Source organism: Haliotis cracherodii, unplaced genomic scaffold (genome assembly GCF_022045235.1).
Source record: "Haliotis cracherodii isolate W230 unplaced genomic scaffold, xgHalCrac1.p SCAF_48, whole genome shotgun sequence".
NCBI classification, from domain to species: domain Eukaryota; kingdom Metazoa; phylum Mollusca; class Gastropoda; order Lepetellida; family Haliotidae; genus Haliotis; species Haliotis cracherodii.
In genome coordinates this window covers 1-466,782 of record NW_027266306.1, presented here as the reverse complement: position 1 = coordinate 466,782, position 466,782 = coordinate 1, and the positions used below count along the sequence as shown (strand labels likewise).

The following is a 466,782-nucleotide window of genomic DNA, read 5'->3' as shown; positions in this document are numbered from 1 at the left end:
CGAGGCGACCAGTCTACGTTTTATCCCCTTAACACCGAGTGGTAGGGTGTCTACAGGTACAAATAATGGTTTGTTGGTTTAACGTAGTAATGTGAATGTTGCCTGTAAATATTCGATTATGGGTTAGACAAACCAGTCAGGCATGACAGTGATCATTTAATCACACGATCCAATAATAGGTTACTCAAGGCGCTCTAACCTGCAAGCCCGGCGGTTATAACAAAATCAAAAGGACCATTAATTTTAGTTCGTAATAACCGTAGTTCGTTATAAGCGTATATACAGAATATATACAACAGCCGGGACTAAACAACAAGTTCGTTATATCAGTCAGTTTGTTATGAGAGTGCTCCTTATAAACGTAGTTAACTGTAGTTTAATTTATCTCATTTAGGTATCACGAGACGTACATGTAGTTGTATTACAGTGTATTGTTAAGAGAAATATATGAGACGGTCATAAATGACTATGACATGCAATAGAAATCTGTAACAAATAAAACGTGACTCTTTAACTATGGTGGATAAATGAAGCGAGTGAAGCGAAGTGCACCGTGGGAGACGAAATACAAACCACACCGAACAATTGCAGGTGAACATAACTGCAGAGGGGACTGTATCACTTGATAGCAAGCTGTCATTCGAGTATGGTCCTCAGTTTGAAGTATAAGCACCCCCATCCCCACGCCCATTAGTATTAGCCCATTTATATTAGTACTGTAATGTTATTGTTATACTGTTACTGCTTACACTTTAGACACAGACGTGCACTGATGCACGTGCAATTTAGTACAAAGCTCAACAGATACTTCAAGTTTCTTCATGAATGTTACACCTGTAGTGTTTCAAACCTAAGTGAACATTGAAAAAACGTAATCGTTTTAATGAAAGAAGTCACCAGCGAGATCCAAGCTAATCAACAAACTACAAGCGAACAGTACAGAAGCCACCAATCAAACTCTTAAACTATCTCCAATAGCAAACATGCAATATATCCATCTATGCCTATTTCTGAGGGAACTAGTACTGGGTGACACATGCACTACAGATATACGAGGTGGGAACTAGTACTAGGTGACACATGCACTACAGATATACGAGGTGGGAACTAGTACTGGGTGACACATGCACTACAGATATACGAGGTGGGAACTAGTACTAGGTGACACATGCACTACAGATATACGAGGTGGGAACTAGTACTAGGTGACACATGCACTACAGATATACGAGGTGGGAACTAGTACTGGGTGACACATGCACTACAGATATACGAGGTGGGAACTAGTACTAGGTGACACAAGCACTACAGATATACGAGGTGGGAACTAGTACTGGGTGACACATGCACTACAGATATACGAGGTGGGAAGTAGTACTTGGTGACACATGCACTACAGATATACGAGGTGGGAACAAGTACTGGGTGACACATGCACTACAGATATACGAGGTGGGAACAAGTACTGGGTGACACATGCACTACAGATATACGAGGTGGGAACAAGTACTGGGTGACACGTGTACTACATATATACGAGGTGGGAAATAGTACTGGGTGACACATGCACTACAGATATACGTGGTGGGAACTAGTACTGGGTGACACATGCACTACAGATATACGTGGTGGGAACTAGTACTGGGTGGCACGTGTACTACATATATACGAGGGACAGGGGAGCGACTCATCTCCAACCCTCAATAGAATCCCCACTGTGACATAAACACTTCGAAACCTAAAACCATAAACCCGATCCAACACAACTCTCAGCCGACACCCATGCCATAAAATTTCAATTTGATACCACTAAACATAAAACATTCCCTAAAAATAAACATGTCCAGTGTGTCACCAGAAGGGTAACATTGTCAGATGCTCTCTTTGTATGTATTGTAATCGATCTAGGCCAGGGTGGCGATCGCAAAACGTGATTGAATATGAAAGCCTTTTCTCATACACAGCGGTTGTTACTCACCATTCACACTATCGGCATTGAAGCGTACAAGCATACAAAGATGTGTCTAACTGAAGAAAGTTTGTTAACAGATAGCAAGGCTAAACGCTGGTTGAATGTTCAAATGCCTTTGGACGATCTAACATGGCATACGATTTTGTGAAAATGAAGGTTCTCATTCTGCTCACCTTAAGCCAGTTTGGATTGTGCCAAGACAGTGAGTACAAACATATCTCATGAAAAATGTCGTTTACGTTAGGCAATAACATTGTAACTTGTGTGTGCCAATATATGTCCATATTGTCTTCGCATTTTTTCAGCTTGCTGGTTTGTACGGAAGGATTTACCTATATATTTAGATATATTCGTTGTGGATTTTGTACATTTGATGGTAGAATTAAACATCAAGATATTTTCCATAATTCATAACAAGTCTAGGCTTAAAAGAAGAGCCTATTGTACGAGTCTGACTATAGCATAAACATGTGTATATCAATTAATATAAATAGTGATGACACACGTTGTTTGCGAATCCTACCGGTGAAACCCGTCACTGGTAAGGTATCTCAGACAAGGTCAGATATGTTGGCTTTATCTGGTCCATTTATTAGGTCAATGGTTTAGTGAGGTGTGTCGTGTGCGTAGACCCGTGACGATCCAGGTTGAGAATACTTCTTCAGCAACCCGTAATGGGCGACTATGCTTGTCGTAAGAGGCGACTAACGGGATCAGGTGGTCAGGCTCATGATGTCAATCACAGGATGGCTGGTCCAGACTCGATTATTTACAGACCGCCGTTATATTACTGGAATATTCCTTGTACGGGGTAAACAACAGTTAACCTAACGTGTGTGCACGTACTAGTCCGGTTTTATAGTGCTACGCCACGGAGATACCATGTACACTTTATAATATAAATCCCTTCTTCGGACACAGTATACTGACTCCGAGCCAATCTGTTGCATCCCCTTAATGACGAGCGCCAGGCAGTGTAACAACAAGTTCCTTTTTAACGTCTATTGGTATGATGCGGCCGTGGATCGAACCACCGTCCTCCCGCTCTCCGGGCAGACGCTCTATCAACTACACAATGAAGGCGGTCCTCGAGCGTCGACGCCGAGTCATGGCTTACGTTAAGCGTGTTTCTCTTAATGAATCCTGACAACTTTTGAACACCAACTTGGAACCATTTGAACTTGTTACACGAACGACCTTCGGTCTCCCGTGTCAGATATTGAAATCGTACGTTATTCATCATTCACACCGAGGAATGACAAGAAGCAGTTATGTTCCATACATTTATGACAAAAAATGTTTGGCAACAGTGTCTATGAATATGTTAATTTTATGGTGTAAATTTGGATTATTAATGATAACATTTAAAGCTTATCTTGTTAAAAAATTGTATCTATATCAATCGTGCTCTTATATCACATTTCGACCATTTACCAAACTCGAACTGTCTGTGTAAAATTATGTTTGAGAATATACCCTTTGTTAAAATGAAATATTTGACACTAAACGTATGAATAAATGATGTTAATCTCAAGCCTTTGTTGAGGGACTCATAGCATTCATTCACAAGGAATAAGCAATCCGTAATTTCGAGGTTATTCTATTATATTACTCACTGACATTTTAAGAGACAAAATGAAGAAAAAGCGTATGAAGTCAACCCTACAGAGAAACCCTTCACTGAAGGCAGCCTATTGTTCAGATGACGTAATGTAATTAATGTGTGACGTCATGAACAATGGATGACGTCTTGTGGTATCTTTCTCAACAACAAAACACTGTGACGTCATATGGCTTCAATTGACCCGTCAACATTTAGAATCGCTAGAATGCACATAATCAAAATGTAGAAAGTTATTGTTACGACGTTACTACATTGTATTATGAGCTCATACACATGATTGTTCTACTCTTAAGGGGGGGGGGTGGGGGGGGGGGGGGTCGGGTAGCCTAGTGGTTAAAGCGTTCGCTCGTCACGCCGAAGACCCGGGTTCGATTCCCGACATGGGTACAATATGTGAAGCCCAATTCTGGTGCCTCCCGCCGTGATGTTGCTGGAATATTGCTAAAAGCGGCGTAAAACCATACTCACTCACTCACTCACTACTCTTAAGGGCAATATAAGGTATTCTTCTCTTCTAGGTATAGGCGCTTCCGTAGATTTAATAAAACCACATACAGGGTTGAGAGACTGTACTCTCCCCAGGGAGTTCACAGTGAGTGTAAGGACACACAATGACTCCGTCACTCTTCAGTTGGAGACTAGCAGGTCGGTGAAGAAAACAACCCCTGTATATGTATCTAGACAGGATGAGAAGGGGAACCCAATCATCGTCAGAGATACAGTGTTGGAGCTGGAGGTAATAATGCTGTCACAACTCAGTATTTGTTGTACAATGAACGTGTACTTATCAATACTAGGTAAACTGTAGATTCGATACATGTGAACGTTTGTGTTCTTTTACTTCTTCATGGTATATTTTTCTACAGGGATATTTTACGTTGATGAACAAACATGTACGGGTGTAGAATTTACAAGAAATAAACCCAGTACTGTTTGGGATACTGTTAACAAAGCAATTAATGTTCCTATCATTTAACCAGGTCAGAAAATATTTTAGATAATGCAAAGTGTGTGCGTGCTCACTCATTGTCAAAATATCAATTGAATTTCATTCAAAATTGGTAAAATTATTTTTCACTCTTATACATTATGAAGTTAGTTACTTTATGCTCTCTGAAACCCCATAATTGAAAAACCCGTCTTGAGCAATAAAAACGTAATTGGGAGTATGAAAGGCATTGAAGCGAGAATTGCTGAGGAATAAGTTTGATTTTACGCCGCTTTTAGCAGTATTCCAGGAATATCAGGGCGCGGGACCCGAGAAATGGGCTCCACACATTGTACCCCATCGCCCCTTTATATGAACAAAGAAGAGGACGGGTACGCTGATAATATTGTGGCAAGGGAGGGTATCTAATAGGCGAGAGACCCTCAATACTTCTATTATGTACACAAACACATACATTTTCATTTATGTCTTGTGCGGGAGTGCACAGGAAGTTGTGATCTTTCATGAAACATGTACAGTTTTTCCATGAGACATAACTGCACATCAAGTGTTATGCTTGTCTGCAAATACCACACTCGCTAACTTTGGACAATATATGACATAAAACTCTTGCAGCTTTATTAACGTGGATAAGGGTTAGATAGACGTTAACCCAATTGAAAGCTGACATTCACCCATTCATAAAGAATATCATTTCTTGTTGTAATACCTTTTAATTTTCTTTCAGGGAACCGCAGAGTACCAGGATGTGACTCACGTGGCTAACATCGAGGTGTCCTGCGTTATCAAAGAGGAAAACCAACCGTATTATATATTTGTATGGGTTACTGCTTTTCACGATAAAATGTAAATGTTGAATGTCAAGTGATCATGTCTGCATAAGGCGCCCCATTTAATATACCAAAGCAAACGCCTGTGTCGATTTTTCAGTTCTCTACATGAGGTTCATGCTAGAGGGAAAGATTGAATGGCATTTGTTCAGGGCCTCAGCAAAGATTTCAATAAGTCATATGGTCACATTGTTCATGATTCATAAAACTTGCTCATGATATAGTCGGAACTGTGCATTCGACTCGAATGGGTTTTGTCGCTTTTATTAATGTATGTAGATGGCTTTCCAATTTCGCTATCAGTTAAACGCACACCTATGAAATAGAACAAATTTGTATTTCGATGAACCAGATGCCTCATATCAAATGCATTTCGTTAAACAACCGCCAGTCTTTACATGTGCTGACACCTCGTACACCATTGTGGTTGATATGTCCAGTGCAGGGTGAGAATTATTGCAAGACAAAGATAAGTCAGTCAAATGTTTCGTCCTTTAAAAAGCTCACCTGAATGTCAGAAATTTATCCTTAACAATTATATTATTGGTCTATGAAATGTATTGTAATATCAATTTTATGATATTACAATACATTTCATAGACCAATAATATAATTGTTAAGGATAAATTTCTCAACAAAATATATTATGAGTGCATGAAATTTACCGTAAGTGCATATTACGATTGTTGTTTATTTACCAGGAAGGCCTTCTCTTGCTCTCTGGACCACGTATGTATGAGTTGAAGCCGACAGGAACAGAATCAGCTGCCAGTGATATCAGATACACCCTTACTTCTTCACCAGTTCTCATTTCACCAATAGATAATGATGGTAAGGTGTTCGTAGGTTTAACGGAAAAGAAACTTGTCCTTCGCTTTAACAGAATCAAATATACATTTGCTGGATAAAAATTAAAAATAATTTGTTCAGCTCCTCCTTTCAGAATATTGTTTATTTCGAAACTCTGACTGCAAGGTATTGTCATACAAAATTCCAGCTTCTCCCAGTTACTAAATGGTCTTTCCCTTATGAGGGGACACGGGCGGCCCAGTCGTCTAAGGCGCCGCGATTCGCTGTGCAGAGTTGCGTCCCTTGGACACGCCAGAAACCTATGATTGTGGGTTCGAATCCCGGTTCGCCCCGATTATGTTTCTAGGTTTGTCAGCACCATACCCGTGCTCGTGGGTTTCACCGAAGTGGTAAACGTCTAAGACCTGCATCACTTGGGGCTTTCCTCCCACATTAAACTGACACGCTGTGATGTAACTGGAATACTGTTAAAAGCGGCGTTAAATCCAACTCATTCACTCACTTTCCCTTATGATGGTAAATTCATTGGACATCATCACTTGGTAGTGTAGTACTTGTGACATCACCAAGAAAAGAGAATGAAAAACAAGCGTTTTTTCAAGAGTATATCTACAGAAATTGTGAATGTTTCACCTTATGTTTGTCCCGTCTTTATCTGCATCAAAAAAAATCTGCTGCGGTCAGTGGCTTAATAATCCTAGGGAAGCTCTCCCTGAAAACCTAAAAAATGTTGTGATACGTTTTAACACCTTTAAATGTTGTTTTCTTATAATATAAATCCGTCTTATTCTCATTCACACGAACCGATCTGAAAATAGTCATAACAATTTATAAAGGTTTTACTAATTTCTAAATTTTGCACATTAAAAGTGGATTCAATTTGTAAAGTATATTTTTTGATGCACAATATACCTGCACACCGTGCATGTTTCTAATCAAATCAGAATGCAGAAATATCGCTAAAATTATATTCCTTTTTCTTGAACAATTTTTGTCGAAAGTAAAAGAAGTGTTTAATCATGATAGAATCGATACAATCATTGACGGAAATATGCATAGACTGTTCGTTTTTTCTTCTATTGTCAATAACAATTTTGAACAAATATGTAACCCAAGATGCGTAAATGATGTATTCTCATCCATTGAAATGAGTTTGCTGGAAAAAAAACGAGTTTGGGCATTTTGTGACAAAATAAGACTTTGATTACAATGAATTTCAAAGTGTATAACCACATGTAGTATAACAAATTCAAGATTGGATCGTAACAATCTCAGAATCGTTTGGTATGATAACAAATGATAACAAGCTGTTTTATAAAGAAACAGAAAAGAAGCCTGAGAAATGGTTAACGTACAGGTTAACATGAAGGTTAACACCAATCACAAACGACATGAGTAAATATCACAATTAAAAGTCCCGTTGTGTATTGAGATGTTGTGTATTCAGATGGTCGCGAGAAGGGTCAGTCAGGGAGAGATGGTTGGATGATGGCATCAGAATCCTTGAGGAAGAAGCGCGAGATTCAGGAGCCAATCTACGTGGACGTCATTACAGTGATAGCGTTCTCTGTTTATGAAAGGTACTTGCCTTCAGCCTTAATAACGAGTACAATTTGTACAATTTAAAAAGTGGGCCAGATAATATTGGGTTGTGCAATACATTTACCTCCACACCAATTAACCCAGTCAATAATGCCTCAGTGTGTTTCTTTGAGTAGTTATCTGGCATTACAGCTAAAATGGATAGACTTATCATTAAACCGCCCGCATGTTATCAAAAATGAGCGGGCCACTGTTAACTTGATAATGCCCTCATATTTCTTGACGACGGGCCATTGTTAGGTGACGTCATAGGATATGGATATGTGACGCCACGTTCAATAGTGTCGTCATCTGGTTTGTTCAATGATGTTTCCATATTTGTAGGTGGGTTAGTGACATTCGTGTTGATTGCATTAAATGTTTGAAAACCGATATTGTTGTTTCTTTTTATTTGATAACAAATTCCATCCATTTAAGCTATAATAACGGTAACGCTATTTTTCAGGGCATTATCATTTGCAGAAGCTCTCGGTCTTTTCAACTGCCCTCCTTCATTTGGCCGTTAATGGAAGACCTCGGGCTTCTGAAAATGATAATGCCCTGAAAAATAGCGTTACCCTTATAAAAGTAAACCAAGGTTTGGGGATGTACGTATTTGTATCTTCGTGACAAGAAATACAATTTTATGAAGGTAAAACCATTGTAACATGCCCCATGGGAGTTTTATGTCGTCAAAGCATTTCCTGGTAATTGCTTCCCTTGTCGACCCGTGAAGATTCCGGGGTAGAATAGGTCTTCAGCAACCCATGCTTGCCTTCAAAGGTGACTATGCTTGTCGTAAAAGGCGACTAACGGGATCGGGTGGTCAGGCTCACTGACTTGGTTGATGCATGTCATCGGTCCCAATTGCGTGGATCGATGCTCATGATATTAATCACTGGATTGTCTGGTCCAGACTCGATTATTTACAGACCGCCGTCATAAAGCTGGAATATTGCTGATTGCAACAAAACAAAACAAACCAAAAGTTTCCCTTGTCCTTCACAGATGGTTTTCCAGAGCAACCCAGCAGTCTGAAGCCTTAAAGCATCAGGAGACAAAACAAGGCCTCAAGAGATACTTTGCACATCTTATGAACGGGGTGAGGTTTCTTACAGTATTCCACTTGGATATTCCTAGGGAAGTATGCTGAACGTCAGAGGTGACCAAATGGATTGGGTGGTCAGACTCGGTGACTTGTTTGATTGCGTGACATATAGCTGGAATAGTACTTAGTGCGACGTTAAAACAACAAACAAAACAAACCATACATGTTCGATAGGGTTAAAACCGGAATTAAAAGTAGGCCAAGGCATTGTCGTTTACGCACATCTTATGAACGGGTTAAGGTTTCTTACAGTATTCCCCGAGGGTAAATTGGGTTTAGTTTGTTGTTTAACGCCGCACTCCAACAATATTCCAGCTGTATGACGTCCATTGCGGGTTAGAATAAGTAAGTAACGACCAAATGGTCAGGCTAGTTTGATTGTGTTTCATATAGCTGGAACAGTGTGCGGAGTGCAGTGTTAAACAATATATTTATAGCATTTCATTCAGTGTTGATTATAGAGGTTGGCATGGATCAGTAAGGTGATAACAGGTGACCCTGTTTCCTAGTTTGGATACACAGTGATGAGTTTAGTTGATCTCATTATCTTCTTATAATCATTTGGTAACCCAAATTTGCTAATTCTCTTTCAATAACAGGTCGATCTCCGTTATAAGAAGGCGTCTCCTCTGTACAACATAAACCTGATAGGATATATCATTGAGGTAAGAAGTTTGTCTTCTGTTGTTGGTATGTTGGTAAGCAAACTACATTGCCTTCCATACATGGCGTATCAAATGTAACAACTTAATGTTACACTGTATTGTGATGGCACGCCGAAGACCCGGATTCGAATCTCGAATTACTGGTGTCCCCCGCCGTGATATTGCTGGAATATTGCTAAAAGCGGCGTAAAAACTATACTCACTCACTCACTGTATTGATGGTGATGTCATTACTGAGCAGGTGACATTAAAAGTACGTTGTGTGATGGTATAATGGTGATATAACATACACATTGACTCCAGCCATGATGTTAAAGTTTACACAGCTGGATGAACCATTTTCAATAGGCTAATAGGAGCCGTCTAGCGGGATCGGGTGGTCAGGCTCGCTGACTTGGTTGCTGCATCTCATCATATCCCAATTGTGTGGATCGATGCTCATGATGTCAGTCACTGGACTGTCTGGTCCAGACTCTATTATTTACAGACCGCCGTTATAAGTCTGGACTATTGCTGAGTGTGGCATTAAACAACAAACAAACAATAGGCCAATAACGACAAGGACAGGATTACTATATTTCCTGAATACATTATAATCAGAAGACACTATTGATATTAACGTTAATAATTAAACATTCTGATTCAGATATTGTATGTATCATGGTTCTCCGTGATATCATTTTAGGATAAGCAGTCAGAACAACCGTTCCAAAGTGCTGCAGTTGATGAAACGAAGATAGATGGTGATAAACTTCTCGAGGGCACAAGCCGATGGAAGACTGACACACCAGGATTCCCTGAAAATGACCACGTTGTTTTGTTCACGGCGTGAGTTGTCACAATCAGCCAAGTGTATAGATAATTCACACATGTCCCCGACCACCTTATTACCTGTTGTGTTATCTGTGTGTTAAGTACGCCCTGCGGTTCTAATGCTGTTTTCAATTCATAAGTGGCGGGACGGGTGGCCCAGTCGTCCAAGGCGCCGCGATTCGCTGTGCAGAGTTGCGTCCATTGGGCACGCCAGAAACCTATGATAGTGGGTTCGAATCCCGGTTCACCCCGATTATGTTTCTAGATTTGTCAGCACCATACCCGTGCTCGTGGGTTTCACCGAAGTGGTAAACGTCTAAGACCTGCATCACTTGGGGCTTTCCTCCCACATTAAGCTGACAGGTCGCGATATAACTGGAATACTGTTAAAAGCGGCGTTAAACCCAACTCACTCACTCACTCACTTTCAATAATTCCGAACTTGGATTATCTCCCCTGAACGTTAAGTAAAGATACTTGATTTGATACGGGATGTGTGGATCATTGACAAAAATAACATGGATTTCTTTTGAAAACATAAAATATATAAAATCCTAAGAACATATCATATTTTGATATTCTTATTTATAATAGGTAAAATTAGATGATAAAATTAGCACCATACCCGTGCTCGTGGGTTTCACCGAAGTGGTGCAGTGAAGTGGTTTATCAAACGTCTGAGACCTGCATCACTTCGGGCTTTCCTCCCACATTAAGCTGACACGCCGCGATATAACTGGAATACTGTTAAAAGCGGCGTTAAACTCAACTCACAGTCATTCATTAGTTCTCCATGCTTTATAGGTTGTCCAAAACGTTGCAATAAGATGTGCAGATGTGCGCCATTTAGGCCTGCCTTAAACCTAATGTCGTGGGTTTGACTCCCAGATTCGCCGAGGCGATGTTCTAGGTTTGTGGTTATGTGTTCACGCCTGAAACCATCACATCAGGCTGTCCCCCAACATCAGCCTAACAGCCCCTGATATAATTGAATTGCTGTTCAAAGCGACGTTAATTAACTCTCCCACTTAATCAACATCTTCCCAATAATGACCCCATGAAAATGAACATCTTTGCCTCTGCCCAAATTTCGTGTTATGTGTTAGCTTAGCCCTGTTACATCAGAATAGCTGACATGTTACCAACTCGTTCTAGGAAGGACCTAATCAATGTAGAGGAAAATGGAGACACCGCAGACCTGCTTGGTGAGTCGCAGTATACTTTCTAAGGCATTCAGTCATTTTGGAATAATTTTGGAATTTGAAGTTTACACGATATGTCTTTTCCATTGGACGAGAGGTGGGTCACATGACCTAGAAATTGACGTATCATAAGTGTATGAACGACACAATTTGACGTTTATACGTTTTCCACGAGACCGTGTTCTTGATAAGACGTGAACACTGACGGACTACTTCCACATTACTAGGGGACCCACGGGAGTTCCCAAGCACGAATACATACGGAAGTGTTGTTTCTCATCAGTCAGGGAGTTTGATTGCTTGTCTGTTCAAGGATATCCTCTCTACAACCCATCCTAGAGAACAGAGGAAGAAAAGCAGATCCAAACTGCCGTAGTATCGACTCGATCCGTCTCTAGACTAATGTGACAGTCTTCAGCAATAAATTAATGTATCTTACAGTTTCTATTTGCCACAACTTTACAATCATCTTTAAGGGATCGACCAAATGATCAGTGATGTCTAACACTAGTCACAGGTTCATCAAAAATTCGGAAACCACTCCCGTCACGTTTATTTTGTAGTCTTGTATTTGATGTAAATGTATTAGGACGCGCTGTCATTGTGACTGACTTACTGAGGTAGTTCTTAAAAGACCTTTGACATCTGACGAGTATATTATTTGAGTACATTTATTGTACAAAAACTACACAAGTTGATCTTGTTGAGCACATTGAGCATGTTTGGCATACATAAGCTCATGTCACCACTCGTTTTGAGGAACTATTTCATTCCGCGATACAGCTGGTTGTTGTATGGCTGTCATTGAAAACATGAAGTCACACGTACTTAATATAATTGTGTAAAGATCAAGGTCTACGATCTGTTAGGTAAAAATAGTGAAACGAAAATTACAAGAATTGTATTTCTCTTTGTGTGAGTTCATTGGAGTATGAAACTTCATAGAGTGAGGGCCAAACATTGTATGAACGTCGTCCTAAGCGACGGCGTTCATACCATCAATTCCGTCGAGTTTGGAATCGCCTCTGTTTTTGTTTTTTTGTAGAATACTGAAGTTCTATTGAATTGAGATATAAAATTGCTATTAGTTTTCAAATTGAAATAACAAATTTCACCATTAGAATTTTGCCTTGTGATGTTCACCCAAGTTATGGTAAAACGGTATTGTTATTTTCATGTTCATCATTTCTACAAGGAACAGTCAGTACAACGGCATTCTGTATCTAACTGTTATGTCAGGTGCTTCATATATACAGCTAGAGGGAATCAATCTAGAAAAATTTAAATGGCATTTGGTAACACCAGGTTCTTACTGTAAGGGGGCACGGGTGGCCCAGTCGTCTAAGGCGCCGCGATTTGCTGTGCAGAGTTGCGTCCATTGGGCACGCCAGAAACCTTTGATGGTGGGCTCGAATCCCGGTTCACCCCGATTATGTTTCTAGGTTTGTCAGCACCATACCCGTGCTCGTTGGTTTCACCAAGTGGTAAACGTCTGAGACCTGCATCACTTCAGGCTTTCCTCCCACATTAAGCTGACACGCCGTGATATAACTGGAATACTGTTAAAGGCGGCGTTAAACTCACTCTTACTTTAACATGGGTCAAAGGGGTAACCTGGTGGGTACAGAATCGCTGGTCACGGAAGGCCGGGTTTGAAGCCGAGTTCTAATATACCTGTCGTGATATTGCTGGAATACTTGTGAAGGCGGCTTGAAACCATCGCGATCACTCCTGTAATATGTTGATGTGTTTCATGATCAGTTTCCATCCTCGTGTTACCACAGGGTATGCAGGTATAGGAACGATATGTGATACGCCATATGACAGTGTGTCAGCTGTGGAATATTCAGACAACCTGGTTGACGACATGCTGGTCACAACACACGAAGTCGGACATGCGTAAGTGTTTTTAATGTACAGTTTACCATGACATTTTTGTTAGTTCATCTCTATTGGCCCGCCAATGATTTCGAATCTACGCCAGGTTATGTTGGGTGGAACGCTAAATTATCGCTGTAGTTAATTTATAATTAGATCGTAATGGCGCACGCTTACAGACCTATTAAATATGTCATACGCAACATGTTTCTTGTTCTTTGTTACAGGGGGCACGGGTGGCCCAGTCGTCTAAGGCGCTGCGAGTTGCGTCCATTGGGCACGCCAAAAGCCTATGATTGTGGGCTCGAATCCCGGTTCACCCCGATTATGTTTCTAGATTTGTCAGCACCATACCCGTGCTCGTGGGTTTCACCGAAGTGGTAAACGTCTGAGACCTGCATCACTTCGGTCTTTCCTCCCACATTAAGCTGACACGTATAACTGGAATACTGTTACAAGCTGCGTTAAACCCAACTCGCTCACATTTGTTACATTTTTATGACACATTATGGGCGGGCTACTCTATATCATCACGGTATGGCTGTTTTGTTGCGTGATACGTGTGGGTTATGTTGTTAATATCACTTTCTATTTTGTATAACGCATCAACAGTATGCATACGACCTATACCAGGTTGGGTCAAGGGACTTTGTCTTAATAAATTAATCTTTTGTAATCAATTTCGAATGGAGGTGGGGAAATCCCACCTCAAAAACATTCCAGAAACTGTCATAAAACAATTAACGTGTATACTTACGAGAAGCTGTGATATACCGTAACGAGTCCTGTATTCGATCAAGCGCTGAAATGTTGTGCTTAGATTTGCGAAAGTAAACATTCAACAGGGGGTGTGGATTACGAGATTTACCGATACTGCTATAAACAAAGAGTCATACTATACATCGGACGAGACATGCACTACCCAGAAAAGACACATATACACATCTCTGAGCATGTATTGCTATTTTTGCTATACTAATTTCAAGTACAGCGACGCTTAAATGTGTGATTAAAGTGATTGCTCCTCATGTAGAAGTCATTGTTTCGACATTTATAATAGGTACAGTGTGCGAAACCAATTCTTACAGTTCCGGGAGGTAATATTGCTAGAATATTGATAAAAATTGGGTGATGCACAGAATGATTTAGATCTCATAAGTAATTGAGTGAGTTGGGTTTAACGCCGCTTTTAACATTATTCCAGTTATATCACGGCGTGTCAGCTTAATGTGGGAGGAAAGCCTGAAGTGATGCAGGTCTCAGACGTTTGATAAACCACTTCACTGCACCACTTCGGTGAAACCCACGAGCACGGGTATGGTGCTGACAAACGTAGAAACATAATCGAGGCGAACCGGGATTCGAACCCACAATCATAGGTTTCTGGCGTGTCCAAGGGACGCAACTCTGCACAGCGAATCGCGGCGCCTTAGACGACTAGAACACCCGTGCCCCTATAGATCTCATAAAATTGACCTGGTATTTTGCAGGCTGAGCGCCCTGCATGACGGGCAGGAGAACACGTGTAACTCTACATACCAGTATGTTATGTCCGGCGATTCCCACACCACGACCCAAGTTCTTGACCACAACAACTACTACGTCTTTTCCACGTGTTCGTTACGATACTTCCAAACCTTCATCCAAGGCATCCTAACAGACGGGTTGGTATGATTTGTTTGTTGTTCAACGCCGCACTCAGTAATATTCCAACATATGACGGCGGTCTGTAAATAATCGAGCCTGGACCAGACAATCCTGTAATTGGCATCATGAGCATCGATTCAAAAAATGGGATACGATGACATGCATCAACCAAGTCAGCGAGCCTGACAACCCGATCCCGTTAGTCGCCTCTTACGACAAGCATAGTCGCCATTTATGGCAAGCATGAGTTGTTGAAGACACGGGTCGGATGGTTTGAAAGATGAAACAGGGACAACTTTAATAAATGGAATAGAAATGGGATCGACCATGGTCTAGTGGTAGAGCGTCTGCCCGGAGAGCAGAAGGTACGGGGTTCGATCCCCGGTCGCGTCATACCAAAGCACGTTAAAAGATGGTACTTGTTACGCTGTCTGGCGCTGGGCATAAAGGGGCTAAAACAAGTGAGTGAGTGAGTGAGTGAGTGAGTTTGGTTTTACGCCGCTTTTAGCAATATTCCAGCAATATCACGGCGGGGGACACCAGAAATGGGCTTCACACATTGTACCCATGTTGGGAATCGAACCCGGGCCTTCGGCGTGACGAGCGAACGCTTTAACCACTAGGCTACCCGACTGCCCCGGCTAAAACAAGGACTGGTCGGCTTGGAGTCAGTATACTGTGTCTGAGTGGGCTATTCATGTTAAACTGGTATCTTAGTGGGCTAGCACTATCAAACCAGCATCAGTCCGGACTAGTACAAGCAGCCACACACACACACACGTACCTGCACGTCGGTATATAAGTGCAATGATCTTGGACGCGACGTTTAACCCAATTTCACCTCATCTCACCTCACCTCACCTCACTTTAGAAGCAATCTATGTGTTTTCCTTGCCATTTGTGTGCTACTGACATATATAGTCTCGCCATTATTATTGAAAATATAACCAGTACAAAATGCAAGAAAATAACCAGTCTAGATTATCCTTTGTAACACATTCCATTTGGCGTATGGAGCACAATAGCTTTTAAAACTTATATGAATGGACAACTGAAAATCAGCGATCATACCAGGTGTTCGCGAAAAGCGTAAGCATATCCTGCCTTACCGGTAGCACCCGCCATTCACACAATTTGCATCTGAAAGTAAGTATTTATTGGCTGAAGCAGCACAGCAGTACTGTTGCCATGAGACGGCGGACGCAACTTATGTTATTGGATCCTTTGAATCTTGACCACAATACTAACTTCCCTGATCACTCGTGATGCCATCCATCAAATGTTTTGTTCGATGGGAACTTCGTGTTAACAAGGTTTTACTGCAAACTGTTAACAATTGTGTTCTAATGTAGCCAAGTCAGATTTTGGATCAGGATTGAAAAGTGGGATGTAGTTTCTTTATTCATCAATGGAATTTGACTTGTAAAGAACATTTTGTGTTGAATTTGAATTTGGCATACATTTATTTACTGCTGTGATAATAACACTTTACCCTAAATGTGAAATGAACACTTTATTACTGAAGATCTGGATTAATCCGGCTCTGTTCCGTTCCATTTTCCGTCTTTCCCTTGTGCCAAACTTTTGCTAACCATAGTTTTTCACGTGATTCCATTCAGACTGTTGGATTTTTTTAAGTGTATCTGAGAATTGTTTCATTACTATTGTCCAGGGCTTTTCTTTCGTGACAATGAATACATCACTCTTTCCTTTCATTTAGCCCAAATCAACGTGTTAGTTTCAAAGGGTTATTTACAATAAATGCTCCATTTCAGTTTGTTTTCCATTAGCATTGCGGAAATAACTTTTGCAAACCAATTGATTTTAACTGGGATAGATGGGAGGTGAGTGGTAAAGGTGACACACTATTAGACGTGAATATGTGTGTTAATGTGTTCACCCGTATCCATGGCCGTCGGGTGCTGGTATAACTAAGACAAATATCTCGTACCGAATTGTAGCGCCTCGTCATTATTGTATATGAGGTTCCCTCCCATAACGTAGACCTCCAAAATGCAGACCTCCCAAAAAGCAGTTAAAATTAGCTCACTAATTAATTGGGCCATGCTGGTCACACCTAATTAATGCACGGACTGGTCCACTCCCTTGCTATGAGGGATTATCAATATGTTCAGACAATGAGCAGTAGTGGACAACAACAACATTGTCTTAAAAAACTCCTCCTTTCTTTAATCTGCTCCCGGTACATCACAAATCTTACTCAAACATTACCTTTAAACAAGTTGTGGGATTTGTGTAAGAATATACCAAATGTTCCCAATCACTAATATAACATATAAATATATTTGAACATGAGCTTCAATCTCGTCCAATTAAGCTATGGCCGGACTTACGAAAGTTGAGAATGTCTTGTCCCAGAAAGGTGCCCCACAAGTTCTCCTAGACGGCTACATGTACGCTAAGAACAGGACGGAGAATGAAAATGTGTACTGTGTACTTGTCCGACTCAAGGAACAGCTTCATCGCCGTGAAAAGACACCCCTTCAGTACCTGTATGCAGTTGGTCCACTGATGATAAACAAGTGAAAATGACTGATAATCATAAATGACAAATGAAATAACATTTGAATAAAAAATTGTGAAATCTACCCAGCTTTCTTTCTTGTTACATGAGTGATACCATTTTACTTAATCAAAGGTACAGGGGACTAATAATGATGCAACCAGCCATAACGAGTGTTGTTTTAACGGGTCTGCGTTTTGGCAGGTCTACGTTTTGGGAAGATACCGTATATGGCGATATTTTGTGCTAGTGCCCATGCCCATGAGTAACTCACTATAACGTGATATTTCTGATACATCTCCTATTCAATATCTGTCTCCGTATATGTTTTAGAAGATGACGACATTTTACAATATGTGCTGGTGTCTTTGCGCATGAGTATATCCATATAACCTAATATATCCGTCATATTTCCTATTCAATATCGTTCTCCGTACATTTTTACAGTACAGATGCCCAAAGGCAATGCCTACAGACGAGTCTCGAACCGGCGTCTGTGACAAACATCACGGGGACGATGCCGGGGCAGCTCTACGACGTTCACACGCAGTGTCAAATGATGTTTGGACCTGGCTTCGTCTTGCGATCAGTGAGAAATAATACATTTCACATCATTAGAAAAAATCCTGCTTGGAACATCATATACTATACAAGTGTAAAAATTGCCTAACTGGTATATTTTCATTATAGATAGACATTTTACTCACTATTGAACATGACGTTTACAGGATATCGACATAGGTAATTCAGAAAACATATGCAAGAGAATGATCTGTGGCAGGGACGAGCTTGAGTCGCCCCGCAGTGCTGCAGAAGGAACGCCATGTGGCAATAAAAAGGTACACCATCTGAACGTGCATATGTGTCTGTACTTAACCCATGTTAACATGTGCATGCACTTCCCGGGGAATTGAAAGTAAACATCATAATGAAATTGAATTTTGTCTGTTGAGCAGCATAATAATTAATATATTTGTTTCATAAAGTGCTGTTATTATTATTATTATTATTATTATTATTATTATTATCAGTCAGTGGTAGTAGTAGTAGTAGTAGTGAGTGAGTGAGTTAGGTTTAACGCCGCTTTTAACAGTATTCCAGTTATATCGCGGCGTGTCAGATTAATGTGGAAGGAAAGCCCGAAGTGATGCAGGTCTCAGACGTTTACCACTTCGGTGAAACCCACGAGCACGGGTATGATGCTGACAAACCTAGAAACATAATTGGGGCGAACCGGGATTCGAACCCACAATCATGGGTTTCTGGCGTGCCGTGCACAGCGAATCGCAGCGCCTTAGACGACTGGGCCACCTGTGCCCCCTAGTAGTAGTAGCAGCAGCAGCAGCAGCAGCAGCAGCAGCAGTAGCAGTAGTAGTAGTAGTAGTATACATGTAAATTTGTATGTGTTACACGTGTGATTTCAGTGGTGTGTTGCTGGGCAGTGCGTGTTTTCCATTGATGCACCAGAACAGAAGAATAGTAAGTTGTTGAAGCTTCTCTTCTACACATAAGTCCATCCGTTAGCATGGATATGATACTGACAAACCACGGATCGTAACAGGGGTGAATATTTGGATTCAAATCCACTACCAGCGGATCCTGGAAGCACTAAGGGATGCAACTTTGCCAAATGTGTCGTAGCACATCAGACCACCAACTCACCAGTGACCTTGACATTGATCAGCGTTAGAAACTAGTCCTATTGTCCTTGCCAAACTTCCCAATGGTAAAGGTATCCTAAGGACAAGTAGAAATATACCTTTTTTAAGGGTTTTGCTATATAATAGCATTATAAGGGCTTGTTGACTAAACCTGTTAGTTTCTACCGCTGTTGATCCTATTGTAATAATATTCTAAGATACAATCGATCAGTGAAATTTAGCAAAGGGTCATTCTATGCTCTTCCAGACTGACAAACAAATAAACATAATATTAAAAAAACAAAGGAGCATTTGAAAGGGTAATCGAATAGATCTTTTCCATGGAACAGTCACAGAACAAGCTACTGATCATGAATAATCGATTTTCTGTATTTCTATTTGGGTATGTCACGCTGTGAGCGAAACCAAATGTGTGTCGTCAGAACATTAATACAGGATACAATTATATAAAATAGTAAGTGGTGCATGACTTTTTCTGGGTGTTTTATATACTCTTTAGAGGGCACCATAATATCCATGCTTCCATGATTTCATTTAATGCACTGATCACTTTCGGAAACATGTCGGGGGCACGAGTGGCCCAGTCATCTAAGGCGCCGCGATTCGCTGTGCAGAGTTGCGTCCCTTGGGCACGCCAGAAACCTATGATTGTGGGTTCGAATCCCGGTTAGCCCCGATTATGTTTCTAGGTTTGTCAGCACCATACCCGTGCTCGTGGGTTTCACCGAAGTGGTAAACGTCTGAGACCTGCATCACTTGGGGCTTTCCTCCCACATAAGCTGACACGCCATGATATAACTGGAATACTGTTAAAAGCGGCGTTAAACCCAACTCACTCACTCACTCACTCACTCACTCACTCGGACACATGTCAACAATTTCAGCGGATTGTCTCTTCGGAAACCAGCCAATCGTGTACCCGGAAAATGAAACATGTGCTGAGTTCATAAGGGCGTCACCACATCTGTGCTACGATCTTGATTATTTGGGGACCTGCTGCGAGACGTGTCCCCTCTACAAGAGCAATGACGGTACTCCTTTCTTAATGATAGTAATCTCTCGTTGACACATAGAAACCATGTTGTCTTTCATTTTAAATAGTAATATTTCCAGATTGAAGTCAAATATGCTTCACATCTACATGCTCTATGTACAGTAAACTACGTTTATAACGAACACGCTTATAACGAACTAACCGATATAACGAACTTTTTTTTAGTCCCGACCAGTTGTTGTATAAATGCTGTACATATGCTTATAACGAACTACGATTATTACGAACTATAATTAGTAGTTCCTCCGAGTTCGTTATAACCGTAGTTTACTGTATTCGATATTTGCATTGAATATACAGTAAACTATGGTTATAACGAACTCAAAGGGACCACTAAATTTAGTTCGTTGTAGCCGTGGCTCGTTATATGCATATATAAAGCATAACTACAGCAAATTGTCGTGACAAAAACGTAAGTTCGTTATATCCGTCAGTTCGTTATAAACATGTTCGTTATAACCGTAGCTTACTGTATTGCAATGGGGATTATTTTGCAATGGTGGTGTCTATAAAATCCTAAGAACAAATCATATTTTGATATTCTTATTTATAAAAGGTAAAATTAGATGATATATTTATTTGCCAGGAATTTATCATTTGCCCAAGACAGAATTACTTTGTGGTAAATACGTTTTGATAGTCTAGCTTCAGTCACTCTTGGGAAGTGTCAAATAAGTATATTGTAATTGTAAATTGTCTCCATCAAATTGCACATATGGCGATCACAATTCTTACAGTACAGTTGTGACCAATAAAAAAAAGTTTATCTTACGATGAAAACACAAACTTCGGAACTTCTTCAGCTTTCTCGTCGGGAGTTCGAAAGTACAGCTATCGCTGTTTGGGATTTAAACTCCATCGTAACTAAACTTCGTCATTTTGATGTTATGGTTCTGTGATGTATTTAACAAATTGTGTTTAGTATCGTGTTTAAAATCTTTGTTTAAAGATAACACTTGAACGGACTCGTTGGGAGTTCGTAAGTACAGATATCGCGGTTGGGGGATTAAACTCCATCACAATTATACTTCGTCGTTTTGATCTTAAGATTACGTAATATAGTTTAGATATTGTGTTTTGTGTCGTGTATAATCTATGTCTAAATATGACACGGATCATATGAGGATGCAGTACACTTTTTTAGACTGTTTCACGTCAGTCCTTTCATCTCTTGCTTCAACTCTATACCCTGAAAATATGTCAATTCCTCTTTTGTACTGAATTCCAAAGATCCATAAGGATTGTTGTCCGTCCGTCCGTCATCCAAATGTCTAGTATCTATAACGTATGTGATTTCATCATGTGCTGAGGAATGGTCATATAATGAAATATGTCTTATAGTTGACAGAGACCGCCTCCGTGGTCTAGTGGTAGAGCGTCTGCCCGGAGAGCGAAAGGTACGGGGTTCGATGCCCGACCGTGTCATACCAAAAGACGTTAAAATATGGTACTTGTTATTACCCTGTCTGACGCTCGGCATTGAGGGGCTAAAACAAGGACTGGTCGGCTCGGAGTCAGTATACTGTGTCTGAGTGGGGTATTCATGTTAAACTGCGGCATGGTATCTCAGTGAGCTGGCACTATAAATCGACATCGGTCGGGACTAGTACAAGCAGCCACACAAACACACACACGTACATGCACGTCACTATATAAGTGCAATAATCTTGGACGCAACGTTAAACCCCATTTCACCTCACATATAGTTGACAGTATGAGTTATGCAGAGTTGCATCAATTGACTGTGAATCGATTCGCTCATCGAGTCCAAGATTCGCTTGACTGAGATCCATTGCCTACCAATGATCATTTGTTTCACTTAAAGAGTAAATGTCTTTGGGGTTTGCTTCCGTATTAACCATGGTCCAGTGAAAGGTTACACGGTGCTTCAGAGGAGATTAGGGGCGGTCGGGTAGCCTAGTGGTTAAAGCGTTCCCTCTTCACACTGACGACCGAGGTTCGATTCCCCACATGTTTTAAGCCCATTTCTAGTGTCCCACGACCTGATATTTTTGGAATATTGCTAAAAGTGGCCTAAAACAATACTTACTCACTCACTAAGAGGAGAACAGACGGGGTTCTGGTAATGATAATCAGAAGACGAAAATGCTCGACACAATTATCATCAGTCAGTAATTACCAGATAATTGAAGGTTTAATCACAGCTTGTTTCTGTTGCAGACTGTCCTTATGGCGACAATATACATACTGACCCTTGCGAATATAGCAACTGCATCACTTCCGGTTCCGACTACATAAAAAGATGTTGTGCCACTTGTCGCAGTTTTACGTCAACCACAACTACAACAACTACCACAACTATATCAACGACCACAACTACAACAACTTCTACCACAACTACGCCAACAACTACCACTACACCAACAACTACACTGACAGCTACCACAACTACACCAACAATCACCACTACATCAACAACTACCACCACAACACCAACAACTACCACATCTACACCAACAACTACGACTACACAAGCAATTACTACACAGACACCCACAATGGTAACTGAAATAACTACATCAACTACCACAACTACACAAACTTCTACCACAACTACGCCAACAACTACCACTACACTAACAACTACACTGACAGCTACCACAACTACACCAACAACTACACCAACAACCACCTCTACATCAACAACTACCACCACTGCACCAACAACTACAACATCTACACCAACAACTACTACTACACCAGCAATTACTACACAGACACCCACAATGGTAACTGAACCAACTACATCAACAATTCCCACAACAGCTTCTACAGAACAAAATCCATCTGCTTCTTCACCAAAACCAACCTCCAGTGTAGTAACAGTGACTAGCAGAGCTACAACCATATTAGCACCTACACCCTGTTATGTGGCAGCAGGGATTGTTGTAAATATATTTGTGGCGATTGTCGGCGACAGAAAATGATTGAAGCACTAGTAAAATGCCGAGGGGGCGGGGGTCAGCAAGTAAATGGAATTTAGAGTTACCGCCCCTGGCTGTTTACAAGAATGACAGATTTGATCCTACGAGAAGTTTCGTGATGGGACACGTTCAAGGAGGCTTACAAGACCAACAAGAGGGCGCTTGGAGTCTTGACGATGTGCCTTATCTATTTGCCACATGCAAATTGAATACAAAGCTGCAAACACTGGATTCCTGCAGGCATCCAATACTATTCTGATTCAAGAACAGTTCGATCATGATTCAAGGCATTATTCTGAACTTTTGTGTATGCACAAATATTATATTGTAATAAATGTATCTACCATATTATGTATTTCATCGTTCGTGTGTGGAAATAATCCTAGAACAAAGTTTCTAGCTGAAACAAAACTCTCATCCCAACACATCCCACTCATCAACAAGGTAACCACTGCAATTCCGTGCTACCTGACCCCGGGCGATCTGTTCACCTGAAAATACCGGCACTTTCGTTCTCTTTCTGATTAATCAGGTGCTTGGAGGGTTCTATCAGTGGATGGTTCTCAGGTATGGATTTTCTGTGGCCCCATGGTTAGTCATCATTTTCGAGACCTACATAGACGATTGCATCCAGTTACTATTGGCACTCAAACAACCGTCACTTCTTCGCCAGTGGCAGAAACTCCTCAGCTTTCTAACGTCAATTCAAGCACTCGCTCAGTGAGGTCAAATACATCTCCGAGCGATCCAGTGCTTCCTCCAGCCCTTACTTCAGGAGGACAATTTGGTGCGACCAATTATTTTTAGGGTTGTCCAAGTCCTCTACCTGCTCACCTCTGCCTCTGTGTGCGTGATGTCTCAGTAGATGGTGAAAAACCTGTTGGGGTTTGTTTGTTGTTTGTTTGTTTGTTTGTTTGTTTGTTGTTTAACGCCGCACTCAGCAATATTCCACTAAAATGACGGCGGTCTGTGAATAATCGAGTCTGGACCAGACAATCCAGTGATTGACAACATGATAATCGATCCATGCAATTGGGATACGATGACATGCATCAACCAAGTCAGCGAGCCTGACCACCCGATCCCGTTAGTTGCCTCTTAGGACAAGCATAGTCGCTTTTTACGGCAAGCGTGGGTTGCTGACGACATATTTTACCCCGGATCTTCACTGGTCTCGATATTATGAGCAACAATCTATGCCATTGGGATACGATGACATGCATCAACCAAGTCAGCGAGCCTGGCTACCCGATCCCGTTAGTTACCTCTTACGACAAGCATAGCCGCCTTTTACGGCAAGCATGGGTTGCTGAAGACCTATTCTACCCCGGATGTTCACGGGTCCATGAGCTACATTAGAATGCGGTATGTTCATGTAGTAGTGAATAATAAGGAAGTCAATGTTTACTATAAAAAAAGTGAGTGAGTGAGTGAGTTGGGTTTAACGCCGCTTTTAACAGTATTCCAGTTATATCACTGCGTGTCAGCTTAATGTGGGAGGAAAGCCCCAAGTGATGCAGGTCTCAGACGTTTACCACTTCGGTGAAACCCACGAGCACGGGTATGGTGCTGACAAACCTAGAAACATAATCGGAGTGAACCGGGATTCGAACCCACAATCATAGGTTTCTGGCGTGCCCAAGGGACGCAACTCTGTACAGCGAATCGCGGCGCCTTAGACGACTGGGCCACCCGTGCCCCCACTATAAAAAAAGAGTCCTATGAAGCCTAAAGAAGAGAAAGGCACTAGGATTGCTTTACGTCATACGAAAATCTGACTAAATGTGAAATTAATATACACAGAAGGGGATAACATAATTTATGGCGCCAATTCAGTCTTGATAAGTATTTCTTAGACAAGCATGCATAAGTTCATCTAACTTCATTAGTTTCAGAGAAAGCTTGTCCCCCATTGCAGGCACTACGCCATAAGTAAAACAAGGAAATACACACACACAAATTCCCAAACATCAAAACTTCACAAGGCACCAGTTCAGCATGTGTTTGATACATATGCAAATTTCATGATAAAATATTAAGATGTTTCCCAGTTATGTTCCGGAATTGAAACGTTGCGGACGGCCGGACGGACAGCACCTATTTCTATATCCCCTCCCACTTCGTGGAGGGATAATAGATTACTCGCTGCACGTGCTGGACAGACTAAAAAGTGTGATGTCAAAAAAGGGTTTTGTTACTATTATACAAAATAATACTTGACGCATGTGTGATAAAATCTTATATTCACAATATAAGAAAATTGATGCATAGAGTCATGGATGCACGTGCAAGTCAGTATTAAGCTCAACAGATACTTCAAGTACACCTGTACTGTTTTGAACGCATTCAATAAAGATTGAAAAACGTAATCGTTTTGATGTAGGTAGTCACCATTGAGATCCAACCTGATCAAGGAACTACAAGCGAGTGAGTGAGTATGACTTTACGCCGCGTTTAGCAATATTCAAGAATATCACGGAGGGGAACACCAGAAATGGGCTTCACACATTGTACCCATGTCGGGAATCGAACCCGGGTATTCGGTTTTACGAGCGAACGCCCCAAACTACAAGCGAAAAGCACACTGAACCACCAATCAAAACGTTAAACTATCTTCAACAGCATGCAATATATCCAGCTATGCCTAACTCTGTGGGAACTAGAACTAGGCGCCACATGCACTACATCCATACGAGGGACAGGTTTTGAAGGGGGACTCACTCCCAGCCCTGTCTGAGAATCCCCACTATGACATAAACACGTTGCACCCATAACTTGAAATCCGATCAAACACACATTAACCATCAACCTAAACCCCACCCCACCCCACCCCACCCCACCCCACCCCACCCCACCGACACCCCCCACCACCACCACCTCCACCTCCACCTCCCCCCGCCAATCCAACCACACACACTCTCACCCACCACAAATCTACCACTAACTTCAGTGCTCACACACCTCAGTGCTATTTTCATTGTAACGCCACCAAACATAAACAATTTTTTTCCCACAAGATATAAATTTCCAGTGTGTCACAAGAAGAGTAACATTGACAGATACTCTCTTTGTGTGTATGTCAGTTGCAATTTGAAATCGATCTAGGCCAGGGTGTAGATCTCAAATCGTGATTAAATATGAAAGGTAGTTGAGCGTTTCCCATACACAGCCAGTATTACACAATATGCAGACCATTGAAACTATCGGTATTGACGCGAACATGCATACAAAGCTGTGTCTCACTAAAGAATGTTAGCTTACGGATATAAATACTGCACCCTGGTCGAATATTAAAGTGCAGTTGGGTGATCAAACCTGAAATACGATTTTGTGAAAATGAAACTTCTAATTCTACTCACTATAATCAAGTTTGGATTGTGCCAAGACAGTGAGTACAGACTAATGAATCATGGCGTTCATGTTAAGTAATTACAGTTTAACTTATACACATGTGTGGATATAGTTTTCGCATTTCAGCTTGATAATATGTAAAGAAGGATTTACTGGTGACTTATCAGATATGTTCGTTGTGAATTTTCTTCATGGTGTTAAATAAATGCTACAATGCCCTGCTATAAATCGTAAGAAAAAGCAGAGTCCATTTAACGATTCCGTCCATATCATGAACATGTGTTTATGAATCTCTATAAATAGTGATGATACCTGGTGTTCGCGAAGAGTTAGGTGTCCTGCCCCCCACCCCACCCCCACACCCACCAAATTGCTGAGTGCGACGTAAACAACAAATAAAGTTTTCTTCTTTTTTTTTCTTTTCTTTTACAACAAAATAAACTAACCATGTCAGATATGGAAATCGAAAGTTATTTCTTCTTACTGAGGGATGAAAAGAGGCAATAAAGGGCCATGGGATATTAGACATGAGATGATCTACTTTCATCACATGTCGTTATGAGATCTATTTGAATGTCTTGAATACTATTTGGTTTACATTTATACCAGAGATACCTTTTGAAACAGTGTACATAAATATGTTACTTTTACGGTATTAATATAGGATAATTAATTATAATATTTAAAGTTTCTTTCGTTGTATTGTTGTGATAGCATTTACCTCTACTTCAAACCTTATCTTGTATCTCATTCCGATCATTTACCAACTGGAATTGTCTGTGTAAAATTGTATTTGAGTAAATAGCCTTTGTTTGAAATTAAACATTATACACTAACAGAATCGCCAATGAGTGAACGATTGGTGTTAATCTCAAGCCTTTGTTGAGGAACTCACAGCATTCATTCACAAGGGGCAGGCAATCCGTAATTTCGAGTTTCGAGTAGGTTATTCTATATATTACTCACTGACATTTTAAGAGACAAAATGAAGGAAAAAACGTATTAAAAGTCCACCCTTCGAGAAACTTCACTGAAGGCAGCCAATTGTTCAGATGACAAGATGTCTCTCTCTGACGCTCTATACATCCACTAGACCACGGACGTGTGACGTCAGGAACAACGGATGATGTCATGTGGTATTTTACTCAACAATGAAACACTGCTGTGACGTCATATGACTTCAATTGACATTTAGAATCGCTAAAATGCACATATACAAATATCGTAAAGTTATTACACATGATCATTCTACCCTTATGGGTAATATATAGAAGATATAATACGAGTGTTCTTGTCATACTATGTTTACGACACGAGTGTTTAATTTCCGGTATTTCACGACCGAGAGCGAGGGAGATACTGTTGGCACGATTGTCGTAAACATAATATGACATGAACACGAATATAATGTTCTTTTTATTACCGAAGAAGATATTTACAGAGACGAATTTTAGTGTTAACTTATAATACCCACATTCCACTAAGCTGCGCTCTGTGACGCTCTTACAAATCGCCATAGATCGCCAAGATCTCCAAAAGCGTTAATGGATCGCGAGCTGATCTCTAATGGATCTCCATGATCGTCAACGTCGCCACCTGTCGACTTCCCTGGTGAGATCCGTTGCGCTCCGCCCGGAATGCCGTCAGATCGCTTACTTGATCGCCGAGATCGCCATCGTAGTGCTACTTTATCGCCAAGGTCGTAATCAGAGCGCTATTGTATCACCTCAGAGCGCCGCCGATCGCCACGAAAGACCTACCCCTCTGCTACCAAGCGTAGAACTGATGAGCACCTCAGGACGCTACGAGTTTTGATAGGATCAGACCCAAAATTCGCAATAGGATGCCATAGAGCACATATTAAGTCCTAATGGACCTCCATAGGTCGCCTAGATCGCATAAAATCGCAATGCTCGCAAAAGGAACGGGAACTGATCGTGCAAGATCGCCACATTTTGGGTCTTCAAGACGCTATTGGATCGCAGAGATCGCTATTGGATCGCAACAGGAGCACTATCTGATCGTAATCAAATCGTAAGTGCCCCGAGATAGGCGAAAAATGAAGAGACCTATGGCGCTCCCTCAGAGTGCGCAGAACGCAGTAGGGCGTCGACTAGTGGAATGGGGGTATAAGAACAGCAGCGGAACCACAATTTGTCGAATGACGTCAACAATTTTCAACTATGACGTCGTTTCTACTGTGACGTCATTCCCACCTAAAGTCACGATCAGATTAGAATGACGTCAACAACGCGTCCGGATGACGGAAACAATACACTGTTGTCTCGTGACGTGATATGACCCAAGGGCACATATGATATTTATGATCCCCAACGTGTTTGCCCTCGTAGGTAATAAATGATATTCTTCCCTTCTAGGCACGGAAGCTTCCGTTGACATAGTAAAACCAAAGCCAGGGTTGAGAGACTGTACTCTCCCCAGGGAGTTCACAGTGCGTGTAAGGACACACAATGACTCCGTCACTCTTCAGTTGGAGACCAGCACGTCGGTGAAGAAAACAACCCCTGTATATGTATCTAGACAGGATGAGAAGGGGAACCCAATCATCGTCAGAGATACAGTGTTGGAGCTGGAGGTGAGACTGCTGTCATAATTCATTAGGGCGGTCGGGTAGCCTGGTGGTTAAAGCGTTCGCTCGTCACGCCGAAGACCCGGGTTCGAATCCCGACATGGGTACAATGTGTGAAGCCCATTTCTTGTGTCCCCCAGCCGTGATATTGCTGGAATATTGCTAAAAGCGGCGTAAAACCATACTCACTCAGTCATAATTCATTCTATGTTGTACAAAGAACTCTTAAAACTTAACACTAGGTAACTGTAGATTCGATAAATGTGAACGTATGGGTTCTTTTACATCTTCATGATCTCAATGTCTACAGGGATGAAGAAACAAAGGCATATACGGATCCAAATCCAAGAAACTAACCCAGTACTGTAGGGATACTGTTATCAAAGCAATTTCCGTTCATGTCATTTAACCAGTGAGTGAGTGAGTGAGTGCATATTGTTTTACGCCGCTTTAGCAATATTCCAGCAACATCACGGCGGGGGACACCAAAAATGGGCTTCACACATTGTACCCATGTCGGGAATCGAACCCGGGTCTTCGGCGTGACGAGCGAACGTGTCATTTAACCAAGTCAGAACCATTATTTCAATAATGTATAGGGTGGGATGCTAACTTATTGTCAAAATATCACTGGCATATTTCAATCAAAATTGGTAAAATTATTTTGCACTTTAATATTTTTTATGTGGTTAGGTATTTATGCATCTTAAAAGCATTCATCGCAGAAAACGTCAGGAAGAATCTGTAAAAAATTATTTTAATTTTGTTTGGTATTTTTTTTTGGGGTGGTGGTGGGGGGGGTTATGATAAGCATTGAAGCGGGAATATGAACAAAGCAAGCAAGGAGTGAGTGAGGGAGTGAGTATGATTTTACGCCGTTCTTAGCAGTGTTCCAACAATATCACGGCGGGCGACCCGAGAAATGGGTTTCACATATTGTACCCATGTTGCGAATCGAACCCGGGTGTTCGGCGTGACGAGCGAACGCTTTAACCACAAGGCTACCCCATCGCCCCCTCATATGAACAAAGAAGAGGATGGGTACGCTGATTGTGGCAAGGGGAGGGTATCTAATAGGACAGAGACTCTCATTACTTCTACCATGTAAACAAATGCATACATTTTCATTTCTATTGTATGCGGGAGTGCACAAGAACCTAGGATCGTTCATGAAACACTTTTGTCATGAGACATAACTGCCAGCAAGTGTTACGCCTATAACTGCAAATAACTCACTCGCTGACAATATATGACATAAGACTCTTGCACCTTTATTAACTTGCTATGGATAAGAGTTAGATAGACGTTTACCCAATTGAAAGCTGACATTCACTTATTCATAAAGCATATCATTTCATTGTGTAATACTTTTTAAGTTTCTTTCAGGGAACAGCCGTTTACCAGGATGTGACTCACGTTGCTAACATTGAGGTGTCCTGTGTTATTAAAGAGGAAAACCAACCGTATTATCTGTTTGTAAGTGTCGCCGCTTTACAAGCTGAAATAAAAATGTTGACTAGCAATTGATAATGTCTGTATAGGGCCTCCATAATCATTTCAAATTCAAAAGCAAAACGACTGTAATGAAGTTCGTGTTAAAAGGAAAAATTAAATGACATTTATTCAAGGCCTCAGTAAAGCTTTCAAGGAGCTTTAAGGTAGCCATGTGAAGGGCATTTCTATACCTGGTGAACAATTGATTTGCCTTTGCATGTGTTTGTGATGGGTGCCACCGTTTGGGCAGGATATGCTCACCTATACGCGAACACCTGGTATCTTCACTATTTGATAGTGATTCACAAACATGTTCATGAGAAAGTTAGAATCGACTCTACGTTTAGCAGAGATTTATTGTGAATATGGAAACGGATTGGTCGCTTTAATTAATGTCTGTGCGGCGTCAGGCAATAAATACTTTCTGTGCAAATTGTGTGAATTGCAGGTGCTACCGTTAGGGCAAGTCATGCGTACCCTTTTCGCGAACACCTGGTGTCTTCGCTGACTTTCAGTGGACCTTTCTTATCATTTGCTGCAAACTCGTACACCATCTCAATGCAAATATTAGAATTATTGCGGGATCAAAAACGATAAGTCAGTCGATTGGTGTGTCTTTTGAAAGTTCACCTGAAAAGCTGTTTTGTAGTGTCATGCAAATAGTCTCAACACATGTATTATGAGTCTTTGAAATGTACATCGACATCAAGATGCATATTGCAATTGTTGTTTACTTACCAGGAAGGCCTTCTCTTGCTCTCTGGACCACGTATGTATAAGTTGAAGCCGACAGGAACAGAATCAGCTTCCAGTGATATCAGATACACGCTTACATATTCACCAGTACACATTGCGCGGATAGACAATGATGGTAAGGTGTCACGCTTGTACTAGACAAAACTTGTCCTATGGTTAAACAGAAACAAATAAATCATTTGCTGGATGTTCTGAAAATTTATTTTTCACCCCTTCTTTCAGAATATTATGTTTTGATGCCCTGACTAAAAATATTCTGTCACGCAAAATACCCTGCGCTCTCAAATATTACATGTTCTGTCCCTTATGACAGTCACATTACTGGACGCTGATACCAACACTTCAGAGTGACGTACTTAGGGCATGACCAGTTAAGAGAATGAAAGAGGGACGGGTTTCCGAGAGTGTATCTTTGATTGTGAATGCTTCCTCATAAGTTTGTACTGTCTTGCCCTTCATCTCCTAAGACAATCAACTGGAGTCAATGACTTTAAATATTGGAGAATCCTTCCTGAAATCATCCAAAATATTGTGATACGTTATAAACAGTGAGTGAGTGAGTTGGGTTTAACGCAGCTTTTAACTGTATTCCAGTTATATCACGGCGTCTCAGCTTAATGTGGGAGGAAAGCCCCAAGTGATGCAGGTCTCTGACGTTTACCTCTTCGGTGAAACCCACGAGCACGGGTATGGTGCGGACGAACCTAGAAACATAATCGGGGCGAACGGGGATTCAAACCGACAATCATAGGTTTCTGGCGTGCCCAAGGGACGCAACTCTGCAAAGCGAATCGCGGCGCCTTAGACGACTGGGCCACCCGTGCCCCCTATAAGCATACAAGATACAAGAAACTTGACATTTGACGTCAGAGGCAGCAGTAGAACATAAGGTCTTCAGAGCTGTCCGACCGAAAGGTAAAAGAGATAGAATATATAACAACTGAAATGTACATGGCAAACTAAAACATAATTCCAGTTACACTTTACAGTAACATAGTTAAAATTACAATAAAAAGGAAATCACAGCGGAGAATCATATATACATATAGAGCATTTGAATATGGGGCCTGACAAGATGTTGAAACCTGCAGAAATCTCTATAATATTCCGCCTAGTTCTCTTTCACACGAACTGATCTAAAAATATACATGACAATTTAAACACAATTTGCTAATTTATTGAATTATGCATATCGAATGGACCAAAAAAGCCCTTCGTCCTACAATCACAGCTTTGTATGAAATAACATGTCAAACACGGGTTCAATTTGTAAAGTTTGTTTTTGTCGGTGCACAATGTATCTGCAATATCTTGCTTAGTTTTACTTCAGTCAGAATGCTAAAATATTTCCGGAATATGTTCTTTTTATATTGAATTTTTTTTTCATCGAAATATTTAAACATTATGGGATCGATCCATTTATTGAAAGAAATACGTATGAACTTTTAATTCTTATTATTTCATTGTTAATTACTACTTTGAACTTAAATAGCTGGATCTGAATAAATGTGAATCAAAATGCTTAACGCAGTTTATATAACGATGCTAATAAAATTAAATATGTGTGCTGGAAGAAACAATCATTTTGCCAATATTTGACCAAATAGGTTCTTTAATTAAAATGAATTTCATCAACATGAACTTTGTTGTCCATGTAGTATAGCAAATGAAATATGGATCGTAACAATATAAGAATATTTTGTCATGATAACAGATGGTAAGTGTATTTTTTTATCAAGAAACAGACATGAGACATGAGAAATGGTCAAAACAGAGGTTAACATACATGTTAACACCTATCACCAATGACATGAATAAATGTCACGCAGTTCCTTCGTGTATAATGAAGTTGTGTTTAGATGAGAACTTTGGAAAGGTGTAAGTACTTAAGCATAGTAAATTGATTGGATCTAAACAATCAATAATATTTTGGCCTGATAACCGATGGTAAGTTGTTTTGCACATTATCAAGAAACAGAAATGAGAAATGGTTAACGTAGAGGTTACAAATAACATGAGTAAATGTCACATGGACATTTGTGTATTTTATTCAGATGATGGCGAGAAGGGTCAGTCAGGAAGTGACAGTGAGATGATGGCATCAGAATCCTTGAGGAAGAAGCGCCAGATTCAGGAGCCAATCTACGTGGACGTCATTACAGTAATAGGGTTCTCTGTTTATGAAAGGTGCATATTTTCAACCTTATCAATGCGTACAATTTCAAAAGTGTCTGTAACCTTGTCTGTAACCTAAACTCACAACAAAGACTGAATCAATGTTGTCATATCTCAGTGTTATCTAGCAATAGTAAATGATGATATTGGAGTTGTCCATATTTATATCTCTTTCACAACAAATAACATTTTAAGGAACTACTGCAGTTAAATATTTGCATGATGAACCATAGGAGTTTTTATCTTGCCAAAGCATTTTCACGACCGCCTCCGTGGTCTTGTGGTAGAGCGTCTGCCCGGAGAGCCGAAGGTCCGGGGCTCGATCCCCGGCCGCGTCATACCAAAAGACGTTAAAATGTTACTTGTTGTTACCCTGTCTGGTGCTCGACATTAAGGGGCTAAAACAAGGACTGGTCGACTAGTAAAATGTGTCTGAGTGGGGTATTCATGTTAAACTGCGGCATGGTATCTCAGTGTGCTAGCACTATAAATCGTGCATGCACGTCGCTATTCATGTATAAGTGCAATAATCTTGGACGCGACGTTAAACTCCATTTCACCTCACCTCACCTTGTGTATCACAGATGGTATTCCAGAGCAACCCAGCTGTCCGAAGCCTTAAAACACCAGGAGACAAAACAAGGCCTCAAAAGACACTTTGCACATCTTGTAAACGGGGTGAGTTTCTTATAGTATTCAACATGCGTATTCCTGGTTACAGTAGGTCCTTGGGAAGTATGCTGAACGTAAGAGGTGACCAAATGGATTGGGTGGTCAGGCTCGGTGACTTGTTTGATTGCGTGACATATAGCTGGAATAGTACTTAGTGCGACGTTAAAACAACAAACAAAGCAAACCATACATGTTCGATAGGGTTAAAACCGGAATAAAAGTAAGCCAAGGCATGTACGTATGGTACATTCTTTTCATTGTAATAGTTCAAAAGGTGTTCATCAAACAGGTTCACATAGATCAGTAAGGTGATAACAGGTGACCCTGTTTCTCAGTTTGGATACAAATTGATGAGTTTAGTGGTTATCATTTTCTTATTATATTTTTTTCCTTAGAGTTAAGTAACCTAAATTTACTATTTCTTTTTCCATAACAGGTAGATCTTCGTTATAAGACTGCGTCCCCTCTGTACAACATAAACCTGGTTGGATATATCATTCAGGTAAGATGTTTGCCTCCAATTGGTGTTATCTTTTACAAACATAAAATACCTTTGATAACCACACTGGTGTATCATAAGTGTCATATGTAATGACTTATGTTGACGCTGTTACGTTTAATGTGATATTGTCAAATTGTGTGAACTTGTGATGGTGACATCAGATAGCATCACTGTACACATGCCAACTCGACATGTGAAGATCCGGGGTAGAATAGGCCTCCAGAAACCCACGCTTGCCGTAAAAGGCGACTATGCTTGTCGTAAGAGGCGACTAACGGGATCGGGTGGTCAGGCTCGCCGACTTGGTTTATGCATGTCATCGTATCCCAATTGCGTGGATCGATGCCCATGATGTCAATCACTGGATTGTCTGGTCCAGACTCGATTATTTACAGACCGCCGTCATAACAACAAATAAACAAAACATGGCCACTTGGCATTAATAGAGCGTAGTCATGATAATAACATTTACCCCAAACAAGGCAGCAAGATAATCTATTTTCAATAAACCAATAACGACAAATACGGTACACTAAAGACATGATAATCATGAGACAATATTGATATTATCATTAATTATTAAACATTCTGATTCACTCAAATCTGTTAGCAGAGGAATTTCGTTATCGATAGAATGTTTCTTCAATCACTCCTTCAAGACATACAACTTTCTCCTATGTATCATTATTATGTATGTATCATGGTGCTCCGTGTATCATTATTATGTATGTATCATGGTACTCTGTGTATCATTATTATGTATGTATCATGGTGCTCTGTGTATCATTATTATGTATGTATCATGGTGCTCTGTGTATCATTATTATGTATGTATCATGGTACTCCATGTATCATTATTATGTATGTATCATGGTTCTCCATGTATCATTAGTATGTATGTATCATGGTACTCCATGTATCATTATTATGTGTGTATCATGGTACTCCATGTATCATTATTATGTATGTATCATGGTACTCCATGTATCATTATTATGTATGTATCGTAGTACTTCGTGTATCATTATTTTGTATGTATCATGGTACTCTGTGTATCATTATTTTGTATGTATCATGGTACTCCATGTATCATTATTTTGTATGTATCATGGTTCTCCGTGTATCATTATTTTGTATGTATCATGGTTCTCCATGTATCATTATTATGTATGTATCATGGTACTTCATGTATCATTATTTTGTATGTATCATGGTTCTCCATGTATCATTAGTATGTATGTATCATGGTACTCCATGTATCATTATTATGTGTGTATCATGGTACTCCATGTATCATTATTATGTATGTATCATGGTACTCCATGTATCATTATTATGTATGTATCATGGTTCTCCATGTATCATTATGTATGTATCATGGTACTCCATGTGTCATAAAACATATTTATATCATGGTACTGAATGTATCTTTATACTGTATGTCGCATGATACTCCATGTATCATTATTATGTATGTATCATGGTTCTCCGTGATATCATTTTAGGATAAGCAGTCAGAACAACCGTTCCAAAGTGCTGTAGTTAATGAAACGAAGATAGATGGTGATAAACTTCTCAGTGGCACAAGGCAATGGAAGGCTGACACACCAGGATTCCCTGACAATGACCATATTATTGTGTTCACAGCGTGAGTTGTCACAATCAGCTTAAAGTATATTTAAAGTATATTAAATTCACACATTTCCCTGACCATTTTCTTCCCTGTTGTGTTATCCATGTAATAAGTGCCAATGCAATTCTTGATTTCTTCAGTTCTTGTTTTATGGACCGCCTCCGTGGTCTAGTGGTAGAGCGTCCGCCCGGAGAGCGGAAGGTCCGGGGTTCGATCCCCGGCCGCGTCATACCAAAAGACGTTAAAAGATGGTACTTGTTGTTATCCAGTCTGGCGCTCGACATTAAGGGGCTAAAACAAGGACTGGTCGGCTCGGAGTCAGTAAACTGTGTCTGAGTGGGGTATTCATGTTAAACCGCGGCATGGTATCTCAGTGAGCTAGTACTATAAATCGGCATCAGTCCGGTCACGCAGCCACACGCACACACGTGCATGCACGTCGCTATATAAGTGCAATAATCTTGGACGCGACGTTAAACCTAATTTCACATCACCTCACCAATTAGCTCTGCAGAGGGGCGCCCTGTAGGCCTACCTTAAACTTAATATCGTGGGTTCGACTCCCAGATTCGCCCTGATTATGTTCTAGGGTTGTGGAAATGTGGTCACGTCTGAGACCATCATATTAGGCTTTCCTCCAACATCAATCCAACAGGCCCTGATATAAAAATGAAATGCTGTTCAGAGCGGCGATAATTAACTCTCCAACTTAATTAACACCTTCCCAATAATGAACCTATGCCTGTCTCTGTGATAATAGTGAGTGAGTGAGTGAGTATGGTTTTACACCGCTTTTAGCAATATTCCAGCAATATCACGGCGGGGGACACCAGAAATTGGCTTCACACATTGTACCCATGTCAGGAATCGAACCCGGGTCTTCGGCGTGTCGAGCGAACGCTTTAACCACTAGGCTACCCGACCGCCCCTCTGTGATAATACTGTATTAAGGAAATTCTTCACCTTGTTGAAAGTTAATGTCATGTGTTAGAATAGTTCTTGTTACATCAGATTAGCTGCCTTGTTACCAATTCGTTTCAGGTACGACTTATTCCGTGAAGAGGAAAACAGGAACACTACAGACCTGCTTGGTGAGTCGCCGTATATATTCTGAGACATTCATTGAGTTTGGATTGATTCTAACTGTTTTAAACAATTGATACATAGCTTTGACAACACCTGCTGGGGGATGTTTTGATGTGTACTCAAAAGGAAAACGTGGTCATATCATACTACCCGTAGAATCGCCTCTGGGTCTTTTTAGAACACTTATGTACTTCTGTTAAATTAAGATATAAAATGGCAAAGGATTTTTCAAATTGAAATCACAAAAGAATTTCATAATTAGAACTTGGCCTCGAAATAGGTATTGATATTTTCATGTTGATCTGTTCTGCCCGGAACGTTCATAAAACGTCATCATAACACTTGAACTTTTGAACTTTTGAACTTTTGAATTTTTAACAGTGACTTTTATCCACAATGTACCCGTGTTTAAGTTATTGTATAACTAACTGAATAAATAAAATGAAATATTTTTTTATGGGAGGAAATTGTCCTTGGTGGCAATCGTATACAGCTAGAAGACTATCAAGCTGGAAATATTTCGTATCTTCATGAATGTATGTAATGACAATAACTTTTGCTACTGAGTACTTTCATGAGATAAGCAATGTAAATGGCATTTGGTAACGCCAGGTCCTCATTGTAACATGGGGCGGTGGGGTAACCTGCTGGTTAAAGAATGGCTCATCACACTGAGGCCTGGTTTGAAGCTCATTTCAAGTATCCCCGCTGTGATATTGCAGGAATATTAATAAAGGCGGCTTGAAACCATACTCACTCACTCTTGATATTACTTGATGTGGTTCATCCTCGTTGTCACAGGATATGCATATGTAGGAACAATATGTAAAACACCATACAACAGTGTGTCAGCTGTGGAATATACAGACAACCTGGTTGACGACATGCTCGTCACAACACACGAAGTCGGACATGCGTAAGTAGCTTACCATGACATTTGAATTACCGTATTCGACCTAATAAGCACCCAGGGCGCTCTCAAAATTAGAAATAGGGGGCTCTTATTAGAATATTATTTTGTCAAAAAAAAACAGTTGAAAGATAAATGTCGTGGTTTATTTTCAGCCTGAAATGTTCATATAGGAGAGATATATTTTTCCAAAATTTAATTGCCCATACTTAAGGGTGCAATTAACACACGAGTGCGTATTATAAGCGAATAAATAAGTATTGTGTACATTGATCAATCGGAAAGGGTGCTAATTGGGATTGTTCACGAGTCAATATATAAGCAAATATCGCCATGGCCGCTCATTAGAGCGGGGCGCTTATTACGTCGAATACGGTATTGCATTCTTATTGTTCCGCAAGTGGCTTGAACATTCGCCAGATTATATACATCAAACTTGAGATGCGCAACTATGGCAAGCCGTTTTCACATTTATTACGGAATTACAGATATCTTGAATTGTTTTAAAAATATCTTAAATTGAATTGAAGATATCTTGTATTGAATTGAAGATATCTTAAATGCAGATAATTGTGGATATCTGCAATAAAATTTAAGATATCACGAAATGAATTAAGGATATGGTGAAACGTATTACTGATATCTTGAAATGAATTGCTATCTTAAATTTAATTATTGATATCAAAATATGATTTAAAGATATCAAAATATCATGTTTTGTTATGATGTCAATAATTTAATTCCTGATATCTTGAAACTTAATACACTTATCAATAATTATTTTTTGATATCTTCAATTGTTGCCATTATATAAGATGTTACATTAATAATGTTACTTAAATTAGATAACTGATATCAATAATTGATATAATTAATGATATCTTTAATTGGATTTTTGATATCAGTAACGGTCAGAATTAATGATATCTTGAATTGAATTAAAGATATCTCTAATTGAATTAAAGACATCTGTAATTCATTTGTGGATATGTATTACTTATTTCAAGATATCTTGAACTGAATTTAAGATATCTTGAATTTATTTCTAATATATTTATGTACTGTAGGATGGTAATTGTTTAATGATATCTTAACTACATTTAGATATATCACAAACTAATTTGTTGATATCACCGTAACATTTTAAGATATCAGTAATTGTATTATGGATATCAGAAATGAATTTAAGATATCTTTAATTATTTTTTGATATCTCAAAAACATTATTGATATCTTTAAATAAAATACCGATATCTTTAAAACAATCGAAGATATCTGTAATTCCGTACTAAATGTGAAAACGGCTTGCCATACGCCACCCGGAAAATACGTATATCTAAGCATGTGGTGCTAATTGTGCTGTCTTAATCTCAAGTAGGACGGTTGGGTAAGCGTGTATTAAAGCAGTTTCTCGGCATGAAAAGTCCTTAGTTCCAATCCGCACACCGGTACAGAGTACATTATCCATACTAAGAGTTCCAGATATTACTAGAATAATGCTAAAAATAGGGTCATATATTTAAATCTAGTAAAAATTAACCTGGATTTTGCAGGCTCAGCGCCAGGCATGACGGCGAATACAACAACAAGTGTAACTCTACATACAAGTACATCATGACCGGCAGCGGGTACAGCAGGACCCACGTCCTTGACCACAACAACTACTACGTCTTTTCGACGTGTTCGTTACACTACTTCCAAACCTTCATCCAAGGCATCCTAACAAATGGGTTGGTATGAGAGACGGAACAAGGAAATTTAAATACAAAATGTCAACGCCAGAGAATAACGAGTCTCCGTAACAGATTACACTGGGCGTGAATGGCAAAGTAACGATGAAACATATATGAATGGATCACTAAAAATCGGTGGTGACACCGGGGGGTTGAGAAAAGGGTAGAAAGAAAGGGTAGAATAGAAACCTGGCACACATCGACAAACGAAACGGGAGTATCATACACGCATTTCCAAAGAGGAACATACATATATAGCCTTACCTTGATTACTTGTTTGGTCTAGTTAATAGAGCGTCTGCCTGAAGAGCGGAAGGTTCGATCCCCGGTCTTGTCATACCAACAGACGTTAAAATATGGTACTTGTTGTTACCCTGCCTGACGCTCGGCATTGAGGGGGTAAAACAAGGACTGGTCGGCTCGGAGTTAGTATACTGTGTCTGAGTGGGACATCCATGTTAAACTGAGGCATTGTATATCAGTGGGTAAGCACTATAAAACCGGCATTAGTCCGGACAAGTACAAGCACACGCACGCGCGTATACCGCACAAATCATGTCCAGCACAATGGCCTTATTACGATTTTGGAATACTAAATTCTTCAGGAAAAACAAAGGATTGCATCAAGTGAATTGAAAATCCATGGTCAGTAATTGTATGTTCAACGGCCATCAGACAGTCAAGGATATAAAAGAGGTTGAGAATTTTTGTGACGATAGCGAGTCCTATTAACACCTGTCTGACAGACCCGTGAAGATTCCGGGGTAGAATAGGCCGTAAAAGGTGACTCTGCTTGTCGTAAAAGGCGACCAACGGGATCGGATGGTCAGGCTCACTGACTTGGTTGATGCATGTCATCGATCCCAATTGCGTGGATCGATGCTCATGTTATTAATCACTGGATTGTCTGGTCCAGACTCGATTATTTACAGACCGCCGTCATATATCAGGAATATTGCTGAGTGCGGCGTTAAACAACAAAGCAACCAACCAACCTGTCTGACATCGTCAGGGAATGCAAGGGATGAGGATCCTGACCCCTGTTTTAATGCAGGCAAGCTAGAGTTTGGACCACTATTCAAAAGCGTGATGAACATTTTGCGTGAGCATCAAAAACTATGTATGGCGTGTGCACTTGACATGTGTAGTGCTGTGATAACAACAATCTAAGCGCTTCAACAATAATGTGAAATGGACACTTTATTATTGAAGATGTGGAATAATTGCGGTGGACAAATGTTTTGAGGCCATAGCTTTTCACATAATACCATTTACGCGGTGTATGGCAAAGTGTTTTTTATAAATGGCGACGATTAAAGAGGTGGGGTGAAATGGGGTTTAACGTCGCGTTGAAGATTATTTCACTTATATAGCGATGTGCATGCACGTGTGTGTCTGTGTGTGTGTGTGTGTGTGTGTGTGTGTGTGTGTGTGGCTGCTTGTACTAGTCCGGACTGATGCCGATTTAGAGTGCTAGCCCACTGAGATACCATGCTGCAGTTTAACATGAATACCTCACTCAGACACTGTATACTGACTCCGAGCCGACCAGTCCTTGTTTTAACCCCTTAATGCCGAGCGCCAGACACGGTAACATATTTTAACGTCTTTTGGTATGACGCGGCCGGGGATCGAACCCTGAACCTTCCGCTCTCCGAGCAGACGCTGACGATTAAAGAGAGTTGTATTTACGACTATGTTTTTTCACATTATCAATACCGAAATGATTTTTTATGTGTATGTAAGAATTATTTCATTACCTTTGTCCATGTCTTTTCTTCCCTGACTTTGAAAACATTACTTTTTTCTTTGATTGATCCTGCACAACGTGTCATTTATCAAGCATAATTTTACTTACTTACTTACACACTTACTTTTTATGAAAATTGTGCAAGTGGCAGGTGCTACCGGTAGGACAGGACAAGCTAACCCTATCCGCGAACACGAGGTGTCATCACTGATTTCCAGTTACCCTTTCCGCGAACACGAGGTGTCATCACTGATTTTCAGTTACCCTTTCCGCGAACACGAGGTGTCATCACTGATTTCCAGTTACCCTTTCCGCGAACACGGGGTGTCATCACTGATTTCCAGTTACCCTTTCCGCGAACACGGGGTGTCATCACTGATTTCCAGTTACCCTTTCCGAGAACACCAGGTGCCATCACTGATTTCCAGTTACCCTTTCTGCGAACACGGGGTGTCATCACTGATTTCCAGTTACCCTTTCCGCGAACACGAGGTGCCATAACTGATGTTTAGTTGCCCTTTCCGCGAACACGAGGTGCCATAACTGATGTTTAGTTACCCTTTCCGCGAACACGAGGTGCCATCACTGATTTCCAGTTACCCTTTCCGCGAACACGAGGTGCCATCACTGATTTCCAGTTACCCTTTCCGCGAACACGAGGTGCCATCACTGATTTCCAGTTACCCTTTCCGCGAACACGGGGTGCCATCACTGATTTCCAGTTACCCTTTCCGCGAACACGGGGTGTCATCACTGATTTCCAGTTACCCTTTCCGCGAACACGGGGTGTCATCACTGATTTTCAGTTACCCTTTCCGCGAACACGAGGTGTCATCACTGATTTCCAGTTACCCTTTCCGCGAACACGGGGAGTCATCACTGATTTCCAGTTACCCTTTCTGCGAACACGAGGTGTCATCACTGATTTTCAGTTACCCTTTTCGCGAACACGAGGTGCCATCACTGATTTTCAGTTACCCTTTCCGCGAACACGAGGTGCCATCACTGATTTTCCGTGATACATTCATATGATTGCCACCGATATTTTGCCTTTTACGCCTATGAAATCTGTTTCGGATGATAATGGAGACTGATTGTTCCCTGTTGTTAGCGTTTAATATTTACAATAAATGACGCGTGTCAGTTTGTTTGCTATTAGCTCTGCACAAATAGATTTTCGAAAGGACTTCAACTGGATTAATTTTGGAGGTAACATGGTCAGGGCAGCGTGCACACTATTTAGAGTGAATAATGTGAATGAGAAAGTTGGTGTTTTCAGTGGGGTCATCGGATCCTGGCACGACAACGGTAGCTGACTCTGCCTACTGTATTGTGGCACCGTTTCCCCTAGACCGCGTCATTATGGTATTATGACGACATTATACAATATGGGTTTGTACCTAAGGCCATGACTATCTCACTATAACGTAATGTCGTGACATCTCCTATTCGATATTTGTCTCTGTATATTTTTCAGTACAAATACCCAAAAGCAATGCCTACAGACAAGTCTCGAGCCGGCGTCTGTGACAAACATCACGGGGACGATGCCGGGACAACTCTATGACGTTCATGCACAGTGTCAGATGATGTTTGGACCTGGCTTCGTCTTGCGATTAGTAAGAACAAAATATATTTATCAGCATTAGCAGAATATCTGCCTTGGGCGCATCATGAACTATACAGGTGCAAAAACTACCTAACTGGTTGATTTTGACGCTATACTTTCTTACAAGTGAGTGAGTGAGGTTTTACGCCGCTTTTAGCAATATCCCGGCGGGGGACACCAGAAATGGGCTTCACACATTGTCGGGAATCGAACCCGGGTCTTCGGCGTGACGAGCTAACGCTTTAACCACTAGGCTACCCGACCGCCCCCTTTCTTACAATGTCACCCATTATTGATCATGACGTTTACAGGGTGTCGACATTGGTGGTTCTGAGAACATCTGCAAGAGAATGGTCTGTGGCAAGGAACAGCTTCAGTCGTCTCGAAACGCTGCAGAAGGAACGCCATGTGGTCATAAAAAGGTAAGCCATCTGAACGTCATATGTGTCTGTGCTTAACCCATGTTAATGTCTGTACCTACAGTGAATTCTGAATGGAAATTGAATGTACCTTTATCTGTTGACAGGCGTTATTATTATAAATATTACAAGTACTGTTATTAGTATCACTACTACTACTACTAACACTGATAGTTATATATACTACTCAAGAGAAGTTAAGGATCACCCGATTCTTTCATATTGGTAATGTTTATCTGTCATGGCATGAGAGATTAACTATTGTAATATGAAAGAATCAGGTGATTCTTAACTTCTTTTGAGTAGTATATGTTAATCAATACCACCATGTATAACAGGGAACACAATGACAATACACCTCACACTTTCCCGGTCATGTACCCGTATTCTGGACGCCATAAACATCCGGGGTAGAATAGGTCTTCAGCAACCCTTGCTTACCGTAAAAGGCGACTGTGATTGTCGTAAGAGGCGACTAACATGATCGGGTGGTCAGGCTTGCTGATTTGGTTGATGCATGTCATCGTATCCCAATTACGTAGATCGATGTTCATTACCGTATTCGACGTAATAAACGCCCAGGGCGCTCTCAAAATTAGAAATAGGGGGCTCTTATTAGAATACTATATTGATGGAAAAAAACAGAGTTGAAAGATAAATTTCGTGGCCTGGAATGTTTATGTACGACAGATATATTTTTCCAAAATTAAATGCCCATAAGTGCGTATTATACGCCAATAAATAAGTCTTGTGTACATTGATCAATCGGAAGGGGTGCTAATTGGGATTGTTCACTAGCCAATATATTAGCAAATGTCGCCGTGGGCGCTTAATAGAGTGGGGCGCTTATTACGTCGAATACGGTATGTCAATCACTGGATTGCCTGGTCCAGACTTGATACTTTACAGCCCACCGCCATCCTGGAATATTGCTGAGTGCGGCGTTAAACAACAAACAACAACCCTGTATTCTGATGTCAATTTGAAGCTTATTTGTCACAAAAATAGCAACTGTATGTGTAACACGTGTGATTTCAGTGGTGTGTAGCTGGGCAGTGTGTTTTCTCCATTGATGCGCCAGAACAAAACAACAGTAAGTGTAGATTGATATTTTTATTTATACAGTTTGACGCCATTTGGAATAGCATATCAGATATATATGACGGCGTAACGCGTATCAGAGGAACCGTAGATGAGGCAGATTGTAGGCCCTGACAATTTAAGTGCCTCCCAGGAGCACGGGTATGATGCTGACAAACCATGGATCATTACAAGATTAATCTTTTGATTGGAATCAGTACTAGCGGATCCAGCCAGCAATAAGGGGTGCAATTTTGCCGATGTGTCACAGCGCATTAGACCAGCAGGTCACCTCGATGACGTTATAGACGTCCACTTAGACACATGCACAACATATGTGCTCGATTATCGACAGTCGTGATATATCTGCGCTGGTAAGACTTGATTTCGATCCTCCTTGAGTCAGGAGTAGCTAGATGGATAAAGGCCACGAATGTTCCTCCACATTGTTCTCATTTTATTAGACCCGTGAAGATTCCGGGGTAGAATAGGTCTTCAGAAACCCATGCTTGCCATAAAAGGTGACTATGCTTGTCGTAAAAGGCGACTGACGGGATCGGGTGGTCAGGCTCGCTGACTTGGTTGATGCATGTCATCGATCCAAAATGCGTGGATCGATGCTCATGATATTAATCACTGGATTGTCTGGTCCAGACTCGATTATTTACAGACCGCCGTCATATAGCTGGAATATTGCTAAGTGCGGCGTTAAACAACAAACCAACCAACCAACTTTCATTTTATTAAATGGGCAGGATACCAACGATAGCTGATACAAAATTGGTAAGAGAACACTATGGTCATCTAGATGAACACCAGTAACCGGTTACATTATATTATTTAAAGAAGAGGGGAAAACAAATGAAAGCGTACTCTATGCACTATTGCCATGGAACGGTTACAAAACATATTATTGGATAATCGATTTTCAGAATGTCAGTATGAGAATGTCTCATTGTGAAAAAAAACTGCAAATGTGTTTTGTCAGAATATTAATACAGGAAACGATTTTAAAAAAATATTAATTTAAAAAGTAAAAAATTCAATTTGAAAACTTGAGGAAATATAGTACCCGGTGCTTGACATGATGCCAAGTATATGTGTATATAAGTACCGCTAGGGAGCACCATTCCGTTGATTGTGATGATCAATCAATTTCGGGAATTTGTCTACATTTTCAGCTGACTGTCTCTTTGGGAGCCAGCCAATCGTGTACCCGCAAAATAAAACATGTGCTGAGCTGATAAGTGCGACACCGCGACTGTGCTACAGGTCTTATTATTTGACGGTCTGCTGCGAGACGTGCCCTGTCTACAAGAGAAGTGACGGTACTCCATTTTTCCATCTCTCTCTCGTAACGTCATTGCAAGCATGTTTTACAGAATGTGTACGCCTGTCTTTTAGTTCAATTAGCACGACTTCCATGATAGAATCTGATATTCTTTACATCTACACGTTCGATATGCAGTAAACTACGTTTATAACGAACACGCTTATACCGAACTGACAGATATCACGAACTTATTTTTTGGTCCCGGCCCCTTGTTGTATATGTGCTGTATATATGCATATAACGAACTGCGGTTATAACGAACTAAAATTAGGGGTCCCTTTGAGTTCGTTATAACCGTAGTTTACTGTATTTGATGGGTCTTTTTTTTGTAATGGTGCTTTCTAACGGACCGAACATTTGATATTTTTCGAGAGAGAGGTTTGGGCTAGGTTTTATTTGTGAAAAAATATAGTTTGTTCCAGTAAAAATGAAAATGAAATTGCCTTCGAAAATTTAGAAACGATCATTATTGCGTGTTTAGAAGCAGTGACAAAAATCACACTTAAAGCAGTATGAACGTGATTATGCAAACAATCAGTGTGGTTCAAGTGACTTTGTTCGAAATGTGCCTCTATTCAACCAGCAGTGAATGGGTACCCGGTAGGATGAGATGACAATGTAGCTTGGGTTGTATTCTCCCTAGGGAGCTGAGAATGATTGTTGAGTGCACAATGATCCAGTGACCGGGGTAATAATAGCGCTTTGAGCATGCCCAGTTTGGTGTGGAAATATGCGCAAAATAAATGGCCTATTATCATCATCATCATCATCATCATTATTGTTATCATCATCATCATCACCACCACCATCATCATTATCATGATTCACTTCTCTGTGGTATTCAGTACGTGGTATTTACCTCACCTTCGGTTTGGCTCATTTGGAATGCTGCCATCAATGTCTGGTGAACATGGACACGAATTGTTTGATAGGCATTACTTAGAAGTTGAGGGATGACAAAGTAGACACAATTTATCGATAACAACTTGTTGTTATCCATAGAATGTGTCTACTTTGGAATACGGACACTTTGAATGTTTTGTTTACCAAGGGGTTTGAAAATTTTACGTTTGTACAAATATGCCTCGTGAATATTACTAATGTGTTCTTGAATATGTGATTTACTCTAGAAAACTGCCCATATGGAGATCGATTTATTAACTGTGCCACTGCAATAACAAGGGACACGAAACGCTTGTGTTACGGTGAAGCAAATGCCAATGGTTGTTGTGGAACATGTTCAGCTTTTAAGTCGTCAGTGGGTAAGTTTGTTTGTTTGTTTGTTGTTTAACGCCGCACTCAGCAATATTCCAGCTATATGACGGCGGTCTGTAAATAATCGAGTCTGGACCAGACAATCCAGTGATTTACATCATGAGCATCGATCCACGCAATTGGGATCGATGACATGCATCAACCAAGTCAGCAAGCCTGACCACCCGATCCCGTTAGTCGCCTTTTACGACAAGCCTGTAGTGGGTAAGTAATGAGACAGACCTTTAGAGGGTTTGTGTTAAGGAGGATATTATAAATACGGCCATCCGTTCGTCGTCAGAGTAGATAATGAAATGTCATGTTGAAATTATATAAGTGTTCATCCTGTTAACGTTGAGGGTGGTGGAGCGCACGTCCTCCTGATGATTAAAACAATTTTACAATGAGGAAATGTCTTTCAATATTTCCAAACTTAAATTATCTTCTCTTAACTTTACATCACGATACTTAATTTGAGACCGTACCTGTTGACCATCGACATGAATAACATGGTATATATGTTTTGACAAAACAACATATAATCCAACGATAAATGTTTTCTTTTGATATTCGTATTTGGTAAGAAGTATATTTAGATCTTATATTTATCTGAATGAAAGTGACAATTTACCCAAGACTCGTACCTGTAGTATATATACATCTTGAAAGTCTAGCTTAACTAACTCTCGGTTGTAATTTAATTGTATTTTGTCCCCAGTAAATTGCACATATGGTGATCACTATTCTGACTGCACCGCTGTGACCAAGGAAAAGAAAAATCTTTGTTACGATGAAAACAATGCATACGGATGTTGTGAAACGTGCTCGGCTTACTCGTCGGGAGGTGGTAAGTACAGATATGACTGTTTGTGATTAATGGTCTATTAATACGTCACGTCGTTGGTTTAAATGTTACATATATCCAATTAAATTAACAAAAATGGAATGATGGTATTGGTGCGGTTTGAGGAATGAACTACGTCATTTATATGTGACCGTAAGTAATACGTGAGTACAGGTAGAGAGTTGAATAAGTTTTACGCCGTTTTGAACCTTATTTCTGCTATCTCACGGCTTTTTGTTTGAGTATTTACCTAACATTTAGTTACAGAGTAGAGAACGATTGTCATGTAACTTGACCTGTGTTATATTTGGGATAACACTTTCTTAGTAAAGTACAGATTCTAGTACTTTGTGTGCTGGCTCACCTCAACCCCAAAAAGTATTAGAATCTGTACTTTACTAAGAAAGTGTTATCCCAAATATAACACTAGTTACATTTGACCACTTTCTAAATGGCATTGTGTATTCATAACGATTGTCATGACTACTGTGGTGCTGATAGACCAAGGTTTAGTTTGGTTTGGTTTGTTGTTTATCGCCGCACTCAGCAATATTCCAGCTATATGACGGCGGTCTGTAAATAATCGAGTCTGGACCAGACAATCCAGTGATTGACATCATGAGCATCGATCCACGCAATTGGGATCGATGACATGCATCAACCAAGTCAGCGAGCTTGACCACCCGATCGCCTTTTCCGACAAGCATAGTCAAATTTTACGGCAAGCATGGGTTTCTGAAGACCTATTCTACCCCGGAATCTTCACGGGACGATAGACCAAGGATCATAATTAGGGTTAAGCTGGCATCATGGATCACCGGGTCCTGGCACGACCAACGGATTGTATATCAGTGCACTAAGGAGCATTTCGCTGTGCAAAGTTGCGTACCTTAGACGGGCCACGATCCACTCCTGGCTTTTGTGGGTTCGAACACTGTTCTTAACAACTCAGTCATTAGCTCCATGTTAAAAATCTATAGCCTTTACTATAGGCCTAAGTTGTAAATGTCTATTATTGTTTGTTTGTTTGCTGTTTTACGCCGCACTCAGCAATATTCAAGCTATATGACAGCGGTCTGTAAATAATCGAGTGTGGACCAGACAATCCAGGGATTGATATCATGAGCATCGATCCACGCAATTGGGATTCGATGACATACATCAACCCAGTCAAAGAGCCTGACCACCCAATCCCGTTAGTCGCCTTTTACGACAAACATGGTCGACTTTTATGGCAAACATGAAATGCCTATTAATCATGATGATGTTGGTTCAAAGTGAGTTGATAAGTGAATAAGTAGCCGTGTGTTTAAAGCGTCCGCTCGTCACGCGGAAGCCCATTTCCAGTGTCCCCCGCCGTGATATTGCTAGAATATAATTGCTAAAGCAGCGTAAATCAAGACTCACTCACTCACTCACTCACTCTGTATTCTGGTGTACGAGCCCATGTAGATCGTAAGAATTTCTACACTCCTCTAGTTACACGGGTAACTCATAGTGATTGAAGTCTAGGGCAACGATACCCCGGACATGTTTTGAACATTTATTCCTTACTCATTTCATTATTATGTATATACCAGTAAATTGCACATATGGCGATCGCTATTCTGACTGCACTGCTGTCACCAAGGACAAGAGAAACCTGTGCTACAATGAAAGGAATGCCAACGGCTGTTGTGAAACTTGTTCAGCGTACTCGTCGCCTGTTGGTAAGTACAGATACAATCTCCTTAAAATCAGACCTCAGTTCTCGCTACCGCTAAACAAAGATCTGAGGACATCCCATTACGGGTCACGTCAGAACGACCTTTCATCCGACCAATCAGAGCATCGCTTACCAGATTATGAAAGTGACAGTCGGAATGGGATTTCTAATCATGCAGCCTCGAAAACTTTAACTCCGAACGATAGTTATGGGGTTAACGACTGTATCCATACAATCTAGACCATCTATTAGCTATTCCAGAATGTTCTTTTGTTCAGGTTTCAAATTTGTAATCGAGAATTTGTCAAAATATGTTTCGAAGCGTAGTCGCCAATTTGAAATTAGTGCCGTAAAGTACCAGAAAGCTGCCTTCTGATTGGTCATTCCATTGGTCGGTCAAAGTTCGCGCAAGGTCGGTCTGACGTGACCCGTAATGGGATGTCCTCAGATCTTTGTTTAGCGGTAGCGAGAACTAAGATCTGATTTTAATGAGATTGGGACAGATATGACTGTTGGTGATTGGTCAGTCTATTAATACCTCACGTCGTTGTTATAAATTTTGCATATATCCAATTAATTTGACAAAACGTTTATTGAAAGGTGGTTTGGGTTTTGATTTGGATTTCAGGGGGGAGTGTGGCACCTTCAGTGGAAGCTGTGGATGTCGGGGGGACCTGGGTTATACTATTCGTTTACTCTCAGCCAATAACTCTTCCTTATCAAACCCTTATCTACGTACTATAGGGTGGGTCGGGTAGCCTCGTGGTTAAAGCGTTTGCTCGTCACGCCAAAGACCCGGGTTCGATTCCTGACATGGGTATAATGTGTGAAGCCCATTTCTGGTGTTGCCCGACGTGATATTGCTGGAATATTGCTAAAGGCGGCGTAAAACCATATTCACCCACTCACTGTTTATACTTGTTATATGGAGCTATATGTTATTATGATAGATACATTTCGCAGCTTAAAACATGATAGGTATTATTAAATACTGTGAACCACTGTCCATAATATCCTATATTATCATTTTAGTCGCTACTTTATGTTCTCGAGAAACTTAAATCATATCACACTTAAACTGCTTTATGTTATGAACTATTCAGAATGGATAAGCTATCATTATAATACAACTGATTTATTAACAGTTTTACTTTTTATAAATGGTTATGGCAGCCATATTCGATTCAGTTGGTGGCTCTACATTTGATGGTAAATCAATTAACATATTCGACCTACATATTTTATTTGCGATGTTTCATTCCTTTAACACAAAGTTTGTATTTATTCCCTATTTTGATTATTGCGTTATCTTTTTTCCAGAAAACTGCACATATGGTGATCGTTATTCTAACTGTCGGGCTGTAACTTCGGCAACGAAATACCAATGTTACAATGAAGACATTGCCCATGGCTGTTGTGAGACTTGCCTATCCTATTCGTCAAGGGGAGGTAAGTACAGATTATGGGGATTGTCTGGTTTGGGTTTCAAATGAGTTAGTCAATCATTCAAGTTGTCAATTCAATTCAAGTAACGTTTTAAACACTAAATCGAAGTTTTAAGTCTGAAGTATGTGATATGATATATATTATGTTAGATTATCATTTCTACGATTCCTTAGGCAGGAATGATAGTGGTCCTACGACCAACATAAATATATCTATTATTAATGAACATAATTGTAATAATTACAGTAAAAGTATGCTATATTCATCTGATGATACTTACATTTCTTCTTAACCAGATATAGGTTTGTCAGCACCATACCCGTGCTCGTGGGTTTCACCGAAGTAGTAAACGTCTGAGACCTGCATCACTTCGGGCTTGCCTCCCACATTAAGCTGACACGCCGTGATATAACTGTTATAATGTTAAAAGTGGCGTTAAACCCAACTCACTCACTCACTCACTCACTCACTCTTGACCAGATTGTAGGTTACGAAAGCTGCATCTATATTACCAATTGAATTTGTTAAAAAATAATAATGATAATAAGTCCACCTTAATGCGACAACGTAAATTTACCAAGAGAATGGTCAGGGTGCTACATAGTATTATTACCCCTGTCTTAGAATCAGCATGCACTCACACTCCATTCTCAGATTTCTGAGGAGTATACAATAAAAGCTGCCGTATGAGGCGCCAGAACGCTTAAAGCCAATTTACCATTTCGTCCTACCGGGTACCGGGAACCCATTCACTTTACCTACAAAACATCTGACACTTACAAGACGCCCCTACAAAAAACGATACCAAATTTCCATGTTTTGAGTCAGGAATCTGGTAAAAATACCTTCAAATAATGAACTAGTACACTATTTGATGGTAGGCGATTGAGGCAAATATGGATTAAGCTTGCTCCTTGATCAACATGTGTCATTATTTCAATCAGTCCTGTATTTATATTAGACTGTATCGCATCACCTTTTGGCTTGAGTCTAAAACCTGAAGACATGTCCGTTACCGTATTCGTATATAAAAATATACCCAAGACACAGTTAAATGTGTTCAATCATACTTTATAATTTCGCACGTCCCGATGTGCTTTAAATTGCATCTGAAATATATATAATATATGGGGAAATATATATGTGAACCATTACGCAACGAATTGCCAATTGTTTTAGGTATGCCCGTTTGCGCTAAGACGGAACCCGGCCGCAAAAATGGCCATGAGAGGGACACGAGTCGCTGTTCGGCTTGTCCCGGAATAACACGAGTTGGTCCCGAATGTTACAGACTGCTGTCATATAGCTGGAATATTGCATTGCCTTCCACATGAACCGTGGTAGAAAGGAATAAGCATGGCCAGCATTCAAAGTACCCTAGCACTTAACTGTTTAAACAACGTTGTTTTGATAACCGTATTTTAAAAGAACTCTTTGGTTCACTGTGAGAGCACATATGTGACCAACTCGTGTTATTCCGGAACAAGCCGAATAGCGGGGTTACGGAAAGGCGCGAGTGGTGACGAATGTGTGAGAGCACTGCGAGTCGGCCCTGCGTGGTGCACGTGAATGTGCTCCCTGAGCCGATGGAATGCATGTCCAAGGGCACGTATACAATTCATATAGGATCAACTTGAGCACACTTAATTATCAATCACCTAACCATGACTTGCCCATGTTGAAGGGCCTAGTGTAAGCAACATGGCCCTGATCCCGATAAGAGTAATTTTTTTTCTATCTGTTCGTTTCTTCGAACGAAATGCTACCTACCACTTACAATGCATAGAATGAATAAAACACATATTTCGCTGTGCAAAAACTGTTAAACTATAAACTACATTAGTCGTTAATTTCATAAAGTGTCTTCCATTTTACTTTCGTAAGCCTTCGGTGCAAATATCGCGGGTTCGAATCCCGCTGGGGAAACAAGCTTTTTTCATGAAATTTTCATCAAGGGATTAGTAGGGAAAAAGAGAAGTTCCGTCATTGCCTTGTGGTTTTAACTGAATTCAATCTCATAAAAATCAGATATTAGTTCTCTCTACCGCTAAACAAAGATCTGAGGACATCCCATTAGGGGTCCTGTCAGAACGACCTTTCATCCGACCAAGCAGAGCGTCGCTTACCAGATCATGAATGTGATTTCTAATTATGCAGCCTCGAAAACTTTTAAACGGGGTATTCCGAACGATAGTTACTGGCGTAACGACTGAATCTATACAATCTAGACCATACATGAGCCATTCGAGAATTTTCTTTTGTTCAGGTTTCAAATTTTTAATTGTCATAATATGTTACGAAGCGTAGTCGCCAATTTGAAATTAGTGCCGTAAAGCACGAGAAACCTACCTCCTGATTGGCTAATGTCGACTTCTTGTCAGTAATTTCATTGGTCGGTCAGAGTTCGCGAAAGGTCGGTCTGACGTGACCCGTAATGGGATGTCCTCAGATCTTTGTTTAGCGGCAGCGAGAACTAAGATCTGATTTCAATGAGATTGAACTGAATTCAGTTAAATAATGCCCGGTCAAAGACAAGGAAGAACAAAGTGGTGTCTTCCGGTAATGTTAATCAGAAGACGTACATGCTCGAGACTATGATCATCAATATAACTACATATTGGAAGGTTTCAATGCTGCTTGATTATGTTGCAGACTGTCCCTATGGTGACAACACGTTGACTGACCCATGCACTGAAAGCAACTGCATCACTTCCGGTTCCGACTACATTGGAAGGTGTTGTGACACTTGTCGCAATTTTGTGTCACAATCTACCACAACTACGACAGTAACAACAACGACTACACCACCAACTACCACGGCTACAACTACAACACCCACTACTACACCAACTACTAACACAACAACCACGGCTACACCACCAACTACCACTACACCATCAACCACGACTACACCAACAACTACCACTACTACAACTACTACTACTACACCGACAACTACAACACCCACTACTACACCAACTACTACCACAACAACCACGACTCTCCCACCAACTACCACAACACCATCAACCACAACTACAACACCCACTACTACACAAACTACTACCACAACTACAACCACGACTACACCAACTACTATCACAACTACAACTACACCAACAACTACCACAACTACAACAACTACGACTACACCAACAACGACTACCGCACCAACTACAACATCTGCAACAACTACTAATACACCAACTACCACTACTACAACAATCACGAATGCACCAACTACTACAACCACTACTACACCGACAACCACTACTACATCAACAACTACCACTACTACACCAACTACTACAACGCCAACTGCAACAACGGCTTCACAGACGTCATTGACAACCAGTACAAGAATAGTGTCAAGTACAGCTACAACCCAATCCGCACCTACACCCACAACAGTCAATCCCATCAGCGGTAAGTTGGTTGGTTGGTTGGTTTCTTGTTTAACGCCGCACTCAGCAATATTACAGCTATATGACGGCGGTCTGTAAATAATCGAGTCTGGACCAGACAACCCAGTGACTGACATCATAAGCATCGATCCACGCAATTGGGATCGATGACATGCATCAACCAAGTCAGCGAGTCTGACCACCCGATCCAGCGGTAAGTAAAGCAGACACCCAGATTTATTATTGGTCCCCAGGAACAACTGCTTGTCGTAAAATGTGACTAGTGAGTGAGTATGGTTTTACGCCGCTTTTAGCAATATTCCAGCAATATCACGGCGGGGGACAACACAAATGGGCTTCACACATTGTACCCATGTCGGGAATCGAACCCGGGTCTTCGGCGTGACGAGCGAACGCTTTAACCACTAGGCTACCCGACCGCCCCTAAAATGTGACTAAATTGGATCGGGTGGTCGTGTTCGGTGGTTTGCTTGATTGCATATCATCGTACCCCGAAAGTTTGGATCGTTGTCATACCATTAACCACCGATTCGTCTGGCACAGACTCGATTAGTTGGAATAGTGAGATGATATAGTTGGAATATTGCTGACGACGGCTTAAAACAACAAACGAATACACGTCAATGAGTGATTTGGTTGGTTGGTTGGTTGGTTGGTTGTTTTTCGCCGCACTCAGCAATATTCCAGCTATATGACGGCGGTGTGTAAATAATCGAGTCTGTACCAGACAATCCAGTGATTAATATCACGAGCATCGATCCACGCAATTGAGATACGATGACATGCATCAACCAAGTCAGCGAGCCTGACCACCCGATCCCGTTAGTCGCCTTTTACGACAAGCATAGTCGCCTTTTACGGCAAGCATGGGTTGCTGAAGACCTATTCTACCCCGGAGCTTCACGGGTCTGTTAATGAGTGAAGAATGTAGAGATAGAAAATCCCGGGAGACTGCAATCTCCTGCCACCAATTTTTCCTTTGTCAATTATTTCCTTTAAGAAATAATTTGTTCATGTTGAAACATGGGTATTAACAATAAATGAAATTAATTAGTCAGGTAATTAATTACGTAAAATACTCGTTTGTTTCCAGATATCTTAACAGAACCACAAAAAATAATCATAGCGGCGAGCTTCGCTGTAGGTCTTGGGATACTCATCATCATTGCTGTCATCGTCTGTGTCAAAATCAAAAAGTGCGTACAGCTATCTTCTTTAGATTAAGTGACCAACCATTGGGGGTGGGGGGTGGGGGCGGGGTTGGGGGGTAGGGTGTGTGGGATGGGGGGGTGGGGGGGGCGGGGCGTCAGATGGGGGTGGCGTCAGACTGTTGAAAACTGAAAGATCGCCTGTCATAAAAATTATATTGTTGCAAGGTTTTATTTTCTTTTAAAAAAGCAGGCTCATAGTCTTAAATTAAATAATATAATCTTATCTACACGCACGCACGCACGCACACACACGAACAAACAAAATGAAAAAATAACGATTGATGCACTTCGCGGGGTAGGAACCGCTTTATTACAATATAGATCTTGATTATCGATCAGATCGTCTTGACTGGCATTTTGTTTGAAGTAAATGCAAGCAATATGAGAGATGGAATCTGATTGGCCAATATGAGGAACATAGAAGGGGCATAACTCGTAATATTGACTGGGGGTGTTTCGATCGATCCTGGAAATTTCCAGCCCAGTTCGGCAAGGGTGGAAACTGGACTTTTATAGTCAGTCTGCGCCCTTGCCTCGGGAAGATGAGCGCAAAATAGTTATCCACTATACAAACAGAACATGCAATGAAAGCAAATCTCAACAGCAAACACATTGTTGAAGTAAAATAATACTGTACAGTTGATATTTGGCCACTGGTCATCAGTTCATTATTGTTACGAGGTGCTTTTCAAATTGAAACGCAAAGGTCAGTGCAGAAATCATTACCTACAGAACTAAATTACAAAATCAATAACTGACCACTCAAGATCAATGAATAAACATTAAATTGTAGGGGAACACACAGTTGTCGTTATTACAATCAATTGGCCAAATAGGTGGCAACAGCCCTGTACTTAATGTGGGCACTTGCGAATGTTCAGAATTGTGTGACTGTCAAAAGTCTTGAAACAGTCCGTTCTTAGCTGATCTTGAATCCGGAATAGGGGCGGTCGGGTAGCCTAGCGGTTGAAGCGTTCGCTTGTCACGCCGAAGACATCATTTGCAAATACACTCACAAAAATCTCTAATGATTATGGGATTTGTATTCAGTGGATTTAGACATGTGTAGTGATTTGCTACATTTTCCTTGAGTATTCTGACTATATTCTTCAACGTTTCACATTGTGCAGTTTGCTCTTTGTTGAGTTACGGGAGTTATAAGGGTTATTTTTGCGATGGACTAATGCCCTGGGTGCCGTTGTACAAAGCGATCTTTGCGCTAAGGTGATCTTAACTCCCATAAGAGTACACAATTAGGTGATACTTTGTCATTTTGATAAATATATTGTGTCCACTTTTTCAGAGGCGTTTTCAGAATATTGCCAAAAGCAAAACCTTCATGGACACGAGCTGGAGACTTGGATTACACTTCTCCTCCTCTGGGGGCGTCTTCACGGGGGTTCTCCTCATACCCATCAAGTTTTTAATGTTAGCCGATTGAGTTAGACATTGATACCCAGTACAGGTTCACCCAAATGATGCACAATCGTGGTCTTAAACAGCAACCGCGTGTGCGTGTGGGCTTGTGTGCGTGCGTGTGCGTGTTGGCTTGAGTGTGAGCGTGCGTGCGTGCGTGCGTACGTGCGTGCGTGCCAGAGCGGGAGAGTGGCTTACGGAAAGTTTATTTTTTTATTCCACCGAATGGCTTCGTGTTCATCACAGAAATGTGCATACAAAAGGTTCAACTTCGACTACAAGATGCTAAATATTAAGACATTTAGTTACTTTTACCCTTTTTCCACCTATGGCTAGAATTGTCAAATGAAAATCTGTACACCAAGAAATTAAAGTATTCGGGTATTATTGGTTCGCATGATTCCAAGACATGAGGGGCGATATTACCATATTTGTTTCCTCTATTCCTGCAATATCAAGCAGTCACAGGGGGTTGATCTGATTAGGCGTTGGTTTACTTATTTAAGTAAATGCCATTAAGTCAATTACCTTTCAGTTTCTGGTGTCATCGCTTTTTTTCGGTGATCCATTCATGTAATTTTCACCACTTGTTTGCCTTTTACGCCTATTGGAATCTGTTTCAGCAGCTAATCAGGGCTGATTATTCTTTGGCATTTCTAGATTTACAATCTTTAATCAGGTTTATTTTACGTCCATATCTTCACTTTTTCTATTGCACAGTTCACAAATAGATTTTGGTAACTATATTGCATAGCAAGAAAAACGTTTCACCAATAAATAAATGGCACCGAGCCATTCGAACAAAAGTGTCTACTAAATTCAAGTGTGTCCTCGTATCTGTATGTGTAATTTAACTAGTGTGAAACACATTTTTAAGTTTCTAATAGTTTCACAATATACGTCTTCATTTTTTATTTTTTTTATGACTCTCCACTTGATTGGTGATTGTATACCTCTTTTGTATGTTTCATGTTTGTGGGTTTTTTTTCATTTTCGTTTTTAATAAAGAAAGTCTGTTTGACATGTTCCTTGTCCTTTAATAATATTTTCAAAAAATTCAAATATTGTTCACATTAATTCAGTCACAATAAGGGCAACGTTTGTCATGTTTAAGTTCAAAATACTGGCTGTCTAAATTGGCACCAAGCACGTGGGTATAACATTTTGGGCTTTCCTCCCACATTAAGCTGACTCGCCGTCGACGTAATAAGAGTTGAAATGCTTTTCAAAGCAGCTATAAACTCACTCAATCACTTCGAGTACAATTAAGGCTCCATGAGAAAAAAGCCCGAGAAACTATGCAATCAAATTTGGTTGGTTGGTTGGTTGGTTTGTTGTTTAACGCCGCACTCAGCAATATTCCAGCTAAACTAGTGTACAAAAGAAACGATACCAACTTATCTTCAAAATTGTTTTTTACTAAGTGAATTGTCTAGTATGACAACATGCCAATTTGTATTGCACATCCCAAACACAGCATAGTCGATAAAAAATACCGGGAACACGTGATCACTTCCGGGAAAAAACGTAAATTTCGTGAAAGTGACATTTCCCTCTCTAGCATGTTCTGCACGTGCATAAAAACTGTATAAAACGGCTGATCAGACACGTTGATATCACAGCAACAAAAAGAACACAAGATATGCCACGTTTGACAGCCATCGAGAAAGAGAGAGCCGTTGGAATGGTCCAACACGTCGACGTCGCCAGAAGGTTGGGCTGCGCACGCATCACTATCACCAGGTTGATGCAACGGTTACGTCAGACAGGCCAGACGTCAGACAGGCCCAGGGTACCGTTTCACATAGCAGTCGTAAGTCTTACGTGCGTGTAAAACTGGCGTAACTCGGAAATACTGAACTAGGGGCGTTTCACAAAGCTAGTGTAATATTACGTCCGTGTAAAATTGGCGTAAACTCTACGTGTGGTCTTGGGGTGGTGTAAATATTTACGCAAGCGATAAAGATGGCGATCAATCCAACCACAGTCGAGATTGCCAAAAAAGTATGTAAGCGAGAACGTGTTTTCCGCGACAGGTCGAACCCCCTCGACGATTTGGATGATCATGACATCATCGAGAGGTACCGCCTATCACGACACATGATATTTTCTATCATTGGTAAAGTGATTGACAGACTTGAACATCAAACTCAGCGTTCCCATGCAATACCACCTTACCTTAATGTTTTAATTGCTCTGAGATACTTCTCCAAGGGTGGGTTTTACAGTGAGATTGCCGATATCCACGGTGTGAGTAAATCCTCCGTCTGCAGAGCAATCCACGCAACAACAGACGCATTATGTGCAACCATGGGTGATTTTGTATTTCCCACGATGCCTTCCACTCAGAAGAGTACCAAAGAATCATTCTCCGACATAGCTGGATTCCCTAAAGTACTCGGTGCAATTGATTGCACACTCGTACCCATAATGGCGCCGAAACGTGACAAAGTAGCCTACGTTTGTTGGAAGGGTTACCATGCACTGAACATACAGGCAGTATGTGATGCCAACATGAGGTGAGATACATACACACATGGTAGATATGTCTTTTAGCATGAAGCAATTATTCCTATTCCTCTTGAACAAGGCACGACACAATGTAAACATTACAACATGAAATAGATGTCCTTGAAATTGACGCATGCTGCGCCCCCTAGGTAACGTTTTGGGCGAGATAAGTCATGATGCATACCAGTAAAAATGAATCCATTGTGATAATGTTTTCAAATTTCCATTGTTTCCATGTAGAATAACTGTTCCATAATTGAAATGTGAATTAATAGTGTTTATTTGTAGGCAGATGTAGATCTCTAAATGAGCTTTATAAAGTTATGCATGTGCATTTTAAATACTGGAGTTTCTGTTATTTCTGGATTTATATGGATATAAATTGTTATATTTTTCTGTGTGTTCAAGTGGCCTGGCTCTCTCCATGACAGTTACGTATGGAATAACTCTGCCCTTGGTCAGTACTTTGAAAAGAAAAATATTGATGGATGGCTACTTGGAGACTCTGGGTAAATATAACTACAACATATATACCTTACAATGTGTGATAAACAAATCTGACAAAACTGCACTTAGTAAAATATTGATGATATTTTGATGACCTGGCTGGATATAGTGTTATCCTTATTACTTATGTTACAGATACACCTGCAGACCATGGCTGCTGACCCCTGTGCTCAATCCCAGCTCGGAAGGACAGGAGAAATACAGTAGATGTCATATCAAGACACGGAACACAATAGAGTGAGCATTTGGCTTGTGCAAGTACGGTTTTAAGTGGCAACAGTAAGTTGGTAATGTAACCAAGAAATTATTGTAAGTGAAATAATTAAATATTGAAGGTACAGTTATGTAGTCGGTATAATGCTCCCCAGCCCAAGGAGGTGTCATGCTTACCCAACGTTTTTTTCTGAAGCCAAGTAAAGACAATATTAGTGGAGATGTAAAACAGTTAATGTTTTCAACAGAATGGGGTAAAATCATCTGCTCATGCATCAAGCGCACATGGCAACATTTCTTACACACCTGTACAGTGAAATAACATTGCTTTCATATACAATCTGTAATCATAAATCTTATACATACATGATACATGAAACTTGGAATAAAACTTGGAATACTTCTTATATCTTCAATCTTACATCTTGACTTAAGGGTATCTTTAACATTGCATTCTTAGTACTTAAGCATTATCTCCCTTGGATTACTAAATAATTGACATGAAAATGTTTAGATAAACAATTCTTAAAAAACTCCTGATGAAATATAAATAAAGATATTTATGAATTATTGATGAAAAACAAAGTTCCAAAATATTTAGAATATTGATAATATTTTGGTTAAAATATATATATATATATGATGATGATAATGAAAAGAATTTAATTTATACATTTGGAAAAAGGATGATGAAACACTTACAATGAATTTTAATCAAAATGAGACAAACAAGCCTTTAATAAAAACAAAACTTATTTCAAAGAAACTATCACAGCAAACCTTGAAATATCTACGCATACTTCTGATTAAACTGATAACTAATTGACAAACCTATCTACATGATCTAGTAATACTTTGACAACATACCCAAGGAAATCAACCTTTCAATACATCATACGTCATAACCACTTCTGAGTCCTGACACTATTGAACGATAACTTCAGAGTGACACAATTCAATAACAATATTTATCTTGAGAGACAATCACAAATCATAAGGATATAATGGAAACTTACTCTATTTTGCAAACACATGACTTGCTAAACACTGTACTTGTCTCAAGATACAACAAACTTTGAACGAAAACATTTTCACGCTACAGATTTGTTTACTTCCGCTCATCAGCAAAGGGAAATAACTCTCTCACACATACAGGCAATACTGCTAAGAAATTTGACTTGACGAAATGACATAAATTCTCATCAAATTAAACTTATTCCTATCAAAACATATCTGAACTACAGAAATATTCATTTCCATACATTTGTACCATAAGCTAATAGACAACTTCAATATATCTATGCTATTTATGCAATAACAACTTTTCTGACCATGCCGTTCGAGCAGACGAAAAACTTCTATGCATTGGGCCAACAATAATCATGAAATACAAACTATTTAATAGTGTTAATTAACATGATATTGCTAACAATTAAATGTTTATATGCTTATGAGATGGAAGGTGTGTATTTTGTGCATTGACAATTCACCTGAAGCCAAATAAAGACAATAATAGTGGAGATGTAAAACATTTAATGTTTTTAACAGAATGGAGTAACATCAACTGCGCATGCGTGAAGCGCACATGGCACCGAAGATGCTATTTACGTCCAAACCACTAATATATATGAATTTGAAATGGACTTCTGGTGAATTACAATATTGATAAAATATGTGACAATTGTACTTCTTTACAGTTACAAGAGGAAAACATGTAATAGTATCTATTCATGGTATCATTGTTGAAAACTTGAAAAAAATGGAGTTACTTCTTATCTCAAATTTAGCTTTTTTTTAAGTTGTTGTAGTATTCCGAGAGAATTGTTAGAAAACATTATCAACTTAATTTTGAACAAACTGATAGCCTGTCTAACAGGGGTCTGTGAAGAAGTTGGGAAAATAACTTATAATACAAAAAATGTGTTCTATCACATTTCCAGATGCCTTCACAAGACAACTGGTGTCTTACAATTCACCCCAGAAAGGAGTTTGTGTGTTGTCCGGCTTGCTTCTTGTTGCATAACATGTGCATCAATGAAAGAATACCACTTCCCCGGGGCATTGAGCTACTCAGAGGAGAGGGAACTGCCACAGAGTTGCCATGTGCAGCTGACTTCCCAACAACAAGCTCTGGTTGTGATGGACTGTCAGCAAGACATCAATTAATTGTGCATAAGTTCACTAAAATTACAGCCTTATGCTATTGTTTTCATCATTTATAATAAGCACAAGAATATAAATCATGACATGTAAGTGACTTTCTACTCTGTATTACTAGACAGTCATAACTTAAGTTAAAACAAAGTTACGTGAACTTTAATGACAGTTGGATAGGCGCGATCATTTTGCTAACACTCCAATAGTATGAGTATGGATACTAAACCGTCCCATAGTTTTCCTTGAAAGGTTTCCCTCCCATAGTTTAACAAGAACCGTCACCCTCCCATAGTATAGCATAGTATAGTGAACATCACTTGAAGATTAGTTTGAGGCATTAACTTGATCGAACTTTGTTTTAAGTAGGAGAAAGTCCGAAATCTCGCGATTATTTTCGCACATGAAACTTGTTCTCGGCCTAACGGCTTCGAACAAGCTTCACGTGCGAAAATAATCGCGAGATTTCGGACATTCTCCTATACATAATTTCATATTATACAAAAATATAAAATACACAGCTTTTGTCATGATCAAAAGAATTTTATTATTGGGGAAACATTTTGGCCATTAAGTAGAAAAATATGTACAAATTCCCTGAGAAGCTTTAGCTTCTCCTCCTCAATCTCTACTCTTCTGTTCTCAGCCAAGAGAATCTGGCTCTGTACAGCTATTAATTGCTGTATTGCGTCAGCAACTGGATCTGGTCCTGTAATAAAACATTGTCTAAATCAATATTGCAGTCTGGTGTATTTTAGGGGTTTATGTAAAACTCATCACAGCTTGATATTCAGCCACAATTATGCAGGAAATGTAAAATTTGATTATTTTATTTAAAAAAAACAAATCCTCCATGCATGTTAACAAACTCATAACTTGACTTAACCCTGAAAACAAGACCAATGAAGAGGAAGATATTTTAACGTCTGTTTTTACATTAATATTGCATTCAATTTGACTGCCAAGGGCACTTAATTTGGAATCCTGGATAAATTCCTACATTCATTATAAAGAAAATTATTAATCAATTTCAATGTGACTAACAGTGCCAAGTGCCAAACACCTTTGAATCTACAAGCCCAAACTTGACCCAGAGCATCATTATCAGAAATGTATTGTGTTATATGGATAAGTATTACCTGATCTTTCTATACTAAACACAATGTTACCAGATTCGAGCTTCTGACATGTTGCAGAAGTCGCTGATTGCACTTATAATTTAATAAGTGGTAATTTTAACTTTGTTCTGTTCACATATTGATAACTGATAAAAATGTGTGACTTAATGTTGCATAAATCTTTACCTTGTTCACCTTGTGCCTTTCTAGCTGTGATGTCTGAAAATAAAATATTTGAGCACATTTATAATATATTTTGTACAGTACATTGTTCAAAACTGACAAATGTCTCTGATATTGGAATACAATGACTGTGTTGATGCCAAGTTATTAATAATAGTCAGTTGGCCAGGGATGAAAAACAAGATTTTCCTTCCCACATTTTCCTGTATACCTTAAACCTTTTCTATTGCATAAAGGAGGTATCTGTACACAATTTCCATTGGGTAGTAAGCTTGCAAGTGTGTGCAGGAACTGCATAAATTGAAGGAAAAATGCATAATTTGACAAAATTGGCTGTAACATTTTTATTAAGTCATTAAACTATCCAAATTATGTGTTCGGTTATCTGAATTTGGCAAACATTTTGTTTCATTTAACTGTTATTCTAAATCTCAGTGGAAACATTGTTTAAAAATCATGTTTTTTTACTTCATTTTCAAATCTTGTGAGTAGGTGAAACACTAATTCCATTAGATTGTGACAATAAAACCACTATAACTGGGTATTAAAATCTGCCTTAACCATTGTACTATCCTATACCAAAAAAAAATGAAAATATATTACATAGGGGTTGAGATATTGTATACAATGTTACCCCACCCCCCAAAGACCCCCCCAAAGAAAATTGCTTGAGATATGGTGGTAGATGATGTTGCTGTAGTGGATGAGTGGGATAATTTCAACAATGCTTAAAAACACCAAAATAGTAAACTCATTAAGAAAAATGATGTTTCAAGTTTTTCTGTGAGCATTTATGGTGGCCATCTTGAATTTCAAGATGGCCGCCATTTTGACCTGTTTTCAAAATCAAGATCTTATATAGTTCTTCAACATGGTCATGTAATATATCATATGAAAGCTTTTCACATAGTTTTTTCAATGATGTACATTATTCACTGACTCCTGTGGTAAATTGATCCCCAACAATGAAAAAAGGAAATATTGAAAGCTAATTTCTCTCGAGAATTAAAATGGATATATAACTAAATGGTATCAGTATTTTGCATAAATATTTCCCATATGCCAGTAGAAATAAAGTCAATTTAAGCTTTTTATAAGTCTGTTATATCATTATATATAACACAAATAACTAAGAGAGGTAACATTTGTTTGTCTAGGTATCATATCACAATTTCTGGCCCAATCCATATGTTCAAGCATATTCCATATGTCATGCATTTTAGTCTGGTCATTTTGGTCGAAATAAATGGCCAACCTCAAGAAAATTGCAACAGAATTAATTCATACTTTATGTTATTTGGTAGCATATCAGCTTTCAGGAAAAAAAAGTCTACCAAAATCAACTCATGGGAATGACCTCTCTCAAGGTCACAAGATATAGGCCTATATAATTCGTATTTTCGTATTCTTGGATATTTGTAGGAAGGAAGAGATTCAAATTTATTATAGTTTTCTTTCTAATATAACTAAATTAAAGAACTATCTGGGTATACAACTTTTATTTACTTCATAAAAAATATCACAGGGATAATTTAATTCATTATAATAATTCAAGGTCAAATAGAGGACATATATGAAGAGTGGCCGAGAAGTTAAATGTTGCCATAGATTTTCAAATATTGGAATGAAATCATACATATTATATTCAAATATAAGATAATCACAGTTCATATATCATTTTAAGAACTTAATGTACTAACAAATCACCTAATTGTGTGTGTGTGTGGGGGGGGGGGGGGGGGGGGGGGGGTGCAGTCATACATAGCCATTAATGATTGTAGCCAGTGGCAGTCTGAGGTAACAATGAGCAAGCCTCCAAGCCTCCGACTGAAATATTTGCTATTTTATGTTATTTGGATGCAAATTTTGACGTTTATATAATTCAAAGACAATGGATGATTTTGATAAGTCAAGTGTCGTTCAGTGCAAGTTTTACAATTTCGTACTAGTAATACTGTTTTGTCCGTAGAAACGGGTCGTGGCAGAATGTTCCTTTGATTGAGACTCTGCCCGAATTGTGACTCGCGAACAAGGGGAAATGAATATCATATGTTCCAGTATACTTGTTTTAGATTTGAAAGAACATTATTACCAAACTATTGTCGCATAAATCCCAACTTTTATAAACTCCGATGCTTATTCACAACTACTGATAGTTGAACACTCATTCGTTTAAGTAAGTATATTGGTTGCATATTTCAGAAGTTAAATTTGTTGTTGTTGTATAATGCCGCACTCAGCAATATTCCAGCTATATGACGGCGGCCAGTAATTAATCGAGTCTGGACCAGACAATCCAGTGATTGACATCATGAGCAGCGATCCACGCAATTGGGATCGATGACATGCATCAACCAAGTCAGCGAGTCTGACCACCTGATCCCGTTAGTTGTCGCCTTTAACGACAAGCACAGTCGCCTTTTACGGCAAGTATATATGATACTGTGATGTTGTTGTGCTAGATGTAAATAATATAACGTAGCTGTAGTTTCGAAAGATAATCCAGTAATAAAACACTTACAGAATAATGATTATCTTTAATGTCAATTATATCATGTATGCTATTTCTCATATCACTTTAATACATTGTAATTTGTATGTGTATCATGTTTGGGAGAGGCATTCAGATGAGCAAAATTTGGTTGTTTGCCAATCCCTCAACTTTATGGAAATAAATATGTTAATGTCATAAAGAACTGGAACTTGGTAACGCATGGCCTGGGTAGTTGGCCGACTATAGTCTATTCTGGTGAAAGGGGCCCCGGCGAGACTCATGTCACCCGGTTATCTATAATCCTGTCGCTGATATGCTGAGTGAACACAGGCTATACTGACTATAGATTCATTTATTTTAGTGAGCAAATCTATTCAATTTGAGTATAAGTACAAGATAATCATAGACTATTGCATAGCATAGCAATATGGCAAACGCTCAAGTGACACCTGAGTGAGTGAGTTGGGTTTGACGCCGCTTTTGACATTATTCCAGTTATATCACGATGTGTCAGCTTAATGTGGGAGAAAAACCGAAATGATGCAGGTCACAGACGTTTACCACTTCGGTGAAACCCACGAGCACGGGTATGGTGCTGACAAACCTAGAAACATAATTGGGGCGAACCGGGATTCGAACCCACAATCATAGGATTCTTGGGTGCCCAAGGGACGCAACTCTGCACAGCGAATCGCGGCGCCTTAGACGATTGGGCAACCTGTGCCCCCGAGAGCAATCTCATTAAAATCAGATCTTAGTTCTCACTAGCGAGTGCAAAGATTTGATTTTAATGAGATTGCCCCGAGGGACACCAAAATGGGCTTCACGCATTGCACCCATGTGGGAAATCGAACCCGGGCCTTCGGCGAATAAACACACAAGTGCCTCGCTGTATTCCAAACAATCTTTGGGGACAGTATTTGGTCTACTCCTGCTACAAATTTAGTTTCAAGTCAAGAAACGGAGACAGAATCCACTGGCGCTGTTGTCTGAGATCATGCCGTTCCAGAATGGTAGCCGTAATTCTGAAAGATGAAAAATGTCTTACAGCATCGTGCCAAAAGAGAGTAAAGTTGTTTAAATTCCCATATATTTCAAGTAATTACATCTGCATTTGCTGAATTGTCCTGGTTCCTTTTTTCACCAATTTCCCAGACAAAAAAAAGTTACAAGCCGGTTAAAAGAGTTAATTTTGTGACTTTAAACAGTAAAACAAATGCACTCAAGACGAGAAATGTCAATATCGGGTGTTTTAGAAAAAGGTAACTTGTTCCGATATCAATATTGTCAAGATTGGTTGTAAAACGTAATGAATTTAATGAATTGCAAATTACGTACGCATTACGCAAATGATAATACATCATGTCACTCATGGGCTTCCATACATTTTTATTTCATCAAGGAGGGTCCACTTTTCGATATAATTTTTCACATAATTATGTTTCTAATAATTGTAACAATGTTGGATGAATTGAAATTGTAATTGTCAACTTACCAAGAAATAATACGGCTCCGTTATCGTTGTTCTTTTTCTGAATATTTTCCAAGGCAGTAGCAGGATCACTACGAAATATCTCTCTTTGCGAGCTCTTCTTGATGTACGGCGGCCCGTAGATGCCATATTCTCCACGTTGGTTTTAACTTTTTTGATGCGGGAATTAACCATTTTCCCGAAGGTTGATTTTGGTAGACTTTTTAATACAAACTCAAATACATTCAATTAAAAGGAAACAGTCGTAAAATATTCTGTTGCAATTTTCTTGAGGTTAACTTACAGAATGACCAGACTATTTGGGCAATTAGACTATTACATATGATCTGACATATTCTTCCTGTTGTGTTTCATACCTTCTGTTCAACAGTAGTGACTTGTGTAGGAGGGCCACCTCCACCAGTTCTCACACTCTCCTTCCTCCTTGTCACCTCCTTCTTCTTGGCTGCAGCCCTGAGGTCCTGCCATTTCTTTTTCAGCTGAGGCACAGTCCTTACCTCCGTGTTATTGGTGTTGATCCTGTAAACAAAAATTATTTCAAAATTATATAATATGTTTTTCTCGATGTCACCCATGATTGACAATTGCCTTGGCGTTTTTTATTCCTAATCACTGAGCCGGACATTTAGGAAATTTACGTTTAGTCTATATACAATTTGTTTTATAATGTGAAAATAGTGATACTTCCGCGACCTCTTATATGTGTGCATACATGTATATGCACTTATGCACAATATTTCAGATATGTATCCCTAGCAATAACAATAATTCCCACCTTTTCAAATTTTGCACTAACAAATAAAGATAGGCCTCTTGCAAGTTCAAGTAGATCTACAGTCACCTTTTATCGCTATGTGTTTCCTTCCGCATAACAACAAGCCCGATAACTCTAAATGGCATAGGTCTATCACTTCCAAATAAAACACATCCTTCATATGACAGATGTGGGTTCAATGCCGTGAAATGCACTCACTTTGTCAGAATATCCTCCCATATCTTCTTTTTCCGATTTTTTGTGAAAAAGAAGAAAACGATGAAAACAACACATCTGAATTGCTGCCAACTTCTTCTGTAAGAATTTCGAGTTCTGTGGCCGAAAAGTTTCTCTTCCTCGATTTCTTGTCGCAAATGTCCTCCATTTTACTGCGCTTCGTCGTCTGCTCAGAGCACCTGCCACGGTATACAACTTTAGTGCGGATTTTCCTACCTCACAAAGTGAAAGAGCTCCAATCGTATTTTTTACGTGCGTGTAAGTTGGCCGAGGTAACGCTAGTTTTAGTGTAGTTTTGTGAAACAGTCTTAGACTATGGCGTAAACATTGCGCAAATATGGCGTAAAATCTACGAGCGTGTAAATTTACGACTGCTTTGTGAAACGGTACCCTGGTATCTATAATTTATGTGATGACTTAACATGTGAGAACTGGTCTCAGTGATGAAATATGTCTTATTGTTGACAAGAATAGTTATGCAGAGTTGCATAAATTTACTGTGAATCTTTCCACGAATGGAATCTATGCCTCTTACCACCATGTGCTACCATTGATCATCGGATTCACCAAAGGGTTAAACATGTTCCATCTGTATTGCCTTGGGATTTACTTCCACATTAACCATGGTCTAGTGAAAGGTTTACACGATGGTTATGATAATCGAAAGACGAACTTGCTCGACAATATTGTCATCAATATAGCAATTAGCAAATATCTGAACGTTTAAACGCTGCTTGATTATGTTGCAGACTGTCCCTATGGCGACAACACGTCGACTGGCCCATGTGCCTATAGCAACTGTATCACTTCCGGTCCCGACTACATTGGAAGGTGTTGTGACACTTGTCGCAATTTTACGTCACAATCTACCACAACTACAACAACTACTACTGTACCAACAACTACCACAACTACTACAACTACTACTGCACCAACAACTACCACAAATACATCAACAACTACTACAACGACTGCCACAGCTACACCAACAACTGTCACAACCACTACTGTACCAACAACTACAATAACTTCACTAACATCTACCATAACTGCACCAATAACTACAAATTTACCAACTACCACAATTACATCAACAACTAGCACAACTACACAAACAACTACCACTTTACCAACTACCTCTACTACCCCAATAACTACCACAATTACACCAACAACTACCACAACTGCAACAACTACACCAACAACTACCACTACTCCCCCACCAACTACCACAACTCTCCCAACAACTACCACAACTACACAAACAACTACCACATCTACACCAACAACTATCACAACTACACAAACAACTACCACTTTACCAACTACCACTACTACCCAAATAACTACCACAATTACACCAACAACTACCACAACTTTAACAACAACTACCACTACTCCCCCAACAACTACCACATCTACACAAACAACTACCACACCTACAAAAACAACTACCACAACTGCATCAAAAACCACCACAATTACACCAACAACTACCACAACTGAACCAACAACTACCACTACTACCCCAATAACTACCACTACTAAACAAACAACTACCACATCTACACCAACAACTATCACAACTACACTAACATCTACCACAACTGCACTCAAAACTACCACAATTACACCAACAACTGCCACAACTGTAACAACAACTACACCAACAACTACCACTACTACCCCAATAACTACCACAATTACACCAACAAATACCACAACTGCAACAACAACTACACCAACAACTACCACTACTCCCCCAACAACTACCACTACTCCCCCAACAACTACCACAACTACACAAACAACTACCACATCTACACCAACAACTACCACAACTACACAAACAACTACCACATCTACACAAACAACTACCACAGCTACACCAACAACTATCACAACTACACTAACATCTACCACACCTACACAAACAACTACCACAGCTACACCATCAACTACCACAACTACACCAACAACTGTCACAACCACTACTCCCCCAACAACTACCACACCTACAAAAACAACTACCACAGCTACACCAACAACTGTCACAACCACTACTGTACCAACAACTACAATAACTTCACTAACATCTACCACAACTGCACCAATAACTACAACTTTACCAACTACCAGAATTATATCAACAACTAGCACAACTACACAAACAACTACCACTGTACCAACAACTACCACAACTACTACAACTACTACTGCACCAAAAACTACCACAAATACATCAACAACTACTACAACGACTGCCACAGCTACACCAACAACTGTCACAACCACTACTGTACCAACAACTACAATAACTTCACTAACATCTACCATAACTGCACCAATAACTACAAATTTACCAACTACCACAATTACATCAACAACTAGCACAACTACACAAACAACTACCACTCTACCAACTACCTCTACTACCCCAATAACTACCACAATTACACCAACAACTACCACAACTGCAACAACTACACCAACAACTACCACTACTCCCCCACCAACTACCACAACTCTCCCAACAACTACCACAACTACACAAACAACTACCACATCTACACCAACAACTATCACAACTACACAAACAACTACCACTTTACCAACTACCACTACTACCCAAATAACTACCACAATTACACCAACAAATACCACAACTTTAACAACAACTACCACTACTCCCCCAACAACTACCACATCTACACAAACAACTACCACACCTACAAAAACAACTACCACAACTGCATCAAAAACCACCACAATTACACCAACAACTACCACAACTGAAACAACAACTACCACTACTACCCCAATAACTACCACTACTAAACAAACAACTACCACATCTACACCAACAACTATCAAAACTACACTAACATCTACCACAACTGCACTCAAAACTACCACAATTACACCAACAACTGCCACAACTGTAACAACAACTACACCAACAACTACCACTACTACCCCAATAACTACCACAATTACACCAACAAATACCACAACTGCAACAACAACTACACCAACAACTACCACTACTCCCCCAACAACTACCACTACTCCCCCAACAACTACCACAACTACACAAACAACTACCACATCTACACCAACAACTACCACAACTACACAAACAACTACCACATCTACACAAACAACTACCACAGCTACACCAACAACTATCACAACTACACTAACATCTACCACACCTACACAAACAACTACCACAGTTACACCATCAACTACCACAACTACACCAACAACTGTCTCAACCACTACTCCCCCAACAACTACCACACCTACAAAAACAACTACCACAGCTACACCAACAACTGTCACAACCACTACTGTACCAACAACTACAATAACTTCACTAACATCTACCACAACTGCACCAATAACTACAACTTTACCAACTACCAGAATTATATCAACAACTAGCACAACTACACAAACAACTACCACTTTACCAACTACCACTACTACCTCAATACCTACCACAATTACACCAACAACTACCACAACTGCAACAACAACTACCACTACTCCCCCAACAACTACTACAGCTGCAACAACAACTACCACTACTCCCCCAACAACTACCACACCTACACAAACAACTACCACAACTACAGCAAAAACTACCACAATAACACCAACAACTACCACAACTGCAACAACAACTACCACTACTACACCAATAACTACCACTACTAGACAAACAACTACCACATCTACACCAACAACTATCACAACTACACTAACATCTACCACAACTGCACCAAAAACTACCACAATTACACCAACAACTACCACACCTACAAAAACAACTACCACAGCTACACCAACAACTGTCACAACCACTACTGTACCAACAACTACAAAAACTTCACTAACATCTACCATAACTGCACCAATAACTACAACTTTACCAACTACCACAATTACATCAACAACTAGCACAACTACACAAACAACTACCACTTTACCAACTACCTCTACTACCCCAATAACTACCACAATTACACCAACAACTACCACAACTGCAACAACTACACCAACAACTACCACTACTCCCCCAACAACTACCACAACTCCCCCAACAACTACCACAACTACACAAACAACTACCACATCTACACCAACAACTATCACAACTACACAAACAACTACCACTTTACCAACTACCTCTAATACCCCAATAACTACCACAATTACACCAACAACTACCACAACTTCAACAACAACTACCACTACTCCCCCACCAACTACCACAACTCTCCCAACAACTACCACAACTACACAAACAACTACCACATCTACACCAACAACTATCACAACTACACAAACAACTACCACTTTACCAACTACCACTACTACCCAAATAACTACCACAATTACACCAACAACTACCACAACTTCAACAACAACTACCACTACTCCCCCAACAACTACCACATCTACACAAACAACTACCACACCTACACAAACAACTACCACAACTGCATCAAAAACCACCACAATTACACCAACAACTACCACAACTGAAACAACAACTACCACTACTACCCCAATAACTACCACTACTAAACAAACAACTACCACATCTACACCAACAACTATCACAACTACACTAACATCTACCACAACGTCACCCAAAACTACCACAATTATACCAACAACTGCCACAACTGCAACAACTACACCAACAACTACCACTACTCCCCCAACAACTACCACTACTCCCCCAACAACTACCACAACTACACAAACAACTACCACATCTACACCAACAACTACCACAACTACACAAACAAATACCACATCTACACAAACAACTACCACAGCTATACCAACAACTATCACAACTACACTAACATCTACCACACCTACACAAACAACTACCACAGCTACACCATCAACTACCACAACTACACCAACAACTGTCACAACCACTACTCCCCCAACAACTACCACAGCTACACCAACAACTGTCACAACCACTACTGTACCAACAACTACAATAACTTCACTAACATCTACCCCAACTGCACCAATAACTACAACTTTACCAACTACCAGAATTACATCAACAACTAGCACAACTACACAAACAACTACCACTTTACCAACTACCACTACTACCTCAATACCTACCACAATTACACCAACAACTACCACAACTGCAACAACAACTACCACTACTCCCCCAACGACTACCACAGCTGCAACAACAACTACAACTACTACACCAATAACTACCACTACTAGACAAACAACTACCACATCTACACCAACAACTATCACAACTACACTAACATCTACCACAACTGCATCAAAAACTACCACAATTACACCAACAACTACCACAACTGCAACAACAACTACCACTACTACACCAATAACTACCACTACTAGACAAACAACTACCACATCTACACCAACAACTATCACAACTACACTAACATCTACCACAACTGCACCAAAAACTACCACAATTACACCAACAACTACCACAACTGCAACAACAACTACACAAACAACTACCATTACTTCCCCAACAACTACCACAGTTACACCAACAACTACTACAACTGCACCAACAACTTCACCATCAACTACAACTACTCACCCAGCAACCTCAACTACTACACCAACAACTATAACAACTATACCAGCTTCCACTACAACTTCACCAACTACCAGAACTACACCAACTACTATCACAACAACTTCCACTAGTTCACCAACAACTACAACTAAACCAACGACTTCTCCTACTACGCAATTAACTACAACTACGCCAACTACAACGCCAACTACCACAACTACATCAACAATTCCTACAACAGCCAGCTCAACACAAAGTTCTTCACCTCCATCAAAACAAGCTACCAGGACAAGAATAGTGTCCAGCACAGCTACAGTCATGGCAGCACCTACATCCACAACTTTAGGCTCATCTCCTCCTACCATGACAGTCAATGCTCTCAGTGGTGAGTACACAAATTACAAAGAGTTACAAATTACCCCTACAAACCATGCTTGTCATTAACGTGACACAATTGGATCGGGTGGTCGATGACTTGTTTGATTGTATGTTAAAGTACCCTTAAGGTATGGACCGTTGTTCATCCCATCAATTGCCGATCTGTCTGCCCTGGAGTCGATTAATCACAGTGACAGTTTTAAATATTGCTGACTTCATCATAAAACGGAAACAAACACATGTTAAGAATAAAGAATATGGAGACAGAAAAGTCTTGGAAACAGTGATTACCGCTGTCTTTCTGACTTTCACAGAAACTTGTACTACTTCCTTCAAGGAAATCATTCATTTTTGCATTTACATTAATTAAAAATAAAAATAATCAGTATTATCAGGTAGTGAATTGTATGAAATATTCGTTTGTTTCCAGATGAAATAATCATCATAGGGGCGAGCTCCGCTTTCGGTCTCGGGATAATTGTCATCCTCATTGCGCTCATCGTCTTTGTCAAAAGGTGCGTACAGTTATTTTACTTCAAGAGTTAATCTACATAAATGTGTTGGAAATGTGCTTCTTCGTGCTTGTGTTGGCATATGCCGTAGTTCCTGTAGATGTCGGGGACAGGGTGTGCTTGCACAGAACTAGGAACCACTTGCACAAATCGATGTCAGGCTTCGACTATCAAATTTATAAGAGAAGTCATCTTAATATTTAATCCTGCTAGTTTAACCACTCGTTGTGCTAAAAATGTAACTCTTTGTACTGGGCGTTGTCCACAAACACGAATAGACAGACGGTAGTTGACTGCGATCGGATGGCACTACACATGGCACTGTGTGAAGTTTGTTTGTGAAGCATTATTGCTTTCAACAAAATTAACATAAACAGAAGTGTTTATTACCTTTTTATTTCTCAAAACAAACTTTGGAAGTACATGTCTCCATGACCTACTCCGCTTGCTGTCAAAAAGCAATTGAACCAGTTTAGTAAGCCTTAGACGTCAGAGGCACTTGTGAATACTCCACAAACAAAACTACAGCCAAATAGTTCATTCCAACAATTAATATTGTTCTGGTGTGATTTCCAAACTGATTAATATCATAATCGGTATCGGAGCTGAATTGTGCAATCAGTAAATAATCACTTAAGATCAATGAATAATCAATAACTTATACTGAAGCACAAGGCAAAACGATGGGTTACATACGTGGGAGCGGCCCTTTAATGAATGTGTGTGCTCACACGAATGTTCAGGATCTTGTCACTGTCGATGGTCATGAAACAGTCCAGTGTTCAGATAGGTATACAATTCCCACTTGACAAGAAGATTAAAATTCGTTAAAGATCTCGAACAGTCCTCTGTCGCTTGTAACAGATAGCCTTCTAGAAACTGTAATAATGTCAAAGAGTACACAATCAGACAAATTTCCGCTATCTTAAGTCTGTGATAATTTGGATTAATGTGTGTGTCCCTTATTTCAGAGGCATTTGCAGAATGGGGACAGAACGAAAACCTCCGCCAACACGAACCGGAGACTTGGATTACATGGCTCCGCCTCTAGGAGTGTCTTCAAGGGGGTTCTCCTCATACTCAACACGTTTTAATGCTGGTCGATTAACCTAGGCAATAATACCCAGTACAGTTCATCCCACTCATACCCAATCATAGTTTTAAGCAACGACATTGACTTGACTTTTGAAACTGGTCTACAGACTTACCCACCTTCAAATATTGAAATAAAAAGTAGTCGGGTCCTATTTGTTCGCCTGACATTTATTGTCAATTTCTGGAAATGATGTGCGATATTACCAATCATATGTATTTTTCACCACTGTTCCTCCCATATCAATTAGTCTGTTGATCTGATTAGATGTTGGTTTATTTATTTAAAAGTGTATGTTATTCAGTCAAAATGACATGAAATATTTGACCATTTTCATTCATAATCGTTACAGCTCACTTATTACCACAGGCCAATCAGCGTGTCATACTTACATATACCTTTTTACATTCCTGGTATCATCATTGATTTTCAGAGATCCATTCATAGACTTATTATTCTCTTGCGTTGACGTTCTATATTGACAATATGTGGTCAGATATATTTCTCGTTGACCTCTTTACTGTTCATATCGCACAGTTCACAAACCGATTTACTACAACATATAAACGAAACCAGTTTCTATGAGTCAGAGTGTTAGGTGTATATCGCTTTTGTAACGTTCTTGATGTACTTTCTTCATGACTTACAAAATTTGAGAACTTTATGGCATGTACTCAATCATGAAGGGAGGTTTGCAAGTGTAAATAAACATATGTATATTTTATTTACCTTTCCATTAATTTTTTGTACTATTGTGTAAATAAACTTAAAATGCGGCTGAAAATCGTTATATGTTATCTAATACATGTATATTCATTGTCTTTTACTTGTTTTTTGCAAATTGTAAAAGAGTAGTTCTGTGAAAGATGGGCCGTAATCTCTACCAACTTATTAGTAAACTACTTATCCACATAGGCAACTTACTAACCAATTTGCAAATATTTACGAACTGTTAGTGTCTCTGTGGACAGTGAAATTCGCTAAGTTTAAAAAAATCAAATATTGTTCACATTAATTTAATCACAAGGGTAATGTTTATTATGTTTGTGTTCAAAATACTGGAGGTGAGGTGAGGTGAATTTGGGTTTAATAAGATTATTGCACTTATATAGCGACGCGCGCGCGCGCGCGTGTGTATGTGTGTGTGTGTGTGTGTGTGTGTGTGTGTGTGTGTGTGTGTGTGTGTGTGTGTGTGTGTGTGTGTGTGTGTGTGTGTCTGCATGTACTAGTCCGGACTGATGCTGATTTATAGTGCTAGCTCACTGAGATACCATGCCGCAGTTTTAACATGACTACCCCACTCAGTATACTGACTCCGTATACTGACTCCGAGCCGACCAGTCCTTGTTTTAATCCCTTAATGCCGAGCGCCAGACAGGGTAACAACAAGTACCATCTTTTAACGTCTTTTGGTATGACGCGGCCGGGGATCGAATCCCGGACCTTCCGCTCTCCGGGCGGACACTCTACCACTAGACCACGGAGGCGGTAATACTATAGGCCTAAATTGGCACATGCACCTGGGTTATATACTTTGGGGTTTTCTCAACGTCTCTGTAATGAAACTGAAATGATGTTCAAAGCAGCGAAAAACTTGCTCACTCAGTCACTTCAAGTGCAGAGCGGACATGGAGGGAAAAAGATTAAGTAATTGTATGCAATAAGATTTGGCTTGACAATGAGTAAATATGTAATCAACGGCTACCGAATGTGGAAAGAGAAGTGCAATATGGCGGTTCTTAAACAAAAGTGACAAAACCCTTTCGATATTCAAGAAATCGCTGCAAAAAAACATAGTCCTTTGCTTGATTTCGAATATATCATGAACATGTGTTTACAATGTGTGAAGCGGCGATAAACCAAGCTGGCTCGCATAAGGAGAATCTGCTCTTCAGCAATATCCTGTCTAGCTCAGAGTACAGTGGCGGATCCTGGAGTTGAAACAAGGAGGTTTGCAGCAGGAACCGACAACATTCATTATCAGCTCCTGAAACACTTGCCCGATTCAAATTTTGAAACACTACTTAACATATTTGATGAAATATGGACAACTGGAAATTTTCCGCCTTTGTGGCATAATGCCATTATCATTCCAATACCCAAGCATACCTGGGATCACACTGATCCACCCAATTACCGTTACATATTATTAACTAGCAGTGATTGTAAAACCATGGAGCACATGGTCAACAATCGATTAGTCTGGTAGTTGGAGACCAATAATCTCCTGAGTAACATCCAGTGTGGGTTAAAAAAACAGAAGTACCATTTATTATTTGGTGCGTTTAGAATCATTTATAAAAAAAACATTATCAACAAACAAAATGCTGTATCCATCTTTTTCGACCCAGAGACCATTTCAGATACGAGTGGGCTCTGCCCTGTGTGATTATTTCGATCAAGATGAGTGCGTCGCTCAAGGCAGCATCCGATCTGTCAAACTTTTTAGCATCAAACTTCATAGTCTCACTAAAGTATTAAACGCTTGTGTTATGGGACACCTTTTGTGGATGATTTCAGCATTTCATGCCGTGGTAAGGATATGCAGAGAAAGACAACTACAACTATGTGTTTGCAAATTTCAAAAATGGGCCAACGAAGCCCGTGATTTCAACAGTTGTACATACTATTGGTATGCCAAAATAAGTTTTTCAAATTTGCTTTTAAATATAACTTTATATTCATGACTCACCTGTTTAAATCAACGTGTTCCCGTCGTCATATGGCTGAAAGTCACCCGACAGTCACGATCTGCTTCCCATCAAACGTCTCCAAATATGGAAGATTTACGGTAGTCATTTTTGTAAATGATACCTAGTGCGACTGATTAATGTCTACAGCGTCCGAGTGGGATGAGTAGGAGTAGCATATGGCATTCATGGTCAGTAACTGGAATGGTATCAAAAAGTAAAGCAGTGCCGATGGCACATACATATTGCAGGATAAAGAAACCGATTGGCTTGAAATACAGAATGCATTGCAAAGTATATCCGTAGTTAACTTGGATGTAGCATGTTTGGACTAAATACACAAAATATTAACAAATCTAAGAACTTCATCTAATGCATGGTCAATTTATACGCCCACTATAAGAGTGGGTGACCGAGTGGCCGCTTTTAGCAATATTCCAGTAATATTACGGAGGGGGACACCAGAAATGGGCATCACACATTGTACCCATGTCAGGAATCTAACCCGGGTCTTCGGTGTGACGAGCGAACGCTTTAACCACTAGGCTACCCGACCGCCCTTCACATGTTACATGGCCTTAAAAATGAAAAAAATGGGTTTTGTCGCTTCTATTTACACAATCACACCAGGAGACATCCTTGAAAAGTCTCATTATATTACTAAATAGAAGCATGGATGAGCTAGCTTCGTTACGAGTTACAGGATGACGGTTACCTTTTGTGTGACCTACATGCACCACCGCCCAGCCAAAAAGGAGAATGCGTTTCCTGAGAGAGTGAGACCTTTTCCTTATGCAGAAAAGAGGAAGTGTTTTCTGAGTGAGTTCAGTGAGGAAAGTAACAAGTGAGCGGTTCGTAAAGAATAAACCACGTGATCAGTTGTACACGTTGTGCATGGCATATACACTAGAGATGTCATTACTGTCCTTGCCGCGGGATTTCCGATACGTACGAGACGGTAAAAGTCTTACGATCCCAATCCTCTATTGGTCAAGATCATTATTTGACGTGTCATGAACTTATCGTTACTGTCATTAACCAGGGTTTATACTCTGTGAGTTTTTGAATGACTCGTACGAGATGCATGAGACGTTCATTATAAATGGCAAACAAATAGTTGATAATATAATTTCATACCTAATGAAATATTCACTTTGCCAACTTAAAACTTTAAAACAATAGCCAACAGCAAACATGCAAATGTATCCTTCTATGCATATCACTGTGGGGTCCAGTTTTGGGTGACACAAGAATTTTACACATATTTTCATTGTGACGCTACCAAACAATCATTAAGTACAATACTCCATAGTCGCAATGGCAATGTTAACAAATGCTCTCTTTGTATTCATTTCAATCTAAACCAGGATATAAATTTTACATCCGTGTCCCTTCTGTGCACATCACTTTAGGAGCCAGTATTGGATGACACAAGCACGTGACATATTCATATTGTGACGCTATCAAACAAACATAGTCGCAAGGGCAATATCAAAGACACTCCTTTTGTATACATTTCAATCTCAGCAAGGATATAAATTTCAAGTCATGACTGATCATGAGAAGAGTACAAAGTAAACACTACGCTGTCGCTCAGTGGAGGAAATTTGCTAACCGATTTCAAGAATACATCCTGGTTGAATGTTGAAATGCAGTCTGACCCGAAAAAGGATTTTGAGAAAATGAAGATTCTTATTCTGCTAACGTTAAGCAAGTTTGCATTGTGCCAAGACAGTGAGTACAAACATATATTATGAAACATGTCGTTTACGTTTAGTAACCTATGGCATGCCAATATATTGGGATATAGTTTTTGCGTTTAAGCTAATGTGTAAAGAAGGGTTTACTGATGCCCATTAAGATATACTTTTTGTGAATTATCTCAATTTGATGGCAAATAAACGCCGCACAAAACGTTCCATAAAACATAAGAAATTTCAACGGAAGGCAAATTGCATTGTACGATATCAGACTTTATCAGAAACATGTGTTTAAAGTCAGCGTATCCTGTCCCACTTGTGGCACCCGTCACTCGTAAGTTACTCGTCACCCAGATGTCATTTATATGGTCTTTCACTGTCAGATATGTCCATTGCATCCATTTGGTATTTCGCGGTTTCAATACACACCCCAAATATCATTCATACAATCTCTCATGGTCAGTAAGTAAGGATAAGATATATGGATGAACGACTTCTTTAATACAATTAGGAGCGACGTTTTGGTGTAGGTTCTAACAAGGTTATCAAGCATTTAGTCAGATGAAACACTTGCTTGATAACAAGCTCTCATAGAATCTCACGGTCAGGTATTTTGGTTTTATCTGATTTATTTATTATGTCAGTGTTTCAGTGATATGAGGTAGAATGGGTTTAACGTCGAGTTCAAGATTATTACACTCAGAGTGTATAGCAACGCACATGCACGCGTGTGCATGTGGTGGTTTGTTCCAGTGCTAGCCTACGGAAATACCATGCCACAGTTTAACATGGATAACTCACTCAAACTCCGAGCCAACCAGTCCATGTTTTATCCCCTTAATGCCTAGTGCCAGCCAGGGTGTCAACAAGTATAGATATGGATTTGTTAACACCACAGATGGCAAAATGACAGTTGCCTGTAATCGAGGCTGGATTAGACAAAACCAGTGTGATAAGGTGTGTTTTGCCTTGAACTGATATTACGTCAAAGAACTCGTACGTAAGCTTCTACGTACTTTAACTTTTAAATATGAGGGCAAAACTATACCTCATTACACTTCACATGGGGTTTGAGCAAACTTTAATTTTTAATCATATTTGTATGTACGTGCATGAAATTGACATATTAGCTTCTACATACCAGCAGACATCATGGTTATCAGCTACCTACACTTTGTCCTTGTTGAATACAATGTCATGATGAAGTGTCTCGTTTGTTTACAGGCCACCGTCGCATGGTTGGTTAGTTTGTTGTTTAATGCCGCACTCAGCAATATTCCAGCTGTATGATGGCGGTCTGTAAATAATCGAGTCTGGACCAGACAATCCAGTGATTAATAGCATGGACATCGATCCACGTAAATGGGATCGATGACATGCATCAACCAAGTCAGCGGGCCTGACCACCCGATCCCATTAGTTGCCTCTTATGACAAGCAAAGTCGCTTTTTACAACAAGCATGGGTTGCTGAGGACCTATTCTACCCCGGATCTTCATAGGTAGCCGTCGCATGGCAAGAGAACTGTTTTTCGGCGTCAGGCAATAAATACTTACTATTTTTATGAAAATTGTGTGAATGACAGGTGCTCCCGATCGAGCAGGTCATGCTCACCCCTTTCGCGAATTCCAGGGATCATCACTTATTTCTAGTGGTCCATTATTATAATTTTGTATATTGTCCTTTACGCCCAATGGATTCTTCTTCGGCGGATAATCAACATTTACATTTTATAAGTTACAGAATGTACATGTTATTTCATGACTTCATTGTATTACATTTCACATAAGTGTTCCTGTTGATGTGAATGTTTTATCAACAGCAAACTGCGTTTATTATATGTTGGATTTTGCAAAGTGTGATTAATATTCGCATCGGTTGACTACATTTAATATTATCAGTAGACTGACTCCACGATTATACATCAGGGCAAAAGTAAAGTACTCCTCATACCTCTCAACTTCAGATGTCATTCAGCGTTAAGTACATGTGACGTATTTACAAAGAACATAACTTCATCTATTGTAAATATTGTTAATGTCCATATGTGATGGGCGTAAAGTAAAGTTAATGTTTCTGTGAATCATTTTACATTTGCCAAATATTCATGACATACAGCCACGCGCTTTTAGTCTTGTGACTTCACATATGGTCAGATTATACATTTTCTCGACGCGAATAGATGAAAGATTGCTGATGTGGCGTTACTCTTGTGGCCTGGAACTTGCACCAGGTTGATTCTGTATGGTCCAAGAACATGCCCGGGTCACTGTGTATAGTTATTGATAAATCTACTCCAGTTCGTTTTAAAAATACTTTTAGATTTTCGCCTGAGCCTACATGTAGATATTGTCGTAAGTCAGGGTATATTAATTCCGAAGGTAAAAAGCTGGCTTCTTCCCGTAATGCTTTTGTAAATAACAGATCACAGCCTTGCGAGGTTCGGATAAAGAGGAGTTAGCTTTTTGTAGACCAGTAGTGAGATGAGTAGTTACCTTTTGTTGGTAATTGGTTTGTGTCAGCTAGCTATCATTCAAAAAATGAGTTTTGATGAGGAAATGAAATCCGCCAGATGTTCCGGCTAATAATAAATGGAAACCTTTTCCTCAAATTGTTCATCCAAATTCATATAAAAAACCATGTTTTGTGTTAGACACATGAAACTCGTTTGACAGGTCATTGGGATGTGAACAAAATTTTATCCCATTTGTTTTGACCTAATTTGCAGCATGATGTGGTTGAACATGCCATTTATGTAAAAAAGTTGGCAAACCTAATCCGAAAATCCCAAACGCACCTTTGAAACTCATACCGGCCTTTGAAGAACGTTTCAGAATTGTCATTATTGATTGTGTTGGTTCGTTGCCTAAACCTAGGTCAGAGGAGAATAATTACATGCTTACTATCATGTGTGCTTCCACAAGGTTTCCAGAGGCTATTCCTTTACGGAGAATTATGGCTTAGGTTATTGTTCAAGGCTTTGGTAAAGGTCTTCACTGAGGTTTGTTTGTCCAGGATTATTCAGTCAAATCATGGCTTTAATTTCATGTCATGTATTTTCCAGCAGCAGTAAGCCAAATTCAGGTTAAGTCTAGATCATATAATACTGAATTTCACAAAGCTTCTGAGAGACTCTTAAGAATATAACAAGGACTTACTGTCTTGAAACTCAGAAGGATTTTGAAAAAGATTTCAGTCTGACAGTAAGTCGCCTGATGCACTGGAGCGTGTCTTTGCAGGGTCTTCATTAGACATTAAGGATTTTAAATGCAAAGACAACATTATTGCTGGTGCAGTTGGCAGAATGTGATCAGTTTTGACTGCAAACATGTCCAATGTTTTTGCACTTTATTTAGCAAAGAAAGTTATCGCTATGTTCAAACCTTCTTTCCCTGAAAGGGGAGAGTGTTATGGGGCAGTGTCATTAAGTGTTGAATCTGTTGTAATTGTATTTCATTGTTTCTGTGGAGATTCAGTGGAAGTTGATAGCATAGTGTTTTGACAACAAGTAGTTGTTAGGAATGCAGTACTTTCTAGCGATATCAGTGGTGTGGAAGTTACTCTATTTGGATGTCCTTTGGAGTCAAGTGTAATATAGAATCTTCTGGAACAGCTAGACTAGTCCAGCACTGTATAGAACCTTCTAGAACATATTTAGACTACATACAAAGCGGCAAGCCGATGCCTCACGCATTTCACATTACATCACGACCAGCGGCTGTGTAACGATGACGTTTTGACCCTGGACATAGAGCCTAGGCCTCATTGACCATTGTTATTGCTTGACCATTGTTATTGCTAGGTGAATATTATTGTCACTATTATGTGTCATGCTTCCATTGTAATTGAACTGCCATTGAATGTTGTACTGCCACTATATTGTAAAGTGCCATTGCAATACTTTGCAATAATTTCCATTGATTAGACACCTAGTTAATTTATAACATTTCTTGGTTTCACACTGAATTCTTTTACGATTAGATTTCAGGGTTATTATGCTAACTATCAGAAAGTAAAACAAAAACAACAGTTTGGTGGGAATAAATGGGCGCAGTATATTTCAAATTGGACAGTAGCTGGGAGCCTAGGAACCTAAAACCTATAGTGGGTGCCTACCCGAAGGTACCTGGGCAGCCCAAGCAAAGCACAGGAAGCACACACCTAAGAGGATATCAACATTCACATCGATAGCGCCTCCTTAAGCACTGCAGCAAAAACCTATTACACAAGCAGTGTACGAACATACAAATCAAAGCATTACCAGGTGGAGTGTCACACTGACTGGTGATACCGAGAGTAGTTAACAGGTAGGGTATCACATAGCCTGCTATTAGCGAAGGGAAGCATACTCAATGCAATAACAACAAGCTAAAAGCATTTTGCCCCCAGATTCCCCTCCACCACTTCTTGTCTATGCAAGAATGTCCCACCAAATGTACCATTGCCAGCAAGCCACCAGATTTTGGGGATTAATAAGCTAGAGAGCCAACATATTAAAGGTATTCAAAGCATTTTCAATGCTGTCTTGCAAAATTGTTAAATAAATGTCATTACCCAAATCAGAGAGGTGGATCCTATCATACACCGGGTCACGGTACATGCCAGATATTTGACCTGTTATGTCATGTTTAACCATAATACCCGCTCTGCTACAAACAGCCACAGCGGCAAACCAATTGACCCTTTTGCTCTTATGCTCAATAGCAGCATTATTCTTTGCCCCACGCCAGTGTAGTCTAGGAAGCATCTCTGACCACATTAACTTGGTTTGGGGCATAAGTTTAGTGATAGCTTGAATATTCACCTCTATAACAGAGCATAACTGTTTACCACTTCTATCGACAAGGTCATTGGACCCCAACTGTATAACAAGTATTTTGGGGGGTGGCAACCTCTGGATCTTTCGTCTGAGATATGGGATTAGTTGTTGCCACTTCATCCCCCTTTACCCAAGCCAAGTTATCCCTTCGCCAGGTTTTTCCAAAGACAGATGTAAACCTATTGGTCGTCCAACTGCCCTTCTGTGAGCCCAGTACACAATCGATGAGCCGACTATCCAAATTTCTGTAAACATATAAAGAATTTGATGACGAAGATACTGAATTAAGCCAAGTTAATTCTAATATATGATTTAAAGGCATTTGACTTCCACCGGCCCCACTCCAGGATTGTTTGCTCTGGGATGCCTTGAATGGCAGCAGTTGTGGCTGCACCAATGCGAAATGACTGTGATTTGTATTATGATGTACAGCAGCCAATAAATCTAAGAGCCTTAGCGTGTACAGCCCTGAATTGAAACTGAGTCACTGGACTAGTGCTGTAGTGAAGAAACAGTTGAGGAGGTGATGGCTTCGGTTGAGTTGACAAGTATGACCTCAAATTGTAAACACCACACGACGGAGTGCTATGTTTGGCTATTTGCAGAGTTGGGCCATGACCAGTCTGATCAGTTTAAGAAAATCGTATTTTTAGAGTAATATCGTCATCTAGGACTGTCACATCACCAAACAGTTATCTGCTCTCATGTTTTGATCCAGATGGTGTGACCTCACCTACCCAGAGAAATCCATAAAATGTAAGCGAGAACATGGCCTTGAACAAGCATGCTTCATAGCGTGATGAGCAGACATGCTGCAAACCGTGCATAAGTTTCTCAAGCAAACAAAGGGAAATTGGGGCCCTGCTATCATCCATGGAAGACATGATCCTCATACCTTTCAGCATTTTTCTCATTTTCTCTTTTTCATCAGTTGGGTCAGGAAAGCCAAGTAATTAATGTTGTCTGCCCAATCCTGACAAATGTTTTGCAGCTGTAGCTGGCGATGCCTGTTTTAGTGACAAGTAACCTGAATATCTTACTAAATGCTGTAAGGGGGCTGGCCATGTGACTGGAATACCTACTTGTGATCTGAAAATCTCAAATTGATTTACTGCAGATTTAAATGCTTTCCTAGTATTCTCTGCGATCGAATGGTCTAGTAGCCTTTCAGCTTCAGTATAAGATTCCAAATTGAAGTTGGTATCTGTGTTGAGTCTGAGTCCGCACCTGGTGCCAATTGACGAAACCTCTGAAATTCAGATGGAGACAACGCGTCTGCTATTGTGTTGAGCTTACCTGGGATGTATTTGCCTCTTACCATAAGATTAACTTCCAAACAGCTGAGAACTAATTTCTTACGAGTACCATAACCCGCGATGACTTTGCAGATAATTTGTTCAAAATGGTCACAACAGCTTGATTGTCAGTGTTGAAAACAACCTTCTTGTGTTGGAGGTGATGACCTTGCAGGTTTACTGCAATGATTATTGGAAATAGTTCTAAAAATGTGATGTCAGAAAGGAAACCAGCTTCAATCCATTCCTTTGGCCACTTTTCTGAAACCCATCTTCCGTTGAAATATATCCCAAATACCATGTCTTCTGCACCTGCACTATCGGTGCATCTGATCATTATCCATCCATAACCTATTATGAAATACAGATATGCCTTTGTTGTTTCTGAAGAAGAAGAACCATGTTGATAAATCCAGTTGGATCTCCTTAGTAATGCGAATCCTGGCATGTGGTTTGTGAACATACTTCGTGGAGTCAATCATTCTCCTAGAGAAAGGACATCCTATAGGGATAGCTCTGCATAGACAATTTAAGGTTCCAATGAGAGACTGCATCCTTTCCAAAGTGATTTTGCGTTTTCCCATTAATTACGAGAGTAGATCCAGACACTTGGCAATTTTATCTGGAGGAATCCTGACCAACATCTCCTCTAAGTCAATTTCTAGGCCCAAAAAGGTGATCTTTGTACAAGGTTGTACTGTTTTTTCATGTGCTACAGGGACCCCCAAGTCTTCACAAAGATTCATAAAAGTATCTAGTGCTATGCTGCATTCATTTGTATTCATCTCACCTCCAAACAGAAAGTCATCCAGGTAATGTAAAACATCACCAGCTTGAATTGATTGTTGGACAGCCCATTGAAGAAAAGATGCAAACTTTTCAAAGAGAGCACAACTTACCTTGCATCCCATGGGTAGGCACATATACACATAATACTGTTGCTTGAATTTTATTCCTAAGTCTGAATGATTAATAGGACAAAGTCTAAAAGCGCTCTTTATGACTTTGCTAACTGGCAGCTTTTACCTAAAGTTTGAACTATTTCAACTGCACTGTCAAAACTAGTATATTTTACTCATGCTGACTTCTCCTCAATGTGATCATTAACTGATGAGCCTATCTGACAGGATAAATGGTGTATTATTCGAAACTGACCTGGTTCTTTTTTAGGTACAATACCTATCGGTGATATCCTGAGATTACGAGTAGGTATTGGTCGATACTGGAACGGACCTAACATTCTCCCTGCTTTTATTTCTTTATTAAGTTTATCATGAGTGACCGCAGTGTTTCCTTCTGCAGATTTTAGGTAAGGAGATCCTGTTTCCTTACGAGGACCACTATAGTTCAAAACAAAACCCTGTGTAGAACCTTCTATTAATTCTGCTGCCGCTGCCTGATCCTGATCCGGATACCTTTCGAGCAAAATTCTCAATACACTAGTCTTAATGGAAAGCTGAAACTTTTGGCTTATTTTGGTTTGTTCGAAATCTGCAGAATTTCATGGGATGAAGTTTGGTACACTGAATACAAGAATGGGAATACTTGCAATTTTGTCTGCTACAGCTCCGGTAGTTGTAATCAAAACATGGCCATGGGCGACGGCCCTGCATGTTGGACTGTAGTGATCTAGTCCGCATACTCTGTTTGGAGTGGGTGTTCTTGAACATCAGCCAATAATCTGGATAAATTCTTGCCCATGAATTGCTGGGATCGCGTGCCTGTCTAATTCTAAAATGTTGATCATATGATCTCCAACCTATACCACCATATTTTTGTCCTGCCTACCTGGTATGAATATACTTAATCTACTGTTGGTGCTTTTCTGGGAATCTTTTTCGGGAAACGATCATTTAAATAAGGAAGCATGTAGACAATGCTGGCTGAAGATTTTTTCATAACCTCAATACCACCCCTACTATTCATTGTTACCATCAGATCCGGGATAGAATAGGTCTTCAGTAACCCATGCTTGCCGTAAAAGGCGACTATGTTTGTCGTAAGAGGCGACTAACGGGATCGGGTGGTCAGGCTCGCTGACTTGGTTGATGCATGTCATCGATCCCAATTGCATGGATGGATGCTCATGATATTAATTACTGGATTGTCTGGTCCAGACTCGATTATTAACAGACCGCCGTCATATAGCTGGAATATTGCTGAGTGCCGCGTTAAACAACAAAAGAACCAACCAATGTTACCATCCCAATATGCTGTGATTCAACAAATCCTGATTGGGTTGTCTTCAGAATAATAATGATAATTCCAGATTTTTTCTTTCAGTGATTGTGGCAATGGGTCGCTTATCTTGTCTTCAACACACCAAATAATGGGGGTATCGTTCATATCTTCAGCAATTTCTGAACTAGTTAGGCCACTCGACTGACCACCCTGTTCATGGTTTAAGTTGATTGATGGAAAAGTTGAAACAGAAACCGCGTCACCTGATTTTGGCTCCTTTTTGGTCTTGTCAAACGCCATTTTCAATCTCTTGTAGCCACCTGTGGTCCCTGTCCCGTCAGTGTTCTGCGTCATCCGTGTTGCGTCGTCTGTCCCCTCTGTCTCATCTCATTGACGCTTTCGGCCGTCTTCCTTCGCCTTTCTTTTCTGTAGCTTCTTGCCTCGTGGCATACTGTTGATTGGCGAGACGTTGGTTAAATTTAACTGCACTTAGTGTTGTGACAACATCGGCAAGAAGAGACAAAAACGCGACTTGATTCTGTATATATAGTCAACGTTACCAAAGGGAGGTAACCCATCAATATTTCATGCCGCTAATAAATGAATTTATCCTGGTATTATATCTTGTACTTAGCGGATAAACTTAATTAACTTGTTGTTTTAGCTTGGAAGATGACAGGTAACATGCATTAAATATAACTTTTGAAATGGTATACATGAATATGTTTATTTTACTGCGTTAATTTTGGATTATTATTGATAGTATTTAACACTTCAGTGGTTGCATTGTTGTGATAGCATTTTTTTCTATTTCCAAACTGCTCTTATACCACATACTTCATTAGACCACTTACCAAGCTGGAATTATCTGTGTAGAATTATATTTGAGAATACAACCTTCATTTGGAATGAAATATCTGACATATATCGTTCTTCCTTCTAGGTATAGGAGCTATCGTTGACATTCTAAAGCCAAATCAAGGGTTGAGAGACTGTACTCTCCCCAGGGAGTTCACAGTGAGTGTAAGGACACACAATGACTCCGTCACTCTTCAGTTGGAGACCAGCACGTCGGTGAAGAAAACAACCCCTGTATATGTATCTAGACAGGATGAGAAGGGGAACCCAATCATCGTCAGAGATACAGTGTTGGAGCTGGAGGTAATAATGCTGTCATAACTCAGTATTTGTTGCAAGAGTTGTTATAATGTAGATAAGATGAGAACGTATGTAGTATGGTAAATATTCATGATATCAATTTTTACAGAGATCGTTTACGCATATTAGCAAAAGGGCATGTACGGGTGTAGAAAATACAAGAAACTAACCCAGAACTGTTTGTGAGACTTTTATCGATGCAATAATCATTCTTGACATTTAACCAAGTCAAAATGTATTTTTACATTATCTAAAGGGTGGGGTGTGTATTCAATTGTCAAAATATCATTTGCATATTTCATTTTCAAAATTGATAAAATCATTTTTCACTTTTATTTTAGAAATATAGAAATTTACTTTACCCTTCTCAAAAACATTTGATGCGTGAAGATCCGCGGTAGAATGGGTCTTCGGGAATCATTCTTGCTGTAAAAGGCGACCTTGCTTGTTGTAAGAGGCGACTAACGGGATCTGGTGGTCAGGCTTGCTGACTTGGTTGATGCAGGTCATGGTATTCCAATTGCGTGGATCGATCCTCGTGATGCCAATCACTGGATTGTCTGGTCCAGACTCGATTATTTACAAACCGCCGTCATATATCTGGAATAGTGCTGGGTGGGGCGTTGAACAACAAGCAAACAAACAAAGCAATTGCGTATCTCGATGTTCTTAATGTCTATCATTGGATTGTCTTGTCCAGACGAGAATATTTAAAAAACACTGAAATATGGCTGAAATATTGAGTCCGGCGTTAAACAGCAAACAAAATAAAACAAAAAATGTTTTACAATATTAACCATGTTTATTTCTGTCTTGTTTATTAGCACAAGAATATTTAATCTTCAAGGAAACAACCGTCCGTGATACACACCGGCGTTTCAAAAAGCAAAGAAAGAAGAGTCGCACCTATATCTGCAAATACGTCACTTGCTAACTTTGGAAAATTTATGTCATAAAGCTCATATTAACCTGATATGCTTAAGGGTTAGATAGGCATTAGCACAATTCAAAAACGACACTCTCCTATTCATAAAGAATGTCATTTCCTGTTGTAATTATTACCACATACCTTTTAATTTTTTTTCAGGGAGCAGCCGAATACCAGGATGTGATTCACATGGCTAACATCGAGGTTACCTGCATTATTAAGGAGGAGAACCAACCGTATTATGCATTTGTATGTGTCACCACTTTTCAAACTAATATGAAAATGTTGAATGGCAATTGATATAATCTGTTTGATGCGCCCATAATCAATTAAAATCAACAGAACAACGCCTGTGTCGGTTGTACAGATAGTTCTATACATCAAGTTCCTTTTAGATGGAAACCAGAAGGAAATGTCTCCAGAAGGAGTTCGCTATCAATTTAAATAATACCTTTAAAGTAGCACAAGTTTATGTCTTCATGAACGTGACGCCTCATATAAAATGCATTTCGTTTACATGTGCTACAATTCGTTCACATATATCATTCGCGATTGAGGCGGACATTTCGAACACAAGGATTAGAATTATTGTGCGAGCCACAGATTGTTTTATCTTTTGAAAGTTCACCAAAGTAGCTGTATTGTAAGGTCATAAAAATAGTTTTAACATATATATATATTTTGAGTCTATGAAATGTAATTCAACACGCAAATAATGAAACAGATGCAAATTACAATTGTTGTTTATACACCAGGAAGGGTTTCTCTTGCTCAATGGACCAAGTATGTATGAGCTGAAGCCGACAGGAACAGAATCAGCTTCCAGTGATATCAAATACACACTTACTTCTTCCCCAGTACACATTCCACCAATAGATAATGATGGTAAGGTGTTCGTCGGTTTAACGGAAACAAATAAATCATCCGTTGGATGTTCTAAAAAAGATTTCTTTCGCTCTTCCTTTCAGAATATTGTATGTTTTGTCACACAAACATCCCGGCTGCACCCAAATATTTAATGGTCGGTCCGTTATGACAGTAAAGTTATCTGACATTATCACATGGTAGTGTCGACTATGACACGACCAAGTAAAGAGAATGGAGAGGGGCGTTTTTCAAGGTTATATCTGTAGAGATGCAGGTTTTTTCAAGGTTATATCTGTAGAGATACGCGAATGCAAGACTGGTTCTAAACAATCAATAATATTTTGGCCTGATAACCGATAGTAAGTTGTTTTGCACATTATCAAGATACAGAAATGAGAAATGGTTAACGTAGAGGTTACAAATCACATGAGTAAATGTCACATGGACATTTGTGTATTTTATTCAGATGATGGCGAGAACGGTCAGTCAGGAAGTGACAGTGAGATGATGGCATCAGAATCCTTGAGGAAGAAGCGCCAGATTCAGGAGCCAATCTACGTGGACGTTATTACGGTGATAGCGTTCTCTGTTTATGAAAGGTACTTGTCTTTTACCTCACAACAGTTAAACCAATCAATAATCTCATACTGCAATGTGTCTTACCTAGCAAGATATTAATATCTCTGACATAATAAATACATTTGCCATTCAATCCCTGCAAATAAATACTTTGTATTGTGTAACATGGGAGATTTTATCTTGTCAACGCATTTTCTGGTAGTTGATTCCGTTGTATGTGACAGATGGTATTCCAGAGCAACCCAGCTGTCCGAAGCCTTAAAGCACCAGGAGACAAAACAAGGCATCAAAAGACACTTTGCACATCTTGTAAACGGGGTGAGGTTTCTACTAGTAACAACTTCTTGAATACTGTAAAGTCGACGTTTCGGTATAGATCCTTATACTGTTGGCGAGCAAATGGTTGTTGTCAGTCTTGCTTCACAACGGTATAAGGATCTATACCGAACATCGCCTTTACAGTATTAAAGAAGCTGTTATCCATAAATTGTGTCTACTTTATATTTTGTCAATTCAAGAAATCATTAGGTAAATTAAACAGTTTAGCATAGATTGCTTACGTGATAATATGGGTTAGTTTGGATAGAAATTGACGAGTTTAGATGTTGTCATGATAATATTATCATTTTTCCTGTAGAGTTAAGTAACCTTAACATACTATTTCCCTTTCCATAACAGGTAGATCTCCGTTATAAGAAGGCGTCCCCTCTGTACAACATAAACCTGGTAGGATATATCATTGAGGTAAGATGTTTGCCTCCAGGGGTGTTAGGTAAACAAACACTGGCGTGTTATATTATAAGTAACAACTTTTTAAATTTACGCTGTATTGATGGTGATATCTGATAGCGTCACTGTGTAGGTGACACTAAGTTTACCTTGTGTGAAGGTATTATGTTGACATCACCTATCATCACAGTTCATATGTACCAAACACAATTCAGCTTAGCTATGACGGTAGATTTACCCCAAAGAAAGTAGCTAGATAAACCATTTTCAAAAGCACAATAACAACAAACACAGGATTACTAAATTTCCAAAAACATGGTTATGATAAGACAATATTGATATTATCATTAATAATTAAACAATCTGATTCACTCCAATATGTGAGCCTAGGATTTCTGTTGGATATAAACAACTTCAATCACTAATTTAAGACATGTAACCTTCCACTATGTATCGTTTTGTTATACATGTATGTCTCTAGGTACTCCATGTATCATAAGTATGTATGTATCATGGTACTCTGTGTATCATTAATATGTATGTATCATGGTACATGTACTCCGTGTATCATTATTATGTATGTATCATGGTACTCCATGTATCATTATTTTGTATGTATCATGGTACTCCATGTATCATTATTATGTATGTATCATTGTACTCCGTGTATCATTATTATGTATGTATCATGGTACGCCATGTATCATTATTATGTATGTATCATGGTACTCCATGTATCATTATGTATGTATCATGGTACTCCGTGTATCATTATTATGTATGTATCATGGTACTCCATGTATCATTATTATGTATGTATCATGGTACTCCATGTATCATTATGATGTATGTATCATGGTACTCCGTGTATCATTATTATGTATGTATCATAGTACTCCATGTATCATTATTATGTATGTATCATGGTACTCCATGTATCATTATTATGTATGTATCATTGTACTCCGTTTATCATTATTATGTATGTATCATTGTACTCCGTGTATCATTATTTTGTATGTATGGTTGTACTTCATGTATCATTATTATGTATGTATCATGGTACTCCATGCATCATTATTTTGTATGTATCATTTTACTCCATATACCATTTTAGGATGTGCAGTTACCACGACCGTTCCAAAGTGCTGTCGTTAATGAAACGAAGATAGATGGTGATAAACTTCTCAGTGGCACAAGGCAATGGAAGGCTGACACACCAGGATTCCCTGACAATGACCACATTATTGTGTTCACAGCGTGAGTTGTCACAATCAGCTTAAAGTATATTTAAAGAATATTAAATTCACACATTTCCCTGACCATCTTATTCCCTGTTGTGTTATCTCTGTATTAGTTGCCCGTGTTGTACTTGTGTTTGTTTTCATTCATTAGTTCTCTTTGCTTTTTGTCTGAAGCACTGGTGATGCAGGGTTGAATTTGAACTCGCTCACTCTGTCCGTTCTAGATCGGCTTTTCTTGATATCTCTAAACAACCCTTTTTCTTTCTATCCCACTACCTTTTTTCCCCCAATGTTCTGGGTACACATCTCGTTATTTCTGCATTTACAAATGTTACCACTTACATCAGATTATCGTAGGCTGGATTCCCAAATTCGCCCTGATTATGTTTCCGGTATTGTGGTAATATGTTCACGTCTGAGACCCTCACATCGGGTCAAGGGTAGAGCCATTTACAGCCATGTAATGAACACTTTATAGGAAGGAACACTCGACTTCGGTTCAAAATTCAGCTTTAAAACATTTTAAATACTGACATGGTATCAGGCTCAAGATGTCCAGGAGTCTTCTCGCGGCAGCTTATTCATGGTTCACAACAAAACATGAGCTAAAAGTCAGTATCGGAAACAAAATATTTTCAATGAATCGAAGAAAAAACGACACAAGGCAATTTGGCTACTGACGCTTTAGAACATCAAACATAAATCTAACACGTGGATATATGACTGAAATTATGCTTAAACGTAATTAACTCTATCAATTAAAGAATCCAGGGCTATCATTAATATGATGATACTCTGTCCTGCTAAATCTCTGTCGGTGCTCAAAGATCATGTCATGTTACCAATTCGTTTTAGGAACGATCTGTTCATTGTGGCGAAAACCGGACAAACGAGAAACCTGCTTGGTGAGTCGTAGTATATTTTCTTTTTGATTTTAGATTGAGAATCTAAATATTTTAGCAATGTATACATGCCTTTGGTAACACTTGGTTCGGGGATACCTTGATGTGTACTCAAAAGGAAAACTAATTGTGGTCATATTATATTATAATTATTCGTGTTTAGAAAGACATTACTCTTATAGCCTCTGGATTTTCTTCAGGAAAACTAATATACTTCTGTTTAATTGAGATATGAATCATCTAAAGATGGCTAAGGATCATCTTAAGATATGTGTTGTTCTTTACCCAATGTTAAAGGTATTGTCATTTTCATGTTCATCTGTTCTTCCCAGAACATCCAGCTACTGTGCGTTTTGTGTATTCAGGTAGAAAACAATACATCCGGATATCCACATATTTCGCATCATCCTAAATGCATATAATCACTGTAACCTTCATAATTGAGTCTACCTTTATACGGTAAGCAATGCAAATGGCAACAGCAGGTATTTCTTGATACATGAGGTGGTTGGGTAACCTGGTGGTTGAAGCGTTCGCTCATCACGCTGAAGACGGGGTTTGAAGCCCATTTCTAGGGACACCCGTTGTGATATTCCTGGAATATTTCTAAAGAAGGTTTAAAAACATACGCTTTCCTGCTATATGTTAATGTGTTTCATGCTCAGTTTCCATCGTCGTTTTGTCACAGGATATGCATATGTAGGAACAATATGTGAAGCACCAAATTACAGTGTGTCAGCTGTGGAATACACTGACAACCTGGTTGACGACATGCTCGTCACAACACACGAAGTCGGACATGCGTAAGTGTTTTTAATGTATAGTTTACCATGGTTTTTTTAATAGTTCATATTTATTGGTCGCCGGTGATTTCGAATCTATGCTAGATTACTAATATATACATCGGACACGACATGCAAAACCCGGAAAAGACACATGTACTGGACATCTGTTGCTATTCATGTTAGCCTATTCTCAAGTTGGATGGTTAGTTTGTTGTTTTACGTCGCACTCTGTCTAAATAATCGAGACAATCCAATGATTGATGTCATGAGCATCGGGACACAATGGGGATCGATGGCATGCTTCAACCAAGTCAGCGAGCCTGACCACCCGATCCCGTTAATCGCCTCTTACGACAAGCATTGTCACCTTTTAGGGCAAGTAAGGGTTGCTGAAGACCTATTCTACCCCGGATCTTCACGGACGCTTAACTGTGTGAATAAAGCAATTTCTCAGCATACAAATCTCTTGGGTTAAATCCCTTCATTGGTGCTGTGTGTGAAACGCATGGGATGGTGCTAGAATATTGATAAAAATAGGATGATGAAGAGAGATGAATATATCTTGTAAATCGAACCTGGTATTTCGCAGGCTCAGCGCCAGGCATGACGGGGAATACAACAACGCGTGTAACTCTACATACGAGTACATCATGACCGGCAGCGGGTACAGCAGGACCCATGTTCTTGACCACAACAACTACTACGTCTTTTCTACATGCTCGTCACGCTACTTTCAAACCTTCATCCAAGGAATCCTAACAAACGGGTTGGTATGAAAGACGAAACAGTGAAAAAGTAAATAAATGGAATAGAAACCTGACACACATCGACATGGGAGATGGGGGTACCATACATGTATTTCCAAACAGACGGATAGACAGACATACAGACAGGCAGACAGGTATAATGAAGTGGTGACCACTATATTAACTGTTCCTGATCATGCGATCAATTACCGTATTCGACGTAATGAGCGCCCCGCTCCAATAAGCGCCAACGGCGATATTTGCTGATATATTTGCTTGTGAACAATCCCAATTAGCACCCCTTCCGGTTGATCAATGTACACAACACTTATTTATTTGCGTATAATACGCACTCGTGTGTTATATGCACCCTTAATTATGAGCAATTAAGTTCTGGAAAAATGTATCTCTCGTATATAAACATTTCAGGATGTCAGCTTAAACCACAAAATTTATCTTTCAAACCTGTTTTTTTTTCACCAAAATAATATTCTAATAAGAGCCCCCTATTTCTAACTTTGAAAGCGCCCTGGGCGCTTATTACGTCGAATTCGGTAATTGATCGCATGATCAGGAACAGTTAATATAGTGGTCACCACTTCATTATACCTGTCTGCCTGTCTGTCTGTCTGTCTGTCTATCCGTTTGGAAATACATGTATGGTACCCCCATCTCCAATGTCGATGTGTGTCAGGTTTCTATTCCAATGTTTTATACGTTTTATTTGATGGGAGCCTCAGGTTAACAAGGTTTTACTATAAACAGTTAACCATTTTGTTTAAATGTAGCCAAGCTAGATTTTGGATCAGGATTCAAAAGTGAGATGGTAGTTTCTTTATCTATTAAGTGAATTTTACTTGTAAAGACGATTTGTCTGTGCATTATAAAATATGTATATCGTTTGAACTCGACATATTTAAGAAATAAACGACGAGAGGGAGTTATTTATCGTACAATAAAACACTGCAGGGAGAATAAACTGTAATATAAAACAACGACCACGAGACGTTTAAATCATATATGAGATATGAACATTTTGTACAGCCTTTTGAAGGATGTCAATAAATTGTACAAGCTTTAAAGACAGTAATCCATATTTAAAATAATGATGACTCCCTGAATACAGTCAAACCTCGGCAATGTCGGACAATTCCATTTTGTGTACAAGGGGGGTTAAGTTTGGTATTATCACAACTGTCACGTAGATTATCTGCACCGTTTCTTCCAATACCGATTGTCATATCTCTTCCACTTTTGGATACGATCGTTTGGCCATTGCGTGTATCTGCTGTGTCCAGCTACATCTATGGGGAACAACTCACTTGACACTTACCTCTAAAAATTAACGTCATCCAAATTACGACGTCATCAGATTACGAGCGAATGTTCGAATCTCCAGAAATGACGTCATGATAGAACAATGTTTTATCGTGAAATAAACCGCGCTTCGTTCTTCATCTTCTTTGCGATTTAACGTGTAGCTATCTTTTATAAAAATTTGGTGCTATAATAAAAACAACCTTAACACTCAAACTCAAACCTATATGTGAAATGAACACTTTTTTACTGAAGATCTGGAATAATCCGACTCGTTTTGGGGTGTCACACATTTGCTGTCGACAGCTTTTCACGTGATTCATTTTATACGGTGTATGCCAATATGTTTGTGTGCTTGCCCATGATAAGTCATCTAATACTATAAATGTGTTAGGTGTATCTAAGAATTATTTCATTACCTTTGTCCACGGCATTTCTTTCCTGACTATGAATACATTACTATTTCCTTTGATTTAGCCAAAATCAACTTGTCAATTATAAAGTATTACTTACAATAAAAGCTGAGTTTCAGTGAGTTGTTTTCCATTAGCCCTGTTAAAAAATGTTTTCCAAACCAATATATTTTCAACTTGGTTAGTGCGAAAAGTGATTGGTAAATGTGACTCATTGTTAGGAGTGAATATGTGTGGTGGTGTGTTCACTGGAATCCGAAACCAAGACCGTCGGTTGCTGGCGTAGCTAAGGCAAAATTGATAACTCTGCGTAACGTATTTACAGCATTATGGACCGCATCCGTGGTCTAGTTGTAGAGCGTCCGCCGGAGAGCGGAAGGTCCGGGGTTCGACCCCGGCCGCGTCATGCGAATAGACCTTGAAAGATGGTACTTGTTCCTACCCTGTCTGGCGCTCGGCATTAAGGGGCTAAAACAAGGACTGGTCGGCTCGGAGTCAGTATACTGTGTCTGAGAGGGGTATTCATGTTATACTGCGGCATGGTATCTTAGTAGGCTAGCACTATCAATCGGCATCAGTCCGGACTATTACAAGGAGCCACAAACGCGCACGCACGCACACACACGAGTACGCACACACGCACACGCACACGCACACACACACACACACACACACACACATACACACACACGTGCATGCACATCGCTATATAAGTGCAATAATCTTGGACGCAACATAAAAAGAATATTTCTCCTCACCTCACCTACAGTATTGTGACATTTTAAAATATGTCGTGGTGCCTATGCCCATGAGTATATCCATATAACATAATACAGCCGTGATATTTCCTATTCAGTATCGTATGTTTTTCAGTACAAATGCCCAACAGCAATGCCTACAGACCAGTCTCGAGCCGGCGTCTGTGACAAACATCACGGGGACGATGCCGGGGCAGCTCAACGACGTTCACACGCAGTGTCAAATGATGTTTGGGCCAGGCTTCGTCTTGCGATCAGTACGAAAAATATATTTATTAGCATTAGAAGAAATCCTGCTTGGTCAATCATATACTAGACAGGTGTAAAACTGTCTTTCTGCTATATTTCCATTATCACGATAGACATTTTACTCACTACTGAACATAACATTTACAGGATATCGACATAGGTAATTCAGAAAACATATGCAAGAGAATGGTCTGTGGCAAGGAACAGCTTAAATCGTCCCGAAACGCTGCAGACGGAACGCCATGTGGCGATAAAAAGGTACACAATCTGAACGTGCATATGTGTCTGTACTTAACCCATGTTAACATTTGTATGCACTTCCCAGGGAACTGTGAATGGAAATTGAATGTAAACATGTTCATGAAATTGGACTGTATAAGTTGATAGGCGTAGCAATTGCTATAAATGTTTCATAAATTGTTGTTATTATTATCATTAGTAGTGTTATATGTGTTGCACTGTGATTTCAGTGGTGTGTTGCTGGACACTGTGTGTTTTCCATAGATGCACCAGAACAAAACAATAGTAAGTTATTGAAGTATACGTTTACACATAAGTCAGAGGAATCGCTTCTCGGGAGCATGGGTATGATGCTGACAAACTACGGATCATAACAAAGGTGAATCTGTGAATTCGAATCCACTAGCAGTGGATCTTGGAAGCACTAAGGGATGCAACTTTGCCAAATGTGTCGTAGCACATCAGACCACCAATCGGTACAAAAAAAGTGTACATAATATCATTTAAAGAAGCAAAGGAGCATCTGAAATGGTAGTCAAGGTCATATTGTCATGAAACGGTCACAAAACAAATTAATGATCATAAATATTCGATATTCTGTATTTCAATTCGAGTATGTCACACGGTGAACAAAAACAAATGTTTGTCGTCAGAACATTAATACAGGATACAAATTTAAGAAATAGTAAGTGGTACTTGACTTTTTTCTGGGTGTGTATGCTATACCTCGTTAGAGAGCGCCATAATATCTCGGACGACATCTTTTCCTTGAATGCAATGATCACTTTCGGAAACCTGCCAACAATTTCAGCTGACTGTCTCTTTGGGAACCAGCCAATCGTTTACCCGGGCAGTAGAACATGTGCTGAGCTGATAAGTGCAACACCACGTTTGTGCTACAATCCTGGTTATTTGACGGCCTGCTGTGAGACCTGTCCTGTCTACAAGAGAAATGACGGTACTTATTTCTTAATGATAGTAGTCTCTCGTTAAGTCATTTCAAGCATATTGTACAGAATGTACACTATTTCTAAGTATAAATCTAATGTGCTTTACATCTACATGTTTCATGTATTCGATATGTACAGAGAAAATATCATGTTCCAATAGGGAATACTTTGTAATGGTGCTATTTATGGGATCGTGCGTGGAGTGAGGTGGTGGTGGTGGGTTGGGGGTGGGGGTGACTTGACTGAGCTGATATTTTTGTTGCAGCAAATAATTTGTTTTTGATAAAGAATTAACCAACGGCAATATAAGTTCTTGTTTACATGCTGGTTGTCCGGGGGAAATGGGTTGTGAGCAAAGGGTTTTCGCTGCTTTTCTGTACTAGAAACAATTCTAATGAAACATCTACCTCTGGTACATATATAAATCATAAATCCTGTATTTTGGCTTCAATCACACTTACTAAAATGTTCAGATTTTCAACAGACGTCCTTCTCACTGTCAATCACACAATTAGTTGTCGCAGAGTAGTCCTGTAACTACCCAAGACTTTTTTTCCTGTGTGTGCTTGAGTTAACTCCCACAGTAATATTAGTAACAATCTAGCACTTGGTAGTAAGGCACATTAAGCTAAGATAATTCTCATAAGTTTTCTATAATAACACATATTAAAGACTGTGTTTGGGGATTTCGTGAGGTCGTCATGTTGTCTCCCTCTACCCCTGGGTGCAAGAAGTGTGTCCGATTCATGGTCAGGGGAGACCCTCATGAAAACTGCACGAAGTGCAGAGGTATGATCTGCACTTAGGAGAAGAGATGTGAACAATGCAGTAGGCGCGAGGCTGCCAAGAAGAAAGTGGAAAACATCGTAACTGGAAAATCAGTTTCCACTCCAGTGCCTCCCTCTCCAGTCCACCCACCATCTCCTGCACCCACCATGAGTCTGATCAACCAACTGTTCAACAGCAGGAGATGGTGAATGGCATGCTCGAGACGAAGCTCTCAGCAATGGATACAGAGATAGGAAAGATCAAAGAGATAGCTCTGGCATAGACTATCCGATCTTCTTCCACGGCCGTAGGCCCATCTACAATAGACCAGTAAACTGGGCCGTACAGTCAGCCTGCAGGCGTTACCCAACCAAGGGAGAATACCGTACGGGAACGGCACGGTATCCATGTACAGGCCGTCCACGGCAACCAAGCCAGCCAGCCACACCAGCCAGATGCTGAACAGTTGCACGGACTCCATGGGCCAGCCACCCACAGCTACCCAGCCGACCGACTACGGCTTACCGTATGACCTTCATCAGCCAACGGTTCCCAAGCCAGCCGCACGGCACACACAGGATTATCCAGGCAGCCGACTGGCCAGCCGGCCGAAAGTGCAACCACCGCATTGCTTCCGCTACCCATGGACCACAAGCCACACAGAGACAGATTATACCGGAATCATGGTGACCGGAGGGTGACGAAACCTACGGTATATACGCAGAGTGCGACGATTATCCATTATATCCATTATCCTAGTTATGTCTATGGACTGTGATTTACGCCTATCGTCTTTCAACATAATGCCGAATCCGGGCCCAGTGGGAAGGCGTCTACTGTCATACGCCAAAAATTGGAAGCGAGTTATGCCCGCCCACTGGATTCCACACGTCGTGGATCACGGATACAAGCTACACTTCAGGGAACACCCGATCCTGAACACACACGCCGTGGGCCGAAGATTTCCCCTGGTCGGAGCCAAGGGTTTTTACTCCCTGGTCTTCTGGAAAAAAATACAAGCGAGATGAGGATGATTATAAATTTACAAACCCTCATCAAGAGATCTGGTACCTCCACCAAAATTCCAGATGGAGTCCATACGGAAATTATGGTCTAGGTTGAAGAAAGGGGACTGGCTTATCAGCCTAGACTAACAGATGCATATCTTCACGTCCCGAGAAACCCATCCTCGAGTAACTATCTACGCTTCAATTGTCGACGCTACGAATTCCAAGTCCTACCATTCGGGATAGCTATAGAGCTTTGGCTATTCACCAGGATTACAGCACCAGTCATCAAGTTCGCTCACCTCCAGCTAGTTCGAATTCAAAGCTATCTGGGCCACTTCCTAGCAGCAGACCAAGGAAAAGATCAGCTACATCAGAACTTGATATTCATGGTCCAACTTATGACCTTCTAGTCAATCCATCCAAGTCAGAAACTACTCCGGTTCAAGACATTATATGCATCAGAGTAAGATTCCAGCTAGACATGGGATATCTATGCCCATCGGAGGATCGATTCGATAAGACTATAGAGATGATTCAATCACTTTCAAGTCAACCCAGCAAGTCGCCGAGGTGGTGGATGTCTCTTCAAGGCAACTTTACGTCTCTACAGGTTATGATCTTCAGAGGAAGGCTCATGCTACTTCCTCTACAGATATGTGTCAACTATATACGATCTCACGGCCAAGAGTGCCTGACTCAGTTAACTCCTAGATTACTATGAGACCTCCATTGGTGGAATCACAGAGAACATGTGATGAGTGGCATCCCTCTGATATATCCGACGCAAGAGCACCATCTATTCACAGACGCGTCAGATTCGGGATGGGGAGCCCATATGGACGATCTCATCGTACAGGGATCGTGGAACACAGAGGAGAAAAACCTTCATATCAACTGCAGGGAAATCAAGGCCATATATAACGCCATCCTGGAATGGTGGATACATATTCATCTATCATCTGTTCTCATAGCCACGGACAACACCACAGTAGTGGCCAATATTCAGAAGCAGGGAGGAACCAGAACAATCACCCTGATGATGAAGACTACACGATTGTTTGCCTTGGCAGACTCCTTCAATTGAAGGATCGAGACATATACCTGGGAAACTGAACAGTCTTTCGGGTGAGAATAGTGGCAACAGAATGGACATTACATCCCCAGATCTTCACCTGGATAATAAAGCTATGGGGCATATCACATATAGATCTATTCGCCACCTGCCAGAACAACCAACTTCCGGTCTATGTCAGCCCAGTTCACGTCCAAAGAGCTCACCAGATCGACGCTCTTTCGATGGATTGGACCAATCTTTTCGCCTACGCATTCCCATCATGGTCTCTCCTTGACAAAGTCATCCATGAGGTGGAGGAGACGGATGGTGTAATAATACTGATAGCTTCAATATGGCCCAGCAGGGCGTGGTTCCCCGGTCTCCTTAAGCTACAAATGGAGGAACCTATACAGTTACCACTTCGTCGAGATCTGCTATTACAAGTCCAGCATATTTCACGAAAATCTGCCCAGTCTACATCTAGCCTGGAAGTTTTCATGCAGAAGATGCAGACATCCGTATACTCTGAACTTGCCTCAGAAGCTGTTGCAAGATCGGGGAGACCTTCATCCTCCGACACCCTTGATTATTATTCTGCATATCAGGTGTAGGGAGGATTAGAAGCACCTTAAATATCAACTATCACCATTAGACCGGAAGTGAGAGAATAAGCGAAAGTGACGTCAACACCGGAAAAAAAGTTGCTAAATGACGCCTTTGGGGTAGAAATAGGCCTAGAAAGACGCCATTACCAAAAGGGGGAAGTGACATACCGGAAGTGACGTAATCGTCGGTATTAAAAGTCACAAATCTAGGTTTATTTACGATCAACATCAGCAAATATGTGGTAAATCTAATGTAAATATCACATATGTGACTGATTCTTGACACAGTATCTGATTTTCAAGTCCTCAAAGGGAATTTCAGAGGAAATTATCTCAAGTAGGATTAGAATCAGTACATAATGATTTCCAGAAGAGGTTTGCTGTGAATTTCACAGGGGTCCCTCTGGTATATTCTGGCAGATATGTAACAGGTGTAGAAGCTTCGTAAAAAAATATTGAACAATAGTTTATCATTGTTGATAATTCTAACAATACTGCCTCTTTCACATACGAATTACGCCCTCTCACGTCTCGAATTCGTCTACCTCTAGTAGTAGATGAAAGTGGTGTTGCCGCCATTATGACGTGATGGCTTGGGTAGTTACGAGACTACTTGGCGACAACTTATTGTTTGATTGACAGTAAAGAGGACGTCTGTTGAAAATCTGAAAATTTTAGTTAGTGTGATTGAAGCCAAAATGCAGGATTTATGGCAGATATGTAATAGAGGGAGAAGCCTCGCTAGAATTAAAGAACAATAGTTTATCATTGTTAATAATTCTAAAAATACTACCTCTTTTACATACGCATTACTCCCTCCCACGTCTCGAATTCGTCTACCTCTAGTAGTAGATGAAAATGGTGTTCCCGCCATTAAGACGCCTTGGCTTGGGTAGTTACGAGACTACTTGGCGACAACTAATTGTGTGATTGACAGTGAAGAGGACGTCTGTTGAAAATCTGAAGATTTTAGTTAGTGTGATTGAAGCCAAAATGCAGGATCTTAGAATTATTAACAATGATAAACTATTGTTCAATAGTTTAGTGTTTAGAAACAAGAATCAAACAAAACACGAACTGTCTCAAATACAAATCACCCCCATTTCCATATTATTACTTGATGTTTGCGATTCTCACATGATAAAACCATACAATAATGTAATAGCCAAACACATCCAGCAAACATATTCAAGAAAAGCATAAAGCAGTAATGTTCAAGACTGTACTTACTTTTGTGTTTATGATAGTTAACAAAATCCTCTTCCAGAATTGAGGATACAAGTACCACGTGATAATCCAGTACGACATTCACTCATCTGTGGTACTCAGCACGTGGTTTACGCACCTCCCCTACGGTTTGTGTCATTTGGAATGTTGCCATCAGTGTCTGTTGAACATGGGCATATTGACTGATGTGTTAACCAACGGGTCATCTTCAAGATTAAGATACCTTTGTATTTATTTGCCTCATATTTCTTATGTGTATTTGTATATTTCGTTTGCTCTAGAAAACTGCCCATATGGAGATCGATTTACAGACTGTGACACAGTAACTCAGGACACGAAAGATCTATGCTACAGTGAAAGAAATGCCAGGGGTTGTTGTGAAACATGTCCAGTTTACAAGTCGGCAGTAGGTAAGTAATGATTGAGACCTTTAGACGGTTTGAGTTTCGGAGAATCTTATAAATACAGACACTGGTAAGTCGAAAGTTTGCACACTGAAATGTGAGGTTGAAATTATTAAAATGTTAATTTGTTAACGTTAATGAGTGGCAGTAAGTTATTCTATGGAATAAAATACTTTTTAAATGATAAGATGTCTGTCACCAATTCCAAACTGGAATATTTCCCCTTAACATACAATCAAAATACTTGATTTAACACCGGATCTGTGACCAAATTCATCAGTCCACTGTATCAGTTCAATGTATCAGTTCAATGCATCATTCCAATGTATCAATTCAATGTATCAGTCCAATGTATCAATTCAATGCACCAGTCCAATGTATCAGTTCGATGTATCAATTCAATGTATCAGTCCAATGTATCAGTTCGATGTATTAACCTAATCTTTTATTAACCAGTGTATAGGTCTAATGAATCAATTCAATGTAGAAGTAACCTATATCAGTCCGATGTATTAATTGATTGCATCATACCAATTTATCAATCCAATGTATAAGTCAATTGTTTCAATCCAATGTACCACTTCAATGTACCAATCCAATGTATCAGACCAGTATATCAATCCAATGTATCAGTCCAGTGTTTCACTCAAATAAATGTGTCCACTATATATGTCGAGTGTATCAGTCAAATGTATCAATGCAATGTATCAATACAATATGTCAGTCCAGTGTATCAGATCATCCCAATAAACCAGTACACATTATCAATCTCATGTATCAATACAAAATATCAATCCAGCGTATCAATATCATCTATCAACCGAATGTATCAATGCGATGTGTCAAAACAATGTATAAATCTAATTCTTCAGTCCAATGTGTCAGAGGCGGCCGGATAGCCTAGTGGTTAAAGCGTTCGCTCGTCACGCCGAGGACCCGGGTTAGATTCCCGGCCCATTTCTGGTGTCCCCTGCCGTGATATTGCTGGAATATTGCTAAAAGCGGCGTAAAACCATACTCACTCATTCCAATGTATCAGTCTAGTATATCTATCCAATGTATCAATCCAGCGTATCAATATGTACCATCTACTTCTCTAATTATTAAAGCAGTAATATGTTATTCATAAAATTGGTGTTACAATTCGTTATTTTGGATATACGATAATTGTGTTAATGGCAAGTGTTAATACACAATGCTAAACTATTAACAGTTGTGCGTATTTCTGCAATGTTCATGTTATTGAATTGTTTGTTTTCCAGTAAATTGCACATATGGGGATCGTTTCTCTGACTGTGACACTGTTATTACTCAGGAACAGAAACGTCTTTGTTACATTGAAAACAATGCCTATGGCTGTTGTGAGACTTGCTCAGCCTACTCGTCAGGTGGTGGTAAGTACAGAAAATAGGGGTTTTGGTGAGGTCTGGTTTGGGTTTTGGATGATTTAGTCAATCATTCAAATTGTAGTTTATAAGGATTATATAAGTCTAAATCTTATTTTCGAGTTTCTGGCAGTTATCATTATTAAAAGTTATTGGACAGGCCGTAAGTTTCTTTTTATTATTTGAGCACCAAGTATATATTGGCTTTGTACATAACATACTCCTGATCATCGAAATTAAGGGATTTGCTCAAATTCTAATCTGCAACATTTAGGTTATTGACGGGTATATATATCATAGTCGCAAGGGTGTTTCACATAGGTGTTGCAGACCGCCTCCGTGGTCTAGTGGTACAGCATCCGCCCGAAGAGCGGAAGGTCCGGGGTTCGATCCCCGGCCGCGTTATACCAAAAAGACGTTAAAAGATGGTACTTGTTGTTACCCTGCCTGGCGCTCGGCATTAAGGGGCTAAAACAAGGACTGGTCAGCTCGGGGTCAGTATACTGTGTCTGCGTAGGATATTCGTGTTAAACTGCGTCATGGAATCTCATTGTGCTAGCACTATAAACTGGTGTCAGTCCGAAATAGTGCAAGCGGCCTCTCCCACACATGCACGTCGCTATATAAGTGCAATAATCTTGGAAGGGACGTTAAACCCAATTTCACCTCAAATCACATAGGTGTTGCCTTTCGCGCCCAGTAGCCACCTGTGGGTAGAAACGTTTGTTAATTTTTTTGTATATTCATGTTTACAGTTGTATTATGATCTAATGTTTGAAGGCATTGAGGAAGTTATGGGTTACCTACAGAGCACTATGGATCATTAGTTCATAGTAATATATCTATTCATAACTGCTTCGTAGAAACATAAATGCTAGATATTTCTGCACACTGATGGCCATTGTCAGTATAATCATAAGTTAGCATTTTGACGCTATTCTATATGTACCTCCCCTCTATGTTTCCTCTACAGGAAACTTAAATCATGTCTACTTATATTAGGAACTATTCAGAAAGGACCAAGTGTAATCAGTCACAATATTACAACATATCTATTGTGTTAATGGCAGGTGTAATTACACAATGCTAACCATTGTCAATATTAACATGAATCCTAACACAATTCTGCTAATCTTATGAACTATTCAGAATGGATCAGATATTATCAATCACAATATTACAACTGGTTTATTAACAGTTTGACATGCAAAGTTTCATGCCTTTAACACAAAGTGTGTATTTCGTCAATATTCATATTATTGAATTGTATGTTTTCCAGCCTATTGCACATATGGGGATCGTTTCTCTGACTGTGACACTGTTATTACTCAGGAACGGAAACGTCTTTGTTACAATGAAAACAATACCTATGGCTGTTGTGAGACTTGCTCAGCCTACTCGTCAGGAGGTGGTAAGTACAGACAATAGGGGTTTTGGTGAGGTCTGGTTTTGGTTTTGGATTATGATCTAATGTTTGAAAGAATTGAGGAGCCATGGGTAACCTACGGAGCATTATGGCTCATTAGTTAAAAGTAATGTATATACTAATAACTGCATCGTAGAAACATTAATGCTAGATATTTCTGCAAGAACTATTCAGAAAGGACCACGTGTAATCAGTCACAATATTACAACATATCTATTAACAGTTTTATTTTGTTTCAAATTGGATTTACTTGGTGGTTATATATGTTATGGTTCAATACTTTGCATACATTAACCCAAAGTGTGTATTTCTTCCGTATTCTGATTTTGTTTCGGTTGATTTCGTCACTTAACAGATTTTTTTAACTGTAAATCCAAGCTTCAACACAAAAGTGTCTGATATATGCCATATGATATATGGGGGGGAGGGGGTGCAGTTAATAAGGAATCCAGTTCATATAATGTAGAATATTTGATGATAAGAGTAAGATAGAAAGAGAGATAAGTGCATGGCTTTCCTTGTCTCCTGAAGAACGAGTGTCAATATTGCAATTTATTAGACTGTATAGCATGTCCTAACACCTCTAAAACCTGAAGGCATGTCAATTCCTCTTTTGTACTGGATTCCAAAGCTCCATAATTGTTGTCTGCAGCACTTAGTCGTCCGTCATCGCAGTGTCTGGTATCTATAATTTATGTGATGACATTACGTGTGATAATTGGTCTAAATGATGAAATATGTCTTATAGTTGAAAAGAATAGTTATGCGGAATTGCATAAATTTACTGTGAATCTATCCGCGAATGGAATCTATGCCTCTTACCACCATGTGCTGCCATTGATCATCGGATTCACCAAAGGGTTAAACATGTTCCATCTGCATTACCTTGTGATTTACTTCCACATTAACCATGGTCTAGTGAAAGGTAACACGATGGTTATGATAATTGAAAGACGAACATGCTCGACACTATTGTCATCAATATAGCAATTAGCAAATATTTGAACGTTTAAATGCTTCTTGATTACGTTGCAGACTGTCCCTATGGCGACAACACGTTGACTGGCCCATGTGCCTATAGCAACTGTATCACTTCCGGTCCCGACTACATTGGGAGGTGTTGTGACACTTGTCGCAATTTTTCGTCACAATCTTCCACAACTACGACTACAACAACTACAACTGTACCAACAACCACCACAATTACACCAACAACTACCACAACTGCACCAATGACAACCACTTTACCAACTACCAAAATTACACCAACTGCCACTACTACACTATCATCTACCACAATTACACCAACAACTTACACAACTGCACCAACAGCTACGCCCCCAACAACCTCAACTACTACACCAACAACTACAACAACTATACCAGCATCTACTACAACTGCACCAACTACCACAACTACACCAATTACTATCACAACAACTAACACTAAATCAACAACTAACACAACAGCGCCAAGAACTACTAGACCTACAACAACTTCCACTAGTTCACCAACAACTACCACAACTATATCAACAACTTCTACAACTACAACAACTACACCAACTACGACTACAACTACACCAACGACTGCCACAGCTACACCAACAACTGTCACAACTACACCGAAGACTTCTCCTACTACGCAATCAACTACAACTACACCAACTACAACGCCAACTACCACAACTACATCAACAATTCCTACAACAGCCAGCACAACACAAAATTCTTCACCTCCATCAAAACAAGCTACCAGTACAGAAATAGTGTCCAGCACAGCTACAGTCATATCTGTTCCAACACTCTGGTATGTTGCAGCAGAGATGGTCGCAGGTTTACTGGCAGTGATTTTCAGTGGCAGTAAATGATTGAAGCACCAGTACAATGTCGGCGGCAGCAAGTGAATGGAATTAAGAGTTACCATCCCTGTTTGTTTGCAAACATAACATGCTTGATCCTTCGAGACGTGGGACAGTTTCTAGGAGGATTGCGGTTCCATATATAAGATCCACAAGAGTGTGAGTTGAGGCCTTTTTCGACATGAGGTCTGCCTCATTTACTTCAAAACAACATTTTCTGTAATCACCGAATCTCCACCAGCATCCAATACTAATCTGATTCAAGAAGTTGGACAGTCATGTTTGAAAGACATTATACTGAACATTCGTGAATGTTTGAACATTAATTACAAGCCCTACTGCTGCTGCCCCTCATTTGACCCATTGTATTGCCTTGTTTGATTGCGAACCTAAAACTGTGTGTTTCAATATAATGTATTGATGTTTCTTTGATTTAGTGTGGCTACTGATTTCACAGTTTAGCTCTGTTTGTACTGATTTCTGGGGTACGTTGCAAAGCGCCAATCGCTTGCAAGCGATGTACAGCGATTCGCCTCACAACAGTGCGCTAACTTTCAGCCGCTTGCAAGCGAAACAATCGCTGGCTGAGGTCGCTTCGTTCTCAAACCAAAATGGCGGCTTACTTTGACAGCGGAACAAGAAATTCTTGAGTGGATCAACGAGGAAATCAGCAAAGGCAGCGAAGACCCCATCCTCCTCAGCCTGCTCTACATCTTCAAAGTAGTCATAAATTCCATCAGCTCGTCATCGAGCCTCTTCTATTACGTTCTTCATTACGTCAAGGCAACCAAGCGCTAGTTGCGCCGCCATTTTGGAAGAGTGGGCAAGCGCTTCGAACTGTTGCAGACATCAGAATGAGCGATTAATTTGCTTTCTCTGAGCGATTCGTGGCTTGCAACGCGCCCCTTGTTTCCTGCGTAGTGATTGTTTGTGGCATCTGCTTTTTCTTGACAGTAATGACTCCATATGTGTTTGATTGCTTTTTGTTAATTCACCCTAAGTGCCATGAAATTTATTTTGACTTATGAGAGAACGACAAAATAAATTTCAAAGGAAATGTTAGCACTCTTTCTTTGGACCAGAAGCTTAGTTTGTTTGTTGTTTAACGCCGCACTCAGCAATATCCCTGCTATACGACGGCGGTCTGTAAATAATCGAGTCTGGACCAGATAATCCAGTGATTGACCTCATGAGCATTGATCTACGCAATTGGGATACGATTACATGCATCAACCGAGCCTGACCACCCTGTCCCGTAGGTCGCCTCTTTCAACAAGCATCAGAAGCTTTGTACCTGTTAGACCTCATGACATGCGAATCATGCGAACTATAGATATTCTGACCTGAGAAGGTTCACATTCAGAACCATGTTGCGTTGTTGGGCGATGAGTTCCAGTTGGATCTGCTAATTAAAAAGCAGACTAGACAATTTATGCAAACTACACATCTGCACATTCATCTTGTACAGACAGGGCGTAGGAGGCGGTGCCAACGGTTTAATACAGTACACAAACTGGTTGACTGAAGGAATAGAAAACCTCATGACTGTACAGTGGAAAGAAAACGTAATGTACTTACAAACTCGATTTTATTAATCACGTACAGTGTACCAATTTCACAGTTTAATATATATTTAACGTAGTATCTATGTTCTTCATTATCATTTACAGTCATGTCTAGCTTCCCAAAAAAGGAAGAAATATACTTTGATCCTAAAAAAGTCGCGCCTATAGTGGAGCAACGACATTTCAGAAATATATCAGTCTGAAGAAAGTAAAGGAGTTTCTGGAAGACAAGTATGCAAATTCATTGAACAAGCAGATGAAGAATAGGTTTCCCAGACCACGTGTACGAGTCAATGAGCGAGACGAAATGTTGGACATAGACCTTGGTGACGTCAGTCATCATTCCAGTGTGCGTTATTCATGGTGTGCATTATTTCTTCATAGCGATAGACATTTTATTGCGATTTTTGTGGGTCAAGCCACATAAGAACAGAATGAGTGAGTGACTTGGCATTGACGTCGCTTTTAACAGCATTCAGGCTATATCGCGGCGTGTCAGCTTAATGTGGGAGGAAAGCTAAAAGTGACGCAAGTGTCAGACGTTTACCACTTCGTTGAAACCCACGAGCACGGGTATATTGCTGACAAACCTAGAAACATAATCGGGGCGAACCGGGATTCGAACCCGAAATCATAGGTTTCTGGCGTGCCCAAGGGACGCAACTCTGCACAGCGAATCGCGGCGCCTTAGACGACTGGGCCACCCGTGCCCCCCTTAAGAACAGAAAACCAGAGATGGTGGTAGAAAGATTGAAACATTTTTCAATGAGGGTCGTCTCCCGTGTAGACAAAGGTAGGGAGTTTGCTTGTGTTTTCAAAGAAAGTAGGTAAACAAGGTATAAAACTGATAGTTACTTTAAAGCCTAATATGCGGAAAGGGTAATTCGCCCATTAAGATCGCTCATGACTAGGTATTTAACACATAAGAACACACATAAGTACATTGATGTCGAACCAAGTTCCATTCTGTCAAAAAAATTGATTTTTCAACTTAGTACACCACTATCCAACATGACAAACTTAAGGAATACCTTCATTCCTTGAACCATAGGCCTTTTGTTCCAAACGTGGTGAACACAGATACAGTTGCGTATCTATACTCAGACGTTCAGGACAATGTCTGAAAAAATGAAAGCAAATGCCATCTGACGTTTACTGAGAAAACAATATGTGAAATGCTTAACTCCCTCATTGACAACATCTGCGTAAAATTGGAGGGTAAGACATTTAGGCAAGAAGTAGGCATTCCTCATAGGCACCTTCTTGCGGATCTGTTTCTTTATGCATATGAATCGGAATTTCTTTTATTTGGACAAGAAGTTTGATATTTAGATGATCTGATATCATTCAATAACCATCAAATAGCCCATTCCCTTCCACTGATTTACCCACCTGAACTAGACATAAGGGAGACCAGTGAAACCGCCTCATCTGTTTCATTGTTAGATCTATGCATAAAGATTCAGAGTGACAAAACACTCTCCACAAGACTGTATGACAAGAGGTTTGACTTCAACTTTCCAATAATCAATTTTCCCTTCATGTCGAACAATATTCAAGCAGGTCCAGCCTTTGGTGTTTACATTTCGCAACTTTTAGATACGATCGACCATGCTCTTTCTAACAAGATTTCAAAGAGTGTCATACGACTCTTGCTCAGAAGTTGTTTGATCAAGGTTACAACATTCAAGGCCTCAGTAAGGCTTTCAAAAGGTTTTATGGTAGATTTGACCTATCAGTGGCAAAAATGATGCCAGATGCATTTTTCTATAACTTGTACCATATGTTCCCATGGTTTTTTTCAGGTGAACAATTGGTTGTTGGTTGGTTTGTTGTTTAACGCCGCACTCAGCAATATTCCAGCTATATGACGGCGGTCTGTTAAGAATCAAGTCTGGACCAGACAATCCAGTGATTAATATCATGAGCATCGATCCACGCAATTGGGATCGATGACACACATCAACCAAGTCAGCGAGCCTGACCACCCGATCACGTTAGTAGCCTCTTACGACAAGCATAGTCGCCTTTTACGGCAAGCATGTGTTGCTGAAGACCTAATCGGCCCCGGATCTTCACGGGCCAGGTGAACAATTGACTTGCCTTTGCATGTGTGACGTGTGCCATCGGTGGGACAGGATACGCTCACCTTTTCGCGAACGCCTGTTATCATTACTATTTGATAGTGATTCATAAACACATCCTCATGATATAGTCGGAATTGTACAATCGATAGATAGCGATTTCTATTGAATATGGAAAAGGTTTTGTCGCATTATTTATCTGAGTTGGTGTATAATTACAATCTCACACAACACGAAAGTCCGACAATGGGCTAAAGCTGACGTCAAAATAGTAAAGAACCTACACCAAACTAAATGAAGGTGCAAATTAGTTATTTGAAAAAAAAATTCAGTAAGGAACACAACTTTGGTTGGACTGAAGAATTATTCAAAATTGTTTCACGCATTCGTCGACAAAGTATTCCTATCTACGTACTGAAAGAGTTTTACAATGAAAGGACTTTCCTACGAACAGATCAAAAACATGAACAGAGACACATATAAAGTGTTTGTACAATAAATTATATTTATGAAAGGAATCAACAAATTCTTTTTTTTAAATGCTATAAAAGGGTTGGTCACGTTTGTCAGTCCTCTACAGCTGTGACATACGAAGACTGTTTTTTATGGTTCCCTGATCAATGAGTTTCAGAGCTCAATTCTACCCTACTGCACAAATTGCATTGAGAGTCAACAACAGTTTCAATCTAAAGAAGCATGCATAAAATCTTTGAAAGTAGCTCAAGTCCGTGATTCACCAAATAATTTTGATATACATAAACAAAAAGAACAGTATTGAGGATTGAGTAATGATTGAGACGATTTATCAGTGATTCGTTTATGGGGTGAGGCTGTACCAGTGTAGAGAAGCCACTTAATTTTATCTCACTCAACCAGTCCACAGTTTAAGGTTAAGGACATGATGGAGTGGCTCGATCCTTTTATTACCGTCTTCGCAATGCTTGTGGCTTTGACTCAGAGGTCCATCACCACGAATACCCTTTTCATTGGGGGCGCACGGGTGGCCATGTCGTCTAAGGCGCTACAACTTGAATGTGGGTTCGACTTCAAGTTCGCCCCGATTATGTTTCTAGGTTTGGCAGCAATATGATACCTTGGGACATCCGTAATAAATTCATTTCTTCCTTATATTTGAATATTGCTGCATAGAGTCATGGATGAGCCAAGTTGGGGGGGGGGGGGGAGATGTTTGTATGTATCTGCCTGCCTGTCTGTCTTGTGGAAGAGCGTCCGCCCGGAGAGCGGAATGTACGGGGTTCGATCCCCGGTCGCGTCATACCAAAACACGTTAAAATATGGTACTTGTTGTTACCCTGTCTAGCGCTCGGCATTAAGGGGCTAAAACAAGGACAGGTCGGCTTGGAGTCAGAATACTGTGTCTGAGTTGGGTATTCGTGTTAAACTGCGGCATGGTACCTCAGTGAGCACTATAAATCGGTACAAGCAGCCACACAAACACAAACACGTACATGCACGTCGCTATATAAGTGCAATAATCTTGGACGCGACGTTAAACCCCATTTCACCTCACCTCACCTCATTTGGTTTGTCACGGTTTCAATACACACCCCACGTGTCGTTCATACAATCTCTCATTGTCAGTTATATTGGCCTTCAGTGATGTCGACTCACACTGGTTTAACGTTGTGTTCACGATTATTACACCTAGTAGTGTAAAGCGACGTCTATGCTCGCGTATGGGTGTGAGCGTTTGTACTAGTCCCGACTTGGACCAGTTTCACAGTGCTGGCCTACCGAGATACCGCAGTTTAACATGGATATCCCACTCAGCCACTGTATACTGACTCCGAGGCGACCAGTCTACGTTTTATCCCCTTAACACCGAGTGGTAGGGTGTCTACAGGTACAAATAATGAGTTGTTGGTTTAACATAGTAATGTGATTGTTGCCTGTAAATATTCGATTATGGGTTAGACAAACCAGTCAGGCATGACAGTGATCATTTAACCACACGATCCAATAATAGGTTACTCAAGGCGCTCTAACCTGCAAGCCCGGCGGTTATAACAAAATCAAAAGGACCACTAATTTTAGTTCGTAATAACCGTAGTTCGTTATAAGCGTATATACAGAATATATACAACAGCCGGGACTAAACAACAAGTTCGTTATATCAGTCAGTTTGTTATGAGAGTGCTCGTTATAAACGTAGTTAACTGTAGTTTAATTTATCTCGTAGGTATCACGAGACGTACATGTAGTTGTATTACAGTGTATTGTTAAGAGAAATATATGAGACGGTCATAAATGACTATGACATGCAATAGAAATCTGTAACAAATAAAACGTGACTCTCTAACTATGGTGGATAAATGAAGCGACTGAAGCGAAGTGCACCGTGGGAGACGAAATACAAACCACACCGAACAATTGCAGGTGAACATAACTGCAGAGGGGACTGTATCACTTGATAGCAAGCTGTCATTCGAGTATGGTCCTCAGTTTGAAGTATAAGCACCCCCATCCCCACGCCCATTAGTATTAGCCCATTTATATTAGTACTGTAATGTTATTGTTATACTGTTACTGCTTACACTTTAGACACAGACGTGCACTGATGCACGTGCAATTTAGTACAAAGCTCAACAGATACTTCTAGTTTCTTCATGAATGTAGTGTTTCAAACCTAAGTGAACACTGAAAAACGTAATCGTTTTAATGAAAGAAGTCACCAGCGAGATCCAAGCTAATCAACAAACTACAAGCGAACAGTACAGAAGCCACCAATCAAACTCTTAAACTATCTCCAATAGCAAACATGCAATATATCCATCTATGCCTATTTCTGAGGGAACTAGTACTGGGTGACACATGCACTACAGATATACGAGGTGGGAACTAGTACTAGGTGACACATGCACTACAGCTATACGAGGTGGGAACTAGTACTGGGTGACACATGCACTACAGATATACGAGGTGGGAACTAGTACTGGGTGACACATGCACTACAGATATACGAGGTGGGAACAAGTACTGGGTGACACATGCACTACAGATATACGAGGTGGGAACAAGTACTGGGTGACACATATACTACATATATACGAGGTGGGAACTAGTACTGGGTGACACAAGCACTACAGATATACGAGGTGGGAACTAGTACTGGGTGACACAAGCACTACAGATATACGAGGTGGGAACTAGTACTGGGTGACACATGCACTACAGATATACGAGGTGGGAACTAGTACTAGGTGACACATGCACTACAGATATACGAGGTGGGAACTAGTACTGGGTGACACATGCACTACAGATATACGAGGTGGGAACTAGTACTGGGTGACACATGCACTACAGATATACGAGGTGGGAACAAGTACTGGGTGACACATGCACTACAGATATACGAGGTGGGAACTAGTACTGGATGACACATGCACTACAGATATACGAGGTGGGAACTAGTACTGGGTGACACAAGCACTACAGATATACGAGGTGGGAACTAGTACTGGGTGACACATGCACTACAGATATACGAGGTGGGAACTAGTACTGGGTGACACATGCACTACATATATACGAGGGACAGGGGAGCGACTCATCTCCAACCCTCAATAGAATCCCCACTGTGACATAAACACTTCGAAACATAAAACATTCCCCAAAAATAAACATGTCCAGTGTGTCACCAGAAGGGTAACATTGTCAGATGCTCTCTTTGTATGTATTGTAATCGATCTAGGCCAGGGTGGCGATCGCAAAACGTGATTGAATATGAAAGCCGTTTCTCATACACAGCGGTTGTTACTCACCATTCACACTATCGCCATTGAAGCGTACAAGCATACAAAGATGTGTCTAACTGAAGAAAGTTTGTTAACAGATAGCAAGGCTAAACGCTGGTTGAACGCCTTTGGACGATCTAACATGGCATACGATTTTGTGAAAATGAAGGTTCTCATTCTGCTCACCTTAAGCCAGTTTGGATTGTGCCAAGACAGTGAGTACAAACATATCTCATGAAAAATGTCGTTTACGTTAGGCAATAACATTGTAACTTGTGTATGCCAATATATGTCCATATTGTCTTCGCATTTCAGCTTGCTGGTTTGTACGAAAGGATTTACCTATATATTTAGATATATTCGTTGTGGATTTTGTAAATTTGATGGTAAAATTAAACTTCAAGATATTTTCCATAATTCATAACAAGTCTGGGCTTAAAAGAAGAGCCTATTGTACAAGTCTGACTATAGCATAAACATGTGTATATCAATTTATATAAATAGTGATGACACGTTGTTTTGCAACAGTGTCTATGAATATGTTAATTTTATGGTGTTAATATTGGATTATTAATGATAACATTTAAAGCTAATTTTGTTGTATTGTTGTGATAAAATTGTCTCTATATCAAACGTGCTCTTATATCACATTTCGACCATTTACCAAACTCGAACTGTCTGTGTAAAATTATGTTTGAGAATATACCCTTTGTTAAAATGAAATATTTGACACTAAACGTATGAATAAATAATGTTAATCTCAAGCCTTTGTTGAGGGACTCATAGCATTCATTCACAAGGAATAAGCAATCCGTAATTTCGAGGTTATTCTATTATATTACTCACTGACATTTTAAGAGACAAAATGAAGAAAAAGCGTATGAAGTCAACCCTACAGAGAAACCCTTCACTGAAGGCAGCCTATTGTTCAGATGACGTAATGTAATTAATGTGTGACGTCATGAACAATGGATGACGTCTTGTGGTATCTTTCTCAACAACAAAACACTGTGACGCCATATATGGCTTCAATTGACCCGTCAACATTTAGAATCGCTAGAATGCACATAAGCAAAATGTAGAAAGTTATTGTTACGACGTTACTACATTGTATTATGTGCTCATACACATGATTGCTCTACTCTTAAGGGCAATATAAGGTATTCTTCTCTTCTAGGTATAGGCGCTTCCGTTGACATAGTAAAACCACATCCAGGGTTGAGAGACTGTACTCTCCCCAGGGAGTTCACAGTGAGTGTAAGGACACACAATGACTCCGTCACTCTTCAGTTGGAGACCAGCACGTCGGTGAAGAAAACAACCCCTGTATATGTATCTAGACAGGATGAGAAGGGGAACCCAATCATCGTCAGAGATACAGTGTTGGAGCTGGAGGTAAAAATGCTGTCACAACTCAGTATTTGTTGTACAATGAACGTGTACTTATCAATACTAGGTAAACTGTAGATTCGATACATGTGAACGTTTGTGTTCTTTTACTTCTTCATGGTATATTTTTCTACAGGGATATTTTACGTTGATGAACAAACATGTACGGGTGTAGAATTTACAAGAAATAAACTCAGTACTGTTTGGGATACTGTTAACAAAGCAATTATCGTTCCTATCATTTAACCAGGTCAGAAAATATTTTAGATAATGCAAAGTGTGTGCGTGCTCACTCATTGTCAAAATATCAATTGAATTTCATTCAAAATTGGTAAAATTATTTTTCACTCTTATACACTATGAAGTTAGTTACTTTATGCTCTCTGAAACCCCATAATTGAAAAACCCGTCTTGAGCAATAAAAACGTAATTGGGAGTATGAAAGGCATTGAAGCGAGAATTGCTGAGGAATAAGTTTAATTTTACGCCGCTTTTAGCAGTATTCCAGGAATATCACGGCGCGGGACCCGAGAAATGGGCTCCACACATTATACCCCATCGCCCCTTTATATGAACAAAGAAGAGGACGGGTATGCTGATAATATTGTGGCAAGGGAGGGTATCTAATAGGCGAGAGACCCTCATTACTCCTATTATGTACACAAACACATACATTTTCATTTCTATCTTGTGCGAGAGTGCACAGGAAGTTATGATCTTTCATGAAACATGTACAGTTTTTCCATGAGACATAACTGCACATTAAGTGTTATGCTTGTCTGCAAATACCACACTCGCTAACTTTGGACAATATATGACATAAAACTCTTGCAGCTTTATTAACGTGGATAAGGGTTAGATAGACGTTAACCCAATTGAAAGCTGACATTCACCCATTCATAAAGAATATCATTTCTTGTTGTAATACCTTTTAATTTTCTTTCAGGGAACCGCAGAGTACCAGGATGTGACTCACGTGGCTAACATCGAGGTGTCCTGCGTTATCAAAGAGGAAAACCAACCGTATTATATATTTGTATGGGTTACTGCTTTTCACGATAAAATGTAAATGTTGAATGTCAAGTGATCATGTCTGCATAAGGCGCCCCATTTAATATACCAAAGCAAACGCCTGTGACGATTTTTCAGTTCTCTACATGAGGTTCATGCTAGAGGGAAAGATTGAATGGCATTTGTTCAGGGCCTCAGCAAAGATTTCAATAAGTCATATGGTCACATTGTTCGTGATTCATAAAACTTGCTCATGATATAGTCGGAACTGTGCATTTCGTTAAACAACCGCCAGTCTTTACATGTGCTGACACCTCGTACACCATTGTGGTTGATATGTCCAGTGCAGGGTGAGAATTATTGCAAGACAAAGATAAGTCAGTCAAATGTTTCGTCCTTTAAAAAGCTCACCTGAATGTCAGAAATTTATCCTTAACAATTATATTATTGGTCTATGAAATGTATTGTAATATCAATTTTATGATATTACAATACATTTCATAGACCAATAATATAATTGTTAAGGATAAATTTCTCAACAAAATATATTATGAGTGCATGAAATTTACCGTAAGTGCATATTACGATTGTTGTTTATTTACCAGGAAGGCCTTCTCTTGCTCTCTGGACCACGTATGTATGAGTTGAAGCCGACAGGAACAGAATCAGCTGCCAGTGATATCAGATACACCCTTACTTCTTCACCAGTTCTCATTTCACCAATAGATAATGATGGTAAGGTGTTCGTAGGTTTAACGGAAAAGAAACTTGTCCTTCGCTTTAACAGAATCAAATATACATTTGCTGGATAAAAATTAAAAATAATTTGTTCAGCTCCTCCTTTCAGAATGTTGTTTATTTCGAAACTCTGACTGCAAGGTATTGTCATACAAAATTCCAGCTTCTCCCAGTTACTAAGTGGTCTTTCCCTTATGAGCGGGCACGGGCGGCCCAGTCGTCTAAGGCGCCGCGATTCGCTGTGCAGAGTTGCGTCCCTTGGACACGCCAGAAACCTATGATTGTGGGTTCGAATCCCGGTTCGCCCCGATTATGTTTCTAGGTTTGTCAGCACCATACCCGTGCTCGTGGGTTTCACCGAAGTGGTAAACGTCTAAGACCTGCATCACTTCGGGCTTTCCTCCCACATTAAACTGACACGCTGTGATATAACTGGAATACTGTTAAAAGCGGCGTTAAATCCAACTCATTCACTCACTTTCCCTTATGATGGTAAATTCATTGGACATCATCACTTGGTAGTGTAGTACTTGTGACATCACCAAGAAAAGAGAATGAAAAACAAGCGTTTTTTCAAGAGTATATCTACAGAAATTGTGAATGTTTCACCTTATGTTTGTCCCGTCTTTATCTGCATCAAAAAAAATCTGCTGCGGTCAGTGGCTTAATAATCCTAGGGAAGTTCTCCCTGAAAACCTAAAAAATGTTGTGATACGTTTTAACACCTTTAAATGTTGTTTTCTTATAATATATATCCGTCTTATTCTCATTCACACGAACCGATCTGAAAATAGTCATAACAATTTATAAAGGTTTTACTAATTTCTAAAATTTTGCACATTAAAAGTGGATTCAATTTGTAAAGTATATTTTTTTATGCACAATATACCTGCACACCGTGCATGTTTCTAATCAAATCAGAATGCAGAAATATCGCCATATTATATTCCTTTTTCTTGAACAATTTTTGTCGAAAGTAAAAGAAGTGTTTAATCATGATAGAATCGATACAATCATTGACGGAAATATGCATAGACTGTTCGTTTTTTCTTCTATTGTCAATTACAATTTTGAACAAATATGTAACCCAAGACGCGTAAATGATGTATTCTTATCCATTGAAATGAGTTTGCTGGAAAAAAAACGAGTTTGGGCATTTTGTGACAAAATAAGACTTTGATTACATTGAATTTCAAAGTGTATAACCACATGTAGTATAACAAATTCAAGATTGGATCGTAACAATCTCAGAATCGTTTGGTATGATAACAAATGATAACAAGCTGTTTTATAAAGTAACAGAAAAGAAGCCTGAGAAATGGTTAACGTACAGGTTAACATGAAGGTTAACACAATCACAAACGACATGAGTAAATATCACAATTAAAAGTCCCGTTGTGTATTGAGATGTTGTGTATTCAGATGGTCGCGAGAAGGGTCAGTCAGGGAGAGATGGTTGGATGATGGCATCAGAATCCTTGAGGAAGAAGCGCGAGATTCAGGAGCCAATCTACGTGGACGTCATTACAGTGATAGCGTTCTCTGTTTATGAAAGGTACTTGCCTTCAGCCTTAATAACGAGTACAATTTGTACAATTTAAAAAGTGGGCCAGATAATATTGGGTTGTGCAATACATTTACCTCCACACCAATTAACCCAGTCAATAATGCCTCAGTGTGTTTCTTTGAGTAGTTATCTGGCATTACAGCTAAAATGGATAGACTTATCATTAAACCGCCCGCATGTTATCAAAAATGAGCGGGCCACTGTTAACTTGATAATGCCCTCATATTTCTTGACGACGGGCCATTGTTAGGTGACGTCATAGGATATGGATATGTGACGTCACGTTCAATAGTGTCGTCATCTGGTTTGTTCAATGATGTTTCCATATTTGTAGGTGGGTTAGTGACATTCGTGTTGATTGCAGTAAATGTTTGAAAACCGATATTGTTGTTTCTTTTTATTTGATAACAAATTCCATCCATTTAAGCTATAATAACGGTAACGCTATTTTTCAGGGCATTATCATTTGCAGAAGCTCTCGGTCTTTTCAACTGCCCTCCTTCATTTGGCCGTTAATGGAAGACCTCGGGCTTCTGAAAATGATAATGCCCTGAAAAATAGCGTTACCCTTATAAAAGTAAACCAAGGTTTGGGGATGTACGTATTTGTATCTTCGTGACAAGAAATACAATTTTATGAGGTAAAACCATTGTAACATGCCCCATGGGAGTTTTATGTCGTCAAAGCATTTCCTGGTAATTGCTACCCTTGTCGACCCGTGAAGATTCCGGGGTAGAATAGGTCTTCAGCAACCCATGCTTGCCTTCAAAGGTGACTATGCTTGTCGTAAAAGGCGACTAACGGGATCGGGTGGTCAGGCTCACTGACTTGGTTGATGCATGTCATCGGTCCCAATTGCGTGAATCGATGCTCATGATATTAATCACTGGATTGTCTGGTCCAGACTCAATTAATTACAGACCGCCGTCATAAAGCTGGAATATTGCTGATTGCAGCGTTAAACAACAAAACAAAACAAACCAAAAGCTTCCCTTGTCCTTCACAGATGGTTTTCCAGAGCAACCCAGCAGTCTGAAGCCTTAAAGCATCAGGAGACAAAACAAGGCCTCAAGAGATACTTTGCACATCTTATGAACGGGGTGAGGTTTCTTACAGTATTCCACTTGGATATTCCTAGGGAAGTATGCTGAACGTCAGAGGTGACCAAATGGATTGGGTGGTCAGACTCGGTGACTTGTTTGATTGCGTGACATATAGCTGGAATAGTACTTAGTGCGACGTTAAAACAACAAACAAAACAAACCATACATGTTCGATAGGGTTAAAACCGGAATTAAAAGTAGGCCAAGACATTGTCGTTTACGCACATCTTATGAACGGGTTAAGGTTTCTTACAGTATTCCCCGAGGGTAAATTGGGTTTAGTTTGTTGTTTAACGCCGCACTCCAACAATATTCCAGCTGTATGACGTCCATTGCGGGTTAGAATAAGTAAGTAACGACCAAATGGTCAGGCTAGTTTGATTGTGTTTCATATAGCTGGAACAGTGTGCGGAGTGCAGTGTTAAACAATATATTTATAGCATTTCATTCAGTGTTGATTATAGAGGTTGGCATGGATCAGTAAGGTGATAACAGGTGACCCTGTTTCCTAGTTTGGATACACAGTGATGAGTTTAGTTGATCTCATTATCTTCTTATAATCATTTGGTAACCCAAATTTGCTAATTCTCTTTCAATAACAGGTCGATCTCCGTTATAAGAAGGCGTCTCCTCTGTACAACATAAACCTGATAGGATATATCATTGAGGTAAGAAGTTTGTCTTCAGTTGTTGGTATTTTGGTAAGCAAACTACATTGCCTTCCATACATGGCGTATCAAATGTAACAACTTAATGTTACACTGTATTGTGATGGCACGCCGAAGACCCGGGTTCGAATCTCGAATTACTGGTGTCCCCCCGCCGTGATATTGCTGGAATATTGCTAAAAGCGGCGTAAAAACTATACTCACTCACTCACTGTATTGATGGTGATGTCATTACTGAGCAGGTGACATTAAAAGTACGTTGTGTGATGGTATAATGGTGATATAACATACACATTGACTCCAGCCATGATGTTAAAGTTTACACAGCTGGATGAACCATTTTCAATAGGCTAATAGGAGCCGTCTAGCGGGATCGGGTGGTCAGGCTCGCTGACTTGGTTGCTGCATCTCATCATATCCCAATTGTGTGGATCGATGCTCATGATGTCAGTCACTGGACTGTCTGGTCCAGACTCTATTATTTACAGACCGCCGTTATAAGTCTGGACTATTGCTGAGTGTGGCATTAAACAACAAACAAACAATAGGCCAATAACGAAAAGGACAGGATTACTATATTTCCTGAATACATTATAATCAGAAGACACTATTGATATTAACGTTAATAATTAAACATTCTGATTCAGATATTGTATGTATCATGGTTCTCCGTGATATCATTTTAGGATAAGCAGTCAGAACAACCGTTCCAAAGTGCTGCAGTTGATGAAACGAAGATAGATGGTGATAAACTTCTCGAGGGCACAAGCCGATGGAAGACTGACACACCAGGATTCCCTGAAAATGACCACGTTGTTTTGTTCACGGCGTGAGTTGTCACAATCAGCCAAGTGTATAGATAATTCACACATGTCCCCGACCACCTTATTACCTGTTGTGTTATCTGTGTGTTAAGTACGCCCTGCGGTTCTAATGCTGTTTTCATTCATAAGTGGCGGTACGGGTGGCCCAGTCGTCTAAGGCGCCGCGATTCGCTGTGCAGAGTTGCGTCCCTTGGGCACGCCAGAAACCTATGATAGTGGGTTCGAATCCCGGTTCACCCCAATTATGTTTCTAGATTTGTCAGCACCATTCCCGTGCTCGTGGGTTTCACCGAAGTGGTAAACGTCTAAGACCTGCATCACTTCGGGCTTTCCTCCCACATTAAGCTGACAGGTCGCGATATAACTGGAATACTGTTAAAAGCGGCGTTAAACCCAACTCACTCACTCACTCACTTTCAATAATTCCGAACTTGGATTATCTCCCCTGAACGTTAAGTAAAGATACTTGATTTGATACGGGATGTGTGGATCATTGACAAAAATAACATGGATTTCTTTTGAAAACATGTTATATAAAATCCTAAGAACATATCATATTTTGATATTCTTATTTATAATAGGTAAAATTAGATGATAAAATTAGCACCATACCCGTGCTCGTGGGTTTCACCGAAGTGGTGCAGTGAAGTGGTTTATCAAACGTCTGAGACCTGCATCACTTCAGGCTTTCCTCCCACATTAAGCTGACACGCCGCGATATAACTGGAATACTGTTAAAAGCGGCGTTAAACTCAACTCACAGTCATTCATTAGTTCTCCATGCTTTATAGGTTGTCCAAAACGTTGCAATAAGATGTGCAGATGTGCGCCATTTAGGCCTGCCTTAAACCTAATGTCGTGGGTTTGACTCCCAGATTCGCCGAGGCGATGTTCTAGGTTTGTGGTTATGTGTTCACGCCTGAAACCATCACATCAGGCTGTCCCCCAACATCAGCCTAACAGCCCCTGATATAATTGAATTGCTGTTCAAAGCGACGTTAATTAACTCTCCCACTTAATCAACATCTTCCCAATAACGACCCCATGAAAATGAACATCTTTGCCTCTGCCCAAATTTCGTGTTATGTGTTAGCTTAGCCCTGTTACATCAGAATAGCTGACATGTTACCAACTCGTTCTAGGAAGGACCTAATCAATGTAGAGGAAAATGGAGACACCGCAGACCTGCTTGGTGAGTCGCAGTATACTTTCTAAGGCATTCAGTCATTTTGGAATAATTTTGGAATTTGAAGTTTACACGATATGTCTTTTCCATTGGACGAGAGGTGGGTCACATGACCTAGAAATTGACGTATCATAAGTGTATGAACGACACAATTTGACGTTTATACGTTTTCCACGAGACCGTGTTCTTGATAAGACGTGAACACTGACGGACTACTTCCACATTACTAGGGGACCCACGGGAGTTCCCAAGCACGAATACATACGGAAGTGTTGTTTCTCATCAGTCAGGGAGTTTGATTGCTTGTCTGTTCAAGGATATCCTCTCTACAACCCATCCTAGAGAACAGAGGAAGAAAAGCAGATCCAAACTGCCGTAGTATCGACTCGATCCGTCTCTAGACTAATGTGACAGTCTTCAGCAATAAATTAATGTATCTTACAGTTTCTATTTGCCACAACTTTACAATCATCTTTAAGGGATCGACCAAATGATCAGTGATGTCTAACACTAGTCACAGGTTCATCAAAAATTCGGAAATCACTCCCGTCACGTTTATTTTGTAGTCTTGTATTTGATGTAAATGTATTAGGACGCGCTGTCATTGTGACTGACTTACTGAGGTAGTTCTTAAAAGACCTTTGACATCTGACGAGTATATTATTTGAGTACATTTATTGTACAAAAACTACACAAGTTGATCTTGTTGAGCACATTGAGCATGTTTGGCATACATAAGCTCATGTCACCACTCGTTTTGAGGAACTATTTCATTCCGCGATACAGCTGGTTGTTGTATGGCTGTCATTGAAAACATGAAGTCACACGTACTTAATATAATTGTGTAAAGATCAAGGTCTACGATCTGTTAGGTAAAAATAGTGAAACGAAAATTACAAGAATTGTATTTCTCTTTGTGTGAGTTCATTGGAGTATGAAACTTCATAGAGTGAGGGCCAAACATTGTATGAACGTCGTCCTAAGCGACGGCGTTCATACCATCAATTCCGTCGAGTTTGGAATCGCCTCTGTTTTTGTTTTTTTGTAGAATACTGAAGTTCTATTGAATTGAGATATAAAATTGCTATTAGTTTTCAAATTGAAATAACACATTTCACCATTAGAATTTTGCCTTGTGATGTTCACCCAAGTTATGGTAAAACGGTATTGTTATTTTCATGTTCATCATTTCTACAAGGAACAGTCAGTACAACGGCATTCAGTATCTAACTGTTATGTCAGGTGCTTCATATATACAGCTAGAGGGAATCAATCTAGAAAAATTTAAATGGCATTTGGTAACACCAGGTTCTTACTGTAAGGGGGCACGGGTGGCCCAGTCGTCTAAGGCGCCGCGATTTGCTGTGCAGAGTTGCGTCCATTGGGCACGCCAGAAACCTTTGATGGTGGGCTCGAATCCCGGTTCACCCCGATTATGTTTCTAGGTTTGTCGGCACCATACCCGTGCTCGTTGGTTTCACCAAGTGGTAAACGTCTGAGACCTGCATCACTTCAGGCTTTCCTCCCACATTAAGCTGACACGCCGTGATATAACTGGAATACTGTTAAAGGCGGCGTTAAACTCACTCTTACTTTAACATGGGTCAAAGGGGTAACCTGGTGGGTACAGAATCGCTGGTCACGGAAGGCCGGGTTTGAAGCCGAGTTCTAATATACCTGTCGTGATATTGCTGGAATACTTGTGAAGGCGGCTTGAAACCATCGCGATCACTCCTGTAATATGTTGATGTGTTTCATGATCAGTTTCCATCCTCGTGTTACCACAGGGTATGCAGGTATAGGAACGATATGTGATACGCCATATGACAGTGTGTCAGCTGTGGAATATTCAGACAACCTGGTTGACGACATGCTGGTCACAACACACGAAGTCGGACATGCGTAAGTGTTTTTAATGTATAGTTTACCATGACATTTTTGTTAGTTCATCTCTATTGGCCCGCCAATGATTTCGAATCTATGCCAGGTTATGTTGGGTGGAACGCTAAATTATCGCTGTAGTTAATTTATAATTAGATCGTAATGGCGCACGCTTACAGACCTATTAAATATGTCATACGCAACATGTTTCTTGTTCTTTGTTACAGGGGGCACGGGTGGCCCAGTCGTCTAAGGCGCTGCGAGTTGCGTCCATTGGGCACGCCAAAAGCCTATGATTGTGGGCTCGAATCCAGGTTCGCCCCAATTATGTTTCTAGGTTTGTCAGCACCATACCCGTGCTCGTGGGTTTCACCGAAGTGGTTAACGTCTGAGACCTGCATCACTTCGGTCTTTCCTCCCACATTAAGCTGACACGTATAACTGGAATACTGTTACAAGCGGCGTTATACCCAACTCGCTCACATTTGTTACATTTTTATGACACATTAATAAGAATTGATCGACGCTGATTTTCTTTACCGAGTTCGGTACACAAAATACATGTATTGTCATTAGTGACTCAAGGGCGGGCAACTCTATATTATCACGGTATGGCTGTTTTGTTGCGTGATACGTGTGGGTTATGTTGTTAATATCACTTTCTATTTTGTATAACGCATCAACAGTATGCATACGACCTATACCAGGTTGGGTCAAGGGACTTTATCTTAATAAATGAATCTTTTGTAATCAATTTCGAATGGAGGTGGGGAAATCCCACCTCAAAAACATTCCAGAAACTATCATAAAACAATTTAGGTGTATACTTACGAGAAGCCGTGATATACCGTAACGAGTCCTGTATTCGATCAAGCGCTGAAATGTTGTGCTTAGATTTGCAAAAGTAAACAATAACAGGGGGTGTGGATTACGAGATTTACCGATACTGCGATAAACAAAGAGTCATACTATACATCGGACGAGACATGCACTACCCAGAAAAGAAACATAGACATCTCTGAGCATGTATTGCTATTTTTGCTATACTAATTTCAAGTACAGCGACGCTTAAATGTGTGATTAAAGTGATTGCTCCTCATGTAGAAGTCATTGTTTCGACATTTATCATAGGTACAGTGTGCGAAACCAATTCTTACCGTTCCGGGAGGTAATATTGCTAGAATATTGATAAAAATAGGGTGATGCACAGAATGATTTAGATCTCATAAGTAATTGAGTGAGTTGGGTTTAACGCCGCTTTTAACATTATTCCAGTTATATCACGGCGTGTCAGCTTAATGTGGGTGGAAAGCCCGAAGTGATGCAGGTCTTAGACGTTTGATAAACCACTTCACTGCACCACTTCGGGTATGGTGCTGACAAACCTAGAAACATAATCGAGGCGAACCGGGATTCGAACCCACAATCATAGGTTTCTGGCGTGCCCAAGGGACGCAACTCTGCACAGCGAATCGCGGCGCCTTAGACGACTGGAACACCCGTGCCCCTATAGATCTCATAAAATTGACCTGGTATTTTGCAGGCTGAGCGCCCTGCATGACGGGCAGGAGAACACGTGTAACTCTACATACCAGTATGTCATGTCCGGCGATTCCCACACCACAACCCAAGTTCTTGACCACAACAACTACTACGTCTTTTCCACGTGTTCGTTACAGTACTTCCAAACCTTCATCCAAGGCATCCTAACAGACGGGTTGGTATGATTTGTTTGTTGTTCAACGCCGCACTCAGTAATATTCCAACATATGACGGCGGTCTGTAAATAATCGAGCCTGGACCAATCTAGTGATTGGCATCATGAGCATCGATTCAAAAAATTGGGATACGATGACATGCATCAACCAAGTCAGCGAGCCTGACCACCCGATCCCGTTAGTCGCCTCTTACGACAAGCATAGTCGCCATCTATGGCAAGCATGAGTTGTTGAAGACACGGGTCGGGTGGTTTGAAAGATGAAACAGGGACAACTTTAATAAATGGAATAGAAATGGGATCGACCATGGTCTAGTGGTAGAGCGTCTGCCCGGAGAGCAGAAGGTACGGGGTTCGATCCCCGGTCACGTCATACCAAAGCACGTTAAAAGATGGTACTTGTTACGCTGTCTGGCGCTGGGCATAAAGGGGCTAAAACAAGGACTGGTCGGCTTGGAGTCAGTATACTGTGTCTGAGTGGGCTATTCATGTTAAACTGCGGCATGGTATCTCAGTGGGCTAGCACTATCAAACCAGCATCATTCCGGACTAGTACAAGCAGCCACACACACACACACGTACATGCACGTCGGTATATAAGTGCAATAATCTTGGACGCGACGTTAAACCCAATTTCACCTCATCTCACCTCACCTCACTCTAGAAGCAATCTATGTGTTTTCCTTGCCATTTGTGTGCTACTGACATATATAGTCTCGCCATTATTATTGAAAATATAACCAGTACAAAATGCAAGAAAATAACCAGTCTAGATTATCCTTTGTAACACATTCCATTTGGCGTATGGAGCACAATAGCTTTTGAAACTTATATGAATGGACCACTGAAAATCAGCGATCATACCAGGTGTTCGCGAAAAGCGTAAGCATATCCTGCCTTACCGGTAGCACCCGCCATTCACACAATTTGCATCTGAAAGTAAGTATTTATTGGCTGAAGCAGCACAGCAGTACTGTTGCCATGAGACGGCGGCCGCAACTTATGTTATTGGATCCTTTGAATCTTGACCACAATACTAACTTCCCTGATCACTCGTGATGCCATCCATCAAATGTTTTGTTCGATGGGAACTTCGTGTTAACAAGGTTTTACTGCAAACAGTTAACAATTGTGTTCTAATGTAGCCAAGTCAGATTTTGGATCAGGATTGAAAAGTGGGATGTAGTTTCTTTTTTCATCAATGGAATTTGACTTGTAAAGAACATTTTGTGTTGAATTTGAATTTGGCATACATTTATTTACTGATGTGATAATAACACTTTACCCTAAATGTGAAATGAACACTTTATTACTGAAGATCTGGATTAATCCGGCTCTGTTCCGTTCCATTTTCCGTCTTTCCCTTGTGCCAAACTTTTGCTAACCATAGTTTTTCACGTGATTCCATTCAGACTGTTTATGCCAAATCACAATCGAAATGGATTTTGTTAAGTGTATCTGAGAATTGTTTCATTACCATTGTCCAGGGCTTTTCTTTCGTGACAATGAATACATCACTCTTTCCTTTCATTTAGCCCAAATCAACGTGTTAGTTTCAAAGGGTTATTTACAATAAATGCTCCATTTCAGTTTGTTTTCCATTAGCACTGCGGAAATAACTTTTGCAAACCAATTAATTTTAACTCGGATAGATGGGAGGTGAGTGGTAAAGGTGACACACTATTAGACGTGAATATGTGTGGTAATGTGTTCACCGGTATCCGTGGCCGTCGGGTGCTGGTATAACTAAGACAAATATCTCGTACCGAATTGTAGCGCCTCGTCATTATTGTATATGGGGGGCGGTCGGGTAGCCTGGTGGTTAAAGCGTTCGCTCGTCACGCCGAAGATCCGGGTTCGATTCCCGACATGGGTACAATGTGTGAAGCCCATTTCTGGTGTCCCCCGCCGTGATATTGCTGGAATATTGCTAAAAGCGGCGTAAAACCATACTCACTCACTCACTCACTCACTCATTATTGTATATGGGGTTCCCTCCCATAACGTAGACCTCCAAAATGCAGACCTCCCAAAAGGCAGTTAAAATTAGCTCACTAATTAATTGGGCCATGCTGGTCACACCTAATTAATGCATGGACTGGTCCACTCCCCTGCTATGAGGGATTATCAATATGTTGAGACAATGAGCAGTAGTGGACAACAACAACATTGTCTTAAAAAACTCCTCCTTTCTTTAATCTGCTCCCGGTACATCACAAATCTTACTCAAACATTACCTTTAAACAAGTTGTGGGATTTGTGTAAGAATATACCAAATGTTCTCAATCACTAATATAACATATAAATATATTTGAACATGAGCTTCAATCTCGTCCAATTAAGCTATGGCCGGACTTACGAAAGTTGAGAATGTCTTGTCCCAGAAAGGTGCCCCACAAGTTCTCCTAGACGGCTACACGTACGCTAAGAACAGGACGGAGAATGAAAATGTGTACTGTGTACTTGTCCGACTCAAGGAACAGCTTCATCGCCGTGAAAAGACACCCCTTCAGTACCTGGATGCAGTTGGTCCACTGATGATAAACAAGTGAAAATGACTGATAATCATAAATGACAAATGAAATAACATTTGAATAAAAAATTGTGAAATCTACCCAGCTTTCTTTCTTGTTACATGAGTGATACCATTTTACTTAATCAAAGGTACAGGGGACTAATTACTGATGCAACCAGCCATAACGAGTGTTGTTTTAACGGGTCTGCGTTTTGGCAGGTGTACGTTTTGGGAAGATACCGTATATGGCGACATTTTGTGCTAGTATCCATGCCCATGAGTAACTCACTTTAACGTGATATTTCTGATACATCTCCTATTCAATATCTGTCTCCGTATATGTTTTAGAAGATGACGACATTTTACAATATGTGCTGGTGTCTTTGCGCATGAGTATATCCATATAACCTAATATATCCGTCATATTTCCTATTCAATATCGTTCTCCGTACATTTTTACAGTACAGATGCCCAAAGGCAATGCCTACAGACGAGTCTCGAACCGGCGTCTGTGACAAACATCACGGGGACGATGCCGGGGCAGCTCTACGACGTTCACACGCAGTGTCAAATGATGTTTGGACCTGGCTTCGTCTTGCGATCAGTGAGAAATAATACATTTCACATCATTAGAAAAAATCCTGCTTGGAACATCATATACTAAACAAGTGTAAAAATTGCCTAACTGGTATATTTTCATTATAGATAGACATTTTACTCACTATTGAACATGACGTTTACAGGATATCGACATAGGTAATTCAGAAAACATATGCAAGAGAATGATCTGTGGCAGGGACGAGCTTGAGTCGCCCCGCAGCGCTGCAGAAGGAACGCCATGTGGCAATAAAAAGGTACACCATCTGAACGTGCATATGTGTCTGTACTTAACCCATGTTAACATTTGCATGCACTTCCCGGGGAATTGAAAGTAAACATCATAATGAAATTGAATTTTGTCTGTTGAGCAGCATAATAATTAATATAATTGTTTCATAAAGTGCTGTTATTATTATTATTATTATCAATCAGTAGTAGTTGTAGTAGTAGTAGTGAGTGAGTGAGTTAGGTTTAACGCCGCTTTTAACAGTATTCCAGTTATATCGCGGCGTGTCAGATTAATGTGGAAGGAAAGCACGAAATGATGCAGGTCTCAGACGTTTACCACTTCGGTGAAACCCACGAGCACGGGTATGGTGCTGACAAACCTAGAAACATAATCGGGGCGAACCGGGATTCGAACCCACAAGCATAGGTTTCTGGCGTGCCGTGCACAGCGAATCGCGGCTCCTTAGACGACTTGGCCACCCGTGCCCCCTAGTAGTAGTAGTAGTAGTAGTAGTAGTAGCAGCAGCAGCAGCAGCAGCAGCAGCAGCAGCAGCAGCAGCAGCAGCAGCAGCAGCAGCAGCAGTAGTAGTAGTAGTAGTAGTATACATGTAAATTTGTATGTGTTACACGTGTGATTTCAGTGGTGTGTTGCTGGGCAGTGCGTGTTTTCCATTGAGGCACCAGAACAGAAGAATAGTAAGTTGTTGAGGCTTTTCTTCTACACATAAGTCCACCCCTTAGCATGGATATGATACTGACAAACCACGGATCGTAACAGGGGTGAATATTTGGATTCAAATCCACTACCAGCGGATCCTGGAAGCACTAAGGGATGCAACTTTGCCAAATGTGTCGTAGCACATCAGACCACCAACTCACCAGTGACCTTGACATTGATCAGCGTTAAACTTGCCAAACTTCCCAATGGTAAAGGTATCCTAAGGACAAGTGGAAATATACCCTTTTTAAGGGTTTTGCTATATAATAGCATTATAAGGGCTTGTTGACTAAACCTGTTAGTTTCTACCGCTGTTGATCCTATTGTAATAATATTCTAAGATACAATCGATCCGTGAAATTTAGCAAAGGGTCATTCTATGCTCTTCCAGACTGACAAACAAGTAAACATAATATTAAAAAAACAAAGGAGCATTTGAAGGGTAATCGAATAGATCTTTTCCATGGAACAGTCACAGAACAAGCTATTGATCATGAATAATCGATTTTCTGTATTTCTATTTGGGTATGTCACAATGTGAGCGAAACCAAATGTGTGTCGTCAGAACATTAATACAGGATACAATTATAAAAAATAGTAAGTGGTGCATGACTTTTTCTAGGTGTATTATATACTCTTTAGAGGGCACCATAATATCCATGCTTTCATGATTTCGTTAAATGCACTGATCACTTTCGGAAACATGTCGGGGGCACGGATGGCCCAGTCGTCTAAGGCGCCGCGATTCGCTGTGCAGAGTTGCGTCCCTTGGGCACGCCAGAAACCTTTGATTGTGGGTTCGAATCCCGGTTCGCCCCGATTATGTTTCTAGGTTTGTCAGCACCATACCCGTGCTCGTGGGTTTCACCGAAGTGGTAAACGTCTGAGACCTGCATTACTTCGGGCTTTCCTCCCACATAAGCTGACACGCCGTGATATAACTGGAATACTGTTACAAGCGGCGTTAAACCCAACTCACTCACTCACTCACTCACTCGGAAACATGTCAACAATTTCAGCGGATTGTCTCTTCGGAAACCAGCCAATCGTGTACCCGGAAAATGAAACATGTGCTGAGTTCATAAGGGCGTCACCACATCTGTGCTACGATCTTGATTATTTGGGGACCTGCTGCGAGACGTGTCCCCTCTACAAGAGCAATGACGGTACTCCTTTCTTATTGATAGTAATCTCTCGTTGACACATAGAAACCATGTTGTCTTTCATTTTAAATAGTAACATTTCCAGGTTTAAGTCAAATATGCTTCACATCTACATGCTCTATGTACAGTAAACTACGTTTATAACGAACACGCTTATAACGAACTAACCGATATAACGAACTTTTTTTTAGTCCCGACCAGTTGTTGTATAAATGCTGTACATATGCTTATAACGAACTACGATTATTACGAACTATAATTAGTAGTTCCTCCGAGTTCGTTATAACCGTAGTTTACTGTATTCGATATTTGCATTGAATATACAGTAAACTACGGTTATAACGAACTCAAAGGGACCACTAAATTTAGTTCGTTGTAGCCGTGGCTCGTTATATGCATATATAAAGCATAGCTACAGCAAATTGTCGTGACAAAAAAGTAAGTTCGTTATATCCGTCAGTTCGTTATAAACGTGTTCGTTATAACCGTAGCTTACTGTATTGCAATGGGGATTATTTTGCAATGGTGGTGTCTAATGGGTCATAGATGGTGGGGATTTGGGCTAAGATTATTGTCACATGATGGGCCCTTAAAACCCTCCTTTGTGATTCTTATACACTAAGTTTATAGCCTCAAAAATCTACAAATGTACAATTATATGTTAAAAAATGTACAAACAATCAGTTGTGTTCAAGACATTAAGTTAATCTATTTGAAATACTTTGACAATGAGAAAATGTCGGGGGCACGGGTGGCTCAGTCATCTAAGGCGCCGCGATTCGCTGTGCAGAGTTGGACACCAGAAACCTATGACTGTGGGTTCGAATCCCGGTTCGCACCAATTATGTTTCTAGATTTGTCAGCACCATTCCCGTGCTCGTGGGTTTCACCGAAGTGGTAAACGTCTGAGACCTGCATCACTTCGGGCTTTCCTCCGACATTAAGCTGATAGGTCGCGATATAACTGGAATACTGTTAGAAGCGGCGTTAAACCCAACTCACTCACTCACTCACTTTCAATAATTCCGAACTTGGATTATCTCCCCTGAACGTTAAGTAAAGATACGGGATGTGTGGATCATTGACAAAAATAACATGGATTTCTTTTGAAAACACGTTATATAAAATCCTAAGAACATATCATATTTTGATATTCTTATTTATAATAGGTAAAATTAGATGATATATTTATTTGCCAGGAATTTATCATTTGCCCAAGACAGAATTACTTTGTGGTAAATACGTTTTGATAGTCTGGCTTCACTCACTCTTGGGAAGTGCCAAATAAGTATATTGGAATTGTATATTGTCTCCATCAAATTGCACATATGGCGATCACAATTCTTACAGTACAGTTGTGACCAAGGAAAATATAAAAAAAGTTTATCTTACGATGAAAACACAAACTTCGGAATTTCTTCAGCTTTCTCGTCAGGAGTTCGAAAGTACAGATATCGCGGTTTGGGGATTAAAACTCCATCATACCAAACTTCGTCATTTTGATGTTATGGTTCTGTGATGTATTTAACAAATTGTGTTTAGTATCGTGTTTAAAATCTTTGTTTAAAGATAACACTTGAACGGACTCGTTGGGAGTTCGTAAGTACAGATATCGCGGTTTGGGGATTAAAACTACATCACAATTATACTTCGTCATTTTGATGTTATGGTTCTGTGATGTATTTAACAAATTGTGTTTAGTATCGTGTTTAAAATCTTTGGTTTAAAGATAACACTTGAACGGACTCGTTGGGAGTTCGTAAGTACAGATATCGCGGTTCTGGGATTAAACTCCATCACAATTATACTTTATCGTTTTGATCTTAAGGTTACGTAATATAGTTTAGATATTGTGTTTTGTGTCGTGTATAATCTATGTCTAAAGATGACACGGATAATGTAAGGATGCAGTACACTTTTTTTGACTGTTTCACGTCAGTCCTTTCATCCCTTGCTTCAACTCTATATCCTGATAATATGTCAATTCCTCTATTGTACTGAATTCCAAAGATCTATAAGGATTGATGTCCGTCCGTCCGTCATCCAAATGTCTAGTATCTATAACGTATGTGATTTCATCATGTGCTGAGGAATGGTCATATAATGAAATGTGTCTTATAGTTGACAGAGACCGCCTCCGTGGTCTAGTGGTAGAGCGTCCGCCCGGAGAGCGGAAGGTACGGGGTTCGATCCCCGACCGCGTCATACCAAAAGACGTTAAAATACGGTACTTGTTATTACCCTGTCTGGCGCTCGGCATTGAGGGGCTAAAACAAGGACTGGTCGGCTCGGAGTCAGTATACTGTGTCTGAGTGGGGTATTCATGTTAAACTGCGGCATGGTATCTCAGTGAGCTGGCACTATTAATCGACATCGGTCGGGACTAGTACAAGCAGCCACACAAACACACACACACGTACATACACGTCGCTATATAAGTGCAATAATCTTGGACGCAACGTTAAACCCCATTTCACCTCACATATAGTTGACAGTATGAGTTATGCAGAGTTGCATCAATTGACTTTGAATCGATTCGCTCATCGAGTCCAAGATTCGCTTGACTGAGATCCATTGCCTACCAATGATCATTTGTTTCACTTAAAGCGTAAATGTCTTTGGGGTTTGCTTCCGTATTAACCATGGTCCAGTGAAAGGTTACACGGTGCTTCAGAGGAGATTAGGGGCGGTCGGGTAGCCTAGTGGTTAAAGCGTTCGCTCTTCACACTGACGACCGAGGTTCGATTCCCCACATGTTTTAAGCCCATTTCTAGTGTCCCACGACCTGATATTTTTGGAATATTGCTAAAAGTGGCCTAAAACCATACTTACTCACTCACTAAGAGGAGAACAGACGGGGTTCTGGTAATGATAATCAGGAGACGAAAATGCTCGACACAATTATCATCATTCAGTAATTACCAGATAATTGAAGGTTTAATCACAGCTTGTTTCTGTTGCAGACTGTCCTTATGGCGACAATATACATACTGGCCCTTGCGAATATAGCAACTGCATCACTTCCGGTTCCGACTACATAAAAAGATGTTGTGCCACTTGTCGCAGTTTTACGTCAACCACAACTACAACAACTACCACAACTATATCAACGACCACAACTACAACAACTTCTACCACAACTACGCCAACAACTACCACTACACCAACAACTACACTGACAGCTACCACAACTACACCAACAATCACCACTACATCAACAACTACCACCACAACACCAACAACTACCACATCTACACCAACAACTACGACTACACAAGCAATTACTACACAGACACCCACAATGGTAACTGAAACAACTACATCAACAATTCCCACAACAGCTTCTACAGAACAAAATCCATCTGCTTCTTCACCAAAACCAACCTCCAGTGTAGTAACAGTGACTAGCAGAGCTACAACCATAGTAGCACCTACACCCTGTTATGTGGCAGCAGGGATTGTTGTAAATATATTTGTGGCGATTGTCGGCGACAGAAAATGATTGAAGCACTAGTAAAATGCCGAGGGGGCGGGGGTCAGCAAGTAAATGGAATTTAGAGTTACCGCCCCTGGCTGTTTACAAGCATGACAGATTTGATCCTACGAGAAGTTTCGTGATGTGACAGGTTCAAGGAGGCTTACAAGATCAACAAGAGGGCGCTTGGAGTCTTGACGATGTGCCTTATCTATTTGCCACATGCAAATTGAATACAAAGTCAAGAACAGTTCGATCATGATTCAAGGCATTATTCTGAACTTTTGTGTATGCACAAATATTAAATTGTAATAAATGTATCTACCCCATATTATGTATTTCATCGTTCGTGTGTAGAAATAATCCTAGAACAAAGTTTCTAGCTGAAACAAAACTCTCACCCCAACACATCCCACTCATCACCATGGTAACCACCTAACAATAGGTCAAGCACCACTGCAATTCCGTGCTACCTGACCCCGGGCAATCTGTTCGCCTGAAAATACCGGCACTTTCGTTCTCTTTCTCACTAATCAGGTGCATGGAGGGTTCTATCAGTGGATGGTTCTCAGGTATGGATTTTCTGTGGCCCCATGGTTAGTCATCATTTTCGAGACCTACATAGACGATTGCATCCAGTTACTATTGGCACTCAAACAACCGTTACTTCTTCGCCAGTGGCAGGAACTCCTCAGCTTTCTAACGTCAGTTCAAGCACTCGCTCAGTGAGGTCAAATACATCTCCGAGCGATCCAGTGCTTCCTCCAGCCCTTACTTCAGGAGGACAATTTGGTGCGACCAATTATTTTTAGGGTTGTCCAAGTCCTCTACCTGCTCACCTCTGCCTCTGTGTGCGTGATGTCTCAGTAGATGGTCAAAAACCTGTTGGGGTTTGTTTGTTGTTTGTTTGTTTGTTTGTTTGTTGTTTAACGCCGCACTCGGCAATATTCCACCAAAATGACGGCGGTCTGTAAATAATCGAGTCTGGACCAGACAATCCAGTGATTGACAACATGATAATCGATCCATGCAATTGGGATACGATGACTTGCATCAACCAAGTCAGCGAGCCGGACCACCCGATCCCGTTAGTTGCCTCTTAGGACAAGCATAGTCGCTTTTTACGGCAAGCGTGGGTTGCTGACGACATATTTTACCTCGGATCTTCACTGGTCTCGATATTATGAGCAACAATCTATGCCATTGGGATACGATGACATGCATCAACCAAGTCAGCGAGCCTGGCTACCCGATCCCGTTAGTTACCTCTTACGACAAGCATAGTCGCCTTTTACGGCAAGCATGGGTTGCTGAAGACCTATTCTACCCCGGATCTTCACGGGTCCATGAGCTACATTAGAATGCGGTATGTTCATGTACTAGTGAATAATAAGGAAGTCAATGTTTACTATTAAAAAAGTGAGTGAGTGAGTGAGTTGGGTTTAACGCCGCTTTTAACAGTATTCCAGTTATAGCACTGCGTGTCAGTTCAATGTGGGAGGAAAGCCCCAAGTGATGCAGGTCTCAGACGTTTACCACTTCGGTGAAACCCACGAGCACGGGTATGGCGTGCCCAAGGGACGCAACTCTGTACAGCGAATCGCGGCGCCTTAGACGACTGGGCCACCCGTGCCTCCACTATAAAAAAAAGAGTCCTATGAAGCCTAAAGAAGAGAAAGGCACTAGGATTGCTTTACGTCATACGAAAATCTGACTAAATGTGAAATTAATATACACAGAAGGGGATAACATAATTTATGGCGCCAATTCAGTCTTGATAAGTATTTCTTAGATAAGCATGCATAAGTTCATCTAACTTCATTAGTTTCAGAGAAAGCTTGTACCCCATTGCAGGTACTACGCCATAAGTAAAACAAGGAAATACACACACACAAATTCCCAAACATCAAAACTTCACAAGGCACCAGTTCAGCATGTGTTTGATACATATGCAAATTTCATGATAAAATATTAAGATGTTTCCCAGTTATGTTCCGGAATTGAAACGTTGCGGACGGCCGGACGGACAGCACCTATTTCTATATCCCCTCCCACTTCGTGGAGGGATAATAGATTACTCGCTGCACGTGCTGGACAGACTAAAAAGTGTGATGTCAAAAAAGGGTTTTGTTACTATTATACAAAATAATACTTGACGCATGCGTGATAAAATCTTATATTCACAATATAAGAAAATTGATGCATAGAGTCATGGATGCACGTGCAAGTCAGTATTAAGCTCAACAGATACTTCAAATACACCTGTACTGTTTTGAACCCATTCAATAAAGATTGAAAAACGTAATCGCTTTGATGTAGGTAGTCACCATTGAGATCCAACCTGATCAAGGAACTACAAGCGAGTGAGTGAGTATGACTTTACGCCGCGTTTAGCAATATTCAAGAATATCACGGAGGGGAACACCAGAAATGGGCTTCACACATTGTACCCATGTCGGGAATCGAACCCGGGTATTCGGTTTTACGAGCGAACGCCCCAAACTACTAGCGAAAAGCACACTGAACCACCAATCAAAACGTTAAACTATCTTCAACAGCATGCAATATATCCAGCTATGCCTAACTCTGTGGGAACAAGAACTAGGCGCCACATGCACTACATCCATACGAGGGACAGGTTTTGAAGGGGGACTCACTCCCAGCCCTGTCTGAGAATCCCCACTATGACATAAACACGTTGCACCCAAAACTACAAATCCGATCAAACACACATTAACCATCAACCTAAACCCCACCCCACCCCACCCCACCCCACCCCACCCCACCGACACCCCCCACCACCACCACCACCACCACCACCACCACCACCTCCACCTCCACCTCCCCCCGCCAATCCAACCACACACACTCTCACCCACCACAAATCTATCACTAACTTCAGTGCTCACACACCTCAGTGCTATTTTCATTGTAACGCCACCAAACATAAACAATTTTTTTCCCACAAGATATAAATTTCCAGTGTGTCACAAGAAGAGTAACATTGACAGATACTCTCTTTGTGTGTATGTCAGTTGCAATTTGAAATCGATCTAGGCCAGGGTGTAGATCTCAAATCGTGATTAAATATGAAAGGTAGTTGAGCGTTTCCCATACACAGCCAGTATTACACAATATGCAGACCATTGAAACCATCGGCATTGACGCGAACATGCATACAAAGCTGTGTCTCACTAAAGAATGTTAGCTTACGGATATAAACACTGCACCCTGGTCGAATATTAAAGTGCAGTTGGGTGATCAAACCTGAAATACGATTTTGTGAAAATGAAACTTCTTATTCTACTCACTATAATCAAGTTTGGATTGTGCCAAGACAGTGAGTACAGACTAATGAATCATGGCGTCCATGTTAAGTAATTACAGTTTAACTTATACACATGTGTGGATATAGTTTTCGCATTTCAGCTTGATTATATGTAAAGAAGGATTTACTGGTGACTTATCAGATATGTTCGTTGTGAATTTTCTTCATGGTGTTAAATAAATGCTACAATGCCCTGCTATAAATCGTAAGGAAAAGCAGAGTCCATTTAACGATTCCGTCCATATCATGAACATGTGTTTATGAATCTCTATAAATAGTGATGATACCTGGTGTTCGCGAAGAGTTAGGTGTCCTGCCCCCCACCCCACCCCCACACCCACCAAATTGCTGAGTGCGACGTAAACAACAAATAAAGTTTTCTTCTTTTTTTTTCTTTTCTTTTACAACAAAATAAACTAACCATGTCAGATATGGAAATCGAACGTTATTTCTTCTTACTGAGGGATGAAAAGAGGCAATAAAGGGCCATGGGATATTAGACATGAGATGATCTACTTTCATCACATGTCGTTATGAGATCTATTTGAATGTCTTGAATACTATTTGGTTTACATTTATACCAGAGATACCTTTTGAAACAGTGTACATAAATATGTTACTTTTACGGTATTAATATAGGATAATTAATTATAATATTTAAAGTTTCTTTCGTTGTATTGTTGTGATAGCATTTTCCTCTACTTCAAACCTTATCTTGTATCTCATTCCGATCATTTACCAACTGGAATTGTCTGTGTAAAATTATATTTGAGTAAATAGCCTTTGTTTGAAATTAAACATTATACACTAACAGAATCGCCAATGAGTGAACGATTGGTGTTAATCTCAAGCCTTTGTTGAGGGACTCACAGCATTCATTCACAAGGGACAGGCAATCCGTAATTTCGAGTTTCGAGTAGGTTATTCTATATATTACTCACTGACATTTTAAGAGACAAAATGAAGGAAAAAACGTATTAAAAGTCCACCCTACGAGAAACTTCACTGAAGGCAGCCAATTGTTCAGATGACAATATGTCTCTCTCTGACGCTCTATACATCCACTAGACCACGGACGTGTGACGTCAGGAACAACGGATGATGTCATGTGGTATTTTACTCAACAATGAAACACTGCTGTGACGTCATATGACTTCAATTGACATTTAGAATCGCTAAAATGCACATACCCGGTATACAAATATCGTAAAGTTATTACACATGATCATTCTACCCTTATGGGTAATATATAGAGGATATAATACGAGTGTTCTTGTCATACTATGTTTACGACACGAGTGTTTAATTTCCGGTATTTCACGACCGAGAGCGAGGGAGATACTGTTGGCACGATTGTCGTAAACATAATATGACATGAACACGAATATAATGTTCTTTTTATTACCGAAGAAGATATATACAGAGACGAATTTTAGTGTTAACTTATAATACCCACATTCCACTAAGCTGCGCTCTGTGACGCTCTTACAAATCGCCATAGATCGCCAAGATCTCCAAAAGCGTTAATGGATCGCGAGCTGATCTCTAATGGATCTCCATGATCGTCAACGTCGCCACCTGTCGACTTCCCTGGTGAGATCCGTTGCGCTCCGCCCGGAATGCCGTCAGATCGCTTACTTCATCGCCGAGATCGCCATCGTAGTGCTACTTTATCGCCAAGGTCGTAATCAGAGCGCTATTGTATCACCTCAGAGCGCCGCCGATCGCCACGAAAGACCTACCCCTCTGCTACCAAGCGTAGAACTGATGAGCACCTCAGGACGCTACGAGTTTTGATAGGATCAGACCCAAAATTCGCAATAGGATGCCATAGAGCACATATTAAGTCCTAATGGACCTCCATAGGTCGCCTAGATCGCATAAAATCGCAATGCTCGCAAAAGGAGCGGGAACTGATCGTGCAAGATCGCCACATTTTGGGTCTTCAAGACGCTATTGGATCGCAGAGATCGCTATTGGATCGCAACAGGAGCACTATCTGATCGTAATCAGATCGTAAGTGCCCCGAGATAGGCGAAAAATGAAGAGACCTATGGCGCTCCCTCAGAGTGCGCAGAACGCAGTAGGGCGTCGACTAGTGGAATGGGGGTATAAGAACAGCAGCGGAACCACAATTTGTCGAATGACGTCAACAATTTTCAACTATGACGTCGTTTCTACTGTGACGTCATTCCCACCTAAAGTCACGATCAGATTAGAATGACGTCAACAACGCGTCCGGATGACGGAAACAATACACTGTTGTCTCGTGACGTGATATGACCCAAGGGCACATATGATATTTATGATCCCCAACGTGTTTGCCCTCGTAGGTAATAAATGATATTCTTCCCTTCTAGGCATGGAAGCTTCCGTTGACATAGTAAAACCAAAGCCAGGGTTGAGAGACTGTACTCTCCCCAGGGAGTTCACAGTGAGTGTAAGGACACACAATGACTCCGTCACTCTTCAGTTGGAGACCAGCACGTCGGTGAAGAAAACAACCCCTGTATATGTATCTAGACAGGATGAGAAGGGGAACCCAATCATCGTCAGAGATACAGTGTTGGAGCTGGAGGTGAGACTGCTGTCATAATTCATTAGGGCGGTCGGGTAGCCTGGTGGTTAAATCGTTCGCTTGTCACGCCGAAGACCCGGGTTCGAATCCCGACATGGGTACAATGTGTGAAGCCCATTTCTTGTGTCCCTCAGCCGTGATATTGCTGGAATATTGCTAAAAGCGGCGTAAAACCATACTCACTCAGTCATAATTAATTCTATGTTGTACAAAGAACTCTTAAAACTTAACACCAGGTAACTGTAGATTCGATAAATGTGAACGTATGGGTTCTTTTACATCTTCATGATCTCAATGTCTACAGGGATGAAGAAACAAAGGCATATACGGATGTAGAAAATCCAAGAAACTAACCCAGTACTGTAGGGATACTGTTATCAAAGCAATTTCCGTTCATGTCATTTAACCAGTGAGTGAGTGAGTGCATATTGTTTTACGCCGCTTTAGCAATATTCCAACAATATCACGGCGGGGGACTCCAGAAATGGGCTTCACACATTGTACCCATGTCGGGAATCGAACCCGGGTCTTCGGCGTGACGAGCGAACGTGTCATTTAACCAAGTCAGAAGATATTTCAATAATGTATAGGGTGGGATGCTAACTTATTGTCAAAATATCACTGGCATATTTCAATCAAAATTGGTAAAATTATTTTGCACTTTAATATTTTTTATGTGGTTAGGTATTTATGCATCTTAAAAGCATTCATCGCAGAAAACGTCAGGAAGAATCTGTAAATAATTATTTTAATTTTTTTTGGTATTTTTTTTTGTTTTTGGGGGGGGGGGGGGGGTATGATAAGCATTGAAGCGGGAATATGAACAAAGCAAGCAAGGAGTGAGTGAGGGAGTGAGTATGATTTTACGCCGTTCTTAGCAGTATTCCAACAATATCACGGCGGGCGACCCGAGAAATGGGTTTCACACATTGTACCCATGTTGCGAATCGAACCCGGGTGTTCGGCGTGACGAGCGAACGCTTTAACCACAAGGCTACACCATCGCCCCCTCATATGAACAAAGAAGAGGATGGGTACGCTGATTGTGGCAAGGGGAGGGTATCTAATAGGACAGAGACTCTCATTACTTCTACCATGTAGACAAATGCATACATTTTCATTTCTATTGTATGCGGGAGTGCACAAGAACCTAGGATCGTTCATGAAACACTTTTGTCATGAGACATAACTGCCAGCAAGTGTTACGCCTATAACTGCAAATAACTCACTCGCTGACAATATATGACATAAGACTCTTGCACCTTTATTAACTTGCTATGGATAAGAGTTAGATAGACGTTTACCCAATTGAAAGCTGACATTCACTTATTCATAAAGCATATCATTTCATTGTGTAATACTTTTTAAGTTTCTTTCAGGGAACAGCCGTTTACCAGGATGTGACTCACGTTGCTAACATTGAGGTGTCCTGTGTTATTAAAGAGGAAAACCAACCGTATTATCTATTTGTAAGTGTCGCCGCCTTACAAGCTGAAATAAAAATGTTGACTAGCAATTGATAATGTCTGTATAGGGCCTCCATAATCATTTCAAATTCAAAAGCAAAACGACTGTAATGAAGTTCGTGTTAAAAGGAAAAATTAAATGACATTTGTTCAAGGCCTCAGTAAAGCTTTCAAGGAGCTTTAAGGTAGCCATGTGAAGGGCATTTCTATACCTGGTGAACAATTGATTTGCCTTTGCATGTGTTTGTGATGGGTGCCACCGTTTGGGCAGGATATGCTCACCTATATGCGAACACCTGGTATCTTCACTATTTGATAGTGATTCACAAACATGTTCATGAGAAAGTTAGAATCGACTCTACGTTTAGCAGAGATTTATTGTGAATATGGAAACGGATTGGTCGCTTTAATTAATGTCTGTGCGGCGTCAGGCAATAAATACTTTCTGTGCAAATTGTGTGAATTGCAGGTGCTACCGTTAGGGCAGGTCATGCGTACCCTTTTCGCGAACACCTGGTGTCTTCGCTGACTTTCAGTGGACCTTTCTTATCATTTGCTGCAAACTCGTACACCATCTCAATGCAAATATTAAAATTATTGCGGGATCAAAAACGATAAGTCAGTCGATTGGTGTGTCTTTTGAAAGTTCACCTGAAAAGCTGTTTTGTAGTGTCATGCAAATAGTCTCAACACATGTATTATGAGTCTTTGAAATGTACATCGACATCAAGATGCATATTGCAATTGTTGTTTACTTACCAGGAAGGCCTTCTCTTGCTCTCTGGACCACGTATGTATAAGTTGAAGCCGACAGGAACAGAATCAGCTTCCAGTGATATCAGATACACGCTTACATATTCACCAGTACACATTGCGCGGATAGACAATGATGGTAAGGTGTCACGCTTGTACTAGACAAAACTTGTCCTATGGTTAAACAGAAACAAATAAATCATTTGCTGGATGTTCTGAAAATTTATTTTTCACCCCTTCTTTCAGAATATTATGTTTTGATGCCCTGACTAAAAATATTCTGTCACGTAAAATACCCTGCGCTCTCAAATATTACATGTTCTGTCCCTTATGACAGTCACATTAATGGACGCTGATACCAACACTTCAGAGTGACGTACTTAGGGCATGACCAGTTAAGAGAATGAAAGAGGGACGGGTTTCCGAGAGTGTATCTTTGATTGTGAATGCTTCCTCATAAGTTTGTACTGTCTTGCCCTTCATCTCCTAAGACAATCAACTGGAGTCAATGACTTTAAATATTGGAGAATCCTTCCTGCAATCATCCAAAATATTGTGATACGTTATAAACAGTGAGTGAGTGAGTTGGGTTTAACGCCGCTTTTAACAGTATTCCAGTTATATCACGGCGTCTCAGCTTAATGTGGGAGGAAAGCCCCAAGTGATGCAGGTCTCTGACGTTTACCTCTTCGGTGAAACCCACGAGCACAGGTATGGTGCGGACGAACCTAGAAACATAATCGGGGCGAACGGGGATTCAAACCGACAATCATAGGTTTCTGGCGTGCCCAAGGGACGCAACTCTGCAAAGCGAATCGCGGCGCCTTAGACGACTGGGCCACCCGTGCCCCCTATAAGCATACAAGATACAAGAAACTTGACATTTGACGTCAGAGGAAGCAGTAGAACATGAGGTCCTCAGAGCTGTCCGACCGAGGGGTAAAAGAGATAGAATATATAACAACTGAAATGTACATGGCAAACTAAAACATAATTGCAGTTACACTTTACAGTAACATAGTTAAAATAACAATAAAAAGGAAATCACAGCGGAGAATCATATATACATATACAGCATTTGAATTTGGGGCCTGACAAGATGTTGAAACCTGCAGAAATCTCTATAATATTCCGCCTAGTTCTCTTTCACACGAACTGATCTAAAAATATACATGACAATTTAAACACAATTTGCTAATTTATTGAATTATGCATATCGAATGGACCAAAAAGGCCCTTCGTCCTACAATCACAGCTCTGTATGAAATAACATGTCAAACACGGGTTCAATTTGTAAAGTTTGTTTTTGTCGGTGCACAATGTATCTGCAATATCTTGCTTAGTTTACTTCAGTCAGAATGCTAAAATATTTCCGGAATATGTTCTTTTTATATTGATTTTTTTTTTCATCGAAATATTTAAACATTATGGGATCGATCCATTTATTGAAAAAAATACGTATGAACTTTTAATTCTTATTATTTCATTGTTAATTACTACTTTGAACTTAAATAGCTGGATCTGAATAAATGTGAATCAAAATGCTTAACGCAGTTTATATAACGATGCTAATAAAATTAAATATGTGTGCTGGAAGAAACAATCATTTTGCCAATATTTGACCAAATAGGTTCTTTAATTAAAATGAATTTCATCAACATGAACTTTGTTGTACATGTAGTATAGCAAATGAAATATGGATCATAACAATATAAGAATATTTTGTCATGATAACAGATGGTAAGTGTATTTTTTTATCAAGAAACAGACATGAGACATGAGAAATGGTCAAAACAGAGGTTAACATACATGTTAACACCTATCACCAATGACATGAATAAATGTCACGCAGTTCCTTCGTGTATAATGAAGTTGTGTTTAGATGAGAACTTTGGAAATGTATAAGTACTTAAGCATAGTAAATTGATTGGATCTAAACAATCAATAATATTTTGGCCTGATAACCGATGGTAAGTTGTTTTGCACATTATCAAGAAACAGAAATGAGAAATGGTTAACGTAGAGGTTACAAATAACATGAGTAAATGTCACATGGACATTTGTGTATTTTATTCAGATGGTCGCGAGAAGGGTCAGTCAGGAAGTGACAGTGAGATGATGGCATCAGAATCCTTGAGGAAGAAGCGCCAGATTCAGGAGCCAATCTACGTGGACGTCATTACAGTAATAGGGTTCTCTGTTTATGAAAGGTGCATATTTTCAACCTTATCAATGCGTACAATTTCAAAAGTGAGCTGCATTCAGTTGTCTGTAACCGTGTCTGTAACCTAAACTCACAACAAAGACTGAATCAATGTTGTCATATCTCAGTGTTATCTAGCAATAGTAAATGATGATATTGGAGTTGTCCATATTTATATCTCTTTCACAACAAATAACATTTTAAGGAACTACTGCAGTTAAATATTTGCATGATGAACCATAGGTGTTTTTATCTTGCCAAAGCATTTTCACGACCGCCTAAGTGGTCTTGTGGTAGAGCGTCTGCCCGGAGAGCCGAAGGTCCGGGGCTCGATCCCCGGCCGCGTCATACCAAAAGACGTTAAAATGTTACTTGTTGTTACCCTGTCTGGTGCTCGACATTAAGGGGCTAAAACAAGGACTGGTCGACTAGTAAAATGTGTCTGAGTGGGGTATTCATGTTAAACTTCGGCATGGTATCTCAGTGTGCTAGCACTATAAATCGTGCATGCACGTCGCTATTCATGTATAAGTGCAATAATCTTGGACGCGACGTTAAACTCCATTTCACCTCACCTCACCTTGTGTATCACAGATGGTATTCCAGAGCAACCCAGTTGTCCGAAGCCTTAAAACACCAGGAGACAAAACAAGGCCTCAAAAGACACTTTGCACATCTTGTAAACGGGGTGAGTTTCTTATAGTATTCAACATGCGTATTCCTGGTTACAGTAGGTCCTTGGGAAGTATGCTGAACGTAAGAGGTGACCAAATGGATTGGGTGGTCAGGCTCGGTGACTTGTTTGATTGCGTGACATATAGCTGGAATAGTACTTAGTGCGACGTTAAAACAACAAACAAAGCAAACCATACATGTTCGATAGGGTTAAAACCGGAATAAAAGTAAGCCAAGGCATGTACGTATGGTACATTCTTTTCATTGTAATAGTTCAAAAGGTGTTCATCAAACAGGTTCACATAGATCAGTAAGGTGATAACAGGTGACCCTGTTTCTCAGTTTGGATACAAATTGATGAGTTTAGTTGTTATCATTTTCTTATTATATTTTTTTCCTTAGAGTTAAGTAACCTAAATTTACTATTTCTCTTTCCATAACAGGTAGATCTTCGTTATAAGACTGCGTCCCCTCTGTACAACATAAACCTGGTTGGATATATCATTGAGGTAAGATGTTTGCCTCCAATTGGTGTTATCTTTTACAAACATAAAATACCTTTGATAAACACACACTTGTGTATCATAAGTATCATATGTAATGACTTATGTTGACGCTGTTACGTTTAATGTGATATTGTCAAATTGTGTGAACTTGTGATGGTGACATCAGATAGCATCACTGTACACATGCCAACTCGACATGTGAAGATCCGGGTTAGAATAGGCCTCCAGAAACCCACGCTTGCCGTAAAGGCGACTATGCTTGTCCTAAGAGGCGACTAACGGGATCGGGTGGTCAGGTTCGCTGACTTGGTTGATGCATGTCATCGTATCCCAATTGCGTGGATCGATGCCCATGATGTCAATCACTGGATTGTCTGGTCCAGACTCGATTATTTACAGACCGCCGTCATAACAACAAATAAACAAAACATGACCACTTGGCATTAATAGAGCGTAGTCATGATAATAAAATTTACCCCAAACAAGGCAGCAAGATAATCTATTTTCAATAAACCAGTAACGACAAATACGGTACACTAAAGACATGATAATCATGGGACAATATTGATATCATCATTAATTATTAAACATTCTGATTCACTCAAATCTGTTAGCAGAGGAATTTTGTTATCGATAGAATGTTTCTTCAATCACTCCTTCAAGACATACAACTTTCTCCTATGTATCATTATTCTGTATGTATCATGGTGCTCCGTGTATCATTATTATGTATGTATCATGGTACTCCATGTATCATTATTATGTATGTATCATTGTACTCCGTGTATCATTATTTTGTATGTATCATGGTACTCCATGTATCATTATTATGTATGTATCATGGTACTCCGTGTATCATTATTATGTATGTATCATGGTACTCCATGTATCATTATTATGTATGTATCATGGTACTCCATGTATCATTATTATGTATGTATCATGGTACTCCATGTATCATCATTATGTATGTATCATTGTACTCCGTGTATCATTATTATGTATGTATCATTGTACTCCGTGTATCATTATTATGTATGTATCATGGCACTCCATGTATCATTATTTTGTATGTATCATGGTACTCCATGTATCATTATTATGTATGTATCATGGTACTCCGTGTATCATTATTTTGTATGTATCATGGTACTCCATGTATCATTATTATGTATGTATCATGGTACTCCGTGTATCATTATTTTGTATGTATCATTGTACTCCGTGTATCATGATTATGTATGTATCATGGTACTCCATGTATCATTATTTTGTATGTATCATGGTACTCCGTGTATCATTATTTTGTATGTATCATGGTACTCCATGTATCATTATGTATGTATCATGGTACTCCATGTGTCATAAAACATATTTATATCATGGTACTGAACGTATCTTTATACTGTATGTCGCATGATACTCCATGTATCATTATATTGTATGTATCATGGTTCTCCGTGATATCATTTTAGGATAAGCAGTCAGAACAACCGTTCCAAAGTGCTGTAGTTAATGAAACGAAGATAGATGGTGATAAACTTCTCAGTGGCACAAGGCAATGGAAGGCTGACACACCAGGATTCCCTGACAATGACCACATTATTGTGTTCACAGCGTGAGTTGTCACAATCAGCTTAAAGTACATTTAAAGTATATTAAATTCACACATTTCCCTGATCATTTTCTTCCCTGTTGTGTTATCCATGTAATAAGTGCCCATGCAGTTCTTGTTTTCTTCAGTTCTTGTTTTATGGACCGCCTCCGTGGTCTAGTGGTAGAGCGTCCGCCCGGAGAGCGGAAGGTCCGGGGTTCGATCCCCGGCCGCGTAATACCAAAAGACGTTAAAAGATGGTACTTGTTGTTATCCTGTCTGGCGCTCGGCATTAAGGGGCTGAAACAAGGACTGGTCGGCTCAGAGTCAGTAAACTGTGTCTGAGTTGGGTATTCATGTTAAACCGCGGCATGGTATCTCAGTGAGCTAGTACTATAAATCGGCATCAGTCCGGTCACGCAGCCGCACACACGTGCATGCACGTCGCTATATAAGTGCAATAATCTTGGACGCGACGTTAAACCTAATTTCACATCACCTCACCAATTAGCTCTGCAGAGGGGCGCCCTGTAGGCCTACATTAAACTTAATATCGTGGGTTCGACTCCCAGATTCGCCCTGATTATGTTCTAGGGTTGTGGAAATGTGGTCACGTCTGAGACCATCATATTAGGCTTTCCTCCAACATCAATCCAACAGGCCCTGATATAAAAATGAAATGCTGTTCAGAGCGGCGATAATTAACTCTCCAACTTAATTAACACCTTCCCAATAATGAACCTATGCCTGTCTCTGTGATAATAGTGAGTGAGTGAGTGAGTATGGTTTTACACCGCTTTTAGCAATATTCCAGCAATATCACGGCGGGGGACACCAGAAATTGGCTTCACACATTGTACCCATGTCAGGAATCGAACCCGGGTCTTCGGCGTGTCGAGCGAACGCTTTAACCACTAGGCTACCCGACCGCCCCTCTGTGATAATACTGTATTAAGGAAATTTTTCACCTTGTTGAAAGTTAATGTCATGTGTTAGAATAGTTCCTGTTACATCAGATTAGCTGCCTTGTTACCAATTCGTTTCAGGTACGACTTATTCCGTGAAGAGGAAAACAGGAACACTACAGACCTGCTTGGTGAGTCGCCGTATATATTCTGAGGCATTCATTGAGTTTGGATTGAATCTAACTGTTTTAAACAATTGATACATAGCTTTGACAACACCTGCTGGGGGATGTTTTGATGTGTACTCAAAAGGAACGTGGTCATATCATACTACCCGTAGAATCGCCTCTGGGTCTTTTTAGAACACTTATGTACTTCTGTTAAATTAAGATATAAAATGGCAAAGGATTTTTCAAATTGAAATCACAAAAGAATTTCATAATTAGAACTTGGCCTCGAAATAGGTATTGATATTTTCATGTTGATCTGTTCTGCCCGGAACGTTCATAAAACGTCATCATAACACTTGAACTTTTGAACTTTTGAACTTTTGAATTTTTAACAGTGACTTTTATCCACAATGTACCCGTGTTTAAGTTATTGTATAACTAACTGAATAAATAAAATGAAATATTTTTTTATGGGAGGAAATTGTCCTTGGTGGCAATCGTATACAGCTAGAAGACTATCAAGCTGGAAATATTTCGTATCTTCATGAATGTATGTAATGACAATAACTTTTGCTACTGAGTACTTTCATGAGATAAGCAATGTAAATGGCATTTGGTAACGCCAGGTCCTCATTGTAACATGGGGCGGTGGGGTAACCTGCTGGTTAAAGAATGGCTCATCACACTGAGGCCTGGTTTGAAGCTCATTTCAAGTATCCCCGCTGTGATATTGCAGGAATATTAATAAAGGCGGCTTGAAACCATACTCACTCACTCTTGATATTACTTGATGTGGTTCATCCTCGTTGTCACAGGATATGCATATGTAGGAACAATATGTAAAACACCATACAACAGTGTGTCAGCTGTGGAATATACAGACAACCTGGTTGACGACATGCTCGTCACAACACACGAAGTCGGACATGCGTAAGTAGCTTACCATGACATTTGAATTACCGTATTCGACCTAATAAGCACCCAGGGCGCTCTCAAAATTAGAAATAGGGGGCTCTTATTAAAATATTATTTTGTCAAAAAAAAACAGTTGAAAGATAAATGTCGTGGTTTATTTTCAGCCTGAAATGTTCATATAGGAGAGATATATTTTTCCAAAATTTAATTGCCCATACTTAAGGGTGCAATTAACACACGAGTGCGTATTATAAGCGAATAAATAAGTATTGTGTACATTGATCAATCGGAAAGGGTGCTAATTGGGATTGTTCACGAGTCAATATATAAGCAAATATCGCCATGGCCGCTCATTAGAGCGGGTCGCTTATTACGTCGAATACGGTATTGCATTCTTATTGTTCCGCAAGTGGCTTGAACATTCGCCAGATTATATACATCAAACTTGAGATGCGCAACTATGGCAAGCCGTTTTCACATTTATTACGGAATTACAGATATCTTGAATTGTTTTAAAAATATCTTAAATTGAATTGAAGATATCTTGTATTGAATTGAAGATATCTTAAATGCAGATAATTGTGGATATCTGCAATAAAATTTAAGATATCACGAAATGAATTAAGGATATGGTGAAACGTATTACTGATATCTTGAAATGAATTGCTATCTTAAATTTAATTATTGATATCAAAATATGATTTAAAGATATCAAAATATCATGTTTTGTTATGATGTCAATAATTTAATTCCTGATATCTTGAAACTAAATACACTTATCAATAATTATTTTTTGATATCTTCAATTGTTGCCATTATATAAGATGTTACATTAATAATGTTACTTAAATTAGATAACTGATATCAATAATTGATATAATTAATGATATCTTTAATTGGATTTTTGATATCAGTAACGGTCAGAATTAATGATATCTTGAATTGAATTAAAGATATCTCTAATTGAATTAAAGACATCTGTAATTCATTTGTGGATATGTATTACTTATTTCAAGATATCTTGAACTGAATTTAAGATATCTTGAATTTATTTCTAATAAATTTATGTACTGTAGGATGGTAATTGTTTAATGATATCTTAACTACATTTAGATATATCACAAACTAATTTGTTGATATCACCGTAACATTTTAAGATATCAGTAATTGTATTATGGATATCAGAAATGAATTTAAGATATCTTTAATTATTTTTTGATATCTCAAAAACATTATTGATATCTTTAAATAAAATACCGATATCTTTAAAACAATCGAAGATATCTGTAATTCCGTACTAAATGTGAAAACGGCTTGCCATACGCCACCCGGAAAATACGTATATCTAAGCATGTGGTGCTAATTGTGCTGTCTTAATCTCAAGTAGGACGGTTGGGTAAGCGTGTATTAAAGCAGTTTCTCGGCATGAAAAGTCCTTAGTTCCAATCCGCACACCGGTACAGAGTACATTATCCATACTAAGAGTTCCAGATATTACTAGAATAATGCTAAAAATAGGGTCATATATTTAAATCTAGTAAAAATTAACCTGGATTTTGCAGGCTCAGCGCCAGGCATGACGGCGAATACAACAACAAGTGTAACTCTACATACAAGTACATCATGACCGGCAGCGGGTACAGCAGGACCCACGTCCTTGACCACAACAACTACTACGTCTTTTCGACGTGTTCGTTACACTACTTCCAAACCTTCATCCAAGGCATCCTAACAAATGGGTTGGTATGAGAGACGGAACAAGGAAATTTAAATACAAAATGTCAACGCCAGAGAATAACGAGTCTCCGTAACAGATTACACTGGGCGTGAATGGCAAAGTAACGATGAAACATATATGAATGGATCACTAAAAATCGGTGGTGACACCGGGGGGTTGAGAAAAGGGTAGAAAGAAAGGGTAGAATAGAAACCTGGCACACATCGACAAACGAAACGGGAGTATCATACACGCATTTCCAAAGAGGAACATACATATATAGCCTTACCTTGATTACTTGTTTGGTCTAGTTAATAGAGCGTCTGCCTGAAGAGCGGAAGGTTCGATCCCCGGTCTTGTCATACCAACAGACGTTAAAATATGGTACTTGTTGTTACCCTGCCTGACGCTCGGCATTGAGGGGGTAAAACAAGGACTGGTCGGCTCGGAGTTAGTATACTGTGTCTGAGTGGGACATCCATGTTAAACTGAGGCATTGTATATCAGTGGGTAAGCACTATAAAACCGGCATTAGTCCGGACAAGTACAAGCACACGCACGCGCGTATACCGCACAAATCATGTCCAGCACAATGGCCTTATTCCGATTTTGGAATACTAAATTCTTCAGGAAAAACAAAGGATTGCATCAAGTGAATTGAAAATCCATGGTCAGTAATTGTATGTTCAACGGCCATCAGACAGTCAAGGATATAAAAGAGGTTGAGAATTTTTGTGACGATAGCGAGTCCTATTAACACCTGTCTGACAGACCCGTGAAGATTCCGGGGTAGAATAGGCCGTAAAAGGTGACTCTGCTTGTCGTAAAAGGCGACCAACGGGATCGGATGGTCAGGCTCACTGACTTGGTTGATGCATGTCATCGATCCCAATTGCGTGGATCGATGCTCATGTTATTAATCACTGGATTGTCTGGTCCAGACTCGATTATTTACAGACCGCCGTCATATATCAGGAATATTGCTGAGTGCGGCGTTAAACAACAAAGCAACCAACCAACCTGTCTGACATCGTCAGGGAATGCAAGGGATGAGGATCCTGACCCCTGTTTTAATGCAGGCAAGCTAGAGTTTGGACCACTATTCAAAAGCGTGATGAACATTTTGCGTGAGCATCAAAAACTATGTATGGCGTGTGCACTTGACATGTGTAGTGCTGTGATAACAACAATCTAAGCGCTTCAACAATAATGTGAAATGGACACTTTATTATTGAAGATGTGGAATAATTGCGGTGGACAAATGTTTTGAGGCCATAGCTTTTCACATAATACCATTTACGCGGTGTATGGCAAAGTGTTTTTTATAAATGGCGACGATTAAAGAGGTGGGGTGAAATGGGGTTTAACGTCGCGTTCAAGATTATTTCACTTATATAGCGACGTGCATGCACGTGTGTGTGTGTGTGTGTGTGTGTGTGTGTGTGTGTGTGTGTGTGTGTCTGCTTGTACTAGTCTGGACTGATGCCGATTTAGAGTGCTAGCCCACTGAGATACCATGCTGCAGTTTAACATGAATACCTCACTCAGACACTGTATACTGACTCCGAGCCGACCAGTCCTTGTTTTAACCCCTTAATGCCCAGCGCCAGACACGGTAACATATTTTAACGTCTTTTGGTATGACGCGGCCGGGGATCGAACCCTGAACCTTCCGCTCTCCGAGCAGACGCTGACGATTAAAGAGAGTTGTATTTACGACTATGTTTTTTTCACATTATCAATACCGAAATGATTTTTTATGTGTATGTAAGAATTATTTCATTACCTTTGTCCACGTCTTTTCTTCCCTGACTTTGAAAACATTACTTTTTTCTTTGATTGATCCTGCACAACGTGTCATTTATCAAGCATAATTTTACTTACTTACTTACACACTTACTTTTTATGAAAATTGTGCAAGTGCCAGGTGCTACCGGTAGGACAGGACAAGCTAACCCTTTCCGCGAACACGAGGTGTCATCACTGATTTCCAGTTACCCTTTCCGCGAACACGGGGTGTCATCACTGATTTTCAGTTACCCTTTCCGCGAACACGAGGTGTCATCACTGATTTCCAGTTACCCTTTCCGCGAACACGAGGTGTCATCACTGATTTCCAGTTACCCTTTCCGCGAACACGGGGTGTCATCACTGATTTTCAGTTACCCTTTCCGCGAACACGGGGTGTCATCACTGATGTTTAGTTACCCTTTCCGCGAACACGGGATGTCATCACTGATTTCCAGTTACCCTTTCCGCGAACACGAGGTGTCATCACTGATTTTCAGTTACCCTTTCCGCGAACACGGGATGTCATCACTGATTTCCAGTTACCCTTTCCGCGAACACGGGGTGTCATCACTGATTTTCAGTTACCCTTTCCGCGAACACGAGGTGCCATAACTGATGTTTAGTTACCCTTTCCGCGAACACGAGGTGTCATCACTGATTTCCAGTTACCCTTTCCGCGAACACGGGGTGTCATCACTGATTTTCAGTTACCCTTTCCGCGAACACGAGGTGCCATCACTGATTTCAAGTTACCCTTTCCGCGAACACGAGGTGCCATCACTGATTTCAAGTTACCCTTTCCGCGAACACGAGGTGCCATCACTGATTTGCAGTGATACATTCATATGATTGCCACCGATATTTTGTCTTTTACGCCTATGAAATCTGTTTCGGATAATAATGGAGACTGATTGTTCCCTGTTGTTAGCGTTTAATATTTACAATAAATGACGCGTGTCAGTTTGTTTTCTATTAGCTCTGCTCAAATAGATTTTCCAAAGGACTTCAACTGGATTAATTTTGGAAGTTATATGGTCAGGGCAGCGTGTACACTATTTAGAGTGAATAATGTGAATGAGAAAGTTGGTGTTTTCAGTGGGGTCATCGGATCCTGGCACGACAACGGCAGGTGACTCTGCCTACTGTATTGTGGCACCGTTTCCCCTAGACCGCGTCATTATGGTATTATGACGACATTATACAATATGGGTTTGTACCTAAGGCCATGACTATCTCACTATAACGTAATGTCGTGACATATCCTATTCGATATTTGTCTCCGTATATTTTTCAGTACAAATACCCAAAAGCAATGCCTACAGACAAGTCTCGAGCCGGCGTCTGTGACAAACATCACGGGGACGATGCCGGGACAACTCTATGACGTTCATGCACAGTGTCAGATGATGTTTGGACCTGGCTTCGTCTTGCGATTAGTAAGAACAAAATATATTTATCAGCATTAGCAGAATATCTGCCTTGGGCGCATCATGAACTATACAGGTGCAAAAACTACCTAACTGGTTGATTTTGACGCTATACTTTCTTACAAGTGAGTGAGTGAGGTTTTACGCCGCTTTTAGCAATATCACGGCGGGGGACACCAGAAATGGGCTTCACACATTGTACCCATGTCGGGAATCGAACCCGGGTCTTCGGCGTGACGAGCTAACGCTTTAACCACTAGGCTACCCGACCGCCCCCTTTCTTACAATGTCACCCATTATTGATCATGACGTTTACAGGGTGTCGACATTGGTGGTTCTGAGAACATCTGCAAGAGAATGGTCTGTGGCAAGGAACAGCTTCAGTCGTCCCGAAACGCTGCAGAAGGAACGCCATGTGGTCATAAAAAGGTAAGCCATCTGAACGTCATATGTGTCTGTGCTTAACCCATGTTAATGTCTGTACCTACAGTGAATTCTGAATGGAAATTGAATGTACCTTTATCTGTTATCAGGCGTTATTATTATAAATATTACAAGTACTGTTATTAGTATCACTACTACTACTACTAACACTGATAGTTATAAATACTACTCAAGAGAAGTTAAGGATCACCCGATTCTTTCATATTGGTAATGTTTATCTGTCATGGCATGAGAGATTAACTATTGTAATATGAAAGAATCAGGTGATTCTTAACTTCTTTTGAGTAGTATATGTTAATCAATACCACCATGTATAACAGGGAACACAATGACAATACACCTCACACTTTCCCGGTCATGTCCCCGTATTCTGGACACCATAAACATCCGGGGTAGAATAGGTCTTCAGCAACCCTTGCTTACCGTAAAAGGCGACTGTGCTTGTCGTAAGAGGCGACTAACATGATCGGGTGGTCAGGCTTGCTGATTTGGTTGATGCATGTCATCGTATCCCAATTACGTAGATCGATGTTCATTACCGTATTCGACGTAATAAACGCCCAGGGCGCTCTCAAAATTAGAAATAGATGGCTCTTATTAGAATACTATATTGATGGAAAAAACAGAGTTGAAAGATAAATTTCGTGGCCTGGAATGTTTATGTACGACAGATATATTTTTTTCCAAAATTAAACGCCCATAAGTGCGTATTATACGCGAATAAATAAGTCTTGTGTACATTGATCAATCGGAAGGGGTGCTAATTGGGATTGTTCACTAGCCAATATATTAGCAAATGTCGCCGTGGGCGCTTAATAGAGCGGGGCGCTTATTACGTCGAATACGGTATGTCAATCACTAGATTGCCTGGTCCAGACTTGATACTTTACAGCCCGCCGCCATCCTGGAATATTGCTGAGTGCGGCGTTAAACAACAAACAACAACCGTGTATTCTGATGTCAATTTGAAGCTTATTTGTCACAAAAATAGCAACTGTATGTGTAACACGTGTGATTTCAGTGGTGTGTAGCTGGGCAGTGTGTTTTCTCCATCGATGCGCCAGAACAAAACAACAGTAAGTGTAGATTGATATTTTTATTTATACAGTTTGACGCCATTTGGAATAGCATATCAGATATACAAGACGGCGTAGCGCGTATCAGAGGAACCGTAGATGAGGCAGATTGTAGGCCCTGACAATTTAAGTGCCTCCCAGGAGCACGGGTATGATGCTGACAAACCATGGATCATTACAAGATTAATCTTTTGATTGGAATCAGTACTAGCGGATCCAGCCAGCACTAAGGGGTGCAACTTTGCCGATGTGTCACAGCGCATTAGACCAGCAGGTCACCTCGATGACGTTATAGACGTCCACTTAGACACATGCACAACATATGTGCTCGATTATCGACAGTCGTGATATATCTGCGCTGGTAAGACTTGATTTCGATCCTCCTTGAGTCACGAGTAGCTAGATGGATAAAGGCCACGAATGTTCCTCCACATTGTTCTCATTTTATTAGACCCGTGAAGATTCCGGGGTAGAATAGGTCTTCAGAAACCCATGCTTGCCATAAAAGGTGACTATGCTTGTCGTAAAAGGCGAGTGACGGGATCGGGTGGTCAGGCTTGCTGACTTGGTTGATGCATGTCATCGATCCTAAATGCGTGGATTGATGCTCATGATATTAATCACTGGATTGTCTGATCCAGACTCGATTATTTACAGATCGCCGTCATATAGCTGGAATATTGCTGAGTGCGGCGTTAAACAACAAACCAACCAACCAACTTTCATTTTATTAAATGGGCAGGATACCAACGATAGCTGATACAAAATTGGTAAGGGAACACTATGGTGATCTAGATGAACACCAGTAACCGGTTACATTATATTATTTAAAGAAGAGGGGAAAACAAATGAAAGCGTACTCTATGCACTATTGCCATGGAACGGTTACAAAACATATTATTGAATAATCGATTTTCAGAATGTCAGTATGAGAATGTCTCATTGTGAAAAAAAACTGCAAATGTGTTTTGTCAGAATATTAATACAGGAAACGATTTAAAAAAAATATTAATTTAAAAAGTAAAAAATTCAATTTGAAAACTTGACGAGGAAATATAGTACCCGGTGCTTGACATGATGCCAAGTATATGTGTATATAAGTACCGCTAGGGAGAACCATTCCGCTGATTATGATGATCAATCAATTTCGGGAATTTGTCTACATTTTCAGCTGACTGTCTCTTTGGGAACCAGCCAATCGTGTACCCGCAAAATAAAACATGTGCTGAGCTGATAAGTGCGACACCACGACTGTGCTACAGGTCTTATTATTTGACGGTCTGCTGCGAGACGTGCCCTGTCTACAAGAGAAGTGACGGTACTCCCTTTTCAATAATAGTCTCTCTCGTAACGTCATTGCAAGCATGTTTTACAGAATGTGTACGCCTGTCTTTTAGTTCAATTAGCACGACTTCCATAGAATCTGATATTCTTTACATCTACACGTTCGATATGCAGTAAACTACGTTTATAACGAACACGCTCATACCGAACTGACAGATATCACGAACTTATTTTTTGGTCCCGGCCCCTTGTTGTATATGTGCTGTATATATGCTTATAACGAACTGCGGTTATAACGAACTAAAATTAGGGGTCCCTTTGAGTTCGTTATAACCGTAGTTTACTGTATTTGATGGGTCTTTTTTTGTAATGGTGCTTTCTAACGGACCGAACATTTGATATTTTTCGAGAGAGAGGCTTGGGCTAGGATTTATTTGTGAAAAAATATAGTTTGTTCCAGTAAAAATGAAAATAAAATTGCCTTCGAAAATTTAGAAACGATCATTATTGCGTGTTTAGAAGCAGTGACAAGAATCACACCGCCTTAAAGCAGTATGAACGTGATTATGCAAACAATCAGTGTGGTTCAAGTGACTTTGTTCGAAATGTGCCTCTATTCAACCAGCAGTGAATGGGTACCCGGTAGGATGAGATGACAATGTAGCTTGGGTTGTATACTCCCTAGGGAGCTGAGAATGATTGTCGAGTGCACAATGATCTGGTGACCGGGGCAATAATAGCGCTTTGAGCATGCCCAGTTTGGTGTGGAAATATGCGCAAAATCAATGGCCTATTATTATCATCATCATCATCATCATTATTGTTATCATCATCATCATCATCATCACCACCACCATCATCATTATCATGAATCACTTCTCTGTGGTATTCAGTACGTGGTATTTACCTCACCTTCGGTTTGGCTCATTTGGAATGCTGCCATCAATGTCTGGTGAACATGGACACGAATTGTTTGATAGGCATTACTTAGAAGTTGAGGGATGACAAAGTAGACACAATTTATCGATAACAACTTGTTGTTATCCATAGAATGTGTCTACTTTGGAATACGGACACTTTGAATGTTTTGTTTACCAAGGGGTTTGAAAATTTTACGTTTGTACAAATATGCCTCGTGAATATTACTAATGTGTTCTTGAATATGTGATTTACTCTAGAAAACTGCCCATATGGAGATCGATTTATTAACTGTGCCACTGCAATAACAAGGGACACGAAACGCTTGTGTTACGGTGAAGCAAATGCCAATGGTTGTTGTGGAACATGTTCAGCTTTTAAGTCGTCAGTGGGTAAGTTTGTTTGTTTGTTTGTTGTTTAACGCCGCACTCAGCAATATTCCAGCTATATGACGGCGGTCTGTCAATAATCGAGTCTGGACCAGACAATCCAGTGATTTACATCATGAACATCGATCCACGCAATTGGGATCGATGACATGCATCAACCAAGTCAGCAAGCCTGACCACCCGATCCCGTTAGTCGCCTTTTACGGCAAGCCTGTAGTGGGTAAGTAATGAGAGAGACCTTTAGAGGGTTTGTGTTAAGGAGGATATTATAAATACGGCCATCCGTTCGTCGTCAGAGTAGATAATGAAATGTCATGTTGAAATTATATAAGTGTTCATCCTGTTAACGTTGAGGGTGGTGGAGCGCACGTCCTCCTGATGATTAAAACAATTTTACAATGAGGAAATGTCTTTCAATATTTCCAAACTTAGATTATCTTCTCTTAACTTTACATCACGATACTTAATTTGAGACCGTACCTGTTGACCATCGACATGAATAACATGGTATATATGTTTTGACAAAACAACATATAATCCAACGATAAATGTTTTCTTTTGATATTCGTATTTGGTAAGAAGTATATTTAGATCTTATATTTATCTGAATGAAAGTGACAATTTACCCAAGACTCGTACCTGTAGTATATATACATCTTGAAAGTCTAGCTTAACTAACTCTCGGTTGTAATTTAATTGTATTTTGTCCCCAGCAAATTGCACATATGGTGATCACTATTCTGACTGCACCGTTGTGACCAAGGAAAAGAAAAATCTTTGTTACGATGAAAACAATGCCTACGGATGTTGTGAAACGTGCTCGGCTTACTCGTCGGGAGTTGGTAAGTACAGATATGACTGTTTGTGATTAATGGTCTATTAATACGTCACGTCGTTGGTTTAAATGTTACATATATCCAATTAAATTAACAAAAATGGAATGATGGTATTGGTGCGGTTTGAGGAATGAACTACGTCATTTATATGTGACCGTAAGTAATACGTGAGTACAGGTAGAGAGTTGAATAAGTTTTACGCCGTTTTGAACCTTATTTCTGCTATCTCACGGCTTTTTGTTTGAGTATTTACCTAACATTTAGTTACAGAGTAGAGAACGATTGTCATGACTACTCTGGTGCTGATAGACCAAGGTTTAGTTTGGTTTGGTTTGTTGTTTATCGCCGCACTCAGCAATATTCCAGCTATATGACGGCGGTCTGTAAATAATCGAGTCTGGACCAGACAATCCAGTGATTGACATCATGAGCATCGATCCACGCAATTGGGATCGATGACATGCATCAACCAAGTCAGCGAGCTTGACCACCCGATCGCCTTTTCCGACAAGCATAGTCAAATTTTACGGCAAGCATGGGTTTCTGAAGACCTATTCTACCCCGGAATCTTCACGGGACGATAGACCAAGGATCATAATTAGGGTTAAGCTGGCATCATGGATCACCGGGTCCTGGCACGACCAACGGATTGTATATCAGTGCACTAAGGAGCATTTCGCTGTGCAAAGTTGCGTACCTTAGACGGGCCACGATCCACTCCTGGCTTTTGTGGGTTCGAACACTGTTCTTAACAACTCAGTCATTAGCTCCATGTTAAAAATCTATAGCCTTTACTATAGGCCTAAGTTGTAAATGTCTATTATTGTTTGTTTGTTTGCTGTTTTACGCCGCACTCAGCAATATTCAAGCTATATGACAGCGGTCTGTAAATAATCGAGTGTGGACCAGACAATCCAGGGATTGATATCATGAGCATCGATCCACGCAATTGGGATTCGATGACATACATCAACCCAGTCAAAGAGCCTGACCACCCAATCCCGTTAGTCGCCTTTTACGACAAACATGGTCGACTTTTATGGCAAACATGAAATGCCTATTAATCATGATGATGTTGGTTCAAAGTGAGTTGATAAGTGAATAAGTAGCCGTGTGTTTAAAGCGTCCGCTCGTCACGCGGAAGCCCATTTCCAGTGTCCCCCGCCGTGATATTGCTAGAATATAATTGCTAAAGCAGCGTAAATCAAGACTCACTCACTCACTCACTCACTCTGTATTCTGGTGTACGAGCCCATGTAGATCGTAAGAATTTCTACACTCCTCTAGTTACACGGGTAACTCATAGTGATTGAAGTCTAGGGCAACGATACCCCGGACATGTTTTGAACATTTATTCCTTACTCATTTCATTATTATGTATATACCAGTAAATTGCACATATGGCGATCGCTATTCTGACTGCACTGCTGTCACCAAGGACAAGAGAAACCTGTGCTACAATGAAAGGAATGCCAACGGCTGTTGTGAAACTTGTTCAGCGTACTCGTCGCCTGTTGGTAAGTACAGATACAATCTCCTTAAAATCAGACCTCAGTTCTCGCTACCGCTAAACAAAGATCTGAGGACATCCCATTACGGGTCACGTCAGAACGACCTTTCATCCGACCAATCAGAGCATCGCTTACCAGATTATGAAAGTGACAGTCAGAATGGGATTTCTAATCATGCAGCCTCGAAAACTTTAACTCCGAACGATAGTTATGGGTTTAACGACTGTATCCATACAATCTAGACCATCTATTAGCTATTCCAGAATGTTCTTTTGTTCAGGTTTCAAATTTGTAATCGAGAATTTGTCAAAATATGTTTCGAAGCGTAGTCGCCAATTTGAAATTAGTGCCGTAAAGTACCAGAAAGCTGCCTTCTGATTGGTCATTCCATTGGTCGGTCAAAGTTCGCGCAAGGTCGGTCTGACGTGACCCGTAATGGGATGTCCTCAGATCTTTGTTTAGCGGTAGCGAGAACTAAGATCTGATTTTAATGAGATTGGGACAGATATGACTGTTGGTGATTGGTCAGTCTATTAATACCTCACGTCGTTGTTATAAATTTTGCATATATCCAATTAATTTGACAAAACGTTTATTGAAAGGTGGTTTGGGTTTTGATTTGGATTTCAGGGGGGAGTGTGGCACCTTCAGTGGAAGCTGTGGATGTCGGGGGGACCTGGGTTATACTATTCGTTTACTCTCAGCCAATAACTCTTCCTTATCAAACCCTTATGTACGTACTATAGGGTGGGTCGGGTAGCCTCGTGGTTAAAGCGTTTGCTCGTCACGCCAAAGACCCGGGTTCGATTCCTGACATGGGTATAATGTGTGAAGCCCATTTCTGGTGTTGCCCGACGTGATATTGCTGGAATATTGCTAAAGGCGGCGTAAAACCATATTCACCCACTCACTGTTTATACTAGTTATATGGAGCTATATGTTATTATGATAGATACATTTCGCAGCTTAAAACATGATAGGTATTATTAAATACTGTGAACCACTGTCCATAATATCCTATATTATCATTTTAGTCGCTACTTTATGTTCTCGAGAAACTTAAATCATATCACACTTAAACTGCTTTATGTTATGAACTATTCAGAATGGATAAGCTATCATTATAATACAACTGATTTATTAACAGTTTTACTTTTTATAAATGGTTATGGCAGCCATATTCGATTCAGTTGGTGGCTCTACATTTGATGGTAAATCAATTAACATATTCGACCTACATATTTTATTTGCGATGTTTCATTCCTTTAACACAAAGTTTGTATTTATTCCCTATTTTGATTATTGCGTTATCTTTTTTCCAGAAAACTGCACATATGGTGATCGTTATTCTAACTGTCGGGCTGTAACTTCGGCAACGAAATACCAATGTTACAATGAAGACATTGCCCATGGCTGTTGTGAGACTTGCCTATCCTATTCGTCAAGGGGAGGTAAGTACAGATTATGGGGATTGTCTGGTTTGGGTTTCAAATGAGTTAGTCAATCATTCAAGTTGTCAATTCAATTCAAGTAACGTTTTAAACACTAAATCGAAGTTTTAAGTCTGAAGTATGTGATATGATATATATTATGTTAGATTATCATTTCTACGATTCCTTAGGCAGGAATGATAGTGGTCCTACGACCAACATAAATATATCTATTATTAATGAACATAATTGTAATAATTACAGTAAAAGTATGCTATATTCATCTGATGATACTTACATTTCTTCTTAACCAGATATAGGTTTGTCAGCACCATACCCGTGCTCGTGGGTTTCACCGAAGTAGTAAACGTCTGAGACCTGCATCACTTCGGGCTTGCCTCCCACATTAAGCTGACACGCCGTGATATAACTGTTATAATGTTAAAAGTGGCGTTAAACCCAACTCACTCACTCACTCACTCACTCACTCACTCACTCTTGACCAGATTGTAGGTTACGAAAGCTGCATCTATATTACCAATTGAATTTGTTAAAAAATAATAATGATAATAAGTCCACCTTAATGCGACAACGTAAATTTACCAAGAGAATGGTCAGGGTGCTACATAGTATTATTACCCCTGTCTTAGAATCAGCATGCACTCACACTCCATTCTCAGATTTCTGAGGAGTATACAATAAAAGCTGCCGTATGAGGCGCCAGAACGCTTAAAGCCAATTTACCATTTCGTCCTACCGGGTACCGGGAACCCATTCACTTTACCTACAAAACATCTGACACTTACAAGACGCCCCTACAAAAAACGATACCAAATTTCCATGTTTTGAGTCAGGAATCTGGTAAAAATACCTTCAAATAATGAACTAGTACACTATTTGATGGTAGGCGATTGAGGCAAATATGGATTAAGCTTGCTCCTTGATCAACATGTGTCATTATTTCAATCAGTCCTGTATTTATATTAGACTGTATCGCATCACCTTTTGGCTTGAGTCTAAAACCTGAAGACATGTCCGTTACCGTATTCGTATATAAAAATATACCCAAGACACAGTTAAATGTGTTCAATCATACTTTATAATTTCGCACGTCCCGATGTGCTTTAAATTGCATCTGAAATATATATAATATATGGGGAAATATATATGTGAACCATTACGCAACGAATTGCCAATTGTTTTAGGTATGCCCGTTTGCGCTAAGACGGAACCCGGCCGCAAAAATGGCCATGAGAGGGACACGAGTCGCTGTTCGGCTTGTCCCGGAATAACACGAGTTGGTCCCGAATGTTACAGACTGCTGTCATATAGCTGGAATATTGCATTGCCTTCCACATGAACCGTGGTAGAAAGGAATAAGCATGGCCAGCATTCAAAGTACCCTAGCACTTAACTGTTTAAACAACGTTGTTTTGATAACCGTATTTTAAAAGAACTCTTTGGTTCACTGTGAGAGCACATATGTGACCAACTCGTGTTATTCCGGAACAAGCCGAATAGCGGGGTTACGGAAAGGCGCGAGTGGTGACGAATGTGTGAGAGCACTGCGAGTCGGCCCTGCGTGGTGCACGTGAATGTGCTCCCTGAGCCGATGGAATGCATGTCCAAGGGCACGTATACAATTCATATAGGATCAACTTGAGCACACTTAATTATCAATCACCTAACCATGACTTGCCCATGTTGAAGGGCCTAGTGTAAGCAACATGGCCCTGATCCCGATAAGAGTAATTTTTTTTCTATCTGTTCGTTTCTTCGAACGAAATGCTACCTACTACTTACAATGCATAGAATGAATAAAACACATATTTCGCCGTGCAAAAACTGTTAAACTATAAACTACATTAGTCGTTAATTTCATAAAGTGTCTTCCATTTTACTTTCGTAAGCCTTCGGTGCAAATATCGCGGGTTCGAATCCCGCTGGGGAAACAAGCTTTTTTCATGAAATTTTCATCAAGGGATTAGTAGGGAAAAAGAGAAGTTCCGTCATTGCCTTGTGGTTTTAACTGAATTCAATCTCATAAAAATCAGATATTAGTTCTCTCTACCGCTAAACAAAGATCTGAGGACATCCCATTAGGGGTCCTGTCAGAACGACCTTTCATCCGACCAAGCAGAGCGTCGCTTACCAGATCATGAATGTGATTTCTAATTATGCAGCCTCGAAAACTTTTAAACGGGGTATTCCGAACGATAGTTACTGGCGTAACGACTGAATCTATACAATCTAGACCATACATGAGCCATTCGAGAATTTTCTTTTGTTCAGGTTTCAAATTTTTAATTGTCATAATATGTTACGAAGCGTAGTCGCCAATTTGAAATTAGTGCCGTAAAGCACGAGAAACCTACCTCCTGATTGGCTAATGTCGACTTCTTGTCAGTAATTTCATTGGTCGGTCAGAGTTCGCGAAAGGTCGGTCTGACGTGACCCGTAATGGGATGTCCTCAGATCTTTGTTTAGCGGCAGCGAGAACTAAGATCTGATTTCAATGAGATTGAACTGAATTCAGTTAAATAATGCCCGGTCAAAGACAAGGAAGAACAAAGTGGTGTCTTCCGGTAATGTTAATCAGAAGACGTACATGCTCGAGACTATGATCATCAATATAACTACATATTGGAAGGTTTCAATGCTGCTTGATTATGTTGCAGACTGTCCCTATGGTGACAACACGTTGACTGACCCATGCACTGAAAGCAACTGCATCACTTCCGGTTCCGACTACATTGGAAGGTGTTGTGACACTTGTCGCAATTTTGTGTCACAATCTACCACAACTACGACAGTAACAACAACGACTACACCACCAACTACCACGGCTACAACTACAACACCCACTACTACACCAACTACTAACACAACAACCACGGCTACACCACCAACTACCACTACACCATCAACCACGACTACACCAACAACTACCACTACTACAACTACTACTACTACACCGACAACTACAACACCCACTACTACACCAACTACTACCACAACAACCACGACTCTCCCACCAACTACCACAACACCATCAACCACAACTACAACACCCACTACTACACAAACTACTACCACAACTACAACCACGACTACACCAACTACTATCACAACTACAACTACACCAACAACTACCACAACTACAACAACTACGACTACACCAACAACGACTACCGCACCAACTACAACATCTGCAACAACTACTAATACACCAACTACCACTACTACAACAATCACGAATGCACCAACTACTACAACCACTACTACACCGACAACCACTACTACATCAACAACTACCACTACTACACCAACTACTACAACGCCAACTGCAACAACGGCTTCACAGACGTCATTGACAACCAGTACAAGAATAGTGTCAAGTACAGCTACAACCCAATCCGCACCTACACCCACAACAGTCAATCCCATCAGCGGTAAGTTGGTTGGTTGGTTGGTTTCTTGTTTAACGCCGCACTCAGCAATATTACAGCTATATGACGGCGGTCTGTAAATAATCGAGTCTGGACCAGACAACCCAGTGACTGACATCATAAGCATCGATCCACGCAATTGGGATCGATGACATGCATCAACCAAGTCAGCGAGTCTGACCACCCGATCCAGCGGTAAGTAAAGCAGACACCCAGATTTATTATTGGTCCCCAGGAACAACTGCTTGTCGTAAAATGTGACTAGTGAGTGAGTATGGTTTTACGCCGCTTTTAGCAATATTCCAGCAATATCACGGCGGGGGACAACACAAATGGGCTTCACACATTGTACCCATGTCGGGAATCGAACCCGGGTCTTCGGCGTGACGAGCGAACGCTTTAACCACTAGGCTACCCGACCGCCCCTAAAATGTGACTAAATTGGATCGGGTGGTCGTGTTCGGTGGTTTGCTTGATTGCATATCATCGTACCCCGAAAGTTTGGATCGTTGTCATACCATTAACCACCGATTCGTCTGGCACAGACTCGATTAGTTGGAATAGTGAGATGATATAGTTGGAATATTGCTGACGACGGCTTAAAACAACAAACGAATACACGTCAATGAGTGATTTGGTTGGTTGGTTGGTTGGTTGGTTGTTTTTCGCCGCACTCAGCAATATTCCAGCTATATGACGGCGGTGTGTAAATAATCGAGTCTGTACCAGACAATCCAGTGATTAATATCACGAGCATCGATCCACGCAATTGAGATACGATGACATGCATCAACCAAGTCAGCGAGCCTGACCACCCGATCCCGTTAGTCGCCTTTTACGACAAGCATAGTCGCCTTTTACGGCAAGCATGGGTTGCTGAAGACCTATTCTACCCCGGAGCTTCACGGGTCTGTTAATGAGTGAAGAATGTAGAGATAGAAAATCCCGGGAGACTGCAATCTCCTGCCACCAATTTTTCCTTTGTCAATTATTTCCTTTAAGAAATAATTTGTTCATGTTGAAACATGGGTATTAACAATAAATGAAATTAATTAGTCAGGTAATTAATTACGTAAAATACTCGTTTGTTTCCAGATATCTTAACAGAACCACAAAAAATAATCATAGCGGCGAGCTTCGCTGTAGGTCTTGGGATACTCATCATCATTGCTGTCATCGTCTGTGTCAAAATCAAAAAGTGCGTACAGCTATCTTCTTTAGATTAAGTGACCAACCATTGGGGGTGGGGGGTGGGGGCGGGGTTGGGGGGTAGGGTGTGTGGGATGGGGGGGGTGGGGGGGGGCGGGGCGTCAGATGGGGGTGGCGTCAGACTGTTGAAAACTGAAAGATCGCCTGTCATAAAAATTATATTGTTGCAAGGTTTTATTTTCTTTTAAAAAAGCAGGCTCATAGTCTTAAATTAAATAATATAATCTTATCTACACGCACGCACGCACGCACACACACGAACAAACAAAATGAAAAAATAACGATTGATGCACTTCGCGGGGTAGGAACCGCTTTATTACAATATAGATCTTGATTATCGATCAGATCGTCTTGACTGGCATTTTGTTTGAAGTAAATGCAAGCAATATGAGAGATGGAATCTGATTGGCCAATATGAGGAACATAGAAGGGGCATAACTCGTAATATTGACTGGGGGTGTTTCGATCGATCCTGGAAATTTCCAGCCCAGTTCGGCAAGGGTGGAAACTGGACTTTTATAGTCAGTCTGCGCCCTTGCCTCGGGAAGATGAGCGCAAAATAGTTATCCACTATACAAACAGAACATGCAATGAAAGCAAATCTCAACAGCAAACACATTGTTGAAGTAAAATAATACTGTACAGTTGATATTTGGCCACTGGTCATCAGTTCATTATTGTTACGAGGTGCTTTTCAAATTGAAACGCAAAGGTCAGTGCAGAAATCATTACCTACAGAACTAAATTACAAAATCAATAACTGACCACTCAAGATCAATGAATAAACATTAAATTGTAGGGGAACACACAGTTGTCGTTATTACAATCAATTGGCCAAATAGGTGGCAACAGCCCTGTACTTAATGTGGGCACTTGCGAATGTTCAGAATTGTGTGACTGTCAAAAGTCTTGAAACAGTCCGTTCTTAGCTGATCTTGAATCCGGAATAGGGGCGGTCGGGTAGCCTAGCGGTTGAAGCGTTCGCTTGTCACGCCGAAGACATCATTTGCAAATACACTCACAAAAATCTCTAATGATTATGGGATTTGTATTCAGTGGATTTAGACATGTGTAGTGATTTGCTACATTTTCCTTGAGTATTCTGACTATATTCTTCAACGTTTCACATTGTGCAGTTTGCTCTTTGTTGAGTTACGGGAGTTATAAGGGTTATTTTTGCGATGGACTAATGCCCTGGGTGCCGTTGTACAAAGCGATCTTTGCGCTAAGGTGATCTTAACTCCCATAAGAGTACACAATTAGGTGATACTTTGTCATTTTGATAAATATATTGTGTCCACTTTTTCAGAGGCGTTTTCAGAATATTGCCAAAAGCAAAACCTTCATGGACACGAGCTGGAGACTTGGATTACACTTCTCCTCCTCTGGGGGCGTCTTCACGGGGGTTCTCCTCATACCCATCAAGTTTTTAATGTTAGCCGATTGAGTTAGACATTGATACCCAGTACAGGTTCACCCAAATGATGCACAATCGTGGTCTTAAACAGCAACCGCGTGTGCGTGTGGGCTTGTGTGCGTGCGTGTGCGTGTTGGCTTGAGTGTGAGCGTGCGTGCGTGCGTGCGTGCGTGCGTACGTGCGTGCGTGCCAGAGCGGGAGAGTGGCTTACGGAAAGTTTATTTTTTTATTCCACCGAATGGCTTCGTGTTCATCACAGAAATGTGCATACAAAAGGTTCAACTTCGACTACAAGATGCTAAATATTAAGACATTTAGTTACTTTTACCCTTTTTCCACCTATGGCTAGAATTGTCAAATGAAAATCTGTACACCAAGAAATTAAAGTATTCGGGTATTATTGGTTCGCATGATTCCTAGACATGAGGGGCGATATTACCATATTTGTTTCACCTCTATTCCTGCAATATCAAGCAGTCACAGGGGGTTGATCTGATTAGGCGTTGGTTTACTTATTTAAGTAAATGCCATTAAGTCAATTACCTTTCAGTTTCTGGTGTCATCGCTTTTTTTCGGTGATCCATTCATGTAATTTTCACCACTTGTTTGCCTTTTACGCCTATTGGAATCTTTTTCAGCAGCTAATCAGGGCTGATTATTCTTTGGCATTTCTAGATTTACAATCTTTAATCAGGTTTATTTTACGTCCATATCTTCACTTTTTCTATTGCACAGTTCACAAATAGATTTTGGTAACTATATTGCATAGCAAGAAAAACGTTTCACCAATAAATAAATGGCACCGAGCCATTCGAACAAAAGTGTCTACTAAATTCAAGTGTGTCCTCGTATCTGTATGTGTAATTTAACTAGTGTGAAACACATTTTTAAGTTTCTAATAGTTTCACAATATACGTCTTCATTTTTTATTTTTTTTATGACTCTCCACTTGATTGGTGATTGTATACCTCTTTTGTATGTTTCATGTTTGTGGGTTTTTTTTTCATTTTCGTTTTTAATAAAGAAAGTCTGTTTAACATGTTCCTTGTCCTTTAATAATATTTTCAAAAAATTCAAATATTGTTCACATTAATTCAGTCACAATAAGGGCAACGTTTGTCATGTTTAAGTTCAAAATACTGGCTGTCTAAGTTGGCACCAAGCACGTGGGTATAACATTTTGGGCTTTCCTCCCACATTAAGCTGACTCGCCGTCGACGTAATAGAGTTGAAATGCTTTTCAAAGCAGCTATAAACTCACTCAATCACTTCGAGTACAATTAAGGCTCCATGAGAAAAAAGCCCGAGAAACTATGCAATCAAATTTGGTTGGTTGGTTGGTTGGTTTGTTGTTTAACGCCGCACTCAGCAATATTCCAGCTAAACTAGTGTACAAAAGAAACGATACCAACTTATCTTCAAAATTGTTTTTTACTAAGTGAATTGTCTAGTATGACAACATGCCAATTCGTATTGCACATCCCAAACACAGCATAGTCGATAAAAAATACCGGGAACACGTGATCACTTCCGGGAAAAAACGTAAATTTCGTGAAAGTGACATTTCCCTCTCTAGCATGTTCTGCACGTGCATAAAAACTGTATAAAACGGCTGATCAGACACGTTGATATCACAGCAACAAAAAGAACACAAGATATGCCACGTTTGACAGCCATCGAGAAAGAGAGAGCCGTTGGAATGGTCCAACACGTCGACGTCGCCAGAAGGTTGGGCTGCGCACGCATCACTATCACCAGGTTGATGCAACGGTTACGTCAGACAGGCCAGACGTCAGACAGGCCCAGGGTACCGTTTCACATAGCAGTCGTAAGTCTTACGTGCGTGTAAAACTGGCGTAACTCGGAAATACTGAACTAGGGGCGTTTCACAAAGCTAGACTAATATTACGTCCGTGTAAAATTGGCGTAAACTCTACGTGTGGTCTTGGGGTGGTGTAAATATTTACGCAAGCGATAAAGATGGCGATCAATCCAACCACAGTCGAGATTGCCAAAAAAGTATGTAAGCGAGAACGTGTTTTCCGCGACAGGTCGAACCCCCTCGACGATTTGGATGATCATGACATCATCGAGAGGTACCGCCTATCACGACACATGATATTTTCTATCATTGGTAAAGTGAGTGACAGACTTGAACATCAAACTCAGCGTTCCCATGCAATACCACCTTACCTTAATGTTTTAATTGCTCTGAGATACTTCTCCAAGGGTGGGTTTTACAGTGAGATTGCCGATATCCACCGTGTGAGTAAATCCTCCGTCTGCAGAGCAATCCACGCAACAACAGACGCATTATGTGCAACCATGGGTGATTTTGTATTTCCCACGATGCCTTCCACTCAGAAGAGTACCAAAGAATCATTCTCCGACATAGCTGGATTCCCTAAAGTACTCGGTGCAATTGATTGCACACTCGTACCCATAATGGCGCCGAAACGTGACGAAGTAGCCTACGTTTGTTGGAAGGGTTACCATGCACTGAACATACAGGCAGTATGTGATGCCAACATGAGGTGAGATACATACACACATGGTAGATTTGTCTTTTAGCATGAAGCAATTATTCCTATTCCTCTTGAACAAGGCACGACAAAATGTAAACATTACAACATGAAATAGATGGCCTTGACATTGACGCATGCTGCGCCCCCTAGGTAACGTTTTGGGCGAGATAAGTCATGATGCATACCAGTAAAAATGAATCCATTGTGATAATGTTTTCAAATTTCCATTGTTTCCATGTAGTATAACTGTTCCATAATTAAAATGTGAATTAATAGTGTTTATTTGTAGGCAGATGTAGATCTCTATATATATACATTAAATAACTAAATACGTAAATGAGCTTTATAAAATTATGCATGTGCATTTTAAATACTGGATTTCTCTTGGATTTATATGGATATAAATTGTTATATTTTTCTCTCAGATTTACAAACTGTGTCTTCAAGTGGCCTGGCTCTGTCCATGACAGTTATACGTGGAATAACTCTGCCCTTGGTCAGTACTTTGAAAAGAAGAATATTGATGGATGGCTACTTGGAGACTCTGGGGAAATAAAACTACAACATATATACCTGAACTTCATTTACATTTGGTAAATACAGTTGAATTTTACAATGTGTGATAAACAAATCTGACAAAACTGCACTAAGTAAAATATTGATAATATTTTGATGACCTGTCTTGATAAAGTGTTATCCTTATTACTTATGTTACAGATATGCCTGCAGACCATGGCTGCTGACCCTGTTGCTCAGTCCCAGCTCGGAAGGACAGGAGAAATACAATAGATGCCATATCAAGACACGGAACACAATTGAGAGAGCATTTGGCTTGTGCAAGTCAAGATTTAGGTACGGTTTTAAGTGGCAACAGTAAGTTGGTAATGTAACCAAGAAATTATTGTAAGTGAAATAGTTAAATATTGAAGGTACAGTTACAAGAGGAAAACATGTAATAGTATTTATTCATGGTATCATTGTTGAAAACTTGAAAAAAAATGGAGTTACTTCTTATCTCAAATTGAGCTTTTTTAAGTTGTTGTTGTATTCCGAAAGAATTGTTAAAAAACATTATCAACTTAATTTTGAACAAACTGATAGCCTGTCTAACATGGGTCTGTGAAGAAGTTGGGGAAAAAACTTATAATACAGAAAATGTGTTTCATCACATTTCCAGATGCCTTCACAAGACAACTGGTGTATTACAATTCACCCCAGAAAGGAGTTTGTGTGTTGTCCGGGCTTGTTTCTTGTTGCATAACATGTGCATCAATGAAAGAATACCACTTCCCCAGGGTATTGAGCTACTCAGAGGAGAGGGAACTGCCACAGAGTTTCCATGTGCAGCTGACTTCCCAACAACAAGCTCTGGTTGTGATGGACTGTCAGCAAGACATCAATTAATTGTGCATAAGTTCACTTAAATTACAGCCTTATGCTATTGTTTTCATCATTTATAATAAGCACAAGAATATAAATCATGAGATGTAAGTGACTTTCTACTCTGTATTACTAGACAGTCACAACTTAAGATAATTTCATATTATACAAAAATATAAAATACACAGCTTTTGTCATAATCAAAAGAATTTTATTATGGGGGATACATTTTGGCCATTAAGGGGAGAAACATGTACAAATTCCCTGAGCAGCTTTAGCTTCTCCTCCTCAATCTCTACTCTTCTATTCTCAGCCAAGAGAATCTGGCTCTGTACAGCTACTAATTGCTTTATTGCGTCAGCAACTGGATCTGGTCCTGTAATAAAACATTGTCTAAATCAATATTGCAGTCTTGTGTATTTTAGGGGTTTATGTAAAACTCATCACAGCTTGATATTCAGCCACAATTATGCAGCAAATGTAAAATTACAATATTTTATATCAATAAAACAAATCCTCCATGCATGTTAACAAACACATAACTTGACTTAACCCTGATAACAGGACCGATGAAGAGGAAGATATTTTAATGTCTGTTTTTACATTAATATTGCATTCAATTTGACTGCTAAGGGCACTTAATTTGGAATCCTGGATAAATTCCTACATTCATTATAAAGAAAATCATTAATCAATTTCAATGTGACTAACAGTGCCAAGTGCCTAACACCTTTGAATCTACAAGCCCCAACTTGACCCAAGGCATCATTATCAGAAATGTATTGTGTTACATGGATAAGTATTACCTGATCTTTCTATACTGAACACAATGTTACCAGATTCGAGCTTCTGACATGTTGCAGAAGTCGTTGATTGCTCTTATAATTTAATAAGTGGTAATTTTAACTTTGTTCTGTTCACATATTGATAACTGATAAAAATGTGTGACTTAATGTTGCATAAATCTTTACCTTGTTCACCTTGTGCCTTTCTAGCTGTGATGTCTGAAAATAAAATGTTTGAGCAATTTATAATATATTTTGTGCAGTACATTGTTCAAAAATGACAAATGTCTCTGATATTGGATTACAATGACTGTTGATGCCAAGTTATTAATAACTATATATGTATTATATCATAATATGATGTAATTTATTGGTAGAAGATCAATACCTTCCATCATAATTGCAGTTCCTGTCCCTGCTGGAGTGATACACATTGATTCTGTTGTGTTGCAGGTGACTGTGTCTATGAAAGAAAGACAAATAAAGCAGTTCATCATCAAAAGTAACTCAATTTGTGTGGATAACATTTGTATCTCCCACCAAAAAAAATAAAGCAATTTGAAGCTGTCACATGTACACAAGTTTTATGACCTGTCCATGTCAGTATTTAGCATATCATCAAACAAAAGAGTTTTGTTTTAAATTTGTTTGATCTGTATATATCTTTCAGAAAATCAATGTTACTATGAATATCTGAGTTGAGTATCTATTTTGATAGGACCAAATAACTAAAACATCAACTGGTCTAATAATGATTTTTTTTTTTATGTTTGCAATAGTTATCATAATGCTTTATCTCAAATTATTTAATACATAAGGTCACAAACATTCCAAAAAAAATTATATTTGTGTATTATTTTTAATTAATGCCTACCATTAAAGTCACCGGTTAATGAAGATGTAGCCATTGCTGCTGTGCTCATATCAGGATCAGCCTCCAAAGCATAGTCCAGAAAAGACCCATCAACTTGAAATATAAATGGTTCAACACACGAATGATGACTTATGTAAATATTTGCTTATCTGGGAGCATATCAATGAGTTGACTATGCCATGAAGATAATGAAAAAAACCATTTATATGGTTTGTGAACCACAGTCACTATTCTTAAATCAGCACTGTTAAGAGGAATGGCATGGAAATATTTACCTCCCGAATCAAATCCTCCAGCAATTCCTTCAATCTGGCAAGGAGGAATCAAACTCACAATCTATAATTAAAGAAATAAAGAACACAGTTACTTCATGAAATATGAAACAAGTAAATAACTAAATGGTATCAGTATTTTGCATAAATATTTCTCCTATGCCAGTAGAAATAAAGTAAATTTAAGCTTTTTATAAGTCTGTTATATCATTATATATAACACAAATAACTAAGAGAGGTAACATTTGTTTGTCTAGGTATCATATCACAATTTCTGGCCCAATCCATATGTTCATGCATAATCCAGATGTCATGCATTTGGGCAATTAGACTATTACATATGATCTGACATATTCTTCCTGTTGTGTTTCATACCTTCTGTTCAACAGTAGTGACTTGTGTAGGAGGGCCACCTCCACCAGTTCTCACACTCTCCTTCCTCCTTGTCACCTCCTTCTTCTTGGCTGCAGCCCTGAGGTCCTGCCATTTCTTTTTCAGCTGAGGCACAGTCCTTACCTCTGTATTATTGGCGTTGATCCTGTAAACAAAAATTATTTCAAAATTATAATATGTTTTGCTCGATGTCACCCATGTTTGACAATTGCCTTGTTGTTGTCTACCATTAAATATGAAGATTTAAAAATAAGTGATTCTGGCGTTTTTTGTTCCTAATCACTGAGCCGGACATTTAGGAAATTTACGTTTAGTCTATATACAATTTGTTTTATAATGTGAAAATAGTGATACTTCCGCGACCTCTTATATGTGTGCATACATGTATATGCACTTATGCACAATATTTCAGATCTGTATCCCTAGCAATAACAATAATTCCCACCTTTTCAAATTTTGCACTATCAAAGAAATATAGGCCTCTTGCAAGTTCAAGTAGATCTACAGTCACCTTTTATCGCTATTTGTTTACTTCCGCATAACAAAAAGCGCGATAACTCTAAATGGCATAGGTCTATCACTTCCAAATAAAACACATCCTTCGTATGACAGATGTGGGTTCAATGCCGTGAAATGCACTCACTTTGTCAGAATATCCTCCCATATCTTCTTCTTCCGATTGTTTGTGATGCAAGAAGAAAAAGATGAAAACAACACATCTGAATTGCTGCCAACTTCTTCTGTAAGAATTTCGACTTCTGTGGCCGAAAAGTTTCTCTTCCTCGATTTCTTGTCGCAAATGTCCTCCATTTTACTGCGCTTCGTCGTCTGCTCAGAGCACCTGCCACGGTAGACAACACTAGTGCGGATTTTCCTACCTCACAGAGGGAAAGAGCTCCAATCGTATTTTTTACGTGCGTGTAAGTTGGCCGAGGTTACGCCAGTTTTAGTGTAGCTTTGTGAAACAGTCTTAGACTATGGCGTAAACATTGCGCAAATATGGCGTAAAATCTACGAGCGTGTAAATTTACGACTGCTTTGTGAAACGGTACCCTGGAGTGGAAGACCACGAGTAACCACGCCCCGTGAAGATCGTTACATCCGGGTATTACACCTGAGGACCGCACCGTAACAGCGACGTCCACGGCGGCTACAGTACTGGGACACAGGATCAGTCGACAGACCGTCTACAGGAGACTACGGCAGTATGGTATCCGGCCACGTCATCCCTACCGCGGACCGCTCCTGACGCCTCGACACCGGAACAACAGACCTGGTGGGCCAGGCGAGTTCGACGTTGGCAACGGCGGGACTGGGCACGTGTTATGTTCTCTGATGAGAGCAGATTCCTCATCTTCAGAAACGATGGACGGCAGCTTGTATACCGACGATTTGGTGAACGTTTGGCGCCTAACTGTATCCAACAGGTCCGGCCGTTTGGAGGTGGAGGGTTAATGGTTTGGGGTGGCATATGTGGTGACGTCAAAACGATGCTTGTCGTAATTCGTGGAAACCTGAATGCACAGCGTTATCTTGATGACATCCTACGGCCTGTTGTGGTGCCCTCTATTCAGCAACAGCCTCGTGGACTCCTTTTCCAACATGACAATGCAAGGCCACACACAGCAAGATTGACACAGAACTTCCTTGCCAATGCCAACGTACAGGTTTTGCCATGGCCTGCATGTTCACCGGACATGAATCCCATCGAGCACTTATGGGACCACCTCGATCGGCAAATCCGCTTCGCCGTGTGCCTCCAGTCAACGTCCAGGACTTGGAACGATGTCTCCTCGAGGAATGGCAACGCATCACTCCCAACGTCATCAGACGTTTGACGTCATCAGTCCGTAGGCGTGTTCTGGCATGTATTGATGCTCACGGTGGAAATACCCGCTACTGACTTGACATTGAGACGTGTGGTGTGACATTTCCCGTTGTTTCTGTGATCAGTGCTCTAACGAAATGTTCATTTTTCGACCCCACCCATCTTTAAAGGCTTGTCATATTGGTTGTACAGATTTTATTGAAATGAAATTTTTGTACAGATGTTGTGAAAGGATTTCTCAAAAGCATAACACCAATCCTAAACTTCTGCATTGTTTCGTTTTTCTTTTATGTCGTTGCAAACTGGTGGTATCGCTTCTTTTGGACACTAGTTTATATGACGGCGGTCTGTAAATAATCGAGCCTGCGCAAGACAATCCAGTGATTCGTGTCATGAGCATCGATCCACGCAACTGGGATACGATGACATGCATCAACAAAGTCAGCGAGCCTGACCCCCCGATCCCGTTAGTGGGCTTTTACGGCAAGCACCTCTCAATTGATTTCATCATATCTTTGATTTTGAGTTAAAAATATCTTAAATAAGCGATATTATAACCAAAACATGAACTGTGATAGTGCTTAGTCAGCACTCAAAGAATACTTCTGCTGTACGTGGTTTTATTTTAAAACATATAATTTAATTAAAAACTTTGAAAAACTTTAAAAGAATAAGTGTAATACACAACTTCTGATGGGTATCTTAATAAGAGCTTATCTTTGAAATCAATACATTTGCTTTCACAAATTTACAATATTTCAAACATCGTAGGTCCCTTGGTTGCGATTCATTAAAATTCTTACCCCAGTTTTCATTGAACCAGACCAGTGAAGATCCGGGGTAGAATTGGTCTGCAGCAACCCATGCTTGCCGTGAAAGGCGACTATGCTTGTCGTAAGGGGCGACTAACAGGATCTGGTGGTCAGGCTCGCTGACTTGGTTGATGCATCTCATCGTATCCCAATTGCATGATTCGATGCTTATGATGTCAATCACTGGATTGTCTGGTCCAGACTCGATTATTTACAGACGCCGTCGTATAGCTGGAATATTGCTGAGTGCGGCGTTAAACAACAGACAAACAAACAAAATGATTGAACCAATATATCTTTACACAAAACTACCTACCGACAGATTACTTTTTACAAACTGTTGCTGGAATGAGTGATGGTTAAATAGAAATAATTAAATTTAACAAGATTGTTCAATTTTCATTTACATAAACAGCAAACACGGTATACTTTCTTTTGCCCATATTTACTTTTGCCCGACAACGTTTCTAGGTTTGTCAGCACTTTTCCCGTGTGGGTTTCACCAAAGTGGTAAAGCTAACGTCTGACACCTGCATCACTTCGGGTTTTCCTCCCACTTTAAGCTGACACGCCGTGATAAAACTGAGATACTTTTAAAGCGGCGTTAATTAAAACTCACTCACTCACTCACAAATAAAAGTAAACCGAGCATGACGCACATTGCATTATCCCCGTGCATGAATGGTTAACTATTAGCATGTTCACATATCATTTTGTTATATTTCTTTTGTCTTATTGAAAGCGCCGTTTTACACAATATATTCCCTTTCTAGTGCAATAAATAATTTATTATCGATATCACAAAGTTTGATTTATCAATAAATACATGTATTCATACTAGAAATAGGATTATTAGATAATTTGAAATCGGATGTAATTTAAGAAAATTCGATTTTTAAATCACTAAAATCTTTTTAGAAATTACAATTCGAAATGTACTCGCTGCGACGGCAGATCGAAATTGTGATATCAAATAATATTTAATAGTACCAATAATTGTTTCATGATAATAAAATCGCGAATTTGTGATATCAACAAAAACAAAAAATTATTACCCGATATATTGGATTACTATATACGATGTTCTGTGGTTTTCTTGTCTTCTCCCTGTGTTGAAAGTCTTGTGTGGCAGTGTTATATGAGCGAGATTGCGCAATCAAAACAGGAAGAGACATTGTCACGTGACAAAGCACAACAACCACAAGTGCCTCTCTGTGCGTTTATAAGGTAAATCATCTAAACCGTCTGACTGGGCCTTACTTGGTTAATTTGAACGTACTCGTGCATGCTAAAGACATACAGACTATGAGTGTGACAATTTCAGTTTGTCACATCGCGTCATGTCATATTATATGGATATGACACCACGTACACGTCCAAGGACCAAGGTACGACCGTACTCTGTCCTTACCACCACCCTACTTTCGTTATTGCAAGTTCGATACGTCGAGTAATATTGAGAGTACATATGAATGCAATTGTCTGGAAAAGTACAGAGTGTATACAGTAGTATGGGTTTTAATAGGAAGTCGTCTTTTGTATGTCCTATTTGCTGAAAACCGATTGTAACAACCGCTTTACCGGCCATCACCCTAACTCACAGTCACGAGTTACCTCCCTTTAAACGTTTCCCCCAAATGGGGATATTTGCCATTCACCACTTATTGACACCTCTTGCGATTGTGTGATGTCACATGACCTCTGACACATGTTTGTTGTGAAGCAGAGACTTATCTGGGATTCCGAATTACGTGGCAAATTCGGAACATATTGTTATTTTTTTTCTAAACTAGATTCTATTTATTTTAAAAGTTATTTTCTAAATTTCAGAGGCATTTAAAAACAACATTGTATAATGTAGATCTATACAATTGTCTACAATTATGTAAAAATAAACATTCAAGGCTCATATTCTTTATTGGTCCTGTTATCAGTGAAATAAAAGTCATATTGACTAAGCCATCTCATTAGTTATGAATATATTAACATGAATTGGGAATATTTTTAATTTTACACTCGTCAGACATTTGCTGCAGACTTTGGTCCGAAAAACGGCCTCTGAGTAGTTGTAGATATATCCCTGTGATGGGTATTAAATTGTTCACTGCACTCTTCACAAAGCCGACACAAATATTTTGATAAAATTTGTATCAGGCCTCAGGCAATGGTGTTTGTTTCAATGTCAGAGGGAAACATCCTCCATCATGTTTGAATTGAACTGTGAATGTGTGGCAGGACTATAAGACAGGTTTAATCACCAGCCTGAAGGAGCCAAGGCAACACATGACACCTTCCTTCAGATCTCCAGATAACTTTTTGAGCAATTGAGTTTTTACTCTAGGGGTTCTATTTTGATTGGGTTATTACATTTTTCATAGGGTAGCCAAAACTTTTTCACTCATCTATTCATTAATCTATTGGGTTTTCCCCCAAAAGAGTAAACATTTTAAGATTTCAAACAAATGAAATCATGTTTTAGATGTATATAACTGTTCTAAAAATATAGGCTTGACTTGGAAAGTAAATTATTTGTGTTTGGAAATTAGCTCCTTTGTACGCAAGGTGAAAAATCTTCATTGGTTATTTATACGTGCTGTTTTTATACATTTGAGTTTTTCATTTAATGAATGCGTTTCTGTACACAAGTTAATTGAAAGTTATTGGGTTTACGCAAATATGCTGCTTATCTGTAGCTCTGCTTCCTTAATACATTTTTGCACATTCATTATCCACTGTCTTGTAAGATATCTTGCAAAACACCATATATCCATGGACACATAATTGCCAAGCATTTATGTACGGATATCAAACTATCCTTAGAATTGTGCCTCTTGCTATTTGGAAAGTATGAATGTAATATATTTTTGGTTTCCATGGTAACAATTTGGAGGAAAGTTCAAATCAGTGAAGAATTCATTACAAGTGCATATGAATGTGGTTTACGTTACAAAATGTGTACATGTGTGTGTGGGTGTGTGCAGCAATTGAACGTGAATACCCCACTCAGACACACGATACTGACTCTGAACCGACCACTCCTTATATCCCCTAAATTTTGAATGCCAGGCAGGGTAACAACAAGTACCATATTTTAACATTTTTTGGTATGATGTGGCGAGGGATGGAACTACTCACCTTCTGCTCTCTGAGCAGATGCTCTATCCACTATCCGGAGACAGTTTTGGTGTGTTATGAATTATTTATTGGCAGGGTGTATATAAACTCTTATCATGTGGATGCAGGTTGTGCATTGTATTTTGGCTGCCATCTTTTCGTTTCGAGAATGGTGCACATGGATATACATAATTTTAACATTGTGTCAGTTAAGAAAGAATAAATAAAAGTCAGTCCTGTTTTTGTTTGAAGATTTTTTGAGTCTGTGACATCATAGTTAGTCTATGTCATCAGTATTAATTTCAGTTATCAATATAGTTTTTAGAGCCGTGAAGGTATGGGTTAGAATTGATCTTCAGCAACCCATGCTTGTTGCAATAGGGGACTAACAGGATCAGGTGGTCAGACTCCCTGACTTGGTTCCTGCATGTCATCGTATCCCAATTACATAGATCAATCCTCATGTTGTCAATCACTGGATTGTCTGGTGCAGACTTGAATATTTATGGACAACCGTCAAATAGCTTTAATATTGCTGAGAGCGGTGTTAAACAACAAACAAACAATATTTTTTATGACCAGTTTCTTTGCCTTAGAGTATATATATCAGAACAATGATTTGGTCATGTGTGGCAAGTTTGGGAGTATTCTAGGATCTTTTCTATTTAACCTCTTACTGGTCCTGTGATCAGTGGAATACAGGTCACGTTTATAAAGCCATAAGAGTAATAATAACTACATGAACATGAATTGGGAATGATTTTATCCCGATATTGACTACTGACTTTTGAATGAGACTTGGGTCAGCTGAACTTCAGCCTCTGAGCTGGTAAATCCCTTCCTGTGTGTGGCTGCCTCCGTGGTCTAATGGTAGAGCGTCCGCCCGGAGAGCGGAAGGTCCGGGGTTCGATCCCCGGCCGCGTCATACCAAAAGACGTTAAAAGATGGTACTTGTTGTTACCCTGTCTGGCGCTCGGCAATAAGGCTTAAACAAGGACTGGTCGGCTCGGAGTCAGTATACTGTGTCTGAGTGGGGTATTCATGTTAAACTGCGGCATGGTATCTCAGTGTGCTAGCACTATAAATCGGCATCAGTCCGGACTAGTACAAGCAGCCACACACACACATATACACGTGCATGAACGTCGCTATATAAGTGCAATAATCTTGGACGCGACGTTAAACCCCATTTCACCTCACCTTCCTGTGTGTTGTTATATAGGGCTTGTACTCCTGACTGTCCTGAACACTCAGCATTCATCCTACTTTGATACTGAATGAGGTTCTACTTTCATATCTGTAAATAATCTGTACTGTCAAACGTGTTGCAATTCGCTGTGCAAAGTTGTGTCACTAGGCAGGCAAAAAAACTGTGATTGTGGGTTTGAATTCTGGATCGGCCTGCTTATGCTTCCAGGTTTGTCAGCACCATCTCATGGGTTTCACTAAAGTTGGAGACATCTAAGACCTGCATCACGTCGTACTGTTCCCACAAAAAGCTGACACGCTGTGATATGACTGAAATATTGTTCAAAGAGGTGGTAAATCCAACTCGTTCACTCACCCACTCACTCACAAAAACATATTATTTATTCACTGTAAAAGTAGGCATGAACAAGGATTTGTCGTGTAAAAGTGTATGTTTTAATTTCAGATATGTGCCCTCCATCCGAAACTATGAAGATAACGTAGCAACCAGTACACAAAATATGGCATGTGTCTCAGTTTCACAAAGTCTGCGAGAAGATTTCTTAACCTGCAAGATATGTTTGAATATCTTTGACTCGCCAAAGATCTTAAGTCCGTGTCTCCATACCTACTGCAAGGGGTGCATTGAAAAGCTCATAGAGCGATCTCAATCTGATTCCATCCTCTGTCCAGAATGTCAAAGACCGGTCAAAATCGCAGACAAAAACCCAGACTCCCTCCAAGACAATTTCTATGTGAATGGCCTGGTTGACGCTTTTTCAGTCGACAACTGCTCTGTGTGTAAATTACGAGGATTCAGCAATACGGCTAGTCATCAGTGCCTTGACTGTGGTGACAGTCTCTGCAGCAACTGCTCTGCCGGCCATCTTGCCTCCAGGACAACAGTGAACCACAGAGTTGTGCCCCTTGAGGATGTAGCTAGTGGGAAGTATGATGATGAGATCATCAAGAGAAAGCACCTGTACTGTGTTGAACACAGGGACAAGGAGTGTTCCATCTATTGCAAGTCCTGCAGCAAACCTATCTGTGTCCAGTGTGCTCTCATTGTCCACAGGGACCATGACCTGTCCAGCCTTGCAGACGGCTCAGCTGATGCGGAGGAGGTTGTCCATTACATAGTCCAAGAGAGTCAGGAGCTCCTGGAGAACCTTGGTGAACTTTGGAAGAAGGTGCTGACTGATCAAGGGAAGATTCAAGAGGAACAACAGAATGCAGTCAATGAGATTGAAATCAAAGCTGAGGAAATCATACAAAACGTGATTGCGCAGAAAGACTTGGTGGTTGCCCAGATACACAAGGCTTATACGGACGTGTTGAATGAGGTTGCTACTCTGAAAGTGGAGGTGGACAATGCAGGCAGATCGGCCAGGAAGATGGTTGACACCACCAATGTTATTGTGACTCAGAGCAGTGGAGCTGAACTCCTGCTTCTCACAGAGACCCTGAAGCAGGGAATGTTGCAGGTCCAGGATGTCTACAAGAGACTTCAGCACAAAACCATCCCTCTTGATGTGCAGATTTCCTGGAGTGTGGATCCAAGGGCGCAGGATGTTCTGAGTAGGTCAGTCTTTGTCGTGAAGGACGGATTTAATGAAAACAGACCTCCACCTGGCATGAGTAATTGTGTACAAGATGTTGCCTTCTCAAATACAGTATCAGCAGCAGCATCATATGCAAGTCTTCCAACAGATATTCCCAGGAATTCTCCTGAATTAGTGATGAACGGTTCAATGACCCCAGCAAAGAAATACCTATCGGTCAGTTCATCGTTCTTGTTTCAACCTTTGCAGTCACACACAGTTACAGCAAGTCCTGAGGACCAAACTGCAAGGCTTAAGAAGACTTTACAGCAGTACAAAATTCTGGATCCTCCAACTGTGAAACCACCTGAAGGTGCTGCTGCTGCTGCTGCATCCCCATCTACTGCCCTACAGTTGTCTGCTCCACAGCCAAGGGTACGAACGTACAGCGACGTGCTGAAGCATGCGTCGGTTGCTGTTGTTCCATTCAAACAGAACAGCCATTCATCAAGCATTAGTCTTCAATGGATTTCGGACTTGAAGGTGTCGGTGAAGAAAGATTCTTCAGAAACGGAAATCTTAGGTCTAGCGTTCTTTGGTCACGACAGGATTATTCTGACTGATCAAGGGAATAGTAAAGTCAAATCCTTGGTCAAAGATGGCACTACTGCATTTGTGAAGGAGTTTTCTGAGAATGGTAAATCGCCATCTTCAATCTCATCTATCAAGGATGTCATAGCATTTGTAATCCAGAATGTGCTATATGTTGTGACAAAGCAGTATGTCCCAATAGCAAGGGTTGTGTTGCCCTCAACAGCCCAAGAGGAGGAGAATGTATCATACCCACTGTGTTGGTATGATGAGGAATCTTTCCTTGTAAGCAATCTCTCTGGCAACAAGCAGTGGGTCATTAGAGTGAGCGGGGAGCACGTCCGTGAATTCCAGTGTCCTGCACGGTCTCCAGTCTTTGCTGTTGCCCGGGATTTCAGCATGAGGTACCTCTACAGCTCATGGGGCCAACCAGGTCAGGCTCTAAGATTCCACTGCTTCCATACCAATGAATGAGTGAGTGAGTGAGTTTTGTTTTATTGCCGCTTTTAACAGTATTCCAGTTATATCAAGGCGTGTCTGTTTAATGTGCGTGGAAAGCCCAAAGTGATGCAGGTCTTAAATATTTTGCAACCCACGTTGTGAAACCCATGTGCACAGATAATTTGCGGACAAATTCTAAAGGGTACACCTGAACTTCTCTTGAGTTCCCTATGGCACATTTAAATCCCACAGGGCACTCCTAAACACATAATTGAGAGCCCTATGGCACATTTCAATTTTGAAAGCTGTTGGTTATGATTCATATTTCATCATGTGCAAACTCTCATGCACTACTTTTGGCAAGGGCTATTTGTCTGAAGGGAAACCTTATAACTCCATGTCAATATTGACAGACTTTTTTAATCTGCCCAAAACTCTTTTCACATTATTGAAAGTGTTAACAGTGCTTTCAGAGCTCCAGATGAGCTGCTTATCTGCGTGAAATACGCATCAGAATTGCAGAAATATGCAGTAAACTATAATTCAAGCGTATCAAATACGCAACGAACATTACAGATACGCTACACAAATAAAATTTGTGCGTATCATCAAAATATTGTGAAGTAACCCTGCGTATTCAATTAGCAAATCAGCAACTTATTTTGAAATTATAAACGGGCATTCCGTCAACCTTGCCAAACTCCACGATGACAGTCACATCATGATCATTTGCCATCACACTTTCGTGTGGAAGTATCGTGGTATTTTTGAGTCCTATAAAGCTCTCGAACCCACACGACACCAGTTTGCAGGGACTAGATGAATAGTGTTTTTAAATATTTAACTTAAATACCCACATGTTTAAAAACTAGTGGGTAACAGAAATTTGAATACGCAGATAGAATTACTGATACCCAATGATTTTAGAATGCATGGGTAAAATACCCACAACACCAAAAGCTTATCTGGAGCTCTGGCTTTAAACTAGGGCTGGGATGGGTAACTCAGGTACTCGGGTCGGGTGGGTACTGAGTAGGACCCAGGGACCAACAGGACTACCCGGACCCGAAGTTAGTCACGTGATTATATTGTTTAATGCAAAAACATATTTAGAACACTATGGTTACACAATAAGTGACAAATATTTTTCTGACTATACACACAATCCTTCTGACTTTATATGTTTGCATAATGATATAACTTCAGTCAACTTCAGTGTATGCATGACCAGATCGGAGTATACGTGTATCTAAATATATTTTGACAGTACGGTCAAACGTCTTCTAATCAGACATTTGTACCCCTCTCTTGTGACCTACAGCGGGTACCCAGGTAGGGTTGGGTAATAGGGGGTTGGGTACCCGGATAGTTAATTTGGACTCGTCCCAGCCTTACTTTAAACCATCCCATGAATCAGATAAATATGCAAATGAGGTCACGTATCAGGAACTTTATTGCTCCTCACATAGATGCAGTGCCCTGTGGCACACTTGATAAAAGAAATTTATTTCCATCCCTGCAGGTTCGGTCGTGGTTGTCGACTCCAACTTCAAACGTCTCCTGGTACTCCGCCCCAACAGTAGAGAGACAGATGAGTGGTACCCTGGCTATGCTGCTTGTGATAACGCCGGGAAGTTCTATGTCTGTGACACGAACCAGGACCAGATCCTGGTGTTCAACAGGTTTGGCAACCAGGTGATGAGCTATTCCACTGAGGCTGATCACCTCTTGATGCCATTGTGTCTCCTCATTGACAAGAGGGACACCATGTTTGTTTCAGGGAAGAACAAGGTGTGTCAGTACAAGATCAGAAGGAAGAAGTCTTTAAAGTGACGGGGAAGGAACAGCCTCCCATCATCAACTGGATTAACGATAAGTCTTGGAAGCATGATTTGGGACCGTCCATTTGATATTCTCGGGGGAGGGCTTGTTTTTTATGTCTTTTTTTTTTTTTTTCAAATTAATATGATCCATTGTTCGTTGAAAAAAGGTGTCTTGAAAAATACATGATCCAGCTCCTTTCACGGAAAAACTATTTCTAGACGCAAAAATATCCCCTTAGAACAAAACTCCCAGGTCTCATCACCCCATAGATTAAATGGCTGGTCCCTAGATTAAATTGATTAAAATAGATGGATTATGATCTTGAATGAACAATATCCCAGTTATGAATTGATGAACCCAACAGAAAGTATGAACATGCTTTAAGGGCAGCTGTTAATTAGTTGAATCTAGTCTTTGTTGAATGAAAATATTAGCCCCAGATTTGCTGGCGTCAGTGAAGTATTTTGAAACAAACAACACAATACCATCAGGAATGGTTCAGTGCCATTTGGATTGGACAGTTATGCAATTATGTACGCATCTTGATGTATGATGAATATAGGGATTTATCAAGGATTCCAAACTGAGTGCCTTTCATTTGGCAGGGGAATTGGGGAAATATTGTGATATTGTTGAAACGTTGAATTTTTTTAATGTTCTTATTTTGTGTGAATTCTGAGGAATTGGGAAATATTAATTCAAATTGGGAATTTTTACTGTCATTTGTTGCAGATTTGGTACCAAATATGAACCCCTGAAAAGATCTAGATAAATCCTAGAAACCAATTAAGTGAGTGAGTGAGTAGGGTTTAACGCCGCTATTAACAGTATTCCAGTTATATCAAGGCGTGTCAGATTAATGTGGGAGGAAAGCTCGAAGTGATGCAGGCCTCAGACGTTTACGAAATCCACGAGCACGGATATGGTGCTGCCAAACCTAGAAACATAATCAAGGCGAACCGGGATTCAAACCCACAATCATAGGTTTCTGGCAGGCCCAAGGGACCCAACTCTGCACAGCGAATCGTAGCGCCTTAGACGATAAGGCTACCCATACCCCCGAAACCCATTAAGAACAGTTATGCATATTCGGCTGATGTCAGTCCGTTAACCCTTTTGTCCTTGAGAATGTTGGAAACATCAAACATCATCAAGAAGTAGTACTTTTGTCATATTCGCCAATTTGTCTGATCTATACACTGGGGGGAAAAGATCACTCTGTCTTTATCAAAATGCCATCACAGTCATGTAGATATTTCCAAAATGATAAATGGAAGCTCAGGACATATGTAAATTTTATTTTTATTTTTTAGGTCTATGTCTGTCTGTTGATTATGTCGATGTTGTAATTCTCCTGCTCAGTACATCAGGAACTATCAGGGATTTAGCTCAATGTTACCATATACTTTTTTCCATTCTTTGTGTGTCAAGGTAGTACAATTATGAGCGTAAGTTGACAACCTTGGTTCTCAGGCGTTGATGTTTGGACTCAGATTCTGTGCAAATTTTAACAGCTTATTTCCTATCCAGGGCCCGTTCCACAAAGCAACCTTAGCGCTGAGACTGTCGTAAGTGTATGTTAAAATATAGGACTTATGATCACCTTAGTGCTACGGCTGTCGTAAGTCTATGTTAAAGTATGGGGGGTTACGATCACCTGAGTGCTACGACTGTCGTAAGTCTATGTTAAAGTATGGGAGTTACAATCTTCTTAGCTCTACGGTTGCTTTGTGGAACAGGGCCCAGGGATGCAAATTGACACCAGCACGGTAGCCACGATCTGTTTTTCTGGTTTTTAAGGTATCAAGGGCAGGTAGAATTCCAGCCATTTTAGGGGGTGGCTGTGATTATGTTAAACATACTCCAAGTGCCTTTTTGTTTTATATTAGTTGTGTTACGAAACATTTGGCGTAAAATTCAATGATGATGGTCCAAAACTATTTTTCCCTTCGAAATTGATTGACAAAACAGCGGAAATGCTAAAGTGACATTTCTCTTCTCCCCTGTATCCATGACTACACATTGGCTGCAACTAACCATGCTGACTTTGACATCCTTACGGGATCTACATGTATAATCAGTATCCCTCATTGTCGAACACTATAGCGCCCACTATATCATGACCCGTGAAGATTCCGGGGTAGAATAGGTCTTCAGCAACCCATGCTTGCCGTAAAAGGCAACTATGCTTGTCGTAAAAGGCGACTAACGGGATCGGGTGGTCAGGCTCGCTGACTTGGTTGATACATGTCATCGATCCCAAATGCGTACATCGATGCTCATGATATTAATCACTGGATTGTCTGGTCCAGACTCGATTATTTACAGACCGCCGTCATATAGCTGGAATATTGCTGAGTGTGGCGTTAAACAACAAACCAACCAACCAACCCAATATATCGCAATATGCATCGCAGTATCTCAGTTTTGTTGCAGTACACTTTGGGGGCCATTACACAGGCCTAGGCATTCATCGTTTAAAGGATTGAATGTGGGTTTTTTTCGTTTCGAGGTATGAATCTAAAAACCAATGTGCATACTGTAAGAATCTGCACAGTATAATAACAGTGATAAATGAAATGATATGATACCCTGGATAGATGAAGATGCTTGAAGCAGAGTTCACATTTTGCACTGCCACTTTGTTATTTTATGGCTTACATCAAAGATAGAGTGGCTAGACAAATAACACAAATATAACTAGTTCTATAATATTTCCTAATCGGAACTTTTCACTTGTGTCGGTAGAATCCGAAAAATCATAAGTTTACAGTAAAGATGAGATATTTTGGGGATGACAACTTCTTTATTCTATTACAATGCAATCTTTGGTATAGATGCTTAGACCTATTCTACCCCGGATCTGTGTTTACAATGTCTATCACTTTTTTTCAGTTCCAGCTTATTGGTAAATTGAAATATTGCAAAAAATCAGGTCCGACAAATAAGTCATTAATTAGCAATTAAAATCTCAAGACATGTCTAAAGCTGGATTGATAATTTTGACATTTTTTTATGAAATTCAACCATATTTGGTATTCGAAAAGTCTGTTGCCAGAAGAGGTGAAGGTCTATTGCCTGTCCAACGACTCAGTGTCAAGTAAGGCAGACGTTACAGGCTTGTATTGACATATCCTGATAAAGCGGATCAAAGTTGATTCTTCAACCATATGCAATTTGCGTTAAACTTGTCAGTGCCAAGCTGACACAAAGGCACAGGCACAAAATAATGACAAGAACTTTGACTTATATTTATGGATTCCAAGCAAATTTAATTTTTTGATAAGTTTGTTTTGTTTTGGATTTTTGAGGCGGAGGGGTGTTAACGGATTTTGATAGCGAAAGTTTGGTCAGTTGGTCAATTTTGTTTTTTTCAAATACATTGCACAGGAAATTTTTTATTATCTAAATTTTGAGGTGATAAAATACATAAACAGTATTATGAATTAAAATCTGACCATGGCATGTCATTGTCATTTTTAATGTCTGAGCAATCTTTTCCATCGGTGGTTTAAAAAAATCCTTGTCATTCTAATATTTTTGTTCTAACTTTTTTAGGTCAGCAGATCTGCAAATGAAGCAAATAAAATATGTAGGTCAGTTCATGATTGGTCAGTAAATACAATGAGGTCATAGGTCATTTTAGATTGCTCTGTCACATATATACTTAATTAATATGTTGTTGTGGTCTATCTATTTAAAGAGTTCTTTTGAAAAATTCTTCAGTGCAAAGATAGTTAAGTTTATTAGCGCCATCATCATGATCATTGTTGAATTCATCAAATCGAAATGATTGCCCCCTTTGGGATTCTGTGTTTTTATTTATCTTATACTCTTATGTTGAAAGACCATGTAGTTAGTGGAGGTGAGGTGAAATGGGGTTTACTGTGGCGTCCAAGATTATTGCACTTACCGTATTCGACGTAATAAGCGCCCAGGGCGCTCTCAAAATTAGAAATAGGGGGCTCTTATTAGCATATTATTTTGGTGGGGAAAAACAGAGTGGAAAGATTAATTTCGTGGTTTATGCTGACGTCCTGAACTGTTTATATACTGTTTAATTGCCCATAATTAAGGTTGCATATAACACAAGAGTGCGTATTTTACACGAATAAGTCTTGTGTACATTGATCAATCGGAAGGGGTGCTAATTGGGATTGTTCACTTGCCAATATATTAGCAAATATCGCCGTGGGCGCTTATTAGAGCGGGGTGCTTATTACGTCGAATACGGTATATAGCGACGTGCATGCATGTGTGTGGCTGCTTGTACTAGTCCGGACTGATGCCAAGTTATAGTGCTAGCAACACTGAAATACCATGCCGCAGTTTAACATGAATATCCCACTCAGACACAGTATACCGACTCCGAGCCAACTAGTCCTTGTTTTAGTCCCTTTAAGCCGAGCGCCAGGCAGGGTGACAAAAAGTACCATCTTTTATTAAGTTTTAACGTCTTTTGGTATGACGCGGCTGGGACCCAGACTTTCTGCTCTGAAGGCGGACGCTCTACCACGAGAGGATGTACTATTTAGTGGATCTGGTGTTCATTTTTCATGATTTGGTCTACTGTGTGTCACCATACCCCGACTGCATGGGATGTGGCTCATAATATCAATCACTGGTTTGTCTGGTCAGATTTGAATATTTACAGGCCGCTGTAATACAGAGATGACAACACGTAAACAACCGAAATAATGTGCTTGTTACGTTCTGGAAGTAAAGTTGGTTGGTTGCTTTGTTGTTTAACGCCGCACTCAGCAATATTCCAGCTATATGATGGCGGTCTGTAAATAATCCAGTCTGGACCAGACAACCCAGTGAATAATGTCATGATTATCGATCTACACACTTGGGATCCATGACATGCATCAACCAAGTCAGCGAGCGTGACCACCAATCCCCTTGGTCACCTTTTACGGCAAGCATGGGTTGCTGAAGACCTATTCTACCCCGGTTCTTCACTGGTTGGAAGTAAAGTGATGCACCTACAGTGAAACCCTATTTGACCAGATCCTGGTTGTCTGGGAATCCATGATTGGATAATCTCAGAATCGGTTCTTAATCTCTATCACTACTGTAGTTCAGTATTCCTCAAGCACAGAAACAATGTTTGTTTTAGTGTGTAACCCCGCACCCAGCAATTTTCTAGCTACAGGACGGTGATCTGTAAATAATCAAGTCCAGACCAGACGATCCAGTGATAGATATCATGGGCATTGATCCACGTGATTGGGATACAATGAAATGCATCAACCAAGTCGGTGAGGCAGCCTGATCACCCAATCCTGTTAATCGCCTATTACTACAAGCAGTCACCTTTTACAGCAAGCATCGGCTGCTGAAGACCTTTTCTAACCTGGATCTTCACAGGTCCATGGTATTTAACACAACAGACAATTCACCTAAGAGTGTTTGTTTCTGTATGACATGCTTCTTGAAGAACCTATTGATTAGGTATTTACTGTAAGATATCCTCACCCAGATAGGTAAGTAGTCACATTGGTTCCTGGGTACCTGGCTATGTTTACAACTGTTATCATTACAACTGTATGGACCAGTGAAGATCCGGGTTAGGATAGGTCTTCAGCAACCCATGCTCGGCTTAAGAGGCGACCAACAGGATCGGGTGGTCAGGCTCGCTGACTTGGTTGATGCATGTCATTGTATCCCAGTTGTCTGGTCCAGATTGGCGTAAGAGGCAACCAACAGGATCGGGTGGTCAGACTCGCTGACTTGGTTGATGCATGTCATTGTAACCCAATTGTCTGGTCCAGATTGGCGTAAGAGGCGACCGACAGGATTGGTGGTCAGGCTCGCTGACTTGGTTGATGCATGTCATGGTATCCCAGTTGTCTGGATCAATGCCCATGATATCAATCACTGGATTGTCTGGTCCAGATTTGATTACTAATATTGCCAGTATGGAGTTACACAACCAAACCACAACTGTTGACAACACATCCACATTGAACCCATCATTCTTCCAGAGAGCACCTTTGCTACATTGTACTTTCCATCAGTGAGATTTCATTTTGAACTTTTCACAGTGGGTTTCTGAGATTACTGTTGACTCTACAGTTTGTAATAAAAAAATTGTATTCATAAACCATTTGTTATTGTTGGCCTTTGTAATATTTTAATATGTATTTTTTTCTGTTTTTGTGTTTCAAATTATTGGCAGTTCTGTTTTCAAGCCAAGCAGTTTATTATTAAATTTGTATTGTACACACTGAATCATCACTTTGTTATTCAATCACATACGCAATTGAATCCTATTTTTTCAATAAACATGCTTCTGTCTGAGCGGTGGGTTGGCCATGTGGTTAAAGTGTTCACTTGTCATGCTGCAAGTCTGGGTTCAACTCCCCGCCTGGATGAAGAGTGAAGACAACTTCTGGTATTCCCCGTCATGATATTGCCAGAATGTTGCTAAAACTGTACTCACCCACTCTGGCTGACGTGAGAAGCCTCCTCTTCTCCGACTCTTTGAGGTACTTCTCCCATGGGGATGCCAGGATAGAATTGGTCACCAGCAGCCTCAATCTCATGAATTTTGTTCGTTTGTTGTCAAAACCCGAGACCACACAGTGTCATTGAGCATTCAGCACTAAACACACTGGTATTATGAATCGTTATTGAATCATGTACATGTTTTGATTGGTAGTTGTTTCACGCAGCATTCAGCAATATTCCAGCTATATGACGGTGGTCTGTAAATAATCGAGTCTGTTCCAGACAATCCAGTGATTAACATTTTGAGCATTTATCCACGCAACTGGGATACGATGACATGCATCAACCAAGTCAGCGAGCCTGACCCCCAATCCCGCTAGTCACCTCTTATGACAAGACCCGCGAAGATCCGGGTAGAGAATAGGTCTTCATCAACTCATGCTTGCCGTAACAGGCGACTTGTTGTAAGAGGCGACTAAGGGGATCGGGCAGTCAGGTTCGCCGACTTGGTTGATACGTGCCATCGTACCCCAAATGCGTGGATCGATACTAATGATGTCAATCACTGGATTGTCTGATCTGGACTGAATTATTTACAGACCGCCATCATATAGCTGCAATTTTGCTGAGTGTGGTGTTAAACAAAGAACACAAACGGTGGACACAAAAAATAGGTGTCGCACATCGTACCATCAAACCCAAGCCATCATCAGCATGACGTGTGATCACTAACCCCCTGGCTACCCCTCCGTAATAAAGAACAAAGCCAATGCCACTTTTGATATCAATTTAATCATACAGCAACGTATATGACAATAGGTCTACTGTGTGTCCACTTGCACTCACAAACATTCCCAGCCTATACACAAGTATGTACACTCAACATGTCACACAACCGGAGATCCACTCCGCTTCTCTCACAATGCTAAAGTTCACTCTAAATGCATTAAGATGAATTGGTCTGTTTTGGCCTGGTGTGTATGTAACGAACATCTGTGATCAACAAACTAAGGAAACGGGCTTCTCTATGACATTATCAACATGTGATGGACATTTTGTTCTGCAAAACTGGGACACAAATAGGTTCCGAATTGATGGAGATCTTCAGTCAGATCAACATACCATTCAGACACTTAGCCATAAAAAAAATCAGTTACAATACAGTGAGTCAGTGGTTCTACACCGCTTTTAGCAATATTCCAGCAATATCACGGCGGGGGACACCAGAAATGGGTTTCACACATTGTACCCATGTTGGGAATCGGAACCCGGGTCTTCGGCGTGACGAGCGAATGCTGTAACCACAAGGCTACCCCACCGCCCACACACATTTTGAGAGTTTGGTCTTGATACAAAACACCATATTAAGAACTTGACATGCTGAGTTAATGATTCCCATACTGCATCTCCAATGGGAAGGGGCAAGTGATATGGGTCAACACCACATTAGGTCTTTCACTGGTAGTCCATGTAGAGAGAGTGCTTCAGAAAATGACTGACAACTTTAGTGTTGTACGATGTCAACAAACATGTTTTCGGATCTGAGTGAGTGAGTGAGTATGGTTTTACGCCGCTTTTAGCAATATTCCTGCAATATCACGGTGGGCGACACCAGAAATGGGTTTCACACATTGTACCCATGTCAGGAATCGAACCCGGGTCTTCGGCGTGACGACCGAACGCTTTAACCACTAGGCTACCCAACGCCCCTTCAGATCGTGAGTATTCGGGGCCTCTAATAAGACTCACACTAAGAATAATGTACTTTATCTTTTCACTGGATCATCCAGGGTTATTCATCTTACCATAGTTGACATTTGCATTAAGCCTGAGGTATCCTGTGGGGACTCTCCTACCATGGAATGCCGACAGCATCCATTCACAGAAACTAGGACTGGGACGGGTAACTCGGGTACCCGGGTTTGGTGGGTACTGAGTAGGACCCGGGTACCCACAGAACTACCTGGACCCGTGGTTAATACTTAATATATTGTTTAATGACAAAAATTATGCACCCATTCCATCTGACTTTTCATATGGTTGAATAAAGATGTAACTTAATTCAACTTCAGTGTATGCATGACCAGATTGTTTACTACATGTGTCTCAATACGTTTTGCCAGGGCTATGGTAATAAATGCCCAATCGGACATTTTGTACCTATCTCTTGAGGCCTACAGCGGGTACCCGGATAGGGTCGTGTAGTAGGGGGTGGGTACCCGGGTAGTAAATCTGGACTCGTCCCAGCCCTAACAGAAACAGCTGACAATGTTATATTGTTTGTGTTGTATTCGTGCCACAACTGACTCTGACCACATCTAAAGTTTGTATACCAGCATTCACAGGTTTTCATTCATCCATCGGCAGTGATCGAAGAGCAATTGAGGGGTTCATGTCATAACCCCAATGTTGACTGTTCGCGAATAGAGGGTCTCTGTAGCAAACCCCCATGTCCCTCATGTAGATGGTGATTGGTTGGTAAAATATTAATGTAAATCGAGGGCTGGTAATTTGAAATTAGACTTTCTAAAGTATAATCATGTGAAATTCCTGCTGAAAAGAAACCTTCACTGTTTTCACCTACAGAAGGTAGAATAGGTCTCTTTGGTATTATTCATTACCAGTATATATATTAAACGTTCAGTGATATCAGAGCAACTGTTACAAAATGATGACAGTGGTGTTTCAACAGGAATGGTATTTGCTTCACACATGTGATGGACTGTTGTGTTTCCCTGTTCTCATGATCCCCACGAATGTTTCTGTTGATGCAGGTAACCATCAGACAGATCAGCACATTATAATATCACTGAAGATGAAACAACCCCTTCAGTATGACAAGGTGGAATTGTTTCCAACAAGTCTCCATCATGACTGAAATTGTAAATAGTGGACAGCTGTCGGGGATTTATCTTGTCAAACTAAATTCGCCAAACTCAGATATTTTAAAAAGTTCCTTTTTACTTACTTACATTTGCTGCAGACTCGGGGCAGATTTGAGGCTGAATATCGGCCTCCAAGTCTATGGTGTCCCATGTTTAGTTTAATAAACATCTGTGCTATTGTAGTAAATATCTAAAATCTCACTACTTAGGGCAAATCCGATGTTTGTTTTTTGTTTGATATGAAGATTGTCAGGTTTTGTGCCCCAAGACATGGCTGGTTGTATAAAAGAAACCAAAAAATCCTTTTGAAAAATGTTTTTGAAGATGTAAATGCAGTGTGATGCTATCATTATAGCTGTACATCTGACGTTCATCTTTCTGTCCCACTTCAGTATCAAACACTCACAGCTTGTGCCTCCAGGATTACCAACTGGTCACAGTCAGTACAAACCAGTTTAATGCTGAAGTAACCAACAGCAACACCCGAAAAGCAGCAAAACCGGTTCCAGTTCAGTCGTATCCGTTACAAACCAGTTCAATCTACTTATGTATCAGATCGAGTGAAATGGGCTTGGACATACAATTGAGGTGGTTTCTCTCATTCATCCACATGTTAAATTGCTCCGACAATCTCTCACTCACTCACTCAGTCTACCCTCCTCACGCTCCCCACTCAGCACAGGTTACAACGCGTATAGTTCTGAGCCAGGTCTGATGATGGTACAGGTACACCGAGTGTCTTCACCGCCTGTCGGACAGGCCGCTGTTGGGCGGTCTAACTAGACGGTGGACGTCGGGAGGTGGTCGTCACAGACATCTGCAGCCGACCGTATCATTGGAGAACTGCAAGACAACATATAATGTTTTAAGCCTCTTTTGGCAATATGTCAGCAATATAGTGAGTGAGTGGGTATGGTTTTACGCCGCTTTTAAGCAATATTCCAGCAATATCACGGCGGGGGTCACTAGAAATGGGCTTCACACATTGTACCAATGTGGGGAATCGAACCCGAGTCTTCCGCATGATGAGTAAACGCTTTAACCACTAGGCTACCCGACCGCCCCTGTTAGCAATATAAAGAGAGGGAACATCAGAAATAAGCTTCACACATTGTACCCATGTGGGGAATTGAATCCGAGCGAACACTTTAAATGTAAGGCTATCCCACCGCCAGAAATATGTAGCAGGATACTGTATTGCTGTTGTCTTTGTGTTCACTGCACTCAGCAAAATTCCAGACATAAGACAACGTTCTGTAAATAATCTAGTCTGGACCAGACAATCCAGTGAATGACATCATGAGCATCAATCTACACAACTGGGATAAGATGACATGCATCAACCAAGTCAGCAAGCCTCTTACAGCAAGCATGGGTTTCTAAAGACATATTCTAACCTGGATCTTCACAGGAAGCCCCAGGGGTGCTCTGCACAGCGGATTTTGTCCCATTAGGTGACTAGGTGACTAGTTACATCAGTGAATAGTGAATTCATACTGAGACACCAACCACGCATTGTGTCAATCAGTGATATCCGGACAATCGTCAAGTGTAAATTCTCTATGCATTGATACATTGTGGAATCATGCATTCAAACGTTAAAGTGCAAGTATTCATGATAGAAAACATATGATGTCCGAAAACCTATGATCCGATGATAACAGTATTGTGTCATGAATAATAATAAAGGCAAACATATGATGCTGAAAGCTCTGATCGAAAACAGGACAATCCACGACGTTTGTCCGAAAACAAGATAATATTTTTATACAGAGGATGATATTTTCCCTAGGACTACTGTTTTACAATCTCATTAAAATCAGATCTTAGTTCTCGCTGTGCTCAACAAAGATTTGAGGACATCCCATTACGGCTCACGTCAGAACGACCTTTCATCTAACCAATCAGAGCGGCGCTTACCAGATCATGAAAGTGACAGTCGGAATGTGTTTTCTTATCATGCAACCACGGAATATTGAACACTGGGTATTTCGAAGGACAGTTATGGGTTTTATGATTATATCCATACAATCTAGGCCATATATAAGCCATTCCAGAATGTTCTTCTTATCAGTTTTATTTTGTTTAATCGAGAATATGTCAAAATATGTTTCGAAGCGTAGTTGCCAGTTTGAAACTAGTGTCGTAAAGCTCGAGAAAGCTGCCTTCTGATTGGCTACTGTCGATTTCTTGTCAGTCATTTCATTGGTCGGTCAAAATTCGCGAAAGGTCGTTCTGACGTGACCTGTAATGGGATGTCCTCAGATCTTTGTTTAGCGGTAGTGAAAACTAATCTGATTTTAATGAGATTGACTGTTTTAAAAGATGTGATTTTCCACGTTTCCGCGGAGATTTCACATCCCTGCAAACTATGAAATGCTAACCTCAAATTATGGCAATTGGTAACATCTGGAAAATCACCAGGTGTACATATTCTATGCATGGATACATTGTTCAATTCATGATTCCTAGCATGCTAATGATGTATATCGCTTGTGTCCATCCTTCAGACTCACCCGACACAGGTGTCATGACGCCTTCGTCTCAATGAGTTTAGATATTCCTATGTACCACGATGCTACGTCTACATGCTCCTTCTCGTATCTCTTGATGAACGGATGCTCCTGGGGATCAAACAAAACATTCAAAATTCTAGTGGTAGAAAATTCAAAATTCTAGTGGTAGAAATGTGAGTAAGTGAGTATGGATTATGCCGCTTTTAGCAATATTCCAACAAGATCACAGTAGGGGACATCAGAGATGGGCTTCACACATTGTACCCATGTGGAGATTCAAACCCGGCCTTCGGCGTGACGGGTGAAAGCTTTAACCACTAGGCTACACCACCGCCCCAGCAGTACAAGACTTTTCATAAACATACTCATACAAGATACTTTCATTGGTTGAAGGTGCCACAAAACATTTCTTATTGTCACAGTCAACAATGTACCACCGGTCAGAGCTACACTGCACCATCATACAGTGTAACACTGCTGTCAGCAATGTTACAGCTATATTGCACAATCTCACAGTGTAACGCTTTTGTCAGCAATGATATGACTATATCCCACCATCCTACAGTGTAATGCTGTTGTCAGCAAAGTAAAAGCTATATCACACCATCGTACAGTGTAACGCTGTTGTCAGCAATGATATGACTATATCTCACCATCCTACAGTGTAATGCTGTTGTCAGCAATGTAAAAGCTATATCACACCATCCTGCAGCGTAACGATGTTGTCAGCAAAGTAAAAGCTATATCACACCATCCGACAGTGTAACACTGTTGTCAGAAATGATATGACTATATCGCTCCATTCGACAGTGTAACACTGTTGCCAGCAAAGATATGACTATATCACCCCATCCTACAGTGTAATGCCGTTGTCAGCAATGTTACAGCCATATCGCACCATCTCACAGTGTAACACTGTTGTCAGCAATCATATGACTATATCACACCATCCTGCATGGTAACAATGTTGTCAGCAATGATATGACTATATCCCACCATCCTACATGGTAACACTGTTGTCAAGAATGCGACAGCAATACCACACCATTATGCAATAGTTGGCATGCATTCACAATAATATTATCAATAAAGCCTTCCTAAGACATTATGTATCAACGAAGTATTTTTCAAATCTCAAAATGCAATCTTGCTTCTGTTCTACCCAGAATATTAATTGGCATTTTGTTGTAAGTTAGGTGAGGTGAAATGGTGAGGTTTAACGTCACATTCAAAATATTTTTCATTTGTTGAAAGTTGGGACTGGCTAAAATTAGGGGGGACTGGTAATTTTTAGAGTTGCCAGTTCACAAGGATTGGCAGTTTCACAAGCCAGCGGGAACACTGATTGTATTAATCCACACTGATGCTTGTTTTATCCCATAGAGATACTATGGTACAACTTAACTTGAATACCCCCCTCAGACACAGCATACGGACTCCGAGCCAGCCAATCCATGTCTTATTCCCGCAATGCTGAGCGCAAAGCAGTATAACAGCAAGTACCATCTTTAAATTAAAGGTAATAACCACGATAATCATGGGCTGCAGTATGAACTTACCAATAACTTCTTATACTTTGGCCTTTTCTTGTAATCTTTCGTCAAACTGGAAAATTGAAAAAAAAACTCAGTTGCATGAAAATTTTACCAGTTAGATATAATTGACATGTCAATAAATTAAATCATAACGTGTATTCATTGTATCACTATTATTTTCAATGCGTTGCAGAAGTTTGACAAACCTAACTGGCAGGTGTTCTTGCCCCAGTATGTAGACATGGAACAGGAACAATAATCTCAAAATGCCTGACATTTTTTTAAAATTTAAAATCCACACTCAGCAATATTCCAGCAATATGATGTCTGTCTGCAAGTAATCAGGTCTGGACCAGACAATCCAGTGATCCATTAATATCTACCCAGTTGGGATACGATGACATGCATCAGCCAAGTCAGCAAGCCTGAACACCCACCCGATCTCGTTAGTCGCCTCTTACCAAAAAGCATGAGGTGCTGAAGACCTATTCTTCCGGATCATAATCATAACTAAATGCCTATCAAAAACACATAGAAAACTGACCAGTCTCGGACGAAGGAGCAGAAGTCGAGTGAGAAACTCTCTCCGGGTGGGAGGAGGGGTGGGTCCTCTTGCAGGACCTTGGTGAGAACTTCAAAATCTGTCTTACAGTCTTTGTAAGGGAACTCCCCTGTCGCAAGCTCCACCTGGAAGACCGTGTACAAATGAGTGAGTGAGTGAGTGAATGAGTATGGTTTTACGCCGCTTTTAACAATATTCCAGCAATATCACGGCGGGGGACACCAGAAATGGGCTTCACACATTGTACCCATGTAGGGAATCGAACCCGGGTCTTCAGCATGACAAGCGAACACTTTAACCACTAGGCTACCCTACCACCCCTGGATATAAGTGAGAGTGAGTATGGTTTTACACCGCTTTTTAGCAATATTCAAGCAATATCACTGCTGGTGACACCAAAAATGGGCTTCGCACATTGTACCTATGTGGGGAATCAAACCTGGGTCTTCAGCATGACAAGTGAACACTTTAACCACTGGGCTACCCAACCACACCTGGATATGAGTGAGAGTGAGTATGGTTTTACGTCGCTTTTTAGCAATATTCAAGCAATATAACAGTGGGGGACACCAGAAATGGCCTTCACACATTGTACCCATGTCGGGAATCGAACCCGGGTCTTCGGCGTGACGAGCAAACACTTTAACCACAAGGCTACCCACAAAAATGGGAAGATTTCCATCTTATTCATTGACCCAGAAGCAGTGACATATCATTAGACAGAACGCACATGGGCACTGGTCTGATCATTCATAAGATATATTGACTTTTGTAAAATCCTAAGTTGAAACAACAGAACAACTGTTCTTGAAATGTGAAGTTTGCAATGTTACTTGGAAATATATGGAATAAAATCACTGGACATACCCTTATCAAAGCAAAATATCCAATTTTGTAGATATATAAAAGTACAACATTACACTGTCAATGTCAATATTTTCTACAGAAAAAAACAAAAAACATTAAAAAAAGAGGTTTTGCCCTATTTTGAGAAAATCAAAAGAGAAATTGTTTAGGTCACTGTAGGTATGTGTTTCAGTTTTATACCATCCAAATCACATACACACCAACAAAATGTGACCAAAAAAAACAGTTCCTGAATTCTCACATAAGCATGACAAGTGGATAACTGATTCAAATTATAGACAACATTGATTTTCTAGCAACATTCAAGAAACTGGTTCTTCAAATTACCAGTGATATTCCCAGGCTCCAGACATCAGCTCGAATATCATAATCAGGACAGGCAGGATCTGGTGGGTCAATTCTCTCAGGCTGAAAAAGAAAAACATAAACATGTACATATAAGGCTAAAAATAATAATAATCTTGGTTCTCAGGCACCGCCCGCATCATCCTAAAGTCTGCCGCATGTTTAGTTTTTATTTCCATTCACCCCCCCCCCCCCCCCCCCCCCCCCCCAAAATATAAAAATTCTAATACTTAAAAGCAATGCGATCCAATGGAGCACACAGTTACTTCCCTTTACATGTGCACCCATGTACTGAACATCTCATGTAATGGTCATGGTGGCAATAGGAGTTTGTATGCTTGTTTATGTAGATAGGCCCTTTCCCAGGTTGATGGTACACAACTGTTTATCTGGTGACATACTAGTTTGAAGCAAAACAAAACAAAAACATCGCCCGCCCCCGCCCGCCCCGCACTATATTTTCAAAAGTCATTGCCTGAGAACTAATTCTTTTATTTTTTCAAGCCTAATATGAAGAACTCTGAGAATACTAATGGCTACTTCACCCTGGCAACATAGGTCTTCTATATTCCGGCTATAGGATGGTGGTATGTAAACAATCAAGGTTGGGCCAGACAATCCAGTGATTGATACTATGAGCAACGATCCACACTGTTGACAATGTTTGAGGTACGATGACACGCCATAAATCATGTTACCGAGCCTGACCAACCGATCAATAAGTTCGCCTCTTACAACCAGCATATGTTGCAAGGGACCTATTGTCACCCAAAATTCACACAGATACCCAATGTAGTCACTCTCTGACAAGCAGTAGGGGTGCTGGCGTCACATTCTCCACGGGTATTGTTATGAGTGTATCATTAGGCCACACTCTTTTTTTAATTGATCTACGGATCCAGCAAAGTCAAATTTTGTTGAAATGGAAAGAAATTTAATTCAGAATTTGCTCTTTTTTTCATCCCCCTATTTAGCTGATGGCATATTGCAACCAAAAAATTTTTTTTGAAAAGAATCTACTGAAATTGACATATATTAAACATGGGAATCAAAAGAAAGTTTTTTAGTCGTTCCTGAAATTGATAGGATGCATAGATGCACAACTGTATTCCCGCTTGATTCGTCAGGTTTGCATTGCTTAAATCAACAGCTGTGTGGCAGGCTCTTCTCATACATAAAACCATTTTTATATTTTTATACCAGCCAACCCGTAGTGAAGTAGAAAACCTCAAACAAATGTAATTCCCTTTTTTTCCTCACCCACCTGCTGTAAAGCAAATAAAAAAAAAAAAGTGTGGCCTCACAGCACTACATGTAAATAGACCTAAGGCCACTTTTCACACAGAACTGAAGGTAAAATATTGTATTCTGTCTTCATACAAGGATGGATTTCCTTGAACACTGTGCCAGTGTCACTGTTGAAATCACAATGACAAGGCTAAATATGGTGCCTAGGATCACACTTGGTTATCAAATTTTTTAACAAATATAGCTTGTGACCTAATTTATTATATCATACCGTCATGTCAGAATGATAAGATCTGATTGGTCCATGTGATCTTGATAAAAAAACTATGTATCCCGCCTTGGAGGGAAATAATATCTCAACGGTTGAATAAATCCCTGATATCCCGCCATGAGCAAGACAAGCCGCACGTGGATTTCTGAGAGGCTGAATAAATCTGTTATACCCCACTTTCACATGCTGCATGCTTTTTCTGAATCAATGAAAGTAACGTGACATAGCACAAGTTAACCTCAACTGAATCAAACAGCTGTTTTCAATTAATTTTAAAACATGTCGGTAAGAAAAATTTGTTATGGGTCCCGCGTCAGGGAACTCATTAAACCACATGTTCCCCTCATGATACTGCTATAACTTATAATATGAAACCTGTGACAAATGTACTTTGAAACTTCACTGGACAAACATATGGACAGTTATAACCATATCAACACATGTAATGCACAATATACTTCACAAAACAATCCTGGGGATTCACAAGTTGAAAAGGATTATCAAACACAATGAAAAAGGAAACATGGTAATGAGTGCCCCTTTCTTCAAGTCATAACCAACTCACTGCCATATATGCAGCACAGCCTGCTGTGCGAGTCTTGGCCTTCGAGTCCACCAGTCTCCCACTGATGCCGAAATCACACAACTTCACGGATCCATTCTCATCCAACAGAATATTGGATGGTTTCACATCTGAAATAATGAAAAATCGACACAATTAAACTTTAAGACAAGAATTAATTTATCTTTACTTTATATATTTGTATATACTGTTTTCTCCGGCCATCACCCGTGAATGCCAACAGCCGATGAGAGGTGTAGTAATGAACAGTGATGAAGCATGTCTATTTTCCGTCAGGTAATGAAATAATACAGTGTATGCCTCCAATTTCATTAAAATCAGATCTAAGTGCTTGCTATCACAACTCAAGGAAGTGAGGACGTCCCATTGCAGGTCTTGTCAGAACAACCTCACACCAACTTTGACCGACCAACGAAATGACTAAGAGCAATCTCCTTAAAATCAGACCTCAGTTCTCGCTACCGCTAAACAAAGATCTGAGGACATCCCATTACGGGTCACGTCAGAACGACCTTTCATCCGACCAATCAGAGCATCGCTTACCAGATTATGAAAGTGACAGTCGAAATGGGATTTCTAATCATGCAGCCTCGAAAACTTTAACTCCGAACGATAGTTATGGGTTTAACGACTGTATCCATACAATCTACACCATCTATTAGCTATTTCCAGAATGTTCTTTTGTTCAGGTTTCAAATTTGTAATCGAGAATTTGTCAAAATATGTTTCGAAGCGTAGTCGCCAATTTGAAATTAGTGCCGTAAAGTACCAGAAAGCTGCCTTCTGATTGGTCATTCCATTGGTCGGTCAAAGTTCGCGCAAGGTCGATCTGACGTGACCCGTAATGGGATGTCCTCAGATCTTTGTTTAGCGGTAGCGAGAACTAAGATCTGATTTTAATGAGATTGGACTAAGAGTGACATTAGCCAATCAGAAAGCAGCTTTCTCGACCTTTATGGACTAATTTCAAAATGGAAACATCCATTCCAGCCTCGCTTTGAAAAATATTTTATCAAAGTTCTCGATTCAAAATTTGTAAACTGAACAAAAGAACAATCTGGAATATCTAATAGATGGCCAAGATTGTCTGGCGGTGCTTCCCACGGGAATCGAACGTGGGTCTTTGGCATGATGAGCAAATGCTTTAACCGCTAGTAGAACTCAAAGACATAGCAACCCTCGATCATCCATGCTTACCTCTATGTATCACACCATGATTTTCTTTTAAGTAATGTAATGCCCTGACAATCTGTGGAAAGAGAAAACATATATTAGTACCAAAACTATAAACATCTTACTGCATCGAAAACAGTCAACATTTGCAAAGACATACTGTTCTAAAAGACAAGTAAAACATCATTATGATCAGCTTGATTTAACAATGCTGGTCATGGATAATTCCGATTTGGTGACGAGTGGGTTTTTACGCTGCTTTTAGCAATATTCAAGCCATGCACAGCTCAGGGCTGTGTTCGGGTGAGCTTTTTTTTCTGTTCTCTGGGAACACAGTTCAGGTGGTTTCCACTACCTTTCGGAGTGAGAGAGTATGGTGTTACGCGGCTTTTAGCAATATACCAGCAATATCACAGCGGGGAACACCAGAAATGGGCTTCACACGTTGTACCAATGTCAGGAATTGAATCTACCTTTCGGAATTGAGATGAGATAAGCAATAGGTATGAATCAGCATAAGGTAAGGTGATATAATGTTTGTCAAGTTACTCACTGCCACTGCCATTTTTCCCCAGGATTTTTTCTGGAATTGGTTTCCTTGTTCGTTTTTAACAGTTTATCTAGACAGGTGGACATAAGCTCCATACAGATCCATACTTCGCTCTGAAAACAAAAATAGACATAACTACTTTTATATCATAACTGATGATAATAACTTATTAAGGCGATCTCATTAACGTAATCTCAAGTGACCTTGACCTTTAACAGCAGTCTGCAACAAATTAATCACATGAGTGAGCTTGTCTTATCGCAGCTGTGAATAGTATTCAGGCATTTCAAAGCATTTCAGCTTGGATTGAATTGAAGGCCTGGGACGGGTAACTTAGGTAAGTCGGGTACTCGGGTCAGGTGGGTCCTGAATAGGACCCCGGTACCCACAGGACTACCCGTACCTGTGGTTAGTCATGTGACATATTGTTCACAGACAAAAACTCACTATAGCTCAGTGTGACACTACATGTTGCTAATGTTCGCATCTCTTTCTGACGATACACACATTCCTTTTTGACTTGCATATGTTTGAGTAAAGATAACACTTCGGTCAACTTCTTGTACGGATGATCTGATCATTTGATACATGTATCTAAACAGTTTTGGCCAGGGCTGCGGTAAAACAATTCCCAATCAGACAACTCCCAACTCTTGAGGCCTGCAGTGTGTACCCGGTTAGGTTCGGGTAATAGGGGGTTGGATACCCAGGTAGTAAATTTGGACTCGTCCCATTCCTATTGAACCGTAAGAAAAGTCTGAAGTTATGCAGATTTTAGACATTTGAAAATGTTCATAAGTTTTTTGCAAGCCTTGGGAGAGGGTTAGAAATTACACTTGGTTAATGTCGACTTATTGAGATATCAAGGTCTTAAAAAAACCACGAGGTAGTGAAGGACTGTGCCAAAAGAGTGAGTGAGTGAGTGAGTGAGTGAGTTTTTTTTCGACGCTTTTAGCAATATTCCAGCAATATCTCGGCGGGGGACACCAGAAATGGGCTTCACACATTGTACCCATGTCGGGAATCGAACCCGGGTCTTCGGCGTGACGAGCTATCGCTTTAACCACTAGGCTACCCGACCGCCCCCAGTGCCGGAAGACTCACCGAGGTGATGAATGTTCCTAGACACTGGACAATGTAGGGACAGTCGTGACTCTTCAACACAACATCCAGGTCCATGATGATACGCTTGTTCTCCTCCTTGTTGCCAGATCTTCTCATTTGCTGAAAACACATGGTGGGAGTCATAGCTCTTTTCATGCATATCACTTATTGATACATGAATGTCAAAGAAATACATACCGTATTCGACGTAATAAGCGCCCAGGGCGCTCTCAAAAATAGAAATAGGGATATCTTATTAGAATATTATTTTGGTGGAAAAAAACAAAGTTGAAAGATAAATTTCGTGGTTTATACTGACGGCCTGAACTGTATATATACGACAGATTATTTATTTTTTTTTCCAGAATTTAATTGCCCATAATTTAGGGTGTATATAACACACGCGTGCGTATTATACACGAATGAATAAGTCTTGTGTACATTGATCAATCGGAAGGGATGCTAATTGGGATTGTTCGCTTGCCATTATATTAGCAAAATATCGCCATGGGCGCTTATTAGAGCGGGGCGCTTATTACGTCGAATACAGTATACATATCCTATAATATTCTCTGTTGTTTGTTGTTCAAACCCACACTCAGCAATATTCCATTATTCCATGAGCATGGGTATGATGCTGACAAACCTAGAAACATAATCGGGGCGAACTGGGATTCCAGCCCGCAACCAAAGGCTTCTGGCACCAGTGCCCCCCCAACAAACTGTAAATAATCGAGTCTGAAACAGACAATCCAGTGACTGACATCATGTGCATCAATCTACACAATTGAGATCCAATGACAGTGAGATTCAAAAACATACAACTATGTCTTTAAGCCTTCTCCTCTTAACTGGTACTGTTAGTGAAACACAAACCAACTTCACCAAACTAAAACACTTTAATAAATTTGACTGAGATCATTTTAATTTTAACTTCGGAATTTTTAAGTAAGGATAAGAATTTATGGATGAACAACTTCTTTATTACAATTAAGAGCGACGTTTCGGTGTAGGTTCTAACACCGTTATCAAGCAAGTGATTTACAGAGTGCAGTAAGCAAGTATATATACACGTAGGAGGCAATGTTTATACAGTAGGGTAGATATTGTATACTGGAGTAGAGAAGCCTGTTGTGTACACACAAGGGCAGTGATGATGACCATGGGTGAAGTCAAGTGCCATGAACAAAGGATGAAGCCAGTAATGTAAACAACAGGATTATGGCTGATTGGGGTCTTTGATGAGTTGATGGTACATCAGGGGTATGTAATAGCCTTGGTCACGGTCACTTGGTTCGGAATTTTTTAAAGATATTTGCAGCAGATATGGGGCCAAATATCGGTATCTAGGAACGTCGAGATATAAAAAGTGTTTAATGTCTTGTAGATGCCCTCAAGGCCAGAGAACGAAGACCTTGTGTTAAGGTGAGGTGAGGTGAAATTGGGTTTTAACGTCGCGTCCAAGATTATTCCACTTATATAGCGACGTGCATGCACATGTGTGTGTGTGGCTGCTTGTACTAGTCCGGACTGATGCCGATTTATAGTGCTAGCCCACTGAGATACAATGCCGCAGTTTAGCATGAATACCCCACTCAGACACAGTATACTGACTCCGAGCCGACCAGTCCTTGTTTTAGCCCCTTAATGCCGAGCACCAGGACAGGGTAACAACAAGTGCCATCTTTTAACGTCTTTTGGTATGACGCGGCGGGGGATCAAAACCCCGGACCTTCCGCTCTCCGGGTGGACGCTCTACCACTAGACCACGGAGGTGGTCCTTGTGTTAAGTACTAGGTATACATAATTCCAGAGAGTAGCTCTGGCAAAATGTGGATGACCCTGACCTTGACAGCCATGGGGTGCTGCGTAAGCTTGTGCCTCATCCTCACGACTTGGCCGCAGGTGCCGTGACCCAGCTCACCCAAGGGCTCCATGTCACTAATATCAGTTGGGTATTTCTGAAAAACAATTCATAACATCAATACTGACCCAAATCTACCATAATGGCAAAAGCATTACAATACAAGGGTAACGCTATTTTTCAGGGATTTTATCATTTGCAGAAGCATGTGGTCATCCATTAACTCCCCGACGAAAGTTCAAAAGACCTTGTGAATTACACAAGTGTGTGAATACATTGCTTAGCGTCAAATCAGCAATCTTACAGATATTCGTGAAGATATGAATTAGGGAAGAAATCTTATTATCGTATTTTTGCTGCAATTTCGCAACAAATACGAAAGAATGAGGTATGCATGAACAATAGCCATGTTGTAAAAAATGTTATATTTGGGATAACACTTTCTTAGTAAAGTACAGATTCTATGTCCTTTTTTTTTTGGGGGGGGGGGAAGGTTTGAGTTCCATCCGGGATTAGAACCCCCATTGCCAGAGTGAGGCACCTAGTCGACAATCGACAACTCACAGAGTGGAAGCCATGGAAGCTTGGTGGCTGAGATCACTGACTTTAAGTGCTGGTGATTAGGTGCCTCCCTCTGGCAGTGTGGGTTCCAATCCCGGATGGGACTCAAACCCCCTCTAAAAATAGAGTACTACAATCTGTACTTTGCTCAGAAAGTGTTATCCCAAATATAACATTTGTTACATTTGACCACTTTCTAAATGGCACTGTGTGTTTAATAGCCATGTTGAAAACGTGCAGCATCAGCGGACTCACGTTTCCGTTAATGGAGAGGATTCCAGACTGCTTCATGATTTCTTCATACTTCTGATCAATCTCCCCGCTGTCTGGCGCCTTGTGTTGCCCTCGGTGACAATCCAACTGCATGCCCGGGCGGCGCCGACCACTGAACAAGGAAATGGACACAAAAAGACATGTCACGTTTTTTGTCAACTATGCACCTGTATGCATCAGAGTGAGTGAGTGAGTGAGTATGGTTTTACGCCGCTTTTAGCAATATTCCAGCAATATCACGGCTGGGGGAAAACCAGAAATGGGCTTCACACATTGTACCCATGTCAGGAATCGAACCCGGGTCTTCAGCGTGACGAGCGAACGCTTTAACCACCAGGCTACCCGACCACCCCTGTATGCATAAGACAACCTCTTGGTACTAATGTGAAGAGAATGCAATTGTTTGTTGGTTTCAACAGTTTCAGTCATATCTTGACAGTTCAACTTTGAAGGAAAGGTCAAACTGACCCATACGGCACCTAGTGTTGGAGACTGGTTGTAAAATCATGATTAATGATTGGAATAATACAATACAATATAATGAATCCGTCTCAACTCCAATGGCACTCAACATGTACATGTGGCTGCACATCAACCTTAATTTAATCCTCACCTTTCCTGTGGAAATCTCTGACAATCAAGCTGCATTTCCGGGCGTCGCCGACCCGACGAGGGGGGCGGAGCTTGACCGAGAACTGGTCCCGCTTTCCCCATGACTCCCTAATGCTGCAATGTTAACATTGATAAATACCTGATCTTGACCATGTTGAAGGAGAATAGTATCTAGGCTGGAGTGCTCTCTGCAGGCAGTTTGGGAAAAGTTGTTCAAAATCGGAAGTTAGAAATTCCAAGGTATTTCAACATTGTATATGATGCAAGAAAATATACATGAGCATTAGGCCTCCTTCCTTCTTGGTCTTACAACCATACTGATAGGAATTGTTAAACTTTGGAAATCGAAACTGAATTTGCTGCAGCCTTGGAGCATACTATCTGCCTAGATAAATCCCTGGATTAACAATTTAGTTAAAAGACAGCATATTCATATCATATTTAAAATTGTCGGCGTATCATAAATGGGATGGCATGAATATATGCAATCTACCTAAACTTCAACTTAAAAGTAAGCCTAAATCTCAATGAATGGTCAATGGGTGTTATGTGACAGTGTATATCGTAATTACATTTCTGATGATTATTGTGGTGATTTAAATGAGGTGCTTGTAAACGTCTTAGCATATTGCTAGTGTGGCAAAACTCCTTTTTGCAGCCCACAGCAGCTCACAAAACAGAGTGACCTCCCTTAGTTGCTTATTGTCCAAACTCGGTCCCAGCGCTTGACACCTTCAATAGCCTATCAATATGGAGCTCCGGTGTGAGCAGGATTGACTGGTCCCTGTTTACAGTTGTTGACAGACTACATGGTTCAAGACCCCTCCTGTAATCTCTGGAAGGTTATATCTCTCTGGCTATACCTATGTTAGACAGTGTTAGAGCCAAACGCGGTTGATTCAAGGCCTTTCATCGATGACCTGACTTACCTATTTGCCCAATGTAGAGAGCATACCTATCAGGAAAGTACCATTTTTGCTGCTGCCATGATACGGTCATTGTATGTAATGACTGTAAACCAAATCCTGTGTATTTCAATATAATTTGTTGACTGTTCATTGATCTTGTGTGGTTATTTACTGATTTCATAATTTTATTCTGTATACATGTACTGATTTTTCTGGGTTAACTTTCGCATTTCAATTGGCCAATCGACACTAGTAATGTGGCATGTGTAGAATAAATGTGTCAACACTAACAGCCATGACATGCATAGTTTCCTGGGTGGCATACAAGGTGCAGAGATGGAGAGAACCAGTTTATCAGATGAAGTTATATAGACAGTGTCAAGTTGAGTAGTGAGGTATAGTTATGTAATTCATGCTGCCATGCTTTCAAGACAAGATTTCACTTGCAAATGAAATCTTTCATCTGATTAGTTGAGAGTCTCGTGTTAATTTCAGAAAAAGATCAATAGATTTTTCTATTCCATGACTTCGGTGGGGCTAGTTCAAGCATTCTTCCAATTCACATCAAAATTTCAGTTGTCTTTTCTGATTAAAAAGTCACAAGATAAGTCATGTGAGCGAAACTCTAAGGTAGTCTTACATGCTTCGTAACCATGGTAACCATGCAGTGAGCTCACCATCTCAAGTCTGTTAAGAACCATTTTTCTTGGGACACCTCAGTGTTAAAGTAAAACATACTTGATATGATTGTTCTACACAAAGGAGCATTGTAAGTATGTCTAAATATTTCATGTCATCATGACTCCTTCAATGTTTGTCTCCTGGAGTGAGTGCGTGAGTGAGTGAGTATGGCTCTACGCCGCTTTTAGCAATATTCCAGCAATATTACGGCGGGGGACACCAGAAATGGGTTTCACACATTGTATCCATGTCGGGAATCGAACCCGGGTCTTTGACTGACGAGTGAACACTTTTACCACTAGGCTACCCCACTGGCCCCTACAACTGGAAATGGTTATCTAAACACTGGAAATATCTCACTAGCATCAAGAACAACCCGTTCAACCATGTGCACATACACTACCACCACATATTACAAATAATCGCAAAATATTCTCAGTCCATCTTTTCAAAATAGTTTAAGCAAACAACGAAACCATCCAAACAAAACACTAATAAGCTAAACAAGCATACTGAATTCATTTTTGAGTGAAAAATATATTAAAATGTCATTTTTTCCTACTTTCGTTTCTGGGGACCCGAAACCTGGAGACATCCCATAGGAAAGGTGAGTTGTTATCACAGGAGTTGTGACGATAGTAATCATTCCAGCTTGGGACGACTGGCAAACACAAGACAAGGAAATAAATGTTAGGCTGAAAACAAAGGTTGTGGTTTCAGTTCTAGAGAGTGAGTGTCTGTGGAGCTTCATGCTGCTATTAGCCATTCCAGCCATTGTCAAGAGGGGCAACACCAGACATTGGATTGCACACATGATGAGAATCAAAACCAGATGTTCGGCCATTGTATTATTGGTTACTACCCACCAACCCTTGGTCAAATGCCAGACTCACAAATTTAGGATATGTACTGAATAAAGTTAGGGATCGTATTTTGGGAATAAATTTTTGTAGTGAAGACTGAGCACGGGGGGGGGGGGGGGGGGAGACAAGTTGCTACCCCGGGTCCCCACGGGGCTAACAAGCAATGGGGTGGGGGACACGTTGCTACCCCAGGTCCCCACGGGGCTGAAAAGCAATGGGGTGGGGGGACACGTTGCTGCCCCCAATCCCTACGGGGCTGAGAAGCAATGGGGTGGGGGGACACGTTGCTGCCCCCAATCCCTACGGGGCTGAGAAGCAATGGGGTGGGGGACACGTTGCTGCCCCCAATCCCTACGGGGCTGAGAAGCAATGGGGTGGGGGACACGTTGCTGCCCCCGATCCCTACGGGGCTGAAAAGCAATGGGGTGGGGGACACGTTGCTGCCCCCGATCCCTACGGGGCTGAAAAGCAATGGGGTGGGGGACACATTGCTACCCCGGGTCCCCACGGGGCTAACAAGCAATGGGGTGGGGGACACGTTGCTGGCCCCGATCCCTACGGGGCTGAAAAGCAATGGGGTGGGGGGACACATTCTAGACTATCCTGGGTCCCCACGGGGCTAACAAGCAATGGGGTGGGGGACACGTTGCTACCCCGGGTCCCCACGGGGCTAACAAGCAATGGGGTGGGGGACACGTTGCTGGCCCCGATCCCTACGGGGCTGAAAAGCAATGGGGTGGGGGGACACATTCTAGACTATCCTGGGTCCCCATGGGGCTAACAAGCAATGGGGTGGGGGACACGTTGCTGCCCCCGATCCCTACGGGGCTGAAAAGCAATGGGGTGGGGGGACACATTCTAGACTATCCTGGGTCCCCACGGGGCTGACAAGCAATGGGGGGGGGGACACGTTGCTGCCCCCCATCCCTACGGGGCTGAAAAGCACTGGGGTGGGGGGACACATTCTAGACTATCCTGGGTCCCCACGGGGGTGCCAAACAACAGGGTCAGGGGACACATTCTACCCCAGGTCCTCACAGGGTTCAAAAGCATGAAAACATAGTCAGAGGTTGGCACAAGGAAATCAGGGGTTGGTCTGGTAGGCAATATGATAAAAACCACAACATTTCTTTTATGTCTGAGCATCGAATCAACATGCTACAGCTTATCGAATGTTGGGCAATGATAAATCAGTTTCCTGTCAACGCAAAAAGATCATTTATGTGACATGTTTACAAAACATACATGTCAAATGACATCATATAATCGCAATCCCCAGAAAACAATCGGAATAACTGTTTAACATGAGTCACGTCAACAAACTCTTTCAAAATATTTCATTTTCAGTCCAGTTACATCTTCCTGAGGTAAGGGAGTTAACAGATTGTAAAAGTCCAGTTCTCACCCTTGCCGAACTAGGCTGGTATTATAGAGTTATATTTTGGCTGTACTAATGTGTCTATGCATATTCCAGTCAAAATCGCATAACGGAATCGATATACGGTTCGGAAACTGCCATGCAGATTTCGGTTGCTTGCAGGATTTGCAAATCATGTGTACCTCAAACTCAGTCTCAAAAGATATTTTCCAAATCGTTTCATGTTTTTAATCACGGTGCTCTCGTGATTTGATGCGAAGGCCCGTTTTATAACAATATAGATTTGATTATCGTTCTTCTCGTCTTGACTGGGCGCCGCTATTTTGTGTGAAGCAAATGCAAGCTATTTGAGAGGTGGAATCGGATTGGTCAGTAGGAAGGACATAGAAGGGACATAACTCGTAATAGCCACTGATTGCCTAGAAATTCTAGCCTAGTTCGGCAAGGGTGGAAACTGAACTTTAACAGTCAGTGAACGGACTTGCCTCTGGAAGATGATCCAGTTACCATGGTTACTGGTTTATCATACACCCATACTGTAAATATAAGACATAATATACTGCTTAGGCCTTTTATTTTTTATTGGTTGATTGACAAAACATTTCGCCAAAAATTCTTCAAAATAAGAGGTAAAAAAATACAAAAACTTCCAAATAAGCATCGCTACTTATGAATGAAAAACAAACAAGTTAAAAAAGGTAAGATACAGAAGTTATTTGGTTTTTTTTTGGGGGGGGGGGGTAGAATAAAGATTATTATATGTATGTGCCACCATTTCTTCAGACAGCGGTGATAAAATCTTGTGGGAATTTTTTTTGTCAAGTCATTTTATTTTGGTTGTATTTTCAGGTTCTTTTTGTTGGTCAGTCCGTAAACCAACTAAACAAAAACATAAGGCCTTAAAAAATCAATAGCTTCACAAAAAGCATGAACAATGGGTTCATTATAATATATGATCCAAATCAAAACAAAATGTTTCACTCAATCATCATCACATCATGACGATAATATCGCGTTAACTTACCAAGCTTCTATGATTTGTATGTATCACACAACAGCGGTCGAAACTAACATTTTTAGTCCACTAGTCCTTATAATGACAATATATAGCAAAATCCTTAAAAATGGCAAATATCTACTAGTCCTTATGATACCTTAACTATTGGGCAGTTGGGCAAGGACTATAGGACTAGTGCCAATTTCTAACCCTGCATATCACGACACTCCCTAAAAAATGCATTCTACATGAGACAAACCACAGATTGATATTATGAGCATCCCATATTGTGCACGATGACACACAATCAACCAAGCATCATCATGCACCAATCTGGCCGCCTCTTACGACAAGCATATCCATGAAACAGGTTACTCGGGACATTTTCTGACACTGGAATCTCCACCATGTGCACAGGGCTTTCTGTTTTAAATGTCCATCAGAATCATTACTTTCTTTAGCAAAAAAGACTTTTTTCTTAAATCCTAATTATGATAGCCAGTTTTCATCTGCCCTGTGAACTTCAGACAAGAAACATTAATGAATCTCTAAAAATAGCCATGATGTCTTCCCAGAACAGCGATAGAAACTAACAGTTTTAGTCCACTAGTCCTAATAATGATACACACAGCGTTAGAAATTGGCACTAGACCTATAGTCCTTGCCAATCTGTTCAATAGTTAAGGTATCATAAGGACGAGTAGAAATTTGCCAATTTTAAGGGTTTTTCTATATGTTATCATTGTAAGGACTAGTTGACTATAGCTGTTAGTTTCTACCCCTGTACACATATAGCAAAATCCTTAAAAAGGGTAAATTTCTACTATTCCTTATGATACCTTACCTATTGGGCAAAGACTACACCATGTACACGACTAGTGCCAATTTCTAATGCTATAGAACCAGCACATAAATATTTGATAAAGTATCAACAATGATCAAATCAAACTGACAGATCAATTTGACATGTGTAAGTAAATAATCGCATAGCACTGTGTCAATGGCAGCATACTTCATGCAGTGGAATACTTGCATGCTTGTTTATACATATGACAGAAGGTTGATGAAGATTATGAAACTGTAACATTCTTCCTAAAATGTCTCAGCATGTCTATAGTGTTTCTGTTTACCGCCATTAATTTACTGGTAAAATAGGCCATGAACCCTATCGGTCCAAAAATATTGAATGTACCAGTATTGCAAGTGCTGCCGTAACCGTCCTAGTGTACTGATAAATATATAATTTGACTGAAACACTGGTGACTCACTATCATTCAGTTAAAAAGTTGTCGAATCATAAAAAAACATGAATTCTGAATGTCAGAAAGTTAAAGATTGATACCACCACGGAATGGCCAAGTATCATCTGGGATTTATTGACCGCTTGTTCCCAGAAAATGATGTATTGGATTCCTTGGCTTATTTTTGCAAATGGCCCACATTTATTTCATGAATAAGCCAAAAGGACCCTACCATTTTGGAAACCGGACTGTCATCATTGGTCACTGGCCAACATATTTAAATATTAAATATACGAAATGAACATAGTGAAGACTCAGTTTATCAAAGCAAGGAACTAGTCGTTCATGATGGGGAGGGGGAGGTGTAAGGGGGAATCAGGGAAGAGTCGACAAAAATATGAGGGTCATAAAAAGTAATGAACATGTTCGGGGAGGGTCATGACAAATATGTACAAGGACATGGAGAGGGTCATCCAAAATATGACAAGCATTAGGGGAGGGTCATTATTTTCTGTACTTTAGTGCATCAAAATCTCCTGACCATGCTGACCCCTCCCTCTCCAATAAATGACCGGTTCCTAACTTGACATGGTTCTTTCTACATTCAAGTTTCTTACTTTTTCTTCGAGTGCTACCCCATTTTCTGCTGAAAAGGTAAATGCTGAGCAGATGAGTCGACCATTTACCCTATCATCTGGCACCTAGAGTGAGTGAGTATGGTTTTAAGCCGCTTTTAGCAATATTCCAGGAACACCACGGCGGGGGGATGGGCACCAGAAATGGGCTTCACACATTGTACCCACGTCAGGAATCGAACCCGGTTCTTCGGCGTGACGAGCAAGCACTTTAACCACTAGGTACCTCACCGCCCCTGGCATGAAATGATACACTATGACTTCAACTGACATATAGACTAACATTTCCAATGGTCCTAAGTTGCTGATAACAAACCATTCTAACCATCAGGAGAATAATGGATTCTGAATCTGATCATATGATTAAAAAAAAGCAGATAACACCATGCCTTTAGATTTAGCAACCTAGGCTGATATAAAAACATGAGGGCTTCACTGACATGCTAGAGTCTGCATGGGCGGATACAGGGGGAGGGGGTAGTGGTGCAGGGGTGCGCACCCCCCCTTTATATTTCGAAAAAAATCTTTATTTCTGTATAAATTACCACCAAAGACATTAAATAGATCTTAATTGTGCACCACCCCTTTCAAAAAAAAGCTGTATCCCGCCCATGGTCTGTATAGTAGTAAATGTACAAATGTTTTATAGACATGGGTTATCAGTATTGTTTGACAAGACCAAGCAACTTTGTATTTTTAAATTCTGGTATCTAAACAACTGCTCAATGTTGTGAATGTCCGGAAATATCTAATATTTTCACAGTCTAAACTATGACAGTCCAAGAGAAAGATTAAAGATTAAGCCTACAGATCACAGGTAAGAAAAGACAGCATACAGATTCAAATGAGTTATTTCATTCAGATGAATAGAAAAACGATTAACCAAAAGAAATATAGCAGTTTTTGCTACCGTGTGAACATACTGTCACGAATTCATGTGATGCGACAGTTTTGGCCCTGAAAATGTCAAAACAGCAAATTAGAGATTCACAATCTACACCAGAACGCTTGCTTGTTTATTCAACCCACTGGCCATCAAACTTACTTGGCCGTCTGGGGCCCGGGGATCCTGACTGCAACGGTCTACCTCTTCTGTCATTTTCATGCAATCTGTTCTCTAATGTTAGCTTTTTCTCCAAGTCGTTCAGTTTTTGAGTCAACGATTTCTTAGACGACATGTTGGATTCTAAGATCACATGATCGAAATATGCTTAGTGCGTGGTGGAGCTACGCCCGAATTGTAGTTTCGTAGCATCATAAAGAACAAGAAATTATCTCGTATCAAACAATGCATATTATATGTGTTATGTTAAAGATTGGGAAAATTGCACCACATTTTTCTTCTATTACGAAACCCATTTTAAATTAACTTTACTTACGTATCCATATAAATAATGAACAGACTCGGTTGTGTACCATTTGCGCACTATGGCCGCACGTGGGAGACTGGGAAATCCAGTAGAATGTAAACATTGAGTGGTTTGCAATGAAACGTATGGTTTCTTTAATAACATTCAGTAGAAGAGTTATGACATCGGCAGGAACAAGTACACTCGAGTCCAAAATGCACTCATACAAGGTGAGGCACTGTTTCGTTCTGACGATCAGCCTTGACATTTGTCAACGCGCGTAAATGTCCCTTTGAGCAGGTACTTGTCGGTCACATGACTTTATCACGTGATCAGTTGACCTGACACACGTGTTGACCTAAATGTTGTCGCTGCCGACAATGAGATGGCAGTGTTTTGTGTTACCGGCACTTTAGTTATGCTGCTTATTGAAGTATGAAGTAAACACACAAAGAACAACTGTTCTTTATGACTAACGAACGCGAGAAAAGAAAAGGGTAGGATGACAGCATGTTTTCACGTTCTGAGGAGATTTACTGTAATGCCAAGTCGGAAGAGCAGTCGCGCAAGCATGGTGAAAACCATTGCAATCAGATGCGTTTGGAAGGTGTGTTATATGATATGTTTTTCTCAGTAATGAGCAAATATTTATTTGAGATATATCTGGACGTTACAAATATAATTGTCACTTTTATTTGAAATTTTATCCATTGTCAATATTTGTTACTTACGATATGTAATGTGCCTAGCAGACGCCATATCGTGACTTTAAATCATCTCTAGCAGACACCAAAAATGCATCTATGCACATGTTTATTTACCCAAATCACAGCAATAACACAAACATTATTATGTAACCCTCCCATAATTAATCATGATTGTTTAGTCTGATAATGATTTTTCTCCTAGTCAGACCCATAGACTTGCATTAGGACCTGATGTACAAATTACTATAGTTACTATAAGATGTTTACACAAAGACAGCAGGGGTAGAAACTAACATATTTTGTCCACTAGTCCTTATAATGATAACATATAGCAAAACCCTTAAAAATGGCAAATGTCTACTAGTCCTTAGGATACCTTAACTATTGGGCAGTTTGGCAAGGACTACAGGACTAGTGCCAATTTCTACCGCTGGGTCACAGTCTGCTATTTTATCCACAAGCTCCAAGCCCTCTCTGGTAAAAAGTCTGATGGTCTCGTAAGATCAACTTGTGGTGGTAATAGTCCATATACAAAACTAACATCTCTGAAAATAATGCAGGCAAAGTTCAGGCAAATATACTAAATGGTCTTTTAGAACAAAATATGATGGTGAGGGTAGATAAATGTTTTTAAACATATATTACCATAATTAGTTTTATATATATTTGTTTGGCTATCACCAATCAGGGCTAATTAACTGTTATGGGTTGGCTTCGATATGTCAGTTGCCAATCACCTATCCACCCCAATTAAAGGTGCACTAATCTCTGGCTTCTTCTCGGCTGTCTGACACTGGCCGCTAGGTCTCACTAGCTGCAGTGAGTCGATTTGCTCGCAAACACACTGAGCATGACAAGAGACTGGGCTACAGTCTACAAGGACAGCTAAATAAACTTGGAGGCAATGTTTGTTTTACACATTTTTGAACACTGATTGGTTACCCCTGATCTATGAAGATTTCGACAAAGGCGGATGTTAATTAATTTCCTTAGCCTAAACAAACAGACAAAAAGAACGGCAGAGGCTCATCGGATGTCGTTATTTGGAAATACCCCTGATGGTTATAGTTTCATAATCAAAATAAGTTTCCCTGCAGTGAAAGCATTTTTGGATAATACGATTACTACTCCCTTGTTGTCATCCATGTTTTCTGGTATGACCGTACACTTGTGTATTTGTCGTCATTCACTTGATGCTCAGTTGATGAATTTATTACAGGTATAATTAGTGGTAGCACCACTCAGGTTACCTGATAAAGGTTCCCATTTAGCCTTTCTTGTGTCTGGGGTAATTATTCAATCTAAATCCAGGTTTGAAGTGAGGTGAAATGTGTGTTTTGTAAAATGCACGTGGCAGCCCAGCAAGAGATGAATGATCAGTTGATTTTAGAATGTTAACTGACTTTAAAAGTCCAGTTCCCACCCTTGCCAAACTAGGCTGGAATTCCCGGGCTCGATTGTAGCGTCACCAGTGGCTATTACCAGTTATGTCCCTTCTATGCCTCTCCTATGGACCAATCAGATTCCACCTCTCGTATCACTTTCATTTGTTTCAAACCAAAAGGCGGCGCCCAGTCAAGATGATCTGATCGATAATCAAGATCTATATATTGTCTTACATCGCGAAGCGTGAAATCATGTGAGCACCTTAAATAAAAACATGAAAAGATTTAGAATATATCTGTTGACGAGTTAGCGGTGCACATGCTTAGCAAATCCTGCAATGGACTGAAATCTGCATGACAGTTTACGAGCAGGATTTCGATTTCGGAGCATGATATTGATTGGACTATGCATAGACTCGTTAGTCCAGCCAATACCAGCCTAGTTTGGCAAGGGTGGAAACTGGACTTTTATAGTCAGTTAACTCACTTGCCTCGGGAAGATGTGGGACTCCTACAAATAAAGGTTGTGAATCCCCTGGACCCCCAAAATGAATAACCCAAGTCCCAAGGTAAATCCCTGCAACTCATTGTCATTAGGTGATAACTCCTCTAAACTATGAAAGTAAATTTTTGTACTATATTTCAAAGATTATGCGTACAATACATTACTTTTGGGACTGGCCATTTTTTGGTGGAGGGGGGGCGGGAGAGGTTGATAATAATTACCCTCCCCTATTGCTTGTCATATTTTTGGAGGGTGGTTGGATAGCCTAGTGGTTAAAGCCTTCACTCATCACGCCGAAAACCCGGGTTCGAATCCCGACATTGGTACAATGTGTGAAGCCCATATCTGGTGGTGTCCCCTGCCATAATATTGCTGGAATATTGCTAAAAGCGGCGTAAAACCACACTCACTCACTCACTCACATTTTTGGATGACCCTCCCCTTGCCTTGTACATTTTAATGACCCTCCATGGAAAGACAAAATAACAGAAGAAAAGAACTCTATATTTCAGTATAAAATTATTTTTAAAATATTTTTTCCATGAACCTTCCCAAATATGTGTATTATTTTTTATGACCCTCCCCAAGAGACTGTCCAATTTTATGGTGACCCTCCCTTGATTCCCGCCGCCCCACCCCCTACTGTAATAAATGACCGGTCCCTGTGTTGACATGTCAGTGCTAGAAACTAAGTCTGTGGCATCTAGCACACAATAAACAGACTGAAAACAAACAGGTCTTGCTCCTGCTCCTGCTGTCATGGGCTGATAAGCATGCCTCTGTGAGTGTGATAGCTTACTCTGGTTGTTGTCTTACAACATACATTGATAATGCTCCCGATAACACTACCGTACTTACCCTTTATCAGCGTCACATAGCCTGATTTACCAGACTCACTGTTAGCAGCTGAACGAGACATTCATTGATATGGTAGTTACCATAGTGACTTCCCAAGTAACTGTTACCTATGATTTTAGGGTCTTTCAGTGGATTTTAGTGGATTTTCATTTCAAGATATAAAATCCAGTTGAAGATACTGACACGCATTTATTAGGTTAAATACAACACTACAGCTAGAGTATTGTGTACATTATGCTAGTGCATGATTGCTCCATGCAGAGGTCACAGTGGATGTAGGTGACAAGATGAGTAGCCGATTCCAGGTGTGTTCTCTATTTTTTCATTAGACCATGATAGATTGGTTATTAGATTTACGCACATATGGAGAAAATTACGCCTTTCTTGACTCTTACTTTGTCGACTACGACTATGAGGATTCCGATGCGGAGTGGATCTCTATCATCTCATCGTTGTTGCAAGGGCTTGGGTTACAGCACGTCATTGTTGGTCGACCCATGAAGACCTACGCTTGCCGTAAAAGACGACTGTGCTTGTCATAAGAGGCGACTAACGGGATCGGGTGGTCAGGCTCGCTGACTTGGTTGATGCATGTCATCGTATCCCAATTACGTGGATCGACGCTCATGATGCCAACCACTGGATTGTCTGGTTCAGACTCGATTATTTACAGACCGCTGTCATATAGTTGGAATATTGCTGAGTGCGGCGTTAAATAACAAACAAACAAAATCATTAGGCCATGATAGATTGTTTATTAGATTTACGCACATAAAGAGAAAATTATGCCTTTCTTGACTCATACATTGTCGACCATGACTACGGGGATTCTGATCCGGAGTGGATCACCATCATCTGATCCTTGTTGTAAGGGCTTGGGTTACAGCACGTCATTGTTGGTCTTCACCCATGAAGATCCAGGTTAGAATCGGCCTTAGAAACCCATGCTTGCCGTAAAAGGCGACTGTGCTTGTCATAAGAGGTGACTGACAGGATTGGGTGGTCAGGCTTGCTGACTTGGTTGATGCATGTCATCGTATCCCAACTGCAGGGATCGATGCTCATGATGTCAACCACTGGATTTTCTGGTTCAGACTCGATTATTTACAGATCTCCGTCAAAAAGCTGGAATATTGATGAGTGTGGCGTTAAACCTCAAACGTTGTGGGTCTTGACTTTTTTAGACACTTTCAGTTCTGTTTCTTTGTATAATCTAGTAACTTATCACAATTATTGTGAACCCAAATGTACTTCTTGGCAGAATACTAGCAATTTAGTAGTGTGCAGATTGGCACAGAACTGTATGTTTATTTGTATGATTGAAGTCTATTAAACTCCCATCACCCAAGGGGCAGTTGGGTAGTCTTAGTGGTTAAAGCGTTCGCTCATCACGCCGAAGAACCGGGTTCGATCCCCGACATGGGTACAATGTGTGAAGCCCATTTCTGGTGTCTTTCTGTCCGTCTGTCCGCTTCTCAAACATCCCAAATGGGACAGATTCTCTCAATAATTTTTTAAGTTAGAGAAATGAAATTTTACACACTGATACACACTTAAAGGGGCACTGATCTAACGCAATTCCCCGGGACTGGTTGTTGCCTTTGTTATTGTTTTTTCCCAGTGAGTACCCGGATGTATTGCAGAAATCTAGACTAGTTCGTGACCTCTGCTGCGCAATTCGTAAGCGCATCAGTCACTTTTATGGGTAGTAATAAGGGCGTATGGTCACATTGATCAACAAAATGAAATACAGTTTTCGAGATAATAGGGAAATGTAGGTATCTTTGTGGGTAGCAACGGTAATGGTGACGAAGTTTTGATAAGGCACTTGCTTGGTAATTTTGCGATTTTCGTTAACACTATTTTGACTTGCAACACAAAGTAAATATTTCACCTGTCCATTGCTTTTTTTATAGTGTGTATATTTTTTTACTGTCAAAATGTGTAACATTTTCAAATTAATTTTAAAGTCTAAATATTGAGTTATTTTACAAAGTGACTGAAAAACATTTCCATCTGTATTATTATGATAACGAATTCCAAACATTTTTATGTTTAATGTCATCACCAAGAGACTGAAAATGTTACGTTGAAAAGTACATGTCTATGTTGTTTGGCTTCTAATCCTACATAATAATCTGTTGTAATGTTTGTAGGCCCTTTTGATCATCTTAATCAATCTGGACAGATTTTTTAGTCAAAATGACTGAAATATTTACACATTTTATAGATTGCCTGAGAGAATCACATTTTACAAATTGACGGTAATATATACACGCTTACAAAGGAAAAGACCTGTGAAAAAAACGTCTATCGCGCATTGAAGAATTTCCCAACCAAGACGTAGAGAAACAAGACCGAATCGGTTCAAATGAAGGAAAACAAAATGCAAATACCATAATTGCAACCTACCAAATTTATGTGTATAAATTTTAGGAGCTTCCTTGTTCGAGGAATGTATCCGTGAATATCCACACAAAGGAACAATATCCCACTCGTCTGCAGCTGTACAAAGAAACTTATTTGATGTCACGTGTCTCTGTAACAATCAAATATGTTAAAAGATATATATCGTTTCGGGATATTATAACCCGTGTTCGTTTCTCAACTGATCACTTGGATTGTTTCAGGCGTTTCACATAGGTGTCAAGTCTCAAGGGTCGGCTGAGAAAGCCCACGTGACAACTATTTTCATAACGCCCACGGTTCCTAAAAATCCATTGAGTGATAGATAACAATGAGCAATCAATCAACGTATTATCAGTTAACCCTTTGAACAAAGTATGTTGTTTTTACATCGGCACTTCACGCCATGATATGAGTGTATTCCCTTTGTTTTAGTAAACCTAGACATGTAAACACTCACTTTTGACATATCCACTGTGCAAGATAACAGTGATTAATCAATCAACGTATTTTCGGTTAATCCTTTGATGACTAGGAACGATCTGTTGATTTACAACAAAAAAGTAAATCAACTGATCATTCACCTCTTGCTGGTCTGCCACGCGCATATTACATAACACACATTTCACCTCACTTCAAACCTGGATTTAGATTGAATAATTACCCCAGACACAATAAATGCCAAATGGGAACCTTTGTCAGGTAATCTAAGTGGTGCTACCACTAATTGTACCTGTAATAAATTCATTAACTGAGCATCAAGTGAATGACGACAAATACACAAGTGTAGGGTTATACGAGAAAACGTGGATGACAACAAGGGATTGGTAATCGTATTATCGACGCAATCCGACTATAACCATCTGGTGTATTTCCAAATGAGGACATCCGATGAGCTCCGCCGTTCTTTTTGTCTGTTTAGGGTGAAGAAATTAATTAACATGCGCCCTTTGTCGAAATCTTTATAGATCACAGTTAACCAATCAGTGTTTATGCAAAAATTCGTAAAACAAATATTGCCTCCAGCTTCCAAGTTTATTTAGCTGTCCTTGCAGACGGTAGCCCAGTCTCCGGTCACGCTCTGTTGCGTTGCGTATCATCCGGGTACTCACGGGGAAAAACCAATAACAAAGGCAACAACCAGTCCCGGGAATTGCGTTAGATCAGTGCCCCTTTAAAGAAGTTAAAAAAATTTGGTGTCTTAAATTTCTTTTTTTTAGAGTTAAAGCCCTTGCTCCGTGCTTTTCGACTTAGTGTGTACTACCATTTCTCAGAAACTACTGAATGAAAGTTTGCATGCTTTTATAAGAGATACTTTGGTGTCATAAATTATTTTTTTACAGTTATAGCCCTTGCTCCGTGCTCTTTAACTAAGTGCATAGTTTCTGCAATGGGGACAACTTTTTCTACTGAGGTTACATGAATGGGACACCTTACGTTAAACATAAGATGGCTGTAAGGAACAAGTCAGAATATTTAGATAAATTATATTAAAAAATTGAAATGTCTCGTTTATTTATATTTAATCACACAGAAATCTGAAAAGTTGCACATAAAAGAAGTCTCTCATGATCTGATGGATTTGGGTTAAACTACATTTTATAAACAACGTTATTTAGTTCTTCTCTTGTTATTTATTTGTCTTCATTTGCAGGATGCCATCCAGACATTGAATACCCTTCAGTCAAATGCTGAGACGCTGGCCAAAATTGCCAGCACCCGGGATTCCCGGCGCCATCTGAACATACCGCACATGATAAACTACTTGAAACGATGTGATATAGAGGTAAGACATACCACGCATGATAACCTACTTGAAACAATGTGATATAGAGGTAAGACATACCCCACATGATAACCTACTTGAAACAATGTGATATAGTGGTAAGACATACCACCCATGATAAACTACTTGAAACGATGTGATATAGAGGTAAGACATACCCCACATGATAACCTACTTGAAACAATGTGATATAGAGGTAAGACATACCACACATGATAAACTACTTGAAACGATGTGATATAGAGGTAAGACATACCACACATGATAAACTACTTGAAACAATGTGATATAGAGGCAAGACATACCACCCATGATTAACTAATTGAAACAATGTGATATAGAGGTGAGACATACCACACATGATAAACTACTTGAAACGATGTGATATAGAGGTAAGACATACCCCACATGATAACCTACTTGAATAGATGTGATATAGAGGTAAGACATACCACGCATGATAACCTACTTGAAACGATGTGATATAGAGGTAAGACATACCACACATGATTAACTACTTGAAACAATGTGATATAGAGGTGAGACATACCACACATGATAAACTACTTGAAACAATGTGATATAGAGGTGAGACATACCACACATGATAAACTACTTGAAACGATGTGATAGAGAGGTAAGACATACCACACATGATAAACCACTTCAAACGATGTGATACAGAGGTAAGACATACTACACATGATAAACTACTTGAAATGATGTGATATAGAGGTAAGACATACTGCACATGATAAACTACTTGAAACGATGTGATATAGAGGTAAGACATACTACACATGATAAACTACTTGAAATGATGTGATATAGAGGTAAGACATACTGCACATGATAAACTACTTGAAACGATGTGATATAGAGGTGAGACATACCACCCATGATAAACTACTTGAAACAATGTGATATAGAGGTGAGACATACCACACATGATAAACTACTTGAAACGATGTGATATAGAGGTAAGACATACCACACATGATAAACCACTTCAAACGATGTGATACAGAGGTAAGACATACTACACATGATAAACTACTTGAAATGATGTGATATAGAGGTAAGACATACTGCACATGATAAACTACTTCAAACGATGTGATATTGAGGTAAGACATACCACACATGATAAACTACTTCAAACGATGTGATATACATCATATAGAGGTAAGACATACCACACATGATAAACTACTTCAAACGATGTGATATAGAGGTAAGACATACCCCACATCATAAACTACTTGAAACGGTATGATATAGAGGTAAGACATACCACACATGATAAACTACTTCAAACGGTATGATATAGAGATAAGACATACCACACATGATAAACTACTTTATCTTACCTCCATGTGAGAAAGTTGACATCTGAGTAGGGTGATAAATTTCTGAGTGGGACAATAAATTCCTTATACCAGACTGCACATGAATTTCTGAGCAGGACAGTAAACAATCTCACCCAGCGATGAAGCAAAAAACTGCACATTGTTAACACGTCCATGAAAGTCATGTGACACTGCACAAGTTAATCCCAGCTCAATCGACCAATTGTTGTCTATCTATTTTCAAGTTGTTTTGATTCTTTTATAGTATCAGATTGAAACATGTCCGCAAGATATATTTGATGTAGCAGTATCACTTGGGTTATATAAAATGGCAATCATTTTTATTTTCTTAGCTTTGCAGAGTTCTATTCAGAATAATGTTATGGGTGTTGGGCGCAGAATTTGTTTTTAAAATCTGTGAAGACATATAATTGCCACACGAAGGGCATTTGGCTTGTCACAGAATTACAAGAGTGGCCTTGAACATGTTGAGGGGTTACAAGCTTGTTACATCGAGCATGTTGAGGGGTTACAAGCTTGTTATATCGAGCATGTTGAGGGGTTACAAGCTTGTTACATCAGATTCGATTATTTACAGACCGCCGTCATATAGCTGGAATATTGCTGAGTGCGGCGTTAATCAACAAACAAAACATCAGATTGGAATAATGGAACAGGAGAAACATCAATAAATATGGAAATGGGCGTACACAGGGCCTTAGATTTTGTTAATGCATCCTATCAGTTGGCTCTAGGTTTCATGTTTTTTTCAACTTAGGGTCTGTTAGAAATAATTATTTTAGAACTTTCTTTAGAATAGTGCTGAGCAAATGCCCTGGACCAGACCACCTTGTTTCACAGTGACCCTAGCACTACTGCTAACGTAACTCCTGTACTCTAACATATACTTACGACAGTGGTAGTTTTATGATTGCTGTGTCAGTGTTACTGCTGGCTTTTGAAACTGCTGGCAACTCTAAAACTTGTTGACATGGTATTTCCGGTGTTACGCGCTCACAGTAATGTCTGTGGTGAGGGGATACACATTAAGACGACCCCCTTGAAAAAACCCTAATTGTAAGTACGAAAAACTTGCCTTATACAAAGCGATATACCATGTATACGGTGCCAGTCCCCGCTAATATTTGAGGACAATTTCATTTCATACTTCTTTCAACATCATGTTCAATGGAATGGCGTCATCTCTGAAGTAACTATGTTAGGTCTACACATCATTCACACAAAGTTTAGTCACAATGTTTTCCTCTCTTTTTTTCAATATTTCAAGATTAAGTACCTACAAATATAATTTTAACCTTGAAGCAAAGTGAAATGTTATTTCCTTGCACTAAAAATCGACAAAGGGGAAAACCTGACAACAGACAAGCTGAATTCATTCGAAAAATATATAAATATCTCTGATGTTTTCTTCAAGAACAAAGATTTATAGGGTACTTTATTTGCCGGTTCACTGGGACTTTCAGTCACATGAATTACCAGCCCAAGCCCAATTTTACTGGTAAAAAACTGGTAAATACCGGTAACCGGGAACACTGTGTGTCAAACCAGATCTCGAGTACTGACAGCCTTATCTGTTACATAGGTAGGTCAATGTGTCGTCTGAGGCGCCGCGATTCGCTGTGCAGAGTTGCGTCCCTTGGGCACTCCAGAAACCTATGATTGTGGGTTTCGAATCCCAGTTCGCCCCAATTATGTTTCTAGATTTGTCAGCACCATACCCGTGCTCGTGGGTTTCACCGAAGTGGTAAACGTCCTAGACCTGCATCACTTCGGGCTTTCCTCCCACATTAAGCTGACACGCCGTGATATAACTGGAATACTGTTAAAAGCGGCGTTAAACCCAACTCACACACTCAATGTGTCTTGTGAACTCAAGAACGAATTTATCAATTCAAAACTTTGATGTCAAGTAGAAAAAGTGATTTCCAAAGTTTTGTGATTGATCAAGGCTCAAGTATTGTGATATGTACGGTATGTGTGGGGTTATCATGACATGCCTCTGAACATGTAGACTGTACGGTGGTGTAATACATGTTGCAATGCTGAAGCTTATCTTTCTGATCTGTGTTGCTAGGCACTGACTTACAATGCTTATGTGTTTTTATCTCACACTTCTATTATAAAACAATACTTTATCATCAGACACACCTCTTGGACATTTTTGTCTGGGATATCAAACAACCTGATTGGCTGTCCTAACTTAGAATTTCTTTATAGGTCTTATTTCCCGCTCTAACAAGCGCCCAAGGCGATATTTGCTAAAATATTGGCTAGTGAACAAATCAAAATTAGCACCCTCTGATTGATCAATGTACACAAGACTTATTTATTCGTGTATAAATACACTCGTGTGTTATATGCACCCTTAATTTTGGGCAATTAAATTCTGGAAAATATATCTGTTATGTATGATACGCACATACTTTTCTTTTGTATCATTTCAGGCTGTCAGCATAAACCACAAAATTTACGATCTTTCAACTCTGTTTTTGTTCTCACCAAAATTATATTCTAATAAGAGCCCACTATTTCCAATTTTGAGAGCATCCTGGGCGCTTATTACCATGATTACATCAAATACGGTAACTTAGAAACACTAAAACATAAGCATAATAACGTTGTGTATGTACTCCATTGTTAAATGTTTTTATGCCTAGGTTCCTGACCTTGAAAAACTGTCGGTTATTCATATCAGCGGCACAAAAGGCAAAGGGTCAACCAGTGCATTCTGTGAGAGCATTCTTCGTCACCATGGTTACAAGACAGGCATGTTCAGGTAATTAATATGTTTACATGAGTGTTCAAATGACAGTTCAGATCAGAAATTTAGTCAGTATAGAACTTTCAAATCTTTCACAAAGATTTGCCTCTATCTCCACTGTGGGTTGGGATCGGGTGGTCAGGCTCGCTGACTTGTTTGATGCATGACATCGATCCCAATTGTTTGTATCGATGCTCATGATATTAATCACTGTATTGTCTGGTCCAGACTCATATAGCTGGAACATTGCCGAGTGCTGTCTAAAACAACAAACCAACCAAATTGTATTGTACTTGTATGTATCAGGTGGTTGGACTTGGGGGTTTGGACCTTTTATTTGAGTACAATACCCCTCTGAATGAAGATCTGAGGACACCCTCATAAAATGTCACATCAGGTGAACCCCGAACTAACTTTGACTGCCCAGTTTAAGGGAAGGATGCATGGGTTCTTGAAGCAGTCCAGTTTAAGCCTTCCAGTGTGATTCAGGATGGTTGGGTAGCCAAGTGGTTATAGTGTTCATGCAGAAGGCCCGGGTTTGATTCCTCACATTGGTACAATGTGTGAAGCCCCTTTCTGCTGTTCCCTGCCGTGACATTGCGATACACTCACTCACTCACTCACTCGGACCGCCCCTGTGGTCTAGTGGTAGAGCTTCCGCTCAGTTCGATCCCCGGCCGCGTCAAACCTAAAGACGTTAAAAGATGGCATTTGTTGTTACCCTGTCTGTCGCTCGGCATTAAGGGGCTAAAACAAGGACTGGTCGGCTCGGAGTCAGTATACTGTGTCTGAGTGGGGTATTCATGTTAAACTGCAGTATGGTATCTCAGTGTGCTAGCACTATAAATCGGCATCAGTCCGGACTAGTACAAGCAGCCACACAAACACATACACGTACATCTCTATATAGGTGCAATAACCTTGGACGTGACGTTAAACCCAATTTCATCTCGCTCGCTCACTCACACTCACTCACTCACTCACTCACTCACTCACTAAATCACTCACTCACTCACTCACTCACTAAATCACTCACTCACTCACTAACTCACTCACCTTTAAGTAATCTCAGATGTGATTAGTTTTGCCATGGTTACAGCTCTCCCCACCTGGTGACTGTGAATGAGAGGTTCCGCCTGAATGGGAGGCCGGTTGCTAAGGACTTGTTCAGCCAATACTTCTGGGAAGTGTACAATAAGCTGGACGCCACCAAGTACCAAGTTAAAGGCGTAAGTCAGAGCACAAGATAAGCTGTGCGTATTCCGTCTTCTTAAGATAACAACATGGCAACTGCTATGCAGATTTTGGTGGGTAATTGCAGGATTTGCAAAATGTGAACCGTCCTCTGGGCATCGACAGATATTTCCCAAATCTTTTCATGTATTTAATCAGCTTGTTCAAATAATTTGATGTACTTCGCGAGGTAAGACTCATTCGATTACAATGTGTATCTTGATTATCGATCAGATTGTCTGACTGGGTACCGCTATTTTGTTTGAAAGAAGGTGGTGGAATGTGATTGGTCAATATTAAGGGCGTAGAAGGGACATAACTCTTAACAGCCACTGGTAGCACCTCGATTGGGTCACTAAATTCCACCCTCGTTCGATAAGGTTGGAAACTAGACTTTTATGGTTTGTTAACTATTTCAACACCGCAGACTACGAAACCAGCCACGACATCATGTGTTCCCAGACACCGCAGGCCGTGGCCACATCAAAATAATATATGATTTTATTAACCTACCTGTCATATCATTAATTTATTAATTCAATGACTTTTCACAATGTCTTTACATAAGTTATATCTAGTAATAAATAAAATCAACAAATATAAATGTAAAAGTTGTCTAAGCTACTATTTCCATCTTTTCCTGTGATTGCGTGCAATGTAAGTCAAATGACGCCTTGGATTTTGTTGTTTCAATTTTTTTGCTCGGTCACAATGTTTAATTCAATAATGTTTGCGTGAGAAATTCAGGGTTGTAACCTAGAACGATATGTCAACAAAGTTTTTAATGTACATCACAAGTTCCTGCTGAGAACGTTCAGAATAGCATGATTTAACCAAAACCTTTCGTCTAAATCTGAAATTTATCATATATCTATTGCCATAATTTGATTGGCTGCTTGAATTTGACCAGTCACGACCCTTGTGGCAGATTACAACGAAAAAAGAGGCATTAGCAACTGATTTCTATCTGATAAAATCGCACGTTACAACTATGAAAATACTCCAGGGGAGGTTACTGCAATACTATTGATGTTCAAAGCTTTCTAATGATGTCGAACATCAATGAATCGTCACATGTTATTCATACAAAGCTTAGAGAATGGAGGTATTTCCCAAGATTTTCTCATATTACTGTGCTAAGACCCACTGTTAACAGGACATGGGTCATGACAGATAATATATTTTTTTTATTATTATGTAATTTTCTGATTACATAAACAATGAAAGTAAAAAAGAGATAGTGTATAACATGTAGTAGCAAAGATGTTATACAAGCAGATAATTTCTTTGATAAATGTAGCCTTCATATGTCTCCCTTAGTCTCTGGTAACTCAATGTCACAGCAGTAAAAGCTTCTGGTTGACTGTTGTTAAGAGTTGTCTCCCTTGTCTCAGAAATATGTGTGTTTGCATAAAATAGCAATATGTTGCTATCCATAAGCATTTTAGAATTGATATTGTTTTCTATTCCGAACATTTATTTTTATTTTGACTCAAACAAATGGAAAGTTTTAAGGAGTTTTTAAAGAATGAAAACAAGCCTTCATTCCTAGACAAGCATAATAGTACAGATAATGGTTCTCGGTAACATGAAAATTGTGAAAGTCAATTAAATTTTTATCACCTTTGCCTCATGTTCCCTGTAGGATCCTGATGCCCGTGAGATGCCAGCGTACTTCTCCTTCCTCACCGTCATGGCTTGCCACATGTTCCTCGAGGAAGACGTTGACGTGGCCATCTTTGAAGTCGGCATCGGTGGAGAATATGATTCTACCAATTTCCTCCAGTCCCCAGTTGTGTGTGGAGTTACCTCCCTTGGATTAGATCACACGTCAGTCCTCGGAGACACAATAGACAAGATTGCCTGGCAGAAAGCAGGGATTTTCAAAGTAATAATGAATGAATGTATGCTTTAACATTAAAATTGAAAAGTCAGTTGACTGATATACTAAACTTGTTTAATTTGGGGTAGATATTTGTGAAGTGTCTTTGTGAAAGGATTTTCACATGCCAGACTGATCATGTGGATTTGTATGGTGAGGATGAAGTGAGGTCAAACGAAGACATAGAAATGTAGTGTAATTTGAGGTTGATTTCTTTCATAAAATGTTTGAAAAAAATAAAACCATTCTGTTAACAAAAATGTCTGATTTTTTGCTCTGTTTCTTGCTGAAACAAGAAACGAATTCATCTGGATGTATTGATATTTTTAACTGAGAACGTCACAATGGAGCATGGAAGATCACACTGATCTCTGTTTGATGACTTGATTCTGTTTTTCATAACATTTACAATCATTTTAAGACTATCTGTTACATTCTTTGTTTCTATGGTTACAGCGTAATGTTCCTGCGGTCACAGTTCCCCAACCAGCAGCAGCCATGAAAGTGCTTCTCAACAGAACAAAAGAGAAAGGGGTACGTCAAGTGTGCCATGGATGATTATTTATGTCCCCCACAGCAAGTTTTCCTGAGGCAAGAGAGTTGAATTATTTTAAAAGCCCATTATCCAACCTTGCCAATTAAACAAGGCTGAAAATTTCTGGGCTCAATGGTAGCGCCACCAGTGGCTATTACAAATTATGTCCCTTCAATGTCCCTATGTCTAATCAGATTCCACCTTTCGTATCTCTTGCTCTTGCGACCCGTGAAGATCCAGGTTAGAATAGGTCTTCAGCAACCCATGCTTGCCGTAAAAGGCAATTAAAGGGATCGGGTGGTCAGGCTCCCTGACTTGGTTGATGCATGTCATCGATCCCAATTGCATGGATTTATGTTCATATCAGTCACTGGATTGTCTGGTCCACACTCGTTTATTTACTGATCACCGTCATATAGCTGGAATATTGCTGAGTGTGGCATTAAACAACAAACCAACCAACCAAATCTTGCTCTTGCTTCAAACAGAATGGTGGAATCGAGATGTTTTTTCGATAATAAAGATCTTTGTTTAATAAAACAGGTTTTACCTCACAAAGTGCATCAAATCACTTGAGCACCTTGATTAAAAACAGGAAAGATTTAGAAAATATCTGTCAAAACCCAGTTCACTGTACACATGCTCTGCAAATCCTGCAATCGAACTAGTTTGGCACTGTAAAGACTCATTCGTCCAGCCAAAATATAACTCCATAATTCCAGCCAAGTCCGGCAAGGGTATGTACAGGACTTTTAAAGTCAGTTTACTCGCTTGCCTCGGGAAGATGCCCATAGCCACACTAGAACTCATTTTTAGGCTTAGTTTAGATACCACAGTTGGTGTTAGTGTCTCCAGAACGTCTGCATGCATTTGGTTCATTTTTGGTGCCAAGGTGTTTTGTGGGTTGTTGCGCAGACCCCAGTTGATAGTATTGACCATGACTTTTTTTTCAAGTTAAGTCAAAGATCTTTGCATACAAAACGAGATACAAATACACTCATTTTTCATATGCCATATCAAATTGGAGAAAATGACTGGGCTTTTTAATTCTTGCCTAAATAATGATAACATGTAGGCAAACTGACAACAACAAATATCTTCTACTTCCTAGGAGAGTTGTCAGATCGTTGACCTGGCTGATTACTGGTGTTGCTGGGGGCACAGGTGGTCCAGTCGTCTAAGGCGCCGTGATTCGCTGTGCAGAGAAACCTATGATTGTGGGTTCGAATCCCGTTTCGCCCCGATTCTGTTTCTAGGTTTGTCAGCTTGTGGGTTTCACCGAAATGGTTAACATCTGAGACCTGCATCACTTCGGGCTTTCCTCCCACATTAAGCTGACACGCAGTGATATGACTGAAATACTGTTAAAAGTGGCGTTAAACCCAACTCGCTCACTCGCTCACTCACTCACTCACTCACTCACTCACTGGTATTGTTTTGTCCTACCTTGATTATTGCAGGCAGCCATGTTGTTGTGGAATTTTCAGTATTCTAAATTCATGCTAGTCTGCTAGCCCGAAACTACTAATTTGTGTTGAGGACAAGTGAAAATCCAATGATGATACTCCTTATTGAATAATAGGATTTGAGGGCTATAAGTCCGGACCAGTTCTCAGTTCTTCAGTTTGCTCGAATTGGAAGGGAATAAAACTGACAGAAAATGTTACATAGTGAAGTTTTGTCTCATTCAAGCAGGATAAGTTAGAAACTCTGAGGACTCGTGAAATAGGGTTTACACAAGTCCTCCAGACTAGTCTTAAAAAAACGAATTTCTAAGGCTGCTTTTACAAGAAAAGTTATTGTTTTGCAATATGTGTGAAAATAACTTTTCTTTATGCACATTCTTTAAGTGCTGATTGTGAGCTGTAAGGTTAGTCATGAGTCCTAGGTAATGATCTCTACCAGTTCTTTTCCACTGCAGGGGGGCACGGGTGGCCCAGTCGTCTAAGGCGCCGCGATTCGCTGTGCAGAGTTGTGTCCCTTGGGCACGCCAGAAACCTATGATTGTGGGTTCGAATCCCGGTTCGCCCCAATTATGTTTCTAGGTTTGTCAGCACCATACCCGTGCTCGTGGGTTTCACCGAAGTGGTAAACGTCTGAGGGCTTTCCTCCCACATTAAGCTGACACGCCGCGATATAACTTGAATACTGTTAAAAGCGGCGTTAAACCCAACTCACTCACTCACTTTTCCACTGCAGGCTAGTCTGTACGTGACGCCGTCCCTGGACTCGTACACCAGTGGCAGGGAGCCCGTCCACCTCGGTATTGCTGGCAACATGCAGCAGTTTAATGCCACCCTAGCAATGCAGCTCTGTCGGATATGGATGGACAACCACAAGAAAGGTACAGCTGAATCCAGTGTGCCCCATTGGGTCTCAAAACAGAATGTGTCCCCACAACCGGAGATAGAATGTTTCTTCAGTGCCCAGTGGGTTGGGTCCTGGCGTAGAATGTGTCCTCAAACCCCATCGGACCAGGTTAAGAATGTGTCCCCAGTACCCCATGTGACTGGGAGTAGAATGTGTCCCCAGCACCCCTTGAGACTAGGGGTAGAATGTGTCCTCAGCACCCCTTGAGACTAGGGGTAGAATGTGTCCCCAGCACCCCTTGAGACTAGGGGTAGAATGTGTCCCCAGTACCCGATCAGACTGGGGGTAGTATGTGTCCCCAGCACCCCTTGGAACTGGGGGTAGAGTGTGTCCCCAGCACCCATTTGGACTAGGGGTAGAATGTGTCCCCAGCACCCCTTGAGACTAGGGGTAGAATGTGTTCCCGGCACCCCTTGGGACTAGGGGTAGAATGTGTCCCCAGTACCCCATGTGACTGGGGGTAGAATGTGTCCCCAGCACCCCTTGAGACTAGGGGTAGAATGTGTCCCCGGCACACCTTGGGACTAGGGTTAGAATGTGTCCCCAGCACCCCTTGGGACAGGGAGTAGAATTTGTCCCCAGCACTCCTTGGGACTAGGGGTAGATGTGCCCAGCACCCCTTGGGACAGGGAGTAGAATGTGTCACCAGCACTCCTTGGGACTGGGGAGAGAATGTGTCCTCAGCACCCCTTGGGACTGTTGGTAGAATGTGTCCTCAGCACCCCTTGGGACAGGGAGTAGAATGTGTCCCCAGCACTCCTTGGGACTGGGGAGAGAATGTGTCCCCAGCATCCCTTGGGACTGGGGGTAGAATGTGTCCTCAGCACCCCTTGAGACTGGGGGAAGAATGTGTCCCCAGCACCCTTCACTCTTTCCATGGTTCCTGTCGATGTGTTTATGAGAAAAGTAAATATCATAAAGAGCTTTGGTATCTTTGCTTTTATTGTTATTCCAGTACAAGGAAGGAATTCTTTATTGATTATTTTCTATTTGTTTCACACGATTGATCATTAATCTAGCCTCTGTGTCTATTTTCCCAAACCAACATTCATTTTGAATTTTGTACACAGCTTTCCAACACAACTTGAATGTAATTTTCGTTCCCCCATTTCTGCCTCAACACCAACATCACCTTGTTGAAATCTTTTTCAGATTTATCAAAGAGAAAGTGGATATGTGATCAGTCAGAACTCCATGAATGGGAAAAGATTCCAAAATTGGATAGCACAGTTCTCACAGAAGAAATGCGGACTGGTTAGTAGCATGTACTGAATTTTACACTACATGATTTCTTCTTAAATACCTGCCAGCGTTAAGATTTAGAGTTGTCTCCCCCTGCTTGTTGCACTTGCCACACTTTCACTTCACTGTTATGAGGATGGGAAAGTTTTTAGGCATTCAGGAAGACGAGAAGATGGCTGCTTCTGATTTTACAGGTAATACTAACACTTTGCTGGTTACATGGTGTAAAAATAGCTACATGTAACCATGATTACCTCCCTTGGCAACTGACCCGTGAAGATCTGGAGTAAAATAGATCTTCAGCAACCCATGCTTGCCTGTAAAGGTGACTTTGCTTGTCGGAAGAGGCGACTAACGGGATGAGGTGGTCAGGCTCGCTGACTTGGTTGAAGCATGCAGGGATAGACATGGACACTAGTCCAAGACCATTGAAAATCTAGAGGGACCAGTTAATATGTCCCAAGATTTAGTTATTTTGCATAGCCACTTGTCTGAATGAGCTGCAGACTTGTTGAATGTGACAATTGTGTCTTCCCTGTACTGTGTGTAGTATTATAGGCTTGGTCCATATAAATATATTCTCCATGTTCCATGTTGTATCAGGTTTGTCTAAGTGCTACTGGCCTGGCCGTAACCAGATTTTGAGTCGACCTGGTGTTACATATTACATGGATGGGGCTCACACCATTGAGAGCATACAGGTGAGTTGTAGACAGGGTTGGATATTAGTTGTTATTGTTTGCTTATCTGCAAAAACAATTCTGCCACAGAGTTACCAAGGTGGTAGTTGGAGGTCGTGTAGATTCAGAAAAGAACCTTTCCCAGAAACTTGCTCGGCGTAGGGGCAAAATAATGTCCAAAACAACAGCTTGACCATTGTCTTGTCATTTATAGTATACAGGAGTCTTTCATTCTCCTCACTTATCTGTAGTTTCCACTTTATTTCACCATGTGTTCACATTGAAGAAGTTTACTACATATATCACATTAAAGAATGAACAATAACTTGTAATCCATCAGTGAATCGGGTCTTCATTGGTACTAAGTGCCTGTTACAAATATTGTTGTGCAGTTCGTGTTCCTTGTTTTGTGTCGCTACACTGCATATGGGCCTCATGTATTCACGTGTGACAGACGAACGTAGTGTATACTTAACGATAGACTTTGTATTTCTTTAGGTTCGTTGAGGTATGAATCGAAAAACCGATGTGCAAACTGTGTGAATCCGCTTAATTTAATTATATGCCCATGAAGTATTGACAATGATGTTCATGTGCCAAGGGGGCGGTCGGGTAGCCTAGTGGTTAAAGTGTTTGCTCGTCACGCCGATGACCTGGGTTCGATTCCTGATATGGGTACGATGTGTGAAGCCCAAGGTGTCCCTTGCCACAGCGTTAGAAATTGGCACTAGTCATGTAGTCCTTACCAAACTGCCCAATAGTAAAGGTATCCTAAGGACTAGTAGAAATTGGCCCATTTTAAGGGTTTTGCTATATGTTATCATTATAACAACTAGTGGACAAAAACTAGTTAGTTTCTAACCCTGTGCCATGATATTGCTGGAATATTGCTAAAAGCGGTGTAAAAACGTACTCACTCTCACTCACTCACTCACTCACTCATGTGCCATGTTCTGTGCCAGCAGCAGTGTATGGAATGGTTCCAGCAAGCATCCAAGAAAGAAGCCTCTAAACACAAGTGAGTTGACTCAAGTGAATGGATCAATGGCCGACAGGTTTGATCACTTAGAGGCCTGCATGATGCAGCTAGACCATTGCTGAGTGCTGCAAAAATAAAGATATAAATAAAAAACTTAACAAATTATTCATGCACTTATGTATATGGATATCGTTGCTTTTATACCACATTTTGTTATTTTTACTTAAATATTCTTGAAATAACAAGAAAAAGTTTTACAAAAGATGCCAACTCATGGGGTCATTTTTTTTAGAACATAAAACAGTTCACACAGAGGAACATCCTTAGAAATTGCAAGAAATATGGGAATTAATTGCGTTGGAACCGAGTATACTTGATGCAAATGGACCATTGATATGAAGTTTGTGTTTACCAGTTGCGAAGGGCCTCAATTGTTTGTCATCCTCGATAATCCAGTGTATTGCATCTCTATTCTATTATGATCCATACCCTTGCCATGATAGCTTTATCTCAGAAAGGGCGGTGGGGTAGCCCAGTGGTTAATGCGTTCACTCGTCACGGCCCAAGAACCGTATTTGATTACCCACATGGGTACAATGTGTAAAGCAATATCTGTTGTCCCTTTCCATGATATTGTTAAAATATTTTGATAAAAGCAAGGTAAAAGCTAACTAAATTCGAAGTGATTTCACCAACTTCATCTTTCTTATCACCAAGCACAGAATTTCTCTTACCCATAAGCTTGAAATCAACATTCTTCTTTTGAAAATTGTAATGAGTCTGGTTTGGGTGTCTAACTGAGTTTCTTGTTCTGACAGAGGGCGAGTTTGTCGTATTCTAGTCTTCAACGCAACCCGTGATCGCAACTCCACAGCATTGTTGTCAATATTAAAGGTGAGACATTTTGCCACAAAACCATCTCTACCAGAAATTGTGCGTGGGTGCCAGTTACCTAACATACAGCCTTATCTCCCTTTTGGCAGTGTTTTCGTCATAAATCAACACTCTGCAAATCTCTCATCTCAAACCAGATTGTACATGGCTTACAGTACACAGTATTTGGTAAACTCTGGAACTCTGCCGTCTGTGACCTGTTCATGTTGCTAGAAGCAAATACATCAGCTCAGACAGACCTTAGAAGATCCGGGTTAGAACTGGTCTTCAGCAACCCATCCTTGTCGTAATGCTTGTCGTAAGAGGCAACTAACGGGATCGGGTGGTCAGGCTCGCTGACTTGGTTGATGCATGTCATTGTATCTTAGTTGCGTGGATGGATGCGCATGATGTCAGTCACTGGATTGTCTGGTACAGAATTGATTATTTACAGACCACTGTCATATAATGCTGACTCTGGCGTTAAAGAAAAAAACGGAAAAAAACAGTGTTCAGGTGTTTTGGTTTATTGTCATCTTCCCTCGTTCATAACATCAATCATTGGTTTGTCTGTACCAGACCCTAACAATTACTGAATTATTCCGTATTTTATTTTATTTTCAGCCTTTGAATTTTGATGCTGCAGTGTTTTGTCCAAACTTGGCCTTCACAGGAAACGTGGGAAACGCACCAGGTGAGGTCTTTCTTCATCTGACTTTCACAGGTCAAAGTTAATAGAGTGCCTGTCTTTGGGAGGATATCTTCCTGAATAGGGTGGACAGAGATCTACATGGGTCTATCTATTTCCAGGGTCTTTCAGTGATAACCAGAGAGTGGAAAGTCTGTGGTTCAATCCCCCCCCCCCCCACACACACACACACACACACACCACACACACACACACACCCACACACACACCACACACACACACACACACACACACACACACACACACACACACACTTCATGCCTACAGACGTTAAAAGATAGAACTTGTCACCCTGTCTGACACTCAGTGCTAAGGGGACAAAATAAGGACTGTTCATCTTGTATTCAGTATAAGGTGGGAAATCCATGTTAAACATTGGGACAGCACCTCATGGTATATCACTACAAAACCAGCTCTAGTCCAGGCTAGTCCAAGGAGCCACACACACATGCATGTTTGTAACAATATTGATGAAATAACCTCATACGCATAGTAAAACCCAATTTCGCCTCAACACACCTGAGTGAAAAAGGGGTCCCAGATGCCGATATGTGGCACCAGTCACTTGATCTCCAAGAATGTTAGTGTTGTCATGTCACATGCTCAGAATCTTTATGCATATGATGGAAGGGGGCTTCATTGTTAAACTAAAGAAAATAGACCAGTGACATTCTAGACCTGGGCTAGAATAGGTCTTCAGGCACCATTAGTTGTGAAAATAAGTAGTGAAAAATTAAATATTTTCATCCATTGCGCCATACTTGACACTGCCAACTGTAAATCATCAGTGTGTCAGATATTTGAATATCCTGTACATCATAAATATGGCTTACACACTACAGATACGAGCACATACAATGTACAAGTATCGTGATACGTATCAGATTGCACAGTTGGTGTATCGTCCCAGCCCTAATACACAGGATGATCAAGGAGGATATTATGGGTATGAAAGAAATTGGTCTCTGTGCCAATGTCAGTGCCATGTGGCTTGTTATTAAGGAAACTCAACTGTTGTAGATTTCTTTGTTCTTCATCTCGGTCTGGGAGAGTTGGATGGGTAACTGCGTTCAGCAGCTTGACTCCTGAGTGAGTGAGTGAGTGAGTGAGTGAGTTTTGTTTTACGCCGCTTTTAGCAGTATTCCAGCAATATCACGGCGGGGGACACCAGAAATGGGCTTCACACATTGTACCCATGTCGGGAATCGAACCCGGGTCTTCGGCGTGACGAGCGAACGCTTTAACCACTAGGCTACCCGACCGCCCCCTTGACTCCTGAGAGTTTCTAGGGCTTCGGTCCTGCCCCACACTGAAGCACATGTACCACACGTGGTGTCTCCTTGGGCAAGTGACTTCGTATTAGGAGTGACTATCTGGAAATCACTATTGCGATAACTATTGATATTGAAAGAAACTATCGCGTTGACTATTGATATTGCAAGCAACCATTGCGATAAATATTGATAGTTTTCAGTGTATCATTTTAGATGAATTTCAGAGTTGGATTAAACCTTGGAACTGAACTTTCCTTTGAACAAATAAAAAGTAAATTTTGAGATATGACTGATTTGTGTTTTCTTTACTCTAATTTAAGAAAAAGAAACTTCCACATTACCATGTGTAAATTACTACCACTCATGATCAAAAGAAAAACAAATTTGTACAGCATTGCATGTATTTTATTGATATGGTAAATGCAATCAAAACTTTCGGTATTCCTAACTGAAATCGATACTATTGATCGGAAACTGATTAAACAATCGATTTATTGGCTTTAGGTGCTTACATATAGCAATATGTCGATATTTTGATTTATCGTGACACCCCTGCTTTGTATTATAAATGCACTTGTTGGTGTTGGTGGTCTACTTCTTCTTCTTCTTCTTCTTCTTCTTCTTCTTGGTAGTGTTGTTGTCATCATCATAACTTAAACTTAACCCTTCCTTTTTCCCTTCCAGACCAAATAAACAGAACCGTCACCAAAGAAAAACAGCTGAACTACTCTCTGGTCAATAAGGAAATCTGGGACCACATCAACGCTCACAGTAAAGACGTACCCCCGCCATCTAGCCACAACTCCACAAGCGATAACCCTGAGCTCATAGACTCTGCACTGCGCAATGGGGCGTTGAATTCCGACCAGATTGATCTCAACAGTAACAACTGCAACTCCAAAGACCTCCCCTCGGAGGGCAGTGCCGAGTCCCATGCCTTCCCTTGTATCCTCCAGGCGTTGTATTGGGCGGGGCAGGGGCGCGACACCACAGTCAAACTGCCTGCTGATGCTGACATTCCTCCTGTATCAGACAAGCTGCAAGGCAGCGCTCACATACAGATATTAGTCACGGGGAGCCTGCACTTGGTGGGGGGTGCACTGGGGCTGCTCAACCCAGAGCTGTGGTAATGAAGATTTTCACTAGCCAACAACAAATTTCCTCTCTGGATCTTTTGAAAAAAATTAGAATGAAGATTTTATATTTTTAAAAACTTTTATTGCTTTGAAATGGTTGAAAATTTCATTGTTGAAATTGTGTTGATGTTTCATAAATTAATTGAATATAAAAGAATAACAGTGATTTTCAAGACTGAGAGAAGAGTAATCGTGGCTCTGTCTTTCTTTAACCCCCCCCCCCCCCCCCCCCCCCCAAAAAGACACTGCCCGCCCGCACTTCATTTTCAAAAACCATTGCCCGAGAACCAATTTTTTATATTTTTTTTAAGCCTTTGCAAGATGAGAGTTATTGTACCTTAGTATGAATCACCAATATTTCACAGATTTGTGTACATGACATTCCTTCAATACCCATGAATACACACCAGGGATTCACCTTGGATTCCAAACTAAGTGCCCTTTGACAGGCCAACTGGGATTTTTGTTATTTTTTTCTTCTTCTTAAATTGGGAGGTATTTTAACTTTGCAGTCAATGCAATAGTGTAAAACTAGGGCTAAAGCCTTTTCTATCCTTTTTATTGGTTCTGTTATCAGTTTAGCAAGTCAGCAATACGTCGGCCATAGCATTGATTATAACTAGAACTACATGAATTGGGAAATTTGTGATTCCAGTGTGGTAGTTGCACTGACATGGGCTGCAGACTTGGTGCAGGTCTGGAGAAATCTCTGCATATGGATGTGTGATGGTAATGTGTGTCTATTTTTAGTCAACTTATGAGTGAGTGAGTATGGTTTTACGCCGCTTTTAGCAATATTCCAGCAATATCACGGCGGGGGACACCATGGGCTTCACACATTGTACCCATGTCGGGAATCGAACCCGGGTCTTCGGCGTGACGAGCGAACGCTTTAACCACTAGGCCACCCGACCGCCAGTCAAATAATGAATTTAGGCTGTGTATACTCACTATAAGTCAGCTGAGACCTGACAAGTACGTGAGATTTACGCTGACCCTACCATTGCCTTGAAGCAAGGTGTAGAGCAGATACCACTAGGCTATGGTTCATACTGTGCATGATGTCAGGCCGAAAACGGTGCTGTTTGTGATGTTGACTGAGCTCTCATTGGTCTGAGTACATGCTGTAAGCGATGTACACTGAGCACTCATTGGTTTTCATCTGGTTTGAACTAGGTTACCTTTTGAAAATAGCGACTGCATTGAAAAGCAGTTCTGTGAATTCTTGGGTGATGAAGGTACGTGGTCTCTACATGCCAATGACGTATTGAAGATGTTTAGTCTGATAAACTGCTCATTATCAGAAAATCAGTCCCACCCCCCCAAAAAACAAAAACAAATTGTGATAGAGGATTGGGACATTCTGAACAAAAGTTAATTTGTTGTGGCCGTAATGGAAAACCTCCCTGTATATAGTCTATGTCATGATTAGTTCCACTAGTAGAGAAACAGTCTTTGTTATAGACAACTTGTACAGTGTTTATATGTCACCACAGCCTGTGCCTAAACAATTAGTTCAGTGTTGGAACATATGGTTGTGTTAGTAAACAGATTAATAACCCAAACAGTAGAATCTGTTTAAAGTCACATCTGAAAGGTAAACATGGACAAACAATTCACATACCGTATTCCACGTAATAAGCGCCCGCGGCAATATTTGCTTATGTATTGGCAAGTGAACAATCCCAATTAGAATCCCTTCCGATTGATCAATGTACACAAGACTTATTTATTTGTGTATAATACGCACTCCTTTGTTATATGCACCCTTAATTATGGGCTATTAAATTCTGAAAAAAATATATCTGTCGTATATAAACAGTTCAGACCTTCAGCATAAACCACAAAATTTATCTTTCAACTCTGTTTTTACACCAAAATAATATTCTAATAAGAGTCCCCTATTTCTAATTTTGAGAGGGCCCTGGGCGCTTATTACGTCCAATAGGGTATTTGTGACACAAAATTGTAACCAGTTTGTTTTAAGCTTTGGGGTTTAAACAAAGTAGGTATGCCATATGTACCTAGAGATATGATCTACTAAATTTCTGATTGGCACTCTCTTTGAGCTAATGTCACTCTCTATAAGCTCAAGAATATTTTGTGAAAATGCCTAGAGTTTCAATGCATAAAAATCAGTAAATTTTGTGGCATTTTGTCTTTCATTGCAGAATACTGTTTATAAAAACAGTACATTCTTTTAATAATCTAACGATTATTTCATTCCTCCTGAAACAGAAGTTTGATATTCAAGATTTTCTTTTTCCTTCTGGCATGACCGTAAATTACTTGTTTTAAAGAAAAGATTAGCCCAGCTGCCTAGGGGGAAGTATTTCGTATCCACATGTTAACAGTAACCATGGCAACAGATAAGGACTTCCTGGAGAGTGAAAACAAAGGTTTGACTCTGGTCCACTGATCCTTAGTCCAGGACTAGTGGAAAGTGGTAAGGATTAGTGGTTTCTCTCAAAATGTTTCAGTATTAACCTTGAGTCTGCTGAATTGTTTTCAGACTATTAGCCCTGGGTGCTGGATAGATTTTAACATAAGGTGCTGTAAAGAGGGTGGGGGATTTCAAACGGATGCTGCTTGATTGAACAAGGGAAATTGGGACCAATGATTTGCACGATAGTACCTGATAGAAAAATACACATTTTCACACAAAAATATCTTGTCATTTCAAAGAAGACCAAAACAAACATACCATTTGTTCAATTTTTTTAAAGTAGCTGAATTAGGTTGTGAAGGTGAGATGCGTTTCACACTAGGAAATTGTTTAAATCGTTAAATTATTTTCAAAAGAGTAATAATTTGTATTTTTTTTTTTGGAAACAAAAGTGCAAGGGTAATTTATGAACCATTTCAGTAAATTAATCATCCAAACTTTAGACAGAATAAAAACTTAATTTTCGAGAGCATCATGTCAGTTGCGGAAGTGAGAATATTAGAGGTCGTTGATTAATTCTGTGTCATTATGCTAGCAGTACAAAAATCAAACATGGAGCGCATCGCCCGACCTCAGCATAAAATATTGCTATTTTTATACAAACAACGTTTACATTGCCTTCATAATTATACCTTGACGAAAGGTGACAATCTTCTTATTCAACGACTCTTTCATTTGTCATTTTTTTTCAGTTAAATATGACGAGAGAAACGAAAATATATATTGTGAATTATGAATTTTTCATCATCCAAAATCATTCTTCCCGTTTTTTCAGTTTGTAAACAGTAATAACCTGCGTCAGTGGCAGAGTGATGTCATTTGATTGTGATGTCATGGAAACCGATCACGTCACATTTATCTGCAGTCATTGCAGTCATATCCAAGGAAATTGCTTGATCTCACCGAGCGATATCACCTGTGGAGGCCAGTTTTGAACTTCACGAATGATGACAATGTCATGTTCTCCTGAAATGATGTCCTCATATATGCTGTTTGTCAGACAATGTTAACAGTGCTAGAGACGAATAAATGTGTATATTTGGGGTAGAACTTAAACAACAATTGTGTATATGTTTTGGTTAACAGATTCAACCCACAGGCACCACAGTCAGAAAATGAAATAAAAATAGTTAACATATTCTTTTTTTTTTTCCCCAATCGCACCATCGTTGATGGAGCAGAAAAAGTGTAAGGTACAGCTACAAAATCATGTAGAATTAAAGTAACTGACCAAATGCATTGTCTTTGTTCACAGCAAACCGCTGATAAAAGCTTTCTTAGGTTGAGTGAGTGAGTGAGTTTGATTTCACGCCACTTTTAACAATATTCCAGCAATATCACGTCAGGGGACACCAGAAATGTGTTTCCCGCATTGTAGCCATGTCTGGAATCGAACCCGGGTCTTCGGCGTGACAAGCGAACGCTTTAACCACTGGGCTACCCGCCTGCCCATCTTAGGTTCAAGTGTATATATGTGTACCTGCTACTGTACAAATACCAATTATCCTGCAATTTAGTATTTGTTTAAACTGATGATGCCTCAAGCTGCTTTGTTAAAATCAAGAACGTATGGCCTTCCTTGGAGATACCTCTCTGTTATGATACATTAAACATATCATATACACTGCCACAGACAACTTGGTTCAACTCTATCTACGATCTGCTCACATGTATTGATTGGTTGAACAACGTTTAGGTCATTTTATGCTTTGGTTTGTAACAGAAATTTGGGGCACGGGTGGCCCAGTCGTCTAAGGCGCCGCGATTCGCTGTGCAGAGTTGTGCCCCTTGGGCACATCAGAAACCTATGATTGTGGGTTCGAATCCCGGTTGGCCCCGATTATGTTTCTAGGTTTCTCAGCACCATACCCGTGCTCGTGGGTTTCACCGAAGTGGTAAACGTCTGAGACCTGCATCACTTCGGGCTTTCCTCCAACATTAAGCTGACACGCCGCGATATAACTGGAATACTGTTAAAAGCGTCGTTAAACCAAACTCACTCACTCACTGTTACAGAACTTTATTCCATGTGGGCAAGGAAATTATCTGTCTTGTATTCCAGTCTCATTAAAATCAGATCTTTTACTCTGATATTACTCTGTCAAGATCTGATAACCCTGATCCGAGCCCCGTTCCACAAAACGATCTTAGCGCTAAGATGATCGTAACTCTCATACTTTAACATAGGCTTACGACAGTCATAGCACTAAGCTCGCTTTGTGGAACAGGGCCCAGAGCTCCAGATAACTTTTTGAGCACTTGAGTTTTTACTCCAGGGTTTTTGTTTTATTTGGGTTATTACATTTTTCATTGGGTACCCAATATTTTTTCACTCCTCTATTCATCACTCTATTGGGTTTATTATTAGTGAACATTTAAAGATTTAAAAGAAATTCAATGATGTTTTAGATGTATATAACTGTTCTAAGTATATAGGCTTGGCTCAGAAAGTAAATAAGCTCGTAATTGTTTCTCGGAAATGATCCCCTTTGTACGCATGCTGGAAAAGCTTCATTGGGTATTTACGCAAGCTGTTTGTATACATTTGAGATTTTTATTTAATGCATGCATTTCTGTACACAAGTTAATTGAAAGTAATTGGGTTTTAAATATTTTGGGGGGTATTTTACGCAAATACACTGCTTATCTGTAGCTTTGCCCTGATATTGCCGATGTGACGTTAAATTTAACTCTCTCACTCACGCTGATAACCCTGACAAAGGTTGAATTGGGTGAACTCTCTAATCAGCTTATCAGTGTGGAGGCTTCTGAATCATCAGTGGGCCAAGTAATCAGACAAGCATGTCTTTTTTCTGTATCCTGGAAACGAAAAGAAAAAAACAGTTCCAAATGTGACTAATAAAGGCCACATTAAGTTGAGGATATTGTATACGGCTAGTCATTTCAGAGCATCATAGCATCTTTAGAATCATAGCATCATAGAATATTTGTGTTTTCATATTTTATTTTTAAATATAAAATTCCAAATCAAGGTTGTAAAAGAAATGGAAGACAAATCATTTTTGAAAGCTGACATCTGATTGGCTCAAGAACCCAAGCATCTTTGATGTAGATTGGGCGGTTCGCAGGGTTCAGCTGACACGACCAATGGATGGGTTGTCAGATCTTCAAACCGAGGTGTGGGAGTAAAATATCTGATTTGCATGAGAGTGTCTTGTATTCCATGTTGCAGGGACCACAGTGGTTGTCATGGTAATGTAAAGCAGAAGGTTATTGCTTGCACTGGTGTTCATGCATAAAGCTGTAATGAGTACAAAACTACCTCATGTCATGGAGCCCTTGTCAGCCAGTGTCAGACCTGGCATTGTTTCCTTGCTTCACAGGAGGCAAATTTTAAGTTTCTTGGTTTGTTGTTTAGCGCTGACTCAGCAATATTCCAGCTATATGACGGCGGTCTGTCAAAAATCGAGTCTTGACCAGACAATCCAGGGATTGACATCATGAGCATTGATCTATGCAATTGGTATATGATTACATGCATCAACCAAGTCAGCGAGCCTGACCACCCAGTCCCGTTAGTCGCCTCTTACAACAAGTACAGTTGTCTTACAGCATGCATGGGTTGCTGAAGACCCATTCTAACCTGGATCTTCATGGGTTTCAAATTTTGAGTCTCAAGGTTGGATCTGAATATTGATCTATTCATAATTTGTTTTTGCGATATACAAAAAGGCTACTAAGGAGACTGAGTGTCAGACACGCTCACTTGGTTGATGTACATCATTGTATCCCAGTTGTGTGCTCATGATGTCAATCCCCATATTTTTGGTGACCCAAGCTATGTCCTTGTACCTTTTTTTCATGACTCTTCCCTGAAGCAATGCCATAATAAATGACCAATTCTTAAGGGGATGTCCAGCTGTGTTGTCCCCTGTTGGTTCATGTTACTTTTCACTGCTTTGTTCATATGATGATGTTTAGCCATTTACCTTTACTTGATGATGTTTTAATTGTCATTTTAAAACAATTTATATGTATTGAACAAGAAGGGTTATGGAATATGAATATTTTGGGGATATCTGTTTTGTAGTAAAGACTGAGCACACAATTTCTAAAAAAAAATAATATATTCATGGTCCCAAACTTTGTTTGAAAGGGATCATGAATACTTTAGGGATATTTTATAATACTCTGGGGATATTTTATAGTAGACAAAAATGTGCACACAATATTCTAAAAATATCCCCCAAAATATTTTTGATCACTAACATTTTTGTTTAGTATATTTTGAGTGATGTGAGTGAGTCTGCAAGTGTGAAACACCAGTGTCTTAAGTGTGAGGGATATTGTATGTCCAAGTGTAATTGAGGTATGTGACTAAAACTGCCTTGCAGTGGAAATAGCTCAACATGTAGACATAATGAGGATATATTTTGGAACGTAGTTAATCTGAACATTTCTGTTGAAAACAAATCAATAAATATGAATTATGACAAAGGATGGGGTGGTCAGACTTGGTTGATTGTTTGTCATCCACGGATCTGATCCTGATTAAGTTATTTTCAGACTGCCCTCATGCTGCATTAAAACAATAAACATGCCTTCATCCACTAGTCCTGGGGTTAAATAGCAATGCACAAGGCATAAGGGCCCTTTTATACCAACAGGATCTGCATAATCTAAGAATTGAACTTGAAAACTCTTTTTAAGTTGTCAGAAATGTATTCATTTTGTGAGGACTGAACTTTGTTCAGGAAAGGATGAAAGGTGTTTGAAAAAACGGAATTTAAAGGTTTTCATGAAGCATGTTTCTCATAATTAAAAATGAGCAAGTCGATTTTCATAGATGTTGATAAAAACAGCACAAACGTATGGTAAAAACATCATTTGGGGTCACGGACAACCTCATAATTAGATTTTCATTTCAAGTTTTAGAAATCTCCCACTTCACTCATTTAGCGGTCTTTTGTATCTGAGCATGTCAAAGGTCAAATATTTGCAAGTGTAGGGGGACAAAGGCTAGGTGACAGCTATTTGAACATATCCGATAACTGTCATACCAATATTTCAAATTTTTCCGCAACTGGGAAATCTAAAATTTGCAGTGAGCCAAAAAGGGCGCCTATCCCCCCTCCTGTTCTGATGCTGATCCTTGGTATATCAGCACCCATGGTGGATGGCTTGTCAAAGGGGAAACCTATGCAATGTATTCACGCTTTGTGATTGTCCTGAAGATGTGTATTTGCTTGGATGAGTTTCATATTAGCAAGGTTCCATTGAATATGTGAAGATGTAAAATTGTGTTCCATAACTACCTGTGATCAAGAGAAAACTCTGTAATAAATGTCTCCTGTCAAGGAAGTCTGGGGTTGTTGTTGTTCTGCATTCTCAACCACTTGGGACAACAGGGTTAAAATTAGTCTAGAATGAAAGGGAGGTCAGGCTTGGTGACATGGGGTTGATTGTGTGTCATCGTATTTCAACTGTGTGGATCATTGCGCATAATATCGATCACTGGATTGTCTGGTCCAGACTTGATTATTTGCGGTTACAGTAATATGGTTGCAATACTGTGGAGTGATGTGTTATACAGCACGCAAACAAACACCTGGTCATCTTCCCGAGGCAAGGGAGTTAACTGACTGACCGAACAAGGCTGGAATTATGGAGTTACTTTTTGGCTGGACTAATGCGTCAAGACATAGTCCAATCAATATCCCGAAACAAAATCGATATTCGGTTCATAATCTGACGAGATTTCTGTCGACTGCAGGATTTGAGATATTTTCCAAATCTTTACATGGTTTTAATCAAGATGCTGACATGATTTACACTATGAATACTAACTATCGATCAGATCGTCTTCACTTCACTTTGTATGAAGCAAATGCAGGTATTATGAAAGGTGGGATCGGATTGGTCAATAGGAGGGACATAGAAGGGACATAATTCGTAATAGCCACTGGTGGCGCTATGGTCGATCCCAGAAATTCCAGTTTAGCCATTTACCTTTACTTGATGATGTTTTAATTGTCATTTTAAAACAATTTATATGTATTGAACAAGAAGGGTTATGGAATATGAATATTTTGGGGATATCTTTTTTGTAGTAAAGACTGAGCACACAATTTCTAAAAAAAAAAAAAATATTCATGGTCCCAAACTTTGTTTGAAAGGGATCATGAATACTTTAGGGATATTTTATAATACTCTGGGGATATTTTATAGTATACAAAAATGTGCACACAATATTCTAAAAATATCCCCCAAAATATTTTTGATCACTAACATTTTTGTTTAGTATATTTTGAGTGATGTGAGTGAGTCTGCAAGTGTGAAACACCAGTGTCTTAAGTGTGAGGGATATTGTATGTCCAAGTGTAATTGAGGTATGTGACTAAAACTGCCTTGCAGTGGAAATAGCTCACCATGTAGACATAATGAGGATATATTTTGGAACGTAGTTAATCTGAACATTTCTGTTGAAAACAAATCAATAAGTATTAATTATGACAAAGGATGGGGTGGTCAGACTTGGTTGATTGTTTGTCATCGATGGATCTGATCCTGATTAAGTTATTTTCAGACTGCCCTCATGCTGCATTAAAACAATAAACATGCCTTCATCCACTAGTCCTGGGGTTAAATAGCAATGCACAAGGCATAAGGGCCCTTTTATACCAACAGGATCTGCATAATCTAAGAATTGAACTTGAAAACTCTTTTTAAGTTGTCAGAAATGTATTCATTTTGTGAGGACTGAACTTTGTTCAGGAAAGGATGAAAGGTGTTTGAAAAAACGGAATTTAAAGGTTTTCATGAAGCATGTTTCTCATAATTAAAAATGAGCAAGTCGATTTTCATAGATGTTGATAAAAACAGCACAAACGTATGGTAAAAACATCATTTGGGGTCAACCTCATCATTAGATTTTCATTTCAAGTTTTAGAAATCTCCCACTTCACTCATTTAGCGGTCTTTGTGTATCTGAGAATGTCAAAGGTCAAATATTTGCAAGTGTAGGGGGGGGAAAAGCTAGGTGACAACAGCCCTTCCCCCCGTTCTGATGATCCTTGGTATATCAGCGCCCATGGTGGATGGCTTGTCAAAGGGGAAACCTATGCAATGTATTCACACTTTGTGAATGTCCTGAAGATGTGTATTTGCTTGGATGAGTTCCATATTAGCAAGGTTCCATTGAATATGTGAAGATGTAAAATTGTGTTCCATAACTACCTGTGATCAAGAGAAAACTCTGTAATAAATGTCTCCTGTCAAGGAAGTCTGGGGTTGTTGTTGTTCTGCATTCTCAACCACTTGGGACAACAGGGTTAAAATTAGTCTAGAATGAAAGGGAGGTCAGGCTTGGTGACATGGGGTTGATTGTGTGTCATTTTACTTCGATGATGTGGATCATTGCTCACAATACCTCACTGGATTGTCTGGTCCAGACTTTATTATTATTATATGGTTGGAATATTGTTGAGTGCTGCGTTATACAGCACACAAACACTTGCTCATCTTCCCGAGGCAAGGGAGTTAACTGACTGACCGAAGAAGGCTGGAATTATGGGAGTTACATTTTGGCTAGACTAATGCGTCTATACATAGTCCAGTCAATATCGCGTAATGAAATCGATATCCGGTTTGTTATCTGCCGAGATCTCTGTCGACTGCAGGATTTGAGATATTTTCCAAATCTTTACATGTTTTTCATCAAGATGCTGACGCGATTTACACTATACATATTAAGTGTCGATCAGATCGTCTTCACTTCACTTTGTTTGAAGCAAATGCGAGTATTATGAAAGGTGGGATCGGATTAGTCAGTTGGAGGGACATAGTGGCGCTATGGTCGATCCCAGAAATTCCACTCTGGGTTGGAAACTGGACTTTTACAGTCCGTTACACTCCCTTGCATGGGAAGACGTTGCCAGGTTAGCAGAATGTTGAAAATGTATTGATCAAACTTAATAATTAATGTGGTATCGATTTCCCCAACCCGAATTGGGATTGAGGGGGGAAAAAGACATCCAAATTAAGAAAGTATTCATAAAAAAAGTCAGAATAAAATTGCTCGATCCAATCCGGTTTCGTATAATGTTTTCAGAAGAACACACACATTCATTTACTTTACGATTAGGCGATAAACATAATGTAGAGCTAGGTTACCTATTGATTTAAAAATCATTGGATTTGGAACCGAACGCGCGAACTACCCTTCGCAACAAATTACCCACTCAGCACATGTGACGTCACATACGAATAAAGAAATGTGTCAAAATTTCAACTCTTTTAGTCGAATACTTATCACGGTTTCTGGCAAAACATGTATTACCACGTGGTAACCTAAAAAAACCTAGAATTGTACGTAAAGTTATGTCAAACTCACTGCGGACCTTGATTGAGAAAGAAATACTTTTCTATAAAGAGTAGCTTCCACGGTGATGCAATAATCAGCGGTGGTTATTGTTATTTGAAACCTCTGACCAACCAGAATCAAGTATTTTCCAAATTCATGGTAATTACACATCCAAACATTGGTTAGAAATAATAAAATCATTTGACCCTAAATCCGTTATAGCATAAAATTAACCTGCGGAGCGCACGCACGCACGACGGTCAATGTGGGTTATAATGGCTTTTCTTCCACACATTACTTAAACAGACCCATACTTTTACAATGTACGTTATAGCAGGATCACGAGGGGTACATGGGGTCTTATGCGTCCCACGTTAGGTTCTATACCACTCGCCTCCGGCTCAAGGGTAATACATTTCTCAGCGGGGGGATAAATTGCTTATACCCCGCCACGAGCACTACAGACTCGTGGGATAAAACCTAACACGAGACGCATAAAATCCCATGTACCCCGAGTGATCCTGCTACAAGGAATTTATCTTGCCGACATGTTTTAATGTGACATTATAAAATAATTTGAATACATTCCAAATTGATAGAAAACAGCTGCTCGATTGCGGTGAGGTTAGCTTGCGCTATATCACGTGACATGCCTTGGCTCGGAAAAAGCGTGCGGATTTTTGCTTTGAAGCGGGTTATGAAGGATTTATTCTATCTCAAAAGTGCACGTGGAGCCTGTAGTGCTCGTGGCGGGGTATACGAGATATATTCCCCCGCTGAGAAATTACTGACCCTCCAAAGCGGGTTACACAGTATTTTATCAAGATTACGTGTACCAATCCGATCTCATCAGTCTGACACGGAGTATGATTGCATGTTTTGTCCCATGATATACAGATCCCCTAGTATCTAGAGTCACGTGCTGTTCTTCCTACAGTATTATACCTTATAGGTTTTAAAGATGGTTTGCGAGATTGACAGACAATCATCCTGAAATTAGGAGAAAAAGAAATAACTTTTGTTGAAAACATTTTATGCTGACTGTTTTAAAATTTGGCGAAATAAAGACACGACATTTTATCACCGCTGTTCGTAAGAATAATACAATCAACTATCTTTCGGCATCTTGTCATTTTAAAACTTGTTTGTTTTTCATTCATTGGTAGCAGTACTAATCTGGAAACTAAAAATTAATTTGTATTTTCTTCGACCACCCAAACTGAATTTTAGGCCAAAGATTATATAAACTGACTAATGAAAAATACAAGGCCAAACACACAAAATGCCCAATATTTTCGAGCTGATCTCATTGGTCAGGGAATTGCTGCCAACCAGTGGCCAACGCCAACTGTCACGGCAACCACCTCAATCGCTGCCCCAGCCATAACTCCAGAATCGTGACCTAAACGATTCACATCAGGTTCAAGGCGAACCCACTCTTTGCTCTTCGAATCCATGATCATATACAACTTAGCACTGTTGACGCCAGGCGGTGGCATGAACGGCGGCCTTCTGACTCGAGGGAGTCCGGCGCTCGAAAGCGATCCTGATTTGACGCAGTAGTTGATCTGACAGCCCTGGTCTTCGTCGGCAAGGTGTTGGCTGTATCCATATGGACATCGCTTTGGCCATGTTTCGGTCGCACTGAAAAATGACCTAAGAGATTTGGGGCTTGAATTGACGTTCTTCTGGTTGCTGTTCAGCGCCAGGGGGTTACCAGCTTCACAACTGTAGAAACCGCCAAATGGCACTGCACACTTAGCTCCAAGTTCATAGTCATCGCTGATGCAGATGTTCAGATCAAGGGCTATTTTACGAGGAACATAGGTCACTGGGCAGCTCCTGGATTTCGTTAGTGGATTTAGGATGCTTGAAGTGTACAATCCACCGAACAAGTACCCATTCCCATGTGTCCTGTCTTTTGCGGCACACCAGTAAAGGGAGTATGTACCTGAACTGTAGCGGTATTTTTCGTACCGTTCACCAATGCAACACAAGAGGAAACCACACAGAACGCAACCTGGATTTGGTTTTGGTGTAGACAGGGTTGCTGTATGTATTTTGATGGATTCATACCCGATCGGGCAGGAATAATCTCCTGTTTTGGGGTTCTTCTGGTTCATGTCGTTCTTGGAGCAAATATCCCCGTTATTTGACCTTGTGTCAAGGCTGCATGTTTGATATACGCCACCGAATGATGTGTTCGTGAAGGACATCTCGCACGTCCCATCATCAACATTGGCAGCCGGGCTGAAGTTGGGAGAATCAAGTTTCATGCACCCACGGTATGTATTAAACTCATAATATAGACCTACGGCTTCCTTCACAAGGTTAAAAGTTTCACTGACTAGCACTGGTGGCAGTTCTGGTAGGTTGGCAGGGGTTATCAGGTAGAATATCGGATCTCCCTGTCTGTCAATCGCTACCAAGTTCTTCTCAACTCCGCTGACCCAATCGTTAGCAGTGTAGTTACTGACCTTGAATTCAGGACCTCCAAAAGCCTGGACCCGCGAAGATGACCTCTGCTTCTGATATTTTTCAATTGCAGTTTTGGCAGACGAAGATGTGTAAGAAGTACTGAAGTGAAAGATGCCGAAAAACGATGCCGATGCCCCTATCTTCATTTCAGTCTTCGTCACATCCTTGCTCTCGGAATAGTCAGATGAAATATGGTCCTCTTGTACCAAGGTAGCTCCAGCATCAACCGAACGTAAGTAATGGGTTCCAAAGTCTCGGACAAGCAGCTGACTCTTGTAACGAGCGTCTTGCGTTCTGTCACCTTGCAGGTCATTCGCGACTTCCATCAGACGAAATTTAAACCCTGTAGTTAGTTTGACCTCGTCCTTCAGTCGAGCAGTGTACCTCTTGTATCTAAGCTGAACTCGTGTCGTTATCGTCTTGTCCCCAATCTGCTGACTCTTAGCATGCTGGAAACTGTCTGAGAAGCTTCCACCAATACTAACCCCGAATAGACTGAATCCGGCATCAACGTTGACTGATCGTGCCGTGACACTTTCATAGTCAGAATAATGGGATATTATCTCCGCATACGTGTTCACCTTGCTGGTCTTCCTGGGGAGGGTCTCGATACAGTCGGGAAGGAGGAACCGTCCGTCGAGGGTTGTTTGACACAGGGAGTAGTTGTAGACAACGACGCTCACACCGTCCTCGTTACGAAGGTTGTCCCAACCGATACCAGGTAAGACTTCGAAACGTTCGGCTTTTCCTGACTGACAAGCTCTTGGGTCACCCAAGGGGAACTGGCTGAAGTGTTTTGCTGTTGCATTTCGGTCAACAGGCTGGACAGAGTCATGTAGGTGGGCAGCGAGTTCCCTGACTGATAGAAGGAGGACGATTGCCGGAAACATCTTCCACTCTGGTGGCCACCTATCTAACATCTGGCCTCTGCAGCAAAACCTTATTTTAAGAAGTTGTGTGTGACGTCAGGTCACGAGGAGATTTTGGAAACACGTGACTCGGGACATTTCCTGACACCACAGCAACGCCAAATGTTGAACTTCGACAAATAGCCACCCTTATCAACAACGTACAAGGAAAAACTTGAAGACAGGATATTATTTATTCATTAATAGGATGATAATTATGCATGAAGCGTTGAAATGAACACTTTCCCTCAGCAACCATTCTTCCTGTTTTCGGGGAGGTGATTACAAGATTGACATATAACTTAAGGAACAATGGATTTTTCCCGTGACAGATTAACTGTAGTCATACGAGGAAAACATGACGTATTGACTATACTATGAAAAGAATCGGGTGTTCTATATCTTCTTCTGAGACATATGTCAGTTTGGTAACTTAAAGACAGCGCGTCGCTATATGCAAGGCAGACGCGAGAATCACGTTCAACCCACTCACTCAGTGATTCCGACTCTTTCATGAGAATGTGCTTATGAACCACTATCAATTAGCGATGCTACCAGGTGTTCGCGAAAACACGAGCGCCTCCTGCGTCGCCGGTGGAACCCGTCACAAACACATGCAAAGGCAACTGACAGTCTTCTGTTCATTTGCAAATACACGGGAACATATGGTACAAGTCAAAACAGAGAATTACATAGGACATAATTTTATCACTGATGCGTCAAATTTATAAACTTCCTCCACATGTCTAACATAAAACTTGTTGAAAAATTTGAATTTTGTAGCCCTGATCAAACAACCTTTGTGCAAGAGCTGTTCCTTGAAATACTATACATACACTATAAACCTATCTCATTAAATCAGATCTTAGTTTTCGCTACCGCTAAACAAAGATCTGAGGACATCCCATTACAGGTCACTTCAGAGCAACCTTTCGTTAATTTTGACCGACCAAATAAATGACTAGCAAGAAGTCGACATTAGCCAATCAGAAGGCAGCTTTCTCGAGCTTTACGACACTGGTTTCAAACTGGTGACAACTTTCGAAACATATTTTGACGTATTCTCGATTAAAAATGTTAAACACTGTAAACATATACTTGAATATATAAACATCCTACACTGTACGCAAACGGGCACGCACACACACACACCTTGCAAATCGCAAGCTTTCCGTGACGACAGGAGTAAGGTCGATAGAAAGCTCAATATAAACTGGGCGGCAAAAGAAAGTATAGGTCGAGTTCCATGATCGGTAAAAAAAATAGCAAGAAGAGGTTTTGTTGTGAATTATAACATACTCTAGGGAGGGGTAACAAATGATTGATCAACCACAGTTTGAATGAAATTGTGCAATCACAGGTAATGTAAGCTCAAGGTAAACAATGGTGGGGTAAGAAATTTCATTTTCAAAATTTATCTGACATGTCACCAAAAAATTGTCAGACACACTGGCACTGGACAGGCCAGGGCAAAACGTCAACGTTCTGCTGGTTTAGAAAGTCCTTAGTCAGTCTTGCAGTATGGGGCCTGGCATTGTCTCGTTGAAACAATGTCCCCTGCTGTTGGTTTTTTAAGGACGTAAGCACAACTGGCTGCAACACTTGGTCTCTGTACTGCATAGCGTTCAGGTTTCCCTGTGTAATCACCAAATCAGTCTTCTGATCTCCAAAATACCGCCCCACACCATGACACCTCCCCCGCCGAATGGATGGACCTCTCGAATACACGCCGGGGCCAAACGTTCCCCTCTGCGTCGATAAACTCGTTCTCTGCCGTCATTTCGAAACAAGTTAAACCGTCTTTCATCAGTAAACAGCACTCGACGCCAATTTCTCACTTGCCAGCGTCGAACCTGCCTCGCCCATCGCAGTCTCAGGCGTCGATGTTGAGCGGTCAGTATCATTCCTCGGAAAGGACGATACGCTCGGATTCCAGCAGCACGAAGTCGTAGTACTGTACGTTGGCTAATGAAATGTCCTAACGCTGTTGCTTCCGTCGCCGTTACGAATCTGTTTCGCAGGTGAATGAGCCGTATCTGACCGTCTTCCAGTGGTGTTGTCACACGGGGTCGTCCGGTTCTAGGCCTGTCCTTTGTCCCCCCTGACTGCCTGTACCGTTGAATCAGCCTGGCTACCGTCTATGGTGTAGTTTTCTGGCAATTTGGACCTGTGTTGCCCCCATTTTGGCCATACCGATGGCTCTCTCTCCCTGCTCCTGTGACAGTCGTGGCATTTCTTTTGTGTGCTTTAATCACGTGTGGTTATACCCTGCAGACGAACGCATTTATACAGCTAACATGCGCGTGCAGTTTATGCCATAGGCGGGAAACCTGTTTCACCATATTTTTTTTTGTCACCGCACGAGCGCCGTCAAAGGTGGCGCATTCGGGTGAGATGTTCCAGGGCAGTCATATTCCCAATACCCACTTTCCACCAGTTATCGCTGTTTTTAGGAAAATTACAAATTGCCAACCTATACTTTCTTTTGCCGCTTAGTTTAGTTAGCTGGTAAAGGCGTATATAGACGCTTCAGTAAAACACCCAGCATTGATTTAAACATTGATCGTAATAAATTCTATAGGAGAAACTTAGTTCCCGAATCGTGATCCCTTATCTTGAGGAAACTGTTACACCTTTAGTTCACAGTCTTCGTAACACTAACATAAGACGTAATCATATATTTACATATGATTATGCTTACACAAAACCCGTGAAGATCCGGGGTAGAATAGGTCTTCCAACAAGCCATGCTTGCCATAAAAGGCGACTATGCTTGTCGTAAGAGGCGACGAACGTGATCGGGTGCTTAGGCTCTCTGACTTGGTTGATGCATGTCATCGTATCCCAATTGCGTGGATCGATGCTCATGATGTCACTCATTGGATTGTCTGGTCCAGACTCGATTATATATAGACAGCCGTCATATAGCTGGAATATTGGTGAAATACTACCGCATAGGTAACATAGGTTTGCCTTGAGGGACGGACCATAAACACCCACCCACCCACTCCCTTATCTGGTCCGTCCGTCCGTCCGTATTTCGACTCGTAGCATAACTTGAAAACCGTGAAAGATATACCATCCAAACTTGGTACATGTATATTAATCAGGGACTAGAATGGTGCCTTATGCTTTAGCGTGGGCCGGGGACACTTGTTTTCGAGGATGAAGGAGGATGTTTCTGGGATATTGAAATGTCATAAAAAAAACACCTTGGGTCTTACAACAAAAACATTTTTCACTGGATATATGTCCTCACGTGCGTGTCAATCACAAAGAAAACCAACCCGCTTTCTGTGCGAACTTAGGGGGCACGGGTGGCCCAGTCGTCTGAGGCGCCGCAAGTCTCTGTAATGAGTTGCGGTCCATGGGCACGCAAGAAACCTATATATGAATCCCGTTCGAATCCCAGTTCACTCCGATTATGTTTCTAGGTTTGTAAGCACCATTCCCGCGCTCGTGGGTTTCACCAAATACCTGCAACACTTCGGGCTTTCTTCACACACGCTGACACAGCGTTATAGAACTAGAATACTGGGGTTTAAGGTACTGTCGTACATGCTAGAAAACTGCATTTTGTCTGTTGAAAAAGGATATAATTTTTCACTGACTGTTGTTATTGAAATATCGAGTAACTACCAATCGCCCTACCTGTGGTTTGAAGTATTTCAGTCACAAGGAGTCCTATCGACAAGTTTACAGGAGAATGATGAGTCAAATGATGACAGTCTGAAACGGACTGTAGAAATATGCGCACGTGACTCCGCTATAATGATAATAATGTAGTCTTCATTAACCATCTAATCCACACACAAAAATTATAGATGTGCATCTTCTAAAATGACAAAATGACCCTGCAGTTTGTTTGTTTTTGCTCCCATGATGCATGTTACATTTCACTTGCATAGCCATAACCATGGTACACGATATGGAGTCTTTACACTTTAGAGAGATAGAGGTAAATCATTTATGAATTACCGAACTGTCCAAGCTATGGGGTTTTCAATTCATACCATCAAGTCTACGGTATGATAAGAAAACGAAACAGGTATAGGGTGGTCTCAAAAACAATACTGGGGCGTATAAGGATATTAGACAGCTTTGATACAGGGTGATTAGGCGTATAGTGTACAAGCTTTATGAGCAGAAGGTAACCCTGACTTGTCGGTGAATTTGGGAGGAATTAAAGATACAATTAATGTTTCCCGGACTGCACTAACTATTGCTCTCCAAGAGATGGAATATCGATACACTGCGCGTGGCGATGACCGAGCACTTTTCAGGGGCAAATATTCCATCCTGTCTGTGAGGTCACATTATCTCCGAACCATTCATAACTATCACAGTCAGGGTGCCCAGATAATTTACCTTGATAAATCATTCCTCTCACTACATGTGGCTATTGGCAGATGGACAAAAAGGACACATCGACCATCAGGTAAAGGTAATCGTGTCATTGTTTTGCACGCTGCAACCCATGATATGGGGCTTATTGATGGCTGTGTGCTAGTATTCGAGGTGAAAAAGAAAACTGGTGATTTTCATAAGGAAATTATAGGAGGTGATGTGCTCATAGACTGGTTGGAACTTCAGCTATTGTCTATTTTAAACAACGCCAGTGTTATTGTCATGGATAACGCCAGTTGATATAACGTCCGGGAATCAGATACTGTCGCCCAAACCATGAGTCGTCCGAAGGCGACCATACAGGGATATATGACACTGTCAACTTCAGACCATATGAAACGAAAGTTCAACTCATGGAGAAAATTCGGCTGAATAAGAAACCAGTAAAGTACAAGACATATGTGCTGGCGACACAACACGGTTACGTTGTCTTACGTACGGCAGTCAGACATTGTGAGCTCAACCCTGTTGTGCCCATCTTGCCTAAGTGTAACGGGTTCGTAGCAAGACATAACGCAACATTCAAAAGTGCAGATTCATATACGTCATCAGTGGAGATAAATTCTACCTCAAGAAACCATCTGTAGAACTTCTGGATTCCGAAACCGCAACCTTCCAATACTCATCCCGTTACATAGCTCTCAACTTGTCCATCATGTTTCCAAGCAAATATAATCCATTAAATATCCTAAATTGCTACCCCATCAACGCATGCCAATTAAGTCCAATAACAGCAATACTTTGAGACCAACTAGGTGACATTTGCACTTGGGAGAATGCACGGGACGATGTGAGGTCATCACCTCGGGACAGGCGGGGGACGCCAGCAATGGGCTTCACACATTGTACCCATTTCGGGAATCGAAGTCGGGTCTTCGGCGTGACGAGCGCTAGTCATATGGCTGAAATACTGCCGACTAACATTTTGACTCAGCAATCGTGTTGGGTTCAAGAAGTGCGGCAGTTTAGTGTTGGCATATCGACTCGATGTGTCGCCGGTCACATTTTACAGGCTCTGCGGTGAAACAATTTCAGAAAATTCAAAACCAAACCGAGACACCATAAAATGGGCTTTACACATTGTACCCATACGATGACATGCATCAACCAAGTCAGTGAGCCTCACCCCCCGATCCAGTTTGTAAAAATGTTTATATAATGGTCGTCTTCTTCTACGTCGGTTGATGCATGTCATCGTATCCCAATTGCGTGGATCGATGCTAATGATGTCAATCACTGGATTGTCTGGTCCAGACTCTATTAGTTACAGACTGCCCAGATATCTTTTTGCTGAGTGCGGCGTTAAACAACAAACAAATATTATAAACAAACCACCAGGGTCCAGTCAGTAAACAAACTAGATTTGACCCGGATGTACTTGGCAATCCGTCCGTTGTTGATATGTCCTCTTTTGTAGCTGGGGTGTGTTCTAACTATAACGCGACGAGCGCTCGTGCGAGTAGCTGGAAATTCTTATATCTTTTGTAAACACTGATAATGTCTAAATACGATGCTACTTCAAAATGAAACCGACTGCGGAAATTACACATTTCGCCCGGACGCAATCGATAGTGCCAACCGCGACATCAGGGGTTCCCCTCTGACGTCACCGTAGTTTCATTTCCACGGAAAAGTCGTTACACATAAGGATTAATTATGTACGCATGTGTGTACAAATCACAGGAGATATGTTTTCGCCCTGCTACAACATGGTAAGGAATGTTTTAAACATTACTGTACAAGTTGAATAAGAATTTGTAACCACAACAATTCAGGAAGTCTATTCTATACAGAAATAGTTTTCGCGTGATCATACGTCACACCATTACACGATGTAATAGCATGGTTTTACAGTTACAATAGACGTATTAATTGATATTAATTGGTTGATGCAAACTTGTTATTCGCTTTAGGCTATTAACCACGTTATTATTTATCATCTGTTGTGGGAGTGAAATGGCCGAACAATCACTGCTATAGCAACACATGGTCGGGGGTTAGAATATGTCCACTCGGATCTATTTCAATAAGGTTGGTGAGGTGAAATTGGGTTTAACGTCGGGTCCAAGATAATTGCTTCTATTATTTACTTCTATAGCGACGTGCATGCACGTGTGTGTTTGTGTGTGTGGCTGCTTGTACTAGACAGGGCTGACGCCGATTTATAGTGCTAGCTCACTGAGATACCATGCCGCAGTTTAACATGAATACCCCACTCAGACACAGTATACTGACTCCGAGCCGACCAGTCCTTGTTTTAGTCCCTTAATGCCGAGCGCCTGACAGGGTAGCAACAAGTACCATCTTTTAACGTCTTTTAGTATCACGTGGCCGGGGATCGAATCCCGGACCTACCACTAGACCACGGAGGCGGTCCTATTTCATTAAAGGTCTCGTGACATGAGACGGGAAGTCCGAATTTGACGACCTGATATGAATCGAAAGAGAAACACAGACTTCATTGTATTGTGATGCTCGCGATGGGGAAGGTTGGTTGGTTGGTTGGTTTGTTGTTAAACGCCGCACTCAGCAATATTCCAGCTATATGACGGCGGTCTGTAAATAATCGAGTCTGGAACAGACAATCCAGTGATAGATATCATGAGCATCGATCCACGCAATTGGGATCGATGACATGCATAAACCAAGTCAGCGAGCCTGACCACCCGATCCCGTTAGTCGCCTTTTACGACAAGCACAGTCACCTTTTACGGCAAGCATGGGTTGCTGAAGACCTATTCTACCCCGGAATCTTCACGGGTCGCGATGGGGAAGGAGATTTTGAAAGAACATACGACTTAGAAATGCTATTCTGTCAAATATATTTGGTGCAGGATAATCGGTCAAACTGTAGACTCAGTGCCATTTCTTTACACATTTCAATTACTTTTAAAATTGAAATTTTCAGTTTTTCTCAAAACCAATATTTTGACAGTATTCCGGTCATATCACGGCGTGTCAGTTTAACGAAGGAAAAAAGCCCGAAGTGATGCAGGTCTCAGACACAAACACATATTCCATGGATGCCTTTTTTAACCTACTAACTTGATGTACATGTATTTTCTGCGGAATTCTAGTTTCTACAACAAAATGTTTAGAAATAATGGGCGCTGTGGTAAACTGGTCCATTTAAAATTGAGAGAAAACACTTTGACGGGGCGACAGACGCTACAGAGGATGGTTAAGCTATAATTTCCGTGTATAGCCGCACAGGATGATTGAATAATCAATAAATTACGTTAAACGCTGTTTCAGATGAAATGTATTTGCGATGGGTCACTTCAGTTGCAGACCCTGCACAGACCAAATGTCCAGAAATGTGTCACTGTCCAATATCTTGAAACAGGCCTGTCACCGTTCTTGAATCCAGAATAGCGTTGGAAGCTGGCATGCATTCAGTGTTCCCAATAGCTAGCCAAACCGTAATTGGCATGTAGATGAAAAAACAAAAACAAGTCAAGTCGAAAAGACCTCGAATCGCCCCATTGTAGCTCATATATAGGCACGTCCAGCCTTCTAGAAACTGCCCCATCCAGAAACTTCTCGAACGAACAACCCTGTCATCTTATCTGTACAACCAGGGGCGCATAACTCTAAATTCCATTCAGTCGCTGTTGTCGACCGCGGTTCAAATCTGCCTCGGGTAGCACATGGTATTTTGTACCAGTTGTGTAATCACCTCCTTCACCCGACAATTAGCACAAATACATTTACAACTGTTTCTAAAACCACTAACATTACTTACACAAAACAAAATATAAAAAATGAAAACCTTTTGTGACTTAATTATGTTCTTGAAACGAGCTAATTTGCTTCCTTGAAATTGCGCAAAATCTACAAAAGTGCTATATTCATGAATATTAAAGGGCACCAGCTCAGCACTCACCTGATGATTATACAAAGTTTCACAATTAATACAGAATACGCACAGCTGAAGGGTTATGCTCTGGAAAAGAAATATTCTAATTTCAACATTCCAATTGTCCGATTGGTGGCCTTGAAAAAACAAAAAACGAAAACTCAAATGTACAAATAGCAAAAGGGAACCCGTTCTCCAGTTGTACAGCAATTATTTTACGAAGAAATATTGCACAGTTAATGAGAAGTTCAGGAAACTAAATGAGACGGACGGACGGACGGACGGACGGACGGACGGGGAAAGTATCTCTATCGCCGCTTGGTGGGTTTTAACACGTTTTATGTGACACGGAAATAATATCGTACTGAATACTACGCGTTATTGTTTGTTAATGAGTTGTGGTTCAATATTTGAACTCGGAAACATTACAAAAATAGAACCTGTTGAAGTAATCACGTGAGGTCTTGTGATCAATAAAAAACATTCATTTATTTCGTTCCGCTCATATCTTTAACTTTTACCTCAGAAAACAGAAAGTCCTAACACCATAACATTATCCTGTTCGCAAACTCCGGTTTTGAACAATATTCCAGTTATGTAATAGCTTGTCAGCTTGATATGAAAAGAAGCTGCGGCCTGAAGCGATGCAGGTCCTACACGTTTAATGCCTGGTGAAACCCACGAGCAGGGATATGGTGCTGAAAAGCAATATCCATAATCATGGCGAATCTAGAATTCGAACCTACGATCATAGGATTCTGGTTGCACAAGGGACACAACTCTTATCAACGAATTGCGGCGTTTTAGAGGACGTGACCACATTCCACAGTGACTAGACTATGGTTTAGTTAATATTTGAACATCAAGAGATACATGACATATTTAGCGGACAACTATGTCCCTGTAAAATAAATAAACACTTCTTTTGTTTCCGGATTTAACAGCTATTGTGTATATTGTATTTTGTATTTATTTTCCGACGAAACATGTTTCCTTTATCATTTGTTTGGCACACTCATAGGCGGATCCAGAGGTGGGGTCCAAGGGGTCCAGTATTTTGGATCCCTCCCTTTTAGAATGCTATATACGCCTTTGATATTCATTGAAATACACAAAGAAAAATCGATTATGTCATGACTTATTGTGTAACTGTACCATGAAAACAGTTATTTAACTGCCCTACCCTCTCCTCTGATTCTTCGCGGGGGCACGGGTGGCCCAGTCGTCTGAGGCGCCGCGATTCGCTGTGCAGAGTTGCGTCCCTTGGGCACTCCAAAAACCTATGATTGTGGGTTTCGAATCCCGGTTCGCCCGATTATGTTTCTAGGTTTGTCAGCACCATACCCGTGCTCATGGGTTTCGTCGAAGTGGTAAACGTCCGAGACCTGCATCACTTCGGGCTATCCTCCCACATTAAGCTGACACGCCGTGATATAACTGGAATAATGTTAAAATCGGCGTTAAACCCACTCACTCACTCACTCACTCTGATTCTTCGCCTTATAAACTGCCGGTCCAAATAAAGTACACTCCCGTGTTTGATGGTGGCTAAAACAAGAAATGGTTATTCGATGGTGATGTATTTAATACGGGCATCATAGTTGTGTTTTGAACCTTCAGTTTGCAGTGTTGCGGTGACTGTTTATCATATGATTGCGACCATCTGGAGTGAGTGAGTGATTGAGTGAGTGAGTTGGGTTTAACGCCGCTTTTAACAGTATGACAGTTATATCACGGCGTGTCAGCTTAATGTGGGAGGGAAGCCCGAAGTGATGCAGGTCTCAGACGTTTACCACTTCGGTGAAACCCACGAGCACGGGTATGGTGCTGACAAAGCCAGAAACATAATCGGGACGAACCGAGATTCGTTTCTGGCGTGCCCAAGGGACGCAACTCTTCACAGCGAATCGCGGCGCCTCAGACGACTGGGCCACCCGTGCACCCCACGACCATCTGGAGGAACATACAATGTTTATCAGGCATCAAAATGATGTCAATTTTATATGTCGATATTTCCAAAAGTTTTGTTTGTTTGTTTTTTAACGCCGCATTCAGCAATATTCCAGTATATGACGGCTGTCTGTAAATAAAGGAGCCTGGACGAGACAATCCTGTGGTTGACATTATGAGCATCGATCAAACGCAATTGGGATACGATGACATGTATCAACCAAGTCATCGAGCCTGACCACCCGATCCCGTTAGTCGCCTCTAACAAGCATGGTCGCCTCTTATCACAAGCATGAGTTGCTGAAGACCTGTTCCAACGCGGATCTTCACAGGACTAGATGCATGGAAGTTCGGAATATCTGAACATAAATAAAAGGTGTCTTTGTCCCAGGTGTATGTTTGTTTGGTTTCTTCATTCATTCTTCATGTTTGGTTATTTCATTCGCAGGACACAATGAAGGCATTGGACACGCTTCGGACAAATTCTGATGTTATAGCCAAAATAGTCACTGCAGGAGACGCCCACTGTCGTCTCAACACACAGCATATGATCAGTTACTTGAACCGATGTGATATCAAGGTAAGTGTAACATTAAGATACAAATCACATGACTCGTGAAGATCCGGGGTAGAAAAGGTCTTCAGCAACCTATGCTTGCCGTAAGAGGCGACTAACGGGATTGGGTGGTCAGGCTCTCTGACTTGGTTGAGGATGCATGTCATCGTATCCCAATTGCGTAGATCGATGCGCATGATGTCAATCACTGGATTGTCTGGTCCAGACTCGATTATTTAGTGTAAATAATTGTGTCTGGACCAGGCAATCAGGTGATTGATATCACGAACATCGATCCGCGCAATTTGGGATATAGTGGAATCACACCTAGCTTCAATACTGACATGGTACTTCTGGAATATTGCTGAGCGCGGCGTTAAACATCAAACAAACCATCGGCATTGGACCTTACCTTCGTTGGAGTACTTCAAACATAACACACGTGAAGATCCGGGGTAAAATAGGTCTTCAGCAACCCATGCTTGCCGTAAAAGATGACTGTTCTTGTCGTAAGAGGCGACTAACGGGATCGGGTGGTCAGGCTCGCTGACTTGGTTGATGCATCTCATCGTATCCCCATTGCACGGATTGTTGCTCATGATGTCAATCACTGGATTGTCTGTTCCAGACTCGATTATTTACAGACTGCCGTCATAAAGCTGGAATATTGCTGAGTGCGGCGTTAAACAACAAACAAGTACTCTGTTTGGCTCTGTGTAAATGTTTCAATCATGGTATAACAGTTCGAACCATTGATGCTGAAGTGAAAACAACAACAATCATATTTTATTCACAGGTGGATGACGTTGAAAGACTGCGTGTCATTCATGTCAGCGGCACAAAGGGCAAAGGGTCAACTTGCGCTTTCTGCGAGAGCATTCTTCGTCACCATGGCTACAAGACAGGCATGTTCAGGTACTAAATGCGAACCCAAACTTTGAAATTAAAAAAAGGAGGACAAATATTAAACAGTGTTAATATTTTTGGACACCTGTACGTTGAAAACATTGTGGAATGTAACCTTATATATTTATTCTGTTTAGAACATTTTGGTTTTGTTACTAATAACGTGATGCCATTATATTGATGTAAATACGCCTCGGAAAGAAGTGAACAACAATTACTATATATTTCCATTTTTAAAAGCCATTTTTAAAATGCATCTGTGTTACATTTCTGACGAAATATATTAGTTTTGTATTTTTTACAATATGACATTCATATTGTAGAAATACAGAAGCCAAAGTCGATAAACTAATGACATGTTTTGTAACTTTTTAATGACAATAGTAACTTTACAACTTCCTTCTTTGGTCTGTCGACCCGTGAAGATCCGGGGTAGAATAGGTCTTCAACAACCCATGCTTGCCGTAAAAGGCGACTATGCTTGTCGTAAAAGGCGACTGACGGGATCGGGTGGTCAGGCTCGCTGACTTGGTTGATGCACGGTCATCGATCCCAATTGCGTGGATCGATGCTCATGATATCAATCACTGGATTGTCTGGTCCAGACTCGATTATTTACAGACCTCCGTCATATAGCTGGAATATTGCTAAACAACAAACCAACCAACCAACCAACCAAATCTTAGGTCTGTCTGTTTTTTGCATCACATGATATGACTCAGTACTTGTGGCCATTTGGAGAAACGTGTAGTGTACACCAGTATCCGTGATATTAGACAGTTATCAAAATATGATCAATGCTACATGTAGGTATTTCCAATAGACACGTGGCAGTTCGGGATATAAGAAAATAAAGAGTGGGTGAGTAACGGGAGTGTACTTTATTTTGACCGGCAGTTTATAAGGCGAAGAATCAGAGTGAGTGAGTGATTGAGTGGATTTAACGCCGCTTTTAACATTATTCCAGTTATATCACGGCGTGTCAGCTTAATGTGGGAGGAAAGCCCGAAGTGATGCAGGTCACAGACGTTTACCACTTCGGTGAAACCCACGAGCACGGGTAAGGTGCTGACAAACCTAGAAACATAATCGGGGTGAACCGGGATTCTGAACCCACAATCATAGGATCCTGGCATGCCCAAGGGACGCCACTCTGCACAGCGAATCGCGGCGCCTTAGACGACTGGGCCACCTGTGCCCCCCAGGAAATATAGAAAGGACGGTGCTTTCCTTTGTTAATATATACACGTAACACGCAACAATATTTATATATGTATTGTTGCGTGTTACGTGTCGATTCCCAAATTGAAACAATATGTTAATCCAGAAATCAGTACGTAATAGAACTTAGTGTGAAACCAACAAACAAACAACAAGCGGTATACACTCAACAAATGTATTACAAAATTCACTAAGTTTACATATCAATACAAATTACTGCACAGCAATTACAATGTCAGTAAACAATAGAGTGGTAGTACAATATTCAATTGCAATAAATAATATGATGGCAGTGGTCAGTATCAAATACAAAAATACAGTGGTGATAGCAAAAGTCAGTGATAATAATATCTATATTCACCCACCGGCGACAATGGTCAAGCTTATGGCCAAACACAATGGAATGAGCGTCAACTGAATCTCAATTGAAACAATATAACAGTTACTAGCATTGTTAAACAATAAAATACACTGCCTGTAACAATATACTGGTATAAAATCAGGCGTTGCCATGGTTTCAGCTCTCCACACCTAGTAACAATCCATGAGCGGTTCCGCCTGAATGGGAATCCTGTTTCTGAGGACTTGTTCTGCCAATGCTTCTGGGAAGTGTACAACAAGCTGGAAGCCACCAAACCACAGGTTGAAGGTGTAGGTATTCGCAGAATCCAGACCATTTCTTACGCGATATGATAACATTATTCTTTGAGACCCTGTGATGTTGATTTGCGTGTAAAATATCCGGAAATTTCATTTGATAACATCTGAAAATCTGAAACCACAATTTTCATCGACATTTATATTAGGCTAGCAGTCCTTAATTATCAAAAGCTTCCTATTAAAGGTACTCGGGTAAGTGAAGTGTTTAAAAGCCGTATCAGTAATCTCGCTGCTATTCGCAGCGTTGTGTGACAGGCATGACGTCACTCGAGATTGTTATAACGTAATGATAGAATTGATGACGTTGAATTCTTCACTGACACTGAACCGCCTGTTGAACAGTGAGTGAGTATGGTTTTACGCCGCTTTTAGCAATATTCCTGCAATATCACGGCGGGGGACACCAGAAATGGGCTTCACACATTGTACCCATGTCGGTAATCGAACCCGGGTCTTCGGCGTGACGAGCGAACGCTTTAACCACTAGGCTACCCGACCGCTCTCTGTTGAGCAGAATGCAGAGAGATATCAAATAAATCACCTAACACTCCAATGGATTTATAGCGCGTAAACGATCATTGCATTGAGGCACACGCATTGAGTATTTGTCATATCGGAAATGTAAAAACAACACAGACGCAGAGGAGACTTCGGAAAGTGTGCAAAACACCTTCTTAATTTGACATCTACTTAATGCAAGCAACATCCGCCATTCGTCACACAGTCAACATTGGGCTCGTAATAATGACATGCGAAAATAAAATACCGCGATTGATTGTTTTACTTTTCAGCCATGTTGCTGACGCCATAATGGACGAATGTAGCCGTTACTCAGTTTTGTCGATATTTGTCATCAACTTTGAAAAGCTTTGAACTCAAGTTTCAGAAGGTTTGAGCACAATTTCCGCGGACAATCCGGGCCATATATACTTCTGAGTTTAACAGATAATATGAAATGAAGTGCCGCCAGTGTCAATGTTTCAATGCAGGTGTGTATCACATGTCGTACAAATGGCTTATTTCTCTTCAGGAATCCGAAGACTGTCCGATGCCTGACTATTTCTCCTTCCTCACCGTCATGGCGTGCCACATGTTCCTCGAGGAGGATGTTGATGTGGCCATTTTTGAAGTCGGCATGGGTGGAGAATATGATTCTACCAATTTCCTCCAATCCCCAGTTGTGTGTGGAGTTACCTCCCTTGGATTAGATCACACTGAAGTCCTTGGAGACACAATAGACAAGATTGCTTGGCAGAAAGCAGGGATTTTCAAAGTAATATTTTCAAATGTAAACTTTCACAGCCGTTTTAAAAATAAAGTGGTCTTTACTAGTTTCAAGCATCATTTAATATTAAATATAAATATTTATTATAAAATATATCCAACACCCACTTCATAACAATCAGAAACATCTGCTGGAAATGGTCCACTGTAGAATTATGAGCATGTGAGCATGTATGATTGTGAGCATGTATGCATGTATGCATGTATGAAATAATGCCCAAATCCTGTAAATTATGCAATTGTAATCTAATGTTGTTACCATGGTTACAGCGTAATGTACCAGCTGTCATAGTGATGCAGCCAGCAGATGCCATGATGGTGCTGTTCCACAAAGCGAGAGAGAAAGGGGTAGGCTGATAATGAGTATTTGGTGTTGCAGACATGAGGAATATTGGTTTAATCAGCGCTTCAACACACACATTCTGTTTTCTCCGAAAGAAGGAGTCAAAAGAAAGACCTTTCAGAACGTAATTTTGAAGACATTACCATTCCGCTTTTGTACTGGATTCCAAAGCTCCATCAAAGTCCGAACAAAGAGTGAGTGAGTGAGTTGGGTTTAACGCCGCTTTTAACAGTATTCCAGTTATATCACGGCGTGTCAGCTTAATGTGGGAGGAAAGCCCGAAGTGATGCTGGTCTCAGACGTTTACCACTTCGATGAAACCCACGAGCACGGGTATGCTGCCCATGCAAAGAGAGATATATTGCTGGATCGAGCAAATGTACGGCCTAATCCCTGTCTCAGCGAACAACCATAACCCTTAATACAAACAAGGAAGGACTTTCTTTTTATTCACAGAAAGTATTTGAGATTTCAAAGAGCGTCATACAACTCAGAAGTTGTTTGGTCACGGTTACAACATTCAAGGCCTCATAAAAGCTTTCAAAGGGTTCATAGTAGACACGAGGAGAACATTTCGAAATTTAACGCATCAGTGAAAAAAAATATGTCCGATACACTTCCTATTTTTGACTTGTACCACATGTTGCGGTGTTTTTTCTCAGGCAAACACTTGACTTGCCTTTGCATGTGTTTGTGATGGGTGCCACTGGTTCGGCAGGATACGCTCACCTTCTCGAACACCTTGTATTATCACTATTTGACAGATTTGAACTAAACACATGCTCATGATAAAGTCGGAATTGTACAATCGACTCTGGTTTGGGCAGAAATGTCTTATGAATATGGAAAGTTTTTTGTCGCCTTTGTTTTCCATCATGTCCAGCGAAAGTTCCAATTGGTTTTTTTCAATCATTTTCTGGAACAGATTACTTTTTACCAAAAAGAGTAATATTTATCAAAATTGTAGATTGTGTCGTAACTGCTTTCGGGCGTCCAGTGCGACCCTGCTACAGTTACTAAATGTATTGCCGTTCCTGGTCCTTGTGGTCAATTAAGCCAGGACATTGCCCTCGCCTTGTCCACCACGGCTCGGCTCCGTCAAGGAGTGATTGGCCTAATGACCCTTGCTCCAAGTTGTCTCTATCAGCATTCACACCCGCATAATAAAGAAACGCAACACCAGTTTATACTCACATAGTTTTACTTACTCTCAGCCCATCTATCAATACAGAACAGGATCAGACTGGCCAGGCTCGTTACTATCTGGTGGAAACTTAGAACGATCGGGATTCGACTCGATCGACTGCAAACCGCGCTCCCCTCTCCTAATGTTGAGGGTATCATTTCATAGTATTCGAGCCTGACCTGTCCTTGTCACATGTCTCAATACCTCCATTTGATTCGTTACAAGTTTAGATCTGACCATGAACTCATGTGTGTCGCCATCGGAAAAATACCAAAAGCCTACGTGCCAGATTGCTCATCTCTCTATTGATTTTGTGACTCGCTCCGAAGCTCCCAATGGCTTATACCTTGTAATTCCCCATCTGTTTCATTAACTCATGGCCGATAGCCAGAGACCAATCCAATGATAAATGTGACATGTCCAGAATACACTTGTGATAAATGTGAAATGTCTTTTCTCTATTGATTCCTTTCCAACTACAAGTTCTGTCACGAACTATATCTAATGCAACTCCTCATTGCAGCTATAATGGTTCTATTTATTATCATTAGTTTCTGAGATGCATTTTTGACCTTATAACATCCTCCGCCTGTGGACAAGAGCTGCCCACAGCTCGGAAGATCTAAGCATGAGTTCCGGTCTGATATATAAAATACAATCACAATAAACATAATGGAAGTAAAACAGGATTGATCATTCCATATATTAAATTGTAATCAATTTTCAAATGTTATAACGATTTCGAAAACAACGAATACTTTTACAGTTAAAAATGTATTTACCTGGTAAAGAATAAGTTAATGATCCTGTGTTGTTTCGTATAACCACAAAGCATAAACACCATGAAATATTATTCAAATACCATGTAGAATTAATTAATAGCGATGCATAAAAGTCAAATGTCACTGCACATGGCCACAATATGGCACCACCATTCACGAAAGTTCATTTGTCGCTGGTCCCAATCCAATTCACTGGCTCCTGTCTTGTTTCGTAAAGTCAATTGGCGAAACGCTGTCCAACGTTCTTGAATCCTTGAAAACACGCGGTCTATGCACACAGTCAGGTCCTCGGCTAGGGTGACAAAGCGAGAGGTCGACTTTTCTTGACACTGCTTGAGTGTTGACTGGTCGCTCTCTAAAGATGTTGGATGCCGATAGAGTTACAGTGTGTATGCGGTCGTCGTGAGCACCTGTAGATGCAGACGTCGGGGTGCTGACAGATAACTCTCTGTTGCCTGCGTTTTGTGTCTAGCGGCAGAGGTGATAGGACAGCGTGCATCCTCGACAGCAAGCGTGTAGCCAGGAGCCAGAATAATTATTTGTCGTGGACCAGACGACAGCGGGGGAAGTGCTTGACTCTCCGCCCTTTAGAATGGGGTACGGCCATCATCTACAACACTTAAAAATACTGGTAATTCACGAACAACAAGTGACTAATACCATACCAATTATAGAAATATCAATACATAGAAAGATGTGCCACCTGCAGCTCAGACTGCTGTCTGTAAAAATAAGACTATATACACAATAATAGTCTTCTGGCAAATGCATATCTGCATATAAGGATGATAACGGCAGGAATCGCATTTTTGGATTAATTGTTACAGGTCCAATTGTTTAGCCAGATATTATCATAAAAAGACATTAATAAGAACGATCAAATCGCAAAACCCATGGACTGCTTGAACAGACTAACTATCATAAAATTCTAATCAACAACATTCAGCAAATGCTTTGTAGCTAATAACACAAAAACGAACAACATATATAATTATTATGAGATGGACTGAGAGCACACATTGAAACACCGATAGTAATTGAACCTAGAAAGTAATATAGAAGATACACAATAGTCGAATAATGTAACGTAATGTCACCAAGTGACGATCAGATGACCATCATATGAGAGAACCAAATTCCAAATACAGGTCTTGTCTCTACAGAAAAGTAATTCATTCAATTTTGTCACAATAAAGAGATGCAATAAGTAGAAATAAACTTTTCTCCTTGTAAATCAGTATCTGTAAAGGGGGATAACTCATATGATCAAATATTTCAAATTCGTAACCATTTTATATTCTGACATTCTCGCTGTACCCTGACAAGCGTGTATTATACTCACAAATAACTGGTCCGTAAAATGGTTAAAACAAAGACATTAGAATATGAAATATGATGGGCAAGAATAGCCTGTCTAGATAAAGGAAATTCGATTTTTATCTTCTCATGGCAGATGGCAATTAATATATGAATCATGTCAGAGGTAACGGAAAAGCGACTCCACAATGTTGAAGTACCATAAAAACACCTGTCGTGGAAGGAAGGAATCGTTTTAAACGAAACGCCATTAGCCAACTTACATAAATGTTTCCCGAAATATATATAGATTGTGTCGGGGTTGGAATTTGCAAATTGTAACAATCAAACAGTAAATAATAAGTGAGGAATACCCGCTGAATACGAAAATTAGTTAAAGGATTTCCAGCCGTTAACGTGAGGTCTCGGGGACAAAGATAAAATTGTGAGACCATAATTTCATGACAAGCAAAGGAATTTGTTAAATGTAAAACCAGTGACGTAACCGGTCGATTGACTTTTTTTATTCTTCGAAAAAGCAAAATGAATACCAGAAATACTGTCGATATGATCAGAAAAACATCCATGGAAATAGTGGATTTAATCAACGACATAAATGAAGGAGGGGGATAATTTGGATAGGGTGTAGTTTGATGTGTTTTCCAAATTGTCAAACCGTCAGTTGGGGAGCCTGCTGTAAGTAAGATCAATGCAAAAAATAAGCGTCGAACTTTAATCCATAAGAAAAGAACGATTATTAAGAGAAATAGGGATAAACACGCGGCGATGCTTGCCGTTAAGTGATATGGGTTGGTTAAATCCCCATCTAAAGCGTAAGGTGGGAGGGAATCCATCCAATTACCATCAATTAAATTATCCGAAATGACCTGTGCCTTTTTCATACGTTTGAAAATAAGGCGTAAATCAACTTGAAATTCTGTGTCCTTTCTACGAATTTCATCGAAAACTTTATCATCAATTAATAAATGTGGGATCTTAAAAGCGGAATCTTTCAGAAGGGGCTGTAAACTATCAATGTTTTTTAAGATGGATGCATTAAAAAATTCCGATAAAAGTAAAAGATTAGGTGGGTATAATTTTGAAGCAGTTGACTTTTTCACACATTTATGAATTCTCATGTCTATGTCGAATTCATCCAGTTTCAACGCACAGTAACAAGGAATTTTAAATATACAAATCTGACAAGCTGGACGCTTCTCAATGCGACCCTTGCACGTTAGTATTATGGTTTTTATGCCAGTTAAAAGAACTGTGCCTGGTTCAATTTCGAGAGCCATTGAACGTAGCCCATTTAATCGGAATTTTGTATCACACAAGGATTTAATTTCTTGTGTGTCTTTAGTAAACAAAACAAGTGCGCATGTGAGCGATGTTTTTGGTTTCGGACTGTGAAAAATTGGACAGTGTTTTTCGTGTTCACCATAAGATGTTTGAAAATCCCTAGCCGAAAATTCAATATACTGATCTTTAGCTTCCGAAACAGCAAGATAATCTGGTAAATTCATAACCTGAGTGATATGTGTACTTGATTGATTAAATGGTAAGCCAAAAGAATTTATTCGATATACATCAAGGAGAGTAGACTGAGTCTGGATAGGAACAATAAGCGAAATGAAAATTGAATATGAATTCCGGGAACAGTGAACAGTGCGTTCCCGATAATAATAACCTGGATCCTTATGTGCAACGTGAAACAACGGGTATTCTGCATTGAGACGTTTTTGAATCATTTTTAACGCTCTCTTTACTTCCGAAACTGGGAGTAAAGATGGACTCAATCGTTGATTAACTAACTGTTGAATGCCTAAATACATTTCATCAATTTCTTGTCTAATAGTAGTTAGGAACGTGAGGCGATCTAACAAGATTTTCATTGTGATAAAAATAAATCTCTCCACATCTTGTATTTGTTTAGTGACAAGTATAATATCTTTATGGTTCGTTTCAATACCCGCGAGAGCGGATGAAATGCGTTCATTTGTTTTAGTTATAAATGACGACATCTGACGAACTTGGACTTGAAAAGCACGAGAAGTATTAGCAGCATGCAACGACAATTGTTTAACATACCGCGCCAGTCGTTCAACATCCTCGACTGTAGCAGTACCAAACAGCGAACGACTTATTGATCCAATAAAAGGAAGTATCGCCCGTTTAGTGCGGGAATCCTTGTGAAAAATGTTAATATGGGGAATTAACAGGTTAATGTCTTTATGGACATTTGTCCAATACGCGAACAACTCTCGTTCGGCCTGTTCTATATATCCATCCATCGCCGAAACGGTATAACAAGCCAAAGTATATGTGGAACAAAAGACTCGATATCTTGATCTATTCCCCATTCCATCTAAATCAGGCAATTTATATTGAAAGATATGAATCCATTTATTCTGGGAAATGTCGATTCGTGACATATGTACGAAGACAACTCCCCATGGAAGTCGGAGTTCCGTATGCACGGAATTAACCCGATTCTGGATGCTAACCAACGCGATGACAATGAATAAGACCCATACTGGTCGGAGGAGGCCTCTGGATTCTAAAATTCAAAGAAATAAGTGCATAAACATAATTATTAACTTCAAACTAAATATCATATATCACTCATGTTTCGTAAAAAAAGAAGGTTTCCATGTCTTGTGAAACTAACTGTCTGACTGTATTCACCTCGAATCTTCACATCGCTGACTGTATCTTAGAAGTATGATAACAATTGTCACAAGTAGGTAATATATAATCTCACACTGGGAACCGTGCGAGTAAGCAGCATCCAACAATAGTGTTTATTTATTGTCTCGTCATTGTATTTCACGTCACATGACTGTATTCAGTTCACATAACCATGCGACCCGTAGTCGTCATTTCTCATATATTGTAACTCATTTGTATTCTCGTGGCCCGCGAAATACATGTGCGGCCATAACCCATGAACTTGATTTGTATTCTTCAATGTCAATCAACACATAACTGTAAATAATCCAAGTATTCGGAGTATTCAAAACAATATTTTACGATAACAAGACACATTTTCAACATATATGCACGTTTGTATTTTCCTATAACCTTGTGACAATTGAATCATCTTAACACCGTAGTAAATGATCTATATCATGTATCGATATGAGTCGTGATCCATGCATATAGCATCATGTAATTCTAAACCTGAAATAAACACATGCAAAAATCAATATTAGACGTCTCCAATACGAAATCTGCAGTGCCTGAACTAAAAAGGAAACGAAATATAACAATTAATTTGAAACACTATTCAAAATATCTTTTGAAATTTCTAACGCTTACGCTTCTCTTTTTAATGACTTCTGTATCATGTAACCACGAATGAATCCTTGAGGGATATTAGATTCGGGTTCCCATGTAGCTTCCTGTAAAGTGAAATTTTCCCAGTGAATCTTGTAGTACTTTTCTCCATTTACTACTTTATGCGCTAAGATTCGTTTTACTATGAAAACGTCATCCTCCTGTAAATCAAAGTCGGGATTCTGTGCCTGCTTGGGGGTTAATGTCTGAGACGTCGGGGTGGTCATCTCCGTATGATTGTTGTCAGATTGAGACAGAATCGTTTGGTTGTCCGTAGCAACAACTGGGATTGGGTTAGTTGGTCTATCTTTCGGGTTGACAAACCGTTTAAGCCGGTTCGCGTGGACAAAACTTAAATACTCTGTGATCATTATACCAAGATAGGTTGTAAGTAAAATATTACATTTCACTTGAACCGTCATATTGCATTTATGCTATCGACTAATCTCTGTGGGGTCTGAGATTACACTGAGAGGTAAAGGAACTGTAGTGTCTATCATACAAATCTGATACTATGTCTGGTACAGTCAAAATAGATATCTTGTCGTCGTCAGCTGACTTGGCGAAATCATTGCCTGCACCGTTCTTATCAGTAACATGTTTTTGCCCTGCGAAAGGGAAGTAGCTTATTGTTTTTTGATGGGGGTGGGGGGGGGGGGGGGGGGGGGGGGGGGTATTATAATATTTGAGAGCTAGGGAACAGTAATTTCTTCTTGTTCTGTGGTCACTGTTTGTTGACCAGCAACAAGTGGTAAGAAAATACTATTGACCAAGAAATGAAGAACTGTTGAACCATTTTGAACGGTCAAAGTATAATTTTGACAGCGTTTTGTTGTATCAGAAACAATCTCAGCCTAAAATCAGAGACGGTAAAGTAGCAACAACTTAAAAAAATGTTCTATTTAAAAAATACGAATAATTTGAGGTAACATATCTGACTTTTGCAAAATGATGTCATTCCACAGACATTGAAAACTTCAAAACTTAGAAATCTAGTAGCATCTCCTGAATCCACAGTTGTAGAAACGTGAGGAGATTGAGCTGCTTACAACATGGAGAATGGGAAACCGGTGGGTCACGTGACGTCAAATAAGTATGGCCAAAGTCAATAAGTATGGTTTGCTCAGCACAGTGGGAAAGTTGCCGGAAAGATTGTGACTATAATTGTTCATGGCTGGGTGGGGGACCTGAGTGACACCGAGCTCTACACACTCTTTTGACATCTTAAATTGTCAGACAAAAAGATGTCTGTTGGTCCTGCTGGTGCTGAAACTCTTGTCTTGTCTGTTCACACTGCCGAGTTGGGTAGGGAGGATTTGGTCCGAGGGATTGGGGATACTGATTCTGACTCCAGTGAAAAGTATTGATCTCGGAGGGTGAAAAAATAAGTGTCGCCAAAAGGGTAGCTAACTGTTCGCTCAGAGTATCGATTGCCATATGGATTTCCGTAATCTCTGTAAGAGCGGAGCGGATGCGGGCGGGGAGGGGATGAGGGGCGGAGAAAGGTGTCCTCGGTAGAAGGGAAGTCCCACACATGGACTTTACTCACGGAACGACAATAGGATAAATAAATAATAGGATCGTCTTAAACATTTTGTTCAAGAGAAAACCCGCATACTCCACCATGTCGTAACTGCTTTCGGGCGTCCAGTGCGACCCTGCTACAGTTACTAAATGTATTGCCGTTCCTGGTCCTTGTGGTCAATTAAGCCAGGACATTGCCCTCGCCTTGTCCACCACGGCTCGGCTCCGTCAAGGAGTGATTGGCCTAATGACCCTTACTCCAAGTTGTCTCTATCAGCATTCACACCCGCATAATAAAGAAACGCAACACCAGTTTATACTCACATAGTTTTACTTACTCTCAGCCCATCTATCAATACAGAACAGGATCAGACTGGCCAGGCTCGTTACTATCTGGTGGAAACTTAGAACGATCGGGATTCGACTCTATCGACTGCAAACCGCGCTCCCCTCTCCTAATGTTGAGGGTATCATTTCATAGTGTTCGAGCCTGACCTGTCCTTGTCACATGTCTCAATACCTCCATTTGATTCGTTACAAGTTTACATCTGACCATGAACTCATGTGTGTCGCCATCGGAAAAATACCAAAAGCCTACGTGCCAGATTGCTCATCTCTCTATTGATTTTGTGACTCGCTCCGAAGCTCCCAATGGCTTATACCTTGTAATTCCCCATCTGTTTCATTAACTCATGGCCGATAGCCAGAGACCAATCCAATGATAAATGTGACATGTCCAGAATACACTTGTGATAAATGTGAAATGTCTTTTCTCTATTGATTCCTTTCCAACTACAAGTTCTGTCACGAACTATATCTAATGCAACTCCTCATTGCAGCTATAATGGTTCTATTTATTATCATTAGTTTCTGAGGTGCATTTTTGACCTTATAACAATTGCATGTTACACGTAACTGACATTTCTATTCTAATAAGAAACGCACTTCTGATAAGAAATACAAGTTCAGATTGTCAAATGGTTATTCTCTTCAATCTAACATTGGAATACTAGTACCTTATCTACAGTAGGCTTAAGCCTTCTATGCGCAATGATATGACATAAATAAAGGTCGTGTGACCCCTATTATTCATGCCTTGGACCCCCATATTCATGCCTTGGACCCCCATATTCAAGCCTTGGACCCCCATATTCATGCCTTGGACCCCCATATTCATCCCTTGGATCCCCAAATTCAAGCCTTAGACCCTCATATTCATGCTTTAGACCTCCATATTCATGGCTTGGACACCCATATTCATGCCTTATACCCACATATTCAAGCCTTAGACCCCCATTTTCATGCCGTGGACCCCCATATATAAGGCCTTGGGCCCCCAAAAATATATAACTGAGATGACCATGGACGCGAAAACAGACATACCCCAGTACAACCTGTGTTTTCGTTTAATGCTGTTCGTCATACAGTATTCATAACCAGTGACTGAATAAATATGCTTCCACTTCAGGCGAGTCTTTATGTGGCACCGCCTCCAGACAACAGTGAAAAGGAAGAAGTCCATCTAGGTATTGCTGGGAGGGTCCAGAGATCGAACGCCGCACTTGCCTTACAGCTTTGTCGTATATGGCTGGACAGTCACGATAAAGGTTTGTTTCTTTGTTGTTTAAAGCCGCACTCAGCGATATTCCAGTGATTGACATCATGCGCACCGATCCACGCAATTGGGATACGATAACATGTATCAACCAAGTCAGCCAGCCTGACCACCCGATCCTGTTAGTCGCCTCTTACAACAAGCATAGTCGCCTTGCACAATTAAGTTAAAAAAGGGCCACTCATAGGTTTTCAAATCCCAACAGGTTTGAGGTGAAATGGGGTTTGACGTGTGTGCTTGTGCTAGTCCGGACTGAGGCCGAATCGCGGCGCCTTAGACGACTGGGCCACCCGTGCCCCCTTATGTTATATGAGGCCTTGTCAGGTGGAACTACAACCTGTCCATACAGGGCAGTCAGATGTTGGATGACAGCTGGTTGGGGCCGGATGGGTTTGCTCAATTTCTGTTTCCTCTTTGTCAGTTTGGGCATTCTACCAAGGACAACATCACACACTGACTTAACCCACTCTGAAAGACATTCAACAGGTTCTTCTCCTTTGGCCCATTTTTGGCATATGCTTCGACAGCATCCATAATGTGATTTTATCGTTGTGTTTTTAACGTTTTGAGGATGCCGTTGAAGGAGGGCAAACTCGATTTGGGGATAGTTCCATATCGGTCTGGGGCGGCATTGCATTTCCGCAAAACATTTTCATATTGAGTTTCTCATTTTTAAGCTTCCATCTACTTACTGTTCTCTCTATGTCAGAGGGGCGGTTGGTTACCTTGGTGTTAAAAGCATTCGCCCCTCACGTCGAAGGTCCGGGTTCGGGCCCTCGCATGGTTAACATGTGATTACCAAACTACAGTAAACTACGGTTATAACGAACACGCTTATAACGAACTGACGGATATAACGAACTTACTTTTTTGGTCCCGACTTTTTGCTGCAGTTATGCTGTATATATGCTTATAACGAACTACGGTTATAACGAACTAAAATTAGTAGTCCCTTTGAGTTCGTTATAACCGTACTTTACTGTATTGCTCAAAGCGGCGTGAAAACATACTCACTCACTCACCGACTCTCTATGGCAGGTGTGTACAGGAGACGATGGGTTTACGATCAGTCAGATCTACATGACTGGGACGAGCTTCCAAGATTAGCCGGATCTGTTCTGTCAGAAGAAATGAGAAATGGTTTGTAGACTTACATTTTTATTTGCAGATAATATTACTTTCACATAAGGAGAGTTAGATATTCATATAAAACCAGTCGACTAAGCTTTGATGCAATTGTTCCTCATTCCATCTTTTATCGATATTAATATAAAACATTTATTCCATCGTGTTTCAGGTTTGTCAGCATGCTACTGGCCTGGCCGTAACCACACACTGAGTCGACCTGGCGTGACGTATTATATGGACGGAGCTCACACACTGGAGAGTGTGCAGGTGAGCTAACCGATAAGTAAACCTTTTCCGAACTGTAGTTTCAGTTTTGGCATTTTTCATAACCAAACCTCCCTTAAAACTGCCCCAGTCCCTAAACTTTAAATATTATTAATGCATGTCAAGAAGGGACCTTTTCAAGTCGAATTTAATTTTTGTGCGACATTCCAACATTTTATCCCCGTCATGCTACACGTCAGATTCGCAAGGGGAACCTACTCGTCTGCCCCATGGCCTCGGGCCCACCGCTTGATCCACCGAGCAGTTGGTGTGTGTCCAAAGAGGTCACAGTGTCAAGTCTTTTTTTTCTAAGTGTGTGACCTACTCAAATATTGTAAAGTAATGTAAAATCCGCTCTACCCACCCAGTCATTGATTAAGTGAGTGAGTGAGTGCGTTGGGTTTAACAGTATTCCAGTTACAACACGGCGTGTCAGCTTAATGTGCGAGGAAAGCCCGAAGTGATGCAGGTCTCAGACGTTTACCACTTCGGTGAAACCCACCAGCACGGGTATGGTGCTGACAAACCTAGAAACATAATAGGGGCGAACCGGGATTCGACCCTACAATCATAGGTTTCTGGCGTGCCCAAGGGATGCAACTCTGTACAGCGAATCGCGTCGCCTTAGACGACTGGGCCACCCGTGCCCCCAGTCATTGATTAAGAGTCAATAGGTTAATATTGGTAACTACACCTTATCATTCTCACCTTTACTAAGAACCAAGGACTCCATACGTCATAATATCTCCATATATCATATCTTGATATGTCATAATATCTCCGTACGTCATATCTTGATATGTCATAATATCCCCATACATCAAATCTTGATATGTCATGATATCTCTATACATCATGTCTTGATGTGTAATAATATCTCCATACATCATATCTTGAAATGTCATAATATCTCCATACATCATATCTTGATATGTCATACTATCTCCGTATATCATATCTTGATATGTCATAATATCTCCATACATCATATCTTGATATGTCATGATATCTCCATACATCATATCTTGATATGTCATACTGTCTCCGTATATCATATCTTGATATGTCATAATATCTCCATACATCATATCTTGATATGTCATGATATCTCCATACATTATATCTTGATATGTCATACTATCTCCGTACATCATATCTTGATATATCATGATATCTCTATACATCATGTCTTGATGTGTCATAATATCTCCATACATTATATTTTGAAATGTCATAATATCTCCATACATCATATCTTGATATGTCATGATATCTCCATACATCATATCTTGATATGTGATATCTCCATACATCATATCTTGATATGTCATGATATCTCTATACATCATATCTTGATATATCATAATATCTCCATACATCATATCTTGATATGTCATAATATCTCCGTATATCATATCTTGATATGTCATAATATCTCCGTACATCATATCTTGATATATCATGATATCTCTATACATCATGTCTTGATGTGTCATAATATCTCCATACATCATATTTTGAAATGTCATAATATCTCCATACATCATATCTTGATATGTCATGATATCTCAATACATCTTATCTTGATATGTGATATCTCCATACATCATATCTTGATATGTCATGATATCTCTATACATCATATCTTGATATGTCATAATATCTCCATACATCATATCTTGATATGTCATAATATCTCCGTATATCATATCTTGATATGTCATAATATCTCCGTACATCATATCTTGATATGTCATACTATCTCCGTATATCATATCTTGATATGTCATAATATCTCCATACATCATATCTTGATATGTCATACTATCTCCGTATATCATATCTTGAAATGTCATAATATCTCCATACATCATATCTTGAAATGTCATAATATCTCCATACATCATATCTTGATATGTCATAATATCTCCGTTCATCATATCTTTATATGTCATGATATCTCCATACATCATATCTTGATATGTCATGATATCTCCATACATCATATCTTAATATGTCATGATATCTCCATACATCATATCTTGATATGTCATATCTCCATACATCATATCTTGATACGTCATGATATCTCCATACATCATATCTTGATATGTCATGATATCTCCGTACATCATATCTTGATATGTCATGATATCTCCTTACATCATAACCCCTCCATAGTTCAAAATATTTCCAAACATAATAATATCTCAATCAATTATATGGCCACATATTATAATATCTCCGTACATCATAATATAATATATATAATAAGTGACGGATTTTGTCTAGAGATTAGTAATTTTTTCAGCAAAGAAATGTAATACTATACATGGCCGCGAAGTCTTGATGATCATATCATTCTGATGTACCATGGTCTGTGCCAGCAGTGTAATACAAAACATACCCGTGAAGTATTGACGATGCCACATATTGATATGCCATATTCTGTGTCGGCAGCAGTGTATGGAATGGTTCCAAGAAGCATCCAAGACAGAAGCGATTATACACGAGTGAGTCTCGTATTTGTTTATTGGGTTCATGACTGCTACTTACACTCTTAAAAAAAAGAAACGCACAGGTAGTATGTAGTTCATTGAACATGACAACATCATATGATATATGTTATTGGAAAATGTTGGTGGGTTGATATTCTACAAACGGTGCGTCAAGATGCAGCCATTGTCGATTTGCAATGTCTTAAACGGCATTGTTTTCACACTTGTTCAAGAATGACAAGGAGGAAAACAGTAAAGCTCAATGCACCTGCAAGTTATGACATTCGTAACTCGTGGTAGTGGCTTTAAAACGGCAAACATTAGCCAATAATTTGTCATTCAATTGTCAACATTTGTCAAGTTTGAAAATGCCGAGACCCAGCGCTGTCGATCGGAACATCGCCCTAGGACGTATCCAAAGAGAGGAATCGCAGTCTTCTGTTGCACGCCACTTCATTGTCCACCACAGCACCATTTGCCGCCTTTTGGACCGATACACACAGTTCAATTCCACTGCAGACCGCCCGAGAACCGGCCGACAGTGAGTTACCACCCCTGCACAGGATCGCTATATTCGCCTGTTCTACCTACAATGTACGTCATCACAATGCCTGAGCTACGGAGACTGCAGGACGCATCCATGGTTTGAGGAGGATATCGGACCAGACTGTCAGGAACCATCGAGGCGGGCAACCGACCCAGAAGACCAGTTATCGTCCCTGTTTTGCAACAGATCCATCGACAGCGACGCTTGCGTTGGCACCATACCTTACAGCCTTGGAATTTGAGAAACTGGAGACGAGTGTGGATGAATCTCAGGATTTCTTCTTCACCGGCGAGATGGAAGACAAGGTGTTTATCGTCGTCGAAATGAGCGTTTTGCCCCACATTGTGTACGTAAATTCGACAATTTCGGTGGCGGTAGTGTCATTATGTTGGGGGCCATATCCTACACCACGAGATCTGACTTGGTTGTGGTTCAGGGAAATGTGACAGCAAATCGCTACATGAATCAATTTCTTCAACCTTACCTTCATCCAATCATTGACCGCCAGAGAGAACTGTTTCAACAGGACACAGCACACAGCTCGTGTCACGGTAGACTACCTTCATAATGCCAACATCAACGACTTGCCCTGGCCGTCGAGATCTCCAGATCTCAACTGAATCGAACACCACTGGGATGAACTCGATCGACATGTACATCAACGTCAGAACACGCCGCAGACACTCCCACAACTGGCTAACGCGTTACAAGCAGAATGGCGCAGAATTCCGCAGGACAGTATTCGTACACTTATCCAGTCAGTGCCGAGGAGATGTAGAGCCGTGATTGATGGCCGGGGCGGTCAAACAAGATACTGAGTTCAGCGCAACCTTTTGGCCTTATGTGACATGACAATGAACAGTTTTCAATGCATTTGTACCACGACAACATGTGACTATCGAGCTCCAAAATTTCATATTTGTATCTATGCTATTAAATCAAATATATAGACTTTATTAGGTACAATAAATTTACTCAAAATCTACCTGTGCGTTTCTTTTTTTGAAGAGTGTATATTCTATCGTTGCCCATAGACGGGCAATATTTAGAGAATATCTTGATATATTGATATATATTGTTTTGACATAGTAATAGGTGTCATTCCCATGTTCATTATTCACTGCAGTAGAGTCACATATATGTGGAGCCTGTGTTTGATCAATAAATAAATGTAACGAAATACACGCACGCAAGCTGCAAAGGATATATTCGAAAATTACGCACAGTGTTATAATACTACTGTTCATTTAATGTTTCATTGATATGTTTGTCCGCGACTGCCTCCGTGGTCTAGTGGTAGAGCGTCCGCCTGGAGAGCGGAAGGTCCGGGGTTCGATCCCCGGCCACGTCATACCAAAAGACGTTAAAAGATGGTACTTGTGGTTACCGTGCCTGGCGCTCGGCGTTAAGGAGCTTAAACAAGGACTGGTCGGCTCGGAGTCATGTGCATGTGCATACACGTTGCTATAATTGTCCAATAATCTTGGACGCGACGCTAAACCCCATTTCACCTCACCGACCCACATAACAGGCTTTTCTACTCCAGTGTCACTACATCCTTATCTACTCGACTGCATAAACACTGCCTCATACCTATATATTTATTTGTCAACCATACTCTGTACATCCCTTGCTTGATAACGGTGATAAAGGTAAATAAAATAGTATCACCTCTTTTATATGCAGATAATACCATTATGTTTGGAGATAACCCTAATCGCCCCAGAAACTGTTAGATGATCATTGCTCAGACTGGAAGCTAGATGTCAATATCGCTATGAGGTAAATTGTTGTTTGCCGGAGGGAAAGCCAAAAAAGATCAACTATCATTCAAACATGGAAATAGGGAACTGGAAATAATAGACTCTGTATATCTTACTATAAAATTTAATACAAAATATAACATTTGCACATGCGGTTAAGACCTTGGCAGAGAATGCCAGAGGAGCTTCGTTTGGTTTACCTAGAAAAGCTAGAAACATAAATCTCCCTCTTTATAGTCTTGTAGAGCATTTGACGTCATGATCACACCAATTCTATTACAGTAAACTACGGTTATAACGAACTCAAAGGGACCTCTAACTTTAATTTGATATAACCGTAGTTCGTTATAAGCATATATACAGCACATCTATAGCAAATAGTCGGGACAAAAAAATCAGTTCGTTATATCCGTCAGTTCGTTATAAGCGTGTTCGTTATAAACGTACTTTACTGTATATGGTTCTGAGGTCTGGGATGTGTCGACGCTGATGTGATTGAAAAAGTTCATTTAAAATTTCTCAAACTTGCTGCTGGTCTAAAATCCACAACCTCTAACTTCCTGGTATATGGTAAACTCGGAAGGGTACTTTTAATCAATTATTTACAAAAGAAAATGATAAAATACTGGCACAATACTGTAAACCATACTGATACATAGAAATTGTCAAATACGTTATGCAACTTTTTATTTGCCGATCGTAACACAAATTCAAAGATATACCCAAAGTTAAACTACGTACAGAAATTACTCAATAACTGTGGTCTGACTGAAGTATTTAATGCACCACATTGCTTTAATAGTCATTGGATTGTGAATACAGTTGAAAAGGATATGTTTTATCAAAATTAAAGAAGCAATATAGAAACTATTTCAGAAGGAAAGCATTACCAATATTCAAGTGACCTACCTTCAGTCAGTGAATACATACTCTTTTCCTATAATCTATATCATACCCATTTTTAAAAAATATTTTACCACAGATAATAACACCCCCACCTATTGAAACTGGCCGCTGGCATCGTATTTCTAGGAAGAACAGAACATATTCATTATGTAATTCCCCAGCAATAACTGACGGATTTAATTTTTTTGTGATGTCAAGCTCTCAAAGAATACAGAAGACTATACATCCCAAATAAAATATATTCAAAAAAAATTAATTTGGCCTGATATTATGTGTTTTCATCTTTAATTCGTTAAACTTTAAAGAAATTAAAAACTTAGCCAAATTCATAATTATCATATTCACAAAACAGAAAATATCCAATTAATGAAAAGTCATCTTGATGTCCATCTTAATGACACTTGTTCATTATTTGTCTCATGTCCTCTTGTACCACCAGTGGTGGTTTTATGGAGGACTAAAAGTTGGAAGTTTGAAGCTAGAACCTACACCGAAAGACCTGCTGCCTAATTGTAATAAAGAAGTTGTTCATCCATATATCTTATCCTTACCTACAAATAGTATATTGTTCACAGAGGAGTGGGTGCCAAACCCTATGTAATTAGGGTAATCACTGCTACATTGATATATATTGTGGTCAGACAAAGTGATTTTCAATGATTTTCAATGATTTTCAATGACTTATATTAGATATGCTTGGCCTGCCAAAATGCCCACGTGGCCAGTGGCCCCCTTGAGACGTGTGAACCTTTCACTTGTATCTAAATGATTAACAAGTGAATGTTGTCAAGGTACACTCAGTTCACTGTGGCGTTTCTATAAATATACTTTAAGTGGGGCATGTTTTCATAAAATTCATAGTTCATAGTAAAAGTTCCGTTGTATTCCTGTAACGTTCTGTTCCGGATCCATTCGTCCATACAGTCATATGTCTGAGGCTGGTAGGCGATGTGGAACTTGTTGGCGAACAGTTCTCTCCGAGAGGACAACAATGGCAGATCCCCCACTCCAAAAATGCAAATGCCTCTCACGCGCTTGCCTTTACAGGGCCAATCAAATGACTTCTCTCCCCATCTGGGTCCCCAGTTTTTGAACCGGGCGATGTAAGGCTTTAGCTCATAGTCTGTACTGATGCGACCTGAAAGATAAGCAGACTAATGAGTTTGTATAAACACTTGTTATTTTAGCTGTATATTTCATGGCCAGTGTCGGCTTAATGTGAGAAGATTATCCCTGCTAGACGTGTCCACTTTGGTAATTCCCACGAGCACGACAGTTATGCCATCTTCTCGAAGCAAGGGACTGTAAAAGTGGATTCCCTGCAGGAAGATGCAGCAAGGCTGACAAACAAAGCTTCATAAGGATATCCCCGACCTGGAAATCCTAAGGATTCCGCCATTACACCCAAAAGAGCCGCACTAAACATTACGTTAACATGGAAAGCTAGTATTTTCAAAAATCCCTTCAAACATTTAATTTAAACGTGAAGTGTAACTAATATTTTGAGTTCACGGTGACTGAAGTATAAAACTGCAGTAAATTTGTACAATGGGTAAACATAACGTGATCTGTATTCGATTTCACGTCACTCTTTAACGTACCAAAGTTGATAGAATGGGTTGTGTGTCCTATGTTAACCTTAACAGTACATCTTGTAATAACACATTATTGGGATGCAAGGCTTGGGACATCGGAAACATATGAAACTCCCGCATCTTCTACATTCAACAGGTCCCGTGAGGAATCCGGGTTTGCATTGTTCTTCAGCAACACATGCTTGTCGTAAGAGGCGACTAACGGGATCGGTTGGTCATGCTCGCTGACTTGTTTGATGCATGTCATCGTATCCCAATTGCGGAGGTCATTGCGTAGATTATTTACTGGGCTGTCGGGTCCAGACTCGATTATTTACAGACCGCCGTCATATAGCTAGAACACTGCGGCGTTAAACAACAAACAAACATTCAACAGGGTGGCGAGTTAACCAAGTGGAATCTTTGTTAGCGACAGTGTTTTCAGTCACTGCTTACCCGTGAGGAACCGGGGTAGAATAGGTCTTCAACAACCCATGCTTGCCGTAAAAGGTGACTATGCATGTCGTAAGAGGCGACTACCGGGATCGGGTGGTCAGGCTCGGTGACTTGGTTGATGCATGTCATCGTATCCCAATTGCGTGGAACGATGCTCATGATGTCAATCAATGGATTGTCTGGTCCAGACTCTATTAGTTACCTGCCGCCGTCATATAGCTGGAATATTGCTGAGTGCGGCGTTAAACAAAAAACAAACAAAGAAAACATCAGTCACTGCTAAGAGACATTCATTTTTTTATATTTGAAAGGAGGAGCCAAATCTCCTTCTTTTATATCACAACACATTCGGGCAATTCCGCATGCCCAGAGAACAATGTTTCGCATAAAGCTGAGGCAAAAAGACTTCCTTCTAGCATCTTCACCAAAGTCCCAATCCCCCGACCCCCGACCCCAGACCCCCGACAACCCGACCCCAGATCCCCTACTATTTCACCCAAGGAATACAACGATTCTCAGGACGGACATGTGCAGCACATACCACTGGGCTACCAATGTCCCCTCTTTTCTTTAAACAGAGGTTGTTATTATTTTGACAAACTGGAAATAAAACGCCTTCTATCAGGATTAAAGTACCTACCTGATCAGCGAGGCCTCATTTATAGGTTGAAAAATAATGTGTTGTACATGAAGGTCCAAAGTAGATTGTTTGGTCTCTCCATTCAGAGTGAGTGTGCTTGGTTTTATGCCGCTTTAGCAATATTCCAGCAATATCACGGCGGGGGACACTAGAAATGGGCTTCACACATTGTGCCCATGTCGGGAATCGAACTCGGGTCTTCGGCGTGACGAGCGAACGCTTTAACCACTAGGCTACCCGACTGCCCCTCTCTCCATTCAGAAAAAATAGCTGTTGTTAGGGTGAGGTAGTTACAGTACGTTCTGACTATAGGAGGGTTATTGTGATCTCACGTTTGTGAAGGTCGTTTGTGATCTGTAACATTGCAATCCATCGTATACTTTGATCGTTTCCTCACCCTATAGCCCACTTGTGTACATGACACAAGTCAGCTACTGTGGAGACTTCCGTTATGTACTGTTCCATTGTAACGCATGGCTTAAACGTCTCTCATTCCTACTTTTACCTATGGGTCGTCTAAGAGCGATGCAGATTAGCGGGCATACCCGAAACCTATGATCATGGGTTCCAATCCTGCTTCGTTTCAGTAGAATTTCTAGGTTTGTCAGCACCATACCCGTGGGTTCACTAAACTGGTATCCGTCTATGACCTGCATCACTTCGCCGTATGCCAACTGAAATACTGTTCAAATGGCGCTAGACAAACTCACTCACGCACTTTTACCTAAGGACGATCCAGGCACACGTAGCTTCGGGTTATTGTTCAGAGTACCAAAGAAGGTTTCATCTGGAACTTTGGTACGCTTCAGCCAATCAGTAAAGTTCTGAGCTACAGGGTCGTTTATGGCATAATCCACGAATCCTCTGGAGACAACAACGTGAATGTTTCCCTTATACGGATGTATTCCATGAGGCGGAGGAAACGCTTTTGCCCATCGTCTCTGCATCCACCTGCTGCAATAACAAATGGTAAATCATTGGGTACTTCATCGCCTGCACTACAGTCCTATGTTATAATTCACATAGCCAATGCCACTTTTAGCAATAACAACATATACTGACATACATGCACTCATATTTCCAACGGTATGTTATAGAGTTACAGATAGTGTGTATTTCGCCTTTTACACTATTTGTGCTATACCAAAAGTGGGATTTTTTCATGTTCCAAGTATGGGATCGAAACCAATAGTCCCTATTTCACTAAGGTATCCGATGCTGTATTTGTTCAGACCCTGCGTTAGTAACAAAGATGCAAGCTAAAACTATAAATGGCAGTGTTTGCACCAGGTGAAGAACGTTATTACCAGGACAACTCACTCACTCACTCACCTTTGGTTGTTCGCATCAACACTGTTCGCCCCATTCATAATCTTCAGAACCCGGACAATCTCTAAATTAGTCTTGAGGGGAAACTCTTGACCAGTCAAATTTATGAAATATGTCCATCCGGGATACTTCAGCAGATCTTTCATACACACTAATTCGGCTTCCAGAACGCTAAAGCCTCCCCACTTAACATTAATTTGCGTGGATGAAAAAAACACATTGGGGAAACAGGCAACAATACTTTTCATCTGAAGTTGTACTTGGACAGTTGTTTTCCCGTCCATGTGGATGCAATAGATGTTAGACGGTCTGTAAATGGCTCTGAGAAGCCTCTCCACCTGCTCCACATCCTTGTACATAACTATACTAAAGGCGAGAGGGAACCCAGTCTCCTCGGGGTTCGAATTTATAATGTAGCCCCTGTTTCGTACAAAATCTTTACAACTTCTCGTCACCAATGTGTAGTCGGTCTTTGGTGAATATGGATTCTTGTTAGAAAATGCGATCGATCTTGCTTTTTCGAATTCATTTCCTGCAAATAACGCACTGCAGGAAGGTTTTGAAAGTTTTAGCTCTTTCTTAAAAGTCGCACCTTGTTTTCCTTTTAAGGATGGTGATGAAATATTTCCCATCTTATCGTTTGGCTCCTTAACAACCTGTGTTTCATTTAAGGAATATGAAACATTTTCTTTCATTCTTTGCAGTTCAGAATAAAGTTCTGATACTGGTTTATCAGACGAATTGGAATCAACAGTTATATTCAAAAGCGTTGATTTGTTTCTGTTCTGCTGTACACGTATTTCCATTTTGTCCCAATTAGTAATATTCATTTGAAGGGAGTCTTTTCTGCCGACACTTATGTCCAGATCCATATCTGACACTGTTTTTCGCTTGATGAGGTTTTTCTTTTGGTGCACAAGGTACATCTCCAGGGACAAGACACCCACGCAGAGAACCACACCGATCAGAAAACAGGACTTCCTAAGGCTGAGTGGACCAAGACCAAGAGAGACCATAGAATCTACAACAAAGAATAATATATGTGTGTGTGTGTGTGTCTGTCTGTGTGTGTGTCTGTCTGTGTGTGTGTGTCTGTGTGTGTGTGTCTGTGTCTGTGTCTGTGTCTGTGTCTACTGACTTCAGAGAAACATACAGGGAAATACACACTGACTACAGAGACACATAGGGAAATACACACTGACAACAGAGACACACATATAGGCAAATACACACTGAGTACAGAGACACATACAGGGAAATACGCACTGAGTACAGAGACACATACAGGGAAATACACAATGATTACAGACACATATATGGAAACACACACTGAGTACAGAGACACATATAGGGAAATACACACTGAGTACAGAGACACATATAGGGAAACACACACTGAGTACAGAGACACATATAGGGAAATGCACACTGAGTACAGAGACACATATAGGGAAACACACACTGAGTACAGAGACACATATAGGGAAATGCACACTGAGTACAGAGACACATATAGGGAAACACACACTGAGTACAGTGACACATATAGGGAAATACGCACAGACTTCAGAGAAAAATACAGGGAAATACACACTGAGTACAGAAACACATATAGGGAAATATACACTGATTACAGAGACACATAAAGGGAAATACACACTGACTACAGAGACAGATAGAGAAAATACACACTGACAACAAAGACACATATAGGGAAATATACACTGATTACAGAGACACGTATAGGGAAATACACACTGAGTACAGAGACACATATAGGGACATGCACACTGACAACAGTGACTGGTAGAGAAAAAAACACACTGGCTACAAAGGGAAATACACACATGTAGCCAAATACACACTGACTACAGAGACACATATAGCCAAATACACACTGACTACAGAGACACATATAGCCAAATACACACTGACTACAGAGAAACATACCGGGAAATACACACTGAGTACAGAGACACATATAGGGAAATACACACTGAGTACAGAGACACATATAGGGAAATACACACTGAGTACAGAGACACATAAAAGGAAATACACACTGAGTACAGAGACACATATAGGGAAATACACACTGAGTACAGAGACACATATAGAGATATACACACAGACTACAGAGACACATACAGAGATATACACACTGACTACAGAGAAACATATAGGGAAATACACACTGAGTACAGAGACACATATCGGGAAATACACACTGAGTACAGAGACACATATAGGGAAATACACACTGAGTACAGAGACACATAAAAGGAAATACACACTGAGTACAGAGACACATATAGGGAAATACACACTGACTACAGAGAAACATACAGGAAAATACACACTGAGTACAGAGACACATATAGGGAAATACACACTGAGTACAGAGACACATATAGGGAAATACACACTGATTACAGAGAAACATACAGGAAAATACACACTGAGTACAGAGACACATATAGGGAAATACACACTGAGTACAGAGACACATATAGAGATATACACACAGACTACAGAGACACATACAGAGATATACACACTGACTACAGAGAAACATATAGGGAAATACACACTGAGTACAGAGACACATATCGGGAAATACACACTGAGTACAGAGACACATATAGGGAAATACACACTGAGTACAGAGACACATACCGGGAAATACACACTGAGTACAGAGACACATATAGGGAAATACACACTGAGTACAGAGACACATACCGGGAAATACACACTGAGTACAGAGACACATATAGGGAAATACACACTGATTACAGAGAAACATACCGGGAAATACACACTGATTACAGAGAAACATACAGGAAAATACACACTGAGTACAGAGACACATACCGGGAAATACACACTGAGTACAGAGACACATATAGGGAAATACGCACTGATTACAGAGACACATATAGAGATATACACACTGACTACACAGACACATATAGAGATATACAAACTGACTACAGAGAAACATACCGGGAAATACACACTGAGTACAGAGACACATATAGGGAAATAAACACTGAGTACAGAGACACATATAGGGAAATACACACTGAGTACAGGGACACACATAAAGGCAAATACACACAGACTTCAGAGAAAAATACAGGGAAATACACACTGAGTATAGAGACACATATAGGGAATTATACACTGATTACAGAGATACATATAGGGAAATACACACTGACTACAGAGACAGATAGAGTAAATACACACTGACTACAGGGACACATATAGTGAAATACATACTGACTACAGAGACACATATAGAGATATACGCACTGACTACAGAGACACATATAGGGAAATACACACTGACTACAGAGACACATATAGAGAAATACACACTGATTACAGAGACACATATAGTGAAATGTACACTGACTGCAGAGACAGATAGAGAAAATACACACTGACTACAGAGACACATATAGGGAAACACACACTGATTACAGAGACACATATAGTGAAATACACACTGACTACAGAGACACATATAGGAAAATACACACTGACTACAGGGTCACGTATATGGAAATACACACTGAGTACAGAGACACATATAGTGAAATACACACTGACTACAGAGACACAAATATGGAAACACACACTGATTACAGAGACACATATAGTGAAATGCACACTGACTACAGAGACTCATGTAGGAAAATACACACTGACGACAGAGACGCATATAGGGAAATACACACTGACTACAGACACATACAGGGAAATACACACTGACTACAGAGACACAAATAATGAAATACACACTGACAACAAAGACACGTAAGGAAATACACACTGGCTACAAAGGGAAATACACACTGACTACAGACACATATAGGAAAATACACACTGACTACAGGGTCACGTATATGGAAATACACACTAAGTACAGAGACACATATAGTGAAATACACACTGACTACAGAGACACAAATAGGGAAACACACACTGATTACAGAGACACATATAGGGAAATACACACTGACTACAGAGACACATATAGGAAAATACACACTGACGACAGACACATACAGGGAAATACACACTGACTACAGACACATACAGGGAAATACACACTGACTACAGACACATACAGGGAAATACACACTCTCTACAGACACCTATAGGGAAATACACACTGACTACAGACACATACAGGGAAATACACACTGACAACAGAGACAGATAGAGAAAATATACACTGAATTCAGAGACACATATAGGGACAAACACACTGTCAACAGAGACACATATAGGAAAATACACACTGACTACAGGGTCACGTATAGGGAAATACACACTGACTACATAGACGCATATAGGAAAATACAAACTGACTACAGAGACGCATATAGGGAAATACAAACTGACTACAGAGACGCATATAGGGAAATTTGCACTGACTACAGACACATATAGGGTAATACACACTGACTACAGAGACACATATTGGGAAATACACACTGACTACAGAGACACATATAGGGAAATGCACACTGACTGCAGAGACAGATAGAGAAAATACACACTGACTACAGAGACACATATAGGGAAATACACACTGATTACAGAGACACATATAGTGAAATGCACACTGACTACAGAAACGCATATAGGGAAATACACACTGATTACAGAGACACATATAGGAAAATACACACTGACTACAGAAACGCATTTAGGAAAATACACACTGACAACAGAGACACATAGTGAAATACACACTGACTACAGAGACACATAGGGAAATACACACTTACTACAAAAGAAAATACACTCTGACTACAGGGTCACGTATATGGAAATACACACTGAGTACAGAGACACATATAGTGAAATACACACTGACTACAGAGACACAAATAGGGAAACACACACTGATTACAGAGACACATATAGGGAAATACACACTAACGACAGAGACACATATAGGAAAATACACACTGACGACAGAGACAGATGGAGAAAATACACACTGACTACAGAGACACATATAGGGAAATACACACTGATTACAGAGACACATATAGTGAAATGCACACTGACTACAGAAACGCATATAGGGAAATACACACTGATTACAGAGACACATATAGTGAAATGCACACTGACTACAGAAACGCATATAGGGAAATACACACTGATTACAGAGACACATATAGGAAAATACACACTGACTACAGAAACGCATTTAGGAAAATACACACTGACAACAGAGACACATATTGAAATACACACTGACTACAGAGACACATAGGGAAATACACACTTACTACAAAAGAAAATACACTCTGACTACAGGGTCACGTATAGGGAAATACACACTAACGACAGAGACACATATAGGAAAATAAACACTGACGACAGAGACAGATGGAGAAAATACACTCTGACTACAGAAACGCATTTAGGGAAATACACACTGACAACAGAGGCACATAGGGAAATACACACTCACTACAAAGGGAAATACACACTGACTACATGGTCACGTATAGGGAAATACACACTGACTACTTAGTGAAATTTACTCTGACTACAAAGGAAAATGCTCATTGACTACAGGGTCACGTTTAGGGAAATACACACTGACGACAGAGACGCATATAGGGAAATACACACTAACGACAGGGACACATATAGGAAAATACAAACACTGACGACAGAGACAGATAGAGATAATACACACTGACTACAGAAACGCATTTAGGGAAATACACACTGACTACAGAGACACATAGGGAATTACACTCTGACTACAGAGTGACGTATAGTGAAATACACACTGACTACTTAGGGAAATTCACACTGACTACAAAGGAAAATGCTCATTGACTACAGGGTCACGTTTAGGGAAATACACACTAACGACAGGGACACATATAGGGAAATACACACTGACGACAGAGACGCATATAGGGAAATACACACTGACTACAGGGACACATATAGGGTAATTCACACTGACTACAGGGACACATATAGGGAAATACACACTGACTACAGGGACACATATAGGGTAATTCACACTGACTACAGGGACACATATAGGGAAATACACACTGACTACAGGGACACATATAGGGTAATTCACACTGACTACAGGGACACATATAGGGAAATACACACTGACGACAGAGACACATATAGGGTAATTCACACTGACTACAGGGACACATATAGGGAAATACACACTGACTACAGGGACACATATAGGGTAATTCACACTGACTACAGGGACACATATAGGGAAATACACACTGACTACAGGGACACATATAGGGAAATACACACTGACTACAGGGACACATATAGGGAAATACACACTGACTACAGGGACACATAGGGAAATACACACTGACTACAGAGACACATATAGGGAAATACACACTGACTACAGGGACACATATAGGGTAATTCACACTGACTACAGGGACACATATAGGGAAATACACACTGACTACAGGGACACATATAGGGAAATACACACTGACTACAGGGACACATATAGGGAAATACACACTGACGACAGAGACGCATATAGGGAAATTCACACTGACAACAGAGACACATAGGGAAATACACACTGAGTACAGGGACACATATAGGGTAATTCACACTGACTACAGGGACACATATAGGGAAATACACACTGACTACAGGGACACATATAGGGAAATACACACTGACTACAGGGACACATATAGTGAAATACACACTGACTACAGAGACACAAATATGGAAACACACACTGATTACAGAGACACATATAGTGAAATGCACACTGACTACAGAGACTCATGTAGGAAAATACACACTGACGACAGAGACGCATATAGGGAAATACACACTGACTACAGACACATACAGGGAAATACACACTGACTACAGAGACACAAATAATGAAATACACACTGACAACAAAGACACGTAAGGAAATACACACTGGCTACAAAGGGAAATACACACTGACTACAGACACATATAGGAAAATACACACTGACTACAGGGTCACGTATATGGAAATACACACTAAGTACAGAGACACATATAGTGAAATACACACTGACTACAGAGACACAAATAGGGAAACACACACTGATTACAGAGACACATATAGGGAAATACACACTGACGACAGACACATACAGGGAAATACACACTGACTACAGACACATACAGGGAAATACACACTGACTACAGACACATACAGGGAAATACACACTCTCTACAGACACCTATAGGGAAATACACACTCACTACAGACACATACAGGGAAATACACACTGACAACAGAGACAGATAGAGAAAATATACACTGAATTCAGAGACACATATAGGGACAAACACACTGTCAACAGAGACACATATAGGAAAATACACACTGACTACAGGGTCACGTATAGGGAAATACACACTGACTACATAGACGCATATAGGAAAATACAAACTGACTACAGAGACGCATATAGGGAAATACAAACTGACTACAGAGACGCATATAGGGAAATTTGCACTGACTACAGACACATATAGGGTAATACACACTGACTACAGAGACACATATTGGGAAATACACACTGACTACAGAGACACATATAGGGAAATGCACACTGACTGCAGAGACAGATAGAGAAAATACACACTGACTACAGAGACACATATAGGGAAATACACACTGATTACAGAGACACATATAGTGAAATGCACACTGACTACAGAAACGCATATAGGGAAATACACACTGATTACAGAGACACATATAGGAAAATACACACTGACTACAGAAACGCATTTAGGAAAATACACACTGACAACAGAGACACATAGTGAAATACACACTGACTACAGAGACACATAGGGAAATACACACTTACTACAAAAGAAAATACACTCTGACTACAGGGTCACGTATATGGAAATACACACTGAGTACAGAGACACATATAGTGAAATACACACTGACTACAGAGACACAAATAGGGAAACACACACTGATTACAGAGACACATATAGGGAAATACACACTGACGACAGACACATACAGGGAAATACACACTGACTACAGACACATACAGGGAAATACACACTGACTACAGACACATACAGGGAAATACACACTCTCTACAGACACCTATAGGGAAATACACACTCACTACAGACACATACAGGGAAATACACACTGACAACAGAGACAGATAGAGAAAATATACACTGAATTCAGAGACACATATAGGGACAAACACACTGTCAACAGAGACACATATAGGAAAATACACACTGACTACAGGGTCACGTATAGGGAAATACACACTGACTACATAGACGCATATAGGAAAATACAAACTGACTACAGAGACGCATATAGGGAAATACAAACTGACTACAGAGACGCATATAGGGAAATTTGCACTGACTACAGACACATATAGGGTAATACACACTGACTACAGAGACACATATTGGGAAATACACACTGACTACAGAGACACATATAGGGAAATGCACACTGACTGCAGAGACAGATAGAGAAAATACACACTGACTACAGAGACACATATAGGGAAATACACACTGATTACAGAGACACATATAGTGAAATGCACACTGACTACAGAAACGCATATAGGGAAATACACACTGATTACAGAGACACATATAGGAAAATACACACTGACTACAGAAACGCATTTAGGAAAATACACACTGACAACAGAGACACATAGTGAAATACACACTGACTACAGAGACACATAGGGAAATACACACTTACTACAAAAGAAAATACACTCTGACTACAGGGTCACGTATATGGAAATACACACTGAGTACAGAGACACATATAGTGAAATACACACTGACTACAGAGACACAAATAGGGAAACACACACTGATTACAGAGACACATATAGGGAAATACACACTAACGACAGAGACACATATAGGAAAATACACACTGACGACAGAGACAGATGGAGAAAATACACACTGACTACAGAGACACATATAGGGAAATACACACTGATTACAGAGACACATATAGTGAAATGCACACTGACTACAGAAACGCATATAGGGAAATACACACTGATTACAGAGACACATATAGGAAAATACACACTGACTACAGAAACGCATTTAGGAAAATACACACTGACAACAGAGACACATATTGAAATACACACTGACTACAGAGACACATAGGGAAATACACACTTACTACAAAAGAAAATACACTCTGACTACAGGGTCACGTATAGGGAAATACACACTAACGACAGAGACACATATGGGAAAATAAACACTGACGACAGAGACAGATGGAGAAAATACACTCTGACTACAGAAACGCATTTAGGGAAATACACACTGACAACAGAGGCACATAGGGAAATACACACTCACTACAAAGGGAAATACACACTGACTACATGGTCACGTATAGGGAAATACACACTGACTACTTAGTGAAATTTACTCTGACTACAAAGGAAAATGCTCATTGACTACAGGGTCACGTTTAGGGAAATACACACTGACGACAGAGACGCATATAGGGAAATACACACTAACGACAGGGACACATATAGGAAAATACAAACACTGACGACAGAGACAGATAGAGAAAATACACACTGACTACAGAAACGCATTTAGGGAAATACACACTGACTACAGAGACACATAGGGAATTACACTCTGACTACAGAGTGACGTATAGTGAAATACACACTGACTACTTAGGGAAATTCACACTGACTACAAAGGAAAATGCTCATTGACTACAGGGTCACGTTTAGGGAAATACACACTAACGACAGGGACACATATAGGGAAATACACACTGACGACAGAGACGCATATAGGGAAATACACACTGACTACAGGGACACATATAGGGTAATTCACACTGACTACAGGGACACATATAGGGTAATTCACACTGACTACAGGGACACATAGGGAAATACACACTGACTACAGGGACACATATAGGGAAATACACACTGACTACAGGGACACATATAGGGTAATTCACACTGACTACAGGGACACATAGGGAAATACACACTGACTACAGGGACACATATAGGGAAATACACACTGACTACAGGGACACATATAGGGTAATTCACACTGACTACAGGGACACATAGGGAAATACACACTGACTACAGGGACACACATAGGGAAATACACACTGACTACAGGGACACATATAGGGAAATACACACTGACGACAGAGACGCATATAGGGAAATTCACACTGACAACAGAGACACATAGGGAAATACACACTGACTACAAAGGGAAATACACACTGACTACAGGGTCACGTATAGGGAAATACACACTAACGACAAGGACACATGGGGAAATACACACTCATTACAAAGGGAAATACATACTGACTACAGGGTCACTTTTAGGAAATACACACAGACTACAGAGACACATATGGGGAAATACACACTGACAACAGAGACACATATAGGCAAATACACACTGACGACAGTGACAGACATAGAAAATACACACAGACTACAGAGACACATATGGGGAAATACATACTGACGACAGAGACACATACCGGGAAATTTTACACTGACTACAGAGACACATATAGGGAAATTTTACACTGACTACAGAGACACATATAGGCAAATACACACTGACTACAGGGACACATATGGGGAAATACACACTGACGACAGAGACACATATAGGGAAATTTTACACTGACTACAGAGACACATATAGGCAAATACACACTGACGACAGTGACAGACATAGAAAATACACCCTTGCTACAGAGACACATAGGGAAATACACACTGACTACAGAGACACATATAGGCAAATACACACTGACGACAGAGACAGACATAGAAAATACACACTTGCTACAGTGACACATAGAGAAATACATACTGACTACAGACACATATAGGGAGATACATACTGGCTACAGAGACACATTTAGGGAAATATACAAAGACTCCCACAATCGAATCCGACGTCGGCAACGCCGATTTATAGTAATACAGCTATACCGTTAAGAAGCCGGCCATTTGATATTGAATTTATAAAATGCCCACCCATCCACCGACCAAACACCACCATACCCACTCGTTGGATCCGTAGTATAGTGTCAGCGTGATGGTTAGGTCAACAAACGAAACGGACTTACCAAACCAAGTCTCTTTTTTCTCAAACGTCATACTCCTTTCAAGCCGCATCATGGTCCGACGCTGTCTGAATGACATCTAGTTTGATCGACCAGGTAATGTGGTTGGTGATGCAGCTGTTGGATGCGAATACGGGATGATTGCTATTATCACAAAATAGGTAACGCCGCCAAGCAGATGGCGTAGCCATTATAAACGTATCTAACAACGGCCATTGAAAATAAATCAGGGACATCACCTGTCATTGTCATCATCAAAGACTAATGTTTTATCAAGCGTGAATTAACTGTATATTATTAATCACCTCAAGCAATTCCCGATCAGGATAAGTATTGCATTACAGAAAAAGATAGGGATATAGTATTTGTTATTTGTTATTTACCACAAACATGGTATCAAGCAATGAATGAATGAATGAATGAATGAATGAATGAATGCTCTTTATTTCCCCCAATGATTTGGAGAGTAGTGTATACAATTACATTACATTATTTGACAACGGCAATGACAAAATACATACAAATACAACAGATTGAGCTGGGTAAGCATAATGAAGTGATGCGTGAAACTGTATTTACATGATGTGTGACACAGCTTCACAAATACAATATGGATGTTAAGTTCCATGAGCTGACATGTTTAGCCACTATACTCATGAATGTTGCCCATCTGTTAAGTGTCATGTCCTGGGCCACATCTGTAATAGCACCGAGGTATGTCAGAATCTTGACGCCATCACTTGACGGTCCTCAAGTCTGAGATAGGTGTCATTGTCAAATAGAGACTCACTAGGCATATTTCTCTGTTTCATTAGGCCATCACAGTAAAGCAATTGGTGCTTAGCAATGTCATCACATTCACAGTTATAGATAAGACAAAGTCCTGATGTTACAGGTAATATGCCGAGCTTTACCAGAGCATATACGGGGTGGGGAGCGGTGGGGGGGGGGGGGGGGGGGGGGGGGGGAGCAATATCATACCATACACACAGAGACCAGAGACGATTTGGGGCAAGGCGGGTGTGGATAGCACTAAACCTATGCATGTCTGGACGTTGGTGCAAAGAATTTCTCCAATTCATATTTTCAGACTCACTAATAGCTCGTTGTACCATGCTTTCCCATACACTCTAAGGTTGAAATTCCCCAGAGTTGCTTAGTTTATCTAAGACGCCTGAGAATCCATACTTTTGAGCCACATTCAGTAGATCATGTGTCATGGATCTGGCACTGTGTGAGAGAATGGTGACATACTGGGATAATCTGAGATAGAAAATAGGCATCACAATGGTTGTGCCTGCTACTCTACAGAGTTGACCCAGAAAGAGAAGCTTCATTTTCTCCGCTTTGCCCAGCGTTGACCATAATCCTAGAACCTGGGTTGTAGCAGCTGTAGAGCATCTCCTGTGAAGGTTTTGGACTCGTCGTGCAAAGTAGCGCTGTAGGGTTTCCATCTCACTTATCTCACGATTGTTGATATTAGGCCAGAGTTCACATGCATAGAAGGCAATGGGGAAGATCACTCGTTGCCAGATATTCGATGAAGACACTGGGCTCAATCCTCCAGCTCTAAGACCAACATTTCTTAAGGTGTTGATTGTCTGTCGCGCCTTAGCACAAGCTCTAGTAGTTCGTTCACTTGCTTTTTCCGTGTTTATCATAGAGCCGGCATAAATCGTACTACTTTGGATCTTCATTGTCCATCTCCAATTCTAAACACAGGTCTATTACAATGTCTTCTGTTTTTGCTTAAAGACAAGGCACATCTCTTATTGGCGTTATACGTCAGTCTCCAGCGCCGAGCCTACTGGTGGATAGTATCAAGAGACATATTCAGTCCATGTACACTCGTACTCACACAGTAGTGTCATCAGCCAGTAATACCGTCGGTATGTGCTCCTTACTAACAATTAGTCCACATTGTAGATTATCAAGCTGAGATATCAGGTCATTAATATAGACTAGAAACATCGATGCTGAGAGCACGCGACCTTGTCCTACTCTTTGTTGAACATTGAACCAATCACTTGTCCTCCCATTGTATTTAACACAAGCACTTGCTTCTTGGTAAGATTGGCGGATAATGTGCCATGCACGGCCTTTCACACCAAGATTGTATAGTTTCAGTAGCAGCCGCTCATGCCATATCCTGTCGAAGGCCTCTTCGTTATCCAGAAAGGCAACATATATATTTGAGTGTCTATCTTGATATAAGGAAATAGCCTCTTTTAACACATATGTAGCAACACTGGCGCCATGCTCTCTGGAGACGATGTGGGAAATCAGGATTAATAGTTTTGATGTAGGACTCCAGTCTGTCTAGCAGCAGACTCTTAAATACCTTCCCAGTCACGGGTGTTTGAGTGTTATCGCGATAATTAGCTGGGTTGCATTTATCTTAATTATTTCCAGTTCTCGTCATGACAGGCGTGTAACAAGTACTGATCATCATATTGTAGAGGTGTGCCAGATGTTTAAACAGAAGATTGTCAGCAGTATAGAGGTGTTCTACAGTACTACACAGTCTGGTCCAGGAGACTTATTCTTTTTCAGCCTCTTAATGGCTGATTTCACTTCATTAGATGCAATACTTGTCGTCAGGATGGGATCGTTCTCAGATATGTTACTGTTTGCTATATCACAAACCTTTGATTTTGTTTCCTCATAAAAGTCCGTTTGAAACTCAGGCCTACCGAGAGGAGACAGCAGATCCCCATAGTAATCAGTCCACATATTGCAGATGTCCTCGGGTGTGCTGGCCGTATAAACGTCTCTAACAATGGCCATAGAAAATAAATCAGGGACATCCCCTATCATCGTCATCATCAAAACTAATGTTTTATCAAGCGTGAATTAACTATATATTATTAATCACCTCAAGCAATTTCCGATCAGGATAAGTATTGCATTACAGAAAAGATAAGGATATAGTATTTGTTATTTGTTATTTGCCACAAACATAGTATCAAGCAATTTTGAGACGGGATACTGTTGGGAAAATTCTAACGTTTTCAAAGTAATTCAGTTTCATTTCGAATCCTATCTAATTACCTTGGATTGTGTAATATGTGATATTTATTTTGATTGAATAAGGGGTCTCCCCACCCCCAACCCCATTCCACGAGAAATTCAAATGGTCGGCCTCGCTACATTGAACAAGCAATTGTGAGTCAGGATACTGTTGAGAAACGTTCTTAAAGTAATTCAGTTCCATTTCGAATCCTATCTGTATGTATGTTCGTTGTTTACCGCCGCACTCAGCAAACATTCCAGCTATATGACGGCGGTCTGTAAATACACTCTCCAAAAAATGAAACGCACAGGTACATTTTTAGTACATTTACTGTACCTAATGAAGTCGATATATTTAATTTAATATCATAGATACAAATATGAATTTTTGGAGCTCGATAGTCACATGTTGTCATTGTACAGATGCATTGAAAACTGTTCATTGTCATGTCACATCAGGCCACACGGTTGCGCTGAACTCAGTATCTCCTGTTACCGCACCGGGCAGAAATCACGGCTCTGCATATCGGCATTGCCTAAAAGTCGGGCCGGGCCGGGCCAAGACGGGCCAAAGTGTTACTGGCTAATTACTTCATTATCGGCGATCATACCTACATATAATTAATGCAACATACACACATGACATTAATGAACAATGACCAAACAAAAAAGTGCACCATAAATAAGTAATTCGGAGTTAATCCCTTGAAAACCAGAAAGTGGAGCTGTGTGTAAGCGTCGCTGATCTTGGTAACATGTAAAAGAGCAATCGTTAAACGAAATAAGATTTGAAAGGTATAAAATACTTCTAGCTATCGTGATCCAAATTTCCATTTTTCGGCAAAGCGTTTATATTTATAGGACAGTACTAAATCTAAGTAAATACCACTTTATAATGTCACTGATCGTCGTATTTAAAGCAGACACGTTGGTTAAAGTAGACCTCTTCTCCCTATACTCTCAACAGTCACACAAGTGTTCGGTCAGGCTTGGCCCGGGCTGTCAAAATCAAATTTAAACTCACATATGTATCATCAAATTGACTCACATCTATATACTAGTATAATATCTACCAAAATACCACATTATAGTGTCTCAGATCGCTGTACTTAAAGAAAACAAGGTGCTCAAAGTTAAGCCCTTTTCCCCTCTACATTCTCAACATAGTCTCTATCAGAAGTGTTTGGCTTGTGTTGGGTCCGACTTGGCCCGGGCGGTCAAAATCAACTTTAAACACACATATCTATCTTCAAATGTGTTTACATCTATAAAATAGTATTATATCTACCTAAATACCACTTTATAGTGTCTCGGGTCGCTGTATTTAAAGAAAACAAGGGGCTCAAAGTGAAGCCCTCTTCCCTCTACATTCTCAACATAGTCTCTATCAGAAGTGTTTACATCTATAGCATAGTGTTATATCTACCCATACATCACTTAATTATGTCACGGTACATCGTATTTAAAGAAAACAAGGGGCTCAAAGTGAAGCATTTTTACTGTATTTTCTTAAGAAAATCTATGTCAGAAGTGTTCGGTCCGACTTGGCCCGGGCTGTCAAAATCATCTTAAACCCCACAGATGTATCATCAAATGGATTCACATCTATAGATTAGTATGATATCTACCTAAATACCACTTTATAGTGTCTCAGATCGCTGTACTTAAAGACTTTCTGGACAATTGAGATATTCCTAGATATGCACGTTTCGTTTTATTATTCTGCAATCCATTTTTAGTATTACCCGCTGGCCCGGCCCGGCCCGACTTTTCTTGGCCCGACTTTTAGGCAATCCCCTGCATATCCTCGGCATTGACTGGATAAGTACGAATTCTGTCCTGCGAAAATCTGCGCTTGTTGGCCAGTTGTGGGATTGGGTTGAGATCTGAAGATCTCGACGGCCAGAGCAAGTCGTTGATGTTGGCATTATGACAATAGTCTACCGTGACACGAGTTGTGTGCGGTGGAGCGTTGTCCTGTTAAAACAGCTCCCTCTGGCGGTCAATGATTGGAAGAAGGTGAGGTTGAAGAATTTGATTCATATAGCGATTTGCTGTTAAATCAATGTGGGGCAAAACGCTCATTTCGACGACGATAAACACCTTGTCTTCCATCTCGCCGGTGAAGAGGAAATCCTCATCCATCGCTAAACCACACTCGTCTCCGTCTCAAATTCCAAGGCTGTAAAGTATGGCACTAACGCAAGCGTCGCTGTCGATGGATCTGTTGCAAAATAGGGACGATAACTGGTCTTCTGGGTCGGATTCCAGCCTCGCGAAGTTGGTTTCTGACAGTCTTCTCAAACCATGGATGCGTCCTGCAGTCTCCGTAGCTGTAGCATTGCGATGGCGTAGGTGGAACAGTCGAATGTAGCGATTCTGTGCAGGGGTGGTAACTCTTGGTTGGCCGGTTCTCGGACGGTCTGCAATGGAATTGAACTGTGTGTATTGGTCACAAAGGCGGCAAATGGTGCTGTGGTGGACGTTGAAGTGGCGTGCAACAGAAGACTGCGATTCCCCTCTTTGGATACGTCCTATGGCGATGTTCCGAGTCTCGGCATTTTCGAACTTGAAAAATGTTGACAATTGAATGACAAATTATTGGCTTATGCTTGCCTTTTATAGCCACTACCACGAGTTACGAATGTCATAAGTGCATTTTGCTTTACTTTTTTCCTCCATGACATTTTTGAGCAAGTGTAAAAACAATGCCGTTAAAGACATTGCAAATCGACAATGGCTGCGTTTTGACGCACCCTTTGTCGAATATCAGGCCACCAACATTTTCCAATAACATATATCAAATGTATATACCGGATTTTGTGTGTTGTTAGGTTTAATGAAATGTATACTTCCTGTGCGTTTCTTTTTTGAAGAGTGTAATTAAGCCTCGGTCTGGCAATCCAGTGATTGACATCATGAGCATCGATCCACGCAATTGGGATACAATGACATGCATCAACCAAATCAGCGAGCCTGACAACCCGATCCCGTTAGTCGCCTCTTACGACAAGCATGTGTTGCTGAAGACCTATTCTACCCCGGATCTTCACTGGTCGTATCCATCTGACTACCATGGATTGTGTAATATGTGATTGAATAAGGGGCTCTCCACCCACAACTCCCACCCCCAATCCAATGGTCGACCCCGCTACTACATTGAACCCAGTAGTGTGGGTGTGGTGATGGAAGGAGAAGCGCAACACTCGGGTACAGCATTGGCATCATGAGAATCGAACCACGCAATAAGGATACTATGACATGCATCAACCAAGATAGCAAGCTTTACCACCCGGAACCAATTCCGAAGACCAATTATAACCAAATTATCCACGGGTTGACGTCAATCTAGAAACATATCATACCTAGCATGCGCACTGTTTACTTGCCATTCCTTTGGTGAATATTAACAGGAATTTTGATTTTGTTCCTGCCTTTCTTCTTGTCACTGTATTGTTCCCGTATAATAACTTGCTATTCAATCCCAATTGCGTACATCAATGCTCGTGATGTCAATCAATGGATTGTCCAGACTTGATTATTTACAGACCGCCATCACATAGTTGGATTATTGCTGGACCGGCGTTAAACAACAAACCAAATTAGTCCACTGAACTTCTCAATCCAAAAAGACATCAGTTGCCTGCAGGTTTCGTGTGTGCATACTTTGGACAGGTGCTCCCTGCAAATATTGAACTATTCCGAAGTAGAAACGTTCTATATCCTCAATGTCAACATCCTCCCGTGGGAGTGTCAGTTGAATTAACATATGTGAAACACGAAATGTATATTCAACAAGCTTCGTTTGTTTGCTTAGTTGTTTAAAGTCACACAAATGTAAATAGTATATTTTCGAAACACTAAATTATGATATTTCCATACCAACCTTATAGTTAACCAATTCCAGGAGATTGCGTAAAGGTGAGTGTATCCTGCCTCACCGGTGAAAGCCGTCACAAACACACGCAACGGCATGTCAATTGTTAACCATATGGTACAAGTCAAATTGGGAATTGCATTGCACATCAATTTGGTCACTGATGTTAGTCCACTTGATGCATTTGTCACAGATGTAATTACACCTCATAAACAGAATTAGCATATATAATGGGACTCGTCAACGTTGCTGTATAGTGTCACGGCTGACATGTTCTATGCTCGTGTGGTCATCTCTCTGTAATTGGTAGTGGGCACGGGTGGCCCAGTCGTCTAAGGCGCCGCGATTCGCTGTGCAGAGTTGCGTCTCTTGGGCACGCCAGAAACCTATGATTGTGGGTTTGAATCCCGGTTCGCCACGATTATGTTTCTAGGTTTGTCAGCACCATACCCGTGCTCCTGGATTTCACAGAAGTGGTAAACGTCTGAGACCTGCATCACTTCGGCCTTTCCATCCCCGATCATCCAAAGTATTTTATCTCGATTCTTTTTTTAATAAATAACCCAGACCCTTTGACCACCATAGCTTGCACAGGGTCCAGGGTATGTAATGGAATAGACACAGAATATACTTGATGGTCGAGGATGCCTCCTTGGTTAATGAAAACAAGTATCATACTCTTGTCTGTCTTATGTGCAGAATTCGTGAAACACCAGATTGACTGTTGTTATTATTATCATCTTTATTCCTCCATAGGAGAGTTACATGCAATTCATCACTGTTTACAGATATTAACAAGAGAAATAACAAGATTAGGTTAAGGGTCAGGCTATAGTGTCAAACACAGTTGGTGTATGTTCTGGATCACAGTTCTTGCAAACAGCTCATTGTCTTCTTCACTCGCTTGTACAGGAGGTGTGCATGACAACAGACTGTACACTAGGTCAACGTCACACATGGAGTGTAAGGTAACGCTCAATTCTACTGGACAACAGTTGACAATTTGACACCACATACGATCCCTGATGAATTCTGATGATCTGCAGTGGCATATCATAGGGACCAGAAGATGATTATAACCTTTGTCACAACGTTCGCAGTGACCATGTACTTTACCTGGCCGCCAGAGTGCGCACATGTCCACAGCACATTTGCAGGAGTCTTTTAGTAAGGGCCAATGCTGGGCATCTTTCCATGCTTTGTGAGGTTTGATTTTGTTGTGTATTTTTGAAACATGGTGTAGGTCCGGGTCTGTTGGTAGACGTTGTTGCCGCTCCGAGTCATGATGTTCTTCGATTTGCTTTATGGCGAGTCTCCCATCCGTGCCTTGCTTGAGACGTTTATGCCATAAACCAACAAGACATTAAAAAAGCAACGATTGCAAAGAAGATTTTGTGTTTTGATGTCTTCAGAACATTTGACATTTGAAGTGAAAACAAGGTTATCACTAAATGTTAGTATTTAAGAAAACTCAAGTCAGAGGCCTATATAATTTCCTATATATAATGTCACCTAATTATGCAAAGAATATTAGATATTCGTCAATCATCTAAAATGTCAACAGTGTTCATTCTTCTTAAGTGAGTGAATGCGTGAGTACATCGGAAGGCAAGCGCCTTCTAGGTGTCAAACGTCAACACCCTACAACATGGTTCGAGGTGAATGTGGGCGTTATCAATTATATCTTTATGCATGCAAAAGAGTTATAGGATATTTAATAAGGTAATTCAGTCCGATTGTCGCTTTGCAAAGAAATGTTATTATATGATGCTTCAGGCATAAAGTAATGGTAAAATTAATTGGGTCTCAAAATGTAAATCGTTATTGTTCAATTTGAGTTTTGGCTCTGTATGGGAAAACCAATGTATAAGTCATCCTCATTCGTTTTTGTCAGAATTTATGTCGCGTCTGAAATGTAGTTATGAACAGGGTTGGCATGGTCTTCTGGAAAATGGTAGTAAATATTTCTCTTATTCTCTATTCAAGGTACCGTTTGATTGTTGTATCTTAGCTGTGTGACCATCAGTAAATTGAGAGAGGCGCTTGCTCGGTTGAGATGTGTTTCGCATCAGCTGTGTGTTGAAACTGGGAGATACGCTGATATCCCACGTAACAGAAGACTATGTTCTGTTTGTAATGCTGGGTATGTGGAGGACGAGTATCATTTTGTGTTAGTTTTGCACCCAGTTACGGGTGGATCACTTACCACAGAAATATTGTGAATATCCGACCAAATATTAATTTACTATCATTATGTCTACAACTGATTTAAAATTAATTTAACGTCTAGCTATCTATATCTATCAAGCGATGTCACTTCATTGTACATTATTGTCAGCACAATAAGATCTGTGTACATCGCGTCCATTGTAATACAAATGAAACTATGGGCCGATGGCCTACACTTACGAAAAGTAAACCGAAAGAGTGCGTGAGTATGGTTTTACGCCGTCTTTGGAAATATTTCAGCGGGAATATGGCAGGGGCACAGAAATGGGCTTCACATATGGTACACATGTGGGGAATCGAACCAGAGTTTTCGGCGAGATGAGCGATCGCTGTTAGGCTGCCCCACCGCCCTCTTTATAAGTGATCATACCACTTTCTCTGTGTCCAGTTACTCAGGGGCAGTCGGGTAGCCTAGTGGTTAAAGCGTTCGCTTGTCACGCCGAAGACCCAGGTTCGAGTCCCGACATGGCTAGAATGTGTGAGGCCAATTACTGGTGTCACATCCCATGATATTGCTGGAATATCGATAAAAGCGGCGTCAAACCAAAGTCACTCACTCTTACCTTATCCACATTGGTACAAATGTGTGAAGCCCCTTTCTGGGGTCACCCGTTCTTATTTTTGGAACATTGCTTAAAACAGCGTAAAATCAAATTCGCCCCGTCAATGTTCTCAGGGGGCTCAGGGGGCCCAGTCGTCTAAGGCGCCGCGATTCGCTGTGCAGAGTTGCGTCCCTTGGGCACGCCAGAAACCTATGATTGTGAGTTCGAATCCTGGTTCGCCCCGATCATGTTTCTAGGTTTGTCAGCACCATACCCGTGCTCGTGGGTTTCACCGAAGTGGTAAACGTCTGAGACCTGCATCACTTCGGCCTTTCCTCCCACATTAAGCTGACACGCTGCGATATAACTAGAATACTGTTAAAAGCGGCGTTAAACCCAACTCACTCACTCACTCACTCACTCACTCACTCACTCACTCACTCACTCACTCAATGTTCTCAGAGAATAGATGCCAGATTTGCTGGGCATTCATTCCTGTGTTTTGTGGTTGAAGGTTGCTGCTTGCATGTTTGACCTCCCCGGGGGCTGCGCATAGTAGTTACATGTTGATCCATGGCCCTGGGTATAACTGTATAGGCTGTGGGTATGCGTTGTGTGTAAGTAGTACAAAACACGTGCCATTATCAGACAGTCAGTAAACCTTGTTTTACAGTGTAGGTTGGTTGGTTGGTTGGTTGGTTTGTTGTTTAACGCCGCACTCAGCAATATTCCAGCTATATGACGGCGCTCTGTAAATAATCGAGTCTGGACCAGACAATCCAGTGATTAATATCATGAGCATCGATCAACGCAATTGGGATCGATGACATGCATCAACCAAGTCAGCGAGCCTTACCACCCGATCCTGTTAGTCACCTTTTACGGTAAGCATGGGTTGCTGAAGACCTTTTCTATCACGGAATCTTCACGGGTCTTTACAGTGTAGGACACACAAGAGTTACGCCTGAAGCGATACTATTTTGATTTTTAGTTAGTTTAGTTTAGCCCCTGAGCACAGTGTTGTGTGGGGGTGCAGGGTAGCTCAGTGGTTGAAGCCCTCTCTCGTAACGTGGAAGGCCCGCGTTCGATCCCCCAGAGGGGTACAATGTGTGAAGCCTATTTATGGCTTCCTGGAATATTGCTACAAGGAGGCGTAAAACTCATTGATGAGATGCAATTGTTGCATAATATTGGTCAAAGGATACATCTACGTTCGATAAATAGAAACTAACAGTGTCGTGGTTTATTTGTCTGTGTTGTGTGTTCGTAAGAGAATATTGAAATAAGAATCTTGTTCATCGGATGAACAAATACACTGCTTTTGACAGTGGATCGATGTATTTACTTTCTGAAGACGCGATATACTTCTGCATCACAGCTGGTCACATGTAAGTGTCATCATCCAGTCAGGGTTGGTATTTATCAGCATAATATACTACAAGAGCAATCAGAAGGTTCCAGGCCGTTCCCATACTTTTTGCAAGTTACGTTTTAGACCTGTGCTGAATTGAAACATCGTCAGCACAGAGTTACAACAAACACCCAGTAATCTTTATTATTTAACCATGTAAATATAGAAAAGTGTGGTGTTAATAGTTATCATCGAGCGCTCACTCCAAGCGCTGCTTAATCCTCAAATGATGCTTATATCGTGATTTATTTATTTTTTAAATTCTTATTTTATTTTATTTTATTTTATTTTATTTTATTTTATTTTATTTTATTTTATTTTATTTTATTTTATTTTATTTTATTTTATTTTATTTTATTTTATTTGGGGGTGAGGGGGTGAGGGTAGGGGTGGGGATGGGGGTTAGGGAGATTTTCTACACAATCTCCGTTGGAAGTTCTAACACTGGTGTCCTGTGCGGAGAGGAAATCTCACTGTGACATGCCACGTGATACACGGCTGCTACCGGCAGAGTTGAACATGCTTACCCTTTTCGCGAACACCTGGTGTTATCACTGATTTTCCGGTTTGTAGTATCCAATGGCATTGAACGTTTCCATAATGTAATAGTTTGATCACCTCTCCACATTTTCTCTCCTATGCCAGTTAATGATACATTATAACTACGTTCGAAGTATTGGTGACTTGTTCCTTTCGATGTGACAGTTTTCAAACATTTAGTGAGTGAGTTGGGTTTAACGCGGCTTTTAACAGTATTCCATTTATATCACTGCGTGCCAGCTTAATGTGGGAGAAAAGCCTGAATTGATGCAGGTATCAGACTTTTACCACTTCTGTGAAACCCACGAGCACGGTTATCTTGCTGACAAACCTATATAACATAATCGTGGCGAACCGGGATTCGAACCCACAATCATAGATTTCTGGCGTGCACAAGATACGCAACTCTGCACAGCGAATCGCGGCGCCTTAGACGACTCGGCCACTGCCAGCACCATCCTAAATAGTAGACACGTCTTACTGAGACCAAGTGTTACACAAGTCACAATGGAGTCAACATATTGTCCAGAATGTGGGAAACACGTTTCCAGATATGACAATATGATGAGATCAGGCCCTTCACGCCCCTCCTCTTCCTCCTCCTCACGCCCCTCCTCTTCCTCCTCCTCCTCCTCACGCACCTCCTCTTACTCCTCCTCGCGCCCCTCCTCTTCCTCACGCTCCACCTCTTTCCCTCTTCCTCACGCCCCTCCTCTTCCTCCTCCTCCTTCTCACGCCCCTCCTCTTCCTCCTGCTCCTCACGCCCCTCCTATTCCTCCTTCTCACGACCCTCCTCTTCCTCCTCCTCACGACCCTCCTCTTCCTCCTCCTCACGACCCTCCTCTTCCTCCTCCTCACGACCCTCCTCTTCCTCCTAACGCCCCTCCTCTTCCTCCTCTTCCTCACGCCCCTCCTCTTTCCCTCCTCCTCACGCCCTCCTCCTACTCCTCGCGCCCCTCCTCTTCCTCCTCTTCCTCACGCCCCTCATCTTCCTCCTCCTCCTTCTCACGCCCCTCCTCTTCCTCCTCCTCACGCCCCTCCTCTTCCTCCTCCTCAAGCCCCTCCTATTCCTCCTTCTCACGACCCTCCTCTTCCTCCTCTTCACGACCCTCCTCTTCCTCCTCTTCCTCACGCCCCTCATCTTCCTCCTCTTCCTCACGCCCCTCCTCTTTCCCTCCTCCTACTCATCCACTACAGTTAAAGCGTATTTATACGTTTTGCGTCTTACCTTATCATGGGGAAGAAACAAGAGGTCAGCCAATCGTTTGATAGTGGTAACTGCCCGGTAAGTTTTGTCACAGAATCTGTTTTGTTTTCAATTGTTTGAAGTATGAAATGATAAAACGTACGTACAAACAGATGGAATCACATTAAATGTTACCAAATTGGCTCATTGCAAGTGAACCAGGTTTAAAGGTTGACAAAGGGAAGTTTGAACCTGTATTTGTTTGTTTGTTTGTTTGTTTGTTTGTTGTTCAACGCACTCAGCAATATTCCAACTATATGACGGCGGTCTGTAAATAATCGAGTCTGGACTAGACATTCCAGTGATTGATATCACGAGCATCGATCCACGCAATTGGGATACGATGACATGCTTCAACCAAGCGAGCCTGACCATCCGATCCCGTTAGTCGGCTCTTACAACAAGCATAGTCAGAATGCCCGGGTCGAAATGCGGTCATCAGCTCGGTGACAGGTGTCGGGTAATTACCTCAGGCTGTAGGCCATTTCATACATGCATGACAACACACAAAGTTTATGATCATTTACCTTAAAAGTACCTATTTAGGCTAATTACAGTGTCAGTGAGGATAGGATAGATTAGGCAGATTTGCATTATTTTGATATATGCCACTTTCACAGCCAGCACAATCATTCGTATTTAAATGAAGCCAGAAAATCACTTTAACTAGCAATTCCAAAATTACTTTTTCATGCAGGCCTGGAAGACCCCTTCGCTGTGTGGGCTGCGTCTGGAAGGGGCAAAGGACCTGAGCTGATGAGCCTGACTTGCCTGACTGTGCAAGAATCACCCGAACCCTCTTTTCTGCATTTTTATTAATCTGTATTTGTATAGCTCCTAATATCCTCTGACTCTGACTCTCACTAGATAAAGTCTATAGGTTTCGTAGGTTTGGGAATACAAATGTATAGATGCGGCGTCAGGCAACAATTATGCTTACCTTTATCGCGAACACCTGGTGTCTTCACTGATGTGATCCATGCATACAATTTGCACCGCTTTTTTTGCCTTTTGCTGTCGAATGGAATCTGTTCGGCGGATATCGTGACGTAGACGTTTAATATTTAAAGATATGAACTATTCCATACTAATATCAGCCGCTTCCATGATCGTGATTATAGATCACCTGGACCGTTCATTTCACACAGATCCGAGGACAACTGATTGTATTCCTGAATCCCTACTTAGAAATGGTACCCGTGAAGATCCAGGTAAGAAAAGGTCTTCAGCAATCCATGCTTACCGTAAAAAGCGACTATGCGTGTCGTAAGAGGCGACTACCGGATCGGGTGGTGGATGATGCATGTCATCGTGTCCCAATTGGGTAACAAGCCACACTATGTCTGAAATATTGCGGACGTGACTTAAAATTAAATTCCTCACCCAATTGCGTATATCGATGATCATGATGTCAATCACTGGATTGTCTGGTCCAGACTCGATTGTTTACAGACAGCCGTCATATAGCGGGAATATTGCTGAGTGCGGCGTTAAACAACAAACAAGCAAACAAACTTAGACATCGGTTTTAAGTTAAACTTGTCCTTTGGAGGCTGTCTCGCAATTGATTTATCCCATCTGGCAGGGTAGGTCGTTACACAGTTGTCGTGCTGCAGCTGCAAATCCCTGTCTCCCATCTGGAAGGGTGGGTCGTTACACAGTTGTCGTGCTGCAGCTGCAAATCCTTGTCTCCCATCTGGCAGAGTGGGTCGTTCAGCATTTGCATGCTGCAGCTGCAAATCCCTGTCTCCCATCTGGCAGGGTGGATCGTTACACAGTTGTGCTGCAGCTGCAAATCCCTGTCTCCCATCTGGCAGGGTGCGTCGTTACACAGTTGTCGTGCTGCAGCTGCAAATCCCTGTCTCCCATCTGGCAGGGTGGATCGTTACACAGTTGTGCTGCAGCTGCAAATCCCTGTCTCCAATCTGGCAGAGTGGGTCGTTACACAGTTGTCGTGCTGCAGCTGCAAATCCCTGTCTCCCATCTGGCAGGGTGCGTCGTTACACAGTTGTCGTGCTGCAGCTGCAAATCCCTGTCTCCCATCTGGCAGGGCGGGTCGTTACACAGTTGTCGTTCTGCAGCTGCAAATCCCTGTCTCCCATCTGGCAGAGTGGGTCGTTACACAGTTGTCGTGCTGCAGCTGCAAATCCCTGTCTCCCATCTGGCAGGGCGGGTCGTTACACAGTTGTCATTCTGCAGCTGCAAATCCCTGTCTCCCATCTGGCAGAGTGGGTCGTTACACAGTTGTCGTGCTGCAGCTGCAAATCCCTGTCTCCCATCTGGCAGGTTGGGTCGTTACACAGTTGTCGTGCTGCAGGTGCAAATCCCCGTCTCCCATCTGGCAGAGTGGGTCGTTCAGCATTTGCATGCTGCAGCTGCAAATCCCCGTCTCCCATCTGGAAGGGTGGGTCGTTAAACAGTTGTCGTACTACAGCTGCAAATCCCTGTCTCCAATCTGGCAGGGTGGGTCGTTACACAGTTGTCGTTCTGCAGCTGCAAATCCCTGTCTCCCATCTGGCAGGGCGGGTCGTTACACAGTTGTCGTGCTGCAGCTGCAAATGCCTGTCTCCCATCTGGCAGAGTGGGTCGTTACACAGTTGTCGTGCTACAGCTGCAAGTCCCTGTCTCCCATCTGGCAGGTTGGGTCGTTACACAGTTGTCGTGCTGCAGGTGCAAATCCCCGTCTCCCATCTGGCAGAGTGGGTCGTTCAGCATTTGCATGCTGCAGCTGCAAATCCCCGTCTCCCATCTGGAAGGGTGGGTCGTTAAACAGTTGTCGTACTACAGCTGCAAATCCCTGTCTCCAATCTGGCAGGGTGGGTCGTTACACAGTTGTCGTGCTGCAGCTGCAAATGCCTGTCTCCCATCTGGCAGGGTGGGTCGTTACACAGTTGTCGTGCTGCAGCTGCAAATGCCTGTCTCCCATCTGGCAGAGTGGGTCGTTACACAGTTTTCGTGCTGCAGCTGCAAATCGCTGTCTCCCATCATTTCTCCTTCCATATAAACCTATTCATTGGGATCTCCATTAAGTAAGAGAGTTCTTTCTATAGGCATTAAAACCTATTGTGATGTTTTACTTTCAAAGTAAAACCCATTAAGAGGTTTTACTTTCAAAGTAAAACTTATTATGAGGTTTTTATTTTTGTTCGGCAGGTTTTACTTTGAATGTAAAACCTCAAATCCCAGGTTTAACCAAGTAACTGAAAAAATGACAACAAGTAGCAATTCAAAATTTTAATTCAATTAAAATTGTATGTCAGGTGTACAGTTCCGCGTGGACATTTAAAAGCGACATCACTTCAGAGTCTCTGGTGAAAGGACAGCGAATTTCACGTGCAAGTTATGATATCACGTCTTCAAGGAAGCGCCTCATTTATAGATGCTCGTTATAACATTTAATCAATTAAGACGATTTATAAGTATGAAAAAAACCTTTCCCTCGGTTTTGGTAGACAGAGCATGCCCTGGGGAGAGGGAAAAACCAAGGGGGCGAAGGGCATGCTCTGTCTACCAAAACCTCGTAAGCGTGTTTTCTCCAATACTTAGTATTTACCCATGAAAACAGCATGTTGAAATTGGCAAATACCTTTGTCCGAGACTGGCCACAACATGGAGGGTTTGCAGAATTAAAATGGGACGTGTTATATGTTGACTTTGAATTACCTCAGCTGCGTACAAGTGCATAGATTCTGCTGCTCGCAAGCAAGGACAAACACTGAAGAAATATGTTTGTTTTGCAACACAGTGGAAGAGATGCACCCTTCAACAGATCCCTTTATCGTGTTAACAGTCATTCTCCAATAACAGGTACCAATGCCATCATTTTGTGTCGTTATGTTGTTTGAACATTAAATTAGCGATTTAAACAACCAGTAATAGTTATTTGTCATGTAGCAGAGTGACATCTATTTGTAAATAGAAACAAAATTGCAATGTTTCCACAATTACAGTAAGCCAAATGTAACAAATTATGCTGTCGCTAGTGTACCCCTTGGTTTACTCGGCCTGTCTAAAATCTTATCGGGGGGCACGGGTGGCCCAGTCGTCTATACAATTCCAATGTTGTTCACTTGGATTCAACAGTCTGCATCCTTTGTGATCAGCCTCCCCTACTTTGGAACCGTTAGCCACAAAATCCAGAGACTCTTAAAGAAACAGGCCAACCTTGATGTAGTTTTCAAGAGAAGTCATACCATTCAGAACACAATTAGAGCCACAAGCTAGAACCATCAGGGGAAGTGTACCACATCCCATGCAATTGTGGACAAGCTTACATAGGAGAAGCATCTAGGCCCCTCAAAACCCGAATAAAAGAACATCAAAGCTCCCGACCCTCAAGGGGCTGAGGGGTGGGGCCAAATAGGGGTAATTTGGCTATATTGCTTTAACAGACTTCTTCTCTGGAACTAAGGGATAGATATCAACCATATTTGGTTGGAAGCATCCCTAGGTGGTGGGGATTCAAAATTGTACAAATTGAGGGGCGGGGCCAAATAGGGGTAATTTGGCTATATTGCTTTAAGCGACTTCTTCTCTGGAACTAAGAGATATATATCAACCATATTTGGTTGGAAGCATTCTCCAACGGTGGGGATTCCAACTGGAGAAATGGAGGGGCTGAACCCTACCCCCACCCCCGGGGACTAAGGGGCGGGGCTAAAAAGAGTTTAAAACTTGGACACAGTTAAAATCCCCACCGTATAACCATATGTTGGTTGGTTGGTTGGTTGGTTGGTTGTTTAACGCCGCACTCGGCAATATTCCAGCTATATGACGGCGGTCTGTAAATAATAGAGTCTGGACCAAACAAACCACTGATTGATACCATGAGCATCGATCCACGCAATTTGGATATGCTACATTTGTATGTAGAGGAATACACGTTCATGCTGTCAAAATTACGAACTATTTGCAGTATTATATTCATGTAGAATGTGTGTGTGTGTGTGTGTGTGTGTGTGTGTGTGTGTGTGTGTGTGTGTGTGTGTGTGTGTGTGTGTGTGTGTGTGTGTGTGTGTGTGTCCCTTTAGAACTGGAACTGGGGCGCTTTTCACACCCTAAACTCTTCTTTCTGAACGTATTTGTAAATTCTATGTGTGTGTGTGTGTGTGTGTGTGTGTGTGTGTGTGTGTGTGTGTGTGTCATTTTTAGTTGCCTGTGTTTTCTATTCTGATATAAGATCGGATTTATTTCATCAAGCCTCTTCAGTTAATCCTTTGTTTGTTGACATGGCTGCAGTTGATCATTTCGCCTTTTTAAATCAGCGTGACGAGTTGTCGTTAGTGCTTGCCGCTGTCAACACGATGTTAAGGCGGAGGAAGTGTCATCCCTCGCATTAGTTCTTACGTTATAAATACTCGTGGTTGAATTCAATTAATAAGGTTGATACGTTTGTAATGTTTGTATCTGCAAATATTTTTAACCACTATTTTTATATCTTTTTTTATTGGTTAGCACGTTGAGTGATCTTATTGTAGCATCAAGTTTATATTGTCTCATAGGCACATATAGGCTGACGGTATATAATATTTCTGTGATTATTGTCTCATTCTAACCCGGATCTTCTCGGATCAAACTGCTTCTAATAACCCAGCCAGTGTTCCCAGCCCTCGCATATCATAGAACACTTTAATGTTTCATCCTCGTGATCTCGTGAACATTTCAGGGCACAACCATCATCTAATATACAACAGATTATTTATATATTATATATACTTCGGTTCCATCGCCTAATACTGTCTTATACATGTTTCTAGAACAGGGACAAAAGTCGAGCCAGGTCGAGCTAGCGGATAATACTAAAAATGGATTGCAGAATATTAAACCGAAACGTGCATATGTGGGAAAATATCTTTCAACGGCCTATACTTGTATAGTTTTGCTCAAGAATTGAGTTTGAATCAAAATATATATTCAGCAATATGATAAAGTGATAACTACATACCGAGAGTCCTCGTAGAAGACCCAGTGCCATGTCTTGATTCTATGTGTTTTCTTTGAGATTTCTTTGACTTAGCATATGAGGTGTGACTTTGTGACAGTGTTTTGACGACTTTTCTTTAATTCATTAACGGGTTGGGGCTCCCTGTCACGGAGCTATGCTTCACTGATCGGATTGTACTAATAGATGACAATAATAGGATCAAATAAACCCAATCTGCGCTGACACATCATGGGAGCCGTGCCAATTTACACTTGTCAGAGGGGTACTCAAAGTATGTGATCTAGACTACCAGTTGTCGGACTTTCATTTTTGTGGAAGCCTCGCTGGCTGAGTGGGTTAGATCGCTGACTTTGAGTGCAGGCGATTAGGTGCCTCACTCTGGCAAGTGTGGGCTCGAATACCGGACGGGAATCAACCCAAAAAAAGTACGAGAACTTACTTACTTACTCATATTGGAGATTTTACGTGCGCTTTCCGACTGCAGCATATTTCGCACACGGGCCCGGCCAAGCCATTTAATATGTTTCCGAAAAGGGGAAAAAGTTGTTTGGCAATCCAGTAGGGGTGTTTTAGTGGTTGCTTATATAGAATTTTGGAAATTTTGAAATTTTGAAAAAATGCCAAGAATACGAGAACCTGTGTTATCCCAAATATAACATTTGTTATTCATCTAACTGATTAATTACATCAGAGTAAATACACAAGCGGCTTAGCTAAGCAACTGCATTACAGTAATAAAAATGATAGCAGCTAAAACAACACTTTGACGAGATACCAGAGAGCCAATTTATAGGCTGCGACCAATTAACACCTGAGTCAATTAACTCATCACTCTAATGAGTAAATAACCTTGACTGGAAATAAACAGAGGGCATATCCCTAAAATAAGTCGCTTAGACTACAAAATAGACGAGTAGGTCTAACTATTTAACTGCTCTGATAGACTAAAGATTCAGTCACTTTGACTGAACGATGAAATACTAAAATTCCCAAAAAGTTAGACAATCACGGCAAGGATGGTTATCAGCGGATTACTCGAAAAACTGAGTATTGCAAACTCTAGTTACTAAGTTTAGTTCAGTACAACCACGCTAAGTCATAGGTTCGATCGAACAGTCTCTCGAAACCGCTTACGAACGAAACCTGAGTTTCGAACGAGACCACCCTGCAGCACACCGACCCACACGGTCTGACGAACCCTGGGGGGTAAAGACACGAGTTCTTACAAAGTTAATAGATATACAGCGCGCGGACGTCAGAGAGGACGTCTCCTGGAAAGCCAAGGACTGCAACAAACAAACTGTGTTTCTTAACATAGGGAAAACACGAATAGAAAATTAATCTAACTACTATATCTTTACTGAAGATGTAAGTATCAAAATACAGCGCTGGTCATCAACTGTCCAAGGCTTTCATTACAGATTTACAACAAGTTATATACAATTATTGAAGAGGCCAAAATGATCATAATTACATGTGAAATGTACATATAAATTACTCCTAATGTTTGAAAATCATAGTTACCAAAGATATAGTACCATTATTTCGCACACAAACCTTTACACTATGATACATATTGCACAACAACTTAAGAATGTTACTACTATGACCATGCGATTTGAAACGATACTATAATTTTTTTCTGTTAACAGAGTCAAAAGCCGACGAAAGTACATAGAATTTTCCACCTTTCTTTGTCAGATATCTTTGTATTATAGAGTGTAACATGAATAAATTATCAATTGTAGAGTATCCTCTTTCTAAAACCTGACTGAGCTTCATCAAAGTTTTGAAAAGTGAAAATATTTTACTAAAAATGCTTGATAAAACAATACCTCTATTATTGTTTGAGTCATTCAAAGAACCTCGTTCGTGAAGGGTTAATATTTGTTTGTTTTGTCTTTCCCTAATTGTCCTAAGAAAACACAGTTATTATTATTTATTTTCAAACACTGGACATACTGTTCAAGTAAACCTCAATTTAACCCTTTGTCACATGCGTTGCATTTAGTCCTAAGTGGTGTTTTACCTTACTTATAATTACTCAGTAGGTTTACATAGGCACACGTTCTACTTTGAACTGTCATGCATGTACAGACCTACTTTAATATAGCGTGGGCTGGGATAATGTGTCCTCACTGGGTAGCCCTTTGTGGACCCTTTCGTATTTGTCCATAGCTCTAAGTGGGTTGGTTGGTTGGTTGGTTGCTTAACGCCTCACTCAGCAATATTCCAGCTATATGACGGCGGTCTGTAAATAATCGATCCGGGACCAGACAATCCAGTGATTAATATCATGAGCACCGATCCACCGATCTACCCCGGAATCTTCACGGGTCTCTAAGTGGGTCCTGTGTGGGCATATATGTATATTCATGTGGGACATAGATGGATTATGTCTGTGAATGTGTGTTTCTCATGTATACATTTGCAAACTTTTCGTATATATTCACACATTGTGAGATTTATATTCCATATTTCATGTTTTACGTGTACTATTTTGTATAACACATTCTATAATTGATGCGCAGGTTTTAAATTATTTGTAATTTGTAACTCTTTTTTCGAGCAAATGAGTTCGAGTTAGGATTTAAATTCAATACTGAGTGATATGTCCTCTTGTCTAATTCAAACGGTCTAATAACAACGGCCTAATTTATACCATCTTTTTGATGAACAACATATTTTTATACAGGAACAAAATGAATACACTTTAACATATTTTACAAATGAGATCAATGACCATGAATACACCTGTGCAAATTAGTCAAAATAGTTTGTTATATATCAACAAAACACCCCGTTCTTTACTCTTATAACACAAACATACATGATAACATTTGTTTCAGTCAGTACAAAGAACCGATACGTGTTTTGGTCGTACTTTGTTACTTTACCAACATCACTGATGCATATTTCGACATTTCTGTACCTTTTTATAGGGTCGAGTGGTTAAAGCGTTCGCTCGTCACGCCGAAGACCCGGGTTCGATTCCCGACATGGGTACAATGTGTGAAGCCCATTTCTGGTGACCCCCGCCGTGATAGTGCTGCCATATTGCTTAAAGCGGCGTGAAACCATACTCACTCACTCACTCACTCACTGTCACATAAATATATGACAATCTGCCTGTCAAGAGCAATATTACAATAAAACGTATCAAGTTAGAGAGTGAATTTAACCTCAAGTCACGTTGTCAATATTTCAGTAACAGTGTGACTTGAACAGGTTATACAATATTTATATTTTTAAAATGCCGGCAAATGACAATATAATAACTTGAAAGATATCACAGACTGACTTAAAACTAGTTGTAGAACATTAAAAACCGATTAATTGGCAACAATACGATATAGGTCGCGATCAACAAAGGTAAGGTCACCATACTTGGGACCAAGGGGACTTACGGTACCTCTGCTACCTGCATGGTTCCCCAGCATGATTTACACCTTTCCCTTACTTACTGTCGATTTTTAGCTAAGCCAGAGATTAAGAGTGAACAAATATTCTGAAATCAAAATGGGGTAGATATCGGCGGTCGGAGGATGCCAAACATGGTTGCTAGGTCGGAGAATGCCAACCATGGTTCCTACGTCGGAGGATGACAAACATGGCGGACAAACAAATGAATATTCTTCATCACTGATGATGATGATGATTTGGAAGATTTTACGTGCGCTTTCCGGCATTAAGCATGTTTCGCACATGGACCAGTCAGGCCATTTAGTGTGGCCAAAAATGGGCGGAGGGCTTCGTCCGAGGGGGCGTTTGGGTTGCATATTTAGAGTTTGAAGAATTTGGAATTTGGAATTTTGGCGGAGGTGGAGGAAAATATCTCTGTCTTGTCATTTCTGGCTCACACGTCCTGTTGATCAAGCAAAAGCACGCTGGTTATTTCTCGCTGTTTTCACGCATTTAACACACTTCACAGGCATTACTACAGTAAACTACGGTTATAACGAACTCAAAGGAACCCCTAATTTTAGTTCGTTATAACCGTAGTTCGTTATATGCATATATACAGCATAACTACAGCAAATTTAAGGGACAGAAAAGAAGGTTCGTTATATCCGCCAGTTCGTTATAAGCGTGTTCGTTATAAACGTAGTTGACTGTACTCACGAATGGATTAGCTTTCCAATAAAAAACACTGAAAGGTTTACTCATTACGATAAACGTTTATTCAGATTGGTACATTGGTCTGTAGAGAGATCGTAAGTAAATTGCAATGGTTAAAACGACACGTGATCACTACTGCAAGATATTCATTGTAATAACAACATCTAACATGTATATTCTGTATATTCTAACATGTATATTCTGTATTCTCGCCAAGGCTCGCTAAATACAATGTTTATTCCTAATGTAGGATATTTACCATCCCCAAACACACTCGTGTGATAACCTCTTTTTCATATAATGTCATTCTTTAATTCTGTGCTTCAAAATCGCCCTCCCTCTCTCACAAACATTACCGAAACGTTGCGAGTTTTCCTGGAATGCGCGCATTAAATTTATTACGTCACAGGGTAAGTGATGTGTCAGTCGGACAGTGACAGAAACCAATATAGTTCCAACTGAAATCTATTTCTTATACAGTGGCGAAGCAACATATAAGCAAACCAACAATTGTTTTAATTGCCTTGCGCGGCAATCCATTGGTCTGTCTGCTAGAGTAACTGCCCTTTGTCAAAGGGAAGCTACTCTAAACCTAGTCTATGATTTGGTTGGTTTGTTGTTTAACGCCGCACTCAGCAATACTCCAGCTTTATGACGGCGGTCTGTAAATAATCGAGTCTGGACCAGACAATCCAGTGATTAATATTATGAGCATCAATCCACGCAATTGGGATCGATGCTACGCATCAACCAAGTCAGCGAGCCTGACCACCCGATCCCGTTAGTCGCCTTTTACGACAAGCAAAGCCACCTTTTACGGCAAGTATGGGTTGCTGAAGACCTATTCTATCCCGGCATCTTCACGGGCCCCTAGTCTATGTGACGTCACGGCCACGGTCAGACGTTGTTGACAGTCGGTCTGTCCCGTCATAACGTTAAGAAGTGTAGTCAGCGACAAAACGAAACAAGGTAACAATTCAAACATATTTCGGCCAAATCCAACTATTTTATTTTGTGGAGAAAGGTTCAAGCCGCAGAGGTCTACAAGCACAGATATGGTTACTGATCCCGCTTGACTGCCCTCGCAAAATTGTGTCGCAATTTATATCTCCAAAGTTTCCAAAACTTATAAAATGCCTTAGCTACATCACAGTTAGACACTGATTTTCAGTATATTAGACTGTTCTTTTGATAATGCGCGGAGCGTCTATGGGCTATTTGCATGCTGGAAACTGGCAGGAGTCAGCGTGCAGTGGCCACTTAACTGGGTTCAATGGTTCACATTGTGTGATTTGCAGACTATGGAACATGTACCAACAAGCCCAAAATGTTGACGATCGAACACGTTCAGCGCGTTCCAGATCAACGACAAGAGTTCAGGGTCGGTTGATCCAAAACCAGGCTCTTCGAAATATGTCTCAAACGGCCAATGAAGTTGCTGCAAATTTTCATCAGTCCACGTGAGTGGAATAGATATCGTCTACATACAGCTCATATGCGTGCTCGGTGCTACACGAACAGGTGCTTATGAATCACTATTAAAAAAAAGCTGAGCAAATACTGCCCTACCAGTGACACCCGTTGCAAACCAGTGTTCGCTCGCGAAATTGTCTGATCACTCTCTTTAAAAAAGTACTTTGCGGGTGTTGGCGTATCACTCCCCAAAATACGGTGGTCCAGACAGCGGTGACGTGACAGATGGGGCACTGATCGATTGTCTACGGTCCATTTTATCACATTACCAGTGGCAGTGGTTGGTTGGTTGGTTGGTTAACGCCGCTCTCAGCAATATTCCAGCTATATGACGACGGCCTGTAAATAATCGAGTCTCGACCAGACACTTCAGTGATTGACATCATGAGCATCGACCAACGCAATGGGAAAACGATGACATGTATCAACCAGGTCCTGACCACCCGATGCCGCTTGTCGCCTCTTACGACAAAAATAGTCGCATTTTACGGCAAGCATGGGTTGCTGTAGACCCCGGATCTTTTTCTTGTCTACTATACAGCCTTAACTTGGGAAAGCTAGTCTTTATATCGCCGAGATATTGACGAGCCCTGGCGGTGTGGGGTTTTTTTTCCCTCAAAGGCAGCTGTTGTCAGAAAGGTTGAGGAGGAGGAAATTAGGGCCCTCTTTGGCCCATTGACAATGTTAAAATTTACAGTTGCGGAAAACTTAGTAATAATGTTTAAAAATTATTGTTTCTGTCATACGCACGTACCTTCCTTTACTTCCGGCGTGATCAAGATCATTAGAATGGTTACAGTGACCATTAAAGTAGAAGTCCGTGAGACGAGATTTTTATACAAGGTGTTTGTTCTGTCTTTACATATTGTGAGAAAAATAGTGTGATTTTCTCATTTTCAAATATTCCCTTTGTTACCTTTCTATTCACGTGTATCGTCATCCACAGGACATTTAGCGAAATTAATGCATATTCATTGTCCAAAAAACCCTTTGAGACCAAAGGTCGAGAAGGAATGAAACAGCAAACGTGCAGGCTCGCTCGCCTGTTTTTTCCCGCTCGCAAACTTTTCTAAGAATCAGCTACGCGGATTCATACAGTTTGCACATCGGTTTTTAGATTTGTAACGTAACTGACGACGTTCAGCAGTAGTGACGTTCAATACTGACGACGTTCAGTTGTACTGACGTTCAATACTGACGACGTTCAGTTGTACTGACGTTCAATACTGACGACGTTCAGTAGTACTGACGTTCAATACTGACGACGTTCAGTAGTAGTGACGTTCAATACTGACGACGTTCAGTTGTAGTGGCGTTCAATACTGACGACGTTCAGTAGTAGTGGCGTTCAATACTGACGACGTTCAGTAGTAGTGGCGTTCAATACTGACGACGTTTAGTAGTAGTGACGTTCAATAGTTGTGACGTTCAATACTGACGACGTTCAGTAGTAGTGACTTTCAATACTGACGACGCTCTATAGTTATGACTTTCAGTACTGACGATGTTCAATAGAAGTGACGTTCAATACTGCCGACATTCAATAGTAGTGACGTTTAGTAGTAGTGACGTTCAATACTGCCGACGTTCAATAGAAGTGACGTTTAGTAGTAGTGACGTTCAATACTGACGACGTTCAGTAGTAGTGACGTTCAATACTGACGACGTTCAATAGTAGTGATGTTTGATAGTAGTGACTTTGAATACTGATGACGTTCTTTAGTTATGACGTTCAGTACTGACGACGTTTAGTAGTAGTGACGTTCAATACTGACGACGTTCAGTAGTGAGTTGGGTTTAACACCGCTTTTAACAGTATTCCAGTTATATCACGGCGTGTCAGCTTAATGTGGGAGGAAAGCCCGAAGCGATGCAAGTCTCAGACGTTTACCACTTCGGTGAAACCCACGAGCACGGGTATGGTGCTGACAAACCTAGAAACATAATCAATACTGACGACGTTCAGTAGTAGTGATGTTTGATAGTAGTGACTTTGAATACTGATGACGTTCTTTAGTTATGACGTTCAGTACTGACGACGTTAAGTAGTTAAGAAGTTCAATAGTAGTGACGTTCAGTGGTAGTGACGCTCAGTAGTAGTGACGTTCAATACTGACGACGTTCTTTAGTTATGACTTTCAATACTGACGACATTCAGTAGTAGTGATCTTCAATAGTAGTGACGTTCAATACTAGTGACTTTCATCAGTGATGACGTTCAGTAGTAGTGACGTTCAATAGTAGTGACGTTCAGTAGTAGTGACGTTCAATAAAGATGACGTTCAGTAGTAGTAACGTTCAATACTGATGACGTTCAGTAGTAGTAACATTCAATACTGATGACGTTCACTAGTAACGTTCAATACTGATGACGTTCACTAGTAACGTTCAATACTGATGACGTTCACTAGTAACGTCCAATACTGATGACGTTCACTAGTAACATTCAATACTGATGACGTTCACTAGTAACGTTCAATACTGATGACGTTCAGTAGTAGTAACATTCAATACTGATGACGTTCAGTGGTAGTAACGTTCAATACTGATGACGTTCAGTGGTAGTAACGTTCAATACTGATGACGTTCAGTGGTAGTAACGTTCAATACTGATGACGTTCAGTGGTAGTAACATTCAATACTGATGACGTTCAGTGGTAGTAACGTTCAATACTGATGACGTTCAGTAGTAGTAACATTCAATACTGATGACGTTCACTAGTAACGTTCAATACTGATGACGTTCACTAGTAACGTTCAATACTGATGACGTTCACTAGTAACGTTCAATACTGACGATGGTGGTGACGTTCAGTAGTGGTAACGTTCAATAGTGGTGTCATTCACAAGTGACGATGTTCGGTAGTGGTAACAGAGCAACAGAGCAAGACTAGCCCCTGCACGAGATCTGCTGTAAGGAATGAGATATATATTATTTCAAAGAGTCAGGGGGCGGTCGGGTAGCCTAGTGGTAAAAGCGTTCGCTAGTCACGCCGAAGATCCGGGTTCGATTCCTGAAATGGGTACAATGTGTGTAGCCCATTTCTGGTGTCCCCGGCCGTGATATTGCCGGAATATTGCTAAAAGCGGCATAAAACCACACTCACTCACTCACTCAAAGAGTCAAGTGTTTCCACCAGCGTCCAACGCTATTTAACAGTGGTGACGTTAAATACTGACGACGTTCATTAGTGGTGACGTTCAATACTGAGGACGTTCAATACTGACGATGTTCATTAGTGATGACATTCAATACTGACGACGTTCATTAGTGATGACGTTCAATACTGACGACGTTCATTAGTGATGACGTTCAATACCGACGACGTTAATTAGTGATGACGTTCAATACTGACGATGTTCATTAGTGATGACGTTCAATACTGATGACGTTCAATACTGACGACGTTCATTAGTGATGACGTTCAAAACTGATGACGTTCAATACTGACGACGTTCAATACTGATGACTTTCAATACTGACGACGTTCAATACTGACGACGTTCAATACTGATGACTTTCAATACTGACGACGTTCATTAGTGATGACGTTCAATACTGACGACGTTCATTAGTGATGACGTTCAATACTAACGATGTTCATTAGTGAAGACGTTCAATACTGACGACGTTCATTAGTGGTGACGTTTAATACTGACGATGTTCATTAGTGAAGACGTTCAATACTGACGACGTTCAACACTGACGACGTTCATTAGTGGTGAGGTTTAATACTAAAAGGGACACCGGTGGAAGAAACCTACGATGGTGGGTTCGAATTCTGATTTGTCCTGATTATGTTTCTTGGTTTGGCAGCACCATCTTTTCCCTAACATTATGCTGACAAGTCGTAATAAAAACGAAATTCTTTTCAAAGCGTCGTCCCTTTTAATAAAAACAAAGAAAAACTTCAGTTTTGTTTGGATTTTTAAACTCACGTATCAGGCCTATATACAAAGTTAAGATGAGGCATAGTTCGGTAAAATGTGTAATTGAACTCAAACATTCCTTTATATTCTAGGACAGTCCTGTTTCTCAACCATTCCTCCATGCAGTCGAATGTCTGTGGCTGATAGTTGACATAAAACTTGTTTGCAAATAATTCCCTCCTCGACGTCAACAAGGGGAGATCACTCATGCCAAACACGCAAACGTTATGGTTGCGTACACCGCCGCAGGGCCAATCAAAGGACTTCTCTCCCCATTGAGGCCCCCAATTTTTGAAGCGAGCTATATAGGGTTTCTTGTCATAATCCGTGTCCACCGGACCTGCAAGGAAAAAGTTAATGGGTGAATTATGTTGGTTAATGCCGCTTTGAAAGATATTTCTGTGTGTCGGTGTGTCAGCTTTATGTATGAGGAAAGCCTGAATTGATGCAGGACTTAGTCTCTTAACTATTTGGTGAGTCGGTGAGATGGGTCTGACGCCACTTTGGACAGTATTCCAGTTATATAACAGCGTATCTACTTTATATGTGAGGAAAATCTGAAGTAGTGACGTGAAGCAGTGAACTGTGAGTGAGTAAGTATGGTTTTATGCCGCTTTTAGCAATATTCCAGCAATATCAAGGCTGGGGACACCAGAAATGGGCTTCACACATTGTACCCATGTCGGGAATCGAACCCGGGTCTTCGGCGTGACGAACGCTTTAACCGCTAGGCTACCCGACTGCCTCAGTAGTGAACTGTGCGTGAGCGAGTGAGTAGGGCCTAACGCCGCGTTGAACAGTATTGCAGTGATATCACAGCCTGTCGGCTAAACCAATGTCCAAAACAAACGATACGAACTAAAAAAAATTTAATATTTTTGTTATAAGTGTTTTATTTTGTATGAAAACATACTTAAACATATCCCACGTACCAAGCCAAGTGTAATCGGCGGGGGAAAGCGGGAAAATATGAAAATTTGTGTAAGCATTGTGCGCTTTGCAAAAACTATGTCAGGTGCCGTAGCACGAAATGCACGTGCAGATCTACTTATAAAAACTGCAGAACCGACACCAAAAAGCACACCAAAGAAATAGCACGTTCAACTGCGTCTTTATTGGCCTGTCCGTCTCCATGGTAAGGTTTGATGTAATCAACTTTTGTGTACATGATGTTAAAAGATTGCTCTAATGAAATATACCAATGTAAATTTTATATATGGTTTTACTTTTCTTCCATAACCTTTCAAACAACACATGGTATCGTTTCGTTTGGACATTGCGTGTGTGTGTGTGTGTGTGTGTGTGTGTGTGTGTGTGTGTGTCTGTCTGTCTGTCTGTCTGTGTGTCTGTCTGTGTGTCTGTGTCTGTCTGTCTGTCTGTCTATGTGGGGAAACCCAGGAGCACGGGTGTAGAGCTTACCTGACAAGCCTATAAACATAATCAGTCAACGCTGGATTCGAACCCAAGATCATAGGGTTCTGGCAAGCATAAGGGATGCAACTCTTCATAGCAAATTGCGTCGCTTTAGACAACAGGACCCGCCATACCCCCTGATATATTTAGTATCAGCGTGAAAGTTAGTGGTTTGGTAGGTTAGTACCTTGAGGATTGGACAACTGTGAGGATTTGATAGGTTAGAGGTTGAATGAGTGAGGGAGTGTGCCGTACGAGTGATTGGTTGTGTCGGTTTATGTTTGAGTGAGTGAGTGGGTTTATGAATTAGTATGTGGTTGGTTGGATGTATGAATTGTGTGACTGAGTGGGTTTATGAATGAGAATATTAATGTGGTTGTTGAGTGTATACGTTGTGTGAGTGAATGGGTTTATGAATGAGAATGTGGTTGGTTGGGTGTATGAATTGTGTGAGTGAGTGGGTTTATGAATCATAATGTGGTTCATTGGGTGTATACATTGAATGAGTGAGTGGGATTATGAATGAGTATGTGGTTGGTTGGGTGTATGAATTGTGCGAGGAAGTGGGTTTATGAATCATAATGTGGTTCATTTGATGTATACATTGAATGAGTGAATGGGTTTATGAATGAGAATGTGGTTGGTTGGATGTATGAATTGTGTGAGTGAGTGGGTTTATGAATCATAATGTGGTTCATTGGGTGTATACATTGAATGAGTGAGTGGGTTTATGAATGAGAATGTGGTTGGTTGGATGTATGAATTGTGTGAGTGAATGGGTTTATGAATGAGAATATTAATGTGGTTGGTTGGGTGTATACATTGAATGAGTGAATGGGTTTATGAATGAGAATGTGGTTCATTGGGTGTATACATTGTGTGAGTGAATGGGTTTATGAATGAGAATGTGGTTCATTGGGTGTATACATTGTGTGAGTGAATGGGTTTATGAATGAGAATGTGGTTCATTGGGTGTATACATTGTGTGAGTGAATGGGTTTATGAATGAGAATGTGGTTGGTTGGGTGTATACATTGTGTGAGTGAGTGGGTTTATGAATGAGAATGTGGTTCATTGGGTGTATACATTGAATGAGAGAGTGGGTTTATGAATGAGAATGTGGTTGGTTGGGTGTATAAATTGTGTGAGTGAGTGGGTTTATGAATGAGAATATTAATGTGGTTGGTTGTGTGTATACATTGAATGAGTGAGTGGGTTTATGAATGGGAATGTGGTTGGTTGGGTTTATGAATCATAATGTGGTTCATTGGATGTATACATTGAAGGGTTAAAGGGATTAATGAGTGAGGACGTGAACTAGTTGCGTGTATGCATTGAGTGAGTAAGTGGGTTCATGAGTGAGGGTGTGGCTGGCGTGGTGTATTGACTCTAGGTGTGAATAGCTATGCGTGGGTGTCCTGCTCATGCCCGTTTATTGAAGTAGGACGTTAACACTCGCTGAGTTTAGAATGGTCAACCTGTATGGAAGCAGTGGACCCGCCAAGGAACTATGTACACGCTCTAACAATTGATGAGAGTTATTTTCATCAGTTTTTTATTCAAAATTCATAACCGATCTATTTTGAGAATTATTTTGCCCTGGTAAATCATATATTTATTGTGATATTCTTTGCGATTTTTGCGCTCCAAACTGTTTGTAAACAATCATCTTATTTCGGTTGTAATCCATTTCGGCATTTCGAAACCAACTTTACCTGTTGATGATCCGGGGATGTGGAGTTGCGGATTGTGATTCAAAGTGGCGAAAAACGTTTCATCGGGAACTTTAGTGTGTGTTAGCCATCTTGTAAAGTCCTTTGCAATGGGGTTGTTGATGGCGTAGTCGACGAAGTCCCTGTTCACAGCAACATGGACGTTGCCTTTGTAGAGCGAGATGTTGTGGGGCGGAGGACCCGCCATGTCCCAACGACGCCATCTCCATCGCCTGCAGTGAAGAGACAAGATGGCTCTTAGTCGGTTAATCCATTAGCTTGCCCTCATCTGGCCTACACCTTATATCGCCTACACCTCATCTGGCCTACACCTTATATCGCCTACACCTCATCTGGCCTACACCTTATTTCGCCTACACCTCATCTGGCCTACACCTTATATCGCCTACACCTCATCTGGCCTACACCTTATATCGCCTACACCTCATCTGGCCTACACCTTATATCGCCTACACCTCATCTGGCCTACACCTAATATCGCCTACACCTAATATCGCCTACACCTCATCTGGCCTACACCTTATATCGCCTACACCTCATCTGGCCTACACCTAATATCGCCTACACCTCATCTGGCCTATACTAAATACAAAATTTAATGGTTACTTCCACACCCCTGTTGTGTAGAATGGTACTGTCCATTAACCCATTCATTAGTATGAATCAATGACCTGAGTACATGTCCCTTTCAACTAATTTATGGTCTATATTCAGCTGTGTTATATAACGTCAATACATGACGGGTTTGTATTACGACGTTCCTCCATCAAGGCGAGTGTAGGCTCCTACAGTTGAGAGCGTGATGGGATTTAGTGTGGAATGGGGGTAATTTTATGATATAGGCTGAGGGGGTCTGGAATTAGAGAGAGTAATGAGCCTTTACGGCCCCATTTCATTAGTTTGCTGAAAACACACACGCGTCACCACTGCACTGCATAGCAACCGTATGTATTCACGAGAGATGGAAGAACGTAGTGTATAGGGACTTCACAGCAAAGTGGCCGTATGTATTCACGGGAGTCCAGGCTGACGACGTTTCTCTGTACCAAGGTTTGGTTTAACGCTGCTTTTAACAGTATTCTAGTTATATCGCGGCGTGTCAGCTTAATGTTGGAGCAAAGCCCGAAGTGATGCAGTTCTCAGAAGTTTACCACTTCGATCAGTGAAGCCTACGAGTATGGTGCTGACATAGAAACCTAAACGGGGCAAACCGGGATTCGAACCCACAATCATAGGTTTCTGGGGTGTCCAAGGGACGCAACTCTGCACAGCAAATCGTGGCCCCTTAGAGGACTAAAACAGTGCCCCTGGTATCTTGAGAAATGTGAGTGAGTGAGTGAGTTAGGATGTTTTTACGCCGCTTTTAGCAATATTCCAGCAATATCACGGCGGGGGACACCAGAAATGGGCTTCACACATTGTACCCATGTCGGGAATCGAACCCGGGTCTTCGGCGTGACGAGCGAACGCTTTAACCACTAGGCTACCCGACCTCCCCCTTGAGAAATGTGACAGAGCGTGTGACGTGATGTATACTTACAACTGACTATTTGCATCAACGATATTAGCTCCATTCATTATCTTCAAAATCCTGACAATTTCGAGATTGGTCTTGAGAGGATATTCCTGCCCGGTCAGATTGATAAAGTATCGCCACCCTGGATGTCCCAGCAGGTCTTCCATACACGACAGATCGGCCCCAAGGACTGAAAACTCCCCCCACACAACACCGAACACCTTTGTAGGAGTGAACACATTTGGCAAACAGTTCACAATGTGTTTTATATCATTTTTGACCAACTCAGATGCATTTTTGTCGACATGAATACAATAGAAGTTCGTTGGTCTATAAATGGTTCTCAGAAGTCTCTCCACCTGCTCCACATCCTTGTACATCACTATACTAAACGCAAGAGGGAACCCAGTCTCTTCGGCGCTTGCGTTTAGGATATATGGACACTCCTTTAAAAATGTTTCGCAGTTCTTCGCCATATTTACGCAATGAGTGTTCCGTGTGTAGTGATGGTGCTTGGCAAAACTAAAAGCTCTCCTTATCTGTTCCCCATCTCCTTCTATCAGAGCTTCGCAGGACGGCTTCTCATCAAATGTCACATTTAAACGAGTCATTGGACTTGATTTGACAAGCGATGATTTTGAGATCTTTGATTCAGGCAAACTCACATGTCTGATCAGCGTTCTTCGTTCTGCTCTCCTTTCAATAAGCACGGTCACATTTATTTGTTTCTTTACGTTTCCTAGCAACGCGTATAATCCTACACTGAGTGCTACTGAGGTTACTGTCAATGCAGCAAGGACATATTTGATCCTTTTGTGTACGACCATTGCAGCTTTCAGCACAGAACCCATGCGTTTGACCTGATGAGCTGACGCTTCGCCACCTTGGCTATGACCATTTTGGCTTTGTGAGTTTGTGCAGCTTCCAAAGGCAAGGGAGTTAATCAACCGTAAAAGTCCAGTTTCCACTCTTGCCGAACTAGGCAGGAATTTCTGAGTTCGATCCTAGTGCTACCAGTGGCTATTACGAATTACATCCTTCTTTTTCCCTCCTGTTTTGTACGACCATTGCAGCTTTCAGCACAGGAAGTCTACAAAATAAACACACATCATCATTTCATGGGAGCGAGGCAATGGAGGGCCCCTAACCAGAGGGGTACAGAAGGTTATGGGTTGAAGACATTGTACACAGGTGGGGAATCGAACCCAAGCGTTTGACCTGATGAGCTGACGCTTCACCGCCTTGGCTATGTCACCGTCGCTACAACTAGAGATAGAAATATGAGCATAATTATGAAAACCTCTAAGCCGCTGAATTATGTACCATTTCTGTTAGAAGGTCGCCACAACGAACCAAAGCTAAATGCATGAAATTGCTACTTGTGGGCGTTGAGTACCCTAGTGGTTTAAGCGTCCGCTCGTAACGCCAATGACCTCGGTTCGATTCCCCACTTGGTAACAATGAGCGAAGCCCATTACTGGTGTCCCCCGCCGTGATATTGCGGGAATATTGCTAAAAGCGGCGTAAAACCATATTCACTCATTCACGCTACACGGGCTTACCACTCAGTCTGGAGGCCCCCTCTGTTGTCTAATGGATAGTGCATCTGCCCGGAGAGCAGAAGGTCGGTGGTTCGAACCCCTAGCCAAAAGAACAAACTACATGTACTTCAAAAGATGGGACTTGGGGACATTAAGGGGACGAAAAAGGACTGGTCAACTCTGAGTCAGTTTACAGTATCTGAACAGGGCATTCATGTTATCTCAGAGGGCTAACACTATATAATCGGCGTTTGTCCAGACTAGTACACCCAGCAACCACCACAAAATGTACGTATTTATCAATGTAACTCCCCAAACACGAGTATCAATTTTCAAAGTATATATGATGTTAAGTATACATAGAGCTGAAACGACTGGCACCAGATGTGCTTTATGAGTTTGTACAGCTTCCCAAGGCTAGGGAGTTAACTAACTGTAAAAGTCCAGTTTCCTCTCTTGCCGAACTAGGCAGGAATTTCTGGGTTCGATCCTAGTGCCGCCAGTGGCTATTACGAATTATATCCTTCTATGTCTCTCCTATTGACTAATCAGATTCCGTGTCTCATCACTTGCTTCAAAGCGAAATGGCGGCGCCCAGTGAAGACGATCTGATTTGTATCAAGATCTGTATTGTAATAAAACGGGTGCAGTGCATCAAATCACTTGAGCACCTTGATTAAGAGCATGAAAAAAGATATCTGTTGAAGCTAAGCTGACGGTACACATGCTTTGCAAATCCTGCAATCGACCAAAATCTGCACGGCAGTGTATGAACCGGATGTTGATTTCGTTACATCATTTTGATTGGACTATGCAAAGGCTCGTTAGTCCAGCCAAAATATAACTCTGTAATTCCAGCCTATTTCGGCAAGGGTGACAACTGCACTTTTATAGTCAGTTAACTCCCTTGCCTCGGGAATATGGGTTTATGCAACTTGAAACCTTATTTCAGTGACCTTTTGTGTCTCTTGATAGGCCATAAGGGAGGAGAGCAGGTCATATACGATTTCTCCATTTGAGTGAAACCTAAGAACACAGTGCATTTCAAGTTAAAGATCATTAGATTCTGGTATGTCTCAGGGGACGTAACTCTGCACAAGGAATAACGGCGCCTTAGACGACTGGACCATCTGTGCCCCTCGTGAATAGAAGATAGAAATCTAGGACATCGAGAAATGTATGCTTTTTTTGTGAATTGTCATAATGACGTTAGAAAACAACAAAAACATTCCCAAAACTATTATCCTGGAGGTAATAGACTGAATCTGAATTGTTATAATACTAATTAACTGAAAACATTAATTGAACAGAAAACATTTGCGATATAATATGCTAGCTTACAATCATGTTGATGACTGGTTCATTGCTTAAAGCGGCGAAGAGACACACTGAGTCACCCACTCTCATGTCAATACAGACCGCCTCCGTGGTCTAGTGGTAGAGCGTCCGCCCGGAGAGCGGAAGGTCCGAGGTTCGATCCCCGACCGCGTCATACCAAAAGACGTTAAAAGATGGTACTTGTTGTTACCCTGTCTGGCGCTCGGCATTAAGGTGCTAAAACAAGGACTGGTCGGCTCGGAGTCAGTATACTGTGTGTGAGTGGGGTATTCATGTTAAACTGAGGCATGGTATCTCAGTGAGCTAGTTAGGACTAGTACAAGCAGCCACACACACACACACACACACACACACGTACATGCACGTCGCTATATAAGTGCAATAATCTTGGACGCGACGTTAAACCCCATTTCACCTCACCTCACCTCACCTCACCTCACCTCACCTCACCTTGTTGAATGTTGATGAACACGGCAGCAATATCCCAGCTATAGCAGAACGTAAATAATCAAGTGTGGACCAGGCAAACCAGTGAGTGATAACATGAGCAACTATCCACGCCATCGGAAACGCGCAATCAGCTACGTCATACATTAAAACCAACCTCGTTTCAATCGGCTCGTACAACCAGCAAAGCTTAAGGTACAAAGTTTGGGATATAGAGAAACCAATATAAGCATGAAGGAAGTCTAACCCCTTCTCCTTTTGAAATCCTACTAAACATTAATACAATGTTGGTTGTACATGCGTGATGGGTATATAGTTAAGAGTATCAAGACTCACTCATTTCGTCGTCCCGTGAAGATCCGGGGTAGAATAGGTATTCAGCAACCCATGCGTGCCGTAAAAGGCGACTGTGCTTGTCGTAAGAGGCGACTAAAGGGATCGGTTAATCAGGCTCGCTGACTTGGTTGATGCATTTCATCGTATCCCAATTGCGTGGATCGATGCTCATGATGTCAATTACTGGATTGTCTGGTCCAGACTCGATTATTTACAGACCGCCGTCATATAGGTGGAATATTGCTGAATGCGGCGTTAAACAACACACAAACAAACTATCATTTCAACACATGATGTCAACACAATTAACATGACTAACAAATGCAATATTATTCGAGGATTTCAGTCACAACCAGCCCGTCAAAAGACAGGCTTAATTTTCGAATGATATGTAACCACGCTTGTTGGGACAGAGCACGGGAGTGTTGTGGACCTGTACTCAACTGGGTACGTGATGGTTACAGTTATTATAAACTACTTACCCTCGTTATAAGCGTGTTCCCATCACATGTTCCGTCACCGCAGTCGCTGCATTAATAGCTGTACCCACCAGCTTCCACGTTAAATACTATGACGCCAACGACACACTGCAACAGCTGTGCCCCAATTTTTCTGTACCTAATCAATAAACAGGTGGATGTGCCGACTCTTTTACAACTGACCTGACAATTTCAGCTATTTGTTTGAGAACGGTTTTCTCATATATGTTCACGACCTCAGGGTTGTTATCAAAATTGGTGAAGATATATTTTGGCATTAATTTTACATATCGAATATATTGACATGTAGCTGTGATTTGTTATTCAATATTGTACCGAAATTAGTCGAATTCAAGACAAAGATAGTTATTGTCATGACGAGGATCTAACAATTGGCTTCTAGTAATTAACTGATATTTATTTAACGATATACCGTTATATTTGATCATTCTGATTTTCAGGACGAATCTTCATTCTACCATTAATTTCAGTAAGGAATTTATCTTATATAATTTCTTGACGGACACAAAGTGGTACATTAAAATAGTGAAATAGTTATTATGCATAACGAAGTTTGAACACGTTGTGAACAGTATATTGATTTCTAGAAGAACGTGTGAGTATCGACGGGCCACTTACTCCAGATGTTACACGTAGCTGGCCCCATTAACTCCCAACAACGGTTAGGTCACAATAGGAATATATCTCAGTGTGTTAGCAGTATAAATGGGCATCAGTTCGGACTAGTACAAGCACGCACGCACGCACGCACGCACGCACGCTCGCACGCTCTCTCTCTCTCTCTCTCTCTCTCTCACACACACACACAATTTTACTTCACTTCACGAGTAACAATGCGCATGGACCACCATGCTACCTCATAGCCTATAGGGGGGCACGGGTGGCCCAGTCGTCTAAGGCGCCGTGATTCGCTGTGCAGAGTTGCGTCCCTTAGGCACCTATGAAACCTATGATTGTGGGTTTGAATCCCGGTTCGACCCAATTATGTTTCTAGGTTTGTCAGCACCATACCCGTGCTCGTGGGTTTCACCAAAGTGGTAAACGTCTGAGACCCGCATCACTTCGGGCTCTCCTCCCACATTAAGCTGACACGCCGCGATATAACTGGAATACTGTTAAAAGCGGCGTTAAACCCAACTCACTCACTCATAGCCTATAGGCAATTTCATCAAGGATGTGTGTGGTAGATGGGCTGTGTTAAAGACAGCTCTGTGACCAGTCATCTTATATTAGGGAAGGGTGAGGGTGTGGGTGTGACTGTGGGTGTGTCTGTGGGTGTGTCTGTGGGTGTGTCTGTGGGTGTCTTTTTGTGTACGTCTGTGAAACAGTGAAATCTGGTTTTATGAACATTGCAGGTGGGTGAATGGTTCAAATTTCTAGGTGACTTCGTGAGTAAGACAAGTGATTGTTATTGCAGAAACATTAAACGGTTTATGAGATATGAAGTGACCCTCTTTTTCACCTTCCGTAAATGCTTGAATAAATTAAAGACCATTAAGTCAGTTGTTCAAAAACATCCATTAAATAATTTGTCAGTATCCCAAAAAAATAATTCGACGTACACGTTTCATCTTTTCAATTTTCACTCTTCATAAAAAATTGCCAAAGGCGTAAGGCAGGTGCAAACCGAATGGTCACATGTTGTACGAACGATATGCGGAAGGATCGGTCGGTATGAGGTTTACATTGAAAACATGCCATATCACTACGCCATACATTCGTCACCACTCGCCCCTTTCCGTAACCTGCAAGAAGACTCGTCCCCCCTATCGATGAATGTTATGTGCGAAAATACGACAAACCAATCAGAATGCGCGTATGATTTCGAGTTCTTTGTTAAATAATCCCTCAGAAATAATTTTTGATTTTACATACGTCTTGCACCTAAAAATATACCCAAGACACAGTTAAATGTGTTCAATCATACTGTATAATTTCGCACGTCCCGATGTGCTTTAAATTGCATCTGAAATATATATAATATGGGGAAATATATGTGAACCATTACGCAACGAGTTGACAATTGTTTTAGGTATGACCGTTTGCTCTAAGACGGAACCCAGTCGCAATAATGGCCATGAGAGGGGCACGAGTCGCTTATTCGGCTTGTCCCGGAATAACACGAGTTGGTCACGAATGATGTTGTACGAACTATATGCGGAAGGATCAGTCGGTATGAGGTTTACATTGAAAACATGCCATATCACTACGCCATACTGATAAGGTGACGGAAGAAGCCGAGTGGCTCCGAGTTTCACGTATGCATGGTCACCTGAGTAAGTGGGTAAGTGTGATTTTATGCCGCTTTTACCAATATTACAGACATCCCAGGACGGTGATAACAATAACTTTGAACCTTTGTGGGGATTACAACCGGGTTTGAGAAAAACGATAGGACGCTTTATCACTAGGCACCCCGACTGCCATTGATCACCTGATATATATAATATTGTTTGTTCATTGAATTTAAAGGCACGTAGCGGCCAATCTAAAACATGTTGCCGAATAGTTTGTTTGTTGTTTAACGCCGCACTCAGCAATAGTCCAGCTATATGACGGAGGTCTGTAAATAATCGAGTCTCGACCAGACAATCCAATGATTGACATCATGAGCATCGATCTACGCAATGCGGATCGATGACATGCATCAACCAAGTCAGCGAGTCTGACCACCCGATCCCGCTTATCGCTTTACGCTTAGCACAGTCGCCTTTCAAGGCAAGCATTGGTTTCTGAAGACCTATTCTACCCCGGATCTTTACGGGTCAAAATAGGTGCGGTCGGGTAGTCTTATGGTAAAAGCGCTGGCTCGTCACGCCGAATACCCGGGTTCGATTCCCAACATGGGTACAATGTGTGAAACCCATTTCTTGCCTTGATATTGCTTGAATGTTGCTGGGGGCACGGGTGGCCCAGTCGTCTAAGGCGCCGCGATTCGCTGTGCAGAGTTGCGTCCCTTGGGCACGCCAGAAACCTATGATTGTGGGTTCGAATCCTGGTTCGCCCCGATTATGTTTCTAGGTTTGTCAGCACCATACCCGTGCTCGTGGGTTTCACAGAAGTGGTAAACGTCTGAGACCTGCATCACTTGGGCTCTCCTCCCACATTAAGCTGACACGCCGTGATATAACTGGAATAATGTTAAAAGCGACGTTAAACCCAACTCACTCACTCACTCACTCACTCACTTGAATGGTGCTTAAAAGCTGCGTAAAACCATACTCACTGACTCACATACGGGTCGAATAGTTCATCTTACAAAGTGAGTGAGTGAGTATGGTTTTACGCCGCTTTTAGCAATATTCCAGCAATATCACGGCGGGGGACACCAGAAATGGGCTTCACATATTGTACCCATGTCGGGAATCGAACCCGGGTCTTCGGCGTGACGAGCGAACGCTTTAACCACTAGGCTACCCGACCGCCCCTCATCTTACAAAGACACACCTCATAATGATAGTTTTATGGTTTTAACTGTTTGAAAGGATTTTCTTCCACAACATTGTCAAATTGGAACAAAATGGTTAGGATATTTTGATGAGAATCAGCCAAAGTCCTAGAACTTTAACCTGGACCAAACATTCCAGTGATTGACATCATGAGCATCGAGCCACGCAATTGGGATCGATGACATGCATCAACCAAGTCAGCGAGCCTGACCACCCGATCCCGTTAGTCGCCTCTTACGACAAGAATAGTCACCTTTTACGACAAGCATGGGTTGCTGAAGACCTATTCTAACCCGAATCTTAACGGATCGCCCATAAAGGGAATTAACTTTGTGCATTAGTGTAGTGTGACCGTACAGACGGTGCGTTGTAGCTTGAACCTAAGTGTGAAGTGAAAATGGGTTTAACGTCGCGTGTACACATACAGTTACGTGCACGCACGTGTGTGTTTGCTTATACTAGTTCGGTCTTCTCGTTTAATGGGGGGGGGGGGGGGGGGGGGGGGGGGGGGGGGGGCGGCGGTCGGGTAGCCTAGTGGTTAAAGCGTTCGCTCGTCACGCCGAAGACCCGGGTTCGATTCCCGACATGGGTACATTGTGTGAAGCCCGTTTCTGGTGTCCCCCGCCGTGATATTGCTGAATATTGCTAAAAAGCGGCGTAAAACAATACTCACTCACTCACTCACTAGTTTAATGGGGACACCCAATTGAGATACCATGTCGCAGTTTAACGTGGATATCACACAAATACACACATAATACTTACTCCGAGACGACCAGTCCTTGTTTGCGCCCCTTGATGCCGCACGCCAGGCAGGGAACAACAAGTACCATCTTTTAACGTCTTTTGGTATGACGCGGCCTGATTACTGGACCACCGACCTTCCGGCACACGCTCTGTCCACTCGACCTCGGAGACGGTGATCGAAGTAGAGTTAAACTAGAATAATATCTATCATAATCCTAATTTCTGGAAGTGTAGGCGCTCTGGCAGGAATACAAAACAAAAACAGAACTATAGAAATTACAGTCACTCGTGTTATTTTAGTTTGATTACTTTATTGAGTTGAATATTGTGTGTTAACATGAGACATCAATCATGTCTTTCCCATGTTGATATTAAAAGGACATTGTAGAGAAACAACAACGCATCAACAAACAGCTGTAGCAGCGACAGATAACGGATGTCCTCAAATGTCCTCAGATGTCCAGAATTCCTCAGGCCAAACGGTCATCAAGCTCCATCACGACGCGGGACATGTATCGCTGTGATGAGCTTAGTGAACTAAAGTCAGGATTAAAAAGAGTCACAACATGACTGTCATTCTGAGACGTCCATTCCATCTTCTGTGGCGCCTACATTTACTTCTGAGAGATGACCACCGATAGGATTTGTGATGGGTAATGTAATGTCATATTTTCTTCACATTATGGAAGTCAACTGTGTTGTGACCTTGACCTTTCTTCGTGTGGGTAGCAACTGTCACCTCATTTCTGCAGCAAATCGGTAAGCACGAATTTTATCCGGACTCAAACCCGGGGTAATCCTTTTCGATACCTTTACAGCCTCGTACAATTTTGCCTACATACATTCTTTAGATTTGGCATTTGTTCATAAAAAGTTACATTGAACTGAAACGGGCCTTCCTGCTCCTCCATGGCCCTACCAGACAACCATTCTTCCATACAATCCAGTGTCTGGCTCTGATAGTTTATATAAAACTTATTTGCAAACAGTTCTCGGCGTGACGTGAGCAAGGGGAGATCACCCACGCCAAAAATGCAGATTTCACGCACGCGCTTACCATGACATGGCCACTCAAAGGATTTCTCAGGAGCGTTCGGGCCCCAGTTTTTAAATCGAGCAATATAAGGTTTATTGTCATAATCTGTGGCGTAGTCATCACCTGAAACAAAGAGGACAGGAAGTAAGCCGGCATTCATGCTGCGATACGGGTACCAGAGTGAGTGACTGTGGAGTGAGTGAGTTTGGTTTTACGCCGCTTTTAGCAATATTCCAACAATATCACGGCGTTGGACGCCAGGAATAGGCTTCACACATTGTACCAATGTGGAGAATAGAACCTGGGTTTTTGTGGCGTGACGAGCGAACGCTTTAACCACTAGGCTACCCCACCGCCCTTATATGGGTACCAGAACCAGGACAGGTGGTGTTCTATGAATGAGTTGGTTGGGTTTAACGCCGCATTGAATAGTAATCCAATTCACGTCATGTCAGCTTAATGTGGGAGGAAAACCCGAAGTGATGCTGGTCTCAGACATTTACCACTTTAGTGAAACTCACGAGCACGGTTATGGTGTTGACAAACCTGAAAACACAATCGGGGTGAACCAGGATTCGAAACCACACCAAAAGGTAGATTGGGGTGAAGGGGGGGGGGGGGGGGGGGCGGGGGGGGTGGGGGGGGGTTCTCGACAGTTTACAATCACAACAAAAATCGCGGAGCTGCGTTTGCTGTAGTTGAGAAAGCAGCCCAAATGGATTTTGTTTATCAGAGTAAATGAGCATTGGAATATGCCACGTGTTGCACTATTTCAGCAAAATCGCCACAGAGGACCCTACAAATGGCGCCCATGTGTAAAATTGAACTCGGTCCTTCGACGTGACTAGCGAATGCATTAACCACTTGGCTATCCCACAGCCTTTCAAAGTTTCTCAAAATATAAAAAGTGCCGATCATAGTAATGCAGGAAGAGCGTTTTTAATTATCTATGAATATGATGTTGTTTTACTTCCCATTATCTCTCCAAAGTGGTAAACGTCTGAGACATGCAAAAACACTCACTCACTCACTCACTCACTCACTCACTCACTCACTCGGGGCGTCCTTTACCCTACGCTGTTACTGGCGTGAAGGTCCTCAGGTATTTTCCTTTAACGTCAAATGGAATCTGTTTCGGCAGAAAATCTAGGTTGGTTTTTGACTATTCACAGTAAACTACGTTTGTAACGAACACGCTTATAACGAACTGACGGATATATCGAACTTATTTTATGGTCATGGCCATTTGTCTTTTATATGCTGTACATATGCCTAAAACGATGTACATATGTTAAAACGAACTAAACTTAGTAGCCCCTCTGAGTTCATTTTAACCGTAGTGTACTGTTTATTTACCTAGAGGGGGCACAGGTGGCGCAGTCGCCTAAGGCGCCGTGATTCGCTGTGCAGAGTTGCGTCCCTTGGGCACGCCAGAAACCTATGATTGTGGGTTCGAATCCTGGTTCGCCCCGATTATGTTTCTAGGTTTGTCAGCACCATACCCGTGCTCGTGGGTTTCACCTAAGTGGTAAACGTCTGAGACCTGCATCACATTGGGCTTTCCTCCCACAATAAGCAGACACGCCGTGATATAACTGGAATACTGTTAAAAGCGGCGTTAAACCCAACTCACTCACTCACTCACTATTTACCTAGAAATGAGCCAGGAACTCTCAATGACGGGCTGTGATTTAGCGAGGGAAAGAACGTTTCGTCCGGTATCCTTGTGTCTCTGAGCCATATGGTGAAGTTGTTGACTACAGGACTGTGCAGGACATAGCCTACAAACTCTCTGGAAACAAGAACGTGAGTATTTCCCTTGTGTAGGCTGATGCCTGCTGGAGGAGGTCCTGCTCCGGCCCATCGAATGCGCTTCCACTTTTCCCTGGCAAGAACATGAGAGAGAAAGCTATTACACTATATGTAGCTTGTTTGGTTGTTGTTTTACGCCGCACCCATTATTCCGGCTGTATCACGACGACCTGTAAACATTCGAATCTGGACGAGACAAGCGGATGTTCTCATGAGCAGCCACACGCGTCGTCGGCAGCAGTGACGCACAGAGAGTGTCGACCCGATCCCCTTATCGCCTCTTACGACTAGCAAGACTTGGGTCAAATTTAATTTGGTCCCGTATTCTGAATAAAAATATTGGTATCTTAAAATCTGTGGTGTCTTAAAATCTGTGCTGTGTTAAACAATTAACAAACAAACAAACAAACAAATTACAACCAGCAATAGAGTGAAGGAGGCCTGTTATAATCGGAACCCGGATTTTGACTAAAATACTCATCTTAGATATTTGGAATTGTTGGATAATATATGATCCTCTACTTCTGGAACTTTTTCTCCTTTGGGAGAATACCACAGCAGATTTTGGTCTGTTGACATTCACGTTTCATATTTTACCGGGTACCGTAAGCGAGCTATTTAGTCCAGCAAAAACAATCCTAATTCTTTTCCCGTCGATACAAGATCTTGTTTAACCGGTTGTGCTCACATTAATAACGTTCTGTGGAATCACTTCGTCACCTTAATTATGCGCCTTTTTGTTGAACGATTTGTAGCTGCCTCCCGTAGCTGTCAGAGTTGCCTCCCGTAGTTGTCAGAGTTGCCTCCCGAAGGCGTCCCAGACACCTATGATCGTGGGTTCGAATCCAAGATTCGCCTTAATGATGTTACTAGGTTTCTCAGCACCATACAGGGGCAGTCGGGTAGCCTAGGGGTTAAAGCGTTCGCTCGTCACGCCGAAGACCCGGGTTCGAATCCCGACATGGGTACAATGTGTGAAGCCCATTTCTGGTGTCCCACGCGGTGATATTTCTGGAATATTGCTAAAAGCGGAGTAAAACCATACCCACTCACTCACTCAGCACCATACCCATGCTCTTAATTTTCACAACCGTGACAAATCAGACCTGCATCACTAGCTTCCCCCTCCCCTCCCAGCCCCTTACAAGCTGACACGCCCAAGCTGTTCAAAACTGCGTTAAACCCAACTCACTCATTAACTCGAGTTCACTGAATATTTTAAACCATGAATACAAGCAGACTTACACTTCTTTCTCTGCATCAACAATATTGGCACCTTTGAGGGTCTTCAGAATCCTGACAATCTCACGGTTTGTCTTGAGAGGAAACTCAGTCCCAGTCAAATTGATAAAATACTTCCAGTATGGATACGCCCACAAGTCCTCCATGCACTTTAAATCCGCTTTCAGAACGGAAAGGGTGCCCCATCTCACATTGATCTGTGCTGATGCTAGAAACACATTGGGCAGACAGTCCACAATAGCTTTAGTATCAGTCATGTCCTTCTTATACATTTTCTTGTCCACGTGAACACAATAGAAGTTGGACGGTCTGTAAATGGCTCTGAGAAGCCTCTCCACCTGCTCCACATTCTTGTACATTACTATACTAAACGCGAGAGGGAACCCAGTTTCCTCAGCACTAACGTCCATGATGTAGCCCCTCTGCTTTAGGAATCTGGTACAGTTCTTGGTCATGTCAGTAAACGACAGTGTCGGCTTGTAAGGATGTGTCTCTCCATACACTATGGCTTCTTGTATCTGACTCACGTTTCCGTCTATAAGGTCTCTACACTGAGGTCTAACATGTCCTGTTAATGTCTTTGTCATGTGGTGACCATGCACACCAGTCTGATTCTTGTTCTTTGGGATGTTCTTGTTCATTTGAATCCCGTTCCTGTTCCTGTTCTTGTTTCCGTCCATGTTTTTGTATGGTTTAGATTTGAACGTTTCACTTCCAATTTTGCGGAACTGGGTTAAATGTGACAATTCCAAGTGTAATCCCTTTTTACCATTGACGCTGCTATTTACAGTCTTTGATGGCATATTTTGGTTACCATTTTCTTTTGGAACATTGGTGTGTATGTCTTTGGCATATCGTTTGGTAATAGATTTGTTTGATACAGTTGCTATGGTAACATTTCCACTGACCAATGGGGTGATCAAGTTGATTTGCGGTTGTGCATCTTCCCTCGATCGTAAGCCATGAGTCTTTCGTGTAGCATATATGTATATCACAACGTGGATTGCACTAAAAAATTAAGCTGATGAAGACAGACAGACAGACGAGCCTTCCTTTTTGAGGCGACGGGACCAGATGATACATCTGCAAAAAAATATATTCGTATTCACGAGTTAATGTCATATTGAATATGTTTGAGGGATGTCGAGGTCTTTTGTGAACGCTTAATGGCTATGGTGAGGTGAGGTGAAATTGGGTTTAAGGTCCAAGATGTGTGTGTGTGTATGCGTGCGTGCGTGCGTGCCTGCGTGCCTGCGTGCGTGTGTGTGTGTGTGTGTGTGTGTGTGTGGCTGCTTGTACTAGTCTGGACTGATGCCGATTTATAGTGCTAGCTCACTGAGATACCATTCCGCAGTTTAACATGAATACCCCACTCAGAAACGGAATACTGACTCCGAGCTGACCAGTCCTTATTTTAGCCCCTTAATGCCGAGCGCCAGACAGGGTAACAACAAGTACCATATTTTAACGTCTTTTTGGTATGAAGCGGACCTCGGACTGAACCTCGGACCTTCCGCTCTCGGGGCGGACGCCCTTCCACTAGACCACGGAGGCGGTCTAATGGCTTTGGTACTGACAAACCAATTATTCTATTAGCAGGACGAATGTGGGATTCGAAACTGTCATCAGTTGGTTGTCATTCGGGGAGGCAACTCGACACATCTAAATGCGACGCTTTTATCAAAATCCCGCCAGTTGCCACCTATTTAACGACTAAATTTAGCGCATAACAAGTTAACTACAATACTAACCTTTCACCTGCTGCCTCACTCACTCTGGGAAATCTAGGATGTCGGGATGAGACATGAGCGCAGCTACTTAACATTAAAAGTCAAGATTTAGCCCTTGTCAGGGCGTAACAAGTCGCCGACAGTGTAAACCCAGGTATGTAGTCACCGAGTGTGACAAAAGCGAATCTACAATAAGCATAGCAACAGATGTTCTCCAGTACAATACGGAGCCTGTTCAATCTTCCATAATACATGCACATTCAGAGAGGCTTTATCGACGACTTCTATGCACGGCCGTAACGTCAATAGTAAAGTCAATACCCACTCCTTCGGTTGCGTAAACGTCATAGTTACAAAACGTCATGTGATCGATTAAATTGGGTCAATACATTACTTTAAAAAGGTTCAAAAGGTTCTTTCATATTACTATAGTTAGTATGCCATGATAGATTAACAATAATCATATAAAAGAATCGGGTGTTCTTTAACTCTTTAAGTAGTATATAATTAACAAATTGAGACTTACAGGGAAATATAACTGTCGCAGTCTGCTTCTAACATGTTTATGTCCTCAGCGAGCGAGCGACCAGGCATACTATTCGTTCATCTGCCGGGGACATATGGAACCGTCCGTTCTCCATTAGAATATAGGTCTCTAGTGACCTTGTCGTCAGAGGCGGCTAAATTGATCATGTGGTCAAGCACGGTGAATTGGTTTAACGCATGTCTTCGTATCTCAATCACTGGAATGTCTGGTCCAGAAACGATTATTTCTAGTGCGGTGTTAAACAACAAAGTTACAACCAAAATATGAAACAACAAACATTAGATGTAGTTTACGGCATGCAGGAATACTGAGGACCTGGTCTGATATGCAGCTGTCACGAACTCTTTGTATGGATAGGCAATCAATTGTAAAAAGGGCAGGTGGAAAACCCGAAGCATTTGATACACATTTGTTTACTATACAGACGCTCATTAAATAGTGTCAGATTGAATCCTTGGTTTAATTACACATCAAGGATGAACGTGTTGCCATTATCTGTAGCCCATTATTTGTAGCCCACAACTACGATGGTGTTTATATGAACATTGACAAGAATACTCTGCTGGTTCAAAGGATACCATTATTATGATATACATGTATGTCCCAAGTCACAACAGGCAAGGTACTTGTCTAAAGATACAACAAGCAAGACGCTTGTCTCAAGATACAACAGACAATGTACTTGTCCCAAGTCACAACAGGCAAGGTACTTGTCTAAAGATACAACAAGCAAGACGCTTGTCCCAGGATACAACCGGCAAGACGCTTGTCTCAAGATACAACAGACAAGACGCTTGTCCCAAGATACAACAGACAAGGTACTTGTCCCAAGACACAACATGGATTATACTTGTCCCAAGATACACCAGGCAAGACGCTTGTCACAAGATACAAGAGGTACGACGCTTGTCCCAGGATACAATAGGCAAGGCGCTTGTCTTAAGATACAACGGTCAAGACACTTGTCCCAATATACAACGTGCAAGACGGTTGTCCTATGACACGACAGGCAAGACGCTTATGTCATGGTACAACAGGCCAGGTACTTGTCTATAGATACAACATGCAGGGCACAACGGTCAAGACACTTGTCTCAAGATACAACAGGCAAGACGGCTGTCCTATGACACGACAGGCAAGACGCTTATGTCATGGTACAACAGGCCAGGTACTTGCCCATAGATACAACAGGCAGGGCACAACGGGCAAGACACTTGTCTCAAAATACAACAGGCAAGACGGTTGTCCTATGACACGACAGGCAAGACGCTTATGTCATTGTACATCAGGCCAGGTACTTGTCTATAGATACAACAGGCAGGGCACAACGGGCAAGACACTTGTCTCAAGATACAATAGGCAAGACACTTGTCTCAAAATACAACAGGCAAGACAATTGTACCAAGATACAACAGGCAAGACACCTGTCCCAAGATACAACAGGCAAGACACTTGTCCCAAGATACAACAGGCAAGACACATGTCCCAAGATACAACAGGCAAGACACTTGTCCCAAAATACAACAGGCAAGACACTTGTCTCAAAATACAACAGGCAAGACACTTGTCTCAAAATACAACAGGCAAGACAATTGTACCAAGATACAACAGGCAAGACACTTGTCCCAAAATACAACAGGCAAGACACTTGTCCCAAGATACAACAGGCAAGACACATGTCCCAAGATACAACAGGCAAGACACTTGTCCCAAGATACAACAGGCAAGACACTTGTCCCAAGATACAACAGGCAAGACACATGTCCCAAGATACAACAGGCAAGACACTTGTCCCAAAATACAACAGGCAAGACACTTGTCCCAAGATACAATAGGCAAGACACTTGTCCCAAGATACAACAGGCAAGACACTTGTCCCAAGATACAATAGGCAAGACACTTGTCCCAAGATACAACAGGCAAGACACTTGTCCCAAGATACAACAGGCAAGACACTTGTCCCAAGATACAACAGGCAAGACACTTGTCCCAAGATACAATAGGCAAGACACTTGTCCCAAGATACAACAGGCAAGACACAACAGGCACCAATTTTGTCCTACAGATACAACAGGGCATACACGTCGAGAAATAGACACTCACTGACACACATTGACAGATGCCACCAACGTCTGACTGAGAATGTCACAGACTGTGGCTGTGATCGATGGTCGGTGATCGATTACCGATTCATTCGTGCCAAATGTTATCTGTGTCTGATGACCGCGATTCTCCGGATCGTGTTCTTTCATTTTTCAAAGTTACTTTTCGTTAAAACGAGGAAATAAACTGACGACCAAAAAAGACTTTGCAATGAAAAGTAAAATGCTAAACACATCGTCCAAACACAACAGTGCTCTATGCAGAAAGATATACGCGTCCACGGCACGTTTTCGTTTGTAGAACATGCGAAAAAGAGAAAAACACGTGTCGCTTGGGCAGCTGAAACTACACGTGCAATAATGGTATATAAATGATACGGACGGCGTGTCAGACACTCACACTGATAAAAAGAACATCACAGAAATGACACGACTGACACCCGAACAACGCGAGCGGGCCCTGGGTATGATACGGACAGGTGTCACCAATGTCCACATTGTTAGAACTCTTGTTTGGTCCCGTATTGCTGTAACTAGCCTTATGCAACGTTACAGACATCTTTCCGAAGCAAGAGCGTTCACTAGCCTTTTTATCAAAGTCCTGTTTCCACCCATGCCACATCAAGCCTACTTTCCTGTGCTAAATATGATTGGACTACCGCATATATTGATAGTCCAACCAGAGAACGTTTCACAAAATAAACATCCACGACTGGTACACCTTCGTATGAAATACGTCTTTATCATCTTTTCGTTTCTTGTTGCAGGGGTTGGTCATACACGTAATATTGTGACGTGTCACTGAACTTGAGCGATTTTAGATGTGAGTGACCTTGTCCATTTCGTTGACAGCCTGCTGCCCTACATCAATTGGGGAAACTGAGATGCTAACATCAGATGCTGTAGCTGTCATTTTAAATGCTCATTTCGTTGAGACTTTGATCTTTTCAATGCATTTTACTACATCCATGTTCCTTCTAACTTTGGTAAAGTTTCTGTTGGCCGTGTGTAGATGTTGTATTATTGACTATCGTTAGCTGCAAGCAAAAAGGGCTTTCGGCACAACATAAAGACGCCATGGACGTAAAAGGTGGTAAACTGTAAACGTGGCACTATTTTTTTCAAAGACGCCAAATGCCATCGAGACAACTTCTATTCACTAGCACGTATAAAATTGATAACATTCATTTATCATATAACAGGTAGGTTTCTCGGCAGGACAAAGCCAACGGAAAAAAACGTTATCCGTGGGGTCATATGGGTCATAGAGATGCAAATATCAAAGGTCAAGTAGGGACTACTTTCAGTGTTTATAAACAAACATGTCATTCGGCGATCGAGTCAGAATTAATCATCGGGAATCTGGAGAAACTACTGTGATAATTGTTATCATTATCAAAAGAATAGTCTTATATACTGAAAATCAGTGTCTAACTGTGACGTAGCTGAATCATTCTACAAATTTCAGCAACTTTGGAGATATAAATTGCAAAACAATTTTGCAAGGGCACTAGCTCAGCGGGATCAGTTTCCATCTGTGCTTGTAGACCTCTACAGCTTGGAACCTTTTCCACAAATTAAAATAGCTGGATTTGGCCGATATATGTTCGAATTGTTGCCTTGTTTCGTTTTGTCGCTGTGTGTACATCTGACTGCACTTCGTAACGTTGTGGTAGGACAGGCCGACTGTCAACAACGTCTGACTGTGGCCGTGACGTCTCATATACCAAGGTTAGGCTAGCTTCCCTTTGATAAAGGGCAATTACTCTATTCGACACACCGATGGATTGCCGCAAAAGGCAAGTAATAACAATGTGTGTAGGCAATTGTTGTGCATAATTATGTAGTTACGCCACTGTATAAGAAACGGCATTCGTCACCACTCGCCCCTATCCGTAACCTGCAAGAAGACTCGTCCCCCTATCGATGAATGTTATGTGCGAAAATACGACAAACCAATCAGAATCCGCGTATGATTTCAAGTTCTTTCTCCCTCAGAAATAATTTTTGATTTTACATATGTCCTGCGTCTAAAAATATACCCAAGACACAGTTAATTGTGTTCAATCACACTGTATAATTCCGCACGTCCCGGTGTGCTTTAAATTGCATCTGAAATATATATAATATATGGGGAAATATATGAGAACCATTACGCAACGAGTTGACAATGGTTTAAGGTATGCCCGTTTGCGCTAAGACGGAACCCGGTCGCACAAAATGGCCATAAAAGGGGCCATGTCCCGGAATAACACGAGTTGGTCACGAATGTAAGAAACGGGTTTCGGTTGGATCTATACTGGCTACTGTCACTGTCCAACTGACACATCACTTACCCTCTCACGTAATATATATTAATGTGCACATTCCAGGAAAACTTGCAATATTTACGTACTGTTTGTGAGAGATTGAAAGAGATTTTCGAGCACAGCCCTGAAGATTGACACTATGCGATAAAGAGGTCATCAAGCTTGTGTGTTTGGGAATGGTAAATACAATGTTTATTCCTAATACAGGGTAATTACCATCCTGTATCACGCGATAACCTCTATATATTATTGCGGTTGGGCTTCAAGAGTGAAACGATCGATCGCGATACAGATTTATTGCCACTGTATATGGTCCGTTACCAAAAATCCTGATGTCCTCAGAATAAATCGATTGCTTGTGTGTTGGATGTCAGATTCCGTGACTTGGTTGATCGTGCTTGTCATCGTATTCTGGCGGTATCGGATATGATAATCCCAACCAGTTGTTCAGACTCAATTGTTTCGTTTCAAGTTTTACATTTTAGAAAATAATTCTCGTTTAATGACAAAATACAGAATGCTAGCAAATGTAAAGAAAAATCTTATCCCTTTCTTTTGTTGTTAAAAGTGAGTGAGTGCGTATGGTTTTAAGCCGCTTTTACCAATATTCTAGCAACATCACGGCGGGGGACACTAGAAATGGCCTTCACACAATGTACCAATGTGGGGAATCGAACCCGAGTCTTTGGCGTGACGAGCGAACTCTTAAACAACTAGGCTACCCCACCGACCCTTATTGTTGATAAGTAAGGACTCCATCGGGCATTGGCAGACATCGGCACTCAAGCAAATGCTAACGCTCTGAAAATGGGGAATACTCTATTGTGTGCTTGCTGGATATAAATGTATATTTTACATGAACTTCAGACACTAACAACATGCTTGGTTGACAGAGAATCAATCACATTCTCGATGAAAGTTTCCATCACACGCAGGGACTGGAGACTTTGGAAGCCATTGAGGAATACCGCGTTATCCTGTATATATGTTTTCTATGGTGTACATGCTGATATAAGTTCACGGATGATCACCAACTGCAACATAATAATTTAGTTAATTTATAATCAAAACAAATTTTGCTTTCATCATAACGCTTGTTTACTGTTAAAGTACCTGTATCGCTGTGTGACTCAAAGGGATGTTTTATCATGTACTGAAAACGTAATGAAACAAATGTACATAAGTATGCATTTTTTTATTTATCAATATTACATTTTTCTGACACATTCCTTGTTTACAAAGGAAACTAACAAATAAAGCATTCTTCCTGTTTAATATTCACTCTCTTGATAAATATATTATGTAATATCAATACCTTAATACATGTGGCATGTATTGATAGAACGCTGCTAAGGGCCTGTTTAAACGTTTGTTGCAGTTGTCTCCCTTAGAACACAATTAAAATTCAAACTCGAAGTATAACAGTGCATGTATCTATACTCTTCACCTTAACCACATGTATAGAAACCTGATATATTACCATGGGGCGATATTGAAGGACATTTATTTCAAACTGTGAGACGTACAAGTTTCCTTCATGATGACTGACTAATTTAAACACATTACCCCATATTCACTGTTTTCGATACTACTCATAAAAAAACATATCAACGCATTATTGAAAATAAATTCAACTGACGTCATCCAGGTTTTTGGTCAAGGCGTCCTAAGTTGCATCATTCACAGGTAAAACGTTACGCTTCTGCACAAAACGTCACATTCAGCCGCTACACCATCCTCGAGTATCCAGTGTTGTTTATTTGTTGTATAACGCCGCATCCAGCCATATCCCAGCTAATTGACGGCGGTCTGTAAATACTGGAGTCTGGACCAGACAATCCAGTGATTGACATGAGCATCGATCCACGCAACTGGGATGCGATAATATGCTTCAACCAAGTCAGCGAGCCTGACCACCCGATCCCGTTAGTCGCCTCTTACGACAAGCATAGTCGCCTATTACGGCAAACATGGGTTGCTGAAGACCTATTGTAACCCGGATCTTCACCGGTCGATTATCCAGTGTATAAGGCTGCATAAAAATATATATATTTCTCGGGCACAAACGTGAAGATGAGGATGGGACTTCTTCCCTTTCTTTATTGAAAAAAGTAATGTGAAATCAATGGAACAAAGAAATTTTTTTTTTTGTCTCACACATTGATGCTCGGCTTTTTAACAGTACTGTTGTTCAAGCATTGATTACAGTGTCTGCATCATATGACGCGGAAAATTTTAAAATAAATATTTTATTGGCAATAAATATAACGATAACCGAGAAAAATGTTCTCTCTTAGCCTTATATCTGGACCCAAAGCCGTCCAATCGAATCGCTCTCCTTAGCGAGAGAAATTGTGTAGTAGGTTATAGAGAGTGGGATTGAGGTGGTGACGCCGCTCTCAGTCATGCTTGCCGAATGAGGCGACTTACGGGATCGGGTGGTCAGGCTCGCTGACTTGGTTGATGCATGTCATCGATCCCAATTACGTAGATCGATGCTCATGATATCAATCACTGGATTGTCTGGCCCAGACTCGATTATTTACCGACCGCCGTCATATAGCTGGAATATTGCTGAGTGCGACGTTAAACAACAAACAAAACAAGCAAAAGATAACACGCCTGATATGTAAGGGTTACTTTTAGAAGTTACACCAGTTCCCAAATACCAAAACTGCATACATATAAACCGTAAACGCTAGAAAATAATCAGCCTCGATTATCCGCCGAAACAGATTCCATTGGGCGTAAAAGACAACATAGTGGTAAGACTACATGAACGGATGAATGAAATATTTAGGATGACTTTCATGTTAAAACTGTGGGTACAAGACAAGAACACCAAACACGCTGGAATGTTAAACTCGTATTATTTTTATGTCATTTTTTATTAATTATTTGCGTCTGATGGTTGTATTGTCATTAAACAGACTGAGTGAAAAAATATTTACTCTTCACTGCATTAATCTATATTGGTGGGTAGGTTGTTATATTTGATTGTTTATATAATTTAGCGGTTGACTTCGGTTTAACGTTATAAAAAAATCATTTTTTATCGTGAAATGAATCATATCTTTACACTTTCTGTATTTATTCCTTTAAACAAAACTTTAAACATATCACAATGCACGTGCACTCAAGTTGCATCTTAAACCAATATATAAACACTACTTCAACAGAAAAGATACATTTCCAGTATCAGGCACGTTATAAACAGATGCACTTTCCACAATAAACATCTCCCCCACAAGGAGTGGGTTCAGGTAGCAGAATAGCTCTTGGCAATCAGGGGGGTCAGATCAAATGACAGAACAGCCAGAGGGCGTCAGCCAGGTTGTGTTCGGGTGTCAAACTGAGACTCGATGTAGATCAACATTCCTACCTAATGTCCGTGAGAGATGAGTTACGGGTAATACAATTCACAGACTCGATGTGTGTTTTGTATGGGAGGCTGTAGGGAACATAATAACACTAAAAACACGAGAATGCGACAACGCGAATATAATGCCAAAATCTCGCGTTTTCGCATTCTCTCATATTTGCCAGCTTGTTTCCAAAGCGCGAGATCACGAGAACGAGAGAATGCGAGAATGTCCCGTACACTATTCCGTAGTATTGTCTTTTACATTAAGGTTGTTACCGAGGTGTGCCAAGTTCTTCCACGGGGGCGTGTGGCTGGGCGCAGGTATCGGATGGTTGGACGTCTGGGGATGCGGTTACTGCTATTGTTTACTGAAGTACCGCACCTTGGAAGTTTGTTTATAATAAACACGCAGTTTCAGCTCAGTATGATTATCTTTTGGATCTCTGGTCTGGTCACAAAGAATGTTTGACTGTGGGATACCGATCAGAAATGATGATTATTGCATTTCAATTTTATTGAAACATTTTCCCGTGAAATAGTGGTTCCATTTCTATCAAACAGTTCTTTGTGAAAAAAGAGCACCTGTTTCCTCACATCACCTCGCTCTTATTTCACTGACTGACTGACTGACTGAGTGAGTATGGTTTTACGCCGCTTTTAGCAATATTCCAGCAATATAACGGCGAGGGACACCAGAAATGAGCTTCACACATTGTACCCATGTCGGGAATCGAACCCGGGTCTTCGGCGTGACGAGCGAACGCTTTAACCACTAGGCTACCCGACCTCCCCGCGCTCTTATTTCATGATGATCTGGCGTGTTAAAATATATTTCTTGTTTCTCATGACTTCTCAAATTAACGGAATCCCATCAGGACCATTACAGTTTTTGTAAGCTTATTTTAAAATTCAAGAAACAATTTCAAGAGACTAATTTGAATAAAATTCAAGTTTTTATCTTGATAATTCAAATAATTAAAGTTGAAAATTCAAGATAAGTTGAATTCAGCAAATGAATTTCCCAAGGCTTCACTTCCTGGTATTACCTGACACTTTTCGAGATGAGAATTTGAATTTTCAAGATAGTAGCTTGAATTTTCGGGATAAAAAAATAATTTTGTGTCCCTGATGGTTTCCGTAAAAATTACTCCCGCCTGATGGCGTTTTTTTAGTACTTTTAAACAATGTTAGAAAACAACCTCACATCAAACTATATTTTTCTCCGGATTCTAACATTTTGTCCAGCCATTCCACTGTAAGGTAGGACATGCTTACCCTTTTTGCGAACACCTGGGGTCTCGACATTTTCATGATCCATTCATATTATTTCGTCTCTATTTTGCCTTTACGCCCAGTGGAGTCTGTTTCGGTGGTTAATTAGAATCGACACTGATTATTCTCTGGCGGTGATGTTACATATTCATAGTGTGTAAGCCTCGCAGGGAGCCCAACCGTGGTCACCATGGCCTCGTGTCCGGCATACTTCGACGGAGCCTCTGTGGGCGTGGTCAAAAGAGATCTTGGTACGTTGTGATAAAGAAATATACAAAAGAAGACCACCACTACCATCACCACCCCCTCCCTCCTCCCTCCTCCTTCCTCCCTCCCTACCCATACAAGCTTGAAGAAAGTATTGAGAAACAAAAATATTTGTTTAACGAATAGAAAAGAAGCTACTGCACGTACAACGTTACCTGGCTGCGCATCTCATTTTTTTTCTCACGAAAACGTACTTTTCAGTCGTCGTCTATAGGCTTTCTCCAGCTAGGCCACACCTATTTTCTAGATTGGTTTACGGATGTTTTAGAGGAAACAATAATAATAAGGTATTTATTTATTTTTCTTGTTCGTCATCAATCTACCTGAATATGTTGCTGTGTGCAGTGTTCGTTGACATTGTCCCGCTGGCCATGCTCTGTAAACTACATGTATTTATGGACAGCCATTTTGGGATAGAAACATAAGTTCAAGACCACCTGTGGCCTAGTGGGCAGAGTGTCAGCTCGGTGAGCGAAAGGTCGGTGGTTTTATCCGGGCCGCGACGTTAAAAGATGGTACTTGTTGTTATCCCGCCTGGGGCTCGGCATTAAGGGGCTAAAACAAGAACTGGTCGTCGCGGACCAGTATATTGTATCTGAGAGAGGTATTCATGTTAAACTGAAAGAAGATATCTCAGTGGGATAGTACTATAAAACGACACACACATTAGGCGATACCAAAACAAACATGTTTGGGGGTTTCAGTTTATACTGGTGCTATCTTCCAATGGAAATAAAAGTATCGCATTGCGTAATTAATTCAACACTTATTGTTAGAACAGTCCATATCATTGCCAGGTGTGCGTGGCTGTCCACGTTCTTTGAAAATGATAACGAAAAGAACAATGTAATGAAGTTACTAGTACCATCTGCATCCCGATAACGTTGTCTATCTATCACATCCAGATATATTTGTTTCGTTCGCAGGATGACGCACATGGACAGGCTACCATGGCCCGTGAAAACCCGGGTTAGAATAGGTCTTCAGCAACCCATGCTTGCCGTAATAGGGGACTATGCTTGTCGTAAGAGGCGACCAACACGATGGCGTGTTCAGGCTCACTGACTTCATTGATGCATGAAATGGTTTCCCAATTGCTTGGATCGATGTTCATGATCTCAATCACTGGATTGTCTTGTTCAAAGTCGATTATTTACAGACCTCCGTCATATAGCTGATATATTGCCCAGGGCGGCGTTAAACTACAAACAAACAAAAAAGCTACATGGCCTCCTATACGACCAACTACATGGTCGTGTTTCTGTTCCCATCAACTTGGGACGGGGGTACGGATGGCCAGAGTGAGTGAATATAGGTTTACGCCGCTTTAGCAATATTTCATCAAAAATGGGGGACATCAAAAATGAGCTTCACACATTGTAACCATGTAGGGAATCGAACCCGAGTCTTCGGCGTCTTCGGCGAACGCTTTAACAACAAGGCTACCCCTCTGCCCACAGGTGGCCAGATGGTCTTACTCGCCCCAAATAGCTATGAAGAATTGCGCCCCTTGGTCGTTCACGGTACAGTTATAAACGATGATTTTGTTATATTTACAAAGGAATATATTGAAGCTCATGCAACACAACTTGCAGGCTGTGGAGTCCTCTGCAGCTGGTTTAAACTCCTGGTTGTGCCAAAAGACATCCTCAACGATGTTATATTATACTGAAGATTCTGCAGCAGCTGGTTTAAACTCCTGGTTGTGCCAAAAGACATCCTAAACGATGTTATATCATATTGAAAAATGGACACCTTGTTGGTCGGAAATGTCAATGTCAGTTGTGCACAACTTGTGATAACAATTCTATTGGAGCTATTCACCTGCTATTTAAATGTCCAGTCTGTTATGACTTGCGCCAGAAATATTTTAAAACATTACCTTTATACATCGATATATATTATTTAATAATACACTGCATTGGAAAAATATGACAAAAGAAATGCCAAGGTATGTTAGAGATGCACTGGCATTACGTTGTTTGTATACGAAATATCGCGTATTAATGTCTTTCTGCCTCAAACTGTATTATATATACATTTTATAAGGCCCTTGCCTTATACGAAATATGAGTGGTTGAATGACTGAACATAACCATAATATAGTCCCTTTGATATTAGATCAGATTTTGTGATTCTTAATTAGGTTCATATGCGATTTTGTAGTTTATTTAATATCAATGCGGGTGTCCTTTCTAAATCAGATATGCACATTTTTCACATCCAGTCTCAGCTGTAGTATATTTTAAACACATTGGATACTCAGGGGCTTATCATGATGAATCTCTTTTTTTCACGAACGTGCGCGAAAGGCGTATAAAACTAAAGTTGATTCCAATTTGTCTTCAGAGATTACATTCTTCTTTTGTGCACACCCATAAGTTAACATCATTTGTCAATTTTGGAGCAAATCAACAGTTTTTAGCTCACCTGACATTATGTGATGGGCCGCTTCTCAGGCTCCCGGCGTCGGAGTATGTGAACGTTTTCTCCTCAGACCACTAGGCCAATGGGTGAGTGAGTGAATTGGATTATATGCGTGTTTTGCAATATCCGTCAATAACACGACAGGCGACACCAGAAATAGGCTTTACACATTTTAGGGAATCGGACCACGATTTAACCACAAGGCCTCCCCTTACCACTTGACAAGTGAAGCCAAGACCGAAGCTAAAGCATGAGTGAGTGAGTTGGGTTTAACGCCGCTATTAACAGTATTCCAGTTACATCACGGCGTGTCAGCTTAATGTGGGAGAAAAGCCGGAAGTGATGCAGGTCTCAGACGTTTACAACTTTGGTGAAAAGCTAAAGCATGAATTTATCCAATTGGATGGAATCCGATTTAAAAATCGTATATTCAAAATGATCGGAATTCAACATCGGTGCTGCATACTAGGTTAAAAAATAGTTTTTTTTGTTTTTAAACTTTACATAGCTGTAAAGTGTTATAAAGTCTTCAAAATTAAAATCCATCCTTTGTGAAAGAATCTGTTTTATTGCAACAGAGTAATGTCAAATTCATTCTTGCATATTAACATTGTTGAAATTGGAGGACGTATTCAATATATTTCACTTATTCCTCAATATCTATGCCGAAAATATTATCATAAATTGTAACTTTGCTGAACGCCGTTGACATTATGACGGTTGACTTTATCACTAGGTGAGCTACAGTGCCGAGCACTATTTCTAGTTTGTCTGGTATGTTGATAGACGTCAAATGTAATTGAGTCTCCCTGAAACAAACCAGCCCCTGCTATCTGTTTCCTTGGAATCAAATGCAACCTTAGACTCCACAAGATGATGAACGTTGGAGATGTCAGACAGCTTCGCCATCAGCACACTAGAAATCATATCCATCATGTAGTGTTTACGTTATATCATATTTCAGTCAATTTACATCTACGGTTCAAGGTGTTTTATCATGTTTTATCTTGTTCCAATATTTTTACAAGCGTCTTTTATCGACCAAGTATTTTCAGAACAAATTTAATGTTGTGAAGTCGAAAACAAACTGGATTACATTCTAAATCAACTATCTCATCTCCAGGTTATCTCACGGCAAATATATTTTACTTCTGCCAACGACATGCTTCAAAATAGTTTACAGCCAATTCTTATAAAACGAATTGCATTAAAATCGGGTCGTTGTTTCCCAAATTCGTGTTTCCTGTGACCAAATACATTTACGACCTTCAGAAATTAGAAACCTGTTCGGTTTTAGCCGAGTATTCGATATTAGCTTCGGATGTGACGGATTTAAAATAACTTTACCCGTTATGTATATCCAAAGATATTTAAATAATATACAAACTTTAACACCAGAGAATAACAATTTCGTGTATCAGTCGAAAGAGATTTCATTGGGTGTAAAAGGCAGAATAGTGGGGAAAGTTATATGAATTGATCACTGAAAATCGGTAATGACAGGTGTTCGTGAAAACACTAAAAGATATTATAGGCGCGTTTCGGCAAGACGTGATTACAAATAAATATAATCTAACTGATCATCTTAGTTGTCCAGCGTAAATATCTTAACGAAATTGAGATATAATAATACCCTTGATAATCGAGGATGACTCCTGATATATCAAATTCCAAAGGTGTAGTTCGTTAAATCCGATGATCAATTATTTGTGATCAATTACATCAACGATTCGATGGAATTAAGAAAAAATACATTATCAGGGACTCGAACCTAGATCATAGGTTTCTGACACGCCCAAGGGATGCAACTCGCCCAGAAAAAAGCGCCTCAGACACCCTGGGTGGACCTCTGTGTCGAAACCACAAGCATTGCGAAAACGGTAATAAAATGATCGAGCCACTCCATCATGTACCTCAAGATACTGTGTTTGTGCCAAAGTTGGGCATCCACTGACAATGTGTTGGACAGTCTCATTAAATTCATTACATAATTACATTTCGTATTTACATTTTGATGCAAAATCACACATTGACGGTTTCGAGTCATTGATTCTGAGCAGCAAACAGAAAGCCTTCTGTTTCACTTTTCAGGCCAGTCGACTTCATCCAAGCGAAGAACCCTGCGGGGTTGCTGCACTTAAACTCGATGCATTGGTCGTTCAGACAGCCTCTCCTTGAAAAAATGAATCTGGACCGACTTGACATGCACTTCGCTTGATTGACACTCATTTCTGTACCGTCCAGCAGTACAGAACCATCAACAAAATCAACTCTGACATTGTCCCACATCCTTAGCTCGTTTACGTAAAATGTCAAATGCCTTGTTTTCATCATGAGTCTTAATATGCAAGAGAATCATCAGACAAATAAGTGTATGCAAAAGTGCACAAAACAATTCCATCACGAAGAGCCCCAACGTTTCTCAAACCACGCCCTCCCATTATGAGTGGTAAATATAAGCGATTGAGGGAAGAGGGTTATTATTATTATTATTATTATTATTATTTATTATTATTATTATTTATTATTTATTATTATCATTATTATTATTATTATTATTATTATTATTATTATTATTATTATTATTATTATTATTATTATCGTTGTTGTTGTTGTTGTTAGTACCACTGCCTTCCATGAGCAGTGCATTCAGTTGTTTGAAACAACGTGCCTAAATGCGAATAATGTGGCAAACCTTTTCAGATATATTTTCAGAGCGGCGAAAGAAAGTCACATCAGTGTCTAGATATACCTTAGTACTCCCATCATTCATTTCTTTACGTCGACGAAGCCTGTTAAAACATAAGGGCGTTGTCGTTTTACAGTTACAACATTGGTAGCAAGCTAGAAAATGGCTCTTTCCTACAAAGTGTAGCCGGGCTACAAATGTCATCCCGAGAATAAAGTCAAGTCGATGAATATTTGGGCAGGGCGGGAAGCAACACGGCTGTTTTCTAGACCGTCGGAGAAGCCAAATTAACCCATGTTATTTCCTAATGTTCTCAGCTTCTGAGACTATTTTCTTCCTGTGCCGCGCATACAACGCAACCAACCCAAGATGCTCCATGTTTTAGGATGAATCTTTGCGAGTAGTGTTCCCTCGACGTGGGTTGAAGAGTATTTTCTTCTAGGTGGCAGCCAGGGTGATGGTCTTGGGAGGGCGGTGTTAGAGATTGGAAATCTGGAGGAATTTTCTCAACTTGATCCGCAACTGACTCGAGATGAGAAATCTACACGTGTTGTCTCTTTTCATAACATTGGGCGTTTTATTAATCATTGTGGAGAGTGTGTTGAGGGGTTGAGCTATTCTCATGTGCCAGGCACAATTGATAATACCGCAGCTCTATATAAGGTTAATTGTCGGCATGTTCTTTCGAGATCTAACATGGGGTATTCAGATTCTAGGGTCTCTTTTATCCCATATCCAATGGACTGCCTCCGTGGTTTAATGGTAGAGCGTCCGCCCGGAGAGCGGAAGGTCCGGGGTTCGATCCCCAGCCGCGTCATACCAAAAGACGTTAAAAGATGGTTACCCTGTCTGGCGCTCGGCATTAAGGGGCTAAACAAGGACTGATGGGCTCAGAGTCAGTATACTGTGTCTGAGTGGGGTATTCATGTTAACATGCGGCATGGTATCTCAGTGTGCTAGCACTATAAATCGGCATCAGTCCGGACTAGTACAGGCAGCCACACACACACACACACACACACACACGTACATGCACGTCGCTATATAAGTGCAATCATCTTGGACGCGACGTTAAACCCCATTTCACCTCACCACATATCCAATGTCTCTTTATAGGAGCAGCCGCCTTCGTGATCTAGTGGAAAGGACATCTGTCAGGAGAGTGGAAAGTCGGTGGTTCGATTCCCGGTCGCGTCATACCAAAAGACGTTAAAAGCTGAGGTGAGGTGAAATGGGGTTTAACGTCGCATCCAAGATTATTGCACTTCTATAGCGACGTGCATGTAAGTGCATGTGTGTGTGTGGCTGTTTGTACCAATCTTGATAATGCTAGCACACTGAGATACCATGTCGCAGTTTGACATGAATACTCCACTCAGACACAGTATACCGACTCCGAGCCGACCAGTCTTTGTTTTAGCTCCTTTAATGCTGAGCGCCAGACAGGTTTTTTTAATTCTCTACGATGCCCTCTTCCTAAACTGCTGGGCAAAAGAAAGTACACTCCGGTGTTTGATGGTGTCTAAATCTGAAACAAGTACCTTCTTTTAACGTATTTTGTTATGACGCGGCCTGGGATCCAACTCCTGACCTTCCGCTCTGAAACACAGTGTTTCTAAATATCAGACAATGACACAGAGATCTAAACACTTGAAAATATCACATGAGTTTGGTACGTCAAAGCGTATCGTTGCTGACATATTTTTTTTCAGTTAAGACACAAGTAAAAACTTAAAATCAGTATGACAGACCTTAATAAACACGTTTTTTTAATTCTCTACAATGCCCTCTACCTACACTGCTGGGCAAAAGAAAGTACACTCCGGTGTTTGATGGTTTCTAAATCTGAAACAAATAAGAAATGGCTATTTGATGATGATGTATATGATACGGGAATCATAGTTGTGTTTTGGACTAAAGTATGCATTGTTTGGACGACTTTTTTCAGCCTAGAAACGTTTTGACAACGTTTTGTGATTATTTGGTCCAGTTTAGATTTACGGTTGTGCACAAGAACCCATCTGTTGCCGTTCACCTGGCAAGCCCATAGTCCACCTGTCGGGGGTCCTGTTAGCGGAGTGTCAAACACTTCTGACATTCAACATCAGGCGATTCCTCGGGAATGGCAGGCAAATACAATCCATAGATGAAGACCAATATTTTTCTCAGGCAATGTCTGGTTTATTTATTTAAAAGTGTACAAGTTGTTTCGTTTACGCTCTTGTTTGTTGAAGGTTTAGAAGTAAAACTTTCATTCGTGTTGAGTGAGTGAGTGAGTGAGTTTGGATTCAATACTGTTCAATCATATTATTTTACAAAGCCCGTCATCTTAACTCGGGAGATTGCAAACTCGGGAGATTGTTGCTACGAGACTAATGACCCTGACTGGAAAAAACTACTTCGACGTACTGACGGACCCTGGGTTTTCTTTTCTGAAGGCGCCGGTTCGTTAAAGTGAACAATTTCATCATCATGATTGACAAACATTTTCAGCTGTAGGTCCGGGGAAATAACAACAGCAGTTGTAGGACCAGCTTAGCAACATCAGCTGTAGGACAGGAGTAGCAACAACAGCAGCTGTAGGTCCAGATTAGCAACAACAGCAGCTGTAGGACCGGAATAGCCACAAAAGCAGCTTTAGAGCCGGAGCAGCAACAACATCAGCTGCAGTTCCGGGGTAGTAACAACAGCAGCTTTAGGACCGGAGTAGCGACAACAGCAGCTGTAGGGCAGGAGTAGCGACAACAGCAGCTGTAGGACAGGAGTAGCGACAACAGCAGCTGAAGGACAGGAGTAGCCACAACAGCAGCTGTAGGTCCGGAGTAGCAACAACAGCAGCTGTAGGACCAGATTAGCAACAACATTAGCTGTAGGACGGGAGTAGCAACAACAGGAGCTGAAGGGCCGGAGTAGCAACAACAGCAGCTGTAGGTCCGGAGTAGCAACAACAGCAGCTGTAGGTCCGCAGTAGCAACAACAGCAGCTGTAGGACCAAATTAGCAACAACAGCAGCTGTAGGGCCGGAGTAGCAACAGAAGACAAACAACTTATCTTGTTAACATGATTTGAGATTATTTATTATTGGATAAATCATAAAGAATGTTCCTCAGATTTCGGTGGCTTAAAGCCATTATCTGCGATGACTTGAGCCATGAATTTAGCAGAGTCTTTAGGTATGCGTGGTCTCGCGGGGTCCGAGAAGTTGACGTAATGAAGGCCGAACTTCTCCGAGTATCCCCGAGCCCACTCGAAGTTGTCCATCAAAGACCAGGATGTGTAGCCTCTCAGATTACACCCGTCAAGACGAACGGCTGGAAATAGAAGCAACTCTATATTGTTTGTAGGTTTCAGGACTACTTCCACCTTCCCGAGTTGTGTCCCTTTCATGTCCCTCCTATTGACCAATCAGATTCCACCTCGCATGTCACTTGCATTTGCTTCAAACAGAATAGCGGCGCCCTGTCAAGACAATCTGCTCGATAATCAAAATCTATATTGTAATAAAACGGGCATTACCCCGCCATGTGCATCAAATCACTTGACCACCTTCATTAAAAACATAAAACGATTTGCATAATATCTGTCGACGCCATTTTGGTGGTACACGTGATTTGCAAATCCTTCAATCGACCGAAATCGGCACGCTGAAACCCATGTTGTTTACGAACCGGATGTCTAGTTCGTTTCGCGATTTTGATTGGACTATGCATAGACTCGTTTGTCCAGCCAAAATGTACCTCCGGAATTGCAGTCTAGTTCGGGAAAGGTGGAAACTGGACTTTAATAGTCAGTTAACTCCCTTGCCACGGGAAGATGGAATACTTCTCACCGTCCGCCTCCGTGGTCTAGTGGGTAGAGCGTTTGCCCGGAGAGCGGAAGGTCGGTGGTTTGATCTAAGGTCGCGTCATACCAAAATAGCATTAAGTGGATAGAACCAGCACTGGTCGGCTCGGGGTCCGAATACTATGAGTCGGGTATTCGTGTTCAACTGCGGCATGGTATCTCTGTTGGCTGGCACCATAAAACCGGCATTAGTTCGGACAAGTACAAGCAGAAACACAAACATACCACACGTGCATGCTCGTCGGTATATGCAACGCGACGTTTAATCTCACCTCACCTCACCTCACCTCACCTCACCTCACCTCACCTCACCCCACCCCACCCCACCTCACCCCAACCCTAGCCCAACCCAACCCATCCCATTCCACCTCACCTCACATCACATCACATCACATCACCTCAAACCCACCCCAGTTGAAGTACTGAATTTTTTATGTCGATGTTGGAGATTTTTACGAAAGCTTCCGGTAGAACGGATTTCGCACATGAACTAATACATGTTGAGTCATATATAGTCAGTTTATGCTAACACAGGATAAGACTAAAGTACAAAAATAACAAAACTACATGGTAGAGAAGGCAATGAAGGCCCATGTTGATTAAGCTAGGTGGGGTGACAATGTAACACATGGAGCGTCTATGTTGTGAGTCGTGAGTATTGCCGACAGCTGTATTGGTTAATGCTGGGGAGGTGGATACAGAATTAGCCCTGCAACATCCTGAAGAACAAAACATAAATTGTTCATTGCTGGGGTGGTTGGGTAGCCAAGTTGTTAGGCGTTCGCTCGACACGCCGAAGACCCGGGTTCGATTCCCAAAATGGGTATATTGGTGAAGCCCATTCCTGGTGTCCCCCGTTGTGAAATTGCTGGAATATTGCTAAAAGCGGCATAAAACCATACTCACTCATTACTTCCATAATAATGTCAATCAAATAGTGTGTGTGTGTGTGTGTGTTGTGGGGGAGGGGTGGGGTGGGGGTGGGGGGTGGGGGGGGGGTCTGTTTGAACTAGTCTGGACTAAAGCCGATACTATTGTGCTAGACCCCACTGATATACATGTACCATGCCGCAGTTTAAGATAAATACCCCACTCACACAAGGTATATTTACTCCAAGCAGGCCAGACTTCTTTTATCGCATCAGTGTCGAACGTCTGGCACGGTAACAACAAGTACCATCATTTAACGTCTCTTGGTTTGACCCGGTCATGCGCTTTCTTCTCGCCGGGCAGACACACTTTCCGCTTGCCCACCTACGCGATCACGGTTACTGGAAAACCGGGGTCCAGGGTTTTCAGAGACGTTTCAAATAATAATCATCCGGATTAACATATTATCCGGTTTAAGGATTCACGGATTTGGGGACAAACACCCGGAAGTCGGGGGTTCCGGAAACAAAGGTCTTCCCTGTATAACCATGGAAACCGTTTGTTGATGTATTCACCTTTCAACATCTCGTCCAGATAATCTCTGTAGTAGTTCACTCTGTAGAAGTCGTGCAAGCTGCCGTTGTTGTCGGAGACGCCGTTTTCCGTTACGTAGATGGGCATGTTCTTGTACGTGACCTTCAGCCAGTTCAACACGGCACGTGCTCCTTTCGGCGTGTACCGTAACCACGAAGATCCGGATCTAGGAAAAAGGAAATAACGTCATAACCGCTAAACTGCTTAATCAGATTCTGAGTGTCTCGCTTTTCCGGGCAAGTACCGTATTTGTGTAATATGTGTGAATATATTCTGTTGATAATAAGATAACTGGCCACTCGCTACATTAGACATACTGAACTTTCACGTTATAAAGGACACGTTATATACTAAGGTGCATGCATTGTTATAAGTGTGAATCCAAATTAAGTCATAAACATACTTATTTATTAAATTTTAATTATATATATATTTGTCATTTAAGTGAAAAAAGGAATGAAAATACATTTTCTTGTTTCCCGGTCATTCGTTACCTCTCGTGTCAATCCGGAATAAGCCGAATAACGATTCGTGCAAATTCGGTTCCGTCTTTGGCCAACATGTTGTACTCATCCGCCATTGTTTTGTGTGTTTTATTGATATTTTCCTAAATATTGTATAATTACATTTGATTCTATTTGTTATTCAGTATGGTGAAACAATTGTGACTTTCACTTTTTATATTTTTACATACTAGAAAATATCTGAAGACGAAAAATATTCAAAGCGGATTCCTTGGCCTAAGTATTCGCCCCTTTCCGTCACCTGCTACAAATATCGCCAATCGACTTGTGCCGGAATGACACGAGGTGGTGGGAACGGTGACTTAGATGACTGATGTGACGTAATGGTCGTACTTGGGCCACTTGGGGTCCTGCTCAAGGAGCACGTCCTGGTCGGAGTGGTAGCTCGGGGGGTTGAAGGGACTGGCCTGGGGGGACGCAAGGTTCGACGTGTAGTAATTCAGGCCCAAGAAGTCGGCAGTGCCTGGGAAGAAGAACATGTGAGTGAGTGAGTGAGTGAGTGAGTGAGTTGGGTTGGTGTTGGGTGAGTGAGTGAGTGAGTGAGTGAATGGTTAGCTGTTTGAGTGAGTGAGTGAGTGAGTGAGTGAGTGAGTGAGTGAGTGAGTGACTGAGTGAGTGAGTGAGTGGGTTGGTGTTGGGTGAGTGAGTGAGTGAGTGAATGGTTAGCTGTTTGAGTGAGTGAGTGAGTGAGTGAGTGAATGAGTGAGTGAGTGGTTAGCTGTTTGAGTGAGTGAGTAAGTGATTTGGTTAGCGGATGAGTCGTAAGAGCAGATCGGGCAGTTACAATTAACTTGCCTTAACAAGCAGTTACATCAATATGATTTTACCCCAGTAGAGATTCAAGATTAGAGTTAGTTCACAGCAACCTATGCTTATCGCAAGAGCCTGTTAAAAAGGGAATCGGTTGGCCGGGCTCTGAGATTTGGATAATTACGTGTAACAGTATCCCGATTGCGTTGATCGTTTCTCATATCAATAATCGCTTTGTCTGGTCCAGACTCAATTAATTACGGCCTGCTGTCCTATCCTGGGAATATTGTGGCAATAAACAAACAAAATGATTTCCCTCACCGTTTATCCGCCTCTTCTCGTTATCCGTGAAGTACGGGAGTCTGGAGGTGGTGAGACCCTCCTCTTTACTCTTCATGCCCACCTGTGACCTCATCACATCCGGGTACTCGCCGTTCACAGTGATTGGATGAGCGAACCAGCCATGTTCAAACTGATTGGCCCGTTCAGCTGCATCCCTGTCAGCTGCACTTTTGGAGTCTTTGGGCTGGTTGTACACCATATTCAGAGTAATGCCGACCTGGCCTGCATACAGGTAATGATAAAAAACCTATATATGTCTGTCAGATCATACAAGTTCAAACGCCCACAGGATTAACAAAAACGAAACTTTTAATCTCCTGATACGGACAATGGATCCCCGATCACGTTATCTCATGAATAGTAATCAGAGTGAGATAACCTTTCTGAAGTGCCCTGAACTCCTCGTCGTACAGTCTGTAGGCACTGGCGTGACTCTTTATTATGTTGTGGGCGACGATGTAGGGGTATGTGCCGGGCTGGTGGAGTCCCGGGGCTTTTCCCCCGTCGCCGTACCCATCCACAGCCACAATCATAGGTTCGTTGAACGTAATCCAGAACTTCACCTGTTCAACAGATACCAAAGAGGGGTATGTTCTACAAACTGGTACCCATCTTCAGTGTAGATGTAAACGTTGTGATTAGTTGAGTTGAACTTGGAGTAACGTGGACGACTGATTAGATTGATACCAAAAACATGAATTTGAGTTAGAAAAAAAAGAATGGTGATTGAAACATTTGCCGGGACTGCCATTTTACTTGAGCCAAGAGCCCCTTCAGGTTAATTGAACATAATAAAATTTATAATGTGCATGTATATAATGCTCTATATCCACACCCTAAAGCGTGCTCAAAGCGCTCCATTAATCCCCCCCCCCCCTCCCCCCCCCCATCAATGCACTCGATTTTCATTCTCAGCTCCCAGAAGAGTATACAAGCCAAGCTGCCTATTAAGGCGCTAGAGGTTGACAGTCACCTTACCAGCTGATTCTACCGGGTACCCATAAAGTAAACAGAGGCATATTTCGAACATACAGTAAACTACGTTTATAACGAACACGCTTATAACGAACTGACAGATATAACGGACATTTGTTGCAGATATGCTCTATATATGCTTATAACGAACTACGGTTATTACGAACTTAAATTAGTGGTCCCTTTGAGTAAGTTATAACCGTAGTTTACTGTAGTTGCTTTCCTGTGGAGTTGACCGATGTAACATGTGTTTCAGTGAGCGGCAAGATTCTCTCACTCAAATCGACTTTGTAGTATTTCATACTTTCACTCACTCACTCGTCCGTTTTTCCCTAATTCGCATATTCATGCGTTGTATGTCGTTGATTTTGTTTTAAGTATATCTTACTCGATCACCGAACGTTTTGAAGCACAGCTTGGCGTAGCCGGTGAAGAGATCGACAATGTCTCCGTTCAGCCATCCCCCTCCTTCCTCGATAGCCTCAGGGAGGTCCCAGTGATACATCGTTACCATTGGCTGGATCCCATTTGCAAGGAGCTCGTTGATTAGTCGGTTATAGTAGTCCAGTCCTGATTGGTTGATGACAGTACCGTTCCCATAAGGCATCACTCGTGGCCAGGATATTGAGAACCGATAGTGGGACACCTTTTGAAAAGAAACTGTCGCCATTTGTGACTGAAACTCATTCAGGTTTACAGAGGTTGGACAAAATTCATTCCAAGAACATGTGTTATAACGGCGGAATGTTCTACACATGGACTGATATCTGAACTGAAATATGAAGATTGTTCACTCACCCACAGACGCACGCACGCACACTCAAGGCGTATCGTTCCAAGTTCAAGGGGAACCAAAAGAAGAACATTGCCAAACATTTCACTCTACTGTAGTTGGAAAAGAGTTTCATTATCTCTTTAGATTTGAAGCTCTCCTCCAACAAAGAATTGACTTAATTCCTGAAATATTTATCATCTGGCCAAACCTGTTCAAAATCTGTAAATGTGTAAATTATGTAACGTTAAAGATTTAAGACATTTGGCCAGATTTATCATGCAACTGTTAAATATAATTAAAAAATCAAATTGAAGATTTTGCATACATCTGTTATGAATACTGTATTATGTATATATGTAAATACTTATGTACTGCCATTAGTGATTTGGGGAAAGCTTGATTGATTGTTCGTCAACGTACCCCCAGGGTCTTGAGTAGTTGTACATCCTCTCGGTAGTTGTGGTAGCTGTCGCAGGAGACGTCCCCCGTGGCACCGCCCACAATCTTCCCCGGCTCCCTCACGTACACATCCCAAATGCTCGGACCTTTCCCTAATCAGGCGAGATAATACACGTCTCCCAGATTCTGTCATGTCATGCTTTGGTATCTCTCCGTTTTAATGTTTTAAATATACTACTCAAAAGAAGTTCAGCACCACCCGATTCCTTCATATTACTATAGTTAATCTTTCATGGCGCGGCATGGCAGATTAACTATAGTAATGTGAAAATACCAGGTGGTCCTTAACTTCTTTTAAGTAGTATATGTTGATAAAGGGTGTCGGTTACAATAACTTTATATTAATATAGAGTGTGCTGAAAGAAAACTTGACCTGACATCCATGCTCATTCTGTGGACACTCATGGAAAATAAGGGCTCTCGCTGTATCCAAGTCATACTTGTATGTCGGGTATCATCTAGCTTATAACTGAGTCATATTTGTATGTAGATATTATCTAGCTTATAGCCGAGTCACATTTGTATGTTGGCCATTATCTAGCTTATATATGTATTTTTATCAGTATTTTGCGGAAGAGGGCTTTTGTAGAGACAAAAATCTGACAACACATAGTGAAGCGTGTTGTCTTGTTTAAACGATTGCTACGCTTTTGGAAACTTCAATTAGGTAAATTTTAAATTTAAAGGGAAACCACAAGGTCAATTTTTACTTCTATGAACATTTGGACAATTCAAGGATTGTAGTGGTAGAGTCATACATGTTGTATCATTCGTCACCACTCACACCTTTCCGTAACCTGCAAGAAGACTCGTCCCCCTACATTCGTCACCACTCGCCCCTTTCCGTAACCTGCAAGAAGACTCGTCCCCCTACATTTGTCACCACTCGCCCCTTTCCGTAACCTGCAAGAAGACTCGTCCCCCTACATTCGTCACCACTCGCCCCTTTCCGTAACCTGCAAGAAGTCTCGTCCCCCGATCGATGATTGTTATGTGCGAAAATACGACAAACCAAACAGAATGCGCGTATGATTTCATGTTCTTCGTCAAAGAATCCCTCAGAAATGATTTTGGATTTTATATATGTCTTGCATCTAAAAATATACCCAAGACACAGTTAAATGTGCTAAATCATACTGTATAATTCCGCATGTCCCGATGTGCTTTAACTTCCATCTGAAATATATATAATATATGGGGAAATATGTGTGAAACATTACGCAAAGAGTTGACAATTGTTTTAGGTATGCCCGTTTGCGCTAAGACAGAACCCGGTCGCAAAAATGGCCATGAGGGGGGCACGAGTCGCTATTCGGCTTGTCCCGGAATAACACGAGTTGGTCACGAATGATGTTGTATGTAATCTTAAGCAGGAGTAACTTCAGTCTGCCTGAGATGAAGTGTTCACGAGTTGTCTTCATTGTTGTCAGCTTGGATCAAGAAACAGCTCCCTGGTATCCAAACCATGTCGACAGAATCCGTTAAGTAAGGATCGAGGATGTACACTGTATGACTTATTTTACTGCATGTTAATCCTTACTCGTGCTATTAATCACTAGTTTGTGTGACACAGGCTCGAATATTTACAGGCAGCAATGATATAACAGGAATAGTGCCAACAGCGGTGTTCACTCACTCACTCACTCACTCACTCACTCACTCACTCACACCTAACTAGTGTACCGTCTTCGTTCCACGCCCCTTCTACTTGGTAGGCCGCTGTCGCAGTGCTCCAAAGAAACCCGTCAGGGAAGGTACCGTAATAAAAGTCATCCTCGTACCTCCTGGAAGCTTCGTGTCCTGACAACAGCAGGAGCAACGACACTAAACACACACACGTCGACATCACGAACACAACAGTGAGGTCGCCGTCGAGAGACTACAATCTCATGCTGGCCTTGATTCGACACGTGGTTGCCTCCCACGAACAGCCGCGTTTTTACAATGGGGTCAAAGGTTACATTACCTTCATGCAGGTCGCTATAATCTTGGACGCGATGTTAAACCACATACACCTCACCTCACCTCACCTCACCTCACCTCACCTCACCTCACCTCACCTCACCTCACCTCACCTCACCAATAGCGTGAGTAAAAAACACGGGGATAAAAAAACACACACTTTATTGATCGTTTTTTTCATATGTTGATCGAACATAAAGAACTAACGCTCTTCCATTTCGAGCAAAATCTACCCGTTAAATTTAAAATGCTTACGTTATTTATAGTCAGAATTATATTGCATTCACCCCGAGACCTTTCCATAGATTGTTGTTTTGTTTAACGCCGAACTTAGCAATATTACAGCCAGACCATCCAGTGATTGATATTATGAACAACGATCCACACTATTGGGATACGAGCCTGATCATCAGACCCATTTGTCGCCTCTTACGACCAGCATGGGTTGCAGGGGACAAATTCGAACCCGGAATCCCCACGGGGGATTAAAAGCTTCTTTTTTTTGTCTTGTGAGCCTTTGAACTAAGTAAATTATATATATACTACCGACAGAAACTAAGGGAACGATTGGTCTGAATGCAGCTATTGCTGAAGTGTACATTAACAATACCCTGGCGTTGCATTCTAATCACAATGAAATTTCACAAAATCAATGAACGTCACGTGCACACAGACGCTAAAGTGTGTGCGCCAAAAGGGGGCTTAAGGTCGTCCCATCAGTAAATGTCCCAATGTGCACTACAGAATATACAACTCACTTCCAAAAATGTGCACTGGGTTCAAGACATGTATTTAAATTTTACATAGGAGATTCATTGATAAATACCGAACCTCACAAACAAAGGAAGTGCGTAACAGTGAAATGTTTGGTTTTGTTTGTTTTATTCTTTCGCTGTGGTTTAACGCCGCACTCAGCAGTATTCCAGCTATATGACGGCGATCTGTAAATAATCGAGTCTGGTCCAGCCAATCCAGTGATTGACATTCTGAGCATCGATCCACGCAATTGGGATACAATGACATGCATCAGCCAAGTCAGCGAGTCTGACCATCCGATCCCGTTAGTCGCCTCTCACGACAAGCTCTGTCGCCTTTTCCTGCAAGCATGGGTTGCTGGAGATCTATTCTACCTATTCTCGTTTGGATATTACATAATTTCATAGAGGTATATCCACAAAAACTTATGTCATCTGAGCAAATTGTTATGCTGCGAAGAGTTAGTGACGTAGGCCCTAGGTTTATGCCCTTTGCTAAATGGACAAACTTGAGGAACGTGCAGTGATCAAGTACTTACAGAATGCATGAAGATATGAGAGAGTATGGTTTTACAACGCTTTTAGCAATATTCCAGCACGGTGCACCATAAATCAATTGTACCCATTTGGGGAATCGACGTGGAGAGGGAACGCTTTATCCACTAGGCTAACCCACCGCCCCTTAAGATATGAGTACAACACGAGGGAGGTACTGACTGTCAAGAGGTGGTCAGCAGAGTTTAAGCATGGCAGGGAGAGCCTTAAAGAAGATATCCCGTCCTGAAAGGCCTGTGACGTCAGCAACACCGAAAGATCCAGAGAAGCCACTTTCTGGTGATGACTGACCGGCGAATGACTGAGCGTCATATTACTGAACTGAGGGGAGAAAAACGTATACCGTGTTTTTTTTATGAAATTGAAACTTGAAAGAGCTGTTGTTAAATTTGATCATGTCTATCAAACCATCACTCATTCCTGCAACAGTTTGTAAAAAGTTATCCTTGGCTGGGAAATTTTGTGTAAAATTAAATTGGTTCCATTTTAGCTGAAAACAGATCTACTCGCCGTACAAAATCCCAAGTCTTCCCACCAAAATATTGAATGGTTGGTCCCCGAGGTAGCAGCATTATGATCTCTCTGTGACACGGGTCCTGTGTTCTATAATGTAAGGTCGCCACCACTGTGATCGCTCCGTGACACGGGTCCAAATGTTCTATAATGTAAGGTCTCCACCACTGTGATCGCTCTGTGACACGGGTTCTGTGTTTTGTAATGTAAGATCGCCACCACCGTGATCGCTCTCTGACAATGTCCTGTGTTCTATAATGTAAGATCTCCACCACCGTGATCTCTCTCTGACAATGTCCTGTGTTCTATAATGTAAGGTCGCCACCACTGTGATCGCTCTGTGACACGGGTCCTGTGTTCTATAATTTTTATGTCGCCGCCACTGTGATCGCTCTGTGACACGGGTCCTGTGTTCTATAATTTAAGGTCGCCACCACCGTGATCGCTCTCTGACAATGTCCTGTGTTCTATAATGTAAGATCGCTTCCGCCGTGATCGTTCTCTGACAATGTCCTGTGTTCTATAATGTAAGGTCGCCACCACTGTGATCGCTCTCTGACAATGTCCTGTGTTCTATAATGTAAGGTCGCCGCCACTGTGATCGCTCTGTGACACGGGTTCTGTGTTTTGTAATGCAAGGTCGCCACCACCGTGATCGCTCTCTGACAATGTCCTGTGTTCTATAATGTAAGATCGGCAGCACTGTGATCGCTCTGTGACACGGGTCCCATGTTCTATAATGTAAGGTCGCCACCACTGTGATCGCTCCGTGACACGGGTCCAAATGTTCTATAATGTAAGGTCGCCAGCACTGTGATCGCGCTGTGATATGGCCCCATGTTCTATAATGTAAGGTACGCGGTCTCATGAGCATCGATCCACACAATTGGGACACGATGACATGCATCAACCAAGTCAGCGAGCCTGACCACCCGATCCCGTTAGTCGCCTCTTACGACAAACATAGTCGCCTGCTACGGCAAGCACGGGCTGCTGAAGACCTATTCTAACCCGGATCTTCACGAGGTAGTCGCTTTTACAAATACTACAGTTATATCACGGCGTGTCAGCTTATTGTGCGAGGAAAGCCCGAAATCAAACTCCGAAGACAGGGATGGTGCTGACAAACCTAGAATATAATCAAAGCGATCTGGGATTCGAACCCATGATCGCGACAGACAAAACTTACTAAGGTAAGAACACAAACAAAGGATACGTTAATGTTTCATATTTTATTTCAAATTCAGTCGAGCATACTATGTACACAATCAATAAATAAGCCAGTTTGCCAGTCACCTCTGTTGACGATAAGGCCCACAAAGACGGCTCTTCGTATTCTAAGACACCAAGGTAAAATGGAGGCACATTTTTTTTCATTTGGAACGTTTCTGTCGACTTGTATAAAATATCAAATGTGCGACGTGATTCCGGATTACCTTAACATATATCACTCAAAAAATGTTAAGGACCCCCCGATTCTGTTATATTACTAAAGTTAACCTGTCAAGGCATGGCAGATTAACTATGGTATCGGGAATCGGGAGTCCTTAACTCTTTTTGAGTAGTTCATCTACTGGAATCACTCCTCGCATTCAAGATTCAATAGGACCTATTCCGACAGAAAGGTTCTGAATTCAATAGTGAACACGTGAAGTGTTCTATAAATAGAAATGACGCCAGCACTCACGATGTGCCTAGAGCACGTGACAGGTATGGAAACGGATCATCCATGTGCAAAGGGACACAACTCCTGTTAGCATACATCTTCCATTCACTGTGACTTTCAAGCCATACAAATCACTGACGATTCGTACAACAAAATAAAATCAAAATTTGCTTTACATATACTCATTTGGGGCCTAACTGATAAGTGGTTAAGAGCCCTTATTGAGATTTACATCATCCAGTTCTGGTTTCATGTCTATTATGACGAGATAAAAGGAGAATGCGATTAAGAAACTGACACACAAAGATTTCCGAGGCAACATTACTACAAAGAATGACAAAGTTTTCACCCACTTTGTCAAAAAATAAATGATTCCTGCAAAGCATAATGTGCAACGAAATTGAAATATAACCATAAGTCTCTCTCGGTTATAAGACTCATTTGCAGTTATCTCTAAAAAATATTTTACAATGTTTATCAGTGCGAGAGAAGCAGAATGATTCGTTATGCCATTTACAAAACAATGAGCAAACAGGTAAGAATGATTCAAATTGGGTATTCCCACTTAGGCAATGAATAGTATGAAACAAGTTTATCATGTGAAGGGTTCTTCTGAACGAGCAATAAAATTCGGTTTTGCCCGGTAAACAACGGTTTCATGAATAAGAAGGTTGTCCGGACTTTAAAAGTAAGAGTTATCTTCCTTACTAAATTGATTCGCGGCCACTCGGCTTAGTGTGAGATGTATACGAGTCGGGTGTGCCTCCACGGCGGCCCGAGTAGTTTCTCCCTACTGAGTAAAAGGGAAAAGCGTGGTTCTTTTTGAAAATAACTCGGGTGAGAAACAATATTTTCATGGTACGACATCAGCTTGATGAATATGACGTCTTATTCCTACATGTACGACTTATCTGTCCATGAGCAAAAAAAGTTATTTTTCCCGTCTTTGGTCTCAGATATTGCACATGATACCAATTATGTAAATACGTCTCAATATTATGGCTATGGATCCCTCCCTGAAGACACTGAGTCACATTTACCACCACTTCCTAACTTGCATCGTCATGTTGGCGATTCCAAAAGAAGAATTATGTAAAATTAATTTCTCTATAAAGTAAATATTTCCAGTTAATGAGATACAAATATGCATCTACAATAAGTGACCAGTATCCTGATAGCTTCACTGTATTGATATTGCGAGACTGAGAAGCAGGACCAAGGTATAAAACGATACATGATTTTGATGTTGAGATGAAACTATGAAGAAAATAAATGCTGAAATGGCTGTGATAATAACAATTATATGGCATATGACGATGTACAAAAATTGGATGCCGATGGGATCTTCAGAATGATAAACACCTGTATTAAGTTACTAAATATTCTGAATTTGATGTTTTCTGGAATAGAAGTAACAGCTGAGATACTAACCATAGAAATATCATATTGTTGCTGTGAAAAAACAAAATCTGTAACAATTCTAAACCTTGAAATCTAAAAGTGTCTAAACATCACTTTAGGTCTGTTTCTTAATGTTACAGTAATATGATACATTGAGGAGTACAAACTTAAGGAATCGATCTATGTACATTTGTCTTTGGGAATATAATGAGGTATATCACGGGATACCAGCAATACAATCTTGTTGCAGACAAAGGACCATAGCCGGTAACTGCTTGTTACTGCCTGTAACCGCTTGTAACTGCCTGTAACCGCTTGTAACTGCCTGTAACTGCCTGTAACTGCTTGTACTTGTAACTGCCTGTAAATGTCTTAAGGGAAGTGGAATTTGTTGGATTGGCAAAACGTAGCCAAACCAAACGTTTCATGCATTTTCGTGAACACCTGGCGTTATCAATGATTTTCAGTGACTCTTCATAAACTTTTCACCGCAATTTGCTCTAACGCCAAATGGAATCTGTTTCGGCAGCTAGTCCAGACAGATTTCTCTGGCGTTGACGAGTTATATACAGTGGTTGATTTAACCACTTGGGCACTTCAGTTACATTTGATAGTTTATGACGTAGCTAACTATAATATATTATGAATCCAACTGTCCTATGAACATAATGGTACATGTAATTCACAAATATTGATCATTACATACAGAAATCGTGTTTCTACAGGTGCAGATGATTATTTTCGTACATAATTCCCTTACTATAGCACATATTCTTGGGAGTTCCATAGTACCAACTGTGAACATGTTTGCTTAAAGAGTGAAGTCTATGCTCCAGGATTATATAAACCACAACTAAATTGACCAATGTGCAAATATTATATCTCAGACTTAGTTGAAGAAACATTCAGGTAACCAACGACACAAAAAGATGCCCATATGACTTATGAACATGTTTATAACACACAGTTAACTTTCGTTTTCGTTTTCACTTTTCGAAAACACCCGATCTCGTCACTGATTTTCTGCGATCCATTCACATAATTTTCACTGCTATTTCATCTATAATGCCCAATGGAATCTGTTTCGGTGGATAATCGAGACTGGTTATTCTCTGTCATTTGCGTTTATATCAACGTCCTCCCTGTGTCATCTCTGCAGAAAGTCCTTCTGTTTGTGATTCCTGTGGGTCCGCAACGTACGTGCCATATTACTGATTTATTGCAAGATAATTGTATGCCATGGGGCCTTACAAAGCATACACGCACACAAGGAGTTTCCACACTATGCTGACAATGCACACCACATTATCATTCTACACAAACAATTACACAATTATTTTACACCAGTTCTCCATTCACAAAGTTGTGTTTCCTTCAGGTCAAGGTCAGTGAATGAATATTAAAACGGGAAAGACGAATGAGAGCATACGGTGACCAAGGTCATGGCACAGCCTTGACCTCAGTCAGCACCGGTCACGTGCAGCCTTCACGTGAGTTTGATCCAATCACACTGCAATATCTAAGAAAGCACTGGTTGCATTATGACTAGAAAATCGTACTCTTATATACAGGAAAGTTGAGAAATTCACATATGTACAGCCTTTGTTTTCAATCCTTTGTTTATGATACACTCATTCATTGTTGTCTGTCCTTTCATCACACTGGATGCACTGTCAGTGTCTGTTTGCAACGTGTTCAGCACGTGTTCAGTGTCCACACTTATGCTGCCAAGGTCACGCTTGGGGTCACTAGGTGCACGTGGGTGACGGTAACGAAGCCTCTACTGTCCGACTAGAAATATTCTTCATATATTGTAGGATCAACATAGGTCGGTCGCGGGATCTTGAAGGAGCCACTGTCGGCTAACTTGTGCAAACTGAAAATAAATTCACAGAGACGCTTAAATTGTGCGAAAGAAAATGTTACAGTGAGTGAGTTGGGTTTAACGCCGCTTTTAACAGTATTCCAGTTATATCACGGCGTGTCAGCTTAATGTGGGAGGAAAGCCCGAAGTGATGCAGGTCTCAGACGTTTACCACTTCGATGAAACCCACGAGCACGGGTATGGTGCTGACAAACCTAGAAATATAATCGGGGCGAACCGGGATTCGAACCCACAATCATAGGTTTCTGGCGTGCCCAAGGGACGCAACTCTGCCCAGCGAATCGCGGCGCCTTAGACGACTGGGCCACCCGTGCCCCGAACTTGTAAAGGATTTCACACATGCAGTAAGCATAAGATTTGTTTGTTTGTCATGTGTTCAACGCCCCACTCAGCAATATGACGGCGGTCTGTAAATCATCGAATCTGGACCAGACAATCCAGTGATTGAAATCATGAGCACCGATCCTGGCAATTGGGATATAGCTAGAATACTGCTGAGTGCGGCGTCAAACAATTAAACACAAAACTCTACCTACTTGTGCAAACTGAACAGGAATACACAGATACACTTAAATTGTGCAAAGGTAAAATTTGTAAAGGATTTCCTTGTGTGTTTGATTAATGCTGCACTCAGCAATATTCCAGCTATACGACGGCGGTCTATAAATAATCTACTGGACTGTAATATTAAGATCACACCGGTCTGTGAATGAACTAGCCTGGAAATCTGTGCCAACTCAACTTGGCAGCCATGTAAATGTACTGACACATAATTAAATCAAGAAGTACCAACCTTTGCAAAAAGTATTCATTTGCAAAAACTGTTGTTGGAATGTGAGGTGAGGGAGGGAAAATATGGGGAAGTTCTACATCTTCTTTTGCCGATCTGAAAAAATGAAAACAAGACATTAATTTTCAGGATGAAAAAAGTTAAGAAGCATTTCACTAACTGTGACTAACAACCACACCCTGCCTGTACACACCAGCAAATATATTATTACATTTTGGCTACAGCTGGAATCGAACCACCACTTGCCATACCAGAGGGTTTGATGTTCGTCCCCTGAACGATAATATTGCCTGCTCTCTTTTAGTTATGTGTGGGGCGGTCGGGTAGCCTAGTGGTTAAAGCCTTCGCTCGTCACGCCAAAGACCCGGGTTCGATTCCGACATGGGTACAATGTGTGAAGCCCATTTCTGGTGACCCCCGCCGTGATATTGCTGGAATATTGCTTAAAGCGGCGTAAAACCATACTCACTCACTAATTATGTGTGTCGGGCAAACGCAATTACCACTGAGCTAACCCATATGTCTTGATGCAAGAAACCTGACGGTTATGGCCAGGTTTATTGATAGTGAGTCAGTCAGTTTGGTTTTACGCTGCTTTTAGTAATATTCCAGCGGCGTGGAGATTCGAACCCGGCCTTCGTCGTGACGACCGCTTTAACAACCCAGCTACCAACCGCTAATGAATAAGGACTAATAACTGTTGATGGTAGATAATGTAATGAACACTACATGGGAAACTTAAGTCGGACTCAGTGGAAGTGTTTAACAACATCATCAGTTTATCCCTGTTGCGGTTGCTGGTGGCATTTCCACAGCAGACACACGTTAACTCGCTGATTGGTGCGGTAATTGCAGTGCAAACGCACACGCTACGACAGGCATGGCGTAAGGGCAACAGTTTATATTGCACAAGTGGACCTCCTGCTACGGATGTCAATAGCATAATTTGGGTATCAAGATTTTTTACATGTTGTTTAAGTGTCATGGGAGATTAGTAAAAAAAATGCAGGGCTGATTGTGATAGGTAAATTATTCAGCTTGTTATTTTCTTAACTGTTATATTTATGTCAGCTAAGTAGAATAGCAACATTTATTCCACATCCACATCCACATCCACAACCATATCCACATCCACACCCACGTACACACACATCCAAATACTACACATTCATATCACACACATCCACATCCACATCCACATCCACATCCACACCCACACCCACATCGTAATCCCCACCCACATCCACATCCGCACACACACCCACATCCTAATCCCCACCAACATCCACACACATATCCACATCCACATCCACAATCACATCCACAACCATATCCATGTACACATACACATCCAAATCTAGATCAACAATCATATCCCACACACCAACAACCACATCCACACCTAAACCCACAATAACATCAACAACCATTTCTCGTATACACCCACAACCACATCTAAACCCACAACAACATCCACACCAAAACCCACAATCACATCCACATCCATATCCAACAATCACATCCACATCTAAACCCACAATCACATCCACATCTATACCCCACACACCCACACCCACAACCACATCTAAACCCACAATCACATCCATATCCAAGTACACATACACATCCAAATCTAGATCAACAACCATATCCCACACACCAACAACCACATCCACACCTAAACCCACAATAACATCCACATCCATATCCCACACACCCACACCCACACCCACAACCACATTTAAACCCACAATCACATCCACATCCATATCCCACACACCCACAACCACATTCAGATTTAAACCCACAATCACATCCACATCCATATCCCACACACCCACAACCACATCCACATCCATATCCCACACACCCACAACCACAACCACATCTAAACCCACAATCACATCCACATCTATATCCCACACACCCACAACCACATTCACAACCACACCCACATCTAAACCCACAATCACATCCACATCCATATCCACACACACCATATGCACATCACCCTTTCTCGACATTGTCAGTTCACATTCAAATCTCTACCATCACAATCTACAATAACTACGTCCCATCTAGTGAACCCGAAAACAATATCGGGCGGGAACCTACAACACTGTTACTAATGAACCATCAAGAATAAAGTACTGTAGCAGCACGGCACGCTGGTAGATAAAACAAAGCAGTTGTACGCGCGCCTCCAGGTCGTATGGGTGGATGGAAAGATCGTGGGAAAGAAAGAAGGTCGGTACGATAATGAATGAATGCTTACGGTAAGGTCAGGCGCCATACTGGGTGTGGCCGGAATTAGTGGTAGACGATTCAGTGATATTTACCCTACTAATTTGTTTAACATTTACACAGCGAACCAGAGACGACAACGGTGCTGATGATAAGGAATCATTAGAATCAGTTTATGAAATATGTGAGGGGAAATATCTGCGCCCTTACCTTTTTTTTTAGAAAATGTCCGAAATGAACGGTGAGACTATGTTGGCTATGATGGAAGGATGGAATTACATAATAAGTGTTGTTCAAGGTTGGAATATTTAAGTTCAGTTGTATTTCTTCTTGGTTTCGGCAGATTATGTTTTCATAACACATCACGTTTTATCAGTGGGTCAACGAATGCTTACATTTATCCATTCACTCATCCATCCATCCATCCATCCATCCATCAATCCACCATCCATTTCAAATTCCCCTGTCTAGACTTCCACTCATCCACCAATCAATTCCGCAATCAATTAGGTAAGCAGTCAATCAATATACGAAACAATAAATCTGCTCGTTAATCCAACCATCATTTAATTCATTCATCAGTCTATCCATCTATTCGTCCTTAATCGACTCAGCAGTTAATCAATCATTCAAATCTACCCATCCACTCACTCAAAATTGCTGCTTCGAGTCTTTCATGTAAAGTCAGCTGAACTGGGCCTTGTTCCACAAAGCGGTCTTAGCGCTAAGACTGTCGTAAGCCTATGTTAAAGTATGGGATTAACGATCACCTAAGACAACTTTGTGAAACGGGGGCCCAGACATGTTACACGTGTTTCACCATATGCCTGACATTTTGTTTGTTTGTTGTTTTGTTTATTTGTTAGTTGTTTAACGACGCACTCAGCAATATTCCTGCTATATGACGGCGGTCTGTAAATAATCGAGTCTGTACCAGACAATCCAGCGATTGACATCATGAGCATCATGACTTGGGATACGATGACATGCATCAACCAAGTCAGCAAGCCTGACCACCCGATCCCACTAGTCGCCTCTTATGACAAGCATAGTCGCCTCTTACGGCAAGTATGGGTCGCTGAAGCCTATTCGACAAGCATAGTCACGACGGGCAAGCTCGATTCCTTAACGGTAAATGATGAAGGTCCAGCACATGGATCCTTACCCCTCCTCAGAGGACCTCTTCTTCCTTGTGGACCGACATGTACACACACACACAACTACAACTAGGATAATGACGACGACACCGCCAGCGGTCCCTGCACCAATGTAGATCAGCGTGGTTGGCGACACCGTGCTGGGGACCTTCACTGTAACAAAGAGCCATTGCTTACCAAACAGTCTCCAAAAAACGCCACTAAGTATGGCTGGTGCTAGCATAAATAAATCAGGATGATCAGTTAAAAAACGAAGAAGTCACGTTTCAATTTCTTAATTTTCCTGATTTTATGTATGTAAATAACTACCCTATGTAGAGACACTGTTTAAACTCGAAGTCGGGACAATGTCATTAATAGATCGAATTATCCGAAATTCGAGACAAGCGGACAGTCGATTTTAGAATAGTTTGATGATAAAGGACTCTGTTTGCACCATGTTACATTGCCTTATACGATGTGACCCGTTCATGAAGTTCGAGTTAAAGGGAGTTCGAGTTACCAATGTTTCACTGTAGTGATTTCCGTTAATTGTACTTGTAAGTTTTGACCTATTCCCTTACCAAGATGTTTCAGTTTATAGTGTTAACGTGTTTATGTACTTTTGTATTTCAGTGTTGACACAAATTGGTTAAACTGACCTTCCTCAACACAAGCCGGCGCTGTCCCACTCCATTTGCTGTTTGCCTGGCATACCAGTTGTGCGTCACCAAACTTCAGTTGGTACCCTGAATCACACACAAAGTCGGCCGTCGAGCCTTCCGTGTAGCCAGACACGGTCCTGTTGCCGTTGGCGACCGTATCCAGGTAACTGCATCTCACCACTGGAACAGAGGACATAGTTAATGCATTTGACGTATGTAGCACAGATGACACAGATGACATCCTTACCTTGTCAGCTTGCTGACGGGGTTAACCTCTTTGGTCATGTGGACAAGGCGTCCGACCTCTGATCAGAAGGTCCGTGGTTCGAATCCCATCACGGGACTCAGAAATTTTATGGCCGCTACATTGGCGCCCAACGTGGGGCTGTGCACGTTCATATTAAATTTGAGCTAAATAAAACTCAGTACCCTGCTATGCGGCCCGGGACGTGGCTTCTGTTAACGGGGGAGTATGTAGCAGGGCGTGGAGTCATCCCACAGATGACATCCTTACATTGTCAGCTTGCTGACGGGGGTAACCTCTTTGGTCATTTCGACAAGTCGTCCGACCTCTGATCAGAAGGTCCGTGGTTCGAATTCCATCACGGGACTCGGAAATTTTATGGCCGCTACACGTATACACACTGATGGGTAGGGAAAGCGAGTTAACAGACTGTAAAACTAGGCTGGAATTTCTGGGCTCGATTGTAGCACCACCATTTACGAGTAATGTCCTATGTCCCTCCCATCAGCTTCCATCTCTCATATCACATGCATTTGCTTCAAACTAAATAGTGGCGCCCAGTCAAGACGATCTGATCGATAATCAAGATCTATATTGTAACAAAACGGATCTTACCCCGTGGTGCACCTTCATTAAAAACATGGGTCGGTCGGGGAACCTAGTGGTTAAAGCGTTCGATCGTCACGCCGAAGACCCGGGTTCGATTCCCGACATGGGTACAATGTGGGAAGCCCATTTCTGGTGTCCCCCGCCGTGATATTGCTGGAATATTGCTAAAAGCGGCGTAAAACCATACTCACTCACTCACTCCTTGCTTCGGGGAGAGGTGACATATCTTGAGGATGCAGACAACTGGCAGTTGACATCATAAATCGTGGCCTTGATCGGCCTTGTTGATGCAGGCACATAGCCCATACACAGCTGGAATATTGCTGAATTTCACACCAACAACACACCAAGAAATACATCATATAAAATGAAATCCCAGGAAGTTATGACAGAGACAAAAGCCATGTACGGAAATTCAAACATGTTATCATGTATACAATGTCAGTGTCGCTCCTTAGCCAATGGACCCCTGAAGATCCGGGGTGGAATAGGTCTTCACCAATCCATGCTTGCCGTAAAAGGCGACTATGCTTGTCGTAAAAGGCGACTAACGGGATCGGGTGGTCAGGCTTGCTGACTTGGTTTATACATGTCATCGATCCCAATTGCGTGGATCAATGCTCATGATATTAATCACTGGATTGTCTGGTCCAGACTCGATTATTAACAGAGCGCCGCCATATAGCTGGAATATTGCTGAGTGCGGCGTTAAACAACAAACCAACCAACCAACCTTAGCCAATGATTGAGACAAGTGCCAGTAAAGTTTAGATGACACCCGTACGACTTCGTGTCAAAGAGAACTACGTACCTGGTTTGATGCTATTCCTTCTATCCTCGAATCTTTGACTAAACGCTTTCGTGCTCATGGCAATCTCGGCGTCCCCTGTCACCTGATAGTCAAATCTGCATTGTTCATTGCTACCACACACTTCCTCCGTCCCATTGCGCAAGTTCTCTTTGTCTATGCTGTCTATAAACACAGGCTTCAGCGATTCGCCAGGGTCATCTTGCCGCAGCACTGGCGTTAAAATATTTTCATTATCCATAACAGACCCTGCAAAAGAAATAAGAAATGATTCAAAACAGTGAGCAATGAGTTGGGTTTAACGCTGCTTTAAACAGTGTTCTAGATATATTCAGGTCGTGTCAACTTAAAATGCGAGCAAAGCCTGAAGTGATGCAGATTTTTGGTGAAATCCACGAGCACGGGTATGGTGCTAACAAACTTAGAAACATAATCGTAGGGAATGCGGAAATCAAGCCTATGATCAGCGGTAGCATCATACGAATTCCGGGCTTGAACATTTGCAAAATGCTGGGAAATTATTCTGCAAGTCCTGTTTTAGAATGAAGTCACTATAATTGTTTTGCGAAACATAATACTACAATCTGTCACACGATGAACCAAGAACAGTGAAAACCACGTCTACATGCTTTTGAATGTATTGGACTATTACAGTTTTAAAATTTGAAAATATATCCAAAATATTTATTTTATAGAAAACCATAACACAAACTGATCATAATGTAATTTCGTTACAATCCTTCAAGTTTGTATTCATTTCAAGCATGACTGTAGAGTAAAGCTGTGTTACAAGATTATGATTCTCCCGTGGATCATTATTTAACTTATCATTTAATACGCACAAAAACTTTCTTTAATGTAATGGACACCCATAATGAGACATTTACCCGTACGCAAAGAGGATTTTAGCCACTGTTTCAGGGAACCAGAAATCGTCAGACAGATCGGTGAGTGAGTATGGTTTTACGCCGCTCTTAGAAATATTTCAGCAACATCACGGCGGGGGACACAAGAAATGGGCTTCACATATTGTACTAACGTTGGGAATCGAACCCGGGCCTTCGGTGGGGCGAGCGAACGCTTAATCTACAGGGTAACCCCACAGCCACATCAGGTATGTCAATTAGAGCACTACACAGTGTTATAACACAAGCATGCCATGCACTTACACGTCAACCCGAAGTCGTAGTGGATCTCCCCCATTGAGGCATTTTGCGGCAGTACTGTTCCGTTGCGGGACACAAAATCATCACTCTGGTTACCATTGTAGTTGCCTAGCAACCCCCGTAATCTTCCTGTAAGGACATATATGATCATGGTTAATAACAAACCCTGAACACTGTCAAGCAAATTAATGTCACTGTAAACGAATAACGCTGAAAGCATTTCTTTGCATCCCGCATCCAACTGCTTGCGTAATAGGCGACCGAATTGGGCAGACCCGGGTTAGAACTGGTCTTCAGCAACCCATGCTTGTTATAAGAAGCGACTAACGGGATTGAGTGGTCAGACTCCCTGACTTAATTAACGCATGTCAACTTAGATTTTAACATTTAACTGAACAGATCATAGCTATTTTAATCAGGTGATTTGTTTATATCTTAACACCGCTCTCGCAATCAATATTCCAGCTTTAAAACAAGGGCCCATAAATACTAGAAATCACACGAACAAGTGATCGATATCATGAGCAACAACCCACGCCTGCAGGGCAAGACGACGCGCAATCAACCAAATCAACGAGCCAGACCACCCGATCCACTAAGTCGCCTCGTATGACATGCATAGGGGATCGATACTAACCCGGAATCCCAACTGGGATGATCTGAACAAAGTAATGAATCAGTCTAAAAGTTCTTCTCCAAAGAACCAACAAAGAGAGTTCAGAAGAGTTATTAATATACCAAGTGTCATGCCATGAGATCAGGTTTTGTCAGGTGACCCCTGTCCGTGGTAGTGACACATATATCTCAAAAGTCGTTCACTTAAAACAAGGTACGCAACATCGGTTTGTTTTGTCCGGTAGTAGAAAATCCGGTTTGGATATCAGTTCCTGTTATGTCAAAATTGACCGGCATTTAATACAAGAGTTATCTTTCCCTTGACGCCATGTTTACCTGCGAGTCATTCGTCTCCTTTCTGTAACATGTAAGTCATTCGGTTTGTCCCGGAATGACACGAGTGGTCACGAATGCAATGGCGTTTGAAATGAGTGTTCGCTCACTGAGAGGAACAAGTGAATGCAAAGTAAAGTTACTTTGAGGTGAGGTGAGGTGAAATGGGGTTTAACGTCGTGTCTAAGATAATTGCACTAATGCAGCGAAGTGGCTGCACACGTGTGTGCCTATCTGTCTGTCTGTCTGTCTTTCTCTGTGTGAGTGTGTGTGTGTGCGTGTGCGTGTGCGTGTGTGTGTGTGTGTGTGTGTGTCTGCTTGAACTAGTCCGTACTAATGCCGACTTTATAGTGCTAGCTCACTGATATACCATTCCGCAGTTTAACACGAATACCCTACTCAGACACAGTATGCTGACTCCGAGCCGACCAGTCCATGTTTGACCGATGTCATATAGCTGGAATATTGCTGAGTACGGCGTTAAACAACAAACCAAACAGTCCTTGTTTTAGCCCCTAAATGACGAGCGCCAGGCAGGGTAACAACAAGTACCATCTTTCAACATCTTTTGGTATGACGCGGCCAGGGATCGACCCCCGGACCTTCCGCTCTCCGGGATCTCTCTACCAAAAGACCATGGCGGCGGTCATATACTTTGAAAAAAATTGCTTCTGATGAAAAAATATATTAATGGCTTAAGAAACCAGTAAATGAATGATGACAGACTACCTTTAAGTTGCAGTGATCCCACCATCACCATAATGTTTAAGAGTTTGTCTGTCGCCTGCATCAGTACCGACACCCCGGCGGGGTTGATGACCACCGTCACCTCCGCCGTGATGTTGCTTGTTTTGTTACGATACACTGTAAGTCCTGAAAAATGTACATACAGAAATTAATACTCTGTCTTACAGACCCTGATACAAATATATATCAAATACAGCCCACGCAAGTCTATAATGTTTGGCAAGTCTAAAATGAAGAGAGTCTCTGAGCTCCCTTATATTATATTTTTATTAAGATAATTGAACTGTTGTTTTTTTCTGTACGATATGTTCATTTCAGAGACTGTATGTTAGTCTAAAATATTAAGTCCACTCTTCATATGCCAAACAAATAAAACAATTGCATGTTACAAATTACATTAGATATTCTTTTCTTATGACACATAACGAGGGTTAATGGAACGTGGCATCGGCAATGATTCGTCCATTCTGAAGGTGAAAGACTTTAAAACTGAAACATACACGCGTGAAACGTCAGTACGTCATGGGTGGGCATATCCTGCGTTCCTACGTGACTCCATCACCCGTGAATACACACAGTAGATGGTATACGGATAACAGCGAGGTGTGTCTATTTTAAGCCTAGCAATGAAATATGGCCGTGAATAAATCTACCATTGCCGGATATTGAGGCAGCGTGGCGCACGGCGTTGCGCAAGTCGGCGCACATGTTGCACAAGAAACATTGCCGTTTGTGTGATATGTGTTTGTTTGTTTGTTTGTTGTTTAACGCCGCACTCAGCAATATTCCAGCTATATGGCGGCTGTCTGTAAATAATCGATTATTGACCAGACAATCCAGTGATTGATATCAAGTGCATCGATCTACGCAATTGGGATACGATGAGCTCGTGTGATGTAAAACGAGCGCTCATTGGTCAGAGCAGTCAATACACTGTAAATGCCCGTATGTATTCATGCGTGATGGAGGAACGTGGCGTGTGCAAAAACCCTGACCTCAACACATTGCATCAATATTTCAGTTTGCTCAAAATTCGTGCACGGAACGGGATATGAAGTATTGACGATGACGTGAATGGTGTAGATTGTTTGTGGTTTGGAAGAGAAACAAACACGATTCGAACCCAGCTTTCTTTTGTATCCATAGTCCAATGCACTGCAATATGTTGGGTCTAGAATAGCATATTTGACATCTAAAACTGACCGTTAAATTCTGAGGTAGATGAAGTGAGGTCACGTTCTTTTCCATTGACCAGGAACTGGACAATGTCATCCTTGTCGAGACGAACCTCCAATATGTCAGTGACGTTCCGTATCGCCACTGCCGCTGCCGTGAACATCGTCGCGTTCTGCAGTTCGTCTAGAAACCAGAACGCAAATTGGCATCGAAATGGTTTCAGAAGAGACGTACATACAGGTACACGCTGCCTTACAAGATAGGTCTTAATGTATTGAGAATGAAAACCACACACACACAAATGTTTTGTGCCTTCAGGGACTGATAATTCAGTATTCTGGTGGGCTTTTTATCGACCAATCTTTTAACAACATTTTGTTATCAGGACATTCAAGTAACTTTTTTTGTCATTCTGAAGCACATCGTTTTTTCCACTACTGTCTAGGTCAGATTCCTTTTCTAATAATATGTCACATTGTCCATCCCATAGATTTCTTTATTTTAATTATTCAAATTCACAGGCACAATTGACTCGCTCACCATTAGTGTCCCTGGCTTGGGCTGTCCTGACTTGAACCACCACGCTGCTGTTGTCGTCTTCCAACAACACAAACTCCCCCTCCCCATTGAATGTATACCCCTTCCCGTCCAGCGTTACTAAATGGGGATCCCCAGCTGCCTGGGCTGAAACGAGAAGATAAATATATATACCTCTGAAATATTTCATAATTATTAATATTACTACACACATTATTATTATTAGTAGTAGAAGAAGTAGTAGTAGTATTAATAATAATAATAATAATTATCAGCATCACAACCCCCACCACCATCACTATCATCAAGGTCATCATAATGTGCTTTACAAGTGGCATATACAAACTTGCATCATAAGTCTGCTCTCACGATTCTAATAAGTCGGTTATCTCTGTTGTCAAAAGTATTATTACTGGGATTACTGGGGCCTTTTCACTCCCGGATCTCCGCACAAAGGAAACTAGCGTTTCAACAATTCGGACTGAATTATTAATGTTGATCTTTTTGATCATATCATTATTGCAATAAAACCCCGAAACTCTTACCTGCTGCGGGTGGTGAATAGCCCACACAGGTAACCGGTGGTCGATGGTAAGCTAGAAACTCCCGGCAGTGCGTCTGTGAATATTGGCAACAGTGGGTGTATGGAAGCACATCTTGGTCAAAATACGAGAAAAAAGCGACGGCGTCGTCGCTCTGAGATCTGTAATGATATCGCCCTAGTGTGCCACCGCCCTCCATCCCCTGAGCATTCAACAACTCGCCATCGGCACTGTAACAACATACTTGGCTGCCTTCCGAAGACCTGTGAAAATACAATGCATGGTTTAGATTCAGTGAGAGTGAATTTGGATTTTACTCCGCTTTGACAATATTCCAACGATATCAACATCAATGGGCTTCACACTTTGTAAATAAATGTATAATTGAAAGCACGCCCATGGCATGACAAGCAAACTGCTTGATAAGCCCGACAAGTTCGCTAAAAGATGTTTCGAAATGCACTACAAAATTAAGATGAAAACAAAGCGTCTTTTCGCAAAACTCCTTAATCATCATCTCATTATCATCATCATTATCATTTTGCTTGTTTATTTATTTGTTGTTTAACGCCTCACTCAGAAATATTTCAGGTATGTGACGGTTCATCATCATTAGTAGTAGTAGTAGTAGTAGTAGTAGTAGTAGTAGTAGTAGTAGAAGCAGCAGTAGTAGTAGCAACAGTTGTAGTAGTAGTAGCAGTAGTAGTAGTAGAGGTAGTAGTAGAGGTAGTATCAACATTATTATTATCATTATTATTATCATTATCATTACTTACCCCTGATAATTTAAAATGATACAATCCGTCGTCCCTCCTCTGTACAAACAACTACGTTCTATAGGGTCCTTTGAGCGCTGGTTGCAGAAGGGGTCGGGCTGGTACCTCCCTGTGTCCCCGTCGGCCTGATTCCTGGTGCACGGACAGGGCTCCGTCTGGGTCAGGTTCAGTCCCCTCCCCTCCTTGTCCATCCACGCCCGGCACCACCCCGCAGAATTTGAAGGACTTGGCCATCTCGCTGGGAACACGTCTGACCATATGGCCATTGCAGACCTGGGGAAGAGGTTCGGTTAACATAAACAGGTTCGATCAGTACGTTAGGACATTAGGGATTCAAACTCACACAAATCACTGTGCCCTTGACGCCACGAGTTCAAATGTTTGCATGACGTCATTGTTACATTTCCATCTATTTTTTTACAATAATAACACGTGATACGATCTGTGGCACCAATCAAATATTCTATAAACCGTTTTGCCCGGAGCACTTCCGGTACAAAGGAATTTCCGGTATGGATGTAAAATATTTTATCAATGACAATATTATTTCTTGCACGATAATCAGTGTAGGTAGAGGTTTCTTGGTGTGTATCAGTTGTTTAATAAACAAGACACTCTTGCTCGTGTAATTAACTAAACCAAAGCTACACGTGGAGCACATATTTTATTCATGTCGATGTATATACTCTCCTGACATATCTAAATATAGTTGCCAAATCACTTCCAAAATGAAATGTCAAATGATTGTAGGCCGACTCGGTTCATTAGGTATTATTCCTCTTTTAACTTGCTCCTAATTAACTTGGAGACGTCCCCCACGATGGTTCTTATCGAGGTTCATGTTTGTCGGCTCGAATTTTACTGCAGATCAAATTCAACAAATTACACTTTGTTTGCCTACTTGATATAATTTATACCGTCCTCTCGAGTAGTAGAATATGTTGATAGCAGTGAGTCACGCTGTGGGTCACACAGTTCACTATCAACAGGTTGTTGCAGTGAATATTCAGTCGGTAACATTGAGAGCGGTTCTGTTGGGAGTTTTACGCTATAACCTGAACATGTTAAAATATTCCTGATCATTGAGTTCAGTGGAGAGAGGTTTATTTTCTCCGACTAATTCCTTTTGCATATTTAAATGTGTTATATACTGCCGGGCCAAAGAAAGCAGTTTCGGTTTTTTATTTGACAAAAAAACTTACAGGCGTTGTCAAAACGTTACCAGGCTGAAAACAGTCCCTATATAAAAAAAACACAGCCAAGGTATCGTATCAAATAAATATATATACGTCGTCTGTCTCGCATTGCTATGACAGTTGCACATGTAGTTGTATCCATCTATTTTATTGACCTACCTATATCTATCCAATCATTTACTTAATGCGGGATACATCTCGCGCACCCGTGCCTCTTACACGTTTTACATCGTTTATTTTAAATGTGGGTTTTTTTGTGGGTTTTTAGCACACTATGTGCTTTTATTTGTATGGATGATATACAATAATTGTTTTTAACTGTTTGACCTTATGTATGTATATCATGCGACACCTTAATAAAATATTTTCTTCTTCTTCTTCTTCTATATATTTTGGACAATCAAACATGGGTGTATACTATCTTTTGCCCGGCAGTTTATATCAACGAACCATCCGTGTATATTCAAACTACACGTCCATGTGAATCCGCATGTGCATGCCCAGAGTACGCAATCACAGACGCTTCCTTACTCCTTACACATTCCACCAGCCATTGAGTCTCCCACCCTTTAATGAGTTACCTACCCGTCAATGAATCTCACACCCAACATTTAGTCAACTTTCCGTTATGTGTCCCCTACGTGTTAAAGTGAGAGAGTGAGTTGGGCTTAACGACGTTTTGAACAGTATTTTAGCATAGTGTCAGCGAGGCAGGTATTAGACGTTTACCACTTTGGTGAAAACCAGGGACGCCTACCCGTATAATAAATCTCCTTTTGTTTTGTTTTGCTTGTTGTTTAACGCCGCACCCAGCAATATTCTAGCTATATGACGGCGGTCAGTGATTGTCATCATGAACGTCGATCTACGCATGTCAGAGAACCTGACCACCCAATCACTTCAGTCACCTCTTACGATAAGAAGAAGATCAGTTCTAACCAGGATCTTCAGGGGTCAAACAAATCTCCTACCCGTTAAACTCGTTATCTTCGCCGCTGACTTTCAATATGGCTGCGGTGGATATATTTTGGAGCTTGAAGTGAAACAAGGACCTCGATGAATAGTTGATGTCGATGAAGTTCACCACCCTTCTCAAGGAGGGAGTCCCGTTGACTTCCTGAAACATTCAGTCATAAATGCACACAGTGAATAATAACACGATGATATTCCGGATATAACGAACTCAAGGACAACCTGCGACATCATTTCGATATATCCGAAGTTTTGGTTTGCTTTGTTCATTGTTCAACGCCGCGGGATTTTGCAGGTAGACGAGATACACTAAAACTGAGTACCAAATTTCAAAAAGACGTCTAGCAACAATGTATATTTTGTGATTGACAGTCAGAAGCGTGATTATTATATTTTCATTTTCTGGAACAATATATTTTTTTCGAGACACAATTCGAACTTAAGGCGGAGTATGGAACTTACACTGGGACGTCGAGGAAGTATATTCTAACACATTTACATTAATTTTATCGCTTTGAGGGGTGAGGGGCACTGCATCTTCCCGAGGCAAGGGAGTTAACTGACTAAAAAAGTCCAGTTTCCACCCTTGCCGAACTTGGCTGGTATTATGGAGTTACAGTTTGGCTGGACTTACGAGCCTATGCACAGTCCAATCAAAATCACGCAACGAAATCGAAATCCGGTTCGTAAACTGTCGTGCAGATTTCGATCGGTTGCAGGATTTGCAAAACATGTGCACCACCAACTTGTCAACAGATATTTTCCAAATCTTTTCATGTTTTTAATCAAGGTGCTCACGTGATTTGAAGCATTTCGTGATGTAAGACTATATCGATCTTTATTATCGATCAATCTCATTAAAATCAGATCTTAGTTCTCGCTACCGCTAAACACATATCTGAGGACATCCCATTGCGTGTCATGTCAGAACGAACTTTCATCTGACCAATCAGAGCATCGCTTATCAGATCATGAAAGTGACGGTTGGAATGTGATTTTTGATCGTGGAACCTCGAAAAACCACACAGGGTATTCCCACACGACAGTTATGGGCTTTATGTCTGTATTCATACAATCAAGACCATCCATTAGCCATTCCAGAATGTTCTATTGTTCAGTTTTTAATTTACATCGAGCGCATGTCAAAATATGAATAAGCTGCCTTCTGATTGGCTATTGTCGTAGCCTAGTGGTAAAAGAGTTCGGTGGTCACACGGAAGGTCCAGGTTCTATTCCAAACATGCGTGAAGCCCGTTTCTGGTGTCCCCACCGTGATAATAGTGGAATAGTACTAAAAGCCCCATTAATTCCTTTGAGAGGTACAGAAGCAGACAATCTTACCTTATATTCTAGCACTTCAACAGTGATGTTGGTGATGTTTCTGGACGGAAAACTGGAAGTATCCCAGGAGATATTCACGGACTGATTGACGAACCACTTCTTGGGGTCCACACGTTTAACTTTGGGTTCAACCTGAGCTATGTTCACTGTGGCAAGAAAATGAATAATAGCATCTTAGATTGTTGGACATTCATTCGTCAAAAGACTTCATTGTCAGCATCAACAGATCGATGAGGAGTACATTAGGTCTTCAACAATTTCTGTTGGTTTCAATGTGCTTTTCATTGCCACTGTGTTTTTTTTATTTCTGTTATCAATGTCAGTTATCTTTCAATTAGTTGTTGAGCCTTCCCACGTACGGTACTTTTACCTGAATTATCGACAAAACACATACTACATTCATTCCGACTACCTCCAACACTAATATTACTTTCTCTTCGACTACCTCCAACACTTATAAAACCTTTTCGTCGACTACCTCCAACGCTAATATTTCTTTCTCGTCGACTACCTCCAACACTTATATTACTTTCTCGTCGACTACCTCCAACACTTATATTACTTTCTCGTACTCTTTCGACTTCTTCCAAAATAAATACTACATTCTTTCCGACTGCCTCTTAAACATATACTACAGTCCCGCCGACTACTTACTTGTAGTATATGTGCCGGTGTAGTTCCAGCCACCATTATCTACATTGAGTGACAGAGTAAGGGGGCCTGTCCGAAAGACGGTTGGTGTGATGCACTGTGCGCGTGCTGATGAATAGTAACGGCATGGGAATGTGATGTTGACGTCATCAAAACGAGCCAATAGCTCGTAGCCTTCATTAAAACACGGACCAGACAGGTAGATTATCTGGCCTCCAAGGACAAGACCAGAACTGGGCCAAACAAGCACGTCTCCACTGCCTACAAAGAAAATTGTAAAAATTGAATTAATAAGGGCATATCCGTTATAGTGGTCTGAAATTAATTGTTGAGCTTCCCACTTGCGGTATTTTCACTTAAATTATCGAAAACAAAAATATTACTTTCCTTCCGACTACCTCCAACACAGGTAGTACTTTAGTGTTTGGACCAGACAAACCAGTGACTGATTAATTGCCAGGTTACCGCTTCTTACACCCACCCACACCACCCTCACCACCTTCACCCCTTCCCCATCCCGTAGACTCACTCTTACGAAGGCACAAAAGGCCATGAGTGCTAGATTCGTCCAAGTGATCCCAATGTGGTTTAAATCTGAATACGTGATACGTATACCATCCTCTGATATTTCTGGTATCACATCTCCTTTTTAATAATGCAATGACAAATACTCTGAAACCATTCGTTCCGGAAATGACGTCAGCACCTCCTTCGCACCATATCTCTAAACGAGCACAGAATTCCTCTCGCTCGTGTGAGTAATTTGATTGGACGTCGATTTTTAGCGTCCTGCTATTCGAATCGGGCTCCAAACAAAACCATGGTAGCGAGTGGCTATAGGGTATTTATCTTAATACAGTGGAGATATGATCCACCACATAATCAAGCATGTAGATTTGCACAGATAGGCGAAACTATTCTTCACATATTTATCCAAAAATGGAGCTCTTTCGGTTGATTATGCTGAACATGTTCATTTCATCATTGCTTGTTGTTGCACGACTTCATCTTAGTATTGATGAAATTGGAATAAATCGATATTTTCGAAAGGTGTGCTTTTACAAGAGCTAAAAACCCCGGTACCAAATGCTAGAAGTGGTCTTACCTTTATCAGAACAGCTTCCTAGAATAGTAGCAGAGTCCACACGAAATACCCATTTACCAGGGATGTTAACGTTGCTTGTCAGAGTGAGGTTTAAGACGGCATTTTTCCGCGCCCCCGGAATTTCCATATATGTCTTCTGGTCCCCGGCGTTAAATCCAGCCTGTGGGGGAAAATGGGGTCAGCATCTCGCAAAATCTCGTTCTGACGAGATTTATCATTCCTACGGGGGTAAACTGAGCAAGCTATGTCCGGAATATGTATCTTTCCAAAATACCATTTGAAATTTGAAGGCTTCCCAATAGGAACAATCAAATTCCGTTGTCATGTGTACCGAAATACCAAAGGAACACTTTTAAAAAAATTAACTTTTTCTCGACTTTCACGAACGTGAATCAGTGATAACGGTTTGTTTGTTTGTTGTTTAACGCCGCACTCAACAATATTCAAGCTTTATGACGGCGGTCTGTAAACAATCGAGTCTGGACCAGACAGACCAGTGATTGAGATCATGAGCATCGATCCATGCAATTGGGATACGATGACATGCATCCACCAAGTCAGCGAGCCTGACCACCCGATTCCTTTAGTCGCCTCTTACAACAAGGATAGTCGCCATTTTCGGCAAGCATGGGTTGCCGACCTATTCTACCCCGGATCTTCACGTAAAATATGTCAACCGGTTTGTTTGAAAAACACACACTGAAAAGGATAACAGTATTTAAGAACTTGCGCATCGGTGTATTTGAAACAGATCCAAGCATGTAAACAACAAGCGAAGTTATTGAATTTTTACACTTTAGTTAATACACCGGACTCGGTTGATCTAACAGAGATCCGAAAATTAATACCCTTTGGGTTTGGCGTGTATTGTTCGGTTGTTTGATTTTTCAGTACATCTACCACTGTTATGTACCACAGTTCTGAAGAACTGCTTTGTAAAACTAGCGAGAATGATTAAGCATCTGAAAACCGACATGCGTACCCTACGCCTGTTTTTTACGACAATCGACTTCCGTGCTCTCGGTATAATGTTCACGACAACCGAAACGCGTGCGCTAGGTATGATGTTTACAACAGTCGACAAGCATGCCGTAGGTGTGATGTTTACGACGACCGTCAAGTGTGTCATTCGACTGTTGTTCAACGACAACCAACAACCGTATCCTAGGTATTATGTTTACGACAATCGACAAGTGTGCCCAACATCTGTTTTTTACGACAACCGAAACGCGTGCGCTAGGTATGATGTTTACGACAACCGACAAGCATGCCGTAGGTGTGATGTTTACGACGACCGTCAAGTGTGTCATTCGTCTGTTGTTCAACGACAACCAACAACCGTGTCCTAGGTATTATGTATACGACAATCGACAAGTGTGCCCAACGTCTGTTTTTTTACGACAACCGAAACGCGTGCGCTAGGTATGATGTTTACGACAACCGACAAGCATGCCGTAGGTGTGATGTTTACGACGACCGTCAAGTGTGTCATTCGACTGTTGTTCAGCGACAACCAACAACCGTATCCTAGGTATTATGTTTACGACAATCGACAAGTGTGCCCAACGTCTGTTTTTTTACGACAACCGAAACGCGTGCGCTAGGTATGATGTTTACGACAACCGACAAGCATGCCGTAGCTGTGATGTTTACGACGACCGTCAAGTGTGTCATTCGTCTGTTGTTCAACGACAACCAACAACCGTGTCCTAGGTATTATGTTTACGACAATCGGCAAGTGTGACCAACGCCTGTTGTTATGACATCCGACAACCGTGCCCTAGGTACGTTGTTTACGACAACCGACAAGCGTGCCCTACTCAGACATATCTTGCACAGCTAACGGGTGTCTCCAGATCTTGACACTTAATCCATGACGTCAAGAATGCGTCGAACGAGTGACGATGGATACGGTGTCAATATTCAACCTTGTTCTCTGCCAATGCGATTTGCCCCAAAATACACTCTCTACCACAAGTTCCAAGAAGAACCTTCCGGAAGCGGAAATCAACATTATCAAGGGGATCTAGTACTTGCGCATAAACCATTGACCAATTCTGTTTGACGGGTTTGATCAAATAAGTCAAACTGTGATTGTTCCAAATATTGACCAATATTCTGCACATAATCTCAACTGTAAAATTCAAATTTGATGCGGGAATCAAAGATTCACATAAAACGGCTTTTATACAACAATTAAAAAATTCAAAACATTATGTAAGTTATATAAAATGTAAGCTCTCTCAGTGACCAAAACAGACGGGATAAAACATTTTATAATCTTTTCTGGAGATATGTTTTCGTGTTGAAATTTTACTTTTCCCCCTTGTTTTATATATTTTCATTTCTTGTCATTTTTGTAATTTTTTGGGGGAAAAAGATTGATAAATGTTTTGTTTGTTATTGTTGCTACTGTTTATGTTTCTTGGTTTGTTTGAGATCGTTTGGTTTTTTTCTTTCGGTTTCCTTTCTTCTATTTTTTAAGAATGGCGGATCGCTTTGGTCATGCGTCGATTATCATCAATTTCATTTTGAAGTCTTATCTCAGCGGGAATATATTCAGTAAACAAACCGTCACTGTAGAGAACAGAGCCCCGAGACTGGGCGTGTACACATGTAGCTGAAGCACGTACAGGTGTGTTGCAGGGTGTCATACATGGGGAGGATATGTCGTATATACACTAGGATATAACATGAAATACTACATCACAGCACTACCATACAGCTACTTCAACCCTACACATCAGAAATAACCAAAGACACAGACACCGTAAACAACATTTTCCAGAATTTCCTCATACAGACCTTGAAACAAAAATATCCATACTTTAGCAAATCTAGATTTCTTCAGTTCTGATGGAAATGAAGAGATTTTAATTTTCCTTTCTTTTATTTACATTCGGACATTTTTCAGCAAAAGGGGTTTGTTTGATTTATTTCAGAAAGTAAATGTCATTCTCATTTGGATGACATGGGTCTCACGTCACTTTAAGCAATATTGCAGCATAGGCACATGGCACCAAGAATGGGCTGTACATAAATGCCAGGCAAAAAAGACTACAAATGTCTACAAATGAAACAAACAAGAAATATATATTCGATGGTCGCGTATCATAATTGTGGTTTGGACCTAAACGTTTACAGTGCTTGATAGCTGTTGTCAGGCTAGTAACGTTTGTAATAGCTTTTGTATTCTGGGGGTCAAATCGAATTTTCAAGTGTATACTTTCTTTTGCCGGCAGTTTATTATACCAATGCTGTGTATCGAGCCTTGTCTTAGGCATGAACCAGTTTTGTAAAGGTCGAAATCAAAATGTTAAGTAAAATTATTGATAAGCGTATGTGAGTGAGTATGGATTTACGCCACTTTTAACAATATTCCAGCCATATCACGGCGGGGGATATGGGAAAATGGGATAAGCATCAGTGTCTTTGGTTCAAACATAAATATTTAAAGACGTAATTCATAGTTTGATGTTAGTACCGTTAAACAAATAGAACCAATAAGGTAACAGTGACAGCTTAAAAACTCGATTAGGTTACACGATAATAATTAATGTAATTAGTAACAATATAAATAAGAAGACATATGGAAAATAATGCTTCTGACTAAAACTGGATATTCTTGTAGGCTTCTTAAACCATACACACTCCACGTAATCGGAACATTTCCATAATAGATCTTACACGATGTGTTTTACAAATTTTAACAGCAAAAATCGTAGAAACAATACACTTTGTTTAAAATCAAAGTTTAAAATTTATCACCTTTACATGCCGTTTTGACATGAAGAATAGAAAATCAACCACAATGCAACAGAAATTTCAAAATCGACTGAAATTGGAGCATGCTGGGTAATATGTTCCACTTCCGGTAAAAACGTTTCCGGAAGCGGCGCGCTGGACTACGGGAAGCAACTACTAGAATATAACCGTAATGACAAGACACCTCCTGCACGCATTCGTCTGCGCATGACGGGAACTAGTATCTAACACATCCTGCTCTGTCCAAACCAGCCCCATGAAAACAAGACCTTTCATTGACCCCTCCTTCTACATACAATGCTGGACACATTTTTTTGGTCTGATACATACATTGTCTTACCAAATTTCTGATTCTCTCATCCCACCCAAAAAATATTTCAAGTCAAAGTTAAAAATTATAAAAAGAATATCTGCCTTCACTATGCTTGGTTGTTTGTTTGTTGTTTAACGCCCTACTATATGACGGCGGTCTGTAAATAATCGAGTCTGGACCAAACTCCAGTGATTGACACCATGAGCATCGTTCTACGCAATTGGGATACGATGACTTGCATATCAAGTCAGCGAGACTGACCACCCGATCCCGTTAGCCGCCTCAAATGACACCTTCTCTAGGACAGATGGATGATGTATTATTGATCTGAGGCTAATAAATTCTAGACTTAATTAATACTAATATATACTAATACACAGTAAACACCATGCTACTTATTATCAGGATTTACCTAGTAGGTTCTGTTACTCGAACACTACCACTAGGAAGACGTTCAGCTATATCCAATCTGAGACATGACCTACATCAGGCAAGGACAGAGCATGCTGTCCATGCAGGGATGAAAGAACGGGTAAGGTCATGGAAGGTCAAATCAAAACAAGGTCAAGGTTCTTTAAAAAGTTCAAGGTCATATCCTTTATTTAAATTTTATTTAATTTAACACCCTAATTTTGTTCTCCATTATGAGAAATACATATTCGGGTGACATTATGACTTTGTATAGTATTATTGTTTATATATGTAACATAAGTACATAAAACATTTTATATATATATATCTGTATACTTGAAATTCATCACATATATTGGTGACCTACGTACATAAGTGACTTTCATTTAAATTATTACATGAGTATGTCTTCCCTTAATAATAGAATTTACCTATTGTGCCCATTCGCGTGTAGCATGTAAGAATGGATGCATTGTGCATGAAAAATTCCGCTCAGGCAAAGATCGACTTATGAGGCTAGTGGTATCAGCACTGTACTCATGTTATTTAGGTCACCCTTTAATTTAAGTGATTTAAAATTTAAGATCGCTTTCAGCAATATTTCAGCAATAAAATTCATCTGTCGGACTACTCGGGAATATAATATTTTATCTATTAGAGGTGCACAGTCATTCCTATGAGTATAACAGGTGTCAGAAAAGGGTATGCTCTCTTTCTAAGAAATTGGAATTAATCAAAGACTATTTTATGTGCTTGATAAGTTTTTATTACAAAAGGTTAAAGATCACTTTCTGTTAAGTGTTGTCAGTCGCAAGTATGGCTGTGATAATGTCGATGAAACGTAAAGCTACTCAACACTAATACGATTGTTGTGGTAGTATGGTTTTATAATTATTATTCACCAAAAATACGTACGAGGACGCAAAATTTTGTGTATTTGTTTCATTAAACTTGGTAAGAGAAGTGATGGTATCTCGTATTTAACATGTGCCTCAAGTCGCTGAATTATTACTTCGTTTATATTGACTTCAGGAAAGTAGTATCTGATCATAACCTTGACCTTGTTGGCTGCCCGTGACCTACATCACGTGACGGACAGAGCAGATGTACATAGAGAGAGAACTAGTGCAGCACGCATGCTAATCTTGAGTACAAATGGATGGAGGAGGAGTTGTGTAGTCAAAGCAGTGACAGCGTGTAAGACGTCACAGATGACGTCATTATGCAAATGAACCATCTGAACTTCAAAAACAAATTTCAAACAAAAACGTCATCATAACTTCACCACTCAAACAATGTCACTTTGCACGTCTGCTTGAGCTGATGGCGTAATGATGACGTAATAATGACGTCACTGTGATGCACAGCCACTACTATGACATCTATGCAGAAGCGTAATTTACCACCGTATGTCTTCTACCTTCCATACCTGGGCAGGATTCCCTCCGAGACCCGTCGTGGTCACCCCACCGCTGTTGGAGCCGGTCGTCCACTCGATCTTGTTGTAGTTGAAGATGACGAAAGATTGCAGGCTATCAGTGATCAGCACTGCTTGGAATGTATTTCTCTGAAACAGCCATCATCAAATATGAAACGTCATCGCCAGAGAATACCCAGTGTCGAACATCCGTCGTAACATATTCAATAGGGCGTAAGGCGAAATAGCGGTGAAAATTATATGAATGGACACTTATGAATTTATGTGTCTGAGACAGAGGTAAGTACTTCCGGTAGTCGTTTATGCTACAAAGAGCTTGGTTTGACTGCTGAAACGTTGGTTACGTTGATCCTAATCCTTTCAATAGAGTTATATAAAACGGATATTGTGGCTTCTAACGGTTAAAGTGAAAGTATCTAAAATTGTCGTTCTCACTGATAAGAGAAAAGCCAGGTCACTTTCACTGAGTTACCAACCAGAACTGGAGGTAAAATAGACCGGTGAGATCGGCTCAACAATGTCCTATTTAGATCCATGCGTAAACTTTCTGAGTGACAAAACACAAGACTGTGTGACAAGATGAATGACTTCAACTTTCCATTAGTCAACTTCCCCCCTTTTAATGCCTATATTCCAGCAGCTCAAGTCCTCGGTGTCTACGTTTCACAACTTTTGAGGTTCAAGCATGCTCTTCTTACGAAGATTTCAAAGGATGTAATATGACTGTTGCTCAAACGTTGTTCGATCAGGTTTACAACATTCAAGGTCTCAGCAAAGCTTTCAGAACGTTTTAAGGTGGACAGTGTGGTGGGCATTTAACGCATCTGTGACCAAAATGATGTCCGATGCAATTCTCCTTATGGCCTGAATCATGTGTTCCCGTATATTTTCAGGTGAACACTTGACTGGCCTTTGCATGTGTTTTGCGTATGTTTTGACCCAAAGGATATCCTTTCTCGTACAAAATGCACAATTGCAATAACACCGGCAACTATCTGAAATGCATTTTTCCTTCCTTAAGAATCTTACCTTTTGCTTGCCTTCTTGAGAAGCACCGTAAAAGCCAACATTGTCCCAAGTTGCGATAAACATCCAGTTAGCTCGGAACCTTCTCAGGGCAGGGAAGTATGTCTTTATTTCAACCGTCGCTTTATCAAGAAGTTGGAAATCACTAGACTCACGATACCACACTTTACCTCCAACTTGCACATCCACGTCAGCCCAGAATGGAGCAATAATTGGTGTTTCGGAATCCAAGGGGAAATTTTCAGGTCTATACGTTTTAAGCTGATCCAGAAATGATATTATTCCATTGTTATTTACCTGAAAAACAAAAAAAGTCCCACATTAGATTGGCTTGAAGATTTCAACATAAAAATGAAATGAATGTTGATGCACCTCCTGTAACTGATGGCATAAGACCTTGAGGCATCTTCTTGCACGCAATAACCTAACCAAAACCTTTGTTATACGGTGTATGTCAGGGATAAAACACCTCCTACACCCGATGATATTTGACCTTGAGGCATCTTCTTGTTGAACTCAAATACATACATTAACGTAACCAGAACCTTTGTTATACGGTTTATGTCAGAGATAAAGCACCTCCTGCACCCGATGATATTGACCTTGAGGCATCTTCTTGTTGAACTCAAATACATACATTAACGTAACCAGAACCTCTGTTATACGGTTTATGTCAGAGATAAAGCACCTCCTACACCCGATGATATTGACCTTGAGGCATCTTCTTGTTGAACTCAAATACATACATTAAGGTAACAAAAACCTTTGTTCTACGGTTTATGTCAGGGTTAAAGCACCTCCTGCACCCGTTGATATTGACCTTGAGGCATCTTCTTGTTGAACTCAAATACATACATTAACGTAACCAGAACCTTTGTTATACGGTTTATGTCAGTGTTAAAGCACCTTCCGCATCGATGATGTACGACCTTGGCATATCTTTCTGCATAACTCATTTGAAACATATGCATCAAAATAACCAAACGTTAACGCCTTCTCGAATCACTGTATCAAGCCTTCTCCATTTAAATTTGATTTACACTAAATCTTGAATTCGCTTCTTTAGGGTAACACCGTCTGATATGAAGGTTCACATTTCAGTGTATGATGTTGCAGCTAGCTACGTTTGAAACCACCAGCGTGAGAGCCTTCTAATGCCATATGGTACGTATCGCTGTTAAGAGGTAGGTTTCAGTTAAGACAAATATTTCTTCAACACTTTATCTACAGAGCATTGCTAGCCAAGAGAGGTGTAGCGTTACAAAACACACAGGTAAAAAACACTGTAGATGAATGACGGTACACACCTGTGCTAAGGCATTTGGATGCTGTGCCCATAGCTCATTTGTACAAGGAGGAACTGTGGTTTTGGTATACCGTGGATACTGGGGTATCTATAGAGCATGTCTACTGTGTTTTCGGTGTGTCATACTATTGTTGTGAGTTGAAACTGTACACATAAAGCCCGTGATGTATAGCACAGCCAGTAGCCATCAACAATTTCGTTTCCCGGACACTGGAGACAAGGCATATTAAACAATATCACATGTGCTACTGTTGGAAGATTTTTGTCATTTTCTCTTTTGGAACGGATACCGTTCGTGAGTATTTGTTGAAACATAGCATTGTTGTTCGGGCTTGATTGGTTCTTGAATGAAACTTTAATCATTTGTTATTTATTATTCCAAGCATACACCATAAGTGATCCGAATCAGTGTTCGCACACTCAGTATGCGAATGAACAAAAGAGTTCTAGGTTGTGTTTGGGATGCTGTGGGTGGTGTTGTGGATGCTGTGGGTGGTGTTTGGGATGCTGTGGGTGGTGTTTGGGATGTTGTGAGTGGTGGTGTGTATGTTGGGATGATGTTTGGGATGCTGTGGGTGGTTTTTAGGAACCCGTGGGTGGTGTTTGGGATGGGGTGGGTGGTGTTCAGGATGCTTTGAGTGGTGTTTGGGATCCCGTGGGTGGTGTTTGGGATGCGGTGGGTGGTGTTTAGGATGCTGTGAGTGGTGTTTGGGATGTTGTGGATGGTTTTGGTGATGCCGTGGGTGGTGTTTGGGATATTTCCGATGGTTCTGGTAATATCGTGAAGGTGTCAGTGGTTGTGATGCTGGCGTTGGTTGCAGATCAAGGGATACCTCTTTGAGGATATTTGGGCTGTGGCGGTGTCAATGGTGTTGGTGATGGTGGCGTTGTCAATGGTGTTGGTGATGGTGGCGGTGTCAATGGTGATGGTGTCGGTGTCGATGGTGTTAGTGATGGTGTCGATGGTGTTAATGGTGTCAATGGTGTAAGTGATGGTGTCAATGGTGTTGGTGATGGTGTCAATGGTGTTGGTGATGGTGTCGATGGCAATGATGGGGTGTCGATAGTGATTTGTAGATAAATGTGGACATGTTTTCTATTTTGACTATTATTATAATACGCTTTTAACATTATTACAAAAATCACGATAAGAAACACATATAACATGCTGTACTGCCGTGGGATCTCAATTGCCGGCTTTATGATTTTGTTTATAGATTTGTACATAATTAAGTATACAAAATTGTAATGTTCATATAGCAACGAAGGTAAACCTTCTCAAAGGGGTGATATTAAAGTTTGTACCATGGGACAAAAGCTCTATACCTAACTTTTCTATTTACGACTGCGGCAGATACTGTACGATGTGTTAATGGCGCATATACAATGTCAGACCTTGGTGCACATGCACTGCAAAACAAATATAAGCCATGCTGACGTAACGGATGTTTGTTGGCGAGGAAATGTGGCAGTTCAAGAATATCAAGTTGACATCCTTTGTTCCCAGTAATACTCTTTATATGCACTTTGTTGGGTTTTTTTGCGGCAAATGGGTTCAGTTTTTGCCATACATCGAGTTGCTTGGTTTTTAATGGTGTTGTTTTCTGCTCTTCGGAATAGGATAAACATTTGTTTTAGCAATCAAATGTGCACGAACACAGAAAAATCGGTTATCTTATCTGCTATTGTGTTCAACCTCTCTGGCCACGGGCTAGCCTGGAAATCAACCTTGTCCGGGACCCGCCATTGGTTCTAACGGCGTTACGGGAGTCCAACGGCTTTTGCATTTGTCCATAATTGCCAGTGAGTTTGTTTTTACGCCGCTTTTAGCAATATTCCAGCAATATCACGGCGGGGGACACAAGAAATAGGCTTCATAAACTGTACCCATGTGGGGAATCGAACCCGGGTCTTCGGCGTGAAAAGCGAACGCTTTAACCACTACCCGCCATCCTATGTCCATAACTACAGACTACGATTTCTAATACGGGAACGATATGTGGAGCCTCTGTGTCCCCTCTGGGAACCCTGCACACATACTCGGGCAGGGGGGATTCCGGATATAAATGGTTTCCAGTATCCCATGTAAACTGATTAAAGATTGTACGATGGTCCTGCTTGGTGGTCCTGCTCGGTGGTCCTGCTCGGTGGTCCTGCTCAGTGGTCCTGCTCAGTGGTCCTGCTCGGGGATTCAACTGACAGCGTGTCAACGTATCTCGATGCTCACAGGACTGTCTGTCCAGACTTGATTATTCACAGGTAATCGCGATGTACCTGGAATATAGCTGTTTGCGGCGTAAGGCAACATTCAATCACTCGGTGTATCTGGAACGGCGATTCTATCCGGTTTGGAAAATGAGGGCATGACATTCGAGGTCAAACCACATGACGAACATCACGTCGTTTCCATGGTAGCTGGCAAACGTTGACACAATTCTCATCATAAAAAATATTATCGGTTCCGCGTTGAATAAAAACTGTGCCTTTTCAAACTTAATTCCCCAATCTAAACGTCATTCTTCTGTTCGCATGACGAACGGGAAATTCGGCACCCTTCAATTATGGTTTCAAGATTTCGGGAAAAAATCGTATTAAGATTTCAAACTTTGGTAAATAAAGTACTGATTGTTTGAGAGTTTGGGTCTTGCTACTAGGCCCGGAGTGTTATTTATACTAGCTGTATAATACCCCGAGATGAAAACACATTTAATCACAGCCACACGTGTAGTTGGCAAATGTCATCTACCGCACACTCGCAACGCATTGTTGCACGTTCATCGCACGTGGTCTGCACGTGCGCAACAGATCTGACACCGCTCCGAACGTAAGGGTCGACATTTTGGACGAACATTCCAACATAACCATGACCTGCGTTACACGTTCCCGTCGGGTAAGCGATTCCAAATGCGTACAGATCTACGTTCAAAGGGAGGTAACTGCTAATATGCGAAGAACCAAGATGGCGGCTTGGGCGGGGATGTCCTAGGTAATCAGCATTTATCACAGTAGACAGGTCTTCACACATGCCGGGGAACAAAAAGATCTGTGGTGTATTTTTAGATTCTTGTGTTTATCCCGTTATGCATACAAGTAATTCCGTCCCGTGTCGATACAGTTTATCCTGGCACAACTAACATCAGTGCGTTCGCTATGAAGAAGGAACATTATCATTTAAGGTGCAGGTGCTTCTGACGTAGGGTGACATATCAATAGCTGATCCGGGGTGTGGGGGTGGGTGGGGGTGGGTGGGAGGTGTGGGGTGGGGGGTGGGGAGTTTGTTGACTTCGTGACTTGTGTATAGTTTGCACCCCACCTTTTGCAAAATCCTGGATCCGCCTCTGAATATGGTGTCAATATAATACTAATAACAGGCTATTTATATTCCGCATATTTCACTGGATCGAGTGCACTCAACAATCATTCTCAGCTCCCTGGGGAGTATGCAACCCAACGCTGCCTGTCTGGCGCTCGAAGATTAACAACCTGATTGCCATCACATCCTACCGGGTACCCACTCACTGCTGGCTGAACAGGAGCACAATTCGAACAAAGTCCCTAATCCAAGAAGACACCACCTGTTAGTTGGTTGGTTTTGTTTTGTTGTTTAACGCCGCACTCAGCAATATTCCAGCAATATGACGGCGCTCTGTATATAATCGAGTCTGGACCAAACAATCCAGTGATTAATATCTTGAGCATCGATCCACGCAATTGGGATCGATGACATGCATCAACCAAGTCAGCGAGCGAGACCACCCGATCCCGTTAGTCGCCTCATACGACAAGCATAGTCGCCTTTTGCGGCAAGCATGGGTTGCTGAAGACCTATTCTACCCCGGATCTTCACGGGTCAGACACCACATGTGTTACATGTGCTTCAGACTATGTCTCACACTGCAAGATCCCAGGTATATGGGATTGTTGTTAAAATGTTCTTATTGTAAAAACAAATCCAGTGAGAAATACTCATGAGAAATTTCATGAGAAATATTCAAGTAGCTTCAATTTCACTACTGTGTCATCTCATCGGTTGCCCAATTGGCACCGTGAACGGGGAGGGATTGCCTGTCTTTTGACAGAGTACAGTATTGAGTCACTACATCAACTTGCTTGTCTATTCTACAATGAATGACAAACGGGTCTACTCCACCACGTTTCATTAAATCATCCACACCGAGTCACGACAACGGAAAATCGTGATCACGCAGTCAGGAACAAAGAACGGGTTTTCCTTCATATTCCAGCCAGGGGGCACGGGTGGCCCAGTCGTCTAAGGCGCCGCGATTCGCTGTGCAGAGTTGCGTCCCTTGGGCACGCCAGAAACCTATGATTGTGGGTTCGAATCCCGGTTCGCCCGAATTATGTTTCTAGGTTTGTCAGCACCATACCCGTGCTCGTGGGTTTCACCGAAGTGGTAAACGTCTGAGACCTGCATCACTTCGGGCTTTCCTCCCACATTAAGCTGACATGCCGTGATATAACTGGGATACTGTTAAAAGCGGCGTTAAACCCAACTCACTCACTCACTCATATTCCAGCCTCGTTTATCCGGAGAACTGTGACTGTATCATTAGCACGTCGTAAGGGGTGAATGATTCACAAAACAGGAAACGCATAGATAGGGAAGTGTAGGGACAAAACGAGATCCGCACTCAATTGGCGTGTTTCCGGTATAAAATAAACTGAAATTGAACAAATATTTGTAAACTTTGTGATTTTCGTTCAAATTTGTTCTGTCGTTTCTTTAATTCACATTTAACAAGAAGCTTTTAACATGGATAAAACTTATAAATGCTCATAACTGTACTCCAGTAAATATAAAGTTGACGTAAGTTTCAAAGAGAGCAGCAGGATTTACAATCACAAAAATAATAGCATCATCCAATAGATCAGATCGTGTGGCCCTCATCCACAAAGGGAGATAATTCTGTCAGTCGTATCGACGTTTCGTTCACTTCGAATAAAATGCAAAACAATTACATAAAGCAGCAACTATAACGCGAGTGCACCAGTATCCAACGCTGCTGCGGTCGTTCAAAGTGACAGGACTTTTGTAATACGGCTCCCAATGTAAATAAGGCCCACCCTACGCTCCAGTGCTAAGTCTACCATTACACAGCCAGTTTGAATGTAAATGAATAGCCCAAACCACAATGACGCGGCCTTCAAATACAACTCTTATTCATGCATGTATATGCAGACACCGGGTCAGGCAGTTCCCTGTTTATACAATATGTATTGCCATTTAGGAATATCAACCCTTCCCCTGCAATATTAAGAAACCTTACTCCTTTGATGCACGCACCTGCTGTGCACAGATTAATGGGATTTTGTATGGTTTCTGTATGCATTTACCTAAGCTTAAAAGCAGTGGAGGATTACATGGGATTTTGTATGTATCGAAAGTTAAACCCCGTTAATGCGGACTATGTGTGTAAACTGTGTCCTCAACCCTCAGCTGACTATATGTGTCATAACCCCTTGTGGACTGTGTGTCAAGTGTCTTGAAAGCTCACAATATATACCTGGTATTGCTTACATCTGGGAATAGGGTTTAGTGTAATGTCTATCGTGTATTCTATAACATCCTGAATACAGTTAGGGATCATGGATATTTTGGGGGATATGTTTCCGAGATTGTGTGCTCAAACTTCACCACAAATATATATCCAAAATATCCCTATATTTCGTTCAGTATACGAGAGATACTTTTTTCGTTGATATAAAGATGCTTGTTTGATATAAATCTAAAAACAGCGTCTGTTGGAACTGAATCTTTTCCACAAATTATTATCAATATTAACCTTAGTGTCAATTTCAATTGATTGTAAGTCGCTCAGTTTGATGATATATCAGACAACAACAGCCCAAAGATCATATCCTATCTGAACAGATAGACACAAAACATACGCACAATACCAAAATAATGTAATGTTACACGCCTTCGTCACAATCGTTCTAAGAAAAGGGGATCTTGATTATCACGCCCGTATTAACAAGATGTCCATTAAAGCACCTATAACATTGTGATTGTAACACAATACAATGAAAACAAGATTTGAACAAGACTTTTTTTAAATATGATTCACTGTTCGTTTAATAGCTGCAACATCTGATGTCATCTTTTGGTATTAACCTTATGTCACGGGTGTGTTGTGAAATCCTCGTCCTTTCACGGAAATAGTCATCCAGTGCATCCGAGCTGACCTAAAAATAGCCCTTTCGTGATTTATTTTGAATGATAAATGGGACTTTCAACTGTGGAAATATTTCGCAGTGACCTCTAGGGGTTTTTGTGTTTGTACTTATTTATAACATTGAGATAACACGAAAAATGCCTCATTGTTATTCATTTTTTTAATTCAGGTTTAATGTTGAATTTTCAAAGAAGATGTGTGCTAACACACATACTTGATCTCTCACAAAAATCCTTCGTCAATTATCCCAAAACTCTGCCCCATCAATATAGAAAACAAGGGAAGTAGAAGCGCTCCTTGCACTACGCCAATAACTCATTGATTAACTTATGACTGAGAGGCTTAATTGGAACGCCGTACGTGTATTGACGTTATTTAAAAGAAACATGAAATATTTCCAATTTTTCATCGTGCCAAATACATCAATAGATAAGCTGTAACGCACAGCATTTAAGAAAATATTTTCAATTTTTGCAGAAACATCGCCCTAATGAGTGGCATAAGGTGCAGTGTTGAGATGAGACCCCACCTGAGGTATAGGGTTTCAATAGCAGGTATTTCAGTATCAGTGATCTACATAGCGAATAAACGTTTATTTATATAGGTGCTATCATACATCAGTTTTCAGCCCTTGGGATCGGGCGAGCCGGGGAAATCATGGCTCATTTCGTCGTCTTTCAATAGAAGGCGTTATAAACACAGGTCATTTGGGTTACTCTAACAATCATGTTAGCAAGGACGTCATGAAGGACAGAAATAAAATGACTCGGAGCAGGTATTATAAACAAGAGGCAGGCATGAACGGTTTCAGCTTACTTTTTTTATCTATTTCTTGGTGTATTTTCGTCGAAGATGCTTGAAGTATCGAAGAAACAGAATTTCTTCACACGAGTTAATTGATTCCCAGTTAGTTTCAAAACTTTAATTTGATATTAAAAAAATACAGATAGATCTAACTTGCATAACTTAGAAAATCATTTTCATTAACACAGTGAGAAGTATAATATATTATTCATCCATTACCCACGCACTTAGATGTGTCAAAAAACATAAAAGGCTCTCCAAAAAATGTTGATAATGTATGACGCCATATCTGACTACGATCTGCACAGCTGGAGGCATAAACACCATATCGCCTAATAAGATGCAGAACTGTTACGCGCTATGGTCTAATTACCCTGTTTGTCTCGAACAGCGGATAACTCGACATATTTCCAAAACGGTCCCAAACATTTCGGGGCAACTGTATGAGATGAAGTACTGAAAGGGCAAAGACTCTGCAAACATTATTTTATTATCTGCACACAGAACCTTTGTCTGTCAATAGTTTCAGATACGTTACTTAGGTATTTCTTTCTCACACGTGCATTGGCAGGATGTTATTTCCCATTTCAGTGAGCCATTCATACAAGGAACTGAGAAACAAGGTCATAAATATATTGCCAATATTCGTAATATCACGAAATTTCTATCACGTGAGGTTAGGTGAAATTTGGTTTAACCTCGGGTCCAAGATTATTGTAGTTATTAAATAGTGACGTGCATGTACGCGTGTGTGTGTGTGTGTGTGTGTGTGTGTGTGTGTGTGTGTGTGTGTGTGTGTGTGTGTGTGCTTGTACTATTCCAGAATAATGCCCATTTTATAATGTTATCCTACTGAAATACCATGCCGCAGTTTAACACTCACTCAGACACAGTGTACTTAATCCGAGCCGATCATTCAGTGTTTTAGCCCCTGAATGCCGAGCGCCAGGCAAAAAACAACAAGTTCCGTCTTTTAACGTATTTTGGTATGACGCGGTGGACGCTCTACCACTAGACCACGGAGGCAGTCTCAATCACGTGACAATATGGCGGCTTCCGAAACGCTGGTATCAGTCAAGTCAAAGCGAAGCCAGACTACAGCGGCAGCTATAAACGCCCCGAAGCCTGACATATGACAGAAGGTGGCGGGCACACAATAAAGGCAACTTAGCATAAGGAAGAGCCGATGATTCATCTCCATTAAAACTTGAAAGTAGGTCAAAGCTAGATATCTGGAAGATTAAATTATTTCGTCTTTGTCATAATATGGGCAAAAGTAAAATTGTTTGTCGAGGTCATTGAAAGATAAACGCCGTTACAGATTCGAAAATGTCGTTTACTATTGTGCGAGTTAAGTCATATCACGGAGTTGTGACGCAGGTCGGAGACGTGGAAGCTATGATAAGGTGTACGGTGCTCACAGACCAAGGATCATATTGAGGGCAAAACTGGCATTCAAACCCATGAACAGCGGATCCTTAAGAATCAACGCCTGAGACTACTGGGTCATCAGTGTAACCGTCGCCAGCTGATTATACAGCATTTTCATTGTGAGCCCACCTACAGAAGAGAAGTTAATTATGTTAGAACTTTTAAAGTATGTTCTGCAATGCAGTCCTTTTTTCAAAACATATGGAGTCGAACTCGTATCGGCGTTAAAAGCAAACGCAATGCAGCAATACTTCCACTATACTATTAAGACGGAATAGAAAGACTCTAAAGTCTAGCAATCGGTAATTGGAACCGATGGTCAGAATCCAAGTACACCACTCGAAATGAGGAAGAGAGCAAACGGAAAGACTATAGCTTGAACCGGAAGGAGTAAGAATTCTGGGTGTCACAATCGCAAGGTCTCGAAAGGTATTGATAACAAAGGGAAACGGTGTTGCTGGTTTTGAGCACAGAGAATGATAAACATGCTTGGGGAGGAGGGAAAAACTTGGCATTGACGCACACACGCGTTGGCTATCGTAAATAACACGGCTTAAATACGCGCGTAGAGCTGCCATCAAAGCTAGGCCCGCATCAACACAGCACGGCTGCTACAAAAATCACAACTGGAGAGATGCGAAAACGGATCAGGTTTGTTCTCTTACGTACGTGAATATAAACCAAGATTCGTGCTGCCTGGTGTTAAAACGGCATGTGGGGCATACGGGGCATACGGGGCATACAGGACAGAAATAGTTTCTTTCGATTAGAGAGCAGAATAACTCGTTGATGTACACCTATGCATGTATATAGAAACAAGCGCTCAATTTTAATCATACTGTGACCTTTCAGAGAACGGTAACCCTGTTTCGAAACATTTTACAGTTAGCTATTGAAACATGTCGTGTGTACACTTTCGTGAGATGAAATGTTGATGACAATCACAATGAACTATAATTCCACCCTTTCCAATTGTAAATGACTGTAATTAAGTCTATTAGTGTTGAAAATCATGCTCCCTGTTCAGCCACGCCTTGCCTTCAACACGTAGTCTGGCGGTTTTCCACAATAAACACAACGGCATAACACTTAAAGCTGCACCTAACACCATCGTACTTTTCGCCATTAAAGTTCACGAAGTTCGTTTCTCTTTAGAACTATGGATGAAATAAACCGGCGAGAACTATTTTGCCAGGAAATGACTCTCGCAATGACGTTGTCAAAAGACGCATTCAGTTTCCAACCTTGACCTTTACAACTGACCTTCAGAAGGTCAATCACGACGTAGCCCGGTGGTTCAAGGTTCAAGCGTTGTGATGTTAAATGTAATACAGTACCGCTGAGAAGTAGTCAATATTAGCTCTCATAATAACTTCAATAGGCGTGGTTGCGTTAGCCACGTCTTCGTAGAGACATATAAGTTTTGAAGTCACCTCTGACAGTTGTAAATATTCAATGCTTTAGGGTACATATACTCTTATATCCACACGTGTGGAATTATGGCCTTAGTATTAAACCTCTCTCGTGTGTCCAAATATTTGACAAGGGCACTGAGATGGCAAAAGGAGAACATTCGTCATAATGTCAACATGATCCAGATTGACGGTGGTTAAGGCCGGAGTAGGAGTATCGGACTGTTAACTCGACAAGTATGTTGGCCTAGTTACCCGATAGTGTAGTCATATGTCATATTGATGAATGCGGCGTCGAATAACAAACAAAGTAATATTTAATACCTATAAGTCGAACATGGTTGGTTTTAGATAGTCGAGAATGCCGGAATATTGTGTACAAGCTTTCTTGAGTAAATACAAAGGACGAGGTGGGATTCCCTTTTTGACTGAACTTCGTGTTAAGCTTTAGGTTGGGCAAACCTTCAAAATATTAGATAGATACGATCAGAATTGAAATGTCTGACAAGTTTTTTTTATAATTCTTACGTTTCCATATTCTTTACATCTGACATGATAAATGACATAGGTATGGTTGAAATTACGGACCCATTTGAGCATCACTATAACAGTGAATGTTGTTACAAGTCTAAACATGCAGGTGCTGAACTGAACATGTCTAAGTCCCATTAACACGAACACATGTTAACTTCCAGAAGGATTTGTAAAAGGTTTGTTCTTTTCATAAATTATGCACTCGTGGACACAGAAGGGTCCATTGTTGGTTATGACGTCAAAACAGAATACAGCGGAGACAAGTTTTTCAGGACTGTGCCGTTGCCCATGCAATAGTCCAGAGTTACACATTTTAGGATTAACAGCGTCTCTGGACTACCGAGGTCTGGCATAATGGGTTATAAAGAATTATCACTTCGGTAATCCGACATTTACTTTCACGTAAACAGTGCCGTAGTGACCACTGCTTAAAAGGAAGTCATCGAGCGATACCCAAAGACTGGAAGATCGAGAGTAACACTCGACCTAACTACTTCAAAATAGAATTCCCATTCCGCAGAATGCGCAGGGTTATAACTACTAAAATAGCACAAAAACGTAAGCCTCATTGAAAATTAAGAAGCGCTTGGCAAAGCCCCCGATGGCTACCCTTAAAATCATCTTCCCGAGGCAAAGTCCAGTTTCCACGCATGCCGAACTAAGCTGGAATTATATTTGGCTGGACTAATGAGTCTATGCATAGTCCAATCAAAATCGCGTAACTAACTACATGGATTTCAACGTGCAAATTTCGGTCGACTGCAGGATTTGCAAAACATGAGTACCGCCAATTGGACGTCGGCAGATATTTTGCAAATCTGTTCATGTTTTTAATCAAGGTGCTCAAGTGATTTTATGCACTTCAGGGGTAAGACCTGGTTTATAACAATATAGATTTTGGTTATCGAGTAAATCGTTTTGACTGGGCGCCGCTGTTTTGTTTAAGGCAAATGCAAGTGATATATGTGATGGAATCTGATTTGTCAATTGGAGGGACATAGAAGGGACATAACTCGAAATAGCGCTACGATCGAGCTTGGAAATTCGAGCCAAGTTCGGCAAGGGGGGATCTGGACATTTGTAGTCAGTTGCCTCAGGAGATGCCTTATAATAGATAGAGTTACATCTGGAACTTACTCTCTATTATATAACGTTAAGTTCTATAGACATTTTCCTTCGTTAATATAAAAATGCACCATGCAATCACACCTACATTGGGTGATAATATATGATTTCATGGACACCTCTAGGTTTGATTATATAAGCTCCCCTTATGAGTAAGGAAACCTTACATGTAAATATTATAAATATTAATTAAATAAAGTTCAAACAATATGAAAATGTATGCAACGAAAAGCGTCCCGACATATTTAAATTCGCATATGAAACACGAGCCCAATATAACTATTATCCGGCTTTCAGCAAGTATCGATTTATATCCCGCACAGTGCACCATACATGTCACTTTATCACACCGAGATATCGGTGTAAACATGGGTGGGGTCCACTGCCGTACGTTAGGTCAGAGATTTCTCCACTATTCATTTTACTTGATTGGGCGGACCGCAAATGAGAAACTGGTTTTCGCCACAGCAGTTGTCTCCCTTGGGCTATACAAGTCAATAAAAACCGAGTTATTTTGAATGAGATTCACATTTTGTCTCGCATGTTCTGTTAAGGATATTTTTTTGCTAAGCTGCAGATCAAACTACATTGAAATATAATATGCACCTGTGCATTTATCATGATGTTGGTAGAGGAAATACTGCTAGCATATTGGCGAGTGTTTCAGAAGCAGAAGGTAGCGCAATGTTATATCAGGTGTATTGAATACCCCATTTTGAAATAATCTGAATAGTTAGATGATTTAATAAGTTTCAATACTGAATTACATTTACCAATGGCCACAGTTTGAAAATGTTGCTTCACTAGGTCTTTATGCACATAATATTTCACGTAATATTTCAAGTGTAGGCTGGTTCTCGTGAACGCATGTTTAGTATAAAATAACCACAGTGAGTTGGGTTTAACGCAACGTTGAATAATATTTCGCTATTATACCACGGCGCGTCAGCTTAACGTGGCAAACCAAGGGTCATAATAGCGCTGAATCTTGGATTGAAGTCCTGATATTGCGTAAATACGTTTATTGTACAGTGAAGTGAGATGAATTGAATAAATTACATATTGCATATTACACTTTACTTATTTAATATTACATATCACATACTTTACATGGCTTTACACTACATTACCTTTCACTTTACTCTGAAAGAGGTGCACAGTTATCAGTGTCACAAATGAGCACTTTCATTTATTTTATTTTCTCAAATTACACACGCGATTTTCCCATTACTTATGTACTGCCCTTAATCTTCCCAAATGCCGGTTATCGTGCACACACCAGAGAACGGGACAATCAGTGACTGTATGGGACCCCGTCGAGTCTACATGACGTTATCACCCTGAAGGCGGCTATCTTCGCCTGCAGTGCATTCTGGTTAGAAAATAACCTGTATTTATTGTGAAAAGTTATCTCTTTTCGGCATTTGTTGCAGAATTTATTTGTCTTTTTTTTCTCCCATTGTCTATTTCGGGTACAGTGGTCTGTACCTTTTCTTCTCATTTACAAAGAAAAATATAGAGATAAAAGAGCCTGGGAGTGAGTCACCACCTTGCAGTACCCAAACCGCCATCCACATAGCGTTATGTAGCTAATACACCTAGATAATTCGACAGTTAAGGTGATAGTAACGTTGTTTCTTACATATCTATCGTAGAAGAATCCGTTATCACACAATTATCGGGCATATCAATGAGATACTGCGTGATAGTAATCAAAGGGAGAGTGTCTGCTGGTGATTAACGCTGCTTTAAGGTCTTCTCATACCGCTGTGTGTACGCTCAATATGGAGGGAATCTCAAGTCGAGTATACAGTAAACTACGGTTATAACGAACTCAAAGGGACCACAAATTTAGCTCGTAATAACCGTAGTTCGTTGTAAGCATATATACATCATATATATGTAAAGGCCGGGCCTTAAAATAAGTTCGTTATATTGGTGAGTTCGATATAAGACGTAGTTTACTATATATACTACTAAGTATATAAGATGTTCACAAACCAGGAAACATAGTGGGAGAAATCGGATCCTTCCGGCTAAGGGACACAATTCTTTAGTTCGCGTTCGCTGATGATTAGGGATTATCCATGCCTATGGATATATATTGAATATAACATTGTTTTACAATCTGATTGGAAGAAAACACAAGATAATTGTTATATCTATTCATATGAGTAAGGAGGAGCAGGGTTTCCCCCGACTTGTAGCAAAATTCCAATCATATCACCATAAACGGGATTTATATATTGTACCCATGTGGTAATCGAGCCCTGGTGTTCTGTGTGATGAGCTAAGGCTTTAACCACGAGGCTCAATCTAACCATGAGCATAGCGGCATATGGTTAATATACAGATAGCATGTGATCAACCATGTCCACTCTGAGAGTTATGTACTATCAGTGAAGTTACTTGTATTTCGTATCTGGGTTGACCTTTATTACCTTCAGGAAACCAGTGTCTGAATGGTGGTGTTAACTGGCATGTAACATTGTATGTGCATCTATCATGATACTGTCTGGTACCCACCGACACACGATGTGTCTACAAACCAGTCTGTGTGCATGGATAGTCGCTTTCATAGTTCTATCTCTGCTATTTATTAAACTGGACATAAAATATTTCAAAGGTCTATGTTTTGCACTGTACGAGCTTTGCTGCTAGCTTCCGCCGTTCTTTTATCATCATCCATCCATCGAGTGGGTACCCGTTAGTGCTTAACCTGTATACTTCCCAGGGAGCTGAGATTGCAGTTTGATTCCACACAGGTTCTGTGACTGGGGTAATGATGGCGTGTGTCAAGAACATGATATATCTATCTACAGTGGGCTATCATTATTCCCATCATCATCCCATTATTAATTATATATTTATCCTGAATTGAAAGATTCGTCAACAAATGTCAAAAGATCTCTTTTTTCAAAGCCCACAGTTACAATAACACGATCCTAAATGAGACAAATAAAAACACCTTTTTTTATTAACGGGGTTAAAGACTAATTACGTTAACTGCTGGAACCAGCTTGGTGTCAACGACCCCCCATGAAGGTGCTACTGCGCATGTCAACCTTGATATGATTCATTACGTGCACAGCAAGACATGTGAAGAGTAGTCCCCCTTTGTAGAAGCCCTGATACACTTAGCGTTGGGACTTCGGGCGAGACGTGATCCTTCAGGCTGTCTTTTTTAAACATAGATATATAATACAACGGTGTTATTATGCTAGAGCTCGTGTACCGACAAATAACTACAGAGTACACCAATGTCGAAAATGAAACAGTCTATAACCCACAATAACCCTCCGTAATTGTTTTATGATCTTAAAGCAAGTCACCTGATGTTCACAGTTGATATCCGCTTCGTTTGCATCGTGTTGCATGCGTTGCAAAGATAAAAAGGTAGTCATCGAGCGCCAATTTCAAACGCTGCTTATCCAACAATCATCGTGCTATTTTGTAGCGTCCGTAATGTTTCCAACACAAAGTTTCCTTATTTCGTAAGACTGGTGTCGTGTGCAGAAAGGGCTTTCCATTGTGACGTATTAAGGTCACGCGTTTCGTTCCGTCTTCCAGTCGGTATTCACATTCGTATCTTTATACCACGGCAAACAGTCCATTCAAAATAGAAACGACAAAATCAGCAGTATTCTGTTGTCACGAGGCAGTATTCTGTTCCCATTGCGCAGTTTTCTGTTCCCATGAATCAGTATTCTGTTGCCATGAAGCAGTATTCTGTTGCCATGAGGCAGTATTCTGTTGCCATGAGGCAGTATTCTGTTTCCATGAATCAGTATTCTGTTGCCACGAGGCAGTATTCTGTTGCTATGAGGCGGTATTCTGTTCCCATTAATAAGTATTCTGTTGCCACGAGGCAGTATTCTGTTGCCATGAGGCAGTATTCTGTTGCCATGAGGCAGTATTCTGTTGCCATGAATCAGTATTCTGTTGCCATGAAGCAGTATTCTGTTGCCATGAAGCAGTATTCTGTTGCTATGAGGCAGTATTCTGTTGCCACGAGGCAGTATTCTGTTGCCATGAGGCAGTATTCTGTTGCCACGAGGCAGTATTCTGTTGCCATGAGACAGTATTCTGTTGTCATGAAGCAGTATACTGTCGCCATAAGGCAGTTATCTGCCCCAAAGAGGATGTGTCTATGCTTGTCTTCCATACATTGGCAGAAAATGATGTACCGCGAAAACGCATTCGTCACTGAAATTATCAACGACGTCATCGGCACATCAACGTCACATCCCAACATCCTTTCCACATTTAGAAGTAGAATCAGATATATCTGCAGACTAATTTGTCTGATGATGAATTTGAAGCTGTCGATATACTGATTGAAATAAATAAGGAAACGGATAAAATAGAAAGGATATTTCTAATAGCCCATTAAAACCTATTTCAATCATTGGGTAATATGAAAAGGAATAATTCATTATCGAAAGCAGCAAAGTTCTCCTGTTGTACTTCTTTGGTGCCCCTTTCTTCTTATTGCCAGTATATTACCTTTTCGTTTTCAAGACCAATTTCTGTGTCAGCGAAATTAATGTCCGTTTTTATTTAATTCATTGCTACGAGAACATTACGTTCCCTGTGAAGATTGGGAAAGAATTCCAGATATTTCTTGGCGTTTTCAACGATAAGTGCAGAAGGGTTGCTGAACCTGTAATAGGGGGATTCTTGACTCTCCCTAACTTCGTCCAGCCTGCTGTCTTGTTAATACAGGAGTGAAACTTGTAGAGGCAATCGTCGTGAGAACCTGGATAATGTACGGATGACACTGTTGTCTTATCTAAGGGAGAATACTGTTGAGCATCAATGATGTTCCTGTATGCGAAATAAGAGCTAGGCGTGGTTAGAAACTATGGCGAAGAAAACAGCTGTAGAAACACAGATGGCGCTTAGGTTTTACCCAGGGGGCAACAGGCAAAATGGTTGCAGCTATCAGCGCCCTGTTCTCAGATGACTGAGAGCCTTGTCTTGCCTTGTCTTGGCCCCAGATGGCGCCAGAGTCGGAACCAGCATGCGAGAAAACGCATATTGTACCAACACATGCACTTCCTTGTCAGGACATGGTGACCTTGCTAACTGATTGAATACATAAATACTTATGTATATTCTGTAATTCAAATCTTACATACATCTAAATGACTACCACGGTCGACAAAGACACCCATATAACGAACAGTGCATCAGCTAAAAATAAATGATAAATATGAAAAGTAATAAAAATGTTCGTCATTACAATCCACCACACCAGTGTCGAATATAAACGGCCGAAAAGGAATCTCATTTCGTCAAACATTTCAACACTTGTGTCTTAATATGTGAAATCATGCGTTGTCATTGATAATTTGTAATGACTATATTACCTCTCTATTGGTGTTAACAATTATACAAGGTTAAATAAGACATGACTTGCAAGTTTCGGCTCCTTTGCGTGTACGTGTCACTAAAGGCGTATCTAACTCCATGGAAATTGTAAGGCCTAGTGATGTGAATTGCACTCAGATAAAAGGATGTCTGTTTCACGATGCTCTCTCTGGGGTCCGCGCGATTTGATCCGGGTTGACTGAAAAAGTGGGATTTCGTATTCTCTCCCGGGAATGTGCACGAAATATCAAAACGAACAATAAGTTGAATCATGGTAGACATGCGAAATAACATGTGTGCCAGTTTCACGAACAATAGGTATGCATAAACTATAGACTAACGATGTAATATACTATTGAAGTTATGAAATATATAACCACCATCCCCAATTAACATATTTCGTATTATTCTCATCATAACAGAACACTCAAATACACAAGAGAAAATCCAGGCCATATATGAGAATGTTTTACGCTAGGAACAAACCGGGGGTACTTTATATGCAAAAAGTCGTCATAATTCCCAGAAATCCGGAATAGCAATGGCCTGTTATCGTTGTTTATGAATTGACCGATAGAGGGCGCTGGCAGTCACATTCCCGGACGTGAGCCCAACGGGGCGCCCTCTGGCGTCAATAATCATTAAAAGGGCGTATCCGCAGAGCTGCAGTGGAGGGCATGCCAGCTTAATAGGGCATTAGCACTCGAACTCCACCTTGAGGCCCGTGTTTATGTTATGGGTTTAGTATACAGCCCCGACAATGGAACTGCAGCATCCCCACAGTTAGTACGCTTGCAGGATACCACAGAACAGCTTACTATCAATTTAGGATGAGGCTGGATGCCTGCAACTTAAAAAATATGAATTGTAGTTATTGATGCTGAGAGATGCTTTCGACAGTATACGAATTACATTGTATATCTCGGTGTGTCAGTTTGATGTGGGAGGAAAGTTCAAAATGACCATCAATTAGTAGAACAGAAAGTTACCATTTTGCTGAAAACAATTAGGATGGTGGTGCTAGCAAACCAAGATTCACGGGGGAAATCTGGGATTCGAACACACGGATCGCGGCTCCTTGACCAATGAGGTTCCCGTTACAAAACAAAATGGAAAGAATATTCAATTATATAGTTAAACAATTCTAAGCCAAAGGCACATGTCCTTATAAAATTATATCACATAGTTTGAAGTGCTGTTACAACTAATATATATAAATAAGGTAATCTATATATTTACAATTCAGACGAACATTTCCTTACAACAACGGATGGAAAGGTTGTCAACATGTTTATGAATCGCCACATCGAAAAACTACTTACAAAAATAACCACCCAAACCTCATCATTTAATATAAAAATATCATTTTCTTGAAAGAAATCGAAACGAAACATTCTGTGATTCATAATGTTATACTTCGACAATGTTCTTACTCATGTTATGGCAGGAAATACAAAATAGACATTAAAGATTCTTTTCATCGACTCCTACGTTTCCGGTAACATGTCAACCTTTTAGCCCCAGACAAAGGCAGAAATGAGTGTTTTCAGATGAAGATTCAGTAGGGAACGACCGCACAATAGGGGCTGAATTATGCGTGTATTATACCCGGTATTGCAACGGTCTATGAATGAGCTGATGGTTGTTCTAAAGACGATACGCTCTGGTGGCTAGTGTTAAGCCATTGTCATTTCTAATGCGCACTTGGCTGAGGCCTACAAATGTACAGGACCTTAATTAAGTTAAGCGATAACCTACTTTCGTCGAGACGAATCATTGACCAAACTTACAGAAGCTACAGAGGACAGGGTTATCATATGTGGGTACACGTGCAAAAAATTAATTCATGTGCTTCTTTAACGGATGAGCCTCAAATTATGCAAAAGATGAATGAAAATCAAATTAACGTGTCTAACTGAGAATATGTTTTCATTTTTTCAAAATGATTTTGTGGAAAACAAACATATAAGCTACTGATATTTTTCAAAATGACATCTTCCATTCTTGTGTTATTAAAATTAATTAATAAGCACACTTAAATAAAATAAGTTATTACTACTAACCCATCTCTACATTTGGGGATTGAAGAATTCGAGCCCATATTTATATGATCCTGACACTCCAAGGGAAGCAACTCTGTATTACGGTGTCTGATACTGCAAGGATATACACATACATCAACGTTTTAGGCATACACAAAACAATAGTTGCCAACTTGACAAACGTTTTTTTTCCCATATGCTTAAATTCCCGTTACATCATGTACCTGAAAAATGGAACTACCCAAACACGTGACTGGAGATTGCCGGGAGGTATCGCTAGAGTGTGTTGTAATCTTGTGCTAATCACGCGAGAGTTAGCGAGAGCATGGCGACGTGTTCTAGGCCGCGAGTCCAACCTTAGGTAAACTATTGCAGGGGAATGACGACATTATGCCAGTGTTACAGTTCCGCGAGACTGCTCTGAATATCCTCCGTGCTCTATAGACCGCAGGTATAATGGCTTGTAACGCGGGAAGTCGAGAAACTACCTTGTTGTACGTCGCACTGCGCAAAAAAAAACACTAATCAGGATCTGTCAATGATGTGCGTCAAAACATATGCGCTTGTGTATACGACGGAGCCCAGTTTCACCTCTAAAGTTGTACGGAACATAGAGTAATACATTAAAGTGAATGGGTGTGGTATTACGCCGCTTTGAGGAATAGTAAAGATATGACACGGTGTGTGTGTGTGTGGGGGGGGGGGGGGGGGAGGGGGGGGGAGAGGTACCATGCATGCGAATAACACATCAAATCACGAGGAATCAACGCAATAGCCACAAGGCTACCCAATCGCTCTAATCTGTGTACTGAAACGCCATTATTAATTTCAATGTCGCTGAATTTAAACATGAGGACTAAATATTAAGAATATGAAAATACATATTTTGGTCATAAGAAGAATTAGATACAACTCAAATTATTGCATTCGAAGAAATCTCAAAGATACAATGACGTCTTGGTATTACACGTGTTTACGTCAACAACCCAGAGTAACATATAGACTTTTAAATCTTTTATCCCACAATAACATTCCCCTTCATGTTTTATACCATGCTGATTTCATACAGCTAGTTGGGCTTACCTATTTTTATCGTCTGGGTTTAATTAAATTAAACGTAGATATTCCGCATTCATGGTGCAGAACTAGTCCACGCCCCGACAAAAATAACGATTACTTAATTAAATGATTACATGACAAGCCATACACCTACACAAAAATTCCAGAATAACACAGTCTCCTCCTTACAGATTATAGACGCTAATTAGCGAGATCCAAAACAAAGCCCTTTCCCGTCCTTACGTACATACTTAAATCAATATCGACAACGCGTTGCCAGGGAAGCCCACGTCAGTGGAGATTCGTATGAAAAATATAATAGATTATTTCTAGCAAGTATATTGACTAGGTTCACCTAACGTCGGAAGTATATGCTCTCTTATGTGTAGCGTTGTTAGGAAAACAGTACGAAAATGGCCTGACTACACGCTGTTACGATCTAAGCTGTTTGGAAATATTAATATGTACCATGTAAACATCACAAAGCCGCATCCGTTTGATATAAATGTGATATTATTGGGTCGAAGTAACCTGTGTCGAAGGTGCACTAGAAACGTCAATTTGGATACACACACGTTTATAGTTACGGGAACCTTTGCGGGACTGCACATACAATGTAGGGCGTTGTCTCTCATAAAACCCTAAGCTATTCACATGGCTGGGGAGCAGATTTCGCCTATTGATAAAACATACACGAGGTATAGAACGCTATCACCATCGGAGACCTTGAAGGTATATTTGTTCACAATACTTCCCAAGGAAATGTTGCTTTCATGTTTTTATTACTTTCAACCAACTGGGATTAATCTTGTGGTTTTTGTGGCACGTAATTGAAAATTACATTTCAACATGGATTTTTTTTTTATACCGAAATGAAAAACACACAAAGCAGATTGAATCGCTTAAAACTAGTGCCTAGGACACTATCACTTCAATAAACATTTGTAAAAGACAGACACTTTAAAAGTTACTGCCAGCATCGATATTCAAATATTTACATCATAAATACTGAGAACTAAAGTCTAACACTATATTCTAATGATTTGAACAACATATAATGTCATCATAAGCAGAAATATGCATGTCCAAAAATGAACTTCTTCATTTTCTCGGGAGATCCAAAAACGCAATTTGGGAGAATTTAAAAGCATGGATAAAACAAGGTTAAAGTTAAAAATATCGCAAAACGGAAAATATATGATAAGGCCCACTACATTGGCAGCGATATCGAAAATTGGATTCGAACTACTGCAAGTGTCATACGTGGAAACAAGCTTGTGAAATTTCAGCTTCATTGGCCCAGTGGTTTCCAAAGAGATCATGTTATTAGTGCACGGAAATACACTCTGAACTTAATCACATGGCTCGTGTGCAAAGGTGAATTAAAGGTCAAACTGTAAAATATCGTGATTGCAGATGAACATATGTGTTGAGCCCCAAAACTAACTACAAATATACCAAATGTCATTACATTTTGAATAGACATGACCATGTAATAGCCATACCAAGTTTCATCTTGCATGTGGTCGAACAGCAAATGTCAAATTAAATTCAAAATCTAAAGTTTTGCAATAAACAGAACTTTTCTGTGAAGTCCCACAACTAGCCAATGTCAATCCACTTTGACAAAAAATGGTCTACCGGGTACCCGTTCGTTATGTGGAAGTTGTTATAAAAACCATCATCAGCTCTCATATTGTCATCGTCGTAATGTCCTACGAAATTCGAGGTCTACGTATGTCAACATGCGGAAACCCTTTCATTGGTTTTACACACAGATACTATTGTCTGTTCGGTCATTTCATAAGAAGTTGTGACGTGCGAACAAACAGACGGCCCAGTGCTTCCTGGTGTCAATGGAATGCCGGATTAACCATCTATAATTTCTGTCACATATAGTCTTCAAAACGAGAGCCAAGCCACACCTGGCACCCTGAAATCGTATATAGTGATATTGATGTTGTAGTGATGTGAATAGTGAGTGAGTATGGTTTTACGCCGCTTTTAGCAATATTCAAGCAATATCACGACGGGGGACACCAGAAATGGGCCTCACACATTCTACCCATGTCAGGAATCGGATCCCGGGTCTTCGGCGTGACGAGAGTACGCTTTAACCACTAGGCTACCCGACCGCCCGTAGTGATGTGAATAAACGTTCCCAAAAGTCTAACTAACGAGGTTTCGATCTGAAACTCGAAGCGGTCATCAAACTTTCGAATTATCCGAAGTCTGAACTAACGAGGTGTTTACATTTGACAAGACGTATTTTGGTCAACATCCCCCCTTTTTTCCGAGATAAGCGGGTCCTGAGAAAAAAAACAGTATCTCTGTATCCAGAGAGAATACGGTACTGCTGTGGCCACTTGCAAAGTGATCCTTGGCTGGAATCTCGCGATATGACGTGTTAGTAGTGTTAAGAGGGGTGGTATCAAATTTACTCTAATTGATGTCACTGTACCACTGTGTCCTCAGTGGCTACATCGAAGAAGTCCGCATTTCCTTGGCATAAGATCCTTCTACAGAGGGCATCACAAGCTACGTGATTTCCTTGATCTGTTGACAGATTCGTTTTGAAATGGCCCCTCAAGTGAGGCTAAGTGTCACCTAGCCCTGCGACCGACACATCAGAGGCCACAGCGGTCTCATCCCACCCATCCGCCATCGTCGACTGCGGCTTGAGACCAATGCCACTTCCTGAGGACGTTACCGGTGACGCCCACGGTCCCACTTAAGTCTCAGCAGGAATACATTGGAATAGAAGCAACGGTGAAAGATGAAAGTTCCGCGCAAAACTGTTTGTATGGTGGGGAGGGGTGCAAATAATGGGTCTATGTTGTATCCTTGTTGGTATCAAACTCGTATCTTGCAAGGAGCGAGAGAATTAACTAACCAATGTATTACAGATTAGGACATACGGACCAGGTATCGTTGTTTACGCTACGATATCTGGTATCGGTACTAATATATTTCATATAATTCTTGTGAAAACGGTTATCTCCCTTGTAGACGAGTTTTCTCCCTGGAGTTGGTGAATTCAAGTAACGACGTAATGTCAACTCTTTCCGAACCATAACGGTCATAATGTCAATGACAATTGAACAGCGAAGGAATGGCTAGGTGTGGTTGTCGTAAGCTGACAGTGAGTGAGTGAGTTTGGTTTTACGCCGCTTTGGGCAATATTCAAGCAATATCACGGCGGGGGACACCAGAAATGGGCTTCACACATTCTACCCATGTCGAGAATCGAACCCGGTTCTTCGGCGTGACGAGCGAACGCTTTAACCACTTGACTACCCGACCGCCCCTTGTAAGCTGACAGTGACTTAACAGATACGCATTATGTGTTTTCATATTTGCGCGTGGTCTTAAGATTCCAATGCCCGGGGCCTTTGAAGTACAATTACAAAATTAAGTGAAAGAGTAAGTGAGTGCGTGTGATTTTACGCTGTTGTGAGCAATATTTCTGCAAACGCAGTGGAGGACACTAGAAAACGGGCTTCACACATTGTACCCAGGTGGGGAATCGACCCGGCGTAACTATCAAGTTCTTTAACCACTAGGCTACCCTACCGCCCCGACAAATCTAAGACGACAATAGCTAATTACAGCTTAACATGTGGGGAATCGAACCCGAGCCTGCAGCGAACGCTTTAACCACAAGGCTATCTACTGGAATATAACTGGAATACTGTTAAAAGCGGGGTGTTAAACCCAACTCACTCACTCACTCACTCTTAATTATACATCACGTGAATCGTGCAGAACATAAGGAGTAATAAAACACTTGTCAGTCGCAGATCCAACATTAATCCCTTCTTATCTTATCTCTCACATTTATTATGTCCTTCAAACGTCTTGATAAAGACGGCGGGAGCTAATACGGGACCTTGCCCTACACCATGTCATTTGTCACCAGGAAGAAACAAGGTCACTCTGACATAATAACCCAGGTAAGAACTCGGGTAGAGATGGTAGATGGGTGTAACTATTACCCGTGTAATTTATGTTACCTGTATAAATATACAATGACAACATGAAGGTGTGTACATGGCCCGAATCTCAAGTAACACCCGGCCATTTTATCTTAGGCTGCGTGTTACCTTTGATTTAAATATATTTACAAAATTGTGGCCCTTCAAAAGATTTAATATTTCTATTTTACTCTGAAATTATGAAAGGAATGAAAACTGAACTTTGAGTCAACAACAATATCGAGTTACAAGTCTTCAGATTCAACAAAGGTGTGATTTTTAAGAGCTTTGATTTATGAAGAGCATTAAAGAAAGTCATCGAACTATAACAAACGGCTGGAAGATTTAAAATAGTAGACGACCTCAAAACGACACGATGAAATTGTCTACGGAATAACTATCAATACCATTTTGATTGAATGTATCTTGAAAAAAGAACTAGATAACCTCATGACACCGACATTTTACATTAATTTTAGGCTGGTTTGGCACCCAACAGCACTTAAAATGAGCGTCTAATGGCTACCTTAATCCAAAAAGCTGTGATGATACTGTTTAAAGCTATGAAACCTAACTCCCTCACTCTTCAACCGTATAATTCATAGTGTTTTGTATGTTTGTTATTTAACGCCACACTCAACAATATTCCAGCTACATGACGGCGGTCTGTAAATAATCGAGTCCAGACAATCCAGTGATTGACATCATGAGCATCGATCTACGCATTGGGATACGATGACTTGCATTAATCATGTCAGCGAGTCTGACCACCCGATCCGTTAGTCGCATTTTAAGACCAATTCTAACGCGTATATTCACGGGGTCTTACATTGTGTGAGAGAACTAGTTAAAGCATAAATGACGAATAGACTCTCAATAATGTCCATACAGCACGATCAAGTTTACATCGCAGATTTGAACTAGCACTGAGACGATTAACTTCTCCGTGTCTCTCACCCAGTGCATGTTTCAAACGGGAGCTGTGATGTATATCAGATAAACATAGGGCACGGTGTTGTGGTGACAAACATAATTGGAAAATGAGCAGAACATTGCCGCGCTGGAGCAGAGAGGACAGAGTGTCAGCACTTCACACCGCTGGATATCTGATCGTATCTCGGATGTAGGGAAAAACTCGTTGGAAATCACATGGGGTTGCCCAAGTAGATAAGTCAAGCGAGAGGTAATCTTTAATCAGCTTCATCGTTGGTTTTGAAACGGGATTATACAAACATGGATACCACTCTATAAGAGCCTGTGCGTATTGTTTAATGACGTATTTCTGATTTCCAGGGGGGTTAGCTTCATGTTTGCTCAAAGACCAACGCAAAGCAGGTTGAAGACGTTTTATCACTATTGGTGTAATTTGCGGAGACAAGGTGCAATAATTAGGACGAATCCATGATTAGAGTAGCATACAGCCGCCGAAATAAAGGCATGTACATGGTTAAATACATGATTCTGTTTAAGGACCCATCGAGTATTAGGGAATGCTCAAGTCTCTTAGAGGGCACGGGTGGCCCAGTCGTCTAAGGCGTCGCGATTCGCTGTGCAGAGTTGATTCCCTTGGGCAGGCTTGAAACCTATGATGGTGGGTTCGAATCCCGGTTCGCCCGAATTATGTTTCTAGGTTTGTCAGCACCATAGCCTTGCTCGTGGTTTCACCGAAGTGATAAACGTCTGAGATCTGCTTCACTTCGGGATTTCCTCCCACAATAATACTGTTAAAAGCGGCGTTAAACCCAACCCACTCACTCACTCAAGTCTCTTAGCCGAAAAGGGGATGAGTATAGGCTGCTGAACCTGAGAAGGGAATGAAGGTGGACTGGGGGCGAATGTGATGCACAGGGTCTGTAAGAATAATCCACGAGCGGCAGATCCTGTATGGCCAAGGGACGCAAATCCGCTAAAAGACACATAAAACCCCTGTAACCTTCGTATGTCGCTTAGAGTTCAGATAAATAACTGTGAGTTAAAACATCATGGAAAAATACTATATCCATGTTTTAAATAATGATGTAAATAATAAATATTTGAAATAACGCCCATCTTCAATAACCAATTATTATTGATTTCGGTGTCAGATGTTTGCAGTTCCTTAATTCGTTTCCGATTTGTATTACTTTAAAAATATATTTAGAATATTATTTCTTTAAAACCATGTACACACGTTTTGCTGACGTCATCATCTTTGAGTGCAAATAGGTAAGCAAGCAGGAAGCGGCATCAACCGTTCCGTTACAAGCGCCGCCGCAAGAAGTTTGGACAGCGAGGGAATTTCATGCAGTAGACATATTTCGTAAGATAAATATAGCCGAGATACCGCACTAGGGCGCTTAGTTTCTGGATTCTTCAACAAACTTAGCTCAGAGCTAAATTAAGGTTTACATTTATTCCAGATGATTGCGATTAAGGCCCCAGTCCGTTCTTCACAGGTATGAAGTACATAATCATGTTTATATTATTTTGCACGTGTGACGTTGCCATAGCCACAAGACGTAATCGTTGCTTACAGCACGTTCATCATATAAGTAAACAGGTAGCATATTATTTGGAAAGAGTGGGGGAATTATGAATGTTGCCATGTCTCGGTCATTCGAGGCTGCAGTTTATTTTGGGATCGCCAAATGGATATGATGGATTCATGGTGGAGGTATGGATGGTTATGTAGCTGTGTCGGCACTGGTGCGAGGGGTGGGGGGTAGGGATGTTGTTTGGGTGGTTGCATTTGGGGACGGGGTTTTTAAGGGCAGATGGAAATGATGGACTCATTGTGCAGGAAATATGGATGTGTGCATGGAACTTAAAGTGAAAGTAAATATGAGTGTCCCTTCTGCTAAATTACTGAGTGCAACTGTGCTAAATGTGTGAGTGTTCCTTCTGCTTAATTATTGAGTGCCCCCCTCTGCTATATGTGAGTGTCCCTTCTGCTAAGTTATTGAGTGCCGCCCTCTACTAAATGTGAGTGTCCCTTCTGCTACATTATTGAGTGGCCCCCTCTGCTAAATGTGAGTGTCCCTTCTGCTAGATTATTGAGTACCCCCCTCTGCTAAATATGAATGTCCCTTCTGCTACATTATTGAGTGCCCCCCTCTGCTAAATGTGAGTGTCCCTTCTGCTACATTATTGAGTGTTCCTGTGCTAAATGTGAGTGTCCTTTCTGCTAAGTTATTGAGTGCCCCTTCTACTAAATGTGAGTGTCCCTTCTGCTACATTATTGAGTGCTCCTGTGTTAAATGTGGGAGTGTCCCTTCTGCTACATTATTGAGTACTCCTGTGCTAAATGTGAGTGTCCCTTCTGCTACATTATTGAGTGCCCCCCTCTACTAAATGTGAGTGTCCCTTCTGCTAGATTATTGAGTACCCCCCTCTGCTAAATATGAATGTCCCTTCTGCTAAGTTATTGAGTGCCCCCCTCTACTAAATGTGAATACCCCTTCTGCTAAATTATTGAGTGCTCCTGCGCTAAATGTGAGTGTCCCTTCTGCTACATTATTGAGTGCCCCTGTTCTAAATGCGAATGTCCCTTCTGCAAAATCACTGAGTGCTCCTGTTCTAAATATGGGAGTGTCCCTTCTGCTACATTATTGAGTACTCCTGTGCTAAATGTGAGTGTCCCTTCTGCTACATTATTGAGTGCCCCCCTCTACTAAATGTGAGTGTCCCTTCTGCTAGATTATTGAGTACCCCCCTCTGCTAAATATGAATGTCCCTTCTGCTAAGTTATTGAGTGCCCCCCTCTACTAAATGTGAATACCCCTTCTGCTAAATTATTGAGTGCCCCTGTGCTAAATGTGAGTGTCCCTTCTGCAAAATCACTGAGTGCTCCTGTGCTAAATGTGGGAGTGTCCCTTCTGCTACATTATTGAGTACTCCTGTGCTAAATGTGAGTGTCCCTTCTGCTACATTATTGAGTGCTCCTGTGTTAAATGTGGGAGTGTCCCTTCTGCTACATTATTGAGTACTCCTGTGCTAAATGTGAGTGTCCCTTCTGCTACATTATTGAGTGCCCCCCTCTACTAAATATGAATGTCCCTTCTGCTAAGTTATTGAGTGCCCCCCTCTACTAAATGTGAATACCCCTTCTGCTACATTATTGAGTGCCCCTGTTCTAAATGCGAATGTCCCTTCTGCAAAATCACTGAGTGCTCCTGTTCTAAATATGGGAATGTCCCTTCTGCTAAATTGTTGAGTGCTCCTGTGCTAAATGTGAGTGTCCCTTCTGCTAAATTATTGAGTGCCCCTGTGCTAAATGTGAGTGTCCCTTCTGCAAAATTGTTGAGTGCTCCTGTGCTAAATGTGGGAGTGTCCCTTCTGCTAAATTGTTGAGTGTCCCTTCTGCTAAATGAGCGAGTGTCCCCATCTTCGAAACGAATAAGCAATAAATTATGTCATACACGGTATTTAAATGGGTGTAAGACGCTGAGATAAGTAGATGCAGGTATGCCATGAATGGAGAACAAAATACACATGCAAGTACAAGTCTCATTTATACAGAACAGACACAGTCAAGGCGTTTTAGATGAAAACATACCAATAAATAACGAAACCCAAAAGCTACTCAACGTGTATACTTCACACACGTAGAGGCGTTGTGGTTATAAAGTAAGCTATATAAAGCTACAGGGATGATTTATAGCAAAATTATGTCACTTGACGTCATCCTGGTCGGAATATTGTGACAGAACGCATCGCTCTACAAAATTAGCTTCATATTTGTCTGAGACGATACATCCAGCGAATAAGACACTGCATCATGCGCAGACCTTAGGCTGCAAGCAGGGGAGACTCAACAAAAGTGCAACATCAAATGTTGTTCGTTGTGGATCATCTTCGCGAGGCAAGGGCGTTTACTGACCATAAGAGTCCAGTTTCCACTCTTGCCGAACTGGGATGGAATTTCGGAGTTACATTTTGGCTGGACTAACGAGTTTATGCAGAGGCCAATCAAAATCGCGTGACAAACTAGAAATCCGGTTCGCAAACAACATGGAGACAACGTGCAGATTACGGTCGACTGCAGGATTTACAAAGTATGTGTACTCCCAACTGGGCGTCGACAGACATTTTGCAAATCGTTTCATGTTTTTAATGAAAGTGAGTTGATGCACTTCGCGAGGTTGCACGTGATTCCAAGGGGATGATCGCCTGGTAAAGGTCACCCTCGATAACACCTGTGCTGAAAGACACGTGCACAGACCCACGTGGGGTTGACAATCCAAGCATCATAGTCGGAACTTCGTTGTAAACGGGCGCTTTGGCCATCTTATCTCCCAATAGATGTTTCTGCTCGTATAATATGAACATTGCTTTATTTATGAAAAGAGAGTTTGCTCTACCCCCATGTGTAGTGTAATGTAAAGTACAGTGTAAAGTATAATGTAAAGTACAGTGTGATGTATACTGTAAAGTACAGTGTAAAGTATAATGTAAAGTACAGTGTGATGTATACTGTAAAGTACAGTGTAAAGTATAATGTAAAGTGTAAAGTATAGTGTAAAGTATAGTGTAAAGTATAGTGTAAATATACTGTAAAGTACAGTGTAAAGTATAATGTAAAGTATAGTGTAAATTCTAATGTAAAGTACAGTGTAAAGTATAATGTAAAGAATAGTGTAGAGTACAATGTAAAGTGTAAAGTATAGCGCAAGTATAATGTAAAGTACAGTGTAAAGTATAGTGTAAAGTATAATGTAAAGTGTAAATTATAATGTAATGTATAGTTTAAAGTATAGTGTAAAGTATAATGTAACGTATAGTGTAAAGTATAGTGTAACGTATTGTGTAGAGCATAATGTAAAGTATAGTGTAAAGTATAGTGTAGAACATAATGTAAAGTATAGTGTAAAGTATAATGTAAAGTATAGTTTAAAGTATAGTGTAAAGTATAGTGTAAAGTATAGTTATGCCCTGAACTGTTACAGTTAACAAGGGCGGATCCGCCTATGGTGAAAAGCACGCTGAAAGACACGTGCACGGACCCACGTGGAGCTGATAATTCAAGCATCATAATCGCCAGGCCATCATGTTCCTTATTGCATTTTAATATGAACAATACTTGGTATAAGAAATAAAGTTTGCTCTACCCCTTTATGTAGTGTATTGGAGTATAGTTATGCCCTGGATTATTATAGTTAAAGCACGAGGGCATGTGTCCATGTTTCAATGAGTGAATGTCTTTTAACGCCGCCAGGTATAACACGGCTTCAAATTAATAAGACAATAATTACTGAAATCAGGAGCAGCGTGTGTGTGTGGGGGGGTGGGGGTGGGGGGGTGGGGGGGGTGATAAATGAATCGGAATATTTTGTCATACAGCGGTATTTGTTATGTATACACTGTAGGGCACATTTCCAAGTCGTTCGCAAAATGAAAATAATCTTTGAATGCAATGTTAAGTGCTCCATCTTCAAAATGAATATATTAAGAGATTATTTCGTAAATAAATAAACCACTATTCAAATTAGAAAAAGTGTCTTATTACTAATTCATAACGACATCAATGAATGTAGAAAGGTGAATAAGTTTCGTTGACATTACAGATTACTGCGTCGTCAAACCAGCTGGTAGGTCACAACACCTCTTTATTGAGGTATTATACAGAGAAACACACCCTCGATTTAATAACATATAATCCCTAATAAATATTCATCACAACTTCATCGACAACGCCGATTTTGACGGGTTTCACCATTTCTTTGCTGCAACCCTAGAATGCATGAAACATCGCCCATGGTGTTAATAATGTTCACCTCAGTATGAATATCTAGCGCCACGCCCAGATAAACATCAGTAACCACGTACTCCGCTGATATAATACGTATATATGTACACATACAAGTGGAAAATAGAGGTAATCGGGAGATCAAAGCTCCTCACACCGACGTGGGACTACCGTGTGACCGGGAGCTTTACAGACACTGGAATGTCCACTGTACAATTATAGCAGTAAATGTTCTCTGTCACAGGAAGTTAAGTATAGGATTCTGTGTGAATATATGTATGTTATGATTAGGTACCTAATTAACCCCCTTTAGAAAAACAGAAATGGGATAATAGGGAATGCCAAGTAACATATGTGAGAATATGTGATAACGGACAGTACATGCGTGTGTGAGCGTGCGTGAGCAAGTGTTTAAAATATCATGGTTATTTGTATGATACACCCGTTCCACCTGTATTCCAGTTGTAGTGTTGTTGTTGTAGTTGTTGTTATTGTTGTTGTTGTTGCTGCTGCTGTTGTTGTTTAACGCCGCACTCAGGAATATTCCAGCTATATGACAGCGATCTGTAAATTATCGAGTCCGAACCAGACCATACAGTGACTGACATCACGAGCATCGATCTACGCAATTGGGATATGTATCAACCAAGTCAGAGAGCCTGACTACCCGATCCCGTTAGCCGCCTCTTGCGTATACGCTAAGTATAGGTTGCTGAAGACCTATTCTAAACCGGATCTTCACGGGAATATTCCAGTTGTGCCAAAATTGGGAAAATGATGAATAGACTTCACATAATTTGAAATTTTGAAATCGAACCCGAGAGTTTGGTCGGCAACACACTCACCTACGGGCTACGTATATCGCTCCTTTGGCCCTTAAATATGCCAAGCTCTTGTTTCGACTGAGAATGTGTTGAGGAGACCTGCATGGTACATAGCACAGATCTCACATAAGTTCGCTTGTCGTGGAGACAGATCGGATTCGAATCCCCTCACATATGCAGACATAACTGTGTGACATTCCGTATGATAGAGAACACAGGTAACTCTTAATGAATCAACTCAACTATCAAAATAGATGTATTTTCAAATATATGCCTTTAAGTGAGTGATTGAGTATACTGTTTTGTCGCAAATGGACTTCGCATATTATTCCCCGAAGAGAATTGAACTCGTGTTTTCGGTGTGATGAGCGAATACCTTAACCACTGGGCCACTCTCCGTTCAAATAACCAATTAAAATTCGTGGTACATTACAAACACAACCGATCCACAATTAGCAGCATGAATACACACTAAAACAGCCAGGCATTCGGAACTACCCAATCGACTTGGTTCCAAATCACATCGTACGACAATGTAGTTCCAAGATCCTGGAGAAATGTGATCCACAATTGGAGTACACGTAAAGAATATATCCCAAACCAAGACCCTCTCAGTGGCGAAACTAGGACACATCCGGGTTCTACTTTCCGCTTTTCAAAGAACTCAAAATCTCACAAACATTTATATGCGTAATATATTTGATATAATGCGTAATGCAAAAATGAACATTACCTGTATGTTGGCTATAAAATTATTCATGGCTCGATTTCTGGCTGGTTACATTACCGTAAATCGTTCTTCTTTTTATAGTCAATCAGGTTCTATGTAAATAGGCGTGTGCAGCAACATTTCTGGCAAAAAATATATCGGTTAGGAAGACGGAATTGTTCTGACATAAAACCTTGTCAGGAGCACGTGCATGTGTTGTAACTGACAGCTGATTCGCTCATCGGAAACAAAGGAATTTTGTTTTTTCGTTATGTGATATACCAAGTATACTGCTTACAATTACGTCTTTCGATAGAAACTAAAGGTGATGTGCTCCCTTATATCTGACTGTATTTACATTCGTTATATTTTCTAACAATGGCAGAGAAATGCCATCCATATCTCATTTATAAACAAAAGCTACTATAGTCAGCATCCCTTAATTGTATGTAAATGTTTTGAAACGAATTGAGAATAAGAAAAACACATTACGTAAACTAATAAAAGAAATACATTGCCCCCAAAGCAGGAATTATCCTATGTCTTATGTCTACACAAAGACTGGAAGGTGAACTACAGAACACTTCATGATGTGATTACACACACACACACACACACACACACACACGCACACACGCAAACGCACACGCACGCACGCACGCACGCACACACACACACACACGCAAACGCGCGCACACACACACATACACACACACACACACACACACACACACACACACACACACACACACACACACACACACACACACACACACACATACACACACATACACACACACACATACACACACACACACACACACACACACACAGAGAGAGAGGAGCGGTTGTGTCGCCCAAAAGTTACGCGTTCACCAAGTTAAGACTCCAGGTTCGAGACCTCGTAGTTAAAATTTGACAAACACATTTTTCTGACCGCCATCGCTGCTGCGTACAAAAGGTACGTACACTAAAGCCTGCTCAAAGATGTTTTGTTTCATAAATAACACTACAAGGAATAAGGAACCGATACTCCATGAAAACTCTGTTTCTCAGCAAACACCGATTCGTGAGGCCACTACGTAATTTACCTTATACTTGTCTGCCAATAGAACATAACAGAAACAATCTTCACATCCACATCTGGCTTAGCCATCTTAAGCAGGCATAATAACCGGAAAACGTCATAATCTATTATATACAATCAATACTGTTAAAAATCGGTAATCGGCATATTTTCCTTACACCGGCAAATCTGATTTCCTATTTTCTGTTAGTATTGCAAACTCCCTGCACAGATCTGGTCTGCGAAACCGGGCGTTTCACATAAGGAAACTCCATACACTACTGGAGGTATTTAAACATTGTTTTTCCACCTAGAGACTGACGTAATCACGAGGTCAGAGCCTCGTTGTGAGCCGATTCGACGTTATGGAAAGCATTGTTATGACACGTGTGTGGAAACAGTCAAGGTTAACTGTTCTGTCCAACTCGCTCCAGTTAAAATGCCTAAACAAACATTATTGTTGGACTGTGAGTATCTGAAATATTGGACGACATTTGTAAAATTTGCTGTGATAGGAAGTTTTACCGTTACATTTACTGATAAAGGTACTGTTACGATGTACACGTGATACAGGATAACGGTTCACTGGAGAAGATATGTCGACGCCTAGTTCATATGTCACTGATATCGTTGAGATTATATACACTGATATTGGGTGTGATACCACCTCTACCTTTCTATATAACCCGGCGTGAAATTAATTATATTATTATCATATAGATTGTTTTCAAACGTCTTTATAAAGTGAAATCATGCTTTTTTGTGATTTGTTTTCATTTAATACTTAAGATATTAAATGAATTAACAATAGTACATAATTTTAAAAAGTTAACCACGTTTTACAGTGTTTGTTACTATTCATGTGACAAAATTGCCCTCTCATAAGCCCCGAACATGATCTTCTAATCATAGAGATGTGTGAAGTCAAATCACTGTGTTTGTATATTTTGCATATTTCAAAAATATAATTAAGGTATACTGGAAATTTGTTTGAAAAACATAAAACTAACGGAGCAGAAAGACAGCAAAATTAATCTCTTGAGGAACTGATTTACATAATATCTGAAAGGAACTGTTTGTCTTGTATTCCCAAAGAGTACCTTACAACTTACATAATGAAGTATACATAAGCAGGAGCATCGAACCAGACCTTTAGGCAACGTTGACATCGAACCTGACCACTATACCGCTGGCATTTAGTATCGAGATTAGAAATGTTTACAGCTGCAAACCAGATATGTTTTTTTATTAAAACATACGAGCCTGCATTTCATAAAGGAGACTACCTTGCAACAATGTACTTTTTGTGGCAGGCAATTTCTTTTTGTCATTAGTCTGAAGTATAATTGTTTTTTTCAAGAATTTTCGGAGACAATTTTTTTCGATAAAATCCCACAGTGCAGCCACTCTGCGGATGTGTCCCCAGGGGTCAGATTTATGCACGGGCGTCTTAATGACCTACACAAGCCGCTGAAGTTGCGGCAAAGGAAACCAAAACGTTAGGAGGTCAACGGAAGGATGTGTATTGAATTACAAAATGTATAATACTTAAATACAGGTTATAACCTGACCGCAATCGATAAAAATAACCCGTTTGTAAATTCCATAATATTTTAAGTAATAGATGGTTTCGGTAGTGCATCAGGTGGTTGAAAATGTACAGAAACCGCACGATGGTTCAACTTTAGGTTGAGCTAACAGGTTGTCATACGTGTATGCCAGCCATATGAATTCACACGCCCCTTCTTTCAAATCCCGACTGCACAAATGTCCTGCTGTCGCCAATAATGTTGAGTTATGATCTACAGTACACCTGAATATAGGTCTTCACGGCGATCAAATGTCACCTACTGTACACCCGTGAAGATCAGGGTCCGAATAGGTCTTCAGCAACCCATGCTTGCCGTAAAAGGCGACTATACTTGTCGTAAGGGACTACGAACGGGATCGGGTGGCCAGACTCGCCGACTTGGTTGATGCATGTCATCGTACATCTTCCCGAGGCAAGAGAGTTAACTGACTATTAAAGTCCAGTTTCCACTTTAAAAGTCAGTTAACTCTCTTGCCTCTGGAAGATGGTCATCGTATCCCAATAGCGTGGATCGATGCTCATGATGTCAATCACTGGATTGTCTGATCCAGACTTGATTATTTACAGACTGCCGTCATATAGCTGGAATGTTGCTGAGTGCGGTGTTAAACAACAAACAAACATACTGCTCTTAACGGTTGCCCGTGGGTCCTACGGGGTGTTACGAAAGGAGACTGTAAGCAAGGCTATAGGGTTCTCGTATGACTTCACACCAACTGCATCAGCTTAAGTCTCACATGAAATTCAAGGTGATATAACAGCCGTGAACTGTTACACACGCTGTTGAGGAATTTAAGCCACTAGGGCCGACAACTGTCAATATGCTGAGTATGTTATATTCATATTTCACACCAGGGGGTAATGTGGGGAGACATTAAAGTAGGACTTGGAAGCATCCCCGTCAGGTGTCAAGAACACAGCTCTCCTGTACTTGGCTCCTAAAGAAACTGGCATTCCATTCCTTATGTGACACGAATTCAACAAAGAATCATGTGGCACACGCATCAATGAATGTCTATTGTACATTGTACATTCCTCATATTAAATATACAGATGTACATACCAGTATATAATTTTGGTGCATTATGTCTTATAGTTTTCTTTCATAATGAAATATAATACACAGTCGATTCTATCGACGTCTTGTGTTATACTTGTCTATTTTCAAATGACAAATACCACAGCCGATGCGTCAGTTCTACAGATCTGTTCTTTGTTCGAAGAACAATTTCTGTTATTGACTTGAATTATTTTTGATTAACATTGGTGATTATGACATTTAAAGGTGTTAATAAATCATCAATTTTTGAATTATCAAGGATTACAAATCTGTTTTAGAATATTGTCCTTTTGTGGACACATCTGAAGAAAACGTAGGTATTTCGATTGCAACGGGGGTGGGTTGGTTGTTGCAAGCAATGGACTTGTGATGACCGAATGTAAACTCCATGTTCAATAGCACAGTCTATTTAAGTTGTATTTTGAAACATAACATATTCAGTTATTACTAATGTTTTTCAGAATAATGTCCTTATTCTGAACACATTTCTATTAGAACTTGGCTTCTAAAGAAACATTCCGTACCTTATATGACACGCATCAAATAATGTCAGGGTCTTCATACAACTTCTATATAGAGGATGATATAATATTAATCTGCATTTACATTGGGTTGTTTGATCTGGGTTACAACGTTCAAGGCCTTAATAAGGCTTTCAAAATGTTTTATCGTAGACATGTGGAGAATATTTCCAAATTTGGCCACAATGATGGCCGATGCAATTCCCCATTTCGAATTTTACCATATCAGGTGAACATTGATCAGGTGAACACTTGACTTAGCTATGCGTGTGTTTGTGACCGGCGGGGCAGGGTACGCTCATCTTTTCGCGAACACCTAACATCATCACTATTTAGTGATTCATAAACATATACTTATGGTATAGTTGGAATCTGGACTCTCAGAGATCTCTTATGAGTATGAAAATGTTTGTGTCGTTTTATTTACAAAACTAATGTCAACAAAGATAACGATTTATGAAACATATTTTTAATTCTGAAAACCCCATAAAGGATATACATCCATCTTCAATCTATTAATATCTCTGGCATATATGCCTGCAGGAGAACGTATGATTTAGTTAGCGTTACCTAACGGACAACATGAGAGCATACGAACATAGCCCGGAGGTAATAATCAAGCATCCGTCATGTAACACATTCAAACAAAACGAAAAATACCTTGTTTGTGGTAAAGGTGGGTCTTTAAACAGAGATAACAGCTCAGAAGTCGAATGCGCTGAAACTGCCTCGTTAGCGATTATTCTGCTGCAGATTGGGCACGATTTAAAACATGCTCTGTTCATGAGGTTGAAGGTTTTTAAAAATAATATCATTATTATACGATAACGTGCTCGTCACACAAGAGTTTTGTTATAACGAGCAAGTTGCATCGTGAGTAAACTATTGCCAAAAGATTCATTGTTTGTATAATGGAAATACTGTAGTATGACCTGACACACGTGATATAATGGAAATACTTTAGTATGACCTGACACACGTGATATAATGGAAATACTGTAGTATGACCTGACACACGTGATATAGTGGAAATACTTTAGTATGACCTGACACACGTGATATAATGGAAATACTGTAGTATGACCTGACACACGTGATATAATGGAAATACTGTAGTATGACCTGACACACGTGATATGATGGAAATACTGTAGTATGACCTGACACACGTGATATAATGGAAATACTGTAGTATGACCTGACACACGTGATATAATGGAAATACTGTAGTATGATCTGACACAAGTGATATGTTTTTAGCCTTGTAAATAAAAGCGACAACATTTATTTTCCCTAATAACACGACTCCGTTGTGTAATTCCGAATGTATGTGTTTATAAATCACTATCAATAACTGATGATATCAGGTGTTCGCGAAAAGGTGAGCGTATCCTCCGACCGGTGGCACACGTCACAAACACATGCAAAGTCAAGTCAAATGTTCACCTGAACAAACTCGCGAGCATATTGTACAAGTGAAAATAGGGAATTGCATCAGACATAATTTTGGTCACTGATGCGTCATTGAATACGTATGGTCGGTTGTATCTCAAAAGTAGTGACAGGTGGACACAAGTGGCTGGAGCTCCTTGAATATTGCTCGACATACAGGGAAAGTTGACTTTTGGAAAGTTGAAGTCAACCCTCTTGTCTTACAGTCTTGTAGTTACAGTAAAGTACGGTTATAACGAACTCAAAGGGACTACTAATTTTAGTTCGTTTTAACCGTAGTTCGTTATAAGCATATATACAGCATAACTACAGCAAATAGTCGGGACCAAAAGAGTAGTTCGTTATATCCGTCAGTTCTTTATAAGCGTGTTCGTTATTACCGTAGTTTACTGTACTTAACTGTTATTCAAGTATTTAATACTTCTGCGCTTTATTATAGGACGTTCATGTCATGATGCAATATTATATAGAGATATTCAAATAAAAAATGTAGATGTTCTTTATATATAGACAGGCGTTTGAAAGTCGTATCGTGGATTAGCGGGTGATGTAGTCATATGGTGGTATTATATGATACTTGCCAATTTTAAATATGACCAGGAGAATAAAGTCGATGGACAGATATACAGGCAAGCCTGAACATCAGAAGGATGCGGTGAACGAGTGACAGTACATAGCATGTGACAAGACACACAGTCAGTGAGTGAGTGAGTTGGGTTTAACGCCGCTTTTAACATTATTCCAGTTATATCACGGCGTGTCAGCTTAATGTGGGAGGAAAGCCCGAAGTGATGCAGGTCTCAGACGGTTACCACTTCGGTGAAACCCACGAGCACGGGTATGGTGCTGAGAAACCTAGAAACATAATCGGGGCGAACCGGGATTCGAACCCACAATCATAGGTTTCTGGCGTGTCCAGGGGACGCAACTCTGCACAGCGAATCGCCACAGTCAGTAGTAGTGTGACACCAACATGTGTCATACGGGATGGTCATCGGGGTCACATGCCCAACAGTACAGTACAAGAAGAGTGAGTGAGCGAGTGAGTTTGGTTTTACGCCGCTTTTAGCAATATTCCAGCAATATCACGGCGGGGGACACAAGAAATGGGCTTCACACATTGTACCCATGTCGGGATTCGAACCCGGGTCTTCGGCGTGACGAGCGAACGCTTTAACCACTAGGCTACCCGACCGCCCCCAGTACAAGAAGAATATGAATAATAATAATCAACATCACCATCATCATAATAATAATAATATATCCTCAGCACAAGCTTGTAAGGGGCAATTGAATCACACACACACACACACACACACACACACACACACACACACACACACACACACACACACACATCAGTTTATATGTACTTAACAATTATACAGTGTAGTACATATAGCAATATATGTAAAAAGATTTACTTTGATATATTTCAAACCGACTCAAATTCTATAGTCGTCCTGACTCATAAGCACATGAGGCAGGAGGCATCACGTTCAGGAAGGCTGCCGACACACACAAAGACCATTTTGAAATCTCATCAGATGACTGATGTGTTTAAAGAGTTGTTGGTGTCACTGCTGACCGAAATTCAAATGATCTTTGACAAGTAATTTCAAAATATGCCACATCAAGTACGATAGGTTAACATACAGCAGTTAAAGCTATTATCTGTACCGCGAAAATGGGTGACTTTAAAGGAGTGTTCCTTGCAGTGAATCACTGTACAAACGCCATGAATATAACATCCCTACAATCAGCTCAAACCTACTTATCCAGTTCCCGTTCCACTCCCCCAGCCACCCCATGATCCAGAAGGCACTCTCCATAAGGTCATGACAGTAAGAAGGTCAGATTAACATTTAATCTATGTAATCTTATATTACACAATATCCTTCTTGACTCTAAAAAAAATATTCCCTATGCTAATTTTTGGAATAGAGCGAGCAAGAGCTGGCTAGACTTGCTTTTGTATGCGTCTTTTTTCTTGAAATAAATATACATATTCCACAGTCATGGTGCAGGACTATAAGAAGGTGTGATAGTGTGCTCTAAATCACACTAGAGGTGAGGTGAAATGGGGTTTAACGTCGCGTCCAAGATTATTGCACTTATATAGCGACGTGCATGCACGTGTGTGTGTGTGTGTGTGTGTGTGTGTGTGTGTGTGTGTGTGTGTGTGTGTGTGTGTGTGTGTGTGTGTGTGTGTGTGTGGCTGCCTGTACTAGTCCAGACTGATGCCGATTTATAGTGCTAGCTCACTGAGATACCATGCCACGGTTTAACATGAATACCCAACTCAGACACAGTATACTGACTCCAGTCCTTGTTTTAGCCTCTTAATGCCGAGCGCCAGAAAGGGTAACAAGAAGTACCATATTTTAATGTCTTTTGGTATGCCGCGGCCGGGGATCGAACACCGGACCTTCCGCTCTCCGGGTGGACGCTCTACCACTAGACGCAGTCTTATACCACAATTTAAATATTCCAGCACCATAAAATGGACTTCACACATGGGTAGAATCGAACCCGGAATTTTCCTGACGAGCAAACACCTTAACAACTACACTACCCTACTGTCCCATAAATTCTTTTGATATCTCGAAAAATAGACTTCTAATTACATCGAAATACAATTTTATCCTCGAAGTCCCAACTATGTCTGTTTAAACACGCACTTCCCACTGATGACTGATTCAATGTATTAAACACAAACAAAATTTGTCTCAGTATGTTCAGTAAATGTGAATTGAAATGTCAATATCACCATAACCCTTTCCTTCGCGTATTCAAAATATTTCTTTCTGTTATGTATAGATCGCAAATAAGGTTCGTCAGAGGTTCAATAAATAACAGATGAATATTATAACCACTGTGTTCTTCTCTATAATGGATGAACATTATAACCACTGTGTTCTTCTCTATAATGGATGAACATTATAACCACTGTGTTCTTCTCTATAATGGATGAATATTATAACCACTGTGTTCTTCTCTATAATGGATGAACATTATAACCAATGTGTTCTTCTTTATAATGGATGAACATTATAACCACTGTGTTCTTCTCTATAATGGATGAACATTATAACCACTGTGTTCTTCTCTATAATGGATGAACATTATAACCACTGTGTTCTTCTCTATAATGGATGAATATTATAACCACTGTGTTCTTCTCTATAATGGATGAACATTATAACCACTGTGTTCTTCTCTATAATGGATGAACATTATAACCACTGTGTTCTTCTCTATAATGGATGAATATTATAACCACTGTGTTGTTCTCTATAATGGATGAACATTATAACCAATGTGTTCTTCTTTATAATGGATGAACATTATAACCACTGTGTTCTTCTCTATAATGGATGAACATTATAACCAATGTGTTCTTCTCTATAATGGATGAATATTATAACCACTGTGTTCTTCTCTATAATGGATGAATATTATAACCACTGTGTTCTTCTTTATAATGGATGAACATTATAACCACTGTGTTCTTCTCTATAATGGATGAACATTATAACCAATGTGTTCTTCTCTATAATGGATGAACATTATAACCACTGTGTTCTTCTCTATAATGGATTAATATTATAACCACTGTGTTCTTCTTTATAATGGATGAACATTACAACCACTGTGTTCTTCTCTATAATGGATGAACATTATCACCACTGTGTTCTTCTCTATAATGGATGAACATTATAACCACTGTGTTCTTCTCTATAATGAATGAACATTGTATCGAAAGATGAACAAATTTCCAAGAAAGGCTTCTGACGCAGGATTCTGAATCAATATTTGCTCTTATTCCCTCTTGTATGAGATTTTGTGTGGTATACGAACTTATTCGATCATATATGTGTCATGTTTTGTGTGTAACATTGGCTTATGTGATCGTATGCATGATATTTTGTATGATAAATGGACTTATTCGCTCATATACATCGTGTTTGGTGTATATGGACTTCTTATCTTTACATGTATAACGTATATCTCCCATGAAAATATACAAATGTGAAGACTTGAAATGACATCGCTTGACAAGGTAGACACAACTATATGGATAACAACCTTTTTTATACATCGCTTGGTCTTCGTGCCACTTCTACAGGTCTCGTTGCCGCTGTAAATCCCAGATCAATCCCAACACAGGGTAAATGAGATCGCGGAGGAAAAGGTTTTAAGCTGAGAAGGGTGTGTCAGATCATTCACGTTTTAACGCTGTTAGTCGCCTGCAGCATCACTGAGGCGGTGGAGCACAGCCATGAATGAAGGGCGGAGACTGTCTAAGTTGAAACGTATTGATCTCGTATCGATCTGCACTGATAGCTCGCGGGAAGTAATCAAACAAGCGTTAAATCAGCCCCATGATATTTCATATTAGGTGTGGACGTTACATTTGTTTATGTCCATTGTAAATGTTTAAATATTTGCTTATATATTTTATTGATTACTTTGTTGTATCTCGCTATATGTTATATATATTATGATAAAACATCGTCGTGGTTTGAAATGCTGAGTCAGCAAACGTAACACAAGTTCATCAGGTGTTATAAGGTTTTACGGAAGTTAATTTAATTATTGTGAATAGGCAGACAACGGATCGGAGTATATTCTCCTTCATCAGATGCATGCTGGTGTATCTACTCCTTTATCACATGTGTGATGAATGATGAAGTAAGAATTGTCCGCAATAAAAAAAGGGGATGTATACATACTACTTTTTTTGTACACAACAAGTTCTGAACTTTATCAACGTTAACCTTCGTGATGCATAATTACCAACATATTCATGAAATGGTTTCTTAATATAATTTTAATAAAAATAAAAATAACAATATCAAGCTTATCAAATGTATCTGAAAGGTAACCAATCAGCAATATATTTAATTTGCATTTTCTTTCCATATCAAAATGCTTTGGTGTTTTTTTTGTCAAACAATGAGATGAGCTAGCATTAAATGTTTCTCCATTGTTGTCATGGTGATTGTATATATATATATATATATATATATATATATATATATAACTAATGGAAATGCTCCTTACGAATGGGTGAGATGGTTTTTATTTTATTAAATAAATGCACGGTACATTTCATTTAGACTCACAAGGTAATACTGTTCAATTTTTGGGGGTAAACAAACAATGATCACAGGGAGACAAAAGTTGCGACTTAAAACATAATATTGTAATGATCATATAGTTTTGTTGACAAATATATATGCAAATACAGACATGTCTCTATGTCCTGAAAAAATATCAAAACATGAAACATGATTATAAACATAAGTTTATACTTACAAAAATCTTATCGTGACTACGATTGAAGAATGGGAAAGGGACTCCGATTTTGATAGATCCCGACCCCCCGTCATCGCTGTCATCTGTCAGATTGTCCCCGGCACTGGCATTGAAGGGGTAAAAGTCAGAGAGGGGTAGGGCTCCCACCCCTGCGCTGAACACCAGAACCCCCGAGACGATGAGAATCACATACAGCACTATCCCAGTACGACTGAAGCCTGTTCTCCGGACATTTGAACACATTATACTCACAAGATGGCATGAAAAGACAGAAAGTCGACACGAATTTACATCTTGAATTGGTTCTATGTTTTCTCATGTCGACTGGTTTGAAAAAATATATCCTTCGTCTTCGGACGGTGTCGCTGTTCGTCAGAGACACGGGACGATAGAGACATCAGGCTCCTGTCCTCTGTCTATCCGATAGAGAGAAGGAGGAATGACTAGGGTTCTCATACACACTTCTTGTGCCACAAACTGTCTTGTCCTCGCTATACATCCGTTATTCCCGTGCCAATACAAGCGATCATTGGTGAAAAGGCCTATTCAAGCGCCTATTCAAGCGCCTTTTGCTATTCCACATTCGTAGCCGGTTGAATATGGGTCAGCGCCTATGTTGGGTTCCGTGCTCTGTTGGGTGTGGTCACTTCGCCTGCGCCCCCAGGGCATCAGCATGGTCAGGAAAGTAACTCGGTGGGGTGGGGCAAGTATACCCGAGCTAACTGTAAAATTTCGTGAAAATCCGTGGCCCCGATCGCGAGATATTCACTGTTATTTACCACACAAGCGAGAAGGGTTCCCCATCTAACTTGTGCGAGTGCACGCATTGCCGTGACGTCATTGTGTTTGTGAAATCTACACAGTGAGAGCTTATTTGGGTAGCACGTGTCAAGGGCGAGAACTCTTGTCACTCCGCTTGGCATCGTGTGTGTGGTTTATGTGTCGAACACTTACACTCGGCGACTGAAGATGGATAGTCTCAAAGTCGGGGCCTTAACTACTCGCAAAATAAACGAGGTTCAACAAAAGGATTGATATTTGTAATAGGTACATATTTCTAAGTGCATTCATACGGTTTGACGCTGACAAATATTTGTGGACAAAGGGGTCGCTTTTTGTGAATCAGGCAAAAAACATATCAGTAAAGTCAAAGTTATTAAATCCAACTATCCAACTACGTGGGTATGTACTATATGTGCAGATACTGATTTGAAAAAAGGTAAAACTTTGTCCACATATGAATATGGATGTTCAAATTCATACTTTAAAAATATGCGAAAATCAATAGATGAACAATAGTGTTCTCACGTGCGTTTCAATGATTGAAAGAGAAACAAAAAATATCCCAACTTTTCGGTTTGTATTATTTGCACACGGGCCTTATGTTAGTTTATTTACACAACGACATTTGAGCTTCGGTCAATCAAAATCGTTTTGACTTCGTGACCAAATACATTCTGAAGTATTTATTAAGTATTTTAATGCAAATGTGTTCACTTTGCTTACTCTTAGAGATACATACCTAAACCGTTTCTGTAAAAAATATATTTGTATGCATTAAAGAATATCTATTAAAATCCATTATTATTTTTTATTTACGCCTGTATAAAATTTAATAAATATAATTGGTTTACTTAAGTATGAGATCATAAACATATTTGTTTCACATAGGTATGAGATTATAAACATAATTAGCTTACATAAGTATGATATAATAATAATAAATATAATTGTTTACATAAGTATGAGATCATAATCATATTTGTTTCACTTAGGTATGAGATTATAAACATAATTAGCTTACATAAGTATAATATAATAATTGATATAATTGTTTACATAAGTATGAGATCATAATCATATTGTCTTACATAAGTATGAGATCATAAACATAATTGTTTACATAAGTATGAGATCATAATCATATTGTCTTACATAAGTATGAGATCATAAACATAATTGTTTTACATAAGTATGAGATCACATGATTATTATAGGATCATATCGTAAAATGATACACATACACATTGATGTAAACAGAAGCTTGACATGTAAAGGTCACGAGTAGCATTGACTTACAAATGTATTTTAGGGCCTGGCTAGAATGGGTTTACCGATGTACCATAACGAGACTCCGCTACCTATGTATCAGAGTGCTTGAGTTCATGAGTGAGGTCCTGTGCCGCTTGTAACCAAATCAATAATAAAGCGACAAAAACCTTTCCATATCCTATAGAAATCTCTGCATAAAGCAGAGTCTATAATACGATTCCGACTATAACATGAGCTTGTGTTTATGAATCACTATCAAATCGTTAAGATACCACTGTTCGCGAAAAGGTAAACGTATTCTGCCCCACCGGTAGCACCCGTCACAAACACATGTAAAGGCAAGTCAAGTATCCACTTGAAAAATACGGAAACATATGGTACAAGTCAAAATTGGGAATTGCATCGGACATTATTTTTGTAATAAGAATAGGCTTCATACACTGTACATAGGTTAGCAATTGAACCAGAGCAAAGCTTAAACCACTTGACATTTACAAACCTCTAACTTGCCTAATGAGACGATAACCATTCATTTATATCTACAAGAAACACGCAAGAACTGAACGAAATGTACGCATACACACCTTCAGCAAAAGTGTGCACATGTGTATTCTCAATATGAACATCATCGTCGCACACAGCTCATCGTCACCGTCGTCATCGTCGTTGCCAACATCGCTAGTCGTTCCTGGGTGAGCTCCATCGTAATGTCCTGCTGATATATAAATGGAGATACGAAGCTAGCAAAGGCCCTAGTCATCTGTTAGAGACATGTAAAGTTCCTTCCTGGTTCGACCTGAGTTCGTCATGTGTGGAGTCGTGCTTGGTTTGGTACCGCGACTGTACAATGTAAATGATTTGGATGGCGAAAGGGTGTGTCTGTGTAATTCAAGCAGGATGCACAATTGTACAGGTAGAATAAACAGTCCTAACAATAAACTTAAATAGGGCAGGAAAAGAGTTTAAAAAAACGAGATGTATATACAAATGAGAACGTGACTGACATACTTCCCTGTGTGGCAAGTGATAGCCTATTGAGTAATTAAAGCCTGTTATTTAGAATAAAAATGCTACCAGGTGTACAGAAACACCTGGGACATTCAAATCTGGAACAATATTCGTGTTTTAGGATATGCAGTCGAACAAAGTGTGTTTGGGTAACGTTTATGTGTCAATATTGGCACGGGAGGGGTGCTTGAGGTGTGCATATATGTGCATATGTAGGTGCCAGTGCGCCGAATGATGAACGAGAGAAAGTGGGTGCGGCATGTGACGTCCACGACGTGCCCATGTGGACAGATAGACACATGAATGAACTGTAGTAATGATGGTGGACGACATGGTGGGTGTTTGATGTGTATAGGTAGATATGGATGGAGGTGTAAAGTTAGATATGGATGGATGTATACAAGGAGATATGGATGGAGGTGTACAGTTAGATATGGATGGATGTATACAAGTAGATATGGATGGATGTATACAGGTAGATATGGATTGAGGTGTACAGTTAGATATGGATGGATGTATACAGGTAGATATGGATGGAGGTGTGCAGTTAGATATGGATGGATGTATACAGGTAGATATGGATGGAGGTGTGCAGGTAGATATGGATAGATGTGTACAGGTAAGTATGAATGAATGTGTACAGGTAGATATGGATAGATGTTTACAGGTAGATATGGATGGATGTATACAGGTAGAGATGGATTGATGTGTACAGGTAGATATGGATTGATGTGTATAGGTAGATATGGATGGATATGTACATGTAGATATGAATAGATTTTTACAGGAAGATATGGATGGATGTATACAGGTAGATATGGATAGATGTTTACAGGAAGATATGAATAGATGTGTACAGGTAGATATGGAATTATGTGTACAGGTAGATATGGATGAAGGTGTACAGGTAGATATGGATAGATGTTTACAGGAAAATATGGATGGATGTATACAGGTAGATATGGATGGATGTATACAGGTAGATATGGATTGATGTGTACAGGTAGATATGGATTGATGTGTATAGGTAGATATGGATGGATATGTACATGTAGATATGGATACTATATATAGATGTTTACAGGAAGATATGTATGGATGTATAAAGGTAGATATGGATGGATGTATACATTATATGTTTATGCTGAGAGATTATTGCATATGCATACAGATCATTGAGAAGTTATAATATACCTTTGTCGGGTTTTTTCACTTCATTGGTTTCAAAGCAGAAGCAAAATATCGTATAATATATTACACTGAATAATTGGTGATCTCAGATCACTCAATGCGCTGCACGAAGTATTCACCAATCATTCAAACCCACACTGGAACGATCTTAACCTTGTGTATTTCTACCTATCCAAGTGCCCACCCTTTTGGCAAAAAATGTACGTCAATATCTTCAAGCCAATCTTCAGTTTTGAAAATATTTTATGATGTTTACTGAAAGTAAACCTTGAACTGAAACTTGTAAGAAAATGCTTTTTTTAGCCAACTACTTATAACAACAAATTTATTTTCCCATTATAGCATGACGAGGAATGATACGCCATTAACCATTCCTTCTTAAGATACTTTTTGGTAATTTCGCAAATCCAACACAATATGTACTTGGTACTATTTCTTTTCTTAACGGCACACACTAACCATAGTTAAGTAGAACCAGAGCCTGACAACTGTAATACTCCACAAAGCCATGCTCCCTCTTAACAACCTCAGCCATCTACAACAACATTGTTAGAAATCGCTAAAGCTAAATGGCTCAATTTACCCAGCCATTTGCTGTAAACTCTCGTTATTTGAGCTTTTCGCTGGCTGTGGTAACAGAACACACTGAAGACTCCCATCGCCCCGCTTGTCACTTTAATCTAGGCGTGGTATATACAAAAACCTTCACGGATGGGCGAGCTCGTGGAAAAACAAACGGAACAGGAGCAGCGAAATACAATCTTAGCATACCAGGGTATACCTTCTACGTTTATCACAGGGAAGGTATGGCACAGTGACGTATGGGTAATCATTTATAAGGGGTGTGGTCCCCAGAGCTCGCCACTTCTGGTTCAAAAGTACCATGTATAGTGTGGTATAGTCCCCTCCTAGTCAAAAATACATGAATCAAGTTCCAGAGTTGATTGAAAGAAGAAATGGATCATGCTCCCTTGTCAGCTGGAACAGCACTTGACCTTATGTATGGCGTTTTTGACATTCCCAGTAAATAATGTTTGTTTTTCATCTACGAAAGCATGTAAACGTTTAAGTTCTCAAGAAATATATCAATGGGTTATCTTCCCAAATCGCAGAAATAGACTTATTTCGATGTACGGTAAAACACGCCGAGTTTACACGAGAGGTTTACATTAATATAAGGGTAACGCTATTTTTCAGGGCATTATCATTTGCAGAAGACCGAGGTCTTCCATTAACTGCCCGACGAAGTAATATGAGGGCATTATCAAGTTACAGTGTCGCGCTCATTTTTGATAACATGCGGGCGGTTAAATGATAATTCTATTTATTTTAGCTATAATACAATGTACAATAAGGTAATTTGCATTTTAAGTTTTCGAAAATGGGCTCCAGGGGTAAAAATTGTCAATTAAGGACACATTTGATGAGTGTATTTGACATATTCGAAATCCCTGCATACAGAATAACCCAGTTAAACTGGGCGGTTCTCATCAACCTTGTAACGATGAATGAAACATCGTACGCATATTAAAAATATCTAAATTGTTTGAAAGGCATTACTGAGAAGTTGGCGGAAGACAAAGTAGGCTAAATGTATGAATAACAACAAGGTTTTATTGCCTTTTATCAGGAACATTGTTTTTCTACATTCCAGCCAACTCCCCCACACATACACACACGTCTAACCACCACCCCCACCCCTCCCCCTCTCCCCTCCTCCCCTCTCCCTCCTCTGAATATCAACAGGTCGACCACTTATATCTTTGAATATTTATTTGAAATGTCTCAGTTATCCTTAATTGGTACAGTATGCAGCTTTTTGGAAATAACGCTTCGACAACAATATATTTTATATTTTTGATTGAACAGACTATAACAGCATACAAGTAGACTGCTTTTAATTCCACCTTTACACTATCGGCAATTACTTGCAAAGATATAAAATGAAATGTATTTGCAATTTACATCGCAGGAATAACCTACATGAAACACATATACAGTGCACTAATTATTCCCTTAAAATGAAATGACTTTATTTATTTACCAAAACCATCATTCGTTTGGGACGTTATGGTGCTATTGTAATGAAATGTGATGTTTGCACGTTGCCATTAGTTACGACATGACGCCGGTGCGGGATTGTCTACTTGATTAAAAAAGTATATCTATCCTCTGAAAAATATGTCTAACGGATTAATATCGAAAGAGCCTGATTAATGTGTTTTATATTACTAATCATTATTTCAACAGGAAACCACGTTCTGTTATCTCATGACAATCATGTTTCCCAATCGTGATATAAACTTCGCTGACTAAAAATCGATACCCATTTATTCCTTATCGATCACATGATGGGCGTTGCCGCCTATAAAGCCAAGATAAATTCAGGTCGACTGACACAACAAAGCGTCCATGCTCGTTCACTCGAAAGATTGTCGTGAGTGCACTATACCTGACAAATGTTTTCAAGCTTTTCTGACACAACATAATCACAATTTTTCTTATCTCTGGTTCCAATTTACGCAACGCCCATCGTAGAAGCCCTCCCGCATCCTAACTTTGTAAATTTGTAAGAATAAGGTTATTTATCGCCCTTCAAAACGTCAGTTAAGCATAAAAATGTTGGTGATTCACACTCTTCAGTTAAATACGGAGTGAAATCGAATATCCACTGTGGGTCTTTTAATATCTTTAATATCTTAAAGTCTTTTGTTCCTTCATGAACAATATGTATTTGAATACAACATACGTCGTTAACTGTACGCCTAATTGAAGGTTTCGAGTTTTATTCATGTCATTAACAGTGTTGGTTCACCTAGAGTGCGTTGATATTTGCCTAAGGAATACTGGGACATACCTGAAAATACTAAATACTGAATAGTTATCTGTATCACTTAATCACGAATCAACCGTCACAGTATATATAGTTACAGGTCTATGCGGTGTCAGTATGTAAACAATTAGGGAAAAATCAACACTTACTTGTCAGTGTGTGCTGCCATACGCTGGGCGACCTTGACTAACGCGGCCTAAACTGAGGCCTATCCTCAAACTCAACTTGCGATCGATTTTGTAAATAATTTGTTAGTGAGTGAGTGAGTTTGGTTGAAAGCCGTGTGTTTCAGTGATATCCAGGTGTGTCAGGTGATATGAGATAAAGCTCGAGTGTGTGAGTTAATATTTAACGTCGCATCGACATTATTTCAGCCATATAGCGACAGAAGCTAGAAGTGAAGCAGGTCTAGATGTTTACCAATTTGGTGAAGCCAAGGAACGGTGCTGACAAAATATGAATCATAGTTCGAACTCAAGATCATGGGATTCTGGTAGGCCTAAGGGACGCAACTCCGCACAGATACAAGTTTATCTTAAGTTCCAGGTATATAATATGATGTGATATAATTCAATTCTGGTCACAGAGCCAGTTCCCTTCCACTGATTTAAACATCTAAACTAGAAATAAAATAGATAAATGAAACAGACTCAACTTTTTCAGAATTAGATATATGCACAAAAGACAAAAAGACTCTTATATTACGAAGAATAAATCCGAAAAGTAACAAGCGTCCGTGACTGCCCAATATTGGTGTTCGGTTTATCGATACAATACCTAAACCATTTCGACAAATGCCAGCTGCCCGCTACAAATACCTTCCTGTCGTTACACCACCCGACTAAGCGATCTACGGGACGCAATTCGGTGTGCAGAGTTGCTTCCCTTAGCCCCTACCAGGATCCAGTGGTCGTGGATCACTCGCGCTCAAAAAAGGACAATATTCACGGTTTGTTGTCCTTTTCCGGTGTAATTTAATAAAGTAGGAGCGAGTAAGTGAGTGAGTGATTGAGTGAGGTGAGTGAGTGAACAAAATAGGAGTGAGTGAGGTGTATAAACTAGGAGGTGAGTGAGTGAGTGAATGAGTGAGTGAGGCTCGGTGGCTTGGTTGACTTCGTGTTATCGTTCCCTGACGGCGCTGGACGTAGCTCGTAATATCTATCACTAGTTTGTCAGATCGCGACTCAAGTATTTATATATAGTTGGAATATTGCGGGGATATTGCTTGAGTGCAGCGTTAAACAAACAAATAAACAAATGTGTTCTGGTTGTATCACAGATATAGTGACGTCAGCACGGAAAGAATTTGTCCACATCTGTTTGGTCATTTCATGCGTCTTGTTTATGTATATATCGTATAATGATGGTTTTTTGAACGCCGCACTCAATTATCCAGCTATATGACGGCTGTCTGTAAATAATCGAGTCTGGACCAGACATCCAGTGATTGACATCATGAGCATCGATCCACGCAATTGGGATACAATGACATGCATCAACCAAGCGAGTCTGTCCACCCGATCCGTTAATCGCCTCCTGCGACAAGATTGCAATTACCCCAGTTCTTGTAGAACAATGTTGTATATGAACACGCTTTTCTATACAGATGTGTTTTGTTTTTAATGCACACTTCACCATGTACATGTGTTTGTATGTAATGCATGCAAATACAATGTAAAATGTCAACGGCAGAGAATAATTAGTCTCGACTATCTCCCTTGGAAGATTCCATTAGGCGTTAAAGGTAAAATAGTGGTGTTATTCAATATTGGATGCGCTTGTTTTGTGTGTATTGAACACTGTATTGTTCTCTCTCTCTCTCTCTCTCTCTCTCTCTCTCTCTCTCTCTCTCTCTCTCTCTCCCTCTCTCTCTCTCTCTCCCTCTCTCTCTTTCTCTCTCTCTCTCTCTCTCCCTCTCTCTCCTCTCTCTCTCTCTCTCTCTCTCTCTCTCTCTCTCTCTCTCTCTCTCTCCTCTCTCTTCTCTCTCTCTCTCTCTCTCTCTTCTCTCTCTCTCTCTCTCTCTCTCTCT

The 466,782-nt window shown here is 40.7% G+C and overlaps 16 protein-coding genes and 4 pseudogenes across 21 annotated transcripts; 11 read left to right on the top strand and 9 right to left on the bottom strand.

Annotated features, from left to right (window-relative positions):
• Positions 1-2,036: 2,036 nt before the first annotated feature.
• LOC139441899 (uncharacterized) lies at positions 2,037-23,329 on the top strand. Its single transcript, XM_071222648.1, has 16 exons — positions 2,037-2,174; positions 4,115-4,332; positions 5,273-5,362; positions 6,077-6,206; positions 7,633-7,765; positions 8,775-8,868; positions 9,474-9,539; positions 10,225-10,367; positions 11,508-11,557; positions 13,339-13,453; positions 14,923-15,096; positions 18,051-18,192; positions 18,332-18,442; positions 19,028-19,082; positions 20,149-20,295; positions 22,500-23,329. The coding sequence occupies exons 1-16, from the start codon at positions 2,102-2,104 to the stop codon at positions 23,264-23,266; spliced, it is 2,508 nt and encodes an 835-aa protein (XP_071078749.1). The 5' UTR covers positions 2,037-2,101; the 3' UTR covers positions 23,267-23,329.
• Positions 23,330-28,180: 4,851 nt separating this feature from the next.
• On the top strand, positions 28,181-57,771 carry LOC139441894 (uncharacterized). Its single transcript, XM_071222643.1, has 22 exons — positions 28,181-28,313; positions 28,993-29,210; positions 30,591-30,680; positions 31,440-31,569; positions 33,509-33,641; positions 34,214-34,307; positions 34,738-34,803; positions 36,309-36,451; positions 37,478-37,527; positions 38,324-38,438; positions 39,986-40,162; positions 43,393-43,534; positions 43,836-43,946; positions 44,982-45,036; positions 46,205-46,351; positions 47,487-47,618; positions 48,329-48,457; positions 50,035-50,163; positions 51,480-51,608; positions 54,258-55,031; positions 56,124-56,226; positions 57,545-57,771. The coding sequence occupies exons 1-22, from the start codon at positions 28,181-28,183 to the stop codon at positions 57,666-57,668; spliced, it is 3,324 nt and encodes a 1,107-aa protein (XP_071078744.1). The 3' UTR covers positions 57,669-57,771.
• Positions 57,772-59,967: 2,196 nt separating this feature from the next.
• On the top strand, positions 59,968-60,958 carry LOC139441911 (putative nuclease HARBI1; annotated as a pseudogene).
• An 8,499-nt stretch (positions 60,959-69,457) lies between these two features.
• On the top strand, positions 69,458-77,510 carry LOC139441893 (mucin-2-like). Its single transcript, XM_071222642.1, has 4 exons — positions 69,458-69,578; positions 70,070-75,322; positions 75,746-75,830; positions 76,799-77,510. Exons 1-4 carry the CDS (start codon positions 69,458-69,460, stop codon positions 76,938-76,940), a joined length of 5,601 nt encoding a protein of 1,866 aa, XP_071078743.1. The 3' UTR covers positions 76,941-77,510.
• Positions 77,511-81,259: 3,749 nt separating this feature from the next.
• On the top strand, positions 81,260-111,693 carry LOC139441912 (uncharacterized). The gene is made up of 19 exons (XM_071222660.1): positions 81,260-81,344; positions 90,548-90,765; positions 91,850-91,939; positions 92,446-92,575; positions 93,024-93,156; positions 93,361-93,454; positions 93,815-93,880; positions 94,983-95,125; positions 95,965-96,014; positions 96,700-96,814; positions 97,386-97,562; positions 100,146-100,287; positions 100,427-100,537; positions 100,750-100,804; positions 101,331-101,477; positions 106,415-106,543; positions 107,800-107,931; positions 109,202-109,333; positions 110,384-111,693. The coding sequence occupies exons 1-19, from the start codon at positions 81,260-81,262 to the stop codon at positions 111,217-111,219; spliced, it is 2,985 nt and encodes a 994-aa protein (XP_071078761.1). The 3' UTR covers positions 111,220-111,693.
• Positions 111,694-118,744: 7,051 nt separating this feature from the next.
• Positions 118,745-139,515, top strand: LOC139441910 (uncharacterized). Its single transcript, XM_071222659.1, has 16 exons — positions 118,745-118,832; positions 119,795-120,012; positions 120,953-121,042; positions 121,623-121,752; positions 123,178-123,310; positions 124,329-124,422; positions 125,028-125,093; positions 125,780-125,922; positions 127,060-127,109; positions 128,891-129,005; positions 130,528-130,701; positions 133,679-133,820; positions 133,960-134,070; positions 134,686-134,740; positions 135,782-135,928; positions 138,889-139,515. Exons 1-16 carry the CDS (start codon positions 118,760-118,762, stop codon positions 139,425-139,427), a joined length of 2,280 nt encoding a protein of 759 aa, XP_071078760.1. The 5' UTR covers positions 118,745-118,759; the 3' UTR covers positions 139,428-139,515.
• A 6,805-nt stretch (positions 139,516-146,320) lies between these two features.
• On the top strand, positions 146,321-173,985 carry LOC139441892 (uncharacterized). The gene is made up of 21 exons (XM_071222641.1): positions 146,321-146,365; positions 146,686-146,775; positions 147,535-147,664; positions 149,603-149,735; positions 150,323-150,416; positions 150,847-150,912; positions 152,385-152,527; positions 153,550-153,599; positions 154,394-154,508; positions 156,056-156,232; positions 159,296-159,437; positions 159,747-159,857; positions 160,894-160,948; positions 162,120-162,266; positions 163,411-163,542; positions 164,253-164,381; positions 165,764-165,892; positions 167,209-167,337; positions 169,995-170,768; positions 171,861-171,963; positions 173,284-173,985. The coding sequence occupies exons 1-21, from the start codon at positions 146,321-146,323 to the stop codon at positions 173,405-173,407; spliced, it is 3,018 nt and encodes a 1,005-aa protein (XP_071078742.1). The 3' UTR covers positions 173,408-173,985.
• Positions 173,986-175,740: 1,755 nt separating this feature from the next.
• On the top strand, positions 175,741-177,340 carry LOC139441908 (putative nuclease HARBI1). Its single transcript, XM_071222658.1, has 4 exons — positions 175,741-175,925; positions 176,342-176,463; positions 176,633-176,768; positions 177,094-177,340. The coding sequence occupies exons 1-4, from the start codon at positions 175,741-175,743 to the stop codon at positions 177,338-177,340; spliced, it is 690 nt and encodes a 229-aa protein (XP_071078759.1).
• A 156-nt stretch (positions 177,341-177,496) lies between these two features.
• On the bottom strand, positions 177,497-180,430 carry LOC139441906 (nuclear apoptosis-inducing factor 1-like). Its single transcript, XM_071222657.1, has 7 exons — positions 180,264-180,430; positions 179,603-179,765; positions 179,231-179,291; positions 178,956-179,048; positions 178,470-178,544; positions 178,268-178,300; positions 177,497-177,672 (listed from the first exon to the last, which is right to left on the bottom strand). The coding sequence occupies exons 1-7, from the start codon at positions 180,428-180,430 to the stop codon at positions 177,497-177,499; spliced, it is 768 nt and encodes a 255-aa protein (XP_071078758.1).
• Positions 180,431-183,454: 3,024 nt separating this feature from the next.
• On the top strand, positions 183,455-196,862 carry LOC139441898 (E3 ubiquitin-protein ligase TRIM33-like). 3 transcript variants are annotated; one of them, XM_071222646.1, is made up of 4 exons: positions 183,455-183,487; positions 187,029-189,127; positions 190,658-190,830; positions 194,518-196,862. In XM_071222646.1, exons 2-4 carry the CDS (start codon positions 187,084-187,086, stop codon positions 194,593-194,595), a joined length of 2,295 nt encoding a protein of 764 aa, XP_071078747.1. In that variant the 5' UTR covers positions 183,455-183,487; positions 187,029-187,083; the 3' UTR covers positions 194,596-196,862. The 3 variants fall into 3 exon arrangements, with proteins under 3 accessions (XP_071078747.1, XP_071078746.1, XP_071078748.1); XM_071222645.1 differs by lacking the exon at positions 194,518-196,862 and having other exon boundaries at positions 190,658-193,712; XM_071222647.1 differs by lacking the exon at positions 194,518-196,862 and having other exon boundaries at positions 187,029-189,172; positions 190,658-190,731.
• A 1,335-nt stretch (positions 196,863-198,197) lies between these two features.
• LOC139441895 (dual specificity mitogen-activated protein kinase kinase 7-like) lies at positions 198,198-222,257 on the bottom strand (annotated as a pseudogene).
• A 254-nt stretch (positions 222,258-222,511) lies between these two features.
• On the top strand, positions 222,512-247,321 carry LOC139441901 (folylpolyglutamate synthase, mitochondrial-like). 3 transcript variants are annotated; one of them, XM_071222652.1, is made up of 13 exons: positions 222,512-222,646; positions 229,932-230,063; positions 234,091-234,209; positions 235,294-235,423; positions 237,073-237,315; positions 237,766-237,843; positions 240,044-240,188; positions 241,367-241,468; positions 242,060-242,157; positions 243,099-243,154; positions 243,934-244,009; positions 244,613-244,682; positions 246,656-247,321. In XM_071222652.1, exons 1-13 carry the CDS (start codon positions 222,554-222,556, stop codon positions 247,099-247,101), a joined length of 1,788 nt encoding a protein of 595 aa, XP_071078753.1. In that variant the 5' UTR covers positions 222,512-222,553; the 3' UTR covers positions 247,102-247,321. The 3 variants fall into 3 exon arrangements, with proteins under 3 accessions (XP_071078753.1, XP_071078752.1, XP_071078751.1); XM_071222651.1 differs by lacking the exon at positions 222,512-222,646 and adding an exon at positions 222,820-223,023 and having other exon boundaries at positions 243,102-243,154; XM_071222650.1 differs by lacking the exon at positions 222,512-222,646 and adding an exon at positions 222,820-223,023.
• Positions 247,322-259,189: 11,868 nt separating this feature from the next.
• Positions 259,190-261,274, bottom strand: LOC139441891 (macrophage-expressed gene 1 protein-like). The gene has a single exon (XM_071222640.1). It carries the CDS (start codon positions 261,272-261,274, stop codon positions 259,190-259,192), a length of 2,085 nt encoding a protein of 694 aa, XP_071078741.1.
• Positions 261,275-267,311: 6,037 nt separating this feature from the next.
• On the top strand, positions 267,312-290,099 carry LOC139441890 (folylpolyglutamate synthase, mitochondrial-like). The gene is made up of 10 exons (XM_071222639.1): positions 267,312-267,381; positions 271,927-272,058; positions 272,831-272,949; positions 274,683-274,812; positions 275,852-276,094; positions 276,376-276,453; positions 286,044-286,182; positions 287,229-287,330; positions 287,488-287,585; positions 290,043-290,099. The coding sequence occupies exons 1-10, from the start codon at positions 267,334-267,336 to the stop codon at positions 290,097-290,099; spliced, it is 1,146 nt and encodes a 381-aa protein (XP_071078740.1). The 5' UTR covers positions 267,312-267,333.
• On the bottom strand, positions 280,662-285,746 carry LOC139441907 (uncharacterized; annotated as a pseudogene).
• A 3,860-nt stretch (positions 290,100-293,959) lies between the features above and the next one.
• Positions 293,960-308,616, bottom strand: LOC139441896 (beta-1,3-galactosyl-O-glycosyl-glycoprotein beta-1,6-N-acetylglucosaminyltransferase-like). Its single transcript, XM_071222644.1, has 4 exons — positions 308,532-308,616; positions 297,299-298,316; positions 296,691-296,920; positions 293,960-294,434 (listed from the first exon to the last, which is right to left on the bottom strand). Exons 1-4 carry the CDS (start codon positions 308,605-308,607, stop codon positions 294,094-294,096), a joined length of 1,665 nt encoding a protein of 554 aa, XP_071078745.1. The 5' UTR covers positions 308,608-308,616; the 3' UTR covers positions 293,960-294,093.
• Positions 308,617-336,856: 28,240 nt separating this feature from the next.
• Positions 336,857-342,353, bottom strand: LOC139441904 (beta-1,3-galactosyl-O-glycosyl-glycoprotein beta-1,6-N-acetylglucosaminyltransferase-like). Its single transcript, XM_071222655.1, has 3 exons — positions 341,538-342,353; positions 339,980-340,209; positions 336,857-337,191 (listed from the first exon to the last, which is right to left on the bottom strand). Exons 1-3 carry the CDS (start codon positions 342,338-342,340, stop codon positions 336,857-336,859), a joined length of 1,368 nt encoding a protein of 455 aa, XP_071078756.1. The 5' UTR covers positions 342,341-342,353.
• A 7,924-nt stretch (positions 342,354-350,277) lies between these two features.
• Positions 350,278-355,815, bottom strand: LOC139441905 (beta-1,3-galactosyl-O-glycosyl-glycoprotein beta-1,6-N-acetylglucosaminyltransferase-like; annotated as a pseudogene).
• A 17,939-nt stretch (positions 355,816-373,754) lies between these two features.
• On the bottom strand, positions 373,755-381,668 carry LOC139441900 (cytosolic beta-glucosidase-like). Its single transcript, XM_071222649.1, has 8 exons — positions 381,484-381,668; positions 379,762-379,892; positions 378,955-379,212; positions 377,971-378,154; positions 377,571-377,813; positions 376,833-376,962; positions 375,957-376,141; positions 373,755-373,979 (listed from the first exon to the last, which is right to left on the bottom strand). The coding sequence occupies exons 1-8, from the start codon at positions 381,644-381,646 to the stop codon at positions 373,759-373,761; spliced, it is 1,515 nt and encodes a 504-aa protein (XP_071078750.1). The 5' UTR covers positions 381,647-381,668; the 3' UTR covers positions 373,755-373,758.
• A 3,134-nt stretch (positions 381,669-384,802) lies between these two features.
• LOC139441903 (protein mesh-like) lies at positions 384,803-464,934 on the bottom strand. 2 transcript variants are annotated; one of them, XM_071222654.1, is made up of 19 exons: positions 464,903-464,934; positions 460,306-460,436; positions 413,147-413,440; positions 412,109-412,246; positions 406,191-406,350; positions 405,089-405,346; positions 404,435-404,580; positions 403,093-403,238; positions 400,926-401,198; positions 400,153-400,412; positions 399,611-399,754; positions 399,098-399,253; positions 397,877-398,020; positions 396,203-396,328; positions 395,037-395,282; positions 393,370-393,552; positions 392,737-392,881; positions 389,331-389,423; positions 384,803-388,528 (listed from the first exon to the last, which is right to left on the bottom strand). In XM_071222654.1, the coding sequence occupies exons 2-19, from the start codon at positions 460,348-460,350 to the stop codon at positions 388,444-388,446; spliced, it is 3,042 nt and encodes a 1,013-aa protein (XP_071078755.1). In that variant the 5' UTR covers positions 460,351-460,436; positions 464,903-464,934; the 3' UTR covers positions 384,803-388,443. The 2 variants fall into 2 exon arrangements, with proteins under 2 accessions (XP_071078755.1, XP_071078754.1); XM_071222653.1 differs by lacking the exons at positions 460,306-460,436; positions 464,903-464,934 and adding an exon at positions 457,670-458,502.
• Between the last annotated feature and the right edge of the window lie 1,848 nt (positions 464,935-466,782).

What these genes read in the sequence shown, in the direction of transcription:
- LOC139441906 (XM_071222657.1), bottom strand. Translation starts at nt 180,430, where the DNA reads ATGGAGGACATTTGCGACAAGAAATCGAGGAAGAGAAACTTTTCGGCC. An exon ending in TGGAGGATTTGATTCGGGAG is followed by an intron (nt 179,049 to 179,230) that starts GTAAATATTTCC and finishes TTATATTTCAAG; the next exon opens with TTGATGGGTCTTTTCTGGAC. An exon ending in AACTGCAATTATGATGGAAG is followed by an intron (nt 178,301 to 178,469) that starts GTATTGATCTTC and finishes TTTTATTTTCAG; the next exon opens with ACATCACAGCTAGAAAGGCA.
- LOC139441904 (XM_071222655.1), bottom strand. Translation starts at nt 342,340, where the DNA reads ATGGTCGTACACAAAAGGATCAAATATGTCCTTGCTGCATTGACAGTA. An exon ending in GTTGATGCAAATAGTCAGTT is followed by an intron (nt 340,210 to 341,537) that starts GTAAGTATACAT and finishes TCTTCACTGCAG; the next exon opens with GCGATGGAGATGGCGTCGTT. An exon ending in CATCCCCGGATCATCAACAG is followed by an intron (nt 337,192 to 339,979) that starts GTAAAGTTGGTT and finishes TTTTCCTTGCAG; the next exon opens with GTCCGGTGGACACGGATTAT.
- LOC139441908 (XM_071222658.1), top strand. Translation starts at nt 175,741, where the DNA reads ATGCCTTCCACTCAGAAGAGTACCAAAGAATCATTCTCCGACATAGCT. An exon ending in GTATGTGATGCCAACATGAG is followed by an intron (nt 175,926 to 176,341) that starts GTGAGATACATA and finishes TTTTTCTCTCAG; the next exon opens with ATTTACAAACTGTGTCTTCA. An exon ending in ATGGCTACTTGGAGACTCTG is followed by an intron (nt 176,464 to 176,632) that starts GGGAAATAAAAC and finishes ACTTATGTTACA; the next exon opens with GATATGCCTGCAGACCATGG.
- LOC139441899 (XM_071222648.1), top strand. Translation starts at nt 2,102, where the DNA reads ATGGCATACGATTTTGTGAAAATGAAGGTTCTCATTCTGCTCACCTTA. An exon ending in CTGGCTTCGTCTTGCGATCA is followed by an intron (nt 18,193 to 18,331) that starts GTGAGAAATAAT and finishes TGACGTTTACAG; the next exon opens with GATATCGACATAGGTAATTC. An exon ending in TGCACCAGAACAGAAGAATA is followed by an intron (nt 19,083 to 20,148) that starts GTAAGTTGTTGA and finishes CAACAATTTCAG; the next exon opens with CGGATTGTCTCTTCGGAAAC.
- LOC139441900 (XM_071222649.1), bottom strand. Translation starts at nt 381,646, where the DNA reads ATGTCGACGTGTGTGTGTTTAGTGTCGTTGCTCCTGCTGTTGTCAGGA. An exon ending in AACTACTCAAGACCCTGGGG is followed by an intron (nt 379,213 to 379,761) that starts GTACGTTGACGA and finishes TCTTTTCAAAAG; the next exon opens with GTGTCCCACTATCGGTTCTC. An exon ending in TCAAAACGTTCGGTGATCGA is followed by an intron (nt 378,155 to 378,954) that starts GTAAGATATACT and finishes TCTGTTGAACAG; the next exon opens with GTGAAGTTCTGGATTACGTT.
- LOC139441898 (XM_071222645.1), top strand. Translation starts at nt 187,084, where the DNA reads ATGGCATGTGTCTCAGTTTCACAAAGTCTGCGAGAAGATTTCTTAACC. An exon ending in CAGCTCATGGGGCCAACCAG is followed by an intron (nt 189,128 to 190,657) that starts GTCAGGCTCTAA and finishes CCATCCCTGCAG; the next exon opens with GTTCGGTCGTGGTTGTCGAC.
- LOC139441893 (XM_071222642.1), top strand. Translation starts at nt 69,458, where the DNA reads ATGTCCTCCATTTTACTGCGCTTCGTCGTCTGCTCAGAGCACCTGCCA. An exon ending in ATCGTATTTTTTACGTGCGT is followed by an intron (nt 69,579 to 70,069) that starts GTAAGTTGGCCG and finishes ATTATGTTGCAG; the next exon opens with ACTGTCCCTATGGCGACAAC. An exon ending in GACAGTCAATGCTCTCAGTG is followed by an intron (nt 75,323 to 75,745) that starts GTGAGTACACAA and finishes GTTTGTTTCCAG; the next exon opens with ATGAAATAATCATCATAGGG.
- LOC139441892 (XM_071222641.1), top strand. Translation starts at nt 146,321, where the DNA reads ATGAACAAAGAAGAGGATGGGTACGCTGATTGTGGCAAGGGGAGG. An exon ending in TGTCTACAAGAGAAGTGACG is followed by an intron (nt 162,267 to 163,410) that starts GTACTCCCTTTT and finishes GATTTACTCTAG; the next exon opens with AAAACTGCCCATATGGAGAT. An exon ending in AGCGTACTCGTCGCCTGTTG is followed by an intron (nt 165,893 to 167,208) that starts GTAAGTACAGAT and finishes TCTTTTTTCCAG; the next exon opens with AAAACTGCACATATGGTGAT.
- LOC139441912 (XM_071222660.1), top strand. Translation starts at nt 81,260, where the DNA reads ATGCAGTCTGACCCGAAAAAGGATTTTGAGAAAATGAAGATTCTTATT. An exon ending in CAGGCTTCGTCTTGCGATCA is followed by an intron (nt 100,288 to 100,426) that starts GTACGAAAAATA and finishes TAACATTTACAG; the next exon opens with GATATCGACATAGGTAATTC. An exon ending in AGTTTACAAGTCGGCAGTAG is followed by an intron (nt 106,544 to 107,799) that starts GTAAGTAATGAT and finishes TTTGTTTTCCAG; the next exon opens with TAAATTGCACATATGGGGAT.
- LOC139441896 (XM_071222644.1), bottom strand. Translation starts at nt 308,607, where the DNA reads ATGTCATTCAGACAGCGTCGGACCATGATGCGGCTTGAAAGGAGTATG. An exon ending in GAAAAAAGAGACTTGGTTTG is followed by an intron (nt 298,317 to 308,531) that starts GTAAGTCCGTTT and finishes TCTTTGTTGTAG; the next exon opens with ATTCTATGGTCTCTCTTGGT. An exon ending in GTTGATGCGAACAACCAAAG is followed by an intron (nt 296,921 to 297,298) that starts GTGAGTGAGTGA and finishes TTGTTATTGCAG; the next exon opens with CAGGTGGATGCAGAGACGAT.
- LOC139441901 (XM_071222650.1), top strand. Translation starts at nt 222,919, where the DNA reads ATGACAGCATGTTTTCACGTTCTGAGGAGATTTACTGTAATGCCAAGT. An exon ending in ACACCATTGAGAGCATACAG is followed by an intron (nt 242,158 to 243,098) that starts GTGAGTTGTAGA and finishes GTTCTGTGCCAG; the next exon opens with CAGCAGTGTATGGAATGGTT. An exon ending in AAAGAAGCCTCTAAACACAA is followed by an intron (nt 243,155 to 243,933) that starts GTGAGTTGACTC and finishes TTGTTCTGACAG; the next exon opens with AGGGCGAGTTTGTCGTATTC.
- LOC139441910 (XM_071222659.1), top strand. Translation starts at nt 118,760, where the DNA reads ATGGCATACGATTTTGTGAAAATGAAGGTTCTCATTCTGCTCACCTTA. An exon ending in GTTTGGATTGTGCCAAGACA is followed by an intron (nt 118,833 to 119,794) that starts GTGAGTACAAAC and finishes CTTCTCTTCTAG; the next exon opens with GTATAGGCGCTTCCGTTGAC. An exon ending in CAAGGCATCCTAACAGACGG is followed by an intron (nt 130,702 to 133,678) that starts GTTGGTATGATT and finishes ACATTTTTACAG; the next exon opens with TACAGATGCCCAAAGGCAAT.
- LOC139441894 (XM_071222643.1), top strand. Translation starts at nt 28,181, where the DNA reads ATGGATCTCCATGATCGTCAACGTCGCCACCTGTCGACTTCCCTGGTG. An exon ending in GGGTTCTCTGTTTATGAAAG is followed by an intron (nt 33,642 to 34,213) that starts GTGCATATTTTC and finishes TGTGTATCACAG; the next exon opens with ATGGTATTCCAGAGCAACCC. An exon ending in ATCCTATTCGTCAAGGGGAG is followed by an intron (nt 51,609 to 54,257) that starts GTAAGTACAGAT and finishes ATTATGTTGCAG; the next exon opens with ACTGTCCCTATGGTGACAAC.
- LOC139441891 (XM_071222640.1), bottom strand. Translation starts at nt 261,274, where the DNA reads ATGTTAGATAGGTGGCCACCAGAGTGGAAGATGTTTCCGGCAATCGTC.
- LOC139441890 (XM_071222639.1), top strand. Translation starts at nt 267,334, where the DNA reads ATGTGTGTACAAATCACAGGAGATATGTTTTCGCCCTGCTACAACATG. An exon ending in TACAAGACAGGCATGTTCAG is followed by an intron (nt 272,950 to 274,682) that starts GTACTAAATGCG and finishes CCATGGTTTCAG; the next exon opens with CTCTCCACACCTAGTAACAA. An exon ending in AGAAAGCAGGGATTTTCAAA is followed by an intron (nt 276,095 to 276,375) that starts GTAATATTTTCA and finishes CCATGGTTACAG; the next exon opens with CGTAATGTACCAGCTGTCAT.
- LOC139441903 (XM_071222653.1), bottom strand. Translation starts at nt 457,912, where the DNA reads ATGTGTTCAAATGTCCGGAGAACAGGCTTCAGTCGTACTGGGATAGTG. An exon ending in CCAAGCCAGGGACACTAATG is followed by an intron (nt 399,254 to 399,610) that starts GTGAGCGAGTCA and finishes TCTGGTTTCTAG; the next exon opens with ACGAACTGCAGAACGCGACG. An exon ending in AAGAGGTCCTCTGAGGAGGG is followed by an intron (nt 389,424 to 392,736) that starts GTAAGGATCCAT and finishes TCATTTTTTCAG; the next exon opens with ATCGGCAAAAGAAGATGTAG.